This window comes from Ranitomeya variabilis, chromosome 5, assembly GCF_051348905.1.
Source record: "Ranitomeya variabilis isolate aRanVar5 chromosome 5, aRanVar5.hap1, whole genome shotgun sequence".
NCBI lineage: Eukaryota > Metazoa > Chordata > Amphibia > Anura > Dendrobatidae > Ranitomeya > Ranitomeya variabilis.
In genome coordinates this window covers 319,906,870-320,483,585 of record NC_135236.1, presented here as the reverse complement: position 1 = coordinate 320,483,585, position 576,716 = coordinate 319,906,870, and the positions used below count along the sequence as shown (strand labels likewise).

Sequence of the window (576,716 nt, the reverse complement as noted above, 5' to 3'; positions counted from 1 at the left end):
AAAGATATAAAAGCTGAACAAATCAATTAAAATGTGTGAGCCTGATGTAAAGTACGTTAAAGCCAGCTAACAACCATAAAAAGGAAACTTCCAGCTGTTGAATACACACCACATATACCCAAATGTTAATTGAACTTCATGTGTTCTCTTTTCAATAGTCAGTGTTTAAGTGACATATTTAAAGTTGCAAAATAAAAGAAATGCATTCAATTAGTATCTGGAAATTAACCAGTTCAGGAACAGGCCATTTTGCCTTGTTCCTGACCAAACACATTTTCATGTTATTGTGTACACACGATTTTAAGCTGCTTTAAAAATTTTACTTGTTTGGATAGTCAAACAAATTTTTTGCCCCTTTTAATGAGACATAGCTTGAATGAAAAAAAAAGGGAAAATACCGTAGGTGTCTATTTTCTATTTTTTTTCAACAGCAATGGACCAGTAAAACATTTTAAATTGTGTTCTCCTTTGTATAGAAATTATTTTTATTTATTGGAAATATGGGCTTATTTTTTTATTTGTAGGAATAGAAACAGCGATTCAGACTGGCAGTAGGCTTCTTACTTATATTTTTATTTTTATTGAATTTATTTTTGTTTTTCATTTATTTCAAATATTATGTACTTCCTAGTGTCATAAAAGGCCTCTATGCAGTATTTTAATAAATAATATAAATACAATTTTATTCCCAGTTAACCCCTTCATGTCCCAGCCTATTTTCACCTTCCTGACCAGACCAATAAAATCAATTCTGACCGGTGTCAATTAATGAGGTTATAACATTGGAACACTTCAACATATCCCAGTGATTCTGAGATTGTTTTTCATGATACATTATACTTCATAATAGTCATAAATTTGGCTATATATGATTTGTGCTTATTTATGAAAATATCCAAAAATTTACAAAAAAAATGAGAATTGTAGTGCACTATAGCTGTCAGTGTTGCTCCTGGCATGGTTTATCAGGCCACCATCACTGGGAGACCCAGAGATTGTTGTGACTGTGACAACAATTGCACCCTTGTGATGACATTGCAGAGGTGCCAATCAAAAGGGAGAGGAAGCCCCCTCACTCTCCTAGCTTCCCAAATGCTGTGAACAATAACACATAAGCTGAGCTCCAAACGGCAACCCCTTCCCAACCATGGTGTATGGATATGTGAAAGGTTGTAAAGGGCAAATTCAGTCTCCTGCTCCCTCTGGGCATGCAGAATTCACCTGATTCTTGGGTCGAGAGGAGGAAGCTCCAATAATGCTTCCCATACATAAAAGAGAGTCTCTACTAAGCAGCTCCCCTTGTGTCTTGGTCTCTCTATCATCTTCTATTTGATTTTTTATTTGATTCATATTCTGGTTGGATTTAGAGATTCTCGTTTAGGTTTTTTTATTATGCTTGGGTACTATGCCCCACTATAATATGGTGATATATTTTGTGTAGGTTAATATGCTTCCCATGCGTGTTTTATAAACTTCATGCATCAATGCTACACATATTAGGATAATTAGTTATAATATGCAAAATAGAACTCTAAATTGTGTGAGAGGAACTAGGACTTCTGGCAGGGACAGTAAAGTCAACCTCTGTATTTTAAAAGAGTTTTTCAGCACTTTTGAAAGTTTCATAGTGAATGATCCATTACAAAATGAAAAAAAATAAACTATTCCAATGCCCTGTCACTCTGATAATGGAACTAAATGTGATGATGTTCCAGGTACAAAAGACTGAATATCAAGAGTAAAACACGTCATTTATCAATGTGATCTGAAAGGCTTCTCAGCAAGGGAGAAGCCATAGGTCCAAAATTGCCATATCATTTGTTATTTACAGTATTTAAGTCTAGAATAGTACAAATTATGTGAAAGTATTAAAGAAACATCTCAAGAAATCTGCTAGACATTTAAAGCCTGGAAGGAAAGCACGTTTCAAACAGACAATGACCCCAAGCATACTTAAAAGTTGTATCAAAATGGCTTACTGACAGCAAAGTCAACATATTGCAGTGATCATCCTAAAGTTCTGACCTCAATCCATAAACAATTTATGGTCAAGACTGAAACAGTGTGTATGAATAAGGAGGTTCAGAAACAAGTTTTGTCAACAGCTTATGAAAGGCTACCCAAAATGTTTGACATGAATCAGACAATTTAAAGGGAATGCTACCAAATATTAACCATGAGTACGTAACTTTCTGAGCCTCTAGAAATATGAGAAAAGAAATACAACTTTTAAAAACTCATTGCCTCTAGAATTATTATGATATTTCATATTTTTGAACTAGAGTAGTGATCTCAATTAGCCTAAGAGAGGACTAAAAAATAAATAAAAACATCACTGAATGAGAGAAAAAGCAGCCATACTTGCAATACAATGTCCAGACACAAACGCAGAAAGAGGATACAGCAGGTTCCCTATGATAAAGTTGGGGGGCCGCACAGTTGCAAAATACTGAAAACAACCACTAACTACACAATCAAACATCCATGGGATGGCTGCCTAATATTATAAATACCCACAGGCTTGCATATGGTGTCATTCACACCATTACGTGAGATGCACCTTTTTCCATATAACAGCCTATTAACAACGCCCCTACTATTACATCAGGTAGGCTGTCAATACCATATGTGCACCCACAGACCAGGCACACCACATTACCCAGCTATCACTGGAGGGACCCAGCATAATAACGGTGCAAAAAAGCTGTATATAATTCATGAGGTATTGGTCGATATTTTGGCCAAAATACGCAAAGCTTGTAACCCAGTCAAGGGTCCTCATTATCTTTCGAGTACCTACACTAAATACATCGGTTTTTTTTGCATCTTTTTAATAATGGGTGCAGGTGAGACCTCTCCAGTGGTGGCTGGGTAATGTGGGTCTTGATGTCACAAGGAAATTAAACGGACATGGGCCACGGATCTCACCAGTACTGTTTTTTCCAGTACTGGAATCACCATGACGTGTGAAGGAAGCCTAAGAGAGGGAAGGAACATTATGATTAAATTTACACATTGTGAAAAACCATGTACTGTGCATGCAGAGTGTTCCTGGGACCGCTCCATACACTGCATGTGCCTGTTGAGTTATATATACAGAGACAAACATCTGGAAAAATGTTATAAATATTTCAGCTCCTAGTTAAAATAGAACCATTTTATTTCTTGGAAAATTTTCTCCAAAACTGCATGATGCACAAAGTGCTTAATATTAGGGGATTTTGCCAACAATCTTAAATAGGCCGGAGTCACACTTGCGAGTGTGATGCGAGAAACTCGCGTGAGTCTCTCTCATCAATACCCAGCACTGCCGGCGGCACTCAGGACTGGACTGTGCAGCAGCACGCTCTGGTCCTGAGTGACGGTGGCAGCGCCGGGTATTGATGAGAGAGACTCACGTGAGTTTCTCGCATCACACATGCAAGTGTGACCCTGGCCTTAGTCAGGTGAGCAAATGAAACAAACATAAAAATTGAAGATTATATTGTATAGAAAGAACTGGTTTGGAGATATTAGCATTTGGTGTGCTGGCATTATTCTTTTAACCCCTTTGTGACATATGATGTACTATCCCGTCGAGGTGGTATGGGCCCCTATGACCACGGGAATGTGGCCGATCGGGGCCGGGTGTCAGCTGACTATAACAGCTGACATCTAGCACTATGTGCCAGGAGCGGTCACGGCCACTCCTGGCACATTAACCCCCTGGAACACTGCGATGAAGCATGATTGCAGCATTCCGGCAGCATAGGGAAGCATCGCACAGGGAGGAGGCTCCCTGCGTGCTTCCCTGAGACCCTCGGAGCAACGCGATGTGATCGCGTTGCTCCGAGGGTCTCCTACCTCCTTCTCCCTGCAGGCCCCAGATCCAAAATGGCCACGGAGCTCCTCCCGGGTCCTGCAGGGAGGTGGCTTGCAAGAGCCTGCTCAGAGCAGGCGCCTGCAAGCCTCCTGTAGCGCCTGTCAGATCGCTGATCTGACACAGTGCATTGCAAAGTGTCAGATCAGCGATCTGACACTATATAATCATGTCCCCCCCTGAGACAAAGTAGACAAGTAAAAAAATATTTACATGTGTAAAAAAAATCCTAAATAAAGAAAATATATATATATATTGTTCCAATAAATACATTTCTTTATCTAAATTAAAAAACAATAAAAGTACACATATTTAGTATCACCGCGTCCGTAACAACCCGACCTATAAAACTGTCCTACTAGTTAACCCCTTCATTGAACACCGTAAAAAACTCAAAAAACGTTTTAATATCATACCGCCAAACAAAATATGCAATAACATGCGATCAAAAAGAGGGATATAAAAAAACATGGTACCGCTGAAAACATCATCTTGTCACCATACAGCATCATACAGCATCATCAGCGAAAAAATAAAGTTATAGTCCTCTGAATAAAGCGATGCAAAAATAATTATTTTTTATATAAAATAGTTTTTATCGTATGAAAGCGCCAAAACATAAAAAAATATAAATGAGGTATCGCTGTAATCGGACTGACTAGAAGAAAATATCTGCTTTATCAATTTGACCAAATGTGGAACGGTATAAATGCCCCCCCACCAAAAGAAATTCATGAATTGCTGGTTTTTGGTCATTCTGCCTCGCAAAAATCGGAATAAAAAGCGATGAAAAAAGTCACATGACCAAAAATGGTGCCAATAAAAACATCAACTCGTCCTGCAAAAAATGAGACCTCACATGACTCTGTGGACCAAAATATGGAAAAATTATAGCTCTCAAAATGTGGAGATGCAAAAATAATTTTTTGCAATAAAAGCATCTTTTAGTGTGTGACAGCTGCCAATCATAAAAATCCGCTAAAAATCCCTCTATAAATAGTAAATCAAAACCCCCTTCATCACCCCTTAGTTAGGGAAAATAATAAAATTAAAAAAATGTATTTATTTCCATTTTCCCATTAAGGTTAGGGTTAAGGTTGGGATTAGGATTGGGGGTGTGTTTGGGTTAGGGTTAAAGTTAGAATTGGGAGTTTCCCACTGTTAAGGCACATCAGGGGCTCCAATTTCTTCTGTTACCCTTGGGAAAATAAAAAATTGGTGGTGATAAGATCATTTTTGTGAAAAAATATGATTTTTTATTTTTACAGCTCTGCATTATAAACTTCTGTGAAGCACTTGGTGGGTCAAAGTGCTCACCACACATCTAGATAAGTTCCTTAGGGGGTCTACTTTCCAAAATGGTGTCCCTTGTGGGGGGTTTCAATGTTTAGGCACATCAGGGGCTCTCCAAATGCAACATCTAAATTCCAGTCAATTATACATTGAAAAGTCAAATGGCACTCCTTCCCTTCCGAGCTCTGCCATGCGCCCAAACAGTGGTTTACTCCCACATATGGGGTATCAGCCTACTCAGGACAAATTGCACAACAACTTTTGGGGTCCAATTTCTCCTGTTACCCTTGGTAAAATAAAAGAAATTGGAGCTGGATTACATTTTTTGTGAAGAAAAGTTAAATGTTCCTTTTTTGATAAACATTCCAAAATTTCCTGTGAACCACCTGAAGGGTTAATAAACTTCTTGAATGTGGTTTTGAGCACCTTGCAGGGTGCAGTTTTTAGAATGGTGTTACACTTGGGTATTTTCTATCATATAAACAACTCAAAGTGACTTCAAATGTGATGTGGTCCCTAAAAAAAATGGTGCTGTAAAAATGAGAAATTGCTAGTCAACTTTTAACCCTTATAACTCCCTAACAAAAAAAAAATTTGGTTCAAAAATTGTGCTGATGTAAAGTAGACATGTGGGAAATGTTACTTATTAAGTATTTTGTGTGATATATCTCTGTAATTTAAGGGCGCAAAAATTCAAAGTTGGAAGTTGGAAGTTGGAAGTTTCGCTAAATTTCAGTTTTTTTCACAAATAAACACAGGTAATATCAAAGAAATGTTACAACTATCATGAAGTACAATATGTCACAAGAAAACAAAGGATCCATTCAAGCGTTCCAGAGTTATAACCTCATAAAGGGACAGTGGTCAGAATTGTAAAAATTGTCCCGGTCATTAACGCGCAAACCACCCTTGGGGTCAATGGGGTTAATAGATAGCATCTGCCTGCAATAGCAAATACAGGAGTTTGCTCTTATCCCTACTATACAAACATTTAAATTCCAGTGTCAATCACTGACAGCGTAATGATTGCCGGTGTGCATGTGTACTGTTCTCCATTACTTTGTGATTGTGGGTTGCCAATGGGTTGTTATTGCATTTGGGAGCTTTATGAGGTCCCCATTTTTGACATTGTTGATATTATGGACTGCAAATGAACTTCTTAGCAGAACATAAATTTAAAAGGGTATTACAGTAACAGACAAACTCTTTTAAATGCCCCAAATGGATATAATAAAAAAAGAAAAAAATACTATTACCGCCTGGACCAGTGCCACTTCGCAGCATAGTGTCCCCAGGCAATCTTCTGCTCTTGTTTATATCACTTGACCACTGAAGTCTACTGGCAATCACTAATGGGCTTGCAGCCCACACAGTTGTCAGGAACAGTTCTGTCTGACAGGAATTATGAGGGCTGCAGCCCATCACTGATAGGCTACAGTCCATCACTGATAGGCTGCAGTCCATCACTGATAGGCTGCAGTGCCCCTGTGACTTAAACAATATTTTTTTCTTGTATTATTCACCAAACTAGGTGCAACCAAAACAAGTTGTCCAAGACAACACCTTTAACTATGCACTGCAATACACTGTTATTGTGGTTTATACAGCAAGCAAATGATCACAGGTTAAAATTTGTATGGGGTCTAAAAATAAATGTGAAAAGTAAAAAATATAGTTGATAAAATTATACATAAAAAACATAAAAGTTAGAATCATCTTTTCTATATTTAAAGGGAACCTATCACCCCGTTTTTTAAAGATTAGATAAAAATAGTGTGAAATAGGGGCAGAGCTGGGCTTTACATTAGTGCCTTTTTGGTGCCTTTACACCCCCGTTAGGCTGCCAAAATACCTTTGTGAAGTGGCCGTTTTGTCCTGTCACTCAAGTTGGTCAGGTCGGATGGGCGTGGTCACAGCGCTGTTTCTCCCCCAGATCAGGCTCATCATTACGTTGGTGGCGTAGTGGTGTGCACATGTCCAAAGAGAAGATCCACTGCCCAGGAGATTCAAAACAGCGCGGTCTACGCTATTCGCCGTTTACCGGTGGGCGCGGCCATCTTTACTGTGGCTGCGCGTGCGCAGATGGAGCGCTCTGCTGCCCGGGGCTTCAGGAAAATGGCCGCCGCGATCTCCATCTGCGCACGCGCGGAATCCCGCGGCCATTTTCCTGAAGCCCCGGGCAGCAGAGCGCTCCATCTGCGCATGCGCGGCCACAGGAAAGATGGCCGCGCCCACCGGTAAACGGCGAATAGCATAGACCGCGCTGTTTTGAATCTCCTGGGCAGTGGATCTTCTCTTTGGACATGCGCACACCACTACGCCACCAACGTAATGATGAGCCTGATCTGGGGGAGAAACAGCGCTGTGACCACGCCCATCCGACCTGACCAACTTGAGTGACAGGACAAAACGGCCACTTCACAAAGGTATTTCGGCAGCCTAACGGGGGTGTAAAGGCACCAAAAAGGCACTAATGTAAAGCCCAGCTCTGCCCCTATTTCACACTATTTTTATCTAATCTTTAAAAAACGGGGTGATAGGTTCCCTTTAAAAATAAAGAAATTAAACATAAACAAACATTTAATATTGACACGTTAATTATCAAAACAAAACTAATATTTAACCCCTTAACGACCGCCGATACGCCTTTTAACGGCGGCCGCTAAGGGTACTTAATCCACAGCGCCGTTAATTAACGGCGCTGTGGAAAAAGTGAATAGCGCCCCCCAGAGTCGGATTTTCTCTGGGGTCTCGGTTGCCGAGGGTAGCCGAGACCCCAGAGAACATGATTCGGGGGGTTTTTACTGACCCCCGAGTTGCGATCGCAGGTAATTAACCGTTTACCGGCGGTCGCAACAAAAAAAAAAAAAACGCGATTTGCCGTTTAATTTCTCTGTCCTCCGATGTGATCGCACATCGGAGGACAGAGAAATGTGGTCCCCGATGGCCCCCAATAGCCCCCCAATACTTACCTACCTCCCCCGGTGCTCCTCGTGTCTCCCCATGGGCGCCGCCATCTTTTTTCCGGGAAAAAATGGCGGGCGCACGCGCAGTGCGCCCGCCGCCCGGCACCCGGATGTTCTTTGGGGTCTCGGCTGCCGGGGGTAGCCGAGACCCCAAAGAACATGATTGGGGTCGGTTTGCACCGACCCCTGCTTTGCGATCGCCGGTAATTAACAGTTTACCGGCGACCGCAAAAAAAAAAAAAAAAAAAAAAAGCGATCAGTTATTTCTCTGTCCTCTGATGTGATCGCACATCAGAGGACAGAGAAATAGGGGGATTCGGGGACCCTATCATACTCACCCGGGGTCCCTGGGTCCTCTTCTGTCTTCTCCTGCCAGCCGGCTTTTTCATCATGGCGGGCGCATGCGCAGTGCGCCCGCCATCTGCTGCCATCTGCCGGCCGGCAGGAGAAGACAAGTTGGGGCTAAAATTAGGGTTAGGGTTAGGGTTAGGGTTAGAGTTAGGGTTAGGGTTAGGGTTAGAGTTAGGGTTAGGGTTAGAGTTAGGGTTAGGGTTAGGGTTGGGGCTAAATTTAGGGTTAGGGTTAGGGCTAGGGTTAGGGTTAGGCTACTTTCACACTAGCGTTTTTTGGCTTCCGTCGCAATGCGTCGTTGGAGAAAAAACGCATCCTGCAAAAGTGCTTGCAGGATGCGTTTTTTCTACATTGGCTTGCATTAGCGACGCATTGCGACGGATTGCCACATGTCGCATCCGTCGTGCGACGGATGCGTCGTGCTTCGGCGGACCGTCGACACAAAAAAAACTACATGTAACTTTTTTGTGCGACGTGTCCGCCATTTCCGACCGCGCATGCGTGGCCTTAACTCCGCCCCCGCCTCCCCGCACCTCACAATGGGGCAGCGGATGCGTTGAAAAAACAGCATCCGCTGCACCCGTTGTGCGGCGCTTACAACGCTAGCGTCGGTACGTCGGCCCGACACACTGCGATGGGCCGAGTACGACGCTAGTGTGAAAGTAGCCTTAGGCTTCTTTCACACTTGCGTCGGTACGGGGCGGTCGCAATGCGTCGGCCCGATGTACCGACGCACGTTGTGAAAATTGTGCACAACGTGGGCAGCGGATGCAGTTTTTCAACGCATCCGCTGCCCAGTCTATGTCCTGGGGAGGAGGGGGCAGAGTTACGGCCACGCATCCGCGGAAATGACGGACGCGACGTACAAAAAAAAGGTTACATTGAACTTTTTTTGTGACGACGGGGGCTAAAGTTATGGTTAGGGTTGGGGCTAAAGTTAGGGTTGGGGCTAAAGTTAGGGTTAGAGTTGGGATTAGGGTTAGGGTTTGGATTAGGGTTGGGATTAGTGTTACGTTTGGGATTAGGGTTGGGATTAGGGTTAGGGTTGGGATTAGGGTTAGGGGTGTGTTGGATTTAGGGTTTTGATTAGGGTTATGGTTAGGGTTGAGATTAGGGCTGTTTTGGGGTTAGGGTTGTGATTATCGTTAGGGTTGTGATTAGGATTATGGATCGGGTTGAGATTAGGGTTAGGGCTGTGTTGGGGTTAGGGTTGGAGTTAGAATTGGGGGGTTTCTACTGTTTAGGTACATCAGGGGGTCTCCAAACACGACAGCCAATTTTGCGCTAAAAAAGTCAAATGGTACTCCCTCCCTTCTGAGCTCTGCCGTGCGCCCAAACAGTGGTTTACCCCCACATATGGGGCATCAGCGTACTCGGGATAAATTGGACAACAACTTTTGGGGTCCAATTTCTCCTGTTACCCTTGTGAAAATAAAAACTTGGGGGCTAAAAATCTTTTTTGTTGGAAAAAAATATATTTTTTTATTTTCACTACTCTGCATTATAAATTTCTGTGAAGCACTTGAGCTTTCAAAGTTCTCACCACATATCTAGATAAGTTCCTTAGGGGGTCTAGTTTCCAAAATTTGGTCACTTGTGGGGGTTTCTACTGTTTAGGTACATTAGGGGTCTGCAAACGCAACATAACGCCCGCAGACAATTCTATCAAAGTCTGCATTCCAAAATGGCGCTCCTTCCCTTCCGAGCTCTGCCGTGCGCCCAAACAGTGGTTTACCCCCACATATGGGGTACCAGCATACTCAGGACAAATTGGACAACAACTTTTGGGGTCCAATTTCTCTTGTTACCCTTGTGAAAATAAATATTTGGGGGCTAAAAAAATCTTTTTTGTAGGAAAAAAAATATTTTTTATTTTCACTACTCTGCATTATAAACTTCTGTGAAGCACTTGGGCATTCAAAGTTCTCACCACATATCTAGATAAGTTCCTTGGGGGGTCTATTTTCCAAAATGGGGTCACTTTTGGGGGGTTTCTGCTGTTTAGGCACATCAGGGGCTCTCCAAACGCGACATGGCGTCCGATCTCAATTCCAGTCAATTTTGCATTGAAAAGTCAAATGGCGCTCCTTTGCTTCCGAGCTCAGCCATGCGCCCAAACAGTGGTTTACCCCCACATATGGGGTGTCGGCGTACTCAAGACAAATTGTACAACAGCTTCTGGCGTCCATTTTCTCCTGTTACCCTTGGTAAAATAAAAATTTGGAGGCAAAAAGATCATTTTTGTAGAAAAAATGCGATTTTTTTATTTTCATGGCTCTACGTTATAAACTTCTGTGAAGCACCTGGGGGTTTAAAGTGCTCACCACACATCTAGATAAGTTCCTTAAGGGGTCTGGTTTCCAAAATGGTGTCATATGTGGGGGGTCTCTACTGTTTAGGCACATCAGCGGCTCTCCAAACGTGACATGGCGTCCGATCTCAATTCCAGCCAATTCTACATTGAAAAAGTAAAACGACACTCCTTCTCTTCCAAGCTCTGCGGTGCGCCCAAACAGTGGTTTACCCCCATATATGGGGTATCGACGTACTCAGGAGAAATTGCACAACAACTTTTGTGGTCTAATTTCTCCTGTTACCCTTGTGAAAATAAAAATTTGGGGGCAAAAAGATCATTTTTGTAGAAAAAATGAGATTTTTTATTTTCACGGCTCTACGTTATAAACTTCTGTGAAGCACTTGGGGGTTCAAAGTGCTCACCACACATCTAGATAAGTTCCTTAAGGGGTCTAGTTTCCAAAATGGTATCACTTGTGGGGGGTTTCTACTGTTTAGGCACATCAGGGACTCTCCAAACGCGACATGGCATCCGATCTCAATTCCAGCCAATTCTGCATTGAAAAAGTCAAACGGTGCTCCTTCACTTCCAAGCTCTGCGGTGCGCCCAAACAGTGGTTTACCTCCACATATGGGGTATTGACGTACTCAGGAGAAATTGCACAACAACTTTTGTGGTCTAATTTCTCCTGTTACCCTTGTGAAAATAAGAATTTGTGGGCGAAAAAATCATTTTTGTGAAAACAAATGCGATTTTTTATTTTCACGGCTCTACGTTATAAACTTCTGTGAAGCACTTGGGGGTTCAAAGTGCTCACCACACATCTAGATAAGTTCCTTGGGGGGTCTAGTTTCCAAAATGGTGTCACTTGTGGGGGGTTTCCACTGTTTAGGCACATTAGGGGCTCTCCAAACGCGACATGGCGTCCGATCTCAATTCCAGCCAATTCTGCATTGAAACAGTCAAACGGTGCTCCTTCACTTCCAAGCTCTGCGGTGCGCCCAAACAGTGGTTTACCTCCACATATGGGGTATCGGCGTACTCAGGAAAAATTGCACAACAAAATTTGTGGTTAAATTTCTGTTTTTACACTTGTGAAAATTAAAAAAAATGGTTCTGAAGTAAAATGTTTGCAAAAAAAAGTAAAATGTTCATTTTTTTCTTCCACATTGTTTTAGTTCCTGTGAAGTACGTAAAGGGTTAATAAACTTCTTGAATGTGGTTTTGAGCAGCTTGAGGGGTGCAGTTTTTAGAATGGTGTCACACTTGGTTATTTTCTATCATATAGACCCCTCAAAATCACTTCAAAGGTGATGTGGTCCCTAAAAAAAACATGGTGTTGTAAAAATGAGAAATTGCTGGTCAACTTTTAACCCTTATAACTCCCTAACAAAAAAAAAAATTGTTTCCAAAATTGTGCTGATGTAAAGTAGACATGTGAGAAATGTTATTTATTAACTATTTTTTGTGACATATCTCTCTGATTTAAGGGCATAAAAATACAAAGTTTGAAAATTGCAAAATTTTAAAAATTTTCGCCATATTTCCATTTTTTTCATAAATAATCGCAAGTAATATCGAAGAAATGTTACCACTAACTTGAAGTACAACATGTCGCGAAAAAACAATCTCAGAATCAGCGGGATCTGATAAAGCGTTCCAGAGTTATAACCTCATAAAGTGACACTGGTCAGAATTGTAAAAATTGGCTCGGTCATTAAGTACCAAATTGGCTCTGTCACTAAGGGGTTAATAACCACACCATAAACACTGTAAACAAAAGAAATTAGAAATTGAAATACCAGAATTGATGTTTTTCAGTCATCTTTCCTTCCACAAATATGCTATTAAAAGCAATGAAAACATTGTACATACACATCATGGTCTCAATAAAAGACGTTAGCTTTCCACACAAAATAAAACCTCACAAAGTTATGAGTGTCATAAAATGGTGAGGCATATCAATTTTTTTAAACAAGTTTTTGAATTCTTATTCAAGACTTAAAACTTCGAATAAAACTATACGAGATTTGCATCATTGTAAGGATATTTAGCTAGATGAAGAATCATGTTGCCAGGGTACTTTTACTGCACAGTGAATGCAGTTAAAACATAACCCAAAATACAATGGCAGAAATTAGATTTTTTTTCACAATTTCTTCACACTTTAGTCTTTTTCCCATTGTATGAAAACATTAATGATGTAAATTAAAATGAATGCAAAAACAAACCATCATATGGCTAAGTTGACAGAAAAATAAAACCTTATGACACCTGAAAATACAGGCTGCAATGAAAAGGGGTTATTTAAAAAAGATAAGGTGTAAAAATGTCCAAATCTCCAAGGCATCAGATATAGATTAAAGCTTCATCTTTTATTCATTCCATTATGGTAAAAGAAAAATTGGGGGGGTGTGGTTTTCTTGCTGACGGGAGCAGCATCATTTCTACTGAGCTCCAGACAAATCCCTGAAAAAAGTGACTTTTTAACCAATTATAATTCATGGATTATTTGCCACAGAAGAACTCCTGAACCATGTTTAAGAAGATTATAAAGAATGAACCTGCTGAGAAATAGAGAAATTGTTCCTTTTAAAGATCTTATGTATCAGAGGTGCCGTAACTGAGATCACTGGGGCTCATCAGCTGATGAATGTCGGTGAACTTTCTCACCACAGCTCAGCGCTACACACTGCAGGAGTTATTACATGCTCCTGTCAAAGTGTCGCTGGCTGCAGGGTAAAGCCTTCGCATTAGTAGATGTGACTGCTCTACAAGTGATCCAAATCGTTGCAAAACAGTATAGATTATCTCTTCACTTTGGACAGATGAGGAATATGGTTGTTTATTATTTTAATTCTTTTGCAGGTGACAATGGCATCAGTGGACTTGGCCGTGAAGTGAGTATGGTTTAATTTAGACTCATAAAGGAGTCTGTGTCATTTGTCCAAATAAAGAACTTTGATTCTGGGTACTAGATGGTGGCCTGATTCTAACGCATCGGGTATTCTAGCATTTGTATATATGTATGTATATAGCAGCCACATAGTATATAGCACAGGCCACGTAGTATATAGGAGCCATGTAGTATATAGCAGACACACAGTCTATAACACAGCCACGTAGTATATAATACAGGCCACACAGTATATAACACAGGCCAAGCAGTATATAACACAGCCCACGCAGTATATAACACAGCCCACACAGTATATAACACTGCCCATGTAGTATATAACACTGCCCACGCAGTATATAGCAGCCACTCAGAATACAACACAGCCCACATAATATATAGCACAGCCCACGCAGTATATAACACAGCTCACATAGTATATAACACAGCCCATGCAGTATATAACACTGGCCACGTAGTATATAGCAGTGTGGGCACCATATCCCTGTTAAAAAATTAATTAAAATAAAAAATAGTTATATACTCACCCTCTGTCGTCAAGCAAAGCTGTCTCGATGCGCGCGCTGCTGCCGCCAGCTTCCGTTCCCAGCGATGCATTGCAAAATTACCCAGATGACTTAGCGGTCTCGCGAGACCGCTAAGTCTTCTGGGTAAATTCGCAATGCATCTCTGAAACCAGAAGCTGGCTGCAGCCGGGCACGTATCGGCGGACGACGGAAGGTGAGAATAGCAGGCTTTTTTTTTTTAAATTATTTTTAACATTAGATCTTTTTACTATTGATGCTGCATAGGCAGCATTAATAGTAAAAAGTTGGTCACCCAGGGTTAATAGCAGCGTTAACGGAGTGCGTTACCCACAGCATAACGCGGTCTGTTAACACTGCCATTAACCCTGTGTCAGCGCTGACTGGAGGGGGCACCGGACACTGACTGGACGGAAGTAGGGAGGGACTAGTTCTCGGCCGGACTGTGCCCGTCGCTGAATGGGATTTCCGTTACAGACAGGCAGACAGACGGAAGTACCCCTTAAGCTGGTTTCACACTTGCGTTTTGATCTGCAGCGGTTTTAAAAAAAAAAACGCATGCGTTTTTTTTTCCTATGTGTAACATTAAAAACGCATGTGTTTTTTTGTACGCGTTTTGGCGCGTTTAACAACGCATGCGTTTTTTTGCTGCATGCGTCCGTTTGCAGAAATGCAACATGTAGTAATTTCTAGAGGCCTTTTTTTTGCGGCAAAAAAACCTATTGCTGTCTATGTAAACGCATGCATTTTTAAGCACATGCGTTTGCTTGCATTAAAAACGCATGCATTTTTATAGAAAAAAACAAGAATACACACTGACAAGCCACTTCCCACCATCAAGGTGATAAAGGGATCCAAACCCTAACCCTAACCCTGACAAGCCACCCCCCACCATCAAGGTGATAAAGGGATCCAAACCCTAACCCTAACCCTAACCCTACCCCTAACCCTGACAAGCCACCCCCCACCATCAAGGTGATAAAAGGATCCAAACCCTAACCCTAACCCTAACCCTACCCCTAACCCTGACAAGACACCCCCCACAATCAAGGTGATAAAGGGATCCTAACCCTACCCCTACCCCTAACCCTACCCCTAACCCTACCCCTACCCCTAACCCTAGGGATCCTAGGGATCCATAGGAATTGGCTATTATGTTGACCTGGTGACCAGGACATTCTTCTAATAAAAAGCTTTGTTCAATGTGGACACCCCAAGCTATACGGTATTGCTATAGAGTACTAAAAATATAAAATCGTAGAGTATTGACTGTCATAGTGTTAGGGTTAGGGTTAGGGTTTTGTTCCCTTTATCACCTTGATGGTGGGGGTGGCTTGTCAGGGTTAGGGGTAGGGTTAGGGATAGGGGTAAGGTTAGGGTTAGGGTTAGGGTTTGGATCCCTTTATCACCTTGATGGTGGGGGGTGGCTTGTCAGGGTTCGGGGTAGGGTTAGGGTTAGAGTTAGGGTTATGGTTTGGTTCCCTTTATCACTTTGACGGTGGGGGTGGCTTATCAGTTACCTGGTGACCAGGACATTCTTCTAATAAAAAGCTACCCCTAACCCTAACCCTAGGGATCCAAACCCTAACCCTACCCCTAACACTAACCCTAACCCTAACCCTAACCCTAGGGATCCTAACCCTAACCCTATCCCTAACCCTAACCCTAGCTATTTCTATTTATAGTGGGTTTTCTAGTTGATTTTGATGATTGGCAGCTGTCACACACTTCTCAGCATGCGTTTCAAAAATGCAAACGCATGAAAAAATGCATGTAAACGCGTCAAAACGCCGCATTTTTTTACCCAATGCAAAAACGCATGCGTCAAAAAAACGCAGCGTTTTACCGCGTTTACATGCGTTTTTTCACCACATGCGTTTTTTTAAAAACGCTGCAGATCAAAACGCAAGTGTGAAACCAGCCTTAGACAATTATATATATTGATGTGGTTTTTATACGATATCATTGTGTTAGTAATGGGGGGTCTTATAGACGCCTCTCCATTACTAACTTCTGGGCTTGATGTCATCGGACAATACAAAGGTGACATCAACCCCACATATATGCTGGGCAAAATAAATATGCCTTTTCAGGGGTGACTGAGGGCTGCTATTTTTAGGTTGGGAGGTCAATATCCATAGCCCCTTACCAAGCTTAGAATACCAGCCCCCAACTGTCAGCATTATGTACTGTCACTTTTCCATCTTGTGTTTATTCCATGCATTGACACTTTATGTATATAAATGGATATTTTCAGGTCTTTTTCACTCCACTTATATAGTCTGCTTTTAGTGTACAGGTGGTCCTTTCTGTGGCATGTGTACCTCACATTTTTTGATCAACAGAATCAATTGGTAATTTCTATAAGCGTCTTATTTTATTCATAATTAGATAAGGTTACCTTTTAAACACCCCCTTAATATCACATTCATTCACCCAACATCACTGCTCATCATTTTGCCTTGTATGCATTTTGTATCGCCATTTATCCCTTCTCTTCACATCCATTACTTGGAGTCCCCACTGTCCGTGTGCATGCACTCCTTCCCTGGTCTCTGACCCTTCCGGGGTTGCTCCTACACTGAGATGCAGGCTCTACATCATAGAGGTATATATCTTATATCTATTTTCAGGCAGCACTTTATTACATTGGATGTGACAGTTTTCCTACCTTAGGGTTTATCTATCTATCCATTGATGTAAGGGGATATATAGTGGATTCTGATACCCCCCTTTTTACTCCTGAATATGATCTATCTGTATGTGCCCACTGCCTTTATGTGAGTATCTTTTTTAAGCTATTATATCTATGCACATAATCATGTATATGGTTTGGTTACCTGGCCATCCAGCTAGAGGTAGGATGGGCGAAGCAGGTAGGAAGTCTCCTTATGGGTACCAAAACCCATGAGACAGAAGCTCCTGTGTGGATACCACCTAACACTGTGGTAAAGGTTATACCATTTACAAAAGGGGGAAATTGATATAGAAGAGTTAATGTTTTTTCCTCTCTGTTCTAAAATTTGTTTAGTATTAACCAGTCTTATAGTCTCATATTCAAGGTTTCATACTTGGTCTAATATTTTGTTATGTCGTATGTAACGTTCTGAGGTTTTGAGAAACCTGTGTTATGGGTAGAATACAGCGAAAATAAAACTTGTCATAACATGTCATAACACGCAAGTGGGGGGCACGCAAGCATCACAGAAGCATAGCGTCACGAAGATAAGCGTCGTGATTAGTGTTGAGCATTCCGATGCTGCAAGTATCGGGTATCGGCCGATACTTGCTGTATCGGAATTCCGATACCGGGATTCCGATACTCTTGTGGTATCGGGTATCGGGTATCGCAACAACATTAATGTTAAAATGTGTAAAAGAGAGAATTAAAATAAAAAATATCGCTATACTCACCTGTCCGACGCAGCCGGGACTTCAGCGAGGGAACCGGCAGCGTTGTTTGTTTAAAATTCGCGCTATTACTTGGTTACGTGAATTCCCGGCTTGTGATTGGTCAGGTCGGCCACGTTGCCGGGACGCGGACCAATCACAGCAAGCCGTGACGAAATTACGTCACGGCTTGCTGTGATTGGTCCGCGTCCCGGCAATATGGCCGCCCTGACCAATCACAAGCCGTGACGTCACGGGAGGCTGGACACGCGCCCATTTTAAAATGAGCGCGTCCAGCCTCCCGGCTTGTGATTGGTTGACCGCGGCGCAACCAATCACAAGCCGTGACGTCACGGGAGGCTGGACACGCGCCCATTTTAAAATGAGCGCGTCCAGCCTCCCGGCTTGTGATTGGTTGACCGCGGCGCAACCAATCACAAGCCGTGACGTCACGGGAGGCTGGACACGCGCCCATTTTAAAATGAGCGCGTCCAGCCTCCCGGCTTGTGATTGGTTGACCGCGGCGCAACCAATCACAAGCCGTGACGTCACGGGAGGCTGGACACGCGCCCATTTTAAAATGAGCGCGTCCAGCCTCCCGGCTTGTGATTGGTTGACCGCGGCGCAACCAATCACAAGCCGTGACGTCACGGGAGGCTGGACACGCGCCAATTTTAAAGTGAGCGCGTGTCCAGCCTCCCGTGACGTCACGGCTTGTGATTGGTCAGGGCGGCCATATTGCCGGGACGCGGACCAATCACAGCAAGCCGTGACGTAATTTCGTCACGGCTTGCTGTGATTGGTCCGCGTCCCGGCAACATGGCCGACCTGACCAATCACAAGCCGGGAATTCACGTAACCAAGTAATAGCGCGAATTTTAAACAAACAACGCTGCCGGTTCCCTCGCTGAAGTCCCGGCTGCGTCGGAGAGGTGAGTATAGCGATATTTTTTATTTTAATTCTTTCTTTTACACATTTATATGGTTCCCAGGGCCTGAAGGAGAGTTTCCTCTCCTTCAGACCCTGGGAACCATCAGGAATACCGTCCGATACATGAGTCCCATTGACTTGTATTGGTATCGGGTATCGGTTTCGGATTGGATCCGATATTTTGCCGGTATCGGCCGATACTTTCCGATACCGATACTTTCAAGTATCGGACGGTATCGCTCAACACTAGTCGTGATACAACAGTTATTTCATGGCACAGAACTAACACCCATCTTCTCTCTTCACACAGGTATTCACTCCCTCTGCTTGCTGTCCTCTGCATTTCATTCAAATGGTGCAACTTCCTACCTCTGATAGCTGTATCATCTGCTGCAATAGACTCTAATGGTATTCACTCCCTCTGCTTGCTGTCCTCTGCATTTCATTCAAATGGTGCAACTTCCTTCCTCTGATAGCTGTATCATCTGGTGCAATAGACTCTAATGGTATTCACTCCCTCTGCTTGCTGTCCTCTGCATTTCATTCAAATGGTGCAACTTCCTTCCTCTGATAGCTGTATCATCTGGTGCAATAGACTCTAATGGTATTCACTCCCTCTGCTTGCTGTCCTCTGCATTTCATTCAAATAGTGCAACTTCCTACCTCTGATAGCTGTATCATCTGCTGCAATAGACTCTAATGGTATTCACTCCCTCTGCTTGCTGTCCTCTGCATTTCATTCAAATGGTGCAATTTCCTACCTCTGATAGCTGTATCATCTGCTGCAATAGACTCTAATGGTATTCACTCCCTCTGCTTGCTGTCTCCAGTCTGTCATCTGCAACTCTAGTATCTAGCAACATATTTTAATGTGCCTGCATAATGACTGGTATAATTCATTTGTTGCACTGTATGTTTTACTTGCTGTTTGATGTATATCCATGACTGGTCACTCTAGATACAATCTTTGTGAAGGTGTCATAGCATATAGATGTTGCCAGCCACAATGTGTTTGATCATTTAATCACCCCCTGGTGTGCTGGCCCCAGCTACCAAATCATCCCCACCCTGGTCCCACAATCCATCTCTTCTGACCCCACAGTCTGGACTATAAATGTAGAACCATCCTTAAGGGGGTACGCAAGTGGGGGGCACGCAAGCGTCATAGAAGCAAAGCGTCACGAAGATAAGCGTCGTGATACAGCAGTTATTTCATGGCAGTTAGTCAGGGCAGGAGTCAGGTAACCCACACTCTGTTCTCCCTTCTATCCATGTGCTTTATTCCTATCCTCCTATGCTCCATTACAATCCACTTTCACCGCCCAATCCCCCCTCCACCACAACTCATATACATCAGCCCCTCACTGCTTCCATCTCCCATGTACAGCTCCCATACACTTCTCACCTTCATGAAAAACCTCAGCCCATCTTGCCCAAACACATTGCACAAAAAAACTTCAAACGCTTCAAAAAACTATTTGCTTTTTATCTTGTTACTCCTACTGATTTCGGGGGACATATCCCCAAACCCCAGTCCCCCATCCCCCAACCTCAACCGCTACGCTACCTCATATCAAAACCATACTAACCTTATTAATATTACTTGCACTCCCTCACCTCTCCCTTTCAATTGTGCCCTTTGGAATCCACGGTCTGTATGTAACAAGTTCCCTTTCCTGCACAACTACTTTCTGAACAACTCTCTGAATCTGTTGGCCCTCACTGAAACCTGGATCCAGGACTCTGACACTGTCTCCCCTGCTGCCATTTCCCATGGTGGCTTACAATTCTCCCATTCCCCAAGACCCACTAACAGACCTGGTGGTGGAGTCGGCATACTCTTGTCCCCCCAATGCATGTTCCAGGTTATACCCCCAGTTCCTGCACTTTCATTCCCTTCTTTTGAGGTCCACACCATCAGGCTCTTCCGTCCCCTCTCCCTCAGAGTAGCGGTCATATACCGGCCCCCAGGCTCACCCACCCACTTCCTGGACCACTTCTCAGCCTGGCTGCCGCACTTCATGTCCTCAGAACTACCAACCCTTATACAGGGAGACTTCAACATTCCCATTAACAGCCCCACTTCCACATCTGCATCCCAGCTTCTATCACTAACCACTTCTCTCGGCCTCTCAAAGCTCTCAACCTCTGAAACACACAAAGACGGTAACACCCTGGACCTGGTCTTTGTCCGGCTCTGTTCAATCTCCCACCTAGATAACTCACCACTTTCCCTCTCTGACCACAACATTCTCTCCTTCACACTCACAATTCCTCGCCCACCCCTACCACACACTCAGAAATCTACAAGCCATTAACCCTCATACACTTTCAGACTCCTTACATTCATCACTGTCCCCAATCTCTTCTTTTTCCTGTCCTGATCTGGCAGTACATCACTACAATGACACTCTTAGAAGCACCCTAGACCAAGTAGCTCCCCTCACCATCAGAACCTCCAAACACAGAGTGAAACAGCCCTGGCTCACATCGCAAACCCGATTTCTCCAGCGATGCTCTAGGTGTGCTGAACGCTTATGGAGGAAAACTCGCACACCATGAGACTTCATACACTTCAAATTTATGTTAAGGACCTATAACTCTGCCCTTCACCTTGCCAAACAGTCCTACTACACCACCCTGATCTCCTCACTATCCAACAACCCCAAGAAACTTTTTAACACCTTTCACTCCATCCTCAGGCCAAAAGCACAAGACACTATCAGAGACATTTGTGCTGATGACCTGGCCTCCCACTTTATAGAGAAAATAGACAATATCCGTCAGGAAATCCGCTCCCAGACACCAAGTGCAATGACTCCCATCCCTCCCTGCATCTCCCATGGCTCACTCTCCACATTCGATCCCATCACAGAAGAAGAAGTCTCCATGCTCCTCTCCTCTTCTCGTCCGACTACATGCACCACCGACCCCATTCCCTCACACCTCCTCCAGTCTCTCTCTCCAGTCGTCACAACTCACCTAACTACAATTTTTAATCTCTCCCTTACCTCTGGCATTTTTCCCTCCTCCTTCAAACACTCTATCATTACTCCATTACTAAAAAAACCCACCCTTGACCCATCATGCACAAATAACTACAGACCAGTCTCCAATCTCCACTGTCATGAATCCCCAATGGCTAGGGATAGCACAGGATAAGCAAAGTATAAAAAATATCGGACGAGCTCTAGGGTGATGGAACCTGGGCTGACCGCTGCCCTACGCCTGACAAACGCAACTAGAGATAGCCAGGGAGCGTGCCTACGTTGGTTCTAGACGCCACGCACCAGCCTAAGAGCTAACTAGTACTGCAGAGAAAACAAAGACCTCACTTGCCTCCAGAGGAATTAACCCCAAAGATATAGTTGCCCCCCACATGTATTGACGGTGAAATGAGAGGAAGGCACACACATAGAGATGATGTATATAGCTTAGCAAATAGAGGCCCGCTGAAAACTAGAAAGCAGAATGACACAAAAGGGGACTGAGCGGTCAGCAAAAAACCCTAATCAAAAAAACCATCCTGAGATTACAAGAACCCATGTGCCAACTCATGGCACATGGGGAGAACCTCAGTCCACTAGAGCAACCAGCTAACAAAGAGACATTCTAAGCAAGCTGGACAAAAAAACCAAACAACTGAAAATCAGCACTTAGCTTATCCTGAAAGATCTGGGAGCAGGTAGGCAGGAACCAAACAGAGCACATCTGAACACATTGATAGCCGGCAAGGGAAATGACAGAAAGGCCAGGTAAAATAGGAAACACCCAGCCTCTGATGGACAGATGGAAACCAAAGGCCGCAACCCACCAAAGTCACCCAGTACCAGCAGTAACCACCAGAGGGAGCCCGCAAACAGAATCCACAACAGTACCCCCCCCTTGAGGAGGGGTCACCGAACCCTCACGAGAACCCCCAGGGCGATCAGGGTGAGCTCTATGGAAGGCGCGGACCAAATCAGTCGCATGAACATCGGAGGCGACCACCCAGGAATTGTCCTCCTGACCATAACCCTTCCACTTAACCAAATACTGGAGTTTGCGTCTGGAAACACGAGAATCCAAGATCTTTTCAACAACATACTCCGGAGCAGGAGGCTCGACCGAAGGAACAACAGGCACCTCATACCTCCGCAACAACGACCGATGTGTCATGAATCCCAATGGCTAGGGATAGCACAGGACAAGCAAAGTACAAATATATTACGGACGAGCTCTAGGGTGATGGGACCTGGGCTGACCGCTGCCCTACGCCTGACAAACGCAACTAGAGATAGCCAGGGAGCGTGCCTACGTTGGTTCTAGACGCCACGCACCAGCCTAAGAGCTAACTAGCACTGCAGAGAAAATAAAGACCTCACTTGCCTCCAGCGGAATGAACCCCAAAAGATATAGTTGCCCCCCACATGTATTAACGGTGAAATGAGAGGAAGGCACACACATAGAGATGATATATATAGTTTTAGCAAATAGAGGCCCGCTGTAAACTAGAAAGCAGAACGATACAAAAGGGGACTGAGCGGTCAGCAAAAAACCCTAATCAAAAAAACCATCCTGAGATTACAAGAACCCATGTGCCAACTCATGGCACATGGGGAGAACCTCAGTCCACTAGAGCTACCAGCTAGCATAGAGACATAATAAGCAAGCTGGACAAAAAACCAAACAACTGAAAATCAGCACTTAGCTTATCCTGAAAGATCTGGGAGCAGGTAGGCAGGAACCAAACAGAGCACATCTGAATACATTGATAGCCGGCAAGGGAAATGACAGAAAGGCCAGGTAAAATAGGAAACACCCAGCCACTGATGGACAGGTGGAAACCAAAGGCCGCAACCCACCAAAGTCACCCAGCACCAGCAGTAACCACCAGAGGGAGCCCACAAACAGAATCCACAACAGTACCCCCCCCTTGAGGAGGGGTCACCGAACCCTCACGAGAACCCCCAGGGCGATCAGGGTGAGCTCTATGGAAGGCGCGGACCAAATCAGTCGCATGAACATCGGAGGCGACCACCCAGGAATTATCCTCCTGACCATAACCCTTCCACTTAACCAAATACTGGAGTTTGCGTCTGGAAACACGAGAATCCAAGATCTTCTCAACAACATACTCCAATTCTCCCTCCACCAGCACCGGAGCAGGAGGCTCAACCGAAGGAACAACGGGCACCTCATACCTCCGCAACAACGACCGATGGAACACATTATGATTAGCAAACGATGCTGGGAGATCCAAACGAAAAGATACAGGGTTAAGAATCTCCGAGATCCTATAAGGACCGATGAACCGAGGCTTGAACTTAGGAGAAGAGACCTTCATAGGGACAAAACGAGAAGACAACCACACCAAATCCCCAACAAGAAGTCGGGGACCCACGCGGCGACGGCGATTAGCAAACTGCTGAGTCTTCTCCTGAGATAACTTCAAATTGTCCACCACCTGATTCCAAATCTGATGTAGCCTGTCCACCACCACGTCCACTCCAGGACAATCCGAAGGCTCCACCTGACCAGAGGAAAAACGAGGATGAAACCCCGAATTACAAAAAAAAGGAGAGACCAACGTGGCCGAACTAGCCCGATTATTAAGAGCAAATTCGGCCAGTGGCAAAAAAGCAACCCAGTCATCTTGATCAGCAGAAACAAAACACCTCAAATAAGTTTCCAAGGTCTGATTAGTTCGCTCCGTCTGGCCATTCGTCTGAGGATGGAATGCAGACGAGAAAGACAAATCAATGCCCATCTTGGCACAAAACGTCCGCCAAAATCTAGACACAAACTGGGATCCCCTGTCAGAAACGATATTCTCCGGAATCCCATGCAAACGAACCACGTTCTGAAAAAATAAAGGGACCAACTCAGAGGAGGAAGGCAACTTAGGCAAGGGCACCAAATGAACCATCTTAGAAAAGCGGTCACACACAACCCAGATAACGGACATTTTCTGTGAAACCGGGAGATCAGAAATAAAATCCATGGAAATGTGCGTCCAAGGCCTCTTCGGGATGGGCAAGGATAACAACAACCCACTGGCCCGAGAACAGCAAGGCTTAGCTCGAGCACACACTTCACAAGACTGCACAAAGGTACGCACATCCCTAGACAAGGAAGGCCACCAAAAAGACCTGGCCACCAAGTCTCTAGTACCAAATATTCCAGGATGACCAGCCAACACAGAAGAATGGACCTCGGAGATGACTCTACTGGTCCAATCATCCGGAACAAACAGTCTTTCTGGTGGACAACGATCCGGTTTATCCACCTGAAACTCCTGCAATGCACGTCGCAAGTCTGGGGATACGGCGGACAATATTACCCCATCCCTAAGGATACCAGTAGGCCCTGAGTCTCCAGGAGAGTCAGGCACAAAACTCCTGGAAAGAGCATCTGCCTTCACATTCTTTGAACCTGGCAGGTATGAAACCACGAAATTGAAACGAGAAAAAAACAACGACCAACGAGCCTGTCTAGGATTCAAACGCCTGGCAGACTCAAGGTAAATGAGATTCTTGTGATCAGTCAAGACCACCACACGATGTTTAGCACCCTCAAGCCAATGACGCCACTCCTCAAATGCCCACTTCATGGCCAAAAGCTCCTGATTACCCACATCATAATTGCGCTCGGCGGGCGAGAATTTTCTAGAGAAGAATGCACATGGCTTCATCACCGAGCCATTAGAACTTCTCTGTGACAAAACCGCCCCCGCTCCAATCTCGGAAGCATCAACCTCAACCTGAAAAGGAAGTGAAACATCTGGTTGACACAACACAGGAGCAGAAGAAAACCGGCGCTTAAGTTCCTGAAAGGCCTCCACGGCCGCAGGAGACCAATCAGCAACATCAGCACCCTTTTTAGTCAAATCAGTCAAAGGTTTAACAATACTGGAAAAATTAGCAATGAACCGACGATAAAAATTAGCAAACCCCAAGAACTTCTGAAGGCTCTTAACAGATGTAGGTTGTGTCCAGTCACAAATCGCCTGAACCTTGACGGGATCCATCTCAATAGTAGAAGGAGAAAAAATGTACCCCAAAAAAGAAATCTTCTGGACTCCGAAGAGACACTTTGAGCCCTTCACAAACAGAGAATTGGCCCGCAGAACCTGAAACACCTTCCTGACCTGTAGAACATGAGACTCCCAGTCATCAGAAAACACCAAAATATCATCCAAATACACAATCATAAACTTATCCAGATATTCACGGAAAATATTGTGCATAAAGGACTGAAAGACTGACGGAGCATTGGAGAGTCCAAAAGGCATTACCAAATACTCAAAATGGCCCTCAGGCATATTAAATGCGGTTTTCCACTCATCACCCTGTTTTATCCGCACCAGATTATACGCACCGCGAAGATCTATCTTAGTGAACCACCTAGCCCCCTTAATGCGAGCAAACAAATCAGTCAATAATGGCAATGGATACTGATACTTGACTGTAATCTTATTCAGAAGGCGATAATCTATACAAGGCCTCAGGGAACCATCTTTTTTTGCCACAAAAAAAAAACCTGCTCCCAGAGGGGACGAAGATGGACGAATATGTCCCTTTTCCAAGGACTCCTTAATATAATTCCGCATAGCAGTATGCTCTGGCAGTGACAGATTAAATAAACGACCCTTAGGGAACTTACTGCCAGGAATCAATTCTATAGCACAGTCACAATCTCTATGCGGAGGGAGCGAATTGAGCTTAGGCTCCTCAAAAACATCCCTATAGTCAGACAAAAACGCAGGGATCTCAGAAGGAGTAGATGAAGCGATTGAAATCGGAGGTGCATCATCATGAACCCCCTGACATCCCCAGCTTAACACAGACATTGTTTTCCAGTCCAGGACAGGATTATGAGTTTGTAACCATGGCAGACCAAGCACTAGTACATCATGTAAAATATAAAGTACAAGGAAGCGAATCACCTCCTGATGAACGGGAGTCATGCGCATGGTCACTTGTGTCCAATACTGCGGTTTATTCATAGCCAATGGTGTAGAGTCAATTCCCTTCAGAGGAATAGGAACTTCCAGAGGTTCCAGACTAAAACCGCAACGTTTAGCAAATGACCAATCCATAAGACTCAGGGCAGCGCCCGAATCCACATAGGCATCGACGGAAATGGAAGACAGTGAAAAAATCAGAGTCACAGACAAAATGAACTTAGGCTGCAGAGTACCAATGGCAAAAGATTTATCAACCCTTTTTGTGCGTTTAGAGCATGCTGATATAACATGAGCTGAATCACCACAATAGAAACACAATCCATTTTTCCACCTATAATTTTGCCGTTCACTTCTGGACTGAATTCTATCACATTGCATAGTCTCAGGTGCCTGTTCAGAAGACACCGCCATCTGGTGCATGGGTTTGCGCTCCCGTAAACGCCGATCAATCTGAATGGCCATAGCCATAGACTCATTCAGACCTGTAGGCGTAGGGAACCCCACCATAATATCCTTAATGGCCTCAGAAAGACCATTTCTGAAGTTTGCAGCCAGGGCGCACTCATTCCACTGAGTAAGCACCGACCATTTCCGAAACTTCTGACAATATATCTCCGCTTCATCATGCCCCTGAGAGAGGGCTAATAAAACCTTTTCAGCCTGAATCTCCAGGTTAGGTTCTTCATAGAGCAATCCCAATGCCAGAAAAAACGCATCCACACTGAGCAATGCAGGATCCCCTGGTGCCAATGCAAATGCCCAATTCTGAGGGTCGCCCCGTAGGAACGATATAACAATCTTAACCTGTTGAGCAGGGTCTCCAGAGGAGCGAGATTTCAAAGAGAGAAACAATTTACAATTGTTCCTGAAATTCAGGAAGGTAGATCTATCTCCAGAAAAAAACTCTGGAATAGGAATTCTAGGTTCAGACATGGGAGTGTGAACAACGAAATCCTGTATATTTTGAACCTTTGCCGCGAGATTACTCAGGCTGGAAGCCAAACTCTGGACATCCATGATAAACAGCTAAGATCAGAGCCATTCAAGGGTTAAGAGGAGGTAAGAAGCAGCTAGACAGCAATTAAGGGCTAGGCAGCAAAACTCTGAAGGAAAAAAAAAAAAAAAAAATTTTCCTTTAACACTTTTTTTCCTCCTGCTTCTGCCCAAACAATTAACACTTTGTGGGCCGGCTATACTGTCATGAATCTCCAATGGCTAGGGATAGCACAGGATAAGCAAAGTATAAAAAATATCGGACGAGCTCTAGGGTGATGGAACCTGGGCTGACCGCTGCCCTACGCCTGACAAACGCAACTAGAGATAGCCAGGGAGCGTGCCTACGTTGGTTCTAGACGCCACGCACCAGCCTAAGAGCTAACTAGTACTGCAGAGAAAACAAAGACCTCACTTGCCTCCAGAGGAATTAACCCCAAAGATATAGTTGCCCCCCACATGTATTGACGGTGAAATGAGAGGAAGGCACACACATAGAGATGATGTATATAGCTTAGCAAATAGAGGCCCGCTGAAAACTAGAAAGCAGAATGACACAAAAGGGGACTGAGCGGTCAGCAAAAAACCCTAATCAAAAAAACCATCCTGAGATTACAAGAACCCATGTGCCAACTCATGGCACATGGGGAGAACCTCAGTCCACTAGAGCAACCAGCTAACAAAGAGACATTCTAAGCAAGCTGGACAAAAAAAAACAAACAACTGAAAATCAGCACTTAGCTTATCCTGAAAGATCTGGGAGCAGGTAGGCAGGAACCAAACAGAGCACATCTGAACACATTGATAGCCGGCAAGGGAAATGACAGAAAGGCCAGGTAAAATAGGAAACACCCAGCCTCTGATGGACAGATGGAAACCAAAGGCCGCAACCCACCAAAGTCACCCAGTACCAGCAGTAACCACCAGAGGGAGCCCGCAAACAGAATCCACAACAGTACCCCCCCCTTGAGGAGGGGTCACCGAACCCTCACGAGAACCCCCAGGGCGATCAGGGTGAGCTCTATGGAAGGCGCGGACCAAATCAGTCGCATGAACATCGGAGGCGACCACCCAGGAATTGTCCTCCTGACCATAACCCTTCCACTTAACCAAATACTGGAGTTTGCGTCTGGAAACACGAGAATCCAAGATCTTTTCAACAACATACTCCGGAGCAGGAGGCTCGACCGAAGGAACAACAGGCACCTCATACCTCCGCAACAACGACCGATGTGTCATGAATCCCAATGGCTAGGGATAGCACAGGACAAGCAAAGTACAAATATATTACGGACGAGCTCTAGGGTGATGGGACCTGGGCTGACCGCTGCCCTACGCCTGACAAACGCAACTAGAGATAGCCAGGGAGCGTGCCTACGTTGGTTCTAGACGCCACGCACCAGCCTTAGAGCTAACTAGTACTGCAGAGAAAACAAAGACCTCACTTGCCTCCAGAGGAATTAACCCCAAAGATATAGTTGCCCCCCACATGTATTGACGGTGAAATGAGAGGAAGGCACACACATAGAGATGATGTATATAGCTTAGCAAATAGAGGCCCGCTGAAAACTAGAAAGCAGAATGACACAAAAGGGGACTGAGCGGTCAGCAAAAAACCCTAATCAAAAAAACCATCCTGAGATTACAAGAACCCATGTGCCAACTCATGGCACATGGGGAGAACCTCAGTCCACTAGAGCAACCAGCTAACAAAGAGACATTCTAAGCTAGCTGGACAAAAAAAACCAAACAACTGAAAATCAGCACTTAGCTTATCCTGAAAGATCTGGGAGCAGGTAGGCAGGAACCAAACAGAGCACATCTGAACACATTGATAGCCGGCAAGGGAAATGACAGAAAGGCCAGGTAAAATAGGAAACACCCAGCCTCTGATGGACAGATGGAAACCAAAGGCCGCAACCCACCAAAGTCACCCAGTACCAGCAGTAACCACCAGAGGGAGCCCGCAAACAGAATCCACAACACTCCCCTTCATCTCAAAACTCCTGGAGCCCCTAGTCTGCTCCCGCCTTACCCGTTACCTCTCCACCCATTCCCTTCTAGACCCTTCACAGTCTGGTTTCCGCGCCCTACATTCGACAGAAACTGCACTCATCAAGGTGACCAATGACCTTCTGACAGCAAAATGTAACGGTGACCACTCTCTGCTCATTCTCCTCGATCTTTCTGCAGCTTTCGACACTGTTGACCACCCTCTCTTACTCTCTAGGCTCCAGTCACTAGGCATTAAGGACACTGCTCTTTCCTGGTTCTCTTCCTATCTTTCTGAACGCTCCTTCAGTGTTCTGTTCTCTGGCTCCACTTCATCTCCTCTTCCTCTCACTGTCGGGGTACCTCAGGGCTCAGTCCTTGGCCCCCTTCTCTTCTCCCTCTTCACGGCCCCAATTGGACAGACCATCAGCAGATTTGGTTTTCAGTACCATCTTTATGCTGATGACACACAACTATACACGTCATCCCCTGACCTTACCCCCGCTGTACTACAGAACGCCACTGACTGTCTGTCTGCAGTCTCCAACATCATGTCCGCTCTCTATCTGAAACTCAACCTCTCCAAAACTGAACTTCTTCTGCTCCCACCTTCTACTAACCTCCCTAAATCTGACATTTCCCTCTCCGTGGGTGGCACCATCATAACACCCCAGCAGCAGGCACGCTGTCTGGGTGTTATGTTTGACTCTGATCTCTCCTTCACCTCCCACATACAATCTCTTGCCCGCTCGTGCCGCTTACACCTAAAGAACATCTCTAGAATCCGCCCTTTTCTCACCATGGAGACAACAAAAACTCTCACTGTCGCCCTAATCCACTCCCGTCTGGACTACTGTAATGCTCTATTAATTGGCCTTCCCCTCACTCGACTTTCCCCTCTCCAGTCTATCCTTAATGCAGCAGCCAGGGTCGTCCATCTGGCTAATCGTTACTCGGACGTGTCCGCTCTTCGCCAGTCGTTACACTGGCTGCCCATTCATTACAGGATACAATTCAAAGTACTTGTTCTCACCCACAAAGCTCTCCATAGTGCGGCACCCCCTTACATCTCCTCCCTCATTTCTGTCTATCGGCCTAACCGACCTCTGCGCTCTGCAAATGACTTTCGACTAACCTCTGCACTAATCCGTACCTCCCACTCCCGACTCCAAGACTTCTCCCGTGCTGCGCCAATCCTCTGGAATGCTCTACCCCAAGACATTAGGACCATCCACAACTTGCATAGTTTTAGGCGCTCGCTCAAAACACATTTGTTCAGAGCGGCCTATCACGTTCCCTAATCAAACTCATTTTATGTTTTTGTGCGTGTGTAACCCATTCACTACTTCCATCTACCCCCACCCCCGGAAGATGGCTGGACCATCACTGTAAATACACCATTGTAAATACACACCTGTGCTTTGTATCTCCCCACCTCATTGTAGATTGTAAGCTCTCACGAGCAGGGTCGTCTTATTTTGTCTTATTTTTGCTTTATTACTGTATTGTTAACGTTGTTACCTATGACTGTTGTGTTTGAAACTGTTAAACTGTAAAGCGCTGCGGAATATGTTGGCGCTATATAAATAAAGATTATTATCATTATTATTATTATTAACATGTTCACCAGAGGGGGACGGCAAGTGGAAATTTCCAAATGGCAACTACATTGTCTGTTAATGATATAAGAAGAACTACTCACGGGGAATGAACAAAATTGTTTTGTTCACAACAAGTGTGTATTCCTTTCTCCGAGCGCTTGTTATTTGGTGGACCTAGCTGTCAATTTGGGCCTCACTGAGGATTTCTGTAATCTGACTTTGGGTCATAGCAAAACAGATACAACACTTTGATGCAGGCTCCGGTGCTAAGCCCATATCTTTTCCCACACATAATGGCTGATTTAATCTGCCATCAAATCGAAAAATGGCATAGAGAAAAAAATTGCAGGCCAATTATTAGGTTTTTTGGCCGCCTCAACATTGCAATAAAATACAATAAGAGGCAATCAATACATCGTATCTACCCCAAAATGGTATCGATGAAAACATCACCTCAGAGTGCAAAAAATAAGCTATCTCCCAGACCCAGATCCCAAAAAGTGAAAACGCTATGGGTCTGAGAAATTGCCAACAAACACAAAAACTTTTTATCATACAAAATTTTTAAATAATTTCACCACTTAAATAAAAAATAAATTATACTTGTTTGGAATCTGCTTACTCATACTGATCTTTGGGATCATTTCGCTATGTCAGCTTTACCATAAAGTGAACATAGTAAATAAAAAGCCCAAAAAACAGTTGTGGAATTGCACTTATTTTGCAATTTCACCGCATTTGAAATATTTTTCCCATTTTACAGTACACTATATAGTAAATGGTGCCATGAAAAAAGTACAACTTGTCCCGCAAAAAATACCCCCATAAGGCTAAATTGATGGAAAAATAAAAAAGTTATGACTCTTGGAAGAAGGTGAGGACAGAACAAAAATGAAAAATTGAAAATGGCCATGGCATGAAGGGTTAAGCACGGTGATCTATTCATGTACTGATGGTGGCTCTGATCCTTAATTTATAAGACTGGAATATAGATCATTAAAGATCAGTGTTGCGTCATTTGTACAAGGATAACACAAAGACTAAAAATACAGCCATCTGAAAGGTGTCATATACGGTATGAGTACAAATGTCAGACTAAAGGTACCGTTACACTAAGCGACGCTCCAGCGATATAGACAACGATCCGACCTAAACTAGATCGCTGGAGCGTCGCTGTTAGGTCTCTGTAGAGACGTCAAACACAGCAGCTCCAGAACGATGCAAGAGCGATCCTGTGACGTAACGGTGACTCACTTATCGTTCTCACAGGTCGTTAGCTCCATGTAAAAACATTGCTGACATCATTGCTTTTGCTGTCAAACATGACGATACACGCCGATCTAGCGACCAAATAAAGTTCTGGACTTCTAGCTCCGACCAGCGATGGCACAGCGGGATCCAGATCGCTGCTGCGTGTCAAACACAACGAGATCGCTATCCAGGACGCTGCAATGTCACGGATCGTTGTTGTTCTCATTGCAAAGTTGTTTAGTGTGAAGGTACCTTAAAACTTTAGAAAGCTATCTGCCAAAGGATAGTTCAGCCAATCATTCAGTCAACAGCTATCTCACCCAAGTCTTCTATACACAGGAGCAATCTGTGTTCTTCTATGTATGAGAGATCTACTATCAGACATCTCTGACATCTCATCTCTGGTTGACTACCTATCTCTTAAGGCCCCGTCTCACATAGCGATTTACCAACGATCACGACCAGCGATACGACCTGGCCGTGATCGTTGGTAAGTCGTTGTGTGGTCGCTGGGGAGCTGTCACACAGACAGCTCTCTCCAGCGACCAACGATCAGGGGAACGACTTCGGCATCATTGAAACTGTCTTCAACGATGCTGAAGTCCCCCTGCAGCACCCGGGTAACCAGGGTAAACATCGGGTTACTAAGTGCAGGGCCGCGCTTAGTAACCCGATGTTTACCCTGGTTACCAAAAAAACAAACAGTACATACTCACCATCTGATGTCCGTCAGGTCCCTTGCTGTCTGCTTCCTGCTCTGACTGAGTGCCGCCGTACAGTGAGAGCAGAGCGCAGCGGTGACGTCACCGCTGCGCTCTGCTCTCACTGTAAGGCCGGATCTCAGTCAGAGCAGGAAGCAGACGGCAAGGGACCTGACGGACATCAGATGGTGAGTATGTACTGTTTGTTTTTTTGGTAACCAGGGTAAACATCGGGTTACTAAGCGCGGCCCTGCACTTAGTAACCCGATGTTTACCCTGGTTACCAGTGAAGACATCGCTGGATCGGTGTCACACACACCGATTCAGCGATGTCAGCGGGACCTCAACGACCAAAAAACGGTCCAGGCCATTCCGACACGACCAGCGATCTCACAGCAGGGGCCTGATCGCTGGTACGTGTCACACATAGCGAGATCGCTACTGAGGACGCTGTTGCATCACAAAACTAGTGACTCAGCAGCGATCTCGCTAGCGATCTCGCTATGTGAGACGGGGCCTTTAGACAACAAAAGGATTAGTATTCTGACAGTAGACATGCCAGGTCATTACCTCACTTGACAATTATCTGTCAGGGTCTCCCATAAATATTACGCTAAAGGTACCGTCACATTAAGCGACGCTGCAGCGATAGCGACAGCGATGCCGATCGCTGCAGCGTCGCTGTTTGATCGCTGGGGAGCTGTCACACAGACCGCTCTCCAGCGACCAACGATGCCGAGGTCCCCGGGTAACCAGGGTAAGCATCGGGTTGCTAAGCGCAGGGCCGCGCTTAGTAACCCGATGTTTACCCTGGTTACCAGCGTAAAAGTTAAAAAAACAAACAGCACATACTCACCAGCGCGTCCCCCAGCCTCTGCTTCCTGACACTGACTGAGCTCCGGCCCTAACAGCACAGCGGTGACGTCACCGCTGTGCTTTCACTTTCAGTTTAGGGCCGGCGCTCAGTCAGTGTCAGGAAGCAGAGGCTGGGGGACGCGCTGGTGAGTATGTGCTGTTTGTTTTTTTAACTTTTACGCTGGTAACCAGGGTAAACATCGGGTTACTAAGCGCGGCCCTGCGCTTAGTAACCCGATGTTTACCCTGGTTACCAGTGTAAAATATCGCTGGTATCCTTGCTTTTGCTGTCAAACACGGCGATACACGGCGACCTAGCGACCAAATAAAGTGCAGACCTTCTAGCAGCGACCAGCAATTTCACAGCGGGATCCAGATCGCTGCTGCGTGTCAAATACAGCGATATCGCTATCCAGGTCGCTGCAACGTCACGGATCGCTGGCGATATCGCCTAGTGTGACGGTACCTTAAGTCACCCAGGTGAGCATTTGGTGTGTATGGGATCTATAGAAATCTCTTGCCCACTGTGCTTCTTTTTTACTTTGTCGAAACTGGACTATGGTGAGATTTTGAAATCTGTAACATTTCAATTTCTCTTGTGGTAAATATTTGTTTTATTTGCAGATTTTATCCATAGACTTGAATGTGATGAGGAAAATCAGCACATAAAAATGTTTTTAACTTTTTCCACCGCGGAAAAGCAATAAAAGTGCATGCAATGTGCACACAGCTTTATCAATGATGTCTTTGAAAAGCGAACAGATGCAGATCGGAGTCTTCATGTTTGCTTCTATTTTGCCTCATGGATCTGTTGCTTTCTGATTTTATTGATAAATTTGGGAAAAACGTGATCTTCTAAAGGTGTTTTTATTGGCTTGGAAGCAAGTGCACTTCTACACACATCGGAGCAACTAGAATGCAACTAGGATGACACCAGAGATAAAAAAGGTTAATATCTCTCTGATTGTAACACATGAATGTGTGAACTTAAGGTACCGTCACATTAAGCGACGCTGCAGCGATATCGACAACGATGCCGATCGCTGCAGCATCGCTGTGTGGTCGCTGGAGAGCTGTCACACAGACAGCTCTCCAGTGACCAACGATGCCGAAGTCCCCCGGTAACCAGGGTAAACATCGGGTTACTAAGCGCAGGGCCGCGCTTAGTAACCCGATGTTTACCCTGGTTACCAGTGAAGACATCGCTGGATCGGTGTCACACACACCGATTCAGCGATGTCAGCGGGACCTCAACGACCAAACATTGCCGTGTCTGTCGCGTCCCTCGCCTTCAGCTTCCCTGAACTGTGTAAGCGCCGGCCCTAAGCACAGCGGTGACGTCACCGCTGTGCTTTGCTTTACGGCCGGCACTGACACATTCAGTGCAGGAAGCTCTGAGCAGCAGCGCAGACGCCGGGGGACGTGACAGACATCAGAAGGTGAGTATGTAGTGTTTTTTTTAACTTTTACAATGGTAACCAGGGTAAATATCGGGTTACTAAGCGTGGCCCTGCGCTTAGTAACCTGATATTTACCCTGGTTACCATTGTAAAACATCGCTGGCATCGTTGCTTTTGCTGTCAAACACGACGATACACACCGATCTGACGACCAAATAAAGTTCTGGACTTTCAGCAATGACCAGCGATATCACAGCAGGATCCAGATCGCTGCTGCGTGTCAAACACAACGATATCGCTATCCAGGACGCTGCAACATCACAGATCGCTATTGTTATCGTTGCAAAGTCGTTTAGTGTGAAGGTACCTTTAGCCTAAGGGTTTATGCATATGAGTATATAAGTTTTTGGTCGGATAGCACATGAACAGCACACTGACCCATGTTATTCAATAGTGCTATTCAGATTAACAATTTTTCTCACTGTTCGACTGTCCATGAGAAAACAAATCACATTATGCACTACATTCATGGATGAGGATCATACATTCAAGTCTATGGGTGTGTGAAAAAAATTTGATCCCACTTGAAAGTCTAATCCGAGCGGCTTCCAATTTTTGCAGATTTATTTCCATTGTAAACTTAGGAAACTATATGTGATCGTGTACATGTTTTAATGTAGTTATATGAAAACAGATCACACACAGATGTCACACGGCAGTCACATGGACATAAAACATGGATTCACAGATGGTATATGGATGGATGAAGGTCTGATGAGAATTAGAAAAAAATTATCAGAGTTGTCTGGATGAAACTCAAACGATTTCTCATCAGCTCGAATGCGGGCACTCTTAGACTGTCAGGCGAAACCAGTGATAATGACAAGTTTGGCTTGTATGGGGGACCTTAACTACTATCCAAAAGGTATGGGTATTTTTTGTCTAACTTTGCAGTATGGGGCATGACCACTTAAAGGGCATAGGGCAGCATGAATGCCAAACAGGCCCTGTCTACATTACAGAAGTTCTATATTAATAATATCCAGCTGTTAAAATGCTGATTTTATTGAAACTGCAACAAGCAGCCCAGTAAGTGACACATCACTGGAATCAGGGTATCTGCCCCTACTTTTTGCTGATCTCAAATTACCTGCTGACAAATTTTCTTTAAATATACAATTTTACATTACAAAGTACTGTACATGCATGTAAGTTCTCAGTTAAAAATGAACATGTGGTAACAGCACATAGAATGGTTGTTGGGTGAATGGTTGATAAATTAGAAATGTAAAACAGGTATCCAAAAACTAAAATATAACCTTTCTTTCAAAGACTAAAAATAATCATATAAATAATACAAAATAGTGCAGGTTAAGCAAAGCTAGACAGATTTACATTCTAAATATATGCTAAGTGTGAATCCAAACCACAACAGCAGCAACTGGCCTCAGCACTGAGGTGGTGTGTACAGTATGTCAAATATGATTAATACAATAGTTGTAAAAAAAAACAATAGTTTGTGACACAAGGCAGACATTCACAATGTCTCTTCTTTTTTATTGTTTTAATACAATTTCCCTTTACCAAAAAAGACTAATCAAGAAATGCTAGGTATATGGCAAAAAAACCAAAACAGAAGCAATGAGCCAAGGTATTGGTGCAGCATGTATTATACTGTACATACCTCAATTTTCACTAATAAAATAAGTGTGCATACAATCCACACCTCCAAACTGATTAAATTGTAATGTTCTTATCTAAAAAATAATTTTATCATTTTATCCACACCTCTCCTTATGCAATTTTTTGCTCACTGACTAAAAAATGCTATTTTAATTAACGTGTAAATTAAGCTTAAAGGTATCCAGTACTATATTATTTTTTTACTGTGAACCTGCTGTGGCATTAGTCACTAATCACGGACAAGCCATAAGGCAGGGTAGTCAAGACGTCTTGGGTCAGATAGCAAGAGGGTTCATCATAAACAAAAGGGTATGGCAAAGGCGTAGTCAAAGCACAGTGCAAGGTCAGAATTCAGGGAAGGTAGTGGATCAAGACAAAAAAGGCAAAGCAAATGGATGATCAAAGGCAAGGTCCAAGGTCGGGCAACAAAGATTAAATACAGGAACACAGCGAACAGAGCAAACGCACACCATTTGAGTAAAGCTACAACTGCCACTAATTGGAGGCAGAGAGCGAACTAAATAGCCAAGTAACATTTGAATAGCAGACACATGGAGGTAAGACCAGGCCTTATTGAATGACTCAACACACTGACAGCTCGGCACAGCCCAGCATCCGATTGGATGGCTGAGCTGACTATCACCACACTGACAGCTCAGTATGCCCATGTCCTAAATTGGAAGGCGGATCTGTCACTCACTGCTTTCAGACACACCTATAGGTGGAATCGTGACAGGACCTAAGAACCAACTAGCAGGTAGATGCTAACTGCCTGCTTGTTCTGCCTAGCGCAAATATCTGCCAGCTCAGAGCTGTCCCTGATCCTTCCTGCTAGCGATTCTGTGGCTTCCACTGATGTCACATCGACAGAGCATCAGCTCCTCTTTTACTCTACTCTGTTGACAAGGCCTTACTGCTGATAAGCTGATTGAAAGCTGACTCCTTGCTGCATAACTGCAGGAACCTGGCTGTAAATAATCATGGCATTGGCAGTCATGCCCCATCGATAGAGCAGCCCAGAAGAAGAAGAGCTGCTCTCTTGATGTGGAGCAGATGACTGCTCTGGGAAGCCTCTAGATAGAACAGGCAGGTAGTTGCTAAATAGCCTGTTCTATCTTCAGTGGTCACTAGATATTGTTTATATCATGAGGCTACTGTTGGACACAGGCGTCAAAGCTGAGGAGTTGCTCAGTTCAAAATTTAAGTATACATTTTTATATATTTATGAAGCACACTGAGGTAATTATTAAGGGATTGTCCATTGATGAACAATCTCTTTTACTGTATCTACTAATTGAACTATTATATTTGAATACTGTTGCAAACTTTATCGTGCTTATTAGAAAATGTAAAAATAAAAACAAAACATTTGAGATGTTAGAGATTGTTTTTTCTGCTTTTACTTACAATTTTGATATGTAAAATATGAAGTAATCATAAGACTTTTCTGTATAAATAGTGGAAGTAATTGAGCAATATCATTCTGCAGCTCTGGTTAATTGAGCAATGTTGCATAGTAATTACGCAAAGAGAAGAAGAAAAAGTAAAATAATATTTTGCAAGAGAATTTCTGTAACTTCTTTTGCAGTAATAAATGTGTCGTCAAGTGGCTAAATAATTTGCCTATACCTCTCACTTTTCAATGCAGAGTAAAAAAATAAAATAAAAACATAAGAACGCCATACTATTTTATTATCTTCATTGACTGGCAAACTGTAAACACAATTCATTTCAATATGGGGCAGAGAAAGAGATTTGAATTACTCTTGTCTTTCATGTCATGATGGCTAGCGACATACACTGATGAGCAAAGGCTCCATATCTCACCATCCACTACTACTTTGAGCATGAAAGTACCATCACGTTATAGACAATCATCTTAGCTGTCTTATACATAAATTTGACTTGCAACTATTTAGCATAAGATTAGCTATGCAGATTTTTGTCATGTCACTGCATTGTTACTGTCTTTCTCCTGTTGGTAAAAACTCTTTTTTTTCTTGAATGCTACAAATTAAAACCTGTTCTCACATACCCTAATAGCTCAGTGTGCTATTAGGTTGATTGCCAAGTGAAATGTCACTGGTTTTAATCGAGAAACAGCCATGTAGAAGATTCTCAAGAAAAGAGGAACAACATCATCCAGCTCAACAATAGCTTTCTTCCAGCCAAGAAAATTGCCAAAGTGAATCACTTGAGTGCCATTACAAGTGGAAGAAAATGAAATGAAGTCCATCTGTCCATTCAAAAGCCAAGACAAGGACGTTCAGGCAAAATATTGGAGTCAACAAGTTGGCTCAGTACAATGTCTATCAGTTCTGGTGCGACAAACATGGCAGTGGAGGTGGCTTGTTTAAATAAAGTGAGATCCCAGACATTCATGAAAGCATCGGGCAACGCATGATACACAAGTTTGGAATGGTGGCCGGAAAAAAGGTGAATATGTCTCAACCCCAAAATAGGTATAAGAAGTGTATGCTTGAGTTTGCTAAAAAATGCAAAAAGTGTACCAAAGAAATTTGGAAACGGGTGATTTGGAGTGATGAGATTAGACAATAGGTGCAGATGGGACTGGACTAAACAAGGGAAAAGGGGCTAACGAATCAAAAAATTGAAGGAACTGTTAAGTTTGGTGGAGGAAGCATGATGATGATATAGAGTTGTTTCACAGCCAAAGGCATTGGATTCTTTACCAGGATCAAAGGTGGTCTCAGTGCTAAGCTGTATGTGAGTATCCTACAAGACAAAATGCAGGAAAAAGTTTTATACAACTGTTCTGCTACACTGCTTCTTGCAGAATGATTTCTTCACTTGGACCTTCTTACCCAAAATGCATTGGATTCTTCCACAAGGCAACTGATTGCTTTACAGAAAAACAACATGTAGTACCATGAAACATTACCAGATGGTGCTATTACCGCATTAGATGTCACTATCAGAGTATTACAGCTTATTAAAGTGACAAATGTAATATTAACCTCGTCTTTTGCCCCAATGGGCCAAACCATGCTATCAGTTTTTCCAATTTATTTTCCTTTGCTTGCATTGTGCTCTATGTCACTCATCTTTTTCCAAAAAAGTGACCACTAGGTAAATCCCTAGATCTGCGTTCTGGCCTATTTGACATTTTTAATAGGATGGCTTTTTGACTATATTTATTAAAAGCTATGTTTTAATATTACTTCTTACATATTGCTGTTTGTAACACTTAATCTGTGGGTTGTATTACCCGAGTGGAGATGTTGCTTCATCTCTTTTTCTTTCCTGTTTCACACACAAATACTGCAACAGTTGTGTTGTGTGCCATTGTGTACAATAGTTGTGTGGTGGGCCATTGTTAAAGTGGAATTAATAGGCTGGAGAAAAAGTAGGGCAATGGGGTCTTATCCGATAAACATTTAGAATTAAGAATAGCAGTTTATGCTAACCTGATCCATAGAATTGTGCATTTTAGAATGTTGTTCAGCTGCTACGAGTACAAAGGAGGGCAACAAAATGAATAAAGGGGATGGGGGAACTACAATAACCAGAGAGATTAGCAAAATTAGGATTATTTAGTCTAGAAAAAAGATGACTGAGGGGCGATCTAATAACCATGTGAAAGTATATAATGGGACAATACAAATATCTTTCCGAAGATCTGTTTATACCAAAGAAGGTGATGGTCACAAGGGGGCATTCTCTGCGTCCGGAGGAGAGAAGGTTTTTCGACCAACATAAAAGAGGGTTCTTTACTGTTAGGGCAGTGAGAATCTGGAAGTCCTTGCCTGAGGAGGTGGTGATGGCAAACTCAGTCGAGGGGTTAAAGAGTGGCCTGGATGTCTTCCTGGAGCATAACAATATTGTATCTTACAGTTATTAGGTTCTTTAGAAGGACGTAGATCTGGGAATTTATTCTGACGGAATATAGGCTGAAACCTTGCTAATTATGTTACTATGCCGATCCATGGGTCATCAAACCACTTACAATAGAAATGAGGAAGGATTTGTGGACTTACTCAAGCTGCTGTTTATTGAAGATGCCAATTTCCGAAAATTAATTAAACATATGGTTTTATTCTACACTTTTTGAAGTATAAAACACTTCTTCCACAGTAAAAAAAAAACATATAGGACTATGTCTTTTCCTGAAGAAGAAGTGAATTATATATTTGAAATGCTTCAAATATAACCATTTGTTTAATTAATCTTCAATAAACAGCAGCACAAACAAGTCCAAAAATCGTTCTATGACAACACAGCATTAACTCTTAATTAGGCCAGACATATTTCTCAGTAGGTCAGGAGACATAGGCCATTATTCATATGAGCCTGAACTCTTGAATTGATGTTTGTATCAGCTTATTGTGCTGCTATCATTGGAGGACAGGGGTGCTGGGTCATTGATCAATTGATGTTTGCTAATATGTTGATTACTAGTGTTGAGCATTCCGATACTGCAAGTATCGGGTATCGGCCGATACTTGCTGTATCGGAATTTCCGATACCGAGATCCGATACTTTTGTGGTATCGGGTATCGCAACAACATTAATGTAAAAGAGAGAATTAAAATAAAAAATATCGCTATACTCACCTGTCCGACGCAGCCTGGACTTCAGCGAGGGAACCGGCAGCGTTGTTTGTTTAAATTTCGCGCTTTTACTTGGTTACGTGAAGTCCCGGCTTGTGATTGGTCAGGGCGGCCATGTTGCCGGGACGCGGACCAATCACAGCAAGCCGTGACGAAATTACGTCACGGCTTGCTGTGATTGGTCCGCGTCCCGGCAACATGGCCGCCATTAACCAATCACAAGCCGTGACGTCACGGGAGGCTGGACATGCGCGTATTTTGAAAAGCGCGCGTGTCCAGCCTCCAGTGACGTCCCGGCAACATGGCCGCCATTAACCAATCACAAGCCGGGACGTCACTGGAGGCTGGACACGCGCGCTTTTCAAAATACGCGCATGTCCAGCCTCCCGTGACGTCACGGCTTGTGATTGGTTAATGGCGGCCATGTTGCCGGGACGCGGACCAATCACAGCAAGCCGTGACGTAATTTCGTCACGGCTTGCTGTGATTTGTCCGCGTCCCGGCAACATGGCGCTGTGACCAATCATAAGCCGGGACGTCACTGGAGGCTGGACACGCGCGCTTTTCAAAATACGCGCATGTCCAGCCTCCCTTGACGTCACAGCTTGTGATTGGTTAATGGCGGCCATGTTGCCGGGACGCGGACCAATCACAGCAAGCCGTGACGTAATTTCGTCACGGCTTGCTGTGATTGGTCCGCGTCCCGGCAACATGGCCGCCCTGACCAATCACAAGCCGGGACTTAACGTAACCAAGTAAAAGCGCGAATTTTAAACAAACAACGCTGCCGGTTCCCTCGCTGAGGTCCCGGCTGCGTCGGAGAGGTGAGTATAGCGATATTTTTTATTTTAATTCTTTATTTTACACATTAATATGGTTCCCAGGGCCTGAAGGAGAGTTTCCTCTCCTTCAGACCCTGGGAACCATCAGGAATACCGTCCGATACATGAGTCCCATTGACTTGTATTGGTATCGGGTATCGGTATCGGATTGGATCCGATACTTTGCCGGTATCGGCCGATACTTTCCGATACCGATACTTTCAAGTATCGGACGGTATCGCTCAACACTATTGATTACCCATTGTACAGGTCCATGCAGCTTGTTGACCTACAAACATTGATGGATAAACTATGCAAATTGATTGAATACTCAAATAATTAGAGATGACCTCATCCAACCTTCCCCCTGACAACTGGATGATTGCCTGAAGGACAGTTGTGAACTGTAAAAAGGATCTGCCTCTATTCCAAGAGATATTCTACGGGATGCTGCTTAAGCAACCGCAGCCCTAGCTGGAGGAATACAGATCTGCTCCATTGACCATCACTGAACCCTCAAAGATATTTGGAGAATCCAGGTTGGGACATTTAGGTCAATACAATGTGATTTTCTGGATTTTATTTTTGATATTCTATCTCTCAATGTTAAAATTAACCTACCCTTAAAATTATAGACTATTTATGTCTTTGTCAGTGGGCAACCTTACATAATCAGCAAGGGATCAAATAATTATTTCCTTCACTGTATATATATTAATTTTGTCTATTCCCCCTCAAGAAAAATAGCTTACCTAACCCTGAAAAGATGCAATTGATTCAGTACTAGTAATAAAAATGCAACAACAGAATTCAGTGTAATCATGGGGTGTATATTGTCTGGTTGATAAATTGCACAATTAAAGCAGGTATTCAGATACCAAAATATGGCCTTTCTGTGAAAGTTTATTAAAAAAACAATAGCCACATCCTTTACAAAATAGGATAGGATAAGAAAAGTTGGGAAGATTCAAAAGTAAGCATCTAAAACTGGCCACTGTAATCAAGTGCCATGTGTTCAGGTCTAAGAAGTGTGGAAAATATATTTTTTACAATGTGAAAACTGTGAAGTAGACAGTTGTATTTAAAATTCTAAATTTTGGAGATTTTTTTTAGGATTTAAAAAAAAAAAAAGTGTCATGTCCATCTTACTATGCAGGAAGCACACTTTCTGTGACATAGCCTTGAATTCAAAATGCATTAATAGCAAGAATAGTACTGACTGGGTTTAAGGGTACCGTCACACATTGAAATTTCCATCGCTACGACGTTACGATTCGTGACGTTCTAGCGATATCGTTACGATATCGCAGTGTCTGACACGCAGCAGCGATCAGGGATCCTGCTGAGAATCGTACGTCGTAGCAGATCGTATGGAACTTTCTTTCGTCGCTTGATCACCCGCTGACATCGCTGGATCGTTGTGTGTGACAGCGATCCAGCGATGTCTTCGCTTGTAACCAGGGTAAACATCGGGTAACTAAGCGCAGGGCCGCGCTTAGTAACCCGATGTTTACCCTGGTTACAAGCGTAAACGTAAAAAAACAAACCGTACATGCTCACCCGTCGGTGTCCTTCAGGTCCCTTGCCGTCTGCTTCCTGCTCTGAGTGCCGGCCGGAAAGTGAGAGCAGATCACAGCGGTGCTGCGATCTGCTCTCACTGTACGGCTGCACTCAGAGCAGGAAGCAGACGGCAAGGGACCTGAAGGACACCGACGGGTGAGTATGTACTGGTTTTTTTTTTACGTTTACGCTGGTAACCAGGGTAAACATCGGGTTACTAAGCGCGGCCCTGCGCTTAGTTACCCGATGTTTACCCTGGTTACCCGGGGACTTCGGCATCGCTCCAGCGCCGTGATTGCAACGTGTGACCGCAGTCTACGACGCTGGAGCGATATTCATACGATCGCTGCGACGTCACGGATCGTGCCGTCGCAGCGATGAAAATTTCAATGTGTGACGGTACCCTTATACTGCCTTCATTGTTTGCAATCAATGAAAAATAAACAAGGCTGTTTTTAAGGTGATGATATTGCAGTATATTCCTAATTAAATCAGTCACACTGACTTTCCTTTATATCACTTAAACTTTTGGATTAGTACTCATAGACTGGCACTGGCACTCCCATTGTTAATCTGCTTGAGCACTGAAAGTGTACACCACAGTCAGTTAGGTCTTTTTAATGTTAGATGGAATGAGCAGATATGAATCAAGGTGGGGACCTGATAGCCAGTGCACAAGAGGGGGATTTAAAGGGCAATTGCTGTGACATCGGAGAAGCCCAGGCAATCAATCAGGCTGCGATGGGCATGAATAATTTGAAGAGGACCATGACTGAACGTGACTTGAAGGATAGAAAGCGCCACCCCTAAGACTGAAAGAGAAGGTATATGATGCAATCATTTTAGGATAAATAGTGGGAAGTTTTACTTGAGAAGACCATGATAGTGATGAACATTTCATCACAAGCAAGACATTGGGGCAGTAATATTGAAAAAGGATGTGACAGTTTTCCATTAAGGAATTTTTGTATGGTGTGTATCACCACTTTCTAGAACTCCATTCTCTTGATGTTTCACACTTTTTGAGGATCAGCCTCCCAGTGGAGGTGAATGGTCAAAATTTTTATTAGCACCTTAAGCTTTTTGGATTTTATGTTTGGTGAGTGACTAGTGATGAGCGACTGTGCTTGTTACTCAAGTTTTCCGAGCATGCTCGGGTGTTCACCGAGTATCTTGGGCGTGCTCGTATATTATGTTTTTGTTTATGTCTCCGCAGCTACATGATTTGCAGCTGTTAGACAACCTGAACACATGCAGGGATTGCCAGTTTATTAGAGAATTCCCACATGAATTCAGGCTATCTATCAGCCACAAATCATGCAGCTGCGGGGACTCAAACATAATCTATGAGCATGCCCAAGATACTCGGAGAACACCTGAGCATGCTCAGAAATCTCGTGTAACGAGCATACTCGGTCATCACTAATGGAGGCAGATAACTAGTTGCAAGTTGTCGTAACCATGGATACCTAAGGTCCTGCAATGCCTGCACATGAGGAAAGAGACAAAACTAATAATAAAAACTATGCTACATTTCTAATCTAAGATATTTTATAAAATTATTATTATTACTCATACCATATGTTAGGATCTTGGAGATGGGAATACCCCTTTAAACCTTGTACTAACACAGTAAGGAGGTATGAGTAATAACCTGGTACAGGTTCAAAACACATAGGTCATATGTTTTTGATTGCACAAACTTTTTTGTGCAATTTTTAAAAGGATCTTTAAAAAGGGTTTGTCAGCAAAAATCTACTTTTATGAAAAAATGTAAAATTTAATTATATGAATTTGTTTTCTTGTTTTAGATAAATACTGACTTTCAACGTAGTTAGTACCTATCTATAAACCTTGTATAAATAAACTTATTTTTTAATGGAAACACTATCTTATGGATAGGATTTAAGGGTATGTGCACACGTTGCAGATTTGGCTGCGGGTCCGCAGCAGTTTTCCATGTGGTGTACAGTACCATGTAAACCTATGGAAAACAAAATCCATTGTGCACATGCTGCGGAAAATTCCATGCAGAAACGCAGCAGTTTATTTTCCGCAGCATGTCAATTCTTTGTGCACAATCCGCAGCGTTTTATACCTATTCCATTAAAGAAATCCGCAGGTGTAAAAAAACACAGGTGGAATCCACATAAAATCTGCACAAAATCCACAGAAAACCTGCAGGGAATCCGCAGATAAAACCCAGGTTATTTTACCTGCGAATTCTGCAGAATCAGTGCGGAAAAATCTGAAATGGAATCCGCAACGTGTGCGCATCTCATAAGTGGTAACAATTCTTCATTGTAGAGACGTATAAGCCAGGCATGGCATATATGAGTGAGAAAACTTAAATGCCTTGCATGCTCTTCTGGGAAATTAAATATGGAAATTGCCTCTTCAGAGAAAAAGAGAGCTAGAACTCTAGTGCCACTTATTGGAAGTCTCCTCACTCTGGCATGCCAATCCTGGCTTGTCACTCTCCATGAGGAGAAATGTTTCCCCTTGGATCTCAGTCAGAACCCTCTCACCTAGCCAAATCAGATCTCTTACTTTACACCGATGAGGGGAAATACCCCAAAACACCATTTCTGCAAATTGAGATTCATGTTTGTTTTTTATTCTAAGTCATATGGCAAGGCTTGTTAATGGGTCGATATTGACTTTTAGGATTGCTACTTCCAATAAAGTAGCATGAGAGTTGTAATTCTCTTCCTCTCTGGAGAAGTAATTTGCATATCTTATGGGTGTCACTACTTCTTATCAATCCCTCTGCACCACACATCCTTCTAATGTTCATGCACGGGCAAAAGTAAAAGGACGCTTGCTGCTGGTGGGGATACAGTTTTACTTTAATATAAGAGTTTTCCCTGCAGCGCTTTCCTGACTATCATTATCACTGGTCTCTTCTCTGATCAGAAGTAAATAGTTGTGTAAACAGAAGTAAATTGTTTTCCTTATCTTTCCACAGCGCTTCACTGTCAATCATTATAAAACTGGTTTCTGCTCTTACTAAAGGCTGAGTCAAACATAACGATATCGTTAATGATATCGTTGCAACGTCACGCTTTTGGTGACGTAGCAACGATCCCGCTAACGATCTCGTTATGTGTGACAGCGACCAACGATCAGGCCCCTGCTGGGAGATCGTTGGTCATTGGGGAATGATCAGGGCCATTTTTTGGTCGCTGATCACCCACTGTAATCGCTGGATCGGCGTGTGTGACGCCGATCCAGCGATGTGTTCACTTGTAACCAGGGTAAATATCGGGTTACTAAGCGCAGGGCCGCGCTTAGTAACCCGATATGTACCCTGGTTACCATTGTAAAAGTTAAAAAAAAAACTGTACATACTCACATTCTGATGTCTGTCACGTCCCCCGGCATCCACAGGGTTAAAACTGCTTTCGGCAGGAGCGCTGCTAATGCACGCGCTGCTGCCGAGAGCTTCCCTGCACTGACTGTGTCAGCGCCGGCCGTAAAGCAGAGCACAGCGGTGACGTCACCGCTGTTACTGCCGGCGCTGACACATTCAGTGCAGGGAAGCTCTCGGCAGCAGCGCATGCATTAGCAGCGCTCTTGCCGAAAGCAGTTTTAACCCTGTGGACGCCGGCGGGGGACGTGACAGACATCAGAATGTGAGTATGTAGTGTTTTTTTTTTTTACTTTTACAATGGTAACCAGGGTAAATATCGAGTTACTAAGCGCGGCCCTGCACTTAGTAACCCGATGTTTACCCTGGTTACCTGGGTGCTGCAGGAGGAATTCGGCATCGTTGAAGACAGTTTCAACAATGACGAAGTCGTTCCCCTGATCGTTGGTCGCTGGAGAGAGCTGTCTGTGTGACAGCTCCCCAGCGACCACACAACGACTTACCAACGATCACGGCCAGGTCGTATCGCTGGTTGTGATCGATGGTAAGTCGTTTAGTGTGACTCCAGCTTTACATGAAAATACTCTAATCAGAACAGAGACTAGTAATAGTGATATAATGATAGGCAAGTGCTGTAAAGGCAGGGAAAATTCATCTAATAAAGTGAATCTTTGTTCCCTGAAGCAATGCAAACATTATATGTTACAGCACAGCGCCAATCATGGTCTCTCTAATCAAAGCAGCAAGATTTTTGATACTAGCTACTCATTAATCATAAGTTTACAGTGTGCTGCTGTGAGCTGGCCGAAGGAATGGTGTAACCCTCAAGATGTCACCACTAGCATCGTGAGACTTTTCTCACAGTGCTAGCGGTGATCTCATTACGGTCACCAACATTCACCAGGCCGCACACAGTGAACTAATAATAATAATAATAATAATAATAATTTTTATTTATATAGCGCCAACATATTCCGCAGCGCTTTACAACTTATAGAGGGGACTTGTACAGACAATAGACATTACAGCATAACAGAAATCACAGTTCAAAATAGATACCAGGAGGAATGAGGGCCCTGCTCGCAAGCTTACAAACTATGAGGAAAACTGGAGACACGAGAGGTGGATGGTAACAATTGCTTTAGTTATTTGGACCAGCCATAATGTAAAGCTCGGGTGTTCATGTAAAGCTGCATGAACCAGTTAACAGCCTAAGTATGTAGCAGTACAGACACAGAGGGCTATTAACTGTATAAAGTGTATGAGAACATGATGCAAGGAACCTGATTATGTGTTTTTTTTGTTTTGTTTTTTTTTTCCTATTTTTAATAGGCCACACAGGGATAGTTAGGTTAATGCGTTGAGGCGGTAGGCCAGTCTGAACAAATGCATTTTTAGGGCACGCTTAAAACTGTGGGGATTGGGGATTAATCGTATTAACCTAGGTAGTGCATTCCAAAGAATCGGCGCAGCACGTGTAAAGTCTTGGAGACGGGAATGGGAGGTTTTGATTATTGAGGATGCTAACCTGAGGTCATTAGCGGAGCGGAGGGCACGGGTAGGGTGGTAGACTGAGACCAGAGAGGAGATGTAGGGTGGTGCTGAGCCATGGAGTGCTTTGTGGATGAGGGTAGTAGTTTTGTACTGGATTCTGGAGTGGATGGGTAGCCAGTGTAATGACTGGCACAAGGTAGAGGCATCGGTGTAACGGTTGGTGAGGAATATGATCCTGGCAGCAGCATTCAGGACAGATTGGAGCGGGGAGAGTTTGGTAAGAGGGAGGCCGATTAGTAGAGAGTTACAATAGTCCAGACGAGAATGAATAAGTGAAACAGTAAGAGTTTTTGCAGAGTTGAAAGTAAGAAAAGGGCGAATTCTAGAAATGTTTTTGAGATGCAGATAACTAAGCATGGGAACAGCTGGTAATGACCGGCGGTAACCTCTAGACGTTACTGCTCATCACTGAAGCTGCATCCCAAGCTCAGCTCAGTGTCTCCTGATGTCAGACTGAGTGGTAGCATCATGCCATTATTCATCAAGACATCCAGATGAAGCAGAGATGGATTATTATGGAGTGGAACAGATATGGATTATCTTCTCATCGGACAGATGAGGAATATTTTTTTTATTACATTCATTTTTACAGTAATGAATGGGAAAAAGAGGATTGGGGAATATTTATTTCAAATATAGGCTTTCACTTTCCTGTGTGTATATTTCAAAACTTACTATGGGGTTAGTAATGGGGGTGTCTTATAGACGCCTATCCATTACTAACCCCAACTATGTTACACCACTTGCTAATAGATTTGGTGCATCTAATGAATGCGACATTTCTGGGGCAGCTGGGGGCTGATGTTGGTAGCCTGGGCAGGAGTGAAATATCCCTAGCCCATTCCCAGGCTATTAATATCAACCCACAATTGTCTATTTAGCCTTTGCTGGTTTGAATTTATATGGGGACCCTAAGTAATTTTTTTTCAGGGGTCCCAATAAACTTACCAGTAAAGGCTAAGCAAACAGCTGTGAGATGTTATTAATAGCCTGGGGACCTTTTGGAATATTGTCCCCTTTCCCAGATTGTTAACATCAGCCCCCAGCTGTGGGCTTTCCCTCTGCTGGTTATGAAAATATTGTGAGAAGCCACAACATTTTATAATTAAATTCCTAATTTTAACCACAATTTACAATGCGGTTTCTGAATACAACTCCCATCATTGTTGCCTTGTCACGCTGATCTCAGGGAGACCAGGCGACAACTGTACTGCTTTTCCCAGGTTCCAGTACGTGTCTCTCGGACACACAGATGGCACATGGATGCAACACACGGATAGCAAATGGATACACGGATTTCTCAGGGATGTCACACATATACATACGGATGGAACATTACTGGATTTTCTAGAACAGGAATCAGCAGGACGTGTGAAGCGGGAGTAAGACTTTTTTTTAATTAGTGCTGTATTCTACCTGCCCTTTAAATTTGTAGTAGTTTAGCCTGGGAGAAGCATGTATGATAAATATTAGGTTAGAGTCCCATCAAGGATAGATCACTTGCCATGGTTGATGGGCACACATGAATTGACTAATTTATGCACTAAATACCTCTATTTTTCTAATTATATTTCATATAGCAGTAATGCAGTCCAGATTTCATATATTCAATGTTTGCGTACATTGTAGCGCTTACAGTGTGCTGCTGTTTTCTTTTGTTTCTACTTTTTAATCAATCCATCAATAAATTAAAATAAAAGGATTTTCATCTGGGACATCTTACATGTTTCCGTGGGCCAAAATTGTGATTAATCACTAATATAAGTCCTTTGTATGTAGATTTTCACTAAGTTAAAGATTGTGGTCAATAAAAAATGTCCTGCTATTTTTATTTTAAAAGATCTAGTTGTAAAGGATCCAGTGTCTCTACTTGCAAAGCACAAGACCACCCACAAAGACAGCTGTTCCTTTTAAAAAAAAACTTCATGTGAACAGATTAATCCCTCCAAGTCTCTTTTACATTTTTTTCAAATAATCAAAAGCTTTACTATTTTTGTTTCAAATATTTAAAAAAAAACTATTTAATAAAAATGGCATAGATAGTGCAGGAACATATTTTTTAAAAAATATTACAATTTTAATACTAGTATATTATTATGATTATTATTATTATTATTTGTACTAGTAGTAGAAGTAGTAGTAATAGTGGTAGGTTTTAGGTTTAATATTATGTTTGCATTATTAATATTTTGAATGATTACTTTACCTTCACTATTGTATAGATTGTTGAGTTTAATTTTATTATTGCTATATTTTATCCCTGTAATAACAGTCCATGAGAAAGAAATGTATTTATTTATTTATTTATGGCAAAAAATAAATCATTGCCAGATTTTGTTAATATTCATTTACATAACAATATCTATTGCTTGCATGAGTAATCATATATACAATTTTTTTTTAACTCTTTGCTTCAATAGAGGAGACTTTGTAAATTACTTAATGCCAATTGAAAGGCTCATTCTTTAGTGAATAAGGTGCAGCTTCAAGCACAATAATAAAGTCTATCAAAATGAGATTTCACGGACTTCAATTCCCACAGTGTTTTCTGGGCATCAAATTTGATGACCATTAACAGCCATTAAAAACATTCAATGTAAAAATATCCTTTGCGTTTCAAAGGCAGAAAGAATCAATTTTATGGCGGACATTTTGATGTGAGTTGGAGTTGTTTCAAACCAATTTTCCACCAAGCAATGAAACTCATTTCACTTAATTTGCATATTCTGAATTTCACTTTCTACCAAGCCCATCAATTGTGACATTTTCAACATTAACATAAAAGAAATTAAGCTGACACTTGAATAGTTTTTTTCTTAATAAAAAGAAAGACCTTTAGAAATACAGGAAGAGGATCTTTGAGCTACAAATTAGCCTGAAAAGAAAGTGTCTTAGAGCAAAATCTTTAAAATCTCCTTAAAAAGCCTCAAACACATTTCAAAGTTCCATTTCAGCGTACTCTATGTTTACTATACAACTCAAAAAAAGAAAAAAGAAGACATTTACAATAAGTAATAGAAAAAGAAATATGAAACAAGTATAAAATGTGTATAGATGAAGAATTTGATTGATCCAACATTACATTAAAGCACATTACAGAAAAAAAAATATATATTTAAGTTCTAGAACTGAAACTCCCATTGCTGGGTTTGATAAAGCAGAAATGATGTCTTGTAATAATGTATACAATTATAGTGTTGCCCAACAATCACTCAGATTTAAAGTTTAATTTTCCGCAGTAATTTGAGAAAATGATTCAGTTGATGTAAATCATTAACTTGAGTAATACATATACAGAGAGAATAGACTTCTCTTTTTTTTTAATCACACAGAGCTTCGTCAAATAAAACAAGTAACTTTTATTTCTCACAATTAGGGATGAGCAAACCTGAACTGTAAAGACTCCTAAGGTCTGTACACGGACCTCGAACACAGATTTTTCCCGAAAGTTCAACATAATGTTTTGATTTGCCAGATGAATAAAGCTTGATGAAAGGCTGCTGTGAAGGCAATCAACAAGATTTTAGGCTGTGGGCACTTCAGGAGTAGGTAATGGCTGTGTTTGGCCAGTGCACCATGTGACTCTGCCTTTATGGAGGCCGGGCCATAGGTTGCTCCACAATTCTATTCCTCATGCACTGTCTGCGTGGTTCTCTGTGCCTTATCAGCCTCGTATTGTGTGCCATATAAGTCTCATGCTCTGTGCCCGAAAATACAGTTCCTGTGTACCAAAGCAGGTTTGTGTAGACTGCCCTAAAAGCCTCTTCCTGTGTGCCATACCAGTGTTGTATAGACTGCCCTAACAGCCTGTTGCTTTTTGAAAAAAAAACCTTGCAGTCTGTGCCATAAAATCCTATTGCTGTGGGGCAAAAAATCCAATTGCTCTGTGTCATATAAACCTTGTAATATGATGCAAAACAATTTCTCATTGCTCTGTACCATATAAACCTTGTTCTCCATAGCAAAAAAATCTTATTCACTGTGGCAAAAATCCTATTGCTTTGTTGCATAAAAACTGTGTTCTGTGGCAAAAAAAATTGATTTTTATGAGCCATATAAATTTTGTACTCTGAGGAAAAAATCCTACTGTTCTGTTCCATGTAAGCCTTGTACTCTGAGGAAAAAAAATCCTATTGCTCTATTGCATAAAAAGCTTGTTTTCTGCAGTCAAAAATATTCTATTGCTCTGTTGCTCAACAAATTGTATGTGAAAGCAGAACCTCCACATTTTGTCCAACCACCTCCAACATCCAGCTTTGGATGTATCGGGAATGTAAGCCAGAGTTCATGGCCTGATCTTTGCAGCAGTACAGCTTTGTGGTGAGTAGCAAACGGCATCCATAACATAGCGATCTGTCTGTTATGTGCCCTTCTGAAATTGGTTCTCGTCAAACTGAGCAGACACTATCATAAAGGAGTTTCACAAAAGTTGTGTCAGCTGTTCCTAACATAGGACCAAGATGGATACGCAAAGCTGAGATAGGGGAATGGCTTGCTCCATCGGAAATAATGGTTAACCTTAAGATGACAAGGTCCACCATTAAAAGGGGAGCAATGTTGGTGAACATAATTGAACCAGAAACATCTTTTTTTCATACCATTAAAAGTATTCATGGTCCAAAAAAAAATTGCAATATTAATCATACCTCAAAAAGTCATAAAAGGCACAGTTCTGTTATTTTCACTCGGTTGGTCAGTGTATAAGCCATGTTCTTCCAGTGGCCATTTCTGTTTTGCTTGCCTGTAATTTGCTTCCTTAGCGCACAGCTAAAAGCTCATACTCATTTGCGAGAAATACAGTCGAGTGCAATCAGATAAAAAATTGGATAGCACTCGGACCAATGTTATTCATTGGGTGACACCTCATTTGCGATTTTTTTTCTTAGCTGAAATCGGACTGAGAAAAAAAATTTGCAGGATACTGCGATTTGCTGCGTACCTCTGACGAAACGTGCCAATGCAAGTCAATGGGTGGTAGAAAAAAATCGGACAGCACTTGTACCATGCGAGTGCTGTCTGATTTTTACGCATAGGTGTCCTTTGAAAAGCCGGCAATTCATATGCGGCTACAGTAAAAATCACACTGACAGGTTATAATAGAAAAGATAGAATAGATATATACACATAGAATACATTTATATATATATATATATATATATATATATATATATATATATACATATACAGTGCCTTGCAAAAGTATTCAGCTCCCTGGAACTTTTCAACCTTTTCCCACATATCATGCTTCAAACATAAAGATACCAAATGTAAATTTTTGGTGAAGAATCAACAACAAGTGGAACACAATTGTGCAGTTGAACAAAATGTATTCGTTATTTTAAATTTTTGTGGAAATTCAAAAACTGAAAAGTGGGGTGTGTAATATTATTCGGCCCCTTTAACTTAATACTTTGTTGTGCCACCTTTTGCTGCGAATACAGATGCAAGTCGTTTGGGGTATGTCTCTATCAGTTTTGTACATCGAGAGACTGAAATTCTGGCCCATTCTTCCTTGGCAAATTGCTTAAGCTCAGTGAGGTTTGATGGAGATCGTTTGTGAACAGTAGTTTTCAGCTCTTTCCACAGATTCTTGATTGGATTGAGGTCTGGACTTTGACTTGGCCATTCTAACACCTGGATACTAGTGATGAGCGAGCACTAAAATGTTTGGGTGCTCGTTGCTCGGGTCGAGCAATTTGGAATACTCGGGTACTCGGCCAGAACAACGAGCCCAATGTAAGACTATGGGAGACCTGAGTATTTTTACCGCGATCCCCTCCGGGGGTCCTTTTAAGGTCTAAAAACATCTGAAAATGATGGAAACACTGCTCAAATGACACAGGGACATCACGGGGATCGCCCCTGGAAGCATTCCTGACTCCTAGTTCACAGCTTTAATCAATGTTTTCTGAGATTCATGCCATTTTTCAAGGTGCCACAAAAATCACATTAAACGAAACAAAAATGGGTTTTGCTTAGAAATATGTCAAGGTACATCCTTTGCAGGTTAATGACTTGCCTGTAAGGCCAAATATTTAACACCAGACTGAAAATTTCCTCCCCCACTTAGGCTTAGTTCAGACACAGCGTTTTTGAAGCATTTTTCAACTTTGACATTGCTTTCAACCACTACGCATTCACTGGGAAATGTCATTGTAACATTTAACAACCCTAGCTGGCCATGTGGTGTGTGACACATAAGCCGACCCATCTTGTTTCATTTACGAAGAAGGGACTCTTAAAGTCACAGAGCCTATTTTTACTGGTGCATCAGGCGGCATTAATCTTCTTAAAAGGCCCTTATGAAACAGTGGGTCTCCTAAGCTGTTGTAGCCTATGCTGTGAGTGGATGGGCTGCCAAGAATTACGACGCACCACAATACCCCTGTCATAAGATGTCCAGGGGGGACTCCTGAAAAAGTGTTGCATTGAATTCAAGGCCTGGCCTGCTACCAATTCATATGCACCCCAATAAGCCTTTGAACCCACATACTGGATGGGCCCATGAAAATCCACCTCACAATATGCATTTTTTACTCCAGTACACCTTTGTTTTACACATTGGCAGCAAGGCCAGCCCTGCTGCATAGTCATATGCACCCCATTACGCCTTGGAACCCACATACTGGATGGGCCCATGAAGATCCACTTCACAATATGCATTTTGTACTCCGTATTCCGTTGTTTTACACATTGGCAGCAAGGCCAGCCCTGCTGCATAGTCATATGCACCCCATTACACCTTGGAACTGACATACTGGATGAGCCCATGAAAATCCACTTCACAATATGCATTTTGTACTCCGTACTCCTTTGTTTTACACATTGGCAGCAAGGCCAGCCCTGCTGCATAGTCATATGCACCCCATTACTCCTTGGAACCCACATACTGGATGGGCCCATAAAAATCTACTTCACAATATGCATTTTGTACTCCGTACTCCTTTGTTTTAAACATTGGCAGCAAGACCAGCCCTGCTGCATAGTTATATGCACCCCATTATGTCTTGGAACCCACATACTGGATGGGCCCATAAAAATCTACTTCACAATATGCATTTTGTACTCCATACTCCTTTGTTTTACACATTGGCAGCAAGGCCAGCCCTGTTGCATAGTCATATGCACCCCATTACGCCTTGGAACCCACATAATGGATGGGCCCAAGAAAATCCACTTCACAATATGCAGTTTGTACTCCGTACTCCTTTGTTTTACACATTGGCAGCAAGGTGAGCCCTGCTGCATAGTCAATCATATGCACTCCATCACACCTTGGAACCCACATACTGGATGGGCCCATGAAAATTCACTCGTATTTTTTAATGGTATGATGGTTTCCTCTTTGCAGAATTATTTACAGGAGAATTTGGCAATTGTGGTTGCCATGTTTTTAACACTAAGGTTCAGATACGGCTTTAAAAAAGGCTAATCCTTGCAATGCAAAGCAATTTCATTGCAAACTACAAAATTCAAGGAATATTAAGATCAAATAGTGTGAGTGCATATACTTTTGTATACGTTAATGATAACATACAAAGGTTAATAAGTACATATAAGGATTACATAAATATAATGATTACATATATATGAAGATTAACTACATACAGTCTACTTAGATCATCACTAAGAAGCTTTTAAACATCTTCCGTCTGGAATATCAGAGAAGCAACACTAAGACAGAGAACCCCTGGAAGATTACCTACACTGCATGAGCATCCTCAATTATGCAGGTATCAGCATACTGTACATGTACAGGTACCCCAGTTTTGGTATCTGTCTTAGACATGTTTCTCTTGTCTTATATAGTGATTTACACTATGTAATAACTCTAGTTTCACCTAGACCTTCAAATGGCCAATTTTTTAAGGTTGGATGAAACTGAGATATAATGGACTCATCAGACGAGGGGCCATAAACCCCTAGAAAATAAAAGAAACAAGGACTTAGATCAAACTACCACAGGCATAGTTTCAGTAAACCTTAATGTTTTACAATGACAAACAGCAAACATATAGAGGCTTATAACTGTTTGTGAAGTGAGTAAACAAGCATTTATCAAGATTGTTTCACTATGAGCATTGTCTGTGACATCTGTAAATGTTTTACAAGAAATGCAGCTATGTGATTGTCTGCATTCAGTGTGCAGTATTTCAATCTTGTTTACAAATCGCTATTTGTATATTCGTCATTTGTACATTTGAGGCAGCCAAAGTTATGGCTCTCAAAGAGAGAAACTGATATAGTGGACAAAGCTATATTTTTAATGAACTACTGAGCCAAACTAACAGCATTGCTTTATCAAATTTATATGAAGTGTATTGTGTCCAATTTGAGCAACCAGGCAATACAAAAAGGAGCTTTTCAAGTGAGCTCTTTAAGGTACACAAATGTGAAGTGTTGGCCATCAAAGATGTGGTTTCACCAATGTGGGGTACCTTTTTTAAAAATATACTATTACCATCACAGCCCCCTTGCCCAAACTTCACCAGCCTATAACAGTACTGATCACGTTCACCCTGGTGATCTACTGGCAGGTAGATCCTTTTTTAAAAAAAATAAGAGTGCCATCACAGCCCCCTTGGCCAACATACACTGAACAGAGCACGTTCACCCTGGTGATCTACTGGCAGGTACAGGACAGATTACAGGAGACCGAATTAAGAAGTAGGCCCAATGTAATGTCATGCCCAATTCCCCAATGTGTTGTCCTTTTTAAAAAAATAAAATAAAAGAGTGCCATCACAGCACCCTTGGCCAAAATGCACCGTACAGATCTAATTCACCCTGGTGATATAGTGGTTCTGGATGAGGAGGAGGATAAGAACAAACAGACCAAATCTGGAAGCGTCTACCCATGTGTGGTTGTGAAGTGGTGCATGAGAATACACCTCCCCAAAAGAGAAAATGTATTTGAGGTTATGTTTCGCTGTATTCACTTGGTGATGTACAGAAGTCTTTCCCAATCCAGGCCTTGTTCATTTTTATAAGAGTTAGCCTGTCAGCATTTTCAGTTGACAGGCGGATGGGTTTATCTGTTATAATTCCACCAGTGGCACTAAAAACCCTCTCTGACAGAATGCTAGCAGCAGGGCAGGCCAGGACCTCCAAGGCATAGAGAGCCAGTTCATGCCACATGTCCAGCTTTGATACCCAATAATTAAAAGGCACAGAGGAATCATGGAGGATGTTTGTACGATCTGCAAGGTACTTCTTCACCATCTTCCCAAACATTGCACTTCTTGTGACAGCACCCCTTGCCTCTGTGCCGCCATGATGGTAGGGTCTGAGAAAACTGTCCCAGAACTTGGCCATTGTTCCCCTGCCTGAGCTGGATTGTACTTCTGTCTCTCTCGCTTGGGGTCCTTGGTTGTACAACAAACTCTGATGTCTGCTGCCAGCGTTCTCACATGGGAATTTTCTAAGCAATTCTGTTACAAGGACCCGGTGGTACTGCAACATTTTGGTACACCTCTCTGCCTCAGGCAGAAGAGATTGAAAGTTCTCCTTGTAGTGTGGGACTAGAAGTGTCACCAACCAGTAATGAGTGTCACCCAAAATTTTGATAATGCGAGGGTCACGTGAAATGCAGCACAACATAAAGTCAGCCATGAGTGCCAGACTGCTAACAGGCAAGACTTCCATGTCATCACCAACAGGACGACTGACCATGCTGTGCTCCTCCACCTCATCCTCATCCTCCTCCTCCCTGTCCTCAGGCCATCCCTGCTGAAAAGACGCTACTGTTCTTCCTCCTCCTCATTGCCTACCAATCCAAGTTGAGAAGACATGAGGCTGGGCTGAGTGTAATCCCCCTGTATGTTTCCTTGCTCCATGTCTTCGTGCTCTGCCTGCAATGCATCCTCTATGTCTGTGAGCAGAGAGGTTTTCAGAATGCTGTGAAGTGGGAAGGTGATGATAATTATGGCGTCATCGCCGCTCACCATCTTGGTGCAGTCCTCAAAGTTTTGGAGGATGTTACATATGTCTGACATCCATGTCCACTCCTGAGGTCTTATGTGTGGAGTCTGACATGAAATTCAACAGCCTTGTTGATGGTGGTAGTCAACAACGGCCCTCTACTGCTCACAAATCCTTTCCAACATATGCAGCGCAGAGTTCCAGTGCGTGGGGACATCACACAACAGTCAGTGAGCTGGAAGCTGAAAATGTTGCTGAAGCACGGCAAGGGAGGCTGAAGCTGTAGCTGACATTCTAAAATGGGCAGACAGATGGATACTTTCTCTAGCTGATCCGGCAGCTCTGGGTAGCTTTTCAGAAACCGTTGAACCACGAGGTTAAGCACATGGGCCAAGCAAGGTACGTGTGTGAGCTCACCTTGCCTAAGAGCCACCAGAAGGTTACGGCCATTGTCACACATGACCATGCCTGGCTGTAGGTTCAGCTGTGTCATCCAAACATCTGACTCCTTTTTCAGCACTGTCCACACCTCTTGTGCATTGTGCGGTTTGTCACCTATGCAGATTATCTTCAGCACAGCCAGTTTCCGCTTGGCTGAGGCTGTGCTGCAGTGCTTCCAGCTTATGACTGAGGTATTGATTTCAGAGATAGAGGATGAAGAGGAGGAGGTGCTGGAGCTGTAGACTGTGGGTGCAACCCTGATTGACGTAGGGCCAGCAATCCTCAGCGTGGGGGAGATGTGTTCCAACCCAAGGTCCGGCTGGGTCCCGGCTTCCACTATGTTAACCCAGTGTGCCGTCATTGAGATGTACCGTCCCTGCCCACAAGCACGTCCGTGGTTAGGTGGACTTTCCCGGTAACAGCATTGCTGAGGGCACGGGTAATGTTGTGGGACACATGATGGTGTAATGCCGCAATGGCACACCAGGAGAAATAGTGAGGACCGAGTACCTTGGGATGGCCGCCGCCATCAGGTTTCAGAAAGCTTCCGTCTCAATGAGAATAAAAGGCAGTATTTCTAGCACAAGCAGAAGAGAAATATTAGAATTTAGGACTGTGGCCTGTGGGGCGTTGGCTGGGTATTTCTGTTGGCGTTCAAAAGACTGGGTTATAGATAACTGAAGGCTGTGCTGGGACAAGGACATGGACGGGCTTGATGATGGTGCTGCTTGACTGTGGGGCACAACAGGTGCAGGGCTAGAGTCATCTTCACATGCACGGTGTACTGGGGATTGGTTTCTATGCAAAACAGTGGAAGAAGCAGTGGTGTGACCTGCAGACCATGTTCCTGGAGCCTGGGGTTCGGCCCACAAAGTTGGGTGTTTTGCTTGCATGTGCCTGATCATGCTGGTGGTGGTCAGGCTGGTTGTTTTGCTACCCCTGCTGATGCGGGCATGGGAGGTGCTGCAAATGGCCTGTTTGGGGTTATCGGCAGTCTTTAAAAAATAACCAGAATCGGGAAGATCTAACAGTTGGAATGGCAACTTCCCTCATGTTGGTGTTACTGGGAATGGATGAACGACTTCTGTTGGTGGCGACTACACTGCTTCTTCCTGCCTGTTGGTGGGATATGCCTCTTTCCCCATTTGTGCTGCTGTCCTCGCTATTCATGTCCTCCTGCCAGGTTGTGTCAGTCACTATGTCATCCACTACCTCGTCTTCCACATCCGCACCCTGCTCCTCCTCCTGACTTTTTGGCAATTGTGTCTCATCATCGTCCACCTCTTGTGACACTTTCCCACCATTGCCTTCGTGTGACCAGGTGTGGTCAAAGCTTTGGGCAGCTCTACATGCGATCTCATCTTTCCCCACTTCAAGTTGACCGGCAGTGATTTCTGAAACTTGAAATGAACAACTGAACAGCTCTTCAGAGTATCCAAGTGTGGGATCAGTTGTCTCAGGGCACTAGGCATGATGGGAAGAAGGAGGATCAGGGTGAGGAATATCCTGGCCACACTCATGGCTACTCAGACTTGACCGTGTGGAAGACATGGTGGTGGTGGTGGTTAAGTGACTGGAAGCATTATCCGCTATCCAAACAAAAACCATTTCACACTTCTCTGGCTTCAATGGTGGTGTGCTGCGGTCCACTAGAAACTGGAAAAGTAAGGTCGAGTGAGAAGATGTGGGTCTCTGTTGTTGCCCACTTTCACCTTGGCCACGGCCTCGTCTTCTGTATGCACCATCAGCATCACGTCCATTTACCCATCCCTTGCCCCTTGCCTTAACCATTTTAAATGGACTACTGCACTATTTCAAATGCCCAACACAAATGTCTTTATTAGTAGCAAAGTAATATCTGATCAGTATGCCTGCAAATCTACGATTTTTCAAACCCAAACACCAGGCAGGCCTCAGCCTGATATAACAGACTGTATTCAATGTTTGGGGTTTTTATTGTGATTTGTGAAGTGAATTTATGCAAAATAGTGTTGTATAGAATTGGAGTATCAGACAGCAAAAAAATAAATACACCAGCCTACAATGACTAAACTTGGAGCACACAGATATATGACGGCTGTCATGGAAATACCACACTAGCAAATATGTGGCCTTTTTTTTTGTTTGATATGCAAAATAGAGCTGTATAGGATTTGAGTATCGGACAGAAAAAAGAGGGGTACACCAGCCTACAATGACCAAACTTGCAGCACGCAGATATATGACGGCTGTCACGGAAATATCACACTGGCAAATATGTGACCTCTTTTATGGTTTGATATGCAAAATAGTGCTGTATAGAATTTGAGTATCAGACAGCCAAAAAATAAGTACACTGGAATACAATGACCAAACTTGGAGCACACAGATATGTGAGGCCTTTTTCTGTGAATTTAAAACACACAAAAAAATGTGGCACATGGCTAGCACACACAACTATGCTACATATGCCTGACAAACTATGATTTTTCTACAGGCCTCAGTCTGACAGAACAGACTGTATATATTTTGGAGGGGGTACATTTTTAGAAAAAAAAATCCAACTAGATATATAGTTTATAAGCTGCAGCAGACAGTTATGCAGCTTTGGGAGGGATGCAGTCGGAGCAATGGATGCACATACAGTGCCTGCAGGCCTTGCACTGATGTGGATATGCTGTGCCCTGCCTACCTAGGGCTGCAATATCGGGACCCACAAATTAGCCCTAAAAAGGACTGTTGGTTTCTCAGGAGTTGTGGATGTAAGAATTGCAGACCTACACTACCTCTAAAAACCACGATTCTGACCCTATTTTGGCACCAGCTCTCCCTACTCTTGCTGAAAGAGTAACAGAATGCAGCGAGCAGGGCAGCGGCAGGTCTCTTATACTCGTGATGATGCTGTACAGCCAAGCCAATCACTGCACGACCACAACAAAGCCGAGCATAGCGATACTCGGGCGAGTACCAAATAGTGGCGAGCACGTTCGCTCATAACTACTAAATACGTTTATTTGTGAACCATTCCATTGTAGATTTTGCTGTATGTTTGGGATCATTGTCTTGTTGGAAGACAAATCTCCGTCCCAGTCTCAGGTCTTTTGCAGACTCCAACAAGTTTTCTTCATTAATGGTCCTGTATTTGGCTCCATCCATCTTCCCATCAATTTGAACCATCTTCACTGTCCCTGCTGAAGTAAAGCATGATGCTGCCACCACCATGTTTCACAGTGGGGATGGTGTTTTCAGGGTGATGAGCTGTGTTGCCTTTACGCCAAACATATCGTTTGGCATTGTTGCCAAAAAGTTTGATTTTGGTTTTATCTGGCCAGAGCACCTTCTTCCACATGTTTGGTTTGTCTCCCAGGTGGCTTGTTGCAAACTTTAAACACTTTTTATGGATATCTTTCTTCTTGCCACTCTTCCATAAAGTCCAGATTTGTGCAGTGTATGACTGATTGTTGTCCTATGGACAGACTGTCCCACCTCAGCTGTAGATCGCTGCAGTTCATCCAGAGTGATTATGGGCCTCTTGGCTGCATCTCTGATCAGTCTTCTCCTTGTTTGAGATGAAAGTTTAGAGGGACGGCCGGGTCTTGGTAGATTTGCAGTGGTATGATACTCCTTCCATTTCAATATGATCACTTGCACAGTGCTCATTGGGATGTTTAAAGTTTTGGAAATCATTTTGTATCCAAATCCAGCTTTAAACTTCTCCACAACAGTATCACAGACCTGCCTGTTGTGTTCCTTGGTCTTCATGATGTTCTCTGTGCTTCAAACAGAACACTGAGACTATCACAGAGTAGGTGCATTTATACGGAGACATGATTACACACAGGTGGATTATATTTATCATCAGTAGGCATTTAGAACAACAATGGATCATTCAGAGATCCACAATGAACTTCTGGAGTGAGTTTGCTGCACTGAAAGTAAAGGGGCCGAATAAGATTGCACGCCCCACTTTTCAGTTTTTGAATTTCCACAAAAATTTAAAATAACCAATAAATTTCATTCAACTTCACAATTGTGTTCCACTTATTGATAGTGATGAGCGAGCACTAAAATGCTTGGGTGCTCGTTGCTCGGGTATACTCAGGTAATCGACCAGAGCAATGAGCCCAATGTAAGTCTATGAGAGACCTGAGTATTTTTACCGCAATCCCCCCCGGGGGTCCTTTAAGGTCTAAAAATGTCTGAAAATGATGGAAACACTGCTCAAATGACACAGGAACATCGTGGGGATCGCTCCTGGAAGCATTCCTGACTCCTAGTTCACAGCTTTAAGCCATTTTTTCCGAGATTCATTCCATTTTTCCCAGTGCCACAAAAAACACAGTGAAATGAAATCAAAACGGATTTTGCTGGGAAAATTGTTAAGGAACATCCTTTGCAGGTTAATAACTTGCCTGAAAGGCCAAATAATTAACCCCAGCCTGAAATGTTCCTCCCCCACTTGTGCTTAGTTCAGACGCAGCATTTTTGAAGCATTTTTCAAATTTAACATTGCTTTCAATTGCTACAAATGCATTCATTGGGAAATGTCACTGTAACATTTTACAACCCTAGCTGGCCATGTGTTGTGTGACACATAAGCAGTCCCATCTTGTTTCATTTATGAAGGAGAGACTCTTAAAGTCACAGAGCCTATTTTTACTGGTGCATCAGGCAGCATTAATCTTCTTAAAGGGCATGAAAACAGTGAAATAGTGGGTCTCCTAAACTGTTGCAGCCTACGCTGTGAGTGGATGGGCTGCCAAGAATTACAATGCACCACAATACCCCTGTCATAAGATGTCCAGAAGGGCCTCCTGACAAAATGTGGCATTGAATGCAAGGCCTGCCCTGCTACCAATTCATATGCACCCTAATAAGCCTTTGAACCCACATACTGGATGGGCCCATGAAAATCCACATCACAATATGCATTTTGTACTCCGTACTCCTTTGTTTTAAACATTGGCAGCAAGGCCAGCCCTGCTGCATAGTCATATGCACCCCATTATGCCTTGGAACCCACATACTGGATGGGCCCATGAAAATTCACTTCACAATATGCATTTTGTACTCCCATACTCCTTTGTTTTACACATTGGCAGGAAGGCCAACCCTGCTGCATAGTTATATGCACCCCATTACTCCTTTGAACCCACATACTGGATGGGCCCATGAAAATCCACTTGTATTTTTTATGGTATGATGGCTTTGTAGAATTATTTACAGGAGAATTTGGCAATTTTATTTGCCATGTTTTTAACACTAAGGTTCAGATACGGCTTTAAAAAAGGCTAATACTTGCAATACAACACAATTTTATTGCAAAAGTACAAAATTCAAGGAATAGTATCATTGAATAGTATGAGTGCGTACACTTTTGTATATGTTAACATACAAAGGTTAGGTACATGTAAGGATTAAATACATATAATGATTACGTATATATAAAGATTAACTATATACAGTATACTTACATCATCACCAAGAGGCTTTCAAACATCATCCGTCTGGAATATCAGAGAAGCAACACCAAGACAGAACATCATCCGTATGGAATATCAGAGAAGCAACACCAAGACAGAGAACCACTGGGTTAATTTGAAAAAAAAAATTGTTAACGGGCATCATAAACACCTTGCAAAACTGTAAATTGGTTTCCTACACAGTTGCTGCTAGGAAGGTGAGGGTTTTTGCTAAAAATATGGCGGACGAATCGTTGGATGAAGTGATCAGGAAAAGGGGCATGGTGTTGACAGGAATGGGAACGTACATGATTAATAGGAGTGGCTAGGGGAGGTAGGAGATCCAGGATAAAGCCTGCAATGATTAGTTACTTAGCAACCACCAATTACCAGAATGTGTTTCATGCCCGTCAGAAGATCTTTGTAACAGATGCGGGTTAGACTCGGCCTAAAAAATGCCTGTCAAAAATATGTTGCCAAAGACGCACGTGTCTGTCTAAAGGGCAAAGTGCAACATGTTCGAGAGATGCTGAATTAGAGAAAGCAGATCAGTGTTGTAGGAAAACCAAACAAAATGATGGATGCTTGTGAAAAACAAAGTTTAAAGAGCAGTGTACAGTCCGTAACTATAAACACACCCGTGACACAAGCTTCTTCATCTTCACCCAGACATATTACCAATAATATCCAAATGTCACAGTCAACAATCATTTCTTCTAGTGTAATGAACACTTTTAAAGAAATGCCACTAAATGTAGATAGCCATGACCCTGGAAAACACCAGTTTTCCTCTTTACAAGATATGGATGATGATGGTATTGATGACCACTTTGAAATTTACCACATCCACACCATGAAGATGAAGATCACAGCTGCAAAAAATGTGCAAAAAAGGCCGTGAATGTCTGGAAAATCATTTTCTATTGTGCAAACTTTTCCTCTTACTAAAGTGGTACTGAATGATGCATACACAGCTCTCATGTCTATTTAGCCTGAGATGGTTGAAAGATGATGTATTCTGTTTTGTCCATGTCCACTTTTTGAAAGCGAGCAGAAAAGAAGGATGAATTAGTGGTTAGACGTGTGATTTTGGTCAGTAAAGAGGTGATGTCACGTACAGATAGGTAGATCTGCGTGTCATCGTCGTACTGATAATATTGCAAACCGTGCCATTACATCAGCTGTCCCAGGCCGAAGGTGTACATGGAGAAGAGTAGGGGTCCTAGAACTGTGCCTTGGCCAACACCGAAAGACCGTGGTCGAGGTGAGGAGGTGGTGGGGGAGAGGGAGACACTGAATGTCCCCGTAACACCCTTGTTGTTTTTTAAAGACTGCCTATAACCCCCAAAAGGCCATTTGCACCAATGGCGATGCCCGCATCAGCAGGGGCAGCAAAATTTCCATCCTAACCACCACAAGCATGATCAGGCACGTGGCAGCAAAGCACCTGACTTTGTTGGTTGAACACAGGCTCCATGAACAAATGTCTGCGGGTGATACCACTGCTTCTTCTGATGTTGTGCATGCAAGCCAATCCCTTGTCCATGGTGCATACACAGATGCCTCATGCACTGCATCTGCAGTTGCACACAAACTCAACTAGCACCATCAACAAGCTAGTTCCCATCCTTTTCCCAGCGCAATGTTCAGTTGTCCATACCCCAGTCCTTTGAACACAAGAGGAAATAAGCAGCCAATGCCACAGTACTAAATTCACACATTTCTCGTCTGCTTGCACTCGAAATGTTGCATTTTAGGCCTGTGTGAGACCTAAGCTTTCAGCAACCTGATGGCGGTGACCATCACAAGGTACTCGTTACGCCACAATTTTGCCCGGTCTGCCGTTACGACATTAATCAAGCAAGGACATATCCCACAACATTACCCGGGCCCTCAACAATGCTATTACAGGGAAAGCGCACCTAACCATGGACACATGGGCAAGTGCTTGTGGGTAGGGACAGTACATCTCACTGACGGCACGCTGGGTTAGTGTAGGGGAAGCCATGACCCAGTCGGACATTGGGAGACCATGTTACAGATGTATGGAGACAGGGTGTGGAAGGCTTTGCATGTCATAGTTAGGGATTTAAACTGTAGCCTCTGGGCAATTGGAAGGCAGTGAAGGGCCTAGCAGAGAGGAGAGGCCGGGTAATAACAGAGGGACAGTTGATTACTAGGGCATCAGACTTTAGGATAGATTAGAGTGGTGCAAGAGTGCTAGATGGGAGGCCAGACAGTAGAAGGTTGCAATAGTGGAGGCGGGAGATCACGAGGGCGTGCATAAACATTTTTGCAGTTTCTTGGAATATACAGATCCTAGAACAGGTTTTGAGTTGTAGTGGGCTGGAGGAGGCAAGGGCATGGATATGTATATTAAAAGAGAGGGCAGAGTCGAGGATCACCCTGAGGCCCCGAACATGCGGGACTTTTTGCAACAGTGTGGCATCCCGGCATTACACAGGAACGTGTCCCAAAACATTACCTGTGCCCTCCAATATGCTGTTATTGGTAACCTAACCATAGACACGTGGACAAGTGCTTGTGGTCAGGGATGGTACATCACACTAACAGCACACTGGGTTAACATAATAGAAGCCGGGACCCAGTCTGACCTTGGGATGGTGCATGTCCAACCAGCCCCGAGTATTGCGGGCCCTACGTCAATCTGGGTTGCCCCCACAGTCTTCAGCTCCTGCACCTCCTCCTCTTCAGCCTCCATCTCTGCAAGTAGCACATCAGTCACAAGCTGGAAGCACTGCCTCAGCCAAGCAGCAACAGGCTGTGCTGAAGCTTATATGCTTAGGTGACAAGCCGCACAATGCTGAAGATTTGTGGACACCTTTGAAAGAGCAGGCAGATCTGAGGCTAACACCGCTGAACCTACAGCAGGCCATGGTCATGTGTGATAATAGCTGGAACCTGGTGGCTGCTCTGTGTCGAGGCGAGCTCACACACATGCCATGCCTGGCCCATGTGCTTATTCTCATTGTTCAACATTTTCTAAAAAGTGACACGGAGGTGCCACATCTGCTAGGAAAAGTACGAGGCTCTGCATACCCATTTTAGAGAGTCAACTAGAGCTTCGTCCTCCCTTGACATGCTTCAGCACTTGCAGCTTCTGGCTCACCGACTGGTGTGTGATGTCCTCCCCATGCATTGAAACTCACACTGCATATTTTGGAAAGGATTTGTGAGCAGAAGAGGGCAGTTGTTGACTATCAGCAGCAACAAAGCCGTCGGTATTCAGTTCTGACTTCACACATAAGATCTCAGGAGTGGACATGGATGTCAGACATATGTACCATCCTCCAAAACTTTGAGGAATTCACCAAGATGGTGAGCGACAATGACACCATAATTAACATCTCCATCCTGCTTCTCTGTGTTCTAATATTAATATTTATAGTTATTTATATAGCGTCAACATATTTACAGTTTCAAACACAACAGTCCTAAGTAACAACGATAACAATAATACAATAATTAAACAGAAATAAAACTACCCTGCTCATGACAGCTTACAATCTACACTAAGTAATAACGATAAAAATAATTAAGCCAAAAAAAAACCATCCTGATCATGACAACTTACAATCTACAATGAGGTGGGGGAGATAAAAACTACAGAGGAATGTATTTACAATGATGCATTTACATTGATATTACTGAGGTTTGTCGAAAGTCGCGGAGGCCTGAGGACAAGGAGGAGGGGGAGACCTTGGTCAGTTTTCCTCTTGGTGAGAACTCAGAAGCATCGACTGTTTGCAGTCTTGCACACATGGCCGAGTTTATGTTACGCTCCCTTTCCCGTCACCCTCGCGTTCTCAAAATTTTGGGTAACAGGCAATGCTGATTGTTGACACTTCTAGATCCACACTACAAGGAGAACTTTATATCTCTTATTCCAGAGGCAGAAAGGTGTACTACAATGTTGGAGGACCATAGGGCCCTTCTTGCTGAATTATTTAAAAAAGTCCCATCTGAAAACGCTGGCAGAAGAGGTCACAGTTCATTGGCCAAGTAATGAGTACAGGTGAGAGAGACACAACTCCAATCCGGCAGAGGCAGTGGAACACTGGCAAAGTTCGGGGAGAGTTTTCTAAGACCCCCTCATCGACCTGGCCCTGAGGCAAGGTGGACTCTCACAAAGAGTGCAAAGTTTGGGAAAATGCAGAGGGAGTACCTTGCTGACCATACCAATGTCCTCCCTTTAATTATTGTTTAGCAAAGCTGAACACGGAGCATGAACTGTCTCTTTCTACTTTGCACGTGCGCTGTACTCATGTTCATGGAGTGCACGGTGCCTCGCTCTCTGGCGGTCATTGAGCTCATGGCTCCTCGCTTTATGGCAGTACCATTTTTATTGGTGGGAGAAAACACCTTAATAATACAGAGACAGAGTACAACACTGCCCAAGCGTTCACACTCTGCTCCTCAGACTTTCTATGTTCACAGTGACTGCCTCTAGGCAGAAGATGATGATGGTGGTACTAGTAGCTGCAGCATTTAAGACAGTCATGATGTCCCATATGTGGCCTGTACTTTTTTTTTGCAAAATAGTGCTGTATATAAGCAGAGTAACAGACAGCAAAAACAGTGGAAAACTGGCCTAAAATGCCCAAACTTGAAGCACGCAGGTATATGAGGCCTGTCATGGAAATACCACACTGCCAAATATGTGGCCTGTATTTTTTTAAATGCAAAATAGTGCTGTATATAAGTAGAGTAACAGACAGGAAAAAACTGGACTAATGGCCTAAAATGCCCAAACTTGGAGCACGCAGATATATGAGGCCTGTCAAGGAAATACAACACTGCCAAATATATGGCCTGTATTTATTTCATGCAAAATAGTGCTGTATATAAGTAGAGTGACAGACAGCAAAAACTGTGGAAACAGACAAAAGAAAAGAATGAATAGCACTCACCGTCCATAAAATTCCAATCCTTTATTATGACATGTGAGTCATTGGCAGTGGAAAACCAGCCTAAAGTGCCCAAACTTGGAGCACACAGATATATGAGGCCTGTCATGGGAATACCACACTGCCAAATATGTGGCCTGTTGTTTTTTTTAAATGCAAAATAGTGCTGTATATAATTAGAGTAACACACGGCAAAAACAGTGGCAAAACGGCCTACAATGCCCAAACTTTGAGCACGCAGATATATAAGGCCTGACACAGAAATATCACACTGCCAAATATGTGGCCTGTATTTTCTGAATGCAAAATAGTGCTGTATATAAGTAGAGTAACAGACAGCAAAAAGGTGGTAAACTGGCCTACAATGCCCAAACTTGGAGCACGCAGGTATATGAGGCCTGTCAAGAAAATACCACACTGCCAGATATGTTGTTAGGGCTAGTGGAACGCACCGAGTATAGGAAGGAAACAACAAGGTGCATTCGTAGCCCGAGGTCCACTGTGCAGAGATATTTGCTGCAAAGTAATTGGCGGCACTATATGGCGGTATAAGCAAACTCTGTTAACTTCACAGAATCACAAAGATATGAAAACTCTGTGCCCTGTTAACCTCACAGAGGATCATAGCTATCTAACTGAGCAAAGCAAAGAGTGGTCATGCAGTCAACATAGCACACAAACAACTCACCGGAGGTGCCGGTATTCTAGGGGCTTATTTCAGCCGAGCCCTTAATCCAAGCACACAAAACTCCTCACTGAAGGTGCCGGTATTCTAGGGGCTGATTTCAGCCAACCCTAACCACATGCAGACATGACCATCAAGTAGCAAAGCTCATAACACAGGTTGATACTAGCGCATGGCTGTTCGGCCATGCAAACCTTTTATAGCTGCAGCAGACAAGGACCTTCCTAGTGGTCCAATGGGAGCTGCTACAGGGCCTGAGCATGTGACCCCGATCTCCAATGAGAGATCCTCCCGAGGGCATGCTCAGTGTGTGCAAAGCAGGACTTAGTCCCAGAAAAGCCTGCTTGCCGCTGACCAGTGCAGGCTACAACAGCAAAGCCTAGAAAGGCAGCAGTAACCCTTTGCACAGTATCAGACTGAGTGAGACACTGGGACCGATGTCTCTGCTGAGCAGGCTCCACTGCGGCTGATGTAGAATGGGAGACCACAGCAGACATGGTTCAAGATTCCCCCTGTGCAGCAGCGGGAACTCGACTCCTAACATATGTGGCCTCTATTTTAGGTTTAATGCAAAATAGTGTTGTATATAAGTTGAGTAACAGACTGGAAAAAAGAGGTAAACCGGCCTACAATGCCCAAACTTTGAGCACGCAGATATATGAGGCCTCTGTCACGGAAATGCCACAATGGCAAATATTTGGCCTGTTTTTTTAAAAATGCAAAATAGTGCTGTATATAATTAAAGTAACAGACAGGAAAAAAAAGTGGGAAACCGGCCTACAATGCCCAAACTTTGAGCACACAGATATATGAGGCCTGTCACGGAAATACCACAATGGCAAATATGTGGCCTGTTTTTTTTTTAAATGCAAAATAGTGCTGTATATAAGTTGAGTAACGGGCAGGAGAAAAAGTTGGAAACCGGCCTACTATGCCCAAACTTTGAGCACACAGATGTATGAGGCCTGTCACGGAAATACCACACTGCCAAATATGTGACCTTTGTTTTTAAAATGCAAAATAGTGCTGTATATAATTAGAGTAACAGACAGCAAAAAAAGTGTTAAACCGGCCTACAATGCCCAAACTAGGAGCACACAGATATATATGGCCTATCACGGAAATACCACACTGCCAAATATGTGGCCTGTATTTTTAGTTTAATGCAAAATAGTGCTGTATATAAGTTGAGTTACAGACAGGAAAAAAGTGGTTAACCGGCCTACAATGCTCAAACTTTGAGCACGCAGATATATGAGGCCTGTCACGGAAATAACACACTGCTAAATAGGTGGCCTGTGTTTTTTTAAATGCAAAATAGTACTGTATATAATTAGAGTAACAGACAGCAAAAACAGTGGCAAAACGGCATAAAATGCCCAAACTTGGAGCACGCAGGTATATGAGGCCTGTCACGGAAATACCAAACTGCCAAATGTGTGGCCTGTTTTTTTGTAAAATGTAAAATAATGCTGTATATAAGTAGAGTAACAGACAGAAAAAACAGTGGCAAAATGGCCTAAAATGCCCAAACTTGGAGCACGCAGACATATGAGGCCTTTTTTGGTGAATTTAAAACACACAAAAAAGCAGTGGCACAAGGCTAGCACACACAACTATGCTACGTATGCCTGACAAACTATGATTTTTAAACAGGTCTCAGTCTGACAGAACAGACAGTATATTTTTTTTTGGGGGGGTGATTTTTTTAGGGAAAAAAAATGCAACTAGGTATATAGTAAAGAAGCTGCAACAGCAGACAGTTTTGGAGCTTTGGGAGGGATGCAGTGGGAGCAATGTACGCACATACAGTGCCTGTAGGCCTTGCACTGATGTGGATATGCTGTGCCCTGCCTACCTAATTTAGGGCTAATTTGTGGGTACCTATCGGGACTAGTGTTGAGCGATACCTTCCGATATCAGAAAGTATCGGTATCGGAAAGTATCGGCCGATACCGTCAAAGTATTGGATCTCGCCGATTCCGATACCCGATCCCAATGCAAGTCAATGGGACGAAAATATCGGAATTAAAATAAACCCTTTCTTCCCTTGTAGGTTCATTCTACATGAAGGAAAACAACTAAGAATAATGTAGGATGTATTGGGGGAGGTGGCGGAGACATTAAAGGCATAGAGGTTTAGCCCAATCAAATAGAATAGCAGGAATTTAAATTTTTTTTAAAGACGTTCGGAGTTACAAAGATATTGACTATGTTAAGATTTTTTTATTTTGTCAGATATTGATGTTTCACTACTTCCACGCCCTTCACCCTCTTTTTTACTTCTCCCACACTTTCTTCTTCATCATCATCAGCATCTTTGACATCAACTTCTTCTTCACCTTATTCATCTACTTCATCTTCTACCTATAATTTTTTTTTTTTACATTGTTCATATTCTTTTTATTTAACTATTATTCTTCTTCATATTCAGCTTCTTCATCATATTCTTATTTGTGACAGGCATTCCCGTAGTTGTTATCTATAAAAGTTTGAAGATTACACCTTCCGTTCTGCCTGTCACAAAAGAGTTACATTTGTCCGCGTTCAGTTTGGCCTGCAGCATCAGGCTTTATCCAGGGGCACCACGAGGAGGAACGGACTCACCCCCATACACTGTGTAGTCTTCTTCTGCTTATAATTTAGATAATATCGTTTGCTCTGATATTTAGTGTTATGCTTAATGTTCTTCTGCTCTTTGTTCTGCAGCCTCTTGTTCTTCTGCTTCTCGGTCTCCCATGTCGTCGTCGTCTCCAGGGTCGTCGTCTCCAGGGTCGTCGTCTCCGGGGTCGTCGTCATCGGGGTGGTCTTCAGGGTCCTCGTCTCCAGGGTCGTCGTCATCTCAGTGGTTGTCGTCTCTGGTCTCGTCGTCATCTTAGGGGTGGTCTTCCGGGTCGTCGTCTTTAGGGTCTTGAACTTGGAAATGTAGCAGAAGGTACAAGAAGGCTGAGAAAATGCCGAGAAACAGCTGATGGAACTGGAACTCGGATGGCTACCCGAAGGTCCAAGAGCCAATGGAACTACCGAGGACCAGCTGACGTTACTGGAACCCGGTTACTAAGCAGGAGGTACCCATGCTGAAAGCACTACCAAGGACCACCTGACGTTGGTGGAACTCGGATACCCAGAGGGAGGCACCTAAGCCAAAGGCTCTGCCCGGAACCAGCTGACGGTACTGGAACCAGGATGGGGAGCAGAAGGTACAAGAGCAAAAGACACTGCCGAGAACCAGCTGACGGTACTGGAACCCGGATGGGTAGCCGAAGGTCCAAAAGCCAATGGAACTACCGAGGACCAGCTGACGTTACTGGAACCCGGTTACTAAGCAGGAGGTACCTGTGCCTGAAAGCACTACCAAGGACCACCTGACGTTGGTGGAACTCAGATACCCAGAAGGAGGCACCTATGCCAAAGGCTCTGCCCGGAACCAGCTGACGGTGCTGGAACCAGGATGGGGACCTATTCAAGCTTGTCTTCCTAGAGCCCCAACTAGCGGTGTTGGAGCAAAGGGTCAGCAGGGGGAGCAGAGTGTAGGCCGAAGCCTGCACTGGAGGCATTTGTAGGTCTGTTGTGTCTGCGTGGCTGTTGCAGGACACGTTGCCGGCTACACAGCAGGGGAACAGCTGGCGGTGCTGAACCCCACTGACACATTGGCGGGTGTTTTTCTCTGTGCAGCCAGCACTTCGGGGCACCAACTGGCGGTGTTAGAGCCCAGGCTCTGCAGGGGGAGCAGAGTGTAGGCCGAAGCCTAATTAAACCAATTTTAAAGGTAACCTTTAACCCCCCCTCAGGTGTTACAAACTAGAAGAGCCACGCCTTATGCAGCAGTAGTGCTGCACAAATCAAAGGTTGCTCTTTTAATTTTGTTCCTTGCACAAGCTGAATGAAACACGTACAACATTTTGGCCCTTATACAGTCAATCTGTCTTGGAGGCGGGAGTTCCCTTTGTAATGAGACGCAGCATAGCTGGCAAAAATACCACCTTGGTGCTTGGCGCGGCCTCCTGAGCATCGCATTTTGATGTACAGGAGTCTGCGTTGTTGCGTTATCCCTTGGCCATGCGCTGCCCGTCTTCTGACATCATTTCATGTCGGCTGGTGCGGTTCGCGATGCCCATGAATCCCAGCCCCGCAGTGTCTTTACAGTGTTTCACACTGCGGGGCTGGGATTCATGGCCTGGCGCAGTACATATGTTCGCCTCTCGCTCGTGTCCTTACACCTGCTACAGACTGTGCGGCATCAGCTGATCCCTTATCGCATGCCATGGCCATGAAGCCGCACAGTCTGAAGAAGGCGGAAGGAGCTGAGTGACAGCCTGGCGAAGATATGCACTGCTCATGCCCATCAATCACACCCTCGCAGTCAAAATAAATAAGACACCGAGGGGCGTTGTGTCGGGCAGGGCGGCCGCAGAGGCGCAGCCAGCCAAACAATGATGTCAGAAGAAGGGCTGCGCTACCAAGGGGGTTGTAGCGGGTCATTACAAAGGAAAGTCACACCTCAGGGACGTTATAATGGTCTCAGGGGACACATTGTAGACGTGTTCCGTTCCACGTGTGCAAGGAGAATAAGTTTATGAGCCACCTTGCACACATGCAGCATTACTGCTGTACAAGGTGGCTGTAAAACATACAAACACCTGGGGGAGGGGCGACAGGTTCCCTTCAATTTCAGTTCTTGTGTCTGCGTGGCTTTTGCAGGACATGATGCCGGCTACACAGCAGGGGAACAGCTGGCGGTGCCGAACCCCACTGACACATTGGCTGGTGTTTTTCTCTGTGCAGCCAGCACTTCGGGGCACCAACTGGCGGTGTTAGAGCCCAGGCTCTGCAGGGGGAGCAGAGTGTAGGCCGAAGCCTAATTGAACCAATTTTAAAGGTAACCTTTAACCCCCCCTCAGGTGTTACAAACTAGAAGAGCCACGTCTTATGCAGCAGTAGTGCTGCACAAGTCAAAGGTTGCTCTTTTAATTTTGTTCCTTGCACAAGCTGAATGAAACACGTACAACATTTTGGCCCTTATACAGTCAATCTGTCTTGGAGGCGGGAGTTCCCTTCGTAATGAGACGCAGCACAGCTGGCAAAAATACCACCTTGGTGCTTGGCGCGGCCTCCTGAGCATCGCACTTTGATGTACAGGAGTCTGCGTTGTTGTGTTATCCATTGGCTATGCGCTGCCCGTCTTCTGACATCATTTCATGTCGGCTGGTGCGGTTCGCGATGCCCATGAATCCCAGCCCCGCAGTGTCTTTACAGTGTTTCACACTGCGGGGCTGGGATTCATGGCCTGGCGCAGTACATATGTTCACCTCTCGCTCGTGTCCTTACACCTGCTACAGACTGTGCGGCATCAGCTGATCCCTTATCGCATGCCATGGCCATGAAGCCGCACAGTCTGAAGAAGGCGGAAGGAGCTGAGTGACAGCCTGGCGAAGATATGCACTGCTCATGCCCGTCAATCACACCCTCGCAGTCAAAATAAATAAGACACCGAGGGGCGATGTGTCGGGCAGGGCGGCCGCAGAGGCGCAGCCAGCCAAACAATGATGTCAGAAGAAGGGCTGTGCTACCAAGGGGGTTGTTGCATGTCATTACAAAGGAAAGTCACACCTCAGGGACATTTTAATGGTCTCAGGGCACACATTGTAGACGTGTTCCGTTCCACGTGTGCAAGGAGAATAAGTTTATGAGCCACCTTGCACACATGCAGCATTACTGCTGTACAAGGTGGCTGTAAAACATACAAACACCTGGGGGAGGGGCGACAGGTTCCCTTCAATTTCAGTTCTTGTGTCTGCGTGGCTTTTGCAGGACACGATGCCAGCTACACAGCAGGGGAACAGCTGGCGGTGCTGAACCCCACTGACACATTGGCTGGTGTTTTTCTCTGTGCAGCTAGCAGTACCGGGCACCAACTGGCGGTGTTAGAGCCCAGGGTCAGCAGGAGGAGAGGGAGCAGAGTGTAGGCCGAAGCCTGCACTGGTGGCAGCTTTGTGTCTGCGTGGCTGTTGCAGGACACGTTGCCGGTTACACAGCAGGGGAACAGCTGGCGGTGCTGAACCCCACTGACACATTGGCGGGTGTTTTTCTCTGTGCAGCCAGCACTTCGGGGCACCAACTGGCGGTGTTAGAGCCCAGGCTCTGCAGGGGGAGCAGAGTGTAGGCCGAAGCCTAATTGAACCAATTTTAAAGGTAACCTTTAACCCCCCAGCAGGTGTTACAAACTAGAAGAGCCACGCCTTATGCAGCAGTAGTGCTGCACAAGTCAAAGGTTGCTCTTTTAATTTTGTTCCTTGCACAAGCTGAATGAAACACGTACAACATTTTGGCCCTTATACAGTCAATCTGTCTTGGAGGCGGGAGTTCCCTTCGTAATGAGACGCAGCACAGCTGGCAAAAATACCACCTTGGTGCTTGGTGTGGCCTCCTGAGCATCGCATTTTGATGTACAGGAGTCCTCGTTGTTGCGTTATCCCTTGGCCATGCGCTGCCCGTCTTCTGACATCATTTCATGTCGGCTGGTGCGGTTCGCGATGCCCATGAATCCCAGCCCCGCAGTGTCTTTACAGTGTTTCACACTGCGGGGCTGGGATTCATGGCCTGGCGCAGTACATATGTTCGCCTCTCGCTCGTGTCCTTACACCTGCTACAGACTGTGCGGTGTCAGCTGATCCCTTATCGCATGCCACGGCCATGAAACCGCACAGTCTGAAGAAGGCGGAAGGAGCTGAGTGACAGCCTGGCGAAGATATGCACTGCTCATGCCCATCAATCACACCCTCGCAGTCAAAATAAATAAGACACCGAGGGGCGTTGTGTCGGGCAGGGCGGCCGCAGAGGCGCAGCCAGCCACACAATGATGTCAGAAGAAGGGCTGCGCTACCAAGGGGGTCGCCGCGTGTCATTACAAAGGAAAGTTACACCTCAGGGACGTTTTAATGGTCTCGGGGGACACATTTTAGACGTGTTTCGTTCCACGTGTGCAAGGAGAATAACTTAGTGAGCCACCTTGTACAAATGCAGCATTACAGCTGTACAAGGTGGCTGTTATACATACAAACGCCTGGGGGGGAACAGGTTCCCTTCAATTTCAGTTCTTGTGTCTGCGTGGCTTTTGCAGGACACGATGCCGGCTACACAGCAGGGGAACAGCTGGCGTTGCTGAACCCCACTGACACATTGGCGAGTTGTTTGGCTCTGTGCAGCCAGCACTTCTGGGCCCCAACTGGCGGTGTTAAAACCCTAGGGTCAGCAGGAGTAGTAGAGGGTGCAGAGTGTAGGCCGAAGCCTGCACTGGAGGCAGCTTTGTGTCTGCGTGGCTTTTGCAGGACACGTTGCCGGCTACACAGCAGGGGAACAGCTGGCGGTGCTGAACCCCACTGACACATTGGCTGGTGTTTTGCTCTGTGCAGCTAGCACTTCCGGGTGCCAACAGGTGGTGTTAGAGCCCAGGGTCAGCAGGAAGAGCAGAGTGTAGGCCGAAGCCTGCACTGGAGCAAGTTGAAAGGGAACCTTTAACCCCCCCAAGGCGTTTGTAGCTGAAGGAGCCATCTTGTACAGCACTAATGCTGAAAAAGGTAAACTTAGCTCTTTTAATTATGGTCCTTGCAAATGCTGAACTTGACACTTATGAAATGTGTCCCCTCACACCGTATAACCGTCCGGTAGGTGGAACTTTCATTTGTCATGTGACGCAGCACAGCCATCATTCTTACCCCCTTGGCGCCGTGCGCCGCCTCCTCAGCGTTGTTCGAATCTGTCCCGGAGCCTGCGCTGTTATGTTAGCCCTTGGCCATGCACACATTTTGCGCTGCCCGTCTTCTGACATCATTTGGTGTCAGGCTGGCTGCGCCTGTGCGGCCGCACTGGCCAAGATCCCGCCTCGCTGTGTCATCTAATGTAATCACTCTGCGGACCTGTGATCCATGGGCATGAGCAGTGCATATCCTCGGATCTCACTCCCCTCCCTACGGCTTCTTCAGACTGTGCGGCGTCACGGCCGTGGCATGCTATTAGGGATCAGCTGACGTTGCACAGTCTGAAGAAGGCGTAGGGAGATGAGTGAGAGGCGGAGGTTAAGATATGCACTGCGCATGTCCATGGATCACAGGTCCGCAGTGGGATTAAATCAGAAGACACTACGAGGCGGGATCTCGTCCAGCGCGGCCGCACAGGCGCAGCCAGCCTGACACCAAATAATGTCAGAAGACGGGCAGCGCTAAGTGTGCCTGGCCAAGGGCTAACATAACAGCGCAGGCTCCGGGACAGATTCAAACAACGCTGAGGAGGCGGCGCACGGCGCCAAGGGGGTAAGAATGACGGCTGTGCTGCGTCACATGACAAATGAAAGTTCCACCTACCGGACGGTTTAACGGTGTGAGGGGACACATTTCATAAGTGTCAGGTTCAGCATGTGCAAGGAGCACCACGAAAAGAGGCACTTTTTCCTTTTGCATCATTACTGCTGCACAAGGTGGCTCTTTCAGTAACAAACGCCTGGGGGGTACAGGTTCCCTTAAATTTAAGTTGTTGTGCCTGCATGGCAGTCGCATGACACGTTGCCGTATACACAGCAGGGGAGCAGCAGGCATTACTGAACCCCACTAACACATTGGCGAGGTGTTTGGCTCTGTGCGGACAGCACTTCCAGGCAACAACTAGCGGTGTTGCAGCACAGGGACAGAAGGAGGAGGAGGTGGAGGAGAGAGGAGGGATTGCCAAACACACAGCTGGGGAACAGCTGACGTTACTGAACCCAAATAACAGAGGAGCGACTGTTGACTGTGCGGACAGCACTTCCGGACAACAACTAGCGGTGTTGGAGCCCAGGGACAGAAGGAGGAGGAGGAGGTGGAGGAGAGAGGAGGGATTGCCACACACACAGCAGGGGAACAGCTGACGTTACTGAACCCCAATAACAGAGGAGCGACTGTTGACTGTGCGGACAGCACTTCTGGACAACAACTAGCGGTGTTGGAGCCCAGGGACAGAAGGAGGAGGAGGAGGTGGAGGAGAGAGGAGGGATTGCCACACACACAGCAGGGGAACAGCTGACGTTACTGAACCCCAATAACAGAGGAGCGACTGTTGACTGTGCGGACAGCACTTCCGGACAACAGCTAGCGGTGTTGGAGCTCAGGGACAGAAGGAGGTGGAGGAGGTGGAGGAGAGAGGAGGGATTTCCACACACACAGCTGGGGAACAGCTGACGTTACTGAAACCCAATAACAGAGGAGCGACTGTTGACTGTGCGGACAGCACTTCCAGACAACAACTAGCGGTGTTGGAGCCCAGGGACAGAAGGAGGAGGAGGAGGTGGAGGAGAGAGGAGGGATTGCCACACACACAGCAGGGGAACAGCTGATGTTACTGAACCCCAATAACAGAGGAGCGACTGTTGACTGTGCAGACAGCACTTCCGGACAACAACTAGCGGTGTTGGAGCCCAGGGACAGAAGGAGGAGGAGGAGGTGGAGGAGAGAGGAGGGATTGCCACACACACAGCTGGGGAACAGCTGACGTTACTGAACCCCAATAACAGAGGAGCGACTGTTGACTGTGCGGACAGCACTTCCGGACAACAACTAGCGGTGTTGGAGCCCAGGGACAGAAGGAGGAGGAGGAGGTGGAGGAGAGAGGAGGGATTGCCACACACACAGCAGGGGAACAGCTGACGTTACTGAACCCCAATAACAGAGGAGCGACTGTTGACTGTGCGGACAGCACTTCCGGACAACAACTAGTGGTGTTGGAGCCCAGGGACAGAAGGAGGAGGAGGAGGTGGAGGAGAGAGGAGGGATTTCCACACACACAGCAGGGGAACAGCTGACATTACTGAACCCCAATAACAGAGGAGCGACTGTTGAATGTGTGGACAGCACTTCCAGACAACAACTAGCGGTGTTGGAGCCCAGGGACAGAAGGAGGAGGAGGAGGTGGAGGAGAGAGGAGGGATTGCCACACACACAGCTGGGGAACAGCTGACGTTACTGAACCCCAATAACAGAGGAGCAACTGTTGACTGTGCGGACAGCACTTTTGGACAACAACTAGCGGTGTTGGAGCCCAGGGACAGCAGGAGGAGCAGAGGAACACAGTGTAGGCCGAAGCCTGATTGGAGAAAGTCGAAAGGGAACCTTTAACCCCCCCCAAGGCTTTTGTAGCTGAAGGAGCCAGCTTGTGCAGCACAAAGGATGCAAAAGGAAAAGGTGGCTCTTTTCATTATGCTCCTTGCAAACACAGAACTAAACACTTATAAAATGTGTCCCCTGATACCGTGAGACCGTCCCGGAGGTGGGACTTTCCTTCGTAATATGATGCAGCACAGCCGTCATTCCTACCCCCTTGGCGCCGTGCCCCGGCTCCTCAGCGTTGTTTGATTCTGTTCCGAAGCCTGCGCTGTTATGTTATCCCTTGGCCAGGCACACTTAGCGCTGCCCATCTTCTGACATCATTTGATGTCAGTCTGGCTGCGCCTGTGCGTCCGCGCTGGCCGAGATCCCGCCTCGCAGTGTCGTCTAATGTAATCCCACCGCGGGCCTGGGATCTGTGGCCATGCGCAGTGCATATCCTCGCCTCTCACTCCCCTCCCTCCGGCTTCTTCAGACTGTGCGATGGTTTTACGGTATCAGTGGACACATTTTATAAGTGTTAAGTTCTGCGTGTGCAAGGAGCTAAACAAAAATAGCTACCGTTTCCTTGTGCAGCATTACTGCTGCACAAGGTGGCTCTTTCAGTAACAAACGCCTGGGGGGGACAGGTTCCCTTACATTTCAGTTGTTGTGTCAGCGTGGCGGTCGCAGGACACATTGCCGGCTACACAGCTGGGGATCAGCTGACGTTACTGACACCCAATAACACTGGGTCGTATGTTTTGACTGTGCAGACGGCACTTCTGAGCCTCAACTGGCGGTGTTGGAGCCCAGGAATTAAAGTTCAGGTGGTAGAAAGATGAACACAACAGGAGACCTGGATACTGTAGACAGTCACCTAATTATTTAATCAGGAAGAGGAGTGGCAAATTCCTGCGAGATCCAGTCCTGGTTCATTTTAAGGAAAGTAAGCCAGTCAACGTTATCGGAGGATAGTCGCATGCGACGGTCAGTTAGTACACCACCTGCAGCACTAAAGACGCGTTCCGATAATACACTAGCCGCAGGGCAAGCCAGCACCTCCAATGCATACTGGCTTAGCTCTGGCCATGTATCCAGCTTTGAGACCCAAAACTTGAAAGGGGAAGAGCCGTCTGGGAGTACAGCAAGAGGGCAAGACATGTAGTCTGTCACCATCTGACGGAACCGTTGCCTCCTGCTGCCTGGAGCCATCTGTGATGGTGTAGACTTTTGTGGCGGGCACACAAAAGTGTGCCACAGTTGGGCCATACTGGTCTTGCCTTGGGCAGAGGCACTGCTTCTGCTCCCTCTTTGTGCAGAGCCTCCTCCACTCCCTGGACGCACTTAGCTGCTTTGTAATGCACTAGCAGCACTTCTCTCAGTTGGACTGGAGAAGATGATGGAATTCACCAGTGTGTCTTGGTACTCCCGCATTTTTCGCTCCCGGTTCAACGGTGTGATGAGGCTTTCTACGTTGTCCCGGTAGCGAGGATCGAGGAGGGTGAACACCCAATAATCAGACATGTTGAGAATGTGGGCGATGCGGCGGTCGTTTCTCAGGCACTGCAGCATGTAATCCACCATGTGCTGCAGACTGCCAACTGGCCAAGAAACGCTGTCCCCTGCTTGAGGCGTGATCTCTGCCCGCTCGTCATCACCCCACCCTCACTGTACACACTGACTACTGGACAATTGTGTAACTCCCTCCTCTGGACGGATGTCTTCCTCCTCCATTGACTCCTCCTCATCCTCCTCACAAAGTGTCCCCTGCCTACGCGTTTGTGAGGAACCACGTGGCGCTGACTGTCCAGAAGATGATGGAAATGGTGAATCCTCATCCTCCACCACGGCTTGCCTGCTGAAATAAAAGCGGCTGGGCACATTGTACTGTGCGACTGCCAATGACATCAAGTCATGGAAGCTGTCAGTCTCCATCAGCCTGAATGACAGCATTTCCAGTGACAGAAGTTTGGCAATGCCTGCAGTCAGAGACTGTGCTCGTGGGTGGTTTGCCGAGAAAGGCCGCCTTTTCTCCCATGCCTGTACTACCAATGGCTGTAGACTGGCCTGGGAGTGTGAGGATAACTGGGAATGTGGTGCTGCGGGTGGAATTACAGTGGGTCTCTGGACAACAGGGCCAGAGTTTCTTCCACGGCGATCCTGGGAGGAAGCCGAACCAGCTGCGTGTGAGCTGGAGGAAGAGGCAACACGAGCTGAAGAGGTGGTAGCTGCTGCTGTTGGTTGGCCTAGCTCTTCAGTGTGTTTCTGTAACTCCGCCGCGTGCCTGGTCCGCACATGTTTCCACATGTTGGAGGTATTGAGGTTGCTGACATTTCTACCTCTTTTGACTTTGTGATTACACACCTTGCATTTGACATAGCAAATGTCATCTGCAACTGTGTCAAAAAAGGACCAGGCACTGCAAGTCTTGGGAGCGCCCTTTTTGGCTGTTGGAAGAGACACGCTCCTAACGGGTGCCAAAGTGGAGGCTACAGGATCCGCAATCTTCCCCCTCCCTCTCCCTCTTTGGCCCGTTCGGGGAATCTCTTCCTCAGAGCTGCTCCCATCACCTTCCTGTTCCTCACGCAGCGATGGGTCAAGGACCTCATCATCTACACTACCCTCTGCCACCAACTGCTCCTCCTGGGTAGTCTCGGCAGCACAGCACGCACCAGAAAGTGGCACCTGAGTGTCGTCATCAGATGTGTACTGCGGTGTGGTGACCGGAGGCACTGGCCCACCCGCCTCTTCAGAGTCAGAGAGACAAAGCTGTTGTGCATCACTGCACACTGCCTCTTCTTCCATTACTCCAATGCTGCTTGGCTGGCCCCCTTTTTCCAAGCCAAGAGATTCAGAGAACAGAAGTAGAGACGGCTCCTGTCCTGGGCTCTCTGACTGCCCGGGCAATTTGGCAGGTGGTGAAGAGACAGATGGGTGCTCTCCAGTGCTCTGTGCCTGAGAGGATGTGGCACTAATTGAAGTCGATTCGTTAGCTGCCATCCATCCGACAACGGCTTCAATTTGGTCTTCACGCAGCAGCGGTGTACGGTGCTCTCCGACAAAGCTGTGCATGAAGGACTGTTCCCTCCTGAAACTGGGTGATGATGAGTCACCGGTGCCCGCAGCAGGCACAGAATCCCCACGTCCTCTCCCTGCTCTGCACCCACGCCCACGTGCCTTACTCCCTGCCTTCTTCATCTTGGTTGACTGATAAAGATAAGCAGAAAAGTACTAACGGCTTTGTGTGCTTATTCCTGAACAGCTCCTAACAGGTATAAGAAACAATAATTTTCTAAAGTGTGGACTAGACTTTAATATCAGCTAATGTGGCCTACACAACTGTAAAGTGGTGTGTTTGGTGAACTTTATTATTTATTTATTTTTTGGGGGCTGAACTGACAACTGGGTGAGCTGCAGTCACACGGAGACCGTGCAGACAGCCGTAAACGGCGCTGCAAGGCCCCAAAAACCTCCTCTACGTTATCCTATGTAGTGTTTTTCCACAATTTAGCTGGATACGGGTGGAAAGACACTAATAGGAATTTTTTGAGAAAATGTGCAGCAGCCTGCACTACTTGAAAAGGAAAAAAAAAATAGAACAGTATGAGGCAGTGAACCACCCTCCCTGAACTGAATACAACCAGCTATGGCCTATGGCTGCACACAGACTAGAGAGTGGGCTGCACACACACACACACACACACACACACACAGAGAGACATTGCAGATCGCTGTGAAAACAGCGCTGCAAGGCAAAAGCAAGGTGATTAGTAGGTGAACACAGCGGTTGCTAAATTAGCCTTGGAAAAGAACAATGAAGGAAATCGCTATCTCAACTGGCCCTCAGTCAGCAAACAGCGTCCTGTCACTAACTGAATTCACAGCAGAGTGAGCGCAAAATGGCACCAGCGACTTTTAAACTGCAGCATGACATCATTTCAGCAGCCAATCACAGCCTTGCCAGTAGTTTCATGCCCACCATGCTGATCAGGATGTGCCCACACTCAGAATCATTCCTCATTGGCTGAATTCGTGCAGTTTGAATCCTGAGAACTTCCGATTCCGGTATCCGATACGCGGCAAGTATCGGATCTCGGTATCGGAATTCCGATACCGCTAAGTAGCGGCCGATACCCGATACTTTAACCCCCCCTCAGGTGTTACAAACTAGAAGAGCCACGCCTTATGCAGCAGTAGTGCTGCACAAGTCAAAGGTTGCTCTTTTAATTTTGTTCCTTGCACAAGCTGAATGAAACACGTACAACATTTTGGCCCTTATACATTCAATCTGTCTTAGAGGCGGGAGTTCCCTTCGTAATGAGACGCAGCACAGCTGGCAAAAATACCACCTTGGTGCTTGGTGCGGCCTCCTGAGCATCGCACTTTGATGTACAGGAGTCTGCGTTGTTGTGTTATCCATTGGCTATGCGCTGCCCGTCTTCTGACATCATTTCATGTCGGCTGGTGCGGTTCGCGATGCCCATGAATCCCAGCCCCGCAGTGTCTTTACAGTGTTTCACACTGCGGGGCTGGGATTCATGGCCTGGCGCAGTACATATGTTCGCCTCTCGCTCGTGTCCTTACACCTGCTACAGACTGTGTCAGAAGAAGGGCTGTGCTACCAAGGGGGTTGTTGCATGTCATTACAAAGGAAAGTCACACCTCAGGGACATTTTAATGGTCTCAGGGCACACCTTGTAGACGTGTTCCGTTCTACGTGTGCAAGGAGAATAAGTTTATGAGCCACCTTGCACACATGCAGCATTACTGCTGTACAAGGTGGCTGTAAAACATACAAACACCTGGGGGAGGGGCGACAGGTTCCCTTCAATTTCAGTTCTTGTGTCTGCGTGGCTTTTGCAGGACACGATGCCAGCTACACAGCAGGGGAACAGCTGGCGGTGCTGAACCCCACTGACACATTGGCTGGTGTTTTTCTCTGTGCAGCTAGCAGTACCGGGCACCAACTGGCGGTGTTAGAGCCCAGGGTCAGCAGGAGGAGAGGGAGCAGAGTGTAGGCCGAAGCCTGCACTGGCGGCAGCTTTGTGTCTGCGTGGCTGTTGCAGGACACGTTGCCGGTTACACAGCAGGGGAACAGCTGGCGGTGCTGAACCCCACTGACACATTGGCTGGTGTTTTTCTCTGTGCAGCTAGCAGTACCGGGCCCCAACTGGTGGTGTTGGAGCCCGGGCTCTGCAGGGGGAGCAGAGTGTAGGCCGAAGCCTAATTGAACCAATTTTAAAGGTAACCTTTAACCCCCCCTCAGGTGTTACAAACTAGAAGAGCCACGCCTTATGCAGCAGTAGTGCTGCACAAGTCAAAGGTTGCTCTTTTAATTTTGTTCCTTGCACAAGCTGAATGAAACACGTACAACATTTTGGCCCTTATACAGTCAATCTGTCTTGGAGGCGGGAGTTCCCTTTGTAATGAGACGCAGCACAGCTGGCAAAAATACCACCTTGGTGCTTGGTGCGGCCTCCTGAGCATCGCATTTTGATGTACAGGAGTCTGCGTTGTTGCATTATCCCTTGGCCATGCGCTGCCCGTCTTCTGACATCATTTCATGTCGGCTGGTGCGGTTCGCGATGCCCATGAATCCCAGCCCCGCAGTGTCTTTACAGTGTTTCACACTGCGGGGCTGGGATTCATGGCCTGGCGCAGTACATATGTTCGCCTCTCGCTCGTGTCCTTACACCTGCTACAGACTGTGCGGTGTCAGCTGATCCCTTATCGCATGCCACGGCCATGAAGCCGCACAGTCTGAAGAAGGCGGAAGGAGCTGAGTGACAGCCTGGCGAAGATATGCACTGCTCATGCCCGTCAATCACACCCTCGCAGTCAAAATAAATAAGACACCGAGGGGCGTTGTGTCGGGCAGGGCGGCCGCAGAGGCGCAGCCAGCCACACAATGATGTCAGAAGAAGGGCTGCGCTACCAAGGGGGTCGCTGCGTGTCATTACAAAGGAAAGTTACACCTCAGGGACGTTTTAATGGTCTCGGGGGACACATTTTAGACGTGTTTCGTTCCACGTGTGCAAGGAGAATAACTTAGTGAGCCACCTTGTACAAATGCAGCATTACAGCTGTACAAGGTGGCTGTTATACATACAAACGCCTGGGGGGGAACAGGTTCCCTTCAATTTCAGTTCTTGTGTCTGCGTGGCTTTTGCAGGACACGATGCCGGCTACACAGCAGGGGAACAGCTGGCGTTGCTGAACCCCACTGACACATTGGCGAGTTGTTTGGCTCTGTGCAGCCAGCACTTCTGGGCCCCAACTGGCGGTGTTAGAGCCCAGGGTCAGCAGGAGGAGTAGAGGGTGCAGAGTGTAGGCCGAAGCCTGCACTGGAGGCAGCTTTGTGTCTGCGTGGCTTTTGCAGGACACGTTGCCGGCTACACAGCAGGGGAACAGCTGGCGGTGCTGAACCCCACTGACACATTGGCTGGTGTTTTGCTCTGTGCAGCTAGCACTTCCGGGTGCCAACAGGTGGTGTTAGAGCCCAGGGTCAGCAGGAAGAGCAGAGTGTAGGCCGAAGCCTGCACTGGAGCAAGTTGAAAGGGAACCTTTAACCCCCCCAAGGCGTTTGTAGCTGAAGGAGCCATCTTGTACAGCACTAATGCTGAAAAAGGTAAACTTAGCTCTTTTAATTATGGTCCTTGCAAATGCTGAACTTGACACTTATGAAATGTGTCCCCTCACACCGTATAACCGTCCGGTAGGTGGAACTTTCATTTGTCATGTGACGCAGCACAGCCGTCATTCTTACCCCCTTGGCGCCGTGTGCCGCCTCCTCAGCGTTGTTTGAATCTGTCCCGGAGCCTGCGCTGTTATGTAAGCCCTTGGCCATGCACACATTTTGCGCTGCCCGTCTTCTGACATCATTTGGTGTCAGGCTGGCTGCGCCTGTGCGGCCGCACTGGCCAAGATCCCGCCTCGCTGTGTCATCTAATGTAATCACTCTGCGGACCTGTGATCTCACTCTCCTCCCTACGGCTTCTTCAGACTGTGCGGCGTCACGGCCGTGGCATGCTATTAGGGATCAGCTGACGTTGCACAGTCTGAAGAAGGCGTAGGGAGATGAGTGAGAGGCGGAGGTTAAGATATGCACTGCGCATGTCCATGGATCACAGGTCCGCAGTGGGATTAAATCAGAAGACACTACGAGGCGGGATCTCGTCCAGCGCGGCTGCACAGGCGCAGCCAGCCTGACACCAAATAATGTCAGAAGACGGGCAGCGCTAAGTGTGCCTGGCCAAGGGCTAACATAACAGTGCAGGCTCCGGGACAGATTCAAACAACACTGAGGAGGCGGCGCACGGCGCCAAGGGGGTAACAATGACAGATGTGCTGCGTCACATGACAAATGAAAGTTCCACCTACCGGACGGTTTAACGGTGTGAGGGGACACATTTCATAAGTGTCAGGTTCAGCATGTGCAAGGAGCACCACGAAAAGAGGCACTTTTTCCTTTTGCATCATTACTGCTGCACAAGGTGGCTCTTTCAGTAACAAACGCCTGGGGGGTACAGGTTCCCTTAAATTTAAGTTGTTGTGCCTGCGTGGCAGTCGCATGACACGTTGCCGTATACACAGCAGGGGAGCAGCAGGCATTACTGAACCCCACTAACACATTGGCGAGGTGTTTGGCTCTGTGCGGACAGCACTTCCAGGCAACAACTAGCGGTGTTGCAGCACAGGGACAGAAGGAGGAGGAGGTGGAGGAGAGAGGAGGGATTGCCACACACACAGCAGGGGAACAGCTGACGTTACTGAACCCCAATAACAGAGGAGCGACTGTTGACTGTGCGGACAGCACTTCCGGACAACAACTAGCGGTGTTGGAGCCCAGGGACAGAAGGAGGAGGAGGAGGTGGAGGAGAGAGGAGGGATTGCCACACACACAGCAGGGGAACAGCTGACGTTACTGAACCCCAATAACAGAGGAGCGACTGTTGACTGTGCGGACAGCACTTCCGGACAACAACTAGCGGTGTTGGAGCCCAGGGACAGAAGGAGGAGGAGGAGGTGGAGGAGAGAGGAGGGATTGCCACACACACAGCAGGGGAACAGCTGATGTTACTGAACCCCAATAACAGAGGAGCGACTGTTGACTGTGCGGACAGCATTTCCGGACAACAACTAGTGGTGTTGGAGCCCAGGGACAGAAGGAGGAGGAGGAGGTGGAGGAGAGAGGAGGGATTTCCACACACACAGCAGGGGAACAGCTGACGTTACTGAACCCCAATAACAGAGGAGCGACTGTTGACTTTGTGGACAGCACTTCCGGACAACAACTAGCGGTGTTGGAGCCCAGGGACAGAAGGAGGAGGAGGAGGTGGAGGAGAGAGGAGGGATTGCCACACACACAGCTGGGGAACAGCTGACGTTACTGAACCCCAATAACAGAGGAGCGACTGTTGACTGTGCGGACAGCACTTCCGGACAACAACTAGCGGTGTTGGAGCCCAGGGACAGCAGGAGGAGCAGAGGAACACAGTGTAGGCCGAAGCCTGATTGGAGAAAGTCGAAAGGGAACCTTTAACCCCCCCCAAGGCGTTTGTAGCTGAAGGAGCCAGCTTGTGCAGCACAAAGGATGCAAAAGGAAAAGGTGGCTCTTTTCATTATGCTCCTTGCAAACACAGAACTAAACACTTATAAAATGTGTCCCCTGATACCGTGAGACCGTCCCGGAGGTGGGACTTTCCTTCGTAATATGACGCAGCACAGCCGTCATTCCTACCCCCTTGGCGCCGTGCCCCGGCTCCTCAGCGTTGTTTGATTCTGTCCCGAAGCCTGCGCTGTTATGTTATCCCTTGGCCAGGCACATTTAGCGCTGCCCATCTTCTGACATCATTTGATGTCAGTCTGGCTGCGCCTGTGCGTCCGCGCTGGCCGAGATCCCGCCTCGCAGTGTCGTCTAATGTAATCCCACCGCGGGCCTGGGATCCGTGGCCATGCGCAGTGCATATCCTCGCCTCTCACTCCCCTCCCTCCGGCTTCTTCAGACTGTGCGGTGTCACTTCCGTGGCATGCTATTAGGGATCAGCTGACGGCGCACAGTCTGAAGAAGGCGAAGGGAGATGAGTGAGAGGTGGAGGTGAAGATATGCAGTGCGCATGCCCATGGATCCCAGGCCCGCATGTGTGATTAAGTCAGAAGACACTGCGAGGCGGGATCTCGGCCGACGCACAGGCGCAGTCAGGTTGACACCAAATGATGTCAGAAGAGGGGCAGCGCTAAGTGTGCCTGGCCAAGGGATAACATAACAGCGCAGGCTTCGGGACAGAATCAAACAACGCTGAGGAGCCGGCGCACGGCGCCAAGGGGGTAGGAATGACGGCTGTGCTGCGTCACATTACGAAGGAAAGTCCCACCTACGGGATGGTTTTACAGTATCAGTGGACACATTTTATAAGTGTTAAGTTCTGCGTGTGCAAGGAGCTAAACAAAAATAGCTACCGTTTCCTTGTGCAGCATTACTGCTGCACAAGGTGGCTCTTTCAGTAACAAACGCCTGGGGGGGGACAGGTTCCCTTACATTTCAGTTGTTGTGTCAGCGTGGCTGTCGCAGGACACATTGCTGGCTACACAGCTGGGGATCAGCTGACGTTACTGACACCCAATAACACTGGGTCGTATGTTTTGACTGTGCAGACGGCACTTCTGAGCCTCAACTGGCGGTGTTGGAGCCCAGGAATTAAAGTTCAGGTGGTAGAAAGATGAACACAACAGGAGACCTGGATACTGTAGACAGTCACCTAATTATTTAATCAGGAAGAGGCGTGGCAAATTCCTGCGAGATCCAGTCCTGGTTCATTTTAAGGAAAGTAAGCCGGTCAACGTTATCGGAGGATAGTCGCATGCGACGGTCAGTTAGTACACCACCTGCAGCACTAAAGACGCGTTCCGATAATACACTAGCCGCAGGGCAAGCCAGCACCTCCAATGCATACTGGCTTAGCTCTGACCATGTATCCAGCTTTGAGACCCAAAACTTGAAAGGGGAAGAGCCGTCTGGGAGTACAGCAAGAGGGCAAGACATGTAGTCTGTCACCATCTGACGGAACCGTTGCCTCCTGCTGCCTGGAGCCATCTGTGATGGTGTAGACTTTTGTGGCGGGCACACAAAAGTGTGCCACAGTTGGGCCATACTGGTCTTGCCTTGGGCAGAGGCACTGCTTCTGCTCCCTCTTTGTGCAGAGCCTCCTCCACTGCCTGGACGCACTTAGCTGCTTTGTAATGCACTAGCAGCACTTCTCTCAGTTGGACTGGAGAAGATGATGGAATTCACCAGTGTGTCTTGGTACTCCCGCATTTTTCGCTCCTGGTTCAACGGTGTGATGAGGCTTTCTACGTTGTCCCGGTAGCGAGGATCGAGGAGGGTGAACACCCAATAATCAGACATGTTGAGAATGTGGGCGATGCGGCGGTCGTTTCTCAGGCACTGCAGCATGTAATCCACCATGTGCTGCAGACTGCCAACTGGCCAAGAAACGCTGTCCCTTGCTTGAGGCGTGATCTCTGCCCGCTCGTCATCACCCCACCCTCACTGTACACACTGACTACTGGACAATTGTGTAACTCCCTCCTCTGGACGGATGTCTTCCTCCTCCATTGACTCCTCCTCATCCTCCTCACAAAGTGTCCCCTGCCTACGCGTTTGTTAGGAACCACGTGGCGCTGACTGTCCAGAAGATGATGGAAATGGTGAATCCTCATCCTCCACCACGGCTTGCCTGCTGAAATAAAAGCGGCTGGGCACATTGTACTGTGCGACTGCCAATGACATCAAGTCATGGAAGCTGTCAGTCTCCATCAGCCTGAATGACAGCATTTCCAGTGACAGAAGTTTGGCAATGCCTGCAGTCAGAGACTGTGCTCGTGGGTGGTTTGCCGAGAAAGGCCGCCTTTTCTCCCATGCCTGTACTACCAATGGCTGTAGACTGGCCTGGGAGTGTGAGGATAACTGGGAACGTGGTGCTGCGGGTGGAATTACAGTGGGTCTCTGGACAACAGGGCCAGAGTTTCTTCCACGGCGATCCTGGGAGGAAGCCGAACCAGCTGCGTGTGAGCTGGAGGAAGAGGCAACACGAGCTGAAGAGGTGGTAGCTGCTGCTGTTGGTTGGCCTAGCTCTTCAGTGTGTTTCTGTAACTCCGCCGCGTGCCTGGTCCGCACATGTTTCCACATGTTGGAGGTATTGAGGTTGCTGACATTTCTACCTCTTTTGACTTTGTGATGACACACCTTGCATTTGACATAGCAAATGTCATCTGCAACTGTGTCAAAAAAGGACCAGGCACTGCAAGTCTTGGGAGCGCCCTTTTTGGCTGTTGGAAGAGACACGCTCCTAACGGGTGCCAAAGTGGAGGCTACAGGATCCGCAATCTTCCCCCTCCCTCTCCCTCTTTGGCCCGTTCGGGGAATCTCTTCCTCAGAGCTGCTCCCATCACCTTCCTGTTCCTCACGCAGCGATGGGTCAAGGACCTCATCATCTACACTACCCTCTGCCACCAACTGCTCCTCCTGGGTAGTCTCGGCAGCACAGCATGCACCAGAAAGTGGCACCTGAGTGTCGTCATCAGATGCGTACTGCGGTGTGGTGACCGGAGGCACTGGCCCACCCGCCTCTTCAGAGTCAGAGAGACAAAGCTGTTGTGCATCACTGCACACTGCCTCTTCTTCCATTACTCCAATGCTGCTTGGCTGGCCCCCTGTTTCCAAGCCAAGAGATTCAGAGAACAGAAGTAGAGACGGCTCCTGTCCTGGGCTCTCTGACTGCCTGGGCAATTTGGCAGGTGGTGAAGAGACAGATGGGTGCTCTCCAGTGCTCTGTGCCTGAGAGGATGTGGCACTAATTGAAGTCGATTCGTTAGCTGCCATCCATCCGACAACGGCTTCAATTTGGTCTTCACGCAGCAGCGGTGTACGGCGCTCTCCGACAAAGCTGTGCGTGAAGGACTGTTCCCTCCTGAAACTGGGTGATGATGAGTCACCGGTGCCCGCAGCAGGCACAGAATCCCCACGTCCTCTCCCTGCTCTGCACCCACACCCACGTGCCTTACTCCCTGCCTTCTTCATCTTGGTTGACTGATAAAGATAAGCAGAAAAGTACTAACGGCTTTGTGTGCTTATTCCTGAACAGCTCCTAACAGGTATAAGAAACAATAATTTTCTAAAGTGTGGACTAGACTTTAATATCAGCTAATGTGGCCTACACAACTGTAAAGTGGTGTGTTTGGTGAACTTTATTATTTATTTATTTTTTGGGGGCTGAACTGACAACTGGGTGAGCTGCAGTCACACGGAGACCGTGCAGACAGCCGTAAACAGCGCTGCAAGGCCCCAAAAACCTCCTCTACGTTATCCTATGTAGTGTTTTTCCACAATTTAGCTGGATACGGGTGGAAAGACACTAATAGGAATTTTTTGAGAAAATGTGCAGCAGCCTGCACTACTTAGAAAAAAGGAAATTGGATTTCACGGTATGACGCAGTGATTTACCCTGAGCTGGATATAACCGGCTATGGCTGCACACAGACTACAGGGCGAGCTGCAGTCACACGTAGACCGTGTAGACAGCCGTAAACGGCGCTGCAAGGCTCAAAAACACTCCTCTACGTTATCCTATCTAGTGTTTTTCCACAATTTAGCTGGATACGGGTGGAAAGACACTAATAGGAATTTTTTGAGAAAATGTGCAGCAGCCTGCACTACTTGAAAAGGAAAAAAAAAATAGAACAGTATGAGGCAGTGAACCCACTCCCTGAACTGAATACAACCAGCTATGGCCTATGGCTGCACACAGACTAGAGAGTGGGCTGCACACACACACACACACACACACACACACACACACACACACAGAGACCTTGCAGATCGCTGTGAAAACAGCGCTGCAAGGCAAAAGCAAGGTGATTAGTAGGTGAACACAGCGGTTGCTAAATTAGCCTTGGAAAAAAACAATGAAGGAAATCGCTATCTCAACTGGCCCTCAGTCAGCAAACAGCGTCCTGTCACTAACTGAATTCACAGCAGAGTGAGCGCAAAATGGCACCAGCGACTTTTAAACTGCAGCATGACATCATTTCAGCAGCCAATCACAGCCTTGCCAGTAGTTTCATGCCCACCATGCTGATCAGGATGTGCCCACACTCAGAATCATTCCTCATTGGCTGAATTCGTGCAGTTTGAATCCTGAGAACTTCCGATTCCGGTATCCGATACGCGGCAAGTATCGGATCTCGGTATCGGAATTCCGATACCGCTAAGTAGCGGCCGATACCCGATACTTGCGGTATCGGAATGCTCAACACTAATCGGGACCCATAAATTAGCCCTAAAAAGGACTGTTGGTTTCTCAGGAGTTGTGGATTTAACAGTTGCAGACCTACAATAATTATAAAAACCACGATTCTGATCCTATCTCGGCAGCAGCTCTCCCCACTCTTGCTGAATCCGGAACTGAATTCAGCGAGCAGGGCGGTGCCAGGTCTCTTATACTTGGGATCATGCTGTGCAGCCAAGCCAATCACTGCACGACCACAACAAAGATGGCAGCGGCGTTTCATGGCCTGGCAGACAATCCTTGCAGCATGATTGGGTCTATAAAGTCCGACAAAAATGCTGGGTGGAGACACCAGTTACCGCCGAATAATCCCAGAAATGCTCGCTGCTCAGCGAGTACACCAAGTACACTGATACTCGGGTGAGTAACGAGTAGTGGCGAGCACGTTCGCTCATCACTAGTTGTTGATTCTTCAGCAAAATTTTACATTTGGTATCTTTATGTTTGAAGCATGATATGTGGGAAAAGGTTGAAAAGTTTCAGGGGGCCGAATACTTTCGCAAGGCACTGTATATATATATATATATATATATATATATATATATATATATTTCTCAAGGCTTGAGAAAGGATTTCACATCCGAAACATTGCCACACCATTTGGGCAATAAATTCCACTTTTTTAAAACTTTTTTTTGTGCTGTTTTCTTTTTTACTCTCTCTCTCTCTCTCTCTCTCTCTCTCTCTCTCTCTCTCTCTATATATATATATATATATATATATACAAAATTGCAAGGATACAATTTTCTTTATTCATAAAAAATAATGGCTAAATCAAGTTTCTATTTTCCCCTTTGCTAACTTTCCATGTCACTAAATTGTCAGTATGATATGTGTAGATAATGGATATCTCTCTTCAGCAGTCATACTATTATCATTACAAACAGGATTATTATAAAGATAACACCCATATTATAAAGCTGAAGGCAGATAAAACTGGATCCCTTTTGACAATATGTGATTAGGTACCAGCATAGCGAAAGAGATGGCCTTACACTGTCGCATTCCCCATACTGCCGTAGACAAAAAGCATAGACAAGAAAGTTGTGAATAACATGTCACTGCAGCTATGTGAAAAGCGATGGAAGGCTCTGGCACTCCTGGCCAAAGGATATTTCAAAATGCATTATTTTATCAAATTAACAGTAGCCTAATGGCCTCTCTAAATTTACCCAACAATGTCTTCAGGGAACTGTCTCGATGCTTAGATTGATCATTGCTGCCTTCCTATATGACCAGTCTAAACTACAATTACCACAACCACCATACTTCTTCTCCACGCTTCCTCTACAGTCTACTGGGCACATTTGCCATTAGCAATTTCTCTAAACTGTAATGTGATCTGCTAGTGACAGCAAGAGGAAACTGACAAGAAATGACAAGATGCAATGCATAGTAAATACATCACTAATTGGAATTATTGTTTGTTCTTACCATCCTATGTAAAAATTTTAAATCCTCCATCCACCACCAAAGAATGCTGTATGCATTTAAGATATATACTCCTCAGAGTCCTCAACAATAAAATTGCAGCACTCAGAAGGAATAGTCATCAAATAATAGAAATCACATGACTGACAGACATGTTAATGATATGCTAATTATTTGAAAATAGAAACCATATTTGAAAAACATTTCAGCTTCGAGCATGAGCACCCCATGCAAAAATACATGCACTTGCACACCTTGGCATACTATCAATAAGGTTATTAACACTTGTCTGAGGAATGTTCTGCCATGCTGAATGCCACTAGGGAATTGTCCAGCTGTGTTGGTTTCGGTAAGGAAGGGGAGCCTCAACTGCCCCTGGAACTGAAACCCTAGCTATCTCTGTTGCAGGAATTCTTTTGAAAAGAGTGACCTGCGTCTCCAATCTTACTATGCTTCTGTTAAACCCTTATCTGCCCCCTCCCCCACCCCATGAGGCATGGGACAGAAATTAAATGTAAACATGACACAAAGACAAAACAGGAATAACAGAAAACACTATCATACAAAAGCACAATCAAAAATAGAGAAGAGGATAGGGACAGGGAGAATAAAACTAAATGGGAACAAGGACTTTCATGGCCTACATTTCAGGGCCAGACAGATTGCATAATGTGGTTTTGGGTAATTTCGCTCCAGGGAGCAGTTTTATGGGGCAATCATATACACAGTGGGGATGCAATTCCTAGAAACCCTTTTCTGGGTACACATCCACAAAATCAGACAGGAAAGAGGGTATGAAATGATTTAGAAATGATGGTACCTAGGCAATTATTCTTGAAGAAATCATTCCATTTGACTATTTCTCTGGTCTGCCAGTCAATAAATGGATTATGCATAGTTAGCCAGGGAAGGCCTAACATAATAGGAATAGGGAGACCTTCCAAGATATAACAAGAAAGGAGCTCCCTGTGAAGAGCACCTATGCACAGGTTCACATTATGCACTACTTGCATAAAATTTCCCAGCCTGAGAGTTGCAGAGTCAATTGCAAATATGGGAATGGGCTTCGCTAGAGTACTACAGGGAAGACCAAGGTCCTGTACGAACTGAGCATCTACCATATGGGCTGACTAAGAGGATAGGTATTTTGTCAGTTTTCATACTAATAACCACTTCTGTCAGTAAGGAAAACTGAGATACATATACGGAGGCAATATAAACACCCAGTTTGTTATCTTCCACACAACCTGGGGTTAGAAGTTTTCTGGTGGCTTTTTGTGCATTAGTAAAGGAGGACATACCCCAATTAAATACCCCTTTTGACCACAGGAAAACACATCCCTGTGATACGGCGAATCACAAGAGACTCATGCTCAGACCATAGCTGCATCGGTTCTTCAGAGCATGCAGGGAGAATCTTGGCTTTAGGGAGTACCAGGAGGGGGCTAATTCACAGCAGGTCAGTCATTGAGGCATCGATCTATGCAAATAGCCAGAGCCATGGTGTCCTCCAGTGAATCTGTAGTTTCGTAAAGTGCTAGTGCGACTTTTAATCTTTCAGACAGGCCCTGTCAACTGACTCCTAAAAGCAGGATCGTTCCACTGGGTTTCAGTGGCCCATCTATGGAACTGTGAGCAAAATTCCTTTGCCAGCTGGTCTCCCTGCTGGAGCTCACGTAGCTTAGACTCAGCAAGGGACACACAATCCAGATCATCATACATGAGGCCTGGAGCCTCAAAAAAACCTTAAACCAACCGGAGAAACAATGAGTCTGACAGTAATGAAAAGGCCCAGGATTGAAGATCTCCTTAACCCCTTTCTGCCAATGGACATACTATCCCATCTATATGACCTGGGACTTAATTCCCATGGATGGGATAGTACGTCAAAGGCGATAAGCAGCGCTTACGGGAGGAGCGCGGCCGATCGCGGCCGGGTGTCAGCTGATTATCACAGCTGACATCCGGCACTATGTGCCAGGAGCAGTCACAGACCGATCCCAGCACATTAACCCCCGGAACACTGAGATCAAACATGATTGCAGCGTTCCGGTGGAATAGGGAAGCATCGCGCAGGGAGGGGGCTCCCTGCGTGCTTTCCTGAGACCCTCGGAACAACATGATGTGATCGCGTTGTTCCAAGCTTCTCCTCCGTCCTCCTCCCTGCAGGCCCCGGATCCAAGATGGTCACGGGGGTCCTTCAGGGTCCTGCAGGGAGGTGGCTTGCGAGGGCCTCCTGAGAGCAGGCGCCGGCAAGCCTCCTGCACTGCATGTCAGGTTGCTGATCTGACACAGTGCTCTGCAAAGTGTCAGATCAGCGATCTGACACTATAGAGTGATGTCCCACCCTGGGACAAAGTGAGAAAGTTAAAAAAAAAAATTACACTGTGTAAAAATATTTTTTTAAAAATCCTAATCAAAGAAAAAAAAATATTGTTCCAATAAATACATTCCTTTATGTAAATAAAAAAAACAATAAAAGTACACATATTTAGTATCGCCGTGTCCGTAACGACCCGACCTATAAAACTGTCTCACTAGTTATCCCCTTCAGTGAGCACCGTAGAAAAAATAAAAAAAAACAAGGCAAAAAACAATGTTTTATCATCATACCGCCGAACAATAAGTGGAATAACGCGATAAAAAAGACGGATGTAAATAAACATGGTACCGCTGAAAACATCATCTTGTCCCGCAAAAAAATGAGCCACCACACAGCATCATCAGCAAAAAAGTAAAAAAATTATAGCCCTCAGAATAAATCGATGCAAAAAAATTATTTTTATATAAAATAGTTTTTATTGTATAAAAGCACCAAAACATAAAAAAATATATAAATGAGATATCGCTGTAATCATACTGACCCAAAAAATAAAACTGCTGTATCAATTTTACCAAATGTGGAACGGTATAAACATCCCCCCCAAAAGAAATTCATGAATTGCTGGTTTTTGTTCAGTCTGCCTCAAAAAAATCGGAATAAAAAGCGATCAGAAAAGTCACGTGCTCGAAAATGGTACCAATAAAAACGACAACTCGTCCCACAAAAAACAAGACCTCATATGACTTTGTGGACCAAAATATGGAAACAAAATTGCTCTCAAAATGTGATGACACAAAAACTATTTTTTGCAATAAAAAGCGTCTTTTAGTGTGTGACAGTTGCCAAATATAAAAACCCACTATAAAAACTGCTATAAATAGTAAATCAAACCCCCCTTTATCACCACCTTAGTTAGGGAAAAATAATAAATTTTAAAAAATGCATTTATTTCTATTTTCCCATTAGTGTTAGGGCTACAGGTAGGGTTGGGGCTACAGTTAGGGTTGGGGCTAAAGGTAGGGTTAGGGCTGGGGCTAAAGTTTAGGTTAGGGTTGGGGATAAAGTTAGGGTTAGGGTTGGGGCTAAAGTTAGGGTTAGGGTTGGGGATAAAGTTAGGGTTAGGGTTTGGATTACATTTACGGTTGGGATTAGGGTTGGGATTAGAGCTAGGGTTGTGTCAGGGTTAGGAGTATGGTTAGGGTTATGGATGGGATTAGGGTCAGGGGTGTGTTGGAGTTAGGGGTGTGGTTAGGGTTGGGAATAGAGTTAGGGGTTGTAGTGAAATATGTATAAATATATATGTGTACAGTGAACTATGTATAGTGTCATGATCTCAATGGCAAGAGATCATAGCATCAGCATATATAGGAACTAGCTCTTGGAAGATGGAAACTGAGCTGACCATGAACTAAACCTAACGCACAACTAGCAGTGGCCGGGTAGCATGCCTACGTAGATTCTAGATGCCCAGCACCAGCCGGAGGACTAAATAAAACTAGCAGAGGAAAATATTAGTCCTAGCTCACCTCTAGAGAAATACCCCGAAAGGAGACAGAGGCCCCCCACATGTATTGGCGGTGAATCAAGATGAAATAACAAACGTAGTATGAAAATAGGTTTAGCAAATTTGAGGTCCACTTACTACATAGCAGAAGACAGAAAGGACACTTTCATGGTCAGCTAAAAACCCTATCAAAACACCATCCAGAAATTACTTTAAAACTCTGGCATTAACTCATAACACCAGAGTGGCAATTCCTGTTCACAAGAGCTTTCCAGACACAGTAACGAAACTACAGCTGTGAACTGGAACAAAAATGCAAAAACAAACATGGACAAGAGTCCAACTTATCTAGTAGTTGTCTAGGAGCAGGAACAAGCACAGAGAGGCTTCTGATAACATTGTTGACCGGCAAGCAACTAACAGAGCAGCAAGGTTATATAGCGACTCCCACATCTTGATGGAAACAGGTGAACAGAGAAGATGAAAACACCAGTTCAATTCCACCAGTAGCCACCGGGGGAGCCCAGAATCCAAATTCACAACAGTACCCCCCCCTCAAGGAGGGGGCACCGAACCCTCACCAGAACCACCAGGGCGATCAGGATGGGCCCTATGAAAGGCACGAACCAGATCAGAGGCATGAACATCAGATGCATTCACCCAAGAATTATCCTCCTGGCCGTATCCCTTCCACTTGACCAGATACTGGAGTCTCCGTCTGGAAACACGAGAGTCTAAGATTTTCTCCACAACGTACTCCAACTCACCCTCAACCAACACCGGAGCAGGAGGCTCAACGGAAGGCACAACCGGTACCTCATACCTGCGCAATAATGACCGATGAAAAACGTTATGAATAGAAAAGGATGCAGGGAGGTCCAAACGGAAGGAAACAGGGTTAAGAATCTCCAATATCTTATACGGGCCGATGAACCGAGGCTTAAACTTAGGAGAAGAGACCCTCATAGGGACAAAACGAGAAGACAACCACACCAAATCCCCAACACAAAGCCGAGGACCAACACGACGGTGGCGGTTGGCAAAAAGCTGAGTCTTCTCCTGGGACAACCTCAAATTGTCCACCACCTGCCCCCAGATCTGATGCAATCTCTCCACCACAGCATCCACTCCAGGACAATCCGAAGATTCCACCTGACCAGAGGAAAATCGAGGATGAAACCCCGAATTACAGAAAAACGGGGACACCAAAGTGGCAGAGCTGGCCCGATTATTGAGAGCGAACTCTGCCAATGGCAAAAAAGCAACCCAATCATCCTGGTCAGCAGACACAAAACACCTCAGATATGTCTCCAGGGTCTGATTAGTCCGCTCGGTCTGGCCATTCGTCTGAGGATGGAAAGCGGACGAAAAAGATAAATCTATGCCCATCCTAGCACAGAATGCCCGCCAAAATCTAGACACGAATTGGGTCCCTCTGTCAGAAATGATATTCTCAGGAATACCATGCAAACGAACAACATTTTGAAAAAACAGAGGAACCAACTCGGAAGAAGAAGGCAACTTGGGCAGAGGAACCAAATGGACCATCTTAGAGAAACGGTCACACACCACCCAGATGACAGACATCTTCTGAGAAACAGGCAGATCTGAAATAAAATCCATCGAGATGTGCGTCCAAGGCCTCTTAGGAATAGGCAAGGGCAACAACAATCCACTAGCCCGAGAACAACAAGGCTTGGCCCGAGCACAAACGTCACAAGACTGCACAAAGCCTCGCACATCTCGTGACAGGGAAGGCCACCAGAAGGACCTTGCCACCAAATCCCTGGTACCAAAAATGCCAGGATGACCTGCCAACGCAGAAGAATGAACCTCAGAGATGATTCTACTGGTCCAATCATCAGGAACAAACAGTTTATCAGGTGGGCAACGATCAGGTCTATCCGCCTGAAACTCCTGCAAGGCCCGCCGCAGGTCTGGAGAAACGGCTGACAATACCACTCCATCCTTAAGGATACCCGTGGGCTCAGAGTTACCAGGCGAGTCAGGCTCAAAACTCCTAGAAAGGGCATCCGCCTTAACATTCTTAGAACCCGGTAGGTATGACACCACAAAATTAAACCGAGAGAAAAATAACGACCAGCGCGCCTGTCTAGGATTCAGGCGCCTGGCGGTCTCAAGATAAACCAAATTTTTGTGGTCAGTCAATACCACCACCTGATGTCTGGCCCCCTCAAGCCAATGGCGCCACTCCTCAAAAGCCCACTTCATGGCCAAAAGCTCCCGATTCCCAACATCATAATTCCGCTCAGCGGGCGAAAATTTACGGGAAAAGAAGGCACAAGGCCTCATCACGGAGCAGTCAGAACTTTTCTGCGACAACACTGCCCCAGCTCCGATCTCAGAAGCGTCGACCTCAACCTGAAAAGGTAGAGCAACATCAGGCTGACGCAACACAGGGGCAGAGGAAAAACGGCGCCTAAGCTCCCGAAAGGCCTCCACAGCATCAGGGGACCAATCAGCAACATCAGCACCCTTCTTAGTCAAATCGGTCAAAGGCTTAGCAATATCCGAAAAACCAGCAATAAATCGACGATAAAAGTTAGCAAAGCCCAAAAATTTCTGAAGACTCTTAAGAGAAGAGGGCTGCGTCCAATCACAAATAGCTTGAACCTTGACAGGATCCATTTCAATGGAAGAGGGGGAAAAAATATATCCCAAAAAGGAAATCCTCTGTACCCCAAAAACACACTTAGAACCCTTCACACACAAAGAATTAGACCGCAAAACCTGAAAAACCCTCCTGACTTGCTGGACATGAGAGTCCCAGTCATCCGAAAAAATCAGAATATCATCCAGATACACAATCATAAATTTATCCAAATAATCGCGAAAAATATCATGCATAAAGGACTGGAAAACTGACGGAGCATTTGAAAGACCAAAAGGCATCACTAAATACTCAAAGTGGCCCTCGGGCGTATTAAATGCGGTTTTCCACTCATCCCCCTGCCTGATTCGCACCAAATTATACGCCCCACGAAGGTCAATCTTAGAGAACCACTTGGCCCCCTTTATGCGAGCAAACAAATCAGTCAGCAACGGCAATGGGTATTGATATTTAACAGTGATTTTATTCAAAAGCCGATAATCAATACATGGTCTCAAAGAGCCGTCTTTTTTTGACACAAAGAAAAAACCGGCTCCTAAGGGAGATGACGATGGACGAATATGTCCCTTTTCCAAGGACTCCTTTATATATTCACGCATAGCAGCATGTTCAGGCACAGACAGATTAAATAAACGACCCTTTGGGTATTTACTACCCGGGATTAAATCTATGGCACAATCGCACTCTCGGTGCGGAGGTAACGAACCAAGCTTGGATTCTTCAAAGACGTCACGATAGTCAGACAGGAACTCAGGAATTTCAGAGGGAATAGATGATGAAATGGAAACCACAGGTACATCCCCATGATCCCCCTTACATCCCCAGCTCAACACAGACATAGCTTTCCAGTCGAGGACTGGGTTGTGAGATTGCAGCCAAGGCAATCCTAGCACCAAATCATCATGTAGATTATACAGCACCAGAAAGCGAATAATCTCCTGGTGATCCGGATTAATACGCATAGTTACTTGTGTCCAGTATTGTGGTTTATTATTAGCCAATGGGGTGGAGTCAATCCCCTTCAGAGGAATAGGAGTCTCCAAAGGCTCTAAATCATACCCACAGCGTTTGGCAAAGGACCAATCCATAAGACTCAAAGCGGCGCCAGAGTCGACATAGGCGTCCGTGGTAATAGATGACAAAGAGCAAATCAGGGTCACAGATAGAATAAACTTAGACGGTAAGGTGCCAATGGAAACAGATTTACCAAGCTTTTTAGTGCGCTTAGAGCATGCTGATATAACATGAGTAGAATCACCACAATAGAAACACAACCCATTTTTCCGTCTAAAATTCTGCCGCTCGCTTCGGGACAGAATTCTATCACACTGCATACTCTCTGGCGATTTCTCAGTGGACACCGCCAGATGGTGCACTGGTTTGCGCTCCCGCAAACGCCTATCGATCTGAATAGCCATTGTCATGGACTCATTCAGACCCGCAGGCACAGGGAACCCCACCATAACATCCTTAATGGCATCAGAGAGACCCTCTCTGAAAGTCGCCGCCAGGGCGCACTCATTCCACTGAGTAAGCACAGACCATTTACGGAATCTTTGGCAGTAAATTTCCGCTTCATCTTGCCCCTGAGATAGGGACATCAAAGTTTTTTCTGCCTGAAGCTCCAAATGAGGTTCGTCATAAAGCAACCCCAAGGCCAGAAAAAACGCATCCACATTGAGCAACGCAGGATCCCCTTGTGTCAGTGAAAAAGCCCAGTCTTGAGGGTCGCCCCGGAGCAAGGAAATCACAATCCTGACCTGCTGTGCAGGATCTCCGGCAGAGCGAGATTTCAGGGACAAAAATAATTTGCAATTATTTCGAAAATTCTGAAACCCAGATCTATTCCCCGAGAAAAATTCCGGCAAAGGAATTCTCGGCTCAGATACAGGTGCATGACAAACAAAATCTTGCAAATTTTGTACCTTCGTGGCGAGATTATTCAAACCTGCAGTTACACTCTGAAGATCCATTGCAAACAGGTGAACACAGAGCCATTCAAAGGAGAGAAAAAAAAAAAAAAATTTCAGCAGACTACTTATTTCTCTCCTTTCTCAGCCAAGGATTTTAACCCTTTAGTGGGCCGGTCAAACTGTCATGATCTCAATGGCAAGAGATCATAGCATCAGCATATATAGGAACTAGCTCTTGGAAGATGGAAACTGAGCTGACCATGAACTAAACCTAACGCACAACTAGCAGTGGCCGGGTAGCATGCCTACGTAGATTCTAGATGCCCAGCACCAGCCGGAGGACTAAATAAAACTAGCAGAGGAAAATATTAGTCCTAGCTCACCTCTAGAGAAATACCCCGAAAGGAGACAGAGGCCCCCCACATGTATTGGCGGTGAATCAAGATGAAATAACAAACGTAGTATGAAAATAGGTTTAGCAAATTTGAGGTCCACTTACTACATAGCAGAAGACAGAAAGGACACTTTCATGGTCAGCTAAAAACCCTATCAAAACACCATCCAGAAATTACTTTAAAACTCTGGCATTAACTCATAACACCAGAGTGGCAATTCCTGTTCACAAGAGCTTTCCAGACACAGTAACGAAACTACAGCTGTGAACTGGAACAAAAATGCAAAAACAAACATGGACAAGAGTCCAACTTATCTAGTAGTTGTCTAGGAGCAGGAACAAGCACAGAGAGGCTTCTGATAACATTGTTGACCGGCAAGCAACTAACAGAGCAGCAAGGTTATATAGCGACTCCCACATCTTGATGGAAACAGGTGAACAGAGAAGATGAAAACACCAGTTCAATTCCACCAGTAGCCACCGGGGGAGCCCAGAATCCAAATTCACAACAGTATAGGTTTATTGTGTGACTAGTAATAATTTGACATCTGTCCCTTGAAGGCTGCAAGTCTCACCCAGGTATTAATATGTATTATCCTGAGACAGCAGACATCTGTCTCCAATCTCACCAGGGGGCCTAGCTAGGACAAGGAAGGAGAGGAAGCGCTTCACACCTTCGGCTCTTTGAAAGAGAGATGTCAATTACAGCCTGACACTATCTATCTGTGGGAAGCTTTACACAAAGAATCTCAGAGAAAATAATATATTCATTGGGGCGTGGCCGTGGTCCAATCAAAAACAAGCAATTAGAATATCAACTTGAGGGGCTGGTCTAGAAATCTGACCTCCAGGGTGACTCTATAAATTTGGCTTGTATACATTCAAAATTGTTCACATAATGGGGACAGCTGAGCTGATGTGATCCAGTCTATATTCATCCTACCCTCAGGGAGCAGAAAGCAGACAACAAAGTTGGCTATTTTATGTAAGTTTTCTCCTGTTTATTTTATACTGTTTTGCATAGTTGCATGTCTTTTTATTACCATATTTTTAGACCTTTTTCTTTACTGTAAGCACTGAACTTTTTTGTATTAAAGCATAAAACCTTAACAAGTTGAGCCTCATATGTTCTAAAGAATCTATAGCCTTAAACTGTTTGATAGCCTAATGAGTGGCAGACAGTAGTAGTAAATTTCCGGGACTCATCACCCCTGTGTTCAGTGAGTGGTGGAAGCGTGTATGAGCGGGTGTGTGGCCTGAGTCAGTGTGTGATTTATGCTCCCATTACAGCATAGTACAGAGATTGAATGCTGGACTGAGAGAGGGGAGATAGATTAACCCTTGCAGGCGCAACCCCAAGTCACATGCTGAGAGCAGGTATGTGACAAATTGGTAGCAGCACGGAGTGGGATCAGTGACGGGTGTGCTGGGGTTAAGGGTGTGTTGGGGTTAGGGGTGTGGTTAGGGTTGGGATTAGGGTTAGGTGCATGTTTGGGTTAAGGGTGTGGTTAGGGTTATGGTTAGGGTTGGGATTAGGTTTAGGGGTGTGTTCAGGTTAGGGTTGGATTTAGAATTGGGGGGTTTCCACGGTTTAGGCACATCAGGGACTCTCCAAACGCGACATGTTGTCATATTTCAATTCCAGCCAATTCTGCATTGAAAAAGTAAAACAGTGCTCCTTCCCTTCCACGCTCTCCCATACGCCCAAACAGGGGCTTACCCAACATATAGGATATGAGCGTACTCAGGACAAATTGGACAATAACTTTTCGGGTCCAATTTCTCCTGTTACCCTTGGGAAAATACTAAACTGGGAACTAAAACATAATTTTTGTGGGGAAAAAAATATTTTTTTTTCACGGTTCCTTGGGGGTATAGTTTCCAATATGGGGTCACTTGTGGGGGTTTCTACTGTTTAGGGTCATCAGGGGCTCTGCAAACACAACGTGACGCCCACAGACTATTCCATCTAAGTCTGCATTTCAAACAGTGCTCCTTCCCTTCCGAGCTCTGCCATGCGCCCAAACGGTAGTTCCCCCCACATACTGGGTATCAGCTTACTCTGGACAAATTGGACAACAACTTTGGGGTCCAGTTTCTCCTGTTACCCTTGGGAAAATACAAAACTGGGGGCTAAATATAATTTTTGTGGAAAAAAATATTTTTTTTCAAGGCGTTATAAACTGTAGTGAAACACATGGGGGTTCATATTTCTCAAAACACATCTAGATAAGTTCCTTGGGGGTCTACTTTCCAAAATGGTGTCACTTGTGGGGGTTTTCCACTGTTTAGGCACATCAGGGGCTCTTCATACGCGACATGGCATTTTTTCTCAATTCCAGTTAATTTTGCAGTGAAAAGTCAAATGGCGCTCCTTCCCTTCCAAGCTTTGCCATGCACCCAAACAGTGGTTTACCCCCAAATATGGGGTATCTGCGTCCTCAGGACATATTGCACAACAACTTTTGTGGTCCAATTTCTTCTGTTACCCCTGAGAAAATTAAAAATTGGGGACGAAAATATCATTTTTGTGAAAAAATATGATTTTTTATTTTTACAGCTCTACATTATAAACTTCTGTGAAGCACATGGTTGGTCAAAATGCTCACCACACATCTAGATAAGTTCCTTAGGGGGTCTTCTTTCCAAAATGGTGTGCCTTGTGGGGGTTTTCCTCTGTTTAGGCATATCAGGGGCACGACAAACGCAACATGGCGTCCTATCTTAATTCCAGTCAATTTTGCATTGAAATGTCCAATGGAGCTCTTTCCCTTCCGAGCTCTGCCATGCGCCCAAACAGTGGTTTACCCCCACTAATGGGGTATAAGCATACTCAGGACAAATTGGACAACAACTTTTGGGGTCCAATTCCTCTTGTTACACTTGAGAAAATAAAAAATTGGGGCAAAAAGATCATTTTTGTGAGTGAAAAAATATGATTTTTTATTTCTGTGAAGCACTTGGGGGTTCAAAGTGCTCACCACTAGTGTTGAGCATTCCAATACCGCAAGTATCGGGTATCGGCCGATATTTGGGGTATCGGAATTCCGATACCGAGTTCCGATATTTTTGTGATATCGGAAATCAGAATCGGAAGTTCCCAGTGTATGGTTCCCAGGGTCTGGAGGAGAGGAGACTCTCCTTCAGGCCCTGGGATCCATATTCATGTAAAAAATAAAGAATAAAAATAAAAAATATGGATATACTCACCCCTCCGGCGGAGCCTGGACCTTAGCGGTGTAACCGGCAGCCTCCGTTCCTAAGAATGCAGTGAGTTTAGGACCTGCGATGACGTCACGGCTTGTGATTGGTCGCGTGAGCGGTCACGTGAGCGGTCACGCAACCAATCACAAGCCGTGACGTCATCGAAGGTCCTTTACTCAGCATTCTTAGGAACGGAGGCAGACGCTTGGACCGGTGAGAGCCAGGGGCCGTCCGAGGGGTGAGTATATCAATATTTTTTATTTTTATTCTTTATTTTATACATGAATATGGATCCCAGGGCCTGAAGGAGAGTTTCCTCTCCTTCAGACCCTGGGAACCATTCTGATATTTTGTGTCCCATTGATATGCATTGGTATCGGGTATCGGTATCGGCGATATCCAATACTTTTTGGGTATCGGCCGATCCAATCCGATACCGATACCTTTGCATATCGGAAGGTATCGCTCAACACTACTCACCACACACCTAGATAAGTTCCTTAGGGAGTCTACTTTCCAAAATGGTATCACTTGTTGGGAGTTTCACTGTTTAGGCACATCAGAGGTTCTCCAAACGCGACATGGCGTCCTATCTCAATTCCAGTCAATTTTGCAATGAAAAGTCAAATGGCGCTCCTTCCATTCAGAGCTTTGCCATGCGCCCAAACAGTGCTTTACCCCCACATATGGGGAATAAGCGTACTCAGGACAAATTGCACAACTACCTTTTGAGGTTTTGAGGTCCAATTTCTTCTGTTACCCTTGGGAAAATAAAATAAATTGGATCTGAAGTAAATTTTTTGTGAAAAAAGTTAAATGTTATTTTTTTTTTAAACATTCCAAAAATTCCTGTAATACACCTGAAGGGTTAATAAACTTCTTGAATGTGGTTTTCAGTACCTTGAGGGGTGAAGTTTTTAGAATGGTGTCACACTTGGGTATTTTCTATCATATAGACCCCTCAAAGTGACTTCAAATGTGATGTGGTTCCTAAAAAAAATGGTGTTGTAAAAATGAGAAATTGCTTGTCAAATTTTAACCCTTATAACTCCCTAACAAAAAAATAATTTTGGTTCCAAAATTGTGCTTATGTAAAGTAGACATGTAGAAATGTTACTTATTAAGTATTTTGTGTAACATATCTCTGTGATTTAAGGGTATGAAAATTCAAAGTTTGAAAATTACAAAATTTTCAAAAGTTTCACCAAATTTCCATTTTTTTCACAAATAAATGCAAGTAATGTCTAAAAAATTTTACCACTAACATGAAGTACAATATGTCTTGAGAAAACACTGTCAGAATCAACGGGATCCATACAAGCATTCCAGAGTTATAACCTCATAAAGGGACAGTGGTTAGAATTGTAAAAATTGGCCCGGTCATTAACATGCAAACCACCCTTGGGGGTTAAGGGGTTAAAGGAGAGGAATAACAATCCCAACCCTTTGCTCCTCACTCCAGATGAATGAGGGCAAAGCCTAAAATAAAGCTTGCAGGCTTAATGGAACATAATAAATTTATCCCCTCCCCCAGAAAACCTATCCAGGAGAGTCACCTTAGGTTCCGGTTCAGCCTGACTGCACACCAGACCAAAATTTTGCTGCTGCGAGATCCTAGGTTGCAGGTCTGACAGTTCAAGCAACAGACCCTGAAATGATTTGGCAAGGACTGCCATGGGAACCATACCAAGAAACAAAAATGTGGGTCTGGTGCATATGGTACGTTGTGACAGTCTTCGGTAAGGGAAGGGGGCCTCAATCTGTCCCTGGAACTTGGAGCCTAACTATCCCTGCCCCGGATGTAGTTTTGAAGTTAGAGAAGCCCGAATCTCTTACCATAAACCTTGATCTGTCCTCTCCCCCACCCCATGAGGCTTGGGACAGAAATGTAATGTAAACAAGACACAAAGACAAAACAGGAAAACCTCTTTCATACAAAAGCACTAACCAACAATAGGGAAGAGGATAGGGACAGAGAGGAATAAACTAAATGGGAATATGGACCAGGAGATAAACACTCATAAACTACAGCAAACCACAGAACACTTTTACAACAACTCTACTCCAACCACTTAGCTATAGCACACAGTACATGAAGACAAATCATTCACCGGCAGGGACAAGAAGGTTTGACCTGTTTATATAAAGTAGGAAGAGGTACATGACACCCTTGTGACAGGAATGCAGATAATCAAATTCTGATGTTAGCAGCTCTCTTTGCCCTGTGCAATTGCTGACCAATGATGTCACAGATGTGCTCAATGGATGACAAGTCAGGATATGGCTGCATATTAAAGCCAGACTAGCTGCTCACAGTATCAAAAGGAACATGCGGTTTGGCATTTCCTTGTTGAAAAATGTCTCCTGCGACTCTTATGAGAAGTGGCTGTACCATAGATTTCACAATCAACTCTATGTAACTCTGAGCTTCTACACTGTGTGGAGAATTATTAGGCAAGTTGTATTTTGATCACATGATACTTTTTATGCATGTTGTCCTACTCCAAGCTGTTCAGGCTTGAGAGCCAACTACCGATTAAGTAAATCAGGTGATGTGCATCTCTGTAATGAGGAGGGGTGTTATCTAATGACATCAAAACCCTATATAAGGTGTGCTTAAATACTAGGCAACTACCTTTCCTTTGGCAAAATCAGTCAGAAGAGAGATTTGACGGGCTCTGAAAAGTCCAAAACTGAGATGTCTTGCAGAGGGATTCAGCAGTCTTGAAATTGCCAAACTTTTGAAGCGTGATCACCGAACAATCAAGCGTTTCATGGCAAATAGCCAATAGGGTCGCAAGAAGCGTGTTGGGCAAAAAAAGCGCAAAATAACTGCCCATGAATTGAGGAAAATCAAGCGTGAAGCTGCCAAGATGCAATTTGCCACCAGTTTTGCCATATTTCAGTGCTGCAGTGTTACTGGAGTAACAAAAAGCACAAGGTGTGCTATACTCAAGGACATGGCCAAGGTAAGGAAGGCTGAAAAACGATCACCTTTGAACAAGAAACATAAGATAAAACGTCAAGACTGGGCCAAGAAATATCTTAAGACTGACTTTTCAAAGGTTTGATGGACTGATGAAATGAGAGTGACTCATGATGGGCCAGATGGATGGGGCAGAGGCTGGATCAGTAAAAGGCAGAAAGCTCCACTCCAACTCAGATGCCCGCAAGGTGGAGGTAGGGTACTGGTATGGGCTGGTATCATCAAAGACAAACTTGTGGGACCTTTTTGGGTTGAGGATAAAATGAAGCTCAACTCCTAGACCTACTGCCAGTTTCTGGAAGACAGCTTCTTCAAGCATTGGTACAGGTAGGAGTCGGTATTGTTCAAGAAAAACATGATTTTCATGCAGGACAATGCTCCATCACATGCCTCCAACTACTCCACAGCGTGGCTGGCCAGTAAAGGTCCCAAAGAAGAAAAAATAATGACATAGCCCCCTTGTTCACCTGATCTGAACCCCATAGAGAACCTGTGGTCCCTCATAAAATGTGAGATCTACAGGGAGGGAAAACAGTCCACCTCTCGGAACAGTGTCTGGGAGGCTGCGGTGACTGCTGCACACAATGTTGATCATAAACAGATCAAGCAACTGACAGAATCCATGGATGGAAGGCTGTTGAGTGTCATCATAAAGAAAGGTGGCTATATTGGTCACTAATTTATGGGGGGTTTGTTTTTGCATGTCAGAAATGTTTATTTCTAAATTTTTTGCAGTTATATTGGTTTACCTGGTGAAAATAAACAAGTGAGATTGGGAATATATTTGGTTTTTATTAAGTTGCCTAATAATTCTGCACAGTAATAGTTACCTGCACAAACAGATATCCTCCTAAGATAGCCAAATCTACAAAAAAAAACAATCCAACTTCCAAAAATATTAAGCTTTGATATTTATGAGTCTTTTGGGTTGATTGAGAACATAGTTGTTGATCAATAATAAAAATAATCCTCTAAAATACAACTTGCCTAATAATTCTGCACACAGTGTATTGTACCTGGAATCGAGACTTAAGGGGTATGGCAACCATACACTATTAAACTCCACTCCCTAATCCCAGCAGTTGGACCGATTTGACGTTCCTTTGTGAAGGCCAATTAATGTCATTGTACAAAAAAGGTTGCACTGTATCATGCTAAATCATGTCATTGTGAAATATATGAAATATGAATAGCAATATGGCTTTTGAATATTAGGAAACATTTTTTGAGATGCATAGCATAAAATTTGGGCAAATATCTGCCCATCAACTATTGTCAAGGTGGTCTCAAAAACTGATGGGTAGCTACATGTGTGAACACCTCTCTTAGTCTGATGTCTGAATTCGTGGGTGAATATGGACACCTGTCTCAGCAATGCCTGCATTTATGGGTAAGTAGGAAACTGCTCTAATCAAAATCACCACATGTTGAAGGGTGGAGTGCTCGGTCAGTAAGCTAACATACAAATGACAAAAAACTGACTGGAACATCCAGACTAGTGTGAATAGGTGCATACCAGGAGGAGTAAGTTCTATATGTTCTTTTTTGGAAGTGAATTTGCATCATTAGTAGTGTATTTGTTTTGCTTCTGTTGCTTATTGGTTTTTGTTTTTTTGTTGGAAGTACTGTTTACAGTATTAGACCATATATAGGTATTTAAGATATCAATTGCCAGCAAATGCAAATGTTACTGCCAACAGTGGACTTTGATTGTTTGAATGTCCAAGTACATACAAAATATTCCTATAGCATAACTAACCTTATAGGCAGCATGCCAAGGTGTGTAAGTACGTGTATTTCTGTACCTTCATACTTCATACTAAATGAATGGACATGTTTAGAAAATTGTTTTTCCATTTTTTTTATCTTTTGCATACCATCAACATCTCTAATAATCCTGTAATTTCCTTAAGTCCACATCTTTTACATCTTGATGTTATGATTTCAATGTTGAGGATTGCAGATACTATTCTTCTTCGGTATTCTCTCCTGACTTCAAAACTGCTTATTAACCAAACATCCATTTCAACTTTAAATTTATCATAGCTGTTTAATAAAATAAATCTTAGCTCTTAGGCGTTCCTGAGGGCAACAAAGACAGCTTTTACTGTTAGAATGTATAGGTAAATAAGCCTCTGTTCTGTTTAGAAATAGGAGGTGTCCATTACAACAAATACAGGTCCTTCTCAAAAAATTAGCATATAGTGTTAAATTTCATTATTTACCATAATGTAATGATTACAATTAAACTTTCATATATTATAGATTCATTATCTACCAACTGAAATTTGTCAGGTCTTTTATTGTTTTAATACTGATGATTTTGGCATACAACTCCTGATAACCCAAAAAACCTGTCTCAATAAATTAGCATATCAAGAAAAGGTTCTCTAAACGACCTATTACCCTAATCTTCTGAATCAAGTAATTAACTCTAAACACATGCAAAAGATACCTGAGGCTTTTAAAAACTCCCTGCCTGGTTCATTACTCAAAACCCCCATCATGGGTAAGACTAGCGACCTGACAGATGTCAAGAAGGCCATCATTGACACCCTCAAGCAAGAGGGTAAGACCCAGAAAGAAATTTCTCAACAAATAGGCTGTTCCCAGAGTGCTGTCTCAAGGCACCTCAATGGTAAGTCTGTTGGAAGGAAACAATGTGGCAGAAAACGCTGTACAACGAGAAGAGGTGACCGGACCCTGAGGAAGATTGTGGAGAAGGACCGATTCCAGACCTTGGGGAACCTGAGGAAGCAGTGGACTGAGTCTGGTGTGGAAACATCCAGAGCCACCGTGCACAGGCGTGTGCAGGAAATGGGCTACAGGTGCCGCATTCCCCAGGTAAAGCCACTTTTGAACCATAAACAGCGGCAGAAGCACCTGACCTGGGCTACAGAGAAGCAGCACTGGACTGTTGCTAAGTGGTCCCAAGTACTTTTTTCTGATGAAAGCAAATTTTGCATGTCATTCGGAAATCAAGGTGCCAGAGTCTGGAGGAAGACTGGGGAGAAGGAAATGCCAAAATACCTGAAGTCCAGTGTCAAGTACCCACAGTCAGTGATGGTGTGGGGTGCCATGTCAGCTGCTGGTGTTGGTCCACTGTGTTTCATCAAGGGCAGGGTCAATGCAGCTAGCTATCGGGAGATTTTGGAGCACTTCATACTTCCATCGGCTGAAATGCTTTATGGAGATGAAGATTTCATTTTTCAGCACGACCTGGCACCTGCTCACAGTGCCAAAACCACTGGTAAATGGTTTACTGACCATGGTATTACTGTGCTCAATTGGCCTGCCAACTCTCCTGACCTGAACCCCATAGAGAATCTGTGGGATATTGTGAAGAGAAAGTTGAGAGACGCAAGACCCAACACTCTGGATGAGCTTAAGGCCGCTATTGAAGCATCCTGGGCCTCCATAACATCTCAGCAGTGTCACAGGCTGATTGCCTCCATGCCACGCCGCATTGAAGCAGTCATTTCTGCCAAAGGATTCCCGACCAAGTATTGAGTGCATAACTGAACATTATTATTTGATGGTTTTTTTGTTTGTTATTAAAAAACACTTTTATTTGATTGGACGGGTGAAATATGCTAATTTATTGAGACAGGTTTTTTGGGTTATCAGGAGTTGTATGCCAAAATCATCAATATTAAAACAATAAAAGACCTGACAAATTTCAGTTGGTGGATAATGAATCTATAATATATGAAAGTTTAATTGTAATCATTACATTATGGTAAATAATGAAATTTAACACTATATGCTAATTTTTTGAGAAGGACCTGTATATTCATAAATATTCATGCTTTGATGAAAATAACCTTAGAAGCTTTGATACCTGTGGACATGCTAAGCTGCGGCTATCACACAGCTGGGCGTCACATTCAGAAAGGAGGATAGCTGCTCCATCTTTGTCAGAAGAGAATGAACAGTGGCCATTTAGAATAAGAATGGCACAACTGCAAGTGCCAACTCCAGTACAGTAAAAAGAGAATGCCATGTACTATGGAAGAATAGCTGTTATCTAACAGGAATGCCAAACTTCTCATAAAACAACGACTGGACAGATCTATGGGCAAAGATGTAGGCAAATGCATCTAATATTGATTTTTGGAAATTGATTATGTGTGACCAGAGTTTAAGATTTTTTGTCACTGAGCTATGATTGATTTTGTGGAATAATCTTATAACCTTAAACTGTTAATTTTCTCAAATTCTTTTTGCTATTTTAATCCAGTATAGCCTTATTTTAGGAGTATGATATCCCCCTTTAACTGAAATTATTCTTTAACTATTTTTTTTAGATACACTAAAATGTGTAGAATATAAGTTAGAAAAAAGTTGTACAGATGTATACAGCGGCTTACATTTTGATAGCATGTAGCAGTTTGTGCATGTCATGAATAAATATAACACATGACCTTCGTTGAAAAGTCATGAACATTTTTTGCTGTATTTGTATTTACCATATGTTATTTCAATTACTTAGAAATGTTCTCTAATAAGTAATTTCTTATATGTCTATACTTTTCCCTCTGTGCCTTTAAAAAATGATTTTCTGAGTGTCTCTCTGAGTTTTCATATTCCACTAGGAAATGTTTTGTGTCTGGAATATAAGTATAAAAACAGAGCTATGTACTCCTCTCTTCTGTATATAAAAAGATTCAGTTTGATTTTTAAATGAATATATTTAGTCAGTATTTTTTACCAGAAAGAAACTGTAAATATTATTTTATTTTATTATTGATTCCTTTTGAAGTATCCAACACAATAGACAGTATTTTTACAAATCCTAGCGTTATATTGTAAATAAACACACAGCAAGAATAAAGTTCATTATTTCAAATCACAAAAACATACTTTTACTATTTTATTTAAAAATAACAAACACAGTTAAGCTCACTTAACGCCCACTCCACTGAAGATATGATCTCCTGTAAAAAAAAACAAAAATAAAAAACAACCATATCTCTCACCTGTCCATCGTTCTGTCCCACAACATAATCCATGTCTGTGATAAATAGTTTTCAGCCTTGACGGTGCCTAGATGCAACCATCCAAGCTGACAATCACTGAAGAATAAGCTGCTGTGAGCTCAGCCTCAGTGACTAGCGGTGACGTCATCAAGGTTTTCACAGGTCACTGAGGTTGCATTCCCAGCTCGGCCCCTGAACTGCAGTGACCTCAGTGAGATCACCGCTAGAACAGTGACAAAAAGCCTCACAGCGCAGCAGGGAGTTCTCACAGTGAACAGAGGTAAACTCACTGATTTGATATGCAAGTGATGAAAAAACGTTTTCCAAACATGTTGTTTTATTCAGTATTGAATATGAGCACCATGCACAGAAATACATGCACTTATACATCTCGACATGTTATCGATAAGTTTACTAATGGTTGCCTGAGTTCTGTTTATTCATACTGAGTACATTTCGACATGGAAATCATCAACACCGCTGTTAAGATCGGAGCAGAGCCTGAAGCAGCTTGGGGTACAAGGAGAGGTGAGGATTGTTTTTTTTTAATATATCAGCGAGTACTGGACTGTGGGGCCATTCTTAGGGGGGCTACATTATATTCTATGGGGGCTGTATTATATTCCATGGGGGTGTACATTATATTCTTTGGTGAGGTGGGCTGTATTATATTCTATGGGGGGCCACATTATATTCTTTTGGGAGGTGGGCTGTATTACATTCTATGGGGCCTATATTATATTCTATGGGGGGGCTGTAATATATTCTATGTGGGTACATTATATTCTATGGGGAGGTGGACTATTATATTCTATGGGGGCAACATTATATTCTATGGGACTGTATTATATTTATTATATTCTATGAGGGGTGATTGCATCATACTCTTTGAGGGGGCTATGTTATAATATATGAGGGGGATACATTGCATTCTATGGGGGGCTGCATTATATTATATGAGGGGCTAGATTATATTGTATGCGGGGCTTCATTATACTCTATGAGAGGGCTACATTGTATTCTATGGGGAGCTGCATTATATTCTATGGGGAGCTAGATTATATTGTATGCGGGGCTTCATTATACTCTGAGGGGGCTACATTATATTCTATGAGGGCTGCATTATACCATATGAGGAGGTCTACATTGTATTCTACGAAGGGGCTGCATTATACTCTATGAGGGGGCCACCATATATTCTATGGAGGGGCTGTGCATTATACTATATGAGGGGGGCTGCATTATATTCTATCAGGGTTACATTATATTGTATGGCTTGGCTGCATTATATTCTATGAGAGGGCTATCATATATTCTATGGAGGGGCTGTGCATTATGCTATATGAGGGGGGCTGCATTATATTCTGTGGGGGTTACATTATATTGTATGGCGGGGCTGCATTATACTCTAAGGGGGCTACGTTATATTCTGTGGCGTGGCTGCATTATGCTCTATGGGGTGAATGGATTATACTATATGTGGGCTGCATTATACTGTATCGACGACTATAGGGAATACATTATACTGTATGAAGAACTATGGGGTGCCTTATACTATGGGAAATGAATTGTACTACGTGGATGACTATGGCGGTGCATTTTGCTAAATGGAGCACTATGAGGAGTGTATTATACTATACGGAGGACTGAGGAGTGTATTATACTATATGAGGGACTGAGTGTATTTTAATATATGGAGGGCTATGAGGAGCGTATAATACTATATGGAGGACTGAGGAGTGTATTACACTATATGGAGTTATTTTAACATAAACCGACATGCTTTGGACATCAATTAGTACCCAATGCAGGAAAGTTCAAATAATTTCTGGACCGCAGGACAACTCCCATTATCAATTAGACCTATAAAGAACACCGGAGTATAATGCCCCAAAAAGTATTTTACAATGTACACAATATAGTGAAAAACATATATAGCTTTATTAAAGAATACAAAACATCATAAAAAGTCAGTAAAATAATGGATAGTTGGTGATGATACAATAAACAAACACAGCGGGACCATAACAATCAATTTTAGCACCTAATAGCAACATAGATTTTGAATTTCTGACCTCTGTGTGAAAAACTAAACTGCACGTCATGCAGACAGAGATCTACCAAGCACACACAAGGCCCTAGCGTTACCCCAAATAGATACAAAATGACAACCTGCTGGGAAGCCCATGTAATTCCACTAAAATAAAGTGCCAAGTGCTCAATATCTATACTGCATAAAGTGCTTACCCATGTGGTAATGGTGCCCACCGGGTTCGTAACCCCGACGTACGTTTTGCAAAATTTGCTTCCCCGGGAGGCTTGTGTGAGTTGCTGAGTTGGAGGGGTTCTTATAATGGGCTCCAACAGCTGATCGCAATCGGAGTTGCTCCAAGAGGTGCATGAGGAGCAGATCTTGGACTGCATCAACGTCACGTCTGGCAGTCCCAGCACTGAAAGGGATAAGGAGGAAAACTCTCTGTGATGTCAGTGATCCCATCAGTGCTGATAGGACACCATCGAGAGGCGTGTGCAGAGTCCAAGTCTACCGCGCATGCGCGTACCGAGGCTGCCATCTTACTCACTGGCTGCAAGCAGGGCAAGAGTACCGTGAGTATAAGCCAGGAGGCAGAACCGATATACTTTGTCAAATCACCCAGTACTAAGCGGACACATCAAAAACGAATCTATGTGAACAGAATCCATACAAATACAATAACAATTTATAAAATTATGATGTGGAGAGGATTCTTCATTGTGTTAATCCACAGTCCTGCACTTAAGTTGGTAGTCAAGTGGTGGTGCATTATACTAAATGGAGCACTATGAGGAGTGTATTATACTATATGGAGGACTGAGGAGTGTATTATACTATATGGAGGACTGAGTGTATTTTAATATATGGAGGGCTATGAGGAGTGTATTATACTATATGGAGGACTGAGGAGTGTATTATACTACATGGAGGACTGAGGAGTGTATTATACTATATGGAGGACTAAGCAGTGTATTTTAACTTATGAAGGACTATGAGGAGTGTATTATACTATAAGAGGACTATGGGAAGTGTATAATACTATATGGAGGACTGAGGAGTGTATTTTAATATATGGAGGACTATAGGGAGTGTATTACTCTATATGGAGGACTATGGGGGGTGTATTATACTATATGGAGGACTATGGGGAGTGTATTATACTATATGGAGGACTATGGGGATTGTATTATATTACATGGAGGACTATGAGGCACATTATATTATATTGAGGACTATGGGGTGTGCATTTTACAATATGGAGGACTGTGGTGCATATTATAATATATGGAGGACTATGGGGTTTATTATACTAAACAAGCAAAATGCTGCATATTCATAGAGTAATTGGATTGTTTATGTCGTAACAAAAATCATTGTTCTCAGCAGCACATTGCTGGTGCAAACTGTAGATGTGCTGCTGATAACATGATATTGTATGGGGACAGGTTGATCTAATAGTGATTGTTCTGTCCCCTTCATTCTTTCTCAGTTGGTGTAAAGATCCTGGGAAACAAGCATTGAACGACTTCAATAATGTCGATCACACTCGCTTAGTGACCTGAACTCAGCGCATGTAACTACAACAGAAATGCTTCTGTGTGATGTGCAATATGTTAGCATTTGGGGCCCCATTTTAAACTTTTTGCTAGGGCGCCACTTTGCCTAAAACCGGCCCTGCTCTTATAATCAGTATGATACTTCCTCTCCTGTAAAGTGTTATCACTTTTCGTATGTGGAAACCTCTCTCTTCTCTCTCTTTCTGTCTATCTCTTTCTCTTTCTCATCTGTAAAGTGTAAGCTCTTATGGTGAGCTGAGTTCTCTCTCCCTCCTGTCCCCATGTGTATTTTCCATGCAATTGCAAACTTTTGCAAGTACAGAGATTAAAACGTATGTATTTGCTGGAAAACACATTTTTGGGTAATTCAAATTTCATATATACTGAATATATATCTATATATCTATGGCTATATATATTAAAGGTTTGATTTTACCCATATATATGATTGTATATAATGAGTAGCAGTTAACTACTTTTGCTGTACAGCAGTTAAACAATTATATACAGTATATGGGTAAAATCAAACCTTTAATATATTTTCTTACAGCATTTCTTTTTATAATATATTCCTTAAAATTTCAATTACAATTCTGCCATGTAGGAAATGAACAGATAGGCAATGTACCTTTATATTACCAGGAATAATTCTATGGGTTATGTACAATTATATGGTATATTTGATAAGGCTCTTTGAAAGCTGCAGTTGTAATTCTGATATATTCGTCTATTGTAAGATGCTACGTCCATCCCAGCTACTTTCTCTGTTTGTCAATTAGGTTCACAATGGCATTCAAGCAAATTAATAAAGAACTGCACAAAAGCTGCATACAAACAAGGCAATATCACATAGGCTGCAGTAAATCATACTCATAAATTGCTAGAATACACCATAGAAAAGACATACTGTAAATTACATCAGCAACGCATCCTACCATAATAGCATTTCATGGTCATCAATAGGTACAATAAATAATTTTTTAATAAAGATGTTGCTGCCAGAGGACTGAGTAATTTTCTACAATACGCTTGATATATTACAAAATAATAATTCTCTTTTGTACGTGCTGTATATGAAATAAACTTTGCATAGAGAACATGTGCCCTAAATTTTAATTTACTTTACCTTATTGAATAATGCAACGTAAGAAGTATGCATTGCTGAATTATAATCTATAGATAAGTGTACACAATCTTAACATCACAGCAAATAACCATTTTTATTTCCAGTCTGTTAAATATCTGTCAGCCTTTTTTCTTTTTTTTTTAAATACATAACGACGCAAGTTTTATATTTACGGTATATTTATTTTGAGTCATCGGTGCTCATGCAGTACATCTGTTCAGGAGTTAATGATACACTTTTTTTTAGATTTTTCTTCAAAATAGACTTTCCATTGGCATTTCTTAAAAGTAACACATTCATTTATTAAGAAGGTATTAATCTAAATCTGCATCAGGAGTGGGCAGATTTTATTTGAAATATGGAATACTTTTTGTTGTGTTGAAGTGACATACCAAATTACAATGAACTAGCCCTGCACCTTACTAAATGCAAAGGCTATGTATGGTCTTTATCACGAGGTTCCACTGCACTGACTGTCTAGGTGGGGCGAGCTATGGTGGAGGAGGTAATGCCAATATCACTGGGCAGCACAATCACCATTTCAAGAAGTTTTAGCAACACCAAGCAAAAGCATATAAGTGAAACATCTGTGCCAATTCCTGACCCCTCTGTTTCTGCTTCGGCCGCTAGGCTAGGCCTTAGGGCTCCTCTATGACAACCATGACCAAGTCACGTTGGCAGAAAGTAAATTAATAGCAATCCACCAGGGATTACATCCTGCTGAGGATTATTGTATCAAATTTCAGCACTGCGCTTCTGACTCAGAGTGGAATAACTAAGCCCTTCGCCATCAGTTTCATATAGCACTTTCTGAACACATCAAAGACATGTTAGGGCAGTTCCCATCTATTGACCCCCTTGACCCATGTCCTTGGCAATCTGTCTTGATAGGTGGTTGCTCAAATGGAGTGGTAGACAACAATGACTGATTGCTGGTGTACTAATGACAATTAACAGTGACTTTATACCTGAACCACCCACATTTATTTGTCATGTAATGTTGGGATACCTGTGCAAGATTTGTGTCCTAATATTTTATGTACTGCTGTTTGTATTGCTGCTGTAATACCGTAATTTCATCCTGGATCAATAAAGTGTATCGTATCGTATTGTATTATCACACAGCTGACTCTGAACCTCAACCTATACTTTGTGCACCTATTACCCTTACTTCTTTGCCAATGCAGATTAGAATGACCAACTCGCATCAACAAGGGGTCAGGCACCAAACACAGAATCTTTATGGCAACTGTGGAGAGTTAGGACGTCAGATGCATCCCTGTCCAAAATAACTGCTGTCAGAAAAACCCCAGCACCTATTTGGGACCAAGGTTGCTCAACTGGGTGCACAGGTATTTTCCTATGATTCTGCAAAATTATTGCTCCCTGTTTGTTTCTTATGTTTCATAATCTGTGTGACCTTAAGACCTTTATTGATTGCAGCCAATTTGTTAATGACAAGATAGCAAAGGATCTTGGCTTACGGTAGCTAAAATTATATTTTCCCATGAAAGTTAATGCTATTGATTATATGAATTTAAAGGTAAGGTACCGCGTTTGTAGATCATTAATAAATCACTGTAATGTAGCATAACATGCTGCTATAACCAAGTTTTAAATGCATGTGAAACAGATTTCGTGTGTTATATGTGTTTAAAAAAGGAACTGGGGGCTGACATCTTGGTTTCACAGCAGTTCACGACACTAACAGTGTCATTTTACAGCACCCCATGGACATAGGAGATAATAGACCGGCGAGGACCCTATCTATAACATTGGAGAGGCGTTAGCAGTGAGCTGGGCATGCCTCTGTGGGCTGCACAACTCACTGCTGTAGGTGTGACTAGCAGCCATTTTATTATAGCCCAGTGCTCTCTGCCCAGCTCCACTTACTCTCTATCACAGGAGCTCCATTCACTCCATTAAGCTGCATTCCCAGCCTGCAGAGAGAGGTGACACCTGACACCTCTCTCTGCCATACAATGTATCTCTCCCCTCCCTCCACAATGCCTGGCCATTCACTGCAGACCTGGAGCTCCTTCTTATCTTACTGAGGGATGAGTCACAGACAGCTCTGCACAGACAATGCTGCTCCATACACACCACATAAACTAACTGTGCTTCTGATGCAGTAACTGCTGGTGATAGGAGATCACAGGGCAGTCACACACAAAATGGCTCTGCCCTGTGATGCTGCTCTTCATTCTGCCCCAGGGATATTAGACCACCCAAAAGGGGAGGGAAATGCTGATGTCAGCAGTTACTGCCCAGATTTTCCAGCTAACAGTAAAGCTGGTAAGTCTTACTATAGCTGCTTGAGGTCTAAAACGGAAAATGCTCCCCCTAGTGGTCAATATATATATTTGTAAGAAAATATATAATATTTTTCATATAGAAAAGTTTGCAAACAGTGCAAACATTGCATTAATACATTTTATTTACTATTTTAAGCTTAATTTCACAAAAAAACAAACTACAAGAAAACTGGTGGCACCTTCCCTTTAAGCATACTTGATATACTTAGAAATTTTCTAATGCATTTTCTGTTTCTGAATCTGGAAAATTACTTGCACAAAAGGATTATGATTGTCCCATTGATCTGGTACCCACCTCCAATCTCCCAAATGATAAAATATGTAATCTTTCTGGACCAGAATGTCAGTCTACTAAAGATTTTTATAGCAGACAGCCTAAATATTTCTCTGACCATATAGGTTTCCTCTCAGTGTCGTACCTACTGGTCCTTTGTGGGGAATCTCTCTGGGGACAAGTGCAAGATCTGAATGGTGAATTCGCCATCAGGACATGACATCAACACAGTGATGTCTGTTCTCAATCTCAGGGTTACTCTAGAGAGAGCTCCCAGACCTGATTGGTTAAAGAGAGGATCCAAGCTAAAACAGCCAGAGTGATCAACAGAACAGGCCACCATATGTGTGATCCCATTGACTGGGTGACGTATCCTGAAATGTTTTGTAAAGGGTCCACCCAATTAGGAGACAAACTAAAGTTTACCACCATCACTGAGAAAGACGACAGCAGGACATTGACCACCATCAGGAATCCATATTGGAGACACTTTCCTTTCAGAGTTGTGCCTGCTTGCAAAACTCCATAAGGTGAGTTTAGTTGCTCCACCTTACCCTAATGTTACACTTTTAATATTATGCTTAGATAACTCTCCAGTTTTTCCCCTTTTTCTTCTCAGGTCTTTTCAATAAAATTTTAGTAATGACATATTCAGTGATATAACAGGTCAATATGTGGTTGTCTACCTGGATGACATTTTGGTTTATTTACCTGATATGAAATCACACATTCAGCATGTACATGCTGCACTCTAAACACTCAGAGACAATTTTCATTTTGCTAAACTTGAAAAATGTGTGGACTTGGTACTTGGTTCTTGCCTCCACCTTGCTCCACCGATCAACAGCTACTCGGCAGCCTGACCCCTTGGCCCCAGTGTAAATTCAGATCCCTTTACAATATTTAAAGGTGAAGGCTAGTGCAACACCTGAGATCTGGAAAACTGAATGACTCGCGTTTAGCCTGTACATTAGGGTGTTTCATTTTTCCGAAGTTATGATTTTCATATGACTTTGCTTGAATCCTTGGTCTAAGTCATCTAAAAGATCCATGTAAAAATTTTTAGCGAAATCAATTAATATTTAGAGGTTGCACACTTTGATCACTTTTATCTGAAAGTACCGAAATTCATGAAAATGTATCATCGACATCACACTAATGTGTATGTTGTGTTTCTATTATGTTTTGCAGGTAGTTTAACTGAAAAAGAGTACTAGAAAGGGAATTTGGTTACTTGAAAAGGTGCCTGGTGGTGAATTTTTGGGAGCTCAACTCCCTTCCAAGGAACACGTGCTTTTAGTTTTTATTTACCATCACAAGGAAATGAAAGAAACACTCTTGTGTGCTGTTAAATCCACAAGTATTAAACTAAAGGAAGTGTGGAAGAAAGCAAGTATCCCTGTCATGACAGAGGAGAATATCCGAACTCGTATACACAAGTTATACAAGGAATATCAACATCTGGGTAAAGAGAAATCAAGAAACATTGACAAAGTAAATATGAAGCTGCAGATTTGGAAAGGTGATCTTGTTGAGCTATTTGATATTGCCAGGCAAAATGTGATCTCCATGAATAGCGTACTAGAAGACGATAAAGCATTCCTTACGTCACAAAGAGAGGATTTTATGAGTTTATCAATGAGTGATGTAGATAAGGTTCTTGCCTCACAAATTAAAAAGAAGAAAATAAATGCAGAAAAAAAGGAGGCATACAAGGAGAAACATTATAAAGAAATCGCCAAAATGAACAGTGGAACACTCAGTCTCATCTCCATCATCATCAATTCACGAAGAGGACAATTTTTCTGCACCACCAGTGAAAAAATCTTGTGCAGGTAGTAGATTAAAACCTCTTGATCACACACTCACGGCTACATGGGATCGAGAACAACTCTCCATTCGACAAGCAAGTACTTCATTTATTGCAACTGCAAAAAGCCTTGGTCACGATGTTTCATGCATTTCCATATCTCCATCTACCGTTTTTCAAGCTCAGGCGATTAACAGAAGACAAATGGCTGAGAACATGGAAAAGTCACTGTTTGAAAATCCTCTTCATTTAATCTTACATTGGGATAGTGAATTGTTGCCTGAGGGAGTGTCAAAACTCTAGAAGATAGAGCTGCTGTTCTTGAACTGTAAAAGATTTTGAGCATTTGCTTGGCGTACCTGTTGCCCAGAAAGGTACTGGTGAGCTAATGGCTGAAGTTGTTATTCAGGAGGTGGACCGATTCGCGCTACGTGACCTTATCATTGTTATGTCTTTCGATACAACTGCATCTAATACAGGAATGATCCAAGGAGCATGTATCAGAATTGAAACTGAATTTGGAAGACCATTGTTGTGGTTGGCTTGCCGCCACCACACCCACGAATTAATCTTGAAAGGAGTGTTTGGTAACTGTTGTAACATCCCATCAAGTTGTCCTGACATCCAGATTTTCCGAAAGTTCCAAAATCAGTCGAATTCAGTTGATAAGAAGTCATATTTCACGATGTTAGATGAAGAAAATCCCATTCAAGGTTTTCTAGAAGAACAACGTGTGAAAATAGTGGACTACCTCAACAATGTCTTGCAAGATGGCAGTCATCCAAGAAAAGATTACAAAGAGCTATTAGAACTATCATGTCTATATCTTGGAGGCTGGGATGAAAACTATTTCGAATTTAGGGTTCCAGGGGCTCTGACTGAAGCAAGGTGGATGGCAAAGGCCATATATGTACTCAAAATTATGCTATTGACTAAAGAATTGCATATTTCTAATACCGAATTGAAAGGAATAAGAAAAGTAGTGCATTTTGTCTGTCTAATATATGTCCGCTTTTGGCACGAGGCAGTTGTAAGTCGATGGGCTCCAAAGAATGATTTGGAGATGCTACAGATTTTGCAATATTATCCAGATAAAGATGTCAGAGAAAGTGCCCTCACAGTGGCTAAGAGCCACATTTGGTATCTGTCAGAAACTAACATAGGATTGGCATTTTTGGATTAACGTATCGGTCAGGCTGAGAAGGATAAGATGTTTGAAAATTTAAGAATGAAACCTGCAAAGAAAAAGGAGCTGAAACAGTTGGAAGGTAAAAAACTAGTTTTTGAAGGAAAAGACCTCAGCAATTTTGTTACAAGTAAAACAAAGACATTCTTTGAATTGAATTTTGGGATCCACGATGTAGAAGAATATTGCAGTGATACACTAAGAAGCTCCATCAATGCTCTTAAGGTGGTGAATGACACCGCGGAAAGGGGCATTGCTCTGATAAAGAAGTTTAATAATTCAGTCAGAGATGAACAACCGAAACAGTTCTTGTTAAGAGTTGTCGAGTATCATAGAAAAGCCGTCACCAAGCGAACAAAATAAGGAGTTGCATCTTTCACAGCACATTAGTGTTAGTCATTTAATACGTATGATACTGCCTATCAATGTTACTATTTATTGTCACTATTATTCTAAGTTTTTAATTGTTTGAATTTCTAATAAAAAATACTTAACATTGAAAATCTGTTTTTTTGCATTCTTTTATTAAACTGATAAAAGTGTGCAACCTCTAAACACAGCTCGATCATCTTGAAAATTGGCATATATACTTTTTACATTAGTGAGACTCGGGGCGTAAGAAAAGTCTGCAAAAACTTGACATTTTAATTTTTACCATACAAAATGAAACACCCTACTGTACATGGAAGCTCCATTAGCAGTTGCTAGTCTTCCACAAACAGTGCAACCATGACAATAGTACAGACAGGTACTTTGTGGTTCTGATAACTAGTCTATTTTTGAGCTAGTCAACAAGTGTGATTATTAGTATCTCATTCTATGGCCAATATGACAATATTATGGCCTATTTATACATCCAACAGTTTTCTAGGAGTTTCCAGGTGCTTTATTTGGTTTATTCCTATATGTCCTGGTATGCTCTTGTTTCTGCTGCATTGTGATCCTGCCCTGTCCTGGACCCTTTGATTCTACTGACTTTGATCACACCTTGCCTGACTTTGCTTTAGCTGACATCCTGGTGCCAGAACACTTCTACTGCTGTGATTTTGCAATATCTCCAGGTTTTGGCTCTCCAGTTTTTGGCACTCCAGTAACTGATCGGGTAGCCTGACCAATCCTACTTAAAAATTGCTCCTCTAGCAAGGTCCAGGTATTGAAATAGAGTTTTTAGGGTCAAGGCTAGAAAAATGCTAATTGTAGTTGCTGGAGCATAGCCTATATTAGCTAGCCTTCTTGTGCTAGTGGCCTAACTGGAAAATAAAAATAGGAAAAGCACTGCTGAATTAGGAACTCTGTCCAGGGTATTATTCACCACTTTCACTGGATCAGAAAAATCAAGTTGCAAGGTTACATGTGTTAGTATTGTACCAACACCTTCTTCAGGCCTAACATGTAGAGCATGAAGACAAAAGAGCACAGTGAGGTCAAAAATACTCTGTTGTAAAAAAAAAAAAAAAAAAAAAAATCACAGTAATCAGCAAGTGCTAGTCAAAAGATGTAAAGAAAACGGTATTTAGTTGATACGTTTTTTTGCAAAAAAATGTATACTAAGCTGCTCCACCAAATCGTCAAGGTATACCCTTATAGAGCAGTCCTAACTAATGTATAAAATCCCTATCTGATATATTTAAAACCTGATCATCTGTATAGTACCTGTATAAGCAGGGTTCAGAGAAGGACTATCCATGTAGACATGCAGGATGGAACAGCTTAAATGCAAATGACCCACAGAGGAGTGGTGGACTCCCCAGTCTTGTAGAAACAAGAGAACAATTAGAGAACCAGAAACACATGGGCCACTTGCACATTGAACAAGTCTATAGGAACCTGTTCACACCACCAGAAAACTTGAAGACAAAAGAGCACAGTGAGGTCAAAAATACTCTGTTGTAAAAAAAAAGACTGGGGAGTCCACCACTCCTCTGTGGGTCATTTGCATTTAAGCTGTTCCATCCTGCATGTCTACATGGATAGTCCTTCTCTGAACCCTGCTTATACAGGTACTATACAGATGATCAGGTTTTAAATATATCAGATAGGGATTTTATACATTAGTTAGGACTGCTCTATAAGGGTATACCTTGACGATTTGGTGGAGCAGTTTAGTATACATTTTTTTGCAAAAAAACGTATCAACTAAATACCCTGTTTTCTTTACATCTTTTGACTAGCACTTGCTGATTACTGTGATTTTTTTTTTTTTTTTTATACAACAGAGTATTTTTGACCTCACTGTGCTCTTTTGTCTTCAAGTTTTCTGGTGGTGTGAACAGGTTCCTATAGACTTGTTCAATGTGCAAGTGGCCCATGTGTTTCTGGTTCTCTAATTGTTCTCTTGTTTCTACAAGACTGGGGAGTCCACCACTCCTCTGTGGGTCATTTGAATTTAAGCTGTTCCATCCTGCATGTCTACATGGATAGTCCTTCTCTGAACCCTGCTTATACAGGTACTATACAGATGATCAGGTTTTAAATATATCAGATAGGGATTTTATACATTAGTTAGGACTGCTCTATAAGGGTATACCTTGACGATTTGGTGGAGCAGTTTAGTATACATTTTTTTGCAAAAAAACGTATCAACTAAATACCCTGTTTTCTTTACATCTTTTGACTAGCACTTGCTGATTACTGTGATTTTTTTTTTTTTTTTTATACAACAGAGTATTTTTGACCTCACTGTGCTCTTTTGTCTTCAAGTTTTCTGGTGGTGTGAACAGGTTCCTATAGACTTGTTCAATGTGCAAGTGGCCCATGTGTTTCTGGTTCTCTAATTGTTCTCTTGTTTCTACAAGACTGGGGAGTCCACCACTCCTCTGTGGGTCATTTGAATTTAAGCTGTTCCATCCTGCATGTCTACATGGATAGTCCTTCTCTGAACCCTGCTTATACAGGTACTATACAGATGATCAGGTTTTAAATATATCAGATAGGGATTTTATACATTAGTTAGGACTGCTCTATAAGGGTATACCTTGACGATTTGGTGGAGCAGCTTAGTATACATTTTTTTGCAAAAAAACGTATCAACTAAATACCCTGTTTTCTTTACATCTTTTGACTAGCACTTGCTGATTACTGTGATTTTTTTTTTTTTTTTTACAACAGAGTATTTTTGACCTCACTGTGCTCTTTTGTCTTCAAGTTTTCTGGTGGTGTGAACAGGTTCCTATAGACTTGTTCAATGTGCAAGTGGCCCATGTGTTTCTGGTTCTCTAATTGTTCTCTTGTTTCTACAAGACTGGGGAGTCCACCACTCCTCTGTGGGTCATTTGCATTTAAGCTGTTCCATCCTGCATGTCTACATGGATAGTCCTTCTCTGAACCCTGCTTATACAGGTACTATACAGATGATCAGGTTTTAAATATATCAGATAGGGATTTTATACATTAGTTAGGACTGCTCTATAAGGGTATACCTTGACGATTTGGTGGAGCAGCTTAGTATACATTTTTTTGCAAAAAAACGTATCAACTAAATACCCTGTTTTCTTTACATCTTTTGACTAGCACTTGCTGATTACTGTGATTTTTTTTTTTTTTTTACAACAGAGTATTTTTGACCTCACTGTGCTCTTTTGTCTTCAAGTTTTCTGGTGGTGTGAACAGGTTCCTATAGACTTGTTCAATGTGCAAGTGGCCCATGTGTTTCTGGTTCTCATGTAGAGCAATAGTAGCAGTTAAATAGGAAAAAGTGTGGGAGAGAACTAACAACAAGGTTGAGGACATAAACAACTCATATGACACAGTAATAAACAACCAGTATAAATATAATAAAAAGAAGATATATGTCCATTGTTAGTGATTTTCCAATAAATCACTGTAAAGCTGTAAAACAGTAATAGTTTCTGTTCATAGATACAAATGTAAGTAAGTTAGCACTGGGTATAAAAATATTTAGCTAAGTAACTAATGTTACAAAGCTATAGCATTATTAACTTAGAAACTTCTCTTTTTTCTTTATTATACCCAGTACTAATTTACCCAGCTTTGTATCTACGAACAAAAATCATTTTACTGCTTTAGAGTGATTTATTAAACCTTACAAAAATACACAATTAGAGTACTGCGATCATCATTAGTTAAAATGTAATATTTTATTATTGAAACACAAATAACATAGAGTAAAAAGAAGTAAAAAATATAAGATTCAGATCCAAGGTTAGCAGACACATGTATAATAAAGTTATTTTATGGGAAACAGATCACACATTACACAGCCACAAAAACTTCAAGGGGTGTTCTAAAATCTTTTAAGAAAAATAATTTTTGAAATTTCACTCAAATTAGTGTTATCATCGCTCTATGATGTAATGCATGGTGTGGTGTTGAGGTAAATGACCGTAGTAGGCATATTGCCTTGCGCTGGCGTGTACTCCGGAGGACAGAGAATGAACTTCAATCCAATATTGCAGCCAGCATGCAGCCAGCGGGTAAGGAAAGGGTGAATCAAACACCCGAAAACCCCGCCCATATGACCCAAAACTGGTCCCGCCAAATTCAGGTGACAGGTTCCCTTTAAGTTTCCAATACGTGCTTCATGAAAGCTTTTTCAAGAGGTACTGCTAGTATATGTCCTGCCAGTTATACATGAGGACTGAAATCAATGTCAGCTGAGTAGAAGAAATGGTGTGTGGTCAATGACAGAAGCAGTTGATTCATATCCAGCATTAAGAATGGAGAGTGCTTGTCATGGTGAAATTTCCCAGTGATGTCAGCACACCTGTCCTGGGTATCCTAGGTTTGATACCTTTCTAATTGGGAAGACCTTAATAGTAGAGTAGGTGTAGGCTGAAGAGGCATCTAGAAGACAATTGACAAAAGTGCTCTTCCTGTACAGTAGAATTATTGCCATCTACTCTCACATCTAATTGGAGATCCATTAAATAATTGTTACTTTGTTGTGCTTTGTAACTTAGCTTAATTTTAAAAGAATTTTGATTGAAATTACTCACGAAAGAAGATACATCAGCTATTGTTTCCTGCCACATAATGAAAAGATCATCAATGTATCTTAACCAGCACAGCGCCTGATCAGTTTCCTGAGTCACGTCATCAAGAAAAATCTGGGCCCCATCTATGATGGTGCCTCATTTTTATAAAATGAATCTGTGAAAACAGAAACAGCAAAAACATTATAAATGAGAATGAACTGCTAAAGCTCCACCATCAGCTGGCCATTCCAGTTGCCTGTCTCCAGAAAAAAAGCAATCTGCCTCCAGCACATCATCAAGTCAAATCCATGTGTAAAGAGACTCAATATCAATTGTAACTAGCCACATATCAGGTTCAAGTATGACCAATAGATTTGAGTTAGGCCATCCGTTGTTGTGAATTCCGTTCTCGGGCTCCCTCCTGTGGTTATGAGTGGTACTTTGTGAGTTCTGTTCATGGGCTCCCTCTGGTGGCTTTTAGTGTTACGGCTGGTCTGTAGCTGGACTCCAGCTGCCTCGTTTCCTGCTAGGCCTGCTGCCTATTTAACTCCATCTGGACCTTTACTTGTTGCCTGCTGTCGTTGTATTCAGTACTGGTTCAGATCTCTCTGGGACTTCCCTTGTGACCTGTCTCCTCGTGATAAGCTAAGTTCATGCTAGTCCTTTTTTGCTCATTTCTATTTGAAAATGTTTCTCAGTATGCTATGAGTTCAGTCCAGCTTGCTTATATGCTATTTGATTGTTAGCTGGAAGCTCTGGGGTGCGGAGTTGCGCCCCTCACATCGTGAGTCGGTGTGGGGGTCTTTTTGTATTCTCTGCGTGGATACTTTTGTAGTATTTTATACTGACCGCACAGATTCCTTGCTATCTTCTGACTTTTTAGTTATTAGCGGGCCTCATTTGCTAAAACCTATTTTCATTTCTATGTTTGTGTTTTCCCCTTAAAATCACCATTATTATTTGTGGGGGGCTGCTTACACTTTGGGGAAAATTTCTCTGAGGCAAGTGAGGCTTTGTTTCTCTCTAGGGGTAACTAGTTTCTCAGGCTGTGAACGAGGCGTCTAGGCCTAGTTAGGAACGCTCCACGGCTGCCTATAGTGTGTGTTGTGAACTCTGTTTTTGGGTTCCCTCTTGTGGTCACAAGTGGTACTGTGTGAGTGCTATCTTTGGGCACCCTCTGGTGGCTCTTTTTGTCATTCTGCAGGTCTGTGGCTGGGATCAGCTGTCTCGTTATCTGCTGGTTGGTTTCCTATTTAGCTCACCTGGACTTTCAGTTGTTGCCTGCTGTCAATGTATTCAGTGCTATTTTGATCTCTCCTGACTACCTTCGTTATCAGTCTCTCCAAGAGAAGCTAAGTTTCTGTTTGTTCATTTTTTGATCATCAGTGTTCAATATGTTTCCTGGTTTATTATCAGTCCTAGTCCAGCTTGCTAATATGTGATTTCCTCGCTTGCTGGTAGCTCTAGGGGGCTGAGTGTCGTGATTCTCAATGGCGAGAGAACATAGCCCAGCATATATGAGAACTAGCTCTTGGAAGATGGAAACTATACTGACCATGAACTAAACCTGCCGCACAACTAGAAGTGGCCGGGTAGCATGCCTACGTTTTTTTATCCCTAGATGCCCAGCGCCAGCCGGAGAACTACCTAATCCTAGCAGAGGAAAAGACAGTCCTGGCTCACCTCTAGAGAAATTTTCCCAAAAGGCAGACAGAGGCCCCCACATATATTGGCGGTGATTTAAGATGAAATGACAAACGTAGTATGAAAATAGGTTTAGCAAAATCGAGGTCCGCTTACTAGATAGCATGAAGACAGAAAGGGCACTTTCATGGTCAGCAGAAAACCCTATCAAAACACCATCCAGAAATTACTTTAAGACTCTAGCATTAACTCATAACACCAGAGTGGCAATTTCCGCTCACAAGAGCTTTCCAGACACAGTAACGAAACAGCAGCTGTGAACAGGAACAAAATGCAAAAACACACAAGGACAAAAGTCCAACTTAGCTGGGAGTTGTCTAGTAGCAGGAACAAGCACAGAAAGGCTACTGATTACATTGTTGACCGGCATGAAACTGACAGAGGAGCAAGGTTATATAGCGACTCCCACATCCTGATAGGAGCAGGTGAACAGAGGGGATGATGCACACAAGTTAAATTCCACAAGTGGCCACCGGGGGAGCCCAGAATCCAATTTCACAACAGTACCCCCCCCTCAAGGAGGGGGCACCGAACCCTCACCAGAACCACCAGGGCGATCAGGATGAGCCCTATGAAAGGCACGGACAAGATCGGAGGCATGAACATCAGAGGCAGTGACCCAAGAATTATCCTCCTGACCGTATCCCTTCCATTTGACCAGATACTGGAGTTTCCGTCTGGAAACACGAGAGTCCAAGATCTTTTCCACAACGTACTCCAACTCACCCTCAACCAACACCGGAGCAGGAGGCTCAACGGAAGGCACAGCTGGTACCTCATACCTGCGCAACAATGACCGATGAAAAACATTATGAATCGAAAAGGATGCAGGGAGGTCCAAACGGAAGGACACAGGGTTAAGAATCTCCAATATCTTGTACGGGCCGATGAACCGAGGCTTAAACTTAGGAGAAGAAACCCTCATAGGGACAAAACGAGAAGACAACCACACCAAGTCCCCAACACAAAGCCGAGGACCAACACGACGACGGCGGTTGGCAAAAAGCTGAGTCTTCTCCTGGGACAACTTCAAATTGTCCACCACCTGCCCCCAAATCTGATGCAACCTCTCCACCACAGCATCCACTCCAGGACAATCTGAAGATTCCACTTGACCGGAGGAAAATCGAGGATGAAACCCCGAATTACAGAAAAACGGGGACACCAAGGTGGCAGAGCTGGCCCGATTATTGAGGGCGAACTCCGCCAAAGGCAAAAAAGCAACCCAATCATCCTGATCCGCAGACACAAAACACCTCAAATATGTCTCCAAGGTCTGATTAGTCCGCTCGGTCTGGCCATTAGTCTGAGGATGGAAAGCAGACGAAAAAGACAAATCTATGCCCATCCTAGCACAGAATGCCCGCCAAAATCTAGACACGAATTGGGTCCCTCTGTCAGAAACGATATTCTCCGGAATACCATGCAAACGAACAACATTTTGAAAAAACAGAGGAACCAACTCGGAAGAAGAAGGCAACTTAGGCAAGGGAACCAGATGGACCATCTTAGAGAAACGGTCACACACCACCCAGATGACAGACATCTTCTGAGAAACAGGCAGATCCGAAATAAAATCCATCGAGATGTGCGTCCAAGGCCTCTTCGGGATAGGCAAGGGTAACAACAATCCACTAGCCCGAGAACAACAAGGCTTGGCCCGAGCACAAACGTCACAAGACTGCACAAAGCCTCGCACATCTCGTGACAGGGAAGGCCACCAGAAGGACCTTGCCACCAAATCCCTGGTACCAAAGATTCCAGGATGACCTGCCAACGCAGAAGAATGAACCTCAGAGATGACTCTACTGGTCCAATCATCAGGAACAAACAGTCTACCAGGTGGGCAACGATCAGGTCTATCCGCCTGAAACTCCTGCAAGGCCCGCCGCAGGTCTGGAGAAACGGCAGACAATATCACTCCATCTTTAAGGATACCTGTGGGCTCAGAATTACCAGGGGAGTCAGGCTCAAAACTCCTAGAAAGGGCATCCACCTTAACATTCTTAGAACCTGGTAGGTAAGACACCACAAAATTAAACCGAGAGAAAAACAACGACCAGCGCGCTTGTCTAGGATTCAGGCGCCTGGCAGACTCAAGGTAAATTAAATTTTTGTGGTCAGTCAATACCACCACCTGATGTCTGGCCCCCTCAAGCCAGTGACGCCACTCCTCAAAAGCCCACTTCATGGCCAAAAGCTCCCGATTCCCAATATCATAATTCCGCTCGGCGGGCGAAAATTTACGGGAAAAAAAAGCACAAGGTCTCATCACGGAGCAGTCGGAACTTCTCTGCGACAACACCGCCCCAGCTCCGATTTCAGAAGCGTCGACCTCAACCTGAAAAGGAAGAGCAACATTAGGCTGACGCAACACTGGGGCGGAAGAAAAGCGGCGCTTGAGCTCCCGAAAGGCCTCCACAGCATCAGGGGACCAATCAGCAACATCAGCACCCTTCTTAGTCAAATCAGTCAATGGTTTTACAACATCAGAAAAACCAGCAATAAATCGACGATAAAAGTTAGCAAAGCCCAAAAATTTCTGAAGACTCTTAAGAGAAGAGGGTTGCGTCCAATCACCAATAGCCTGAACCTTGACAGGATCCATCTCGATGGAAGAGGGGGAAAAAATGTATCCCAAGAAGGAAATCTTCTGAACCCCAAAAACACACTTAGAACCCTTCACACACAAGGAATTAGACCGCAAAACCTGAAAAACCCTCCTGACCTGCTGGACATGAGAGTCCCAGTCATCCGAAAAAATCAGAATATCATCCAGATACACAATCATAAATTTATCCAAATAATCGCGGAAAATGTCATGCATAAAGGACTGGAAGACTGAAGGGGCATTTGAAAGACCAAAAGGCATCACCAAATACTCAAAATGGCCCTCGGGCGTATTAAATGCGGTTTTCCACTCATCCCCCTGCTTGATTCGCACCAAATTATACGCCCCACGGAGATCAATCTTAGAGAACCACTTGGCCCCCTTTATACGAGCAAACAAATCAGTAAGCAGTGGTAACGGATATTGATATTTAACCGTGATTTTATTCAAAAGTCGATAATCAATACACGGCCTCAAAGAGCCGTCTTTCTTAGACACAAAGAAAAAACCGGCTCCTAAGGGAGATGACGAAGGACGAATATGTCCCTTTTCCAAGGACTCCTTTATATATTCTCGCATAGCAGCGTGTTCAGGCACAGACAGATTAAATAAACGACCCTTAGGGTATTTACTACCCGGGATCAAGTCTATGGCACAATCGCACTCCCGGTGCGGAGGTAGTGAACCAACCTTGGGTTCTTCAAAAACGTCACGAAAGTCAGACAAGAATTCAGGAATCTCAGAGGGAATAGATGATGAAATGGAAACCAAAGGTACGTCCCCATGAGTTCCTTTACATCCCCAGCTTAACACAGACATAGCTCTCCAGTCGAGGACTGGGTTATGAGATTGCAGCCATGGCAATCCCAGCACCAAAACATCATGTAGATTATACAGCACCAGAAAGCGAATAACCTCCTGGTGATCCGGATTAACACGCATAGTCACTTGTGTCCAGTATTGTGGTTTATTACTAGCCAATGGGGTGGAGTCAATCCCTTTCAGAGGTATCGGAGCCTCCAATGGCTCCAAATCATACCCACAGCGTTTGGCAAAGGACCAATCCATAAGACTCAAAGCAGCGCCAGAGTCTACATAGGCGTCTGCGGTAATAGATGACAAAGAACAAATCAGGGTCACAGATAGAATAAACTTAGACTGTAAAGTGCTAATTGAAACAGACTTGTCAGGCTTCTTAGTACGCTTAAAGCATGCTGATATAACATGAGTTGAATCACCACAATAGAAGCACAACCCATTTTTTCGTCTAAAATTCTGCCGCTCGCTTCTGGACAGAATTCTATCACATTGCATATTTTCTGGCGTTTTCTCAGTAGACACCGCCAAATGGTGCACAGGTTTGCGCTCCCGCAGACGCCTATCGATCTGAATAGCCATCGTCATGGACTCATTCAGACTCGCAGGCACAGGGAACCCCACCATAACATCCTTAATGGCATCAGAGAGACCTTCTCTGAAAATCGCCGCCAGGGTGCACTCATTCCACTGAGTAAGCACAGACCATTTGCGGAATTTTTGGCAGTATATTTCAGCTTCATCTTGCCCCTGAGACAAGGACATCAAGGCCTTTTCCGCCTGAAGCTCTAAATGAGGTTCCTCATAAAGCAACCCCAAGGCCAGAAAAAACGCATCCACATTGAGCAACGCAGGATCCCCTGGTGCCAATGCAAAAGCCCAGTCTTGAGGGTCGCCCCGGAGCAAGGAAATTACAATCCTGACCTGCTGTGCAGGGTCTCCGGCAGAGCGAGACTTCAGGGACAAAAACAATTTGCAATTATTTTTAAAATTTTGAAAGTGAGATCTATTCCTCGAGAAGAATTCAGGCAAAGGAATTCTAGGCTCAGACATAGGTGCATGAACAACAAAATCTTGCAAATTTTGTACCTTTGTGGCGAGATTATTCAAACCTGTAGCTACACTCTGAAGATCCATTTGAAACAGGTGAACACAGAGCCATTCAAGGATTAGAAGGAGAGGAAGAGAGGAAGGCTGCAGTATAGGCAGACTAGCAAGTGATTCAATTAAGAGCACACTCAGAACTAGAGGGAAAAAAAAAAAAAAATTGTAGCAGACTTCTTTTTTCTCTCCTTTCTCAGCCAGTAATTTAACCCTTTTTAGGGCCGGTCAAACTGTCGTGATTCTCAATGGCGAGAGAACATAGCCCAGCATATATGAGAACTAGCTCTTGGAAGATGGAAACTATACTGACCATGAACTAAACCTGCCGCACAACTAGAAGTGGCCGGGTAGCATGCCTACGTTTTTTTATCCCTAGATGCCCAGCGCCAGCCGGAGAACTACCTAATCCTAGCAGAGGAAAAGACAGTCCTGGCTCACCTCTAGAGAAATTTTCCCAAAAGGCAGACAGAGGCCCCCACATATATTGGCGGTGATTTAAGATGAAATGACAAACGTAGTATGAAAATAGGTTTAGCAAAATCGAGGTCCGCTTACTAGATAGCATGAAGACAGAAAGGGCACTTTCATGGTCAGCAGAAAACCCTATCAAAACACCATCCAGAAATTACTTTAAGACTCTAGCATTAACTCATAACACCAGAGTGGCAATTTCCGCTCACAAGAGCTTTCCAGACACAGTAACGAAACAGCAGCTGTGAACAGGAACAAAATGCAAAAACACACAAGGACAAAAGTCCAACTTAGCTGGGAGTTGTCTAGTAGCAGGAACAAGCACAGAAAGGCTACTGATTACATTGTTGACCGGCATGAAACTGACAGAGGAGCAAGGTTATATAGCGACTCCCACATCCTGATAGGAGCAGGTGAACAGAGGGGATGATGCACACAAGTTAAATTCCACAAGTGGCCACCGGGGGAGCCCAGAATCCATTTTCACAACAGCTGAGTTTCTCCCCTCACACCGTTAGTTGGTGTGGGGGTTCTTGAATTCTCAGCGTGGATATTTTGTATAGGGTTTTCTACTGACCGCACAGTTTCCTATCTGTCTTCTGCTATCTAGTATTAGCGGGCCTCATTTGCTGAATCTGTTTCATTTCTACGTTTGTATTTTCCCCTTACCTCACCGTTATTATTTGTTGGGGGCTTTCTATATCTTTGGGGTTATTTCTCTGAGGCAAGTGAGGTCTTACTTTCTTCTCTCTAGGAGTAGCTAGTTTCTCAGGCTGCGTCGAGACATCTAGGAATTCAGGCACGTTCACCGGCTACCTTTAGTGTGTTCGGTTAGGATCAGAATTGCGGTCAGTCCAGTTACCACCTCCCTAGAGCTCGTTCTATGTTCAGTAACTTAGCTAGTCAGTTCGGTGATCCGCAGCCACTAAGGATCATAACAGTACAGCAGGCCAAAAAGTGTTTAATGCATCGCAGAAGTGGGATAAGAGAAGTCCTGAGTGCAATTTTTTTTTTCTCCCTTTGCTGCAGTCTTTCCAGCTTCTCTCATCCCCTTAATCTCTGAGTGGCTTTGAGTTCAGCTGCACACATGGATATTCAGAGTCTGACTTCTAGTGTGGATCATCTTGCTGCAAGGGTGCAAAGCATTCAGGATTTTGTTGTTCACAGTCCTATGTCAGAGCCAAAAATACCTATTCCTGATTTGTTTTCTGGAGATAGATCTAGGTTTCTGAATTTTAAGAATAATTGTAAATTATTTCTTTCCTTGAGACCTCGTTCCTCTGGTGATTCCGCTCAGCAAGTTAAAATTGTTATCTCCTTGTTACGTGGCGTCCCTCAGGATTGGGCTTTCTCCCTGGCTCCAGGAGATCCTGCATTGCTGAATGTGGATGCGTTTTTTCTGGCGCTTGGACTGCTTTATGAGGAACCTAATCTTGAGAACCAGGCAGAAAAGGCTTTGCTGGCCCTCTGTCAGGGACAGGATGAAGCAGAGGTGTATTGTCAAAAATTTAGGAAATGGTCGGTGCTTACTCAATGGAATGAGTGTGCCCTGGCTGCAAATTTCAGAGAAGGTCTTTCTGAAGCCATTAAGAATGTTATGGTGGGGTTCCCCACGCCTGTTAGTCTGAATGACTCAGTGGCTTTAGCCATTCAGATTTATCGGCGTTTGCGGGAGCGCAAATCTGCGCACCATCTGGCGGTGTTTTCTGAACAGAGACCTGAGTCTATGCAATGTGACAGAATTCTGACCAGAATTGAGCGGCAAAGTCATAGACGTCAAAATGGGTTGTGCTTTTACTGTGGTGATTCTACTCATGTGATCTCAGCATGCTCTAAGCGCTTAAAAAAAATCGCTAAACCTGTCACAGCCTAAATTCATTTTGTCTGTTACTTTAATTTGTTCTTTGTCATCCTACTCGGTTATGGCTTTTGTGGATTCAGGTGCTGCCCTGAATCTGATGGATTTGTCGCTTGCCAGGCGCTGTGGTTTGGTCCTGGAGTCTTTAAAATTCCCTATTCCACTGAGGGGAATTGATGCTACACCATTGGCTGAGAATAAGCCTCAGTATTGGACTCAAGTGACCATGTGCATGACTCCTGTACATCAGGAGGTGATTCACTTTCTTGTGCTGCATAATTTGCATGATGTTGTCGTTTTGGGTCTGCCATGGCTGCAGGCCCATAATCCAGTTCTGGATTGGAAAGCTATGTCTGTGTCAAGTTGGGGTTGCCAGGGGATTCATGGCGATGCTCCTTTGGTGTCAATTGCTTCTTCCACTCCTTCTGAGGTCCCTGAGTTTTTGTCGGACTACCAGGATGTATTTGATGAGCCCAGATCCGGTGCCCTACCTCCTCATAGGGATTGTGATTGTGCTATAAATTTGATTCCTGGTAGTAAGTTCCCTAAGGGACGACTTTTTAATTTGTCTGTACCAGAACATGCCGCTATGCGGAGTTATATAAAGGAGTCTTTGGAGAAGGGACATATTCGTCCGTCCTCATCCCCTCTTGGTGCAGGATTCTTTTTTGTGGCCAAGAAGGATGGTTCTCTGAGACCTTGTATAGATTATCGTCTTCTAAATAAAATCACGGTCAAATTTCAGTATCCTTTGCCATTATTGTCTGATCTGTTTGCTCGGATTAAGGGGTCCAGTTGGTTCACCAAGATAGATCTTCGTGGTGCGTATAACCTTGTGCGTATTAAGCAGGGGGATGAATGTAAAACAGCATTTAATAGGCCCGAAGGCCATTTTGAGTACTTGGTGATGCCTTTTGGACTCTCTAATGCTCCTTCTGTGTTTCAGTCCTTCATGCATGACATCTTCCGAGAATTTCTGGATAAATTTATGATTGTGTATCTGGATGACATTTTGGTCTTTTCTGAGGATTGGGAGTCCCATGTGAAGCAGGTCAGGATGGTATTTCAGGTCCTGCGTGCTAATGCTTTATTTGTGAAGGGCTCAAAATGTCTCTTCGGAGTACAGAAGGTTTCCTTTTTGGGTTTTATTTTTTCTCCTTTTACTATTGACATGGACCCAGTCAAGGTCCAGGCTATTCATGACTGGACTCGGCCTACATTTGTTAAGTCTTCAGAAGTTCTTGGGTTTTGCTAATTTTTACCGTCGTTTCATTGCTAATTTTTCTGGCGTAGTTAAACCCTTGACGGATTTGACCAAGAAGGGTTCTGATGTGACTAATTGGTCTCCTGCGGCCGTGGAAGCCTTTCAGGAGCTAAAGCGCCGGTTTTCTTCAGCTCCAGTTTTATGTCAGCCTGATATCTCTCTTCCTTTTCAGGTCGAGGTTGATGCTTCTGAGATTGGAGCTGGGGCTGTTTTGTCGCAGAGAAGCTCTAATTACTCTGTTATGAAGCCTTGTGCTTTCTTTTCAAGAAAGTTTTCGCCTGCCGAGTGGAATTATGATGTTGGTAATCGGGAGTTGTTGGCTATGAAGTGGGCATTTGAGGAGTGGCGACATTGGCTCGAGGGAGCTAAGCATCGTGTGGTGGTCTTGACTGATCACAAAAATCTGATTTATCTCGAGTCTGCCAAGCGGCTGAATCCTAGACAGGCTCGTTGGTCGTTGTTTTTCTCCCGTTTCGATTTCGTGGTCTTGTACCTGCCTGGTTCGAAGAACGTGAAGGCTGATGCTCTTTCTAGGAGTTTTGTGCCTGACTCTCCGGGAGTTTCAGAGCTGGCTGGTATCCTCAGAGAGGGAGTGATTTTGTCTGCCATTTCCCCAGATTTGCGACGAGTGCTGCAGGAATTTCAGGTGGATAGACCTGACCGTTGCCCACCAGAGAGACTGTTTGTCCCAGATAGATGGACCAGCAGAGTTATTTCCGAGGTTCATTCTTCGGTGTTGGCAGGTCATCCTGGGATTTTTGGTACCAGAGATTTGGTGGCTAGATCCTTCTGGTGGCCTTCCTTGTCGCGGGATGTGCGTTCCTTTGTGCAGTCCTGTGGGATTTGTGCTCAGGCTAAGCCTTGCTGTTCTCGTGCCAGCAGTTTGCTTTTGCCTTTGCCTGTCCCAAAGAGGCATTGGATGCACATTTCCATGGATTTTATTTCGGATCTTCCAGTCTCTCAGAGAATGTCTGTCATCTGGGTGGTGTGTGATCGTTTTTATAAAATGGTCCATTTGGTGCCCTTGCCTAAGTTGCCTTCCTCCTCCGATTTGGTTCCTCTATTTTTTCAGAATGTGGTTCGCTTGCACGGCATCCCTGAAAATATTGTGTCTGACAGAGGATCCCAGTTTGTGTCCAGATTTTGGCGGATCTTTTTTGCTAAGATGGGCATTGATTTGTCTTTTTCGTCTGCCTTCCATCCTCAAACGAATGGCCAAACCGAGCGAACTAATCAGACCTTGGAAACTTATTTAAGATGTTTTGTTTCTGCTGATCAGGATGATTGGGTTACTTTTTTACCATTGGCCGAGTTTGCCCTTAATAATCGGGCTAGTTCTGCTACTTTGGTTTCGCCTTTTTTTTGTAATTCTGGCTTTCATCCTCGTTTTTCCTCGGGTCAGGTGGAGCCGTCTGACTGTCCTGGGGTGGATTCTGTGGTGGATAGGTTGCAGCAGATTTGGAACCATGTGGTGGACAATTTGAAGTTGTCACAGGAGAAGGCTCAGCGCTTTGCCAACCGCCGTCGCGGTGTGGGTCCCCGACTTCGTGTTGGGGATTTGGTATGGCTGTCTTCTCGGTATGTTCCTATGAAGGTCTCCTCTCCTAAGTTCAAGCCTCGCTTCATCAGTCCTTATAAGATTTTGGAAATCCTTAACCCTGTGTCATTTCGTTTGGACCTCCCAGCGTCGTTTGCCATTCATAATGTGTTCCATAGGTCTTTGTTGCGGAGGTATGTGGTGCCTGTGGTTCCTTCTGTTGAGCCCCCTGCTCCGGTGCTGGTTGAGGGCGAAATGGAGTACGTGGTGGAGAAGATCTTGGATTCTCGTATTTCTAGACGGAGGCTTCAGTATTTGGTTAAGTGGAAGGGCTATGGTCAAAAGGATAATTCCTGGGTTGTCGCCTCTGATGTTCATGCGGCCGATTTGGTTCATGCCTTCCATGTTGCTCATCCTGATCGCCCTGGGGGTTTTGATGAGGGTTCGGTGACCCCTCCTCAAGGGGGGGGGTACTGTTGTGAACTCTGTTTTTGGGCTCCCTCTTGTGGTCACAAGTGGTACTGTGTGAGTACTATCTTTGGGCTCCCTCTGGTGGCTCTTATTGTCATTCTGCAGGTCTGTGGCTGGGATCAGCTGTCTCGTTATCTGCTGGTTGGTTTCCTATTTAGCTCACCAGGACTTTCAGTTGTTGCCTGCTGTCAATGTATTCAGTGCTATTTTGATCTCTCCTGACTACCTTCGTTATCAGTCTCTCCAAGAGAAGCTAAGTTTCTGTTTGTTCATTTTTTGATCATCAGTGTTCAATATGTTTCCTGGTTTATCATCAGTCCTAGTCCAGCTTGCTAATATGTGATTTCCTCGCTTGCTGGTAGCTCTAGGGGGCTGAGTTTCTCCCCTCACACCGTTAGTTGGTGTGGGGGTTCTTGAATTCTCAGCGTGGATATTTTGTATAGGGTTTTCTACTGACCGCACAGTTTCCTATCTGTCTTCTGCTATCTAGTATTAGCGGGCCTCATTTGCTGAATCTGTTTCATTTCTACGTTTGTATTTTCCCCTTACCTCACCGTTATTATTTGTTGGGGGCTTTCTATATCTTTGGGGTTATTTCTCTGAGGCAAGTGAGGCCTTACTTTCTTCTCTCTAGGGGTAGCTAGTTTCTCAGGCTGCGTCGAGATGTCTAGGAATTCAGGCACGTTCACCGGCTACCTTTAGTGTGTTCGGTTAGGATCAGAATTGCGGTCAGTCCAGTTACCACCTCCCTAGAGCTTGTTCTATGTTCAGTAACTTAGCTAGTCAGTTCGGTGATCCTCAGCCACTAAGGATCATAACAAGTGTGGTTTGATAGGATCAGAATTGCGGTCAGTAAAGTTCCCACATTCCCAGAGCTTGTCCGTATTTTTGGGTTTACTTATCAGGTCAGTTCATGTGTTCTAACCACCAGGACCATAACAGTACAGCAGGCCCGTAAAGTGTTAATGTATCGCAAAAGAGGGATAAGAGAAGCTCTGAGGTTTTTTTTTTCCTCTGCAGTGTGTTTAGCCTCTCTCCTCCCCTTAATCTCTGGGTGGTTCAGGACTCAGCTGCAGATATGGACATTCAAGGTCTGTCCTCTTGTGTGGATCAGCTTGCTACAAGGATACAAAGCATTCAGGATTATGTAGTTCGCAGTCCTATGTCAGAACCTAAAATACCAATTCCTGAGCTGTTCTCTGGAGATAGATCTAGGTTTTTGAATTTCAAAAATAATTGCAAATTGTTTCTTTCTCTGAAACCTCATTCCTCTGGTGACCCTGCTCAGCAAGTTAAAATTATTATTTCTTTGCTATGTGGTGACCCTCAAGATTGGGCATTCTCCCTGGCGCCAGGAGATCCTGCATTGCTAAATGTGGATGCGTTTTTTCTGGCGCTTGGATTGCTTTATGAGGAACCTAATCTAGTAGACCAGGCAGAAAAGATTTTGCTGGCTCTCTCTCAGGGTCAGGATGAAGCAGAGGTTTACTGTCAGAAGTTTAGGAAGTGGTCTGTGCTCACTCAATGGAATGAGTGTGCCCTGGCAGCAATTTTCAGAAAGGGTCTTTCTGAAGCCCTTAAGGATGTTATGGTGGGGTTCCCCACGCCTGCGGGTCTGAATGAGTCAATGTCTTTGGCCATTCAGATTGATCGGCGTTTGCGGGAGCGCAAACCTGTGCACCATCTGGCGGTGTTTTCTGAACAGAAGCCTGAGTTTATGCAATGTGACAGGATTCTGACCAGAATTGAACGGCAAAATCACAGACGTCAGAATGGGTTGTGCTTTTACTGTGGTGACTCCACTCATGTTATCTCTGATTGTTCTAAGCGCACAAAGAGGCTCGCTAAGTCTGTCACCATTGGTACTGTACAGCCTAAATTCATTTTGTCTGTTACTTTGATTTGCTCTCTGTCATCCTACTCTGTTATGGCTTTTGTGGATTCAGGCGCTGCCCTGAATTTGATGGATTTGTCATTTGCCAGGCGCTGTGGTTTTATCTTGGAGCCATTGCAATTCCCTATTCCACTAATGGGAATTGATGCTATGCCATTGGCCAAGAATAAGCCTCAATACTGGACTCAAGTGACTATGTGCATGACTCCTGCACATCAGGAGGTTATTCGCTTTCTGGTGTTACATAATTTGCATGATGTTGTCGTGTTGGGTCTGCCATGGCTGCAGGTTCATAATCCAGTCCTGGATTGGAAAGCAATGTCTGTGTCAAGTTGGGGTTGTCAAGGGGTACATGGCGATGTTCCTTTGGTGTCAATTGCTTCTTCTACTCCTTCTGAAGTCCCTGAATTTTTGTCGGATTACCAGGATGTATTTGATGAGCCCAAATTCAGTCCCTACCTCCTCATAGGGATTGTGATTATGCCATAAATTTGATTCCTGGTAGTAAGTTCCCTAAGGGTCGACTTTTTAATTTATCTGTACCAGAGCATACCGCTATGCGGAGCTATATAAAGGAGTCTTTGGAGAAAAGGCATATTCGTCCGTCCTCGTCACCTTTGGGTGCAGGGTTCTTTTTTGTGGCCAAGAAGGATGGTTCTCTGAGACCCTGTATAGATTATCGCCTTCTAAATAAAATCACGGTCAAATTTCAGTACCCTTTGCCTCTGCTGTCCGATCTGTTTGCTCGGATTAGGGGGGCTAGTTGGTTCACCAAGATAGATCTTCGAGGAGCTTATAATCTTGTGCGTATAAAGCAGGGCGATGAATGGAAGACAGCATTTAATACGCCCGAAGGTCATTTTGAGTACTTGGTGATGCCTTTTGGGCTTTCTAATGCCCCTTCCGTGTTTCAGTCCTTCATGCACGACATCTTCCGAGAGTATCTGGATAGATTCATGATTGTGTACCTGGATGATATTTTGGTCTTTTCTGATGATTGGGAGTCTCATGTGAAGCAGGTCAGGATGGTGTTTCAGGTCCTGCGTGCCAATGCCTTGTTTGTGAAGGGCTCTAAATGTCTCTTTGGAGTCCAGAAGGTTTCCTTTTTGGGCTTTATTTTTTCCCCTTCTACTATCGAGATGGATCCAGTTAAAGTCCAGGCCATCTATGACTGGACTCAACCTACATCGGTGAAGAGCCTTCAGAAGTTCTTGGGCTTTGCTAATTTTTACCGGCGCTTCATCACTAATTTTTCTAGTGTGGTTAAGCCTTTGACGGATTTGACTAGAAAGGGTGCTGATGTTACTAATTGGTCTTCTGCGGCCATTGAGGCCTTTCAGGAGCTGAAACGTCGGTTTTCTTCGGCTCCTGTCTTGCGTCAGCCTGATGTCTCTCTTCCCTTTCAGGTCGAGGTTGATGCTTCTGAGATTGGAGCAGGGGCTGTCTTGTCACAGAGAAGCTCTGATGGCTCGGTGATGAGACCATGTGCTTTCTTTTCTAGAAAGTTTTCGCCTGCCGAGCGGAATTATGATGTTGGTAATCGGGAGTTGTTGGCAATGAAGTGGGCATTCGAGGAGTGGCGACATTGGCTTGAGGGAGCCAAGCATCGCGTGGTGGTCTTGACGGATCACAAGAATTTGATTTATCTCGAGTCTGCCAAGCGGTTGAATCCTAGACAGGCTCGATGGTCGCTGTTTTTCTCCTGTTTTGATTTTGTGGTTTCATACCTTCCGGGCTCAAAGAATGTGAAGGCTGATGCCCTTTCTAGGAGTTTTGTGCCTGACTCTCCGGGAGTTTCTGAGCCGGCTGGTATCCTCAGAGAGGGGGTGATCTTGTCTGCCATCTCCCCTGATTTGCGGCGGGTGCTGCAGGAGTTTCAGGCCGATAGACCTGACCGTTGTCCACCGGAGAGACTGTTTGTCCCGGATAGATGGACCAGTAGAGTTATTTCTGAGGTTCATTCTTCAGTGTTAGCGGGTCATCCTGGGATCTTTGGTACCAGGGATTTGGTGGCTAGGTCCTTTTGGTGGCGTTCTTTGTCGCGGGATGTGCGTTCCTTTGTGCAGTCCTGTGGGATTTGTGCTCGGGCCAAGCCTTGCTGTTCTCGTGCCAGTGGATTGCTTTTGCCTTTGCCTGTCCCGAAGAGGCCTTGGACGCATATTTCCATGGATTTTATTTTGGATCTTCCAGTCTCTCAGAGGATGTCTGTCATCTGGGTGGTTTGTGATCGTTTTTCTGAAATGGTCCATTTGGTGCCTTTGCCTAAGTTACCCTCCTCCTCTGATTTGGTTCCGCTGTTTTTTCAGAATGTGGTCCGTTTGCATGGTATTCCGGAGTACATTGTGTCTGACAGAGGGTCCCAGTTTGTGTCCAGATTTTGGTGGTCCTTTTGTGCTAAGATGGGCATTGATTTGTCTTTTTCTTCGGCCTTCCATCCTCAGACGAATGGCCAAACCGAACGTACGAATCAGACCTTGGAAACTTATCTGAGATGTTTTGTTTCTGCTGATCAGGATGATTGGGTGACTTTTTTGCCATTGGCTGAGTTCGCCCTCAATAATCGGGCTACTTCCGCTACTTTGGTTTCGCCTTTTTTTTGTAATTCTGGTTTTCATCCTCATTTTTCCTCAGGTCAGGTTGAACCTTCTGACTGTCCTGGGGTGGATTCTGTGGTGGATAGGTTGCAGCAGATTTGGAACCACGTAGTGGACAATTTGACGTTGTCACAGGAGAAGGCTCAGCGCTTTGCTAATCGCCATCGCTGTGTGGGTCCCCGACTTCGTGTGGGGGATTTGGTATGGTTGTCATCTCGTTATGTTCCTATGAAGGTTTCCTCTCCTAAGTTCAAACCTCGTTTCATCGGTCCTTATAAGATTTTGGAAATCCTCAATCCGGTGTCATTTCGTTTGGACCTTCCAGCATCTTTTGCCATTCATAATGTGTTCCATAGGTCATTGTTGCGGAGGTATGTGGTGCCTGTGGTTCCGTCTGTTGACCCTCCTGCTCCAGTGTTGGTCGAGGGAGAATTGGAGTATGTGGTGGAGAAGATCTTGGATTCTCGTATTTCGAGACGGAAGCTTCAGTACTTGGTTAAATGGAAGGGCTAGGGTCAGGAGGATGATTCCTGGGTTGTTGCCTCTGATGTCCATGCTGCCGATTTGGTTCATGCCTTTCATTTGGCTCGTCCTGATCGGCCTGGGGGCTCTGGTGAGGGTTCGGTGACCCCTCCTCAAGGGGGGGATACTGTTGTGAATTCCGTTCTCGGGCTCCCTCCTGTGGTCATGAGTGGTACTTTGTGAGTTCTGTTCATGGGCTCCCTCTGGTGGCTTTTAGTGTTACGGCTGGTCTGTAGCTGGACTCCAGCTGCCTCATTTCCTGCTAGGCCTGCTGCTTATTTAACTCCATCTGGACCTTTACTTGTTGCCTGCTGTCGTTGTATTCAGTACTGGTTCAGATCTCTCTGGGACTTCCCTTGTGACCTGTCTCCTCGTGAGAAGCTAAGTTCATGCTAGTCCTTTTTTGCTCATTTCTATTTGAAAATGTTTCTCAGTATGTTATGAGTTCAGTCCAGCTTGCTTATATGCTATTTGATTGCTAGCTGGAAGCTCTGGGGTGCGGAGTTGCGCCCCTCACATCGTGAGTCGGTGTGGGGGTCTTTTTGTATTCTCTGCGTGGATACTTTTGTAGTATTTTATACTGACCGCACAGATTCCTTGCTATCTTCTGACTTTTTAGTTATTAGCGGGCCTCATTTGCTAAAACCTATTTTCATTTCTATGTTTGTGTTTTCCCCTTAAAATCACCGTTATTATTTGTGGGGCGCTGCTTACACTTTGGGGAAAATTTCTCTGAGGCAAGTGAGGCTTTGTTTCACTCTAGGGGTAGCTAGTTTCTCAGGCTGTGAACGAGGCGTCTAGGCCTAGTTAGGAACGCTCCACGGCTGCCTATTGTGTGGTTTGATAGGATCAGAATTGCGGTCAGTAAAGTTCCCACATTCCCAGAGCTTGTCCGTATTTTTGGGTTTACTTATCAGGTCAGTTCATGTGTTCTAACCACCAGGACCATAACATCCGTGCTGTCACAGATGTAGGTTCCACAAGTTTTTTCATTATATTTTTATTTAGAATATTAGATGAATTTACAGATCAGATCTCATAATCCCCCTATTTTGGACACAATTGGCTGTCTTGGAGGATTAATACTTTATGGATTTTTGACAACAGATAAAAAGTAGGGATATTAGTTCAATTAACCATCAAAAAGAACCTGTCACATGAAAAAATGCCACCACAGTTTCAGTCACCACTCTGTGTATAGAGTGTGTCAGCTATACCCAAGACCCTGGCACTGACTGACAGCAGGCCCTAATGCTGAGCTCCTGTTATAAACCAGCCATTATTGATTGAAAAAGAAGAGAAGCTTGGACCCGTTGACCTCCTGGTATCAACCCTTTCCCAAGTTTCTTTCCCTAGAAGGTCTTACTCCACCAAGTTCTAGCTCTTTTATGTTTTTAGTTCCTTTAATTTATTGATTTGTCTGTTTAACTAGGATTTAAAAACAAATCTGAATCTTCTTTCAAAGTTTTAGTGATTTGAGAAAGTCACCAACAATGGTCATAGGCATTGTTTTTATTGTATTTATGATGGTTGTTTATCATGTTTCATGATTTCTATGTGCCCTCTGCCTTGTTGTTACTGTTGTTCCTCACTTTTAACCTATTTAAACTGCTCTTGCTTTTTAGAAAGGCATTGGTATGATGCTGAAAGGCTTAGCCTTGTAACCTGATTTTATTAATGCAACAAAAAGTGGTAAACATCAACCTCAAATTGTTCTCTTCAGTAGTGCTTTTTTCCATTTTGTTTTCCTTTTTCTATTTTTTCATCTACGTTCATATGAGAGGGTGGAACCCTGTGTAATTTTCGTGTGTGGGAACAGCAGAAGCTGAGATTCTAAAAATAAGACCTCAAAACAGAGTTGTGCCTGGCAGTAGTACAACTCTCATAAGTGGGATTATTACCTTAAGAATCTGTTTATGCCTGTTTGTTATCTAAGCCTTAACCAAAGATTCTGCACTATGAAGTGCAATGTGTTTTTTCCTATCTAGATGTTCCTGATAGTCAATGAAGGAGCTCCTCTGATCAGCTGATTAGTAAGGATGACAGAAGGCACTACTCCCCCCCCGCCACTCCCATGCACCCACACCCACTAAAATTGCATTTCAAGAAAGCCCATTTGGACTGAAATCACACAGTTGTTGATGTGGTTTTGGTGCTGTTTTGGAGCCAAAAAAACAAGATTAAGTTCAAAAGTAATTGGAAATATGTATACATTGCTTAGACTTCTATTTTTTACTGGAACCATTTCTTGCTTTACCTCAACTATTTTAAAAAATGGCATTGGTTAAACCTGCATCCAGGACAGCATGCTGTTTGCCTTCAACCTTGATATTGTAAATCAGAATCTTAAAGGAAACCTGATGACTCGTTTATGCTGGTGGAACCATAGGGAACATATATCAGAGTTTTATGTATTCACACGTAATTGCTCTATATTTATACAAAGACAATTCCCTTCCGAACGAAGGGTGTATGTACCACTAAATCAAACTACCACATGTAGTGGGACCTGTGTAGTAAAGCAATCTCCACTATGGTACTGATATTAAAAATAGATTTTATTAAACATCATGTAAAAAATACAATAGAATAAAATTACTACATGTAAGAAGGTGCAGAAACCAATAATAGGGACTATACTGCCATAGGAAATTGCAGGATTATTCAAACTAAATACAGCATATATTAAATGGCAGATGCCTATGCTCTCATACGGGAGTCCATGGATGAAAAGCTGCCTGGATCACCAGGACAGTACTCAATACTAGAATATCCTAAGTCGGACCCCTCAAAGTGCATGGCATATATGAAAAATAGTAAGAGAATATTACCTTGCTGTTGTCTACTGCAATGACCCCGGCGTCCCGCTGCCCCGACGCGCGTTTCGCGTTAGCTTCTTCTATCAGAGTTTGAATTATTTACCTTAAATCACTGAGACAGTTTAGAGAAAACATACTGTACTTTTAAGTTGACCAGAAATCATGCAACTTGGAAGATTCTCCCAGTATCGCACCCATTGACTGAGAGGTCTCTCCTAAGAGAGAGATCTGTGAGAATGGGTGAGCAGGCAAGGGAGAAGCCACCAGCCACTTACTTCTTGGACTGGTCATCTGGGCTGCATCGTTTCTGACAATGTTTGTTCAGAATATTAAGAATGAAACCTACATGGCGAAAGTAATGGGGCTAGACTCTAATGCTGGCAGAAAACCTTCCCAGAAGAGTGGAGGCTGTTTTAGCTGGAGAGGCAGGACTAACTCTGCACTGATATCTAAGGATTTAGAATTGGATGCCGTACAAAGTGTAATATATAGGTGTCCCAATACTTGTGTCCAAATAGTGTATCTGAAAATACCATAAGGCTAAGCTAATGCCTTTCTATTTTAAAATGTAAAGATGTAATTGTTAAAATGAATTCATTTTATAATAATAGCCAACTACATCAAAATGTGCTGACATCTATATATAACTGTCCTCTAAGAGTGTTCATATCATAGCCCAGAGATCATGACAGCCAGTTCACATTGTGCAATAGCATATGATTCTCATATAAGCAGGTGTTTATTTTATAACATTCTCCCTATCATTAATTTTTATTAAGCAGCTAACCAAAGAATTCTGCAAGTGTTAGAATTTGCCAAAATGTCTGGACAGAAGTTTTAAAATAGATTATATTTAACACACAAAGACCAAGCTTGTTCTCAGATGTACCCTCCCAGAAATAATGTGAATAAACTAATATTAACTTTGCATGTGTGATGATGTGATGGTTTTAAATTTCACACAAATATTTTTTCTTTGTTCTTTATAGTCTTAAATATAACTAATAAAAATTACTATGGTGTTAAGCTATCACAGACCTGTGGTGATGTCTCAATATCAGTTGAGTATATCTTGACCTATCAGCAAAAATTTGTTAAGGACTAACGACACCTAGTAAAATGATCTTTATTTTACATTAGTCCAGCTGAAATATTCAAAACACTACAATAAGAGTAATTTCACGCACAGTGATTTTAGGAATCAAAAAGGGCATCTAGATTCATTCTAGATACATTCCTGGAGGGGTCTAGTTTCCAAAATGGCAATACTTGTAGGGGTTTTTCACTGTTTAGGCACATCAGGGGCTCGCCAAACATGACATGAAGTTCGCTAATGATTCTAGCAAGTTTTGCGCTCAAAAAGTGAAAGGGCGCTCCTTCTCTTCTGTGCTCTGCCGTGCACCAGAACAGTACTTTTCCTCTACATATTTTGTACCAGCATACTCAGAAGAAACAAGTTTTACTGTGCATTTTCTACTGTTATCCGTGTAAAAATGCAAAATTTGTGGCTAAAAGAACGTTTTTATGGGAAAATTTCTCTGCTGTTAGTTATAACTTTCTGTGAAGTACTCGTGGGTTCAAAGTGCTCACTACACATCTTGATAAATTCCTTGAGGGGTCTGGTTTCCAAAATGGCATCACTTGTGGGGGGTTCCACTGTTTAGGCACATCAAATGCTTTCCAAATGAGACATGATGTTGTCTAATGATTCCAGCCAATTTTGATTTAAAAAAGTCAAACAATGCTCCTTCTCTTCTGATCCCTGCCATGCACCCATACAGTAATTTTCTCCTACATTTGAAGAATCGGCATACTCAAGAGAACTTGCACAACAATTGTTGGCATCCAATTTCCTCTGTTACCCTTGTGAAAATAAAATAAATTGGGGCTAAAAGAACATTTTTACGGAATTTTTTTATTTTTAATTTCACAGATCAACGTTATAAATTTCTGTGAAGCACTTGAGGGTTCAAGGTGCTCACCACACATTTAGATATGTTCTTTGAGGGGTCTCGTTTCCATAATGTTGTCACTTGATGGTGACTTCCACTGCTTTGGCACATCAGGATCTCTCCAAACGCAACATGGCATCAACTCTCAATGCCATTAAATTTTGCTTTCAAAAACTCAAAAAGTGCTTCTTCCTGCCTTGCACCCAACCAAACATTTTATCCCACATATGGGGTATTGGCGTGTTCATGAGAAATTGTACAGCAAATTTTGGCTTCTGATTTCTCCTGTTACACTTGTGAAAATAAAAAAAATTGTGTCTAAAATAACATTTTGTGAAAAAAAAGTGAAATGTTCATTTCCTTTTATATTGCTTTAATTGTTGTGACACACCTGAATGGTTACTAAACTTCTTGAATGTGGTTTTGAGCACCTTGAGTTTTGCATTTTTTAAAATGCTGTACATATTGGGTACTTTCTGTCATATAGGCATGACAAAATGGATTTGTAAATTTTTGTTGGAAAAATGAGAAATTGCTGGTCAACTTCTAACTTCCTAACAAAAAAAATGTGTTTCCAAAATTGTGCTGATGTAAAGCAGTTACATGGGAAATGTTTTTATTAACTATTTTGTGTGACATAACTCCCTGCTTTAATGGCATAAAAATTAAAAGTTTGAAAATTGCTAAGTATTCTACATTTTCACCAAATTTCAAATTTTTTCACAAATAAACGAAAGTCATATCGAACAAATTTTACCACTATCACAAAGTAAAAAATGTCATAAAAACACAATCTCAGAATCAGTGGGATCTGTTTGAAGCATTTTATAGTTATTCCCACATAAGGTGACACTGGTCAGGATTGTAACTAGTGTTGAGCATTCCGATACTGCAAGTATCGGGTATCGGCCGATACTTGCTGTATCGGAATTTCCGATACCGAGATCCGATACTTTTGTGGTATCGGGTATCGGGTATCGCAACAACATTAATGTAATAATGTGTAAAAAAGAGAATTAAAATAAAAAATATCGCTATACTCACCCTCCGACGCAGCCGGGACCTCAGCGAGGGAACCGGCAGCGTTGTTTGTTTAAATTTCGCGCTTTTACTTGGTTACGTGAAGTCCCGGCTTGTGATTGGTCAGGGCGGCCATGTTGCCGGGACGCGGACCAATCACAGCAAGCCGTGACGAAATTACGTCACGGCTTGCTGTGATTGGTCCGCGTCCCGGCAACATGGCCGCCATTAACCAATCACAAGCCGTGACGTCACGGGAGGCTGGACATGCGCGTATTTTGAAAAGCGCGCGTGTCCAGCCTCCAGTGACGTCCCGGCAACATGACCGCCATTAACCAATCACAAGCCGGGACGTCACGGGAGGCTGGACATGCGCATATTTTGAAAAGCGCGCGTGTCCAGCCTCCAGTGACGTCCCGGCAACATGGCCGCCATTAACCAATCACAAGCCGGGACGTCACGGGAGGCTGGACATGCGTGTATTTTGAAAAGCGCGCGTGTCCAGCCTCCAGTGACGTCCCGGCAACATGGCCGCCATTAACCAATCACAAGCCGGGACGTCACTGGAGGCTGGACACGCGCGCTTTTCAAAATACGCGCATGTCCAGCCTCCCGTGACGTCACGGCTTGTGATTGGTTAATGGCGGCCATGTTGCCGGGACGCGGACCAATCACAGCAAGCCGTGACGTAATTTCGTCACGGCTTGCTGTGATTGGTCCGCGTCCCGGCAACATGGCCGCCCTGACCAATCACAAGCCGGGACTTCACGTAACCAAGTAAAAGCGCGAATTTTAAACAAACAACGCTGCCGGTTCCCTCGCTGAGGTCCCGGCTGCGTCGGACAGGTGAGTATAGCGATATTTTTTATTTTAATTCTTTATTTTACACATTAATATGGTTCCCAGGGCCTGAAGGAGAGTTTCCTCTCCTTCAGACCCTGGGAACCATCAGGAATACCGTCCGATACTTGAGTCCCATTGACTTGTATTGGTATCGGGTATCGGTATCGGATTGGATCCGATACTTTGCCGGTATCGGCCGATACTTTCCGATACCGATACTTTCAAGTATCGGACGGTATCGCTCAACACACTAATTGTAACATTTTGCCTGGTCATGACGGTGACAAAAGGTTTGGGAGCTGAAGGGGCTATCAAGTACAATAATTTTATATTTAATATTAGTATAGATTACATTTATTCACTGTTTGTCTTTTCCCTTCACTCTATTTGAATAATTGGAAGCTTTCAGATTCACAGTGAATCAATTCACGGTGAGTCATTTTTTAAAAGAAAAAAAGTTAATCGAACCTGGCAATTCAAATCTCAGTCATCTTTACTATCTGCATTTAAAATGGTTCACATCTGCATGACATTTGCGTTATAAATAAACAATAAAAAATGTATACAATGCAAACAAGCTGATGGGAAGAATAAAGTTAATATCAGCTTGTCTTTTAATATGGAGTCCACACAGCTTTAGAAAGCTATTACTCTGCATATCAACCCCATATCTGTAGGTTAAAAGTGATTTTTTATTCACGTCAGATTCCCTTTAATCACTAAGGAGCTCTACGTACAATTTTATATTAAAGCAAGTGTTATGATATTATTAGATGTTAAGGCAAAACTAATTTTTCACGTCTATCATTGCTTTAAAACATTTTTTATTGCGGTTATTATGACAAACACCACTAGAGGGTGATATGATACCAAATACCATACTGTATAAAAGGCAAGCATACTGGGTATTTACATGGAGAAGCAAAATCGACAACTGAAGTTAACTTAAAACATGTTCAAATATTTTTGCATCAATTTTAAAATGCAAATTTGCAGCATAGCATATATGCAGATGTTCAATTGTAGATTTTCCTAGTCTAATAAATCACTCTTCATCACACTTCACCTTTCACCTCACAGAAAGGAAAGTTCATGCCTATTAGCATTGAAAAGTGGCACATGGCAATGGAAAGCCAAACAAAGCCAGTTAAGTTTCCCAAATGATTCATTTAAACCACACCACATTTTATATAGTTTTATATGGTTGTAGCTCTGCCAGCTCCACCCAGTTAGCATTTGGTTCTCATATCGGGCACAGATACAAGGATTTTTTTCTGGAAACTTTTATGATAAGGAATTTAAAATATAGTATAGACTACAGAATGTTTTTCCCTAAATTTAATCGAAAGAGCCAATTATTGCCCATTGTGAACCTATGCAGGGATCAAACAACAAACAAAAATGCACTTTTCTCTCAGGTTAATTGATGTAAAAATGTCTAATCCTTTCCATTTCAGAATTCACCGTTTCCAAAATGAGAGTGAATGGAAAGTTGTCAGTGACTGGAATATATCTTATTTATAATCAGCAGCTGAAGAGTTTGCTTCAAGTGTATCCAGTCTACACAGTTCTGGAAGCTACACTAAATAGCCTGTACTCTAGGCTGATACATACAATGGCATGTAAAAAGTTTGGGCACCCCTGGTCAAAATTACTGTTATTGTGAACAGATATGCAAGTTGAAGTAAAATTGATCTCTAAATGGGCTAAAGATAAAGATGACCCATTTCCTTTGTATTTTAGGTAAAACATATATATATTTTCATTTTTTACATTTTAAAAATTACAGAAAGGAAAATGGGTTGATGCACTCTATATGGTTAGCACCTAGTAGCACCCCTGTTGTGAACTCTGTTTTTGGGCTTCCTCTTGTGGTCACAACTGGTACTGTGTAGTGCTGTCTTTGGGCTCCCTCTGGTGGTTCTTTGTGTCATTCTGCAGGTCTGAGGCGGATCAGCTGTCTCGTTATCTGTTAGCTGGTTTCCTATTTAGTTCACCTGGACTCTCATTTGTTGCCTGCTGTCAATGTCTTCAGTGCTATTTTGGAGCTCTCCTGCAGTCCTTCGTTATCAGTCTCTTCAAGAGAAGCTAAGTTTTGCTTGATTCATTTTTTGACCATCAGTGGTCATATGTTTCTTGGTTTATTTTTGTTTTCTTGTCCAGCTTGCTAATATGTGATTTCCTTGCTTGCTGGTAGCTCTAGGGGGCTGAGTTTCTCCCCTCACACCGTTAGTTGGTGTGGGGGTTCTTGTATTCTCAGCGTGGATATTTTGCATAGGGTTTTTTACTGACCGCACAGTTCACTATCTGTCTTCTGCTATCTAGTATTAGCGGGCCTCATTTGCTGAATCTGTTTTCATTTCTACGTTTGTGTTTTCCCCTTACCTCACCGTTATTATTTGTTGGGGGCTTCCTATATCTTTGGGGTGATTTCTCTTGAGGCAAGTGAAGTCTTACTTTCCCTCCAGGAGTAGATAGTTTCTCAGGCTGCGTCGAGACGTCCAGGATTTTAGGCACGTTCACCAGCTACCTTTAGTGTGTTGGTTAGGATCAGGTTTGCGGTCAGTTCTGTTACCACCTCCCTAGAGCTCGTGTCTATGTTCACAAACTTAGCTAGTCCGTTTTGTGATCCTCAGCCACTAGGATCATAACAGTACAGCAGGCCAACAAGTGTTTAATGCATCGCAGAAGTGGGATAAGAGAAGCCCTGAGTACAATTTTTTTTTTTCCTCTCTATCTTTGCTGCAGTCTGTCCAGCTTCTCTCATCCCCTTAATCTCTGGGTGGTTTTGTGTTCAGCTGCAGACATGGATATTCAGAGTCTGACTTCTAGTGTGGATCGTCTTGCTGCAAGGGTGCAAAGCATTCAGGATTTTGTTGTTCATAGCCCTATGTCAGAGCCAAAAATACCTATTCCTGAGTTGTTTTCTGGAGATAGATCTAGGTTTCTGAATTTTAAGAATAATTGTAAATTATTTCTATCTTTGAGACCTCGTTCCTCTGGTGATTCCGCTCAGCAAGTTAAAATTGTTATCTCCTTGTTACGTGGCGACCCTCAGGATTGGGCCTTCTCTCTGGTGCCAGGAGATCCTGCATTACTGTATGTGGATGCGTTTTTTCTGGCGCTTGGACTGCTTTATGAGGAACCTAATCTTGAGAACCAGGCAGAAAAGGCCTTGCTGGCTCTTTCTCAGGGCCAGGATGAAGCTGAGGTGTATTGTCAAAAATTTCGGAAATGGTCGGTGCTTACTCAATGGAATGAGTGTGCCCTGGCTGCAAATTTCAGAGAAGGTCTTTCTGAAGCCATTAAGAATGTTATGGTGGGGTTCCCCATGCCTGCAAGTCTGAATGACTCAATGGCTTTGGCCATTCAGATTGATCGGCGTTTGCGGGAGTGCAAATCTGCGCACCATCTGGCGGTGTTTTCTGAACAGAGACCTGAGTCTATGCAATGTGACCGAGTTCTGACCAGAATTGAGCGGCAAAATCATAGGCGTCAAAATGGGTTGTGCTTTTACTGTGGTGATTCAACTCATGTTATCTCAGCATGCTCTAAGCGCGTTAAAAAAATCGCTAAACCTGTCACCATTGGTACTATACAGCCTAAATTCATTTTGTCTGTTACTTTAATTTGTTCTTTGTCATCCTACTCGGTTATGGCTTTTGTGGATTCAGGTGCTGCCCTGAATCTGATGGATTTGTCGTTTGCCAGGCGCTGTGGTTTTGTCCTGGAGCCTTTGGAATTCCCTATTCCACTGAGGGGAATTGATGCTACACCATTGGCTGAGAATAAGCCTCAATATTGGACTCAAGTGACCATGTGCATGACTCCTGTGCATCAGGAGGTGATTCGCTTTCTTGTGCTGCATAATTTGCATGATGTTGTCGTGTTGGGTCTGCCATGGCTGCAGGCCCATAATCCAGTTCTGGATTGGAAAGCTATGTCTGTGTCAAGTTGGGGTTGCCAGGGGATTCATGGCGATGCTCCTTTGGTATCAATTGCTTCATCCACTCCTTCTGAGGTCCCTGAGTTTTTGTCGGACTACCAGGATGTATTTGATGAGCCCAGATCCGGTGCCCTGCCTCCTCACAGGGATTGTGATCGTGCTATAAATTTGATTCCTGGTAGTAAGTTCCCTAGGGGACGACTTTTTAATTTGTCTGTACCAGAACATGCCGCAATGCGGAGCTATATAAAGGAGTCTTTAGAGAAGGGACATATTCGCCCGTCCTCCTCCCCTCTTGGTGCAGGATTCTTTTTTGTGGCCAAGAAGGATGGTTCTCTGAGACCTTGTATAGATTATCGTCTTCTAAATAAAATCACGGTCAAATTTCAGTATCCTTTGCCATTGTTGTCTGATCTGGTTGCTCGGATTAAGGGGTCCAGTTGGTTCACCAAGATAGATCTTCGTGGTGCGTATAACCTTGTGCGCATTAAGCAGGGGGATTAATGGAAAACAGCATTTAATACGCCCGAAGGTCATTTTGAGTACTTGGTGATGCCTTTTGGTCTCTCTAATGCTCCTTCTGTGTTCCAGTCCTTCATGCATGACATCTTCCAAGAATATCTGGATAAATTTATGATTGTGTATCTGGATGACATTTTGGTCTTTTCTGAGGATTGGGAGTCCCATGTGAAGCAGGTCAGGATGGTATTTCAGGTCCTGCGTGCTAATGCCTTATTTGTGAAGGGCTCAAAATGTCTCTTCGGAGTACAGAAGGTTTCCTTTTTGGGTTTTATTTTTTCTCCTTCTACTATTGAGATGGACCCAGTCAAGGTCCAGGCTACTCATGACTGGACTCAGCCTACATCTGTTAAGAGTCTTCAGAAGGTCTTGGGTTTTGCTAATTTTTACCGTCGCTTCATTGCTAATTTTTCTGGCGTGGTTAAACCCTTGACGGATTTGACCAAGAAGGGTTCTGATGTGACTAATTGGTCTCCTGTGGCCGTGGAAGCCTTTCGGGAGCTGAAGCGCCGGTTTTCTTCGGCTCCAGTTTTGTGTCAGCCTGATGTCTCTCTTCCTTTTCAGGTCGAGGTTGATGCTTCTGAGATTGGAGCAGGGGCTATTTTGTCGCAGAGAAGCTCTGATTGCTCTGTGATGAAGCCTTGTGCTTTCTTTTCAAGAAAGTTTTCGCCTGCCGAGCGGAATTATGATGTTGGTAATCGGGAATTGTTGGCTATGAAGTGGGAATTTGAGGAGTGGCGACATTGGCTCGAGGGAGCTAAGCATCGTGTAGTGGTCTTAACTGATCACAAAAATCTGATTTATCTCGAGTCTGCCAAGCGGCTGAATCCTAGACAGGCTCGTTGGTCGTTGTTTTTCTCCCGTTTCGATTTTGTGGTCTCGTACCTGCCTGGTTCGAAGAACGTGAAGGCTGATGCTCTTTCTAGGAGTTTTGTGCCTGACTCTCCGGGAGTTTCAGAGCCGGCTGGTATCCTCAGAGAGGGAGTGATTTTGTCTGCCATTTCCCAAGATTTGCGACGAGTGCTGCAGAAATTTCAGGCGGATAGACCTGACCGTTGCCCACCAGAGAGACTGTTTGTCCCAGATAGATGGACCAGCAGAGTTATTTCCGAGGTTCATTCTTCGGTGTTGGCAGGCCATCCTGGGATTTTTGGTACCAGAGATTTGGTGGCTAGGTCCTTCTGGTGGCCTTCCTTGTCGCGGGATGTGCGTTCCTTTGTTCAGTCCTGTGGGATTTGTGCTCGGGCTAAGCCTTGCTGTTCTCGTGCCAGCGGTTTGCTTTTGCCTTTGCCTGTCCCGAAGAGGCCTTGGACGCACATTTCCATGGATTTCATTTCAGATCTTCCAGTCTCTCAGAGAATGTCTGTCATCTGGGTGGTGTTTGATCGTTTTTCCAAAATGGTCCATTTGGTGCCCTTGCCTAAGTTGCCTTCCTCCTCCGATTTGGTTCCTCTATTTTTTCAGAATGTGGTTTGCTTGCACGGCATCCCTGAGAATATTGTGTTTGACAGAGGATCCCAGTTTGTGTCCAGATTTTGGCAGATCTTTTGTGCTAAGATGGGCATTGATTTGTCTTTTTCGTCGGCCTTCCATCCTCAGACGAATGGCCAAACCGAGCGAACTAATCAGACCTTGGAAACTTATTTGAGATGTTTTGTTTCTGCTGATCAGGATGATTGGGTGACTTTTTTGCCATTGGCCGAGTTTGCCCTTAATAATCGGGCTAGTTCTGCTACTTTGGTTTCGCCTTTTTTCTGCAATTCTGGTTTTCATCCTCGTTTTTCCTCGGGTCAGGTTGAGCCTTCCGACTGTCCTGGGGTGGATTCTGTGGTGGATAGGTTGCAACAGATTTGGAACTATGTGGTGGACAATTTGAAGTTGTCACAGGAGAAGGCTCAGCGCTTTGCCAACCGCCGTCGCGGTGTGGGTCCTGTTATGACTCCAGTGGACAGGGTCTCAGAGGAACGTGTAAGTCTGCGAGATACAAAAATCCAGCTCATAGGGCTGTGGTAACTGGGTTGACCAAATAGCTACTCCTAACGCCAACACTAGAAGTAGCCGGGGATCATGCCTACGGTGATCGCTAGATGACTCGCGCCAGCCGGAGAATCTAACTACCCCTAGGAGAAGAAAACAAAGACCTCTCTTGCCTCCAGAGAAAGGGACCCCAAAACAAGATACAAGCCCCCCACAAATAATAACGGTGAGGTAAGAGGAAATGACAAACACAGAAATGAACCAGGTTCAGCAAAGAGAGGCCAGCTTACTAATAGCAGAATATAGCAAGATAACTTATCTGGTCAACAAAAACCCTATAAAAATCCACGCTGGAGATTCAAGAACCCCCGAACCGTCTAACGGTCCGGGGGGAGAACACCAGCCCCCTAGAGCTTCCAGCAAAGGTCAGGATACAGATAGGAACAAGCTGGACAAAAATACCAAACAAAACAAAAGCAAAAAGCAAGGAAGCAGACTTAGCTTGAAATACAGGAACCAGGATCATAGGACAAGAGCACAACAGATTAGCTCTGATTTCAACGATGCCAGGCATTGAACTGAAGGTCCAGGGAGCTTATATAGCAACGCCCCTGAACTAACGGCCCAGGTGAGGAAATAAGAAAAGACAGATGCTCCAGAGTCAATTCACTAATGACCACTAGAGGGAGCAAAAAGCAAAATCCCCGACTTCTTGTTGGGGATTTGGTGTGGCTGTCTTCTCGTTATGTTCCTATGAAGGTTTCCTCTCCTAAATTCAAGCCTCGCTTCATCGGTCCTTATAAGATTTTGGAAATCCTTAACCCGGTGTCATTTCGTTTGTACCTCCCAGCGTCGTTTGCCATTCATAACGTGTTCCATAGGTCTTTGTTGCGGAGGTATGTGGTGCCTGTGGTTCCTTCTGTTGAACCCCCTGCTCCGGTGCTGGTTGAGGGCGAATTGGAGTACGTGGTGGAGAAGATCTTGGATTCTCGTATTTCTAGATGGAGGCTTCAGTATTTGGTTAAGTGGAAGGGCTATGGTCAGGAGGATAATTCCTGGGTTGTCGCCTCCGATGTTCATGCGGCCGATTTGGTTCATGCCTTCCATGTGGCTCATCCTGATCGCCCTGGGGGTTTTGATGAGGGTTCGGTGACCCCTCCTCAAGGGGGGGGTACTGTTGTGAACTCTGTTTTGGGGCTCCCTCTTGTGGTCACAACTGGTACTGTGTAGTGCTGTCTTTGGGCTCCCTCTGGTGGTTCTTTGTGTCATTCTGCAGGTCTGAGGCGGATCAGCTGTCTCATTATCTGTTAGCTGGTTTCCTATTTAGTTCACCTGGACTCTCAGTTGTTGCCTGCTGTCAATGTCTTCAGTGCTATTTTGGAGCTCTCCTGCAGTCCTTCGTTATCAGTCTCTTCAAGAGAAGCTAAGTTTTGCTTGATTCATTTTTTGACCATCAGTGGTCATATGTTTCTTGGTTTATTTTTGTTTTCTTGTCCAGCTTGCTAATATGTGATTTCCTTGCTTGCTGGTAGCTCTAGGGGGCTGAGTTTCTCCCCTCACACCGTTAGTTGGTGTGGGGGTTCTGGTATTCTCAGCGTGGATATTTTGCATAGGGTTTTTTACTGATCGCACAGTTCACTATCTGTCTTCTGCTATCTAGTATTAGCGGGCCTCATTTGCTGAATCTGTTTTCATTTCTACGTTTGTGTTTTCCCCTTACCTCACCGTTATTATTTGTTGGGGGCTTCCTATATCTTTGGGGTGATTTCTCTTGAGGCAAGTGAGGTCTTACTTTCCCTCCAGGAGTAGATAGTTTCTCAGGCTGCGTCGAGACGTCCAGGATTTTAGGCACGTTCACCAGCTACCTTTAGTGTGTTCATTAGGATCAGGTTTGCGGTCAGTTCAGTTACCACCTCCTTAGAGCTCGTGTCTATGTTCATAAACTTAGCTAGTCCGTTTTGTGATCCTCAGCCACTAGGATCATAACACACCCCCTTTTGAAAGTAAAACACTTTTTGCAGCCAGACAAGAGTCTTTCAATTCTTGCTTGAGGGATTTTCATCCATTCTTCCTTGGAAAATTCTTTCAGGTCTGTGAGATTCCTGGGTTGTCTTGCATGCACTGCTATTCTGAGGTTAGTCACAGATATCCAATTATGCTCAGATCAGTGGACTGTGAGGGCCATTGTAAAACCTTCAGCTTGCACCTTTTGAGATAGTCTATTGTGGATTTTGTTGTGTGTTTAGGATCATTATCCATTTGTAGAAGCATCCACTTTTCAACTTAAGCTTTATTACATATGGTGTTACGTTTGCAACAGGAATTTGTTGAAATTTCATTGAATCCATTCTTCCCTCTACCTGTGAAATATTCCCTGTGCCATTGGCTGCAACACAACCCCAAAGCATGGTTGATCCATCTCCATGCTAAATGATTGGCGAGAAGTGATGAACGAGCATTAAAATGCTTGGGTACTCTATACTCGTGCCAAGCAAATTGTAATGCTCAGGTGCTCGACCTGAGTAACGAGTACGATGAAAGTTAATGTGAAAAGCGAACACGTGGTCTGAAGGGGGTATAAAAATTGCTGAAAATGATGTAAACAGTTTTGAAATGGCTTGGGAACAGCATGGGGATGACACCTTGAAGCAGCTCTGAATCCCTGGTCGCTGCTGGGAACAATGTTGTCAGAGTATTACGTCACTTTTACGGACTGCCAATAAAACATACAAAACTGAATTTAAAATGGATTCGACTGGAAAAAATGTTAAGAAACATTCTATCCAGGATAATGAATTGTATATAAGGCAAAATAAATAATAAAAAATAAATGCTCTTCCACACCTTGGGCTAAGTTCACATGCAGTATTTTTGCTGTGTTTTTGCAAGTTTGCACTGATTTTAATGGTAAAACAAATTCCACAGGAAATGTAATTTTATCATATACCTCATCTGGCCATGTGGTGTGTGTGAGACATGATCAGACACATTGAAGTCATTTTTTTTGAAGGGCCATCAGCTGAACATCACTATTTGTAGAAGGCCATCAGGCGTATCGTGGCCCTAAACAAAATTTTTTCTTGTAAGTGGCAACAAGCAACTGTGGAGTAATGCAAGTAACGATGCCAGATTTAATAAATTTCTGAGTACAGATGACCATAAAATAGATGAATTAGTCAATTAGTGAATGAAAAAAACAGCAGCAATGCTTACAATTTATAAGGCAATAATCCCTCACTAGATGCTTGTCATATGCTATACCTGCTGCCACACATCGCAGTTGATAAATTGCAGATAAGAGAATAATTATTATTGAATATAGAAGGGATTTGAATCAGCCCTAAAAAATTTTTCTTGTACATGGCAGCAAGATACTATGGAGTAATGCAAGTAACACTGTCAGATTTAATGAATTTCTGAATCCAGATGACCGTAAAAAACATGAATCGGTCAATGAGTGCATGGAAAAAAACAGCAGGAAGGCTTACAATATATAAGGCAATATTCTCTGACTAGATGCTTGTCATACGCTATACCTGCTGCCACACTTAACCATTGAAAAATTGCAGATAAGAGAGATATTATTGTAGAATGTAGATGGGATTTGAATCAGCCCTCCGAAAAATTTCTGAGTATAGATTACAATAATAAAAATGAACTGGTCAATGACTGCATGGTAAAAACTATCAGCAAGATTTACAATTTATTAGGCAATAATTCCTGACTAGATGCCTGTCATACGCCATACATACTGCCACACTTCACCTTACATGAATTGCAGATAAGAGCAGTATTATTAAAACGGAATAGAATCTATTTGAACTACCCTTGAAAAAAGTGATTAGTTTAATGTAGCAGCATCAAGGACTATTATGTCATCAACCGCACTGGGGAACATAGTGGAGTGTTTTGCATCTACTCAGACTGATATGGAGGATACCATGATCCTCTGTACTTACCATACAAACCCTCCTATCCAGGCTGTGACAGTGACTGTGTATGCAGTGTGAGAACTCGCTATGTGAGGACCACCTGACAGCCCACAACAATGCACTGGATCATATACTAACAGAACCCACAAGCTGGTTTCAAAAAACGTTCCTTCAACTGGAAGGTGGTTCTACTGAAAAGCATTATTTCCCATTACTAAGCAGTGGGTCTCCTGCACTGATGAAGCGTTTGCAATAAGTGCAAGGGATGCCAAAAATTAGAAGGAGCCACTCCAATACCCCTTTGAAGAGATGTAGTGGAGGGCCTCAGAAAACATATTTCCCTACTATTAAGGAGTAGGTATGTTAGACTGGTCATGTGCATGCACTGAAAAACATTGGGCTGAAAAACATTTACCCCTGGGGGATACATATATATATATATATATATATATATATATATATATATATATATATATATAAATTTTCAAGGTAGGCTTTAAAATATTGTTAATACGGACATCATAAACACCCTTAAAAAAATTATAGAGAGGGTAGCGTGATCACCCTCTTGATTTGGTGGTGGAGGAGTAGGTGGAGGATGATACAAAAAAGACTAAATCCTGAAGCATATACCCATGTTTGGGTGGGAAGGGGTGCATGAGAATAGACCAGACAAAAACAAAACACTGGATTTGAGTTTATGTTCTGCTGCTGTCATGTGTTGTTGTACAGAAGTCTGACCCAATCCAGCCCTTGTTCATTTGGTAAGAGTCAGCCTGTCAGCATCTTCAGTTGACAGGCAGATGCGCTTATCAGTTATAATACCCCTGACGGCACTAAAAACCTGCTCTGACAGAACGCTAGCGGCAGGGTAGACCAGGACCTCCAAGGCATAGAGAGACAGTTCATGCCATGTGTGTAGGTTGGATACCCAATAGTTGTAAGGCACAGTCGAATCATGGAGTACAGTGTTACAGTCAGCAAGCTACTCCTTCAGCATCCTCCAAAACTTTTCCCTCCTTGTCAGAGTACCCCACGACTCAGGACCTGGGCACTGGGAGGGTCTGAGAAAACTGTCCCAGACCTTTGAGCGCGTTCCCCTGCCTTTGCTGCATATGGTGTGTGTCTCCCTAGGAACTGTTGTGAAAAGGAACTGTGACCTCGGCCGCCAGCGTTGTCTGATGGGAATTTTTTCAATAGGGCCTTCTGGTACTGAAACATTTTATTATACCTCTCCGCCACGGGAAGGAGAGATGTAAAGTTCTCCTTATAGCTTGGGTCTAGAGGAGTGATCCACCAGTAATTAGTGTTGGCCAAAATGTGTACAATGTGAGTGTCATGAGAAAGGCACCAGAACATAAACTCAGCCATGTGTGCCTGACTGCCAACAGCCAAGACTTCCCTCTCCCCACAAAGAGGGTGCTTGTCCATGCTGTCCTCCTCATCCTGCTCCTCAACACTGAGTTCCATGGTGTGGTGACATCACACACCAGTAGGTGGGGTTTTAAGGCACAACTGTAGCACGCTAAATGCCATATAAGGTTTCACTGCTTAAAAAAATTCCAGTATTATGATGCCAGACAAATTTGCCCAATGGGTATGGACGTATGAGTCTGCAGTATCAATATAGCAATGCGATTGAGATCCAAACAAGACTGGCTGTATGCTTTTGACTATACATGAGCAAACCTTTTAAGGTTTGGTTCGTTTCATCAAACGTTTAGACGTCCACCGAATATATTCGGCGAACAGTTCGGCAAACGTACCCGAACCCCATTAAATTCAATGGGAGGCCAAACCAACCACATGTAAAACACCTTAATGGGTGACAAAAAGCTTTCTAAACAGCTAAAATTAGGGGCAGACACCATGAAAAGTGACATCAATTGACCCACAGTAGAAATTTGCAAATAGCACAGCATCAGTCAGCCATGGGCCATGCATGAGGTATCAGGGTCTGCATTTACAGCTTTGAATTGAAGTTTCAATGAGGATCTGGTGGTTAAGTGAGAAACTGGATAAAAATTAACCTTTATTAGGTATATTTAAAAAAAAAAAATAATTGGCAAATTTATTAAAGACCAAGAAAATAAACAAACAGTAGGAACCCTATTGTGATAAGTGCCCTATTACCTTCACAGAAACGGGGAAACAAACCAAGACAAATGACATATAACAAGTACAAACAACACTGACAGTATTTGAACTAGCTTCCAATCCACAACAATTTACTTAGGCTCACACACTGCGGGCCAATAGTTGATACACCTCAAACCAAGCACTGATATATGGAAACCAAAATATTAGGTCTCTCACTGTGGTTGCGTCCACCCAAGCCACAACATACAGTTTTTTTCATCCTTAATCCTGCAGTCAGGAAAGCTTTGGACCATGACAATGTGTATACTGTGTGTCCCGTATATTTTGCAAGACATCCAAATGCAACCACTATGCTTAGGCAGTTATAAAAAACTATACATTAGATTGGAGCACTGTCAGTGCAGATTAGCAGCACATTTTTTAGGCGTTTGTAAAATCCCCTTTACACATGATTACCCATCCCTAAATCTATGGGAAACATTTTTTCTCATTTACACCTTTGATGAGTATTCCCCAATGGGTTCAATAGTAACAACTTCAAGGGATAAATGATGGTGGAATATTATCATGAGACTGCTGTAAAACATGAGATCATGTGTATTACCAAACCCATATGCTAGGGTGGATCTCACCACATGTTCATCTCCATTGTCCCAGCTATTCATCTAGCCACCGTCCACCTCATGTCCAACCCAGATATGAAGATCAAGTGCTGCAAGAAGCGTCTCCCAACGCGTTTACTCCTTGTGGATTCATCACGATAAACGATATATAAAAACAGGGTGGCACATGTTAAGGAGCTGAAACTCCTAAACCCTTCATCCAATTTTAATGTGGATACCTTAAAATGAAAGCTGAAAGTCTGAACTTCAACTGCATCTGAATTGTTTTGTTTAAAATTCATTGTGGTAATGTCTATAACCAAAATTAGAAAAATGTTTTCTCTGTCCAAATATATATGGACCTAACTGTATATGAGGGCTGTCACGGAAATACCACACTGGCAAACAGTGGCGTAACTACAAAGTTATGGGCCCCGGTGCGAACTTCCAAATGGGGCCCCCCACCCCACCCCGGGTCCCCCCGCCTCAACCCCAACCACCCCTGCCCCCCCCCACCTTCCCCTAGATACGCCTTGGACTGTCGCAGGAATCTCCTGCACTGCAACATGGTGTTGGGTGCCAGCACAGCCCGCACAGTGGTATATCCAGCACAGTGGTATATACAGCACAGCCCGCACAGTGGTATATCCAGCAGAGCCCTCACAGTGGTATATCAAGCACAGCCCACACAGTGGTATATCCAGCACAGCCCGCACAGTGGTATATCCAGCACAGCCAGCACAGTGGTATATCCAGCACAGTGGTATATCCAGCACAGTGGTATATCCAGCACAGCCAGCACAGTGGTATAGCCAGCACAGTGATATATCCAGCACAGCCCGCACAGTGGTATATCCAGCACAGCCCGCACAGTGGTATATCCAGCATAGCCCGCACAGTGGTATATCCAGCACAGCCCGCACAGTGGTATATCCAGCACAGCCCGCACAGTGGTATATCCAGCACAGCCCGCACAGTGGTATATCCAGCACAGCCAGCACAGTGGTATATCCAGCACAGCCCGCACAGTGGTATATCCAGCACAGCCCGCACAGTGGTATATCCAGCACAGCCCGCACAGTGGTATATCCAGCTCAGCCCGCACAGTGGTATATCCAGCACAGCCCGCACAGTGGTATATCCAGGACAGGGATATATACAGCAGAGCCCACACAGGGATATATACAGCAGAGCCCGCACAGGTGTATATAGAGCACAGCCCGCACAGGGGTATATACAGCACAGCCCGCACAGGGATATATACAGCACAGCCCGCACAGGGATATATACAGCACAGCCCGCACAGGGATATATACAGCAGAGCCCGCACAGGGGTATATAGAGCACAGCCCGCACAGGGGTATATAGAGCACAGCCCGCACAGGGATATATACAGCACAGCCCGCACAGGGATATATACAGCACAGCCCGCACAGGGATATATACAGCAGAGCCCGCACAGGGATATATACAGCAGAGCCCGCACAGGTGTATATAGAGCACAGCCCGCACAGGGGTATATACAGCACAGCCCGCACAGGGATATATACAGCACAGCCCGCACAGGGATATATACAGCACAGCCCGCACAGGGATATATACAGCAGAGCCCGCACAGGGGTATATAGAGCACAGCCCGCACAGGGGTATATAGAGCACAGCCCGCACAGGGGTATATAGAGCACAGCCCGCACAGGGATATATACAGCACAGCCCGCACAGGGATATATACAGCACAGCCCGCACAGGGATATATACAGCAGAGCTCGCACAGGGATATATACAGCAGAGCCCGCACAGGGATATATACAGCAGAGCCCGCACAGGCATAGCTCCCAACCGTCCCTCATTGTGCGGGATTGTCCCGGATTTCATGCTGTGCCCCGCTGTCCAGAGCAGGACACTGTGGTCCCGGACACAGAGCAGGAGAAACTCTGCCACGCCCCCTTTTGTTAGGCCACGCCCCTTCCCCTGTATGTTCCTGAGTCTCCCAGCGTCACCGTTCAGAGAGGGGGAGAGAGAGGGGACACTTGTAGTTTGAGGTATGTAACAGCAGAGCCTGGGTGCAATGTAAGCAGCTGCCAGCAGACCAGTGTGGACTGCTGACAATGCCTGCTAGTATAAATCGTGCGTGGAATGAGTCTGGGGCTGAGCAGGGAGGGATGGACACTCACAGCCTCCCTGTTTGCCTCGGCTGCTCAGTGCTCACAGATCGATGACTCACTGACACTCCAGTCAGTGCATTTCAGAGGAGGAGAGGGTGACGACGCTATTGTGGCTGCTTTTTTCCCCATGCAAAAAAGGGCAAAGCCAAAGCCCCTGTGACAGTCTGACATTATCATCATGTGCTATAATGAGACAGCAAATCATGGCACAATTAAGGTGTGTGTGCGAGGTGTATTTAGCGGAGCCGTGTGTGTGAGGTGTACAGAATGGAGCCGTGTGTGTACGAGGTGTACGGAGCGGAGCCGTGTGTGTACGAGGTGTATGGAGCGGAGCCGTGTGTGTGCGAGGTGTACGGAGCAGAGCCGTGTGTGTACGAGGGGTACGGAGCGGAGCCGTGTGTGTGTGAGGTGTACGGAGCGGAGCCGTGTGTGTATGAGGTGTACGGAGAGGAGCCGTGTGTGTACGAGGTGTATGGAGCGGAGCCGTGTGTGTGCGAGGTGTACGGAGCGGAGCCGTGTGTGTACGAGGTGTACGGAGCGGAGCCGTGTGTGTGCGAGGTGTACGGAGCGGAGCCGTGTGTCTACGATGTGTACGGAGTGGAGCCGTGTGTGTATGAGGTGTATGGAGTGGAGCCCTGTGTGTACGAGGTGTACGGTGTGGAGCCGTGTGTGTACGAGGTGTACGATGTGGAGCCGTGTGTACGAGATGTATGGAGCGGAGCCGTGTGTGTGTGTACAAGGTGTACGGAGCGGAGCCGCGTGTGTACGAGGTGTACGGAGCGGAGCCGCGTGTGTACTAGGTGTATGGAGCGGAGCCGTGTGTGCGAGGTGTATGGAGCGGAGCCGTGTGTGCGAGGTGTATGGAGCGGAGCCGTGTGTGCGAGGTGTATGGAGCGGAGCCGTGTGTGTGCGAGGTGTATTTAGCGGAGCCATGTGTGTGCGAGGTGTATGGAGTGGAGCCATGTCTGTGCGAGGTGTATGGAGAGGAGCCGTGTGTGCAAAGTGTAAGGAGTGCAGCCGCGTGTGTAGGAGTAGCTATGTGTGGCCATTATATGGTACGAAGTATCATGTGCAGCCAATATACAGTATGGAGCATCATGTGCAGCCATTATACAGTATGGAGCATCATGTGCAGCCAATATACAGTATGGAGCATCATGTGCGGTCATTTTACAGTATGGAGCATCATGTGCAGTCATTATACAGTATGGAGCATCATGGGTGGTCATTATACAGTATAGAGCATCATGTGCGGTCATTATACAGTATGGAGCATCATGTGGGGTCATTATACAGTATGGAGCATTATGTGCGGTCATTTTACAGTATGGAGCATCATTTGGGGTCATTATACAGTATGGCGCATCATGTGCGGTCATTATACAGTATGGAGCATCATGTGTGGCCATTATACAGTATGGAGCACTGTGTGGCCATATTTTTTTGTTTATAATTATTGTATATGAAACAGTGTGATCAGCAGTGCTAAATGGGTGTGGTTGGGACGTGGATATGGGTGTGACTAGTTATGAATGGGTGTGGTCAGAGGCGTGGCCTAAAATTGGCCGCGGCGCGTGCACTTTGTCCTTCTTTCCCATCTTAAAAAGTTGGGAGGTATGGCACAGGGGTATATACAGCAGAGCCCACACAGTGGTATATAGAGCAGAGCCCGCACAGGGATATATACAGCAGAGCCCGCACAGGGATATATACAGCAGAGCCCGCACATCTCATCTCCCCCCGATAATGGCCCCACAGTCCAGTTAAAAAGAAAAAAAAAACTCTCCTCACCTTTCCTTTTGCCCGCGCTGCTCCCGGCGGCTGCAGTCTGCCCAGGACACTGCAGGTGCGCGATGATATGACGTCATCGCGCACCCGCAGTGTACTGTCAGAGGCAGAGCGGGGAATGATGGGAGAGGGGGCGTCAGCAGACGCTCTCTCCTCTATCATTGCATTGAACTATACCGGTGTCATAGACGCCGGTATAGTTAAATGCGGCGGCGACGGCACTGGGGGGGGCGGGGGGGAACAGTGCAGCGGCCCACTACTGGCACCGGCTCTTCTGGAATTTGCCAGAAGTGCCCGATGGCCAGTCCGGCCCTGTGACTGACCTGCCAACCCGGGGCCCCTGACCTGCGGGGCCCGGTCGCAATGGCGACCGCTGCGACCGCGGTAGTTACGCCCCTGCTGGCAAATATGTGGCCCTTTTATAATTTTGGAAGCTAAATAGTGCTGTATAGAATTAGAGTATCAGACAGCAAAAAAAGGGGTCCACCGGCTAACAATGACCATACTTGGAGCAGGCAGATATATGAGGGCTGTCACGGAAATACCACACTGGCAAAAATATGGCCTTTTTTAGATGCAAAATAGTGCTGTATATAATGAAAGTATCAGACAGCAAAAAAAGGGTCCACCGGCCTACAATGACCAAACTTGGAGCACGCAGACATATGAGGACTGTCACGGAAATACCACACTGGCAAAAATGTGGCCTGTTTTTTTGTTTTAAATGCAAAATAGTGCTGTATATAATTAGAGTAACAGACAGCAAAAAAAAGGGTCCACCGGCCTACAATGCCCAAAGTTGGAGCACCCAGATATATGAGGCCTTTTTCGGTGAATTTAAAACACACACACAAAAAAGGCACAAGGCTAGCATACACAACTATGCTACGTATCCCTGACAAACTATGATTTTTCAATATGCCTCAGTCTGACAGAGCAGACTGTATATTTGTTTATAGTTGCAGCATCATCAGACAGTTATGGAGCTTTGGGAGGGATGCAGTGGGAGCAATGGATGCACATACAGTTCCTGCAGGGCTTGCACTGATGTGGATATGCTGTGCCCTGACTACCTAGTGCTGCAATATCGGGACCCACAAATTAGACCTAAAAAGAACTTTTGGTTTCTGAGGAGTTGTGGATTTAAGAGTTCCAGACCTACACTAACTCTAAAAATCACGATTCTGACCTATCTCGGCACCAGCTATCCCTACTCTCGCTGAATCAGGAACAGAATGCGGCGAGCGGGGCGGCGCCAGGTCTCTTATACACCATGTTCCAAATTATTATGCAAATGACATTTTTCTCAGATTTTCCTAAATGGGCGGTGCAAATGACAGTCGGTCTAATAAAAGTCATCACCAGTTAGAGTATACATCGAATTTTATTGAAGAAACCTCCCAATGATAACAGTATAATCTCCAAAATGAATAAAAACTCAAAATGCACTGTTCCAAATTATTAGGCACAGTAGAATTTCTCAACATTTGATATGTTTTAAAGAACTGAAAATGCTCATTTGTGGAATTTGCAGCATTAGGAGGTCACATTCACTGAACAGAAAAGCTATTTAACTCCAAAACATTCTAACAGGCCAAGTTACATGTTAACATAGGAACCCTTTTTTGATATCACCTTCATAATTCCTGCATCCATTGAACTTGTGAGTTTTTGGAGAGTTTCTGCTTGTATTACTTTGCATGAAGTCAGAATAGCCTCCCAGAGCTGCTGTTTTGATGTTAACTGCCTCCCACCATCATAGATCTTTTGCTTGATGATACTCTAAAGGTTCTCTATAGGGTTAAGGTCAGGGGAAGATGGTGGCCACACCATGAGTTTATCTCCCTTTATGCCCATAGCAGCCAATGACTCACAGGTATTCTTTGCAGCATGAGATGGTGCATTGTCATGCATGAAGATAATTTTGCTCCTGAAGGCACTTTTCTGCTTTTTATACCATGGAAGAAAGTTGTCAGTCAGAAACTCTATATACTTTGCAGAGGTCATTTGTACACCTTCAGGGACCTTAAAGGGCCCCACCAGCTGTTTCCCCATGATTCCGGCCCAAAACATGACTTCTACACCTCATTGCTGACATCGCAGCTTGTTGGGACATGGTGGCAATCCACCAACCATCCACTACTCCATCCATCTGGAACATCCAGGGTTGCTCGACACTCATCAGTAAACAAGACTGTTTGAAAATTAGTCTTCATGTATGTCTGGGCCCAATGCAACCGTTTCTGCTTGTGAACACTGTTTAGGGGTGGCCGAATAGTAGGTTTGTGCATAACAGCAAGCCTCTGAAGGATCTTACACCTTGAGGCTCGAGGGACTCCAGAGGCACCAGCAGCTTCAAATATCTAAATCATAAATACCAAACCAACAATTACACCCTCACCAATATGTTAAAGGGGTGCCAGGATAAATGGTGGTTCAGTGCACATAACATGAGAAAAGCCAAAAAGAACAATAAGGCACCAAAAGAACCGAATAATCATAGAAAATCTTTATTATTAAAAAAAAAAATGACAAGACAATGTAAAAACACAGGGAATGACAGGGACACATCACAGAAAAGGTGGCAAAGTGAGCACCATAAGATAAACAGATGTCAGTGAGTGAATGCTAATAAACATGGACAGGCATACACATATAACTATGGGCAAATCAGAACTGAAGCGTATATCTATAAATCATAACACCGTGTACCAAGTACGATATGCCCACAAGTCATAGACAAAAGCATGCCAATTAGTAAACCAAGTGCGCAGCCATGACAGACAAAAAAGTATCACAGTTTACCTGTAGTGCCACGATGCCACCCACCCCAACGCGCGTTTCGGCGCTGTGTCTTCTTCCGGGGGTATGGCATCATGGGAAAAGTGTGCTTTTTATAGTATGAGTGGCCAATCAGATAATGAACCCAGCGCCGTGTATCGGCGCATGCGCAGTCGAATCGCACACCGCAGCTGGAGCAACGCCAGCGGAGTCAAGGCGTGGAAGCGGAAGCACCACCAGTCCCCGCCCACGTGGGTCACGTGAGCGGAGAAGATGGCGCGACCCACAGCCAAGCCATGGAGACACCGCCAGAGTTGCCCAGCAACGGGGCGCCGGCGCGCATGCACACCTACCTTATTTGCTTTTTCTTTTGTTTGGTAATTGACCGATTAGACGCTTCTTCATGTGGCCACTCACCAGCTCCTGTGCGCATGCGCGCCGGCGCCCCGTTGCTGGGCAACTCTGGCGGTGTCTCCATGGCTTGGCTGTGGGTCGCGCCATCTTCTCCGCTCACGTGACCCACGTGGGCGGGGACTGGTGGTGCTTCCGCTTCCTCGCCTTGACTCCGCTGGCGTTGCTCCAGCTGCGGTGTGCGATTCGACTGCGCATGCGCCGATACACGGCGCTGGGTTCATTATCTGATTGGCCACTCATACTATAAAAAGCACACTTTTCCCATGATGCCATACCCCCGGAAGAAGGCACAGCGCCGAAACGCGCGTTGGGGTGGGTGGCATCGTGGCACTACAGGTAAACTGTGATACTTTTCTGTCTGTCATGGCTGCGCACTTGGTTTACTAATTGGCATGCTTTTGTCTATGACTTGTGGGCATATCGTACTTGGTACACGGTGTTATGATTTATAGATATACGCTTCAGTTCTGATTTGCCCATAGTTATATGTGTATGCCTGTCCATGTTTATTAGCATTCACTCACTGACATCTGTTTATCTTATGGTGCTCACTTTGCCACCTTTTCTGTGATGTGTCCCTGTCATTCCCTGTGTTTTTACATTGTCTTGTCATTTTTTTTTTAATAATAAAGATTTTCTATGATTATTCGGTTCTTTTGGTGCCTTATTGTTCTTTTTAGCTTCAAATATCTGTTTGCTGCTTTGTAATGGTATTTTGGCAGCTGCTGTCTTAATCCAATGGAGTTGTCTGGCAGAAACCTTCCGCATTATGCCTTTATCTGCATGAAGTCTGTCTGTGCTCTGTTTCAGTCACAAATCTCTTCACAGTATGATGATCACTCTTAAGTTTTCATGAAATATCTAATGTTTTCATACCTTGTCCAAGGCATTGCACTATTTAATGCTTTTCAGCAGCAGAGAGATCCTTTTTATTTCCCATATTGCTTGAAACCTGTGGCCTGCTTAATAAAGTGGAACTTAATTTTTAAGTAGTTTTCCTTTAATTAGAATCACCTGGAAAACTAATTATCACATGTGTTTAATATTGATTTCAGTGATCCATTGAGCCCTGAGACACAATACCATCCACGAGTTTACTTTTAAAACAAAAGGTTTAAATCTTTATGACACTTAAATCCAATTTGCATAATAATTTGGATCACAGTGTACTCAGGATGATGCTGTGCGGCCAAGCCAATCACTGCACGACCACAACAAAGATGGCTGTGGTGTTTCATGGCCTGGCAGACAATCTCTACACCGTGATTGGGTCTCTAAAGTCCTCCAAAAATGCTGAGTGGAGACAACAGTTACCGCTGAATAATCCTTGAAATGCTCGTTGCTTGCCGAGTACACCGAGCATAGTGATACTCGAGCGAGTAACGAGTAGTGGCAAGCACGTTCACTCATCACTATTCTTTATTAGCGATACTCGGATATCATTTGAGCATCTGGGTGCTCAGATTTGCTCAGCACTAGTGATGAGGGAGTGTACTCTTTGCTCGGGTTTTCCTGAGCACCTCCGAGTATTCTGTTGACCTCCGAGTATTTGTTAGTGTTCGGAGATTTAGTTTTCATCACCTCAGCTGAATGATTTACAGCTATTAGCCAGGCTGAGTACATGTGGGGGTTGCCTGGTTGCTAGGTAATCCCCACATGTAATCAAGCTGGCTAATAGCTGTAAATCATGCTGGTGAGGTGATGAAAACTTAATCTCTGCACCATCATAAATCCTCGGAGACTACCCGAGTGTGGTCGGGAAAACCTGAGCAACGAGTACACTCGCTCATCACTACTCAGCACTCATCGAGCATTGGCTAGTGCTCTAATTGAATGTTTGAATCCTCCAACTTGTATGTTTGGCTCCTGTTACACAGCCAATAAACATGCGGGGATTTCCATCCAGTTACCATAATGCCTGTAGCCATCTTTGAAGTGGCATTATTGTGATTGGCTGGCCGCATTACCTCATCAGAGGTTATAAAAGCATTAGCACCTCCACGCTTGGCACAGTGACACCATTGCACTGCTATAGACAGTTGTGAGTGGAGGGAGAGAGTAGTTATCAGCGAATGTGTTTGATGATACTTGGTCATCATTCGAGTATAACAGTGCATAGGTATGCTCGATACTTGGTGAGAAATGGGCAGTGCTCAATGTAGAACTCGAATTCCTGAGTCACACCCTGACAAAGCACATGTGCTCCTGATGCCAAGGATTGCTGGCCCTACTTCTATCATGGTTTCCTTCACCACCTACAGAAACAGAAGTTCCTGCACTCCCCAATCTTCCTTATCCTCCATCTCTGATGTGCTATCTCAGAGCAATTTGTCCACATCAGCTGGAAAATGGAAGTTCAGCAACACTGCCTCAGCAAAGCGGCAATGGGCTCTGTTGAAGCAAATTTGTCTAAAAGACATATTGCACACCACGGCAGAGTTACAGAAAGAAAAAACAGACCTGACAAATCTGTGGCTCTCGCCACTGAACCTCCGACAAGGCATGGTTGTGTGTGGTAATGGGCGTAACCTGGTGGCGGCTGTGAAGCTTGGCAAGCTCAAACATGTACCATGCTTGGCACATGTGCCCAAATTGGTAGTTCAATAGTTTGTGAAAACATACCCAGATTTGTCAGCGCTTCTGATCAAAGTACGCCGCATCAGCACCCATTTCCACAAGTCAGCTGCAGCTGCCACAACTCTGGCAGTGCCACAGCATTGCATGCATGTGCCAGCTCACCGACTGGTGTGCAAAGTCACCATGAGCTGAAACTCCACACTGCACATGCTGGCAAGGCCTTGTGAGCAGAAGAGGCCAGGAATTGAGTACCAGCTCCAACAAGCATGTCGGCATTCTGGTCATCCTTCACATATAACAACTGAAGAGTGGTCATGGATGTCTGACATTTGTGCAGTTCTCCAAATCTTTGAGGACCCTACAAAGATGGTGACCGGCAATGACACCATAGTCAGTGCAACTATCGCGCTTCTGTGACTACTTAAACAGCAGTTGCTTCTCACAATTAAACATGAAGCTTTGCATGCAGAGCAGGTGGGGATGGAGGAAGACATAACACAGAGAGATTGTAGCCAGCCTTGCCTTATCTGCTCAGCATGGATTTGGAATCAAAGAGGAGGTGGATGCTGAGGAGGAAGAGGAGGAACAGGAGCTGGCAGTTAGTACAACAGAGGCTAGTACCCACACAACCTTTGTCCCATCTCTTCTATGTGGATGGGCTGAGGATGGGAATGAGGAGAAAGAGAGGGAGGAGAAGATCGAGTGTCATCATCATGCTGGAGACAGGGAAGTGTTGGCTGTTTGGAGCTTGGCACATATGGCTGACTTTATATGCCGCTGCCTTTTCCATGACCCTCACTACATTCATCTTGACAAAAAAAGAGTACTGGTTGTTCACCTTGCTAGATCCACTCTTCAAGGAGAACTTGACATCTTTTCTTCCTGGGGTGGAGAGGTTTTCTAAAATGGTGCTATACCAGAAACCCATTGTGGAAAATATGTTTTTAAACATTTCATAAGATAACACTAGTGGCAGGGGCAAGCTTCTTTGCTCAACCAAGGAGGAGAGCCAGGGAGACACACAGCAGAGGAAGGGGTACACTGCTGAAGGCATGAGCCAATTTCATGACACCAGCCCAGGGCCTAATAACCAGATATTTTTGAAAAGGAGGGAAAAGTTTTTAAAGATGGTCAAGCAATACCTGGCCAACAAAACCAGAGTACTCTTTAATTCCTCTGAAACTTTCAACTATTGGGTCTCAAAGCTGGACACTTGTCATGAGCTGTCCCTCTAAACAAAGCCAGGATTAGCTAAAACTTTTCCACACCACCAGATGACAACAGCAGATAAAGTGTTTGTAATATTCAATATTTTAATGAGACCCACCAGTTGCTGCTTTCCAAGGGTGTATGGATGACCCTCCTCTTAATTTCTGCCTGGCTTTGCACTTTCTGCAAAGCCTTTATCACTGTATAAGTACATCAACTAAATTTTCAAAATATTTTTGTTTACATTTTTTTGTAAATTTAATGACTCATCCATACAGTTTAGTACGGTTATTGTTGCATTACTGTGGTATATAAAACTTTGAAAAAGCATAGAAAAATATTTCCGCATTACATTACTCATTGAGTATTAGGTGCTTTCTGTCTCATTTTGGAGTATATAATACTAAAAAAAAAAGTTTACAAATTTTCCTAGATTGCATTTTTGAGTCATACAGTATTACATGTTTTTTTTTCATCATTTTCTTTTATTATCATTTTTTATAATTTATCTCTACATGAATGAACTTCCCCTTACCTTGTATATTAATCCATTTTCTCTTTCTCATATATAGAGTACCTTATGTGCGGACGCTCCATTGTGGAGCCAACCACATAAGAACAGTGTATCCATCTTTGCGCTACCATGGCCATCTCACCCTCGTTGATGCACTATATGTGTGCTAATCGTGCACATTCTTGTTTTTGTTTTTGATGTGATTCCAGCAGCCTCCACATTTTACTTGCAAACAGCTGCATAGATTTTCACTATGTATGATTTATTTTTTCTGTTTTTGTTTATTTTATTTTTTCCATTTTATATTTCATGTTTCGTAGACCTACCTTGAAAACGGCCACATATGGGCCGAAACGTTGGCTTGCTGTCTGTAAATAAAGTCTACTTTTGTCATTATATAACAGTACAAAAAAAGTTTAAACATTTTGCTTGTTTGTTCACATTTCTTACCCATACACTACTCCCGGTTCAGGGGTACATTTTTGGGATATATAACACTCAAAAAAAGTTTACAAATTTTCCTGGGTTACATTTCTCAGCCATACAGTACTATGTGTTCTTGGGTACATATTGTTGGTATACAACCCTCAAAAACTGTTGTTCAAAATGTTATCATTATTATCCACAGAGTAGTTCATCTTTTTAGGTACAGTTTGCTGCGATATAAGCCTTTAAAAACTTTTTCAAAATGTATTGGTATTATATTGAACATTCATAGGGTATTACATTTTCTTGGGTACAGTTCTTTGCTATATAAGCCTGAAAAAAACAATTTGTATAGGTATTATATTGCTGATCCATAGACTTTTACATATTCTTGGATAGATTTTGTTGCTTTTTAAGCCTCAAAAAACTTGTTTAAAAATGTTATCAGTATTGTATTGCTCACCTATAGACTATTCCATGGTATGGTGTATAATTTGTTGCTATAAAAGCTTCAAAAACCTTGTTAAAAATGTATTGGTATTATATTGCTCACCCATAGACTCTTCTATGTTCTGAAGTTTATTTTGTTGGTATGTAACCCTCAAAAAATTGTTGAAAATTAGTTGGTATTATATTGCATCCATAGACTATTCCGTGGTCTGAAGTACATTTTGTTGGTATATAACCCTCAAAAATTATATTATTGTTATATTGCTCATCCATAGACTTTTACATATTCTTGGGTAGATTTAGTTATTATATAAGCCTCAAAAAACTGGTTCAAAAATTTATTGGTTTTATATTGCACACCTACAGAATATTCCGTGGTCTGGAGTACATTTTGTTGATGTATAACCTTCAAAAAACTTGTTTAAAAAATTATTGGTATTATATTGCTTGGTGATAGACTTTTACATATTCTTGGGTAGAGTTTGTTGCTATATAAGCCTGAAAATATTTTAGACTGTGTGCACACATTGCATATTTGTGACATTTCTGTTGCATTTTTTTGGCGCACATTTGTCAAAAAACTTGATGCTAGCAAAGTGAATGAAAAACCAAAAGTGTCATGCACACGTTAAGTATTTCTGACTTGAAGATTTGGTGCAGAAAATAATTTGCAGCATGACAATTCTCGTGCATTTTTGAGCTGCATTTTTCACCATTAATTTCAATCAAATCAACCAAAAATGCAGGGCAAAAAAGCATCAAAACCGCACATTTTTGCAGCTATGTATTTTCTGTCAAAAGATCCAGAAATAGTGCAGACATTTTACTAAACATGTGCACATACCCTTGTATTATATTGCTCACCCACAGACTATTCCATGGTTTGGAGTATATTTCCTTGGTATATAACCATACAAAGTGCATATCCTTTTTGAGTCTAGAAGTGCCAATACATGACAAGTTGAACAGAACGTGTATGAGGCCCTCCTTTATGTCTAATACAGGGTGTATCTGAGTCCTTCTGAGTTTTTGTCAGTTATTGCTTCTGTCTTAACTCTTAAGCTAAACTGAAATTAATTAATTAATTTTTAATAACAAAATCAATTTACATAGTAACATAGTTTTTAAGGTTGAAGGAAGACTTTAAGTCAATCTATATCAACCCATATCCTAACCTAACTTGCCCTATCATGTTGATCCAGAGGAAAGCAAAAAAAAACCATGTGGCAAACAGTAAGCTCCACATTGGGGAAAAAAATTCCTTCCTGACTCCACATACGGCAATCAGACTAGGTCCCTGGATCAACACCCTATCAAGGAATCTAGTGTAAATAACCTGTAACATTATACTTTTCAAGAAAGGCATCCAGTCCCCTCTTAGGGTACCGTCTCACAGTGGTACTTTTGTCGCTACGACGGCTGTCATGATCTCAATGGCAAGAGAACATAGCATAAGCATATATAGGAACTAGCTCTTGGAAGATGGGAACTGAGCTGACCATGAACTAAACCTAACGCACAACTAGCAGTGGCCGGGTAGCATGCCTACGTTGATTCTAGATGCCCAGCCCAGCCGGAGGACTAAATAAAGCTAGCAGAGGAAAATATTAGTCCTAGCTCACCTCTAGAGAAATACCCCGAAAGGAGACAGAGGCCCCCCACATGTATTGGCGGTGAGTTGAGATGAAATAACAAACGTAGTATGAAAATAGGTTTAGCAAATTTGAGGTCCACTTACTACATAGCAGAAGACAGAAAGGACACTTTCATGGTCAGCTGAAAACCCTATCAAAAAACACCATCCAGAAATTACTTTAAAACTCTGGCATTAACTCATAACACCAGAGTGGCAATTCCCGTTCACAAGAGCTTTCCAGACACAGTAACGAAACTACAGCTGTGAACTGGAACAAAATGCAAAAACAAACATGGACAAGAGTCCAACTTATCTAGTAGTTGTCTAGGAGCAGGAACAAGCACAGAGAGGCTTCTGATAACATTGTTGACCGGCAAGCAACTAACAGAGCAGCAAGGTTATATAGCGACTCCCACATCTTGATGGGAACAGGTGAACAGAGAAGATGAAGACACCAGTTCAATTCCACCAGTAGCCACCGGGGGAGCCCAGAATCCAAATTCACAACAGTACCCCCCCCTCAAGGAGGGGGCACCGAACCCTCACCAGAACCACCAGGGCGATCAGGATGGGCCCTATGAAAGGCACGAACCAGATCGGAGGCATGAACATCAGATGCATTCACCCAAGAATTATCCTCCTGGCCGTATCCCTTCCACTTGACCAGATACTGGAGTCTCCGTCTGGAAACACGAGAGTCCAAGATTTTCTCCACAACGTACTCCAACTCACCCTCAACCAACACCGGAGCAGGAGGCTCAACGGAAGGCACAACCGGTACCTCATACCTGCGCAATAATGACCGATGAAAAACGTTATGAATAGAAAAGGATGCAGGGAGGTCCAAACGGAAGGAAACAGGGTTAAGAATCTCCAATATCTTATACGGGCCGATAAACCGAGGCTTAAACTTAGGAGAAGAGACCCTCATAGGGACAAAACGAGAAGACAACCACACCAAATCCCCAACAGAAAGCCGAGGACCAACACGACGGTGGCGGTTGGCAAAAAGCTGAGTCTTCTCCTGGGACAACCTCAAATTGACCACCACCTGCCCCCAGATCTGATGCAATCTCTCCACCACAGCATCCACTCCAGGACAATCCGAAGATTCCACCTGACCAGAGGAAAATCGAGGATGAAACCCCGAATTACAGAAAAACGGGGACACCAAAGTGGCAGAGCTGGCCCGATTATTGAGAGCGAACTCCGCCAATGGCAAAAAAGCAACCCAATCATCCTGGTCAGCAGACACAAAACACCTCAGATATGTCTCCAGGGTCTGATTAATCCGCTCGGTCTGGCCATTCGTCTGAGGATGGAAAGCGGACGAAAAAGATAAATCTATGCCCATCCTAGCACAGAATGCCCGCCAAAATCTAGACACGAATTGGGTCCCTCTGTCAGAAACGATATTCTCAGGAATACCATGCAAACGAACAACATTTTGAAAAAACAGAGGAACCAACTCGGAAGAAGAAGGTAACTTGGGCAGAGGAACCAAATGGACCATTTTAGAAAAACGGTCACACACCACCCAGATGACAGACATCTTCTGAGAAACAGGCAGATCTGAAATAAAATCCATCGAGATGTGCGTCCAAGGCCTCTTAGGAATAGGCAAGGGCAACAATAATCCACTAGCCCGAGAACAACAAGGCTTGGCCCGAGCACAAACGTCACAAGACTGCACAAAGCCTCGCACATCTCGTGACAGGGAAGGCCACCAGAAGGACCTTGCCACCAAATCCCTGGTACCAAAAATGCCAGGATGACCTGCCAACGCAGAAGAATGAACCTCAGAGATGACTCTACTGGTCCAATCATCAGGAACAAACAGTTTATCAGGTGGGCAACGATCAGGTCTCTCCGCCTGAAACTCCTGCAAGGCCCGCCGCAGGTCTGGAGAAACGGCTGACAATACCACTCCATCCTTAAGGATACCTGTGGGCTCAGAGTTACCAGGCGAGTCAGGCTCAAAACTCCTAGAAAGGGCATCCGCCTTAACATTCTTAGAACCCGGTAGGTATGACACCACAAAATTAAACCGAGAGAAAAATAATGACCAGCGCGCCTGTCTAGGATTCAGGCGCCTGGCGGTCTCAAGATAAATCAAATTTTTGTGGTCAGTCAATACCACCACCTGATGTCTGGCCCCCTCAAGCCAATGGCGCCACTCCTCAAAAGCCCACTTCATGGCCAAAAGCTCCCGATTCCCAACATCATAATTCCGCTCAGCGGGCGAAAATTTACGGGAAAAGAAGGCACAAGGCCTCATCACGGAGCAGTCAGAACTTTTCTGCGACAACACTGCCCCAGCTCCGATCTCAGAAGCGTCGACCTCAACCTGAAAAGGTAGAGCAACATCAGGCTGACGCAACACAGGGGCAGAGGAAAAACGGCGCTTAAGCTCCCGAAAGGCCTCCACAGCATCAGGGGACCAATCAGCAACATCAGCACCCTTCTTAGTCAAATCGGTCAATGGCTTAGCAATATCCGAAAAACCAGCAATAAATCGACGATAAAAGTTAGCAAAGCCCAAAAATTTCTGAAGACTCTTAAGAGAAGAGGGCTGCGTCCAATCACAAATAGCTTGAACCTTGACAGGATCCATTTCAATGGAAGAGGGGGAAAAAATATATCCCAAAAAGGAAATCCTCTGTACCCCAAAAACACACTTAGAACCCTTCACACACAGAGAATTAGACCGCAAAACCTGAAAAACCCTCCTGACTTGCTGGACATGAGAGTCCCAGTCATCCGAAAAAATCAGAATATCATCCAGATACACAATCATAAATTTATCCAAATAATCGCGAAAAATATCATGCATAAAGGACTGGAAAACTGACGGAGCATTAGAAAGACCAAAAGGCATCACTAAATACTCAAAGTGGCCCTCGGGCGTATTAAATGCGGTTTTCCACTCATCCCCCTGCCTGATTCGCACCAAATTATACGCCCCACGAAGGTCAATCTTAGAGAACCACTTGGCCCCCTTTATGCGAGCAAACAAATCAGTCAGCAACGGCAATGGGTACTGATATTTAACAGTGATTTTATTCAAAAGCCGATAATCAATACATGGTCTCAAAGAGCCGTCTTTTTTTGACACAAAGAAAAAACCGGCTCCTAAGGGAGATGACGATGGACGAATATGTCCCTTTTCCAAGGACTCCTTTATATATTCTCGCATAGCAGCATGTTCAGGCACAGACAGATTAAATAAACGACCCTTTGGGTATTTACTACCCGGGATTAAATCTATGGCACAATCGCACTCTCGGTGCGGAGGTAACGAACCAAGCTTGGATTCTTCAAAGACGTCACGATAGTCAGACAGGAACTCAGGAATTTCAGAGGGAATGGATGATGAAATGGAAACCACAGGTACATCCCCATGAGCCCCCTTACATCCCCAGCTCAACACAGACATAGCTCTCCAGTCGAGGACTGGGTTGTGAGATTGCAGCCAAGGCAATCCTAGCACCAAATCATCATGTAGATTATACAGCACCAGAAAGCGAATAATCTCCTGGTGATCCGGATTAATACGCATAGTTACTTGTGTCCAGTATTGTGGTTTATTATGAGCCAATGGGGTGGAGTCAATCCCCTTCAGAGGAATAGGAGTCTCCAAAGGCTCTAAATCATACCCACAGCGTTTGGCAAAGGACCAATCCATAAGACTCAAAGCGGCGCCAGAGTCGACATAGGCGTCCGTGGTAATAGATGACAAAGAGCAAATCAGGGTCACAGATAGAATAAATTTAGACGGTAAGGTGCAAATGGAAACAGATTTACCAAGCTTTTTAGTGCGCTTAGAGCATGCTGATATAACATGAGTAGAATCACCACAATAGAAACACAACCCATTTTTCCGTCTAAAATTCTGCCGCTCGCTTCGGGACAGAATTCTATCACACTGCATACTCTCTGGCGACTTCTCAGTGGACACCGCCAGATGGTGCACTGGTTTGCGCTCCCGCAAACGCCTATCGATCTGAATAGCCATTGTCATGGACTCATTCAGACCCGCAGGCACAGGGAACCCCACCATAACATCCTTAATGGCATCAGAGAGACCCTCTCTGAAAGTCGCCGCCAGGGCGCACTCATTCCACTGAGTAAGCACAGACCATTTACGGAATCTTTGGCAGTAAATTTCCGCTTCATCTTGCCCCTGAGATAGGGACATCAAAGTTTTTTCTGCCTGAAGCTCCAAATGAGGTTCGTCATAAAGCAACCCCAAGGCCAGAAAAAACGCATCCACATTGAGCAACGCAGGATCTCCTGGTGTCAATGAAAAAGCCCAGTCTTGAGGGTCGCCCCGGAGCAAGGAAATCACAATCCTGACCTGCTGTGCAGGGTCTCCGGCAGAGCGAGATTTCAGAGACAAAAATAATTTGCAATTATTTCGAAAATTCTGAAACCCGGATCTATTCCCCGAGAAAAATTCCGGCAAAGGAATTCTCGGCTCAGATACAGGTGCATGACAAACAAAATCTTGCAAATTTTGTACCTTCGTGGCGAGATTATTCAAACCTGCAGTTACACTCTGAAGATCCATTACAAACAGGTGGACACAGAGCCATTCAAGGGTTAAGAGGAGGTAAGAAGCAGCTAGACAGCAATTAAGGGCTAGGCAGCAAAACTCTGAGGGGAAAAAAAAAAAAAAATTTCCCTTCAACACTTCTTTTTCTCCTGCTTCAGCCCAAACAATTAACACTTTGCGGGCCGGTCAAACTGTCATGATCTCAATGGCAAGAGAACATAGCATAAGCATATATAGGAACTAGCTCTTGGAAGATGGGAACTGAGCTGACCATGAACTAAACCTAACGCACAACTAGCAGTGGCCGGGTAGCATGCCTACGTTGATTCTAGATGCCCAGCCCAGCCGGAGGACTAAATAAAGCTAGCAGAGGAAAATATTAGTCCTAGCTCACCTCTAGAGAAATACCCCGAAAGGAGACAGAGGCCCCCCACATGTATTGGCGGTGAGTTGAGATGAAATAACAAATGTAGTATGAAAATAGGTTTAGCAAATTTGAGGTCCACTTACTACATAGCAGAAGACAGAAAGGACACTTTCATGGTCAGCTGAAAACCCTATCAAAAAACACCATCCAGAAATTACTTTAAAACTCTGGCATTAACTCATAACACCAGAGTGGCAATTCCCGTTCACAAGAGCTTTCCAGACACAGTAACGAAACTACAGCTGTGAACTGGAACAAAATGCAAAAACAAACATGGACAAGAGTCCAACTTATCTAGTAGTTGTCTAGGAGCAGGAACAAGCACAGAGAGGCTTCTGATAACATTGTTGACCGGCAAGCAACTAACAGAGCAGCAAGGTTATATAGCGACTCCCACATCTTGATGGGAACAGGTGAACAGAGAAGATGAAGACACCAGTTCAATTCCACCAGTAGCCACCGGGGGAGCCCAGAATCCAAATTCACAACAGACGGCACAATCCGTGACATTCCAGCGATATCCATATGATATCGCTGTGTCTGACACACAGCAGCGATCAGGGACCCCGCTGAGAATCGTACGTCGTAGCAGATCGTTTGGAACTTTATTTCGTCGCTGGATCTCCCGCTGTCATCGCTGGATCGGTGTGTGTGACACTGATCCAGCGATGCGTTCGCTTGTAACCAGGGTAAACATCGGGTTACTAAGCGCAGGGCCGCGCTTAGTAACCCGATGTTTACCCTGGGTACCATCGTAAATGTAAAAAAAACCAAACAGTACATACTCACATTCCGGTGTCCGTCAGGTCCCTCGCCGTCTGCTTCCCGCACTGACTGACTGCTGGCCGGAAAGTAAAAGCACTTTCACTTTACGGCAGTCAGTACATCCAGGAGCATTTGGCAAGGGGATTAATTAGGAAGTCAGTGTCACCTGCAGGGGCTGGGTTCTTCGTGCAGAAGAATAACGGAGAATTATGTCCATGCATAGATTACAGGGGTCTTAACTCCATCACCGTTAAGAACAAGTACCCATTGCCCCTGATATCTGAGCTTTTTGATAGGCTTTGGGGAGCAGGGGTGTTTACTAAGCTAGATCTGCGGGGTGCTTACAACCTGATTCGCATCCGTGAGGGGGACGAATGGAAGACAGCTTTTAACACCAGGGATGGGCACTATGAATATCTGGTGATGCCCTTCGGGCTCTGTAATGCCCCAGCCGTTTTCCAAGACTTTGTGAATGATATCTTCCGCGATATGCTCTCCACCTCACCTGTAGTCTACCTGGATGATATTCTCATCTACTCTCCAGATATAGACTCCCATTGGAGAGATGCTTGCAAAGTCTTCGACCTCCTACGGACAAATTCCCTTTATGCCAAGTTGGAGAAGTGTGTGTTTGAGCGGGAGTCTTTGCCTTTCCTGGGCTATATCATCTCAGCCCAAGGATTGGCTATGGATCCCGCCAAGCTACAGGATGTGATGGACTGGCAGGAACCCCATTCTCTCAAAGCGGTGCATTGCTTTATGGGGTTCATTAATTACTATCGCCAGTTCATTCCCCACTTCTCAACTTTGGTTGCTCCTTTGGTTGCCCTCACCAAAAAGGGAGCAAACCCCAAATTGTGGTCGGAGGAGGTCTCCAAGGCTTTCCTCTCTATTAAGTCCCACTTTGCTAGCGCTCCCATTCTACATCGCCCCGATGTAGATAAACCTTTCATAATGGAGGTGGATGCCTCATCTGTCAATGCTGGAGCTTTCTTATTCCAAAAGAATGCTCAAGGTTGGAAGCATCCTTGCTTCTTTTTCTCTAAGACCTTCACACCGGCAGAGAGGAATTATTCCATCGGGGACAGGGAGTTGCTAACTATGAGGTTGGCCTTTTCGGAGTGGAGACACCTCCTGGAGGGGGCTCGCTTTCCCTTCCAAGTTTACACCGACAACAAGAACTTGGTCTATATTCAGACTGCCTGTGGCTAAATTCTCAGCAGGCCAGATGGTCCCTGTTCTTCTCCCAGTTCCATTTCACCTTTCATTTTCTCTCTGGGGAGAAGAACATTCATGCCGACGCTCTCTCCCGCTCCGTAGTGTCATCAGCGGAGGAGGAACCTTGGCTTATTGTCCCTTCTGAGAGCCTGAGGACCATGGCTCCGGTTTCCCTAAAGTCTGTGCCCCCGGGCAAGACCTTCGTGCCATCAAATTTGCGACCAGAGGTTCTCTCTTGGGCTTACTTGTCCAGGATGGGTGGACACTTTGGGACCAAAAGGACATCTGAGCTTCTGGCAACGACGTACTGGTGGCCATATATGGCCCGTGATGTCAGAGACTATATTCGGACGTGTGTCTCCTGTGCCAAAAAACAGTCTCCTCGACAACGGCCAGCTGGGTTATTTTATCCTCTGTTGGTGGCAGACAGGCCCTGGGAGATATTCGGGATGGACTTTGTGGTGGGTAGGGTTGAGCGAAACAGATAAGACAAATTCAAAAATCACCGACTTTTGGCAAAGTCGGGTTTTATGAAACCCAACCTGATCCTAGTGTGGGATCGGCCATGAGGTCGGCGATCTGCGCTCAAAAGTCGCATTTCGTATGACGCTTTCAGCGCCATTTTTCAGCCAATGAAGGAGGATCCAGAGTGTGGGCAGCGTGATGACATAGGTCTCGGTCCCCAGCATCTTAGGGAAGGGCATGACAGTGATTGGCTTGCTTTCTGCGGTGTCACAGGGGCTATAAAGGGGCGTGCATGCCGACCGCCATCTTACTTCTGCCGATCTTAGCATAGGGAGAGGTTGCTGCAGCTTCATCAGAAGAAGAGATATAGTTAGGGAGGGAAGATTAACTCCCAAACTGCTTGTGCTGTAGCGATTTCCACTGTCCAACACCACCTTTTTTTTGCAGGGACAGTGGAGGCTATATTTTTGTGCATCAGCTCTGTAGATGATTAGGATGCCTTATAAGGCTCCCTGATTGCTGTTTGCACCGCTGCTGTGCAAACCAACTGCTTTTTTAAAAGCAAAAATCCTGTTGCTCCTTTCTGCACAGTTATCTTGTTTATTTGTCCAAACTTTTGTGTACAGCAGTCCTTTTTATTGCTGCCATACTTGTCCTGAGATCATTGTAGGGAGATTGAAATTGTACTACAGTCCTTGTATTTTTCATATATCTTCCAGCCACTTTCTGCCACTTACATTGTGTTGTTTTATACATTGGGCCTGAGTTTTGGTTCACTCTCCAAAAAAAAAGTGAGATTCAAATTCTCACAAAGTAGATATACTTCAGTCCTGTTAGTTTGTCGTATATCAGCCAGCCACTTTCTGCCACGCACATTGTGTTGCGTTACACACTGGGCCTGAGTTTTGCTTCAGTCTCCAAAAAAAAAGTGAGATTCAAATTCTCGCAAAGTGGATATACGTCAGTCCTGTTAGTTTGTCGTATATCAGCCAGCCACTTTCTGCCACGTACATTGTGTTGTGTTATACACTGGGCCTGAGTTTTGGTTCAGTCTCCCAATAAAAGTGAGATTCAAATTCTCACAAAGTGGATATACTTCAGTCCTGTTAGTTTGTCGTATATCAGCCAGCCACTTTCTGACATGTACATTGTGTTGTTTTATACACTGGGCCTGAGTTTTGGTTCAGTCTCCCCCAAAAAAAGTGAGATTCAAATTCTCGCAAAGTGGATATACTTCAGTCCTGTTAGTTTGTCGTATATCAGCCAGCCACTTTCTGCCACGTACATTGTGTTGTGTTATACACTGGGCCTGAGTTTTGGTTCAGTCTCCCAAAAAAGTGAGATTCAAATTCTCACAAAGTGGACATACTTCAGTCCTGTTAGTTTGACGTATATCGGCCAGCCACTTTCTGCCACATACATTGTGTTGTGTTATACACTGGGCCTTAGTTTTGGTTCAGTCTCCCCCAAAAAAGTGAGATTCAAATTCTCACAAAGTGGATATACTTCAGTCCTGTTAGTTTGTCATATATCAGCCAGCCACTTTCTGCTACGTACATTGTGTTGTGTTATACACTGGGCCTGAGTTTTGGTTCAGTCTCCCAAAAAAAGTGAGATTCAAATTCTCACAAAGTGGATATACTTCAGTCCTGTTAGTTTGTCGTATATCAGCCAGCCACTTTCTGCCACGTACATTGTGTTGTGTTATACACTGGGAGTGAGTTTTGGTTCAGTCTCCCCCCCCAAAAAAGTGAGATTCAAATTATCACAAAGTGGATATACTTCAGTCCTGTTAGTTTGTCATATATCAGCCAGCCACTTTCTGCCACGTACATTGTGTTGTGTTATACACTGGGTGAGTTTTGGTTCAGTCTCCCCCCAAAAAAGTGAGATTCAAATTATCACAAAGTGGATATACTTCAGTCCTGTTAGTTTGTCGTATATCAGCCAGCCACTTTCTGCCACGTACATTGTGTTGTGTTATACACTGGGCCTGAGTTTTGGTTCAGTCTCGCAAAAAAAAGTGAGATTCAAATTCTCACAAAGTGGATATACTTCAGTCCTGTTAGTTTGTCGTATATCAGCCAGCCACTTTCTGACATGTACATTGTGTTGTTTTATACACTGGGCCTGAGTTTTGGTTCAGCCTCCCCCAAAAAAAGTGAGATTCAAATTCTCGCAAAGTGGATATACTTCAGTCCTGTTAGTTTGTCGTATATCAGCCAGCCACTTTCTGCCACGTACATTGTGTTGTGTTATACACTGGGCCTGAGTTTTGGTTCAGTCTCCCAAAAAAGTGAGATTCAAATTCTCACAAAGTGGACATACTTCAGTCCTGTTAGTTTGACGTATATCGGCCAGCCACTTTCTGCCACGTACATTGTGTTGTGTTATACACTGGGCCTGAGTTTTGGTTCAGTCTCCCCCAAAAAAGTGAGATTCAAATTCTCACAAAGTGGATATACTTCAGTCCTGTTAGTTTGTCATATATCAGCCAGCCACTTTCTGCCACGTACATTGTGTTGTGTTATACACTGGGCCTGAGTTTTGGTTCAGTCTCCCAAAAAAAGTGAGATTCAAATTCTCACAAAGTGGATATACTTCAGTCCTGTTAGTTTGTCGTATATCAGCCAGCCACTTTCTGCCACGTACATTGTGTTGTGTTATACACTGGGCCTGAGTTTTGGTTCAGTCTCCCAAAAAAAGTGAGATTCAAATTCTCACAAAGTGGATATACTTCAGTCCTGTTAGTTTGTCGTATATCAGCCAGCCACTTTCTGCCACTTACATTGTGTTGTGTTATACACTGGGAGTGAGTTTTGGTTCAGTCTCCCCCCCCAAAAAAAGTGAGATTCAAATTATCACAAAGTGGATATACTTCAGTCCTGTTAGTTTGTCATATATCAGCCAGCCACTTTCTGCCACGTACATTGTGTTGTGTTATACACTGGGTGAGTTTTGGTTCAGTCTCCCCCCAAAAAAGTGAGATTCAAATTCTCACAAAGTGGATATACTTCAGTCCTGTTAGTTTGTCGTATATCAGCCAGCCACTTTCTGCCACGTACATTGTGTTGTGTTATACACTGGGCCTGAGTTTTGGTTCAGTCTCGCAAAAAAAAGTGAGATTCAAATTCTCACAAAGTGGATATACTTCAGTCCTGTTAGTTTGTCGTATATCAGCCAGCCACTTTCTGCCACGTACATTGTGTTGTGTTATACACTGGGCCTGAGTTTTGGTTCAGTCTCCCAATAAAAGTGAGATTCAAATTCTCATAAAGTGGATATAATTCAGTCCTGTTAGTTTGTCATATATCAGCCAGCCACTTTCTGCCACGTACATTGTGTTGTGTTATACACTGGGCCTGAGTTTTGGTTCAGTCTCCCCTCCAAAAAAGTGAGATTCAAATTCTCACAAAGTGGATATACTTCAGTCCTGTTAGTTTGTCGTATATCAGCCAGCCACTTTCTGCCACGTACATTGTGTTGTGTTATACACTGGGTCTGAGTTTTGGTTCAGTCTCCCCTCCAAAAAAGTGAGATTCAAATTCTCACAAAGTGGATATACTTCAGTCCTGTTAGTTTGTCGTATATCAGCCAGCCACTTTCTGCCACGTACATTGTGTTGTGTTATACACTGGGCCTGAGTTTTGGTTCAGTCTCCCAAAAAAAAGTGAGATTCAAATTCTCACAAAGTGGATATACTTCAGTCCTGTTAGTTTGTTGTATATCAGCCAGCCACTTTCTGCCACTTACATTGTGTTGTTTTATGCACATGGCCTAAGTTTTGGTTCAGTCTCCCAAAAAAAAAGGGAGATTTAAATTCTCAACAAGTTTATATACACCTTCTACCTTGTTTTACAGTACCATATAACCGTTGTTATTTTGGTTAGATTTTCCAAAAAATGAGGAAGTCTGGTGGAAGAGCCCGTTGGCGGTGGTTGCCAGCTGGTACTGATGGTGGTGGTGGTGGTGCATCTGGTGGTAGTGGCAAAAGCACAATAGCACCTAAGGCTGGAGGTGTTGAGCTAGCGTCATCGTCTGGCTACACAAGGCCTTGAAGGCTCCCTTATCTGGAAGTAGGAAAACAGTTTTAAAGCCGGAGCAGGAGGAAAAAGTTTTGGCTTTCCTTGCTGACTAAGCCTCTAGCTCTTTCGCCTCTTCTTCAGAAAGTTCCAAATATAAAAGCAGCGAGTCATCAGTGGAAGCTCCCGGTCAGGAACAAGACGTTTCCTTGTGTCCTTCACCCAAACCAAAAGTGAAGGATGCGTCAGGCAACACTATAGGTTACTCCATGGAGCTCTTTACACATACCGTGCATGGGTTAGAAAGGGAAATTGTTAACTGCCCATTGCAAGATGAATCGGACATGGAGTGCACTGATGCACAGCCACAGCTAGATTATTATGCTGTTCCATTGACTCAGATCACTACATTGCCCTCGCAGTGTACTGAGCCAGAATCTGACCCTGATGAGACTATGGTGCCCCATCCCGAACGCTATAGCACCTTACACGGTGACACAGAGGAAGGTGCACATGACATTGAAGAGGAGGTGATAGATGACCCAGTTGTTGAACCAGATTGGCAGCCATTGGGGGAAGAGGGTGCCACTGCCAGTAGCTCAGAAGCGGAGGAGGATGAGCACAGCAGCCATCTACATCGCAACAGCTGTCATCTGGCAGGCCCATATCAGGCCAAAAATGTGTGTCAAAAACAAAAACAGCTTTAGGACAGCATGGCCCTCCAGTGAAAGTAGCACAGCGTGCAATGCCTGAAAAGGTATGCCATAGTAGGAAGAGTGTAGCGTGGTAATTTTTTAAACAAGATCCGAATGATCAGTCAAAAGTTATCTGTAAGAAATAGTGTTGAGCATTCCAGTACCGCAAGTATCGGGTATCGGCCGATACTTGCGGTATCGGAATTCCGATACCGAGATCCGATACTTTTGTGGTATCGGGAATCAGAATCAGAAGTTCCCAATGTATGGTTCCCAGGGTCTGAAGGAGAGGAAACTCTCCTTCAGGCCCTGGGATCCATATCCATGTAAAAAATAAAGAATTAAAATAAAAAATAGGGATATACTCACCCTCTGACGCGCCCTGGTACTAACCGGCAGCCTGCTTTGCTTAAAATGAGCGCGTTCAGCACCTTCCATGACGTCACGGCTTCTGATTGGTCGCGTGCCGCTCATGTGACCGCCACGTGACCAATCACAAGCCGCGACGTCATTCTCAGGCCCTAAACTCCTCATTCTAGGAATTTAGGACCTGAGAATGACGTCGCGGCTTGTGATTGGTCACGTGGCGGTCACATGAGCGGCACGCGACCAATCAGAAGCCGTGATGTCATGGAAGGTGCTGAACGCGCTCATTTTAAGCAAAGCAGGCTGCCGGTTAACAGCGGTAAGGTGCAGGGGCCTCCGGATGGGTGAGTATATCAATATTTTTTATTTTAATTCTTTATTTTACACATTAATATGGATCCCAGGGCCTGAAGGAGAGTTTCCTCTCCTTCAGACCCTGGGAACCATCAGGATACCTTCCGATACTTGGTGTCCCATTGACTTGTATTGGTATCGGGTATCGGTATCGGCGATATCCGATACTTTTCGGGTATCGGCCGATACTATCCGATACCGATACTTTCAAGTATCGGACGGTATTGCTCAACACTAGCAAGAAATGCTCAAAGACCTTTAGCAGAGGGAAGAATCTTCAAAATTTAAATGCAACGTGCATGCTTAGACATTTAACCAGCATGCACTTGCAAGCCTGGACTAACTACCAAACGTCATGTACCGTTGGTGCACCTGCTCAGAATGAAGGTAGTCAGCAACGCTACATTGCTTCCCTCACTGTATGCCCACCGGTTAGGACACCACCAGCAACAAATGTAGAGGTATTGTCGCAAGGCCAAAGCAGTCAGGGAATCACAAGGTTATTGGTAGGAAACACTGTATGTAGGCCAACATCAAGAATACCATCACCAACCCTCTCTCAATCTGCCATGTCCACCACCAACACCGCTAGTTCCACCATATGCAGCTCTCCAGTCCAGCTCACCCTACAAGAGACTCTCATTAGGAAAAGAAAGTACTCATCCTCTCATCCGCATACACAGGGTTTGAACGCCCACATTGCTATAATAATCCCATTAGAGATGATGCCCTATCGGTTGGTTGAAAGCGAAGCTTTCAAAGACCTGATGGCCTACGCAGTACCACGCTATGACCTGCCTAGTCGGCACTTCTTTGCAAGAAAAGCCATCCCAGCCCTCCACCAGCATGTCAAAGACCGCATTGTACATGCACTGAGGCAATCAGTCAGTGGAAAGGTGCACCTCACAACAGATGCATGGATCAGTAGGCATGGCCAGGGATATTACGTGTCCATCACGGCGCACTGGGTTAATGTGGTGGATGCAGGGTCCACAGGGTACAGCCATAGTGGGACAGTTCTGCTTAGCCCACGGTCTAGGAAACAGTTGGCTGTAGGCGTTCGCCACCCCTCCTCCTCCTCCTCCAGAAGCGAAAGCTCGTCCACAGAGCGCAGTCGCAGGACCACTCCATCCGCAGCTGCCAGTGTTGCACACGAGGTGTCCCATTATGGAATAGCTAGTGGTAAGCGTCAGCAGCCTGTGTTACAAATGAAGTGTTTGGGCAACAACAGACACACCGCGGAAGTACTGGCCAAGTACTTGCAGCAACAAACTCAGTCATGGCTGGGCAGTGTACATCTTGATGCAGGCAAGGTAGTCAGTGATAACGGAAGCAATTTTATGGCTGCCATAGCCCTTTCAGAACTGAAACACATACCTTGCCTGGCTCACACCTTAAACCTGGTGGTGCAGTGCTTCCTCAAAAATTATCTGGAGTTACCAGCCCTGCTCCTGAAGGTGCGAAGACTTTGCTCTCACATCCGCCAGTCGCCCGTACACTCTAGCCGTATGCTGAACCATCAGCGATCCCTGAATCTTCCCCAGCACCGCCTAATAATCGATGATGCAACAAGGTGGAACTCCACACTGCACATGGTTCAGAGGCTGTGCGAACAGAGGCGTGCTGTAATTAATTTGTGGGAGGATACACATACACGGGCAGGCACTTGGATGGCAGACATGGAGTTGTCTGGTGTGCAGTGGTCGAAGCTACAGGACCTCTGTCAAGTCCTTCAGTGTTTTGAGGAATGCACACAGCTGGTAAGTACAGACGACGCCATCATAAGCATGAGCATCCCACTAATGCGTCTGGTGATGCAAAGTTTGACGCACATTAAGGAGCAGGCATCTGCAGCCGAGGAGAAGGGAAGCCTTGATGACAGTCAGCCATTGTCTGCTCAGGGAACTATCCTGGATGAGGTGGCAGATGAAGAGGAGGAGGAAGAGGAAGATGATAAGGATGAATATTTATGGGAGGAGGATGCTTCTCAGGGGCAATAGAAACTGGTGGCATTGCAATGTCAGGTACAGGGTTTTTGCGGGACACAAGTGATGTTGACTTGCAAGAAAGTGCTCCTCAACCCAGCACAAGCAGTGAATTGACACCTGGAACATTGGCCCACATGGCTGAGTATGCCTTGCATATCCTAAAAAGGGACCCCCGCATTATCAAAATGATGAACGATGACGATTACTGGTTGGCCTGCCTCCTGGATCCACGATATAAAGGAAAATTACAAAATATCATGCCACATGAGAGCCTTGAGCAAATATTGGCTACCAAAGAAGCAAATCTTGTAGACCGTTTAGTTCAGGCATTCCCAGCACACAGCGACAATGATGGTTCTCACACGAGCCGTAGGGGGCAACATGGCAGAGGTGTTAGAGGTGCACAAATCCGAAGTGGCATTGGACAGAGGGGTTTTATGACCAGGTTGTGGAGTGATTTCGCAATGACTGCTGACATGACATGTACTGCTGCATCGATTCAAAGTGACAGGAGACAGCATTTGTCCAGTATGGTTGCGAACTACTTTTCCTCCCTTATCGATGTTCTCCCTCACAGGTCATTCCCCTTTGATTCCTGGGCATCTAAAATAGACACCTGGCCTGAATTGGCAGAATATGCATTACAGGAGTTCGCTTGCCCTGCTGCTAGTGTGCTATAAGAAAGAGTCTTCAGTGTTGCTGGTTCAATACTGACCGAAAAAAGGACACGTCTGACTACCAAAAATGTTGATGATCTAACCGTCATTAAAATGAACCAATCATGGATTTCAAATTATTTTGCCCCACCTTCCCCTGCTGACACATAGCTTGCCTGAAAAATGTCTTGCTTTTGGCCTCCTTTTACTGACTTCTCCAATTCCTCCATTTGCAGCTGCTGAATGTCCACCATAGGCCATTTTTATACCTCCCTAAATGGGCTGACTCCCCCCACAGGGCCGTGTTCACCACCTGGCGCAAGCACCCGTGCGAGTGCCATTTACCTGGACAGGTGGGTGTGCCCACTCTTGGGCGACGGCACTGGCACAGGGTCCCTCATAGTACAATGAGGTGTCTCTGACTGTGGCGGTGCACAACCAATGTCAGACACACCATGGTAATATGAGGGGCCCTGTGCCAGTACCGCCGCCCACGAGAGAGTGTTCCCCCCAGCTCGAACAGTGCTCTACCACTTGCAATACTTACCTCTCCCTGCTCTCTCCACCACTGTGTAGTCTGTGCTGTTAAATCCTTCAATGGCACTGCCAATACAAATTTGTTGAAATTATAGATGATAGTTAAAATATACAAGGGCCCTGGCCTCCATTTAGACCAGTTAATACTTTGCGCCTTCTACCACTGTCTGCTACTCAGCAGAGGAGCCCACCCCTGTAACTAGCTATGCCACCTGTTTATTTATGAACAATTTTTTGGCAGACAGTTAGCCCACTTTATTATTTAGGCCTACTAACTGTGTCTGCCACTCATCACAGTTTTCCTCCACTGAACAAAGCAATGCCACCTGTTTAGTCCTGTTACCACATTTGAACTGCATTTAGCCTACTTTATTTTTTGGGCCTACTAACTGTGTCTGCCACCTATTACAGTTTTCCTCCACTGAACAAAGCAATGCCACCTGTTTAGTCCTGTTACCCATTTTGAACTGCATTTAGCCTACTTTATTTTTTTGGCCTACTAACGGTGTCTGCCACTCATTACAGTTTTCCTCCACTGAACAAAGCAATGCTGCCTGTTTAGTCCTGTTACCACATTTGAACTGCATTTAGCGCACTTTATTATTTGTGCCTACTAACTGTGTCTGCCACTCATTACAGTTTTTCTCCACTGAACAAAGCAATGCCGCCTGTTTAGTCCTGTTACCACATTTGAACTGCATTTAGCCTACTTTATTATTTGGGCCTACTAACTGTGTCTGCCACTCATTACAGTTTTCCTCCACTGAACAAAGCAATGCCGCCTGTTTAGTCCTGTTACCAATTTAGAACTGCATTTAGCCTACTTTATTTTTAGGCCTACTAACTGTGTCTGCCACTCATTACAGTTTTCTTCCACTGAACAAAGCAATGCCGCCTGTTTAGTCCTGTTACCACATTTGAACTGCATTTAGCCCACTTTATTATTTGGGCCTACTAACTGTGTCTGCCACTCATTGCAGTTTTCCTCCACTGAACAAAGCAATGCCACCTGTTTAGTCCTGTTACCACATTTGAACTGCATTTAGCCCACTTTATTATTTGGGCCTACTAACTGTGTTTCCTCTTCATCCTGCCCATTGCCCAGCCACTGCTAGATGAGTCTGCTGGTACATTGACCCAGGCCACTACATTCCCCTTGCACTCTACACAGCCAGAATCTGACCCTGTTGCATACTATACCACCTTACACGGGGACAAAGAGGAAGGTGCAGATGAAAGTGCAGGTTCTTTCATCAGGTGGGGGGCATACTCGTTGGCAACATCACTGGCACAGGGCCCCTCATAGTACGCAAAAGTGTCTCTGCCAGTGGGAGGCGCCACCTGCCATCAAACACACCTCTGTACTATGAGGGGCCCTGTGCCAGTGATGTCGCCAATGAGTATGCCCCCCCACCTGATGAAGAAACCTGCACTTTCATCTGCACCTTCCTACGAACGAGTGGGCCCCCCTGCTTGCTCAGGATCACAGCACTTGCAAAGTTGAAATGCTTACCTCTCCCTGCTCCACCGCCGTGATGTATTCTGCATTTCCTGGGCCCACGAAAATCTTGAGCCAGCCCTACCCCCCCACCTCTTTAGCCAAATGACCCCAAGTTTTCAATGCCTAACTAATATTATAAAGTAAATTAAGATTGACAAGCTTAAGTAATAAGAATTGATGTTTTGGCATTAAAATGGGCACTGAAGGTGTTTTCCTGTCCTCCACTCACTGCCAACTTTGATTCCCCATTGACTTGCATTTGGTTTCGTGTTTCAGTTGGCTCCGGCTTTTCGCAATAATCCGCCGATTTCACCAGACCCGACTTTTGACAAAGTCGGGTTTCGCGAAACCCGACTCGATCCGAAAAAAGTAAAAGTCGCTCAACTCTAGTGGTGGGCTTACCCAAGTCCCGTGGCTGCACCATCATTTGGGTAATCACCAACCATTGTTCTAAAATGGTGCACTTGGTGCCGCTTCCACAGCTACCTTCTGCACGGGCCTTGGAAGCGTTGTATATAAAACACATTTTCCGCCTACACGGCATGCCAGACAAAATTGTCAGTGACCGGGGTCCCCAGTTTGTGTCTCAGTTCTGGAGAGAGCTTTGTCGTCTACTCAGCATCGAGTTGAATCTCTCTTCAGCATACCACCCCAAGACGAATGGGTTGGTAGAGGGCCAACCAGACCTTGGTCACATATCTGCGACATTTTTCTTCAGCCAGGCAGGATGACTGGGCATCCTTGCTACCGTGGGCGGAGTTTGTGCTGAACTATGCCATAGCCGACTCTACTGGGCAGACCTCATTCCTTCTTAACCACGGTCAGCATCCGCGGGTTCCTGTGCCCATGCCCGTGTCTTACGCCGACTGCAGGGTGGCAGACTGGGCTGTGGAGGCATGGGACATTTGGGACCACACTCAGGATGCCATCCGGACCTCCAAGGAGAGAATGAGGTCCTCCGCCGATACACATCAGTGCCCTGCTCTGACCTTTACTCCTGGTGACTTAGTGTGGCTCTCCGCCCATAACATCAGGCTGCGAGTTGAGTCCACTAAGTTTGCACCTCGCTACTTGGGACCCTTCAACATCCTCGAACAGGTTAACCCTGTGGTCTACCGTCTGGCCCTTCCTCCACGCCTAGGTATCACTGACACCTTTCATGTGTCCCTCTTGAAGCCCATTTACATGTCCTGGTTTTCCGAGTCATCTGCCGGGAGATCGGGTTCGTCTATGGATGATTATGAGGTGAACGCTATTTTGGGGTGCAAGGTGGTACGTGGCAAGAAATTTTATTTGGTGGACTGGAAGGGTTATGGCCCAGAGGACAGGTCTTTGGAGCCTGCTGAGCACAATCAAGCTTCGCAGCTCATTGCGGCCTTCGAGCGTAGCGAGGTCCAAGGAGGGGGGCCTAGGAGGGGGGAAATGTTAGGGGTCGAGTTCCCGCCTCTGCACAGGGGGAGTCTCGAACAATCTCCGCTGCGGTCTCCCATTCTTCTTCAGCCGCAGTGGAGTCTGCTCAACGGAGACGTCGGTCTCAGCCTGATACTGTGCGGATGGTTACTGCTGCCTTTCCAGGCTCAGCCATTATAGCCAGTACTGGTCAGCGGCGAGCAGACATCTCTGGGACTAAGTCCTGCTTTTCCCCTTCTGAGCATGCCCAAGGTAAGACCTCTCATTGGAGGTCTGGGGTCACATGCTCAGGTACTGCAGCAGCTCCCATTGGTCCTCTAGGAAGGTCCTTAAGTTGCTGCAGCTATAAAAGGTTTGCATGGCCGCACAGCCATGCGCTAGGATTAGCTTATGTCATGAGCTTTTGCTATTCAGTGGTCTTGTCTGCTTGTGGTCAGGGTCTGGCTGAAATAAGCCACTAGAATACAGGCACCTCCGGTGGGAAGTTTTGTATGGTGAATTCAGGGCTGGTGTAAAGCCATTAGAATTCCGGCTCCACCGGAGAGGTGTTTGTGTTCTTGCTACTCCCTGACCACTGATTCCTTTTGCTCTGTTAGGCAGCTGTGTTCCCCTGTGACGCTAACAGGGCACAGCATTTTCCATTCTGTGCGACTCTGAGAAGTAACAGAGTTCGCTTATACCGCCATGTTGTGCCACCATTTGCTAGCAGCAGGTTTGTCTCCTGCACGGTGGACCCCGGGCTGCAATCGCACCAATAATTATATCTAAATATACTCGGTGCGTTCCGCCAGCCCTAACACCTATCTTGGTATCGCATACCCCCCATTACTCTAATAACCTTGGTCGCTCTTCTCTGCACCCAATCTAGTTCAGCTGTCTTTCTTATACACCAGAGACCAGAACTGTCCACAGCATTCTAAGTGTGGTCGCACTAGTGACTTATATAGAGGTAAAATTATGTTCTCCATATGAGCATCCCATTATTTTATTTGCCTCTGCAGCAGCTGCCTGACACTCGCCACTAAATGTGAGTTTGACATCCACCCATACACCCAGGTCTTTTTCAGTGACAGTTTTGCCCAGTGTTTTACAATTAAGCACATAATTATACATATTATTTCTTCTGGCCAACTGCATGACCTTACATTTATCCATATTAAAGCTCATTTGCCATTTACTAGCCCAAGCTTCTAGTTTACATAAATCCTCCAGTAATATAAAATTGTCCTCCTCTTTATTGATTACTCTGCAGAGTTTTGTGTCATCTGCAAAAATTGAAATTCTGCTCTGTATGCCCCCTACAAAGTCATTATTAACTGTGACCCAGTTCGAGTGTGTTTCATTAATAACCTCCCTTTGTTTCCTATCCCTGAGCCAGTTCTTATCCCACTTTCACATATTTTCCCTTATCCCCATTGTTCTCATTTTATGGATCAACCTTTTGTGTGGCACCGTATCAAAAGCTTTTGAAAAGTCCATATACACCACGTCCACTGCGTGTCCTTGGTCCAGTCCGGAACTTACCTCTTCGTTGAAGCTTATTTAGGTTTACTTAAATTATACATTTTTTTACTCCTTTTTAAATTTTGCCTTATATAAGTCATTGTACAGGAAAAAAGGAAAAAGCGTCTCATAACATTTTTTTCTTGTAAAATGCAATTTCTCATCTGAAATTAAACATTTCAGCATAATTCATGAAGGAAGCAAGAATTGACAAAAATTGGATGGAAGAAGGACTCAAATATAGCCTGTATTAGACATAAAGGAGTGCCTCATTTTATTTCAAACCACTGTAATTTTACACAAAGCACATTCAACTCCATGGATGACAATAGTCATTTTTTAGAACAAAACATTTTGTGGACTGTAGCAGGACAAGCTGTTTTTTAAAATGTTTAACTACTAAAATTTTACAAAAAGTATACTAAACTGTATGAATGACAATATTTTTGGAGCAAAGAATGTTATGAACTGTAGCAAGAAAAATGTTTTTTTAAAATTTTAAACCACAAGAAGTTTACTCAAAGCACGTTAAATTGTATGAATGACAACAGTCAATTTTTGGAACCAAAAATTTTATGAATTGTAGCAGGACAAGCATTTTTTACTAGGGATGAGGGGACATTCATGGTGATACTCGGATATCACTTGAGTATCAGGGCGCTTGGATGTGCTCGGCACTTGAAGAGCATTAGCTGTAGCTCGGATTTGAAGTTTGCATCCCTGCCCCGCTTGTTTGGCACCTGTTATGCAGACAATAAGCATGCAGGAATTACCTGCCAGTCACTGTAATGCCATAGCATTGCTATTTGTATCAGAAACATTCTGCATTTGGCCTAGGGACAGTTGCAGGAGCAGAGAGAGTGGCAGCATACAGCCTCTAGGCAGGAGTTTGAAATTCATTGCTAAATATATGGCTGGTGCATTTGACCATATTCTTTTTTTTTTAGGGTGAAATAATTGACTATACCACAGAAAATTACTGGCTTATCCAGGGTGTATGGATGATCCAGCTTGTAATTGGCTTTCCACTGTGTGAAGAGCTTTAATGAGTGTGGGAGTAGCACAACTACATTTTGTTCACAATATTTGAATGAAATACTACAGTTGGTGCCTTCAAGCATGACCCTGCTTCTAATTTTTGGCAGCCTTTGCACTTAGTGCATAGCTTTTATGAGTCTAGGTGTACCACTACATGACAATTTGAACAGAATGTGTATGAGTCCCTTCTTTATATCTAAGGCCGGAGACACACTCAACGTATCAAAAATTGGTCCGATTCTCTCGGCCGAGGGTCGGACAAATGTTCTCCATATGGTGATCCATGTAAGCAATCCGTTTGCAATGCGATCCGTATGACATGCGTATGGCTTTACATTTCTCACTGCTTTTCCCCAATGAATTTAATGATTCTATGGGCTAAAATGAGGAAAATTTATGCACATTTCTCACAAGTTACACGGATGGTCCGTGTGGTGTCCGTTTTTTTTTCACACCCATAGACTTGCATTGGCGAGACTCGGCCGATATATGCATAAAATTGCAGCATGCTGTGATTTCACTCACACGTAGAATACACCTGAGAAAAAAAAATGATGTGAGCTTCCCCATAGATTAACACTGGTCCGAGTGCTATGCGATGTTTTGTCGCATAGCACTTGTCCGTATGTGTGACTCAAGACTAATACAATGTATATCTGAGTCCGTCATCCATGACATTTTTGGATCCCTCATAAATTACACTGAACTTTTCAATTTTTTATGAAGATTTCAATTTTGCTTTACTTTCATTTTTTTTTAAATCTTTTTCAAATTTTGCCTTATATACAAGTCATTATACAGGAAATAATGTTTCTTAACATTTTTTTCTGTAAACTCCAATTTCTCTTCGCTTTTGAATGTTTTATTATCAATCCTTAAAGTGGAGTAAAAGTGTGACACCATTGTTTTCAGCAGCGATCAGGGAGTCACAGATGATTCTTGGGGGTCTTCCCCATGCGTTTCTCCTTGCATTCAGCATGTTTTTCCATTTCAACATTTTCACTGCCTCCCCAGACCTCCTTGCAGGGTCTGCCTGAAAAATGCTTGGATTTCCCATTGACTCCCATTATACTCATTACTCAAAACAAGCATGTGAGTATTAGGAAATGCTTGGTTCGAGAAATGAGCATCCAAGCATTTTAGTACTTGCTAATCACTATTCTTTATATATTTTTTCCTCTCTCTAATGTAAAGCTGAGCAACTGGAAGTGTACAGCATTTTATAGCTAACGTGTAGTTGCGACATAAAATATTGTAAACTAATCTTTAATCATTTATGTAACATAGAGTGCTGACTTGCACTGATAGCAAGATTGCATGCTGGACGTACTCGGCAACATGTGCGTTCTCCTCCTGGGATCACCCAACAAGCCAGTCTATTCTTACCATATGTCCTTTGTTCTCCTCTCAATGATGGGTTAAGCACTCGGCTGTTTCCATTTGCCTTTTCACTTTCAGTTATGAAAACCAAAAGGTGAACTGTCATGTGACAATCAACAGCAACTATAGCATGTCTCATTATGTCAAAACGTTTCCACGACACCAGCAACAACGTATAGAGACATTTCTCATTACCGCCACACAAATTTAATAATGTTTTCATAATGTAAGAATGGCATGAATAATACACATTTATTGTGAACCTCCTTGATGTCAACCTTATGGAATATTTCAGGTATGTTAAATGTTTCTCCATCAGATACTTACGTATGTTCACAATCAAATTGACCTCAGTTTTATTGTGACTATAAAAATGTTCTGATGGAGCACTTCATCTACGTCAGTTCTATCCAGTAGGTGTCCCTGGTTTTATATTTGTGCCTTTAGGTGCAATGCCCAGGAGAAGGAGAAATTGAATGGTGAGGCCATTACCTTCCCCAAGATAACAGTTAAGTATAAGTGCTGCTGGGCGTTGAGTGTTCTGCACAACCCCAAACAATGGCTACGGTATTCTGTTTCCTCTTCCTCACACCCAAGGCAGTGTTGTGAGTATGCTTATTTATATATTTACTGTTTCTATTTCCTCCAAATGTGTTTAGCTACATAATATATATATATTTTCTATATGTATCCTTTGAAATGTAAATGTATAGAACATGTTGGCCACAGATACAGCAGTATGAAGTCATATGTGTGTGTTGATTCTTTCCTAGTTGAATGCGAAATTTAGCCCTTTAACGCAGGATTTATAGTCCCCACAATAAGTTAGGGTGACCACCACCGATATACCCTTTATCAATAATATAAAGGGTTTTACAATGAATGCATATTCCTAAGATATGCCAGCACTTTATGATACATAGTGGTCAAAGCTCTGGGATCATCACTGATCCAGAAAAGGAAGGAGTGACAATGCTATTTTACAGTAGTGCTGTAGCCCTTTCATGGCCGGCCACACCTCAGTAGTCTGTGGCCACCAGACCAGAACCCAGGGAACCTCCTATCTGCCACCTCTGGCTTCTCTTTTGATTTATAGCCCTTTTGTGATGTCATATCTGAGGCATGACACATACATGACATTGGGGTGGACTGCAAATCAAACAAAGAGAATGAGGATGCTGTCAGGTAGGAGGCGGTCACTTGGCTCCTATCAAGCAGCCACTGAATATTCATCTGACTGCTGGACCACAGTCCTGCAAAACAAGTTGCTTATCTCTATATACCAGTCATATATTCTCCTATATATTGCACTTCATGGAGTATTCTATATATGCTATATGCTCAGACATCAAATGGTATACTCAGGATAATAAGTGACTGCCACATCATATGCTATAACCTTCTTTCTTTGCTGTGGATTTGAAGTTGTTTACATTGGTGACTTGGTTGATCAAGTATGTTTGAAAAAATAAATCATACATATCTATGTAAAAGACTTATGCTATGTGTAACCACCTTTACTCTAGTAATTTTTTTTTCTGGAGTGTGGAAAAGCACAGCATAAAAGATAGGAATATCTGACCACTACGAACCCTCATATTCACAGGCAGCACTCAGACAGACAATAAAGTTGTGTTAATATAGCCTATGAGGCATCCAGAAGTAAACATATTAAGGGGATTGTCCAGTCTTAAGCTACAAGTCTGCAGTCACTCTATATGACTGCAGAATTGTGAATCCTTACATTGCATGCTGTGAGGATATTCCGGTGCCAGAAACGGCCTCACTCAATGCAAGGCTTTAAACAGATTAGTTGGAATGTGGCCAGGAGAATGCATATCGCATATCTCACCTACTGTATCCTCACCCATCACCCATCCCTTGTAGATTGTGAGCCTTCGCGGGCAGGGTCCTCTCTCCTACTGTACCAGTTGTGACTTGTATTGTTCAAGATTAATGTACCTGTTTTTATTATGTACACCCCTCCTCACATGTAAAGCGCCATGGAATAAATGGCGCTATAATAATAAATAATAATAATAATATCGCATACTTTTGAAGTCTCATAATTGCCTGCTTCCGGAACCGGAGAATCCTCACAGTGTGTAATGCGTTTGATGTGAAAATTTGCAAGTCTGCAGTCAAATAGAGTAACTGCAGACTTGTAGCTTAAGACCCAACAACCCCTTTAAGGTTAGGGCGCTACTCATTGGCCACTGCTGTGTGGTTGCACCCCAGGCTAAAATTTCCAGCAAGCCCCTGGCTGTAAGTGATGGGAAAATAGTAAAGGTGCTACAACAATGAATAAATGCTGTGAACCCTTTATTTTATGGATCAATTAAGGTCTAAGAGACCAGATAAGAAGACTAATGATTGCAGAGGATGCAATAGTGACCATGCCAGGAGAGCCTGCGGGGAAGCTAAAGGCAACTCTATTTTCAGCTGTATTTTTTAAAACATTTGAATTTATTCAGTATTGAGTATAAGTGAGATGCAGAGAAATAAATGCTCTTACACAGCTTCACGTTAGCAATGAGGTTATTAACCGCTTCATGACCTATGACACATACACAGTTATATGAAAAAGTTTGGGCACCCCTATTAATCTTAAGCTTAATGTTTTATAAAAATTGTTTTTTTTGCAACAGCTATTTCAGTTTCATATATCTAATAACTGTTGGACACAGTAATGTTCCTGCCTTGAAATGAGGTTTACTGTGCTAACAGAAAATGTGCAATCTGCATTCAAACAAAATTTGACAGGTGCATAAGTATGGGCACCCTTATCATTTTCTTGTTTAAAATACTCCTACCTACTTTTTACTGACTTACTAAAGCACTTTTTTTGGTTTTGCATCCTCATTGAGCTTTGAACTTCATAGCATGTATGCAATCATGAGAAAAGCTACTTAAAGTGTCCACTTTCAAGTTGTTCTCCTGTTTGAATCTCCTCTGACGAGTGGCATCATGGGCTCCTCAAAACATCTGTCAAATGGTCTGAAAACAAAGATTATTCAACATAATTGTTCAGGGGAAGGATACAAAAAGCTGTCTCAAGAGATTTAACCTGTCAATTTCCACTGTGAGGAACATAGTAAGGAAATGGAAGAACACAGGTACAGTTCTTGTTGAGGCCAGGAGTGGCAGGCCAAGAAAAACATCAGAAAGGCAGAGAAGAAGAATGCTGAGATCAGTCAAGGACAATCCTCAGACCACCTCCAGAGAGCTGCAGCATCAACTTGCTGCAGATGGAGTCACTGTGCATCGGTCAACTATACAACACACTTTGCACAAGGAGAAGCTGTATGGGAGAGTGATGCGAAAGAAGCCGTTTCTGCAAGCACGCCACAAACAGAGTCGGCTGAGGTATGCAAAAGCACATTTGGAGAAGCCAATTTCTTTTTGGAAGAAGGTCCTGTGGACTGATGAAACCAAGATTGAGTTGTTTGGTCATACAAAAAGGCATTATGCATGGCGGCAAAAAAACAGTGCGTTGTATAGTTGACAGATGCACAGTGACACCATCTGCAGCAAGTTGATTCTGCAGCTCTCTGGAGGTGGTCTGAGGATTGTCCTTGACTGATCTCACCATTCTTCGTCTTTCTGATGTTTTTCTTGGCCTGCCACTTCTGGCCTTAACAAGAACTGTACCTGTGTTCTTCCATTTCCTTACTATGTTCCTCACAGTGGAAATTGACAGGTTAAATCTCTGAGACAGCTTTTTGTATCCTTCCCCTGAACAGCTATGTTGAATAATCTTTGTTTTCAGATCATTTGACAGTTGTTTTGAGGAGCCCATGATGCCACTCTTCAGAGGAGATTCAAACAGGAGAACAACTTGCAAGTGGCCACTTTAAGTAGCTTTTCTCATGATTGCATACACCTGGCTATGAAGTTCAAAGCTCAATGAGGTTACAAAACCAAAAAAAGTGCTTTAGTAAGTCAGTAAAAAGTAGGTAGGAGTATTTAAAACAAGAAAATGATAAGGGTGCCCATACTTATGCACCTGTCAAATTTTGTTTGAATGCAGATTGCACATTTTCTGTTAGTACAATAAACCTCATTTCAAGGCAGAAACATTACTGTGTCCAACAGTTATTAGATATATGAAACTGAAATAGCTGTTTAAAAAAAAACAACTTTTATAAAACATTAAGCTTAAGATTAATAGGGGTGCCCAAACTTTTTCATATAACTGTACATGTCATAGGTCATGTCCCTGCATTCCATGCTGGTTCTGGGACTGAGCTCACATGTTTTCTGGCACATGACAGCTGATTTCACCATTTGACATGTACCCCTAACAGCTGCAGGTGGAATCACGATCCACCTGTGGCTCTTAACATGTTAAATGCTATTGTCAATCTCCGACAACAGCATTTAACATGGCCGCTCTGCAAGCATGTCACTAATCCAGCCCATGGGCACCCCTGTCACATGATCGTGGGGTAACAATGGGTTGCTTTTCTGCTATGAGCGCCACCCCGTGGTCGGCGCTCATAGCAGATGATTAATTATGCTACACATAGCACAAGCATTTAGATGATTTCAGCTTCACATCTTTTAAGGAGACTATTGAAACAAGTGAAAAAAAAAGTTTTTCAAAATTAAAAAAATGTAAACGTTCAAATCGCCTTCTTTTGCTTTATACAAAATAACACAATAAAAAAGATAAAAAATACACATATTTGGTATCGTCAAGTTCATAAATGTCCAATCTATAAAGAAAAAAAAAATCCGATCAGTGAACAGCGTATCGAGAGAAAAAATCAAAAAACCAGAAATGCATTGTTTTTTTAGTCACCTCAAGATTGCAATAACAGGCAATCAAAACATCATATCTAATATCGTATCAATAAAAATGTCAACTCGACGCGCATAAAATAGGCCCAAGAGGTGTCCAAAAATGGAGAACTCCTAATGACCTACACAGAATCACATTGCATGTCAGTTTTAGCATTTAGAGAACATTGTAAATAAAAAATACATATTTTTTTTCTGCAATTTCACTGCACTTTAAATTTTTTTCCGCACCCTCATATGGCAATATTAACATAAAAATAAAAAAAGTTATGGCTTTGGGAAAAAGGCAAGCAAGAAACACAAAAATGGAAAATCCCAAGGTTGTGAAGGGGTTAATGATTGTCTGAGGAATGTACTGTCACTCTGAATGCACTACTGGCTGCTCACATTTACAAGAGCAACATGTGACCTGGCATTGCAATGTTGAAAAACGTCTCTGAAAATTTCTAAAAAAAAAAATGGTGGTATAACTGGTTCCACGACTGATTCTGTACTGAAAATTAAATTGCACATCACATTGTGAGCAAAAAGTGTCAAACAGTGTCTATGCAAAACATGAGAAGGCATGGCTTTGAGCTACGAGTCAGACACCCAACTACATCTGTTGCATTGACCTCACACCACTGTTCTCGAAAACTATCATGATACAGAGAAAGCAATGGAAACTGGAATGGAGGATGATCCTTTTCACCAATAGTCCCACTTTTGTTTTGGATGTAGTTCAGAGGTGCTGCAAGTCATGGTAGCATGTTTAGGCTGCTCACAGTAGCACACAGACTGCTCACAGTAGCACACAGGTTGCTCACGGTAGCACAAGCAACATGTGATTTGGTGTTGCTGTGTTGAAAAATGGGTCTTAGGACACTTTGCAGAAATGACCATACCACTGGTTCTATTATCAAATCAATGTAACATGTTGCTAGTGTACCTGGAATGAAGACTTTAGGGGTTTCACTACCACACACTATGCCACTACATACCATAATCTTGGAGCTGAACCATTGTCACATTCTCATGAAGGCCTATCCAAGGTGTTGCCCACATGATTCCAGGTGGAAACAGGTGGATGAAATGAAAGTCTGTCCTTTACCCATCCCACTTTTGTCTTGGATGCAATGGCAGTCAGGAATTGGTCAGGAGACCATATAGGCAATGCCATGAAGAAACCTTCAAGATGGAACATCACGTTAGTCCTAATCCCAAGATTATGGTATGGGATGGTATAATTCACTGTAGCTTAACATTTTTAGTATTCATTCCAAATACACTAAAATCTCAATGTTACATTGATTTGGTGGTTGGAAAATGTCTATGGCCATTTTTCAAAATGTCCCAGGAGCTGTTTTTCAACAGTACAACGCCAGCAACTGGCAGCATCCCCGTACTTGTCTCACTTTTAGCACATCTGGGACATCAAGCATTACTAACCTAATTGGTAGCATGTCAAGGCGTATAAGTGCATGTGTTTCTGTGCATGGCGCTGCTCATACGCGATAATGAGTCAATTGAGATGTTTTGATTTTTTCTATTTTATCTTCTTTAGAATATTATTATCATGTCTATCAATCCTGAGATGTCCATAATTGTGTGACTTTTTCTTCTTGGTGTTGCAACATCATGTTGAAGAGTGTACAGTATATTCAAACATTCCTGATGCAATGCTGATGCTACAGTATGGAAAAATGGCAACATAAACTCTGATTAGTTCAACAAGTATCTTTATTGGATTGTGCGTATTTTCCTGATATAAGAGAGCTAACTGGAGTCAGAAAACCTTATTTACACTGCTCTTTAAAAAATGAACGTGAACGTTATCAAAGTCCATGGAATCACCAAACACTAATGTTAAACCATTAGTGGAATACTGGCGCACTGTATTTGCCTTGCTTTGCACTCTTTCATTAATTTGTACACTTTTTGCACCACTATCAACATACAACTGTAAAACAAAAGTCTTGTAATCAGGTTGTCTTAAAAAATACCATATTCAATAGTAGAATAAAAACTAAACATTAAAAAAGTAAACAGCTGCATTAAACATCCCAATATTAACTTATAACTTACAAAAAAGAATAGAATGGAACACCTTAATAATATAGTTTAATAAATAAAAGCTGGAACGACCAGTCCTTATTAACTTAACCCAGCAGATGAAGCTACGTACAAACAATACTACACAAAGAAGTCTATACCCCCTTAACCCATTCTAGTCTCTGAAAGCTGTAATACAAAACCTGAAGTGGCTTCACTTTCCTAGGATATTCTTGGTACTACGTTGTCTTGTATGCATTGTTTCTTCCCATTTGAAAAAGGAATATTAATAAAAAAAAATGTACACAAGGGAATAATATGAAAATGTCCATGGATCATCGAGCTAAGTCTATGCAGATAAGATTCTAGCATGCTTCCCCCTTTGCTCATGATGTCTCCTGTTCCTGCTCTTTTTGTTCTCTTGGACATGTTTCCACTTAGCTCCACCTTTATTGCGTTGCCTCTTTTTCTCCTTGTGCCACATCTGCTCACAGTATTCATCCATACTGAAGGTAGGGCTGCTGAGAAGTTGCAAATAATCTTTGTACCTCAGTCTTGACTCTGTGATTAACTCTCGGCCTCTAGCCTCATCCTCTTCCATCTTCTGTGTTTGTTCCATCTGCTCATTCTCTATCACTTTTACATTGAGCTTAACCAGGGTGTGAATGAATGTATTTTCTTGAGCATTACAATAATACATTCCAGAATCCTTCTTCTGTAGACTGCGGATCAAAAGCCCATATTCAGTTTTAATGACTCTTTCATCGGGTATTATCTGTGAAAAAAATAAAAAATATATTTTAATAAAGATGTACTATTTTTAAAGTAAACCATATTTCAAAAGATATTGTACTTTATGGCACTACATTTTTTATTACACAAAAGATCTCAAAACATGGTATTAATGAGGATTTTGCTAAATATTGGAACATAGTGCACTGAAAACCTTCTGCATAGCTGACTACTATTCCACCGCATTAACAATGTGCTTAAAACAAGGTGCTAACTATTTATTACACTGGTCTACAAAAAAAATAAAAATTTCTGGCATGGACTTTAAGAACAGTTTTAGACTAATTTGAGGGTGCTGAATTGAAATCTGATCTTATAATTTCTCTATCACATCACATTTTTGCGCTATAGGTATATAGCCCATTTTCATGAATTCCATGATAAATATAAGTAGTGTATGAAAAGTGCCAGTTTATACGGTTCACTAAGGTAAATTTAGTTTTCATTTAGTCTCCCAATAAATGTGAGAATATCTTTGTTTTCTTTGAACATTCATACTTCCCATTTGTTATGATAACACCCTTGTTTTCTGTGCTACTGGGACAGTAGAGCTACAGCAGAGCATTGGGTGAAAACTGAATGGCCTCAGCGACAGAGTTTGGCATCTGGCGATAAGAATGTCATCCATGATCTTCTAGTGGATAGGAAGGACATTGTCTTTCCTCCCTTACACATAAAACTTGGATTGATGAAGCAGTTCATCAAAGCTCTCAATCACAGTGGAGAATGCTTTAACTATATATGTTCAACTTTTCCTGGTCTTAGTGACGAGAAGAAAAAGGCTGGAATATTTGATGGACCTCAAATAAGAACACTTATGAGAGACCCAAATTTTATCACATCAATGAATGAGACAGAAGAAAGAGCTTGGAATGCATTTTTGTAATGTGGTGCAGAATTTTCTAGGGAATAAGAAAGCAGACAACTATGAAGAGATTGTGGAAGAGCTACTAATGAGTCTGCGAAATCTTGGATGTAGAATGAGTGTCAAGATTCACTATTTACATAGCCATTTGGACGTTCTTCCAGAGAACCTTGGGGATGTGAGTGAGGAACAAGGGAGCGTTTTCATCAGGACAATAAAACAATGGAAGAACGGTATCAAGGCCGGCGGGACTCACATATGATAGCTGACTATTGCTGGAGCTTCATGAGAGACAACCCAGAAGCTGTACATCACAGATCAGCCAAGAAAAGAAAGTTCAAATAACTGCCATTTGTCATTCATCTGTGTGCCATATATATGTGTTTTTATATTTTGTAGTTTCAATCTGTAAGAATATTTGATTTGCTGTACATAGACTTTGTAATGTTTGTTATTCCTTGATTAAAAATATACAAAATGTAGTACCGAAAATCATGTGTTTTCATCATAAAACATTAGGAGTATTTTTCATCAAAAATTGAAAATATCTGGAAATCCTGATGTGATAGCAAAAAACGGAGTTCATATTCGTAATCAGCAGCCAAAATTGACTTAAAATATGTTTTAAAACCTTTTGCCAGAAAAATTGCGTTGACCAGTGTTATACTTGCTTATATACAGTAGCTTCATCTTTACTAAGATGTTTAGTAGACGGGCTACAAAGACACTAAACATGAGAAAGGCTAATATTAATTGGTTAAGATATAATAGAAACACACAAATTAGAAATAGTTGAAAGCCAATATGGCTAAATAGAGCTGTAAGGGCTTAAAGAGAGCATTTAGATAAATGAAAGGTAAAGGGGGTAATAATGAGGGTAGTAAGAAGGCATTAATGTAAAACACAAATCACAACAATGCAGATTGACACAGAGAGACTAATTGCCAAAGAAGGAAAAAAATAATCCAATAATAATATTCTTCAACTATGTAAACAGTAAAAGATTCAGCACTGACAGTGTTGGCCCTCTCAAAAATAATCTAGGTGAAGTGGTGGAGGAGGGTGAGGAGAAGGCCAATCTATTAAACAACATATTTTATACAGTAGTTACACAAGAAATGGGTTTGACATATGACATGATAGGGGATACAGGAGTTCTCCATTAAATGTCACTTTCCTAATCCAGCAGGAAGTACAGTGCTGCTGCAAAAACAATAAGGTAATGGAATACACCCCTGAGTACCGCAGGAATTAAGTACCATGATTGACAGACCACTTTTTATATCTTATTATAGCATAATAATATTCATGGACTCCATAATAAGGCCTCATTCAGATGTCTGTGATTTTTCACATGCACAAAAAAAACCAGCCTGAGTGCCATTAATGTTTTTAATCTAATGTTTATCAGTGTTTGTTCAGGATTTCAGCCTCTACCATCAGTATTTCATCAGTGATTTTCATGTATGAAAACAAATAAATTAGTCTTTTAAAACAAAATTCTCGACCATCAGAGACTGTTCTTGGCTTTACCTACTAAGCTCCCTTTTCCTATTCCTAAAGAGATTTAAGAAATATACAACCATTTAATCTCATTAAAAAATTTTTACAAAACAATGTTTTCTTGTCTTGGGAAAAGGAATTAAACATTAACCTATCTGATCTTCATGCAAATCCATTTAATCTAACTCACACAGTTTTTCCAGATGCATTCTTCTTTAAGAAAATTCCTACAAAATACTGTCTCACTTGTATAGGACACCCACATTTTTATACCACTAGGCCTATCAGAATCCAATCTATGTTGGAGATTTGGTAGCCGGAAAGGCACAGTTTTTGATTATCACCTGAAATAAGACCATTCTGGATAGCATTGACTTTGCAAGAACTACGAATTATTAAATATAGTCTATCTACTGCAAAAGTTTTGTTATCTAAGCCATCAAAATACTTCAAACCTCAAAAACATGATTTACTAGCATTATTGCTAGCAGCAGCAAAACATTTAAAGGGGTTGTCCACTACTAGGACAACCCTTTCTTGACCTAAATGTTTGGGGACGATAAAGTAAAAAAATCTATCCTCACCTTCCATGTCAATGCCATTTCAACATTGTCAGCACTTTCGGTTCCGAGTCTCCCATTCAGTTGTTGCGACACGTCACCCCAATTAGCGCTGGCGTCACTGTCCCCTCCTTCGGATGTTTTGAACATGAAGAGGAAGTCAGAGATCAGCTGCAGCCCTGATTTCCTCTTCATATTCAAAACGTCCGAAGGCAAAGACAGTTATGCCAGCAGTGATTGGGGTGAAGTGTCACAACAACTGCATGAGAGTCCTGGGACACAAGTGCCAACACCGCTGGAACAGCACCAGCATGGGAGGAGAGTATAAGCTATTTTTTTACCGCCCCAAACATATAGATCAAGAAGGGATTGTACTAGTAGTTGACAACCCCTTTAATCCCCATACATTGGAAATAGACATCTCAACCCTACTCACTCAAACTGGATAAACAAAGTTGCATCACCTCAAAGAACCTTCCAGATGGGAATCTCATACTCATCCACAGTTCCTCAAAATTTGGGTATCTTTATCTAATCAAGTCCAAACCACTACTTGTCAAAATGCACACACCATTCTGCCTACATCTTAATTTAGTTTGCTCTCCATTTCTTCCTTCTCTATCATCTTCTCACCATTAGATGGTCTTTCACTCTTACCTCTATCACACCCCACCTTATTCATATCTAATAATAATAATAATAATAATAATTTTATTTATATAGCGCCAACATATTCCGCAGCGCTTTACAACTTATAGAGGGGACTTATACAGACAACAGACATTACAGCATAACAGAAATCACAGTTCAAAACAGATACCAGGAGGAATGAGGGCCCTGCTGCTCGCAAGCTTACAATCTATGAGGAAAAGGGGAGACACGAGAGGTGGATGGTAACAATTGCTTTAGTTATTTGGACCAGCCATAGTGTAAGGCTCGGGTGTTCATGTAAAGCTGCATGAACCAGTTAACTGCCTAAGTATGTAACAGTACAGACACAGAGGCTATTAACTGCATAAAGTGTATGAGAACATGATGGAGGAACGTGATTATGTTGTTGTTTTTTATTAATAGGCCACACAGGGATAATTAGGTTAATGCGTTGAGGCGGTAGGCCAATCTGAACAAATGAGTTTTTAGTGCACGCTTAAAACTGTGGGGATTGGGGATTAATTGTATTAACCTAGGTAGTGCATTCCAAAGAATCGGCGCCGCACGTGTAAAGTCTTGGAGACGGGAATGGGAGGTTCTGATTATTGAGGATGCTAACCTGAGGTCATTAGCAGAGCGGAGGGCACGGGTAGGTTGGTAGACTGAGACCAGAGAGGAGATGTAGGGTGGTGCTGAGCCATGGAGTGCTTTGTGGATGAGGGTAGTAGTTTTGTACTGGATTCTGGATTGGATGGGTAGCCAGTGTAATGACTGGCACAAGGTAGAGGCATCGGTGTAACGGTTGGCGAGGAATATGATCCTGGCAGCAGCATTCAGGACAGATTGGAGCGGGGAGAGTCTGGTAAAAGGTAGGCCAATTAGTAGAGAGTTACAATAGTCCAGACGAGAATGAATAAGTGAGACAGTAAGAGTTTTTGCAGAGTCGAAAGTAAGAAAAGGGCGAATTCTAGAAATGTTTTTGAGATGCAGATAAGAAGAGCGAGCCAGTGATCGGATGTGGGGGGTGAATGAAAGCTCGGAATCAAGGATGACTCCAAGGCAGCGGGCATGTTGCTTTGGAGTAATGGTGGAACCGCACACAGAGATGGCAATGTCGGGCAAAGGTAGGTTTGTAGAGGGAGAGAACACGAGGAGTTCAGTTTTTGACAGGTTCAGTTTCAGATAGAGGGAGGACATGATGTTAGAGACAGCGGTAAGACAATCACTGGTGTTTTCTAAAAAGGTCGGCGTGATAACAGGAGAAGAGGTATATAATTGGGTGTCGTCAGCATAGAGATGGTACTGGAAACCAAATCTACTGATTGTTTGTCCAATAGGGGCAGTATACAAAGAGAAGAGGAGGGGGCCTAGGACTGATCCTTGAGGAACCCCAACAGTAAGGGGAAGGTGAGAGGAGGAGGAACCAGCAAAACAAACAGTGAAGGATCGGCCACAATAACTTTGCTCCACTACAGCCTTTTCAATTGTCATTGACATTCCAATAATTTCTAAATAATTGTATCCTATCATTTACTCCTAGGTGTTATGCTGTTGATGTTTGTCTCGTGACCTTCTCTGTTGCTATATTACAAATTGTAACTCTATGTATCTGGGTCAGTTTCTCTGTTTTTTGTATATTGTTCAATAAATAATTATAAAAAAACACATTAGAAAGCTTCCTTGGACCACTACAATTTTAATCACGGACTGCTCATGGAATACACACTGATGCAATGTGTGAGTTGTCCGTGGTTTTCATGGACCCATACAATTATATGGGTTATTTTCATCTGTGACGCTGATAAAAAATGGATATGACTCTTTGAAACATTTAGCAGACACATGGTCCAAAAAAAAATTGACATATGAACATCCTCATACTCTATATCTGTAAAAAAAATATGGATAAATTACGAAAGTGAGAAATGAACGTCTGAATGAGGCCTACTAGTGTCTGTACAACAGGAGTAGTGCATGGCAAATGTTGTACCGATATTCAAAAAGGAGTCTGTAAACTATGGGTATAGAACTGTAAGCTCTACTGTAGGCAAAATCTATGAGGGTTTTCTAAGAGATGCTTTCCTGGAGTATCTCAATAAAAAAGTCTCATGACTGAGCATCAACATGAGGGATCAGTTGTGTCAGACTAATCTAATAAATTTCACTGAGGAGGTAAAATCCTGACTAGAACAGGGTAAAGCCATGAATGTTGTATATCTTGACTGTTCAAAGATATTCGATACGCCACATAAAAAGTTGGTAGATAAAATAACAGCCATGGGACTATGGGAAAATATTTGTAATTGGGTTAACAACTAGCTCAGTGATAGGAAACAAGAAGATAGTTTTTATTGTAACACAATATGATTGGGTAAAGATAACAGTGGGGTACCCCAGGGATCAGCGTGGGACCCTCTTCTTTTAAATATATTTATTAATGACCTAGAGGAGGGCATAGAGAATACAATTTCAATATTAGCGGATTATACTAAACTCTGCAAGTTAATCAACACAGAGGAGGATAATTTAATATTATAAAGGGATTTGTGTAAGCTGGAGGCTTGGGCTGAGATTTGACAATTGAAATGTAATGTAAATAAATGTTATGTCATGCACTTTGGCCAAAGTAATACAATGTACAATTATGTACAAATTGTAAACACTTCCTAAAACAGTCACTGACAAAGACTTTGGCATATGAGTGGATATCACATAACATTATTGACCAGTCGCAGACCATTGCTTGAAAGCCAAATAAAATAATGGGATGCATTAACAAAGGTAAAACTGAACATTAAAACATAATTTTGCCTCTATGTAAGTCACCAGTCAGGCCACATTTTTATATTTTATAATATTGTGTACAATTTTGGGTTCCAGTGTATTTAGACTTAGCTGGACTACAGGGTGTGCAGAGAAGAGAAATCAACGTTATTAACCCCTTCATGACCTTGAATTTTTATTTTTTTTTCATTTTCATTTTTTGCTCCCCCCTCTTCCTTCCAGAGCCTTAACTTTTTTATTTTTCCATCAATATGGCATTTTAAGGCTTGTTTTTTTTGCAATAGAAGTTGTATTTTTGAATGTCACCATTCAGTTTACCATATAGTATACCTGAAAACTGGAAAAAAAAATCCAATTTGGTGAAATTGCAAAAAAGTGCAATTTTGCAAATGTTTTTTTTTTTTCACTATGTTCACTAAATGCTAAAATTGACCTGCCATTTTGATTCTCCAGGTCATTACGATCATTACGAGTTTGTAGATACCAAATATGTATAGGTTCTTTTTTATTTAAGCGGCAAAAATTTTTTCCAAAGATTGTTAAAAAAAATGGTGGGATTTTCCAAGACCCATAGTGTTTCCATTTTTGGGGATCTGTGTGTTAGACATCGGGATTCTCCTGCTGCGCTGGATAGATCCCAAGCATTACCTGATGTTCTGGTCTTCCATTCTAGCCCGGCTGCTATGAGTGCTGCTCAGCACAGACATCATTCCCAGCATCTTGCTCAGGCTTGTGGTATACCTTTGGTTACTGCTGGCTCTGCAGACAAGTCTATAGTAACCAAGGATATGCAGGTCCAGCCTGACACTTGAGAGTCTAAGTTCAGAGTTCACATGACTGAGCATGTCCGTGATGTGGCATCTGCTCATTGGTAGTCAGATGTTTGCTGCTCTGGTGAGGTGGCAGCCCTGGATTGGTCCACGAGCGATGTCTCAAGGGCGCGCTAGTATTTAAGTTTTGGTGTGTGTGAGTGAATGCTCTATCACTCTGTCTGCATGTGTTGTGTGTCTGTCTCAGCCTGAAGCCTGTACATGTTGGCAGGCAGCTTGCACCCTTATGCGGTTTTGCTCCTATGACTCACGCCAGAGTCTCTAGTCTGCTACATGCTTAGGGTGCCAGATAGGCACAGGTTCCATAGTATCTGGACTAAGGGGTACCAGCTGCTTGACTTAGCATCTGTCTCGCTCATGTGTGCTATTGACACATTTAAATTACAGAGCAAGTCCAACCCTCATGCTATGTTTCTCTATGAAGGCAACAGGGTATTGTATCTAGCGTCATATGAGTTCTTTCAATTGGCTGCTTAGCCTCTGCTTCATTCATGTGTTCGATTGACACAGTTTAGTTGCAGAGCATGTCTAATTCACTTGCTTATTCCCCTGTGCCGTAAACAGGGTTTAGCACTTAGCATTCTAAGTGTAGTACCTCTCGGTGAAGTAACTGAGCTTGGAACTCAGTGTTCCATACACACTGTCTGGCGTTAACTCAGTGTGTCTAAGGAAATGCTTGCTGCTCATTTCCGCCATTGTTCACACTAGCAGCAGGTTGCATTTCTGCACGGTTGACCCCGGGTTTCGATTGCACTTTAATTTATATTTTATTTAGTGCAATCTGCCAACCCTAACAATGTGGCTGGGTGAAGGCTTATTTTTTGTGCGCTGAGCTGAAGTTCTTATTGATACCATTTTGGGGTAAAGATGATTTTTTAATAGCTTGTTTAGTTTGGTGATCAAAAACATAATAGTGGTGTATTGATTTTTTTTCTCATTATGCCAATTACCTTTCGGTTTAACTTCTATTTTCATAGACAGGGCATTTCTGAACGCAGCGATACCAAATATGAGAATTTTTTTAAAAAATTTTTTAATGCGGCAAAGAGGGTGTTTTGAAGTTATGTTTTTAAGTTTCTAAATATTTTTAAAAACATTGAAACATTTTTTTTCAACTTTTTACTGGCTTCAATATTCTCCATAGGAGACTTGAAGCTGCAATCATCCAATCACATGTTCTACACAAAAATCATCATCAATGCAATGACAAGCATGGGGGTCTTCTGCAGAACCCATCTGCATTCCGAGATGATGTGACAAGTGTGAAGTTGTGAAGTGCTTCTGGCGTGTGCAAATTAAATTCACTGTCTGAGATTGACAGTGGTATCTAACATGTTAACAGCCGCAGGTGGATCGCGGTTCCACCTGCGGCTGTTAGAGGCACATGATACCTGATTAAATTAAGAAAGATGCGAGACACGACCTATGATGTATCTATACGTCATAGGTCGTGAAATGGTTAACGGCGTAGGTGAACTGCAGTATTAAGATAGGTATCAAATTTGGAGTTATTCAGTTTGAAAAAAATGAGGCTTAGGGGCGATCTTATTACAATGGTCATATACATGAATGGACAATACAGAGAACTTTCTAATGATCTTTTTACACCTTGGCTAACTATATTGACAATGGGGAATTTTGTGTATCTAGAGAAAAAAAGGTTTCTCGATCACCACAGACAGCAATTTCTTGCTTTGAGAGCAGTGAGACTATGTTGGAATTGCTTATTCAGTAAAATATTTCAAGGACAGCCTGGATGCCTTTCTTAAGAAATATAACTTTACGTTTTATGGGTACCAGATTCTGTGATGGGACATTGATCCAGAAAACAAGTCTGATTGCCGTATGTGGAGTGGGGAAGGAATTTTTCCCCTACTAGGGTTTATGCACACGATGTCTTTTGAAGGCTGATTCCACCTGGATCCCACCTGAAAAACTTTAAAAGACTGCTTCAAAGAATGAACATAATGCATAGCACTATAAAAACAATTTGCTGTGCATATGTTCCATCATTTGTCATTTCTTTTTGTCAGTTTAACCGCTTCCAAAGCCGAAAATAGGTTAAAAGAGTAGATTGATTATTCTTCGGGCAACTTCCAATTAGAATTCTCTCGCTTTTAAACTTTATCTTCCAAAAAAATACTGTTGTCGCAAAATCGACAGATAGACTGACAACGAAAAAGCGTCAAGAAAAATACAGCAGGGGGTTTCCTGAAGAATCTTTGCCTTGCAAAAGATGCTAAGCACACATACCCTCATGGGGCATGGGATTTTTATGTTACAAACATGAATCGGGCATTTTTGCTCAATCGCCCAGTCCTCCTATCAGCTCCTCTTCACCTATTCCTGACTAGGTTACATATGGTGCAATGCACATCATTTATGTTACTGACAAAAAAATCACATCCCACGTGCCCACTAGAAGACCCTGATGCAGGAAAAGGTGGAAAAGCGACCAATTGGGGAACAGTGGAAGCAGATATGAGAATGTAAGTATGAGTATTGTTTAACTATGTAAATATCCAACTACCTAATACCTATCTGTCAAGCAATCATCAGCTCTGACTGACATTATTAGATGTTAGTATTCAGTGACGTTTGCAACCCCTGCACCTGTTGTAGTTGCGTCCCTGTTACTGTTACTTCTGTGATTCCTCCTTGTCTAAATACAAAACTTCAATAATATTCACCAACAATTCACAATGATTGTGAATATTTGATTTAATTTTACACTGTTAATACAAAGAAAACCTCCATACAATGACTAATATCATCAAAGTCACCTACATACTATTATTACTTATATACATACTTATTACTGCATCTTTTACCTTAAAGAACCTATTGTCTGTTTGATGTGGATCACATTCTCTTTATTAATTCATAAACAAAGGAACAAGCAATTTGGATGACAAAATAAAGTTCAAAAGAAAACCACTATAATAAAACTGGTATAACTGCATCAAAAGATATATGCGGAGTACTGATGATTGATATTAACCTTTATGACATCTTAAAGAAGCATGTAGAGTTTCTGCAGACACCATCACGTGTTTCTCAGCGCAAGCAGTGAATAGCCAGGCCTTTCCCCGGGAAGGAACAACCACGGGAAGGGCAGCATCCAATAAAGGAAAACATCCAATAAAGGAAAACCACCTATGCCAAGCATGGTATCCATCCACAGACAGCTGTTTCGGGGTTTTTGCCCCTCATCAGTGTTCCTAATAGCCAGTTTCCTACTCCACACTGATGAGGGGCAAAAACCCCGAAACAGCTGTCTGTGGATGGATACCATGCTTGGCATAGGTGGTTTTCCTTTATTGGATGTTTTCCTTTATTGGATGCTGCCCTTCCCGTGGTTGTTCCTTCCCAGGGAAAGGCCTGGCTATTCACTGCTTGCGTTGAGAAACACATGATGGTGTCTCCGCAGCTACTCTACATACATTTGCATATTTCCCATAAGGGATGGGGGCAGTGTTCTGGATCACTGCGTTGAGAAACACGTGATGGTGTCTCCGCAGTGTTGAATGTTTTGGTCTCCCCGAGGTCAATCATCCGTGCCTTTACAGCCTTTTTACTAGGCACTGCTCTTAATAGCCAGTTTCCTATTCCACACTGATGAGGGGCAAAAACCCCAAAACAGCTGTCTGCGGATGGATACCATGCTTGGCATAGGTGGTTTTCCTTTATTGGATGCTGCCCTTCCCGTAGTTGTTCCTTCCCAGGGAAAGGCCTGGCTATTCACTGCTTGCGTTGAGAAACACGTGATGGTGTCTCCGCAGCTACTCTTCATGCATTTGCATATTTCCCATAAGGGATGGGGGCAGTGTTCTGGATCACTGCGTTGAGAAACACGTGATGGTGTCTCCGCGGTGTTGGATGTTTTGGTCTCCCCGAGGTCAATCATCCGTGCCTTTACAGCCTTTTTACTAGGCACTGCTCCTAATAGCCAGTTTCCTACTCCACACTGATGAGGGGCAAAAACCCCGAAACAGCTGTCTGTGGATGGATACCATGCTTGGCATAGGTGGTTTTCCTTTATTGGATGTTTTCCTTTATTGGATGCTGCCCTTCCCGTGGTTGTTCCTTCCCAGGGAAAGGCCTGGCTATTCACTGCTTGCATTGAGAAACACGTGGTGTCTTCGCAGCTACTCTACATGCATTTGCATATTTCCCATAAGGGATGGGGGCAGTGTTCTGGATCACTGCATTGAGAAACACGTGATGGTGTCTCCGCGGTGTTGGATGTTTTGGTCTCCCCGAGTTCAATCATCCGTGCCTTTACATCTTAAAGAAGCACTCATATCAAAGTTTTTTATCCTCTTAATATATTGCAGACATCTTATTATATAGCAATGTGTACTTACAATTACTCATTTTGCCTTTCTACCTAGTTAATTCTTCTCTCCATTAGGTCTATGACATCACGTGATTAAAAACAGATGAGCTGAATCCTTCGAAGCTCCATGTAGAAACATGAAGTCTATTTTCCTTTAATGAGTCTCTATTCAACTCCTGCCCTGGCTCTCCGCTTCCCAACCTGCCAGAGACTTTGCAGTGATGACTCATATAGGGAAAATAGATTTCTTGTTTCTACATACAGCTTAGTATGACTGAGCTAGTCTGTTTTTAATCACGTGATGTAATAGACCTAATGGAAAAGAGAAGAATTCACTTGTAACTTGGTAGAAAGGGAAAATTAGCAATTGTAAGTACACAGAGCTATATAATAGGATTACTGCAATATATTAACATAAAAAATTTGATGGGAGTGCTTCTTTAATTACCACTTTTTCCTGAAAAGGATATATAATTGCTTAAACTGTTAAGGCAACAGAATTTTTAGTTATCTAACACATTATATTAAGTACTTATCGTCAAAGAGAGGCATGCATAATTCATACTTTCATTAGTACATACTATGTGAAAACAACCAAAAAGCTTACTCTCTATCTATCTATCTATCTATCTATCTATCTATCTATCTATCTATTTATCTATCTATCCCATTTATATTCCATATCTACCTATTTATCTATCAGAAATAATGCAACATACAAATTATCTGCACATATTGCTCTACACAAGAGGGGCACACCTGATGAAGCAGCTGAAATAGTCACGTGGCTACCACCATGTAACATTAGATGGAGGAGAAGACTGTGGCTCTCATTTGTTTATATGGCAAGAGTATAACCAGAAGTTCAAACTTAGAGTACGATGGAAATTAAAAATGAAATTAAAAGTTGTATAAATTCATATATTTTATAGCTTTAAAGACTCATCAGTAGTGTTGAGCACTCCGATACCGCAAGTATCGGGTATCGGCCGATATTTGCGGTATCGGAATTCCGATACTGAGTTCCGATATTTTTGCGATATCGGGAATCGGGATCGGAATGCATATTCATGTGTAAAATAAAGAATAAAAATAAAAAATAGGGATATACTCACCCTCTGACGTGCCCTGGTAGTAACCGCTGCAACCGGCAGCCTCCGTTCCTAAGAATGAGCGAGTGAAGGACCTGCGATGACGTCGCGGTCTTGTGATTGGTCGCGTGAGCGGTCACATGAGCGGTGACGCGACCAATCACAAGCCGCCACGTCATCGAAGGTCCTTCACTCGCTCATTCTTAGGAACGGAGGCTGCCGGTTGCAGCGGTTACTACCAGGGCGCGTCAGAGGGTGAGTATATCCCTATTTTTTATTTTTATTCTTTATTTTACACATGAATATGGATCCCAGGGCCTGAAGGAGAGTTTCCTCTCCTTCAGACCCTGGGAACCATCCAGGATCACTTCCGATATTTGTGTCCCATTGACTTGTATTGGTATTGGGTATCGGTATCGGCGATATCCGATATTTTTCGGATATCGGCCGATACAATCCGATACCGATACTTTCAAATATCGGAAGGTATCGCTCAACACTACTCATCAGTTTATTAACAGAAGAATATTACTCACTCTGTGTATACTTAAGATTAGCAAATTATGTTTTCCATTGAAACCAGAAGCTTATTTAGCCAGAACACGTGTTTATATTTTGCAAATCGTTTCTTTCATGTGTTCCCTTTATTTTTATATAGTATGAATATAACATATACATAAACATTTCCTTTAAAGTAATGCCTGAAAATATAAATTCTGCTGATTCAGTGATGGCAAATCCTGCATTGTATATGCTATTATATTTGTGTGTCCTTTGGGCCATGGTATGTGTCAATATTGTAGGCATATACAATTTCTCACAACTTTGTTGACAGCAAACTACGTAAAATCATACTAGTATGTAAATCATAAGGGTCTAGAAAGTATAACAAACCAAGAAAAGGAAATAGGCAACACATTTTTTATTGGTCTTTGCAAATGGGGCCATCTCTTTTGTTGGGTAAACAGTCTTACTATAACTAGAGCACATGTGAAACATCTTCACAGAGAAGACAGCTGCTTTTGGGTGGTAGCATCTTCAAAGCATACCTTTCCTCGAGCTCCAGTAATGAGAATGGACATTACAATGACAGATTGCTTTCTGAATAAAAAAAGCCACAGATGGACGTGTCACTAATGTGTTAGAAGATATGTTATGTGTTTCTAGCTTTCTTAAGGAACCCAAAAGTAAGTAAAAATGAAGCATGGGTTCCTGTGAAATTAATAGTCTGTGTAATGCATGGACATGCTGGGAGGCTTGGTAATATTTTGAGGTTTCGGATTTACCTCTATTAACTCAAAATCCCAAAATGGAGCACTTAAATAAACCACACCTTAATTGTTTTGTTTGTTTGTTTTTTTTTACATTGGGAGCATTGATTCGAAGTGCAAGGTATCAGCTTCTGTTTTACAGGATGAAAGATCTAGCCATTAGCGAATACATCAAGTGGAACTGAATTCTACTAAAATTTTAGAAGAATCTGCATTTTCCAAATTTTGGATTTTTTGTAATTTATTTCCAGAAGGAGTAAACAAAATGACTGGTTGTCATTTTTTTAACCATAACGTGTCATCAAATACAAAAAATCATTATAATCACCTTAACACTCACCTCTCTGGCCCCTCCACTTCTCACCAGTTCTCGGTGCATCTTCTGAGCGCCCCTGTGAGCACTGAAATCCTTGCACAAGTTCACCGCACACATTGTAACGTAATTACAGTGTAAATATTTGTGCGTATGGTCAGACAGGTGATGTGAGAAGCGGTGGAGCTATAGAGGTGAGTGGTAAAGTAAGGCTGGAATCACAGTAGCATATGGAATCTATTGCAAGAGCATCGGATGTGATATGGTAATGACCCTCGGCTCCAGCTCTGCTGCGAGCGGGTGCCGAGTGTCATGCTACTGTGCTCCTATCCTCTCGCATGAGAGAATAGCAGCACTCGTGCGGAGGAGATGGAGAAAGTAATTTATCCATCTCCTCCACAGCCTGACTTAGTGTATATCAGACTGCACTGGGATGACATCCAAGTGCAGTCCAATGTTTCACTTGCACCCAATAAGTGAGTGAGTCGAGTCTCGCTGCCAATTGCAGCATGCTGTGATTGTTCTCTCATACCAAATGGGCATGAAAAAATAATCACAGATCTCAATAGATAGAATAACACTGATCAGAGTGCTATGCAATGTTTTATTGCATAGCACTCGGCCGTGTTAGATGGTAGTGTGATGCCGGTCTAAGTATAATGATTTTTCCTATTATTTGCATATTATGTTTATTATGTAATGGGGTCTGGAGAGACTTCAAAAGATACAGTAATAATGGATTTTGTTTTGTCAAGAAAAACTTCTCCGCAAATCAAATTTCCTGAGAAAATCAGCTTGACTTGGCCATTTCAAATTTTGCCTGATCCGTTCATCTCTTGTAGGATCCATTGTGATTATGATATAGTGAATATAAGTTTTAGAGATCCATTTCTTCCCCATTGTCTTATCATGTGTCCTTCAGCAACCGAAGCATGATAAAAAAAAAACCCTAGCCTACAGTAAAGCCTATAAAGGAATTTGAAAATTCTCTCAACCCCAAATTTCAAGAGTAAAAAGCTTTGGCAAAAGTCACAGTTGTTCAAACATGTAGCCACTTCTCAGCAGTAGTGATGAGCGAATATACTTGTTCCCTAGCAACCAGGCAACCCCCACATGTACTTATGCTGGCTATCAGATGTAAATCATTCAGCTGCGGCAATAAAAACTAAATTTCCGAGCACTAAAAAATACTCGGAGGACACCCAAGCGTACTCAGAAAATCTCGAGTAACGAGTATATTCGCTCATCACTACTCAGCAGCAGTCCCGAAGTCTAAAATGTAGTCTGCAATGGGTGCAGTTTAGCTAAGGAGGCCGTGGTCAGCCAAATTACAACAAATTTGCTGTTTCATTTTTCAGAAAACTGACAGAAATTGCATTTAAAATCTATGCCAGGCCAAAAGCTAGGAAGATTCTATTTCTGACAGCCCATAAGATACACTAATTTTTCAAAGAGGCCTGTGCCAGTGGGCATTTTGTTCCAAGACTGATATGGGTATTCCTTATCCTGATAAACTCCCTCATAAGTGTTTTACGCAAAAAGACGCAGTGTCCACATAATCTTAAAGTGCTATAAAAACCCAGAACAGCATAGATGCCTCTTTAAAAAGATCTTAATAGGATTACTGAATAAATGCCATGTACTACAGAGATTGGGGTTGATTTTAAGGTACCGTCACACTCAGCGACGCTGCAGCGATATAGACAACGAGCCGATCGCTGCAGCGTCGCTGTTTAGGTCGCTGTAGAGATGCCAAACACAGCAGCTCCAGAACGATGCAGGAGCGATCCGGTGACGTAACGGTGACTGACTTATCGTTCTCACAGGTCGTTAGCTCCATGTAATACATTGCTGACATCGTTGCTTTTGCTGTCAAACACGACGATACACGCCGATCTGACGACCAAATAAAGTTCTGGACTTCTAGTTCCGACCAGCGATATCACAGCGGGATCCAGATCGCTGCTGCGTGTCAAACACAACGAGATCGCTATCCAGGACGCTGCAACGTCATGGATCGTTGTCGTTCTCGTTGTAAAGTTGCTCAGTGTGAAGGTACCTTAATTCCCTTCACGACAGGGCCAATTTCTTTTTTTGTGTTTCCGTTCTTCTTCCTACAGATATAACTCTTATTTTTCTGTCCACAAAGACATATGAGGACTTTTCTTTTGCAGGACAAGTTTTACTTTTGTGGACACCATTTATTTTGCAACATAGTCTACTGGAAAATTTGAAAAAAAAATCCAAGTGCGGTGAAATTGTGAAAAAAAAACTAACTTCTGACATTATTTTCTGAGAATTGTTTTTATGGTGAACACTTTGTTGCAAAAATGACCATGGAATATGATTCTCCTCGTCAATACAATTACAGCAATATCCATGCATTTTTTTATTATTTTAGTGGTGAAAACAAAATCAAAAGTTACCCAAATAAATTGTTTAGGGTTATGTTGCCGAATTCCAAGACCCGTAACATTTTTAGCTGTGTGATTGCTTAGTTTTTTCAGGGAGAGAGAATGTTTTTATTTATACCATGTTGAGATGGATGTGACATTGTTATTGCAGGTTACAGACATTTTTGTGGAATTGTGGCAACCAAAAATATGTATTTTTGGCATTCTTGAATTTTTCTCATTAACGGTCTTTACCAATCGGGTTCATTGTTTTCATATATTGATAGATTGGATTATTATGCATGCAGTGATTCGACATATCTGTATTTTTTATCTTTCTAATATCTTTATTTTCAATGGGGGGAAAGGGGGTGATTGGCTCTTTTATTTATTTTTTTATACTTCTTAAAACATTTTGTTTTACGTTTCACTGTTATTGTTGGCCCTTTAGGTAACTTGAATATGCAATCATCCAATCACTGGTGCCATAGCATCAATGCATAAAGCAAAAATCATGTTCTCCTTCCAAGCTTGGCCACAGGGTGGGTTTCAAGGGAGCGGTGTAATAACAGCCACCGGGGTCATCAGTTGACAACCAGCTGTCAAGACAATCCATCGGCAACCCACGATCACATGGGCGCACTGATGGGAGAATGATGTGCACAATGTGTCAGAGTTTGACAGCGACACTTAACAGGTTAACAATCGGGGCAGAGCTCCACTCCATCCGTGATTGTTAGGGGCAGGTCGTGACTGTAATACACAGCCATCACCTGCCAGGGAGAGCCTGCTCCATACTCCTGCTGTCTGACGTGTGCTGTACATGTATAACAGATGTCGTGAAGGGGTAAAAGAGAAACAGAAGGTCAATAAGTTCCTGTGCATTTGCTGTCAGTGGGAATTTAACCATGTTGTTTTTGCCCAAATTTCTAGAAATCACCACTAAGGTAAGTAAAAGGATGTGTGCTCCATTTTTGTAAATTATTAATAACAATATTAGCTTTCACTTAGCCAAATATAAAGTTCTTTGACATTGTAGTTCCTTTCACACAGAGAAGGAACTTCTCTGAGTCTTTTAAGTCTTACAGCAGAAGGGCATACATTGTCTTTAGTAAATGTCTTGTGAGAATGAAAAAGTAGTGGCTTTGACATTGATAAAATTGTCGACTGAAGGTTAGCGTGTAGGAATGACACCTAATATAATTCTTTCCAAATGTCTAATTAAGGTTACTGCAGCTTTGCCCTTAGCGAGTCGCATGTTTGCACAGAGAATATTTTTAGTAACGTAAAGCCTCTAATAATTAAAGCAGGTCTGTGTATTTCGTTTTTTGTAATACAATTACACTTGCTTATTTTCATTTACAGTCTACAGAAAAATAAAGCCTAACAGATGGCTTAGATAGCTGGAAGGACTGTGGGAAATTTAATGTGGTTACAAATATAAATATTATGAACTGCAGCAACATGTATTATAACTAATTCGCTCGCAATGTGTCTAAACTATGGCGGGTTTACATGCAATATCTCCCTTCTGGAGAGCTAAAAAATGGATCATGATTTATTAATTCAGCTCCCCCAAAATATTTAAAATCTCAGAATCTCAGATCACTCTTTGTGAACTTCTATAATATATATATATATATATATGATATTCACAAAAATGAACCTACCATATATTATTTTACTGCTTCATGACAAGCGACTTAATACTACAGAAAATATGTCATAGAACATTCAAATTACTCGAGCTGTACAGTAGCAGCAAACATGGGCAGACAGAATAACTGCAAAGAAATTAATTAAAGGGGTTGTCCAGGGCTTTAACATTTATGGCCTATACATAAGATAGATCTTCAATGCCTGATCGGTAGGGTGTGACACCTGGCATCCCCACTGATCAGATGTTCCTGGTATTCGCAGCAGCTGGAACTGCTTAGTTGCAGAGCTGCATAGCACAATTCCGTCAACGGAAAAGTGGCCACAGCCGGGTACTATAGATCCATCCGCTATTGATTTGAATAGGGGTGGTTGTTCAGTTCCCGGCCACGGCCACTATTTTATTGGCGGAGTTGTGTCATGCAGCTCTGCAACTAAGCAGTTGTAGTCACCGCCGACACCAGGAACAGCTGATCTGTGACACACAACTCACCATTCAGACATTAATCAATTTCCGACATCGGGTGTAATAGTACGCCGATGTCAGACTCCCTCCCTTTGATGTGGGCTCCGGCACTGAGCCCACATCTTTTCCGGCACATGTCAGCTGTTTTGAACAGCTGACATGTGCCTCTAACAGCCGCGGGTGGAATTGCGATCCACCCTTGGATGTTAACTAGTTAAATGCCGCTGTCAATCTCTGACATAGGCATTTAACTCTCGCTTCTGGCAAGGTGATCTGATCATCGCCTGTAAGTAGCAGAGCTGATCGGAGCTTCTATTCTCTCCTCAAGACTATTGAAGCATTCAAAAAGAAAAAAAAGTTTTTAAAAATATAAAAAGATAAAAAAGTTCAAATCACCTTCCTTACTTCCCATTCAAAATAAAACAATCAAAAAATCAAACATACACATATTCTGTATTGCCACATTCAGAATCGTTAACCCAATCGTTAAATGGCATAACGAGAAAATAGTTAAAAAAACAGAATTTAATTTTTTTGGTCACCGTGGCATTGCATGAAAATGCAATAACGGGCGATCAAAGATCGTATCTGCACCAAAATGGTATCACTAAAAACATCAGCTCGGCATGCAAAAAAAGCACTCACCCAACCCGAGATCAAGAAAAATAGAAATGGTACGGGTATCGGAAATTTTTTTTTAAACAAATTTTGGAATTTTTTTTCACCACTTAAGTAAAAAATAACCTATACATGTTTGGTGTCTATGAACTTGTAATGACCTTGGGATTCACAATGGCAGGTCAGTTTTAGCATTTAGTGAACATGGTAAAAAAAAGAGAAAAACAATTGTGGGATTGCACTTTTTTGCAATTTCACAGCACTTGGAATTTTTTTCTCATTTTCCAGTACAAAATATGTTAAAATCAATGGTGTTGTTCAAAAGTACAACTCGTCCTGGAAAAATCAAGCCCTCACAAGACCATTTTGACTGAAAAATAAAAAAGTTATGGCTTTGGGAAGAAGGGGAGAAAAAAATTAAAATGCAAAATTAAAAATACCTCTGGTTGTTAAGGGGCTAATGACCTATCCTAAGTATAGGCCATCAAGGTTAATGTCTCGGACCACCCATTTAATCCATAGAATTGCTTATATATAATTTATGCAAACCTATCGGGGGCATCCATAAGATATAGGGAATGTCATGGACAAGGGAGACCTGACTGTATGAACTGACTGCTGCTAAAAGAGGGGAGTTCTGATAGCCAGACGCCAAAATATATTATCCTAAGGAACTAATAGAGCATTTGTCTGAAGCAATTTTTTTTTTAATTTCTGTCATGAGTGTGGCAAGTAATCAGAAGCCCCAAAAGAACCATGAAACTGAGCCCACCCCAGGAAACTAAAGCCTGTTATACATTAACAATATAGTAATAAAATCCTGTTTTTTTGTTTTAATTATCAACAAGTTTTCCATCTTCTAGCAACAGGCCCATGGCTTTCTTCACCTCCCCTACTTCTGTGTTAGAGAAATTGAGCCACTTAACTACTGGGAAACACTGACGAAGTCCATGTATAAATGATTAAGTGACAGACAACTGTACAAAATAACATCTGCTTAGCAGCAACTGTTTGATTATACTCACACATGCATGATATGACTGGTGATAACGGATCGTTAGTAAATCCTATGGGACAAAATTACAGTAATTTGGCCACGATAACTGTAAGTCCAGCAAAGACTATCAGCTTTCATGGTTTTCATGTATACTGCTAAGTGATACGTTGTTAATTTATTAGTGAAGCCCGTCAGCTTTACCCTATAAACTTTACTGTTAGGAATGAGATGTGTATTATTCTTTTACTGCCTCTTCACTGTTTAATATAAAAACCCTGAAACAATAATAATTTATAGTCCTTTATTTAATCAAATCCCTTCATGCAGCATGATTTATTCTGTTAACCTGACCTTAACAACTTGGCAAAGAAAAATCATTTATCAAAAAAGGTTTTCCTACATGTCATAAAAAAATGAAATGGAAAATCATACAGGATTGGGAGTGCTTTCCTCTGATAGAGATAAATCGTTTCCAATAAAGCATAAAACACATTTACAAAGGGAAGGACACACAATTTTCGGTCTTATGAAGTCTGATAATATTTCCATTGTAGACGTACAACCAGGATGACTTACCTCTTCCTGCCGCTCCTCCCCTGTGTGCTGAATAAACCATCTGATAGATGCTTGCTGTGACTTAGGAACACATTCAAGAAAAGTAGAATTCATCTCAACACCAAAAATGACTTTTTCCTCAGGAGCTTCATTCGAAGGCTCTGAAAGAGATATTGATGTAAAGTCAAGAAAATGCAATCAGTTCTTAATCTTCTTGTAAAGAGGTGAAAAAAACACCGTACATATAGACAAGTGGGTTTTGTGCACTTGAAGCGATGGCCGGGGACCACCACAGTGCAGTAAGACTATTGTATACAAGATGAGGTGCAAACAACAAAGGGTAGATTTATTGGAAGGCAAGGAATGAAGGGAATGAGGAATATGCAAACAGGGGTATACAATGGCAACAGACAATTTACAAGAGTTATGAACTTTAACTTTTCCGTAAAACAGCAAGGTGCTACAACTATTGCAGACTCAAAATATGTCTAACAAGCATATGTAAACAATAAACGAGTGATGATGCTACTCTATGTATAACCTCCCTGGCCTTTACTAAGCAAGCCACACGGCTCCCGTGTATTGACTATTGAAGCCTACACTAGGCCCTAACAGGTGCACTAAACAGGAACAGATTCACGGTGATGTTGGAGAATCAGGTCCAGTCCCAGGGGGGCCCCCAGCAGTTTAATATGGTGGTGCGCACGGCTTTCTGTCAGCTCTGTGAAACGTGGTCTTCTCCTTGCTTCTGGATCCTAGGGATGCTCCTGGAAACTGTAAATCCCTTTCTCTGTATCTTCGTGGCTCTCTTGCAGCTATATCAGGACACAGTTCTTCTCTCTTTCAGCTATCAGCACAAAAAGTCCTTTCTGCAGCAGCCTCAGCTCTCACACGCTGCTCCAGCTCCACACCTGCACTCGGCACAGAGTAGTTCATTACAACGATTAGTGTAGGGGAGAAGCAGAACATTCCATCATGCCAGACAAGGGGGTGCAGCCTCTTAAAGTGACAGCGTGTTCCTTACTGTCCATACCAGCACCACCCTCTTACATGCTTCCCTTCTTAATGATGGTCATCCTCGGCCATCACAGCATCAGGGTCAAAGTGTAATGGAGGAACGTGCAATGCGGAAACAGCACCTATAGAGGGGGCAACAAAGGTGTAAAAACAGACAGAGCACACTGTTCTACATATCGGACTGGTGGAACCCCTGCATTAGACCTCTGGGATCTCCGAAGCTCTTGTCTGTCAGGCAAGGCTTGACTATCTTCCAGAGGAACACTTGTTGCAGGAGACATTGTGAGCTCTTGTCTGGTCTCGTCCTCTCACGGTGGTACTGGTACATCCATGGGATTACTGTCTCTGTGCGACTGAGGGCCCCCTACTGTGTCAGGGATGGTCCACCACTCATTATTGATTTCACCATCACGCATGACAGATTCAGGAAGTGGAGTAGTGCCTTCAGGCGACAATGGTGTAGAACAGACCTCAGACCGGCAAGGCCGCAGCATATTTATGTGAAGTACTCTAGGGGCAGATGCCCCAGTCTCAATCTGACCCTTGTAGACAGGGCCGTTAGCATACACTTCCTCCTCCTCTCACCTTCCCCTTACTGTTGGGGTTCCTCAAGGATCAGTCCTAGGCCCCCTCCTCTTCTCTTTGTATACTGCCCCTATTGGACAAACAATCAGTAGATTTGGTTTCCAGTACCATCTCTATGCTGACGACACCCAATTATATACCTCTTCTCCTGTTATCACGCCGACCTTTTTAGAAAACACCAGTGATTGTCTTACCGCTGTCTCTAACATCATGTCCTCCCTCTATCTGAAACTGAACCTGTCAAAAACTGAACTCCTCGTGTTCTCTCCCTCTACAAACCTACCTTTGCCCGACATTGCCATCTCTGTGTGCGGTTCCACCATTACTCCAAAGCAACATGCCCGCTGCCTTGGAGTCATCCTTGATTCCGAGCTTTCATTCACCCCCCACATCCGATCACTGGCTCGCTCTTCTTATCTGCATCTCAAAAACATTTCCAGAATTCGCCCTTTTCTTACTTTCGACTCTGCAAAAACTCTTACTGTCTCACTTATTCATTCTCGTCTGGACTATTGTAACTCTCTACTAATTGGCCTACCTTTTACCAGACTCTCCCCGCTCCAATCTGTCCTGAATGCTGCTGCCAGGATCATATTCCTCGCCAACCGTTACACCGATGCCTCTACCTTGTGCCAGTCATTACACTGGCTACCCATCCAATCCAGAATCCAGTACAAAACTACTACCCTCATCCACAAAGCACTCCATGGCTCAGCACCACCCTACATCTCCTCTCTGGTCTCAGTCTACCAACCTACCCGTGCCCTCCGCTCTGCTAATGACCTCAGGTTAGCATCCTCAATAATCAGAACCTCCCACTCCCGTCTCCAAGACTTTACACGTGCGGCGCCGATTCTTTGGAATGCACTACCTAGGTTAATACAATTAATCCCCAATCCCCACAGTTTTAAGCGTGCCCTAAAAACTCATTTGTTCAGATTGGCCTACCGCCTCAACGCATTAACCTAATTATCCCTGTGTGGCCTATTAATAAAAAAACAACAACATAATCACGTTCCTCCATCATGTTCTCATACACTTTATGCAGTTAATAGCCTCTGTGTCTGTACTGTTACATACTTAGGTAGTTAACTGGTTCATGCAGCTTTACATGAACACCCGAGCCTTACACTATGGCTGGTCCAAATAACTAAAGCAATTGTTACCATCCACCTCTCGTGTCTCCCCTTTTCCTCATAGATTGTAAGCTTGCGAGCAGGGCCCTCATTCCTACTGGTATCTGTTTTGAACTGTGATTTCTGTTATGCTGTAATGTCTATTGTCTGTATAAGTCCCCTCTATAAGTTGTAAAGCGCTGCGGAATATGTTGGCGCTATATAAATAAAATTATTATTATTATTATTATTATACACTCGCTCGATAACTTTGTACGGCTGTACTTCCCATCTCTTACTTAGTTTTCCCTTGGGGCATTTCTCTCTGACTAATACTCGGTCTCCAGGTTGGAGCGATAACTCTTGAGTCGATTTGCGGCCCGTATGTTCTTTTTCTTGCAGCTGCTGACACACCAACCGCCGTATCGTTTGCAATCATTGCCGATGCTCTTTCACCCATGAAGTTACAGTTTCAGCTCAATGATCTCCCATCCAGCTCTTCCAAACAACAGTAGATAGGGGGTATAATCCGTGGTGGAGTGGACCCGATTGTTGTAGGTCCAGACCAATTCCAGCAGATAGTCTGGCCAACACGCCTTCTTATCTTCCTCCAACGTTCTCAGCATTTGAAGTAAGGTTCGGTTGAAGCGTTCACAAGCTCCGTTGCCTTAAGGGTGGTAAGGGGTGGTCCAGGACCGCTCGATGCCATACATACGATACAATTCTTCCATCACCTTGCCTTGGAAACATGCGCCTTGGTTGGAGTGGATGCGCTTTGGGCACCCATACTCCCGGATGAAGTCTTGACAAATGTCTCGTGCCGCCGATTCTGCAGTCTGATCTCTAGTCGGAGTGACTACTGCGAACTTAGAGAAATGATCAGTCATCACCAAACAGTATTGCAGCCCCCGAGCCGAGTGTCCCACGAGGAGATAGTCGATCATCAAGACTTCTAGCGGTTCCTTAGTTTGTATGGTTTGGATGGGTGCCCTCTGTTCAGTACTCTTAATGAGGTCACATACTTGACATTGCTGGCAAACCTCTTCCACCACCGACTCCAACCGGGGGCAATACACATACCACTGTAACCATTGGTAGGTCTTTGTGGGTCCGAAGTGCGCTCCAAATTTGTGGGCTTCTTTAGCTACTTCTTGAGACATTTTTCCTGGGATGACCACTTGCCACCTTACTTCCATATCTTTTGGCTGTTGCCTCTTACGATATAGCACTGACTCTCGCACTTCCAGTCTATCCCACTGGTGTAACACACTCCTCATTTCAGAGTCCAGATCATCTCTCTCATTTGCCAGGCTTCCGCTTTTGAGTTACCCACCATTTTATCTGTCTCAGCCCTTCGTCTTCATCCTGAATGTGTCCCCATTCCTCATTGGTTCTCCCCAGGGTCCGGGGTAATGCGCAGGCCTCCCTTCTTGACTGGGCTTAAACTTACGAAAGTCTGGGGTTTCCTCCTCTTCGAGTTTCTCATCAAGATCCCCCACTGGAGTCTCTACAGTCACTCTTGACAGCCCACCAGCATTTGCGTTTTCAGTAGCAGAGCGATAACAGATGGTAAAGTCGAACTTGGCTAGGCGAGCCACCCACCATTGTTCCAAGGCCCCCAATTTAGCACTCTCAAGGTGGGCCAGGGGATTATTATTTGTTCAAACTTGAATCTTGATGCCTGTCAGGAAGCCTGCAAACTTTTCTGTCATGGCCCACACCAGGGCCAGGAGCTATAACCGGAAGGAGCTGTAATTATGAGGTTCTTTCGCTGTCTCGCAGGGACCTGCTGGCATGGCATACCTGATGACTCTCTCATGTCCATCCTGTATCTGAGAAAGTACTGCACCGAGTCCATGAAGGCTACCATCTGTGTACAACAGGAAAGGTTGATCGAAGTCTGCGTAGGCCAAAATCGGGGCTGAGATAAGGGCATTCTTTATAGCCTGGAAGGCTTCATCTTGTCCCTGTGCCCAGGGTATGCGCTGGGTCTTCGACACTCCAGCGGTTCCCCTCAGCAACTCATTGAGAGGACCCGCCACCTTTGCAAAGTCATTAACAAACCGGCGGTAGTACCCAGCGAGTCCCAGGAAGGCCTGGAGTTCTCTCACGGTTCGGGGGACTGGCCACTTCTGGATAGCAGTCACTTTTTCTGGCGAGGGTAGAACTCCATCTTGTGACACTATGTGGCCCAGGTACTCGATCTCTCTCTTGAAGAGGTGACACTTCTTTGGCTTCACCTTCAGGTTATGAGCCCGCAGTCTTCCGAGTACCTGTCCAAGCCGGGCAAGGTGTTCTTTAAATGAGGCCAAAAACACAATGATGTCATCCAGATAGATCAGGGTAGCCTCAAAATTTAAGTCTCCCAAACACTTTTCCATCAGCTGTTGAAATGTGCCTGGAGCATTGGAGAGCCCGAAGGGCATCCGGTTAAACTCTAACAGCCCCATAGGGAGGATGAAGGTGGTTTTCTCTTTGTCTTTCTCTGCCACGGCTACTTGCCAGTATCCGCTTGCTAGGTCCAGGGTGGAGAAGTACTTGGCTTTCCCCAATGCTGTCAAGGATTCCTCGATGCGAGGCAATGGGTACGAGTCTCGAACAGTGCAGGCATTAAGTTTCCTGTAATCTACACAGAACCAGATGGTCCCATCCTTTTTCTTGAAGAGCACCACCGGGGCTGCCCAAGGACTCTGACTACTCTGCAGCACTCCTGAATCCAGCATCTGCCTCAGTAATGTTTTCACCTCTTGATACATCTTGGGCGGGATCTGCCGTTATCATTCTCGAATTGGACGAGCTTCCCCAGTCGGTATCTCACCCGTGATGGCTTCAGTACAGCCGAAATCTTCGGCGTGACGGGCAAATATGGCCTGATTTTCCCACAGCATAGTTTCTATTGCTTGCACATGCTCAGGGCCCAGAGCCTTCACATCCACTTCCATTTGATCAAGGATGACCCGTCCACTCTACTCCGGGGATGGCGTCTCTTCGTCCCCCGCAGTAACTGCAAAGGTCCACCCCGCGCCTTCTTTCGGTGATAAAGACATCTCCTTCTGACTCAACACTTCACCCTTATGTAGGTACACCAGGGCCAGATCTGTCCCTCATGGCAAGGTGACCTCCCCGGGGCCCATATTCAAAGCTCTTATGGGGACATGTCCTCGCTGGACCACAGCTATCGTATGAGCTATCATGACTTTTTGGTCCACTCCTCCGCCTACCACAAGCTGACCAACCACTTTCAACCCATCAAGGTTGCGGTGAGTCCCCACTGGAAGGTATACTATAGTTTCTCGCTTGGGAGGTAGGATTACAGGTTCTTTACCAGGAGCCCGGATGACCCCTACCGTCTGATAAGATGGCACACTCTTCTGCGTCCCACAGACACGGATCAGTCGTTGAAGGGCTTCTTGGGTAGGCTTATGTGTAGTAGCCTTCTTCCAATATCCAGGTCCCTGTTTGGTAAACATAATCGGATCAAGTTCACGTAGGATATTCATTCCCAGTACTACAGGCACATCCTCCTTGATAGGCTCAGGGACTAGCAGGATCCCTTTTCTCACAACTTCTTGCCCACAGATTTGAATATTCATCCACACGACCCCTGTGAAAGGGATCGGTTGTTGGTTGGCAGCAAACAACCAGATCAATGTCTCTTTTTCTGGCTTGGCCAGGTCCTGGAAATGCTGCTTGAAATACGCTTCTGGCATCGTTGTCACTTGTGACCCAGTATCTATCAGGCAATCCGTTAGAACTCCTTTGAATTCAGCACGCAGGATGGGTCTCCCAGCAATCAAGTGTTCGTTATGCTATGGAGCGGCCTCTCTTCTCGCCTCCCCCACAGAGTGCCGCACTACTGCAGGGGTTGGTAGTTTAACGGCGGCTTCCGCTGGCCTTGAGTATAGCTTCAACAGTCCCTGGCAAGGTGCCCCAGTCCTCCACATTCCCAGCAGTGGATGCCTCCTCCTCGCCGAGGGGTACCTCAAGCCTGTCCTCGTGCCTCCGATGCCTGACGGGAGGGGGCTTGCTCCCACTGATCCGTTATCGGTCAGGCTGAAGAATGGTTGCATGAGTACGGTGGGTCAGACTGTTGTAGTTCCCCCACTCTTCGCTCCATCTGGGTCAGTTTCTCTTGCATGTTGACAAGGGACCGCTGCAAGTCTTGCACCACCTGGACCAGCACCTCCTGATGGTTTGGGTCCTTTCTGGTATTGGCACCCTGGACACGCATCACCCCAGACACATAGCTCTCTTCTTTACTTCGGGCTACTGTTTCTGCCAGGATTTGACGAAACGTAAGAGCCGGATCTGCCCGAACCCGTTCTGACAGTGCTCGCCTCAAGGATGTGCTGTGCAGTCCCAGAATGAATTGCTCTCAGAGTATCCGGTCTTTAGAGCCCATGCAGCCAAATCCATCTGCGTCCTTTCTCTGCACCTCTGCTAACACTTCTTGCAGTGCTGTTGCATACTGAGAGATTCCATCTTCTTCCCGCTGCAGCCTAGAGAAAAATTTGGCGCGAAGGTGTCCGGCGCTAGCAGTCTCGCCGTAGATCTCTTCCAGGAACTTCACTAGCTCCTTCAGGTTACTGCGGGTGAGTTCTGGTTGTAGGCAGACGTTTCTACGGGCTTCTCCCTCTAGGGCAGTTAACGCAATGTCCACTTCAAGGTCTGGGCTGATGCTATAAATCTTCAGGGTGCTTTGCAGCCGGGACACCCAGTCGGGCAGTGGCATATTCTTTGCGTCAAACTTTGGTAGCACACTAAATATGGTGCCCATAGGGAGTGTCCTTGCAGGGGTTTCACCAATGCCCACAGCATCTCAATTAACATTAGCATTCCTGCCATTGCTGTCTGCTGCCTCCATCTTGGTGACAGTACCCTGCTCGCAGCGCCACTTGAAGCGATGGCAGGGGGACCACCACAGTGCAGAAAGACTACTGTACACAAGATATGGTGAAAACAACAAAGGGTAGATTTATTGGAAGGCAAGGAATGAAGGGAATGAGGAAGATGCAAACAGGGGTATACAATGGCAACAGACAATTTACAAGGGTTATAAACTTTAACTTTTCCGTAAAACAGCAAGGTGCTACAACTATTGCAGACTCAAAATATGTCTAACAAGCATATGTAAACAATAAACGAGTGATGATGCTACTCTATGTATAACCTCCCTGGCCTTTACTAAGCAGGCCACACGGCTCCCGTGTATTGACTATTGAAGCCTACACTAGGCCCTAACAGGTGCACCAAACAGGAACAGACTCACTGTGATGTTGGAGAATCAGGTCCAGTCCGAGGGGGGCCCCCAGCAGTCTAATATGGTGGTGCGCATGGCTTTCTGTCAGCTCTGTGAAACGTGGTCTTCTTGCTTCTGGATCCTAGGGATGCTCCTGGAAACTGTAAATCCCTTTCTCTGTATCTTCATAGCTCTCTTGCAGCTATATCAGGACACAGTTCTTCTCTCTTTCAGCTATCAGCACAAAAAGTCCTTTCTGCAGTAGCCTCAGCTCACACATGCTGCTCCAGCTCCACACCTGCACTCTGCACAGAGTAGTTCATTACAATAATTAGTGCAGGGGAGAAGCAGAACATTCCATCACGCCAGACATTCCTTACTTTCCATACCAGCACCACCCTCTTACACACTGACCTTGCAAACCCATATGAGCAAGTAGGCCATGTCAGTTTTTTTTCTACCATGACCTTACCAGTGCTCAAAATCCATGCCAATACTAAATTTACTCAGCAACATCACTTACATTTGTCATCAGAACACAACATCATATTATACAGATGCAGGTGTATAGACCTTGCCCTGAGAAATATACTTTAGAATTAACAAAGCGCAACCAGTACAAAAGCCTAACCATGACATACAAAGCCATCCACAACCTGTCTCCTCCATACATCTGTGACCTCGTCTCCCGGTACTTTCCTGCACGCAACCTCCGATCCTGACAAGATCTCCTTCTCTACTCCCCTCTAATCTCCTCTTCCCACAATCGCAAACAAGATTTCTCTCGTGCATCACCCCTACTCTGGAACTCTCTACCACAACATATCAGACTCTCGCCTACCATCGAAACCTTCAAAAAGAACCTGAAGACCTACCTCTTTCGGCAAGCCTACAACCTGCAGTAACCACCGATTGACCAAACCACTGCACGACCAGCTCTATGCTCACCTACTGTATCCTCACCCATCCCTTGTAGATTGTGAGCCCTCGCGGGCAGGGTCTTCTCTCCTCCTGTACCAGTTGTGACTTGTATTGTTCAAGATTATTGTACCTGTTTTTATTATGTATACCCCTCCTCACATGTAAAGTGCCATGGAATAAATGGCCCTATAATAATAAATAATAATAATAATAATAATAACCACACAGTTTGCCTTGTGCAGCCACGTTACACAAACTGCTAATGAATGCTTTGCAAGCCAAATTAGCATTATTTGAAAAAAATGATCACAGCCGCGGTTGGAATCGTGATCCACCAGCGGCTGCTAACTGGTTAAATGGCACTGTCAATCTCTGACAGTGGCTTTTAGCTGACACAAACTGGATGCGCATCTTAGCTCTGCCCATCAGCGCCCATGTCACATAACCGTGGGTCACCAATGGGTTGGCATGGCAACTCGGGGTCTGCAGAAGACCCCTGTGGTTGTCGTTGCCAAACTGCTATGAGCACCGCCCGGTGGTCAGCGCTCAAAGCAGATGAGCATTTTTGTTACACAGAGCAGGGCTGCAGACACACACAAGTGATCAGATAATCGCTGCTTCGGGTCTCCCACGGAGACTGTTGAAACAAGTAAAAAGTTAAAAAAAAACAAAGTTTAAAAAAAAATGTACAAAGGTTCAAATCACCCAGCTTTTGTCCCATTCAAAATAAAACAATAAAAAATACACATATTTGGTATTGCTGAGTTCAGAATCGTTCAATCTATCAAGATATTAAAATAATTAATCTGAACGGTAAACCACGTAACTAGACAAAAAAGTCAAAATGACAGAATTATGTTTTTTGCAATAAAATGCAATAATGGGCGATTAAATATATCTGTTCACATCAAAGTACTTTGCTTACTATACTTACTGTCATCCACATCCCAGCACTGTGTGAGAGGATCCCCATTTTTCACATCTTGTCTTCTTGAACGCCTTGGGAGGAGGAAACATTTGAAGTTAGTGATGTCTCACAGGCCATACTGTATCTTGTGAATTATACTGTTGCATTTTTAGTACTTTTGTATATCATGCAGATTTGCATGTATAATATGCTTCCAGTAAAAAAAATTCTCTATGATTTACCTTTTTAATGTAGGTATGTATCTTGAACAAGAATTTCCATCCCAAGCACAGTATGGGTCTCTCGCAAGGCAGCAGTCTGTGCAAGCTTTTCCATATGTATCACACCTATGTGGTGACAGCTGAACCAGACCATCCTTGGATGTAATGTAAAGCTGGTGCTACAGTGAAAAAAAAAAATATCTGGTCAAAAGAATCTAGCAAATATGCACTTTGCAGGTGGCAAGTTGCAGTGGAGCAAGAGAAATGTAATAAAATTTGACAATACATTAAAAGGGTTATATGAAATTCGAAATTTACATGAGATTTAGTTGAATGCTGCAATGCTAGTCACAGACTACGGACAACTGTGGCCCTATTTCTGGAAAAAAGTAGCTTTGTGTTTCTGATATGACTCCTTTAGGCTGGTTCACACTTCCGATATGCACAGTCCGAGAATGGACTGTGATGGTGGACTTGGCTCTGGGCCTCGTGACCTGAACTGAAACCTTCAGACAATTTTTAGTTTTTACTTAAATGCATGTAATTGGGTCTAAAAATATTAAGCATATGAGTAAACTGAGAATCTAAGTCAGCTAGCCATGAGGGTGCAGTGGAAAATGTGTAACTCTTTAATCTCCCTTGTTCTGTGCTTTCGCTAGGGGTTTATGACCAGAGGCTACATCAAAGGTGAATATGCAAGGAAACAAAGAACGTGTAAAAACCAAATGGTACAAAAATGTAAATGGAATTTATTAGCAAATATGATTTTTATTATAAATATATGCATTGCATTTAACTTTAAAGACAATGTCTCTAAAGGTGGACAACCCCTCAGTTGAGACACTATATGAAATTCTATTTAGGTTTTATGCACTTATATACGTCTCTGGAAATACTAAGTGATAAACTAGATATAACCACAATTACATCTATCACAGTAGTTGACGATACACATATTTCTTTATTTTAGACATGTATGGTTCATCCATAGGGAATGTTAAACCTCTGGGACCCACATTTCAGAAGGGAGCTTGCTCAACTAATGTCCCGGCTGTTGGAATATTTACTGTGAATGGAGAGTTGGCATGCTAAGCAATCTGTCAGCAGGTTTTTGCTATGTAATCTGGAGACAGCATGCGGTAGTAGCTGAGACAGAGTCAGGCTGTATGTTGTTGTTGCCATATAATGAAGGTTTTATAACCAGAAGATTATCGCTGCCCGGACTAGCTCCCTTGTGCCAAATTGTCGGACCAAGCCCCCTTCTGTGATAAGCAGCTCACTGTCAATAGATAATGTACACAGAAACCTGGGATGTTGGCTGGATTAGCTTTCTCAGCTCTGCTACTTGTTACATTTAAAAACTCTGATTGTGCCAGAATCGCTGCACCCAGTAAACTAAGTGATACATCTTTGGAATCGGAGTCTGTTTTCTTGCATTTTATGCTGCTCTCAGATGAGGTAGTAAAAACCTGCTGAGAGATTGCCTTTAACCCCTTTCTGACCTCAGACAGGATAGTACATCCGAGGTCAGAAGCCCCGCTTTGATGCGGGCTCCGGCGGTGAGCCCGCATCAAAGCCGGGACATGTCAGCTGTTTTGAACAGCTGACATGTGCCCGTAATAGGCACGGGCAGAATCGCGATCTGCCCATGCCTATTAACTAGTTAAAATGCCGCTGTCAAACGCAGACAGCGGCATTTAACTACCGCTTCCGGCCGGGCGGACGGAAATGATGGCATCGCCGACCCCCGTCACATGATCGGGGCTCGGCGATGCTTCAGAATAGTAACCATAGAGGTCCTTGAGACCTCTATGGTTGCTGATCCACGGTAGCTGTGAGCGCCACCCTGTGTTGAGTGGTGCCAGCTTCTAGCCTCCTATGGAGGCTATAGAAGCATGGCGAAAGTTAAAAAAAAAGTAAAAAAAATTTGAAAAAAAAAATATAAAAGTTTAAATCACCCCCTTTTCGCCCCAATCAAAATAAATCAATAAAAAAAATCAAACCTACACATATTTGGTATTGCTCCGTTCAGAATCGCCCGATCTATCAATAAAAAAAGCATTAACCTGATTGCTAAACAGCGTAGCGAGAAAAAAATTAGAAACGCCAGAATTACGTTTTTTTTGGTCGCCGCGACATTGCATAAAAATGCAATAACGGGCGATCAAAAGAACATATCTGCACCAAAATGGTATCAATAAAAACGCTAGCTCGGCACGCAAAAAATAAGCCCTCAACCGACCCCAGATCATGAAAAATGGAGACGCTACGAGTATCGGAAAATGGCGCATTTTTTTTTTTTTTTTAGCAAAGTTTGGAATTTTTTTTCATTACTTGGATAAAAAATAACCTAACCATGTTAGGTGTCTATGAACTTGTACTGACCTGAAGAATCATAATGGCAGGTCAGTTTTAGCATTTAGTGAACCTAGCAAAAAAGCCAAACAAAAAACAAGTATGGGACTGCACTTTTTTTGCGGTTTCACTGCACTTGGAATTTGTTTCCCGTTTTCTAGTACACGACATTGTAAAACCAATGATGTCGTTCAAAAGTACAACTCGTCCCACAAAAAATAAGGCCTCACATGGCCAAATTGACGGAAAAATAAAAAAGTTATGGCTCTGGGAAGGAGGGGAGCGAAAAACGAACACGGAAAAACGGAAAATCCCAAGGTCATGAAGGGTTAACACGTAATACAGAAACCCCATTTTGGAGATAAGTTCTGGTTTCCAGAGGTGGTACCTAGATCTTTCAGAAATTTCAGACATATGCCATAAATATGCCAGAATTGTCTAAGATGGGAATACCCATCTAAGACCTCAATAAAGTATTGAAAAGATGGGAGCAAATTTGGCAGTAATGCTCATCATTTCCAAAAAAATATATCACATAGAAAACAAAACATTTATATAGGACATGTGACTGAAAGTGGCCAGTTTTTGAACTTATATTATTCCCGCTGCTCCACTGATTATTCTGTTCTTTTTCTTAATCCACCAAATTGTTCCAGACACATGAGCCTTTTTATTTAGAGTTCTTTACCAATGGGGCATTGTGTACAGAGTAAGGCCGGCGTCACACTCAGCGTATGTAAATACAGTCCGTTTTTTACGGCCGTAATACGCAGAAAAGTCCCCAAAATAGTGATCCGTATGTCCTCTGTAGGCAGAGTGTGTCAGCGTATTTTGCGCATGGCATCCTCCGTATGTAATCCGTATGGCATCTGTACTGCGTTATTTTCTCGCAGGCTTGCAAAACCGACATCTAATGGATTTATGCGCTCAAATGTTCGTTAAAACATATATACAGTATATATATATATATATATATATATATATATATATATGTCATTGAGACACATATATATATATTCTGTATTTATATTTAATTCAGCGCGATATATGTGAAAAGCCGGTAATTCAATTGCCGGCTTTTCATTTCTCCTTCCCAAACCCGACATGATATGAGACATGGCTTACATACAGTAAACCATCTAATATCCCCTTTTTTTTTTGCATATTCCACACTACTAATGTTAGTAGTGTGTATGTGCAACATTTGGGCCCTGTAGCTGCTAAAATAAAGGGTTAAATGGCTGAAAAAATTGGCGTGGGCTCCCGCGCAATTTTCTCCGCCAGAGTGGTAAAGCCAGTGACTGAGGGCAGATATTAATAGCCTAGAGAGGGTCCATGGTTATTGCCCCCCCCTGGCTACAAACATCTGCCCCCAGCCACCCCAGAAAAGGCACATCTGGAAGATGCGCCTATTCTGGCACTTGGCCACTCTCTTCCCACTCCCGTGTAGTGGTGGGATATGGGGTAATGAAGGGTTAATGTCACCTTGCTATTGTAAGGTGACATTAAGCCAGATTAATAATGGAGAGGCGTCAATTATGTCACCTATCCATTATTAATCCAATTGTATGAAAGGGTTAAAAAAAACACACACACATTATTAAAAAGTATTTTAATGAAATAAACACACAGGTTGTTTTAATATTTTATTGCTCTCTCAATCCACCAGAAGACCCTCGCTCTGCAAAATAATAAACCAACAATATACATACCTTCTGTTGATCTGTCACGTCCCACGAAGTAAATCCATCTGAAGGGGTTAAATCATTTTACAGGCAGGAGCTGTGCTAAAGCACTCGCTCGTGCCTGTAAACCCCGGGTGCTGAAAGGAAAGCTGGGTGACCTGTAGTTACCTTGAGTCGCGGTGAGGCACCCTCTGCTGGATGAACTCATATGAACTCGAGCGTGGGAACTTTTCCAAGGCTCCAGTTCATGAGGACATCCAACAGAGGGCGCCTCACCGTGACTCAATGTAAGTACAGATCACCCAGCTTTCCTTTCAGCACCCGGGGTTTACAGGCACGAGCGAGTGCATTAGCACAGCTCCTGCCTGTAAAATGATTTAACCCCTTCAGATGGATTTACTTCGTGGGACGTGACAGATCAACAGAAGGTATGTATATTGTTGGTTTATTATTTTGCAGAGCGAGGGTCTTCTGGTGGATTGAGAGAGCAATAAAATATTAAAACAACCTGTGTGTTTATTTCATTAAAATACTTTTTAATAATGTGTGTGTTTTTTTAACCCTTTCATACAATTGGATTAATAATGGATAGGTGACATAATTGACGCATCTCCATTATTAATCTGGCTTAATGTCACCTTACAATAGCAAGGTGACATTAACATTTCATTACCCCATATCCCACCGCTACACAGGAGTGGGAAGAGAGTGGCCAAGTGCCAGAATAGGCGCATCTTCCAGATGTGCCTTTTCTGTGGTGGCTGGGGGCAGATGTTTGTAGCCGGGGGGGGGCCAATAACCATGGACCCTCTCCTGGCTATTAATATCTGCCCTCAGTCACTGGCTTTACCACTCTGGCGGAGAAAATTGCGCGGGAGCCCACGCCAATTTTTTCAGCCATTTAACCCTTTATTTTAGCAGCTACAGCACCCAAATGTTGCACATACACACTACTAACATTAATAGTGTGGAATATGCAAAAAAAAGGGGATATTAGATGGTTTACTGTATGTAAGCCATGTCTCATATCCTGTCGGGTTTGTGAAGGAGAAATGAAAAGCCGGCAATTGAATTACCAGCTTTTCACTAACACCGCTGCATATTTCTCGCAAGTCACACTGCTGGTCCGTGTGGAATCCGTATTTTTCTCGCCCCCATAGACTTTCATTGGCGATTTTTTTGCGCAATACGGTGACAAACGCAGCATGCTGCGATTTTCTACGGCCGTACAAGACCGTATATTACGGATGCGTAATATACGGCAGATATGAGCTGGGCCATAGAGATTCATTGGGCCGTGTGTAATGCGAATTTTACGGACGTAGTTTATGCGCTCATACGTCCGTAAAACTCGCTAGTGTGACGCCGGCCTAATAATGCAGAGAAGCCTAAAGACTTGTCCCCAGTGCTCAACGAGTCATTGGGAAAAATAAGCACTAAATAAAAGGCCCATATCTCTGGAACATTATGACAGATGTAAAAGGCAAAAAAAAAAGAATACTCAGGGAAGCAGTGAGAATAAAATAAGAGCAAGCACTGGCCACTTTTGATCTGATTGCAGGTTCCTGCTATAGAATAGAAAACTTAGTTGATTAAGTTGTTTGTTGTATATTTAAGGTAGAATATTATTAATAAAGTGTTTGATAATTAATATTAAGCTGATACATTTTAGAACAATGTTACTGGCTTATCCAAGTAGTTATTTTTTCGATACTAAGCCCAAGTTAAGCCATTACCATTGGCATAGAGGGGGATAGTTTGCTAACTGAAAGCACCAGTTTAACTAAACTACTAGACTATAATTGTAGAGCAGCAATCACAAGGTGTAATACTGCCACCTGCTGACAGTTCTGTAGCATTGCACATCAGGGCTGTGAAGTAAATCAGTTCAGGGTGATACATTGAAATACATTTCTTTTCTCTTTTTTTGCTTGTCAGCTCATGCTCAATGTGCCTCATTAATATTTGACATCATGTAAATATCTATATGTCATATTGTCAGCCACCATCTCTTTTATCTGTGTTGTACAGCCTTTCCTACCTTTCTGTGAATTGATCACATAACTATTGCTGACATTGTCTAGAGTCATTTGGCTACATTATAGCCTATATTGGCCAAAAGCACAGCTGCTCTATGTATGCCAATAGCATGGTGACTACAGGCCAAACCATACTGCACAAAAGAGGAAGGGCTGGATATGAGGCGATGACCTTAGGAACACGTGAGGCTCCTGATGCCATTATCCCTCGGAGAAATGACAGATGATATGGATAACAATTATCTATTTTTACATAAACTATTGACCAGCACATTGCACAGATAGCGATTTACACATCTCTCTTACCTGCTTAATGGATAGTTCAATGTTTGTAATTGGTGATGGTTTCTGGAAAAGAAGTAACAGTAGGTATCAGAACTGTCACTATATACTGCATGGCCAAAAGTGTTTGCACCCTTTAAATAGTTCCAGAAAATGAAGTATTTCTCCAGGAAAATTATTGCAATTACACGTTTTGTTATATACATGTTTATTTCCTTCATGGAACAACACAAAAAACTGATAAAAAAGGTAAATTGAACATCATTTCACACAAACCCCCTCAAAATGTGCTCTCCTGTGTTTTTGTTTATTCTTTTTTTTGGCTGGAGTGAAGTGATTCCAGGTGTTTTCAGCTGATTCATTAATTGCGACTTTTTGACAAGTTGGAAAATTCGGTGCAACTCTGCTCCTGTCCCCCCGATGTAGTTTTATGCATCTCTTTATTTAAAAGTCGCATGTTTGGTGACAATTTTCTTTTTTTAAACAATGCTCAAAAAGTAGCAAAATGGATAACGACAGGAAATAAAGCTATTTTTGACTATGCACCATGTATTTGGTGCAATAAACATCAGTGAATACCACAAGGTAAGTACTTTACCAAAAGAAAAGTGGCTTAAAAAAAATTAAATACGGGGCCTAAAAGTCAATAAAAATGGAATGCAAGAAAATAAATGTTTCTGGGTCAAATCAAAGTTTTTCCAATGTTTGATCTTTTGCTTACACTAAATAAACGATGATCATTTTGGGACTTCCCTCCTGGTCTGTTCTGCATCCTTCATTAACCCCATGTTAGCCCTTGTCACTCTCAGCTTCACAACTTCTGCTTCTTCCATAACACAGTGTGTTGTGTCCACAGAAATCTACCTGCCCATATAATGGGTTTCCTAGCCCTGTTTATCACTGTCCTCATCTACTGAAGTAGAATGGACTTTCTATTGACAGACAATTCTTCCTGAAGTGGATAATTTGTTTTCAATACCTTAAATATCTGCAGCTCTTCCAGCAGAACCTCTTCCATATTCCAGATACCTTTGGCGACGCTAATTACTTTGAGAATTGTCCCAACATCTAAAAGACAAGAAGAGTCAATCATTTACTTTCAATAGTTTCAGTCCTATGTTATTGTAATAACTTCACAGATTACTCACTGGCCATTGTTTTTTTTCCTTCCTTTCTTAAACAAGTCATAACTTTTGTTCTTTTCCATACAAGTTGTAGCATTGAATGACACCATTCATTTTACCATACAATGTACTAAAAATATAAATATAAATATACTAGCTGAAGAGCCCGGCGTTGCCTGGGCATAGTAAATATCTGTGGTTAGTTATAGCACCTCACTTCTCTTATTTTCCCATCACGCCTCTCATTTTCCCCATCACATCTTTCATTTTCCCCCTCACATCTCTCATTTTCTCCCTTACACCTCTCATTTTCCCCCTCACTCCTCTTATTTTCCCCCTCACTCCTCTCATTCCCCCCTAACACTTGTCATTTCGACCTCACATCTGTCATTTTCCGATCACTATTTTCCCTTACTCCTCTCATTTTGCACTCACACCTTTTCATTTTCACCTCACACCTCTCATTTTCACCTCAGTATATACATGTTTGTCATCTCCCTTATATATAGTATACACCTGTATGTCATCTCCTGTATATAGTATATACCTGTGTGTCATCTCCCCTGTATATAGTATATACCTGTATGTCATCTCCTCCTATATATAGTATATACCTGTATGTAATCTCCTGTATATAGTATATACCTGTGTGTCATCTCACCTATATATAGTATATATCTGTGTGTCATCTCCTCCTGTATATAGTATATACCTGTATGTCATCTCCTCCTATACATAGCATATACCTGTATGTCATCTCCTCATGAATATACTATATACCTGTAGGTAATCTGCTCCTGTATATAGTATATACCTGTGTGTCATCTCCTTCTGTATATAGTATATACCTGTATGTCATCTCCTGCTGTATGTAGTATGTACCTGTATGTCATCTCCTCCTCTATATAGTATATACCTGTGTGTCATCTCTCCTGTATATAGTATATATCTGTGTGTCATCTCCTCCTGCATATAGTATATACCTGTGTGTCATCTCCCCTGTAAATAGTATATACCTGTGTGTCATCTCCTCCTGTATATAGTATATATCTGTATGTCATCTCCTCCTGTATTAGACCTCGGTCACACGTTATTTGGTCAGTATTTTTACCTCAGTATTTGTAAGCTAAATTGGCAGCCTGATAAATCCCCAGCCAACAGTAAGCCCACCCCCTGGCAGTATATATTAGCTCACACATACACATAATAGACTGGTCATGTGACTGACAGCTGCCGGATTCCTATATGGTACATTTGTTGCTCTTGTAGTTTGTCAGCTTATTAATCAGATTTTTATTTTTGAAGGATAATACCAGACTTGTGTGTGTTTTAGGGCGAGTTTCGTGTGTCAAGTTGTGTGTGTTGAGTTGCGTGTGGCGACATGCATGTAGCGACTTTTGTGAGATGAGTTTTGTGTGGCGACATGCGTGTAGCAACTTTTTGTGTGTCGAGTTGCATGTGACAGGTTAGTGTAGCAAGTTGTGTGCAGCAAGTTTTGCGCATGGCGAGTTTTGCGCTTGGCGAGTTTTATGTGTGGTGCCTTTTGAGTATGTGCAAGTTTTGTGTGAGGCAACTTTTGCATGTGTTGCAACTTTTGTGCATGTGGCAATTTTTCCACGTGTGCAAGTTTTGCGTGGCGAGTTTTCCATGAGGTGATTTTTGCACGTGTGGCGAGTTTTGCATGTGGAGAGTTTTGCGCGTGGCGAGTTTTGAGCGGCGACTTTTGTGTTTCGACTTTTATGTGGCGAGGTTGGTGTATGTGTGGTGAAATGTGCGCTGAGGGTGGTATATGTGTTTGAGCACGTGGTAGTGTGTGGCGCATTTTGTGTGTGTGTTCATATCCCCGTGGTGGTGTGGTGATTATCCCATGTCGGGGCCCCACCTTAGCAACTGTACAGTATATACTCTTTGGTGCCATCGCTCTCATTCTTTAAGTCCCCCTTGTTCACATCTGGCAGCTGTTAATTTGCCTCCAACACTTTTCCTTTCTTTTTTTCCCCATTATGTAGATAGGGGCAAAATTGTTTGGTGAATTGGAAAGCGCGGGGTTAAAATTTCACCTCACAACATAGCTTTGACGCTCCCAGGGTCCAGACATGTGACTGTGCAAAATTTTGTGCCTGTAGCTGCGACGCCTCCAACACTTTTCCTTTCACTTTTTCCCCATTATGTAGATAGGGGCAAAATTGTTTGGTGAATTGGAAAGCGCGGGGTTAAAATTTCACCTCACAATATAGCCTATGACGCTCTCGGGGTCCAGACGTGTGACTGTGCAAAATTTTGTGGCTGTAGCTGCGACGGTTCAGATGCAAATCCCGGACATACATACACACATACACACATACATACACACATTCAGCTTTATATATTAGATTGCCGTTTTCTGAGACCCATAACCTTTTTTTTTTTCCAGATGATCTTTACTCAGGATTGCTACTTTGGTGATGAGATGATCTTTTCATTAATACCATTTTGGGACATAAATATTGTTTTTTATTCTATTTTGGGAGATGTGGAAAAGAAAAAAAGATGAATTCTGTCATTTTTATCTTTTTTTATTGCTTTATGCTTTAAATGGATGAGTTGCGTTATGAATATGGCAACCCATCGACATTCCATGATTGCCTCACAAAGGGGTTAATGGCCGCTCGAAACAGGACACACATAGTTCTGCGCCACTTTAAAAGTCACTGTTAGACTTTAAGGGGTTAATCAGCAAGCTCTGCTATCTTATGTTAGCGGTGAATGCCATCTGTATCACTCAGCTGGAACTTTCTAGTTATGGCACAGGCTCAGTTCCTGATCCTGCACCATCCACTCGCATTTGTTATGAACTCGTTAAAGCAAAAAATAATAATACACATTACAAAGAGAACTTACAGATTTTCAAGAATATCACTATGTCTAAAAATGTTTTTAAAGGGTTATTCCCATCTCCGGCTTGGATAGCCAAGATAGACAAGAGTCCGGTTGTCCAGGCACCGACACCGTAGAAATAAATAAGAGTTTTGGGAACAGCGTAGCAAAATGTACTGTACAATTTCTGCCCCTCCCGAGTTAAGACAATTCGAAAAAGGTTAGGAGTGGACAATGGACACATCTGTGTATGGATATTCAGTATGTACAGTATATTAATGAAAATTTTAATTTGAAGATCTGTTATTAGCCTGTGATGCTTACACAAATTTACTGTCAGAATCTGACAATTTCACAAAGAACGGAAGGTGATACAAGCTACTTCTTAACTCTTATGCAATTTGTCATCGATCTCTTCTGACTTGTTAACCAATTTTTCCCAGTCAGTATTAATATTCCCTTTGTCTTTAAGAAAAATGGGTTATTTAGTAGCTCCAGTATAAACTATATAATTTAGGAATCTCTACTTATTGCAAAAAAGGGTTATCCTCATTTTCATAAAGGGGTAATGTTGGAGAGACTGTAAAGGCATTCTGCAATTTACTGAATTTTACAAATTTCAGGCATTCTGGAGTTTTCTTTTGTTTACAGCTCACTGCCTTGGAGACTGACCACCACTACTAGACAGCAGAACATGAGCAGTCCTTACAAGCTCTTTTCTACTAAACTAGTAAGCACTATTTTGAAGCTGAAGGGCGCAGTTACCATGTAATCGTGGCCAGCTTGAATGAATGACTTACAAGCTGGATAGCAGTGATGCTCAGTGTCCTAGGCAACAAGCCAAACATGTTACTATATCAAGAACAACTGCAAATTTCAATAAGCAGCAAAATTAGATAGCACGGTGGTTCAGTCATTAGTGCTGGGGTCCTGGGTTCAAATCCCACCAAGGACAACATCTGTCAGAAGTTTGTATGTTCTCCCCGTGTTTGCGTGGGTTTCCTCCGGGTACGCTGGTTTGCTCCCACATTCCAAAGACATAGTGATAGTGATTATACATTGTGAGCCCCAATGGGGACAGCGATGATAATATCTGTAAAGCGCTGTGGAATATGATGGTGCTATATAAGTAAGAATAATGAAAAATTGCAAAACTGCTTCTTTTTACAATCACTATCTGGCAATATTCCTATATGACGATGTGAATTATCATTTAATAAGAGTTTGGCAGCGCTTAAAGTATTAATCAAAAGGAGTAGCCCTATACTATAGACGACAATCAGCATGAAAAGAGATCTGCAGACACTATTAAATCTCATTCTTTTACATGATATTGGGACTTGCTGGTGACTTTAATTAAAATTGTTTTCACTTAAAATTCTTATCAGATGTAATATACTAAACAACATATTACACATATATTTAGCTTCTAACACGTTACTATAGGAACCAATGCAATGATACAATAATAATAAAATAATACATTAAATAATATTGAAAGATGCAATTTACCTGTCCCGAGAAACATGACATCATACTGGCCGTCTTCTGCTATCACATGGTCAACCGCGATCTGAGTTAGCTTGTAGTCCACATTCAGTCTGGTGAACACAGGTTTACCATGCAGAGGGTACACCGACTTATACATAAGCGGGTGGTTCTTTACAAAACTAATAACATCATCTGGGAAGTCTTTGGTTGATTTTATCATTGGGTCATAAGTGTTGCTTGGGCACTGAAACAAAATGTAAACTTGTAAAAAAAGTGGTATCTGGCAGAAAATCAATATATATTATAATCTGCTATTAATAATATTAATAAGAGTGAACATATTTGACTTAAAAAGCAACAGTCTACAAAGCAGCATGCCTATTTACTAAGGCAAATGAAAATCACAGCAAACTAGGAATGCAGGCTTTTATCTAGATCATAGCCCCATTTAGTGTTCACTGAACATATTGCAGACATTAGACTTGTGGTAAAAAAGTATACACTTCACAGCTAGAGGAGCTAAACCTTTCCTCATGTACTCAAATATCCCGATAAAGGACAGATGTATTAATTACTTCACATAATACATTTAGAAGGGAAACAGTCCTGTTTTCTATGTAAAAGACAGGCAGCTCAATGTACATTAATTGCATATTCCTATGATTTACTTAAAAGTCACAGAATTCTTAATTCTAGCATTTTTTTGGAATTAGGTCTTTCTTGTCTGATTAAGCACTTTCATTCTGACATGCCATAGTACACTGCACTCTGTTGCATTTCATTCATTTCTGCTGTAAACATCACTCATAACCATGCACTATGCTTTCTGATATGGCAAGTGCTGGGTGATATGATATCAGCACATTGTGAAAAGTGCAATGAATCATTAGGGTCTATCACTCATGATAAAATAGCTAAAATATGGACATGTAAAGCAATGCAATATTTACAGGTATTTTGAAGTAATATGTGGATTTGCTGAATCACTGTAGATATATTGTCTAACATATGTTCTGATTTATTTTTGTTGCTGTTTAGGACACATATAAAACTAGCGTGTAATGTACAGTGGGTACGGAAAGAATTCAAACCCCTTTAAATTTTTCAGCCTTTGTACATTAATAAGAAAAAAAATGAACTTTTTTGAATTTACCAAATGGCTGCAGTGAAACACTCTGCACCCCATCTTGACTGAAGAAAAACAGAAATATAGAAATTTTTGTAAACTTATTAAAAAAGAAAAACTGAAATATCACATGGTCATAAGTATTCAGACCCTTTGCTCAGACACTCATATATAAATCACATCCTGTCCATTTCCTTGTGATCCACCTTGAGATGGTTCTCCTTCATTGGAGGCCAGCTGTGTTTAACTAAACTGATAGAACTTGATTTGGAAAGGCACACACCTGCCTATATAAGACCTCACAGCTCACAGTGCATGTCAGACCAAATGAGAATCATGAGGTTAAAGGAACTGGCCAAGGAGCTCAGAGACAGAATTGTGGCAAGGCACAGATCTGGCCAACGTTACAACAGAATTTCTGCAATACTCAAGGTTCCTAAGAGCTCAATGGCATCCACAATCCTTAAAAGGAAGAAGTTCGGGACCACCAGAAGTCTTCCTAGACCTGGCCATCCAGACAAACTGAGCAATCATGGGAGAAGAGCCTTGGTGAGAGAGGTAAAGAAGAACCCCAAGATCACTGTGGCTGAGCTCCAGAGATGCAGTAAGGAGATGGGAGGAAGTTCCACAAAGTCAACTATCACTGCAGCCCTCCACCAGTTGAGCCTTTATGGCAGAATGGCCTGATGGAAGCCTCTCCTCAGTGCAAGACATATTTGCTCTAAAATTTCCTGGTAGATGGCTGAGCTGACTTTGGTCTTGATAAAACACAGTGGACCTACACCAGCAGATGACATGGCTCCCGAAACCATCACTGATTGTGGAAACTTCACACTAGACCTTGTATTGTCGGTCTCTCCACTCTTCCTCCAGACTCTGGGAACTTGACTTCCAAGGTCTAGTGTGAAGTGTCCATGATCAGTGATGGTTTGGGGAGCCATGTCATCTGCTGGTGTAGGTCCACTGTGTTTTATCAAGATCAAAGTCAGTGCAGCCATCTACCTGGAAATTTTACAGCACTTCATGCTTTCCTCTGCCGAAAAACTTATTGAAGATGGAACTTTCATTCTCCATCAGGACATATGTTATGATCTGGTGGCCTAAGAGCAGCATGAGACGTACTCTGCAGAAGGTGGTACCTGTACTGACCGCAGACCCTGAACTTAACACCGCAACTAGAAGTAGCCGTGGAATGTACCTAGCACTCCCTGGACATCTCGACACAGCCGGAGGACTAATTACCCCTAAAGATAGAAAAGGGAAAACTATCTTGCCTCAGAGAAAATTCCCAAAGGATAGGCAGCCCCCCACAAATATTGACTGTGAGAGGAGAGGGAAAAAACATACACAGACTGAAATCAGAATTTAGCAAAGGAGGCCACTTCTAGCTAAATAGAAAGGATAGGACAGAGTACTATGCGGTCAGAATTAAAACACTAGAAAATATCCACCACAGAAAATACAAAAACTCCACAGCTAACTAAAGATATGGAGGGTATATGTGCATCTCCAGAGATACCAGCTTGGCTAAACAAATCCTTATACAGACCAAGCTGGACAAGACAAAAAACATGGAAAAGAACTGAACAATAAGGCCACAGCATGTGGACAGCAAAAAATCAAGGCCAGAACTTATCTTTGTTGAAAAGAACTGCAAAGCAGGAGAGACCAGGCAGAGGTGTGAATCCTCCAGGAACAATGGACAACTGGCACTGACTAAAGGGTGAAGCAAGACTAAATAGCCCAGTCAAAATTGCCAAAAGTGAACACACCTGATAAATGCTGCGATTCAGAGACAGCAGCGCTACCACTTACAACCACCGGAGGGGGCCCAAGAGCAGAATTCACAACAGTACCCCCCCTTGAGGAGGGGTCACCGAACCCTCACCAGAGCCCCCAGGCCGATCCGGACGAGCCAAATAAAAGGCACGAACCAAATCATCAGCATGAACATCGGAGGCAACAACCCACGAATTATCCTCCTGGCCATAACCCTTCCATTTGACAAGATACTGAAGCCTCCGCCTCAAAAAACGAGAATCCAAAATCTTCTCAACCACATACTCCAACTCCCCTTCAATCAACACCGGGGCAGGAGGATCAACAGAGGAACAACGGGCACCACATATTTCCGCAACAAAGATCTATGAAAAACATTATGGATGGAAAAAGAGGCTGGAAGGGCCAAACGAAAAGACACTGGATTGATAATCTCAGAAATCCTATAAGGGCCAATAAACCGAGGCTTAAACTTAGGGGAAGAAACCTTCATAGGGACATGACGGGAAGACAACCAGACCAAATCCCCAACCCGAAGCCGGGAACCAACACACCGACGACGGTTAGCAAAACGCTGAGCCCCCTCCTGAGACAACACCAAATTGTCAACATGAGCCCAAATTTGCTGCAACCTGTCAACCACAGAGTCCACCCCAGGACAATCAGAAGGCTCAACCTGCCCTGAAGAAAAACGAGGGTGAAAACCAGAGTTACAAAAGAAGGGTGAAACCAAGGTAGCAGAACTAGCCCGATTATTAAGGGCAAACTCGGCCAATGGCAAGAAAGCCACCCAATCATCCTGATCAGCAGACACAAAGCATCTCAAATAAGTTTCCAAAGTCTGATTAGTTCGCTCAGTTTGGCCATTTGTCTGAGGATGAAACATGGAAGAAAAAGACAAATCAATGCCCAGCCTAGCACAAAAGGCCCGCCAAAACCTAGAAACAAACTGGGAACCTCAATGTTCTCCGGAATGCCATGCAAACGAACCACATGCTGAAAAAACAACGGAACCAAATCAGAAGAGGAAGGCAACTTAGGCAAAGGTACCAAATGAACCATCTTAGAAAACCGGTCACAAACCACCCAGATAACTGACATCCTCTGGGAAACCGGAAGATCCGAAATAAAATCCATAGAAATATGCGTCCAAGGCCTCTCAGGGACCGGCAAAGGCAAAAGCAACCCACTAGCGTGGGAACAGCAAGGCTTGGCCCGCGCACAAGTCCCACAGGACTGCACAAAAGAACGCACATCCCGTGACAAAGAAGGCCACCAAAAGGACCTACCAACCAAATCTCTGGTACCAAAAATCCCAGGATGACCGGCTAACACAGAACAATGAACCTCCGAAATCACTTTACTAGTCCATCTGTCAGGAACAAACAATTTCCCCACTGGACAGCGGTCAGGTTTATCAGCCTGAAATTTCTGAAGAACCCGTCGCAAATCAGGGGAGATGGCAGAAAGAATCACCCCTTCCTTCAGAATACCGACCGGCTCAAGGACCCCAGGAGAATCAGGCAAAAAGCTCCTAGAGAGGGCATCAGCCTTAACATTCTTAGAACCCGGAAGATACGAGACCACAAAATCAAAACGGAAGAAAAACAGGGACCATCGGGCCTCTCTAGGATTCAGCCGTTTGGCAGACTCGAGATAAATCAGATTCTTATGATCGGTCAAGACCACAATACGGTGCTTGGCCCCCTCGAGCCAATGTCGCCACTCCTCAAATGCCCACTTCACAGCCAACAACTCACGATTGCTGACATCATAATTGCGTTCCGCAGGCGAAAACTTTCGAGAAAAGAAGGCACACGGTTTCATCAAGGAACCATCAGAATTCCTCTGAGACAAAACGGCCCCTGCCCCAATCTCAGAAGCGTCAACCTCAACCTGAAAAGGAAGAGAAACATCCGGCTGACGCAACACAGGGGCAGAAGTAAATCGGCGTTTAAGCTCCTGAAAGGCAGAAACAGCCGCAGAGGACCAATTCGTCACATTAGCGCCTTTCTTCGTCAAATCGGTCAGGGGTTTAACCACACTGGAGAAGTTGGCAATGAAACGGCGATAAAAATTAGCAAAGCCCAAAAATTTCTGAAGGCTCTTCATGGATGTGGGCTGGATCCAATCATGAATAGCCTGAACCTTAACCGGATCCATTTCTATAGATGAGGGAGAAAAAATGAAGCCCAAAAAAGAAATCTTCTGTACTCCAAAGAGGCACTTAGACCCCTTCACAAACAAGGCATTATCACGAAGGATCTGAAATACAATCCTGACTTGTTTTACATGAGACTCCCAATCATCTGAAAAAATCAAAATATCATCCAAATATACAATCATGAATTTATCAAGATAATTCCGAAATATATCATGCATGAAGGACTGAAACACAGATGGAGCATTAGAGAGTCCGAGTGGCATCACAAGGTATTCAAAATGGCCTTCGGGCGTATTAAACGCAGTTTTCCATTCGTCACCCTGCTTAATACGAACAAGATTATATGCCCCTTGAAGGTCAATCTTAGTAAACCAACTAGCCCCCTTAATCCTAGCAAACAGATCAGAAAGCAAAGGCAAAGGGTATTGGAATTTGACCGTGATCTTATTCAAGAGGCGATAATCAATACAGGGTCTCAAGGAGCCATCTTTTTTGGCAACAAAAAAAACCTGCTCCCAATGGTGAAGAAGATGGCCGAATATGCCCCTTCTCCAAGGACTCCTTAACATAGCTCCGCATGGCGGTATGTTCTGGCACAGACAGGTTGAAAAGTCGGCCCTTAGGGAACTTACAGCCTGGAATCAAGTCAATAGCACAATCACAGTCCCTATGCGGTGGAAGGGAACTGGACTTGGGCTCATTGAATACATCCTGGAAATCTGACAAAAACACAGGAATTTCAGAAGAGGGGGAGGAGGCAATTGACATCACAGGAACGTCACCATGAACCCCCTGACAACCCCAACTAGTCACAGACATAGATTTCCAATCTAATACTGGATTATGCACCTGTAACCATGGGAAACCCAGCACAATAGCATCATGCAAATTATGCAACACCAGAAAACGACAATCTTCCTGATGGGCTGGCGCCATGCACATGGTCAGCTGTGTCCAAAACTGAGGTTTATTTTTAGCCAACGGTGTAGCATCAATGCCCCTCAAAGGAATAGGACTCTGCAAAGGCTGCAAGGGGAAACCACAACGTCTGGCAAATTCTAAGTCCATTAAGTTTAGAGCGGCGCCTGAATCCACAAATGCCATGACAGAAAATGACGATAATGAGCAGATCAGGGTCACAGATAACAGAAATTTAGGTTGTACAATACTGATGGTAACAGAACTAGCGATTCTCTTGGTACGCTTAGGGCAATCAGAAATAACATGCGCAGAATCGCCGCAGTAAAAACACAACCTATTCTGACGTTTGAATCCTTGTCGTTCTGCTCTAGACACAATCCTATCACACTGCATAGGCTCAGGACTCCGCTCGGAAGACAATGCCATAGTGTGCACAACTCTGCGCCCGCGCAAGCGCCGGTCAATCTGAATGGCCAGAGACATAGAATCACTCAGACCAGCAGGCGTGGGGAACCCCACCATAACATCTTTAACGGATTCAGAAAGACCCTTTCTGAAGATTGCCGCCAAGGCATCCTCATTCCATTTAGTCAGTACAGACCATTTTCTAAACTTCTGGCAATATGATTCTGCCGCTTCTTGACCCTGAAACAGGACCAACAAGGTCTTCTCAGCATGATCCACTGAATTAGGTTCGTCATACAATAACCCAAGCGCTTGAAAAAAGGTGTCTACAATAAGCAACGCCGGATTCCCAGGTTCCAGGGCAAATGCCCAATCCTGGGGGTCACCACGCAGCAGAGATATAATAATTTTAACCTGCTGGATGGGATCACCAGAGGAACGGGGCTTCAGAGCAAAAAACAGTTTACAGTTATTTTTAAAGCTCAGAAATTTGGACCTATCCCCAAAAAACAAATCAGGAGTTGGAATTCTAGGCTCTAAAACTGGAGTCTGAACGATATAATCGGAAATACCCTGTACTCTAGCAGCAAGTTGATCCACACGAGAAGCCAATCCCTGAACATCCATACCAGCGCCGAACTCCTGAGCCACCCAGAGGTAAAGAGGGAAGAGAAAAAAAAAACACAACAGACTACAGAAAAAAAATGGCTCAGCACTTTCCTTCCCTTCTTTTGAGATGCGGTTAACTCATTGTTGGCCAGTTGTACTGTTATGATCTGGTGGCCTAAGAGCAGCATGAGACGTACTCTGGAGAAGGTGGTACCTGTACTGACCGCAGACCCTGAACTTAACACCGCAACTAGAAGTAGCCGTGGAATGTACCTAGCACTCCCTGGACATCTCGACACAGCCGGAGGACTAATTACCCCTAAAGATAGAAAAGGGAAAACTGTCTTGCCTCAGAGAAAATTCCCAAAGGATAGGCAGCCCCCCACAAATATTGACTGTGAGAGGAGAGGGAAAAAACATACACAGACTGAAATCAGAATTTAGCAAAGGAGGCCGCTTCTAGCTAATTAGAAAGGAAAGGACAGAGTACTATGCGGTCAGTATTAAAACACTAGAAAATATCCACCACAGAAAATACAAAAACTCCACAGCTAACTAAAGATATGGAGGGTATATCTGCATCTCCAGAGATACCAGCTTGGCTAAACAAATCCTTATACAGACCAAGCTGGACAAGACAAAAAACATGGAAAAGAACTGAACAATAAGGCCACAGCATGTGGACAGCAAAAAATCAAGGCCAGAACTTATCTTTGTTGAAAAGAACTGCAAAGCAGGAGAGACCAGGCAGAGATGTGAATCCTCCAGGAACAATGGACAACTGGCACTGACTAAAGGGTGAAGCAAGACTAAATAGCCCAGTCAAAATTGCCAAAAGTGAACACACCTGATAAATGCTGCGATTCAGAGACAGCAGCGCTACCACTTACAACCACCAGAGGGAGCCCAAGAGCAGAATTCACAACAGACTTGGCACCTGTCCACACATCCAAAAGTACCTGTTAGAATCTGTTTTGTTTTGGCCATCTGCCATCTTGTTGTGGTTTTCTGGCTGCTGTTTTTTTCCCCTGGTGCTAGGTTGTCTTAGGTCAGGTTATTGTATCACCCTTTATTACCCAGCACCTGCCTCCCATTCCTTGCTGGACAACAGTGTTAATCCGCTAGAGTTCTGGCTAGGTGCTTTGACAGCTTTCTGTGTTTGATATTTTGCAGTTCTGGGATCTCTGGTTCTGTTATATTTTGTTTCTGTTTTCAGTTTGTTTCTGCAGCTTTCTCTATGTTTCCTATTAGGAGGTGACCTGTTTTTAGTACCCAGTCCTTAGATCTTTTAGGGACCTCCTTCCCCTTATCCATAGGACTTCGCTGAGTTTAGACTAGGATCGTCGGTTGGTCTATTCGCAAGGAAAGGGTCGCCAACTCCATCTTAGTGTTTCAACCTAGTCTTAGTGCAGGGTCAGCTGTCCCCCTGATCTCCTAGTTCTGTGCTGCAGTTTCGAACAGTTTGTCCAGCCACACATATAAAAAAAAGAAAAATTCCTGGATTCTTTCAATATGTGCAGCGTCCAGGAACTTGCTCAATGCTTGCAAGGGTTAACTATGGAAGTAACCAACCTTAAACAGCATGTGAGTAATTGCTCTGGAGCAAGCCCTGAAGAACCTAAGGTAGGATTACCTGAGTTTTTTTCTGGTAAACGGCAGGAATTTTTTACGTATAAGAATGCATGTTTACTATATTTTTGGCTTAGACCCAGATCCTCATGGAGTGAATTACAGCATGTGGGGATTATTATGTCTTTATTGCGAAGTGAACCCCAAATTTGGGCGTTTTCATTACATCCTGAAGATCCTTGTTGGACACCAGTAGAAGCATTTTTTTCTGCTATGGGGTTGTTATATGATGATCCTGATCACGTCACATCAGCTGAGGCAGAGCTCAGACGGCTTAAACAGGGCTCTGTGGATGCTGAGAGGTATTGCACTCTGTTCAGACGATGGTCCGCAGAGGTTAGGTGGAATGACCCAGCGCTCAAGAGTCAGTTTTTAGCAGGTTTGAATGAAAGAGTTAAAGATTTGCTCATTGCATATCCTGCACCTGATACTTTGGAAACCGCTATGCAGTTAGCTATCCGTGTGGATAGAAGATTAAGAGACAGGCAGAGTGAAAAGAAGACTCTTATAATGCTGGACCCAGTCTCTCAGGATAGCCCCATTGACAGCGGAGAACTGATGCAACTTGGGGCGATGTCCTCTCGTTCCCAGGAGAAGGAGAAGCGGTTCCCTGAAGGGTTATGCTTGTATTGTGGTAAGGCTGACCACTTTAATAAGCAATGTGAGGTTCGCATAAGGAAAGAAAAAAAGATGTCAGTAGGAGTCACACTCCAGTTCATATTGCGTTTTTACGGTAAGCTGTTTTTTTTTTCTGGTAATACCACATATCATGGTCATTCCATTGATTTTCAGGTAACAGTGGATTGTGGTTCTGCACTCAATTTGATTGATCAACAATTTCTAGACAAATATAAGTTTGATTCTGAACCATTGTCATCTCCTATTCCTGTTGTGGCTATTGATAACACTCATCTGGAACATGGGTGTATTTCTTGAAAGGTTACCGGGTTCCCACTTACTGTGAATATGGAACATCAGGAGTGTATAGACTTGTTTGTTCTTGCTAAATTACCTTGCCCAGTCGTCCTGGGTTTACCCTGGTTAAAAATGCACAATCCTTTGCTGGACTGGTCATCTAGTACTATAAGGTCCTGGGGTCAGGGGTGCTATGGTAATTGTTGTAATGTTCATATTGCTGCTGTTGTGAAGAGGGAGCTACCTGAAGCCATTCAGGATTTCTGGAAGGTATTTTCTGAGGTCAAGTCGCTAGCTCTACCACCCTATAGAAATTACGACTGCGCTATTGAGTTTGTTCCAGGTGTCACACTTCTTAAGAGTCGTTTATTTAACCTGACGATTACAGAGAGGGAGGCCTTAAAGGAATACCTACAGACTAGTTTAGCTGCAGGTCATATAAGACCCTCTAAATCCCCTGTGGCTGTAGAATTCTTTTTTGTCAAAAAGAAGGATGGGGGCCTTAGGCAGTGTCTGGATTTTCAGGAGATTAATAAGATCACTGTGCGCAATCCTTACCCATTGCCGCTGATTCGGGATTTGTTTAACCAACTAACCAGAGCAAAATGGTTCTCTAACATTGACCTTCGTGGGGCATATAATTTGCTGCGGGTGAAGGAGGGTGATGAATGGAAGACAGCCTTTAATACCCCGGAAGGTCATTTTGGAGTGTCTGGTGATGCCTTTTGGCCTAACTAATGCACCTGCGTTTTTTCAAAATTTCATTAATGACATTCTGAGGCCGTTGATCGGTAGGAGTGTTATTGTTTATTTGGATGATATTTTGATCTATTCACCTGATCTGGAGTCACATTGGCAGAGAGTCCGCAAAGTTCTACAGATTTTGAGTGAGAACTCACTCTTTGCTAAACTGGAGAAATGCGAGTTTACGGTACAGAAAATGAGTTTTTTGGGGTACCTTGTCTCCAGTGATGGGTTTGAGATGGACCTGGTGAAGGTTCAAGCAGTGCTGGAGTGGCCTAGGCCTGAATGTTTGAAGTCGGTTCAGAGATTTTTGGGGTTTACCAATTATTACAGAATATTCATAAAGAATTTTTCAGTGATCGCTAAACCTATAACTAATCTCACCAAGAAGGGTTCTAATACTGTCCAATGGTCCTCTGAGGCTGTTAAGGCTTTTGAGCATCTCAAGGAGAGACTTAGCTTTGCTCCTGTTTTGATTCAGACGGAGGAGACCAAGCCATTTCTGGTAGAGGTTGATGCCTCTTCAGTAGGGGTGGGGGCAGTTCTGTCCCAAGAGAGAGAGGATGGGGTGCATCCCTGTGCTTTCTTTTCTAAAAAAATTTTGGAGACTGAGCTCAACTATAATGTTGGGAACAGAGAGTTGCTTGCTATTAAACTTGCGTTTGAGCATTGGCGACATTTTTTGGAGGGTGCTAGACATCCGATACAGGTTTTTACTGATCATAAGAATCTGATATATCTGGATGCTGCTAAATGTTTGAATGCCCATCAAGCTAGGCTACTGTTTTTTGCCTGGTTTCATTTCTCCATCACATATATCCCTGGGACAAAGAATGTTAAAGCGGATGCTTTGTCTCGTAGTTTCTCTTCAGCAGTTAATACTGAGGAGGAATGTATTTTGCAGAGAGGGGTGGTGGTGGCAGCATTGGGTTCTGAGTTGGAGAGTAGCATCCTAGAGGCCCAGAATGCTGCACCAATTAACACTCTGTATGGTAAATTATTTGTGCCTAGAGCCTTGTGGAGAGCTTTGTTTAATGAATGTCATGATTCTTGGTTGGCGGTCATCCAGGGATTTCGGAAACTAGAAAGTCGATCGGTAGAAGTTTCTGTTGGCCAGGGTGGCAAAGAGAAATCATCAAGTGGGTGCGTCAGTGTACTGTGTGCGCTAGGTCGAAGGCCTTACATGCCCCGGCTGCAGGGTTGCTGTGCCCTTTGGAGGTTCCTAGTTCACCATGGTCACCTCTTGCTATGGATTTTATCACCGATCTGCCGGTCTCTGAGAGTTTCTCTGTCATCTGGGTTGTTGTGGACCAGTTTAGTAAGATGTGTAATCTGGTCCCGTTCAATAAATTACCCTGCGCCAAGACTCTAGCTAAGGCATTTGTGAAAGAGATTGTCAGGCTTCATGGGGTTCCCACGGACATTGCTTCCGGTAGAGGATCACAGCTTGTGGCTCGCTTTTGGCTTGCATTTTGTGACAGATTAAAGGTTAATTTATCATTTTCATCAGGTTATCATCCAGAGTCCAATGGACAGCCTGAAAGGAAGAACCAGGACGTCGAGGAGTTTTTGAGATGTTTTGTAGCAGACAATCAGGAGATGTGGTCGGAATATCTACCAATATCTTAATAATCATAAGTCTTCCTCGGCTGGGTATTCTCCTTTTTTCTGCTGTAGGAGGAATCCATCTTTCAGTCCATTTTCAAAGATTGGGACAGCGGTGCCTGAGGAGGAGAGTTTTTCTGGAAATTTGGACAGGGTTTGGACCAATGTACGCCATAATCTGAAGGCAAATAGGAGGTAAAATAAATATTTTGACAAGAAAAGAAGGCAGACATTATTTGCAGTTGAGAACATGGTCTGGTTGTCCTCTAGGAATCTGCGTTTGAAGATCCCTTCTAAAAAACTGGGGTCTAAGTTTGTAGGAACCTTCAAAGTGGTTCAGGTCGTCAACTCGGCAGCGGTGAGATTAGACATCCCCTCGTCCTGGAGAATTAATTCAGTTTTTCATGTATCTTTACTGAAGAAAGTTGACACACCAGATAAGGAGCCTATGACGACTGTTCCTCCAGTTGATGAGGACGGCGAGTTTGAGATTTCACGCATTTTAGATTCCAGGTGGCACAGAGGAAGTTTGCAGTATCTCGTGTCCTGGAAGGATTTTGGTCCCGAGGGTAATTCCTGGGTGAAAGCTGAGGACATCTCGGCGTCAAGGCTGATTAAGGCTTTTCACTGGAGACTTCCAAATAAGGCTTGGCCAAGAGGATCCAGAGGATCCTCGTAAAAGGGGAGGTACTGTTAGAATCTGTTTTGTTTTGACCATCCGCCATCTTGTTGTGGTTTTCCGGCTGCTGGTCTTTTTCCCCTGGTGCTGGGTTGTCTTGGTCAGGTGATTGTATCACCCTTTATTAGGGTTGAGTGACTTTCATTTTTTAAAGATCGAGTCGGGTTTTGTGAAACCCGACTTTGTCCAGAGTCGAGTCGAGTGCAGTCGGCCGATTATCGCTAAAAGTCGGGGATCGACCGAAACACGAAACCCAATGCAAGTGAATGGGGAAGCATAGTCGGCAGTAAGTGGAGGCCAGGAAAACACCTACAGTGCCCATTTTAATGCCAAAAACATCCATTCTTGTTTCTGAAGCTTGTCAATCTTAATTAACTTTATAATAATAGTTGTTCATTGGAACTTGGGGGTCATTTGGCAAAAGTTGTGGGGGGTAGGGCTGGTTCAAGGTTTTAGTGGGCCCAGGAATCGTGGACTACATCACGGCGGTGGAGCAGGGAGAGGTAAGTATTTCAACGTTGCAAGTGCTGTGATCCTGAGCAAGCAGGGGGGGGCCCACTCGTTCGCATTGGCACTGGCACAGGGCCCCTCAAAGTACAGCGGTGTGTTTGCATGGCGGGGGCGCCTCCCACCAGCAGCGACACTTTTGCGTACTCTGAGGGGCCCTGTGCCAGTGACGTCGCCAACGAGTATGCCCCCCCACCTGATGAAGGAACCTGCACTTTCATCTGCACCTTCCTCTTTGTCCCTGTGTAAGGTGGTATAACATGCGGGAAGGGGAACCTTACTTTCAGCAGGGTCAGATTCTGGCTGTGTAGAGTGCAAGGGGAATGTAGTGGTCTAGGTCAATGTACCAGCAGACTCATCTAGCAGTGGCTGGGCAATGGGCAGGATGAGGAGGAAACAGATATAGGGCCAAAGAATAAAGTAGGCTAAATGCAGTTCAAAATTGGTAACAGGATTAAACAGGCTGCATTGCTTTGTTCAGTGGAGTAGCAAACCCAGGAGCAGCAGACACTGTTTTAAGGGCCCAAACACACTAATAGGCCAAATGCAGTTTAATATCTGATACTTTAGGCCAAAAGCCTAAAGACTGAAGCTCAGCTTTATACAGTGGAGGACAACACCAGGGAGGGGCAGACACCGTTAGTAGGCCCTAACCACCAAGGTTTTAAAAAACAGCACTTAATGAGAGCCAGAAGGTTGAAGCTCAGCTTTATTCAGTTGAGGGCAAACACCAGGGAGGGGCAGACACCGTTAGTAGGCTGTAACCACCAAGTTTTTTAAAAAACAGCACTTAATGAGAGCCAGAAGGTTGAAGCTCAGCTTTATACAGTGGAGGTCAACACCAGGGAGGGGCAGACACCGTTAGTAGGCCGTAACCAAAGTTGAAGGCCAAATGCAGTTTAATATCTGATACTATAGGCCGAAAGCCAGAAGGTTGAAGCTCAGCTTTATTCAGTTGAGGGCAAACACCAGGGAGGGGCAGACACCGTTAGTAGGCTGTAACCACAGAGGGTTCATTTGCGGACACAGCTATCATTTTGCTGAATCTTGCCGGGACTCCCAGCCACTGCGGGACCCAATCTATACACAGGCATACGGACTAGTATGGACTTTAATGGACTACTCTTCCTGGACTTTTAAGGGGACCCATTGGTTCTCCCTGTATATAACTCCCCTGATGATTCTCCTTTATTGGAGTTGAAACGCGTAGGGATAAGAGAGACATTTAGGTTACTATTTGATTGGTGGGTGCCCATAGTAGGGCTCACTTGGGGCCTGTCCTTGTGAGGACAGGAGCTCTTGAAGGGTTTACAGGGAAACTAGGATATATATCATTCCCTACCCTTGGCCCGATTTCTCCTTTCTTACTTATATTGGAGCCACCTTCCTTACAGAAACTGAGATATTTCTTCCATTTGTCCGTCCAAATTGGTAAGACTGTTCCAATTTTTTTATCTTGAGCACTGGTTCACATGAGCACTTTGTTTCACTGTTGATATACATGTTTTTTTAGGACCCTAGTGTTTTATCCATATTTATTAAAAGTTATGTTTTAATTTAATGAATATCCTCCATAGCTATTTACACATAGGCTGTAACCACCAAGTTTTTTTTAAAAACAGCACTTAATGAGAGCCAGAAGGTTGAAGCTCAGCTTTATTCAGTTGAGGACAAACACCAGGGAGCGGCAGACACCGTTAGTAGGCCCTAACCACCAAGTTTATAAAAAACAGCACTTAATGAGAGCCAGAAGGTTGAAGCTCAGCTTTATTCAGTTGAGGACAAACACCAGGGAGCGGCAGACACCATTAGTAGGCCCTAACCACCAAGTTTTTAAAAAACAGCACTTAATGAGAGCCAGAAGGTTGAAGCTCAGCTTTATACAGTGGAGGTCAACACCAGGGAGGGGCAGACACCGTTAGTAGGCCGTAACCAAAGTTGAAGGCCAAATGCAGTTTAATTTCTGATACTATAGGCCGAAAGCCAGAAGGTTGAAGCTCCGATTTAGACAGTGGAGGACAATTTGAATTAGGGACTGCAGACAGACTTAGTAGGCTGTCCCCTGTGGACCATGCATCCACCACATTAACCCATTGCGCCGTAATGGACATGTAATCTTCCGTGGCCATGCCTACAGGTCCATGCGTCTGTTGTCAGGTGCACCTTTGTACTCACAGATTGCCAGAGTGCATGGACAATGCGGTCTTTTACATGCTGGTGGAGGGTTGGGATGGCTTTTTTCGCAAAAGAAGTGTCGACTGGTTAGCTTGTAGCGTGGTACAGCGTAGTCCATCATGGCCTTATTAATAGTAAATAAAATATATAACTAGGCTCTATGAACTTTTAAATAGGTTCCAGGGGTACACGGGCAGCATTGTGGTCAGTGGAGGAGTATTGCAAGTAGGAACCGCAGACAGGCTAACGAAGGCCTAACATAACAAACAATAGGCTCATGGCAGTTTTAAATCGGTTACATGGATACACAGGCAGCTTTGTGGTCAGCGGAGGAGGAGTATTGCAAGAAGGGACCGCAGACAGGCTAACGAAGGCCTAAAATAACAAACAATAGGCTCATGGCAGTTTTAAATTGGTTACATGGATACACAGGCAGGCACTCCAGGCAGCATTGTGGTCAGTGGAGGAGTATTGCAAGTAGGGACTGCAGACAGGCTATCAAAGGCCAAAAATAACAAACAATAGGCTCATGGCAGTTTTAAATCGGTTACATGGATACACAGGCAGCATTGTGGTCAGTGGAGGAGTATTGCAAGGAGTGTCTCACACAGTTAGTACTCCCAAAAAATAAATAGATGTTAATGTCTCGCAAAACAACAATAAATTAAAAAAGGGTGGCATGCTTAGGTACAGGGGTGGGCTCATCTGCAGAGTTTATGACAAAGTAATTTGGCAGTAAATTACTATTTACTGGTGTCAATATAGGACACTTACCCAGACTACTTTAACTAGCATCATCGATGTCAACAAATTGGTATTGTTTGTCAGGGCCAGGCATTGAATGATGTCAGCGCATAGACTAAAGATTGGTGGAGCTGTGCGAGATAATTTTGGACGTGGTAGAGCACAGTTTGAGCTGGGGGGGAACTCTCTTGTGGCCAGCGGTACCGCCCCAGGGACCCTCATGTTACAACGGTGTGTCTGACGTTGGGTGCGCACCACCACCGCCAGAGACACTACATTGTACTATGAGGGACCCAGTGGCAGTGCCGTCGACCAAAAGCGGGCACACCCACCTCTTCAGACAAACAGCACTGTAACGGGTGCTTGCGCCAAGTGGCGAGACCACGGCCCCGTGGGGGGAGTTTTCCCATTGGGGGAGGTGTAAACATGTTGTATGCTGGAAAAACAGCTGCTGCAAATTAAGAGATTGGAACACTCAGTAAGACCAGTCCACAAGCAAGCAATTTTTATAGGAAAGCTAGGTGTCAGCCGGGAAAGGTGGGGCAAAATAATTTGAAATCCAGGAGTGGTTCATTTTAATGAAGGTGAGATCATCCACATTTTGGGTAGTCAGACGAGTCCTTTTTTCGGTTAATATTTAACCAGCAGCACTGAATACTCTTTCTGATAGCACACTAGCTGCTGGGCAAGCAAGCTCCTGCAATGCGTATTCTGCCAATTCAGGCCAGGTGTCTAATTTGGATGCCCAGTAATCAAATGGGAATGACGGTTGTGGGAGAACATCGATAAGGGATGAAAAATAGTTAGTAACCATACTGGACAAATGTTGTCTCCTGTCACTTTGAATAGATGCTGCAGTTCCTGTCCTGTCTGCGGTCATTGCGAAATCACTCTACAACCTGGTCAGAAAACCCCTCTGTCCAACGCCACTTCTGATCTGTGCACCTCTAACACCTCTGCCATGTAGCCCCCTGCAGCTTGTGTGAGAACCATCACCGGCGCTGTGTGCTGGGAATGCCTGAATCAAACGGTCTACAAGAGTAGCTTGTTTGGTTGCTAATATTTGTTCGAGGTTCTCATGTGGCATAATATTTTGCAATTTGCCTTTATAGCGAGGGTCAAGGATGCAGGCCAACTAGTAATCATCATCGCTCAACATTTTTATAATGCGTGTGTCCCTTTTGAGGATACGTAAGGCATAATCCGCCATGTGGGCCAAAGTTCCAGTTGTCAAATCTGCGGTTGTGCTGGTTGGAGGGGCAGTTACAGGCAAATCTACGTCACTTGTCTCCCTTAAAAAAACAGAACCCGGCCTTGCAATGCCACTAATTTCTGTTGGCCCAGGAGAAGCTTCCTCACTCAAAAAGTACTCATCCCCATCATCCTCCTCGTCCTCCTCCTCTTCGCCCGCTACCGGGTCCTCTACACGGCCCTGACCAGACAATGGCTGACTGTCATCAAGGCTTTCCTCTTCCTCGGCTGCAGACGCCTGCTCCTTTATGTGCGTCAAACTTTGCATCAGCAGACGCATTAGGGGGATGCTCATGCTTATTATGGCGTTGTCTGCACTAACCAGCCGTGTGCATTCCTCAAAACACTGAAGGACTTGACACAGGTCTTGTAGCTTCGACCACTGCACACCTGACAACTCCATGTCTGCCATCCAACTGCCTGCCCGTGTATGTGTATCCTCCCACAAAAACATAACAGCACGCCTCTGTTCGCACAGTCTCTGAAGCATGTGCAGTGTGGAGTTCCACCTTGTTGCAACGTCGATGATTAGGCGATGCTGGGGAAGGTTCAAAGACCGCTGATAGTTCTGCATACGGCTGGAGTGTACGGGCGAACGGCGGATATGCGAGCAAAGTCTGCGCACTTTGAGGAGCAGGTCGGGTAACCCCGGGTAACTTTTCAGGAAGCACTGCACCACCAGGTTTAAGGTATGAGCCAGGCAAGGAATGTGTTTCAGTTGGGAAAGGGCTATGGCAGCCATGAAATTCCTTCCGTTATCACTCACTACCTTGCCTGCCTCAAGATGTACAGTGCCCAGCCATGACTGAGTTTCATTCTGCAAGAACTCGGAAAGAACTTCCGCGGTGTGTCTGTTGTCGCCCAAACACTTCATTGCCAATACAGCCTGCTGACGCTTGCCACTAGCTGTCCCATAATGGCACACCTGGTGTGCAACAGTGGCAGCTGCGGATGGAGTGGATGTGCGACTGCGGTCTGTGGACGAGCTCTCACTTCTGCATGAGGAGGAGGAAGAGGAGGAGGGGGGGCGAACGCCTACAGTCAACTCTTTCCTTGACCGTGGGCTAGGCAGAACTGTCCCAATATTGCTGTCCCCTGTGGAGCCTGCATCCACCACATTCACCCAGTGTGCCGTGATGGACACGTAACGTCCCTGGCCATGCCTACTGGTCCATGCATCTGTTGTCAGGTGCACCTTTGTAGTCACAGACTGCCTGAGTGCATGGACGATGCGGTCTTTAACATGCTGTTGGAGGGCTGGGATGGCTTTTCTAGAAAAGAAGTGCCGACTGGGTAGCTCGTAGCGTGGTACAGCGTAGTCCATCAGCGCTTTGAAAGCTTCGCTTTCAACTAACCGGTAGGGCATCATCTCTAATGAGATTAGTCTAGCAATGTGGGCGTTCAAACCCTGTGTACACGGATGCGAGGATGAGTACTTCCTTTTCCTAACAAGAGTCTCATGTAGGGTGAGCTGGACTGGAGAGCTGGAGATCGTGGAACTAGCGGTGGTGCCGGTGGACATGGGTGACTGAGAAAGGGTTGGAGATGGTATTCTTGCCGGTGCCCTACATGCAGTGTTTCCTACTGCAAACCTGGTGATTCCCTGACTGCTTTGGCCTGGCGACGAAAGCTGCACAGATACTGCAGGTGGTGCGGGAAATGGTGGGTTGACAGTGAGGGAAGGGATGTAGCGTTGCTGACTAGCTTCATTGGCCAAGGGTGCTGCAACCTTTAGGGACGTTTGGTAGTTAGTCCAGGCTTGCAAATGCATGGTGGATAAGTGTCTATGCATGCAACTTGTATTTAGACTTTTAAGATTCTGACCTCTGCTTAAGGTAGTTGAACATTTTTGACAGATGACTTTGCGCTGATCATTTGGATGTTGTTTAAAAAAATGCCAGACTGCACTCTTTCTACTATCGGATACCTTTTCAGGCATTGCAAACTGAGCTTCTTTAACCGGATGGCCACGCTGTCCTCCAACTGCTTTTGGTTTTGCCACGCGTTTTTTGCCAGATACGGGCCCGGCAGATGGAACCTGTTGTGATGTTGATGCCTGCTGCGGCTCCTCCTCCTCTGCTTCAGAACTACTGCCACCTGCACCCTGTTCCCCAATGGCTGCCAATCGGGGTCAACAACTGGGTCATCTATGACCTCCTCTTCTATGTCGTGTGCAACTTCGTCTGTGTCACCGTGTAAGCCGGTGGTATTGCGTTCGTGACGGGGCACCATAGTCTCCGCTGGGTTTGATTCTGCCTCAGTACACTGCGAGGGCAATGATCTGGTCTGAGTCAAAGGAACAGCATAGTAATCTGGCTGTGGCTGTGCATCTGTGCACTCCATGTCCGATTCAACTTCGAATGGGCATGGCTTGTTAACTGTTTCACTGTCTAACCCAGGAACGGTATGTGTAAAGAGCTCCATGGAGTAACCTGTTCTGTCGACTGACGCATCCTTCACTGTTGTTCTGGGTGAAGGACACAAGGAAGTGACTTGTTCCTGACCGGGAGCATCCACTGACGATGCACTGCTCTGACATTTGGCACTTTCCGAGGAGGAGGCGAAAGAGCTGGAGCCAGAGTCAGCAATGAAAGCCAATACTTGTTCCTCCTGCTCCGGCTTCAAAAGTGGTTTTCCTACTCCCAGAAAAGAGAGCGTTCGAGGCCTTGTGTAGCCAGACAACGAACCTGGCTCAACAACTCGAGACTTAGGTGCTGTACTGCTTTTACCACGACCACCTGATGCTCCACCACCACTACCATCATTACCAGCTGACAATGACCGCCCACGGCCACGACCTCTTCCACTAGACTTCCTCATTGTTTGCAAAACGTAACCAAAGTAATGCTATTTGTTACAGTAAAAAAACTTATAAGGTGAACTCAAACTTCTGCAGGATTTATATATACCTTTATAGGTGCCTGACACTGAAAGGAAAATCAGGCCCAATGTTACACACTAGGTTTTCTGTGCCCCAATAATTTGAGACAGATGGCACACACAGGACCAGCACTCAAGCAGAAATGCCAATCTTAATCTCCCACTCTTATTTTTTTTTTAAAAGGGAGAATGTACCCCAAAAAAAAAAAAAGGCCAAGTATTACACAGTGGTTTTCGGTGCCACACAATGAGAGACAGATGCCACACACAGGACTGGCACAGAGGCAGAGTTGCCAATATTTATCTCCCACTAATTTTTTTTTGAAAAGGGAGAATGTACCCCAAAAAAAAAAATGGCCAAGTATTACACAGTGGTTTTTGGTGGCACACAATGAGAGACAGATGCCACACACAGGACTGGCACAGAGGCAGAGTTGCCAATATTTATCTCCCACTATTTTTTTTTTTTGAAAAGGGAGAATGTACCCAAAAATAAAAAAATGGCCAAGTATTACACAGTGGTTTTCGGTGACACACAATGAGAGACAGATGCCACCCACAGCAATGACACGGAGGCAGACTTGCCAATATTTATCTCCCACTAATTTTTTTTTTGAAAAGGGAGAATGTACCCGAAAAAAAAAAATGGCCAAGTATTACACAGTGGTTTTCGGTGGCACACAATGAGAGACAGATGCCACACACAGCAATGGCACGGAGGCAGACTTGCCAATATTTATCTCCCACTAATTTTTTTTTTTGAAAAGGGAGAATGTACCCCAAAAAAAAAATGGACAAGTATTAAACAGTGGTTTTCGGTGCCACACAATGAGAGACAGATGCCACACACAGGACTGGCACAGAGGCAGAGTTGCCAATATTTATCTCCCACTAATTTTTTTTTTTTTAAAAGGGACAGTGGTTTTCGGTGCCACACAATGAGAGACAGATGCCACCCACAGCAATGGCATGGAGGCAGACTTGCCAATATTTATCTCCCACTAATGTTTTTTTTTGAAAAGGGAGAATGTACCCCCCCCAAAAAAAAATGGCCAAGTATTACACAGTGGTTTTCGGTGGCACACAATGAGAGACAGATGCCACACACAGGACTGGCACAGAGGCAGACTTGCCAATATTTATCTCCCACTAATTCTTTTTTGAAAAGGGAGAATGTACCCAAAAAAAAAATGGCCAAGTATTACACAGTGGTTTTTGGTGGCACACAATGAGAGACAGATGCCACACACAGGACTGGCACAGAGGCAGAGTTGCCAATATTTATCTCCCACTATTTTTTTTTTTTTTGAAAAGGGACAGTGGTTTTCGGTGCCACACAATGAGTGACAGATGCCACCCACAGCAATGGCATGGAGGCAGACTTGCCAATATTTATCTCCCACTAATTTGTTTTTTTTGAAAAGGGAGAATGTACCCCCCCCAAAAAAAAAAATGGCCAAGTATCACACAGTGGTTTTCGGTGGCACACAATGAGAGACAGATGCCACACAGAGGACTGGCACAGAGGCAGAGTTGCCAATATTTATCTCCCACTAATTATTTTTTTTTGAAAAGGGAGAATGTACCAAAAAATAAAAAAATGGCCAAGTATTACACAGTGGTTTTCGGTGCCACACAATGAGAGACAGATGCCACCCACAGCAATGGCAAGGAGGCAGAATTGCCAATATTTATCTCCCACTATTTTTTTTTTTGAAAAGGGAGAATGTACCCCCCCCAAAAAAAAATGGCCAAGTATTACACAGTGGTTTTCGGTGGCACACAAGGAGAGACAGATGCCACACACAGGACTGGCACAGAGGCAGAGTTGCCAATATTTATCTCCCACTAATTATTTTTTTTTTAAAAGGTAGAATGTACCCAAAAATAAAAAAATGGCCAGGTATTACACAGTGGTTTTCGGTGGCACACAATGAGAGACAGATGCCACACACAGCAATGGAACGGAGGCAGACTTGCCAATATTTATCTCCCACTATTTTTATTTTTTTGAAAAGGGAGAATGTACCCCCCCCAAAAAAATGGCCAAGTATTACACAGTGGTTTTCGGTGGCACACAATGAGAGACAGATGCCACACACAGCAATGGAACGGAGGCAGACTTGCCAATATTTATCTCCCACTATTTTTATTTTTTTAAAAGGGAGAATGTACCCCCCAAAAAAAAAATGGCCAAGTATTACACAGTGGTTTTTGGTGCCACACAATGAGAGACACACAGGACTGGCACAGAGGCAGAGTTGCCAATATTTATCTCCCACTAATTATTTTTTTTTGAAAAGGGAGAATGTACCCAAAAATAAAAAAATGGCCAAGTATTACACAGTGGTTTTCGGTGCCACACAATGAGAGACAGATGCCACCCACAGCAATGGCACGGAGGCAGACTTGCCAATATTTATCTCCCACTATTTTTTTTTTTTGAAAAGGGAGAATGTTCCCCCCCAAAAAAAGGCCAAGTATTACACAGTGGTTTTCGGTGGCACACAATGAGAGACAGATGTCACACACAGCAATGGCACGGAGGCAGAGTTGCCAATATTTATCTCCCACTAATTATTTTTTTTTGAAAAGGGAGAATGTACCCAAAAATAAAAAAATGGCCAAGTATTACACAGTGGTTTTTGTTGCCACACAATGAGAGACAGATGCCACCCACAGCAATGGCACGGAGGCAGACTTGCCAATATTTATCTCCCACTAATTATTTTTTTTTGAAAAGGGAGAATGTACGCCAAAAAAAAAAATGGCCAAATATTACACAGTGGTTTTCGGTGCCACACAATGAGAGACAGATGCCACCCACAGCAATGGCACGGAGGCAGACTTGCCAATATTTATCTCCCACTAATTATTTTTTTTTGAAAAGGGAGAATGTACGCCAAAAAAAAAAAATGGCCAAATATTACACAGTGGTTTTCGGTGCCACACAATGAGAGACAGATGCCACCCACAGCAATGGCACGGAGGCAGACTTGCCAATATTTATCTCCCACTAATTTTTTTTTTTGAAAAGGGAGAATGTACCCCCCCCAAAAAAAGGCCAAGTATTACACAGTGGTTTTCGGTGGCACACAATGAGAGACAGATGCCACACACAGCAATGGCACGGAGGCAGACTTGCCAATATTTATCTCCCACTAATTTTTTTTTTTGAAAAGGGAGAATGTACCCCCCCCAAAAAAATGGCCAAGTATTACACAGTGGTTTTCGGTGCCACACAATGAGAGACAGATGCCACACACAGGACTGGCACAGAGGCAGAGTTGCCAATATTTATCTCCCACTAATTATTTTTTTTGAAAAGGGAGAATGTACCCAAAAATAAAAAAATGGCCAATTATTACACAGTGGTTTTCATTGCCACACAATGAGAGACAGATGCCACCCACAGCAATGGCACGGAGGCAGACTTGCCAATATTTATCTCCCACTAATTTTTTTTTTTGAAAAGGGAGAATGTACCCAAAAAAAAATGGCCAAGTATTACACAGTGGTTTTCGGTGCCACACAATGAGAGACAGATGCCACACACAGGACTGGCACAGAGGCAGAGTTGCCAATATTTATCTCCCACTATTTTTTTTTTTTTGAAAAGGGAGAATGTACCCAAAAATAAAAAAATGGCCAAGTATTACACAGTGGTTTTCGGTGCCACACAATGAGAGACAGATGCCACCCACAGCAATGGCACGGAGGCAGACTTGCCAATATTTATCTCCCACTAATTATTTTTTTTTGAGAAGGGAGAATGTACCCCCCCCAAAAAAAATGGCCAAGTATTACACAGTGGTTTTCGGTGCCACACAATGAGAGACAGATGCCACCCACAGCAATGGCACGGAGGCAGACTTGCCAATATTTATCTCCCACTACTTTTTTTTTTTGAAAAGGGAGAATGTACCCCCCCCCCAAAAAATGGCCAAGTATTACACAGTGGTTTTCGGTGGCACACAATGAGAGACAGATGCCACACACAGCAATGGAACGGAGGCAGACTTGCCAATATTAATCTCCCACTATTTTTTTTTTTTTTAAGGGAGAATGTACCCCCCCCAAAAAAAAATGGCCAAGTATTACAGAGTGGTTTTTGGTGCCACACAATGAGAGACACACAGGACTGGCACAGAGGCAGAGTTGCCAATATTTATCTCCCACTAATTATTTTTTTTTTGAAAAGGGAGAATGTACCCAAAAATAAAAAAATGGCCAAGTATTACACAGTGGTTTTCGGTGCCACACAATGAAAGACAGATGCCACCCACAGCAATGGCACGGAGGCAGACTTGCTAATATTTATCTCCCACTAATTTTTTTTTTGAAAAGGGAGAATGTACCCCCCCAAAAAAAGGCCAAGTATTACACAGTGGTTTTCGGTGGCACACAATGAGAGACAGATGCCACACACAGCAATGGCACGGAGGCAGACTTGCCAATATTTATCTCCCACTATTTTTTTTTTTTGAAAAGGGAGAATGTACCCCCCCCAAAAAAATGGCCAAGTATTACACAGTGGTTTTCGGTGCCACACAATGAGAGAGATGCCACACACAGGACTGGCACAGAGGCAGAGTTGCCAATATTTATCTCCCACTAATTATTTTTTTTTGAAAAGGGAGAATGTACCCAAAAATAAAAAAATGGCCAAGTATTACACAGTGGTTTTCGGTGCCACACAATGAGAGACAGATGCCACCCACAGCAATGGCACGGTGGCAGACTTGCCAATATTTATCTCCCACTAATTTTTTTTTTTGAAAAGGGAGAATGTACCCAAAAAAAAAAAAAATGGCCAAGTATTACACAGTGGTTTTCGGTGCCACACAATGAGAGACAGATGCCACACACAGGACTGGCACAGAGGCAGAGTTGCCAATATTTATCTCCCACTAATTTTTTTTTTTTGAAAAGGGAGAATGTACCCAAAAATAAAAAAATGGCCAAGTATTACACAGTGGTTTTCGGTGCCACACAATGAGAGACAGATGCCACCCACAGCAATGGCACGGAGGCAGACTTGCCAATATTTATCTCCCACTAATTATTTTTTTTTGAAAAGGGAGAATGTACCCCCCCCAAAAAAATGGCCAAGTATTACACAGTGGTTTTTGGCGCCACACAATGAGAAACAGATGCATAAAAAAACAAGAAAAGAAGCCATGCACACGGAGCGCACACCCAGAGAAAATACAGTCTAAATAGAGAAATATATAAATTTATTGAACATGGAGACAAGTGCACAAGAATAAAAACATATTAAAAAAACAACAACAGACACCACCGGACCCGTAATGGACAATTGGAAAGGGAGACGGCCCAAATGCAGATGGTAAACAACAAGGCAAAAAATACACCACCAATATGCTCTTAAAATTGATTATGCATTACATGAGGAAACCTACGGTGTAAAGGGTGGAAGGCAATGCATACTATCTATATGTAGACATGGTATGCCCCTTGATTAAATAACCAACAGATGACAATGTAGATATAAATAAATAAATATAGCAAATCTGGGCGTCCCCAGATAAAAAATAGTAAAATAGAATACCCTTGCACTGTTGGATATAATAGGCCACCAGTACGGCCCCAATAAGCCAGAGAAAGGGGTGGCAAAAAGACACGAAACCGCCTCACCAAAATAAAATTGGCCAAAAAGATGAAAGTAATGGCACAAGGTAGACAGAGAAAAACGAGGATCAAAGGGAAAGTCACCCAGTAGGTAGTCCAGTACGTGGTGTGGGCCGTCGACCGTCAGCAGTCAGCAATGGGAGAAAATGATCCCGGGATCCAGATGGTGTGGGGGAGGCCCCACGCGTATCGCTGCTGGCCGCAGCTTCGTCAGGGGAAATGAGAAACAGATGCCACACACAGCAATGGCACGGAGGCAGACTTGCCAATATTTATCTCCCTGCAGTTATCTCAGAAAAGTATGTCAGGCAGCTATAAAAAGGACTGCTGCACACAAAAGTGTGGACAAACACACAAGATAGCTGTGCAGAAAGGATGGAAAAACAGGATTTGTGCTTTGAAAAAAGCAGTTGGTTTGCACAGCGGCGTACACACAGGCACAGCAACGCAGCTATCAGGGTCAGGGAGCCTTCTAGTGCAGCCCAATGAGCTACAGCACTGAGGTAAAAAAAATGTAGCTTCCACTGTCCCTGCAAACAAAAGGTGGTGTTGGACAGTGGAAATCGCTACAGCACAAGCGGTTTGTAGCTTTATGTACCCTGCCTATCACTATCCCTGCTTCTGAAGAAGCGGCAGCAACCTCTCCCTACGCTCAGATCAGCAGCAGTAAGATGGCGGTCGGCGGGAACGCCCCTTTATAGCCCCTGTGACGCCGCAGAAAGCAAGCCAATCACTGCAATGCCCTTCTCTAAGATGGTGGGGACTGAGATCTATGTCATCACGCTGCCCACACTCTGCGTCCACCTTCATTGGCTGAGAAATGGCGCTTTTAGCGTCATTGAAACACGACTTTGGCGCGAAAGTCGCGTACCGCATGGCAGACCCCACACAGGGATCGGCTCGGTTTCATGAGACGCCGACTTTGCCAAAAGTCGGCGACTTATGAAAATGAATGATCCGTTTCGCTCAACCCTACCCTTTATTACCCAGCACCTGCCTCCCATTCCTTACTGGACAACAGTGTTAATCCGCTAGAGTTCTGGCTAGGTGCTTTGACAGCTTTCTGTGTTTGATATTTTGCAGTTCTGGGATCTCTGGTTCTGCTAACTTTTGTTTCTGTTTTCAGTTTGTTTCTGCAGCTTTCTCTGTGTTTCCTATTAGGAGGTGACCTGTTTTTTTATACCCAGTCCTTAGATCTTTTAGAGACCTCCTTCCCCTTATCTATAGGTCTTCGCTGAGTTTAGACTAGGAGCTTCGGTGGGTCTATTTGCAAAAAATGGGTCGCCCGCTCCATCGTAGGGTTTCAGCCTAGTCTTAGTGCAGGGTCAGCTTTCCCCCTGCTCTCCTAGTTCTGTGCTGCAGTTTCTTAACAGTACCAATACCTGGTTTAAAAACAACAGTATCACTGTGCTTGACTGGCCAGCAAACTTGTCTGACCTTAACCAAATAGAGAATCTATGGTGTATTGTCAAGAGGAAGATGAGAGAGAACAGACCCAACAATGCAGATGAGCAGCAGGCTGCTATCAAAGCAACCTGGGCTTCCTTAACACCTCACCACTGCCACAGTAAGATCGCCTCCACGCTATGCTGCATTGATGCAGCAATTGATGCAAAAGGAGCCCACGACCAAATATTGAGCGAATTTACAGAGCATACATTTCAGTAGGCCAACATTTCGGATTTTAAAATCATTTTTTCAAGCTGGTGTTATAAAGTATTCTAATTTACTGAGATAATGACTCTTGGATTTTATGGGTTTTCATTGACTGTAAGCCATAATCATCAATATTAACAGAAATAAACACTTGAAATACATCACTCTGTTTGTAATGACTCTCTCTAATATATGAGGTTCACTTTTTGTATTGAAGAACTGAAATAAATTAACTTTTTGATGATATTCTAATCTTGTGAGATGCACCTGTATATATACACTCACCGGCCACTTTATTAGGTACACCATGCTAGTAACGGGTTGGACCCCCTTTTGCCTTCAGAACTGCCTCAATTCTTCGTGGCATAGATTCAACAAGGTGCTGGAAGCATTCCTCAGAGATTTTGGTCCATATTGACATGATGGCATCACACAGTTGCCGCAGATTTGTCGGCTGCACATCCCAAAGATGCTCCATACAAGGCAGGATGGATCCATGCTTTCATGTTGTTTACGCCAAATTCTGACCCTACCATCCGAATGTCGCAGCAGAAATCGAGACTCATCAGACCAAGCAACGTTTTTCCAATCTTCTACTGTCCAATTTCGATGAGCTTGTACAAATTGTAGCCTCCGTTTCCTGTTCTTAGCTGAAAGGAGTGGTACCCGGTGTGGTCTTCTGCTGCTGTAGCCCATCTGCCTCAAAGTTCGACGCACTGTGCGTTCAGAGATGCTCTTAGGCTTACCTTGGTTGTAACGGTTGGCGATTTGAGTCACTGTTGCCTTTCTATCAGCTCGAACCAGTCTGCCCATTCTCCTCTGACCTCTGGCATCAACAAGGCATTTCCGCCCACAGAACTGCCGCTCACTGGATTTTTTTTCTTTTTCGGACCATTCTCTGTAAACCCTAGAGATGGTTGTGCGTGAAAATCCCAGTAGATCAGCAGTTTCTGAAATACTCAGACCAGCCCTTCTGGCACCAACAACCATGCCACGTTCAAAGGCACTCAAATCACCTTTCTTCCCCATACTGATGCTCGGTTTGAACTGCAGGAGATTGTCTTGACCATGTCTACATGCCTAAATGCACTGAGTTGCCGCCATGTGATTGGCTGATTAGAAATTAAGTGTTAACAAGAAGTTGGACAGGTGTACCTAATAAAGTGGCCGGTGAGTGTTTATAATTTTCACATATGTACTTCTTTCCACTGTAATTACGGCATGCATAAGAACACCAACTATAGCAAAAAACCAACCGACAATTCATCTGGATCTACTAGGACCCAGCAGCTCTATGCTCTCATGTGATTGCCAGGTGCAATTGAAGCATTAACAGTGCTGATGATGTTATCTATTACATAGGATATTATTGACCCCTATATAGCCAGCAAAGAAAAGGACAGAAGTGGTTGTAAACTACTATATATTTTTCCCAGGATCTCCAGATTTGTCTTAAGTTGGAGATTACATGCTAGATTACAAGAGCTTTATTCTAAAAAAATTCTTGCCATAAATTTAGTATGGCATAGGATTAAATCCCATGCTCAAGTGCTGTAAAGTTATGGTTGTTAGATGTTATCAGGTTAAATAACATCTTCTTAATATTTAATTTCTAGGGTCTTTCAAACTACAGTCATGGCCAAAAGTGTTGGTACCCTTGAAATTGTTCCAGAAAATGAAAACAATTGATGAAAGGTTGCAACGCATCGTCCAGATTTGAGATAAACAGCCTCAATCAAGTTCCAAGGAAATTCAAGCTGTCCTGCAGGATCAGGATACATCAGTGTCAGAGTGAACTATCCATCGACATTTGAATGAAATGAAACCCTATGGCATGAGACCCAGGAGGACCCCACTGCTGACACAGAGACATAACAAAATCTAGATTGCAGTTTGTCAAAATGTACACGAGTAAGCCAATATCCTTCTGGAAAAGCGTGTTGTGAACAGATGAGACCAAGACAGAATATTTTTTGTTAAGCTTATCATTTTAATGTTTACTGGATTGAAACGTACAAACTACAGTCAAATATAGTGGAGGCTCAAAGATGTTTTGGGGTTGTTTTGCTGCCTTTGTGATAGTGTGCAAGGGTAGGTATAAGGAGCTTGTTGATGGTTATATCCCAAGTATTAGCCACTGTACAAGACAGTTACCTTGTAACTTCCTGCTCAGTTTTCATAGGAAATTCTTACTCTGTGTGAAGTAACATAGTAACATAGTAACATAGTTATTAAGGTTGAAGGAAGACTTTAAGTCCATCTAGTTCAACCCATAGCCTAACCTAACATGCACTAACATGTTGATCCAGAGGAAGGCAAAAAAACCCCATGTGGCAAATAGTAAGCTCCACTTTGGGGAAAAAAATTCCTTCCCAACTCCACATACGGCAATCAGACTAGTTCCCTGGATCAATGCCCTATCAAGGAATCTAGTATATACCCTGTAACATTATACTTTTCCAGAAAGGTATCCAGTCCCCTCTTAAATTTAAGTAATGAATCACTCATTACAACATCATACGGCAGAGTTCCATAGTCTCACTGCTCTTACAGTAAAGAACCCGTGCCTGTTATTATGCTTAAACCTTCCTTCGTCCAGACATAGAGGATGCCCCCTTGTCCCTGTCTGAGGTCTTTGTACTGTCCCCTCATATATTTATACATTAAAATAAGATCACCCCTTAGTCTTCGTTTTTCCAAACTAAACAGCCCCAAGTGTAATAACCTATCTTGGTATTGCAGACAACCCAGTCCTCTAATAACCTTGGTCGCTCTTCTCTGCACCCGCTCTAGTTCAGCTATGTCTTTCTTATACACCGGAGACCAGAACTGTGCACAGTATTCTAAGTGTGGTCGAACTAGTGACTTGTATAGAGGTAAAATTATGTTCTCCTCATGTGCATCTATGCCTCTTTTAATGCATCCCATTATTTTATTTGCCTTTGTAGCAGCTGCCTGACACTGGTGTTGTGAACTATACTTTTTGGCTCCCTCTTATGGTCACTAGTGATTTGGCACTTGGATTGTCTTTTACCAGGTTGGTGCTCACCTGCTTCGTTAGGCCTGGGGTGTTGCTATTTAAACTTCCTGGATTCTCAGTCCAGTGCCTGGCATCGTTGTAATCAGTTCACTTCTGTTTGCTCCTGTCTTCAGGTCCTGGTTCTTTGCAAGATAAGCTAAGTCCTGCTTTCGTACTCTTGATCATTTGCATTGTTCATATTTTTTGCCCAGCTTGTACAATATGTGATTCCTGTTATTGCTGGAAGCTCTAGGGGGACTGATATTCTCCCCCCACACCGTCAGTCGGTTTGGGGGTTCTTGGATATTCAGCATGGCTATTTTGCAGGGTTTTTTGCTGACCATATAAGTCTTCTTACTATATTCTGCTATTAGTCAGTGGGCCTCTCTTTGCTAAATCTAGTTCATTCTTACGTTTGTCTTTTCTTCTTACCTCACCGTTATTATTTGTTGGGGGCTTGTATTACTTTCGGGTCTTTTCTCTGGAGGCAAGAGAGGTCTTATTTTCCCTGATAGGGGTAGTTAGTTCTCCGGCTGGCGCGAGACGTCTAGAATCAACGTAGGCACGTTCCCCGGCTGCTGTTAGTGTTTGCGCTAGGATCAGGTATATGGTCAGCCTAGTTACCACTTCCCTATGAGCTGGTATTTATGTTTTGCAGACTTTGCTGTAATCTTTGAGGTCCCCTGCCATTGGGATCATAACAGTATGCCAGGCCCATAAATAGTTAATGCATTGCTGAAGTGGGATTAAAAGAAAAGAAGTTCTGAGTTTTTTTGTTTTTTTTTTCTTCCTCCCCTTTATCTCTGAGTGGCTTGAAGCTTTGCTGCAGACATGAATGTTCAGACCTTGATTACTAGTGTGGATCAGCTTGCTGCACGTGTGCAGGGCATTCAGGATTTTGTTGTTAGCAGTCCTATGTCAGAGCCTAAGATACCTATTCCTGAGCTGTTCTCTGGAGATCGATTTAAATTTAGGAACTTTAGGAATAATTGTAAATTGTTTCTATCTTTGAAACCTCGTTCGTCTGGAGATTCAGCTCAGCAAGTTAAAATTATTATCTCCTTCTTGCGTGGCGACCCTCAGGATTGGGCTTTCTCGTTAGCGCCAGGAGATCCGGCATTGGCGGATGTTGATGCGTTTTTTCTGGCGCTCGGATTGCTTTATGAGGAGCTTAATCTTGAAATTCAGGCAGAAAAAGCTCTACTGGCCATCTCTCAGGGCCAGGATGAAGCTGAGGTGTACTGCCAAAAATTTCAGAAATGGTCCGTGCTTACTCGATGGAATGAATGTGCTCTGGCCGCAAATTTCAGAAATGGCCTTTCTGAAGCCATTAAGAATGTGATGGTGGGTTTTACAATTCCTACAAGTCTGAATGATTCTATGGCGCTGGCTATTCAGATTTATTGGCGTTTGCGGGAGCGCAAATCCGCTAAACCTCTGGCGGTGTTGTCTGAACAGACACCTGTCTCAATGCAATGCGATAGAATCCTGACTAGAACCGAACGACAAAATCATAGACGTCAGAATGGGCTGTGTTTTTACTGTGGTGATTCTACACATGTTATATCAGCATGCTCTAAACGCCTAACCAAGGTTGTCAGTCCTGTCACCATTGGTAATTTGCAGCCTAAATTTATTTTGTCTGTGACTTTAATTTGTTCATTGTCTTCCTACCCTGTTATGGCATTTGTGGATTCAGGTGCTGCCCTGAGTCTTATGGACTTGTCGTTTGCCAAGCGCTGCGGTTTTGTCCTGGAGCCTTTAAAGGTTCCGATTCCTCTCAGGGGAATTGATGCTACGCCACTGGCGGAAAATAAACCGCAGTATTGGACACAAGTGACCATGTGCATGACTCCTGAACATCGGGAGGTGATTCGTTTTCTTGTTCTGCATAAAATGAATGATTTGGTCGTTTTAGGTCTGCCATGGTTACAGACCCATAATCCTGTTTTGGATTGGAAGGCTATGTCTGTCTCAAGTTGGGGTTGTCAGGGAATTCATTGCAATTCTTCGCCGGTGTCTATTGCTACTTCTACTCCTTCAGAAGTTCCTGAGTATTTGTGTGACTATCAGGATGTATTCAGTGAGTCCCGGTCCAGTGCTCTTCCTCCTCATAGGGACTGTGACTGCGCTATAGATTTGATTCCTGGCAGTAAATTTCCTAAGGGACGATTACTTAATTTGTCTGTACCCGAGCATGCCGCGATGCGTTCTTATGTCAAGGAGTCTTTGCAGAAGGGGCATATTCGTCCATCCTCTTCCCCTCTCGGTGCGGGATTCTTTTTTGTGGCCAAGAAAGACGGGTCTTTGAGACCTTGTATAGACTATCGGCCCCTGAATAAAATCACTGTTAAGTTTCAGTATCCGTTGCCGCTATTGTCAGACTTGTTTGCTCGGATTAAGGGCGCCAAGTGGTTCACCAAGATAGATCTTCGTGGTGCGTACAACCTTGTGCGCATTAGGCAGGGAGATGAATGGAAAACTGCATTCAATACGCCCGAAGGTCATTTTGAATACTTGGTGATGCCCTTTGGGCTCTCTAATGCCCCTTCAGTGTTTCAGTCCTTTATGCATGATATCTTCCGGAAGTATCTGGATAAATTTTTGATTGTGTATCTTGATGATATTCTAGTTTTCTCGGATGATTGGGATTCTCATGTGAAGCAGGTCAGGATGGTGTTTCAGGTTTTGCGTGATAACGCTTTGTTTGTGAAGGGCTCAAAGTGTCTCTTTGGAGGGCAGAAGGTTTTCTTTTTGGGTTTTATTTTCTCCCCTTCTGCCGTGGAGATGGACCCAGTCAAGGTCCGAGCTATTCATGATTGGACTCAGCCCACGTCTGTTAAGAGTCTTCAGAAGTTCTTGGGGTTCGCTAATTTCTACCGTCGCTTTATCGCTAATTTTTCTAGCGTTGTTAAACCTTTGACGGATATGACCAAGAAAGGTTCTGATGTGGCTAATTGGGCTCCTGCAGCCGTGGAGGCCTTCCAGGAGCTGAAGCGCCGGTTTACTTCGGCGCCTGTTTTGTGCCAGCCTGATGTCTCACTTCCCTTTCAGGTTGAAGTGGATGCTTCTGAGATCGGTGCTGGGGCTGTTTTGTCGCAGAGAGGCTCTGGTTGTTCTGTGATGAGACCATGTGCCTTTTTCTCTAGGAAGTTTTCGCCTGCTGAGCGGAACTATGATGTTGGTAATCGGGAGTTGTTGGCCATGAAGTGGGCATTTGAGGAGTGGCGTCATTGGCTCGAGGGTGCTAAGCATCGTGTGGTGGTCTTGACTGATCACAAAAATCTGATGTATCTCGAGTCTGCTAAGCGCCTGAATCCTAGACAGGCTCGTTGGTCATTGTTTTTCTCTCGTTTTGACTTTGTGGTCTCATACCTGCCTGGTTCGAAGAATGTTAAGGCTGATGCTCTCTCTAGGAGCTTTGTGCCTGACTCTCCTGGAGTCTCGGAGCCAGCTGGTATTCTTAAAGAGGGAGTGATCGTGTCGGCCATATCTCCGGATTTGCGATGTGTGTTGCAGAGATTTCAGGCTGGTAGACCTGACTCGTGTCCACCCGACAGACTGTTTGTTCCTGATAAATGGACCAGCAGAGTCATTTCCGAGGTTCATTCCTCGGTGTTGGCAGGGCATCCGGGAATTTTTGGTACCCGAGATTTGGTGGCTAGGTCCTTTTGGTGGCCTTCCTTGTCACGGGATGTGCGGTCATTTGTGCAGTCCTGTGGGACTTGTGCTCGGGCTAAGCCTTGTTGTTCTCGTGCTAGCGGGTTGCTTTTGCCCTTGCCCGTCCCGAAGAGGCCTTGGACGCACATTTCCATGGATTTCATTTCTGATCTTCCGGTGTCTCGGGGAATGTCTGTCATCTGGGTGGTGTGTGATCGTTTTTCCAAGATGGTCCATTTGGTACCCTTGCCTAAGTTGCCTTTCTCTTCCGATCTGGTTCCTTTGTTTTTTCAGAATGTGGTTCGTTTACACGGCATTCCGGAGAATATCGTGTCCGACAGAGGATCCCAGTTTGTGTCCAGATTCTGGCGATCTTTTTGTGCTAAGATGGGCATTGATTTGTCGTTTTCATCTGCCTTCCATCCTCAGACTAATGGTCAAACGGAGCGAACTAATCAGACACTGGAGGCTTATTTGAGATGTTTTGTTTCTGCGGACCAGGATGATTGGGTGACCTTCTTGCCATTGGCGGAGTTTGCCCTTAATAATCGGGCTAGTTCCGCTACTTTGGTTTCGCCATTCTTCTGCAACTCTGGTTTTCATCCTCGTTTCTCCTCGGGTCATGTTGAGTCTTCTGACTGTCCTGGGGTGGATTCCGTGGTGGATAGGTTGCAGCGGATTTGGAATCATGTGGTGGACAACTTGAAGTTGTCACAGGAGAAGGCTCAGCGTTTTGCCAACCGCCGCCGCGGTGTGGGCCCCTGACTTCGTGTTGGGGATTTGGTTTGGTTGTCTTCTCGGTATGTCCCTCTGAAGGTTTCCTCTCCTAAGTTTAAGCCTCGCTTTATTGGTCCTTATACAATTTTGGAAGTTCTTAACCCGGTTTCTTTTCGTTTGGATCTTCCGGTGTCGTTTGCCATTCACAACGTGTTCCATAGGTCTTTGTTACGGCGGTACGTTGTGCCTGTGGTTCCTGCTGTTGAGCCTCCTGCTCCGGTGTTGGTTGAGGGCGAGTTGGAGTACGTGGTGGAGAAGATCTTGGATTCTCGTCTCTTTAGACGGAGGTATTTGGTCAAATGGAAGGGCTATGGTCAGGACGATTATTCCTGGGTGGCCGCCTCTGATGTTCATGCGGCCGATTTGGTTCGTGCCTTCCACGCTGCTCATCCTGGTCGCCCTGGTGGTCTTGGTGAGGGTTCGGTGACCCCTCCTTAAAGGGGGGGTACTGTTGTGAACTATACTTTTTGGCTCCCTCTTGTGGTCACTAGTGATTTGGCACTTGGATTGTCTTTTACCAGGTTGGTGCTCACCTGCTTCGTTAGGCCTGGGGTGTTGCTATTTAAACTTCCTGGATTCTCAGTCCAGTGCCTGGCATCCTTGTAATCAGTTCACTTCTGTTTGCTCCTGTCTTCAGGTCCTGGTTCTTTGCAAGATAAGCTAAGTCCTGCTTTCGTACTCTTGATCATTTGCATTGTTCATATTTTTTGTCCAGCTTGTACAATATGTGATTCCTGTTATTGCTGGAAGCTCTAGGGGGACTGATATTCTCCCCCCACACCGTCAGTCAGTTTGGGGGTTCTTGGATATTCAGCGTGGATATTTTGCAGGGTTTTTTGCTGACCATATAAGTCTTCTTACTATATTCTGCTATTAGTCAGTGGGCCTCTCTTTGCTAAATCTAGTTCATTCTTACGTTTGTCTTTTCTTCTTACCTCACCGTTATTATTTGTTGGGGGCTTGTATTACTTTGGGGTCTTTTCTCTGGAGGCAAGAGAGGTCTTATTTTCCCTGATAGGGGTAGTTAGTTCTCCGGCTGGCGCGAGACGTCTAGAATCAACTTAGGCACGTTCCCCGGCTGCTGTTAGTGTTTGCGCTAGGATCAGGTATATGGTCAGCCTAGTTACCACTTCCCTATGAGCTGGTATTTATGTTTTGCAGACTTTGCTGTAATCTTTGAGGTCCCCTGCCATTGGGATCATAACACACTGGCTACTGAACATGAGTTTGTCATCCACCCATACACCCAGGTCTTTTTCATTAACAGTTTTGCCCAGAGTTTTAGAATTAAGCACATAGTTATTCATCGTATTACTTCTACCCAAGTGCATGACTTTACATTTATCCACATTAAAGCTCATTTGCCATTTATCAGCCCAAGTTTCTAGTTTACATAAATCATCCTGTAATATAAAATTGTCCTCCTCTGTATTGATTACCCTACAGAGTTTAGTGTCATCTGCAAATATTGAAATTCAGCTCTGAATGCCCCCTACAAGGTCATTAATACATGTTAAAAAGAAGAGGGCCCAATACTGACCCCTGTGGTACCCCACTTTAAACCACGACCCAGTCCGAGTGTGCTCCATTAATAACCACCCTTTATTTCCTATCCCTGAGCCAGCTCTTAACCCACTTACACATATTTTCCCCTATCCCCATTATTCTCATTTTATGTATCAACCTTTTGTGTGGCACCGTATCAAAAGCTTTTGAGAAGTCCATATACACTACGTCCACTGGGTTCCCTTGGTCCAGTCCGGAACTTACCTCTTCATAGAAGCTGATCAAATTAGTCTGACATGAACGGTCCCTAGTAAACCCGTGCTGATACTGGGTCATGAGGTTATTCCTCTTCAGATACTCCAGCATAGCATCCCTAAGAAAGCCCTCCAGGATTTTACCCACAGTAGAGGTTAAGCTTACTGGCCTATAATTACCGAGTTCAGTTTTTGTCCCCTTTTTGAATATTGGCACCACATTTGCTATACGTCAGTCCTCTGGTACAGACCCTGTTATTATGGAGTCTTTAAAGATTAAAAATAATGGTCTATCAATGACTGTACTTAGTTCCTGCAGTACTCGGGGGTGTATCCCATCCGTGCCCGGAGATTTGTCAATTTTAATGATTTTTAGACTTGGTGACGTCACCGCTGTGCTCTGCTTTACGGCCGGCCGGTGCTGAAACATTCAGTGCAGGGAAGCCGCCGGCGGGGGACGTGACAGACATCAGAAGGTGAGTATGTAGTGTTTTTTTTTTACTTTTACAATGGTAACCAGGGTAAATATCAGGTTACTAAGCGCGGCCCTGTGCTTAGTAACCCGATATTTACCCTGGTTACAAGTGAACACATCGCTGGATCGGTGTCACACACACCGATACAGCGATGACAGCGGGTGATCAGCGACGGAATAAAGTTCTGGACTTCTAGCTCCAACCAGCGATATCACAGCGGGATCCAGATCGCTGCTGCGTGTCAAACACAACGAGATTGCTATCCAGGACGCTGCAACATCACGGATCGTCGTCGTTCTCGCTGCAAAGTCGCTTAGTGTGAAGGTACCTTTAGCCATATTGGTTATAAGTGATCTTTAAAAGTTTATTACATCTGCCCAGTTCTGGTAAAATCAGGCCTGTACTGAAGACTCAAGGACGTTTGGAACTGTGCCATGGATCATCAAGAACTGGGGTGCAGTTCAAAGGTTGAGAAGCCAATTTTTTAAACTATTTCATCTAGTTTGGCACACATATGTACAACATAACTTTATTACAAAAGACTATATTTTAATTTATTCATAGACTGTATATATATTTCAAACAATGACCACCTGTGTATACACTTTTTCACATTCACGTAAGTGGTGCTATTTTAAAGTCAAACATCTGCAGAGATTTTTCCTTTTTAGAAACAGCAAATGGCTGCATCATAAACTCATTTTACAACATAGAATGCAAGGTGTGTATTTGCTTTCTGAGCTGTCGGAACAAGTCTCCGGACAGGCACTACATGTGACTCATTTACACCATTATGTAATCTGCTTCAAAACTGAGAAGCATGGCTTTAAACTTAAAATCAAATACGCATTCCCTATTCTTATTTTATACTGTTTTTTGGGGGTGTGGAAATGTGCCCAGATGTTTTGGTTTACCTCTAACATTTTTCCCAATTAAGCTGTGTTTACATTGACTGTATGTGGTGGATCAAACACACAGTAGATCATAAAGTTTCCATACACCAGTGGTCTGGTTACAGCGACATTAAACAGTAACCATACTGGCGAGAGACAAAAGCACATCAAAAATATGAAGTATTCCTGAAAAATCAATGCCAGGCTCAGATGCAGTTTATGGGCAGACTGGATGGGCAAGTCTCTTTTCCATCTGTACTGCTTCAAACCAATATTTTTTTTTCTAGTGCCCTTTTAGTTTATTCTTTATGGTTCAAATTTCAGTTCCGAACTACCACTGAGAACAGAAAATGTAAAAACAAGATCACAGATCACGCCACATAATTTTATGAGAAAAAAACTATGACTAGAGAAGAACAAATCATTAGAGATTGGCGAATCCGAACAGTAAAGTTTGGCATCTGTACCAAACATCGAACACGAACTTCACCAGGAAGTCCGTGTTACTCTTCGGGTTCGGCTGCATGACAGCGCAGCAAACACTACTTCTGCCATTTTTTTTTTTAATTATTTATTTACAGCCCAGAAGCTGGCTAATGAATACATCCATCAGCCGCTCCTGCTTTCGCTGTTAGCGGCAGCAGGTGTCGGTGTTGTGAAATTGGATTCTGGGCTCCCCCGGTGGCCACTTGTGGAATTGAACTTGTGTGCATCATCCCCTCTGTTCACCTGCTCCTATCAGGATGTGGGAGTCGCTATATAACCTTGCTCCTCTGTCAGTTTCATGCCGGTCAACAATGTAATCAGAAGCCTTTCTGTGCATGTTCCTGCTACTAGACAACTCCCAGCTAAGTTGGACTTTTGTCCTTGTGTGTTTTTGCATTTTGTTCCTGTTCACAGCTGCTGTTTCGTTACTGTGTCTGGAAAGCTCTTGTGAGCAGAAATTGCCACTCTGGTGTTATGAGTTAATGCTAGAGTCTTAAAGTAATTTCTGGATGGTGTTTTGATAGGGTTTTCTGCTGACCATGAAAGTGCCCTTTCTGTCTTCCGGCTATCTAGTAAGCGGACCTCGATTTTGCTAAACCTATTTTCATACTACGTTTGTCATTTCATCTAAAATCACCGCCAATATATGTGGGGGCCTCTGTCTGCCTTTTGGGAAAATTTCTCTAGAGGTGAGCCAGGACTGTCTTTTCCTCTGCTAGGATTAGGTAGTTCTCCGGCTGGCGCTGGGCATCTAGGGATAAAAAAAACGTAGGCATGCTACCCGGCCACTTCTAGTTGTGCGGCAGGTTTAGTTCATGGTCAGTATAGTTTCCATCTTCCAAGAGCTAGTTCTCATATATGCTGGGCTATGTTCTCTCGCCATTGAGAATCATGACAGTTTGACCGGACAAAAAAAAGGGTTAAATTACTGGCTGAGAAAGGAGAGAAAAAAGAAGTCTGCTACAATTTTTTTTTTTTTTTCCTCTAGTTCTGAGTGTGCTCTTAATTGAATCACTTGCTAGTCTGCCTATACTGCAGCCTTCCTCTCTTTCTCTCCTTCTAATCCTTGAATGGCTCTGTGTTCACCTGTTTCAAATGGATCTTCAGAGTGTAGCTACAGGTTTGAATAATCTCGCCACAAAGGTACAAAATTTGCAAGATTTTGTTGTTCATGCACCTATGTCTGAGCCTAGAATTCCTTTGCCTGAATTCTTCTCGGGGAATAGATCTCAATTTCAAAATTTTAAAAATAATTGCAAATTGTTTTTGTCCCTGAAGTCTCGCTCTGCCGGAGACCCTCCACAGCAGGTCAGGATTGTAATTTCCTTGCTCCGGGGCGACCCTCAAGACTGGGCTTTTGCATTGGCACCAGGGGATCCTGCGTTGCTCAATGTGGATGCGTTTTTTCTGGCCTTGGGGTTGCTTTATGAGGAACCTCATTTAGAGCTTCAGGCGGAAAAGGCCTTGATGTCCTTGTCTCAGGGGCAAGATGAAGCTGAAATATACTGCCAAAAATTCCGCAAATGGTCTGTGCTTACTCAGTGGAATGAGTGCGCCCTGGCGGCGATTTTCAGAGAAGGTCTCTCTGATGCCATTAAGGATGTTATGGTGGGGTTTCCTGTGCCTGCGAGTCTGAATGAGTCCATGACGATGGCTATTCAGATCGATAGGCGTCTGCGGGAGCGCAAACCTGTGCACCATTTGGCGGTGTCTACTGAGAAAACGCCAGAAAATATGCAATGTGATAGAATTCTGTCCAGAAGCGAGAGGCAGAATTTTAGACGAAAAAATGGGTTGTGCTTCTATTGTGGTGATTCAACTCATGTTATATCAGCATGCTTTAAGCGTACTAAGAAGCCTGACAAGTCTGTTTCAATTAGCACTTTACAGTCTAAGTTTATTCTATCTGTGACCCTGATTTGTTCTTTGTCATCTATTACCGCGGACGCCTATGTCGACTCTGGCGCTGCTTTGAGTCTTATGGATTGGTCCTTTGCCAAACGCTGTGGGTATGATTTGGAGCCATTGGAGGCTCCGATACCTCTGAAAGGGATTGACTCCATCCCATTGGCTAGTAATAAACCACAATACTGGACACAAGTGACTATGCGTGTTAATCCGGATCACCAGGAGGTTATTCGCTTTCTGGTGCTGTATAATCTACATGATGTTTTGGTGCTGGGATTGCCATGGCTGCAATCTCATAACCCAGTCCTCGACTGGAGAGCTATGTCTGTGTTAAGCTGGGGATGTAAAGGAACTCATGGGGACGTACCTTTGGTTTCCATTTCATCATCTATTCCCTCTGAGATTCCTGAATTCTTGTCTGACTTTCGTGACGTTTTTGAAGAACCCAAGGTTGGTTCACTACCTCCGCACCGGGAGTGCGATTGTGCCATAGACTTGATCCCGGGTAGTAAATACCCTAAGGGTCGTTTATTTAATCTGTCTGTGCCTGAACACGCTGCTATGCGAGAATATATAAAGGAGTCCTGGAAAAGGGACATATTCGTCCTTCGTCATCTCCCTTAGGAGCCGGTTTTTTCTTTGTGTCTAAGAAAGACGGCTCTTTGAGGCCGTGTATTGATTATCGACTTTTGAATAAAATCACGGTTAAATATCAATATCCGTTACCACTGCTTACTGATTTGTTTGCTCGTATAAAGGGGGCCAAGTGGTTCTCTAAGATTGATCTCGTGGGGCGTATAATTTGGTGCGAATCAAGCAGGGGGATGAGTGGAAAACCGCATTTAATACGCCCGAGGGCCATTTTGAGTATTTGGTGATGCCTTTTGGTCTTTCAAATGCCCCTTCAGTCTTCCAGTCCTTTATGCATGACATTTTCCGCGATTATTTGGATAAATTTATGATTGTGTATCTGGATGATATTCTGATTTTTTCGGATGACTGGGACTCTCATGTCCAGCAGGTCAGGAGGGTTTTTCAGGTTTTGCGGTCTAATTCCTTGTGTGTGAAGGGTTCTAAGTGTGTTTTTGGGGTTCAAAAGATTTCCTTCTTGGGATACATTTTTTCCCCCTCTTCCATCGAGATGGATCCTGTCAAGGTTCAGGCTATTGGTGATTGGACGCAACCCTCTTCTCTTAAGAGTCTTCAGAAATTTTTGGGCTTTGCTAACTTTTATCGTCGATTTATTGCTGGTTTTTCTGATGTTGTAAAACCATTGACTGATTTGACTAAGAAGGGTGCTGATGTTGCTGATTGGTCCCCTGATGCTGTGGAGGCCTTTCGGGAGCTCAAGCGCCGCTTTTCTTCCGCCCCAGTGTTGCGTCAGCCTGATGTTGCTCTTCCTTTTCAGGTTGAGGTCGACGCTTCTGAAATCGGAGCTGGGGCGGTGTTGTCGCAGAGAAGTTCCGACTGCTCCGTGATGAGACCTTGTGCTTTTTTTTCCCGTAAATTTTCGCCCGCCGAGCGGAATTATGATATTGGGAATCGGGAGCTTTTGGCCATGAAGTGGGCTTTTGAGGAGTGGCGTCACTGGCTTGAGGGGGCCAGACATCAGGTGGTGGTATTGACTGACCACAAAAATTTAATTTACCTTGAGTCTGCCAGGCGCCTGAATCCTAGACAGGCGCGCTGGTCGTTGTTTTTCTCTCGGTTTAATTTTGTGGTGTCGTACCTACCGGGTTCTAAGAATGTTAAGGCGGATGCCCTTTCTAGGAGTTTTGAGCCTGACTCCCCTGGTAATTCTGAGCCCACAGGTATCCTTAAAGATGGAGTGATATTGTCTGCCGTTTCTCCAGACCTGCGGCGGGCCTTGCAGGAGTTTCAGGCGGATAGACCTGATCGTTGCCCACCTGGTAGACTGTTTGTTCCTGATGATTGGACCAGTAGAGTCATCTCTGAGGTTCATTCTTCTGCGTTGGCAGGTCATCCTGGAATCTTTGGTACCAGGGATTTGGTGGCAAGGTCCTTCTGGTGGCCTTCCCTGTCACGAGATGTGCGAGGCTTTGTGCAGTCTTGTGACGTTTGTGCTCGGGCCAAGCCTTGTTGTTCTCGGGCTAGTGGATTGTTGTTACCCTTGCCTATCCCGAAGAGGCCTTGGACGCACATCTCGATGGATTTTATTTCGGATCTGCCTGTTTCTCAGAAGATGTCTGTCATCTGAGTGGTGTGTGACCGTTTCTCTAAGATGGTCCATCTGGTTCCCTTGCCTAAGTTGCCTTCTTCTTCCGAGTTGGTTCCTCTGTTTTTTCAAAATGTTGTTCGTTTGCATGGTATTCCGGAGAATATCGTTTCTGACAGAGGGACCCAATTCGTGTCTAGATTTTGGCGGGCATTCTGTGCTAGGATGGGCATAGATTTGTCTTTTTCGTCTGCTTTCCATCCTCAGACTAATGGCCAGACCGAGCGGACTAATCAGACCTTGGAGACATATTTGAGGTGTTTTGTGTCTGTGGATCAGGATGATTGGGTTGCTTTTTTGCCTTTGGCGGAGTTCGCCCTCAATAATCGGGCCAGCTCTGCCACCTTGGTGTCCCCGTTTTTCTGTAATTCGGGGTTTCATCCTCGATTTTCCTCCGGTCAAGTGGAATCTTCGGATTGTCCTGGAGTGGATGCTGTGGTGGAGAGGTTGCATCAGATTTGGGGGCAGGTGGTGGACAATTTGAAGTTGTCCCAGGAGAAGACTCAGCTTTTTGCCAACCGCCGTCGTCGTATTGGTCCTCGGCTTTGTGTTGGGGACTTGGTGTGGTTGTCTTCTCGTTTTGTCCCTATGAGGGTTTCTTCTCCTAAGTTTAAGCCTCGGTTCATCGGCCCGTACAAGATATTGGAGATTCTTAACCCTGTGTCCTTCCGTTTGGACCTCCCTGCATCCTTTTCGATTCATAATGTTTTTCATCGGTCATTGTTGCGCAGGTATGAGGTACCGGTTGTGCCTTCCATTGAGCCTCCTGCTCCGGTGTTGGTTGAGGGTGAGTTGGAGTACGTTGTGGAAAAGATCTTAGACTCTCGTGTTTCCAGACGGAAACTCCAGTATCTGGTCAAATGGAAGGGATACGGTCAGGAGGATAATTCTTGGGTCACTGCCTCTGATGTTCATGCCTCCGATCTTGTCCGTGCCTTTCATAGGGCTCATCCTGATCGCCCTGGTGGTTCTGGTGAGGGTTCGGTGCCCCCTCCTTGAGGGGGGGTACTGTTGTGAAATTGGATTCTGGGCTCCCCCGGTGGCCACTTGTGGAATTGAACTTGTGTGCATCATCCCCTCTGTTCACCTGCTCCTATCAGGATGTGGGAGTCGCTATATAACCTTGCTCCTCTGTCAGTTTCATGCCGGTCAACAATGTAATCAGAAGCCTTTCTGTGCATGTTCCTGCTACTAGACAACTCCCAGCTAAGTTGGACTTTTGTCCTTGTGTGTTTTTGCATTTTGTTCCTGTTCACAGCTGCTGTTTCGTTACTGTGTCTGGAAAGCTCTTGTGAGCAGAAATTGCCACTCTGGTGTTATGAGTTAATGCTAGAGTCTTAAAGTAATTTCTGGATGGTGTTTTGATAGGGTTTTCTGCTGACCATGAAAGTGCCCTTTCTGTCTTCCGGCTATCTAGTAAGCGGACCTCGATTTTGCTAAACCTATTTTCATACTACGTTTGTCATTTCATCTAAAATCACCGCCAATATATGTGGGGGCCTCTGTCTGCCTTTTGGGAAAATTTCTCTAGAGGTGAGCCAGGACTGTCTTTTCCTCTGCTAGGATTAGGTAGTTCTCCGGCTGGCGCTGGGCATCTAGGGATAAAAAAACGTAGGCATGCTACCCGGCCACTTCTAGTTGTGCGGCAGGTTTAGTTCATGGTCAGTATAGTTTCCATCTTCCAAGAGCTAGTTCTCATATATGCTGGGCTATGTTCTCTCGCCATTGAGAATCATGACATGTCGGATTATGGAACCTGTAGTCCCATACGCTGACACCAGTGACCGGAGGTAAACTTTATACCTTCGATCACAGCTGAGCGCTCACACTGTCTTTTAACAGCATGGGAACCGAGGCTCTCTGACCGATGGGGATAATTTCACTGTCAATCAAAAACGGTGTTTGCCACGCTGTCATGCACATGACAGCACTGCAAACACTGTATGTTCAGGCTGCTCACTCAAGTGAATTGAGTCAGGGTTCGGGTCCGGCTACTGTTCTGGAACCACACCCCGAATTTTTTTAAACTGTTCAGCCGAACCTGCCGGACCCAAACATCCAGGTGTCTGCCCATCTCTACAAATCATATATTCTGATCTTATGTTCTTATTATTTGGAAACAAAGGAATGCTGGTACAAAATGGTTAATATATACAGTATGTTATAAGGTGAGCATGTACCGTAAATAAATCACAAGATTGGCCCTTTTAATCTAAGAATCTGTGATCAGGATTTCACCCGTCCCTCATACTATTTATAAGCGCAATTACCTCTTTCAAAGACATGTCCTGCTATACCTTTACATGGTCAGTCCCTTCCTCCATTTCTGAACCTCTGTTACTGAACCTCTATGTGGTGTGACTTTATGCAAAGGAGCCATCAGTCAAGCAGGAGGAGGAGGAGGCACTGAATGGGGAATAGAGCTGGAGTGACAGAGACTTCAGATCTACAATAGCTTTTCAGACTCAGTTGCATATCAATTCAAATGCTCATTTCTCAGTAATCGAGTAATAGAATGACCATGTAAAGGTACTGCTGGACTTGTCTTTGAAAGAGTTACATGTACTTACTCACTTTTCCATATCCAAAATACAGTTTGAAAAAAAAACAGAAGCATTGTGCAACTCTTGAAAATGTGTTTCTGGTTGGAGGTAGTTAACAAATGCTGCCCATTGTTTCACCATTCATCAGTGGCATACAATGCAATCATTGTAAGTGCTTAGTCTAATTGCAGAATAACTATGAAGCTGGAGTCACATTAGCCATTAAAAAATTGCACCTTTTTTAATGCAGGAGAGTCGGATGAGTGTTATGCAACTGTTTGTCCAAATCCTCTGCGAATGAAGTGTGATTTTGCAAGTTTTTTTTTTTTCACACGTGACCATATGTGATGCAAATGCTGTACGTTTGCAATGCAATTTTCCTCATGTGTTTTCAATCCTTTGCATAAGAAACAACTGGTTTCCTTGTTTAGAACACTAGAAAAACAAACTTTTTAATTAACCACACTGGGAGGGAATACATTTTGGTGTGATATTCTGTCATAATAGACCTGAAGGCTGTTTTTTGTTCTTTGCAAAATGACATTCAACCTGATATTCAACACTACAAAGTGAATCCTTTTTCACTGGGTCTTATCTCGGTGGTATGGTGAGCCCTAAGGTACCTTCACACGAAGCGACGCTGCAGCGATAGCGACAACGATGCCGATCGCTGCAGCGTCGCTGTTTGATCGCTGGAGAGCTGTCACACAGACCGCTCTCCAGCGACCAACGATGCCGAGGTCCCCGGGTAACCAGGGTAAACATCGGGTTGCTAAGCGCAGGGCCGCGCTTAGTAACCCGATGTTTACCCTGGTTACCAGCGTAAAAGTAAAAAAAACAAACAGCACATACTTACATGCGTCCCCCAGCGTCTGCTTCCTGACACTGACTGAGCTCCGGCCCTAACAGCACATCGGTTTCACTTTCACTTTAGGGCCGGCGCTCAGTGTCAGGAAGCAGACGCTGGGGGACGCATGTAAGTATGTGCTGTTTGTTTTTTTTACTTTTACGCTGGTAACCAGGGTAAACATCGGGTTACTAAGCGCGGCCCTGCGCTTGGTAACCCAATGTTTACCCTGGTTACCAGTGTAAAACATCGCTGGTATCGTTGCTTTTGCTTTCAAACACAACGATACACAGCGATCGGACGACCAAATAAAGTTCTGGACTTTATTCAGCGACCAGCGACATCACAGCAGGATCCTGATCGCTGCTGCGTGTCAAACGAAACGATATCGCTAGCCAGGACGCTGCAACGTCACGGATCGCTAGCGATGTCGTTTCGTGTGAAGGTACCTTTACCCAATTGTAGCCGGTCTGAGGTGGCAGCGCCGACACTGGATCCATACATTACTCACAAAAAGGGCCACAAAAGGTCACTTTCATAGACTATAGCACGAGCTATGCATGCATCCTGAAAACATTTTATGCCTACTGTAGGATGAGCCTGGCAATATTTGACCATTTGTTGGAGGTGCTGAGGCCGGGAATAACATACCAGAATACCCACATGCGGCAAAGTATTTCTGCTGTGGAGCACTTTCTTCTCATAAAAAGATATTTTTTTTAATGTTATGCTTTTTTAAAATAATTTTTACTTCAGGTCTATCATATTTTCATGGGCTACTGTGTGACCTTTGTTAATAAATGTTAACTTTTTTTTTTAACAAACAATATGTTTTATAGCTAGAAACATCTATGTAAGCTTGCTTTTCAATTGTGGATGTAAATGATGATTTATGACTCAATATAATAGTAAGATCAACTTCTGAAAATGCCTAATATAGTATTCCAAAAAGACGGTGGCTAAATGTTTTTTGGCCTTTCATTTTTGACTTATTGTAAACATGATAACATTTTTTTTATTTTAAGCAAATATGCTCCCACTGAGTCTAATTAAGCTTTTTTACCTTTTTCCAATAGGTTCCTAACTACTGGTGTATCATTTTCGGCCCTTCATGGAATTCCTACTGGGCAAGTCAACAATATCTGAAATTGTCTAGTACACTCTGGCTACCAATATTACAATTATAAACAGTATTTTCTGTTGTACTATTGGCATTAGTTGACATTAACTACATGTTTATAATTGTTGATATTTGCGCTTATGGGAGAACAGGAGATTCCCAAATCTTCAAACCTTCCGTAATGGGTCGGCGGCTTCTAAATAATGATCTCGGTCTTCCATCCACCTTCATGTACAAGGGCTAAACCAGCACAATATATATTTGTTGCGGATGAGGCCTTCCAATTAAATCGCCATGGGATGCAGCCCTACCCACATCAAGGACTCAATCACCAGAGGCGAGTTTTCAATTATCGGCTTTCTTGTGCTCACAGAATCATTGAGGGTGTCTTGTTAATTTGTGCGCTAACTGGCATGTGCTCCTGTCTGCCCTCCAACTTAGAGAACAGCATGTAAATGGTGTGATCAAGGCATTTGAGGTCCTGCACAACTTTACCCACATGCATGAATGTCATGAGAATCCAGGTCCTGAAGATGTACAATATGTGCCCATTTCTCTCCTTGAACTATCTGTTCCAACTATACGACAACGGTCTTCCGCCATTAAGGTTTGGGATCTGTTTGCCACATATTTCCTCACACCTGAAGGCAAAACTTAATGGCAGGATTCCCAAGTTATTGTTCCTTGAATTAAAAATGTGTTTTTTAGTATAATGTTTTGGAAATTGAATAGGGAAATAATGTTTATCCCATAAACATATGTCTTGTATTTGCTACCTTTACTAGCAACAAGCAGATTTTGTGTATCATGAATAAAAACATGGCTTTTGTGTTAATAATAATAATAATAATAATTTTATTTATATAGCGCCAACATATTCCGCAGCGCTTTACAACTTATAGAGGGGACTTGTACAGACAATAGACATTACAGCATAACAGAAATCACAGTTCAAAACAGATACCAGGAGGAATGAGGGCCCTGCTTGCAAGCTTACAAACTATGAGGAAAAGGGGAGACACGAGAGGTGGATGGTAACAATTGCTTTAGTTATTTGTACCAGCCATAGTGTAAGGCTCGGGTGTTCATGTAAAGCTGCATGAACCAGTTAACAGCCTAAGTATGCAGCAGTACAGACACAGAGTGCTATTAACTGCATAAAGTGTATGAGAACATGATGCGAGGAACCTGATTATGTTTTTTTTTTTTTTTTTATTAGGCCACACAGGGATAATTAGGTTAATGCGTTGAGGCGGTAGGCCAGTCTGAACAAATGCGTTTTTAGGGCACACTTAAAACTGTGGGGATTGGGGATTAATCGTATTAACCTAGGTAGTGCATTCCAAAGAATCGGCGCAGCACGTGTAAAGTCTTGGAGACGGGAATGGGAGGTTCTGATTATTGAGGATGCTAACCTGAGGTCATTAGCAGAGCGGAGGGCACGGGTAGGGTGGTAGACTGAGACCAGAGAGGAGATGTAGGGTGGTGCTGAGCCATGGAGTGCTTTGTGGATGAGGGTAGTAGTTTTGTACTGGATTCTGGAGTGGATGGGTAGCCAGTGTAATGACTGGCACAAGGTAGAGGCATCGGTGTAACGGTTGGTGAGGAATATGATCCTGGCAGCAGCATTCAGGACAGATTGGAGCGGGGAGAGTTTGGTAAGAGGGAGGCCGATTAGTAGAGAGTTACAATAGTCCAGACGAGAATGAATAAGTGAGACAGTAAGAGTTTTTGCAGAGTCGAAAGTAAGAAAAGGGCGAATTCTAGAAATATTTTTGAGATGCAGATAAGAAGAGCGAGCCAGTGATCGGATGTGGGGGGTGAATGAAAGCTCAGAATCAAGGATGACCCCAAGGCAGCGGGCATGTTGCTTGGGAGTAATGGTGGAACCGCACATGGAGATGGCAATGTCAGGCAAAGGTAGGTTAGTAGAGGGAGAGAACACGAGGAGTTCAGTTTTTGACAGGTTCAGTTTCAGATAGAGGGAGGACATGATGTTAGAGACAGCGGTAAGACAATCACTGGTGTTTTCTAAGAAGGTCGGAGTGAAAGCAGGAGAAGAGGTGTATAATTGGGTGTCGTCAGCATAGAGATGGTACTGGAAACCAAATCTACTGATTGTTTGTCCAATAGGGGCAGTATACAAAGAGAAGAGGAGGGGGCCTAGGACTGATCCTTGAGGAACCCCAACAGTAAGGGGAAGGGGAGAGGAGGAGGAACCAGCAAAACATACAGTGAAGGATCGGTCAGAGAGATAGGAGGAGAACCAAGAGAGAACGGTGTCCTTGATGCCGATGGAGCGGAGCATAGTGAGGAGGAGCTGATGATCCACAGTGTTGAATGCTGCGGAAAGATCCAAGAGAACTAGCATGGAGTAGTGACCATTAGATTTAGCTGTTAGTAGGTCATTAGAGACTTTAGTGAGGGCAGTTTCGGTAGAGTGTAAAGAGCGGAAGCCAGATTGAAGATGGTCGAGAAGAGAGTTATCTGAGAGATAGCGGGTAAGACGGGAGTGGACCAGGCGTTCCAGGAGTTTAGAGATGAAGGGAACATTAGAGACAGGTCTATAATTAGTGGCACAGTTTTGGTCGAGGGAGGGTTTTTTAAGTAATGGATGTATGATGGCATGCTTAAATGAGGAGGGAAAAATACCGTAAGTGAGGGAAAGGTTGAATATTTTTGTTATGTGAGAGGTGACAGCTGGGGAAAGGGACTGGAGATGTGATGGAATGGGGTCACTGGTGCAAGTGGTCGGGCGAGAAGATGCAAGGAGCCTGCTTACTTCTTCTTCTGTAACTGGTTCAAAGTCAGAGAGTGAGATAGATGCAGTGGGGGAGGGAGGACAGTGCCTGGTATGAAGAGATTGGGAGATGATTTCCTGTCGAATGTGGTCAATTTTTTCTTTGAAGTAATTGGCCAGATCGTCAGCGCGGAGATCTGTGGTTGGGGCCTGCTCTCTTGGGTTGAGTAGGGACTGGAAAGTGTCGAAGAGACGTTTAGGGTTATTGGACAGTGAGGTGATGAGGGTGTTGAAATAGGTTTGTTTGGAGAGGTGAAGGGCAGAGTTGTATGTTTTTAGCATGAACTTATAATGGATGAAATCTTCGGGTAGATTAGATTTTCTCCACAGACGTTCGGCGCACCTGGAGCACCGCTGCAGGAAACGTGTTTGCAGCGTGTGCCACGGTTGTCGCCGTCTGTGTTGAGTTGCTCTATGTATAGGAGGAGCAGCTTCATCCAGAGCACTTTGCAGGGTTTCATTGTAATGCTTCAGAGCAGAATCAGGACATGAGATGGAGGAGATTGGGGCCAATGAGGACTGCCAGTTCTTCATAAGTTTCTGGGTGTTAATGGCCTGTTAACAATAACTTTAATAAAATAAATATATACAAATATGGCCATACATATTTTTCATATGTATACCAAAATTATATATATTTTTTAACAACAAAATATTTACTTGAAAAAACAAATAAACATATTTTTGGTTTGTGAGGACTCCGCGTGGTCATCATCTTCATCCGACAGGTGAAGACAGTTTCTGCCTCACCAATGCCAGTTTTCCAGACACTTAAACACCTTGTGCAGATTGTTTGGTCTTGTACAGGCATCCAAAACAGTATGAATGGCTTTCTGGCATGCAGCCACACAGGCCTGTTGAAGTCATGAAGATACCATGCAAGGCTCTTTCCAAACGCCTCCTCCCCATCATCATTCACTGTGCACGAAAGATAATCTAAAATGCCACTATCTACCTCGCGCCTGGTGATGATGATGGAGAGCTCTCTCCTGCGCCGAACTCACTGTGGGATGGGTGAAGCAACAAGGGAGTTGTCAAGTGGAAGTGTACGGCTGCTGCACCGACATTCTTGCACTTCCTCGGAGTCTTGAGATGGTGCTCGGGCAGAATAGGATGATTAGCCTGCTGCTGGTATAACATCCTTGGCTGAATCAGACACTAGATCCAACAGGGTGATATCTGATTCCGAGGACATCTTCCTGTCGAGGATGCTGTTGACTCTCATGTCTGTATACATCCCTACAGCTGCACCAGGGTCAGGTGATATCATTCACTGTTTAAAAGGACAAAAAATACAAAACAAACAAAAAATAATCACTATTACCTAGGATTGAAACTTTTACTCTTGTTAACCATTATCTTGACATTCAAAATTAAAACTGACAAAAATAATAAACATTGCTGTGGCAGATATAATACCGGAGAACAAATGAAGCCTACAAAAATATAACTACATGCTTACGTACAAAATACATCAGGAAAATGTGCATGTGTGGCTGTACAAATACTAATTATGCAGTGCTGATGGCCATGTATACATTTACATAGTGGAAATTACAAAAATCAGAGAGGTTGTTTGCTTTAAAAAAATAAACCTACTAAAATTGTTGTTATAAGACATACAGAAACACAACTTTAATGATTTTTGAGGTACTTACTGTTGTTTGCTCTTCTCGTGAACTGGCTTCATAGCTCAGATTCATCTGGTGGCAGATATATGTCCAGGATGCATCTCGTCAGCTACGGTCATGGTAGGTTTGGTCATGTTTGCCCCTAAGCTCTGGCTGCTCCTGGATCAGAACGATAAGCATCTCCACATAAATGTGTGGCAGCATGGTCCTGATCTCCATGGAGGCGTGTTTATGATCTGCTTTTATAGGTTGCCTGGATGCTTTGGACTTACACCTTCCTTCAATCGGCTGATGCAATTTCCTGCCCCATTTGCAAGAAAATCGTATGACATTCGAATCCATTGACTTGCATTGGAGATTGCTATCGGATTTTAACATCCACTCACAGCATGGTGTGATTTTTTTAAAGTACGATCTCGATCTTATCCGAGTTGAGAAAAAAATTGCAGATGAGCACTGTATCACTGAATAATATTGGTCCAATTGCAGTCTGATTTTTTATAGGATTGCACTCATTCGATTTATGAACAAGTGTGAGAGAGTCCTTAGGGTAAGCTCATACTGCTGTATATTCTCTCATGCAAGAGAGTAAGGCCAATTACGCTAATGACAGTCGGCAGAAACTGTCAGAGAGAATCACAGCCCATGTGCGGAGAAGACGGAGATGACATCTGAGTGTAGACTTGTATGGGTGCACATGTTCTGAATATCTGAGCCATTTGAAGCATGGTGTGATTGTTTTCGTTTGCCGAATCAGCATGAGAAAATGATCGCAGATCTGCACTGTCCCATAGTATAACATTGGGCCGAGTGCTATCTGAAAACATTAGATAGCACTCAGCTGTGTTATACAGCAGTGTGAGCTTACCCTAATGTGGACAATATTATGGATGGCAAAAGATCATTTATTTTCTATACTACATGAACAAGAGACTGCCCTATTCAAAGTTAAACAGTTATATGAGGACACACATCCAGTTGAAGTTTGCGCTTGTGTTGGTGGGCCCCTAACTCGAAAGGGTCCGGTTGTGGTCATGACGTCAGTGATCGCTGCCGTTACATCCCTGCTCATATTATTAGATTAGGTGAGCTGGACCAAAATACACAAGCTTTAAACCCATGTCATTGTCTAGTCCTCACACCAACCTCACAATTGAAAACACAGCAATAACACAAAAATAATTCGAAGAACACAGCAAAAAAAGGTAACAATATATACCAACACAAGTCACAAACTGAATGCACTTACAGGATGCAGCAGACCCACTTCATACCCAAATACCTTGTAATCTTGTGAACAGTAATTGAGGAAACTATAAATATCTGCCAAAAACATTGAACACTTGGAACCTAAGTTAGGCAAGCAAATAAAATGTCAATCAAAGTATGACCATATTAAGTGAATCAACAAAGTTCAAGGCTACCATCATTCAAAGGAGATGTCTATAGAATTTCTAGAGAAATTCAGCAATATCCATTTCCATTGTGCATCTGATGGATATGATGTTACACTCACTTTACAAAACAAACAGAAAAAATATACAAATAAATGTTCCAACAGAAATAGCTAGTGGTTTCATTTTGGAAAACTAATATTTGCTCAGGAGAATCCCTTATAATACACAATCATAGACCAACACTTATGTTCTCTATTATATGGGATTATTAACAGATGATCCACTCAAAGCACTGTTCACAAAGGCGTTTAATAAATGGTCCTCATGTCTCCATTTGTAAAATGAAGACTTTGTAGCAGAACATGTTTATTTATCAATGACGCATATTGTAACCATGAAAATTAAACTGTGGCGTCTGCTGATGTTTGAACAAGATATTAATCTCTTGTTTTTCCAAAGAATAAAGTTCCTTCAATTAATAAAAGCCAGAATATAGACTGATCCACAAAGATAAAGATAAATGAAACAGAGAATATATCTTGTACCTTGACACAAGTGCAGATCAGTGCACCTGCTCTTTAACATTGTCTTACAAAAGGCAGGATGATGAATAACGACGGTATGGAGACAGGGGCGTAAGAAGTTGTGACCGTAATCATGCCCATCTGACCACCATGTGGGGGAGGGTGGGGGTGGGTGGGTGTGTGGGGGCAGATCCAAATTTTGCACCGTGGTCAATCGGACTCTAGTTACACCACTGTATGGAGACAATAGATTTATTCATATTCCACAGTGTAGTGTGTGTGCAAATCAATGGAGGACACAAATGCTTCCATTAACCATTGTTTTTGCACATGTTTTTGTCTACTTTTGTGTGTTTTGCAGCTTTTTTTCTTTGGTCCTGGTTCATTATCCTATTTGCGCTTTTTAAGTCTATTTTATATGTGCACACTTGTTTTCCACTGTTTAGATGGAGCAGGAACTCAAGCAACATTTTATTTAAACAGAGTGAAAGTGAAGCATCTTGTTATTCTTCTTTGTACATGATTTACTGATAAGATGCTACATACGAGTGACTGCAAATTTGTCAAAGTCTCCATGGCCATCACTTTTTTTTTTAAAGAAAGACTCATTTACATTCGATAGAAAAAAAAAATCATTGCATTAGTAATTTTGTTAAAATACATGACAAGGGTAATTAGTTCAGTTTTTACATGGCATCCAATCCTCTGATCCTTCAAATATACTTAAAAAAATCTTGGCTACTTGGGTTGGATTGGGACCACATGTATACAGCGTTACATTTCTCCTACTGAAATATGGTTATGCAAATGGTTGCAACAGGTACCTGTTATGTTGTTATGAGTATGTTTGGGTGGCAACAGAGTAATATCTATCTATCTATCTATCTATCTATCTATATATCAGTTTCATTTCATATGATGAAATGTTTAGACATTACATAGGAAAGTAATAGCATGCTCATTGTATTAACAATAATAAAACTGGAAACAGTGAACGCATTTCTGATCTTCCTCGGAATTTTTAGATGCTGATGTTAGTTCAGATAAAAGCTGTATAAACATAACTGTATTTACACTAAAGCCTTCTCAATGTGTCCCACAAGACACCAGTGAGGGCAATCAAAGGTTACTGTCCTCTTTTCGAGCAATTAAGAAAACAATAATATTCCAAATTAAACATTATATTTTCTTTAGCTGTAGGAAAAACAGCATCACTAAAAACACTTTGCCTATACTGCCGCTGAATAAATTTTATGGTTGTCCAATTTGCTAATTAGCAGTTTGATGGAAGTTATACAGAAACTTTCCATCTACATAATGACTAGTGATGAGAAAACAATGCCATGACACTGTGTATTTCTTGAGAGAAATAAAACAACATTTTGTAGTGCCAGCGTTAACGTGTTTGATAATGATTACATCCATAGACTGCAACATGTCACTGAAAGTTTACAATGAATTGTACGGAATGGGAATGTTGATATAATTTTATTTATATCCATCTACGTGAATAAAAAAAATCTATCTGAAGTCAGTCATTTAGGTCTGGAGCTTGACAGATTGTATGTGCTTCTTTTGTTACCACATTGTAATTACCATGCTGGGCATGGCACAAACAGATATGTTTAGGAATTTTGTGCCCTGAGAACATAACTGTCAATCACAGAGGTGATGGAGTGTTTGTGCATTGTCATGTGTGCATTCTTATAAGCAGGAAACAACTGAGTACAAGTCAAAACAAGTGCCACACACTAGACACCACTACGATAAAGGCCAAATTACCTTTTGACCTAAGGGTCAGCCGTTAGGCATGTAATTTGTAACCTATGATAAAGTACACATGATGGATAGATGCCTGTATGGTGCAAGTAAAACAATTAAAGTCAATGTTTGAGTAGTTGTGAGAGTTTAAAGAAGATCTGCACCAAGGAGCAATGTTGTAGAAAATCTTTCTTTTCAACTATATTTGCTGACATGGATATCCTATTAAAGGCAACCCACAGTAAGAAACACAAAAAAGTTTCGTGCAGCTATACCTTGATTTTTTGATCTCATAGTAACTATAATCATAATAAATCTGGTGAATGGAATATCACACCAACAATCACTATCAACTATACACAAGACAGGTGATGGGGCTAGAGATGAGCGAATATGATCGGAAAACAATCACCAAACAGAAATTCGGCACAAGTATGCGAGAATCGATAGATATATATGGAGATGGAAGCCAGATTTAAACAAAGGGGTTATCCAGAAAATGTATTGTTGGCAGCGAAGGAGAAGGTGGTAAGTGAGAGGAGTTTAGCAAGAAGAAAGTACCTGCCCTTAGGGCTAATCTAGGGAAAAGGTTCACTTTTTGTTTCCAATACAGTAATATGGATCAGCAAATACGGCTGGCCATTAAGAAAAATTGGCACATTTTAGGGCGGGATAAAGAGCTAGCTGAGGTAGTAGCTAGAGGCCCCCTAATAGCCAACAAAAGAAGTGTCAGGTTGAGAGATAAATTGGTGAAAAATCGGATTGTTAGATCGAATCAGAATTGGCTAAATGCTACGGTCCCTAAAGGTAACTTCAAGTGCGGGCATTGTCCGTGTTGTAAACAGCACGTAACAGATTGGCTTTTACATATAGGCGCAGTAGAGCATATGGTCAAAGATTTCATAACATGTAGGACAGATCACGTAGTATACGTGATCTTCTGTCCCTGTAGATATTACTACGTAGGAAAACAATCCGGCCACTATATGTCCGTTTTCGTGAGCATTGCAGGTCAGTGACATCAGGGAAAGGAGTACCGCGTTTGATTGCGCATGTGAGAGAGAAACACGGCGGTAACACTGAGATTCTTACCTTTGCTGGGATTGAGAAAGTTGGTCTGCCGGCGCGAGGGGGCGATTTAGACAACTTGCTCCTCAGATGTGAGGCAAGATGGATTATGCACAGTAACGCATTGGGGCCATTGGGCTTTAACGATAGGGTGGATATATCGATTTTCCTTTAATCTTCCTTTAATCTGTCTTTAATGTTAGCGGTACTGTGTGGTAATGATAATAACTATAGCTGTGTTTAATAGTTTTCTGTTTTCGATAGTTAAGATAGAATGTTTAATAATTTGTGAGTTGAAGTACCATCTCTGGAATAATTGTATACGCTTTGGTTGTCAGCCTTGGTGAAAGTGTTTATTTAGCCTAGATATAGGCATTGGTTTTATGAGGTGCTATTTTAATGTTGTGTATTTTATGGTTTGTGGGAGGGGTTCTGGCGGGGGGTTGTGTCATGGCTGACACTACATTTCCGCCGTCTCACCTGTGCACAAACTGACCTGTAGAAGCGCAAGCACAGCGCAAAACAGCTAAGTCCCTGTCTTTTCCCTGCTCACACGAGCTTCGGCTCCCTCTCCCCCGGCCATGAATTTTATCTGGATTTATTTGCAATAAAGGACTGAAATCGTGAAGACTGGTGAGTGCCCTTTTTCTTCTTATACATGGAATGTGCCGATAGATATATATAGATGTCAGTGACAAATACAATTAGTACAGTGCTTGCGCAGATTACTGTACATGTATTTAATTATTAAAAGATGATCTTTCTGAAAAAAATAGTGTGGGCTCTCGTGTCATTTTCATAACCAGCAGAGTGAAAGCAGATGGCTGAGGGCTGATGTTAATATTCTGGGAATTAGCCAGTAACCATAAAGGTTCCCAGGCTATTAAATTCAGCTAACAGCTGTTTGCTTAGCCTTTACTGGCTAGTTTACAGGGGGACTCCAGAAAAAATTGAATACAGGGTCCCCCTATAAAATCTGAATAGCAAAGACAAGCAGACAGCTACAGCCTGATATTAATAGCCTGGGAAGGGGCCATTGATATTGGCCTCCTCCCAGATTAAAACATCAGCTCTCACCTGCCCCAGAAAAGGCATATCTATAAGATGCACCAAATCTGGTGCATAGCCTAAAGGCCTCGTCACACACAGCGACGCTGCAGCGATACAGACAACGATGCTGATCGCTGCAGCGTCGCTGTTTTGTCGCTGTGTGGTCGCTGGGGAGCTGTCACACAGACAGCTCTCTCCAGCGACCAACGATCAGGGGAACGACTTTGGCATCGTTGAAACTGTCTTCAACGATGCCGAAGTCCCCCTGCAGCACCCGGGTAACCAGGGTAAACATCGGGTTACTAAGCGCAGGGCCGCGCTTAGTAACCCGATGTTTACCCTGGTTACCAAAAAAAACAAACAGTACATACTCACCATCTGATGTCCATCAGGTCCCTTGCCGTCTGCTTCCTGCTCTGAGTGCCGCCGTACAGTGAGAGCAGAGCGCAGCGGTGACGTCACTGCTGCGCTGTGCTCTCACTGTACGGCGGCACTCAGTCAGAGCAGGAAGCAGACGGCAGGGGACCTGACGGACATCAGATGGTGAGTATGTACTGTTTGTTTTTTTTTACATTTACGCTGGTAACCAGGGTAAACATCGGGTTACTAAGCGCGGCCCTGCGCTTAGTAACCCGATGTTTACCCTGGTTACCAGTGAAGACATCGCTGGATCGGTGTCACACACACCGATTCAGCGATGTCAGCGGGGCCTCAACGATCAAAAAACGGCCCAGGCCATTCCGACACGACCAGCGATCTCGCAGCAGGGGCCTGGTCGCTGCTACGTGTCAAACATAGCGAGGTCGCTGTTGCGTCACAAAACTTGTGAATCAGCAGCGATCTCGCTAGCGATCTCGCTATGTGAGACGGGGCCTTTACTCTTTCATGCTAATCTGTGTAACCTCACCCCCACCATTGATTGGCAGCTTGCTAACAATATGCAGTATATACAGGAACATGCCAAAGCAGTGGTGTGGGTGGGGTCATACACAGCTCAGCATTTTGACCGCTGCTATAGCTACAGCAGAAAAAAACAGGGATTTTATTAAAGATGCAGTAAGCAGCCACATAAGTGATACACCGCTGAAATCAGACTATCTCCCCCTACTTACATCATGCTGTAATCAAATTCCACAGCAAAAATCTTCTTCTACTGTGAGGACAATCTGCTTTGAACACTACTATTTAAAACAAAAAACAAACCCTAAACATTTGTATTGTGCTTTTCTTTAAAATGAACTCAAAGTGCCTTTGGAGAGTAAATCAGTCAATTACTAAAGTCATTTCTGTTGTTGCATCTGGGCCCTCAGAAAATAAATATATAAAATGAAGTTTATTTTCGTCATTAACCATTTTAAAGATTTTGTTAATCTTTTGAACTATTATCATTCCCAATACCAATTTTTTAATGAAATATATGTTACTCAATAAAATCTGAGTGACAGGTTCAATTGCATAAACCCTAAAAATCTTAACGTGATCTCAGGAAGGATCTGAGTTATTTGAAATAACACTTTCTATGTCAAATTCATTTTGCGGTTGACATACATTACTAACAAGTGAAAATCAATATTTGGATGGCATCCTAGGTAAAGCGACCAAGAAAACCTAAGGAAGTTTAAAAATTCAATTCACTGAATAATACAGGCTTTCTATGTTTCAATTGCCAAACTCAACTTCATCAAGTTGCAAAAGTGCCATGATGTCTGCCAATTCCTAAATATGAAATATTAATGAGCTATTTCAGGTGAAAAACAAAACCAAGGAATTGAAAATGCTGAAGTCACTGTTTTCAAATAAAACACAAACATTTTTTAGAGATTCCATTACCACAAGCTGAAGCATGTTATTAGATGGAACGACTACCGGAAAAAGATTAGTCATGAGCATAAAGTATTGTAAAAGATGTCTCCCAGAGATGTATTGCAACACAGGTCACAACTGTCATAAAACATGAAGTAGTTAGTCAGTTAGCAATAAAATGTAATTATGATAAGTCTTAATGCGATCTAGAAAAACAGATGCAAAGTGTTTGACAACACAATACAAGATTGTCTAACTATACCAATAGTGGAATTCCCTTAAGGTGAAAAGGCGAGAAGAAGCGCTTTCTGTGCGTCGTAAGTTTAAAAAAGAGAGATTAAAATCAAAAACCTGGAATTTGCTCACCTGATGAAGTTATGCATATTTGGACCCAACTTCTAAAAAAGCATGGAATGAATCTAATGGGTGCAGCCAATCTGGTGTGCTGATGGAAATTCCTCCGAGGGAGTGCTGACAGTGTGTAATGAGGCTGGAGATACCAGGGGAAAGGCACTCCCATGATAGCAGATGTAATCAAAGAGAAAAATTATCTAAAAAGTACCAGAAGAACAAAATAAAAATGAATTTAAAAAACACAACACGTTGAGGAAGGCTGGATACAGCCGAAATGCATTTTGTTTTTCAAATACATTTTTATTTTATTCTTCTGGTACTTTTTTGGTATTTTTTCCATTTTATTACTTCTGCTTTTGTGGGAGTGCCCTTCACCTGGTATCTCCACCCTTAAGATTGTCTTAGTGTGACGAAGGACAAAAGGGATTGAAAGAAAAAGTAGCAGATTTTACACTATGTTTGACCAATACAAATAGGAAGCAATTTTACAAATTTAAACTACAGTAAAAAAAAAAAAAGTTACATACTGTGCCTGGGCGCGGGTAAGGGATTCTTCCATCATATTGTACCCACTTGTGATCCGGACTCTCTTTATGAGCATAAGGACCATTGAACACTCCCCTTATATCCGCCATGCTATAGACACATACTGCAGATGCTTTAAATATTGAGCTAAAAGAAAAAAAAATTTGCAGATGTTAAGATGAGCAATTAATAAGAATCATCCAAAATATTGTAAAATATTGTAACCGTTTTTTTTACTTTAGAAACGACTCCATCTAAGTGTCGTTTTTCCACCACTAATAATTTTTTTCAATGCTTGCAGAAAAAAAAGACAAAATTCTTTTGGCATAAATGTAAATCTGCTAATGCGTGAACTGGAGATAAAAATCAAAACAATTCCGACAGCTCTGCTATACATCATATTAAAACAACACGACGGAATAATGAGATCACTCAGTGAGGGGCTACTTCAAGTTCAAGAATGGTACACATGGAAGAAACATTTTCCCTGATTTTGGTAGCATACCTTAATTACTCAACTTATGCCTAGTACACGTTTACTATGAAAGGTTCTGTGTGACATCATCCCAGGGATTATGGCTCATAGATCACATAGATTTAATGGACCATATGTTAAAGTCATAATGATTCCTATTATTAAAAGGTCAGGTGAAAAAATAAGAAGCAGCTATTACCATTAACTACATCTATCTTCGGACTTCTTTGGTAGTCTGGATGTAATTTTTATATTTAAGGACTCAATGATTTTAATGGACTGCATTAAATCCTAATTCAAGGTGTATTCTACAGAGGTTTGAAGAAACTGTCATGATTTATTTGAAAAATTAGAAAATTTAAAAAAATACTATTGTTTCCTTATTTCCCTTTTAAATGCAAATTTATCATACATACAACAGTAAGGGTAAAAGGTTTTAAATTAATCATGTTTAACCTCAGATTTGTAATTTCAGATATTGATGAATGATGATTAAAGATACTTCTGGTTTTTGTAAAGTTGATCTGGACTATCAGTTCTTATTGAATTAATTTTTTTAGGGTATTTTTTTTGCTAAGCCCTAGAGTTACATTACTTGACAAGCTATTGAGCATATTGAAAATTAGAGATATACGGTAGTTATCCCGTCTGACATAAGTCTAGCCTCTTTTGACTTCCTCTGGAGTATCACGAGAACAAGGTCAATTTAAAATCAACATACTTGGAATGTTCCGGCAAACCTCTCCAAATAGAGCATACAGAATAATTAGTCTGCTATGTCAAGGATGATGATCCATTGCTCCGGTGAGGAGAGGCTAGGTTCAAGCCAATATCAAGCAGGTGGACACTAGTAGAAGATTTTACTTATATTTTCGAGTAATCAGACATGTGTTTATATTCCTCATTCCTGTCCTTGGTGATTTGATGTTTCGTTAATGAAATAATAATAAACTGTGAAAGTGCTTCCATCTGAAGGAATTCACAGAGGATAGTGAAATCCACAGCTAGAACAGAAGCAATACCTTGTGGAAGTGAAGATCCCATACACAACTGGATTCCGATCATCCTTGGTTGGAAGTAAAAATACATCTTCTATAAAGGGTAAAAGTGAAAACACTTAAGTTACCAACATTATAAGATAAGAAAGGATATAAATTGTTTTGAACAGATTACAATACGATCACAGAAAATTATTGGTCTAAAAGCATACAGGTCTGGCAAAAATTAAGAGATCACTGCAAAATGTTCAGTTTGACTGATTTTTCTCTTTATAGGTATATTCTTGAGTAAAATGTAGATTTTTCTATAAACCTCTGACAACTTATTCTATTATTCTATAAACCTCTGACAACATGTCTCCAAATTTCAAATCAATACATTTTGTATTTTTTTTTGAAAAGGAGAAATGGTCAAAATTAAAAAAAAAAAAAACAGTGCTGTCAGACCTCAAATAATGCAAAGAAAACAAGTTCATACTCGCTTAGAAACAACAATACTAATGTTTTAACTCAGGAAGAGTTCAGAAATCAATATTTTGTGGAATAACCATGATTTTTAATCACAGCTTTCATGTGTCTTGGCATGCTTTCCACCAGTCTTTCATGCTGCTCCTGGCACATAAAATGTAAGCAGTTCTTCTTTGTTTGATGGCCTGTGACCATCCATCATCCTCTTGATTACATTCCAGAGGTTTTCAATGGGGTTCAGGTTTGGAGATTGGGCTGCCCATGACAGGGTTTTGATGTGGTGGTCTCTTAATTTTTGCCAGAGCTGTATACTAATCATTGGCAATTTTTTTCCATTTACAGTCAATACTGACTAAGATAAGATATATATATATATATATATATATATATATATATATATATATATATATATATATATATATATATATATATATATATACTTGTACATAAAAGCTATGGGCGATATTTAAAGGGAACCTGTCACCACGTTTTTGGAAGATGGGATAAAAATAGCGTTAAATAGGGGCAGAGGTGGGCGTTACATTAGTGTGTTTGTTATGCGTTTATTACCCACCTAAGTTGCCGAAATACCTTTGCAAAGTCTCCGTTTTCGCCTGTCAATCAGGCTGGTCTGGTCAAAAGGGCGTTGTCTTCCCCCAGATTTTGCGTAGTTTTCCGTTGGTGGCGTAGTGGTGTGCACATGCCCAAAGTCCTGAACCCTCTGCCAGGGGATTTAAAAGAGCGCGCTGTTCGTTTTCATTGGTGATCGGTGGGCGCGGCCATCTTCCTTTGGCCGCGCGTGCGCAGAAGCGGCGCTCTGCTGGCCGCGGCTTCAGGAAAATGGCCGCGGGATGCCGCGCGTGTGCAGATGGATATCGCGGCGGCCATTTTCCTGAAGCCGCGGCCAGCAGAGCGCCGCTTCTGCGCACGCGCGGCCAAAGGAAGATGGCCGCGCCCACCGATCACCAATGAAAACGAACAGCGCGCTCTTTTAAATCCCCTGGCAGAGGATTCGGGACCTTGGGCATGCGCACACCACTACGCCACCAACGGAAAACTACGCAAAATCTGGGGGAAGACAACGCCCTTTTGACCAGACCAGCCTGATTGACAGGCGAAAACGGAGACTTTGCAAAGGTATTTCGGCAACTTAGGTGGGTAATAAACGCATAACAAACACACTAATGTAATGCCCACCTCTGCCCCTATTTAACGCTATTTTTATCCCATCTTCCAAAAACGTGGTGACAGGTTCCCTTTAATAAAAAATGGTATTCTTATTCCAGTCTTAACAAAAAGCTCTCTGAAGTAAAATGTGCCAAATTGGCACATCTTGGGTGACCCATGCGACGAAAATTGAAATTTATGTCAACTATGAGATGAAGCAGATTTTCTGTATGATTTATGCCAGTTTCAGAGAGTGTGCTGGATCTGTTGGCCAACTTTATTTAGATGGGCAGTGGAAAAAAAAAGAAAAAAATAAATTTTTTTGCGCAGGTCTCTTCATAAATGTGGCCAAATATTTTTAAATAGAATTTGTTTATAGAACAAATAAACTACTTACTTTGGCAGTCTGTCTATGACATTATATTGTGCCTATGTATATCTTCCTTATATAAAATGATGTATGTTGACTGGAAGACTATCTCTGCAAATACGTGTTGCTACAAGCAAGGCACGTTTTTGCCATCAGATCCATCCAGAATCCAACAAAGAAAATACAATTCATATGCAGTAAAATGACCATGTGTATGCGCCATAACTGTTGGTTCCTGAATTCAACACGTGAGTGGGAGTTTACTAAATTACAGTTTTTGCAGTTGTACATAATTGACACTTATTGTAAAATAAAAAGTTGATATACCAAAGCCAGTGAAAAACCCAGTCTTGATGAGAGGACATGTTGAAGTCCTTAAGAGGCGCATGTCTATTAATGAATCTGGTGCATCTAAACAGTGAAGTGTGCCTCAGTGCATCTCGCCACAAATCTTACTCCAATCAGGGACAGGAATAAGATTTCTTCCATAAGGTATGCCATAGCTCATCATGAATTAAACAAGCTGTGGTTCATGCCCTTGTCCCACCCCCACTCCACCCCTTTTAGTGAACCTTGGTGAAGCTGGTATAGAAATGCCAGAATTTGCACACTTTTGCATATATCTATGCTACTGCAATGCCCTTCAAATGAGGTAAGCGACAGAGGTAATTAAAAGAACAATATAATGATGTCTGTAAAGCACTGTGGAATTAATGTTGCTATATCCAGCAGTAAAATAGCTAAAACAATGACATTTCTAATTTAAGGTACTTGCTAATATTATTCTTGTTACACCTACTATATATTGTGATCGGATCTTGGGGTTGGGGATACCCCTTTAAGTTGTGCAAAACTTTTGAGGCCTATCAAAGTGTTTTGCAACAGAATTTTGAGAAAAACACTTTTGGGGCCCTAGGTTTTTCGATGTAGGCTAATCAATTCTCTGATCTTCTGTCATGGGTTTACCGTGACAGAGAGGAGCCAGAAGACCACAGAATCTGAAAAGAAGAGCTTCACCAACTTATTAAATGGTGTTTATTTAGGCAATGCAGTGGTTAATCTGCCATGTCGAAAGCTCTGGGAGCTAAGACTCTCAGCTGTGCACTGTCAGCCACTCCCATCCCCTATATAATCCGGGTCAGAGCTAGCTTATGCTGCATGGCTTGGAGGGAAGTTGTTAGTGGTTATTTGAGAAGGAGGTTGATGGATTTATCTGTGACTGTTGCTTGGTTTTTGTAAGTGAGATAATTCCCTTCCTTCTCCTACTTTGGTTTAACCCCATCCTTCACTCCCTGGACCATACCCTGTTATGTGTGAGTGTATATTTGTATGTTTGGTATTTTCCGTTACCCCTGTTTGTATTACCTTGTTAGGCTGGTTGGTGTACTATGGTGCACTACTACTTCCCTCACCCCGAGGTGGGGGAAGAGTACAGACTGAGGGCAATTCAGGAGCTAAGGCAAGGTACGTAGCCCCAGGATCTTCACTTTCAAAAATAAACTGGGAAACGGTGAGCTAGGGCACCTCCTAGCGTTAGGGACAGGAAAGGAGCCCCTGGTACACGGGCACCTGACATTAGAGTTGTGACATCTTCAGTCTGATATACTTTATATACCCTGATTATCATGCTTGTGGAAAATGTCCTAGACTGAGTACATCTGAAACAAATTCACAGTTGATATAGTTATTGGATTGTTAGCCTCTGGATATGAAAAAAAAATTGTTTCAATTCTCAACTGTGACAAATTTTAAATTTTTAAAACATTTTTATAATACTATCACTATGCTTGAGGTACACAACAAATAACACAAAACATACAAATTACAATGATAATAAATAAATATAAATAATTACGTAATATTGATCATTTTCCACCCAAAATCCTATTTTATAATTGTTACCCATAAGTTGAAATATTTGTCTACACATGTCTGACTACCTGAGCTATGTCACTCATCTCCAAAATAAATCATGATAAAATATTTCTTAACAGGAAGTGACCTGGATGAGATTGTGCAGCATTTATGCAGCAATCAGCTTTTCTGAGGTCAATAATACAACTGCCAATTATATTTTCATCAAAAGCTGTTATCAAGATAAGACATGTCATGAGATATAAAACTGTACACATCATATAACATAGAAACCGTACTGAGAAGCAAAATTAGACAGGTGAAATTCATTCTAATTTATCATACTTTGTGATCTAAGAATCTGGAATGAATGTTATATATGAAGTCAGATTTACTGTTTATGACTGTCCAGGTGACAGCGCTGTATATCTGGAAGGTCAACTTACAAGACACTTTCCTGAAGCAATGGAAAGCATTCTATCATTCACGGGCCACGGCTGCATATCAAACTGATGTTTTATATATGGCTGAAAAAGATGACTGATAAGTGAGATTCCAATCAACTTACGCAGTTCATCAAAGAATGTGTCCCCTCCATCTGGACCAGGTATGGAGCACACCAAACGGGCCTTCAGAAACGTAGTCCATTTATTTATCAAACTGCGCTGGCCTCCAATGTCATTCTGGAAGCAAAGCAAAGATTATTAAGATTATTAGTGTAGTCTAATTTCTGAGAAAATTAAAATATATGTTCTGCTAAAGGCAAACAAGAGAATAATATAACTAGGCTATGTCTATGCTTACAAACCACATGAACTGAAGCTAATTTTGAAGAAACGTAATTTCATGACTAGAAATATTGATTAATTGCATATAAGTTCATATTAAGACATATGGATAAAAAAGCACTTTGAAGAGCAGAAATGGGCAGAATATCACAAAAAGTGATGTTTCTTATTAAGGCTATGCACGCACATTGTGTATCTGCTTGCAGAAATTTCTGCAAGGTTTCTGCATCCCTTGGCAGAAAAACGCAACTGTAAATATGCGCATTTTTTATGTGTTTTTTCATGCATTTTTGTAAATCCATAGAGTTATATAACAATATATTATTAAAAAAAGAATTGTGATGTCATTTTCTTGTTCAACCTCATTAATATTAAATAAAGACACACACACACACACCAGCCTATGTAGGAGCAATAACATAATTAACCTACATATGCTGTAACAAAAAAAAAACAACTGTCAGAAATCTGCGTGAAATGCAATATGTTTATATTTCAAAAGATTTTTTTTAAAATTGCGTGGGCTCCCACAGAATTTTAATAACCAGCAGAGGGAAAGCCAATGGCAAAGGTTCCCAGACTAGTAATATCAGATCACAGCTGTTTGCTTAGTTTTTACTGGCTAGTTTACAAGGGCAAGCCTGAAAAAAATTGACATGTGGTCCCCTTATAAATTCGAATCAGCAAAGGCTAGGCAGACAGCTGGGGGCTGATATTAATAGCCAGGGAAGGGGCCATGGATATTGGCATCCCCCAGGTTAAAAACATCAGCTCTCAGCTGCCCCAGAAATGGCACATCTTATAGATGTGCCAGTTCTGGCACTTAACTTTGCTCTTCCCACTTGCCCTTTAGCGGTGGCAAGTGGGGTTCATATTTGTGCGGTTGATGTCAACTTTGTATTGTCAGGTGACATGAAGCCCACAGGTTAGTAATGGAGAGGCATCTACAAGACACCTATCCATTACTAACTCCATAGTGATATTGTATAAAACACAGACACCCAGAATAAAGTCATTTATTTGAAATAATCACAGACTTCTTTACTGAATCTAAATTTACCATACTTACTGAACGCCTAATCCCTGACACCCTCATCCCCTGCAAACAATCTAAAAATAATAAAACCAACAAATAATACTATCCTGTCCAACGCAGTCCATTTAATATTGAATGTCCCATGGCGATCCCACGTGTAGAACAGTCATATCGGGAGATGTGACCGCTCTACCCGGCCTCCAGCGATACACTGACAGGAGGTGATCACTCCCTCAGTGCATCACTGAGCCACCGTGAGAGTTCACCAGAGTTCATCAGCTCTGGTGCTCTCACTTATGGCACTAACGCTGTCTGAGAACTTTCCCATACAGCAGTGCCGCAAGTGAGAGCACCGGAGATGAAAAGTTCATGAACTCCGGTGAACTCTCACAGCGGCTCACTGATACACTGAGAGAACGATTACCTCCTGTCAGTGTATCGCCGAAAGCCAGGTAGAGACTGTTCTACATGTGAGATCACAGTGGGACACTCAGCATTAAATGGACTATGGCTGAAAGGTATATGTTGGTTTATTATTTTTGATTGTTTGCAGGAGACACGGGCATTGGGTATTAGGTGACTATGTATTTTGTATGTGAATATGTAAATGTTTTGATTTTTTTTTACAATTGAACACAGGCACCGGATGATGAGATTATTCTCCCTTCATCAGCTCATGCTGTCTCAGTTATATGTGACAAAACATGTAGCTGGATGGGAGTAGTAGTCCCATCAGGCGACACCTGGGTACACACACAGACACACAGACAGACACACACAGAACATACAGACACATAGACAGACACACATATTCTAAGCCCATTTCCCTTTGACAATTGGCAGCGTTTTTGGCAGCAATTCTCCAGCAAATGCGCAGCGTTTTTGCCACAGATTTCACTGACTCAATTGAAGTCAATGAGTCAAAAACTCTGCAGAAATGCAAAAAGAATTGACATGCTGCAGAAAATAAATGCTGCAAATAGGGATGGAAATTTCCGAATCATGTGCACAACACTTCAGGAATGATATTGAATTACCTTGCTCTAGTATTCCATTGCGTTTTTGGAGTATTTACACGAGTAAAAAAATTCTGTGAAAACACATCAAAAACGCATTGTGTGCACATAGCCTAAAGGCCCCGTCACACACAGCGACGCTGCAGCGATACAGACAACGATGCTGATCGCTGCAGCGTCGCTGTTTTGTCGCTGTGTGGTCGCTGGGGAGCTGTCACACAGACCGCTCTCCAGCGACCAACGATGCCGAGGTCCCCGGGTAACCAGGGTAAACATCGGGTTACTAAGCGCAGGGCCGCGCTTAGTAACCCGATGTTTACCGTGGTTACCAGCGTAAAAGTAAAAAAAAAAAAAATGTACATACTCACATTCCGGTGTCCTTCAGGTCCCTTGCCGTCTGCTTCCCGCCCTGACTGAGTGCTGCCGTAAAGTGAAAGTAGATCACAGCGGTGACGTCACCGCTGTGATCTGCTCTTACTTTCCGGCCGGCAGTCAGTCAGAGCGGGAAGCAGACTGCAAGGGACCTGAAGGACACCGGAATGTGAGTATGTACGTTTTTTTTTTTTTTACTTTTACGCTGGTAACCACGGTAAACATCGGGTTACTAAGCACGGCCCTGCGCTTAGTAACCCCATGTTTACCCTGGTTACCAGTGAAGACATCGCTGAATCCGTGTCACACACACCGATTCAGCGATGTCAGCGGGACCTCAACGACCAAAAAAAGGTCCAGGCCATTCCGACACGACCAGCGATCTCACAGCAGGGGCCGGGTCGCTGGTACGTGTCAAACATAGCGAGATCGCTACTGAGGTCGCTGTTGCATCACAAAACTTGTGACTCAGCAGCGATCTCGCTCGCGATCTCGCTATGTGAGACGGGGCCTTAAGACTTCACACAAAGACACAAGCACCACCTAGAGACTCATGTAAATAATGTTATCTGCTCATTAGCACAATATTCCAATTATTTATTTTTACTTCATAGCATTACATTCCCTATTTAAACATGTTTAATGATAAGTAATACTAGCATTTGATTAATGACATATTGATCACTGGGAGATTAACTACTGAGATCCCCCCAGCAGTTCTGAAAATGGACCTCTTAAGAATGAAGATCGAGCATGCACCCTTAATAATAATAATAATAATAAAATAATAATTTTATTTATATAGCGCCAACATATTCCGCAGCGCTTTACAACTTATAGAGGGGACTTATACAGACAACAGACATTACAGCATAACAGAAATCACAGTTCAAAACAGATACCAGGAGGAATGAGGGCCCTTCTGCTCCTCCTATTGTAAATTGGGACTGCCAGAGATAGTAGAGCACTGTACTCTGCTACACTATTCCACGCAAGTCCCATAAAAAATGTAGGGTGCATACTCCACCTCAGCTCCATTCAGTCCCCTTATCTCAAGATTGCTGAGTGTCCCAGTAGGACATAATTTATTAATTTGGTACCTATCCTTTGGGGGTATGCACCCACAATGTATTTTAGACAATGTTTTTACTGAAGAGTGTTGTTTGGCATATTTTGAGAAACATTTTGCAGCTGCTTTGCCATCTGCATTCTTTTTTCTTTCATAATGTATTTAATAGTGAGTGGAAGCCATTTGAAGAATGGTCAGGGCACTTCTCTGAAAACAGTTAAAAGAAGCTCAAAAAGATAGACAATGTGACCAGCAAGTCTTTTTCACATTGGAGCGTATATGTACCGTAAATTCTTTTTATCATTTTTTCAAACTCAGGTTTCGGGGTGGACTCATCGGAAAACATCGTGAGTACATACCCTAAAGAGGTCATCCCATAAAAAAATATTTATCACCAATCTATAGAACAGATGACAAATGTATGATCACTGGGGGGGGGCAGGCTGTTGAAACCACCAAGTATCCTGAGAGTGGGGACCGTAAGCCACCCATGTGAACAGAACTGTAGCAACACTGATATAGAGAATGAATGAAGCAGTGGTTGTCTGGTTGAACTTGCTCACTATTGTTCTATTCACACAGGAAACTATAGGTCCCTCATCCTTGTGTTTGGTGAAGTTCCCAGCTGTCAAACCTTCATTGTTAATACGATTGTCTTCTATCTCGTGGATAGATAATATTGTATGTGTTATTCATGGAACATTACCATTAAGACTAGCTAAGGTGATGGTAGATTGGCACATTTCTCCACCAGGTCATCTTAAAATTTGCTATCCTGGTGCATGATCATGCGTGCACTACAAGGTGCACAGATGACATCACACCAGGCCTGCAAATCAAATACTGCAAGGAAGGAACCCAGAAGGTTAGGAGATTTGTGCAGCTCATGTCCTTGGCTATGGACCGCTGATCTGGACCATGGACTTGGGTTCTGCAAAGTGATCTGCTCATCTCTAGTATATGGTGGGTCCAGTGGATATTCCTTACATAGGAGTTGTGATGCCCATAGCAGTACATTGTGCAAACACAATGGATATTATATTATTGTGCATTTACATTTATATATCCATTTAAAATAACATTGTTCTTTTACATCAGACAAGCCTTTGACATTCACTTGCTGTATTTTGTCCTTGGTTCTTAACTCACAGTGAAAGGGAGAAATGTAATATATCCCAGCCAATACAAAGATAAACTGCTATGAATTGTTTGGACTTCAGAGCTTATTTTCATTACTATTCATTATCACTTTAGCCTTTATCAGGTTGTACTCCCTGAAATACTTTCTTGAATTAGAGCTGCAATAGGTTTTTACGCATGGAGAACGGTCAAGGTTGTCATCTGTTCCTAAAGCAAGATTCTTACATATAGTACATGACAATTGATATGGTTACAGTGTTGCACAAAACTGCACATTTAAGAGCAGATAAGACATTTCTTGTGTGTGGTTGAATAGATAAAGTTGAAAAAGAGGTCTGATAAGGAATATAATGATCAGAAGGCAGTGTTCAGTAAGGACTAGGAGACTCTGGTCACCCTTACACAGACATATAGTAGATATATTGTATTAAATAACTGATAAGCACACATGTAAATGGTAATGTTGAACAGAATATATTTTCATCCAAACAAAGCACTGCAGATGATCATGAAACTCCGCTACCATAGACTGAGGCCATTGTTTTTTCTTATAGTGGTAGGAACTGAAATAATGGATTTCTATAGCAAACAGATGTGACTATGCACTGACCACATTGTGAATACATGATGGTCTTTGAACAGTGCTCGGTGCCTTCATGATCTGTCAAGTGTTAGAAAGATCGTCACTCTGCCATGACATCATGTCTACCTTGATGACAAATTATCTCTATTTTCACAGATGTTAAAGCTTCCATAGCCAGAACTGAACAAAACTTGGCAAGAAGCGTTATTCTTCATCTGTGCTTAGGTATAAAGGAGGAGAACATAAGGAAATGTAAACTTTTGATTCTTGGATTAGATAGTTGATATTTAAAAAGGCAACAGATTGCAGATTAAATTCTTCTTAAAAGGAGTTTCGAGATTTTTATCAGGTTAAAGTGCTACACTTCATTCTGTTAGAAGGTTTAAGGATAGGATTTACATACAGTATAGGAATATTTTGACTACACTTTGTAAATGATTATGTATTGGGAGGTGCTGCACTTGTAAGATAATAGGGTTCATATATACATAGCCTGTGAAAAATTAAATTCACCTCAACGCCATCTGCAGTAATGAAAAATGTGTCACCATAGTGTGTAGTATGTGTCTTTGTACAATATGGTTATACAGATGTAGAAAAGGTTACCATGACCATTTTCATAACGTGTCACAGAGGGTTATCACAATTAAAGGGGTTATCTGGGCAAAAATTGAGTTTTAACTGTTTTTTTTTGGTAAATTAAAAAGCAACAAACAAAGCTATACTCACATCCTGGCACTTACCAGGATCCAATACTGGCCACTCCTTGGTCCTTTACACTCACAGGAAGTAGGTACTGTTCACAGTGGCTGCAGAATCTCTGGGACCTGTGATTTGTTGATGTGTTCAGGTGACTTCTGCAGTGCATCATCAATTAATTCACTGATATTGCAATGCGAAGTCATCAGACCAATCACTGGCTGTAGTGGTACTGTTGCTGTCTGAACTGCGGCAACTTCCTTCTGGTGTAAACACAGACCAAGGAGCAGCCTGAGCTGGATCACGGGAAGTGTTAGGAGGTGAGTATAGAAACAGTCAAATTAACATTTTGACCAGACATCCCCTTCAGACTCTTTAAAATTGGAAAAAGCAGCTTACACACGTCCGCTCATAATATGCAAATGAACCCGGGGTAGTCTGGTGAGACCTCAACTCCCCAAGTCCAGTCCAGATTGAAATTCTCTGCACTGTCCAAATCTTCTTCGTAGGCAGCAAGGACATACACATAGTGGGGTGAGTTTAATTGCATTGGGGGACCTGACAGGTTCATTTTAATATTGCACAAACCATTGATGTCAGGTTGGGTGTTGAATTACATTTTTTGAGCTGTTTTTTTCCTAGTACTTTGTTACAGTAACCTTTGCTAATTTTGTGAGCTGGACTCACAGCAACATGTGTAACATGAGCAAGCAGGACAGTTGGGTTACTGAGCTCTAACATGGGTGATATTAGGATATTATGTAGACACATGGTGGTATCATCTTAGCACTGGGAAGAATTTTGGTCTGATAAATGAACAGCAGAAATATGTGCTCATTTTGCTATTTTTGCTGCAATTTGCTACTATTTTTATTGAGAATATTCTTAAAACAGATTAGCATTTTGCACTGCCATGAATACATACAAAAGTATAGCTACAGGCGCCACCTGGAGAAGTAAGTAGGATGCTATCTATGCTATCTATGTTCATCTGAATGTGAGTAGGTTGTGAAAATTCTCCATTCACATGCATGAGATGTGGATTGTGTTTGGATTTCAAGTGGATTGTGTCTCAGAATCCACAACATATTCTGCATAAACGCTACACCGAAATCCTACTTCTTAGCGATTTGTACACATATAGAGCTGTGTGTTATTTAACGTGCTTCCTCCAAACACACATAGGAAAACATGGCCCTCACACTAATTGCATCTTATTAGCGGTGCAATTTGTTTGTTACCTAGTTGTGAATGATGGTTTGTTTAATAGATTACATAATGGGACTTACTATGACCTGCGCCCTCCCTGGACTAATCACTATGACATATTTAGAAGATGTTACAGCACAAAATTTCTGGATAATTCATTTATTATCATTATATGTCGTGACACTAACTCGGAGTGTTCATTGTAATCATTTCCAGAACTGAAGAATAATAAATAGACAAAAACCTACATTTATTCCACATCGAGATCCCACTCACTCTTCTTAAATAACACTGACAGGACTGTGGTGGTGGTGATGGAAGCCGAGCCGTATACATGAGACGCGGTACCAGTTCCAGGCAGGGATTGTAGACCATAGACATTTTAGAATAAGGTTCCATAGAAATAATAAGCATGTCATTAACTTGAATACTAAGAAAATATTACCAAATTCTAAAAGCAACACACTGAAGCCGACTGTATAACATTGTATATGGAAAGTTAAATCCTGGGCGGAATACTCAGATTGTGGCATGTACCTGGCAGCATGGAATCCCTAGATTTTAAACAATGAACATATTTGGCAGTGCTAATATTACGACTCCCTAGCCAGTGGCGCTATCACATGCGCTTATTAAAACAACAATAAACTGTAGAGCTGTGCGGTGCCAACTGATTTTATAATCATGGAAAGGGCACATTAAAGATACAATCCACATAGGTGTCTGTTACGCCTCGATATAACTGTGCCCACAGTATGCAAACAGAATGGATGTGGTTAGAAGCAGGAGATTGCTTTTTTCTTGTAAAGTGAGTTTACAGTCTGAAATGTGCAAGCTTCTGCCAAAAATATGTCTACATATAATAAAAGTACACCAACTGTAAGAACGAAATGGAGCACAACAAGGTGTCTTGGAAAAATCCAGGATGCAAGTGAAAGTATTCTGGAAGGACCTCAGAGAAGCACACGGCTACACAGCTAATTTAATGGGTAAAATAGATAGCTCTGGGGGAAAAGTGCACTTTGTGATATGTCACTGATAAATTCTGAAGAAAACTGCAATCATTGTGTCAAATACTCCCGAGAATTGATTCCAGACAGAGACAGATCATTACAAGCGCTCTAAGCCCTGGGTGACATACAGATAAACGGCGTGAGCATTTAATTATAATCATTTCAAAGGTTTCCAGATTTATACAATGTGGTTCATCCCACAAAGACTTAAAATTTAAGTTCACTCTGTTACCAGTGTAAATCATATCGGAAAGTAGAAACCAAGTTCCAACCTGTACTGCAGTAATTACATGATCAATGTGGTCCCCTATCGCTTGTACTGCGGAGTAACTCCAGAATTCATTGTTATGGGCGCTGTTTTCATGTAAATTCAAAAGTGGCACAACAACATGTGTCCAGCATCTTCATATTATATGGCTGACAGCACCAAGAAAGAGAATGGCCTTGTTTCTTCTTCCTCATATAATGCACTCATTTTATATTCTGTAACTGATGATCAGGAATGCAGAAATGGTAAAATAACATCGCTGCCTTTCTTTCCAGTGCACAATTTGCATGCTTTTGCATCCCAGGGATTGGAATTATATTAAAGTCTCATCTGGGATATGGTCTTGGGTCTGAGTAAATTTAGGGATCTTGGGTCTGAATATTCGGGACTGGAGTTTGAATTTATTCTTTTTTGGCATAACATTGAAGGGAATCTGTTGCTAACCAATCAGACAGCAGTAATGTATCACTTAGCTTTCTGGGAGCAGCAGCTGTGATAAAATCAGGTTTATCTGCTGCAGATGTAGCAGTGCTCTGAATGCGGAACCCAGTATGACCCTGCCCACATCACTGTGCTCACTATACATTGTTAATCAGTGGTGGTGGTAGGTTTTACAATGCTGTTGACTAATGGTACGTACCTACGATCAGGAATTGTTACGGTTCTCACGTACTTGTGCAGCGTCCAGATGTTACAGCATAGTGGATTGGATTTTCTAGAAATCCCATGTCCACTGTGTGTCTATGAACACCTGCAGAACACCCGTGGAAACTGAAATGTCATCTATAGAAATGTACTGAATGTTCAGTGAACACATGCGGATTTAGATTCAATAGAACGCAGCGTTTTGGTTGCAGTGAAAATACACTGTGTCCAAAGCGCTGCTGCTTCCGCTTCTCTATCATGGGGAAAAGAAGCTTAAGAGGTAGGAGACAACTAATCCCTTAGTGATAGTCTCCTGCTGATAATGCATTGATTTTATTGAAACAGCACACAGCCTAAATATTGTCCCCCTTATATCATGCTGCTCTCGGAATACATAGCAAAAGGCTGCTGACTAGGGTTGAGCGACCTTAGCTTTTTTAGGATCGAGGTGGGTTTTGTGAAACCCGACCTTCTCGGATGTCGGATCGTATGGAATCGGCCGATTCTACTGTAAAGTCGGGTTCACGAAACCCAATGTATGTCAATGAAATTATTTTTTTTATTCTCTCTCTCTCTCTCTCTCTCTCTCTCTCTCTCTCCCCTCCGTGCAAGGCATATGTTATTTTTTAACTCCGGAAATTACTACGTCCGAAAACGTAACATAGCACTATGATGCCGCAGGAGCCGGAACCTATGTCATCACGCTGCCCACAATTAATTGGCTCAAAAAAATGGCGGGGAAGGCGTCATTCGAAACGCGACTTTGGCGCCAAGTTCGCGTTCCACGTGGCCGACCCACACTGGGATCGGATCGGGTTTCATGAGACGCCGACTTTGCCAAAAGTCGGCGACTTATGAAAATGAACGACCCGTTTCGCTCAACCCTACTGCTGACAAGTTCCCTTTTAATGTCCTGTCTTGGGAATTCAATTTTTGGTCTGGGGTCTGATTTAAAGAGGTCCTTCAATAGGAAGAAGAATAAGGGATAACTCCTGGATTGGTAGAGGCCCCACTGATCATCTGAGTGGTGCACTGTTAGAACGGAGCAGTAGTGTACAAACTTGATTTCCACTCCAATCAATCCCTATACAACTGCTATACAAAGCCAAGTACAGAATTCTGGCAGTCCCATAGAAAATACATGGCGTTTTTTTGCTACAAATATGAATTCATATTCCTAAAAAAAAGGCCTTTTGACAGCCATAAAGAGGTTAATTCAGTTAAATGTATATAGCAAGGCATTTTCCATCAGTGGTATAGTATACACTAAATTATGGGCATTTCTATGCCCCCACATAAACTGGAACAACGGAAAACAATGCAGTTTCTGTTCTTGCTAAGTACTGAATCAAATATTGGCTTTCAATGCCTATTTAATTACATTGGCTCTGAAGTCACATTTTAATAGAGCTAACCCTTCACTATGGAAATAAGGCCGAAGAGGGAAATCATTGTATAAATGTATGTTTGTGGTTTATAGAACATATCCATATCTTCCGAAACCATGGGAAAATGTTTACTTTAAGGCACAGTAATTTCTCTGTAATGATGACTTTGTTATAACACAGGGCCTCTAACTATCGGAAATTCTGCACAACAGGACACTCACCCGGAGCTTATCTGGAACATCCCAACCCATGAAGAGATGTATTTTACTGATTAGGAGGTGAAAAGAGCATTGCTTCAAGATACATCATAGAGTAGACCACAAGGACCTCCAGGAAACCTCCGACAATACCTTATTGCAAACAGCACATATGTAACACATCACACTGCATGTTTAGAAGGTTTCCTGATAAGTTAGGAGCAGCATGAATGGGATCGAATGCCTACTTGTCACTAGGGATATCTCATATCTTTAAACTTGTCCGCTGCAATGAGCATGGAGTCTCTGCCACATATGTAGATGCTTCTGATTTAGTTTGTCTTTTTTATGTTCACAGTTTCACCAGTTTAATCCAGATGATAGGTTCTGGAATCATTATTGATAATTTTAGCAATGACAATCCATAATTCTTTACATTTCAAATTTGAAATTAAAGGTTTTTTAAAACATTTTTAATAATCTTAAATCGTTAAAATTACAAAGTGGTTATAAAAATAAGTAACTTTGCCTTTAACTTGTTGTTAAAAGACCTTTTTGATTTCTAGATTGGAGTGATTTTTAATTTTTTAGTTTAATGCTCTTTTCGTAGTTTACTTGGCATCTCTTTAGCATAGCAGTAGTGGCAGGTCTCCTAGGCAAGGAGTGCGAGTTGGGGTTTGTAGCGGACCGTTATTTTCTGGTGCTAAACGCCGAACATGGACTTCTCTCGGAAGTCCATTGCAATGTTTGAAGTTCTGGGGGGAAGTCCGGTAGTGGAGAGAGAGAGAAAATTTTCCTGTTTAAAAGTTTGGGTTTCAATTGTTTTCAATTAGGTTCGGGTTCTGGTTCAAGTTTGCGTACAGTTCTGGTACCTGAACCAAACTTTTGAATAAAATTTGGGTTGAGAACCAGAACTTGAACTTCAATAGGTTTGCTCATCCCTGCTTACAAACTCTTTCCTATAAGGCTAGTAAGCAATGACCAAAAGCTGGCAGGGAGGATCCAGCTATCATCAGTGCTACTGCACTCCTCAAATTCTGCAGCGGGAAAGCTGCTTTTCCTTGTAGCATCAGGGAGTGCACAATTCAATTCAGAGATCAGGAGGATTTGTGAATAATCTGCGCTGCATATAATAAATCCAAATCCAGACAGAAAATACATGCGATTATTCTTTATTTAGTAAACGTGTTTCGAAGTACTACAGACTTCTTTATCAGGACAAGAAAAGCCACAGTTATGCCCCTTGTCGGAATTGTCAATCATTATAAGGTGCACCATAGAAAGCCAGGAGACAAGAGGAGCAGTGTACTACTGAAAAAAATGGTGAGACAACCTGTTTAATATGCTTGAAAAAGGTCTTCTGACCAAAACGTCGCTACAGGAGGCAGGATAAAATGTAAGATTTATTTGTCACCACTTTGTAAGGCGCTGTCTTTTGATCTATGCTCTATGGAATACGTTCTGGTATGGACTCCCTGGTTTTGACGTGCGCCTTTTTGACTATATGGACATAGAGACATTGTGGGGTGCGGTTTGACTATTTTTTGTTTGGATATTAACCTGTTTAATAGACCTCCCAGCACAGCAACTTTTATAACCCATGTGTATACATATTAGTCATTATATTATACTTGTCTCACGAAGGTATTATTCTCTGCTTCAAACATAAATTTACTTGCATAAAAAAGTCAACATGCATAATATAATAAGGTTTCAGCATTTTTATGGAATAAACTAGAATACACAGTACTGTGCAAAGATTTTAGGCAGCTGTGGAAAAAATGCTGCAAAGTAAGAATGCTTTAAAGAATAGAAGCAACATGAAAAAGTCTAGCACTCAACTTAAGCATTAAATAGTTGATTTATTTGTAGCACTTGAAACGTTTCAGTCCGCGAGGACTTTCATCAGTCACGTGCTGTGCTTAGCATATGTGGGAGATACTTCCCCACATATCTCCCACATATGCTAAGCACAGCACGTGACTGATGAAAGTCCTCGCGGACTGAAACGTTTCAAGTGCTACAAATAAATCAACTATTTAATGCTTAAGTTGAGTGCTAGACTTTTTCATGTTGATTTAACGGTTTGGGAACCTAATCTCAGCACCACTCTGTAGCTGTGCACACAGTGTTTGTATTCACGTTAAAAAATAGAAGTTGAAAAGATTATTGCAAAATTGGCAATCGCCAATAGCTGCTATTGTGCAGGCACTGGCGGCGCCTTCTTGGAGGAGAATTTTTTCCCTCTAGCAAGATTTAGTGAACGGCACATGCGCAGTAGCAGTTATTGGATCACCGCTAAAATGTTATATTTCCACTTCCCAATGTTATAAAATTCTGTGAGGCACCGATGCATTCAAAATACTCACTACACCACTAGATGAAATCCATAAGTAGCGACATATCTAATATGAGGTCACTTGTGAGGATTTCTGCTATTCTGACACCTCAGAGGCTCGGCTAATGAAGCCCACAATCTATACAAACAGAACCTGGTGCTAAAAGAGTATTTTAGTGGAAAAAATAAAGTTTTTTGAATCATCTATAGGATAAAAATACTCAATACAGTCCTAGATGAATTGCTTGGGTGGTCTAGTTTCAAAAATGAAGTCACTTGTAGGGAGTTTTTGCTCTTTTGGCATGTCAGGGGCTCTGCAAATACAAAATGGCATTCACAATCTATTCCAGACATATTTTCGCTCCAAAATTCAAATAGCACTTTTTCCTTCCCGTGCCCTAACAGCAGTTTCTGAACCATTATGGGGTATCGTTGTGTTAGAAAGAAATTTACGTAAAATAATTATGGGTTCCATTTTTTTATTATTCATTATGAAAATTAAGAATTTGGGACTAAAACTACATTTTAGCAGAATTTTTTTTTCATTTTCACATCCACATTTTAAAAGTTCTGTGCAGCAGCTACAGGTTCTTCAAGCTCAAGACACCCCTATATGAATTCCCTGATGGGTCTAGTTACCAAAATAAAGTCACTTGTGGGGGTTTCTGCTGTTTTTGTACCTCAGGGGCTCTACAAATTAGACATATTGTTTGCAATCTATTCCAGCCAAATTTCCAAATGTCGCTTCATCCCTTCCGAGCCCTGCCATGTGTCTAAACAGAATTTTTTGACTACATGTGAGGCATTGCCATGCTCAGAATATAGTGGGTAACAAACCTTGTCATCCACTTTTCCATGTTAACTCTTGCAAAAGTAAAAAAAATTGGGGCTAAAGCAACATTTTAGTGAAAAAATTAACATTTTCTATATGACGATCTAATGTTAACAAACTCTGTGTAGCATCTGTGAGTTCAAAATACTCACTATACCTCTGGATAAAATCCTTGAAGTGTATAGTGTCCAAAATGAGTTCACAGGCTGTTTGGTGCTTCAGGGGCCGTGCAAATGCATCACAGTGTCTGCAATCTATTTCAGCCAAATTTGTGCTCCAAAATTCAAATGGTCCTTTCTTTCCGAGACCCGAAGTTCATTCAAACAGAGGTTACTGACTACATGTTGGATATCAGCATGCTCAGAAGAAACTGGGTAACAAATACTATGGTCCATTTTCTTGTTCTATTCCTTTGAAAACAATGGGTCTAAAGCAATGAACAAAACAAGTCTTGTAAACAGGTTTTGTAAATTTCTTGCAACTGGTTTAACCCATTAGTGACAGAGCCAATTTGGTACTTAATGACCAAGCCAATTTTTACAATACTGACTCCTGTCACTTTATGAGGTTATAGCTCTGAAATACTTCAACGTATCCCACTAATACTGAGATTGTTTTCTGTGATATATTGTACTTCATGTTAGTGGTAACATTTCTTCGATATAACTTGCGATTATTTATGAAAAAATTGGAAATTTGGCAAAAATTTAGAAAAATTGGCAATTTTCAAACTTTTAATTTTTGTACACTTAAATCAGAGAGTGGTGTCACACAAAATAGTTTTTGTTGGGACATTATAAGGGTTAAAAGTTGACAAGCGATTTCTCATTTTTCCATCAAAATTTACAAAACCATTTTTATTAGGGACCACCTCACATTTGAAGTGAGTTTGGGGTTTCAATATAACAGAAAATACCCAAAAGTGACACCATTCTAAAAATTTCACACCTTAAGGTGCTCAAAACCACATTCAAGAAGTTTATTAACCCTTCAGGTGCTTCACGAGAACTAAAGCAATGTGGAAGGAAAAAATTAACATTTTACTGTATTTTTTGGACTATAAGACGCACCAGACCATAAGACGCACCTAGGTTTTAGAGGCGGAAATTAGGAAAAAAAATTGATGCAAAAAAATGGTCAATTCTGTACTGTAATATCCCCTATCCTGGTATATATGGTCCCCTCATCCCCATTCTGATACACATGGCCCCTCATCCCTAACCTGGTATGAATGACCCCCTCATCCCTATCCTGGTATGCATGGCCCTCTCATCCCTATCCTGGTATACATGGCCCCCTCATACCTATCCTGGTATATATGGTCCCCTCAGCCCCATTCTGATACACATGGTCCCTCATCCCTAACCTGATATGCATGGCCCTCTCATCCCTATCCTGGTATGCAAGGCCCCCTCATCCCTATCCTGGTGTGCAGGGCCCCCTCATCCCTATTCTGCTGTGCATGGCCCCCTCATCCCTATCCTGGTGTGCATGGCTCCCTCAGCCTTATCCTGGTATGATTGGCACCATCCCTGGCCGGGTATGCAGGACCCCATCCCAGTCCTGGTATGATTGGCCCTATTACGGTCATATTATGATTAGTCCCATCCTTTTTTTTATAATTGGCACCATCTTGTTCCTGGTATGATTGGTTCCATCCTTTTTCTTTTATAATTGGCCCCATCCTGTTCCTGGTATGATTGACTTCCTCCTGTTCCTGGTATGATTGGCCCCATCCTGTTCCTGGTATGATTGGCCCCATCCTGTTCCTGGTATGATTGGCCCCATCCTGTTCCTGGTATGATTGGTCCCATCCTGTTCCTGGTATGATTGGCCCCATTGTCATGTTCCCAATGGCAGGGAATTAAACACATAACACGGGCAAAAACAGGACGAGCTCTAGGGTGATGGAACTTGAGCTGACCGCGATCCTGAACCTCAACACTCAACTAACAGCAGCCGGGGAACGTTCCTGGGGGGACTCTAGACGTCTCGCGCCAGCCGGAGATCTAGCTACCCCTATCAGAAGAATCACAGACCTATCTTGCCTCCAGAGAAATATTCCCACAGAAATAGCAGCCCCCCACATATAATGACGGTGAAATGAGAGGAAGGCACAAACGTAGTTATGAAAACAGATTCAGCAAAATGAGGCCCGCTTAAGCTAGATAGCAGAGGATACAAAAGGTGAACTGCGCGGTCAGCTTAAAACCCTTCAAAATACCATCCTGAAATTACTTGAACTCATGTGCCAACTCATGGCACATGAGTGGTAATTTCAGCCCACTAGAGCAACCAGCAGCAGAGAATTACATATCTGCAAGCTGGACTAAAAACATGAAAGCAAACATGAAACAGGGAAATCCAGACTTAGCTTGTCTTGAAGGCCTAGGAGCAGGTAGCAAAGGTAACAGAGACACACTGATACATTGATAGCCGGCAAGGGAATGACAGGAAAGCCAGGTTAAATAGGAAACACCCAGCCTCTGATGGACAGGTGGAAACCAGAGACCGCAACCCACCAAAGTCACCCAGTACCAGCTGTAACCACCAGAGGGAGCCCAAAAACAGAATCCACAACACCCCATCCTGTTCCTGGTATGATTGGCCCCTTCCTGTTCCTAGTATGATTGGTCCCATCCTGTTCCTGGTATGATTGGCTCCATCCTGTTCCTGGTATGATTGGCCCCATCCCGTTCCTGGTATGATTGGTCCCATCCTTTTTCTTTTATAATTGGCCCCTTCCCATTCCTGGTATCCATGGCCCCATCAGGAAACATAAAAAAAAATTACACTCACCTACATGGCACTCCCTCACAGCGTCCTTTTCCGGTGCCAGCAGCGAATTAATGCTTGTAAGTAGTGCATGGCAGGGTTGTCATGCGCTGCTCAGAAGCAGAGCACAGCTGCTGGAATACTCACCGGGACCGTTCATCACAGAGCGCAGAGAGCGGTGAGTATCCATTCCTCTTCAGTAGCATGCACTGTCAGCCGCCTGCCTCCTGCTGTGGCCGGTGGTCATGTGTGCCGATACTTAAGAGAAATGAATATTCTGGTTGCTACTAAAGAGGAATGGATACTCACCACTCTCTGCGATGAATGGTCCCAGTGAGTATTCCGGCAGCTGTGCTCGGCATGTGAGCAGCGCTGGATGTCCTTACCATGCGCTGCTTACAAGCATTAAGCAGCTGTTGGCACCGTAGCAGGACGCTGTAAGGGAGCGTCATGTAGGTGAGTGTAATGGTTTGATTTTTAATCTTTTCTGATGGGGCCATGGATACCAGGGACAGGATGGGGCCAATTATAAAAGAAAAAGGATGGGACCAACAATCCAGGAACAGGATGCGATCACATCAGAGAAGAGAGAAATTAAATGGCAAATCAGACATTTTTTTTTAACGGTCACCGTTATTCAGTGAATGGTGAATGACGGCGATCACAACACTGGGGTCGGTAAAAACCAACCCGAATCATGCTCTCTGGAGTCTCAGCTACCTTAAGGATATCGGCAATTGTTAAGGGGTTAAGCATATAAAGAAAGAAAGACATTTTTAAAATTGCAAATTCACCAACATTTTTGGCCACTTTCCTGATAATATCAACCTAAATTTACCACTACCATAAAGTACAATGTGTTAAGAAAAAACAAAATCTTAGAATCACTGTGATACATTGAAGCACTCCAGTTATTATCACATAAAGTGACACTGGTCAGAATTGCAAAATTTGTCCTGGTCATTAATGTTTAAATTGTCTCTGTCACTAAGGGGTTAAGGTCATAAGCAACAACCTACACATCATTCCAGTGTCTAGAGTCTAATACTTCTGTATCTCATGTTAATTTAGCATTTTCTCCATATATTGCATCTAAGAGAATAAGTCTTGTTAGCTGTGTTTGTTAAAGGTACCGTCACACTAAGCGACGCTGCAGCGATAGCGACAGCAATGCCGATCGCTGCAGCGTCGCTGTGTGGTCGCTGGAGAGCTGTCACACAGACCGCTCTCCAGCGACCAGCGATGCCGAGGTCCCCGGGTAACCAGGGTAAACATCGGGTTGCTAAGCGCAGGGCCGCGCTTAGTAACCCGATGTTTACCCTGGTTACCAGCGTAAAAGTTAAAAAAACAAACAGTACATGCTCACCTGCGCGTCCCCCAGCCTCTGCATCCTGACGCTGACTGAGCTCCGGCCCTAACAGCAGAGCGGTGACGTCACCGCTGTTGCTTTCACTTTCAGTTTAGGGCCGGCGCTTTAGTGTCAGGAAGCAGAGGCTGGGGGACGCGCAGGTGAGCATGTACTGTTTGTTTTTTTAACTTTTACGCTGGTAACCAGGGTAAACATCGGGTTACTAAGCGCGGCCCTGCGCTTAGTAACCCGATGTTTACCCTGGTTACCAGTGTAAAATATCGCTGGTATCGTCGCTTTTGCTGTCAAACACGGCGATACACGGCGACCTAGCGACCAAATAATGTGCAGACCTTCTAGCAGCGACCAGCAATTTCACAGCGGGATCCAGATCGCTGCTGCGTGTCAAATACAGCGATATCGCCATCCAGGTCGCTGCAACGTCACGGATTGCTGGCGATATCGCCTAGTGTGACGGTACCTTTAGAGCCCTTTGTTACCGTGACTGTCACCCAGAAGGTACAGACTACACTTTAAGGAAGTCTGTAATCTGCAGATGTACAGTACTGTTTGGGATTGCCACTGGCACTAATAGGGTTAATGCCATTAGTATCTTGACATTAGGAAATTTCTGTTTATTTTCTATAAAATGCCTCCAAACTAGAGTTGTCAGAATGTTTTCTCTAGACTTTCTTTGCGGGAATCACAGATGGATGGAATTTTTATGACAATGCAGTTACATTGCCTCATTTTTTCATGCTTTGCTTACTCTGTGTTTATTATTTCAATATGTTTAAGTTCCTCACATAGCCATTAACTTAAAATATTCACTTCCATTGCAGAACATGCTAAATACACAACACTGTATGAAAGTGTCTTAGATTCTAAGTAGATCAAGATTAATACCGTTTTCTACTCTGTAATAATTCTTTCAAGCGTTACTTCAATATACAGCAGCACACACTTTCACGCTGTACTGGAGACATATGAAGATTTCCTGCAATCTACTGTACAGGGTTTCAGTAGGTAAAGTAACAGATGTTTGTCCCTAGGCAAATTATTCTAAGATTTCTATAATTTTCTAGGCCTTAAACCAAATAGGAAGCAGACTGTTTTATGTAACCGCTGTCCCCTTGGGGTAAAGGATCAGAAGAATGGAAATTGGGCCAGTACTTACTGGTACAGGCGTCACTGTACTATAATATTATGGGTAATTCCAAAAGCCAGAGATGTTTCAGCCATTTCTGCCTAAAGCTTTAAGTCATAACTGGCATAATATTAGAGGAGACAGGCAAATAATATTTCTATTGATGGGTAAACTTTTTTTCGTTATTTTATGTTTCATTTGCAAAGTGAATCCTAGTAAAATATTTGTCCAGAATAAGGTTCTTACATTTTGGACAATTTATTGAAACATTTTTTCTGATAAATTAAATGCTCAAAGTTTATGATGGATAATTTCCAATTATTGCACAGTGTGCCATATAGGTTGCCACCGGTTTTTGGCCTTTAATATGAAGTTAAAACTAGGTAACACCATTGAAAGTATGGCATAAGATCTATTATATTTACTTGTGGAGACAACAAATCAAATCAATCATTTCTCAGATGATCTTTATACATATAATTATGCTTTTTAACTGTGAAGAAACTCTGGTAGTATGAAGCACTTATGTAATAATTATAGGGGATAACTCAGGAGACTCTTTGCGTGGAACAAGACAACTACAGGACACAGTTTTATAAGTGGTATAGTCTATATTATCACACAGTGATTCAAACAGGTGCAGAGGGAAACTCAAGTCCACAACACTTGGTGCAAATAATAAACGCAGCTTAGCAGTCTATCGGAAACTTCAGAGGGAAATGCAATCAAGCAGAAAGTCTATGAAGCACAGTTATTCTTGAGGATACTTGACAAGAATAAATCCTTGTCTTAGTCCAAACACAGATAGATATGCTTATAAGGCAGTTCAAATCATATCTTAGCTCAACCAGAGAGGCCTGGTTAATAGTCTCAGGTATTTGCAGAGCAGCAGAAGCTTACATGTCCAGCAAATGCAGATGACGTAAACACGAGCAGCAGATGAAGGAGGATTACTGGAAACTGGTGTATGCAGCAGGAACTCAGAGCAGAGTAGCAGGATAACCCCACAGGTTCACAGGAGCAGGTGTATAGCCAGGGAGTAATCAGAGGTCAGGAGCTGGATGCAAGGCAGAATACTCTAGCACAGACTGAAGGCTGGGGTGGAGTTTTATAGCAGGAAGACACAGTGCACATAAGACCAAAGACGCCATCTTGGAAAAGGGCAGTAATGCACAAAAGGTAAAAAATGTTCAGAGTCCTGACAACTTATTTAAAAAAACAGGTGATGTGCCATTTTTGTCCCATTTATGGATTCACAACCGGTAAATCTAGGAGATGTCCAATTGCTTTTTTTGGCAATTAGCTGTTTTGCGTAGGGCATTATAGCAGCAAATATACAATTGCCTTCAGCACCAGTACAGGGCAAATTAATTATTTTATAATTCTCAAGAATTTGACTTTCCATAGAATGTACAAGCAAGCTTAGTCCTCCAGAGTGAGGCACGTTATTTGCAAGCACTCTGTAATTTGCCAAAACATAATGGGTATGAGTGTTGCCAACAGTGCATCAATGAAAACAAGTGATGTGCTGCCGAAAATATGCATGCTGTATGGGGACAAAATGACCATATAACAATCGTCTTGTCCCCAGTTTGTATCAGCCCTTTCGAGAACCTACCAAATTTTATATAATCAATTGGCTGTCATTTACATAAATAAATCTGCCCATCTAAATGAACCTTTAAGGGTACCAGTCATGGAAAAAATATCTGTTAACCTGGAGATATGGGGTTAGTCTACAGGTTAATAGCATTCTGATGCTGCCTGGCACCACTGCTGCTGGGAGGAAATAAACTTTATTGCTCCTTCAAGTCTCGAGCTTACAATTATAGGGGTCGGCCAGTGTGGCTTCAGTAACCGCTCCATGGATAGCGAGCGGCAGTTGTAATTGCTTCCCCATCACTGACTGACAGCTAGCTCAGCATTTGAGCTGACTGTCAGTCAGTGCTAGGGCATGGTTACAGATGTTCAATATGCACTACTGACTGAAGCTGCACAGAATCAACATAGAATTATAACACATTATTTGAAAATGGCTCCATAAACCAGATATCCTCTTCAAAATGAAACCCTCTTACTTTCTTGTTGGCTCATGCCACCAACCATAAGCAGGAGAGCCCAATGCCTGTTATCTTTATTACATCACCCTTAGCATAATGGGATATTTCCAAATAAACAAGGGATTTTGCCAATCACTGTGGTCTGATTACAGGGACTCCCACTGATCTTGAGTTTGGGGGTGAGGGATCTCAAAACTGGGTGGCCCCATCCTGAATGTAGCAGAGGTGCACGTGTGGCCTCCACTACATGCAAATCTGTGGAAATAGCCAAACGTTAAAATTGGCAGTCCCATTAACCCATAAACAATGAATGAAGCAGAGGCTGAGCCGTTGCACCTCTATTTCATTCAGGATGAGGCTGCAAAGTTCAGTTTTAGATCCCCAAACTCAGCATTCCTGAGGGACAGACTGCTGGGATTGGAGCCCTGGAACCCAAGAACAGGTGAAAGGACCCCAAGAGATCAGCAATCTATTTTAGATTTGTGAAAAATCGTTTTTGGGAAATTACCCTTTCAGGAAAAGTAAGCTACATGTTCTTTCACACAGGCTAATGAACTGCTCATAAATAAGTGTCAATCAACAATATAGACCATCAATATGAGCTTATTTTTCTAATTTTACATGATACAATAATCAGGTTGGGTAGTATGCATGAATGATCACACGAACGCTGCAGATTGTCATTCCTACACATCACCTGTTAACACAGAAGGATTTACTAGCATGCAAGAATGATTTTTAGGTCAGAGCAAAAGATACGATCGATGATAATGAATCTAATTATTACTAATCGTTTGCTCACTGACCGTGTTTACATGTGATGATAATCAAAAGCGATCACTCTTATATCAATTGTATGGATGACTGTCGTCCCTTGTAAGTGGCCCTTAAATTAAGTGGTTCCTCCTTCATTGTTACAATTTGTTTGGGCTTATGTAGAAAAAAATATCCTACACAAATTCATACCTCCGCATATTGTATCCAAAGCTTATTTAGATGTATAATTGGTGTAATGTTTGGGTCAACTTAAAGAATGTCTAAAAACAAACATGGTGGGGAAGCATGCTATAAATGGAAGTTAAAATTTGTCCAACATTTGCCTACTTGTGTCACAAATTTTTTTTTTGTATGTCCCATGGTTGCACTGCCATTTTAATATCAGTGATGGACTTGTGTAATGTGGAGATGTATCGCTTTAGTGTGCCATCTACAGAAATTAAAAAATACAAACAATGCATTTTAGAAAGCTATGAAAGCATTGAAACCATATTCTGTCAAATTAGTAAATGTATTTATACTTTATTTTATTACAGACAAGACTTGGCCAAATTTCCACTGTAATCTTTAACGATGCACAAATAAATTAGCAAAATTGTTACAGCCTGTGATTATTTCACATGTTATAACGTGAGGAAATTTGCAAAACAAGACCTGCTTCAGGTATTCTATGTTTTATAGCATAACATAAAGCTGTCCTAATTTAATCATTCTCACCTTACATACTCTTCCAACTCTAGAGAATATTGTTTTTCCAGAGGCGCTGCCTTCTGGTGATGCTTCCCGAAAGAAAAAGTAAATCTTGTCATCATCTGGATTATATGTGTCTGGTATGGAATAAGCACCAAAAAACTTTGCACCTATAATTTTAAGATATAAAAATCAGATTATGCTGGAAGTTGTCTTTTGCATTGCTTCTTTTGGACTTTACTGTAAAAATAGATTTATTTGATCTTAAATAAATTGTAACATCACTGCCTTTCCTTTTATCCTGTCTGCCACTATTCATTTTTTTAAATTTTAGTTTATTTATTTTCAGTTTATTTATTTTAGTTGAGTTCGTTTTTCAATTAATCTAGTTTATTAATCCCATCCAGTCGCAAGGATTCCTCACCTGTCTGAAGTGCAGTGAATCTATACTGTTTCGCAACAAATCTGAATTTGGAGAGCAGTCACAGTTCTCATGCAGTGGTGTCATAAGTGAGATCACCAGAATTCAACTCCGGTGAACTCTCTCACTGCACAAGCTCAGCACTGACACTGACAAGAGAAATTACGCTCCTGTCAATCTGTGTTGGCTGGTGTGAGAGCTGTCCAAATTGCCGTGGTACAGTGTGAATTAGCTTCACTTTGGACATGTGAGGAATATGGTTGTTTATTTTGATTTTTTTACAGGGGACATGGGCATCGGTGGATTAGGCATAAAGTGAGTATTTTTGTTGTTTATTATTTTCAGTTTTTTACAGGTGACAAAGGCTTCAATGGAACAGGCATAAGATGAGTAAAACTTTGCTATTGTTAAATAAACTTGTAAAACAGGGAGAGAATTTTTATTTCAAATAAAGGACTTTATTCTGAGTGTTTTTAATTTACAATATGACTATGGCATTAGTATTGGATAGACACTTCTCCATTACTAACCTATGGGCTTGATTTCACCTGACAATACATAGGTGACATTGACCCCACAAATATTAACCCCACTTGCCACTGCCACAGGGCAAGTGAGAAGAGCTAGGCAAAGTGCCCGAACTGGTGCATCTAATAGAGGGTTGTGAGTTTTTATTGTGAGTATAAAGATTTTTTCACATTTCGCTGGTCTTTAATGATTCCAAAAAATAAGAACCATCAACCAACACTTTGCTAAATCTGTGCGTAAGTGAATTATACATTTTGGTGATTGCAGATTTTTGTAAATTTCAAATAGATGGGGATCCAAGAAGTATTGTTTCTCCTTGTGGAGAGTGACATATTAAGCATGTCGAGATAAGGAGACTTAAAGCCGCAATGCTCCTCTGGGAAATATGCAAATTGTCTCTTCAGAGAGGAAGAGGACTAGAACTCTAGTGCCACCTTTTGGAAGTAGCAATCCTAACAGTCAATGTCGACCCTTTAACAAGCCTTGTCACATGACTTAGGATAAAAGCCAAACCAGAATCTCAATTTGCAGACACTGTGTTTCGGGGTACGCCTCTCAACCAGCCAAACCAGAACAAGAACATTTTATAAAATCACAAGGAAACCCACAAGAGTATAGCATATAAGCTCCATTCATATGTATTTGGTCATATTCGAAACCAGGACCCCATACTGCAATTCAACATTGCTAACCACTGTGCTACCATACAGTATGCAATATGTGGAAACAAAAAAGTGGAAAATTCTGCACGGCTGGTAAATGGTAACAAATTCAAGTCAACACTAGGATAATATTACAGCATGCCCCCAGAAGAATAGTCGAAATGCGCGTCGGGGCGAGACGCAGCAGCGGCATTCCATTCAGGTAATACATGAATCATGCACTTTACCTTATGACAATAAGTTAGCACTATGCACGTAGACACTTTATTGGATTGTGCTTGCAGATGGGGATTATGAGAAACAGTTGTTCAATATGTTTACCCACAGTCTAGATGAATGGCATCTTGCCTTATACCATTTGTATGTGGATATATCCTTGATCTTGCAGTAACAATATAATTACATCATCTAGTGTCTAATCAATATAGTATATGTGAACTGGTGTTTATGCTGTTGCCTGTCTCTTAGCTGTTTTTGAGGCATCCGTGATATACTTTGACAAGATTTTATATTTATCGATATTTACTTAAAATAAATTTGATATTTTCTGTATACACTCCATGTACCTTCATTGGTTCTGAGTAAACAGCAAATTATGCTAGTGTGGACCTGGATTTGTTACCATCTACCAGAATTTTCCACTTTTTTCTTTCCACATATTGCGGCTCAGTCTTTGGACCTGTGAACCTGCTGCAGCTGACTTTACATGCTCATTAAAATTTTGTGAGTAGAGATGGGCAGACCCCTAGATATTCGGGTCCGGCAGGTTCGGCCGAACAGTTAAAAAAAGTTCAGGTTTGGGTAACAGAACAGTATCCCGACCTAGAACCCATTCAATTGAATGGGGGGCCCGAACATTCAGTGTTTGCCATGTTGTCATATGCATGACAGTGCAGCAAACACTGCTTCTGATCAGTGGTAAAATCATTACCACTGGTCAAACAGCTGTGGCTCCCAAGCTGTCAAATGACAGCATGAGCACGTAACTGTGATCAGAGGTATAAAACTTACCTACAGTTAGAAGTGAAGGCAGATGGGACTACTGCTCCCATCAAACTACGCCTGCTGCCGCTAATAACAATGGGAGTATTCTTAAGCCAGCGTCTGCGCTTTAAATAAATAATTTTAAAAAACCTGCATAGGTTTCCTTGTAGGTGTTCGGTACAGATGCCGAACTTTACTCTTCGAGTTCACCGATCTCTAGTTCTGAAAACGCAATATTATTAGGCTATCATAACCTTTAATTATTGTATCTATTTTAACTGGATAAGACCCTATTGCGATTTTCTCTCTTAAAAGTCCTTGATGGGATTTCGCTAGAAGCTACCATACTCAATCAGTGAGGTTTCGTTATGTACAGTGGGGAAAATAAGTATTTAATACAGTACCAAATTTGCAAGTTTTGCCACATACAAAGAATAGAGAGTTCTATCATTTTTATAGTAGGTGCACTTAAAAAACCAGAAAATCCCATTGTATGATTTTTAAATAATGAAATTGCATTTTATTGCATGAAATAAGTATTTCATCACCTACCAACCAGCAAGAATTCTGGCTCTCATGACTTGTTCGTTTTTCTTTAAGAAGCCCTCCTACTCTGCAGCCATGTCCTATATTAATTACACATGTTTGCACTCGCTACCTGTGTAAAAGACACATGTCCACACACTCAATCAATCACACTCAAACCTCTCCACCATGGCCAATACGAAAGACATGTCTAAAGACACCAGGGACAAGATTGTAGACATGCACAAGGCTGAGATGGGCTACAGGACAATAAGAAAGCAGTTTGGTGAGAAGGAAACAATTCTTGGCTTAATAATTAGAAAATGGATGAAACACAAAATGACTGTCACTCTTCCTCGGCCTGAGGCTCCGTGAAATGTCTCGCCTCGTGGAGTAAGGATGATTGTGAGAAAGGTCAGGAATCAGCCCAGAACTACATGGGAGGACTTGGTCAATAACCTTAAGAGAGCTGGGACCAAAGTCTCAGACATTACTATTAACACACTACGCCGTCATGGATTAGCATGGATTAAAATCCTGCAGGGCACGCAATTTCCCCCTACTGATGACAGATCATGTCCAGGCCCATTTGAAGTTTGCCAGTGACCATCTGGATGATCCAGAGATGGCATAGTAGAAGGTCATGTGGTCAGATTAGACCAAAATAGAAGTTTTTGGTATCAACTCCACTCACTGTGTTTGGAGGAAGAAGATGGATGAGTACAACCCCACCCAACTGTGAAGCAATCTTGGGAAAACATCATACTTTGGTAGTGATTTTCTGCAAAAGGTGTACCGTATTGAAGGGAGGTTGGATGGGGTCATGTATCGCAAAATTTGGGCCAGTCTCCAGACCTGAACCCAATAGAAAATCTTTGGAGGGAGCTGAAACTCAATGTTGACCAATGACAGCCCAGAAACCTGAAAGATCTGGAGAAAATCTATATGAAAGAGTGGGCCAAAATCCCTGCTGCAGTGTGTGCAAACTTGGTCAAGAACTACAGGAACTGTCTGACCTCTGTAAATGCAAGCATAGGTATCTGTACCAAAATATTAAGTTCTGCTTTTCTATTGTATCAAATTTCAAATTATTTACATAAAAATCATAAAATGTGATTTTCTGGATTTTTTTAAGTTTTTGTCACTTACAGTTAAAGCATACCATTCTTTGTAAATGGAAAAGTTAGCAAAATGGTCAGAGTATCATATACTTATTTTAACCACTGTATATGTAATGAGCCTGCTAAGTGACACTTTTCTCACAAAGAGCAAGCATAGCTTATTGTCCTATAGTTTCCCTGTATACACTGCTTCCTTTTTGTCTTCACCCTATTCTTTATAATGTGCTACTCTGAAAATGCTATAAAACAGTGACAAATGGTGAATTTTTAACAACCTCATTATTCTTTTTACTTTTAAATCACTTAAAAACAGTTATAAACAAAGTTACTACTTTTTCATTTGCTTTATCTTTGTGACCTTGTATTAATATTGTACTGTTTCTAAAAAAGAAAATGTTACCATTAAGCCAATAATGATCAGAGTTATCTGTTCTGATGAAATGATGTTCATTGGGTGGTCCAAGTGAACGAGTAAATGTTGTTTCTTTTCCAAGGAAATCTGAAGCTGTTCCAGCAAAAAGATACTTATCTGAAAACAATAACAGCAATACATTAAATAATGCCTACTATTAATATTGCTTATAACTTAATCCTATAAAATCTGTATATTAAACACACACTTTATATTAAACACACACAGAGTTTCAGAAACTTTTTCCTTAGAATAAATTAGTTGAAGAAACATGCCTGGAAAAAACAGATACACTATATTCAATCAAACTATAACACTGTGTCTGAAGTCTGAATGCTCCTTGGAAGGGGGCCTACATTTTTGACAATTCTATTTTTGCTAAATGTAATACAATAAATACCGTATATCACAAAAATGTTGTGGCTCCCATGGATCAGCTGTAATCTGTGCGTAAGCCTGGCACTAAGTTTATGTGCACACAATATATTTTTCAAGTGGGTAAACCCAACGAGATTTTCAAGAGGCAGAAACTTCAAGAACCATTGGAATTATCTGGCATTTTGTAATCCTGATTTTGTGAGCATTTTTCTAAAGTATTTTGGTCATCATCATTTTGGGAGCTTTACATGTTTTTTATAAACTCTATTAATCAATGAAGAAACCGCTAGAGGTTTTTGAAGCAAAATAACTGGCAAAACACTCAAAAAGATGCTAAGGTGTTTTCAGTGCATATTTTGAGCCTTCCCATTGAGTTGTATGGTAAAATATAGAGTATCTTCAGAGTGGAAAACATCTGAAGAATCATCAGGTCACTTCTTTTAAAGGCTTGCCATCTTTAGAAACCAGAAGCAGTGAAAAAGACAGTCAAAAGATTGAACATATGAGCAGCAAATTATTTTTACATAGAAATGCATGCACTCATTGTTTTGAAAATCTAGTTTGTGTTTTTCTCATTGTTTCGGGGCAAATCCTAAATCCTCCAGGAAAAAAAAACATTGTGTTTACATATCCTAAGGGCACATACAAAGGGAAAAAGAGCCACTCCAAAATACTGCACACCACAATATACTAATGTATAAAAAGGCAAACATTTATTGATCAACACATATAAAAACACTTAAAAATACATATAAAAAAACAAATCCCCCAGTGATCCTGCCAACATAATAGAAGTCATCAAGAGATATATATATATTCAAATACGAAATATCCAAATAATAAATATAATAAATGTCATATCATATCAGAACAATGACCACAAAAAAATATATATAAGACAGGTAAACCCCGGAAGAACCCAACAAGATGAATGGGTACTATGGCAGTGTAGCTACCCTGATATCAAGAGGGGTACAAAGATGAAAAGGCAGCAAAAGCCAAGAGCCATCAAACAGAGTACTGTGGGCCAGTATAATAATGTAAGAGCAGCATAAAGCGGAAACAAATGAGGAGCGGTAAACCTTGTGCCAAAGAGACCAAGGGGCACTAAGGATGAAGCAATATGAATAGTAGGCAGTGTCAGAGTATAATACCGCAGCCTAGAGAGCGGAGGTCTATGGAGCTCACATGTAACACTGCCAAGGATGAAGAAAGCTGAAGCCGGGGTAGAAAAAGGTACGGCAAGGATCAGCGTGGGGAGAAGCCCAACGCGTGTCGCCGTTGCAAGGACGGCTTCATCAGGGGAAGTTGTCTATTGGGCGATCAATAATGGTTTAAATACCTTTGGTACGATCAGATGCATACGTGAGGCGCGCCAGGTACCAGAACCGGAAGTGACACAGTAAGGGCATGGGGCCGTATGTGCAGACGTCTCTGCCAGTAATACAGGGTGCGCATGCGCTGGAATTGTACAGCGGGGAGCATAATGAAAGTGTAAAGTGTGGAGAAGGAGTACTAACACATGAAAGGATACTTGCAAGGGCCAAAACTGAAGAGGTGTATGAAGGCAACAAAACATATACAGACCGGGCAGTGGTATTACAATAACAAACACACACACATATAGGATAGTTAGTGGGGAAGTGAGAAGAAACATAAGGAATGGGATGACAATTGCCAGGGTTGGAAGCATATAATAGCCAAATGTTATACAATACAGAAATAAATATCTGGAAAGAAAAATAAACAAAATTAAAGCCCAATGATACTGATCACGTTGTAATATCAATTTATTATGTTTAAGCAATGTACATAATACCATATGTAAAACGACATATATGGGTAATATGCCTCAAAAGTACGATAGAAAAACTCCCTAGAGCATCAGGAGAACGGCATAAATGTGGCAGAAAAAAGACACCGTACAAAGATACGGGAACAAGAATTGCTGCGTAAAGAGTTTGAATGGAAATAGAACACGACCTAGAGAGTACAGCTAGCACTGGCCAACCATGACCTAAACTACTGGCACTAACCCACAGAAAGTACAGAAGGTGGAGAAAAAGTTTTAATAGAGACAAGTATGACGCATCATAAAAATTAGTGAGCGGCCGCTTATTACAGCTAGAAGGGCACCCAACTTACGTGACATCCTCACAAAAAGCCACTACACCAGGCCCACTATCAGACTGAATAGGGGCATTTCATTGAGGGGTTCTTTCCCCTGTGGAAGCTGTAATATATGTACCTACATGCACCCTGTTAGGAATAGTTTTTGTAATCCCACTGATCAGACTATGTACAATTTGAAGACCTATATTAATTGCAAGACCACTAATGTGGTCTATGCAATTGTCTGTCCTTGCCCGCTTGTATACGTGGGAGACATCTCAGGAGTTACGCCGGCGTATTCAAAAACATCTTTCCACCATCAGTACTGCATCCTCTAATTCACGCAAGGGCAAGGTTCTTACCACAGTGGCCTCCCACTTTTTATCACATCATGCTGGCAAGTGCACAGGTACCAGAATTGTGGGTCTTGAGCATATTAAGGGATCAGGCAGGGGTGGCTCGTTGGAGAACAAACTCTTACAAGTAGAGGCCCGTTGGATTTTTTTACTTCATTCCACAGTGCCATCGGGCATTAACGAGGACCTCCTTTTCACTGAGTTCCTGGGCTGACTCTACGAATGTTTATCTCTGTTCTCTGCTAATCTTGGCCAAAATTTTCTTCTAGGCTACATTTGCAGTGTTTTTCTCTGGATATGTCTGCCTCCAAGACATGGACATATGCTTCATGACTACGGAAAATCCTAGGATTGACATTTATTCGCAATTCACCGGTTCGGACTTTGTTGGACTCGGTGGTATCCTCAACAATGACTACCAATTCATCGAGATGGGTTCATACAAAGCATGTTCTTGAGGCTTTATTGAAACTTTGGACCTATGGCTATACTTCTATTCATCATGGATCCTTGTATTAGGACAACGTTTTGCCCTTCAACAAGTGCTTATTCAACCTTCAAAGCCTTTGCATTGGGTCCTGAGGAAATACAGGACCATGTGCCAACATTCATGCGAACCCGTGGACTCGAAATGAGTAATGGTTTTTTGTTTTTTTTTCCATTATGTTCTGTGTCTGGATCTACCCTGATCCTATATCTCTGACTAGCCTATTATAGCTGACCCTCTCATGGTCTGTTCTGATCAACATTGTATATATTATGTACTACCCCATAATTTTTATGATGCGTCATACTTGTCTCTATTAAAACTTTTTCTCCACCTTCTGTACTTTCTGTGGGTTAGTGCCAGTAGTTTAGGTGATGGTTGGCCAGTGCTAGCTGTACTCTCTACGTCGTGTTCTATTTCCATTCAAACTCTTTACGCAGCAATTCTTGGTCCCGTATCTTTGTACGGTGTCTTTTTTCTGCCACATTTATGCCGTTCTCCTGATGCTCTAGGGAGTTTTTCTATCATACTTTTGAGGCATATTACCCATATATGTCGTTTTACATATGGTATTATGTACATTGGTTAAACATAATAAATTGATATTACAACGTGATCAGTATCATTGGGCTTTAATTTTATTTATTTTTCTTTCCAGATATTTATTTCTGTATTGTATAACATTTGGCTATTATATGCTTCCAACCCTGGCAATTGTCGTCCCATTCCTTATGTTTCTTCTCACTTCCCCACTAACTATCCTATATGTGTGTGTGTTTGTTATTGTAATACCACTGCCCGGTCTGTATATGTTTTGTTGCCTTCATACACCTCTTCAGTTTTGGCCTTTGCAAGTATCCTTTCATGTGTTAGTACTCCTTCTCCACACTTTACACTTTCATTATGCTCCCTGCTGTACAATTCCAGCGCATGCTCACCCTGTATTACTGGCAGAGACGTCTGCACATACGGCCCCATGCCCTTACTGTGTCACTTCCGGTTCCGGTACCTGGCGCGCCTCACGTATGCATCTGATCGTACCAAAGGTATTTAAACCATTATTGATCGCCCAATAGACAACTTCCCCTGATGAAGCCGTCCTTGCAACGGCGACACGCATTGGGCTTCTCCCCACGCTGATCCTTGCCGTACCTTTTTCTACCCCGGCTGCAGCTTTCTTCATCCTTGGCGGTGTTACATGTGAGCTCCATAGACCTCCGCTCTCTCTAGGCTGCGGTATTATACTCTGACACAGCCTACTATTCATATTGCTTCATCCTTAGTGCCCCTTGGTCTCTTTGGCACAAGGTTTACTGCTCCTCATTTGTTTCCGCTTTTTGCTGCTCTTACATTATTATACTGGCCCACAGTACTCTGTTTGATGGCTCTTGGCTTTTGCTGCCTTTTCATCTTTGTACCCCTCTTGATATTAGGGTAGCTACACTGCCATAGTACCCATTCATCTTGTTGGGTTCTTCCGGGGTTTACCTGTCTTATATATATTTTTTTGTGGTCATTGTTCTGATATGATATGACATTTATTATATTTATTATTTGGATATTTCGTATTTGAACATATATATATCTCTTGATGACTTCTATTATGTTGGCAGGATCACTGGGGGACTTGGTTTTTTATATGTATTTTTAAGTGTTTTTATATGTGTTGATCAATAAAGGTTTGCCTTTTTATACATTAGTATATTTTGGTGTGCAGTATTTTGGAGTGGCTCTTTTTCCCTTTGTATGTGCATTTTCCATGTCACCACTCTTCTTGCACCCCGTTCATGAGATTTATAGTATTAGTAGTGCGCCAGTGTTTTCTTCTTATATATATATCCTAAGGGTGCATTTTTATTTACTAATTTTGCGGTGTTAAATTGCCACTAATTGGTAAATACTTAATGGTTTATGCATGTGTAAAAGTCTGTTTGTATGAGCAGACAGCACTTCAGATGTGTACTGAACAATCAGCAGTAGATGGTTCAGTGTTCATAGGCTCCTATAGTTTTCAGTAGCGCAGGACCTGTCAATGAATCAGGGCAATCAGAAAAGGGATGAGGCTAATAGATGCACAATTTCTGGTGTGGCTCAGGGGTGGTCTTATTAGGCTGGGAAGGAGCAAATATCCATGGGCCTTTCCATCCTATTAATATCATCCCCCCACCACTGTCTGCTTTGCCTTAGCTGGTTAATAAAAAAATAGGCGGGACCTTGCATCATTTTTTAAGGGTCCCTCCATTTTTAATAACCCTCAAAGAAAAGCAGACAGCTGGGGGCTGATAAAATTAGGTTGCGAAGGACTATAGATATTTGCCTTTTCCCTGCATAATGAGACCAGCGCATAGATGTCTGCTTTGACTTGGCTGGCTATAAAAATATAGGTGGGACCTTACATTGTTTTTTTAAATGATTTATTTATTTTACACTGTCAGGTTGGGTCACGTGGTGCACCGGCCAATCACAGCCATGTTATTACTTGGCATGGCTGAAATGCGGCCAGAAGTGCCCACAGCCTTAAAGCTTATTGATTAGCTGTGCTGTAGCCTTTCAACAAGCTTTATTAGGCTGCCGAACCAAAACAGTAACACCGACAAAAAGTAATAAGTCTGTGCTCGGTATGAACCCTGTACGTTACAGGACGGCTTCGCTCATCCTTAACTTTGACCTTTTGGGCAATCACAAAAATCATTTCACTTGACAAATAAGCATTTTACTTGTTTGTCAGATATTCGGCAGCCTGTTTAGACTGTTCAATTATCATGAAGCAAGCGTTCCTAGGAAGACTTGTTTCACGATAATCATACATATAAATACACAGAAAGTGTTTGATTTACATGCAGAAATACCAAAGAGGATATTAAAAAATGCCCTTTCAAATAAATAGATTATATTGAAAAGGCAGGACAGGTCCTCCAAGGTGCTTGTTGAATTTGAATGTAGAATTTCCTAATAACGTATCGGAAAATAAGTTGAAGTTCTTGTGGTTTGGTGCACGGAACTGCAATATTATATAACCATAGGTAGGGGAATTATAGCTATTTTCATTGTCTTCATTACTAAATATTTTTGCTTCATTAAACTGTCATCTAAAACAAATTGCCCTTGTCCATGTTAATGCCATAGGCAAACACACATTTCCTTCCTAAGAAAACTTCCCCTCATTTTTTTCCTTAACGTTATATCCTTTAGACAACATCAGTTGGCTTTAAGGTATCAATTGACAACCTATGAAAAGTGAACATCACAATGAATAATTGATGGTGTTTTTGTTAGCCACATTACAGAGCGAGGATAGCCCCAGTTTTGTCACTGACAAGCCTTTGTTGACATAATGATACATATGTATCTGTTCAGGAAAGTTCCTTGTGCAGACAGTGCTGTCTGCAAATTCTTTCATCTCTGTCAGATACGCGTATAGTATAACATAAGTGGTTTAATTTTTCACACATGTATGGTGAAATGGAATAAATGGAGATTACAAGCTTTTCACTGTATGCTGTGATCCATCACAAATATGGGATGCCTGTATCTTTCCTCAATATTCAATAAACCACTTATACGCATGCTAAGAGATAAAAGCTTCTTTCAGGACAATAGTGCCATTATGAATTGGGGTTCCACACAATATTATTCATTATTCTTAAGCATGCAATTTTCCAGGAAAATTCAATTCCAGCTTAGCAAGAATCTGCATATATATATATATATATATATATATATATATATATATATATATATATAGCTTTTGTGAGTAGGTTCTTCACCTCTGCTTTGGTCCCACTACTGCTCCTGCTATTTTTATCATACTCCTGGTTTACACTTTGCGCTGCTGCCGTCCTAACTGCAGGTGGGGGTTGCGCACATTGATCTCCTGAAAGTCTTCAGAAAATGATGCGCTTGCAGCGCCACTGGGCCATTTTACTGCTGATATGAGCTGATATGAAGTTTGAGCCGGTTGCTTGATAAAGACAATATGAGTAGCGGAGGGGTTGTGGCAGAGCTGAAGACCCTAACCCACAGTACCGCTCTGGTGCACGAAGCTATGATTATAAGAAAACGTCAAACTTTGATTACACAAAATCCACAAAACAGATTTCTTCAGTGCAGGTATCGTTTTAATCAGTATCATAGCGCCAATATGGCCATGGGTATATTTTACTTAGCAAAATGCTACTGACAAGTACCCTTTCAAGACTTTTCTTTTTATTTCAGAGCTTGTTCTCATACTTACCTGCAGCCATTTTCATATTTTATTAGCGCAACACCAGTCTTCTGCAGGTTGTAACTTACCGGATCGCTCCAATATTTGCTGGATGATCCGGAATTCACAAATGAATGTAAGTCTAAGAAACGAGGTTCTCATAGACTTGCATTGAGAGCTTGTGATCTTTACTTCTGACTTCTGTTCAGTCAGAAGTTGTGATCACAAAATGGTGCCGTGAGACTGGAGATGCACTGAAAATGGCCGAAGACACCGCTGGTAAGTATAATACTAGGCTCAGGGAACTTAGATTAGCAGTACCACTACATTGCTGGAATAAAAAAATGATGAATAATAATGTTTTCAGTAATTAATGAGTAATGCTATAATTGTTCTACAAATCTGTGTTTCTCATATCTATCCAACATAGATGCTTGGATTAAGCCATTGTCTAATTTTAAAAAAAGTTACTTGAGTTCAAATCATTGGACCGAGACAGAATTCCTCCAAAAAATGGCAGAATTCCAAATTGCATTGTGAAAAAAATGGAGCAGTTTCTTTACACATATTAAATGCAACATATTTGCTCCATCATGGAGCTTGACTTTTGGGAAGGCTCTGTGTGGTAGGATAAAACTTAATGTTTGACATGGGTAATAAAGTACCCAACTTTTTTCAACTTGTAACTTGGCGTGCTGCTATTTTTTGTGACGCAAATCTTATTGATTGCCATGTAGTCTGCCTTTGTACACAATTGTGTATGATTGGGTTATTCTAAAGTGCTGGTGGCCACCATACTGTGAGAGGGAATGGTGTCTTCATACATTATAGAATGAGTGGGACAACTGTGTGGACATCACACAGTTTGGGGGAGCTGTGGGAGTATCATACCATGTGTAGAGGGCACTGGTTGTAACATACTCAATGGGTGTGTGGGTGCATCATACTGTTGATCAGGGTAATTTATGCTTATTATCAGGTACTGACTGGGGCTGAAATTCAGCCCTGGCATTTGAAATCACACAGACCCATGTTGTCCCCATTCCCAAGCACTAGATGGGATATATTACTAATGTTACCCTGGATGGAGGAAAGCAAGATTTACTACAAGGCCAATATTTCTAATGATACCTCTGTTACAACTCTTATTAGTATGGATATCTTGAGAACACTTATTCTGTTAACAACGTTGCAGACAAGGCGGCCTATGACCAGACAAACCCTTCTGGCATTTGCCAGAATTTCCAGATGGCCAGTCCGGCCCTGCTTATTATATATACTTACAGCTGACTAACAGGAGCAGTATGATTTGCTGATTGTTTATGATATAAAACAATTATATAAAATAATAAAAATATCAGAATTAAATTTGGCCTGTAATTTTGGCCCTAAACAAAAGGTATAGTATCTCATGTAGTCCCTTGGGAAAATTAATTGCCTGCTTTTTGCATAGTCTATATAGTGTGGCTATATATATATATATATATTCTATCAGTATCAAATGCCAGACAAGATTACTTGGTGAGTTTGTATGTGTGTGATATGTAGCATGTCAATTCAGTTTGCAGGGAAACACTGATTAATGATGTTTTCCTATAGAAACAGTTGAGATACGATTATTCTTAAGATATCACTTCAAGGAATTGTAACAATGTACATTCCAATAATGCTCCACATGTTACTACAAGTAGATTATTTTTATTTATGATCTGATGGACTACACAACATGAGGTCAAACACGTGGATAAAAGTACAGCATGACTTGGCCATTTCTGAAATATATCTTCCCAAGCATTGATACCGCTTTAAAATACTCAGTCTGGTGCACAATTAGGCTCTGACAGACCTTTCCTATAATCAAATGTGTCTATATGTCTAGCTTTAATCTAATGATTGTATATTTTTAGGAAACCTGAATGCTGATTACTCAAATCCGAAAAAACAGAAGCAAGAAAACTTCAGCGACAAAAGGGTCTTTCAGCAAGTATTGGATGTGGAGGTCAAACAGATACTGAATGTCACCAGATGTTAGACCACACAGGTCTGCTGCTGTCATCTCACCAGACCTTTCACCAGGTAAATTAAAATATACACACTTTACTACAATTTAACTTTCATAATGTAAATAGCATATTAAGAGAAAACAAATGTTCTATTCTTTCTTTCTACCCCATATCTATCTACCCCATATATATCTATGTATTGATCTCTCTACCCCATATCTGTCTATCTACCCCATATCTATCTATCTATCTATCTATCTATCTATCTATCTATCTATCTATCTATCTATCTATCCCATATCTATCTATCTATCTATCTATCTATCTATCTATCTATCCCATATCTATCTATCTATCTATCTATCTATCTATCTATCTATCTATCTACCCCATATCTATCTATCTATCTATCTATCTATCTATCTATCTATCTATCTATCTATCTATCTTACACCATATCTATCTATCTATCTATCTATCTATCTATCTATCTATCTATCTATCTATTTATACCATATATATTTATGTATCGATCTATCTACCCCATATCTGTATATCTACCCCATATCTATCTATCTATCTATCTATCATCTATCTATCTATCTATCTATCTATCTACCCCATATATATCTATGTATTGATCTATCTACCCCATATCTATCTATCTATCTATCTATCTATCTATCTATCAATCTTACACCATATCTATCTATCTATCTATCTATTTATACCATATCTATTTATGTATCGATCTATCTACCCCATATCTGTATATCTACCCCATATCTATCTATCTATCTATCTATCTATCTATCTATCTATCTATCTATCTACCCCATACCTATCTATCTATCTACCCCATATATATCTATGTATTGATCTATCTACCCCATATCTATCTTACCCCATATCTATCTATCTATCTATCTATCTATCTATCTATCTATCTATCTATCATACACCATATCTATCTATCTATCTATCTATCTATCTATCTATCTATCTATCTATCTATCTATCTATACCATATCTATTTATGTATCTACCTATCTACCCCATATCTGTATATCTACCCCATATCTATCTATCTATCTATCTATCTATCTATCTATCTATCTATCTATCTATCTATCTATCTACCCCATACCTATCTATCTATCAACCCCATATATATCTATGTATCTATCTATCTATTTATCTATCTACTTCATATTTATATAAAACAAAAGTAAGAAAAGTAGGCAGCACCCCAAAAAATGAATACAAAAAAGGGGACTTTATTAGCCCATATGCTGTGGCAACCTTTGGTTGTGAACAACCTTTCATAAGCTTTGGCTGTGTTACTTCTACGCCTGATGTAATGGGACATACTGTACACCTTCCAAAAAGTTCAACTTCTGTCTAGTATTCTCCCAAAAGCCTTGGGAATCATCAAGATGTTTTCTAGCAAAGCTGAAACAAGCCTTTATGTTCTTGCTCAGCAGTGGTTTTCATCTTGGAACTCTGTCATGCAAGCCAATTTTGCCCAGTATCTTTCTTATGGTGGAGTCATGAACACTAACCTTACCTGAGCCAAGTGAGGCCTGCAGTTCTTTGGATGCTGTTGTGGGCTCTTTTGTGACTTCTTGGATTAGTCGTCATTGCGCTCTTGGAGTAATTTTGGTCTGATGGCCACTCCTGGGAAGGTTCACCACTGTTCCATGTTTTTGCCATTTGTGGATAATGGCTTTCACTGCGGTTTACTGGAGTCCCAAAGCTTTAGAAATGGCTTTATAACCTTTTTTAGACTGATAGATCTCAATTACTTTGCTTCTCATTTGTTCCGGAATGTCTTTGAATTGCATCATGATGACTAGATTTTGAAGACCTTTTGGTCTATTTCACTTTGTCAGGGAAGTCCTATTTAAGGGATTTTTTGATTGAAAACAGGTGTGGAAGTAATTAGGCCTGTGTGTGGTTAGGGAATTTGAACTCGGCTTCCCAAAGAAGTGATAAACCACAGTTAATTTATGTTTTAAGGTGGAGGGTCACTTTTTTACACAGGGCCCTGTAGGTTTGGATTTCTTTTTCCCTTAAAGGGAGCCTGTCACCTCAAATTGGCGGGATATTTAAATGAGTTTTCACTGGTCTGATGGGCGACGTTTCCTCTTTATTTCTCCACCCCGTCCGTCCCTGTTGTCCACAATATGTTAATGAATTAGAGTATGTGAGCGCCATAGTTGGCATGTGCGCAATGTAATCTTCGGTGGCACACGCACAGTATGCTTTGCCCAACTGCGGGCAAAGCCGAAAAGCATTACTGCGCATGCGCCCACACACTATGTCCTGGAAGTATTTCACTGTGTTGCGGGACATAGTGTGTGGGCGCATGCGCAGTAATGCTTTTCAGCTTTGCCCGCAGTTGGGCAAAGCATACTGCGCGTGCGCCACTGAAGATTGCATTGCGCACATGCCAACTATGTCGCTCACATACTCTAATTCACTAACATATTGCGGACAACAGGGACGGACAGGGTGGAGAAATGAAGAGGAAACGCCGCCCATCGGACAGGTAAAAACTCATTTAAATAACCGGCCAATTTGAGGTGATAGGTTCCCTTTAATAAAATAGACCTTAATTTAAAAACTGCATTTTGTGCTTACTTGTGTTATCTTTGTTTAATATTTAAATAAGTGATCTGGAAAATGTAAGCGTGACAGACATGCAAAAGAGTTAGAAATCAGGAAGGGGGCAAACACTTTTTCACTCAACTGTATCTTTTATCTACCCTCTATGTACAGGGGTTGGACAAAATAATGGAAACAACTGGAAACATCAACAAAAGTTAGTTTAATATGGTGTAGGTCCACCTTCTGCGGTGATTACAGCCTCAATTCTCTGAGGTATGGATTTATACAAAGTGTGAATTGTTTCCAAAGGAATTTTAGCCCATTCTACAGTTAAAACACTCACCAGTTCTTTGAGCGACGATGGCGGCGGAAATCGATGTCTAACTTGAATCTCTAAAATCGACCATAAATGCTCAATAATGTTGAGGTCTGGGGATTGTGGGGGCCAGGTGAGATGCTCAACTTCATTAGAATGTTCCTCGTGCCATGCTTTAACGATTCTAGCTGTATGAATTGGTGCATTATCATCCTGAAAGATGGCGTTCCCCTCCGGGAACAGTGCTTGAACCATTGGATGCACTTGGTCGCCCAAAATGCCTAAATAATCTCGGCTGTTAATTCTTCCATGAAGGGATATCATTGGCCCTGCAGATCTCCACGAAATAGCACCCCAGATCATCACAGAACCTCCACCATGTTTTACGGTTGGGAGAAGGCAGTCTGGATGTAATGCTTCTTTCGGCTGTCTCCAAACGTACACTCGGCCGGAGGTGTGAAATAGGGTAAACGATGATTCCTCTGAATATCACGTTTCCACTGCTCGAGGGACCAATTCTGGAGGTTTCTACACCACTCTAACGGCTTGGAAACATTTGTCATTGAGAGCAGCGGTTTTCTAATTGCAGCTCTTCCGTGGAATCCAGATTTGTGCAGCTCCCGACGAACAGTTTTCATGGAAACTGGGTTCTGTAGGTGTTCATTGAGCTCAGCAGTGATTTTCAGAGCCGTGGTCTTGCGATCCTCTCTGACAGTTCGCTTTAGAGTCCGACGGTCTCTCTCAGTCAACTTCGACTTTCGGCCGGACCTGTGCTTTGCTGTGGACGTTTTTCCTTTTCTTTCAAACGCAGTCATTACTTTGGAGGCAGTACCTCTTGACACACCAAGCATTCGGGCACTTTCTGTTACACTAGCGCCTGCCATACGAGCACCAACAATTTGGCCTCTTTGAAAATCTGAGAGGTCTGCCATTGGTATCAAGTTCTCATCAATGTTCTTACAATTATGCAAAACAAACTGTTAATTTACATACACATATCACATAACACAAATAATCAACTACAAAACATTACCATATGTCACGGTTTGCATGTTTATCACATGATCGAAGATTATGATGACAAAACGTTAGGCGTTTTCATTATTTTGTCCAACCCCTGTATGTATGTATGTATCTATCTATCTATCTATCTATCTATCTATCTATCTATCTATCTATCTATGATTTTAACTTTCAAAATGTAAATAGCAGATTAAGAGAAAACAAATGTTTTATTGTATCTAACTATCTATCTATCCATATCTATCTAAATAGATAGAAAAATAGACAGAAGGAAGAATAAATATAACTCAATATTATGTTACTGAGTAAGGACATTGCATTACAGCTACCCAAGTATAACCTAGAATAGTTAAATGAGTTATAAAGTTGTAAATAAAAAGCATAACACTTTGTGCAGTAAGTGTCACACATTGAGGACACTTTAACATTACAAGCAGGTTGAAACTTAGGTTCTGGCTGTTACCAGCATACCTAGATTCAAAATCACTTTGTAAACATGGTGCAGTTGTGTCCTTCCTTAAATAAGCATTCTGGCAACAAGAAATTATCATCATCTAGTATACTATACACCCACCATTCTTCATAATAATACTTTTTTCCCTCTTTTAATGGTGTTGCAGAGCGCATGTTCAACTACCTCTTCATTCAATGCTTGGCTTTCTGGAGCACTTTTATCACCAATTCTGGTGATCAAAGATGGGTCTCATCAATCGGACTCCCATTGATCAAAAGTTATCACCTATCTTGTGCACAGTTCATAACTTATTGCTATGCAAAACCAGTTTTACTTGTCTCTAAACCCAACATATCCTAAGATGAATATGGCTGTGGAAAAACTTTAGGCAGATGTGGGAGAAATTGCTGAAATATGAGAATGCTTTAAAAAAATATAAGCTTTAGTAGCTTATTTGTATCAATTAACAAAATGCAGAATGAATGAAAAAAGAAACCAAAACTAATGTTTGGTGTGGCCACATTTTGAGTTAATCAGCATCAATCAAGGTACATTTGAATAAAGTCTGGAATTTATGATCAGCTGTATGAGTAAGCATTGATAGAATACAGACAATAATTATCAGAATTTTCATATGTAGGTTGAAACAAAGTCATTAACTGGAAAGGAAATAGCTGGGTATGAGGTTTAATACTAGGTAGGAAGTGCCAAACACTGCTGCAAAGGTGAGATTGTGGAAGACAGTTCCATGCGCCATAACAAAGCTGAGCACAGCAGGATGACACAAGGTAGTTATATTGCATTAGCAAGGTCTCTCCAAGGTAAACATTTTATAGCAGACTGGGGTTTCAAGATGTGCTTTTCAGACTCTTTTGAAGATGGATCAAGAAGTAGCAATGTAGACACAGTGGTTGGCCAAGAAAACTTAAGGTAGCAATTCACCGCACATTCCTTTTGATATGCAAGAAGTTTATTTTACATGCAGGAATTCAGATGTAAACATAGATATAAAAAGGTGCAGGAATATGCAATATAAATAAGTTTAACGTTTCGTGCCTGCCTGGGTCTGATACATAATGCCGCGTTGATCAGACTGTGAACTCGAGCTCCCACGCCTTCGTCTCATGTGCCAATGAAACTCAGTCAGAATATGAAAGACAAATCATGATTACTTTCACTTGAAATCAGAAAATGTACAGAATTGCCATCAATTCAGTATTGAGAGCAAATAGCGAAACCCTGCTACACCCATCTACATTTTGGAGAAGTCTAAGAAGAAATTGTCATCATGGAATAATTGCATAAAAATAGTGCTTTCTATATGGAAACAAGGGCAAGCAACTCAACTATGCATGTAAACATAGGAACTGGAGTACAGAAATATGACAGCAGATGTTCTGGACTAATAAGTCTAATTTATGGCTGTAATAAAAGACAGTTTGTTCACCAAAGAGCTATACAGCAGTACAATAATAAGTGTCTGCAGGCCACAGTGTAGCATGGTGGAGGTTCTATCCAAGGTAATAGCTGTATTTCAGCTAATGGAGTTGGAGATTTGATAAGGCTTAATGGTGTCATCAATGCTGAGAAATAGAGGCAGATACTTATCCATAATACAATGCCATCAGGGGGGGCATCTAATTGGCTCCACATTTAATCTGCAACAGAATAACAACCCCAAACATATAATGTCTTTGAGATCTATCAGCATAAAAAGAATAAGGAGTCCTGTAAGTGAATGACAGGGCCCCAACAGGGCCCCAAACTAAAAGTATTCAAGTCTGTCTGGGATTACATAAATATATACAGTAGAAGGATTTCCACATGCCACATCCACTTGCACTAAAGGTCGTTGGTTAGTTCTCCAAGATAAGTGGTTCAACCTCCCTGCCGATGGTTCTTCGGAACCTGTGTGCAAGTGTACCAAGGAGAGTTGATGCTCTATTAATGGCAAAGGGTTGTCCCACAAAATATTGATTTGAATTATAGTTCTCTTTTGATAACAATAAACTATGAACACTTTTATTTTTTAAAGCATTCCCACTTTCTACACTTGCCTAAAACTTTTGCACAGTATTTTATATAGTAATGGATATAAAATAAAAAGTGAATATTTCTCGTTTTCACCAGTTTTACAAAGCTGTTTAAACCACCATCTGCGCAAACATACTGTCAATTGTATTTAATGGAAAAATTGTTCTTTAAGTATCCCAAATCCTCAGTTTATAGTTAGATTTTTCTTGGAAATTGCATAACATTTATTGTAATTTCTGAAGTTTTGCATTATCTGCAGTTCCAAAATAAATGGAAAGTTATATAGAAATTATAATATTCTTTCTATTAAAAACTTCCATTTCAATGGCATGAAGAAAATCCCTATTAAAAGCAGGTTAAACTTTTGGCTTCTTTTTTTGCCGTTTTTTGGCTGAAGAGGTTGGATCCTCTGAGCATTAAGAAATGTTTTCTCTTTCCTTGTTCTAATCAGGTTTATGTTGACATGAAATATGAATTCCTTGACTTTCTACTAGATGCGGTTGTTTTACAAGTAAGATGTCATTTCAGCATTGTACAATTGTTCATGATTGAACTCTTGGTCTGACTGAGCCAAATCATTTGTCCGTAAATCAGACACTGTGTTTGTGAATATGTCTACATTTGCTTACAAATCTCAATGAATTACTATGAACCCAGCATGTGCAGTCAAGGTTACTTGTAATTTTTCTTTCTGTTTTCTATTGACTAACTACTACATTATATCATTTCTGTTAAAAGAGGCCTCTAGCATTTCATGCAGAAAGCTGCATAAGAAAAGTTCAAAAGACCCATTTTACCTGATATATTTGTGGCTTGTTCACTTTAATCACCTCTCAGTAAAATACATGTTTATTTCTTACTGCTTATATAGTTCTTACCTAAACAGCAGCACTGTATCAAGATTTATTTCCTCACATCAACATACTGTAATCTCAAATTCCTCAATATTTTTGGACTAGAGCGGATCGTTTGACATTTCAATTCACAGGGTTTGCCGAACTTTCCCCAACAATTTCATTTGAAGCCAACAAATTTGCTAAAATCTCAAAACTGTAAAGCTTGTAATTGATTGGAAAATACATGTGGGGAGAGAAGAGAGGAAACATAAGAGCTTACATACAATAGAAGAGAAGACCTCGGTGATCATAAGAGATTACCCTCTACAGGAGAGGGAGAGAAAGAGAGGACTCCGCTGCTCATAAGAGCTTACACTCTATAGGAGATAGAAAAATGACTCTGGAGATGCAAATGACTCTGCCATATAAACTCTACCCAACTGATCAGTGATGACCCAGGTACTAACCACCTCTTTCCAAGGTATCATAATCTACTAGATGTCATAGCTGGAGTGAATTGTTGGGAAGCCTGCACAACCATGCAAAAGGACACTAACCTACTTTATGAAGCGTCATTTTTTGGAGATTTTTTGCACCCCACAAATTGAATCTCAAAGTGTTCAAATTTGTATAAAACAGCAAATTTCAGAAAATTCCACTCAAATCAACTGGGATTGAACCACTCATCTCTAATTAGGACCAATTAATTTTGGAGTATTGTTGATTGCATAAAAACTTACACCCTCCCCTATTCATTAACAGGTTTTCAGGAATTTTCCTTAGTAAAGTTTCTTGAAATGTTGAAAAAGAATTGCACAAAGTGTAATTGCAAAAATGTTTTGAGACTTTTGACTTTTCTATGTCAGTTTTGGCTAGCTCTACCACCGTTTTGAACTTAGCAAAAATTAAACTATTTTATCTAAACAAACATGGTCACTTTTTCATATCAAATGAAAGTGTTTCGATTTTTTACGCTATTGAAAACCGCATTACTGTTGTGCACTTTTTGTTGTAAAAGATGGGTATAAAATCCACATATTCATGCCACTAAAATTACACCTGCACCTGGAAACCATGGCACCATATGCCTAGTGCATCTTCTTCCACCTCCGGCAAAAAAAAACATGTTTATGTTTGGTATGTTTGGTCATATTGGTCAGAATCATATTGATCATTTCTACTCTATAGTGAATGCTGTAGATTGGAAAATGAATGAATAAGTAAATTAATAAAATGAGGAATTGTGCTTTTATGACTATTTTGCTACTCTTGGATTTTTGTTCCCACTTTTTTAGTACATGACATGATAAAATGGATGGTGTCTTTCAAAAGAAAAACTCATATTTCATAAAACAAATCCTCATATGACTGTATTGTCGGAAAAATTTGAAATCTATGGCTCTTGGAAAATGAGGAAAAATTGAAAATGCAAAAGCATAAAATCGGGATGAAACCCTAAGTTTATTGTGTTTTTTTACTGGTTGTTTCTAAGGCTGGTTTTACACTTGCATTTTGATCTGCAGCGTTTTAGCGCTAAAAAACGCATGCGTTTTTTTCCTATACTTAACATTAAAAAACGCATGCGTTTTTTAGCGTGCGTTTTCGGCAATGCATGCGTTTTTTGACGCATGCGTTCATTTGCAGAAATGCAACATGTAGTAATTTCTAGCTGCGTTTTTTCGCCGCAAAAAAACACATGCGTTTTTTTGCGGCAAAAAAATGCATTGCTGTCTATGTAAACGCATGCGTTTTTAAGCACATGCGTTTGCTTGCATTAAAAACGCATGCGTTTTTACCGAAAAACACAAGAGAACACAAGAAAAATCAAGAAAACCATAACCCTAAACCTAAACACGAAAAAACAAGAAAACCCTAACCCTAAACCTAACCCTAACCCTAAACACAAGAAAAAACAAGAAAACCCTAACCCTAACCCTAGGGTTACTAGGGATCCTAACCCTAAACTTAACCCTACCCCTAAGGTTAGGATCCCTAGTAACCCTAGGGATCCTAACCCTAACCCTAACCCTAGGGATCCTAACCCTAACCCTTAGGGTTAGGGTTACGATCCTAACCTTTAGGGTTAGGGTTAGGATCCCTAGGGTTAGGGTTAGGGTTAGGATCCCAAGGGTTATGGTTAGGGGTAGGGTTAGGGGTAGGGTTAGGGGTAGGGTTTGGATCCCTAGGGTTAGGGTTAGGGTTAGGGTTTGGATCCCTAGGGTTAGGGTTAGGGTTAGGGTTTGGATCCCTAGGGTTAGGGGTAGGGTTAAGGTTTGGATCCCTAGGGTTAGGGGTAGGGTTAGGGTTAGGGTTTGGATCCCTTTATCACCTTGATGGTGGGGGGTGGCTTATCAGTGACCTGGTGACCAGGACATTCTAATAAAAAGCTACCCCTAACCCTAACCCTAGGGATCCTAACCCTATCCCTAACCCTAACCCTAACCCTAGCTAATTCTATTAATAGTGTGTTTTCTAGTTGATTTTGATGATTGGCAGCTGTCACACTTCTCAGCATGCGTTTCAAAAACGCAAACGCGGGAAAAAACGCATGTAAACGTGGGAAAACGCCGCGTTTTCCCGCGTTTTTTTTGGGGGGGCGCAAAAACGCATACGTCTAAATAACGCAGCATTTGCATGCGTTTACATGCGTTTTTTCACCACATGCGTTTTTTTTTAAAAACGCTGCAGATCAAAACGCAAGTGTGAAACCAGCCTAAGACACAAGCATATTATATTTGTATTTAAGTTTGGTTTTGAGCTGAGTACAAAATATGTTAAAAGTACTCCAGACAAGATTTTTTTGCAAAATGAGCCAACTTTTCTGTATATTTAAATGATCAAATTATATAAAAATGTTATTAATATACAGTACATTTGCTCTATTTTTAATTTATTAAAAAAAACTGCTAAATGTTATTTTTTCATTGCTTACTTTTTTCTTCTTCATTCATAATAAAATAAAAAGGCAGAAAATTGTAAAGAAAAACTCATACATTCAACACCTGCATGTCATTTACACACAGCCAAAACGTCTCCAGGATTAGCCCATTTTTAAGGAAAAAATGAGATACATTTTACCCCTGACACCACCATCCATCATCTCTTTCATATCTTTCTATTAGAGGCACATTCTTTGTCTTGTCATTAGTGAACACTACGTCTGAATGTGAATGAAACTGTTGTCTTTAGGCTTCTGAACAAAGTAGTTGTCTCAAGGATTCGGGCCTCCCTGCGTCTTACCTGTCATTATGGAAGCAAAAGGCGGATGAGGATCAAAGGGACATTTCAACCTTCCCGACTCTAGGCTTTGTGTGTCAAGCTTAAATACTATTTCCTGCAAGAAAAAAATCGTGTTACTGTATGAAAAAAATCTCGGTATAAATTATGTCCCCCTGCCAAAAGCATTTAAGATAGAGGAGTAAAACGAAGATGGGATTAATAATGACAGGGGCTACTTGCAATTTGCATTATTTAACAATTATTTTTAAGAAATTTCAAAAAAGAAAAAAAATTCATGTGTGATCCTCATTTTAATACTGATGTGACAGTGTTGCGTTGTCTCATTGCACTTCCATGCCCTGTATCCAAGGTTTTTATAAATATAGATATCTCAGGGGCGAACACAGACAGAAGAGGACCCCTGTGCAAGAACGTACATATACTGGTCCTTTGCAGTTCAATAATTTGTCATAATACACACTTTTATGTGTTATGTGTGTGTAACATATATGCAAAATGTAATGTAAGTCTATTTTTGGACGGTTTCTATATTTGTTTCCATGCTCAACAGGATATTTTTTTTTCTAGTTATCTCCCCATGAGGGAGTGCATGACATAAAGGGAAGCTGTCATGTAAAATAACGCTATTACCCTGCAGATATCTGGTTAATCTGCAGGATAATAGCGCTATGACAGCGTGCGGCGCCCGCACTAAGAGATCAGCTGCCAGGATGCAATTAACTTTATTCCTGGCTGCCTCAGTCATAGGAGTGGCGCCGACACAGTTTCAGTCACTTCTCTGTGTATAGTGAGCGGATGCTGTAACCGCACCCTGGCACTGACTGACTACAGGCTCAGCATTAGTCATAACACTATTTTATTTTTTGTATTATTATTTTTCTATAAGCTTTAAGGGTGAAAATAAAATAAAGATTTTTGAAAGTGATGAACAAATCCCTTGGAGTCTTTTTAGAACCTTTGGCCTTTTAACACATTTCTCATTTTGTGTGAATTACTTTTTTCTTGACATTTACTACTGAAAAAGTCCCGTATAATGAAGGTCAATGTTGTTGCATGATACAATACACGCACCTCTTTGTTGCTTCCAAGTTCAATGTATCCACAGAGAGGGTGAAAGGCTCCGGTTCCGCAAGTATATATGTGGGTTTTGTTGTAGTGATGAAGAACTTTAATAAAATTTGCACATTCTTCCTAAAATTAAAGAAGAAATATACATATCAATAGTATAAGTAGAATTGCAATATGTTAGATGAAAATTAATGTCCAAAAATGAAAAGGAACAATAACCTTGTGTTAATTGTTATCTCTAAAAAGTGAATGTGTCTATCCATGATAAAAACTTTACAGGCGATAGATGTTGTCCATGTCAGCAGAACTGTGAAGGATCTGCATGTGGACAGTATTTTTATTTATTTATTTTAATAACTTATATGACTCCATCATATTTCAGAGCTTTACAGACATTGTCATCACTGTCCCCTGTGGAGCTCACAATTTCGATCTCCTATCATTATGCATTTGGGTATCAAATATCCTCCTAAGTTCTACTTGAATGTATATGTGAGTATTCAAAAATGAATGGAGACCCTTCAGTACTGCAAATAATTGCTGTACTGAATGGTTTCAAAAAACGTCATAGACCAGAGAAAGCAAAAAGGTAGAAAACAGTACCAATATAAGAATGGGCAGAGTTTATAACCACCTAGAATGTCATTGGGAACATGCGATGGAGGAGGAGTTGCAGATATCAGCTGTCCCTACTAAGGATACATGTTTGGGTGTCCAGACAGCACTGCATTTAGCACTACACGTGTAGAGGAAGAGAACATGAATTCGTATGTAATTAGTGGTAGTCTTGAATCATAACAATCAGGGTTGGTGGTTTGGTGACACAATGGCCAATTAAGTTGATGGAAGTGCATTCTAAAACTCCACCAATAGGGCTGGTTCTTCCCTTCGAACAAACAAGTTTTAGCTTTAAACTACTAAATATATAACAAAGATGAATGGATCTTTTAAAATTTGAATTCACCAACTTTGCCAAATTCTCCCAATAAATTTGATTCACGGTGAATAAATTTGAGTTAATCCTTTTACTAGAAAGCTGCAATTGGTCAGTAGATATAATTGGGGGAGAGAACTTAGATAAAACTCCATTAATCATAAGAGCTAACACTATATAGAAGAAAGAGAGTGAGAGAGACACAGGCTGACCATAAGAGCTCACACAATACAAGAGAGAGAGAGAGGACCCTGCTGAGCATAAAAGCTTACACTCTACAGGAGAGAGGACCCAGCTGACCATAAGAGATTACATTCTACAGGAGAGAGAGAGAGGACCCTGCTGAGCATAAAAGCTTACACTCTACAGGAGGACCCAGCTGACCATAAGAGCTTACATTCTACAGGATAGAGAGAGGACCCTGCTGAGCATAAAAGCTTACACTCTACAGGAGAGAGGACCCTGCTGACCATAAGAGCTTACAATCTACAGGAGAGAGAGGACTTTTCTGACCATAAGAGCTTACATTCTACAGGAGAGAGAGAGGACCCTGCTGAACATAAGCGCTTACATACTACAATCGAGAGAGAGAGGACCCAGCTGACCATAAGAGCGTACATTCTACAGGAGAGAGAGGACTCTGCTGACCATAAGGGCTTAAATTCTACAGGAGAGAGAGATGACCCTGCTGAACATAAAATCTTACACTCTACAGGAAAGGGGACTCTGCTGAGCCTAAAAGCTTACACTCTGCAGGAGAGAGAGAGAGAGAGAGGACCTCTACTAAGCATAAGAGCTCACAAACTACAGGAGAGAGAGAGGACTCTGCTGACCATAAGAGCGTACACTCTACAGGAGAGAGAGGATCCTGCTGACCATTACAGCTTACATTCTACAGGAGAGAGAGGAGTCTGCTGACCATAAGAGCTTACATTCTACATGAGAGAGAGAGGAACATGCTGAGCATAAAAGCTCACACTCTACAGGAGAGGGGACTCTGCTGAGCCTAAAAGCTTACACTCTGCAGGAGAGAGAGAGGACTCTACTAAGCATAAGAGCTCACAGACTACAAGAGAGAGAGAGGACCCTGCTGAGCATAAAAGCTTACACTCTACAGGAGAGAGAGAGGACTCTGCTGAGCATACGAGCTTACATACCACAGGAGAGAGAGGACCCAGCTGACCATAAGAGCTTACATTCTTCAGGAGAGCGAGGACCATGCAGAAAATAAGAGCTTACATACTACAGGAGAGAGAGAGAGGACCCAGCTGACCATAAGAGCTTACATTCTACAGGAAATAGGACTCTGCTGACCATAAGAGCTTACATTCTACAGGAGAGAGAGGACCCTGCTGAACATAAAATCTTACACTCTACAGGAGAGGGGACTCTGCTGAGCCTAAAAGCTTACACTCTGCAGGAGAGAGAGAGGACTCGACTAAGCATAAGAGCTCACACACTACAGGAGAGAGATTTACTCAGTGACTTTGGAGAAGAAAACTATTCTGCTACACAAACTATGCTCCACTGGAACTGGTGACCTCAGATGTCTTAGGTACTGACCACCACTATAAAAGGTATGATATCCCATAATATGTCATAGCTGCAAGACATTATGGGAAAGCCTGCGCGGCCATGCACAAAGATATTAGCCCCATCTCTGATACTTCTGCAGTGTGGTAAATGGTGCCAAGCAAGTTTTTACTTTTGTGAACCTCGAACTGAATATCAAAGTGTTTGATTCTCTTCAAATAGTGAATTTCAGGAAAAATGACTTGAATTCGATCTTCCGTGGATTGCGCCACTCATTTCTGATAGTTGTAGTTGAGCGGAGGCAGTTATTTACCTAAATCAAATGTAAATATGCAGGTTTTTTTTAGAGGATTTAAAGCAAAATGTTCTAAAATGGCTAGATTCACACTTGTTTCAGAGCCTCCTTATAACAGTAGTCAGTCAATCAATGAAACAACAGTGCAGAGTGAGCTGCATTGTGTGAAGCCATCAAATGGGAATTGGACAGGGTTAAGAAAAGACAGCCATATACATGCATAATAAATAATATATGCATTACCCATGAAGAGAGTTTTGTTCTGTAGTGAGTCCTAACACCAGAAAGCGCGTTTTGTGTGGGGCAATGATTTTTGTTACCAAATGTAGGTAGCAGAGACTGATACCCTCAAGGTCTCATGGATAAAAATATATGTTAAATTTGTATAATTATGCTATATTTCAAATTATCACATTATTACTTTATCATGTATAGCTTTATTTTTTTTTATTTAGCTTACCGGTAACTTTTTTTTTACATCTCAAGCATCTCACAATAACTATCCTAATCTTGCATATTTCAGTTAATGATGCCGAGGAGAGTTAAAACAACTTTTTGTACTTTGTAAAACATTTTTAACATTTTTTAAAGCCCAAACTAGCAACATCCCTAAGGTCTTAAAATGGAGCCTTAAACAATAATGATAATATTCTAAAGGGATACTAGATAATGATGTCTCTCTTTCTAAATGAAAAAAAAAACTATCTTGAAATTAGTATAAAAGAAATATGTATGTATAGTTCTGTGTTATCCGCTGCAAATACTTTTTTTTCTTTCAGTCATTAAGTAAAGTACTATGCAAATATTTTACACCTTAGCTTATTGGAAAGTAATTGCCTGCAATTCACCACTAACCAGAAGGTTTTGTTGGATACAGTCCATGTGTTACAGACAAGCAGAGAACTATACTATACTCATGATTTGAACTAAGCATGACTGTCCTTAAATACACATTCATATTACAAAGCGCACTAGTGTTTTATGTTAGTTGCCTATTTCTTGAAAAGTTGGGTGTCAACCATGATAACCACTGTTATAGATATCACTGTGGTTATCACTGAACTCACAGTGAATTTTGCCAAGTAATTCTACCGATAGAAATTGTTTCTACAAGAGAATGCGATTTCGGAAACTTCATCCATATTGACTGTGGCCAATTTCTATCTTAGCTGTGAACTCTTGAAGAATAGAGTTAAAGATATGAAAACTCTGCAGCCATCAAATGCCGCTAATGAGCTTTGTCGTAGTTAAACTGCCCATAAACATTAGATGAAAACTGGTTGAACCTTTCAATTTTAGTAGAAGTGGTTGATAACTTTATATGTATCTGTGCCTTCTAAAAGTCCCAATATACAGTAGGCTAAAGTCAGCAAAAGCTCTTGATATCAGCAGGATCAGTTGACAATGTAATGGGTATGGAGACCACGCGATTCAACCCAACATAGGTTGTTAAGAAAGATAAGGGTTGAGCAATTTGAATTTCAACACCTAACTCTTGTGTATGGGCACCTTTATTCAGCCTCAATTGCAAAAGTCAGACGATATTAGAATCATTTCAACTATCTGATGATTTTGTTCTTGAGCAGATAAACTATTACAAAAGCAGCTTACTTCCCTCTTCCTATTAAGAACATATGTACTGTATGATTGGCAAAGTATGCATATGTATAGGGTTGTTAGTATCTAATGGGTATGGTAAGCCTTAGGCTGCCATCACACGTTCAGTATTTGGTCAGTATTTTACATCAGTATTTGCAGGCCAAAACCAGGAGTGGGTGATAAATTCAGAAGTGGTGCATATGTTTCTATTATACTTTTCCTCTAATTGTTCCACTCCTGGTTTTGGCTTACAAATACTGATGTAAAATACTGACCAAATACTGAAAGTGTGACGGCAGCCTTACACTGTACTGTACAGTGTCCATATGAATGTCTTAGACTAAGACATGCCTTAAGATAGTGCCATCTGTGCATTAAAAGGCCAAGGACTGACTGCATTTATTCCTTGCCCTGCTGATGTGTCTCCTTATCCAAAAGAGTTATGGACTAGATTGCCAACGTTTGGCAAGTATATTGGGTTTTCTTTTTTGACGGAACTTTTGAATACACTTTGAGCTGCTGCAGGAAAGTTCACTCATGTCTTGTTCACTGGTTGTTTTCAAGACTGAATATTATTTTACTACTTTTAAACTATAAATTGAATTAAGATGACACATTGCTGTGATATAGTAGCTATAATGCTGTAATATTGCTGCCCATAAGAATTTGTAAGGGGTGAAAAAAGTCATTCTTATGGGCAGCAATATTACAGCATTATTCCACATCCCTTTAAGAGGAAACTAGAGAGTGTTCAGCAGACACCCATTATATGACTAGAAGTAATACAGCTAATGCTTCACTCCATCAGTAGGGAGCCAACTGTTGTTATCTTAGGTAGAGTTGTACCAGGCTGTTGGTATACTTCACCCCCCCCCCCCTCACTAAGGCTATGTGCACACGTCAGGATTTCTAGCAGAAATTTTCCTGACAAAAACCGGACATTTCTGCCAGAAATCCGCATGCGTTTTTTTCGCGTTTTTGATGCGTTTTTTGCACGTTTTTTGTGCATTTTTTCCAAATGTGTAGAATTGCGGGAAAAATCTGCAAAATTAATGAACATGCTGCTTTTTTTTACCGCGATGTGTTTTTTTCGCAGAAAAAAACGCACCATGTGCACAAAACATGCAGAATGCATTCTAAATGATAGGATGCATAATGTATGCATGTTTAATGAGTTTTTATAGCGTTTTTAGCGCAAAAAAAAGCGAAAAAACCTGAACATGTGCACATACCCTTAGGGTACCGTCACACAGTGCCATTTTCATCGCTACGACGGCACGATTCGTGACGTTGCAGCGTCGTATGATTATCGCTCCAGCGTCGTAGACTGCGGTCACACGTTGCAATACACGGCACTGGAGCGATAATTTCATGATGTATTTGCGATGTAGAAGCCGTTGGTTACTGTGCGCACATCGTATACAACCTGTGTCACACGATGCAATCATGCCGCCACAGCGGGACACTAGACGACGAAAGAAAGTTTCAAACGATCTGCTACGACGTACGATTCTCAGCGGGGATCCGGATCGCAGTAGCGTGTCAGACACTACGATATCGTAACGATATCGCTAGAACGTCACGAATCGTGCCGTCGTAGCAATGAAAATGGCACTGTGTGACGGTACCCTTAGGGTGAGCAAAGATAAAGTAAATGAGTGAGGCACATAAGTGCCTTGCAAACTGCACTTCCCCCTGTTGGAAGTATGAAAGAAAGAGTTTATATAGAGCTAAAGAATGCTAAGTGGGCAAACGGAGCTAGAGATAACCGTGTGCTTGAGTAGAAACAAAAGGCATTCCCTCAAGGTTGCATCTCCTGCTACCTAATAATCCAAATAAGCAAAGAAAAATGCCTATTGTGTACAGGTGTGAATAGGAGCCTCCTCACCTGACATCATGATGCGCTGTTCTGGTGGGAGAGAAATTCTATCCCAGCAGAGACCCCTTGATGAAGTGACAAATAACAACCAGAGTGATGGTCACAGATGTGTTTCAGAACATGTTTATGACTTTAGCCAAAATTACATCGCATTAACTGAAAGGGAATCTCCTTCCCGGTAGAAGTTGGCACCTAGGAGCCAACCAAGTAGAGGAGGCTAATATGGAAATTGTCACTGTGAAAGGCGAAAGTACAGTAAAATATCATGTGAGATTATAGTGAGTGTTCCACACCACATGAGTACTACTGTATCTGCGAGGTGACCCATAAGGCTGTGAGACATGAATATTTGAGAAATTCGTAGTTAGTGTCCGGACCAAACTAATTGGGGTGTAATAGGCTGTGCATTTATTGTCTGTTTTTGTAACAGAGAAATAGTCTTTCTCCATTTTTAACTAACTGCTAGTCTGTATGCAAACTCATGGGAGGGGGCAGTACAACCTTATTAATTATTAGTGCAGAATTTATCATTTTCTGCTACGCTACAGAAGTGTCACTTCCAGGGTGTTACAGCTTGACCTCGATCTCCATGGGGAAGCATTGCTACTAAGCTTGTAAACTTGTATGGCTATAGCCCCCTCCCCCTGATTGTATAGATATGTATAGCCCTTGCCTTACAAGTCCAGTGCTTTAGCTCTCCTTTTCAGAGCTCACAGCTTGGAGTGAATACTGTCCACATGTATTTTATTGTAAATCGGAGACCACGCGCCATGTTTGGAGTCACCCTAAACGTAATCTTCTTCTGAAGGCAAGACACAATGTTTACACAGAAGATAATTACATTGAAGTACTTACATTTTCATCTTTCCCAGCAAGCTTACAAAAGTCTTCTCGGTCTTGTGTTGCTGGCCAGTGAATCTAAAAATGGCAACATTGAACATATTATAACAAAGTGTTATCATTTTTACATTACGTTTGAAAAAATATATTATGAACATTTTATTTACATTTGATACTGAGCTCATAACTTTCATATAGTTTACAACTGAGCAGAGCAGATGACGTGCTTCAACCAAAGCATGAAGGCAGTGTCCATGTTAGGATACAAGAGTCTTACCGATGACACCATCAGGGAAGTATATGTTTATCATAGACCACAAGCTTTAGGAGAGTCGTTCCCACCACTAGCCTTAAGTGGGTCTGTCCAGAACAGACAGAGTTTACAATATCCCTCTCACAAAATGTCACAGTGAACATAACCAACAACAGAACTACGTAACTATAATAAATTAAAACTACAGTTACAAAGCTCTGGGAGACAGATCCATTACTATTTATAATTTGGAGGTTTTAAGGATTTGGTGGAAATTATTATTATTATGATAATTTATACGAACAGTTAAGTATGCAATCTGCAGTGAAAGAAGTTCCCTTTGTTTTATTTTATAACTGGAAAATTTATATATGTGACAATCAATAGTATGAGAAATTTGGAACTATTTGTAAACAGTGAATAGCTTTGTGATGCAATATAATACTATAATATATTGCAATATATGATACTGAATAATATGTATATCACTGAATGTGGTTTTCAGGTATTTGACAAAAGGATGCAAAGGATACAAAAGGTAATGGTAGTAAATAGTATAAAAGAACAAAAGTACTTTTATTTACCTGATCATGGGCAGACACAGACAGCAGAGGGGCTCTGTACAAGAACAGTATAAGGGCCCTTTGCAGTCCAATAGCTCCTCATAATGCACAAATCCATCTGATTTGTAGGTAGAAGTGGGCTCCCTTACCTCTTGGACCCCCGTGCAGCTGCGTAGGTTGCACCAATGATATGTTCATGATGAATTTCTCATCACCCCAGTACTTTTCCCGGTCTCTACTTACTTCCCTGCAGTGGTTATATGCTGTTAATTCACATGGTTGTAAATCATAAATGTGTTGGCCCCCCATTCACCCCAGTACCTGATATTTTACTTAACATGTCATGTGTTTCCCTCGAGTGGTCATAAAATTAACACACAGATGCTGTTTTTTGTGCTGAGATGCAATTTTCATTGATACAATCTTGGGGTACATACGACATTTAAATACGGTACCTCTTTATTTTAGCATGAGTTGCGGCAGCAGAAAAACTGCAATTCTGCAATTTTTTTTCCTTTGGAGCAATTACTGTGCCGATCAATTATCTTATGTTTTGATAGATCGGACTTTTATAAATGCTGTGATATTAAATATATTTTTCTTATTAAGCACTTTACTTTTAAAGTGGGAAATGGATGGGGGCGATTCAAACTTTTATATTTTTTAAAAATATATATTTTTTGTTTCTGTGTTTTTATTACATTTAATTTATCAGAGGACTTGAAGACGTGCTAGTTTGATATGAAGCACCAAAATGGCAGCATCTGGCTCACACATGCAGACCCCAGTTTGATATGAAGCACCAAGATGGCAGCATCTGGCTCACATATGCAGACCCCAGGACGGGTGCACAGTTATGTCTATATGCGCAAAGGAGCTGAAGTCACTTTTTATTTTTGAAAACGTAAAGAAGGAAGATGGAAGGAATTATTTGCTTATCTATAAAATAATGGTAGGAAAAAGGCCAAGTTGCACAATAGCAATCTTCTAATTTTATGTTTACTGGTCTTCTACAAAATCTTGGTTTTCTAGGAAAGCTGCATGAAAGAATGGCTGGGAAATCTCTTGCACCAAATGTGACTGATTTTTTATGCTTTTCCTATATAACATGGCATTGATAACAGATACCGTATTCCCCAACAAGAGTGGGAGATACTGCATTCATTGTGTGTTTATACCAGTGTTATAAAATGTAAAGTGCTGCGGAATATGTTGACGCTATAGAAATAAAATTATTATTAAATTATTAAAATGGTTTCCTCATACCTTACAAACTTTATCATACCGTAATCACATAAGAAATTAAGAAGGACTATCTTTACTCAAACATCAGAGATGAGAAACCTGTGGTTTGTGATGAGAATAGACATTGGTACGTATATATGTAATAATAAAAATCCTTTCTAGTTCTATATCACTTTACATTTTAGGCCCTGTATATGTGTAATAATGCTGGATTACATACGTATATTACATACATTTCTCAATTACACAAAAGCAAGAAACAAAAGTAAATGCTGGCAAATACAGTGTAAGGCTACTTTCACACTAGCGTCGGGCCGAGGTTCCCGATGCTAGCGTTGTCTCCGCCGCACAACGGGGGCAGCGGATGCATTTTTTCAGCGCATCCGCTGCCCCATTGTGAGGTGCGGGGAGGTGGGGGCGGAGTTCCGGCCGCGCATGCGTGGTCGGAAAAAGTGGACCGTCAGGAGCAAAAAACGTTACATGTAACGTTTTTTACTCCCGACGGTCCGCCACAGCACGGCGCAACCATCGCACGACGGTTGCGACGTGTGTCATTGCGTCGCAAATGCGTCGCTAATGTTAGTCAATGCAGAAAAAACGCATCCTGCAAGCACTTTTGCAGGATGCATTTTTTCGGCAAAGCGACGTAATGCAGTTAACGCCAGTGTGAAAGTAGCCTTAGGGGTCGAGTTCCCGCCTCTGCACGGGGGAATCTCGGGCCATCTCCGCTGCGGTCTCCCATTCTTCTCCTGCCGCAGTGGAGCCTGCTCAGCGGAGACATCGGTCCCAGCGTCTTGCTCAGTCCCACTCTGTACAAAGAGTTACTGCTGCTTTTCCTGCTTCTGCCATTGAAGTCAGTGCTGGGCAGCGGCGAGCAGACGCTTCTGGGACTAAGTCCTGCTTTTCTCGTTCTGAGCATGCCCTGAGTAAGATCTCTCAGTGGGGATAGAGGGTCACATGGTCAGATACTGCAGCTAAGTCCATTGGTCCTTTCAGGAAGGTCCTGTAGGTGCTGGACTAAGTCCTGCTCTGCACACACTGAGCATGCCCAGGGCAAGATCTCTCAGTGGAGATCTAGGGTCACATGCTCAGGTATGGCAGTCTCTCAGTGGTCCTTCTAGGAAGGTCTTTTACTTGCTGCAGCTATATAAGGCTCGCCTGGCCGCACGGCCATGCGCTAGTATCAAATCTGTTATGTGCATGCGCCAGTGTGGTCACATTTATGTCTGTTCAGGGACTCGGCTGAAATTAGCCCCTAGAATGCCGGCTTCTCCGGTGAGGAGATTGTATGTTTGTGTGACCACAGACTGCCTTCAGCTCGGCAGTTAGCTGTGAACTCCTGTGGAGTTAACAGGGCACAGTGTTTTGTTTCCGTGCGACTCTGTGAAGTAACAGAGTTCGCTTAAACTGCCATATAGTGCCGTCATTTGCTAGCAGCAGGTTCCTCCTGCACGGTGGACCCCGGGCTGCGAATGCACCAATAAAAACATCTATATTTAATCAGTGCGTTCCGCTAGCCCTAACATACAGGATGCTATTCACGGATACTGTCCTGATAGGCATGTTTTTCACTCGGAATTAGGTAACCAGCAATGCTAAACACTTCAAAATTGTTCTCTCGATTATGTTTGGTATTTGGACTACCTATTCTGAGATATTTACATGAATCCATAAATAAACCATCCAGTTTACATAGTGGGATATAATACGCTAACGGCTGAGTGCAAATCAGTAAGAAAACAATTCTGAAACTTGACACCTATAGTTACAATCATTAAATCTGGCATGATCTTGTCCTAACAGGTGGTGGATTATCAAACATGGATCAGACAGACATAAGCCAGTAAATGACAAATCCACTGATCTATTCCATAATATCACATGGGAAGTTCCAAGGACACCCATTGTATCTATATGTTGACAGGAACATAGATACTTGTACAGTATATTTTCCCAACTACAACTTGCTGATGGATCCACTTCTCTAGTGGCCTGTGTGGCCCTACAATGCCATATTATGCTAGAAGCTTTGAAGCCCCATTTGCTTTCTCAGTAGTTTAGAACTTTGATGAGGAACATCTGTTTCCTGAATTATCTGTGCCAATGTCTGCTTATCAGTCCATGCACAACCGCACTCAGACTTATACCGCTTTTAGGATTTTTTTTAGACTGGTTGAATATTTAGAAACATTTGTAATTTAAGAAAAAAAATACTTACACCTGGTCTATGTGCTTATAAGAATGCAATTCACTGTGTATGTATGTTTTTATTTGTACCTAGTGAAGAGAGAGGTCCAACTCGTTTTATTAATAAAAACAGAATTTGATACTATATTCGATGAGACAGCGCCTTCAGATAGTCATTTTTTTCCCCTTCCTGTTCTTTTCATTATTTGTAATATGGCACACAGCTAAAAAATAAACAACTACTAGGAAAGCGTTGGGTGGTGAGGTGCCAGGGATGTCCTATAAACCGGGCGCAATGTGCTCAATCGGCCAATGCATACTGAGAGTAAAAAACAGCTTTGGTCTAGAAAGCAGATTATTGGTGAATAATTCCAGCATTATATCACTACAATCCAGAGCATGTGCAATGCCTGCGGCCCATTACTGTTTTATTAAATACAGGTGTAGACAGCTAAGTGTGAGCGGCTATTAAGAAAAACAAACCAGAAGCCAGACCACTGGTGCCCTAAAGCACACCTGCTCTTCCAACCAACTGTCAGAGTAAGTACATTTCCAGCCTGGGACCAATAGGCTTTATAAATGACAGTTGGCATGCTGAAAAAAAGGATGTTGGTTATTTTACAATTGCAATCAGAGCATAGAAAAATATAGTACCTAGCTTTTTTCCTGGGTTAATAAATGATTTTCAGTAGACTGCAGTCACTTAGTTCCCTAACAAGCATACAAATGAAAATCTATGACAACTGCATGGCTTGCTGCAAATTTCTTTGAAATAAGATGCTTAATATCTGTGGTAAAATGTTAATTCATAAGGATTTACTATAGTTTTGAACTTTCCATTGCCTCTTTTCATAATCTAACTGTTCATTATTTCAAATGCTATCAATTAATCCACAAGTAACCTGCATATTAAAGTGAATCTGTCCCCAGGTTTTTGCCACGTATTATAAGAGCAACATAATATAGAGACAGACATCCTAATTTCACGTACTCGTTGCTTCCTGTAGTTTTGATAAAATCACTGTTTTATCAGTAGTAGATTATTAATAGAAAACTAGTAAACCTGCTGCCTATGCACAGTGTACATAGAAAAATCCTAATTAAATACGTGAAGTAGTGGAAGTGTTTTAAAAAACGCACCTATCGTGATCTTCCCCTATTTCCAGCTTTGCTCCTGTCCTCTTCTGTCCCTTGTGACCTGAAAACAGACTATCTGGCTCACACATGTATTTACATGTGGAGTAAAAGTTGCTTTCTAGTGTAAGTTTATGGGGTCTTGTTTTGGTTCTCATAGACTTACAATAGTACTGTCCCACACAGTGTGAGCCACTAACCTAAAGAGCAGTCATGTGGGCCAGAAGAGGACCAGTGCAGGATTGGAAACCGGGAAAGATCACAATTGATAAGTATTTTAATAAACACACTACATGGAACACATAATTAGGAGGCCTAAGGTAAAAAAAAGAGAATTCTTTAAAGTGAACCTGTCATGTCCAAATTACTATTAACCTGCAGATATGGAGTTAGTCTGCAGTTTATAAGCACTTTTAAGTTGTGCGGATGCCACACTGAAACCTCGGCTGCAGGGAAGAAATTATCTTTATTCCTCCAGGCAGCCTCCAGCTTTCAGTCATATGGGAGGGTGACTTGAGTCACCATTCCATACATAATGAGCAGCAGCTGTAGCCACCGACCGGCGCTGACTGACAGCCGGCTCAGCAGTGCATCAGGTTCCATTTAAGGCACCGTTTTTTATGTAATATCCTAGTACATAATAGTTACTTTTATCATGATTCGCTTAGTCTTTACAGCGTTACTGTAATTAAAAAAAGCAATTTGCTCATAATTTGCTTATACAATAGACTAGTATGTCCAAAAAGGCAAATATTTTAACTTTAAACTGTAAAATAAATTGAATAAACAGGTTTATACCTGATACCAGAGAATATTACATTTTGATTAGGCTTCTTAAAGTCCTTCCATTATAGTCCTTTAATTTGCATTTTCTTAGTCAGGCACAGGTTACATAGATCCTTGGTAAAATGCAATATATACTTGGCAATGAAATGATGTAATAACATGCAGAAGCCATTGCTGGTAGATGAGATAATAGTAATTTTTTCTAAAGTCCCAGACTATTTTCATTATAAGCAAACTTTTATAACAAAGAAGTATTAACTTTTATGTACATCAAAGATTAAGGGAAAAGGCTCTGACGTACAGTAAAAGATGGCTGGAGCAAGCAGTAAATCAGTTCAGTGCAGAGCTGAAAAGTCACTGTGGTACATATAGGAAAATTTCAAGTCTGCAAGTTGATGCTACTATAAATATTTCACTACCAGAAATTGGCAAGTGAGTTATTTTTCCTGTTTGAAAGTTTTATTTCTTTCCTGTTCCCACAGAGTATTTAACTTGACGTTTCAGGGAATATTATGCAATTTTCAGTGCAGTGAATATGCATTTGATTTTAATTGTAAGATTCTTACACTATTCTTACTTTTAGTTGAAATATTAAACTTGGGATTATGTCAAACTTCACTGAAGGACATTTGTTTCTTGATGGGCTGAAGGTCTAATCACTTAACTGAGGTCTATTGTAGCGACCCTCCGGTCAGGTTCCTTACGCTGCTTTAATTTAATTGAAATCACTCACCAGTGATTAGACAGGTATGGGTTTGTTTTAGCAATTCTGTACCTCTCACTTATCCTTGGCTATTTCTGATGCTATCTAGCGACTGTATTTTATTCATCCACTCCTTATTTTACTACAGTCTGTGTTTTTCTCATTATAGGTGTGTTAGATGGAGACTCTAAACTGCTGGGAAATAGATATGTAACATTTTATGGGATGGCGAGACATAGAAAATAGCTAGCTGTAAAACCTTGTTCTATTATTAAATGTTACAGAGAAAATATGTTAGACATTTGCAATAATTTTGTAGCAGACCGACTTGATTGTGATACTTCAAATTTATATTTCCTGACATGAAAAGGGTGACAAATTGTTGTGCAAGCCATTGTTACACCATCATTTCCAACTTTTTATTTTTCTTATTTTTCCACCATTCAGAACACTTTCTAGGAGTGAGTGTGTTAGGTGTCGAGTTCCCACCGCTGCACTGGGGGAATCTCGAACCATGTCCTCTGCAGTCTCCCATTCTTCCCCAGCTGCAGTGGAGTCTGCTCAGCAGAGACGTTGGTCCCAGCGTCTGGCTCAGGCTCATACTGTGAGTCTGGTTACTGCTGCCGTCCCAGTTTCAGCTATTGTAACCAGCATTAATCAGCGGCGAGCAGACGCTCCAGGGACTAAGTCCTGCTTTTTGCCTACTGAGCATGCCCGTGGGACGACCTCTCATTGGAGATCGGAGGTCACATGCTCAGGTCCTCAAGTGGCTCTGATTGGACCACTGGCAAGGCCCAGAATGGCTGCAACTGTAAAAGGGTTGCATGGCCGCTCGGCCATGCACCAGTATAAACTAAAATCGTGTATGTGTGGATGTGTGTTTGTTATCTGGTGAAAGCTCCTAATCAATCCCTTCCCTAGTGTTGTTGTATTTGGTTTGGGTGTTTGGTGCTGACTAGCGCCAGTTTGTGCAATCTAGCAAAAGGCACAATCATACTGCATCAATTCAGCAGCCTCCGCCAGTGTGGTGCCGTGGGAAGCTAGGGCGTTTTCCGGTCCCTAGTTAGGGTGGTTAGTGGTGTCCGCCAGAGTGGCGCTGCGTGCACTCAGTGCACTAAATCTTTATTATTTAGTTGTTCCCTGGCACCCCAGTTTGCGGCGCCGAGCGCTAGTGGGTCTAGAGGGACTCTAACCCCATGTCCTTGGGGCACAGTCCTGTGATCGAGCACTAGCATTCATTCAGCGGTATTGCGGCTCTGTGACACAACAGGGTCTGCAGGTAATACCTCTGCACGGTGGACCCCAGGCTCCGAACACACCTTATATCTTCTTTTATATTATTTGGTGCGTTCCGCCAGCCCTAACAGAGTGAGGCTTTGCAGAAACGGGTATGGCACACACGTTCCGAAAAGTTTACTATACTTCACATCAGAAAGTAGGTTGAATTCTAGTGCAAATCTATGCCAGCCATGGCTCGCACACAGGCTTGTTCCTTATAATTATTAGATGCACTTTACTCCAGCATTATTATTATAATTAATATCATTAAGGTCAGGATATAGAACACCGGTTTTAATAAGTTCCCTCTAGTACATTTATGAGAACACTAGTATTTTTTTTTCTTTTTTGAGTCTAATATAACAAATTGCTGAGCAATTTGTATGTCTAATAGAATTTAAATTTTGATATTTGAAGCATTGAATATCTTATGTTTCTATCAATCTATCCATCCTCAATCTATATTTAATTCTTGTAATAAAGTTATATTATTTCAACAATTTGATTATTTCAAAAATAAACTAAATGTATACTAGAGCTGGGGTCCCCAACCTGTAGCTCAAGAGCCACATGTGGCTCGCAGGGCCGTGATGTGTGGCTCACAGCTGTCTGCCAGCTTGGTGCATTAGCACCAGGTGTATAAAACAACTGTAAAGAGTAGATCTTTAGATGGTGACTTTGGTGTGTAGCTATGCTGAGGAGGGCAGATCTGAATTGTGGTTAGAAAACCATGGAGGTTGGTATACTGCCTTTGTGTGATTACAGGGGAAAAGCTTTGGCTGCCATTATACCAGTAGTGGGGGCTCTGGTTGTCCCTACTGTGAGTGGGGCAGGAGCTGAATGTGACTCGTGACCCTCTTTCAGAGTTAAAAGTGGCTCACAACCCTCTTTCATATCTGAATGTGGCTCTCAAGGTCAGAAAGGTTGGGGACCTCTGTACTAGAGTATTGTAATCTAGCTTTCCATAAGTCAGGCTTTTAGGCTTGAAATGAGAATGTGCTAAGTTACTAATGAGTAAAGCTTTTTATCTTCTTTTACGTATTAACTGTAACTTGTAGAACTGATATTTGAAGCCGTTTGTGATGTTATCAGCATTCATAGTGCTTCCAGCGAAAATGAGCCATGAATGAATGTTTTGTCCCATGATGTGTTGCACCATTTATGGTATTTAAAGCAGATAAACTTCTTCAAATGCTTCTGCTGTTTATGTGCAAACCATTTTGTGGTATCAGGAAAATCCTCCATCCTTTATTGATTGGCACTTAATAATAAAGTAATGTCTCATGAATACCTGACATGAGATGCCTTACTCATTTTAACCACAATATTTAGAAATGTGGTATTCTGGCTGGCACAGGAAAATAATATTCCAATATGTTGTATTATATTTCATACATGCCGAAAAACAGCATGATGATATCTGCACATAACACAATATGATGTTAAGAGGTTATTGAATTTGTATATTTGAACCTCCTAAAAATCTTCAAGGTGTTCAATATATTACAAGCCTACAAAAATTTCTATGCCCGTTGAAATGCTTTGAAATAAAATTAACAATTTTATAAAATAGCAGTTTATTAAAATCTGTGTATTATATGCTCTGGGTCTGATAATGGTTCTTAGCTTACAAAATCATACAAAAAGGACAATGGATAACTCCACTACACAAAGTTACCTGACCAGAGAAATAGTTTTAGCATTTTTCTCATTTCTGGATACTACTCATACACAGATGCTTAATAAAGGTATGAACAGTTTTGCAAAGAGCTACAGCAGGTATCTGTATCTGTGTTGTGAAATATCTGTACTGCCTACTTGTCCAAGAAGTTATACACATGTGACGACACAGTTCATTAACCTATTCACGCCGCAGTCCTTTTTTGTTTTTGCGTTTCTATTTTTCACTCCCCTTCTTCCCAGAGCCGTAACTTTTAATTTTTCTATCAATATGAGCTTGTTTTTTGCAGGACGAATTGCACTTTTGAACAACACCATTGGTTTTACCACATTGTGTACTGGAAAACAGAAAAAAAATTTCAAGTGCAGTGAAATTGCAAAAATTGTGCAATTAGACAACTGTTTTTACTTTTCACTTGCTTCAATATTCTCCATGGGAGACTAGAAACTGTGATAATCTGATATCATCTGCTACACACAGGCGATGATCAGATCACCTGTGTGTAGCAGAGATGCTCACTTGCTATGAGCGCCAACCTCATTAAATTTTAATTAATTTGACCTAAGAACAACACAGGTCTGCGACTAAAAAGCTGTTTGATTATTTTCATTTTTTTTTAATTCTCATGTATTTTGGTGTGCTGAAAATGAAAAAAATATTGAAAAAAATCCTCGACGTCAGGATTTGCCACAAAATGCAAAATTCTCTTCAAATTTAGTATATTTTTCTTCTCAATTTTTGGTATTTTTTTATCTTAGGGTTTTGAAAGTCAAAATTACTATTAATTAATTCACATCAATGCATTGAAGATATACAATGCCAAAAAAATATAACTTTCAAAGAAAAGAACTTTCAGAGTGAGCTAATGAAACCAGCATCAACATGTTGCAAGCTGAACGAGCAGGCTCTGACATGCTTGATTCAATTGTTTTATCTTGGTTCTCGCCTGTTCACACTTTTTCATCTCAGTTCGTGCTAGCTCGTTTTGTTTCCCAAAATTAGCATTATGGCTCAGCGGAAGTGTATTAATTCGCCTGACAGTTTCTGTTACATTTGTGGTGAATATACAATCTTGAAGCAACAGCTGAATATTACAAACTTTGTGAAAAAAGTATACTTCGCTTATTTCGGACTAAAGCTTGGAGATCAAGATAAAGCTTGGGCGCCTCATAAAGTGTGCAAACGGTGTGTTGAGGACCTCCGAAATTGGTTCAAGGGTAAGAAAAAAGCTTTCCATTATGGGATTCCTATGGTATTGCGAGAGCAAAAGAACCATAGTGACGATTGTTACCTTTGTTCATGCAATGTGGAAGGGTATAATTCAAAATGGAAGCATTCCATTTCATACCCCAATATTCACTCAGCAATTTGTCCCATCCCCCATGGCACAGATATACCAGTACCCAAGGCCCCTGCTACCTTGGAAGAGATAACTAGCTCCGATGAAGGTGGAGTCATACCTGAACCAGATGATGAATCAAGTTCAGACTTTGAAGAAGATGCAAGACCAAAATTGTTTTCCCAGGAGGAGATGAATGATTTGGTAAGAGACTTGAATCTTCCCAAAGATGCCGCTGAGTTACTCGGATCAGGGCTCAAAAGCAAGAATTCATTGTTGCCAGGAGTGTCTTTTTCATGGTTCAGACATCGTGAAAACGAGTTTGTTCCTTACTTTGCTCAGGAAGATAAGTTGGTTTATTGCATCGATGTCGAAGGTTTGATGGGTCAATTTAAAATCCAATATGATTCAGCGCAATGGTGTCTTTGTATAGATTCTTCAAAAAGAAGTCTCAAATCAGTTTTACTCCACAACGGAGGTTTTTCCATCCCTGTAGGTCATTCTGTACACCTCAAGGAAACCTATGAGAATTTGGAATTGGTTCTTCATAAACTTAAATATGAAGACCACGGTTGGCAAGTGTGCGGCGATTTGAAAGTCTTGTGCATGCTGCTCGGGCAACAAGCTGGGTATACCAAATACCCTTTTTTCTGTGTCTATGGGACAGTCGAGACCGACAAAATCACTGGACCAAGAATTGGCAGCCGAGGGTGCTCACAGTTGGTGAAAAAAATGTCCTCTGAGAAACTTTGGTTCCTCCCCATGAAGTTCTTCTACCACCTCTAAACATAAAATTGGGATTGATGAAGCAATTCGTAAAATCACTTCCAAAAGATGGAGAATGCTTCAAATACTTGGTCACCAAGTTTCCATGCCTCTTGGAGGCAAAATTGAAGGAAGATGTGTTTGTCGGACCAGACATTAGAAGGCTTATAGCTGATCAAGAGTTTATCAATACCATGACGCATCCTCAAAAAGAAGGGTCGTTTGCATTTAAAGAGGTCGTAGAGAAATTTTTATGCAATAACAAAGACCCTGACTACAAAAAAATCGTCGGACGAATGCTGAAAGCATTTCAAGCTTTAGGTTGCCTGATGAGTTTGAAAGTGCATTTCCTCCATTCCCACCTTGACAACTTTCCTGAAAATTTGGGAGCTGTGAGTGAAGAGCAAGGTGAACGATTCCTCCAGGACATTAAAGAGATGGAAAGAAGATACCAGGGAAGATGGAGCATTACAATGATGGCAGACTACTGTTGGACGCTTCAGGAGACATTCCAGATGCTACTCACAAGCGTAAATGTACCAAGAGAAGCATCACAGGGAAGAAGAATCGATTTTAGTGTGTGTTAGTGAGCTTATTGCAGTTAAAAATGATTTTCATGAAACATTTGCAATAAAAAAATAATTTTATGAGTCTATTTTCATTTATTTTGAGGTATTGTCTTATTTAACATAGTTACTTAAATTGTCAGAAAACGTGATGTCCTATGACAAAACGGAGGTTATTTTCGGATTCAGCGCACTTAAAAACATAAAGATTACGTGGAATAACCAAAACAGCTCTTGAAAAAAAATTTTTTTGCAGACCTGTTGGCCAATTTTACATTTTTCCAAAGTCCATTTTAACTGACCTTTGGCCCAGAGTAGAAGGCAGCATGTCAGATTGTGTTGATATAAGGTTTCTTCATGATTGAGCGTTAACTTGCATTTGTGGATTGCACGCCGATCTGTGTTCAAAATGGTTTCCGGAAATATTCCTGAGCCCATGCAGTGATTTACATGACCAAAGCATGCCTGCAATACCCTCCGAGGCCCCATAGATCACAATCATCTATTTGATTGTCAGCCTTGTCCCTCTTGCACATAGATTTTGCCAGTATATCCAAATCTTTTTAATGATATAACATACTGTAGGTGGTGGAATATTCAAAGTCTTTGCAATTTTGCATGAAGATTATTCTTCTAGTATTGTTCCACAATATTTAGATGTGTTTGTTCGGGGATTGGTGAACTTCTGACCATCTTTGCTTCTGAGAAACTCTGTCTGTTTATCAAGCTCTTTTCTATATACAGTTATGTGCCTAAGTTGAAAATTGGCTGCTCTTCATCAGTATTACTGACTTTTTCAGCCTTTTATTAAATCTGCCCCAACTTTTTGGAGATGTTTAGCTGCCGTCAATTTCTAAATGAGATGCTTCTTTCAAATGAGATGGAAAAAATGTCTAATTTTCCATTTCTAACATGTGTTCTATGTTCTGTTGTAGCTAAAATATGGCTTACAAATAATTGCATTTTTGTTTTCTTTACATTTTACACAGCATCCCAAATTTTGGGGGGAAATTGGGATTGGCTTTTGAACTGGGCACTGATAATAGGGTGGACGGTCCCTCTCCTCTTGAATCCGCACTACATGGTGTCCCCGGTTTCCATAAAGAATTTCATATTTTAAGTCATCTTAACAGAGAACAGTTTTCCTTTTTTTCAAAATTCAATTTAAATGAGTTTTGTGCTGTACAAAAGTTTTAGGCAGGTATAGATAAATTCTGCAATGTAAGAATACTTTTGAAAATAGAAGTACTAATAGTTTAATTTTATCAATTAACAAAATACAAAGTGGATGACCAAAACAGCAAGGGGTTGTCCTAGTAGTGGATAACCCCTTTATTGGCTGATTTATTTATACTTCAAGTGTATTCAATAGTCACCGGTGGATCCGAGATCCATCTGCGGTTGTTAACCAGTTAAATAACATGACATGCAGACAGGTAGTGCATAATTAATCCTGCCCATCAGCACGCCCATCACAAGATCGTGGGGCACCAATGAATTGTCATGACAGCCAGGGATCTGATGAGGACCCCCGTTCCTGTCATCACGATCCTCCTGTAAACGCCGTCCCATGACTGGCATTCATGGGAGAGCGTGATAACACTGCTATGTCAAGGCAATCGAGGCAATCGAGTGATCGCACCTTCAATTCTTTTAAAAGGACTATTAAATACATTAAATAGGCATATTTGTTATCGCTGCATTCAGAATGTCAGATGTATTAAAATATATTTAAAAAAACCCAATTGGATTGGTAAATGGTATAATGAGAAAAAAATGCCACAATTAAGTTTTTTGTTCACTGCAACATTGTAATAAAATGTAATAAAAGACGATCAAAACATCATATCTACCCCAAAATGGTATAAGTAAAATCTTCATCTCAGGGCACAAAAATAAATCCTCACCCAGCCCCAGATTGTGAAAAATGAGAACGCTATGGGTCTTGGAAAATATAGACAAGATCAATTTTTATTTTATTTTTTTACAAATTTATGAATTTTTTTTCACCTCCTAAATAAAATAAAATCTTCACGTTTGGTATCTGTTTACTAATACTGACCTGGAGAAATATATTGCTTGGTCAGTTTTACCATATATTGAATATTGTAAATAAAAAAATAAAAAAACATTGTGGAATTGCACTTTTTTTGCAATTTCACTGCACTTGTGATTTTTTTTTCCAGTTTTACAGTACATTATGTGGCAGAATGAATGATGTCTTTCAAAAGTAAACTCATCTCTCAAAAAACAAGTCCTCATATGGCTATATGGCTGGAAAAGTAAAAAAGTTGTGACTCTTAAGAAGGGGAGAAAAAAGCAAAAACACAATAAATGGAAAATCGTCTGGGGTGATGGCATATATTTATACTTAGAGATTAAGTAAATCGATAACAATATTAAATATTATCAACAGCCAAAGCTTAATCTGCCATAAAAATGTAATTGTTTGAGTATAATCTATATAAGTACGCATTATGCAGGAGGGTCTTATCTACATTTAATATAGCACATGGAACACAAGGCTGGATTTACCAAGGTCCAGAATAAGTACATCTGAAAATAGCAGGCGGCAGATGTCCTACTAGTGCTGCATACTGATGGCACCGGCTCGTCCCATTGGCTAGCTAGATTATATTTCTGAATAGTATTTCCGAGCAAAGAGAGCATGATGAAGCAAATTGACAGACTGGTATTTACCACAGGAGATGAAGGAAACTATTCACATGTTTGTCTTACTACTAGATCTGTCTCATTAAGAGGATGTTAATGTCCCATTTAAGAAGTCTCTCGTTATGGTTGGTATTATAGCAGAGGTAAAGTAGAAAATAAAATTCTAATGTAAAAAAAACTAACCGGAGGTTCTCCAATTTCCCAGCATAAAAGCTGATAAATCGTAGCATATTGAAGTAATTTGGTTCAGTCGTATGTGAAGGTATAAAATTTATTCATGCATAATTAAATAGTGAAGGAAATCATTCATTTTTTTTAAAATATATTAGCGAACAAAGTAAGGGACATTTATTATGGCCAACACATATGCTCAGTGGTCCACTAGTCTGGAGAGCAAGATAGTCAAGGTTATATTCACTACAGCCCTCACTACTGACCAGGTCTGATCACTTGTACTTTTGTAAGGTTTCATACCAGGTCATGATGCACAAGTTGTGCCACTAATATTAATAGGTCAGGTGTAAGATCAGAGTAATTGTATATTCATACATGTGAGTCTTAAAAACTCATGGCTGCATTATTGCTCTACAAGACAGGGGTCACACTTGCGAGTACAATGTGAGAAACTTGCACGAGTCTCTCGCATCAATACATGCAGCCATATGCTCCGGTCCTGAGTGGCGGCGGCAGTGCCGGGTATTGATGTGAGAGACTCGTGCGAGTTTCTCGCATTGTACTCACAAGTGTGACCTCGGCCTTAGACTTATACATACCCGCACTGATCAACTGTTATCAGCTCTGCGGGTAAGTGGCTTCAGACAGTGTACAGAGAGGAGCCCAATAGCTCTTTACAGTGTTTACTGGCTTTTGTAGATCAGCTCCTATTCATTTGAATAGATTGATCTGCCGTACCTGGGAGAAACAACTACACAGTGTCTTGGAGCAGTAGTGTTCTGCTCTGCAAACTGTTTACATATGGAGACTCCTGGAGATGGAATCAGCTGATTGGTAGGTTGCGGGTAGAGATGAGCAGATTTCTGGAAATTCAAATTTCCCAGCTTTGCAAAAATTTTCTCTAAAAATTTGTTTTGCAGCTAACATGTTTGCGCCAATTACGGTACCAGACAGGAAAAGGTGGGTGGGGGAATAGAATAAGGAGACAAATGTTGTTTCAATATTATCTGTCTACTCCGCTTACCCAGTGAAGGTAGAGATAGAATCCAACTCCGTTGTACATACAACTGCTGATCTCTGATGACCCAGTGTTGTACCAGCCACAATAGTACAATGTATGAACATCTGATTTATTAACTGGGATTTGATGTTATAGCTGTTGGGTATTATGGGGATGCCCGCTTAACCTCGTTCATTGAAATTAGCCTGTTTACTGATGCTGTTTAGAAGTGTTGCTGGGCAAGCTTTTTTTTGCGAATCACCTATTAAATGTCATAAAGCTCAAATTTGCTAAACAATTGTCAATTTAACTAAAGATCTGTTAGGCGTTGGGATTCTCTCACTGCACATAGTAGATCCCAAGCCTTATCTGCCTCTGCGGTCTCCTATTCAGATTCAGCCGCTGCGGGTGCTTCTGAGCATAGACATCAGTCCCAGCATCTTGCTCAGGCTCGTGCTGTTCATTTGATTACTGCTGGCTCCCCAGCCAAGTCTATAGTAACCAGCGATAGGCAGCGGTGATCGGACACTCTGGAGTTTAAGTCCAGAAATCACCTTACTGAGCATGTCGTGATCTGGCGTCTTCCTATTGGTGGTCGGATGTTAGCTGCTCTGGTGATGTGGCAGCTCTGGATTGGCCCACAGGCAATGTCACGGCTGGCTGGGCATTTGTGTTTGTGGTGGAGCCTTGCACTTAAAATGCTCTCAGCTGCCCACGCATGTACATTAGTATCATTTTATGTACAGCTATATGAGTGGAGTCTCTACCACTCTGTCTGCAAGTGTGGTGTGTCTGTCTAGCTTGGGCAGCTAGCATCAATGGGGCAATTAACAGCTTAGCATCGGGTTCCTACATGTGTGCAGTTAGCACAGTAGAATTCCAGAGCAAGTGCAACCCTAGTCAGGGTACTAAGCATCTCTTTCATTTCTGTGTGCGAGAGACACAGCTCCGTTGCAGAGCTGCTCTTTCATTTCTGTGTGCGAATGACACTGCTTAGTTGCAGAGCATCTCTTTTGTTTCTGTGTGCGAATGACACAGCTCAGTTGTAGAGCATCTACTTCGTTTCTGTGTGCGAGTGACACAGCTCTGTTGCAAAGCATCTGTTTAGATTATGTGTGTGAGTTCAGTTCATGCGCTATTCACGCTGAGTGGCATTCAACCCAGGGTGTACGGGTAATCGCTCGCCGTGTATTCCAACATTACTCACAAGCAGTCCATTATTCACAACCATCTCTGCAAGGTGGACCCTGCCTTGCGATTGTGCTTTATTATTTATTTTATTTAGCACAATCCGCCAACCATAACAAGATCAATCCTCCGCTCATCAAAAAAGTCATCTCAGTCAGATGTCAGACCCTCAGACCTACTGTAAGATCTTATGCACATGGTCATATTTTCAGTCTCAGTGCGATCTGACAAAACATCGGATCAAGCTTGGACCAATGTTATTCTATGGGCCCATGTACTTCAGATATTTTCCTTGGATCAAGATGGTCCGAAGAAAAAATCACAGCATACCCACTTTGGATTCGATATTTGGATTGTACTCGGCCATGCAAATCCAAGAGCCTGTTGAAAACATTGGATTGCACTTGGATGACATCCGAGTGCAGTCCAATTTTCACTGATTCACAGAATAGAGAAAATGGAGAAATTGTTTTCTCCATCTTCTTTTCATCCAAGAGAATTAGGTCACACTATGATCACATTGATCAAACTCTAATCAGAGTGTGATTTGCAAAATCAACCCAATTTTCTCGGATGAGAGAATGCTCACTCGTGTGACCTTAGTCTAAGGTTGGGTTCACATTAGCGTTCGGGGGCTTTGCGGAGGGCTGCATACATCCGCATGTCCATGTTTTGGAAATCAGAGTCTTTGACAGAGCATAACTTTCGAAAATGCCTGAATTTTATCCTTGGCATTATATATTTGTCCCCGCAAGGCGCACAAGTTTCTATAATAAGCAGTTCTGAAGATAAATCTATGTATTTCTTGATTAATGTGTGAACAGTTTTCTCATATATGTGTTTATAGCTTTGGTGTTTTGTGTTTATATCTAGCGAAAAAGCTCAGTGTCAGTCTGTGTACATAAGTTCATATAACACAGCTCCGCATCTACTGGAGGTACTCCCCAGGAAGTATCTGCATTGGAAGAAATGTTTGAAAAGACATTTATCAAAAGAACATTGTTTTAAACACACCAACCTTTCTTATATTTTTGTTTACATCAACCAGATTGAGCATATAGATGTAATCTTTCGCTCCGAGGAACAGTCGGCTCCTCTCTTCATCAAGCAGCAGGGTCTGAAAACTCAGGCTTTCAGACGATGACTCCAGAAACGGGATACAGCTGTTTGACAGAAGAAGGTCTGTGGGAAAAGCAAAGACATTTTAAGAATAAAAGTGTTTACTTATCAGCCTACATTCACACTAGTGATTTTTCAAGATTTCTTTAAAATATATGTGAACCTTTCAGTGGGAGAGATATTGTAAAACTCATGCATTTTTCCATCAGCTGTCAAATGTATAATTCATTGATCTCGGTGTCAACTCACGAAAACATGGAATATGCAACTGATGTAACAACTGAAAACTCAGGCACATAAAAACCTAAGTTCACGTTTAAGAATAGATACTAGTGTGATTTTTTCCTCTACGTATCGTCACACTGAACATTCAAATTCGGAAATAAAGCATCTTGGACACGTAGCAAAAGCAACCTCGAGCTAGTCTGAATACATTATTATTTAGAACAAGAGATTGTTCAGAAGTACAATGCAAGTCAACGGGGTTTGGCAAAATCCCATTCACACCCAGTGGAATATCTCAGCATGATTTTAGGACATTGTACCCATTGCAATGTAACGTTTGAAATCCACAGCAAAATCCAGCTTTTCATAGACACAGAATAGAATATAAATCTTCTCTCGTTCTCCTACTGTTTTGTCGGTTTCATTATACTATTGGCTGCTATGTCGCCATGAAATCATAGCCATGAATCCTTAATAGCGCAGTAGTTTCTTCACAGGAAAAAAAAACATGGCACTGAGGCTACTTTTTTGCATTGAAATGGAAGCATTATTAATGGCAATAAGTCATAATAACATTTAATGATATATTTTATGTAACATACATATAAAGCACAATAAAATATATGTTTAGCTGCTGGGCAAAAAAAATGTTTTCCTTCAGAGCCATCTAAAGGAAAGAAAATAATAATAATCTTTATTTTTATATAGCGCTAACATATTCCGCAGCGCTTTACAGTTTGCACACATTATCATCGCTGTCCCCGATGGGGCTCACAATCTACAGTAAATTCCCTATCAGTATGTCTTCGGAATATGGAAGGAAACCGGAGTACCTGGAGGAAACCCACGCAAACATGGGGAGAACATACAAACTGCTTGTGGATGTTGTCCTTGGTGGGATTTGAACCCAGGACTCCAGCGCTGACAAAAATTACACAACTATTCTTCAGCTAAAAACTGACATTGACATTTCTATACCTATATTTGGAATTCTAGATAAAATGTTATTTTCCTGTTCAATTTGGACTCAAACCTGTATATTGCTTTGGTCACATGAAATTACATAATAACAATATTGGCAAAAAAAATGTAATGAAAGAAAGCAGTGAGTAAATCACACACTCCACCACGTACTTTTACAGCCTGTCCTTTAGTACCACAACAGCAAAATTGATGATGATGCTTGTGTGCATGCAAAATCTGAACAGGTCATAGTATTTGGAGAAAATGAGAACGTTCTGTAGCTCTGATTAGTTCCTAGAACAACAAGATCCTATTAGCTGACTGCTGAGCTCAGAAATACACAATAGTCTGTGCGAGGCCAGAAACAGCCATTATTGTGTTTAAAGGCTGTTGAGCAATCTTGGGTTTATAAGTTTGTTTCCAATAAACACTTCCAAAGTCAATTGTGTAGACGAGAACAGGAGGGGTCAGCCAGTATGACTTCACAAATCTAAATACACAAAAAACAAATAGCTACGTATTTGTGCGTGTGTACTCTAGATGACATGAGCGCCACTGTGAGCGTTACGATCACTGCTTTCATTATCATCCAAACATCTGTCTGATGAATATCTTTTTCTGTAATTGTGATTAAGAGTCACATTACAAATTAACTAAATGTTTATCATTTTATCTTTAATATTTTCACCTTTGAAGGAGTCCAGACAAGAGTAATTGGTATAGACACTTGTAGCTCTTATAACCTCAAGAAACAACTCCATATTCCATTGATAGAGGTGCAAAATAAACCATGCCAAAGATTGAATATGAAAAAAGTGAGTCTATTATTTGTTATCTTTACTGAATAAACTCAATTTTTTTCACATTCAGCTTTTGGAACACTACCTATTCTATTTTGCTTTTTATCCTGGTAAATGGGACTCTAGCTATATGGAACTTTCATGTTGATGACCTATACCTTGGGGGTCCAACTTCTGGGCCCCCCTTGATCAGTTGATTGGGCTGCCAATCACTGGCCATACTGATGACCTACAAGACATCTCCAAATCTGGGTACTGACTACAGTACCGTAATGATGGGTTGTTAACGATTATTACATTTGATTACAGTTCCACAAAAAAATATTTTTTTCTCTACTGTTTGTAAAGTCCTGCTGAAGAAAATGTTATCCTTGATTTATTTTTATTTCCTAAGTTTGTGTTGTGTATGTTCAAAAACTGATATTCACACTGCAAATGAGTCCAGGGGCAGCAAGTAGATGGAAAGGCAGGATGGAGCGCTAATCAGTGAAGGAGCAGAAGACCTAAACACAACCTGTAACCAGCAATTCTGTGGTCTCTAGAGGCAAGGGGGTGACTAGGTCTCTCATCCAATCCTTGCTGACCCCGTTCATTTTGAAAATATCTAGTTCTGATAGCTGGGTCAGTATATGCAACAGGACACAAGGTCAGAGAGTAGGAAGCTTACTGCCCCTATTTCACTTGGTCTGTCCGGGAATGAGAGGAGCCTGACACAGGTGAGGGTCAGCAGCCAAGACAAGATGGCTCAGAGTAAACTTCAAGGTATGAGTGACACAAGAACAGGGGGTAGCAAGCAGAGGACAGAAAATAAAAGCACTAATAATGGCATGCAGATATCAAGATGCTAACAAAGAAACATATCAGAGAACCCAAGCATTGGAAATTGAGATCTAGGTATCAGAGGTCACAGGCAGAATAGGTTGAGAAACATAACAGCTGACAATTGTTCACATAATGACAATCAGATGACAAATGATTCTAGCATAGAAGCAGAGAAGATCACTGGATGTGGAAATAAGAATACAAAAGTGGAAAAAAACAGAGGAACTGACTAGCTGATAACACAGGGCAGTAGTTTACTAAATAGAAAAGAAAAATATTTAGAATTGAGAGTCCTCAGTGGTTGATACCTTTTAATGGCTAACTGAAAAGATGGTAACAAATTGCAAGCTTTCGAGACTTCACAGGTCTCTTCATCAGGCAAAGACTAAAATAAATTCTGAAGAATCACATATTTACGCACAACATAGCACAGAAAAAAAAAAAGGGAAAAAAACATGGATAAGATAGGTGACATGAAGCAGAATTACCATGAGTGATACACAGTTATGTCCATAAATATTGGGCCAATTTCCAAGAATTGGCCCAATATTTATGGACGTAACTGTTTATCACCCATGGTAATTCTGCTTCATGTCACCTGGCTTATCCATGGTTTTTTTTCCCCTCACCCTTTTTTTTTTTTTTTCCTATACTATGTTGTGCATAAATATGTGATTCTTCAGAATTTGTTTTAGTCTTTGCCTGATGAAGAGACGTATGTAGTCTCGAAAGCTTGCAATTTGTTACCATCTTTTCAGTTAGCCATTAAAGGGTATCAACCACTGAGGACTCTCAATTCTAAATATTTTTCTATCTACTGGCTAACACGGTACCAAGATATATTTCTTTCCTGTATCTAAATAGAGAAGAACAGTCTGAGCCCACTGCCAGAATTTAATAGTAATGAGTGTTCTACCGCATTTTGCATCTGACACTGCTAGTCTCAGATCCTACACTCTGTAGTCTGGATCTCTGGCGCTGATGGTGAATTTGCAGTTTTGTTCTAGTGGTGGACTATAATGGAGCAGCTGTGGTGTATACTCTGGCAAGTGGCAACAGCTGCAATGTGGGTAACACTGCCACATAGCGGGCTACATGAATTGTCATAAACTGCTCCCCCACCTTTGATTAACTGCATATGAAAATTATTGAACAGCAGTATGAGCAAATCATAATACATTCTTTAACAGATGTCATCCACTGGTAGCTGGATTCATGATACATATATTAAAGGGCTGCTCTAAAAAAGATTAAAGGGTAACTAAACTTTTTTTGTATTGATCTGTATTTAAAAAGTTATGAATCTTTGTAATATACTTCATTTTTTTATCTTTTTTACTTCTATCTTTAATATCATGCTGAAAATGTTGACTTTGAACTACGGGTTTAGCAAAATTTGTAAGGAATAATGTCTGAAAATGGGGAGAGGACAGTAGAGAAACTTGGACAAGAGAACAGAGATCAGCAACTAAGGCATCATGAACTAGGCAAACAAGCCAGCACTCTCAGCAAGATGTTAAAGATAGCCCTCACTTCTGACTATTATTTTTTTACTACTTTCTCTGCATTCTAAAAGTAAATTTTAATTTCACAGTTGCGGGACAGGTCTTTTAAAGTCTCAAAAAAACACTTTGTTCGATATAACATACTGGCAAGTTTTAAGAGCCAGAAAAATAGTAAATGTTTTGTTTGGTAGAGCAAATACATTGTTAATAACTAAAAGCAATTAATTATTGAACAGCTATCTGCTGTCATGACAGTTCTTCAAGAAAGGCTAAAGTGAGAGGCCAGCCTAGATGTCAGGTTACCAAACCTCTGCGAAGGCTGCAATTAAAGTCCAGTATCAAGTCAAGTTTTACTCCGGTTGCTTATATTTACAAATGTACCGTATTTACATATATTTTTTTTTTTCATTTTGCCTGAAGTAAAAATAATGCAATCTGATCTGATCTATCCTGTAATAAAGAGGTTTTCTGGGCTGGGCAGCAAGTTCGCCAATGACAATATCATGCCAAATCCTAACAGTCTATTTGCCAATTTGAGCAACACTGAACAGAATAGTGAGAAACTTGGGAAGTCAAACTAGTTGGTAAGTGACTGCAAGAATGCAAATCAATTATGACCATTCATGTGACAACTGCTCAAACCTTCGGACAGAGCAGAATCTAAACAGTGTGTACGTTATACAGTGCTAGACTTCAGCATGATCTAGTCCTTTAATTTACCTTTAGGCCACTATCATCACCAGTCAAATTTAGACAGATTACAACAAATATTGGCCCTGGAGAGCCCAATATGTTTTGAATAGTCATGCCAATTGGGTAAATTTATGTATGTTGCATTTATGTTTTATTACTAAAAGGTATTGTATGGGTTCAAAATTGGAACAGCACCTGCTATTAATAAATCACTGGGTTTATTTAATTTCAGTACAATATTAATTTGATTACTACGCAACAAATTTACCACTCCGTAAACTTCACCTAATTAATGCTTCATTTTATATTTCAACTACATATTTATCACAGTTCTTGAAATACACCATCGAAACTTCATTAGCAAAGTTCATGTTAGTCCAGATCTATCCTTTATCCTTGAATTGCTGATTAATATTTAATAAGGAATGTGTTAGCTCCAGTTTCCATTCATCTAATGACAGATGTTCAAAAGAGAGCCAAAGCCCATAAGGTATTTATTAGGTCAAAAGAAAGCTGTCCTTAGATTTTCAGACGTAGCTAACGAAGCTCAGATTAATGCCAAATCAATAAGGGTCTATGCAAAATAGGAAGATTGGCAGAGTCTATAAAGTCTTTTTTTTCATCTGGGTTTCATCTGTTAAGCACTATCAAAGATTAGAAGATGATCAAAGTTATCAGACAAAACAGAAATACATTAAGTAGAGTAATTGTAGATGGAATACTTAAAATCAATCTGTTTGTTTGGAACATTGAATTTTAAAAATGAAAAAAGTTTGAATCCAGATTAAAATTTTACTTTGACACATATACGAAATTAATTCAAGTATATTATCTCATCTGTAAATGAAGTGCTTTATGTTTATGTATTTCAACCTTTGTTAAAACGTTATTGCAGGATATATAATTGGAATATCATGATACATGTGCCAAAACCAAGTATTAAATACAGGTTTCCTCTCTTTAGACAAACGGCAGAAATTTGCTATTTCACTCTAATACAGGTAGACTATTCTTAGCTTCTTTATTTTTAAACAAAGAAAAGAAAATAAGGTAAATTTACAGGACTATGAATGGTAAAAAGGCTCAAACAGGGATATCTGCTCATTTACAATTATGATTCATCAGTAAAATTAATAAATGTGGCCAAACAAGTCAAAAGTTGTTCAAAATCCATGATTTCTGGATAATTCATGTCGTGAAATTTAACAATGTGTGGTATGATAATCTCAACAGTCTACATCTGTCAAAAAAAGGCGTACGGTATAAAATTTAAATTGAAAAAAAGTTTACCAGAATGTCTATTGAAAGATTGTTCAGAATAACCAATCCTCAAAACCTAGAATGTAGTTTAATATTTAAATGAAAATATACACAATTGTGTAAAACTAAGTTTTAAGTATAGTATTTGTATTATTTTATTGATTCAACCATCTACTTTCATTTTCATATACCTAAAGTGTAACATCTCTTATTGTGGAGAGTAACATGCCTATGTGAGGAGACTTATAGGCCATTCTATGCTATTCTGGAAATTAAATATGCAAATTGCCTTTTCAGAGAGGAAGAGGACTTGATCTCTTATGCCACCTATTTGCAGTAGCAATCCTAACAGTCAAAATTGTCCTTTTAATGAGCCTTGTCATATGTCTTAAAGCAAAAGCCGAGCGAGACACTCTATTTGCAGACACGTGTTTTTGGGTGTTTTCCCCTCATCATTACAAAGCAAAAGGTAGTAATTTGGCTGGATGAGCATTACATGACCTGTATGACTCCTCACACCAGTATATAACCATTTCACTATCCACAAGGAGAGACGTTATCCCTTAGGTCCCCATCACAGACCTCACATCCAGGTGAATCAGACCTCCTGCTATGCACTGATGAGGGAAAAACATCCTAAAACACATATCTGAAGATAAACTGGTTTGGCTTTTATCCTAAGGGTACCGTCACACATTGAAATTTTCATCGCTGCGACGGCACGATTCGTGACGTCGCAGCGTCGTATAATCATCGCTCCAGCGTCGTAGACTGCGGTCACACGTTGCAATCACGGCGCTGGAGCGATGCCGAAGTCCCCGGGTAACCAGGGTAAACATCGGGTAACTAAGCGCAGGGCCGCGCTTAGTAACCCGATGTTTACCCTGGTTACCAGCGTAAAAGTAAAAAAACAAACCGTACATACTCACCCGTCGGTGTCCTTCAGGTCCCTTGCCGGCTGCTTCCTGCTCTGAGTGCAGCCGTACAGTGAGAGCAGAGCGCAGCACTGCTGTGATCTGCTCTCACTTTCCGGCCGGCACTCAGAGCAGGAAGCAGACGGCAAGGGACCTGAAGGACACCGACGGGTGAGTATGTACGGTTTGTTTTTTTTTACGTTTACGCTTGTAACCAGGGTAAACATCGGGTTACTAAGCGCGGCCCTGCGCTTAGTTACCCGATGTTTACCCTGGTTACAAGCGAAGACATCGCTGGATCGCTGTCACACACAACGATCCAGCGATGTCAGCGGGTGATCAAGCGACGAAAGAAAGTTCCAAACGATGTGCTGCGACGTACGATTCTCAGCAGGATCCCTGATCGCTGCTGCGTGTCAGACACTGCGATATCGTAACGATATCGCTAGAACGTCACGAATCGTAACGTCGTAGCGATGGAAATTTCAATGTGTGACGGTACCCTAAGTCATGTGGCAAGGCTCATTAAAGGGTCACTATTGACTTGTAGGAGTTAAAGGGAAGGTGCCTCATTTTATTTTTTGTATTAAAAATGATTATATAAACAATTATTTTTAATACAAATTTACATTTTTTATCTTCAACATTTTTTTTATTATTAATTATTTTTTCAGTCACTGGGCGCCACCATTTTGCTTTGCGGGAGTGTAAGTGTAGCTGCACGACACTTACACTCTGCAAATACGGCAGCCCTGGGCATAGAGATCTGCAGTCGGCGTCCAACCGTATAGTTTACATTGTGCTGCTCTCTGCTCTGGTCTGGCCACGCCCCCTGAGCCGTCCACAGCACAGCAGAGGCAGGAGATCAGCGCCATCTTTCTGGAGCTTAGTGTGCTGTGAGCTCCAGTTTCCCCATATAATCGCAGGAGCCCTGCGGTAATAGGAGGAGACCAAGGACGGGAGGGAGAAAGGACTCAGCAGCAGAGCCGTGAAGTATCAGTGGGGAGGGGGAGAGGTAATCTAATCCTATCCTTTGTGTTGATGACTTTGAGCAGTTATCTCCTCCCATGTGTGTTAAGGTACCTTCACACGAAACGACGCTGCAGCGATAGCGACAATGATGCCGATCGCTGCAGCGTCGCTGTTTGATCGCTGGAGAGCTGTCACACAGACCGCTCTCCAGCGACCAACGATGCCGAGGTCCCCGGGTAACGAGGGTAAACATCGGGTTGCTAAGCGCAGGGCCGCGCTTAGTAACCCGATGTTTACCCTGGTTACCAGCGTAAAATGTAAAAAAAACAAACAGCACATACTTACATTCGCATCCCCCGGCATCCGCTTCCTGCACTGACTGACTGACTGAGCGCCGGCAGTAGCAGGGCACAGCGGTGACGTCACCGCTGTGCTGTGCTTTCACTTTCACTTTGCGGCACTCAGTCAGTGTGGGAAGCAGACGGCGGGGGATGCGAATGTAAGTATGTACTGTTTGGTTTTTTTACATTTTACACTGGTAACCAGGGTAAACATCGGGTTACTAAGCGCGGCCCTGCGCTTAGTAACCCGATGTTTACCCTGGTTACCAGTGTAAAATATCGCTGGTATCGTTGCTTTTGCTGTCAAACACAACGATACACGGCGATCGGATGACCAAATAAAGTTCTGAACTTTATTCAGCGACCAGCGACATCACAGCAGGATCCTGATCGCTGCTGCGTGTCAAACTAAACGATATCGCTAGCCAGGACGCTGCAACGTCACGGATCGCTAGCGATATCGTTACAAAGTCATTTCGTGTGAAGGTACCTTTACTGTGTTGAGCCATGTATCTAATGCTATTGTGTGATACTGTGCTGAGACATATCTGATCCTCTCCTGTGTGATGCTATCTGCTGAGCCGTGTATCTAATCCTACCCTGTGTGATACTGTGCTGAGCCATGTATCTAATCCTACCCTGTGTGATGCTGTCTGCTGAGCCGTGTATCTAATCCTCTCCTGTGTGATGCTGTCTGCTGAGCCGTGTATCTAATCCTACCCTGTGTGATACTGTGCTGAGACATGTATCTAATCCTACCCTGTGTGATGCTGTCTGCTGAACCATGTATCTAATCCTCTCCTGTGTGATACTGACTGAGCTGTGTATCTAATCCTCTCCTGTGTGATGCTGTCAGCTGAGCCGTGTATCTAATCCTACCCTGCATGATACTGTGCTGAGACGTGTTTCTAATCCTCTCCTGTGTGATTCTATCTGCTGAGCTGTGTATCTAATCCTATCCTGTGTGATACTGTGCTGAGACGTGTATCTAATTCTCTCCTGTGTGATGCTGTCTGCTGAGCCGTGTATCTAATTCTATTTTGTGTTACTGTATGCTGAGCCATGTATCTAATCCTACCCTGTGTGATACTTTGCTGAGACGTGTATCTAATCCTCCCGTGTGATCCTGACTGCTGAGCTGTGTATCTAATCCTATCCTGTGTGATACTGACTGCTGAGCTACGTATCTAATCCTCCTATGTGCGATACTGACTGCTGGGCCGTGTATCTAATCCTCTCCTGTGCACTCCTCTCCCCCGTTATGTGTGATCTATATGGCAGTATTATGTGTGATCTAAATGGCAGTATTATGTGAGATGTATATGGCGGTATTATGTGAGATCTATATGGCAGTATTATGTGAGAAGTATATGTCGGTATTATGTGTGATCTATATGGCGGTATTATGTGAGAAGTATATGGCGGTATTATGTGAAATCTATATGGCGGTATTATGTGAGAAGTATATGGCGGTATTATGTGTGATCTATATGGCGGTATTATGTGTGATCTATATGGCGGTATTATGTGAGATCTATATGGTGGTATTATGTGAGATCTATATGGCGTCATTATTTGCGATCTATATGATGGTATTATGTGAGAACTATAGGACAGTATTATGTGAGATCTATATGGCGGTATTATGTGAGAAGTATATGGCGGTATTATGTGTGATCTATTTGATGGTATTATGTGTGATCTATATGGCGGTATTATGTGTGATCTGTATGGCAGTATTATGTGTGATCTATATGGTGGTATTATGTGTGACCTGTATGGTGGTATTATGTGAGAACACTATGGCAGTATTATCTTCAGAAAGGGGACCCATTCTAGGGTGGTTGTGGTTGAGCAGCTGTACACGGGTCTGGGGTAATAGAGGGGGCAGCATGACCTCCAGTTAGGTGAAGTCAGGGAAGGGCAGGTGAGGCAGCTGAAGAGAGGGGTCTCATTTTATCATTACTATATGGCTACATTTCCTTCCCCGCATCACCCCGTACTGCACCTGTCACCTCGCTTTCACACATCGCCAGGACAAGATGGAGAAGACAGGATCTGAGGAGGGGAATGGGGTCTTTACATGCAATGTCTGGATCAGAACAGGCCATCAATCAGCAGAAATGTTTCCTGGATTTCTGTGGAGCAGACGCTGCATCCATGTGTATAAAAGACAGCGCTCTATGTACAATCCCTGGCTGCTCCACGCACCAAACAGGGCGCCCCCATAGACCTGCACACTGCTCTCCTGAAATACTCTGTGCTGCTGTCACCCTGCTCCCTCCACCATATATCTCCCAGAATCCTTGCTGCCTGCCATCCTCTGTGACTGTCTACTTGTCAGTATAACTTTGCAGTCACCAACAAAATGGCTTCTCACTGGGCTACTGAATATCATCGTCTCTTATCCCTTAGCAAACACCCAGAAGGGGAGGAGAGGAGACATCACACACGTCAGCAGACTCCGCCCGTAATTACTGCAGTGCTGTAATGTGAGCTAGTTGTACACTAGGTTTTTGTCAAATTTCATTAGCTGCTCCCCCTAGTGTTTAAAAGTGGAAATGCCAAACTTTTTAAAATTATTTTTCATATTTTACTAAATTATAAACAAATTATAATATTTTTCAAGAAAATTTAAACATTAATTCTTTACGTTTTCTCAATCGCTGGAAATTTTTTTTTGTATGGCACCTTCCCTGTAAGAGGCTGTTTGCCCCATATACAGTCCTATAGTGGCAGTGCTAAACATTTAATCATATACAATAGCGTATTGTCTATGATTAAATGCAATATTCTTAACATCCAGGATTCTCGATCTGGAATTTTCATCTATGCATCCTTCTTATCCAGGCCTTACAACCACTTTTAGGGAAACGCATTAAGGCATTACATATGGGATGAGTAACCCTTTTCTTTCATATTGCAGTATATTTTGCACAGTCACTTTATAATTGCATAGAGACATGATATATGGGATAAATAATAACTATACATATTCTATTGTGTATGATTAAATGTCTAGCACTGACACTATAGGACTGTATCTCTTAACTCCCAATTACCTGAAATATGCTAATGCATAAGCTCAGAATACAGGGCTACCTAGGGCTCTTCAGGGTAGATATCGATTTTTAATATTTGTGCTACTGTTTGTCTTTTTTGTATATTTTTTAAAGCATATCTAATTCACACCATAGCCTTTTTTCATTTTTGCGTTTCTGTTTTTTGCTCCCCTTCCTCCCAGGGCCATAACTTTAATTTTTTCCATCAATATGGCCATGTGAGGGTTTATTTTTTGCAGGATGAGTTGTACTTTTGAACGACACCATTGGTTTTACCACATCATGTACTCGAAAACAGGAAACAAATTCCAAGTGCGGTGAAATTGTAAAAAAAGTGCAATTCCACAACAGCTTTTTCAATTTTTTTTATAATGTTCAGCAAATGCTAAAGCTGACCTGCCATTATGATTCTCTAGGTCATTATGAGTTTGTAGATACCAAACTTGTATAGGTTTTTATTTAAAGGGAACCTGTCACCCCCCCAGGCGTTTGAAACTAAAAGAGCCACCTGGTGGCTCTTTTAGTTATTGGTGCTGTAACTGCAGAAATAATCCATTTTGTAATTAGTCCCAAATACCTTTCTTCAGTCCTGGAGGCAGGCGTTTCCCCCCTGCTGCAGACGCCACACAGCCGTCACTCAAATCCTCTTGGCGCCGGGCGCCGCCTCCTCAGCACTGTTTTGAAATGAGCCGGCGCCTGCGCTCTTTTCTCCTGCCTTGGGCAGGCGCAGTGAGCGCTGCCCGTCTGTCCTCAAATGCAGTCTACCTGACTGCGCATGTGCAGCCGCCCTGCCTGTGAATCCCAGCCCTGCAGTGTCTTCTGATTTATTCTCACTGCGGGGCTGGGATTCACAGGCAGGGCAGTCGCACAGGCTCAGTCAGCTAGACTGCATATGAGCACAGAAAAGAGCGCAGGCACCGGCTCATTTCAAAACAGCGACAAGGAGGTGGCGCCCAGCGCCAAGAGGATTTGAGTGACAGCTGTGTGGCGTCTTCAGCAGGGGGGAAAGGCCTGCCTCCTTGACTGAAGAAAGGTATTTGGGACAAATTACAAAATGGATTATTTCTGCAGTTACAGCACCAATAACTAAAAGAGCCACCTTGTCAGAATGCAGCATTACTGCCGCACAAGGTGGCTCTTTTAGTTTCAAACGCCTGGGGGGGTGACAGGTTCCCTTTAAATGGTAAAAAAAAAAAAAAAAAGTTTGTTAAAAAAATGGTGTCATTTTCTGAGCCCCATAGCGTCTCCATTTTTCATGATCTGGAGTTGGGTGAGGGCTTATTTTTGGCATACTGAGATGATGTTTTTAATGATACCATTTTGGTGTGGATATGATCTTTTGATCGCCCGTGATTACATTTAATGCAGCAATTGAAAAAAACGTAATTCTAGCGTTTTTACTTTTTTCGCTACAATGTTTACCGATCGGAATAATTCTTTTTATAGCCTGATCAAGCGATTCTAAATGCGGCAATACCAAATACTGTAATTTTCTGACCATAAGACGCACTTTTTTCCTCCAAGTTTGGGAGGAAAGTGTGGGTGCGTCTTATGGTAGGGATGTAACATGGGGAGGGGGCAGCAGCGAGTGGGATTGCACTGGGAGGCAGGAGGCACAAAAATGTCCCTGCCCGGCTTCAGGAATCAGTGCTGGGGAAACCACATGGTCCCGATCATTAAAGTGCAGTGAATATTCATTAGCTGCTTCCCGCCCACCTGTCAGCTGAGTGGTGAGCCGGGAGCAGCAAATGAATACTCCTTCACAGGGACACACATGGTTTCCCCAGCACTGGATTCCTGCAGCAGCTGGGGAGATCTATGTGTCTGGTGGAGGAGGAGGCAGGAGCAGGGGCCAGAGGGGAGACTCAAGATCACTGCATACCTGCCTGGGCTGTGCTGGGTGCTGAGTGCTCCAGCACAAGGACCTGTGTGATGTCAGGAGTGGGCGGGCTGGAGCATCACATGGCAGCACAAAGCCCTCCCTCTTCTGATGTCAACACAGGTCCTGCAGATACCACACTACAATCTGCAAGCTTACTCCTGTGCTGTGGAGAGGCAACAAGAGGGAGAGCTCTGTGGTGTCATGGGATGGGATGCTCCAGCATTTTACCTCACCACAGCTGGCTGGCTTCCACAATTAAAAGGTTAGTCTTTACAACACACAATAAAGCACTCTGCCACTCCTGTGATGAACTATAACTCCCAGCATGCCATAGGATCTGCAGGACATGCTGGGAGTTATAGTTCTCCCATGGGTTTTTAAAACAGCACTCCAGTGTTATTTTTTAGTGCTGGTGTGGTGCTTTAAATATAAGCCCTGTGCCCCCATTCTTATACTCACCCTCCAGCGTCTTCACATAGTACTTCACAGCCACCACACTGGTCCCATAGCTTCCAACCTAATAGCATACTATTATATATAATAACAACACATATAATAGTATGTTATTAAATATTTTACCACCTTTTTTTCCCTATTTTCCAACTCTAAAACCTGGGTGTGTCTTATAGTCCGGTGCGTCTTTTAGTCCGAAAGATACGGTATGTGTTTGTTTTTTATTGTTTTATTTTGAGTGGGTAGAATGGGGGGTGATTTAAACTTTTATATTTTTGTATTTTTTTAATATTTTTAAAAACTTTTTAAAACTTTTTACATGCTTCAATAGTCTCCATGGGAGACTAGAAGCTGCAGTTGTCTGAATGCCTCTGCTACATACAGGCAATGATCAGATTACCTGTGTGTAGCAGAAATCCTCATTTGCTATGAGCACCAACCGCTGGACAACTCATAACAATCTGGCACTGACAACCACAGGAGTCTCCTGCGGTCATGTGACATGGACGCTGATGGGCGGGATTAGTCAAGCGCTTCCAGTATGATCACATTAAATGCCGCTGTCAGAGATTGACAGAGGCCTTTAACGGGTTACCAGCTGAGGGTGGATCGCGATGCCACCCGCGGCTGTTGGAGGCACATGTCAGCTGTTCAAAACACCTTACATGTGCCGGAAAGATGCGGGGTCAGCACCAGAGCCCACATCAAATGGAGGGACACAACATGCGCAGAACATGTGTGGCACATGTTGTGAAGGGGTTAAAATTATAATTTTCCTCCCTGAAGAGGCAAAAGGAACTTTCATGTACTGTAGATAAAGGTAAAGAGCAATAGATTTTTCTAAATGCAGGCACAAGAAAACCAAAGTAGGACCATCTATTTTGTAGTAACATCTAAAAATACTATAATAAATTTACAAAACAGACACATTTTTCAAAAGACGTCTTAATGAAGGTACAATCTTTCAAAATGTAGTGTGTAAATTGATCCAATTCCATGTAGTTCCATAAGCCTCTTTGGAGTTTACTAATGACTATGGTTGTTAAACCAATATCATCTGAGAAAATATTCCATCATTTTGTATTTCCTGTGCTTTGTAATCTGTAATTATTTGCATGGTTGAAAAATGAAACCCAACAATTTACTTCTTCCATATGTGATATTATCCCTGATAAACAAAGCACTAAATGTAAGCAGAAATACCATTTTCTACTCGCATAATGCACAGTATTTTATAAATCCTAATAAAGAATAATGGATTAACTAGAACAGCTCAATTTTAAAAGATAACAAAGGATTATGTGCAATCAGATCCAAATGTGTATAGCTCATGTTGTAGTGGGCACAAGGTATCACAAGTACACGGGGCAGAATGTTTATAGAATATTAAACATAATCATATAATTACTGATTCAGCAAATATCACTTGACAAGTATACCATGTTGAAAGTATACATTAACCAACAACTAGGGCTGGGCAAATTTATTTGAGCATAATTGAATTCTCCTCAAATTTTACAAATTCTCAGTAATACAGATTTTTTTTAATTTGCATGTGAATTGAGCAAAAAGGCAGCCAGCTGGCCGCGACCGCATGGTGGACAGGAGTGTCAGAGGTGCAGTCGGCCAAAAGTCACAGCTCGAAATAAAGCAGGCTAGAGAAGATAAGAGAAGGAGAAAAGAGGAGGCGCAGAAGACTAGATGTTGGGTTAGAAGGGGGTGACAGGACAAGTGAGTGGTGGGGTATTAATGTTGTTTGCTTTTTTATCCTTCATTTGTTATGCTCGAGGCAGGGGCGGACACCGACATCTTGGGACCCCTGTGCAAGAAATGTTTCTGCGCCCTCCTCCCTGCCTGACATGCCACTTATGATGAGGGGAAGATTGCCATCATTATTACCACCCTGCAAGCAGGGGAACACATGGCAACCACAGGGTCCCAAAGCAAAAGTTCTATTTGGGCCCACACAATTCTAAAAATATATATATTTATATTTTTTTACTGAGATGGAAATAAAGCTGGCACATGACAGCAAGTGTAGCAGATGTAGAGGTTTATTTGTTAGGAGGAATGGGCCCAAATTCTGACCAACTATTGTGAGAGGCTTGTGGAAGGATATCCCAAACGTTTGACCCAAGTCCTTCAGGTTAAGGGCAATGGTACCAAATACTAATGAAAATGTATGCAAACTTTTGACTTTGCAGTAAGTAATAAAAATGCCTTAAAATTGTTTATCTCTCTCATTATTGTGGCACTTGGCAAATATTAATAATTATGGTAATCCGAATTGACCTAAAACAGGAAAGGTTTATTTTTTTTTATGTCAAATATTGAGAAAAACATGCATATGTGTCTTTTTATGTAGTGTACGTAAACTTCTGGTTTCAACTGTACACACACACACACACACACACATACACACACACACACACACACACACATATGTACTGTGAGGCAGGGAGTCCTATTAGAGCGGCTGGAGTGCCTTGTGGTCACAGCAGAATGCCTGTGAGTCACAAGGCAAAATAAAAGTAAGCATGGACCTGTTCAAGCTATTTGGCCAAGGCATTGTTCAAGAAAACCCGTTATAAGCTTTTTTTTAAACGGACTACAGGAAGGTAGCAGGGTGGTCCGTTTCCTCCAGGCCGGGTCTTACAAGTGGCCCGTGGCCACAGATTCCAGTTTATAAAAAACCCTGCAGCAAGGGTTTGGGTGTGTCGGTTTGGAGTTTGCAACTTGCGGAGTAGACAACTCTGCAGAAGCTCAGCCTGTGTGAGTTAACACAGAGCCAGCAGAGCATACTCCTGGCACCCTGCAGCGTGATATGGTGGTGCAGTCGCCCTGGGCAACCGGACTCCCACGGACTGTTTTGTTTCCCGGCTGCGATTCAGAGTATACCATGTGCTATACAATGTGTGAGTGTGGACATTAAACACGTTTTCTGTGAATTTTTTCTGTGGTCACTGTCTGGCACACTGAACCAACCTCACTGCACTACAATACATACACACATGCATACATACACACACATATACATGCACACACATATACATACATGTACACATATATACACACATACATATACACAAGCACACATACATAGACGCTCACAAACATACACATATACACATGCATTAATACTACATATAAATACACACATACATAAACACATACTGTACATACACACAGATAATGCATGTGCCTCTTAATGAATTTGGCGCATATTTGTCCTGCACACCCCTCATTAATATCATTAAATTCACAGAATATAAATTATTTGGGAACATAATATGATTTAAACCATGTGGTCCTCCATATTCAATCTGAATTGGGAATACTATCTAGGATCAAAGTAAGAGTATTCTCCATGAACATATAACGACAACACACAACACTTGTAGCTGTTATACTCAATAAAAATACATAGTTTATTGAAAAATATGACATACAATAACAATAATTTAATGTGAAACTATACAGAGGTAAGATCAAGGGTGGACCAAAATGTAGTCCCTAAGGGTATGCAGCAAATAGAAGAGTCAATTTGGTGTATATAAATTGAGTTAAGACTGTCTAGCATGAAAAACAATATAGTCTGTTTGGAGACCAAACACATTCATATATTAGTAAAGGTATACTAATGTTTATATATGGTTTAATATTAGAATATTTATTTAGTCTTCCCAAACAGGCTAATTGGATATAATACAAAAGTATCAGACTGTGAAGTATTGTAAAAGCAAGGAGAATTTATGAAAACAGGGCAATTATTATCATATCGCCACCATATATAAACATTGACCCAATACACAGACTAGATGCACAGCATGAAGTCACGCTGTCTAAAGGATAGAATCAGCTTACCTGCATGTAATTTTCCTGCAGGGACCCAGGAAAGAAGCTCCCCTCATAAAGACTTGTGCACGGAATGTCAAGTTTAAAGAATTGGGGCCTTAAAGTTTACTACTCTTTTGTTCCAGTAAAATATAAAATTAATTTCTAGTTATTATTGTATACAGCACTTGTCCATCAATGCTTTCTGGGGAATCTGTAGACCCATTGTAAAGACTACCGAGACATCAGGATGAGCCCCTGGTACTGACAGCAAAAAAAATGTCCATGAGGTTCTTCAGAATGATCCAAATACCGGTTTTATTTTAACATCATAATAAAAAGCACAAAAAAAGATCCACACCCAGAGAACCAAGCCACCCACAGAATTTTTAGGCTTTTGTTCTTTTATGGCTGGCTTCACATGTTGTAGGAATATGGCACTCCTGGATAGGTCGGTGTCGGAAAGGGTCCCAAACCAAATACGTATATTGTTAAATTGTGTACATATTCTTTCTCTAGAACCTGTTTTTAATTGATTCATATTAATAAGAGTTTTCATTTTATCTTGGGTTGTGCATTTCCCTTTTTTTAGGTATATTTTTCATTTATGTTACTTCTATGGTGTATGTTTGAAAAAGTCAAAATGTCAAGTATTGCACACACAGTTTAAACTATGTAATACATTTTTCATCTGATTTCACCTCCACCCCCATTCGAGTGCTGGATTCTTTCTATTTATGACTTTACATGTCCGTCATTCATGGTCTGAATATGGATTCTGATATCTGGACTGACTGTAAGGTTTCCAGACTCAAATAACATATGAGTTGTATCATTACCAGCCTAGTAATCCCCTTGATGATCATCATGGTCAGCCTTTATTCAATTGATAATATAGTACAATATAGCATGTCTTACATAGTATGGAACCAATATATTTGTATAATATTATATATAGCTCACACAAGTTCATTTTAATGGCAACTGTGATAAATTAGCATCTAATGCAGATTTAATTAGGTATTTGAAAGAATCAAGCAGCTGAACAAATAAATTCTTTAAGGACACAATGTTTATTTCTGTTGAATTCACATTTATTAAAATCTAACATGTGATTTCATTTTGTGTCAGGGAACAGGTTCACAAAGAATTAATAAAATAAACAATTAGACGGAGACAAATATACTACATGGTGTAATGATTTTATTACTTCACCACGTCTATCTAATATACTCTCACGAGTCTTTGCTAAACAGGATACATTTCACTTGTGTTATTAATACCAGCTTTCATTTGATCAAGCTGAGAATCTTCCATGTCATGGACAAAAGGAAGACAATCCATTGCAACTAATTGCTGATGATGAAATGCCTTCTTAAAAACCTGGTACACTTCCATAGAAGATACCATTATCTCCATATGCTCTGATCAAGGCATTCCCATGTGCAGGCTTTAATTAGAGAGTTTGAGTTTATATAGTCATAATTGTGCATGGGGGCACTTTGTTACAGACCTACTGTATACTTCAAGGGACCTTAAGGCTACTTTCACACTAGCGTCGTGCACTGCACGTCGCTATGCATCGTTTTGTAGAAAAAACGCATCCTGAAAAAGTGCTTGCAGGATGCGTTTTTTCTCCATAGACTTGCATTAGCAACGCATTGCCACACGTCGCAACCGTTGTGCGACGGTTGTGTCGTGTTGCATCGGACCGTCGCCACCAAACAACGTTGCATGTAACGTTTTTTGGTGCGTCGTGTCCGCCATTTCCGACCGCGCATGGGCGGCCGGAACTCCGCCCCCACCTCCCCGCACCTCACAATGGGACAGCGGATGCGTTGAAAAACAGCATTCGCTGCCCCGTTGTGCGGCGCATTCACTGCTTGCGTCAGTACGTTGCAACGACGCAATTCATCATGCGCCGTATGAAGCAAGTATAAAAGTAGCCTAATATGGTCATGTTCATGAGTCATAGTGATTCCATTTCTTTCCATTATCATTATTTTCTGTTCCTTTATTCAAATATAGTGTGAAGTAAAAGTTTGGGCACCCCTGGTCAAAATTACTTTTATTGTTAACAGTTAAACAAGTTGAAGATTAAATTATCTCTAAAAGGCCTATAGTTAAAGATGACACATTTCCTTTGTATTTTAGGCAAAAAAGAACAAATATATATTTTAATCTTTTACATTTTAAAAATGACAAAAAGGAAAATGGTCTGATGCAAAAGTATAGGCACCCTCATGGTTAGTACCTAGTAGCACTCTCTTTTGAAAGTGTCACAGCTTGTAAATGCTTTCTGTAGTCAGACAAGTCTTTCAATTCTTATTTGAGAGATTTTCATCCATTCTTCCTTGGAAAATTCTTCCAGTTCTATGAGATTCATGGGTCGTCTTGCATACACTGTTATTTTGAGGTCTAGCCACAGATTTTCAATGATGTTCAGATTAGGGGACTGTGAGGGCCATTGTAAAGCCTTCGGTTTGCTCCTTTTGAGGTAGTCTATTGTGGATTTTGACATGGGTTCGGGATCATTATCCATTTGTAGAAGCCATCCTCTTTGCAACTTCAGTTTTTATACAGATGGTGCTATGTTTGCATCAAGAATTTGTCAAAATGTCATTGAATCAATTCTTTCCTCTATTTGGGAAATGTTCCTTGGGCAACTGACTGCAACACAACCCCAAAGCAGGATTGATCGACCCCCATGCTTAATGGTTGGTGAGATGTTCTTTTCCATTTAATCTCCACACATACTTTTGATTATTATGGCCAAAGAGTTCCATTTTATTCTCATCGGTCCACAGGACTTATTTCCAAAATGCATCAGGCTTGTTTAGATGTTGTTTTGCAAACTTCTGATGCAGAAATTTATGATGAGGACACAAATAGGTTTTCTTCTACAGGTGTTTCTGAACAGTAGAACAATGTACCACAACTCTAGACTGCTAAATCTTTCTGAAGGACTTTTGCAGTCAAGGAGGGGTTCTGATTTGCCTCTATAGTAATCCAAGGAGCAGCTCTCACTGAGGGTATGTGCACACGTCAGGATTTCTTGCAGAAATTTCCTGAAGAAAACTGGAAATTTTCTGCAAGAAATCCGCTTTTTTTGCGTTTTTTTCCCGTTTTTTTCGCTTTTTTTAGCATTTTGCAAGTGAAATTAGCTTGCAGAATGCTAAAGTTTTCCAAGCGATCTGTAGCATCACTTGGAAAACTGACTGACAGGTTGGTCACACTTGTCAAACATAGTGTTTGACAAGTGTGACCAACTTTTTACTATAGATGCTGCCTATGCAGCATCAATAGTAAAAGATAGAATGTTTAAAAATAATAATAATAAAAAAAAAAAAATGGTTATACTCACCTGCAGACAGCCGATCTCCTCAGCGGCGTCCGTTCCTATAGATGGTGTGTGTGTGTGCAGGACCTTCGATGACGTCACGGTCACGTGAGTGGTCACATGAGCGGTCATGCGACCAATCACAAGACCGCGACGTCATCGCAGGTCCTTCACACACACCATCTATAGGAACGGACGTGGCAGCATGCACCGCTGAGAGGCGGGAAGACTCCGGGGCCATCGAAGGTGAGTATATCACTAATTTTTATTTTAATTCTTTTTTTTTTACCAATTATACGGTGCCCAGTCCGTGGAGGAGAGTCTCCTCTCCTCCACCCTGGGTACCAACCGCACATAATCAGCATACTTCCCGCATGGTGTGCACAGCCCCATGCGGAAAGTAAGCAGATCAATGCATTCCTAGGTGTGCAGAATCCCTGCAATTTTAATGAACATGTTGCTTTTTTTTCCGCGATGCGATTTTTTTCGCGGAAAAAAATGCAACATTTGCACAAGAAATGCAGAATACACTGTAAATAATAGGAGGCATATGTAAGCATTTTTTTCGCGTTTTTTGTGCATTTTTATCATGTTTTTATAGCGAAAAAACGCGAAAAAAACGTGAAAAAATACTGAACGTGTGCACATGACCTGAGAGTTTGCTTAATCTTCCATATCTTATCTGACCTGCACTGTTCATGTCATCTGTATATTTTACAAGGGCAACTTGTAAAAACGCTTTGCTATCTTCTTATAGCCTTCTCCCGCTTTGTGAGCCTCCACCATTTTCATTCTCAGACTGTAAGGCAGCTGCTTAGAAGAACTCATAGCTGCTGTTTTTGGCACAAGGTTGGAGGAGGCTGCGTTTTTATAAAGCAGGGAAATTTGCCTCACCTTGCCTTTCCTAATGATGATAGTAAACAAGTCATAATCCTATTAGGCTAATTAAGGTCTGACACCTTTGTCAAAATTATCTGAGCACACAAATCTTCAAGTGTGCCCAAACATTTACATCGGCCCATTTTCCCTTTTGTAATTTTTAAAATGTAAAACATGACATGCTGATTTTATTTTTGCCTAAAATACAAAGGAAATTTGTCATCTTTAACGTTAAGCAAGTTGAAGATTAAACTATCTCTAAAACTCCTAACTGTTCACAATAACAGTAATTTTGACCAAGAGTGCCCAAACTTTGATATGCCATTGAATCCTATTCTTAGCACCAAAATAGTTATAATTTGCAATTTGTTTAATATTGAGCAAACTTCAAAAGCAAACAAATAAAAACTGATACATAACTAAAACAGCAATCAAAGCCTTGGATTTCTTAGCACTAAAATAGTTAAAGTATCATTCTCAAAAGCATTTTTTCCAAGCAAAGTGATATTATATGGTCCCTTATTAATAGTGTATTGAAAACAACTGATGATGTATTAATTGAAAACTAATGGAAATTTTAAGAACGTAAAATAATATTTTTAGTATAATTTCAAGACTGACATATGTGCATAGAGGTCTATTTAAATGCAAAAATGTTCCCCTTCAATTAATAAGACCACCTAGACAGAAAATAAGCAAAGAATTTAATGCAGCTGAGAAAACGGAAAACGCCTCACAATTAGTCTGTACTTGAAAGTCGAATGCAAGCGATTAGCTCTTCAATTGATTGCAGATCCGACTACTGATCACCACTTAGCATTCAACGTAATATATATTTATATTTTAGGCTAAATGCCAAATAGTGATAAGTAGTCATTGTTCCAAACATGCAGTGGTTATTACAAATAAAATAACAACTGGCGGATTGGCAACAGAGTTATAGGCTCTAATGCTTATTAATGCGGATATTACTAAGGAGTTACCAAAAAACAAATCTAATATATAAAGCTGAATGTGTGTATGTATGTGTGTATGTGTGTATGTATGTCCGGGATTGGCATCTGAACCGTCGCAGCTACAGCCACAAAATTTTGCACAGTCACACGTCTGGACCCCGAGAGCGTCATAGGCTATGTTGTGAGGTGAAATTTTAACCCCGCGCTTTCCAATTCACCAAACAATTTTGCCCCTATCTACATAATGGGGAAAAAGTGAAAGGAAAAGTGTTGGAGGCGTCGCAGCTACAGGCACAAAATTTTGCAGAGTCACACGTCTGGACCTCGAGAGCATCATAGGCTATGTTGTGAGGTGAAATTTTAACCCCGCGCTTTCCAATTCACCAAACAATTTTGCCCCTATCTACATAATGGGGAAAAAATGAAAGGAAAAGTGTTGGAGGCAAATTAACAGCTGCCAGATGTGAACAAGGGGGACTTAAAGAATGAGAGCGATGGCGCCAAAGAGGATATACTGTACAGTTGCTAAGGTGGGGCCCCGACATGGGATAATCACCACACCACCACGGGGATATGAACACACACACAAAATGCGCCACACACTACCACGTGCTCAAACACATATACCACCCTCAGCGCACATTTCACCACACATACACCAACCTTGCCACATAAAAGTTGAAACACAAAAGTCGCCGCTCAAAACTCGCCACACGTGCAAAACTCACCTCATGGAAAACTCGCCACACGCAAAACTTGCACACACGGAAAAATTGCCACATGCACAAAAGTTGCAACACATGCAAAAGTTGCCTCACACAAAACTTGCACATACTCAAAAGGCACCACACATAAAACTCGCCACGCGCAAAACTCGCCATGCGCAAAACTTGCTGCACACAACTTGCTACACTAACCTGTCACATGCAACTCGACACACGCATGTCGCCACACAAAACTCATCTCACAAAAGTCGCTACATGCATGTCGCCACACACAACTCAACACACACAACTTGACACACGAAACTCGCCCTAAAACACACACAAGTCTGGTATTATCCTTCAAAAATAAAAATCTGATTAATAAGCTGAAAAACTACAAGAGCAACAAATGTACCATATAGGAATCCGGCAGCTGTCAGTCACATGACCAGTCTATTATGTGTATGTGTGAGCTAATATATACTGCCAGGGGGTGGGCTTACTGTTGGCTGGGGATTTATCAGGCTGCCAATTTAGCTTACAAATACTGAGGTAAAAATACTGACCAAATAACGTGTGAACGAGGTCTAATACAGGAGGAGATGACATACAGATATATACTATATACAGGAGGAGATGACACACAGGTATATACTATTTACAGGGGAGATGACACACAGGTATATACTATATGCAGGAGAAGATGACACACAGATATATACTATATACAGGAGAGATGACACATAGGTATATACTATATAGAGAAGGAGATGACATACAGGTACATACTACATACAGCAGGAGATGACATACAGGTATATACTATATACAGAAGGAGATGACACACAGGTATATACTATATACAGGAGCAGATTACCTACAGGTATATAGTATATACAGGAGGAGATGACATACAGGTATATGCTATGTATAGGAGGAGATGACATACAGGTATATACTATATACAGGAGGAGATGACACACAGATATATACTATATATAGGTGAGATGACACACAGGTATATACAGGAGATTACATACAGGTAAATACTATATATAGGAGGAGATGACATACAGGTATATACTATATACAGGGGAGATGACACACAGCAGGTATATACTATATACAGGGGAGATGACATACAGGTATATACTATATACAGGAGTTGACATACAGGTGTATGCTATATATAAGGGAGATGACAAACATGTATATACTGAGGTGAAAATGAGAGGTGTGAGGTGAAAATGAAAAGGTGTGAGTGCAAAATGAGAGGAGTGAGGGAAAATAGTGGAGTGATCGGAAAATGACAGATGTGAGGTCGAAATGACAAGTGTTAGGGGGGAATGAGAGGAGTGAGGGGGAAAATAAGAGGAGTGAGGGGGAAAATGAGAAGTGTGAGGGAGAAAATGAGAGATGTGAGGGGGAAAATGAAAGATGTGATGGGGAAAATGAGAGGCGTGATGGGAAAATAAGAGAAGTGAGGTGCTATAACTAACCACAGATATTTACTATGCCCAGGCAACGCCGGGCTCTTCAGCTAGCTTAGATTTACAATCTCCATGCTTTTCTCATGGTCAACTTTATGTGGCCTGTTCAAGAGTTGGAACAGCCAAAAGTAGTAGAAGATTACTTCACATTACTTGGCCAATTTAGTTAAATCTGTGTGGAATATCTCTGGTGTTGAAATATATGTTGTAAAATGCTTCTATTAGCTTAGTTTTTGCCTTTTAATAATTACATTTCTATCTATTTGTTTTGTGTTTTTTTTGTGCAGAATAAATTTTTGTTAACACATTCTATTTTGCTAACAGCAGTTATTACCCCGGGCGAAGCCGGGTAGTACAGCTAGTTGTTTATAAAGTAAATGTTGACTATAGCAAAAATGTGTCAAAAGACATGGCAGCTCCTTGTGTATGACCTCATCTAGCCCCAGACTGGTCAGTGAGCCATTGCATTCAGTTGTTCACTGCTCAAAAGGTTTTCACTTGGAATTATTGGCTTGTTTGACTTCACATTCTGCCATCTCTAACATACTGTATCTCTAACATACTGTGTATACTCATGTATAAGCCAAGATTTTCAGCACATTTTTTTGTGCTGAAAATGCCCCCCCCCCCCGGCTTATACATGAGTCATTGTCCAGAAAGCCAATGGGGGAGGGGACCGGCGGAGCAGCAGCAGGAGTCGGTGGCTGTGACATCATACTCACCCTCCTCAAGCCGTTGCTGAACATCCCTGCATCTCCGTTGTCCAGTTGCGGCAGCTCTTACTGTGCTGAGCGCTCATTTGGTACCGCTCATTAAGGTAATGAATGTGCATGTGTCTCCACTCCCATAAGTGTGGAGCGCATATTCATTACCTTAATGAGCGATACCAAGTGACCGCTCAGCACAGGAAGAGCTGCTGCATCGGGACAATGAAGATGCAGGAACGTGCAGCGACGGCACGAGGAGGGTGACGGGGAGGATGGGGAGTCGAGTCAAGCCATGCATACAGTACAATGATGGGATGGGAGAACCCAGTCATAAATACAACGATGGGATAGGGGAGCTGTCATGTTCCCAATGGCAGGGAATTAAACACATAACATGGGCAAAAACAGGACGAGCTCTAGGGTGATGGAACCTGAGCTGACCGCGATCCTGAACCTCAACACTCAACTAACAGCAGCCGGGGAACGTTCCTGGGGGGGCTCTAGACATCTCGCGCCAGCCGGAGATCTAGCTACCCCTATCAGAAGAATCACAGACCTATCTTGCCTCCAGAGAAATATTCCCACAGAAATAGCAGCCCCCCACATATAATGACGGTGAAATGAGAGGAAGGCACAAACGTAGTTATGAAAACAGATTCAGCAAAATGAGGCCCGCTTAAGCTAGATAGCAGAGGATACAAAAGGTGAACTGCGCGGTCAGCTTAAAACCCTTCAAAATACCATCCTGAAATTACTTGAACTCATGTGCCAACTCATGGTACATGAGTGGTAATTTCAGCCCACTAGAGCAACCAGCAGCAGAGAATTACATATCTGCAAGCTGGACTAAAAACATGAAAGCAAACATGAAACAGGGAAATCCAGACTTAGCTTGTCTTGAAGGCCTAGGAGCAGGTAGCAAAGGTAACAGAGACACACTGATACATTGATAGCCGGCAAGGAATGACAGGAAAGCCAGGTTAAATAGGAAACACCCAGCCTCTGATGGACAGGTGGAAACCAGAGACCGCAACCCACCAAAGTCACCCAGTACCAGTTGTAACCACCAGAGGGAGCCCAAAAACAGAATCCACAACAGTACCCCCCCCTTGAGGAGGGGTCACCGAACCCTCACGAGAACCCCCAGGGCGATCAGGATGAGCTCTATGGAAGGCGCGGACCAAATCAGTCGCATGAACATCAGAGGCGACCACCCAGGAATTATCCTCCTGACCATAACCCTTCCACTTAACCAAATAGTGGAGTTTACATCTGGAAACACGAGAATCCAAGATCTTCTCAACAACATACTCCAATTCTCCCTCCACCAGCACCGGAGCAGGAGGCTCAACGCAATAACGCAATAACGCAATTGCGACCGATGGAACACATTATGAATAGCAAACGATGCTGGGAGATCCAAATGAAAAGATACAGGGTTAAGAATCTCCAAGATCTTATAAGGACCGATGAACCGAGGCTTGAACTTAGGAGAAGAGACCTTCATAGGGACAAAACGAGAAGACAACCACACCAAGTCCCCAACAAGAAGTCGGGGACCCACGCGGCGGCGGCGATTAGCAAACTGCTGAGTCTTCTCCTGAGACAACTTCAAATTGTCCACCACCTGATTCCAAATCTGATGTAGCCTGTCCACCACCACATCCACTCCAGGACAATCCGAAGGCTCCACCTGACCAGAGGAAAAACGAGGATGAAACTCCGAATTACAAAAGAAAGGAGAAACCAAAGTAGCAGAACTAGCCCGATTATTAAGGGCAAATTCGGCCAGTGGCAAAAAGGCAACCCAGTCATCTTGATCAGCAGAAACAAAACACCTTAAATAAGTTTCCAAGGTCTGATTAGTTCGCTCCGTCTGGCCATTCGTCTGAGGATGGAATGCAGACGGGAAAGACAAATCAATGCCCATCTTAGCACAAAACGTCCGCCAAAATCTAGACACAAACTGGGATCCCCTGTCAGAAACGATATTCTCCGGAATCCCATGCAAACGAACCACGTTCTGAAAAAATAAAGGGACCAACTCAGAGGAGGAAGGCAACTTAGGCAAGGGTACCAAATGAACCATCTTAGAAAAGCGGTCACACACAACCCAGATAACGGACATTTTCTGTGAGACAGGGAGATCTGAAATAAAATCCATGGAAATGTGCGTCCAAGGCCTCTTCGGGATAGGCAAGGATAACAACAACCCACTGGCCCGAGAACAGCAAGTCTTAGCCCGAGCACACACTTCACAAGACTGCACAAAGGTGCGCACATCCCTTGACAAGGAAGGCCACCAAAAAGACCTGGCCACCAAGTCTCTAGTACCAAATATTCCAGGATGACCAGCCAACACAGAAGAATGGACCTCGGAGATGACTCTACTGGTCCAATCATCAGGAACAAACAGTCTTTCTGGTGGACAACGATCAGGTTTATCCGCCTGAGACTCCTGCAATGCACGTCGCAAGTCTGGGGAGACGGCGGACAATATTACCCCATCCCTAAGGATACCAGTAGGCCCAGAGTCTCCAGGAGAGTCAGGCACAAAACTCCTGGAAAGAGCATCTGCCTTCACATTCTTTGAACCTGGGAGGTATGAAACCACAAAATTGAAACGAGAAAAAAACAACGACCAACGAGCCTGTCTAGGATTCAGACGCCTGGCAGACTCAAGGTAAATCAGATTTTTGTGATCAGTCAAGACCACCACACGATGTCTAGCACCCTCAAGCCAATGACGCCACTCCTCAAATGCCCACTTCATGGCCAAAAGCTCCCGATTACCCACATTATAATTGCGCTCGGCGGGCGAGAATTTTCTAGAAAAGAACGCACATGGCTTCATCACCGAGCCATCGGAACTTCTCTGTGACAAAACCGCCCCCGCTCCAATCTCGGAAGCATCAACCTCAACCTGAAAAGGAAGTGAAACATCTGGTTGACATAACACAGGAGCAGAAGAAAACCGGCGCCTAAGTTCCCGAAAGGCCTCCACAGCCGCAGGAGACCAATTAGCAACATCAGCACCCTTTTTAGTCAAATCAGTCAAAGGTTTAACAACACTGGAAAAATTAGTAATGAACCGACGATAAAAATTAGCAAAACCCAAGAACTTCTGAAGACTCTTAACAGATGTAGGTTGTGTCCAGTCACAAATCGCCTGAACCTTGACGGGATCCATCTCAATAGTAGAAGGAGAAAAAATGTACCCCAAAAAAGAAATCTTCTGGACTCCGAAGAGACATTTTGAGCCCTTCACAAACAGAGAATTGGCCCGCAGGACTTGAAACACCTTCCTGACCTGTAGAACATGAGACTCCCAGTCATCAGAAAACACCAAAATATCATCCAAATACACAATCATAAACTTATCCAGATATTCATGGAAAATATTGTGCATAAAGGACTGAAAGACTGAAGGAGCATTAGAAAGTCCAAAAGGCATTACCAAATACTCAAAATGGCCCTCAGGCGTATTAAATGCGGTTTTCCACTCATCACCCTGCTTTATCCGCACAAGATTATACGCACCGCGAAGATCTATCTTAGTGAACCACCTAGCCCCCTTAATGCGAGCAAACAAATCAGTCAATAATGGCAATGGATACTGATATTTGACTGTAATCTTATTCAGAAGGCGATAATCTATACAAGGCCTCAGGGAACCATCTTTTTTTGCCACGAAAAAAAAACCTGCTCCCAGAGGGGACGAAGATGGACGAATAAGTCCCTTTTCCAAGGACTCCTTAATATAATTCCGCATAGCAGTATGCTCTGGCAGTGACAGATTAAATAAACGACCCTTAGGGAACTTACTGCCAGGAATCAATTCTATAGCACAGTCACAATCCCTATGAGGAGGGAGCGAATTGAGCTTAGGCTCCTCAAAAACATCCCGATAGTCAGACAAAAACGCAGGGACCTCAGAAGGAGTAGATGAAGCGATTGAAATCAGAGGTGCATCATCATGAACCCCCTGGCATCCCCAGCTTAACACAGACATTGTTTTCCAATCCAGTACTGGATTATGAGTTTGTAACCATGGCAGACCAAGCACTAGTACATCATGTAAATTATACAGTACAAGGAAGCGAATCACCTCCTGATGAACGGGAGTCATGCGCATGGTCACTTGTGTCCAGTACTGCGGTTTATTCATAGCCAATGGTGTAGAGTCAATTCCCTTCAAAGGAATAGGAACTTCCAGAGGCTCCAGACTAAAACCACAGCATTTGGCAAATGACCAATCCATAAGACTCAGGGCAGCACCCGAATCCACATAGGCATCGACGGAAATGGATGACAGTGAACAAATCAGAGTTACAGACAAAATGAACTTAGACTGCAGAGTACTAATGGCAAAAGATTTATCAACCTTTTTTGTGCGTTTAGAGCATGCTGATATAACATGAGCTGAATCACCACAATAAAAACACAATCCATTTTTCCGCCTATAATTTTGCCGTTCACTTCTGGACTGAATTCTATCACATTGCATAGTCTCAGGTGCCTGTTCAGAAGACACCGCCAACTGGTGCACAGGTTTGCGCTCCCGTAAACGCCGATCAATCTGAATGGCCATAGCCATAGACTCATTCAGACCTGTAGGCGCAGGGAACCCCACCATAATATCCTTAATGGCCTCAGAAAGACCATCTCTGAAGTTTGCAGCCAGGGCGCACTCATTCCACTGAGTAAGCACCGACCATTTCCGAAATTTTTGACAATATACTTCCACTTCATCATGCCCCTGAGAGAGGGCTAATAAAGCCTTTTCAGCCTGAATCTCCAGGTTAGGTTCCTCATAGAGCAATCCCAGTGCCAGAAAAAACGCATCCACACTGAGCAATGCAGGATCCCCTGGTGCCAATGCAAATGCCCAATTCTGAGGGTCGCCCCGCAGGAAAGATATTACAATCTTGACCTGCTGAGCAGGGTCTCCAGAGGAGCGAGATTTCAAAGAAAGAAACAATTTGCAATTGTTCCTGAAATTCAGGAAGGTAGATCTATCTCCAGAAAAAAACTCTGGAATAGGAATTCTAGGTTCAGACATAGGAGTGTGAACAACAAAATCCTGTATGTTTTGAACTTTTGCAGCAAGATTATTCAGGCTGGAAGCCAAACTCTGGACATCCATGTTAAACAGCTAAGGTCAGAGCCATTCAAGGGTTAAGAGGAGGTAAGAAGCAGCTAGACAGCAATTAAGGGCTAGGCAGCAAAACTCTGAGGGAAAAAAAAAAAAATTCCCTTCAACCCTTCTTTTTCTCCTGCTTCAGCCCAAACAATTAACACTTTGTGGGCCGGCTATACTGTCATGTTCCCAATGGCAGGGAATTAAACACATAACACGGGCAAAAACAGGACGAGCTCTAGGGTGATGGAACCTGAGCTGACCGCGATCCTGAACCTCAACACTCAACTAACAGCAGCCGGGGAACGTTCCTGGGGGGGCTCTAGACGTCTCGCGCCAGCCGGAGATCTAGCTACCCCTATCAGAAGAATCACAGACCTATCTTGCCTCCAGAGAAATATTCCCACAGAAATAGCAGCCCCCCACATATAATGACGGTAAAATGAGAGGAAGGCACAAACGTAGTTATGAAAACAGATTCAGCAAAATGAGGCCCGCTTAAGTTAGATAGCAGAGGATACAAAAGGTGAACTGCGCGGTCAGCTTAAAACCCTTCAAAATACCATCCTGAAATTACTTGAACTCATGTGCCAACTCATGGTACATGAGTGGTAATTTCAGCCCACTAGAGCAACCAGCAGCAGAGAATTACATATCTGCAAGCTGGACTAAAAACATGAAAGCAAACATGAAACAGGGAAATCCAGACTTAGCTTGTCTTGAAGGCCTAGGAGCAGGTAGCAAAGGTAACAGAGACACACTGATACATTGATAGCCGGCAAGGAATGACAGGAAAGCCAGGTTAAATAGGAAACACCCAGCCTCTGATGGACAGGTGGAAACCAGAGACCGCAACCCACCAAAGTCACCCAGTACCAGTTGTAACCACCAGAGGGAGCCCAAAAACAGAATCCACAACAGGGAGCTGAGCCATGCATACAAGATGGGATGGGGGAGCCATGCATACGAGGGGACCAGGGAAGCCATGCATGCAACAGGGCGAGCCACACAAAGCAGGACAGGATGGGGGGAGCCACACATAGCAGGACAGGGATGAGGGGACAATGCATACCCCGCTTATACTCGAGTCAATAAGCTTACCCAGTTTTCAGTGTCAAAATTAGTTGCCTCGGCTTATACTAAGGTCGGCTTATACTCGAGTATATACGGTAATATTTATTTGTGCACAAATAATGGTTATTCCCATTATATTAAATTGGTAAAACTGCTAAGTGCTTTGCAAACTTGCAATTAACTTGTTTCTCTGTTCTCATTAATGGAGGGATTTATATTTTATATTCATTTTTTTCCTTACACCTCATTGCCTAGGTTATCAGCCACCTCTGCAGTTTATGGGTATGTGCACACAACATCTTTTTCAGGCAGATTGCACCTGGAATCTGCCTGAAAAAAAGCCTCAAAGCTACCATAAAACACGAATGTAATGCACAGTGATATAAAAATGACATTGCTGTGCACATGATCAGTTTCTTCTTTATTTCTTTCTAAATGTCTTGGTGGTTTGGGAACTGTGAATCAGTTAAAACAAGTATCATGCTCATTCTATGGAAAAGCAGAAGCCTTTTGCTACATATAATTTAAGCTATAAAAAAAAGAAGCTGATGGCACAGCAGCTGCAAAAATGACAGCAGTTTTTCCTATGAAAACCTTGGTGGGACTGCTGGCACCTTAAAGATTTCCAGTGCATATACCATATCATAGGTGAATGGTCTTCTAGGCAAGGAGTTCAGCTCTTGCAAGCTCTTTCTATTAAGACTGTTTAACCCTCTGCCCTGAAACGACCTGGATGGCTAGATCCATCCAGCTTCAGTGACACACTGCTCCTCTGATGCTCCTGGGCAGGGGCAGATATATCATTGGTGCAACCTATGTGACTGAATTTCCACCTCTATTATGATGAATTATTGGGCTGAAAAGGGCCCATGTATTGTTCTTACACAAGGAGTTTTTTGTCTGTGTCGGCAAGTACTGCAAGTGCTGTAGAGGCCAGGGGCCCCTGCTTGTGGCATCAGAAAGTGTACTGTTCAGGCCAGTGGCATTGCAATGCAACTAGTTTAAACAGTATATAAAGCAGGAACACAACATACTCCGCCAACAAGAAAGAAGGCGGCTGGGGAGCAGTGCACTCTTGCATAGATGTTGAGAAAACCTCTTTAATGGTTAATACACTATAGAAATCTAGTTAAAAGATGATCGGTTTTACTATTTTCTTCATCATCAGTATGGAGGGATGTAGTGTGGACACGTCATCTATATTTCTTCTAATCTGGTAAAGTCTTCCACTAAAGCTATACAAAGCATAGTTTGAAATTCAAGCCATACTTCAGTCTGCCACATAACAACTGAAGAGGCGAGTACAAGCTGTCATGCCATTTCATTATGCGCCATAAAATGAGATAGTTAAATTTATCACAGTGTCATATCTAACATAGGCAAGGCCGCCATCAGTGCATTACTGCCCTGACTGGCGCATGGGGCCCGGTGGGCAGAGGGGGCCTGCATCGGGTCCCGTCTCATTTGCCTATCAGGTCCAGGCCCCAGCGGCAGGCTTCTGCCGGCACAGTAACTGAACCTGGGTCAGTTCCTCCATTGTCTTATGGGCCCGCATGGCAATAGTTAAAGCCGCCAGCCAATCTGAGGCTGGTAACTGACGTCAGCGCACACATCGCCAGCGTATGATGTCATTCTCATTCGCTGGCGAGTCCTTGCTGAACTGACAAGGATGGACGTCGGTGCTGGAGTGCGGCCAGGTAAGGAGAAAGTGTTTTTTTAATTTTTATTGAATGTGGCAAGCCCGGGGCAGTATGTGAGACACGGGGGGCAGGATGTGAGACACGGGGCAGGATGTGAGACACAGGGGCAAGATGAGAGATGGGGCAGAATGTGAGACACAGGGGGCAGAATGTGAGATACGGGGGGCAGGATGTGAGACACAGGGCAGGATGTGAGACACAGGGGGCAGGATGTAGGACACAGGGGACAGGATGTGAGACACAGGGGGCAGGATGTGAGACACAGGGCAGGATGTGAGACACAGGGGAAGGATGAGAGACGGGGCAGAATGTGAGGCACAGGGGGCAGAATGTGAGACACAGGGGGCAGGATGTGAGACACAGGGCAGGATGTGAGACACAGGGGGCAGGATGTAGGACACAGGGGGCAGGATGTGAGACACAGGGGGCATGATGTGAGACACAGGGGACAGAATGTGAGACACAGGGGGCAGAATGTGAGACACTGGAAGCAGGATGTGAGACACAGGGGGTAGAATGTGAGACACTGGGGCAGAATGGAGACATGGGGTAGAATGTGAGACACTGGGGCAGGATGGGAGACACAGGGGAAGAATTAAGACACTGGGGCAGGATGGGAGACAAGGGGAATAATGGAGACAAGGGGCATAATGGAGAGACAGGGGCAGAATAGAGACATGAGGGTATAATGTGAGACACGGGGGCAGGATGAGAGACACTGGGGCAGGATTGGAGACACTGGGGCCGAATGGAGACATGGGGTATAATGGAGACAAGGGACAGAATGGAGACATGGGGGCAGGATGTGAGACACTGGGGCAAGATGGGAGACACTGGGGCAGTATGGGAGACAAGGGGCAGAATGGAGACAAGGGGCAGAATGGAGACACGGGGCAGAATGGAGAAAGGGGCAGGATTGGAGATACAGGGGGCAGGATTGGAGACACAAGGGGCAGGATGGAGAAATGATGCAGGATGAAGACAGATGGGGCAGGAATATGGGGCAGAATGGAGACAGAAAGTGCAGGATCTTGAGGCAGGATGGAGACAGATGGGGCAGGATCATGGGGCAGGATGGAGACATATGGTGCAAGAATATGGGGCAGGATGGAGACAGATGGTGCAGGATCATGGGGCAGGATATAGAAAGATGGGGCAGGATCATGGGGCAGGATGAAGATGGATGGGGCAGGATCATGGGGCAGGATGGAGACACATGGTGCGGGATCATGGGGCACCATGGAGACAGATGGTGTAGAATCATGGGTAGTGTTGAGCATTCCGATACCGCAAGTATCGGGTATCGGCCGATATTTGCGGTATAAGAATTCCGATACCGAGTTCCGATATTTTTGTGATATCGGAAATCGGAATCGGAAGTTCCCAGTGTATGGTTCCCAGGGTCTGGAGGAGAGGAGACTCTCCTTCAGGCCCTGGGATCCATATTCATGTAAGAAATAAAGAATAAAAATAAAAAATATGGATATACTCACCCCTCCGACGGAGCCTGGACCTCAGACGTGCAACCGGCAGCCTCCGTTCCTAAGAATGAGCGAGTGAAGGACCTGCGATGACGTCGCGGCTTGTGATTGGTCACGTGAGCGGTCACATGAGCGGTCACGCGACCAATCACAAGCCGCGACATCATCGCGGGTCCTTCACTCGCTCATTCTTAGGAACAGAGGCTGCCGGTTACAGCGGTTACTACCAGGGCGCGTCAGAGGGTGAGTATATCCCTATTTTTTATTTTTATTCTTTATTTTACACATGAATATGGATCCCAGGGCCTGAAGGAGAGTTTCCTCTCCTTCAGACCCTGGGAACCATCCAGGATACCTTCCGATACTTGTGTCCCATTGACTTGTATTGGTATCGGGTATCGGTATCGGCGATATCCGATATTTTTCAGATATCGGCCGATACCATCCGATATCGGAAGGTATTGCTCAACACTAATCATGGGGCAGGATGGATATGATGGAGACAGATGTGGCAGGATCATGGGGCAGGATCATGGGGCAGATGGGGCATGATCATGAGACAGATGGGGAAGGATCATGCGACAGATGGGGCAGATCATGGGACAGATGAGGCAGGATCATGGGACAGATGGGGCAGGATCATGGGACAGATGGGGCAGGATCATGGGACAGATGGGGCAGGATCATGGGACTCATGGGGCAGGAAAATAGGACAGATGGGGCAGGATGGGGAGATCAGATGCGACAGGATGGGACATCACATGGAGACAGGATGGGAGAACATACGGCTGGAGCCAAGAATGAGACACACGGGGGCCAGGATGGGGGATATTATTACTGCAGTGAGGTATTTATTTTATTTTTTGAGGATAGTGTTTTAAATGGGGGAGGCGGTCCTGTTACTGTGCAGAGCAACACTGTTGCCTTTTTTTCTTCATCTGGTGTAGTTTAGAATTTGGAAAAAAAAGTAATGTGTACTGCAAGCGGAGCTCTAGATAACTGTGTTATTTCCTGCAGAGACCAGCCCTGGCTGGAAGAAGTGATGGCGCTCTGTGCTGGATGAAGATGAAAAGCAAAGATGAAGGACTTCACCTAGAGATGTCACTGGTGAGTCAGTGTGTTACCTGTACACTGATATTATACACTGTATACTATATACAGCAGTCCTGTGTACAATGTCACCAGTGATCACTGTATACACAGACACTGCATACAAAGTACAAATCTCCTGTATATAATGGCACTTATGGTGATATTAGTTTATATTAGTATTGTGTTTTTTTTATTACTGATCAGTATTTTAGTATTCAGTCACTATGTGTTGGTAATATGTTGTCCAGCCATGGTGTGGCAGTATTTGTTCCTTGTATGTGCTATTATTTGGTCACTATGTGGTGGTAATATGTGGCCTGGTCATGTGTGGTGGTATTTGTTCCTTGTATGTGGTATTATTGGTCATCATGTGGTGGTAATATGTGGTCTGGACATGGTGTGGTGGTATTTGTTCCTTGTGTGTGGTATTATAGGTCTTTATTTGGTGGTAATATGGTGTCTGGTCATGGTGCATTTTAAAAATTGAAAAACACAAATATACCTAAATTGTATTGGATACTTTAACAAAAGATTAATAGGATAGAGTAGAGTAGGGACTGGCCAAAAGAGTACCTAATCGTGGTGGCGGCTTAAATTTTTTTTTACTGTGGACAGTTTGAGGGGTGGAGCCTGGGCTGTGTCACAAGGGGACCCAGAAAATTTTTGCCAGTATGGGGCCCGAAAATTCCTAGTGGCAGCCCTGAACATAGGCAAAGATTCAGTTTACTGCACTACCATAGTATCATACTATCTGACTAAGGCAGAGAGGCCTATTGTTACCCCTTGCCAATACCTGTTTACTTACATGGTTGAGAAACTTGTGTTTTTCTAGCATAGTCAACTGTAATGTGAATAAAAGTCATGAAAATTCAGTTCTCTCTCAATTGTGGGCAGATGGGATGTTACATTTTATAAGATATCAGCCTGGGGGACATTCATATACTAATTTACGATGTATTCATTTAGACAGCCTTGGGCATTACAGATTGAAGAGAACATCTATATAAAAAATATTTTAAAAGTCTTTGTATATATATATATATATATATATATATATATATATATATATATATATATATATACATACACACACATGCACACATTCACCGCGGTACTGTAGACCCAGAATTTAAAAACAAACAAGAGAATGTGTCCTTAACAGCATGTACTACGCCATTAGAGAGTGATTTGTTAGGACAGTTTTGTTGACACATGATCGTCTGAAGAACATATGGGAGGTAACATATACCGTACATTAATTCTAATACTTTTCAAGCATTTGGACATATGTGGGCCAGAAGCAGCTGGTGCATGTCATGGTTTTCTGTAAAAATGGTTACGTAAGGTACACATAAACATGGGATGTGGTCTGCAGAGAGCTTACTATAGAAGATTAACCCTATAAATAACAACTTGATATATTTATAAGGGTAAGAGGAGGCATATATTTTGGTTTGTGCAATATAAACGTTTGGTAGTACAAAGAGTCTCATGATAAGAAATATTACACAGGCAGGTTTGGAAAAAATGTTGCAAAGTAAGAATGCTTTAAAAAATAGACGAGGCGATAAATTATTTTTATCAATTAACACAGTGTAAAGTAAATGAAGAAAAGAGAAACTAAATCTAATAAGTATTTAGCGTGATTGCCCTTTGACTTCAAAACAGCATCAATTCCTGTGGGTACAGTTGCACGCAGTTATTGAAGGATCTCTGCAAGGAGATTGTTCCAAGCACATACGTTCAACACATCTGTGGATACAGACTTGTGTAAATCCTTCTGTTTCTTCATTTAATCCCAGACAGACTTGCTGATGTTCTGATCAGGGCTCTGTTAAGGCCATATTTCCTTGTTTTTCTTTATGTTGAATATAGTTATTAATGTCATTGCTTGTATGTCTGGGGTCATTGTCTTTCTGCAGGATAAGTTGGAAGTCAACAAGATGCCTCCTTGATTGTACTGCATGATGTATAAATACATTTAGCAAAGTTAAACCTTACCAAATCCCCAACAGCTTTTGAAATGTAGCCCCATACATGCAAGGAAGCTCCATGATGTTTCACTGTTGCCTGTAGACCCTCATAATTGTACTGTTCTCTCCAGCCTTCTGGTGAACACTATTCCGTTTGTTGCAGCCAAATACTTTAAATTTTAACCCATCAGTAGTGATGGGCAAGGGCAGGACGTTGGCTCAGTTGTTAGAATTGCATCGCTGAGGGTCTGGGTTCAAATTCCACCAAGGACAACATCTGCAAGGAGTTTGTATGTTCTCCCCTTGTTTTCGTGGGTTTCCTCCAGGTACTCCGGTTTCTTCCCACTCTTTAAAGACATGGTGATAGAGAATCTAGATTGTGAGGCCCAATGGGGACAGTGATGATAGTGTCTATAAAGCGCTGTGGAATATGATAGCATTATATAAGCAAAGCACAATAAATAAATAAATAAAATAATAAAGTGATAAGTGAACGTGCTCGGGTAACATCTTATCCGAGCATGCTCGGGTGTTATAAGAGCATCTGGGAGTGCTCATATATTATGTTCGAGTCCCTGCGGCTGCAGGATTTGTGGCTGTTAGACAGACACAACATATGCAGGGATTGCCTGTTAGGGAATTCTCACATATGTTCAGGCTGTCTAATATAATATACGAGCACTCCCAGATGCTCGGGTAACACCTGAGCATGCTCGGATAAGACGTTATTTGAGCATATTCACTCATCACTAATCGTCAGTCCAGATCACCTACTGACATTTTTCTGCACCCCAGCTCCTATGTTTTTGTGCATAGTTGAATAACTTGGTCTTGCTTCCATGTCTAAGGTAAGACTTTTTTAGCTGCAATTCGTCCATGAAGACCACCTGATCAGACTTCAGCGAATATTAGATTACTATAGTTGATTCCCACTGATACCAGTTCTGAGCTGATGGCACTGCTGACATCTTCTGATTTCAAAGGAAGTAAACATGATTTGTGTTTTATCTGCTCAATTAAAGGAAATTTGTCAGCAGGTTTTTGTTATGATATCTGAGAGAAGCATAATGTAGGAACAGGGACTCTGATTCCAGTTATGGGGCTGCTTGTTGTAGTTTTGCAATAACCCTTGTTTTATCTGTTGGCAATACTGATTTGTGACAACCACAACTTCACTTTTGTAGCAGAGTTCCTCGCCCAGATTTAAGACTCCTACACAGCTGTTTCTGTTTCAGTTGCTACCTGATTTTCAATTTACATATGAAATTGATAATCATTATCGCCTGTTTGGTATAATTGGTTACTTTTATATCTGACTATAATTCTATAAACTCCATGACTACACATGTACCGAGGATAATTGATACTTTATCCAATGCAAAGGGTAGCAACACCAAATACTCATTAGATTTAAATTTATATTTTAATTCACTTTATATTTGGTAAACTTGCCTTGTCACTTATATTTTTTAAATGATTGTAAATTTACAGCATTTTTACCACATCTGCCTAAAACAGTAAGCATGCTGTCCAGCAAAGAATCTAATGTGGATGAGACTTGTGGCCGCCTAGCCAGGAGAGTGTGTGTGATCTCTCCAGCTTCTCAGTAGGTGTATTCAGTGATCACCTCCATCTTGTTGCCTACTGGGCATTACAACATCTAAACTCCCAGCAGGCTGCTCGGAGTTGTCAGTTATTACTTAGTTTTTTCCTTGTTTTCTGGCGCTTTACTTGTGTTGTTCTGATCTTGATCCTTCCTAAGCTAGCGACTCTCATGCCTTCTCAGTGCCACCCTACTAACTGAATTTTTCACTCTGTTTCTCCCTGTATCAGGCCCCTGCACTGTCTTTATGCAGCACTCCCAAAGTCACCTGCATCCCTGCTGTCTCCATCTGGCTATAGTGAGTCTTGACCAGATCCTGCAGGAATTTATCCCTGCTGTGTCATGTAGGGTGTGTCTTCTCCAGCCTATCCCCTGCTAGGCAAGGAATATATTAGGCAGCTGCTCCCTCACCTTCACCTGAGCTTATTTTCCTAGTTGGTTGTCTCTAGATCCTGTCGGTGCATGTTTGTTCTGACTTCACTGCTACTGACCCTGTACTTTTACCGTTTATCCTGATCTCTTCACTTCTGACCTTGACTAGGTATACTGAACCTGTGCTGCCTGCCTAGATCTTGGACAGACTTGACTATGCCTCTGTTTTGCCTTCCTGTACTTTGCATCTCTGCTCTGACCTGTGGGTCCCAAGGAGTGCCCTGGAGTGGTACCTGGTGACTACCTGCGGCCAAGCCTTTCCTCACCTACAGGGCTCGAGTGAATACCAGGTAATCACTTAGCTATGCCCCTCCAGGGTTAGCCCAGCCAATGGCTCAGTGGGTCCACACCGACGTCTGTCACAATCCTGACCTGTCCTGTGACACTGTCTGTCTTTGTCCAGTTCTGTCCCTCCTGTTAGTGATGGGATTAGTTTTCCTATTCTTGGCTCGGTCTCACTCATATAGTCTGAAGCTACTTCATGGATGCAACTCATGGGCTCTTTCTATTTTATATATCAAGGCATTATCAGTGATGTTTCAATACATTAAAGAGGCTGTTTACTACTTTAACATTAATGGCCTACCCATAACACAGATCATCAATGTCTGATTGGTGAGGTGTGACACTCGGCAATCCCACTAAGCTGCTCTTCCCGGAGTCGACGGTGGCTAGATCTGACCAGTTACAGAGCTGCACATTACTGGCCGAGTACTGCACATCCAGTAGTAGTAGTTAGTTATTCAAATTAACTATTGGGCAGGTGTGCAATACCGGGCTGTATAGACAGAGATGTGCTGTGCAGCTCATTAATTGAGCAGTTCAGGTCATCGTCAACACCGAGAACAGATGATTATTGTGGGTGCAGATTGTCGCACCCCCACAAATCAGACATTGATGACCTATCCAAAGGATAAGCCATCCACTTTAAATTAGTGGATAACCTCTTTAAATCTGTGAAGGTGGAAATCCATTCAGACAATTGATTAAGGATGTTTTTCTACTAAACACATATAAGATCTATGCACAGGACCACTGAGACCCTCATGATCCAAAGAATGTGGGTCTTTCTGACTAGTCCAGTTGTTACAAATAGGCAGTACTTTTCCATTCACACAGGAACTTTGTGTCCCCTGTTCCCCAAATCATTTGAAGTGCCAGGAATTTGAACCCTTAAAGATAATAAATGTATCATCTATCTTGTTAGAATCAACATGGTATACAAGATGTACGATATAATATTATCACTAAATTTAAAGGGGTTGTCCACTTTCAGCAAAGTGGGCCCTAAATTATGTAAAATACATAAATGAACACATTTAGCAGGTAGTCACCCTCCCTGGGTTTAGCACCAGCCCCCCAAATGCTGTTTCGGTATGGTCTGTGAAAGCTTATATGAGTCCGATTTAAAATTAGCTATATTTATTATAGTTGCTCATGCTATTTGATAGATTTGGCACATGATTACAATGCATAGACTAAGCTTATCACGTTTAATTTGGCCTACTTTGTGCCAGAAAATTAAGTTATCTTCCTTTTTGCTAAGCTACACCCCTTTAAATAAAGCCACACCCTTTAAAACAGACTATAATTAATCTTGAATATCATAAATATCCTCCACAATATTGATACCATTTCACGTTTGGAAAGATTTTTATTTTGCAGTGTTATATTTGTAGCCTGAAAAAATTAACTATTTCTTTCTCTTGAAAAAACAGATACCTTCATGGTACAAGTAAATGTAATTGGTGGGTGATATATAGACGTATTTTAATATTTTGAAGAATGGCAATATGAAAACTTATATATTCTACTTAGACACGATCTGAGCTTACTCTGGATTTTTATAAATTCATGAACCAAATTATAGTGCCGTTTCTTACAGTGAAGAGATGTCACTTGTTTGGCTTTTTGATTTATAAAAGCACACTTAATGTAAATCTTCCATGTTAAAAAGGTTATCGACCTTTTCATGTTTTATTTATTGTTGTGTCTTTGAACATTTCTGAGTGACCTCTTTTTTTAATTCCAGGAAACGCAACAAAAAAATAAAGACATTCTAGGACTTTCAACATCACTATCACTATCACTATTTTGGAAATTCAATCGGCCCAGACTGTTTAATGAGGGGCAAATATTTATTGAGTTATTCAACTTAAGTTTATTGACAATTGAGATCATTATGGCAATTGTGTAAATCGTTTTCTGCAAAATATCTGAATACAAGATGTTTACCAGAGGAGTGGCTACATGTTCCTGGGTGTTTCTACAAAATCTGTACCAGAACTCACTATAGTTAGTGTGAATTAATTAGCAGGACCAGGTCCAGTGGCCATGTCGATAATCTGTGGTCAATGGATGAGAGAATTGGCACCAACTGGACAGCATTCGCGACTCTTCTTTTGATGAGCCGGCCTGGTCTGCCACAACATGTGAGTCTCAGTGGAACGGAGACAATGCACTTAAAAGAACAGTAGTGGATGCCTGTTGTGTACATAGATCTAGTAATGTATCTGTATGATATAGTGATTTTATATTATCAACTATCAGATCATTCATCCTGTGAATAGATAAGAAAAAGCCTTCAGAGATCCAGCACTATCAGACGCTGTAGTGGCAAGAGGCAAAGAAACACTGTCAATTTCAAATAGGATTGCATTACAGACTACAACATATACATATACAGTACATAGGTAGACCACAACTATGAGAGTCAAAATGAGAAAACAAATCCAGAAAATCACCTTGTCTGATTTGGCAAGATTTATTTTGCCAAACATGGTGGAAAATAAGTATTTGGACACCTAAAAACATGCAAGATTTCTGGCTTTCACAGACCTGTAACTTCTTCTTTAAGAGGCTCCTATGTCCCCCACTCATTACCTGTAGTAATGGCTCCTGTTTGAACTTGTTATCAGTATAAAAGACACCTGTCCACAACCTCAGTCACACTCCACACTCCATTATGGTGAAGACCAAAGAGCTGTCAAAGGACACCAGAAACAAAATTGTGGCCCTGCACCAGGCTGGGAAGACTGAATCTGCAATAGGCAAGCAGCTTGGTGTGATGAAATCAACTGTGGGAGCAATAATAAGAAAATGAAAGACATACAAGACCACTGATTATATCCCTCGATCTGGGGCTCCACGCAAGATCTCACCCCGTGGGGTCAAAATGATCACAAGAACTGTGAGCAAAAATCCTAGAACCGCATGGAGGGGGACCTAGTTAATAACCTGCATATAACTGGGACCACCGTAACAAAGGCTACCATCAGTAAACACACTACGCCACCAGGGACTCAGATCCTGCAGTGCCAGACGTGTCCCCCTGCGTAAGCCAGTACATGTCCGGGCCCATCTGAAGTTTACACAAGAGCATTTGGATTATCCAGAAGAGGATTGGGAGAATGTCTTATGGTCTGATGAAACCAAAGTAGAACTGTTTGGTAGAAACAAAACTCATCATGTTTGGAGGAGACAGAATGCTGAGTTGCATCCAAAGAGCACCATACCTACTGTGAAGCATGGGGGTGATAACCTCATGCTTTGGGGCTGTTTCTCTCCAAAGAGACCAGGATGACTAATCAGTGTACATGAAACTATGAATGGGACCATATATTGTGAGATTTTGTGTGCAAACCTTCTTCCATCTTCAAGGGCATTGAAGATGAAACATGGATAGGTCTTTCAGCATGATAATGATCCAAAGCACACAGCCAGGGCGATAAAGGAGTGGCTTCATAAGAAGCATATGAAGGTCCTGGAGTGGCCTAGCCAGTCTCCAGATCTCAACCCTATAGAAAACCTTTGGAGGGAGTTGAAAGTCCATGCTGCCCAGCGACAGGCCCAAAACATCACTGCTCTAGAGGAGATCTGCATGGAGGAATGTGCCAAAATACCACCAACAGTGTGTGCCAACCTTGTGAAGACTTACAGAAAATGTTTGACCTCTGTCATTGCCAACAAAGGATATATAGCAAAATATTGAGATGAACTTTTGTTAATGATCAAATAGTTATTCTCCACCATAAATTTGCAAAATAAATCTTGATAAATCAGACAAGGTGATTTTCTGGATTTGTTTTCTCATTTTGACTCTCACAGTTGTGGTTTACCTATGTACTGTATATGTATATGTTGTAGTCTGTATTGCAATCCTATTTGAAATTGACAGTGTTTCTTTGCCTCTTGCCACTACAGCGTCTGATAGTGCTGGATCTCTGAAGGCTTTTTCTTATCTATTTAAGTGGGAGAACTTGCACAATTGGTGGCTGACTAAATACTTTTTTCCCCACTGTATATACAGTATATATATATATATATATATATATATATATATATATATATATATATATATATATATATATATCCGGGTGATCATTTTATTTTTCAAGGGAACAGAGAAAGTATTAGGAAATATAATACACAGTGTACATTTATAATCTGCCTCCATAAAAGGATTATCTTAAATATAATGCAAGTACTATATGTTCTTAGACATTTCAGGAGAGATGACAGGTTCTAATAAAGTACTCAGTAAAACTATTCAGTGACAACTGTCACCTATGTTGTGCATCATGTTTGAACATGCATGTTCTTTAGTTTAGCTGACATAGAACCTGCGTATTCACAATGCTACACAAATATTCTCATCAGCTACATGAGTCCCTCCCCACAATTGGACTGAAATACATAGCCGATATACAGGGCTTTGTCTGTTACTATGCAAATACAGCTCACCATCCATCACCATTTTTTGAGTTCCACTATCAATGTTTCATTACAATTTATTCAGAGAGGAGATTGATGTCTTGTGCATTTTTAGTGTCCCATTGCACTAGTTTCCTGAAATGTAACAAGGATGCCATACAGCAAGTGAATAATATTGTATATTTTATCTTTTTCATTTACCACACGCAAAACAAGATACTTAATATTGGGTGAAATTCTGAGTTTAAAGTTTTCCCTTAGGAAACACAATCTCTTGTTGACCTCTGCTCAAACATCAGACTCAATAACCCTAAGTAAATATGTCCTGTATAAAACAAGCACTAGTGAAATGTATTCTAGTTACCATCATATAGTATATATTTTATTTTCTTAAACAGAAAGGGCCATCAAAAGGTTATAAATAGTAAAATTACTTAGACTCACCTTACCACTCATCACACTGACCACTGTCCGTTCCTCGATGAATGACAGCCGAAATCCAAGAATTCTTCATGTTATGCCAGGACTTTCACAATTGATGAGGTCTGAGATGGTTCTCCACATGCATGTGTAATGTCAAGACTTGCACAGAACCCTCCCAGGCCTCATGTCCTGGCTTAGTGGCTCTTTGCGCTCACGGTGCTTATAAGAAGTTGTTACGAGGATCGGATAGGGGCCAACGAGCAGAGAGGATGGACAGATTGAGGTTGAGGTGAGTTTAAGCATTTTTCTATCTCTTACTTATTTTGTATATTATTATCTGGGGTCTGAAGAGACTGCAGAGCATAATCAGGGACATTCAATTTGCAGAAAATAACTTTGCAGCAAATCGAGTTTGCTGGCAAAAAAATCTGCTCAATGTGATGAATTAGAATTTTTTTGGCATGTTTATATAATGTGTCAAAGCATAAGTATGGTTTGCTTCTACATTTTTTAATACATACCCTTCTGAATTATTAATAAAAACTTGCCACACTGTTTTTAGTATGTGCTGACAAAGGTATTGGATTGTGTGCGAATATCCCGTGCATTCTTCTCTATGCACGATACAATAGGGAATACCGCCAGCTCAGGATATTCAGACATGACCTAACATCTATATATTTGCAATGCTTTGAAAGAAGAAGACCGGCTGTTTTCAAAGAAAAAAAATAATTGTAATTGACAATTTCCTGACCAGGAGGCATTTGTACTGATGTTCAACTTTTTTTTTGGTATAGGGTGGGATGTGAGAGAAGGCATCATTATAAAATCATATGCAGAGTAATTTTTTCCTTCTCTTTCATTGCTCAGTCCATTTAAAAAAGAAGCCGAAATCACGTCCAATTTTAAGCCACTGTAAACAGGGCTACACCTAATAATAATTTTTTTCTGCATTTTTTGCGTATGACTTAGTAGCTAAGCTGTTAAACAATCACTTCACAGTTCTATGGGTGTAACAGTTTTTTGAGTTTACTGACCTACACATTTGCCTTAGAATACTATAAATGCTTGGTTTGACGTTAGAAAAGATTCAAGCCATTTCACCACCACTAATTATATAATAGAAAATATATTTACATATTTTTTATGAAGTTTAATGTAATTACCTAATTGTTTGATGATTTTACATCTTATTTTCTATGAATGCTGCGGTTTATGGAACACTGATACACAGCAGACTAGGAATGTTTGTCTACGCAATACAGGAAAATGTGACTTCCAGGGTTGAAAACTAACGGTGACCTGATTCTTTTGGTATTTGTAACCTTTTACTTCCACATTTACACCTGGAAATTATGGACCACCCAGATGTATGCGTGTTTGTACCAGACTAACAGGAAATCCGAACTACTGGTGACAGATTAAAGGAATTTTATTCAATAAAATCTATGAACATATACAAAACCATACCTCATAATAAAACGTGTGATGCAAGCCAGTACGTTATACAACTTTGTGCAAATTAAATAGTTATAGAAGTTATGTTTATGACTTATACACCGTATTTTTCGGACTATAAGATGCATGTTTTCCCCAAAATTTGGGGGGAAAATGGGGGTGCATCTTATAGATGGAATATACTTACAAGTAGTGTGGTGGCAGCAGGAGTTGGGTGATTCTGCTGTGGTCCCGGTCCGACGTTTCAGGGCTATGATCACACTCCCTTCCCAGGCTGGTGTGGCAGGTTCAGCGGTGCTCTGTGGTGTGGGAGGCGCTCTGTCGGCATTGCTGCGAAGTGGTGGCCTCTGGGAAAATGGTCACTGGGGTGGCGCATGCTCAGATTGAGATCTCGGCAACGATATTGGCCATTTTCCTGGAGGCCACCGCATTGCAGCAATGGATGTGGGGGCCTCCGGGCTTTCGCAAAATGCCGGCAGATCCCCCCCTACACCACAGAACACCGCCGAACCAGCCTGGATTGGGATTTCCCTGAGGCCACGGCATCGCAGCAATGGATGTGCGGGGGCCTCCAGGCTTTCACAAAATGCCGGCGGTGCCCCCCTCACCACAAAACACTCCCGAACCAGCCTGGATTGGGATTTCCCTGAGGCCACTGCATCGTAGCAATGGATGTGCGTGGGCCTCCAGACTTTCACAAAATGCCACTAGAGCCCCCTGCACCACAGAATACTGCCGAACCAGCCTGGGATGGGATTTCTGGAAGGCCACAGCATCACAGCAATGGATGTGCCGGGGCCTCCAGGCTTTCACAAAATGCCAGTGCAGTCCCCGCACCCTAGAGCACTGCCAAACCTGCCGCACCAGTCTGGAATAGGAGTCATATCACCAGACCACCAAACACCCCCTGTGACCACGCTCAACCAGTGCTGCCAAACTCCCCCCGGTAGGCTGAATTCTGACATCCATTTGACAGATTAATTTTTTTCCCTATTTTCCTTCTGAAAATTTGGGGTTCGTCTTATGGTCCAGTGCGTCTTATAGTCCAAAAATACAGTAGCTAACCACAGAGCCATCATTCTCATGTAAATATGTGCTGATGTACAGCAACAAAATCTGAATTTTCTGGTCACTGTGCAAATCTCAGTACTTAAATTCATAGAAATATTCTTAGGGTATGTGCACATGATCAGTAAATGCTGTGTGTTCGACGCTGCATACTTGCACAGCGTCCAACCTGCAGCATCCAGACATTACAGCATAGTGGATAGGATTTCAAGAAATCCCATGCCCACTATGCGTGCTCCGAAACCCATGGATCACCCACAGAGATGTTCATGTGGTGTGTATTTCCAGACTACAGCATGCAGCGAGCCTCCGCAAGATAAATTTCACCCGTGCAATGTATTGGATGCGGTGATTCCGAATGGTTCAATGAACACATGCGGATTCAGCTGCGTTCAATAACTGGGAGCACTTTGGATGCAGTGGACATGTGCTGTGTCCAAAGCACAGGCAATTCCTGAATGTGTGCATATACCCTCAGGTTTTGACATTTACCATGAGATTGGTATTAACAGTGAAGTTTCAGCAGCCATAATCATCCTTACATGGCTTTTTTCCTCCTGTAAACACTCATCCACGCCATAGTCTGATGATCCCTCATCTAAATCAGGAGGCTTCTAGTACATTTTAGTAATATCTGTCACACTTTTGTCCTAGGTTTAAAAATTGCTGAAATGTAACATAATATTGCACTAATATACTGTATTTATAATGAAATTATTATCTCTTTCTTCTCTATTTTAAATGAACACATGATACAAAACTCATCGTTTCTTTTGAAATTGATTTTTATGGATACTAATTTCAGAAAAATTGAATGTCACATGCACACCAGGCACTGTCATGTACTAGGTTGGCATGGTTTACTCATCTTGCTATTTTCAGAATATAACTCAGAAAACCATGAATAACTATATAAACCAGAACGCATCTGAAATTCTGTTATTCACTCTTATGCCTAAAAAAACAAATACAGCCAAGTGAATAGAGAATTTGAAAATCACGCAGATTTATAGGACAATCTTATTTCAGTTACCGTATATACTCGAGTATAAGCCGAGATTTTCAGCCCATATTTTAGGGCTGAAACTACCCCTCTCGGCTTATACTCAAGTCATTGTCCCTGGGGGGTCGGCAGGGGAGGGGGAGCGGCGGCTGTGACATACTCACCTGCTCCTGGCACGCACATAGTACTGCTCATTACAGTAATGAATATGGACCCGACTCCACTCCCATAGGGGTGGCGCAGCATATTCATTACTGTAATGAGCGGTAACGGTGACCGCTCAACGCTGGAAGAAGCTGTCAGCGTCCGGAGACCAGAGATGCAGGGACCGCACCAGGAGCAGGTGATTATAATGGGGAGAGGGTGCACTGCACGATATTCACCTGTCCCCGTTCCAGGTGCCGCTCCGTCTTCCGCGTCCTCTGCAGTGACGCTCAGGTCAGAGGGCGCGATGACGTGGTTAGTGCGCGCCCTCTGCCTGAACGTTAGTGCAGAGGACGTGAAAGACACAGCGACGCTGGAACAAGGACAGTTGAATATAGCAAGTGCCGGGGGCCAGAGCGACAAGAGGTATGTCATTTTTTTTTTAATTGCAGCAACAGCACATGGGGCAAATATCTACATGGTGCATCTTATGGGGCCATATTCGACGTTTGTGCAGCACTATATTGGGCAAATATCTATATGGAGCATCTTATGGGGCCATAATCAACCTTTGTGCAGCACTATATGGGGCAAATATCTCTATGGAGCATCTTATGGTGCCATAATCAACGTTTGTGAAGCACTATATGGGGCAAATATCTTTATGGAGCATCTTATGGGGCCATAATCAACATTTGTGCAGCATTATATTGGGCAAATGTCTCTATAGAGCATCTTATGGGGCCATAATCAACATTTGTGCAGCATTACATTGGGCAAATGTCTCCATGGAGCATCTTATGGGGCCATTATTAACCTTTATGCAGTACTGTATGGGGCAAATGTGTCTAAGGAGCATCTTATGGGGCCATTATTAACCTTTGTGCAGCATTATATGGGGCATATTTTAACCCCTTACTGACATCGGACGGTATAGTACGTCCGATGTCAGCTCCCCTGCTTTGATGCAGGGCTCCGCGGTGAGCCCGCATCAAAGCCGGGACATGTCAGCTGTTTTGAACAGCTGACATGTGCCCGCAATAGCGGTGGGTGAAATCGCGATTCACCCGCCGCTATTAACTAGTTAAATGCCGCTGTCAAACGCAGACAGCGACATTTAACTACCGCATCCGGCCGGGCGGCCGGAAATGACGTCACATGATCGGGGGTCGGCGATGTGTCAGGACAGTAACCATAGAGGTCCTTGAGACCTCTATGGTTACTGATCGCCGGTAACTGTGAGCGCCACCCTGTGGTCGGCGCTCACAGCACACCTGCAATTCTACTACATAGCAGCGAACAGCAGATCGCTGCTATGTAGCAGAGGCAATCGTGCTGTGCCTGCTTCTAGCCTCCCATGGAGGCTATTGAAGCATGGTACAAGTTTAAACAAAAAGGTAAAAAAAATGTGAAAAAAATAAAAAATATATAAAAGTTTAAATCACCCCCCTTTCGCCCCAATCAAAATAAATCAATAGAAAAAAATCAAACCTACACATATTTGGTATCGCCACGTTCAGAATCGCTCGATCTATCAATATAAAAAAGCAATAACCTGATCGCTAAACGGCGTAACGAGAAAAAAAATCGAAACGCCAGAATTACGTTTTTTTGGTCGCAGCGACATTGCATTAAAATGCAATAACGGGCGATCAAAAGAATGTATCTGCACCGAATTGGAATCATTAAAAACGCCAGCTCAGCCCGCAAAAAATAAGCCCTCAACCGACCCCAGATCATGAAAAATGGAGACGCTACGGGTATCGGAAAATGGCACAATTTTTTTTTTTTTTTTAGCAAAGTTTGGAATTTTTTTTTACCACTTAGGTAAAAAATAACCTAGTCATGTTAGGTGTCTATGAAGTCGTAATGACCTGGAGAATCATAATGGCTGGTCAGTTTTAGCATTTAGTGAACCTAGTAAAAAAGCCAAGCAAAAAACCAGTGTGGGATTGCACTTTTTTTGCAATTTCACGGCACTTGGAATTTTTTTCCTGTTTTCTAGTACACGACATGGTAAAACCAATGATGTCGTTCAAAAGTACAACTTGTCCCGCAAAAAATTAGACCTCACATGGCCAAATTGACGGAAAAATAAAAAAGTTATGGCTCTGGGAAGGAGGGGAGTGAAAAACAAACACGGAAAAACGAAAAATCCCACGGTCATGAAGGGGTTAATATGGAGCATCATATGGGGGCCATCATGAACTGTATGGAGCATTATATGGGGCTCCTGATTTAATATTGATATTCAAAAACACTTAACCTACTGATATCTCAATTAATTTTACTTTTATTGGTACCTATTTTTATTTTTGAAATTTACCGGTAGCTGCTGCATTTCCCACCCTAGGCTTATACTCGAGTCATTAAGTTTTCCCAGTTTTTTGTGGCAAAATTAGGGGTCTCGGCTTATACTCGAGTATATACGGTAAGTTATTCTCTTTCAATTGAATGCTCCTTATTATGCTTCTAGATAACAAAAACAGCTCACTGCTCACATGCCCTGTCGTCCATGCAGCTTGACATCTTTTCCTCCACTTCTCTTTTTTTCCCCTTTGGTTATCACACCCATTCTCTCAGCTGTTTTCACTCCAGGATGGATCTTCTGGGTCGACTAGGATTTAGAGATCAGTGGGAGCCATCCTGTCATCCAGGTGTCTCACAAGTAATGTTGTTACCTCATGGTGAATGCTGCAGTGACCTCAAAGATCTAGTTAACCCCATTGACTTATCCTGGTGTGAAGACACTGGAGACAATGCACATGATGGCCAAAGCTGAAAAGAGAAGGATCTGAGGACAGGACGGTGGGCTGCAGGCATGGCAGAACAGGGAAACAGTGAGGTAAGTATTATTATTTTATTTTTTAACCATTTTCATAGTCCTCTATGGTTCAACAAAATGGCGGTTGTCATTCTCAAAGAGCAAATCGCAGAAAATCTGTTGTTGTAAGAGTACAGATTTAAGTAAAAGTGAAATACAATAACACACAATAAATTCACTTATTTCTACAAATGAATTAATATATTTGGAGCAGCGTATATCAAGGGGATATTACATTTCAACAAAAATTCAGTATAAACCGCTCATAGCACAGAAAATAGGAACCTTAACAATTCCAATCAAAGACATAAAAAGTATCAAGACTCTGTTAAAGACTTACCTTTGTAAGACAGTTTGAGTCGGGGAATATTTTGTCTCATGCTGTTAGTTGTTGGCAAAAATATCAGAAAAAACAGTGATAGCATTGTGGAGATATTCTGTGGTGTTAGCCATCTGCTGTGACATTTGTGACACTTCTTTTTCATGGTGTTGTATCTGGCACCTCTTCTAGGGAATGGCCTGTCTAAAAGAAGAAACAGGTTTTTATGACTTGTTATTGGAAGAAGATACTGTGTTACCGGTAAATGTTACAAATCTTCCCCATTTTACTGGATCACGTTAACTGACACAAGAAATTAATTACAAGCAGACCACATACTCACTGGATACTTGTCTATGTAACGTAAGATTTTAATATAAAATTATGTACTATACAAGTCATATTTCTTATAAGGGTCCAAGGAAATACTTTACAAGCAAAACCTAGGACCATTTAGAAGCACTTACTTTATAGATGCAGTAATATTCCATATATTACATTTATTTTTCCTTTAACCAATGAGAAACCTATTAGAAGGTCTAGTCATGTACTACATAAATACATTTTTTTAGTGCAAGAATGGACTGGGATGCTCCAAATGTTGCAAGATAGTAACTGTCTATTCCTTTTCCATTTTCAAAGGAAACAACCATAGCTACTTGTATTTTGGGTGATTGAGCAATGCTTGATAACCACAGTCCATGTTCATACATGACAGTTTATAAGACATTTGCACCATTTTGTCCCATAAGGTTGTATTTTGGGGATCTTCAGGGATTGCAATGTCATGAGACACCCCAATAATGTGAGATTCCCATATGTTAGTTACCGTATTTTATGCCTAAACTTGAAACAGAACTGATGATAAAGTTGTGCACTTTGTGCGCCGGCTCTTCCATAACCGGATCAAAGCAGGATCTAAGAATGCACCACATTTTACACTTATGATGCAGTTTTAGGACCAGCCAAGCACAAGTAATGCACTGAATGTTGGGAGCAAGCCCATAACAAATAATGTCATCAGTTCTGGCATAAATTTCCCTTTGGGGTCTCACTACCATGCCAGTTGTAAAACAAACAATAGATTATTTCTACATTATTTTTCTTTGTCTTATACATTACATCTGACTAGTGATGACCGAACATGCTTGGACAACGTCTTATCCGAGCATGCTCGGGTGTTATCAGAGTATCTCGGGCTTGCTCATATATTATTAAGTCTCTGCTTCTGCATGATTTGTGGCTGTGTGTTGAGGCTGTCTAATAGCCACATGTGTTGAGGCTGTCTAACAGCCACAAATCATGCAGCCGCAGAGACTTGACCATAATATAGGAGCATGCCCAGATGCTCGGATAACACCCGAGCATGCTCGGATAAGGCGTTATCCGAGCAAGTTCGGTCGCATACCATAAATATTTATACATCTGACAGAGGTAAATAAATGGCAAACCCATGGTAGGACACTTGTCGTGGTCCTATGTATAGGAAAGTATAGTCTGGTGAGCTTTTCTACACAGATAAAAAGCCAGTATGCCATCAAACACCAGTCAGAGGGTAAAAACTTGATGGGGGCCTAAGGAAATAATAATGTATGTATAGAAAGAGTTATATATTTAGTGAAATACTTAGTGCTTATAGTCTTACTCAAATATTTTGCTTGCCAAGAATGCCAGGGAGTAAATTTATTTCTCTTTTGCCAAAAACACACCCTAAAAAAACCCTCCATTGTGTTGCACAAAATATAACTTTTTTTAATATGCCTAAATTGACTTTAATGTTTACATTGAATTTACAGCGTAAACGTGCCTCCAGTAATTGCCTCATTCAATGCAGAAAACTGTTCTGATGACAATTAGCTGTTCTTACATGGCAGTCCAGCCCATTGTGTCCCCTTATAAATGTCCTGACCACAAACAGCCCAAGGCTTCAATTAACTCGCACAGTGCATTGCGCTATTTTCAAAGCCGTAAATATATCTGTTGACAATGGGACAGTATGCGGCATGTTGTATTTGTTTACTTTTACTATTCTCTTGTGTTATGTTGCACATGGAAATAGTAATAAGACAGGACGCAATTACCGTACCCAAAATCCCCAAGAAAGGCTTTTATTATTGGATGCATGAAATCCTCTGGCATCTAATGCAGCTAAGTAATATAATTACAGGTTACGGAGTAGCATAGGGTTTCAGTTTTTAGGTGGGATCTTTTGAAGTAAAAACAAACTTAATGCTAAAAAATTCCACAACAATCCCTCCCAGCTGCTGTTATCTCCAGCTGCAGCGAACCAGCCTGTGTCATCAGTATAATTTACAGTCCCATAAGAATTAAATGTTTCTGAACATACTTTCAAAGGAACTTTGTCAATTAGGTTTATGTTGAAGAAAAAAATCTGCTTTGTCGATGCAGAAGAGCGATAATTCTAGCTTTTACAATTTATACTATGCATTGCATCCTCTTGGGGCAATGAATTCAGTTCTTCCTTCAGTCTATTAACACCCGGATCTTCCCCATAAATGTCCCCAGGATGTTGTCCTGAAGCCAATTGTGAAACAGTACTATTATTACAGCAAATGTCTCTAATTATATACTCTTTTTTTATTCAGATGCTATAAGTAAAAATAATGACTAATCAATACCATAAGTTCTAGTACAACTATGAAGTTAATTAAAAGGAAAAATACAGCTGCACACTGAAATACTAAGAATACATTTAGAAAATTGGAACTGCATTACTGCCATAGAAATAAGAAAAACGATACATTAGAATATTAGAAAATGGGAACTGCAATACTGCTGTTGAAAAATTACAGTAAAAAGAAGGTACTTAGCGCATAAATTGGACAATATATGTGAAGCCAAAAGCCATTGTCAACCATATTGTTGGGTCTTTGAACCTGATAAGAAACCTCTCCTGGGCTAACAAAAACATACAATTTATAGGGTAGAAAGGAACCAGCCAATCAAAACAGCCTTAGACTGATGGGAGTAGGAGTGCACATGTCATAGGAGTTTGCTACAAACAGAAAAACTGACCAGCACCTGTGCTGACCAGTTTTTCTGTTTGTAAAAAGTTAATTGTAACATGGTAATAAATAACACCCCAAATTTATTAAACAAGCTAAATAAGCATCAAAATTGCAGATGAAATTCAATTCTCAAATACATTTTGTTACAAAAATGGAAACATAAATTATACATATGCATATTCTTCTTGGGCAAGTTTTGAACTTGTCTACAAAGGGGTGGGAATACATTCATAATCACTAATCATAACTATAGCCCTTTGTTTCATATTAGAATAGGCAAGCTTCTTGGGAACAAAGTGTCTTGAAGGGAATCTGTCAACCTCCGGGATATATATGACCTATTAACATGGGAATACAGGTAATAGAAATGTTAAACTAGTCCTACCTATATGCCTTATATTAATGGTCTTGTTGTTGAGAAATATTATATTCTTTCCTTACGCTAATGATTTCTTCCAGGCTCTGGGGAATGTGGTGCATGGAAGAAATCCCTGCCTCCTGTCTTCATTGTAATACTACCCCCTAACTTGCACATCAGTTATAGCCCTGGAAGCCTGCGCCCTTCACTCCCTCAGAAATACAAACCTCATCTTCTGTTGGCGCTACATTCAAGGATCTTCTGCGCAGGTGCTGGTGAGTCATTGTGACCTCCATTGTGACTGCAGATAATATGCTCTTCCCACTTCCTCCCTGCATAGTCATCGCTAGGAACCATGTGTACATGGCAATGACTATGGAGGGAGGAAGTGGGGAGAGCACCTTATCGGCGCACATGCTGGAGGTCACTGGAGCAGAAGTCACCATTGCCTAGGCAGAAGATCCCTGAATGCAGTGCCCACAGAAGGGAGGATGAGGTATGTGTTGTGGAGGGACTGCAGGGCGCAGGAATCCGGGGCCATAACTGATGTACATGGTGTTAGAGTTGGTGGATTGCACTACATAAAAATAAATAATAAAGTGCAATTGCAACCCGGGGTCCACTGTGCAGAGAAGAATAATTGCTGCTAGTGAACAACGGCGGAACTAAACAGCCAAACAGTGTGAACAGAACTCAGAGTACCCAGCACAGTGACTGCACAGAATGGTACTGAAGGAAGTAAGCAAGAAGCTAAACCCTGTTAAATGTCACAGGGGAAATAGCACATGGATTAGACTTGCTTTGTAACTCCACTATGCTATCCGCACGCACAAAGGAGACAGGTGCTAAGCAAAGGGGATGTGAGGCTGGGTGTAAGGCTCTGTTGCTTTCCCTGAGAGGTGTAGCATGAGGGTTGGACTTGGTCTATAACTCGACTGTGTTAACCACACACAAGAAGGAGACAGATGCTAAGCCAAGGGATAGCTACCCAGTCCTAACCCTACCTGCCTACACAAGGACTCTCAGAGTATAGAGTGATAAGTGCAAACAGAGTGGTAGAGCATCCACTGACATACTGTACATCACACATATGTGATACTAGCATGCCCACATGCACCGCTGAGAGCCTTTTAAACCCTAGGCTCTACCTCAAACACTGACGCCCAGCTGGCCATGACATCGCCTGTGGGCCAATTTAGAGCCACATCATCAGAGCAGCTAATGTCTGACCACCAAGGATGCCACATCACGGACATGCTCAGTAAGGTAATCTCTGGACTTAGACTCCAGAGCACAGGGCTGCACCACAATATCACTGGTTCCCATAGACTTGGCTGTAGAGCCAGTGCAGTAACCAAGTGAATACCATGTGCCTGAGCAAGATGCTGGGACTGACGTCTGTGCTGAGCAGCACCCACCTCGGCTGGAGCTGAATGGGAGAACATAGCACCAGGCAATGCTTGGGGTCTATCTCGCGCAGTGGGACAATCCCGACGCCTAACACATGGGAAGGGGGAGTATTATAATGAAGACAGGAGGCAGGGATTTCTTTTAGGCACCGCACACCCCAGAGCCTGGAAGAAATCATTAGCATAAAGACAGAATATAGCATTTCTAAACAACAAGATCATTAATATGAGGCAAACAGGTAAGACTAACATAACATTTCTATTACCTGTATGCCGATATTAATAAGTCATCGTTCCAGGGGCTGACATATTCCCTTTAAAGTGGATAAGCAAATTACCTCTTTGCAGAAGGAAGCAGGGTCTCTAGTGCCACCACATATTGGAAGTAACAATCTTAATGGTCAATATCAACCTTTAAAAGGGAATCTGTCAGGAGGGTGTTGTTACGTAATCTGAGGACAGATTGATCTAGGGATCAAAACACAGATTTCAAATATATGTCAATTATCAGGCTGTGTGCTGCTGTTTCCTTTTTATCAACGATTTATCACCTGATTATCATTGTGTGAACTACATGGCATACATGGCATACGCTTGCTAGACTGACCACACACCCTCCTCCTCTGATAAACAGCTCACTGTCAATAGACACTGTACTGAGAGAGCCTGGTGTGGTTTGGTTAGCTTTCTGAGCTCTGCTTAATACGGCATCTGAGATTTCTGATTGTATTACAACTGCTGCACCCAGTAAACTTTGCCTACATCATAATGCTCTCAGAAGAGGTGGCAAAAACCTGGATGCAGATTCCATTTAAAAAGACTAACCATAAAATGTAAGATAAGACGTCAAATGAGAAACTCCGTTTGCAGACACATGTTGGCCTTTCACTCAAAAAACTAGTTCTCCTGCTTAGCACTGATGAGGGGCAAAAAGCCCAATTCACGTGTCTCCAAATTGAAATTCTGGCTTGGCTGTATATCCTTAATCATGTGGTAAGGCAATTTAAAGGGTTGATATTTTGATACTGACTTTTAGGATTGCTATTTGAATATTTAATTTCCCAGAGAAACATTGCTTGGCCCTACACCAACTTGGCACTCTGCACAAGGAGAAACTTTACCCCTTAGACCTAAAGTAAATAAGAAACTGGTGAAACCACATTTTACTTACCAGTCCAGTTTTGAAAAGTGGAGGATCTCAGGTAATAAAAGATACATACAAAACTAAGTTTTTAATGAAAAAAAGGATTATAAGGCTTTGATATAGTTATTTTAAAAAGCAGTGTGTTTAGTTATTAATATTGCAAACTCTTACAGAAAAGACATGATCATTGCTTCTGACTTAAAGGGAACCTGTCACCCCCAAAATAGACGGTGAGCTAAGCCCACCGGCATCAAGGGCTTATCTACAGCATTCTGTAAATTTGTAGATAAGCCCCCGATGTATCCTGAAAGATGAGAAAAAGAGGTTAGATTACCGTATTTTCCGGCATATAAGACGACTGGGCGTATAAGACGACCCCCCAACTTTACCAGTTAAAAAATAAAATCTTCTTAAAAGTCGGGGGTCTTCTTATACACCGTATGTCGTCTTATAGGGCCGGTGAATATGTGCCTTTTGGGGGGGGGGAGTGATCCTGATGACGACGAGGGGGCGTCTCACAGGAAAGTGAGTATCCCCCATTACCTTATCATAGCGCTGCAGCGTGGGGTCTCTGTGCTGGGAGTGGCGGCTGCTGTGCTGTGGTGCGGCGGCTCCTCTTCTGCAGTGTGGGGCCTCTGTGCTGTGGGGTGGCGGCGGCGGTGTATCTTTATGCAGTCGGGGCTCCTCCGGCATCTCATTAAAGCCTGGAGGCCCCGCCGGCAACTCCATCGGTACAATGCGGTGGCCTCCGGGAAAATGGCCGCTGCTCAGATTCAGATCTCGTCCCGAGATCTCGGGAGACGAGATCTGAATCTGAGCAGCAGCCATTTTCCCGGAGGCAGCTCAATAGGTGCGATGCGGTGGCCTCCGGGAAAATGGCCGCTGGGGGCTGCGCATGCTCAGATTCAGATCTCGTCCCGAAATCTCGGGACACGAGATCTGAATCTAAGCAGCGGCCATTTTCCCGGAGGCCACCGCATTACACCGATGGAGTTGCCGGCGGGGCTTCCAGGCTTTGAGATGCCGGAGGAGCCCCGACTGCATGAAGATACGCCGCCGTCACCGCCCCACAGCACCAGAGGCCCCACACTGCAGAAGAGGAGCCGCCGCACCACAGCACAGCAGCCGCCGCTCCCAGCACAGAGACCCCACGCTGCAGCGCTATGATAAGGTAATGGGGGATACTCACTTTCCTGTGAGACGCATCCTCGTCGTCATCAGGACCACTCCCCCCCACACCCACCATATACACCCGGCGTACAAGGTGATTCCCGGCGTACAAGACGACCCCCGACTTTTAAGAAGATTTTCAGGGGTTAAAAAGTCATCTTGTACGCCGGAAAATACGGTATATCCGATATCCGATCCGATGGGCGTCGCGGTCCGGTCCAGGGCCTCTCATCTTTTTACGATGACGTCCTCTTCTTGTCTTCACGCTGCGACTCCAGCGCAGGCGTACTTTGTCTGCTCTGTTGAGGGCAGAGCAAAGTACTGCAGTGCGCAGACATCGAGAAAGGTCAGAGAGGCCCAGCGCCTCAACAGGGCAGACAAAGTACGCCTGTGCTGGAGTCGCAGCGTGAAGACAAGAAGATGACATCATCATAAGAAGATGGGAGGCCCCGGACCGGACCTTGACACTCATTGGACCGGACCGCAGCGGGACCGCCCCCCAAGGTGAGTATAATCTAACCTATTTTTCTCATCTTTCAGGATACATCGGGGGCTTATCTACAGCATTACAGAATGCTGTAGATAAGCCCCTGATGCTGGTGGGCTTAGCTCACCTTCGATTTTGGGGGTGACAGGTTCCCTTTAAAAAGTGGTATTACATTTACAAATTTAATAATGTTTCTTAACTGCCCAAATGATGAAGGTAAGGAAATATCCTCTTAAAATATCTGAAAATGACTCAATATGTGGATATATTTAAGTAATATCTAGATATCTGCCTTGAAGGGATTTTCCCATCTCATACATTGACGGCATATTTTCTGCTCCCTTTAAGCGCTGTCATAGTGTTAAATTAGACCAGACTTTCTAGTCAGGTAATTGGGCTTGTTGACCTCATTAGTATGTTGTTTTAAATCTTCACTTTCAGATTGCAATCTACCGGATATGCTATAAATATATCATAGACCTGAGTCTCACTGCTGGTACATATCTAGCTCAGGAATTATGTCCTGTCACTCTTCATACATATCATGTTATTACGCCATAAATTTGAAAGATTGCAGGGTTCATGTTAGGAAAACAATGACGTCTTACAAAACGGCTGAATAGTCAAGTGGATGTGTTGCCTGAAGAAACCAATATGATCTATTTTTCATAACTCTGTTTCTAAAACTGAAAGGTGTATGTTACCTAACTGGTTGCTTTAAGGATTGTTCCGTATTTGAAATACTATTACACCATGTCACATTTTGTAATTTAATCTTTTGTACCACCATGCTCTACATGAATGTCATGGAATGCTTTGTATTAATGCACCGCGTCGTTTATGAGCTGTGTCCATGATCTGTGCCTATGCGATCAACAGTAGTAGCCCAGCAGTGATTGACAGCTGTATTTTGAGTTGACAATATAAGAAAATATCAGAGAAACCATCGGACCCGGCTATTTCACCTCTTAGATGCCATGGTCTATAGGTAAGTTCTTTCAAGAAAAAAGAGGGCTCCCTATGTCAGCCATTTAGCACCCAATGACATGATTATGAAATTCCAAAGGATTATCATGACAGCTGAGTCCTAACAAAGACTTTTAGGTTTTCCATAAGCAATTGCCAAAGGCACAGCCCTATAGTTTGCCTCATCACATTTTTTCTGCCCCCCCCCCCCCCCCCGTACTGCACTTTTACACTGGACATGGACAATTGGTAAGACAAGAAAATCAGTCCCTAAGTGAAACTTGAGATTCCAGATCTAATTTCCTTTGAAATCTACTACTGTGTAAAATTAGGTAGACACTGACAAGTAATAATGCTTTTCAATACCACATATACGAACACTGCTGTCAAATCCTCAGTGAAAAAAATTGTCAAATTAAATAAAATAAAAATTAAAGTCCCACAAAGATATCATAAAATATTCCTCAGCAAATTTTATACACTCAAATTGAGCAAACAAAAATTATTACAACCCTAAGGAAGATAAAAGGTTATCCTCATCCATCTCTTTTTAGCCCACTTAGTGATGCATAAAATAACAAGCTGAGTTGTACTTACCCTTCCTGGATCAAGCACTGGTTCTCTGCCACTGTTCTGGTCTTTGTCAACTGATTACAATGGTGACGTCAAATCTACAGAGCTGCAGCCAATCACTGAGTTCAGTACTTGTGCCACCTACATCAACTAATCAATTAAGCCACTGAACTCAGTGATTGACTGCAGAGCTGTCTATGTGATGTCGCTACTGCAGCCGATCAATAAAATGTATGTATCATTTAGCTTACGAGATAAGAATAGTTGAAAGAAAGCAATTAGAGAAAACTATCACCTATTTTGTATTAAAAAAAATAAAGCTAATGAATATTTAGGCCATATAGTAACATTGAAACATACAACTTAATAAAAATAGTCCCTTACACATCTATATCAATGGAAAAATAAAATTGTTTTGGCTCAGAGACACAAAAATAACTTTTTTCATAAAACATTTCATTGTATAAAGTTACTAAAATATAGGAAATGATAAAGAATTTGGATTTACTGAATGTATACTGAGGTAAAGATAACGGATACAGAAAAAACTGAAAAAAAAGTATAAAACGGTTATTTCAAAAGAAAAACAAAAAAGTTTGCGCTCTTGGAATATGAGATGAAAAAACAAAAATACTTGAGGAAGATTTTACACTTTAAAAAATGTTTTCCCAATAAAACTATTCATAAGAGAGTCTTTCAGGATTTTGAAAATGATGCTTGGTAAAACGAGTCTTCTTTAGACTATAATCACTAAGACTGCAGAAGAAATACAGTTTCAGATGTGGTGTGTAATGTTCGGTATATGCCAGATGCTTGAAATATTATCCTAATAGTCAGCTTATACCCAACGGTCATATGTGGAAGCTGCATATCTTAAATAGTTACAATTTAATTCCAATTTTTTGGCATGTGTTTTTAATGTCAAATCAAAATACTTGGCAGCAACTAGAACACTGAAAACATTTAATTGGAATATTATTGTAATTAATATTTCATTTCACAGAAAGGAAGAAATTTCCAGCACCAACAATCCATTTAAAAATCTTGTATGGCTTTAATAAAATATCCACAATTTACGTCCTGACACAGACACAAAGCATAGTTACTGACACGTTTCGGAATTATTATGAGCCTTAGTCATAACATACACTATGCCTATGACTAATGGTATATGCTAAGTCTAAGGATCACAACTGATCCAAAACGCATCAGTAGCTGTACTTTGTGTCTTCACCTAGATGTATATTTTGGCTATTCTAATATAGTGAGGCAAGAATTTAGCTCTGGAACCTTTTATTTCTTTGCCTCTTACTTTGCCCCGGGTGTTAGGACTGGCGGAACGCACAAAATAATATTTAGAGAGGATATAAGGTGTGTTCGCAGTCCGGGGTCCACCGTGCAGAAAGAACACCTACTGCTTGGTAATGGCAGACTAGATGGCGGTATAATGTGAACACACACATGGGTTAGCTTCACCCGGTATGAAGGAAGTGAACCCTGTTGCGTCACAGGGCCGCGATACCGCACAGAGAGCCAAGTAAAGGGTCACAGAGCTCTGTCCCAAGACACGGGGAAAGAGTTCCTCTAGACCTCTTACGCTTGACACCGTTACTGTGGTGTCAGGGGTAGAACTGAACTAATAATAATAATTTATCGTACAAGAGTGCGTACAGCGCCACTCTGGCGGATTCCACTAACCACTCTAACCAGCGCCCAGAAAACGCACTAAACGCATGGCGCTGCACTGGCAGTTGCTGCTGAGAGACGCTGAATTGTGTGCTGGATGTGCAGAGTAGCACTGTCTGGCGCTAGGTAGCTTCCCCATTCGCGAGCAGGCAACAACACTAGGGATGGGAATGATTCAGAGCTTTCATCCATCGACAGACATCTACACACACAAGTAAGTTTACACTAGCGCATGGCTAGGCACTGTAAAAAGGCACTGTAATGTGTGCTAAGTGTGCAGATAGCACTGTCAGGCACTAGATAGCTTCCACCATTCACGAGCAGTCAACAACACAAGGAATGGGAATGATTAAGGAGCTTTCATCCATCAACAGTCATTTATCTACACACACACGTTATCAAATTTATACTAGCGCATGGCCATGCGGCCATGCAAACCTTTAATAGCAGTAGCACTCCAGGACCTTCCTGATGGTCCAATAGGAGCCGCAACGGGACCTGAGCATATGACCCCCGACCTCCAATGGGAGGTCATCCCGTGGGCGTGCTCAGTATGGGAAAAGCAGGACTTGGTCCCAGAAAGGCCCGCTTGCTGCTGATCAGTGCTGGCTACAAAGGCAGAGCCTGGAAAGGCAGCAGTAACCATTCGCACAGTATCAGCTTGAGCCAGACGCTAGGACTGACATCTCCACTGAGCAGGTTCCACTGCGGCTGGAGGAGAATGGGAGACTGCAGCAGACATGGTTCGAGATTCCCCCTGTGCAGCGGTGGGAACTCGACACCTAACATCGGGATTCGTACATTTGCCAGGCTGAGTGAGCTGGACTCACACAATGTCTCTCTACCCTTGAATCAAACAGTGGTGAGTAGGCCTTTGTCTGCTACTCTATTTTTACATCTTTGACTTAGTGGACTTTTAAATCAAAAGAAAGAAAAAACACATATTTGCTATGGTGCACCATCATTTCTATCAGTGCTTCAGGATGAACTCATTATTGATTACCCCTAAGCACAGATATCTGACAAAGTTTCATCCAATTTTATGAACATTAATCTAAGCTGATATGTGTAAATAGCCATCCAGACTGATATCTCTGTCCTCACTGCAAGAAAACTGATCTAAAGCCACCACATCCCTGTATCATAAGCCAATCGACCATCCAACATACCTTAAATGGGACAGTTTCCATCCAAAACACATAAAAAATAATATTGCCTACTGCCAAGCCATCAGATACAATCGTATATGTTCCAACCCCATGGATAGGGATGAACACCTTGGTCACCTCAGAAAGACCTTTTTGAATCAGGGCTACCAGCCAAGAACAATTGAAAACCAAATTACAAGAGCCACCAGAATATCAAGGAATCACCTGCTACATTACAAGGCTAAAGAAGAAAACAATCAGGTGCCTCTAGTAGTCACCTACAATCCAAATCTGGAGGTGCTTAGGCTGCACAGAAATTACAACCTTTAATACAAAAAGATGACCGCTTACAATTCATTTTTACAGACCCCCCACTACTGTGTTTTAGGCAGCCCCCAAATCTAAGAAGCATCATTGTCAGAAGCTTGCTGTCCTCTCCAACAGCTGCAGGAACCTTTCCTTGCAACCAGAAAAAATGGAAAACCTGTCCATTTATAAGGACCATGGACAAGATAAAGATCTCCAATTCACATCAGGACTACAAGATACCAGGTACTTTCAGCTGCATCACTTCTAATGTGGTATACGTAATTATTTGTACTAAATGTCCAACTGGGGGTCTGTATGTAGGGGAGACAGGGCAGAAACTGAGAACAAGGATGAACTCTCATCACCATACAAGAAGAGAAAAAAGAACGGATCTACCTGTGGCAATACATTTTTGTCTCCCCGATCATAGCATTATGGACATGAAATTACTTGTATTAAAAGGTAACTTCAAATCTCAGAAAGACAGAAGAGTCTGGGAATATAAGCTAATGATGACCTTTGACAGTCTCAGTGCAGGAATGAATGTGTCGCATGGATCTATGTCTTTTTACATCAACTAAGGAATTTGCCCCTCAGACCATGTGGGGTCACCATAACCAGACCACAATCAGAGGACAATAAAACATTCACACTCCTTATCCATGAGCTGTTCCAATATTTATGGACATAATTGTTTATCACTTACATAATGGTAATTCTGCTTCACGTCACCTGTCTTATCTATGGCATTTTTTTGTGCTGTGTTGTGCATAAATATGTGATTCTTCAGAACTTCTATTAGTCTATGCCTGATGAAGAGACCTGAGTAGTCTCGAAAGCTTGCAATTTGTTACCATCTTTTCAGTTAGCCATTAAAAGGTATCAACCACTGAGGACTCCCAATTCTAAATATTTTTCTAATGCCCCCCCCCATACACTGTAGGCAAAACCCAACAATATCAACGGTTTTGGTCAACAGTCTAAGGCTGGTTTCACACTTGCGTTTTGATCTGCAGCGTTTTTTAAACAAAAGCAAGTGGTGAAAAAACGCATGTAAACGCATGCAAACGCTGCGTTTTTTAGACGCATGCGTTTTTGCATGCAGAAAAAATGCGGCGTTTTGACGCGTTTACATGCGTTTTTTCCTGCGTTTGCATTTTTGAAACGCATGCTGAGAAGTGTGTGACAGCTGCCAATCATCAAAATCAACTAGAAAACCCACTATTAATAGAATTAGCTGAGGTTAGGGTTAGGATCCCTAGGGTTAGGGTTAGGGGTAGCTTTTTATTAGAAGAATGTCCTGGTCACCAGGTCACTGATAAGCCACCCCCCACCATCAAGGTGATAAAGGGATCCAAACCCTAACCCTAACCCTACCCCTAACCCTAACCCTAGGGATCCAAACCCTACCCCTAACCCTACCCCTAACCCTACCCCTAACCCTAACCCTAACCATAACCCTAACCCTAACCATAACCCTTGGGATCCTAACCCTAACCCTAATCATAACCCTAGGCATCCTAACCCTAACCCTAAGGGTTAGGATCCTAACCCTAACCCTAAGGGTTAGGGTTAGGATCCCTAGGGTTAGGATTCCTATGGTTACTAGGGATCCTAACCCTAACCCTAACCATTACCCTAGGGATCCTAACCCTAACCCTAACCCTAAGGGTTAGGATCCTAACCCTAACCCTAAGGGTTAGGGTTAGGGTTAGGATCCCTAGGGTTAGGGTTAGGGTTAGGATCCCTAGGGTTACTAGGGATCCTAACCTTAGGGTTAGGGTTAGGGTTAGGATCCCTAGTAACCCAAGGGTTAGGGTTAGGGTTAGGGTTTTCTTGTTTTTTTTGTGTTTTCTTGTGTTTTTCTATAGAAACGCATGCGTTTAAAATGCATGCAAACGCATGTACTTAAAAACGCATGCGTTTACATAGACAGCAATACATTGTTTTGCCGCGGATAAACGCATGCGTTTTTTTGCGGCAAAAAAACGCTGCTAGAAATTACTACAGGTTGCATTTCTGCAACTGAACGCATGCGTCAAAAAACGCATGCGTTGCCGAAAACGCATCAAAACGCATGCTAAAAAACGCATGCGTTTTTAATGTTAAGTATAGAAAAAAATGCATGCGTTTTTTAGCGCTAAAACGCAGCGGCAAAAAACGCAAGTGTGAAACCAGCCTAATGTGTATGTGGGCCTGGGACAGATGACTGTCGGGGAGTTAAATAATCCATTATGTTCCATTTTGGACTCCTGATCCTTTTGTTCTTCCTGAGATAAGCTGCCATCAGATAAATCAGAGAGAATAAGTGTAATCAGCAGAGCAAGTGCTCCTGTATATGGCCATGGCTGCCAAAAGAATGAGCAGCCAAACCTTCATCTGGCTGACAGTACTTTAAGGTGGGGGGCTTTAAATGTAAAATTTTGTCTTCAAATGAAGTTTGTAGTGTGTAAAATGTATCAATAAGGTATTTTAAAGACTTTTTAGGCAATAAGAAAGGTTTTCATAGTGTGATCATAACAGATGATTCTAACAAAATATTAATTTTGTAAGTGGACAACTCAGATCGGTCCGATGGGTCAAAAAATGTCAACCCTAAAATGAAAATTAAACTATTTATACAAAAATTTTATAGGGGACTTCACCCAAATAAAGAAAAAATCATACCTTCTGTATAGATTTCAATGTTTTAGTGGCTGAGAAAAATGTTTTTTCATATACAAATGGTGTGGCCAAGGACTCAAATTCATTTTCCTCCTGAATGAGCACTTCCCCTTGTCACTTCTTGATTGACAGTGCTAGCCAAAAACAAGTAATGTCTGAACTTAGTCCAGAGTTCTCCTTGTGCGCTTTGACCATTCAAGAGCCTAGCGGCACACATATAGTGTGGATGTAGTTTCATCCTTGTAGCCTATCAATGTCTGATGCTTCCAGGTGTATCGGTGGTTTCTCAGCCACCAAAACACTGAAATCAATATTGCAGGTGTGATTTATATAGGGACTAGGTCCACCATAAAGAGTATAGATTATAATACTTTAATTTGGGCTTTGAGAAGGATACACCGCCTTTAAATCAAAGCAGTTAAACAAATTTTTGTGTTGCTCTAAAATTCTAGTAGGTGTTAGACACTTCTTTTATATCATTTTTTAAAAGTATGGTTGGTAAAATTATCACTAACTCTAAACAATGAAAGAGATGTCTATTGCAGAATGTATTGCACCGCATAAGCAACTGATAAGATGTAAGCAAATCATAAATGGAACCACATAAATCATTATATATAGCAAAATACAACAGAGCTATTTCTCGATTACATTAAACAGCTGGACCTCCGCATGTTTTTCTAATTTCATTACTATGGAAAGAAGCCAACGCATGGTAGACAGTGGCGAGTAAAGGATTCTATCTACACGTACCATTTGTTCACACCATAAAATGTAAAACGACACACTTTGTCACATAAGCACCACACACTAACATACACTAATATAATCCTCTTATTTCAGAAGCATGTAACTTGTGACAGGTGTGTGTATCGATGTCACAGCTGTGTCCTTTAACCAAACCTCTATGGAGATCACATATTTTAGAGCTTTATTTTTTTTTCAGTCTTCATTATATAGGACCATATACAATGTAATATGAAATTGTCTTTCTCTAAAGGGAATGTATCAACATGATTTCACACCCCAAACTATTTATAGTCTTTCTTTAATAGAGGAATGGACTTTCTATATAAAGGTATTGTTGGTCTTGTCTTTGAAAGAGCTGCATGTGCATTAAAATAGTTTGTGGGTTGAAATCCTGCTGATAGAGTCCCTTTATATGCTATACAGTTAATAGAAAATAACAATATGGTGTAACTCTAAGTTAAACTCTGTACAAAAAACTATCTTAATTGTTTAATATGGTTCCTTACAGCGGTCTCTGCACAGACAGCTATGGTATATAAACAGGATGTGACTAAAAACACCAAATAGAGTGCTCTTGCTTGGTTATATTCGACACTTCCATGGCAATACATAGAGAGGACAAAGGGAACAATTGGATAAAGTGTTATAATTCAAATGGGCAAAGTCTGAAGACCTCAATACACATTAGATGGTTGGACACTACCAAGGTCAGCAGGTGTGTAAGACATGTGAAATGTCACAGGAAATGATGCAGAGGTTACCCTATTCTACTATTATTAGGCAACCAATGATATTGATAAGATATTCCCTTCAAAATGATTTAGTTTTGGAAAAGATCTAATGTCTTTAGATTTCTATTATTCCAAATACATGCTTTTTTTGTATATATTCTCTATTTGTGCTCTAAGAGCAGATCAGCAGAGAGCTACCTGATAATTTTTACAATAAAATGTAATAATTTAATTTTGATGGATCTTTATTTGCTTTTACTTTTGGTCTTTTATGATGCATTGCAAAAACAAGAGCCCTGCATTGCGAATGATTCTGGCTGATAGCAGATAGAGGTAATTTCATCATACACAGTACACTAATGTCGGCCAAACCTGTTAATATAGATGGGTTCGGCCAACACTCTACGGACTCGTGAACATGATCGTACTTTTTGTCCAAGTGTGATCCGACAAAACATCGGATCACACTTGGACCAATGTTATTCTGGGGGAGTGCACATGTCCAATTTTTTTCTTCGAATAAAAAAAAATTGCATCTGAAATTCGGATGGCACTCAGCCATGCAAATCAGTGAGTGTGCGGAAAACATTTTTATGGACTGACAAAATGGAGAAGATGAAGGCATTTTTCACTGCCATCTTCTTGACATCCCAAAAAATTGGGTGATCAAACTCTGAACAAACAATGATCAGGTGATCAGAGTTTGATTAGCATAATCGGCCCAATTTTCTTGGAAGAGAGAAAATACAGTGGTGGGACACTAGACTAATGTGTTTGGAGATGCTGGACTACTGGTCGTTGGGGAAGATGTCAGTCCAACATTTCCGATTTCCTACTGCTTATCACTTTTTTCAGCTGGAGATTCTCTTTCAGAATACCGCCAACAGACATCTCTACTGGAGGTTTTCTGACAGAGGACACAGGAGTGCTCGGCCAAGAGAGAATGCTCCTGTGTATGGGAGATATTGTCAAGATGGCTGCTGGCAGCACAATTAGCTAAAGGCTCTTTCGACTGAAAGCCATCTATAATATTGTAAAGAATAAGATCGGAGCTCATTTCTTGGACACTCATTGCTATCTGCTGATGATAGTTAGTCTTATGTGCATTGCAGACTTCTATACATGTCATAATTGCACCTTTATATAATGGGAACCTTCAGATCTTCATTGCTAGTAATAGTAAAACATGTGTGTACAAGATAACAATCACTATATGTATTACATGGACATCTAATCAGGCTGCTGAGAAAAGCTTCTTAAAGTCCTTCCCATAATTATGTCTGCTTGGTTTATTCAGGATAGCATGTCTACATCTAATAAGGATGGAAAGGGTAGCATTGCTACTGTAGATAACACTGGTTGAAAGATCTCTGGAAACATCCTAATAAACTTTTCAAAGATACCTGAGAGATGTTTAATTTTTCTTCCTTTCCAGTATATTGCTATAGATGTGCGGGACTTAAATGACAGTTTGCTCCCTGTATAGGGTTATCCTTTATCCTTTAGAGGCGCCGGGCCTCTCTGACCTTTCCCGGTGCCTGTGCACTGCAGTACTTTGCTCTGCCCTCAACAGGGCAGACGAAGTATGCCTGCGCCGTTGCCGCAGCAGGAAGATAAGAAGAGGATGTGATCGTATTAAGATAGGAGGTGCCGGACCCAGACCGCGATGCCCATCGGACCGGACCGCAGCAGGACCGCCCCTGGGTGAGTATAATATAACCTGTTTTTCTTACCTTTCAGGTTACATCAGGGGCTTATCTACAGCATTACAGAATGCTGTAGATAAGCCCCTGATGCCGGTGGCCTTATCTCATACGATTTTTGGGGTGACAGATTCCCTTTAATAAAGTAACAGAGGTTTCAATTAACCATTTATTAAAGTGGACTCTTTGTTCAGTAAATGAACATTTTTGTTTATTATTCTTACCTTATTACTTTTTTGTTCTTAATTTTGATACAGCTTACCTTTTCATAATAATATCATATAGGAGAGGCATAGGAACTTTAAGTTATAACTCTGGTTCCATTTATTCAATTGTTTATCTTTAGTTTGGACAGCATGGTGTCTCAGTGATTAGCACAGTTACTTTGTCATGGTGGCTCCTGGGATCAAATCCCACCAAGGACAACATTGAAAAAAAATGTTGTATATTCACTTTGTATTTCCATAGGTTTCTTCCCACACTCCAAAAACATACTGAAGTAGATGTGAAGGTGCACTTAATTGTTTAGCCACACCAACGGTACACAACCAGCCTGTATTTGGTCTAAACACTCATTTTGTGCTGACAAAAGAGGAACTATGTTATCATCAAGAGAACATAGTACTGGCAATGTTTTATTTTTATTTTTTAATTTTTTTTAATCATAGTGTACTTTTAAAAAAAAATATATAGTGTCAATTGCCCTGAAGGGATATGAACCGGTCGTCATCTTAAATTCTTCCCATAATTGTATATTATTAAATTCATCTATATATTCAGCCTGAAGCGTAAGAACAATTATGCAGTATACAGTTGGTACATGTTATAAGGACTGTGGAATACTGATCTTCATTGTGATATAATTGTGTGTGTGTGTGTGTGTGTGTGTGTGTGTAACAATCTCAAGATATTACATTTAAAAACTAGCTTTAATAAAACATTCACATTGACCAACAAAGATTTGGGTTTAAGCTAGATTGCATCGTTTTCTCTAAAGTACCTGAATAGAAGGCAAGAAGCCAATTTCTGGCCACATATCTTTTACACAGCTGTGAATAAACGTTGAAGATGTCAATAGTGAAGCGAGGAAGAAGTGAAGTGGGGAACACCCTTACAAAGCTTCCCGTTGTAATATATCGTAAAGGCACCCAGCCTACATTTAAGAAGTCCATTTTCAAGATTGCTTATTCTATATTACAACAACATATATTTGTAAAACAAGATTAAACTAAAGAGTCCTTGGATTGCAACATAAATCTGTGATTTAATGGGATAGTCAAAACATTTCTGTCATGACACTAATGCCGCTTTCAACATGACGGGGCAAAAGGTAATAAAAAGTCTACCTCTAAAAACAAGAAAATACATTTCATGTAGGAACGAATCCCAAGTTCAAAAGTGACAAAATATTTTATATAGTAAGAATTTTTATAATGAGACCTGCCATTCCAGGGGAAGATCTGTCAGTCTATCTGTAATTGAGGGTATGAGTTAGTCATCCATTTGCAGATTTGCCTGAAAACTCTTGATCACTATAATCTGTCAGTGTCGATCACATCAGCTTATACAAAAACATGAAATGACACAACATTTAGTGTTGTCAACCGTGGGAGAACAACAACTAATCTCACCTGGTCTTTTCCAATTAAATGATTGTGCTTTAGCCAAGCAAAAATCTGATATATTCAATATATATAATGAAAAATAGTAAGGAAATTGCCCATAGATGCAAAAATATTGCATGATTACAGTGGGTAGAGGAACTATAAGAAGATACTTTGAGAAAGTTCTAAACCTATGTTGTAACTTTTTCGGCACTAAAATAGATTGTGCAGTTCACTGATAGGACACCCTTTTCTCATCATTTGATTTAAAAAGGTCATACACTACTTTTCATTGATGGCCTATTCCAAGGATAGGTCATTAATATCAGATCAGTGCTCATGCGATACCCAGTAACCCTGCCGATTAGCTGTGGTACGGTGCAGACAGCCATACATGCTCTCATCTGAGAGAATCGGGACGATAATTGTTGTGAATTAGACTTTTTTGGCTCCCTCTTGTGGTCACTAGTGATATGACTCTGGGATTGTCTTTCCTCAGTTTGGCACCCACCTGGGTCGTTAGTCCAGGGGTGTTGCTATATAAACTTCCTGGTTTCTCAGTCCAGTGCCTGGCATTGTTGTAATCAGTTCCTTTCTGTTTGCTCCTGTCTGCTGGTCTTGGATCTTGCAAAATTAAGCTAAGTCCTGCTTCCTTGTTTTTTGGTTATTTGCTTTGCTCTTATTTTTTGTCCAGCTTGTACTAAATGTGATTCCTGTTTTTGCTGGAAGCTCTAGGGGGCTGGTGTTCTCCCCCCGGGCCGTTAGACGGTTCGGGGGTTCTTGAATATCCAGCGTGGAAATTTTGATAGGGTTTTTGCTGACCATATAAGTCATCTTACTATATTCTGCTATTAGTCAGTGGGCCTCTCTTTGCTAAATATCTAGTTCATTCTTACGTTTGTCTTTTCTCCTTACCTCAACGTTATTATTTGTTGGGGGCTTGTATCCAACTTTTGGGGTCTTTTCTCTGGAGGCAAGAAAGGTCTATCTTTTCCCTTCTAGGGTTAGTTAGTTCTCCGGCTGGCGCGAGACGTCTAGAACCAACGTAGGCACGTTCCCCGGCTGCTGCTATTTGTGGTGCTAGGATTAGATATATGGTCAGCCCAGTTACCACTGCCCTATGAGCTAGTTTTTTGTGTTTGCAGACTTGGTATGTACTTTTGAGACCCTCTGCCATTGGGGTCATAACAGATAATGCAAATGACACCTGGATCCAACACTGATCTCAGTGTGATCAGTGTCAGCATAGTGCAATCCAATTTTCTAAATAAGAAGATGGAAAAGAACGGAGAAGATGGAAAAGAAAAATGTCTTCATTGTCTCCATTGTGTCAGTGAGTGATGAACAGACTGCACTCAGATGTCATCCGATTGACATCCAATGATTTCCATGCATTCATTGACTTGCAGGGCCTACTGCGATCTGAATATTGGATCAAACTCAGACATGCTGCAATTTTTTCCTTGGACCGACTTAGTCAGAGGAAAAAATCGGACATGTGCATGACACCATAGGATAAAATTGGTCTGAATGTGATCCGATATTTTGTTGGATTGCACTAGGACAGAATATACGGTGGTGTGGAACTGCCCTTAAGGTAAGCCATTAATAAAAAAGTAGATAAGACCCCTTAAGACCTTGAACTCTATATTAGCTATACGACTTTGGTATGAGTTGGCAGTTAATGAGTTGAGAACTGAGGCAAAGTAACCATCACAGAAGCAAGTGATGTCAATGGGAAAAATGAAGTCATGTAGGTTTAAATAATGAAATGGTGGCTAAGGAATCTGGAGTTCTTAGCCAGCCTGGGAGGTAATCTTGCAAGAAGAGATGCTGAAGCTTGCTCTAGAGCTCATTCATGAAGGCGGAGAGCCGGAGACCAATCCTTGTGGCCAGGTGTATCATGGCATCCAGTAAGGAGGGTAAGTCTCTGCCAGTCAGTTAATCCTTAAATTAATCAGCGAGATCCCGCCAGAAGGTTGTCACCAAAGTTTCTTCATTCCAAGTCAGCTCTGCTGTCGACGTTCGGAAGCACAAGGCATACTGGGCTTCAGAGTCCATAGTCTGCCTTTGATTCAAGAGACAAATCAGCAGAGGAAGTACAACTGGGAAACTCAAAAATCGCATGGTATATCTCCAGGAATCTCTCAAGGTCACGTGCCTCCAGACCACCATGCTCCCAAATATGATTTTCCCAGGCAAGGGCTTCACCATACAACAAAGAGACGATGAATGTTATCTGGACAGATGGAAAGAGTTGAGCGTGGAGTCTAAAATAGATCTTGCACTGGTTAATAAAGGTCTCTATCAAAGTGGAAGTTTGAGCTTAGCCATTCTACAAAACACTAGAGCAACAGGAGGATCCCTTATAGAGGTTGAGGGTCCAGAAGAGGGCTGGTTGGATAATTTAGAAGCAGACATAATGGTGGACAGATCCTGTAGTTGGGTTGCCATGACACAGATCACCTGAATTAACTGGCTCTGAGAGAGAATCTCCTCGAATAACACTTGTACTAGGGTCATGTGGTCACTAGGTCCAGACATGTCAGCAGAGTCCATGGCTCGAACGTACTGTAATGCTGATGAGCGTGGACCCACTATGCTACAGGCTCGGCTTATCCTGGAGCAGCATGACTAAGCAACTACCTGGTGTTTACTACAGCCTCTGGTGATGAGGTTAGGCTTGGCCGCAGGTAGTCATCAGGTACCACTCCTGACCAGCTGACAGGAGGGTCAGAGGCTCGGATATGCGGTACAGAGGGGAAAAAACAAAATGTGGTCAGATGGTCCGAGGTCAGGGCAGGCAGCAAAGGGTCAAAAGATGTAGCTGATATCGAAATTTCGAGGTCAAGCAGGACAGGAAAAAAAGGCAGATCTTAACAGGAATGTGGAATACAAAGATGGGCGTGCACGATAAAAAAGGGTAGGAACAAAATGTTTGAGCAAGGGGTGAGGGAGGAGCTGAATTTTATTGATCCTGCTTGCATGGGATAGGCCAGGGAGACAAATCTCTGCAGGACACAGCAATGTTCAATTCCTGCAGAGACTGGACATTCCTCCCTGATGGCTCGATGGAAACACCATTATGTGGCAGCTGTATGGAGGAAGTGCTGTGTGAAACAGCCCCAGCAAACAAACTGATGTGAGTCAAATATACGCCACATAGTGACCACAGTGAGTAGGGTGGTGCTGAGGAGGCCCACGAGTTGCCGCCATGACAATAAGTTTGGCTATGTCACAGTCAGTAAAATAAACAAGAACAAATACAGTAATTAATAGGTTTCAGTCTTATGCGAAAATATAATACAACAATTTCATAACACTTACATCTACCTAGTTTACAATGAATGGCTTATTCTGTAAATCCATGTTTTCATCTGTTTGATTTAAAATGTCGATTTTAAATACCTCAAAAAAATAAACCCAATTTAATTGAAATTAGCTTAAATGTCGGTTAATAGAGGATTAAACTTCAAATCTTTCAACCAGTTGCATCAAAGTTCAGCCTGAATAAATTAATCTTTCAGATGTGGAAAGCTCATTCCTTTAGGCCTATTTATATGAACTTGTTTGGGTTCTTTCTTAGTTAAGTGCAAGGTTGAGTTTGACAAAGAACCTATTATTACTTGAACAAAGAGACACCTTTAGTAAATGATTATTTATTTATTGAAGCTTTGCACTTAAGGCCCCGTCTCACATAGCGAGATCGCTAGCGAGATCGCTGCTGAGTCACAAGTTTTGTGACGCAACAGCGACCTCAGTAGCGATCTCGCTATGTGTGACACGTACCAGCGATCAGGCCCCTGCTGTGAGATCGCTGGTCGTGTCGGAATGGCCTGGACCTTTTTTTGGTCGTTGAGGTCCCGCTGACATCGCTGAATCGGTGTGTGTGACACCGATCCAGCGATGTCTTCACTGGTAACCAGGGTAAACATCGGGTTACTAAGCGCAGGGCCGCGCTTAGTAACCCGATGTTTACCCTGGTTACCAAAAAAAACAAACAGTACATACTCGCCTTTCGGTGTCCAGGTCCCTCGCCGTCTGCTTCCTGCTCTGACTGAGTGCGGCCGTACAGCGAGAGCAGAGCGCAGCAGTGACGTCACCGCTGCGCTCTGCTCTCAGTGTACGGCGGCTCAGTCAGAGCAGGAAGCAGACGGCAAGGGACCTGGACACCGAAAGGCGAGTATGTACTGTTTGTTTTTTTTGGTAACCAGGGTAAACATCGGTTTACTAAGCGTGGCCCTGCGTTTAGTAACCCGATGTTTACCCTGGTTACCTGGGTGCTGCAGGGGGACTTCGGCATCGTTGAAGACAGTTTCAACGATGCCGAAGTCGTTCCCCTGATCGTTGGTCGCTGGGGAGAGCGGTCTGTGTGACAGCTCCCCAGCGACCACACAGCGACTTACCAACGATCACGGCCAGGTCGTATCGCTGGTCGTGATCGTTGGTAAATCGCTATGTGAGACGGGGCCTTTACACCAACTCTTTGATACGTAGCTATTATATGAATAAATTTCTTTATATGCAGGAGCAATCTAGATAATATGGGTGGGTCTGTTCTTATCAACTGAAGAGACGAGCGAGGTTATTGAGAAATTATGTTTGCCTCACAACATCCCCTTTACTGCTTAGCTTTAGGATAAGGCTGCAAAGTGATAACATCACATAAATTCTTATACAGTCTCTCTTCACACACGGGTGGCATATGGTCACTGACTGTCAGGTCTCTCTTGTCTGATTGACTTGCATCTCCCATTCAAAACCTTAAGGTACCTTCACACTAAACGACTTTGCAGCGATAACGATAGTGATCCATGATGTTGCAGCGTCCTGGATAGCGATATTGTTGTGTTTGACACGCAGCAGTGATCTGGATCCTGCTGTGATATCGCTGGTCATTGCTGAAAGTTCAGAACTTTATTTGGTCGTCAGATCGGCGTGTATCGTCGTGTTTGACAGCAAAAGCAACGATGCCAGCGATGTTTTACAATGGTAACCAGGGTAAATATCGGGTTACTAAGCGCAGGGCCGCGCTTAGTAACCCGATATTTACCCTGGTTACCATTGTAAAAGTAAAAAAAAAAACAGTACATACTCACCTTCTGATGTCTGTCACGTCCCCCGGCATCCACGCTGCTGCTCAGAGCTTCCTGCACTGAGTGTGTCAGTGCCGGCCGGAAAGCAAAGCACAGCGGTGACGTCACCGCTCTGCTGTTAGGGCCGGCGCTCACACAGTGCAGGGAAGTGGACGCCGGGGGACGCGAATGTAAGTATGTAGTGTTTGTTTTTTTACATTTACACTGGTAACCAGGGTAAACATCGGATTACTAAGCGCGGCCCTGCGCTTAGCAACCTGATGTTTACCCTGGTTACCCGGGGACTTCGGCATTGGTGGTCGCTGGAGAGCTGTCTGTGTGACAGCTCTCCAGCGACCAAACAGCGACGCTGCAGCGATCGGCATCGTTGTCGATATCGCTGCAGCGTCGCTTAGTGTGAAGGTACCTTTATACAGGCATCCTCATTCCCTGGGGTATCTCATGCACTTATAGTCCTGCTCTTGAAATGTCACTAGGACCCCAAGAAATGACACCACCTGCATGAGATATCAGATCAGGAAGGCAGGTTACTTAGGTAAGAGTGACTAATAGTTATGGGCGAACCCGTGGACACACCTTCTCATTTAAAGATTTTTCTGTATTTTCATGACTATGAAAATTGTAAATTCACACTGAAGGCATCAAAACTATGAATGAACACATGTGGAATTATATACTTAACAAAAAAGTGTGAAACAACTAAAAATGTGTTATATTCTAGGTTCTTCAATGTAGCCACCTTTTGCTTTGATGACTGCTTTGCACACTCTTGGCATTCTCTTGATGACCTTCAAGAGGTAGTCACCGGAAATGGTTTTCACTTCACAGGTGTGCCCTGTCAGGTTTAATAAGTGGGATTTCTTGCCTTATAAATGGGGTTGGGACCATCAGTTGTTTGGGACTTGTTTTGGCTAATGAACACAAGGAATGGACATTAGACCAGTGGAAATCTGTGCTTTGGTCTGATGAGTCCAAATTTGAGATCTTTGGTTCCAACCACCGTGTCTTTATGCGAAGCAGAAAAGGTGAACGGATGGACTCTACATGGACTCTACATGGAAACTCCCTTGATTTGGTCTTCTCCCGGCTTTGCTCACTGGATGATTTCACAAACTCCCCTCTCCCGCTCTCTGACCACAACCTTCTTTCATTCTCTATCAAGAACTGCCATCCCGCTCAGGTCACCCCCACTTTCCACACTTATAGAAACATACAGGCCATTAACACCCAGAAACTTATGAAGAACTTGCAGTCTTCATTGGCCCCAATCTCCTCCATCTCTTGTCCTGATTCTGCTCTGAAGCATTACAATGAAACCCTGCAAAGTGCCCTGGAAGAAGCTGCACCTCCTATACATAGAACAACTCGGCACAGACGGCAACAACCGTGGCACACGCTGCAAACACGTTTCCTGCAGCGGTGTTCCAGGTGCGCCGAACGTCTGTGGAGAAAATCTAATCTGCCCGAAGATTTCATCCATTATAAGTTCATGTTAAAAACATACAACTCTGCCCTTCACCTCTCCAAACAAACCTATTTCAACACCCTCATCACCTCGCTGTCCAATAACCCTAAACGTCTCTTTGACACTTTCCGGTCCCTACTCAACCCAAGAGAGCAGGCCCCAACCACAGATCTCCGCGCTGACGATCTGGCCAATTACTTCAAAGAAAAAATTGACCACATTCGACAGGAAATCATTTCCCAATCTCTTCATACCAAGCACTGTCCTCCCTCCCCCACTGCATCTAGTTCACTCTCTGACTTTGAACCAGTTACAGAAGAAGAAGTAAGCAGGCTCCTTGCATCTTCTCGCCCGACCACTTGCACCAGCGACCCCATTCCGTCGCATCTCCTCCAGTCCCTTTCCCCGGCTGTCACCTCTCACCTAACAAAAATATTCAACCTTTCCCTCACTTCCGGTATTTTTCCCTCCTCATTTAAGCATGCCATCATACATCCACTACTTAAAAAGCCCTCCCTCGATCAAAATTGTGCCGCTAATTATAGACCTGTCTCTAATCTTCCCTTCATCTCTAAACTCCTGGAACGCCTGGTCCACTCCCGTCTTACCTGCTATCTCTCAGATAATTCTCTTCTCGACCCTCTTCAATCTGGTTTCCGCTCTTTACACTCTACTGAAACTGCCCTCACTAAAGTCTCTAATGACCTACTAACAGCTAAATCTAATGGTCACTATTCCATGCTCATTCTCTTGGATCTCTCCGCAGCATTCGACACTGTGGATCATCAGCTCCTTCTCACTATGCTCCGCTCCATCGGCCTCAAGGACACCGTTCTCTCTTGGTTCTCCTCCTATCTCTCTGGCCGATCCTTCACTGTTTGTTTTGCTGGTTCCTCCTCCTCTCACCTTCCCCTTACTGTTGGGGTTCCTCAAGGATCAGTCCTAGGCCCCCTCCTCTTCTCTTTGTATACTGCCCCTATTGGACAAACAATCAGTAGATTTGGTTTCCAGTACCATCTCTATGCTGACGACACCCAATTATATACCTCTTCTCCTGTTATCACGCCGACCTTTTTAGAAAACACCAGTGATTGTCTTACCGCTGTCTCTAACATCATGTCCTCCCTCTATCTGAAACTGAACCTGTCAAAAACTGAACTCCTCGTGTTCTCTCCCTCTACAAACCTACCTTTGCCCGACATTGCCATCTCTGTGTGCGGTTCCACCATTACTCCAAAGCAACATGCCCGCTGCCTTGGAGTCATCCTTGATTCCGAGCTTTCATTCACCCCCCACATCCGATCACTGGCTCGCTCTTCTTATCTGCATCTCAAAAACATTTCCAGAATTCGCCCTTTTCTTACTTTCGACTCTGCAAAAACTCTTACTGTCTCACTTATTCATTCTCGTCTGGACTATTGTAACTCTCTACTAATTGGCCTACCTTTTACCAGACTCTCCCCGCTCCAATCTGTCCTGAATGCTGCTGCCAGGATCATATTCCTCGCCAACCGTTACACCGATGCCTCTACCTTGTGCCAGTCATTACACTGGCTACCCATCCAATCCAGAATCCAGTACAAAACTACTACCCTCATCCACAAAGCACTCCATGGCTCAGCACCACCCTACATCTCCTCTCTGGTCTCAGTCTACCAACCTACCCGTGCCCTCCGCTCTGCTAATGACCTCAGGTTAGCATCCTCAATAATCAGAACCTCCCACTCCCGTCTCCAAGACTTTACACGTGCGGCGCCGATTCTTTGGAATGCACTACCTAGGTTAATACAATTAATCCCCAATCCCCACAGTTTTAAGCGTGCCCTAAAAACTCATTTGTTCAGATTGGCCTACCGCCTCAACGCATTAACCTAATTATCCCTGTGTGGCCTATTAATAAAAAAACAACAACATAATCACGTTCCTCCATCATGTTCTCATACACTTTATGCAGTTAATAGCCTCTGTGTCTGTACTGTTACATACTTAGGTAGTTAACTGGTTCATGCAGCTTTACATGAACACCCGAGCCTTACACTATGGCTGGTCCAAATAACTAAAGCAATTGTTACCATCCACCTCTCGTGTCTCCCCTTTTCCTCATAGATTGTAAGCTTGCGAGCAGGGCCCTCATTCCTACTGGTATCTGTTTTGAACTGTGATTTCTGTTATGCTGTAATGTCTATTGTCTGTATAAGTCCCCTCTATAAGTTGTAAAGCGCTGCGGAATATGTTGGCGCTATATAAATAAAATTATTATTATTATTATGCCTGGGTCCCACCATGAAGCATGGAGGAGGAGGTGTGATGGTGTGGGGGTGCTTTGCTGGTGATACTGTTGGGGATTTATTCAAAATTGAAGGCATACTGAACCAGCATGGCTACCACAGCATCTTGCAGTGGCATGCTATTCCATCCGGTTTGCATTTAGTTGGACCATAATTTATTTTTCAACAGGAAAATGACCCCAACACACCTCCAGGCCGTGTAAGGGCTATTTGACCAAGAAGGAGAGTGATGGGGTGTTACGCCAGATGACCTGGCCTCCACAGTCACCAGACCTGAACCCAATCGAGATGGTTTGGGGTGAGCTGGACCGCAGAGTGAATGCAAAAGGGCCAACAAGTGCTAATCTCTGGGAACTCCTTCAGGATTGTTGGAAGACCATTTCTGGTGACTACCTCTTGAAGCTTATCAAGAGAATGCCAAGAGTGTGCAAAGCAGTCATCAAAGCAAAAGGTGGCTACTTTAAAGAACCTAGAATATAACACTATTTTCAGTTGTTTCACAGTTTTTTGTTAAGTATATAATTCCACATGTGTTAATTCATAGTTTTGATGCCTGCAATGTGAATTTACAATTTTCATAGTCATGAAAATACAGAAAAATCTTTAAATGAGAAGGTGTGTCCAAACTTTTGGTCTGTACTGTATGCTGTACCCTTTAATGACCACTGATATGCCTTTTAACTGTGGCAGCTAAGTAACATAGTAACATAGTAACATAGTAACATAGTTAGTAAGGCCGAAAAAAGACATTTGTCCATCCAGTTCAGCCTATATTCCATCATAATAAATCCCCAGATCTACGTCCTTCTACAGAACCTAATAATTGTACGATACAATATTGTTCTGCTCCAGGAAGACATCCAGGCCTCTCTTGAACCCCTCGACTGAGTTCACCATCACCACCTCCTCAGGCAAGCAATTCCAGATTCTCACTGCCCCAACAGTAAAGAATCCTCTTCTATGTTGGTGGAAAAACCATCTCTCCTCCAGACGCAAAGAATGCCCCCTTGTGCCTGTCACCTTCCTTGGTATAAACAGATCCCCGGAGAGATATTTGTATTGTCCCCTTATATACTTATACATGGTTATTAGATCGCCCCTCAGTCATCTTTTTTCTAGACTAAATAATCCTAATTTCGCTAATCTATCTGGGTATTGTAGTTCTCCCATCCCCTTTATTAATTTTGTTGCCCTCCTTTGTACTCTCTCTAGTTCCATTATATCCTTCCTGAGCACCGGTGACCAAAACTGGACACAGTACTCCATGAGCGGTCTAACTAGGGTTTTGTACAGAGGCAGTATAATGCTCTCATCATGTGTATCCACACCTCTTTTAATGCACCCCATGATCCTGTTTGCCTTGGCAGCTGCTGCCTGGCACTGGCTGCTCCAGGTAAGTTTATCATTAACTAGGATCCCCAAGTCCTTCTCCCTGTCAGATTTACCCAGTGGTTTCCGTTCAGTGTGTAATGGTGATATTGATTCCTTCTTCCCATGTGTATAACCTTACATTTATCATTGTTAAACCTCATCTGCCACCTTTCAGCCCAAGTTTCCAACTTATCCAGATCCATCTGTAGCAGAATACTATCTTCTCTTGTATTAGCTGCTTTACATAGTTTTGTATCATCTGCAAATATCAATATTTTACTGTGTAAACCTTCTACCAGATCATTAATGAATATGTTGAAGAGAACAGGTCCCAATACCGACCCCTGCGGTACCCCACTGATCACAGCGACCCAGTTAGAGACTATACCATTTATAACCACCCTCTGCTTTCTATCACTAAGCCAGTTACTAACCCATTTACACACATTTTCCCCCAGACCAAGCATTCTCATTTTGTGTACCAACCTCTTGTGCGGCACGGTATCAAACGCTTAGGAAAAATCGAGATATACCACGTCCAATGACACACCGTAGTCCAGCCTATAGCTTACCTCTTCATAAAAACTGATTAGATTGGTTTGACAGGAGCGATTTCTCATAAACCCATGCTGATATGGAGTTAAACAGTTATTCTCATTGAGATAATCCAGAATAACATCCTTCAGAAACCCTTCAAATATTTTACCAATAGTAGAGGTTAGACTTACTGGCCTATAATTTCCAGGTTCACTTTTAGAGCCCTTTTTGAATATTGGCACCACATTTGCTATGCGCCAGTCCTGCGGAACAGACCCCGTCGCTATAGAGTCCCTAAAAATAAGAAATAATGGTTTATCTATTACATTACTTAGTTCTCTTAGTACTCGTGGGTGTATGCCATCCGGACCCGGAGATTTATCTATTTTAATCTTATTTATTCGGTTTCGCACCTCTTCTTGGGTTAGATTGGTGACCCTTAATATAGGGTTTTCATTGTTTCTTGGGATTTCACCTAGCATTTCATTTTCTACCGTGAATACCGTGGAGAAGAAGGTGTTTAATATGTTAGCCTTTTCCTCGTAAGGGTACTTAAACTACAGCGCCGCTTTGGAAAAAGCGTATAGGCCCCCCAGAGTCGGAATTTATCCTGGGTCTCAGCTGCTGGTGGTAGCTGAGACCCCAGAGAACATGATTCAGGTCGGTTTTTACCGACCCCGGTGTTGCAATCGCTATTATTAATGGTATAACGGCGACCACAAAGAAAAAAAGTCAGATTTTCCATTTCATTTCTCTCTCCTCTGATGTGATTGCTCAGAGGAAAGATAAGCAGGGTCCCCAAGTGCCCTGATCATCCCTCCGGTACCTGTGGAGTCCCTGCTTGCCCCCGTGAAGTCCCCCAGGCTATCGGCGTCTTCTTCCAGGAGAAAATGGCAGGCATGTGAGCAGTGCGCCCACTGAGATCTGCCAGCTGACACCTGGCAACAATAGGAAAATTTTCCTATTGGTTCATTTTGATCACTGTGATAGACCCTACCACAGTGCGCAAAAGTAAAAAGTAGTAAATAAAAACTTTTATCCCTCCTTATTTAAGGAAAAATAATGAAATTAAAAAAAGAAATGTATTTCCATTTTTCCATTAAGGTTAGAGATGGACTAAAGTGAGTTGGGCTAAAGTTAGGGTTAGGATTGGGATTAGGGTTAAGGGTGTGCTAGGGTTAGGTTTGTGGTTAGGTTTATGGTTAGGGTTGGGATTAGGGTTAGGGGTGTGTTGGGGTTAGGGTTAATTTTGGGATTAGGGTTGTGGGTGTGTTGGGGTTAAGTTTGTGGTTAGGGTTTTGGGGTTTGGGGTGTTTTGGGGTTAGGGTTGGAGTTAGAATTGGGCAGTTTCCACTGTTTAGGTACATCAGGGGTCTCCAAACGCGATGTGGCGCGACCATTGATTCCTGCCAATTTTGCTTTCAAAAAGTTAAACAGTGCTCCCTCCCTTCTGAGCCCTGCCATGCACCCAAACAGTGGCTTTTCCCCACATGGAGTATCATCGTACTCAGCATAAATTGCACAACAGATTTTGTTGTCCATTTTCTTTTGATACTCTTGTGAAAATAAAAAGAATTGATTCAAAAGTAATTTTTTTGTGAAAAAAAGAAAATGTTCATTTTTCCTTCCACATTGCTTTAGTTCTCTTGAAGCACCTGAAGAGTTAAACTTCTTGAATGTCGTTTTGTGCACGTTGATGGGACAGTTTTTAGAATGGTGTCACTATTGGCTATCTTCTGTTATATTGACCTCCCAAACTCACTTCAAATGTGAGGTGGTCCCTAAAAAAATGGTTTTGCAAATTTTGTTGGAAAAATGATAAATCAATTTTTAACCCTTAAAACTTCCTAACAAAAAAAGTTTTGTTTCCAAAATTTCTCTGATGTAAAGTAGACATATGGAAAATGTTATTTATTAAGTACTTTGTGTGACAACACTCTCTGATTTATGGGCATATTAAAAATTGGAAAATTGGAAAATTTTCAAAATTTTTACCATATTTCCGTTTTTTCATAAATAAACGCAAGTCATATTAAAGAAATGTTATGACTAACATGAAGTACTATATGCCATGAAAAAACATTCTCAGAATCAGTGGGATCTGTTAAAGCGTTCCAGATTTATAACCACATAAATTGACAGTGGTCAGAATTGTAAAAATTGGCTTGGTCATTAGGTACAAAATTGGCTCTGTCGTCATTAAGAGGTTAATCGGGGGAAGAGCAATAGGTACATATACTGACCGTAAAACTTTCTTCTGTTTACTTTTATCAACTAGCAACTACTGCAATTGCTGACACCAGTACATGTGATTACTGACATCAGCATGAATGAACTGATAGCTGTGATAGCCAACTGGATTAAATTGTCAGTAGTGTTGAGCGATACCGTCCGATACTTGTAAGTATCGGTATCGGATAGTATCGGCCGATACCCGAAAAGTATCGGATATCGCCGATACCGATACCCAATACCAATACAAGTCAATGGGACACCAAGTATCAGAAGGTATCCTGATGGTTCCCAGGGTCTGAAGGAGAGGAAACTCCAATTCAGGCCCTGGGATCCATATTAATGTGTAAAATAAAGAATAAAAATAAAAAATATTGATATACTCACCCTCTGACGCACCCTGGTTGTAACCGCCAGCCTCCGTTCATAAGAATGAGCGCTTGAAAGTCCTTAGATGATGTCGCGGCCTGTGATTGGTCGCGGAGCGGTCACGTGACCGCTCCACGACCAATCACAGGCCGCGACGTCATCTAAGGACTTTCAAGCGCTCATTCTTATGAATGGAGGTTACAACCAGGGCGCGTCAGAGGGTGAGTATATCAATATTTTTTATTTTTATTCTTTATTTTACACATTAATATCGATCCCGATACCGATTCCCGATACCACAAAAGTATCGGATCTCGGTATCGGAATGCTCAACACTAATTGTCAGTAATTACATGCATTGATGTCAGAGGTAACATACTGGTTTAAAATTTAATATATGAGGTTGGCACAATTGCCAATCAATTCAATGAACAAAGGCTTATGACAGCGATTATGTACCTGGTCATGATGCTGATCAGCTGCTGCAACTGCCAATGTATATATATTAACATATTAACATTTTTATTTGAAATGTCATTCAACTGGCTGTTACAACTGCCAATCAATTTATGCACATAGGCATTTGTGTCAGTATGAATAAAGTTATTCTACACCACGTGATCGGCTATGCTGATGTCAGCGATCTAATGTCTGCTTGGAATGCCATTCAATCTGTTGTCACAGCTGCAAATCTATTTATGCTGATTTTATAGATCATGTTTTTACTAAAAGTCACATGTGATGTGGCTGCAGTGCAGTTTAGCGAAACCTCCACTAGGGGGTGCTGGTGAGGGAAGAGAGGCTGCACAGAGTCAGAAACTGTCAGGAGCAGAGGTCCCAAAGGTCACAGCATGCACAAAGTCTGAGACAAGCTAGAAGTCAGAGCCAAATGGGAGCACGGTATCCAAAATGTGAGATGTAAGACGAAGTAGGTGTACAAGCTAGAAGTCAAAGCCGGTCGGGGAATGAGGTATCAGGGACGAAAAGCAAGAGGCGGGGTTCAGAGATCAGGCCAAGTCATACACTGTAAGGAAAACCACCAAACACTATGTCAGGGATAGGGAATGGGTCTCACACAAATATGGGAAGTCAGAGGCAGAAGGATCACCAGGGTATATGGGTCAGCTGCTCTAGCCTGGAAGCATGATCTATCACTGAGCAGGCCAGCAGACTGCAGAGGTCTGAAAAAGCCCAGCCAGCACCAAAACAAGGCAAAGGGTGTTAACCCCCGCATGACCAGTCCAGAGAGGGAATAACAGAAAACAAACTCCAGACTGGATCATGACATCACAACTGCCAATCAATCTATACACAAAAACAAGTCCTCTACTGTATGTTTATTGAATTAAATAGATGGGCAGCACCTTAACAGTTGACAAAAAGCTCAAACAAAAAACAACCCCATGCTGTAAGCCACTGTACTCCTGATTATGCTAGATTAATGGTGAAATATGGTAAGAGGCATTATGTGATATAACAATTGTGGTCTCTATCCCTTGTACAAAGATGGTGTATTGCAGACACACAACCAATTCAACTATTGCAGCAATAGGATAGTTTTGAGGAACAGTGCTCTCAATTACACAACTGTATTGTAAAATTGACAAATTCGAGATTTCAACCAACAGTTCTGCTGTAATATTTAAGTTAGGTCATATCATATTAGTGATGTTTTAATTATAGCTGCGCACAGGGTGGTAAATGATTAAATGTTTCGGTCTATATGAACCATTGTATATGTATCTAGTATATGCTAATACCATTTTAGGATCAGAACCATGGGAATGTTATGAGTAGTCATTTTACATTGCTTTAAATTGTAATATGTAATTACCTACTTAATATCACACATTTACCCACCTTTTATTCTAAAAGACCACACTGCTTATTAAAGACACAATTCACAACAGGGAATTCAGCTATTTACCAATACATACGTTTCATCCCATGAAAGGGTCATACTATTTCCTTTGACCATGAATTTTCTGCTGTGGTGATAGAACAGATCCTCAACTGGAAGTTTAGTTAATAGATGAGGAGCAAATGTCATGTTGCCATTTTCCATAGACTGTTATAATAAAGGTAGGATGGAAAGTGATGTCTTTTCAGTGTTGGAGGTAAATCTATACACGGCTGTCAAATTTCAATAGAAAATGAAGTTCTCACATAGAGAAAGCTAAAATAACAAAAACAGTTAGTGCCAGGACATAAATCTATCATAATTAGGTGGTCCCACCTGTATTAAAATAATGACTATGTTCCATCTGGCCTGAAACATATGGGAAAAAAAGAATTTCATAAATGTTGGGTCAATAGACTGTGAATGGTGTTGTTCTTGGCGTAAGAAATTAGATTCTAAAATTAAAAAGACAATACATTTTTGTTATTAGATCTGCCTGTAGCAATTTGGACAAAAGTGTGCAGTAGTTACTAATAAACAAAACTACAGGAGATCACAATAAAGTCAAAATAATGCATATAACGCAACACACGTATTTATCATATGTGGATGAGCATAAACAGCACTGCATGTGACCTATTTATTTTCTAATAGCTAATTCTATAAAAGACATGCACTTGAGCCACTTGGCTTAGTGACCTTCCCTTATCGTTTTCTGGCAAATCTTTCTCCAGTGGACTTTAAGGATGGACAAACTACCAGAGACACTGGACTCATACAGCTCTGGCAAAAATTAAGAGACCACTGCAAAATGTTCAGTTTGTCTGATCTTTCTCTTTATAGGTATATTTTTAAGTAAAATGTAAATTGTTCTTTTATTCTATAAACTTCTGACAACATGTCTCCGAATTCTCAAGCAATAAATTTTGTATTTTTTTTCCTGACAAAGAAAAATGGTCAAAATAAAAGAAACCCAGTGCTTTCAGACTTCAAATAATGCAAAGAAAACAAGTTCATAATAATTTAGAAACAATACCTTATATACTCGAGTATAAGCCCATTTTTTTAGGCTGAAAGTGCCCCTCTCGGCTTATAATCGAGTCACCCCCACCAGTCTGTCTCCCGTCACCCCCAACTGGTCTGTCTCCAATCTCCCCCGGTCCGTCTCTCTGTCACATCATACTCACCTGCTCCCGGCGTGGTCCCTGCTTGTCAAATTGTTTCTGATGCCTGCAGCTCTTCCTGTGCTCAGCGGTCATGTGGTACCGCTCATTAAAGTAATGAATATGGATGCGACTCCACTCTCATAGGAGTGGAGCGCATATTCATTACTTTTATGAGCGGTACCAGTGACCGCTGAACACAGGAATAAGCTGCCAGCACCAGAGAGACCATCGCATCAGAGAAACAGGGAAGTGCAGACTGCGCCAGGAGGGTATGATGGGGAGGGTGAGGATTGCGATATTCACCTGTCCCCGCTCCACCGCCGCGCGCCGCTCCATCTTCCGCGCCCTCTGGCTGTGACGTTCAGGTCAGAGGGCGCGAAGATGTGTTTAGTGCATGCCCACTGCAGAGAGCCGGAAGACGGAGCGACGCACGGCGGTGGAATGGGGAGAGGTGAATATCACAAGTGCCGGTGTCCCCGCCTGCTCAGCACAAGAAAAGAGTATGTCATTTTTTTTTAAATCGCAGCAGCATATGGTGAAAATGTTTCTATAGAGCATCTTATGGGGCCATAATCAACCTTTGTGCAGCATTATATGGGGCAAATGTTTCTATGGAGCATCTTATGGGGCCATAATCAACCTTTATGCAGCATTGTATGGGGCAAATGATTCTATGGAGCATCTTATGGAGCCATAATCAACCTTTGTGCAGCATTATATGGGGCATATTTATGCATGCAGCATCTTATGGGGCCCATCATAAACTTTATGGAGCATTATCTGGGGTGTAATTTGTATGGAGCATCTTATGGAGCTCCTGATTTAATATGGATATTCAAAAACACTTAACCTACTGATGTCTCAATTAATTTTACTGTTATTGGTATCTATTTTTATTTTTTAAATTTACCAGTAGCTGCTACATTTCCCACCCTAGGCTTATACTCGAGTCATTAAGTTTTCCCAGTTTTTTTGTGGCAAAATTAGGGGTCTCGGCTTATACTCAGGTCGGCTTATACTCAAGTATATACGGTACTAATGTTTTAACTCAGGAAGAGTTCAGAAATCAATATTTTGTGGAATAACCATGATTTTTAATCACAGCTTTCATGCGTCTTGGCATGATTTCCACCAGTCTTTCACACTTCTCCTGGTGCAAAAATTTAAGCTGTTCTTTTTTGTTTGATGGTTTGTGACTATCCATCTTCCTCTTGATCACATTCCAGAGGTTTTCAATGGGGTTTAGTTCTGGAGATTGGGCTGCCCATGACAGGGTTTTGATGTGGTGGTCTCTTAATTTTTGCCAGAGCTGTATTTACAACTATCATCCTTACATGTCGGTCAGTAGGTAGTAATATTATTTCACTTTAACCCATTAACAGATATATGACTCATTAGCAGGTGCTATGATATACCTGTCAGGAAGATCTTGTGTGTACTGCCAACTTTTCTCACAAGATTACAGCTGAAGTTTTGGTTGTAATACATAGCCAGGTTGTAGCTGCTACTGCCAGCACCAGATCTGACACTAATATTAGCAATCCAAATCCTTAAACGCAGTTGTCAGGATGTCTGACACATGATGTCTGACAGGGGCAACAGGCTCCCTCTGTCAGCACATCAGGCCTTCTGTAATGGGAATACTGAAAGATTACAATGGCAATTAAGTGACTGACATTGGCCCAAGATCTGCTATCAGTATCGGTCTATTTGATAATGCCAGAGACAAATTTGCCTGTCAGTATAATGACCCCAAACACAATAGACTAAAGTCATCTGTACCTGTTGACAACGGTGGGATTACCCGACAGCCTGTGTATGCCAGCATTCCATCTTTACCTTTAGGCCATGTGCACACATCAGGATTTCTGGCAGAAATTTTCCTGACAAAAACCGGACATTTCTGCCAGAAATCCACATGTGTTCTTACCGCGATTTTACCGCACTTTTACCGCGTTTTTGATGCGTTTTTTTCCAAATGCATAGAATTGCGGGAAAAACGTGGAAAATCCGCAAAATTAATGAACATGCTGCTTTTTTTATCGCGATGCGTTTTTTTCGCGGAAAAAAAATGCACCATGTGCACAGAACATGCAGAATGCATTCTAAATGATAGGATGCATAATGTATGCGTTTTTAATGAGTTTTTATAGCGTTTTTATTGTGAAAAAAAGCAAAAAAAAATGCAAAAAAACCTGAACGTGTGCACATAGCCTTACAGTTGATGCCGAGGATAAGAAAGATTTGGCCTTATTGAATTTCCAATGGCTGGTCCTTTTATTTTCCTGTAGATAAGTTGATACCAGTGGAGTATGACAGTGTTTCTGCGAGAATAGAGGAATGCTCTATGTGAATTGGGGAGTCGGATGAGGTAGCTGGCAGCCAAACGACTGTTCATCTGGCAGCTCTTTAAAATATATTGGGCCTTTACACTGAAAGACTAACATGCTTTTGAATGCTATATATTTCAAATCTTTATAAAATTGATGAAATCATCGCTGATTCAAGTCCTCCCCCCAAAAAAAGTTGGTAAAAAATATTTGTTATTTAAATGATTTCATTTTGTTTCAAATGCTTCACAATGAACAACATGAACATATTTGGTACTGATGTAATCAAGTAGATTCGTTTAGACGAGCACTTCACATCCAGATTTTTTTTCCAGAAGGGAGCTGGCAGTTCCAAGACTAAACATGTACAGCTTTCCATTGAGAACAATATGGAGGTAATGATTATCATAATATTTCCCACAACAGACCACAAAGATGAGAGATTTTACATTTAAGCCATAATGATATTCCTACAATCCAAGTTATGTATTTAAAGAAGAGCAATTCTAGCATGCATAAGTGAAAATGTATCTGGCCTGCCAACAAGAACATTTTTCATAGTGTGATTATTTAGACTGCGATAATTAAAGGAGAGATAAGTAAGCCTGCCAAGAAGGATATACTTATCATAGTCCACATAGCTCACTTTGTGCAAGTCAGTAAAGAAACCTTATACTTGATATGTGTTGTGTGGCTATTGTTCCACCTATTCATTGTAGAATTGCAGTGGTGAATTAGCAAATAGTTTGAAACTGTCAAAATTATGAAGAAAGATATGCTATTGGATCTGACCAAACTATGAAAACATAGTTGCATCAGAGGACTAAAAAACTGTAAGTCAAAAGTAATACGACGGATAAGTCCTAATGGCATAGTCAGCTCTATTGTTTTGTACCATATGCAGTGTTTTCATTCAAATATTGGTTTTAGGCCAACAAGAGCTCATATCTTACCCTTTAGAGCCTTCATGTACCCTACTTCTTCATCACCATGAAAGCCAACATATTAAAAACAATGTAAAAACATTTTGAAATGAAAACAGAACAATGTTCTCAGCTTTTGTGTCATCTGTAAAGTTATGTATGTTGTGGTAATTCATAGTATTTTGTCTTAGCTCAAAGAAATCCTTATGGCATACGTTCAAAAAGAAATGTTACTATACAGAAAAGTATAACATTTTAACTATGCAATTCAATACTATAAAAGAATATATTTTAGCATTTTTTGCATTATAAGTAGAGTTTGAAAACTGATTTAAAGGACTCCGGTCCATTGGCATGGTCAGCAATCTGTCATCGTTGGACAAGGGGCCAGCAAAACCACTTACTTCCCGGCATTCCGAACACTACTTTTGATTAAATGATTTGGAAAACACACAACACCATATCAGCCAAGCTAATCAAAAGAAGAGTTGGTAATTCTGTTATATAAGGAGATTATCAGGCCATCCATCTAGCAGTCACAGATTACTGACATGGCTGATGAATAAGGAGTCCTGAAAAATGATTCTCCCCTCTCTAGGTATAAGTCAATATATCTCATTATGGTCCCAAAAAATCACTATACTATTCCACATGAGAATCAGTGTACATGTATAATCATGTCCTTAACCCATTATCTACCAATGTCCTTTTTTTGGGACGCCTAATCTTTAGCTTCTAGCAACTAAGATTTTATAATTTTTATAATTAGGTCCAATTTTTTGTGTTGTGTTTGTAAAATTAATGTTTTCAAAATAGGAAATCATGCCATGGTCATTTTTAATTGAATATTGGGACGCCCTTTTCTGAAAAATCAGTACTTGTAAAAATTTTGCAAATTATGTTTCTGATTGATTAGGATCCAAATCATTAAAAAAAAAAAATGAAAATTGCTAATTTGGCAAGTAATGGGTTAAACTGCAATAAACTGGTCCTGAACATTTCAGGCAGAAAGTTTAATTGAACTTTGATGCTGCCTTCCAAATGAACTAAGCTTGTAATATAGGTATAAATGTGCCAGATACCCTTGGGGATGAATTGATTGTAAGCTTCAGAATGCACACATTTATTTGTTTTTTCTTTGATGAATATATCTGCATGTAATATTACATCAATGATGGTACTTTTATACAGTTGATGTACAAACTCTACAGGTTTTTGTCATGTATGAAAATCAAATCAAGAAAAATAATTTCAGAAGTTTGTCCAACTTTAATGTCACCCATAATAGGTACAACTCCATTAAGATACAAAGTGAAATCATATTGAGGAGGGAAATAAAAATAACAAAACTGAAACGTCATTACACGAACACCCTCTTAGGCTAAGTTCCCATTAGCGTCTCTGTGTGCAGCATATTATCTGCTTGTGCAAATGCATGCCAAACGCATGGTTAAGCTACGTTTTTTATCCGCATCAGCTTACGCATGACGCAAAAAAAATGCTGCATTTGCATGTGTTTTTGCCTGCGTTTGCGTTGATTATGCGCATGCATTTGATATTTCCAGGAGGTCGTGTCTCAGTGGGCGTGACCTGGACATGCTCAGTCCGAAATACGCAAGCGAATCAAACGTATGCGTACGCATGTCCTTGCGTACCAATGCGTTCACATAGACAGTAATGTGTGGTTTTGATGCACTCACTGCATGCGTATGTCTGCGCTAAATTGACGCCTCAAAAATGCAACATATTGCGTTTTCCGCACACCTCGAAATGACGCATGCTAACCATCCGCATGCTAATGCATGTCCCTGCGTACACAATGTTAAATATACAGTACAGACCAAAAGTTTGGACACACTTTCTCATTTAAAGATTTTTCTGTATTTTCATGACTATGAAAATTCTACATTCACACTGAAGGCATCAAAACTATGAATTAACACATGTGGAATTATATACTTAACAAAAAAGAGGGAAACAACTGAAAATATGTCTTATATTTTAGGTTCTTCAAAGTAGCCACCTTTTGCTTTGATGACTGCTTTGCACACTCTTGGCATTCCATTTTTTCCATTATCTAGCTATATCTTTACACATATTTAACAATTAAAAACCTGTAATTTCCATTCTGAATTCTATTCCCTTATGTGGCACATTGATGACAAATGTACACATACAGAAAGTACACACGTACACACAATTTGTACAATTGTACACATGGACAGCCAAAATAAAGACACACGGATAGTAAAACTGAACTGTCTCACGCGTATGTTATTTAAGCGAATGTATGAAGGAGGTCTAATGATTGAGAAAGTAGTTGTGTGCAGAATTAGCCAATCACAATTAACCCCTTCATGACCTTGCCCTTTTCCGTTTTTGCGTTCTCGTTTTTCACTCCCCTCCTTCCCAGAGCCATAACTTTTTTATTTTTCTGTCAATATGGCCATGTGAGGGCTTATTTTTTGAGGGACAAGTTGCACTTTTCAACATCATTGGATATAGCATGTTGTGTACTAGAAAACAGGAAAAAAATTCCAAGTGCGGTGAAATTGCGAAAAAAGTGCAATCCCACACTGGTTTTTTGTTTGGCTTTTTTGCTAGGTTCACTAAATGCTAAAACTGACCTGCCATTTTGATTCTCCATGTCATTACGAGTTCATAGATACCAAACATGTCTAGGTTACATTTTATCTAAGTGGCAAAAACAAATTCCAAACTTTGCTAAAAAAAAATTAAAAATTGCGCAATTTTCCAATACCCATAGCGTCTCCACTTTTCGTGATCTGGGGGCAGTTGAGGGTTTATTTTTTGCATGCCGAGCTGGTGTTTTTAATTATACAATTTTGGTGCAGATACATTCTTTTGATTGCCCAATATTACATTTTGATGCAATGTTGCGGCGACCAAAAAAACGTAATTCTGGCATTTCAATTTTTTTTTCGCTACGCCGTTTAGCGATCAGGGTAATCCTTTTTTTTATTGATAGATTAGGCGATTCTGAATGCGGCGATACCAAATATGTGTAGGTCTGATTTTTTTTTAGTGTTTTATTTTGAATGGGGCGAAAGGGGGGTGATTTAAACTTTCATACTTTTTTCATATTTTTTAAAACATTTTTTTTTGCCATGCTTCAATAGCCTCTATGGGAGGCTAGAAGCTGGCACAACTGGATCGGCTCAGATACATAACAGAGATCATCAGATCGCTGCTATGTAGCTAAATTGCAGGCTTGCTATGAGCGCCGACCACAGGGTGGCGCTCACAGCAGGCCGGCATCAGTAACCATAGAGGTCTCAAGGACCTCTATGGTTACCATCCTGATGCATCGCCAACCCCCGATCATGTAACACGTGGCTGGAAGCGCCAGTAACATGCCGCTGTCAGCGTTTGACAGCCGCATTTAACTGGTTAATAGGGTGAATTTCACCCGCCGCTATTGCGGGCACATGTCAGCTGTTTTGTCCAGGCTTTGAGGTGGGCTCAGCGCCAGAGCCCACATCAAAGTAGGGGACCCAACCTCTGCAGTAGTAGTACGGCGGAGGTCGGGAAGGGGTTAAACTCCTGTTAAATAGTAGTCAGTACACAACTGCCATCATTTCAAGTAATTCTGATGAGCTCTATATTAGCCCCAATTTCAGCTATTTCAGTAGAATTTTGCTGACATTTTGTTATATTCTGCAGCAAACACCATAGTCTGTAAACAGCTTACAACACAGCAAAGGGATCTCATTGTTTAAAGTTATCAGTCAGGAAAGGTTACAAAAATGTATCTGAGACATTAGATATACTATGGAACATTGTGAAGATGGTCATTATGAACTGAATGTCCCTTAAAAATTGATAGAAAAACAAGAATAAAAATGGTCTGGCAAGATGTCAAGAGGCCTACATCAACATTAAAGGAGCTGCAGGAATTTATGGCAAGTGCTGGTTGTGCAATGCATGTGACAACAATCACCCGTATTCTTTATATGTCGAGATGGAGGGTTGCAAGATGGAAGCATTTTCTTAGAAATAAAAATATCCAAACCTGACTATGTTTTGCCAAACCTATATCAAATTTTCCAACAGCATGTGGATCTGAGAAGACCAAGGTTGAACTTTCTGGCCATAACTCCAAAAGGCATGTTTGGTGCAAAGTCAACACTATTCGCCAAAATAACACCATACCCGCAGTGAAGCATGGTGGAGGCAGCATTATGCTTTAGGGCTGTTTTTCAGTAGCTGAGGCTTTTGGTAAGGTGCAGAGAATTATGAACAGGTCTAAATATCAGACAATTTTAAATTAAAACTTTCAGACCCTTTGCTAAAAAGATGAAGATGAAGAAGAATTTCACATTTCAGAAAGACTACGACTCTTAAGCATAGCATCAAACTTTTGGAATGACCCAGCCAGAGCCCAGACTAGAATCCAAATTAAATTCTGTGGCTTGACAAGATGGAGGATTGTACACACTAAATGCCATCAAAGTCTGACAGATTTGCAGCACTACTACAAGGAAGTGTGGGCAATGATAGTCATTTTTAGGTGTAGCATGCTGATTGACTCCTACCCAAAAAGACTGAATGATGATATAAATTCAAAGGGTGATTCAACAAAATTAGTTTAAGGGTGTCTTTAATTATGAAATCGCATTATTTTAGATTTGTATTGTTATTTTTCCACCCAAAAAGATTTCAGTTTATTTTTCAATTGAATTGTACAGATTATGGGCGACGTTAAAGATGGAAAAAGTTTTGAAATTATTCTTCTTAGTATGATTTTGTTACATACTAAAAATCTGGCATTTTGACAGCGGTGTGTAGATTTTTTTATGTCAACTATATACATTGAGGTAACAATGCATTCTATGGAAAAAATTGGGTAGTTTTTATATAGAGCAGCAATAAGGGCCCCACCACTCTTTGAAACTATTTCCAATTTACTTATTTGTAATTTGTAAAGAATATTTAATATTATTAATATTAGTATATATTTCCTGTTTCAAAGTAAACTTGCCAGATTACAGACAACATTCAGTATTATTCAATGTTTTAGGTAAGTGTAATCTCTAAATATTAACAGAGCAGCCTACACCACTCCCACTTGTCTTTTAGGGTCTAATTAAATTTTTGCCTCAAATTCACTTACTTTAATTTATGAGAGTAATTTGCAAGTGTTGAGGAGCGATATTCGGGTGATTTTCAGCAACTAGGAATGAGGGCATCTCTGTGTATTTGGCTTCAGCTGCTGTCCAGCCTGCACTGGAATCGAATGAAGCATAGGGTGAGCATGTGCAGTAAACTGCACACCAATTCACTGCCCCGTCCCGAACAATTAAGTTTGTTGAAAGGCTGAGTGCAACGCAGCCAATCATCAAACTTTGGGGTTGTAGCCCCTCTCTCAGTCATTAGCATAGGTTACTAATGGCGATTGAGAAGGTGCAGAATACACAGGGATTCGCTCAGCCCTAGCAGCAACGTATAAAACATATTTAATGAAATGTGGTTTAATTGTTGCTATTTAGGACTCCCACAGGTTTAGTCACTGTTATCTGTTGTGAATTCCGCTCTTGGGCTCCCTCCGGTGGTTGTAAGTGGCACTTTTGTGAGTTCTGCTCTTGGGCTCCCTCCGGTTGATTTAAGTGGAACTGCTGCTCCTTGGATTTAGCAGTCAGCAGCTGCTTCCACTGATCGTCTATTCTGGCTCGGCTATTTATCCTGGCTCTATCCTTCAGCTAGTGCCAGTTGTCAATGGTTTCTGCTTGGATTCACATCTCTGCTTGGATTTCCCTGATATTCTGACCAGTTCAGCAAAGATAAGTCCTTGCTTTGTTCTTTTGCTTTCCACTTGTTGTGGACTTAATCGTTCAGCACATTCTATGTTTTTTTTCTAGTCCAGCTTGTCAGTATGGATTTATTCAGTTAAGCTGGAAGCTCTGGGAAGCAGATTTACCCTCCGCACCTTTAGTCAGGTGTGGAGATTTTTGTAAACTCTGTGGTGGATTTTTCTAGTTTTTAATACTGACCGCACAGCATTCTGTCCTGTTCTATCTATCTACCTAGATTAGCCTCCTTTGCTACATCCTAGTTTCATTCTGTGTATGTCATTTCCCTCTCCACTCACAGTCAATATTTGTGGGGGGCTGTCTGTCCTTTGGGAATTTTCTCTGAGGCAAGATAGCTTTCCTGTTTCTATCTTTAGGGGTAGTTAGTCCTCCGGCTGTGACGAGGTGTCTAGGGAGTGACAGGAACATCCCACGGCTACTTCTAGTGTTGTGTTAAGCTCAGGAACTGCGGTCAGTACAGGTACCACCTCCTCCAGAGCACGTCCCATGTTGCTCCTAAACCACCAGTTCATAACAGTTATCAGAAAAAATGGCATCTTCAAATTGCAGTGGTAGAGGAACTTGGTTAATTGGAGGCAGCACAATTTTGGATAGCAGACGATATTACCTATTCTAAACTGTCGTCGAATCAGCAGGTGTTGGCCAGGTTTTATTACATGCACTGTACAGAATTGCAACCAACTTTTTACCAGTGCTACTGTCGTAGCTAACAAAGTATTTTGGTTCAGTGAAAAAGAGAGAATTCGAACAAGGCAAAAATATCACGTGATCAGTAAGGTAAAGAGTCTGTTTGGTTAATGGAAGAGTCTCAAGAAGAATGCTAAACGTTGAACAGAAACGCAAATCCAAAGAGAAGGAATTCATTAATAAACTTGATGATTTATTTGATTTCCCTCATGCTCATACCATGAAACGTATAAAACTTCAGGAAGACCGTGCGTGACTTCTTGCTTGCTCAAAGAAAAAAAGGTTGCTGTGGAAGCATGGGGCCATTAGACAGAAAGCTGGCCAAGGTCGAGCAAAGAAGATTTATAAGAGAATTACAGGTAGAGAAATGAAGAAAAAAAGGAAACTGAGCGAGTTCAGCAGTCTAAAGCATCTGTTGAACTTTAACCCCTTCCCGACCTTTGACGCCACGTAGGCGTCATGAAAACCCGTGCCAATCCGACCCATGACGCCTATGTGGCGTCATGGAATGATCGCGTCGCTGCAGAGCGGGTGAAAGGGTTAACTCCGATTTCACCCATTCTGCAGGGACATGGGGAGTGGTACTTCAGCCCAGGGGGGGTGGCTTCACCCCCCCGTGGCTACGATCGCTCTGATTGGCTGTTGAAAGTGAAACTGCCAATCAGAGCGATTTGTAATATTTCACCTAAAAAACTGGTGAAATATTACAATCCAGCCATGGCCGATGCTGCAATATCATCGGCCATGGCTGGAAATACTGAAGTGACCCCCCCCACCCCACCGATCACCCCCCCAAGCCACCGATCTGTCCCGTAGTCCCCTCCGTCCTGTGCTCCGCTCCCCCGTCCTCCTGTCCGCTCCCCCCGTGCTCCTATGCTATGTCACCCCCCCGTGCTCCGACGCCCCCCCGTGCCCCGATCTCCCACCCTTATACTTACCGAGGCTCCCGGTGCCCGTCCGCCTCCTCCATGGGCGCCGCCATCTTCCAAAATGGCGGGCGCATGCTCAGTGCGCCCGCCGAATCTGCCGGCCGGCAGATTCATTACAAAGTACATTTTGATCGCTGTGGTAGGTTCTATCACAGCGATCAAAATAAAAAAAATAATAAATAAACCCCCCCCTTTATCACCCCCATAGGTAGGGACAATAATGAAATAAAGAAAATATTTTTTTTTTTTTCCACTAGGGTTAGGGTTAGAACTAGGGTTAGAACTAGGGGCAGGGTTAGGGTTAGGGGTAGGGTTACGGGTATGGTTAGGGGTAGGGTTAGGGTTATGGCATGTGCACACAGTGCGGATTTGGCTGCGGATCCGCAGCGGATTGGCCGCGGATCCGCAGCGGATTGGCCGCGGATCCGCAGCAGATTGGCCGCTGCGAATTCGTACCAGTTTTCCATCAGGTTTACAGTACCATGTACACCTATGGAAAACCAAATCCGCTGTGCCCATGGTGCGGAAAATTCCGTGCAGAAACGCTGCGTTGTATTTTCTGCAGCATGTCAATTCTTTGTGCGGATTCCGCAGCGTTTTACACCTGTTCCTCAATAGGAATCCGCAGGTGAAATCCGCACAAAAAAACACTGGAAATCTGCTGTAAATCCGCAGGTAAAACGCAGTTGGCCTTTTACCTGCAGATTTTTCAAAAATCGTGCGGAAAAATCTCACACGAATCCGCAACGTGGGCACATAGGGTTAGGGTTGGAATTAGAGTTAGGGTTGGAATTAGGGCTAGGGTTGGAAATAGGGTTAAGATTAGGCTTGTGGTTAGGGTTACGGATAGGGTTAGGGGTGCGTTGGGGTTACAGTTGTGGTTAGGGTTGGGATTAGGGTTACGGGTGTGTTGCGGTTAGGGTTGTGGTTAGGGGTGTGTTGGGGTTAGGGTTGTGATTAGGGTTATGGCTACAGTTGGGATTAGGATTAGGGGTGTGTTGGGGTTAGTGTTGAAGTTAGAATTGAGGGGTTTCCACTGTTTAGGCACATCAGGGGTCTCCAAACGCAACATGGCGCCACCATTGATTCCAGCCAATCTTGCGTTCAAAAAGTCAAATGGTGCTCCCTCCCTTCCAAGCCCCGACGTGCGCCCAAACAGTGGTTTACCCCCACATTTGGGGTACCAGCATACTCAGGACAAACTGGGCAACAACTGTTGGGGTCCAATTTCTCCTGTTACCCTTGCAAAAATAAAAAATTACTTGCTAAAACATAATTTTTGAGGAAAGAACAATTATTTTTTATTTTCACGGCTCTGCGTTATAAACTTCTGTGAAGCACTTGGGGGTTGAAAGTGCTCACCACACATCTAGATAAGTTCCTTCGGGGGTCTAGTTTCCAAAATGGGGTCACTTGTGGGGGAGCTCCAATGTTTAGGCACACGGGGGCTCTCCAAACGCGACATGGTGTCCGCTAAAGATTGGAGCCAATTTTTCATTCAAAGAGTCAAATGGCGCTCCTTCCCTTCCGAGCCCTGCCGTGCGCCCAAACAGTGGTTTACCCCTACATATGAGGTATCAGCGTACTCAGGACAAATTGGATAACAATGTCCGTGGTCCAGTTTCTCCTTTTACCCTTGGGAAAATAAAAAAAATTGTTGCTAAAAGATCATTTTTGTGACTAAAAAGTTAAATGTTCATTTTTTACTTCCATGTTGCTTCTGCTGCTGTGAAACACCTGAAGGGTTAATAAACTTCTTGAATGTGGTTTTGAGCACCTTGAGGGGTGCAGTTTTTAGAATGGTGTCACTTTTGGGTATTTTCAGCCATATAGAACCCTCAAAATGACTTCAAATGTGAGGTGGTCCCTAAAAAAAATGGTTTTGTAAATTTTGTTGTAAAAATGAGAAATCACTGGTCAAATTTTAACCCTTATAACTTCCTAGCAAAAAAAAATTTTGTTTCCAAAATTGTGCTGATGTAAAGTAGACATGTGGGAAACGTTATTTATTAACTATTTTGTGTCACATAACTCTCTGGTTTAACAGAATAAAAATTCAAAATGTGAAAATTGCGAAATTTTCAAAATTTTTGCCAAATTTCCATTTTTTTCACAAATAAACTCAGAAATTATCGACCTAAATTTACCACTAACATGAAGCCCAATATGTCACGAAAAAACAATCTCAGAATCGCTAGGATCCGTTGAAGCGTTCCTGAGTTATTACCTCATAAAGGGACACTGGTCAGAATTGCAAAAAAAGGCAAGGTCATTAAGGCCAAAATAGGCTGGGTCATGAAGGGGTTAAAGAAGTGGCTGTTGCAGAGACAACTGTGCATCCGACAATGATAGTGATGAGGATGAAGGGCATTTTAGTCCTAAGAAACCTAAGTCGCTAAGATCTGTCAATATTGTGACTCTGGAAGGTTCGGCAGCTCTAGACAGAACTAATACCAATGATAGAAAAGAGATCTATCTGCTTGGTGCTGCTTCTCAGTCTCTTGGCCATCATCCAGACAGTCTCACTTTCAACAGGGAATCTATCAGTGATGGAAGCAAATGCTATCAAAGCTTCCTTCAGTGGCAGTTGTCCAATGACTTTACACTGGGACGGGAAAAGGTTTTCAAGCCGATCTGCAATGAAACTGCTGAGAAACTGGCAGTAAGGGTATGTGCACACGTCCGGATTTCTTGCAGAAATTTCCTGAAGAAAACCGGAAATTTTCTGCAAGAAATCCGCATTTTTTTTTTTGCGTTTTTTTAGCATTCTGCAAGCGTAATTAGCTTGCAGAATGCTAAAGTTTTCCAAGCGATCTGTAGCATCGCTTGGAAAACTGACTGACAGGTTGGTGTTGTGAACTCTGTTTTCGGGCTCCCTCTTGTGGTCACAGGTGGTATTGTGTGAGTTTTGTTTTTGGGCTCCCCCTGGTGGCTTTGTTTGTTATCCTGCGGATCTGTGGCTGGATCAGCTGCCTCGTTATGCACTAGGGAGTTTCCTATTTAGCTCTGCTTCACCTCCACTTGTTGCCGGCTGTCGATGTATTCAGTGCTATTCTGATCTCCCCTGATTATCTTCGTTTTCAGTCTCTTCTGGAGAAGCTAAGTTTCTGTTTGATTATTTTTTGCTCATCAGTCTGCAATATGATTTCAGTGTATGATGAGTTTAGTCCAGCTTGCTTATATGTGAGTTCTTGCTGCTGGTAAGCTCTGGGGTACGGAGTTGCTTCCCCCGCACCGTTAGTTGGTGCGGGGGCTCGAGCAATCTCTGCGTGGATATTTTGCTTAGGGTTTTCTATTGACCGCACAGCTCCCTTCCTATTTTCTGCTATCTAGTGTTAGCGGGCCTCATTTGCTAAATCTATTTCATCTCTGCATTTGTGCTTTCCCCTTAACTCACCGTTAATATTTGTGGGGGGCTTTTCTATATCTTTGGGGTCATTTCTCTGAGGCAAGTAAGGACTTTACTTTCCCTATAGGAATAGGTAGTTTCTCAGGCCGTGAAGAGACGTCTAGGATTTCCAGGTAACGTTCCACGGCTGCCTGTAGTTGTTTGCGGATAGGATCAGGTTGCGGTCAATCCAGATACCACTTCCCCAAAGCTGGTCGTCAGTTTAGTTACTTAGCTAGTCAAACTTGCGATCCTTTCCACTAGGATCATAACAGGTTGGTCACACTTGTCAAACATAGCATTTGACAAGTGTGACCATCTTTTTACTATAGATGCAGCCTATGCAGCATCTATAGTAAAAGATAGAATGTTTAAAAATAATAAAAAAAATTTAAAAAATGGTTATACTCACCTGCAGGCGTCCGTTCCTATAAATGCCGGTGTGGTTCAGGACCTTCCATGACATCGCGGTCACGTGAGCGGTCACGTGACCGGTCTCGACCAATCACAAGACCGTGACGTCATCGCAGGTCCTTCACCGCACACCAGCTATAGAAACCAAAGCGGCAGCATGCAGCTGAGAGGCGGGAAGACATCGAAGGTGAGTATTAGTGTTGAGCGATACCGTCCGATACTTGAAAGTATCGGTATCGGAAAGTATCGGATCTAATCCGATACCGATACAAGTCAATGGGACTCAAGTATCGGACGGTATTCCTGATGGTTCCCAGGGTCTGAAGGAGAGGAAACTCTCCTTCAGGCCCTGGGAACCATATTAATATGTAAAATAAAGAATTAAAATAAAAAATATTGCTATACTCACCTCTCCGACGCAGCCTGGACCTTACCGAGGGAACCGGCAGCGTTCTTTGCTTAAAATGCGTGCTTTCCTTCCTTCCATGACGTCACGGCTTCTGATTGGTCGCGTGCCGCCCATGTGGCCGCGACGCGACCAATCACAGCAAGCCGTGACGTAATTTTCAGGTCCTTCTAGGCATTCAGTATTTTAAAATTACGTTCCGGCTTTGTGATTGGTCGCGTTGCGGTCACATGGGCGACGCGACCAATCACAAGCTGTGACATCACGGGAGGCAGGAGACGCGCGCATTTTTAAAATTACGTCACGGCTTGTGATTGGTTGCGTGCCGCCCATGTGACCGCGACGCGACCAATCACAGCAAGCCGTGACGTAATTTCAGGTCCTGATGCCTATTTCTGCATTCAGGACCTGAAATTACGTCACGGCTTGCTGTGATTGGTCGCGTCACGGTCACATGGGCGGCACGCAACCAATCACAAGCCGCGACGTAATTTTAAAAATGCGCGTGTTTCCTGCCTCCCGTGACGTCACGGCTTGTGATTGGTCGCGTCGCCCATGTGACCGCGACGCGACCAATCACAAAGCCGCAACGTAATTTTAAAATACTGAATGCCTAGAAGGACCTGAAAATTACGTCACGGCTTGCTGTGATTGGTCGCGTCGCGGCCACATGGGCGGCACGCGACCAATCAGAAGCCGTGACGTCACGGAAGGAAGGAAAAGCGCGCATTTTAAGCAAAGAGCGCTGCCGGTTCCCTCGGTGAGGTCCAGGCTGCGTCGGAGAGGAGAGTATAGCAATATTTTTTATTTTAATTCTTTATTTTACACATTAATGTTGTATTTTACACATTAATGTTGTTTCGATACCGATACCCGATACCACAAAAGTATCGGATCTCGGTATCGGAATTCCGATACAGCAAATATCGGCCGATACCCGATACTTGCGGTATCGGAATGCTCAACACTAGTGAGTATATGACTATTTTTTATTTTAATTCTTTTTTTTTGACCAATTATATGGTGCCCAGTCCGTGGAGGAGAGTCTCCTCTCCTCCACCCTGGGTACCAACCGCACATGATCTGCTTACTTCCCGCATGGTGTGCACAGCCTCGTGCGGGAAGTAAGCAGATCAATGCACTCCTAGGTGTGCGGAATCCCCTGCAATTCTGCATTTTAATGAACATGTTGCTTTTTTTTCCGTGATGCGATTTTTTCGCGGAAAAAAAGGCTACATTTGCACAAAAAATGCGGAATACACTGAAAATAATGGGAGGCATATGTTAGCGTTTTTTTCGCGTTTTTATCACGTTTTTATAGCGAAAAAACGTGAAAAAAACGCGAAAAATACTGAACGTGTGCACATGGCCTTATAGTGTCAGGAGGAGGAACTGAGAAGTTGTTGTCAGTCCCAGATACACCTAACAGCACAAGAGCAGCACAAGCTAAGGTTGAATTTGAGGTTCTGTAGGATTGGCATCACTTGGATAAAGTGAAGTTTATGTCTTTGGACTCAACCAGTAGGAACACTGGTTCATCCATACTCTTGCAATAAGAAACTGCAGAAAGTTACTGAGTTTGCCATGCAGGCATGACATTCACGGGCTCATTATTGCAAGCGTATTTGATAATTTGTGAATGTGTGCAATATAAACTTGTATATAATTCATTTGCGCTTCAAGGAATTATATTTTCTTGAAACTTTTATGATAAATTAGCTGGATATAATGCAGTTTAAAGGAAACATTATAGAATATTATGGAGATATTCCTCAATCTCTTCCCGACCATACACACTGTATATATGTTTTGATGCTTTAAAACATTACTGAGGTATTACATAAGCTGCCTTTTGCTGGTCTGTGATGACTAAGATTGAGGACCACCATTACTAAACCTTACACCATTGTTGATTTAAATGTCTTTTGAAGTCTTAATAGCCCTCACATGGTGTCATCACTTTCGCTCAGTAAAAGTGTTTATACACTTATGTATACTGCATTTTGGCCCTGTGCGCAACATTGAAAGTCTGTACTTTGTTCAGAAGGAGACATTCAAAATAAATTATAAAAGGTCACCTTCTCGGTGTATTCTATTCAAGCAAGACTGGTTTAGCACGAGCGTTTGCTACTTCAGTCTTTATAAATGGGTCCCTATGTCATTCCAAGTGATATGGAGGTGCATAAAAACAAAAAATGGTGTCATGTATACTGGAATTTAAACTTGCAAAACATAATTTATCTATTATTACTAATGACTTAGTAATGTGCATAGATAATGTATAGGCAAAAAGCTATATAAAATTTAACATCCTCAGCCTTAAGAAGTGTTAGCAAAATAAAACATTTTACCAACAATATTATGATGTAGCTTCCCCGATATATCTTGGGTATCTTTGTATTTCCAGATCTAATAGGATTTAAATGGACACCTTGAACTTAAAACATTTCCACTATGGTGAATATTGTGATGGACTTAGAGTACAGTAATAATTTGGGACAGTGCATTTTGAGTTTTTTTATTTTTAGAAAAAATACTGTTATCATTGTGAGGTTTGTCCAATAAAATCTGATTTATACTCTAACGGTTGATGATTTGAACATTATACTGACTCATTTCCATCACTAATTTAGGAAAATCATAGAAAAATAGGATTTCCATAGTAATTTGGAATGTGTTGTTTATTTAATTGGCATTAAAAATGGAGACCATGCTGAATGAGTCTCTAAGATAATCGAATATTGGAGGTATTTTTCTGTTCTGCAGGTGAGGATGCCTCCGTATTACCTAAGACATTCCTGCACTTTCTGATCTAATAGGATCTTCAGGGATACCTTGAACTTAGACAAATTCCACGTTGGTAAATAAGGAGATGGATTTACTGCATATGGCAATAGCACTTGAGAAAATAATATACTCTACATAAATCTATAATATAAGCAAGATATTCATGTGTGTTGCAGGTGTTGAAGTTTGGCGATTGTTGCACTGCCGATAGTGGCACTCTTGTACAGATGGGTCTATACCTGTGCATACACTGCTTCACTGTATTCCCACGCCAAATCAGAAGTAGCTTATAATAATAAGCTTAGTTCACAACAATTGCTTCATATAATATGATGGTGCGATTTAGGAAATTGCTTTAAACTTTTGAACTGCATACAAGACACACGTTATGGTCACATAGTTAGTAATTAAAGCTCTCCTGTCTCCTCACTAATTGGAATAGTATCTAGATCTAGATTTTGAACTGTGTCTTCCTTTTTAATCCAAGTACATGAAGTCATTCGCTTCTTGTAGACCCAGTCATTTAAAGTCTTATCTGTCTTTTACGGACATCATGCTGTCTCCATCCCTTTGTTTCATCCCGCAATGGAATGAACCCCTCTGGCTACACTATCTTGTTCTCAAAGCTATTCCATTGTGATTTGGATCCTAAAGTCAGATGAATCTTTTATGATATCCACATGTTCTCTCAAAATCATTCAATAGGTTTAATCATTTTATAGCATGCGTTAACAATTATACATGGCTTACTAGAAATAGATATTCATTCTGTACAAATATCTTCACTGTGCCTCCTGGATACAAGTCAGTGTTGTAGTTGAGTTTGCTCTCATGCATGCTCTCATAACTGCCAAACTTTATAATGTGGCAACCAAGTTAAGCAATTCGGCACCCAAGCAAACACAGCTTCATAAGCACAGAATGAATTGCAGATGAATGTCCTCTGGCATCATATGATTCTACTTTGACAATGATTACAATGTTGCAAAAAATTATCCATCCCTGTTTTCGCTACATACCGCCTGTAATGAAAAGTGACACACTCATGCGCTAAGATATGTAGCAGAAAAGTATGAAGCAAGCATAAATTGTGGAACATGCTAATTTTACTGAGGCTAGCAAAACAGTAACATTTAAAAGGTAACTATCATTTAATAAAATGTTTTATATATTTTAGGGTTTGACAAGTGCTGCTTATCGTTGGGGATTCAAAACCTGAGAATGCTACTGATTGGTCCAAAGACCTCTCTGAAGTGCACAAGTGTTCAGCATGAGCCGCTCGCTCAGAGATGAATACAAGTTCATTAGAAAGTTTATGGGTCAGTACACCACTCTCACCAGAGAGAGATTTAAAAGCGTTGTGCCACCATAAAGAATACATTTAACCAAACAGAAAAGGTGGAAATAAATGGTTTTTCAACTTACAATTATTAAAAATAATGCTCCATTCAAAAAATAACAAGCTTTCATTTGCTGAAGTATGCTTCCTGGAGCCCCCTGGTGTTATTCAGTCTGCAAGCTTTATCTGTCCTAGTGGCCAAACAGCTGGTCAAGTTTGCGCAGTACTTGTCATCAAAATAGATCCTCCAACTCCCCACCCCCAGTGTGCATGACATATTCTCCCTGCGCTCACCTCACACAGGTCTGACAGCGAGTGAGCGTAGGGAGCAGATTCCTAAAAGCAAAGAAGCGTGTATATGAATCTCTACCCCCACACTCCCTCCCCATGCTCACAAGTTTTACTTCTAGGTGAGATCGCACTACTTCACAGAGCTGTGAGCACGGGAAGCACCTTAAGCAAGCGTATTTCTCAGCTATCTGCTTCCCATGCTAACTGTGGTTCAGGCACACTGTGGGTCTCAGAAGGCAGGGGGACATTTGGATTTGGGAGTGCAAAATTTGTTGCATTTATTTTGGGAGGGGAGTAAGGGGCCATTTTGCCTTTCAAAAGTCTTTGTGCTCGCAGTAACGTGGAAGCCCCTTTTATTTCCATTGGCAGATGACTGACTGGAGTGGGGACTTATTTTTTTATGGACTGAGTTGAAAGCTTTTCTGGGAACATTTTATGTAAAATTCTGGATGACATTTATCCTGTGCTCTACGCTGAGCATTTACCTTGGAGTTTCCACCTAAATCTCCAAATGAAGTGATTCAGATGAGATGAAATCCCCGAGGGATCCATTTACTATAATGAGGCAGCAGAGTTACTCTGGATTCCATCTGGCCTCTGTTCAGCGGTGTCCTTTTTCAGAGGTGCACAAAACTGTGGTCGACTGTGCTTTTATGCCCGCTTAAAAAGGCGGACACCACTGGAACATAGGCCACGCAGCATTCACAATGTCTTCATCTGTTTCCTTATAGGGAATATTCTGCTGGGTATCCATCTGAATCACGTCTTTCAGGAATTTACACGGAAACTCCGGTGTAAGCACTCAGCGTAGAGCACATGATAAATGTGAGCAGAGCACATGATAAATGTGAGCAGAGCACTAATTCCATCTTTGTGAAGTACAATGAGCAAATTAACAGCAAATGAAGATTTGGTTTTATTTATTTTTATGCCATTCCTCATGCGGTGTAAGGGATTTGGGTTGGTGCAATTACAGCGATATCAGATTTATATTATTTTTATGTGTGGCTGCTGTCACACACTAAAAGATGCTTTGTTTTGCAAAATAAATTTTTTTCATTAACATATTTTGAAAGCTATAATTCTTTTATATTTCTGCTGTCAGAGTCTTGGGATGGCTTGTTTTTTGCAGCATGAATTTACATTTTATTGGTACCATTTTAGGTGACAGAGTATTTTTATCGCTTTCTATTCTGATTTTTGGGAGGCAAAATCAACAAAAAACATCAATTCACAAATTATTTTTGTTTTTATGCCTTTCACTGTGTAATAAAAGTGATAACACAAGTTTATTCTTTGGGTCAGTACAATTACAGAAATACCACATTTATATGTTTTTCTATGTTTTGCCACTTTTATACAATATAAACAATTTTATAGAAAAAATATGGTTTTGCATTGCTTCATTCTGAGAGTTACAAGTTTTTTTTCTTTATGATGGAGCTGTATGGTGGCTTGTTTCTTCCGGGACAAGATTACAGTTTCAGCGATAACATTTTTATTTATATTTGACTGATCATGTCTTATTCCACTTTTTGATCAGCAGTATGATGAAATAGCATAGTTTTTTTGCCACTTTTTCTATTAGGATGTTCATTGAAGGGGTTAAATGGTGTGACAGTTTTATAGGTTTGGCCCTACCAGACACGGAAATGCCAAATATGTATACTTTATTTGTTTATTTTTTTTACATGATTATATGTATTCATCGGATTAATATTTTTCTTTTTTTTTTTTTATGATTTTTAAAAAATATTTTTGTAATTTAAAAAAAATGCCTTTACTTTTTTACCTTGTTCCAGGTTGGGACTTCAGCTTTCACTGCCCTCAACGCTGATCAAAAATTCTGCTGTAGATTGTAAGCTCTCACGAGCAGGGTCGTCTTATTTTTGCTTTATTACTGTATTGTTAACGTTGTTACCTATGACTGTTGTGTTTGAAACTGTTAAACTGTAAAGTGCTGCGGAATATGTTGGCGCTATATAAATAAAGATTATTATTATTATTATTCTGTTAGCTCAGTGCATCGCAGACAGGGAGGAAGCATATCAGCTCCTTCTCTGAGCAGGAGCTCATAGGTCACCGAACCTGGGTGACCTCGCAGACATCTTTCGGTCCAGGGACACCATGGAATCTGTCAGCACAACATGATAGTCATCTCATTGTGCTGATCAATCGTTGGCGTTGCCCCAGGGTGTTAGTTCTCATATAAAACTGTCAATCGCTTTTGATTGTGCGGCCACTCGGAGTGATCCCACACAACCGTCACGCCATATATGCACCACGGTTTGCGTGAACACACCTCGTGCAGTGCTGTACTTGTACAGCGAAGGTCTTGAAGGGATTAAAGTTAAATTCAAACATCTATGAATATCAAAGTACATATCGCAACTTCAGGAGTGACTGCAGGTCTCCTGACCTGAACTCCACAGCTTTATATATGTCTATGAGGTTGTTGAGTTTGGGTCAGGAGACCTGCAGTCATTCCGAAAATCAAAGTTCATACTTAGACGACAAAAAACGGATGTCTATATTCGGCCTTAGGTGAATGATGTCTATGTGTTTTCCATTATGATAGCAGAGTATTTGAAAAACTATATAATGATGATAAAAAATAATGTGCAGTAAAGCTTTACATGAATATAATGATGTGCTACACACACTCACCCACATATCATTGCTTTAATTTTCTCTTCTAAAATGTTACATCACTAAGCTTGAATGGATTGTGAAGGTAACAAGTCTCATCTTTCTTACCGTAAATTTGTTTTCAAATATATGTTTCATGATCTTTTGGTCAAAGTAATCAGAATACTATCAGATGACCTAGAAGGTTTCAGTAGGATCAGGTGACCTTGTAACATCTATGGCCATCATCAGAAATCCTCCAGGTGACTGATCACACAGAAAATCAGTTTAGATGAGACTTCCTTTTGTCCTTTCACCATTGTTACCACTCACATGAACCCGGACCATAGCCTGCTGCCATTGCTCCTCTCTCTTGCCGGCTTAAGTAATAACATGCACTAATGTGTACTATGGAAATCCATGCCTATGGGAAAGTTTCACAAGAAAGCATTTTGTTAACAGCCAGAATATCTGTCTGTCATGTTAATTTTAAGGCTAGCTTCAGTCTCCCCTTAGCATTATGTAAAGCTGGTAGCTTCAAATAATTAATTAGTTAAGTGAAGTGATATGATCATAGAAAGCACTCATACCAGGGTATATATATATATATATATATATATATATATATATATATATATATATATATATATACACATATATATATATAGATTGTTTTTTTTTATTTTTGTTTTTTTTTTGGACCCAGTGAAATCAATTTTGGCATATATTGGCTATTCTATGTTAGAATGAATATTCCTTAAAATCAAGCAGACAGAAATAGGGATGGTGCCCTTTGTACACAGCTCAAAGTCTATATATAAGAAAAACTTGATGTAATGACCCCATTTATAATACAGCAAAAAAAAGTCACCCAACTTGGCAGGGTGTACAAATCATTTACTCTGTATTTCAGCCTTTTGACTCTTTTCTAACAGATGATGGAAGATGAAAGAATGATTAGGTGTGTTAAATTTAAATGGCGATCCCTTTTTTCTTCTGAGAGAAAGACACTGCAAGAGTTGTCTGGTGTTGGCTTACTTCCCTCTTGTAATTGAAAACGCATTCATACCATGCTACGCTACCTATAGTGTATGGCTATGGTTTTTCAATTTTGTGATGAATGAGTACCCTAAGGGTGAGTATACTGAGGGAATTCCCTGTTGTCCATGGCTGACTCACATTTCTGAACCCGGAAAAAACTCTAAAATATACATGGAAGTACTCAAGAACCATTTACTTGTTATGAACAACAATTAAATAAGTCAAAACAAGATATAAACTGACTATGCAGTCAATTTTGTAGTAATTGTAGTAATTGCATATAGAATTCTTTAAATATTGTCATTAACATAAACTGAAGTTACATTTCTATTTCCTTCTTTTTGGCTCCATTTTTTGGACGTAGGAAAGAATAAAAGACAAGCAGGGAATAATGCAGATGCATATACAGGTCCTTCTCAAAAAATTAGCATATAGTGTTAAATTTCATTATTTACCATAATGTAATGATTACAATTAAACTTTCATATATTATAGATTCATTATCCACCAACTGAAATTTGTCAGGTCTTTTATTGTTTTAATACTGATGATTTTGGCATACAACTCCTGATAACCCAAAAAACCTGTCTCAATAAATTAGCATATTTCACCCGTCCAATCAAATAAAAGTGTTTTTTAATAACAAACAAAAAAAACATCAAATAATAATGTTCAGTTATGCACTCAATACTTGGTCGGGAATCCTTTGGCAGAAATGACTGCTTCAATGCGGCGTGGCATGGAGGCAATCAGCCTGTGACACTGCTGAGATGTTATGGAGGCCCAGGATGCTTCAATAGCGGCCTTAAGCTCATCCAGAGTGTTGGGTCTTGCGTCTCTCAACTTTCTCTTCACAATATCCCACAGATTCTCTATGGGGTTCAGGTCAGGAGAGTTGGCAGGCCAATTGAGCACAGTAATACCATGGTCAGTAAACCATTTACCAGTGGTTTTGGCACTGTGAGCAGGTGCCAGGTCGTGCTGAAAAATGAAATCTTCATCTCCATAAAGCATTTCAGCCGATGGAAGCATGAAGTGCTCCAAAATCTCCTGATAGCTAGCTGCATTGACCCTGCCCTTGATGAAACACAGTGGACCAACACCAGCAGCTGACATGGCACCCCACACCATCACTGACTGTGGGTACTTGACACTGGACTTCAGGCATTTTGGCATTTCCTTCTCCCCAGTCTTCCTCCAGACTCTGGCACCTTGATTTCCGAATGACATGCAAAATTTGCTTTCATCAGAAAAAAGTACTTGGGACCACTTAAAAAGTGGCTTTACCTGGGGAATGCGGCACCTGTAGCCCATTTCCTGCACACGCCTGTGCACGGTGGCTCTGGATGTTTCCACACCAGACTCAGTCCACTGCTTCCTCAGGTTCCCCAAGGTCTGGAATCGGTCCTTCTCCACAATCTTCCTCAGGGTCCGGTCACCTCTTCTCGTTGTACAGCGTTTTCTGCCACATTGTTTCCTTCCAACAGACTTACCATTGAGGTGCCTTGATACAGCACTCTGGGAACAGCCTATTTGTTGAGAAATTTCTTTCTGGGTCTTACCCTCTTGCTTGAGGGTGTCAATGATGGCCTTCTTGACATCTGTCAGGTCGCTAGTCTTACCCATGATGGGGGTTTTGAGTAATGAACCAGGCAGAGAGTTTTTAAAAGCCTCAGGTATCTTTTGCATGTGTTTAGAGTTAATTAGTTGATGCAGAAGATTAGGGTAATAGGTCATTTAGAGAACCTTTTCTTGATATGCTAATTTATTGAGACAGGTTTTTGGGGTTATCAGGAGTTGTATGCCAAAATCATCAGTATTAAAACAATAAAAGACCTGACAAATTTCAGTTGGTGGATAATGAATCTATAATATATGAAAGTTTAATTGTAATCATTACATTATGGTAAATAATGAAATTTAACACTATATGCTAATTTTTTGAGAAGGACCTGTACTCATGACTTCTAGAGAGGCCCTGAAATTCTTGTTATACCACAGACAAATTTTTTAATTGTAGACAATTTTCTAATCTGCGGTAAATAATTGCATATGGTCTTTCACTTCTGGCTTTTATTCTTAAAGTTACATGTAACACATGAAGAAGAAGAACTTAAGTGAAAAGGAGTCTTTGGTAGAGTACGCCATGTTTATTATCAGATTTTAGAAAGAAACAAGAATTATGACAAGCTTTCTTCATTAAATTGATCAAGATAGTTAAGCATTTTAGCATAAAAAAACTATGTAGAGTCAGAGGGTCCCTTCATTATATCCAGTCCTATAATGTAAGAGACCTCTTTTTCATACACGAGGTCATGTCCTTTAACACAGATACTGTTCATAAAGAGGAGTTCAGTGGAAAGCTTTTCGGTTCACCACAAGTAAACTCATGGTAGCAACTAGCAATTTTAAGATTGCTCCTAAAACATGTTTTTTTAAAAGCTAAGGAGCCCCATTAGAGAAGTAAACAACCAACAAAGCAAAACTTGTTATAAACATACCATTTACACAGAAATACTGAGAGTTACCAGATTTACATGAGTGCAATACTATCGCATATACACAACAGTAAAATATCAGCATCCGGAGGATCTACAGAAATGGGCCTTTATTTTATGAAAGACTTTTTCACATAGCATACTGTATATATAGTCATTAGTTTCTTATGTGAGAAGACAGCTCCCACATTCTTTTCAAGGTCATAAATGTGCCACATTATTAATCTAAGGCCAATAGGTTAAGAAATTAGATATGGATGACCATGAGTGAAGGAATAAATAATTACACCCTGCTATTTCAAAAAGCTGGAGGAGGATCTACTAACATTTTCTTGCCCTCGTAAAAGATGATAATATATGATTTATCAGTATCAAGACTCTCAAAAGAAGACATTTGTTTTATAATTTTTAGACAGCTTTGCCAAAACACATACTTCATATTAGATTTCTATAAATACTTTCCAAGTAGAAATCAGAGGAACTAGAAGGTGACTATAACCTATTTTTCATCTTAGCACATTATGTGCTTCTTGTACACTTTGATACATCCTAGACAACCTTTTTTACCTTCCCGTTAATTGTGTGGGGCATCTGCGGGTATAAGAATGCCTTTGTTTTCAAGGCAAGCTATCATCAAAACATTACCTATTGTTTAAATCAGGTTTTTATGTAAAATGTATTGTTTTTATTTTTTTCAATGTTATTTATTATTTATATATTGCAAACTCTATAAATAAAATATAAAATAGAAATATTGCAATTCTCACACTGGACACTGGGGCTTTATTAACCCCTTTCTGACCTCGGACGGGATAGTACGTCCGAGGTCAGAAGCCCCGCTTTGATGCGGGCTACGGCGGTGAGCCCGCATCAAAGCCGGGACATGTCAGCTGTTTCTAACAGCTGACATGTGCCCGTAATAGGCGCCGGCAGAATCGCGATCTGCCTGCGCCTATTAACTAGTTAAATGTCAAACGCAGACAGCGGCATTTAACTACCGCTTCCGGCCGGGCGGCCGGAAATGAGTGCGTCGCCGACCCCCGTTACATGATCGGAGGTCGGCGATGCTTCTCCTTTGTAACCATAGAGGTCCTTGAGACCTCTATGGTTACTGATCGCCGGTAGCTGTGAGCGCCACCCTGTGGTTGGCGCTCACAGCACACCTGCAATTCTGCTGCATAGCAGCGAACATCAGATTGCTGCTATGTAGCAGAGGCGAACGGGTTGTGCCGGCTTCTAGCCTCCTATGGAAGCTATAGAAGCATGGCAAAAGTAAAAAATGAAAAAAGTAAATAAAAATGTGAAAAAAATAAAAAAATATAAAAGTTTAAATCACCCCCCTTTCGCCCCATTCAAAATAAATCAATAAAAAAAAAATCAAATCTACACATATTTGGTATCGCCGCGTTCAGAATCGCCCGATCTATCAATAAAAAAAAGAATTAACCTGATCGCAAAACGGCGTAGCGGGAAAAAAAATTGAAACGCCAGAATTACGTTTATTTGGTCGCCGCGACATTGCATTAAAATAGCAAAGTTTGGAATTTTTTTTCACCACTTAGATAAAAAAGAACCTAGTCATGTTAGGTGTCTATGAACTCGTACTGACCTGGAGAATCATAATCGCAGCTCAGTTTTAGCATTTAGTGAACCTAGCAAAAAATCCAAACAAAAAAACAAGTGTGAGATTGCACTTTTTTTTGCAATTTCACCGCACTTGGAATTTTTTTCCCGTTTTCTAGTACACGACATGGTAAAACCAATGATGTCGTTCCAAAGCACAACTCGTCACAAAAGTTATGGCTCTGGGAAGGAGGGGAGCGAAAAACGAACACGGAAAAACGGAAAATCCCAAGGTCATGAAGGGGTTAAACTCTAACTTTCTCTTATTTCAGAAAACAACACATGTACATAGCAACAATGGTCGGACCTAGACTCTAAGGCCAGGTTCACATTACATTTTTGGCATCCGTTAGATGGACTACGTAACACCGCGGCATAATGCGGTGTAACGTAGTCCGTTAACACCGCCATTTAGTCCAATGTCAGACGCATTGCTAGCGCATTCCCACAATGGGCGTGCGCTAGCGATGTGCCATCATTGAGTGACGGATCCTGGGACGCGGGCTGCAGTGTTTCCGGGTTCACCACCACTAGTGGAGATAGAGCATCTGCTAGCTCTATCTGCGCTAGCATGATGGCAAGTCGGCACTTGCGTTAACAGCAGCCTGTTAACGCATGTGTTGAATGAGCTGCTGTTACCGCAATGTGAACCTGGCCTAATGTCTGTATTCAAATACCTAATGAGCCTGCACAAAGGACATCATTAAAGGAGGAGGTTCACGGTCAGCTGTGACATTGTTTATAGTGAATGGTGGGTCCTGTGCAGAAGTGTATCTAAGGTTCAGCATGGGATGGCCCCCGAGTTTAGATAACCATGTTTACAACTATGATAATGCACCCTAATCATAGTGGGTAAAGGAGAATCTCATCAGATGACCATATTGTTACTGAACACTAAGGGTACCGTCTCACAGTGGCATTTTTGTTGCTACGACATACGATATCGCTGTGTCTGACACGCAGCGGCGATCAGGGACCCCGCTGAGAATCGTACGTCGTAGTAGATCGTTTGAAACTTTATTTCGTCGCTGGATCTCCCGCTGTCATCGCTGCATCGGTGTGTGTGACACCGATGCAGCGATGTGTTCGCTTATAACCAGGGTAAACATCGGGTTACTAAGCGCAGGGCCGCGCTTAGTAACCCGATGTTTACCCTGGTTACCATCGTAAATGTAAAAAAAAAAAAAAACAGTACATACTCACATTCCGGTGTCCATCAGGTCCCTTGCCGTCTGCTTCCCGCACTGACTGACTGACGGCCGTAAAGTGAAAGCACAGCACAGCGGTGACGTCACATGCAGCTGCGGAGCCGAACAGCTGATCAACTGGAGCGATCCAGGAAGCAGCTTATTTGGTAAGCGGTAAGCACTATAGCTTGCTGAATAAGCAGGGACCTCAGCAAATTTCCTCAACTCTAATAGTCACACCACTTGCGCCGAGACTCTGAAGTAGTGCGTACTCCTGCCATTCTGTAGGTTCCAGTCCTAAAGTGACTACAAAAAAGTTAAGACTGGTGGTCACTGTGGTTTGGCCACAGCTATAGTACTGATCCTGTGTTATCAGCCATGTATGGAGGTGTTACCTGTCATTGTAATCATGTCTGTGATAATATGGAGCCAAGCTGAAAACTCTTCCTGAGTAGAGAGGAAGTATGAATCTAAAAAGGCTCACATGGACAATGTGAAAATTGCAGGCTTGCTAGTTTTGTTTTCAACAATGTTTCAATAATCACAATTTGATTTGAAATAAAACAGTAATGGTTGCACCAAAATGAATATTTTGAGAAACATCTATTGAATATACATGACTAAGTAATAAGATTTCTGTCTTTGTGATCAATGTCAGTGATATGTTTCCAATAAATGAGGAATTTGGTGGTTCAGAGTCTGCACTGCCCAAGGTTCAAAGACACAATCACACACGGAGGTGAAGCATAAATGTGGTTTATTATGTCAACGCATTTCAAGGGTTTCACACATCTTCATCAGGAATAAACCAGTGATATGTTTATGACCCTGGCAGCAAGTTTATAGGTGCCCTGCCCCCTGGTTAGGGACTGTTGAAATAGACATTGCAGTTGAACTGTGTACATAGATCCTTAGGGTAGCATCACGCGACCGATTTTTTCACATCCAAGAAAAATGGTCTGATTATTATGATCAGACTTTGTTCAGTATTTGATCAGATCTTAATCAGAGTGGCATCAGTTTTTCTCGAATGTGGAGAGAAAAATAAAAGTTTCCTTTCTGTCATTCAATTTTTTTCACCACACCATAAACTTGCATTGCAAATTTTGATCCAACACTCAGATCAAAATCGGACATGTCCAGGGAAAATATCAGACACATGCACAGCCCCATAGCATATCATAGGTACGATTGCTATCCAAAAATACCATGGCTAATGCGTAAAATTGGTCGTGTGCGCAAGCGTTTACTCCAGTGTTGCAAATCTGCCAATTAACCAACCCTCTAAAAATAAAACAGGTAATCAATTACAGTATATGCAATAGCATTAATAACTTACAATTAAGCAGACACCTATTTTTATTTTCCATTATGGTCTAATAGAGGATAGCTGTATATTGTAATGAAAGTATAAATTCAAAACGATGAATAACTTTACAAATATAAAGTGCAGTCCCAATACAGTTGACATAAAACACATCACTAGCAGAAAACCAATTCTGGAGGATTCTCTGCCAAAAATCTAACAAATGCTGCATTTGAAAATACCCACCAAGAAAGCACCTTTATCCCACAATAATTCTGTCCATATTGAATAATGTGCCCAGTGACTAGAAAAACACAATGATGCACAGTCTGTTCATTTCCTGACTCTAACTACTGCATAACTATGTCCATTCCTTATACATATACAGTGTCCAGAGCTCCGTGATAGATAGTTTCAGCAATGTATGCGCACTCTAATCTATTCAGATCACAAAAAAAGTGGGACTGGGTAACATGAAATCCCCTTCAGAAGACACAGCCATGCCCTAAGGCAGCTTTTTCCTACGTACTGGTGTACTGGCCTGACTCTGAACTCAACGACATTGACCTATTATGAAATACAAAGCATAGCTACCTCATTGCTAACTACAGCTAAGTTCTGAAAGTGTGGGAAGAATTGCAAAGTGAATAATAAAAATTGTTAAATCTTTTAATGTTATATAGAAAGGGGTATGTGGATAGCACTGCAGCCTTGCAGCGCTGGAGTCCTGGGTTCTAATCCCACCTTGGACAACATCTGCAGGGAGTCTGTATGTTCTCCCGTGTTTGCGTGGGTTTCCTCCGGGTACTCCGGTTTCCTCCCACATTCCAAAGACATACTGATAGGGAATTTAGATTGTGAGCCCCATCGGGGACAGCGATGATAATGTGTGCAAAACTGTAAAGCGCTGCGGAATATGTTAGCGCTATATAAAAATAAAGATTATTATTATTGTGAAGATTGAAGCTATAGTAAGGACAACACGACTGGAGCAGAGAAGCACAAGTGGGATCTGTGAGTTGGTCTGTAGAGGTACGAGCGAATACAGTGTAAGGCTTGTTTTACACTTGCCGTTTTTTTTGTGGCCCGTTATTGCGGGCTTTTTTTGCGGTCCGTATCACCGCAAATTGTCAAGGTCTGCCACAATATCGGACCGCAAAAAACTTGTGGATCGTCATTTTTCAGGTTCCCAATACTATAGCAAAAGTATTGGGAAAAAAAAACGACGGTCAGCAAAACCGGAAGTTTTTGCGGCCCCATTGATTTAAAATGGGAGCCGTGTCCATAAGCCATGAAACATATCGAGCAAGCTCAATATTTTTTCATGGACATAAAAACATCTCTCACGGCCATACAGCATATGGCGCTCCTATGATTTTTCGCAGCCCGTTTTTGCGGTCCCATAGAAATCTATTGGGGCCACAAAACCACGGCAAGTGTAAAAGAAGCCTAAGGAAAAAGTCAGACAGCTGTATAACTGGGATGAGGATTGCAATGCAGTGATTGGAATGGCTGTCGCCTCTCCTGACCCGAGCCTAACAGATGCATGGAATTACATGCTGTCACGCTCCTGTCGGGAGAAGAGTCAGCCAGTCCGAGCACTGCAATGTGATCCTCATCCCAGTATTACAGCCGTCTGACTCAACCCTTAGACTGAGATTCTTAGTGCTGGTTTTATTCTAGATGCCGATCAATGTTAACTGTCGATCGCAAATTATTTATCGTCATATAATAGCCTGTTTAAACAGGTAGAACACACTTCAGATGTGTATTGTGATGGATCATTCTGTGCATGTAGGCTGCCAATGTTCTCGGCAGCACAGGTCCTGTTTACATAGGATAATGTTCTACCGAGAATGATGACTTTCACCAAAGGATCATTTCACTCGAACAGCGAGTGTTTTACATGTTTGTCGGATGATCAGCAGCCTGTTTAGACTGCATGATTATTGTGAGCACTTGAACCTTAAGAGTCACCAGTGGAATTAACTTTGGGAGCCCACCCAACAATTATATGTATACCTTCATTTTGTGTCTTTCAGATTGCAGTGATTTTTTTTTTTCATTGAATTATTCCAAACTTTTGTTTGTTTTTTTTTGCTTCTTCATTATAGCCATGTAAATAATTGTTTTTTTTTCAGTGTCATTAATTGTTGATATTATTGATAGAGTTAAATTAATTTTTGGAAGGGGAATGGAAAAAAAGTAAATCCGCTATGATGTTTTGCCCTTTTTTTTCTTTTTGCAAAAAATACACTCAATCACTGCTACATAATTGTGAGGCTATCTGCAAACTGTAACAACTTAAGAAGTCAAGGGCAGTAAAGGGGGATGCAATCTGTGTCTCACCTGCTGTAATTTAAGCTACAAATCCAATCAGGGTCTGAGGATATGCACCCACCTGTCAGGATGTACAGGGTGTTTCTTAACAGCTTGGAAGAAGCAACATCTCCTGAACGTATGGCGAAAAAAGGGGTAGAAATTAATTGGAAAAGTAATATATGAGATTTTTTTTAATCTTTTTGTTGTTTTATTTTTCTTGACAGCTTGCTGTCAGCAATATTTTCTGACTCTCATTCAGACTTTGGGTGAATTTCCAGGATGCAGTCGTAGTGCATTTTTGTCACGGTTTTCAAAAACTGTGGTAAAAATATTTTTTACGCTATTTGGATAATCTAGGAAAAAAATGCATTTTTATAATGATTTAAAGAAAATCGAATGTATCACACTAATACCGTCTTTGTATGCTGACTGCAGGAAGTCAGGATATATAGTGTCAGTGATGTGAGGCGACAAGTTGTTAAAGCAAGATGTCATCCTAGGTGCTATGTTTAGGTAGTAAACTGTATAGTTTATTAAATGTTTTTCCAGGACTACTTCACTTTTTTTCCCATTGGGCTAAGAAGTGAAAAACAGGTAGTTGCTCTTTAGCTGCTTGGTCTACTCGGTGCTGATGGTCACAGACCGCTCCTACCAGCGATTCTGCTGCTTCAAGTCAACAGAGCAGCTTTTCTGGACTGCTACGGGTGTGACTGCTGACATCTTGCTGATTGACAGCTGGTTCTCCGGAGTTATGCATCAGCTATCATAGCCATCAGCATAACATTGCAGTCACGCCAAGACAGCAGAAGAGAGCAAAAGAGAAGCAGCTGTTGTGTCAATGTGACAGCACCTGCGGAACCCCAGAACTGGGCGGTGGGCACAAGAGGCGGGTAGTTAGAAACTATCTGCATATAAATTCTTAAGTAAAAAAATTAAATAACCCCTTTAAATAAACCAGGTAGATTACAATGTGGATGTAGCGACCGTGATGACAATAGCATTATAAAAAGTGCATCGTTTTATGGAGACAAGGCATCACTCTCCCCGCTCCAATCTGTGCTGAATGCTGCAGCCAGGATCATATTCCTCACCAACCGTTACACCGATGCCTCTACCTTGTGCCAGTCATTACACTGGCTACCATCCACTCCAGAATCCAGTACAAAACTACTACCCTCATCCACAAAGCACTCCATGGCTCAGCACCACCCTACATCTCCTTTCTGGTCTCAGTCTACCACCCTACCCGTGCCCTCCGCTCCGCTAATGACCTCAGGTTAGCATCCTCAATAATCAGAACCTCCCACTCCCGTCTCCAAGACTTTACACGTGCTGCGCCGATTCTTTGGAATGCACTACCTAGGTTAATACGATTAATCCCCACAGTTTTAAGCGTGCCCTAAAAACTCATTTGTTCAGACTGGCCTACTGTCTCAATGCATTAACCTAACCATCCCTGTGTGGCCCATTCAAAAAAAAACAAAACATAATCAGGTTCCTCGTATCATGTTCTCATACACTTTATGCAGTTAATAGCACTCTGTGTCTGTACTGCTACACACTTAGGCAGTTAACTGGTTCATGCAGCTTTATATGAACACCCGAGCCTTAAGGTACCTTCACACTAAACGATTTACCAACGATCACGACCAGCGATACGACCTAGCCGTGATCGTTGGTAAGTCGTTGTGTGGTCGCTGGGGAGCTGTCACACAGAGAGCTCTCCAGCGACGAACGATGCCGAGGTCCCTGGGTAACCAGGGTAAACATCGGGTTACTAAGCGCAGGGTCGCACTTAGTAACCCGATGTTTACCCTGGTTACCATTGTAAATGTAAAAAAAACCAAACAGTACATACTCACCCTCTGCTGTCTGTCACACGTCCCTCGCCGTCTGCTTCCCGCACTGACTGTGAGTGCCAGCCGTAAAGCACAGCACAGCGGTGACATCACCGCTGTGCTCTGCTTTTACTTTACGGCCGGCGCTCACAGTCAGTGCAGGAAGCGGACGGCGAGGGACGTGTGACAGACAGCAGAGGGTGAGTATGTACTGTTTGGTTTTTTTTACTTTTACAATGGTAACCAGGGTAAATATCGGGTTACTAAGCGCGGCCCTGCACTTAGTAACCCGATATTTACCCTGGTTACCACTGTAAAACATCGCTGGCATCGTTGCTTTTGCTGTCAAACACAACGATACACGCTGATCTGATGACCAAATAAAGTTCTGAACTTTCAGCAATGACCAGCGATATCACAGCAGGATCCTGATCGCTGCTGCGTGTCAAACACAACAATATCGCTATCCAGGATGCTGCAACATCACGGATCGCTATTGTTGAAAAAGTCGCTTAGTGTGAAGGTACCTTTACACTATGGCTGGTCCAAATAACTAAAGCAATTGTTACCATCCACCTCTCGTGTCTCCCCTTTTCCTCATAGATTGTAAGCTTGCGAGCAGGGCCCTCATTCCTCCTGGTATCTATTTTGAACTGTGATTTCTGTTATGCTGTAATGTCTATTGTCTGTACAAGTCCCCTCTATAAGTTCTAAAGCGCTGCGGAATATGTTGGGGCTATATAAATAAAAATTATTATTATAATTATTATTATCAGTGTATGGAAGACTGCTGTAGTGAAACACACTTGTTGGGTCATAGGATGATTAACCAGCTCCCCAGTAGGCCAATCCAATCCAGAATGGAGACTACTATTAAAAGCAGCCTTCCTTAGAACATTGCTTTAGTAGTAGAATGTAAATTAACCTTGTACCAAAGGCCATGTGTTAGGCCACGGTCACACTTTCAGTTTTTTACCTCAGCATTTGTAAGACAAAACCAGGAGTGAAATAATCAGAGGAAAAGTATAATAGAAACGCGTCTTGTATCTTATATAAGTCTCATCACAGTCACAGTCCACCAATTATATTATATAAAAAATAATTAAGCACCTATATTATAACTGTAAGATAGGAATACCAAAAAGTCAAAGACGTACTTTAGTGTTAGGACAGAGTACAATAATTGCAATGATATGATGAACATCAGCTTTAACACTAAACAACTGAAGACACAATAAATCACTACTAGGGTTGAGCGAAACGGATCGTTCATTTTCATAAGTCGCCGACTTTTGGCGTGGTCAGCGATCTTGGCGCCAAAGTCGCGTTTTGTATGACGCCTTCCCCGCCATTTTTTCAGCCAATTAAGGAGTGTGGGCAGCGTGATGACATAGGTTCCGGCCTGGTTTCTGCGGCGTCATAGAGCCATATTACCGTTTGGGCTGCAGTGATTTCCGCAGTCAAAAACAACATATGCTCCACATATAATCCACATTGCATTGCATTGGGTTTCGTGTTCCGGTCCGGAACCCGACTTTACAGTAGAATCGGCCGATTTCACGCGATCCGACTTTCGAGAAGGTCGGGTTTCACAAAACCCAACTCGATCCTAAAAAAGCAAAAGTCGCTCAACCCTAATCACTACCAATATTCACCATGATGTTTACTTGAGGCTTATTTCACATAGAAATGGAAAGCTGGCATCACTGCTTGCACTTAATTTGCAACAATAGGATCACCAGATGTGTCTTTCTACAATGCTGGAAGCCATCTCTGCTACATTTGAACACATCAATGCCGCGTCTTGTTGTTTTCTTGCTTATGTCATTTCTATCTTAAGTCATTTTGATCCCCGCATTAAATAACAAATCCCAGTAATAACCCATTCAAAATAGGAAAGCCACTGCAGCTAATTTGTGCGGAAATCTTTCTTAATACCATATATACTGGAGATTTTCTGAATACCAACTCATCGTGAAAAACAACGGTGAAAAAACGAGCTGTAGAGCACATCATGCCCTGACAGATCTTACAATCTTTCAGGTTCTATGTAGTTATGCATATTACTAACCATTCCTCCTGTGCTTCCAAGTACCTGTAAGGCTTGGGGAAATATACCTCTTTGTCATGTAACCACCAGATCATTTGACATGAACTTCGCATTTTCCCATATTCACATATAAACGGTTTTCATGATGGTTGGAGACCATAACGTTTCCATTTTGCACATGGCGCTGTCCTATATTCTGTAGTTAAAGTGTAACCGTGGTTTTTTACATGTTTTGCTTCTTTCTCCTCCCTGACTGATCTTCCACTTTGTAAACTCAATATTTAGCGAAGGCAGATTTTCATGTCACTGAGATATTATAATATCACGGGAACTTGCAGCAGAATATTTGTATCTGCCTCTAGCATCTCCCACCTCCTCCTCACTGCACCCTTCCATAGAATCTTATAAGCACCAACTGTCATCTTCAGTCTCAGTAATGGGTAGATTTGTCTTCACTGAATATAGATTTCACAGATTTAACCAATTTAAAATGAATGATTAGTGTAGGAGGAGAAAGAAACAGATTTTTCCTATACAATCTATTGCAAAGTTTATTTCTTTCATTTGTTCTAATGATTTATTAACCAAAAATTAAAATGACAATTACTATTTAATAGGGATGAGCGAACGGGGTTCTTACCGGACACTAGGTGCTGAACTCCAAAGACAGACTTCTCCTGGAAGACCAGTTTACAGTTTGGAAGACTGGGAAGGAGAGACAGAGAGATGGAGAACGAGATTCCCCTGCTCCAAAGTTCAGGTCACCATTGATTTCTATGGGGTTCAGGTTCAAGTTTGGGTACAGTACTGATGGAACTTTGGACTAAAGTTTGGTCAAACCCAACAAACCAAACTTCCACGGGTCAGAACATCCCTACTCTATAACCTATCACCATGGGTTTTAAGCCAAGTAACAAAGCCACGTCCATAATACTGGACATAGTATTGTGCTTACCATGAGTGGTGCACCTACACCTGTCTTACATAGGGTGTTATAATCACCCTGACATGATGGCTGCCATGAAAAAGCACTTGGAATGTTGAGGGAATGTTTTAGTCAATAGAAGATGATGTTGTTGTTTTTTTAGCGCATTGGTGTGAAGTGCCAGCAAGTTTGGACATTGAGGTGTCACAGATTAAATCTACCGTCAAAGCTTACATGTTGATACAATGCACATTTCAACTAAAAAATACAATTATTTATAGGAAACTTAGATTGTGAGCCCCATTGGGGACAATGTGGAATTGATGGCGCTGTATAAGTGAGAAAAATAAATAATACAATAAAATAAAGTTAATTGATCCTATACAATTTGTTTTGAGAAGTTTGAAGAATCAGACAATAAAAGACTTTGTATATAGGAGAAAATGTCCTGCAGGTTATTGCTAAATTCCAAACCTCCAAACAATTGCTGTTTGTTAAGACCTCAGTGAGAGCTGCACCAAGAAGATAAGGGACTATTATTGAGGCAGGGGTCGTAAAAGTGCCAATTCAAAGGAGTGGTGTGAAAATAGCTTCCATTGTGGCTGGGGTAAGAGAACGCTGGTCCATCAATACGTTTGGGGTTTAGCTTCTTTGAATTAATATTAAAGCATGGTTAAACGTTGGCAGGTGGACAGGTGGGAAACATTGTGTCACCGGGATCCTAACAAGACAGCTTACACAAAGCATCGCTCACATTTTGGGGAAGGGAACGGGCTCTGTTAAACTTCAATACAAGGAATGGTTTTGTCAGCTCTATGGCCATGATCTTCTTCCCATTACTGCAGGGATAAATCATTGTGTTGTGCTCTGGTCTAATTACTTTGGAGAAGCAACAGAGGTGGATCTGGAGTATGACTGAGCATTGGACGGTGAGGGTGTCAGCTAGGGTGTCAGCCTGTTAGTGAAAAGCTGAAGCAGAGGTTACACGTCTTATGAAAGATATGCACTGCATCATGGAAGTCCCCTCTAGAATTTGTAAAGCGCTGTGGAATATGTTGGAGCTATATAAATAAAATTATTATTATTATTATTATTATTATTATAGAATCACGCTGATCAGGGAATTACTGCTAAAAATACTATATTGAGGTGGTATGGCACGTAATCTGGTGACTTCCCTTTAAAAAAGGGAATTTCCAATAAATAAGGCATTAATCTAGAGGCGCCTGTACATACTGCTGCGCTATCTTCCACCATAGACATAAGAAGAGTTCATGCAGCACAGAAATGGAGAATCCCACCACTAAACTAGCAATATCCTGTTGGGACAATAATATGTTACTTCCAGTATACATTAGCCAGAAAGAGCAACACAATCTCCCAGTAATTGCCACTGACGCATCTTTGCATTCATTTCCTAGGGAAGTCGTTGAACTTGGGCCGGGCTCCTATTCTGCTGCAAATAATATATCTTACATATATAGAGTGAAGCTTCTTTAAAGCAACCACCTAACTTCGCAATGAGGGTCACACGGGGGATCGTATATGTGTCATTTGTGACATTCACAATATAGTAACAGACTGATTCCGCATTGGTATGGGGGATTACACTGCCTGGATAACAGAAGGAGACACCAGACACGCTGAGAACGAGCCCAGTCACAGGCCATTATTAGGGGTGCTTCCAGAGAATTTCAGAAAAAATCCATCCTGGCAACGATGTATAGACGGGTGATGCCTGTGCCCCAGTCAGGAGCAAGGAGACTTCCCTGGAAGCGTTGGCAGACTTTCTCCAACTTGGGAATGACTGCCAATGTTGGAGAAAACAGCATGCTGAGTATTTGTAAGGCTTGGTGAGTCCTAAAAACTCAGCTAAGGAATTCAGGCACATGGTGCACTATCAGCAGTGGTCACCGCTACCTAAATATGTCCCTAATATTTACTATTGGACAATATCACATTAACAAATACTATAATTATATATCAACGAGCGAAATATAGGAATTATAGTCATGTATGTGATACTGGAAGATATACTATAGATAGATAAACAGGTAGAAAGATGATAGATAGATAGATAGATAGATAGATAGATAGATAGATAGACAGATAGATAATAGAATGATAGATAGATATGGGATAGATAGATAGATAGATCATAGATAGATAGATATGAGATAGATAGATAGATAGATAGATAGATAGATAGATAGATAGATAGATAGATAGATAATAGAATGATAGATAGATATGGGATAGATAGATAATAGATAGATATGAGATAGATAGATAGATAGATAGATAGATAGATAGATAGATAGATAATAGATAGATAGATAGATAGATAGATAGATAGATAGATAGATAGATTATATGTAGATAATAGATAGATGATAGATAGATAGATAGATAGATAGATAGATAGATAGATAGATAGATAGATAGATATGTAGTTAATAGATAGAGTAGATAGAGAAATGATAGATAATAGATAGATAGACAGATAATAGATAGATAGATAATAGATAGATATGAGATAGATAGATAGATAGATAGATAGATAGATAGATAGATTCTGCCTATGTTTACATGGTAACATAATAACTATATATCCTTAGCATATCTCATGAAACAAAGTATGACGTCTCCTCCCTTATCCCGGCACAGGTGCCCCCAGTACCAGACCTAGTCACCTGGCACACTTTATGAATTACTAGCCCTCCACACTTTAGGTCCTGTTCCTGCTTTGCTATCTATGCTATATATGAAAATCCCAAAAGGCAATGTACCTGTGATCTCAGTGGTGGCAGAGGTGAGGGTCCTGCGGGTAGAAGTTTCCTGCAGACAGCAGCAGTGGCAGAAGCAGCAGTGGCAGAAGCAGCAGTCCAGTTCCTGAGCTGATGCGCAGACAGTGTGTGCTCAGTGTTACAGAGCTGTCACACCTAATAGATCCACTCCCAGGATGGAGGCGCCAGGGTCCTACTTAATGACTGGAGCCGGGCTATTGCTGCAGTGGGTGTCCTGCTCTCCGGGGTGCTGCCATAGCCGGGGCTGGAGCGCTCCACTCATTCATCCACTCTGTCAACAAACCAATGCTTTGCTTGCCTGAGTGACTCCGGCTCCAGCGGGGGGGAGGAGGCGCCGCCCGTCCACGCTCTCCACTGAGTCAGGCAGCACTTGCTGGTCTGGCAGCGCTTGTGCTCACTGCTCGGCGCACACACGGGGCAGAGCACATACGGGGCACACCGGGGGCAGAGCGCACACCAGGGCACACCGGGGCAGAGCACATACGGGGCACACCGGGGCAGAGCACATACGGGGCACACAGGGGGCAGAGCGAATACGGGGCACACCGGGGCAGAGCGAATACGGGGCACACCGGGGCAGAGCGCAGGACTAGCGCTACACGTGAGGTATTACAGTGATTCATTGTTCAGCCAGCCACGACCGCTCCAGTATGAATGACATAACTGCCTCGGCACTCACACGGTGTGCCAAGAGTTAATGCAGTATTTAACCCTTCCAGAGAATGTTCCCGTATCGGTACCACACAGTATAAGCCTCCACATTCCTGTGACTTGTAGAGGTTACCTGGATGAACTGGCTTTAATGTGACAACCAGGTTTACAACTCAAAACTGTACTTTATGAACTTGTCACTTCTCTTTCCCTTCTGTAGGGGGCGATAATGAGGGCAAAACAATTCTGCACGCGTTGCGGATTTGCCTGCGGATTTGAAGCTGTGGATTCGCAGCAGTTTTCCAACCGGTTTACAGTACAGTATGGAAAACAAAGTACGCAGTGCACATGGTGCAGAAAATACAGTGCGGAAACGCCGGGGATTATTTTCCGCATGTCAATTCTTTGTGCGGATTCCGCAGCGTTTTACACCTGGTCCTCAATAGGAATCCGCAGGTGAAATCCGCACAAACAACGCTGGAAATCCACAGGTAATCCGCAGGTAGAATGCAGTGCGTTTTACCTGCAGCTTTTTAAAAAACTGAGCGGAAAAATCCACACAGAAATCCGCAACGTGTGCACATAGCCTTACAATTAAAGCAGTTTTCCTCTTTCAACTTTTTTTTCTTCCAAATTAATTGTGTCCACATTAAGGCTGAGGTCACACTTAACGCATGAAAAATCGGTCCAATTTTCTCAGCCGGGAGTCGCACAAGTGATCTTCGTATGGTCATCCATGTGTAATGCGTTTGCAATGCGATTTTCTCGCATCTAGGTATCCGTATTGTATCCGTATGACATCCGTATGGCTTTACATTTCTCACTGCTTTTCCCCAATGAAATTAAAGGGAACCTGTCACCCCCAAAATCAAAGGTGAGCTACGCCCACCAGCATCAGGGGCTTATCTACAGCATTCTGGAATGCTGTATATAAGCCCCCGATGTATCCTGAAAGATGAGAAAAAGAGGTTAGATCATACTCGCCTGGGCGGGCGGTCTGATCCGATGGGCATCGCGGTCCGGTCCGGGGCCTCCCATCTTCTTACGATGACGTCCACTTCTTGTCTTCAGGCTGTGGCTCCGGCGCAGGCGTACTTTGTCTGCCCTGTTGAGGGCAGAGCAAAGTATTGCAGTGCACAAGCGCTGGGCCTCTCTGACCTTTCCCTGCGCACTGCAGTACTTTGTTCTGCCCTCAACAAGACAAATACTCCTGCACAGGAGCCGCAGCGTGAAGACAAGAAGAGGACGTCATCGTAAGAAGATGGGAGGCCCCAGACTGGGACGCCCATCGGATCGGACCGCCCCTGGGTGAGTATAATCTAACCTGTTTTTCTCATCTTTCAGAATACATCGGGGGCTTATCTACAGCATTACAGAATGCTGTAGTAGTGTTGAGCATTCCGATGCTGCAAGTATCGGGTATCGGCCGATACTTGCTGTATCGGAATTCCGATACCGGGATTCCGATACTCTTGTGGTATCGGGTATCGGGTATCGCAACAACATTAATGTTAAAATGTGTAAAAGAGAGAATTAAAATAAAAAATATCGCTATACTCACCTCTCCGACGCAGCCGGGACTTCAGCGAGGGAACCGGCAGCGTTGTTTGTTTAAAATTCGCGCTATTACTTGGTTACGTGAATTCCCGGCTTGTGATTGGTCAGGTCGGCCACGTTGCCGGGACGCGGACCAATCACAGCAAGCCGTGACGAAATTACGTCACGGCTTGCTGTGATTGGTCCGCGTCCCGGCAATATGGCCGCCCTGACCAATCACAAGCCGTGACGTCACGGGAGGCTGGACACGCGCCCATTTTAAAATGAGCGCGTCCAGCCTCCCGGCTTGTGATTGGTTGACCGCGGCGCAACCAATCACAAGCCATGACGTCACGGGAGGCTGGACACGCGCCCATTTTAAAATGAGCGCGTCCAGCCTCCCGGCTTGTGATTGGTTGACCGCGGCGCAACCAATCACAAGCCGTGACGTCACGGGAGGCTGGACACGCGCCCATTTTAAAATGAGCGCGTCCAGCCTCCCGGCTTGTGATTGGTTGACCGCGGCGCAACCAATCACAAGCCATGACGTCACGGGAGGCTGGACACGCGCCCATTTTAAAATGAGCGCGTCCAGCCTCCCGGCTTGTGATTGGTTGACCGCGGCGCAACCAATCACAAGCCGTGACGTCACGGGAGGCTGGACACGCGCCCATTTTAAAATGAGCGCGTCCAGCCTCCCGGCTTGTGATTGGTTGCGCCGCGGTCAACCAATCACAAGCCGTGACGTCACGGGAGGCTGGACACGCGCCCATTTTAAAATGAGCGCGTCCAGCCTCCCGGCTTGTGATTGGTTGACCGCGGCGCAACCAATCACAAGCCGTGACGTCACGGGAGGCTGGACACGCGCCCATTTTAAAATGAGCGCGTGTCCAGCCTCCCGTGACGTCACGGCTTGTGATTGGTCAGGGCGGCCATATTGCCGGGACGCGGACCAATCACAGCAAGCCGTGACGTAATTTCGTCACGGCTTGCTGTGATTGGTCCGCGTCCCGGCAACATGGCCGACCTGACCAATCACAAGCCGGGAATTCACGTAACCAAGTAATAGCGCGAATTTTAAACAAACAACGCTGCCGGTTCCCTCGCTGAAGTCCCGGCTGCGTCGGACAGGTGAGTATAGCAATATTTTTTATTTTAATTCTTTCTTTTACACATTTATATGGTTCCCAGGGCCTGAAGGAGAGTTTCCTCTCCTTCAGACCCTGGGAACCATCAGGAATACCGTCCGATACTTGAGTCCCATTGACTTGTATTGGTATCGGGTATCGGTATCAGATTGGATCCGATATTTTGCCGGTATCGGCCGATACTTTCCGATACCGATACTTTCAAGTATCGGACGGTATCGCTCAACACTATGCTGTAGATAAGCCCCTGATGCCGGTGGGCTTAGCTCTTCTTCGATTTTGGAGGTGACAGGTTGCCTTTAATGGCTCAGTGTTCTGAAATGAGGAAAATGTGTGTGTATTTCACACAAGTCACACTGATGGTCCGTGTGGTGTCTGATATACGCTGCAAATCGCAGCCGATTTCACTCTCACGTAGAATACGCCAGAGAAAAAAACGGATGATGTGAGCTGCCCCATAGATTAACACTTGGCCGAGTGCTATATGATGTTTTCTCACATAGCACTCGCCCATATTCTATGGTAGTGTGACTCTGGCCTAAAAATAATATTAATGTTAACAGCTCAGCAGTCAGGTACTATTCTCAGCGGCTCATTCCATTAAGGCCACATTCACACGTTCAGTATTTGGTGGTTTTTCTCCTCAGTATTTGTAAGCCAAAACCAGGAGTGGGTGATAAATACAGAAGTGGTGTGTTAGGTGTCAAGTTCCCACCTCTGCACAGGGGGAATCTCGAACCATGTCCGCTGCGGTCTCTCATTATCCTCCATCCACAGTGGAACATGCTCAGCGGAGACGTCGGTCCCAGCGTCTGGCTCAAGCCGATACTGTGCAACTGGTTACTGCTGCCTTTCCAGGCTCTGTCTTTGTAGCCAGCACTGATCAGCAGCGAGCAGACGTTTCAGGGACTAAGTCCCGCTTTTCCCATACTGAGCATGCCCATGGGATGACCTCCCATTGGAGGTCGGGGGTCACATGCTCAGGTCCTGTTGCGGCTCCTATTGGACCATCAGGAAGGTCCTGGAGCGCTACTGGTATAAAAGGTTCGCATGGCTGCTCGGCCATGCACTAGTGTAAACTGATTTACTTGTGTGTGTAGATGAATGCCTGTTGATGGATGAAAGCTCTGAATCATTTCCATCCCTAGTGTTGTTGCCTGCTTGTGAATGGTGGAAGCTACCTAGCGCCAGACAGTGCTACTCTGCACATCCAGCACACAATTCAGCGTCTCTCAGCAGCGACCGCCAATGCGGCGCCGTGCGCTTAGTGCGCTTTCTTGGCCCTGGTTAGGGTGGTTAGTGGTGTCCACCAGAGCGGCGTTGTACGCACTCTTGTGCGATAAATTATTAGTTTAGTTCTACCCCTGACACCACAGTAATGGTGTCAAGTGTAAGAGGTCTAGAGGAACTCTTTCCCTGTGTCTTGGGACAGAGTTCTGTGACCCTTTACTTGTGCTCTATGTGCAGTATCATGGCCCTGTGACACAACAGGGCTCGCTTCCTTAATACCGGGTGAAGCTAACCCATGTGTGAGTATTCACATTATACCGCCATCTAGTCCACCATTACCGAGCAGCAGGTGTCCTTTCTGCATGGTGGACCCGAACTGCGAACGCACCTCATATCCTCTCTAAATATTACTTGGTGCGTTCCGCCAGTCCTAACATTGTGAAGTGTCTCTATTATAGTTTTCCTCTCCTGGTTTTGGCTTACAGATACTGAGGTAAAATACTGACCAAATACTGAATGTGTGAACCTGGCCTAACACCAAGTCCAGTGATCGGCTGCAGCGCTGTTTACCTCACGTCGCCCTGAGAGCCTGTACACAAACACTAAGAGTATGTGCACATGTTGCAGATTTGACGCTGCAGATTCACAGCAGTTTTCCATGCATTGTACAGTACCATGTAAACGTATGGAAATCAAAATCCGCAGTGCACATGCTGCATAAAATAATGCGCGGAAACGCTGCAGTTTATTTTCGGCAGCATGTCATTTCCTTGTGTGGATTTTGCAGCGTTTTATACCTGCTCCATAATTGAAATCCACACAAAAAATGCTGGAAATCCGCAGGTAATCCACAGGTAAAACACAGGGCGTTTTACCTGCGGATTTTTCAGATTCTGTGCTGAAAAATCCGCACACGAATCCGCAATGTGTGTACATAGCCTCAAGGAGCAACAAAAACGTATCGCTGAATCCGGAGTGGGTGATATCAGGTGACTATAATATTTTTATCTTAGCCCCAAGGAATTTGTACAAAAGGTGAAAGCGGACTCCCCTTTTAAATGATGACTTGAAGGGTTATTACACCATTTCAGGTACTGTGCCCCAAAACACAGGCTCCGTCAGACTGAACGTATAGAGAGCTTTTCTCCCCTAATAAAATCCTTCCAGGGAAGAACACTTAGCCCATATGAACTTCAGATTTTCATGTCTTCCTACTAAATCTGACCGTTATAGGGATCGTCTACTTTCAGATTGCTTTAAAACGACAAACTTTAATTTACTCATCCTCCCCGGGTCCAGCTCTGAGTCTCCGCCGCTGCTCCCGTTGTCTGCTATAGTTTGCAGTTCTGACATCACATTGATAGTGCTGCAGCCAATCAGGTTCTGAGTGTCTTGTGCTCTTTACCGGGACCTTACTTATTGGCTGCAGCGTTGTCAGTGTGAAATCAGAGCTGCAGACAGTAACAGGTACTGGAAGCAGCGTGGAGACTCAGCACTGGACCTGTTGTGGGTGAGTAAAGCTCAGTTTAATTTTTTCAACAGGTGACAGAGGTTTTCTGAAAACAGCAACCCCTAACTAAAGGGGTTGTCCATTACTAGTACAGTCCCTCCTCACTCTGAATATTAGCCTGTGTGAAAATAAATACACTTGTACTCACCTCCCATACCAGCGGTGTCGGCACTCACATTCCTGGGGCTTACATGATGTTATGTCACATGATCCCTGCATCCAATCAGCGCTGGCGTCACTGTCGCCACCTTTGGATGTATAAATTATCAAGAGGAAGTCAGGGCCGCGGATGGCAGTGCACCTCCTCTTGATTAGGTGGGCATCACTGATTGGACGCAGGGATCATGTGACATAATGACCTCATGTGAGCACCGGGAACATGAGTGTCTACAGCGCTGGAATGGCGCCAGTGTGGGAAATGAGTATAGGCTTTTTTATTTTATCGGGGGAAAACATTCAGAGCGAGAAGGGGCTTTCCAAGTAGTAGACAACCCCTCTAACTCTCTGCATGTAAAATCAGTTAATGGAGTAGAGAGCGCTCAGGCCCGAATGGCAGCTTTATTACGAGTGTATAAAAAACTGTAGTGTAATATGGCGATATCTAGTATTGTATAAGAATTAATATGTGTATTGAAGCGACTAAATCAATGGAATTAGGGTTCTAATTTCCTATTCGGGCCCAGTGTCAGGCACTACTAGCTAACAAATGGTTAATGCTACTTGTTGGATTTTCTTTCTATTTAATCTCTAGGGGAACACTTGACATGGCTCTGGTGTTACCATAGGGATTGATTGACTCTTGTCTGTTTATACACCATTAGCAGTGCTTCTAGCCAAGCGAAAATGTTGCTGTTTTAATACAAAAGTAAAACATACAAACGAGTCTATGTAAATGTCAAATATGCCATGTTATGTTATGTACATTGTTACAGCACAGCAAGGGAACCTGAAAGATCATATTGTAAAATATAGATTTTATATCTGACTTAGGCTGCCGTCACACTAGCAGTATTTGGTCAGTATTTTACATCAGTATTTGTAAGCCAGAACCAGGAGTGGAACAATTAGAGGAAAAGTATAATAGAAACATATGCACCACTTCTGCATTTATCACCCACTCCTGGTTTTGGCTTACAAATACTGATGTAAAATACTGACCAAATACTGCTAGTGTGAAGCAGCCTTATTGGTTTGGGGAGGAGAGGTTTTTATCCATTAAAGTGTTATGATCCGGTGACCTTGGAGCCGCATGAGACTTTCTCAGGAGTAGGTGGAACCTGTACTGACTGCAAACCCTAAACTGTCACCGCAACTAGAAGTAGCCGTGGGGTGTACCTAACACATCCTAGACACCTCGACACAGCCGGAGGACTAAATACCCCTATAGATGGAAATGGGAATTCTATCTTGCCTCAGAGCAGAACCCCAAAGGATAGGCAGCCCCCCACAAATATTGACTATGAGTATTAGAGGAAAGACACACGCAGGCAGAAATCAGGATTTAGCAAAAGAGGCCACGCTAGCTAAATAGGAAAGGATAGGACAGAATACTAAGTGGTCAGTATTAAAACCCTAAAAATATCCACAGCAGATAATACAAAAATTCCACCATCTAACTAAAGACATGGAATGTATATCTGCATCTCCTGAGAATCCAACTTGACTGAAATATCCAAACACAGTCTAAGCTGGACAAGAAAAAACATTGAATAGTACTGAATTGTAAAGCACACAGCATGTGTGCTGCAGAAACAAAACCAGACACTTATCTTAGCTGATTTGGCAGCAGGGCAGGAGGAACCAGACAGAGATGCAAAACCTCCAAGAACAATGGACAACTGGCAAGGGCTAATGAATCCTGCACACCTAAATATCCCAGTCAGAGCTGCAATCAGCAGGGACACCTGCCCAGGATTGCAACCCAGGGACATCTGCATTACTATCAACAACCACCGGAGGGAACCCAAGAGCAGAATTCACAACATTAAAGGCAATGTCAAATGGTGCGGTCACAGACTGCGGAATATCTTCAATAATTACTGACCTCTTTTCATATTGTGTGTGATGTTCCTTACAGTCTGTTTAGAGTAGACTATAAGGTCATCATAATCCCATGACTGCACCAGTCATAAGCCCTCAGTCCATACACGCAGAGCAAAGGATCATGAATGGTCAGGTCTTATGATTGCAGTGGGTAAGGAAAGTATTCAGACCCCTTTACATTGTTCACTCTTTGTTTTATTGCAGCCATTTGGTAAATTCAAAAAAGATTTTTTTCACACTACCATATGCTCTGCACTCCATCTTGGCTGAAAAAAAAACAGAAATGTAGAAATTTTTGCAAATGTATTAAAAAAGAAAAACTGAAATATCACATGGTCATAAGTATTCAGACCCTTTGCTCATTATAAGTAGAATCACCCTTTTGAGCTAGTACAGCCATGAGTCTTCTTGGGAATGACGCAACACGTTTTTCACCCCTGGATTTGGGGATCCTCTGCCATTCTTCCTTGCAGATCCTCTCCAGTTCCATCAGGTTGGATGGTGAACCTTGGTGGACAGCCATTTTCAGGTCTCTCCAGAGATGCTCAATTGGGTTTAGATCAGGGCTCTGGCTGGGCCACTCAAGAATGGTCACAGAGTTGTTCTGAAGCTACTCCTTTGTTATTTTAGCTGTGTGCTTATAGTCATTGTTTTGTTGGAAGGTGAACCTTCGGGCAAGTCTGAGGTCCAGAGCACTCTGGAAGAGGTTTTCATCCAGGATATCTCTGTACTTGGCCACATTCTTGTTTCCTTCAATGACAACCAGTCATCCTGTCCCTGCAGCTGATAAATACCCCCATAGCATGTTGCTGCCACCACCATGTTTTACTGTTGGGATTGTATTGGTCAGGTGATGAGCAGTGACTTAAATATCAGTGTTTTAACAAAGGGTCTGAATACTGATTACCATGTGATATTTCAGTTTTTCTTTTTTATTAAATTTGCAAACATTTCTACATTTCTGTTTTATTCAGTCAAGATGGGGTGCAAAGTGTACATTAATGTGAAAAAAATGAACTTTTTTGAATTTACCAAATGGCTGCAATGAAACAAAGAGTGAAAAGTTAAAGGGGTCTTAATACTTTCCGTACCCTTTATTTGGATTGCAAGGACGTAAGGTGATTATGAGGTACCGTTACACAAAACGATTTACCAACGATCACGACCAGCGATACGACCTGGCCGTGATCGTTGGTAAGTCGTTGTGTGGTCGCTGGTGAGCTGTCACACAGACAGCTCTCCAGCGACCAACCATGCCGAAGTCCCCGGGTAACCAGGGTAAACATCGGGTTACTAAGCGCAGGGCCGCGCTTAGTAACCCGATGTTTACCCTGGTTACCATCGTAAATGTAAAAAAAAAAAAAGTACATACTCACATTCCGGTGTCCGTCAGGTCCCTAGCCGTCTGCCTCCCGCACTGACTGAGTGCCGGCCGTAAAGTGAAAGCAGAGCACAGCGGTGACGTCACCGCTGTGCTCTGCTTTTACTTTCCGGCCGGCAGTCAGTCAGTGCGGGAAGCAGACGGCTAGGGACCTGACGGACACCGGAATGTGAGTATGTAAGTTTTTTTTTTTTTACATTAACGATGGTAACCAGGGTAAACATCGGGTTACTAAGCGCGGCCCTGCGCTTAGTAACCCGATGTTTACCCTGGTTACAAGCGAACGCATCGCTGGATCGGTGTCACACACACCGATCCAGCGATGACAGCGGGAGATCCAGCGACGAAATAAAGTTCCAAACGATCTGCAACGACGTACGATTCTCAGCGGGGACCCTGATCGCTGCTGCGTGTCAGACACAGCAATATCGTATGGATATCGCTGGAACGTCACGGATCGTACCGTCATAGCGACAAAAGTGTCACTGTGAGACGGTACTTTTACTGTTATAGTTTATGTATGGCTTAGGTGGTATAGTGAGTATTTATATCATGGTAATAAATCATTCCTAGAAAATGTACTTAAAGGGATATTTCATTTAAAAGGAGTAGCATCATCACAGTAAAGTATATGTAATGAATATTACTTCACTACCTCTATATTACACTTCTGTATCTCCATTTTGTAATCCATCAGCAAATTCTTAGGTAAATGAGCTTGCAAGTTTAGGGGCTTGTTTTGCACTTATAGCTTTCCAGCCTCTTTCTCCTCCCAGTACCACCCTCTTGCTAGTGATTGACAAGTCACTTTTTTATGTGACTCACTCCCCTGGTTATCATTCCAGGGGTGGCACATGCACATTAATGTCCTGATGATGTGACAAGATAATTAAGACATGGATTTGTAAATGGTATAGAATTAATCATCATTACAGGTACTTTACTTAAAAGAAAAAAAGGGGGGTTGGTACCGTGTTTAGCCAGTTGAAAAAATAATGCTCTCAGTGTGAAAAACAAGATTATCTTGTAGTTATGATATTTTTTAATAGCTAACAATAATAAACAAGTGATTTTTTTAATTTTATTTTTGTCAGCCATTAAAAGGTATCTCATAGCTACAAGATTATCATGATTTTCTTGTTTTTAACACTGAGAGGTACTTAACTGTGATAACCTTGTTTTGGGGTCTAAGAACCTGCCTTCAGGTTCTCTTTAAGAAAAAAATGTATTTCTAGAAAAAGCTCCATCCATGGGTATGGGCTATCCCTATTATTGCAATTCAGATTAATTTGTGTAAATGTGCTGCTTTACCTGACACAGCCATGAACAATATTGGTGTTAAGGGGAAGAAACGTAAAACTTTTTTAATACGTCAATAAATGTTATTGTCACACAGGAAAAAAACAAAGTTCTCACATTGCATATGTGATGGGGATTTTACACATGTGAAATCGGCAGCAAATTACAGTGCCAGCAAAGTGAGTTTTATCTTAAAGTGGTGCTCCAACACCTAAAATGTATTTTCTAACTATCTGTCTTTACACACTAACCACTTTTGTATATACCTAATCTCTAATTGTGTTTTTTTTTACTGCACATCCTGTGATGTTTCTTTTGAGTTTGAAAGTAGTCTCAAATGTCATGGGAGGCTGGGGCTGCATTCACTCCCCTCAGCATCCATCACCCCTCCTGGAACTGGACATCATCGGGAGAGAGCATCGCTGTCCCCTTTGAAGATGTCCTGGATCCTGGGTAATGAATGCTGTGGGAGATGTGAGTGCAGCGCCAGCACTCTGCTTCTATTTCTAGCTTCTGTGATAGAAGATGTGGTCAGGGGGTGGAGATAGAAAAAGTGAGTGAAACCAGCGCCGCCCCATTTGCTTGATTTGAGGGAAGTGCAAGAAGCCGTGGGTGGCACCGGAGTCACTTACTGCTTCTTTCTCACAGAATCTACTGTGGCTGGAGATAGAAGCAGTGTGTTATCACTGCACTCACACCTGCCACAGCGTCCATCACACAAGATCCAAGATGCATTCAGAGTAGACAGCGATGCAAGAAACCAGTAAGTAACTGCAGCACTGCCTCCTGGCAATGTCCTGTTTCAGGTTGGCAACAGATGCTGCAGGAAGTGAGTGCAGCCCCAGCCTCCTATGATGTTACATTTGAGACTCCTTTCAAATGAATCGTCACAGTAAGTACAGCTAAAAAGCATATTTAGGGATTAGGTAGATATGGAAAATTGTAGGGTATTGTGTAATAAAGCAAATTACAAAAGTGGTTACGGTGTAAGGATAGATTCTAAGAAAATACATTTTAATCTCATCAGCATACCACAATTTTTTTATCAATGTGTTTGGAATTTGACTATTTGTGTTTTTAAAAATCAAAACCATTATTGCCGAAGTGCACTGAGTGGTGTGGATTTTATCTGTTAAATTTTAGTGGGGTCCCTAAAGTTACCTTTCCATGATGAGTCTATGGTGAGTTTTTGACTTCACGTATTTTACAGTTCCAGCAAAGTGAATGGCATGTATAGTAATCCTGTGCCCACTATACTTTTTTTCACGCAGTGTAAACTGTCCTGTGGTGCGTGTTTAAAACCCTCTTATTCTCAGCTTTTCTTGCAATCATGCTGTGGATTTTCCCCATAGAATTGCATCAGATGCGGAAAGTCTGCGGATAAAAAAAACGCAAAGGCATTTTTAATGCGTGTACATTTTGGAAATACCTGGCAAATACAGTACCAGGATGAATAAAACACCAAGCAGCTTTATTTAAAGCATGGCATACGAAAAAGAAAACGCAGTGTGAAAAACACTAAAAAAATCTATGTAATAAAACACAATGAAAAGTAACCAAATTTATCCATTAGGTACATAAATGCTGAAGAAACTCTGCAACATCAAAAACTTTCCAAATACTTATCGTGGGAACATAGCTTTATCTGCAAGTTAAAATGCATATAAAGAGTATGCATAGACTTAAGATGCAGAAATATTGAAGATTTCAGTTTTGAAATCCGCATGTAAAATTCACACCAAATATGCAGTATGTGAACCCAGTCTAACAGCACAGACTGTGTTTTCACAGTGTCACATAGTTGGACTTTACTTCCAGACTGCAGGGGAAATTGCTGGAAATCTTTTATAATTACAAGACGATATGATTGTAGCCTGATGATATCACTTTCCTCAGTTTAAAGGCTTTTGTGGTGAAGTCTGACATTTTGGTTTAGGACCAGCAGGAGTGCTGTGTGACCTTGCCAAATCGCTCTATGTTTCAGTGCACGTCCAAATTACAGCAAGCTCCTAGGGATGGGGATTGTTATTGCTTTGCTCTGCGTCAGCTTTATACTGTAACTCACTGGTTTGATCATATATTTTCTAGTATATAATTTGTCTCTTCAAGCTTCAAGTAGTAACAGAAACACTTTGATTTATTGTGCAGCGTTTCACCAGAAACATTCTTTTGTATACCAGGCAGTTCCTTTCTTTTTTTTTTTTGGCTGAAATTGACTAGAAGAATGCAAGGGGTTGCTCATCATAAAATGACTTGGTGCCATTCACTGGAATCTCTGTTATCTTTAGAAAAAGCTTGACTGCACATCGTTGCAGACAAGTACTAGTGTGCCCCAGCCAGCAAAATAAAATATACCTGTATTATACCGCCCCCGGATTGTAAGCTCCTCTAATCAGCAATCTCCCACCTGCTTGGAATTTCTATGTTATTGTCCTTGATCAGCGACTCAAAACATGATTTCATCACATAAATAAAAGTATTAAAGGAACGCGGATATGATTTAGAAACATTTATTTAATATAGATACTTAACGAATAACTGTTGCTTTAATTTTTATTGCATAAATTAATAGTACAAGTGCAAATCATAAACTTTGTAATATATTTGCGAGTGCAATGCGAGAAACTCGCACGAGTCTCTCGCATCAATACCTGGCACTGCCGCCGGCACTCGGGAGCGGAGCGTTCAGCTGCATAGAAATACATGCATCCGCACGCTCCGGTCCTGAGTGCCGGCGACAGTGCCGGGTATTGATGCGAGAGACTCGTGCGAGTTTCTCGCATTGCACTCGCAAGTGTGACACCGGCCCAACAGGATTGGTCAGTCTTTATCAAAATTCTACATTCTTGGGTAATATCTGGATTCAGTGATAAAAAAAAATGTAATTGCTGAAATAGAATCTTATTATTAGTAACTGTCATGTTCTATGCAGAGGGGAGAGGGAAAAGGAGTAAGGAGCTCAACGCAAAGCTCCTGTCCATTCATCAAACCTGCCATCTGTATAAAATCGTTTCAGTAGCAGCTGCCATCTCCTATCTCAGTAATGTAACAATCTGTCTTCACTGAATACAGATTTTACCCAGGAATTAAGAATTTTGAGAATGAATGACCAGTCCAGAAAGTAGAAAGAAAGCAGATTAATCTAATAAGATTTATTACAAAGTTACAGTATATACTCGAGTATAAGCCGACCCGAGTATAAGCGGAGACCCCTAATTTTGCCACAACAAACTGAGAAAACTTATTGACTCAAGTATAAGCCTAGGGTGGGAAATGCAGCAGCTACTGGTAAATTTCAAAAATAAAAATAGATACCAGTAAAAGTAAAATTAATTGAGACGTCAGTAGGTGAAGTGTTTCTGAATATCCATATTGAATCAGGAGCCCCATATAATACTCCATACAGTTCATGATGGGCCCCATAAGAGGCTCCATACAAAATACGCCCCATATAATGCTCCATAACTTTCATGATAGGCGCCATAAGATACTCCATATTAAAATATGCCCCATATAATGCTGCATAAAAGGTTAATGATGGCCCCATAAGATGCTCCATAGAATATTATGCCCCATATAATGCTGCACAAACGTTGATGACCCTATAATATGCTCCATAGAATAATATGCCCCATATGCTACTCCATAAAGGTTGATGGCCCGATAAGATGCTCCATAGAATATTATGCCCCATATAATACTGCACAAAGGTTGATGGCCCTATAAGATACTCCATAGAATAATATGGCCCATATGTTACTGCTGCTGCGATAAAAAAAAATGACATACTCACCTCTAGTCACTGGAGGTCTGGTGCCGGTGTCCTGAGCAGGCGGGGACACCATTGCACTATGGGGGCCAGGTGCCGGTGTCGACGCTGGCTCAGGACACCGCCACTTGCGATATTCACCTGTCCCCATTCCACTGCCGTGCACCGCTGTGTCTTCCGGATCTCTGCAGTGACTGTTCAGGCATAGGGTGCGCACTAACCACATCATCGCGCCCTCTGACCTGAACGTCACAGCCAGAGGACGTGGAAGACAGAGCCTGGAGGTGGAATGGGGACAGGTGAATATCGCATGGGTCAACCTCCCCCATCATCCTCACCCCCTCCTTGCGCGGTCTCTGCTTCTCAGATGGTCTCTGGCGCCAGCAGCTTGTTCTTGTGTTCAGCGGTCACATGGTACCGCTCATTAAAGTAATAAATGCGCTCCATGCCTATGGGAGTCAAGTCACGTCCCTATTCATTACTTTAATGAGCAGTACCACGTGACCGCTGAACACAGGAAGAGCTGCTGGCGCCGGAGACCATCGGAGAAGCAGGAAAGTGCAGAGACCGCGCTGGGAGCAAGTGAGTATGATGTGACAGCCACCCCCTCTCCCGTGGACCCCCTGGGGAAATGGCTCGAGAATAAGCCGAGAGGTGCACTTTTAGCCTAAAAAAATGGGTTGAAAATCTCAGTTTATACTCAAGTATATACGGTACTTATTTTCACGTGTGTTATTGATTAATTAAATAAAAATTAAAACAACGGTTACTCTTTAAAGGTTAATCACAAAAAATGAAAGAGGAAGTAACATGGGTTACATCCACTATACGGGCAAAATATTGGGACATCTACATATTACATTTACAGGAGCTTTTATTACACCCAATTCTAAATCCATAGATTTGCAGGTTTAAATGAATGGAGGAGTATGTCAGGAATAGCCACACTGCTGAGTAGAAGATATTTGCTTAAAAAATGAGTGTATTAATGTTACCCTGCATGCAGATGATGTTTCCTTTTTTCTGCAGATCGCACCGCAGAAGCTGACTTTTCTAGGGGCTTATATGGGAGCTGTCCCACTACGTAACCTCACCAGATAAGCGCACATTTTACTTCCTCCCACTTCCATCCATACAATATCACCCAGCGTGTGTATTGTGTCCCTTTGCAGTTTCTTTGACATCTACTTGTTGAAATCCAAATATTTAAAATTTTTTATATTTTCAGATGTCCATGCCTTGGCTTCCTAGCAAACTTGTATTGTTGGGCGTGTGCTTATAAAAGTAGCTAATCTGAAAAAGTAATGACAAACAAAAGTCGGGTGAAAGCAGCAGCTTGAGTCTGAAGATATAAAAGATGGATTTCCCTTATGAAATTTAGTCAAACTGTAGTTAAAGAAATAAGCACTTTTTTAGGCTCACAACTATACATCCACCTTAACTGCAGCAAATACTGAGATAAACAGAAATGTTTAACGTAGATTAATCAAATCTAAGGCCAGTCCGTGAAGGTGCATACACCCTGACTGATCATTACCAACAAGCATTTCTAGGAATGCTCATTTTCCGAATATTAGCCAGGGCAAAACGGCTGACTACAACCCAACAACACGCAAAACACAAATGTGTCGGATGAAATTATTTTGAACCCCTTTCCGACGTTGGGCATAACAGTACGCCCTTGTCGGAATCCCTCCCTTTGATGTGGGCTCCGGGCTGAGCCCACATGTTTCCCAGCATGTGTCAGCTGTTTTGAACAGCTGACATGTGCTTCTAACAGCCACGGGTGGAATCACGATCTACCCACGGCTGTTAACCTGTTAAATTTAACTCGCATTTACCGGAAGAAAAATATATAAAACTTCAAATCACCCCCCTTTCGCCCCATTCAAAATAAAACATTAAAAAAAGCAAAAAACATACACATGTTTGGTATCGCCACGTTCAGAATCGCCCAATCTATCAATATAACAATAAGCATTAAACCTGTTTGCTAAACGCCAGAATTATGTTTTTTTGGTTATCGCTACATTGCAATAAAATACAATAACAAGCGATCAAAATATCATATCTACAGCAAAATGGTATCATTAAAAATGTCAAATTGTTGCAAAAAATAAGCCCTCACCCGACCCCAGATCATAAAAAATGGAGACGCTACAGGTCACGGAAAATGGCCCCATTTTGTTCACCACTTAAATAAAAAAGAGCCTAGACATGTTTGGTGTCTATGATCTCATAATGACCTGGAGAATCATAATGGCTTTTCAGTTTTAGCATTTAGCAAACATGCTTAAAAATAAAAATAAATATAATAAAGCAACTGTGGGATTGCACTTTTTTTGCAATTTCACCGCACTTGGAATTTTTCTCCCGTTTTACAGTACACAGTATGAACCAATGTTGTTGATCAAAAGTATAACTTGTCCTGCAAAAAATAAGCCTCAACATGGCCATCTTGACCTAAAAATAAGAAAGTTATGGCTCAGGGAAGAAGGGGAACAAAAAATGAAAACGCAAAAACGAAAATACCTCCGGTCGTTAAGGGGTAAAGCTTGTTTGAGGTGGGCAGTCATACAATTGGTGCAACCACAGAGGCCCAATTGGTAAGGGGATCCACTTCTACCTCCATAGCACGTGGATTTCTGCATTATGATGAGCTATTGGACTGTAATGGGGGTCTTCTGTCTGCATTCGCTCCTAGTTCTCAGCATCACATTATTCTATATAAAGAGGATGCACTACAGAGAGTCTATGCGCACAAAACAGTTGTATTGCTGATTGTACTGTGTGCAAGAAAGTAGGATGGTTTAGAATAGGCTATTAAATGGCCGTAGATTGTCTTGCATGTAACCAAACAGTTATTAATGGATGTAGGACCATAAGTGTAAAAACACCACAAAGTAATATTGCTAATCATAAAAATGACCCAATTGCCATACTGTAAGTAGTATGGGATATTGATCAATCAAAGCGCTACTATGGCTTTGATACAAGGACAATTTGAATGGTATAAATTATTGATGCCCTTTAGTGGTTTATAATGTCTGTAGACAACCATAGAAATGCAATTCAGAACCATTTATCCATCTTACGTTTAACATAATGAGTTGGCAGTTCCATCCTGATACATTGGCTCATCAGTTCTATACTATTCAGAGGAAAGAGCAACACCATTTAGTGTAGCTCCATTGCTTCCCAGAAACCAGCCATCTAATCTACAAGAAAGCGTTATTATGTACAGTACTACTGAGATTATGAAGATTAATAGAAATGCAGAATTCCAGGAAGGAATGATTGGCATTATTACATTCATTACTATACAGTAATGTATAAATGTTTTTCTAACTCGGCCAACTGTACATTTTATATTCAATTACACGCTGCCTAATGTCCTCATTTAAAATGAACCTTAAGGAAATATTTTATTTTATGGAGAATTAAAATAACAGATTTACATTCTATTTTCATAAATCCGTCATGTTTTTATCACTGTTTATGTTGGTTGAGTATTTAACCAGTTCAATAAACTTTCAATATATAAACTTTACTGAACCTTTCCCCACCTGCAAATCATCTCCTGCAAGCCTGATACTCTTTGTTTGTGATGACATGTCAACAGTAATTTTACTATGCCGGAAGGGCTACTGGCCAAACAATGATGTGACGTGTCATATGATGAAACAATTTTAAAAGGCTACTTGGCATGGCTTTGGACAATATGGAGCCTAAGGTTATGTTCCCCTAATGAGCTATTGGTGAGTTTATGATGTTGCAGAATTTCTGCACCATTTTTGCACCTATTATTTAAATTTGGTTACATTTTTTTAATATGCCTTTTTATGTTTTTTTATGCTCAGTTTTCTTTCTCTTTTTGGTGTGTCATGCTTTAAATAAATCTGTTTTGTTTTTGATACTTCTTGGTATTTGGCTTTGACAAAATTTTATTGATATAATAAGGTGCGGACTACATGTGTTTTTGATGCATTTATGTAGCGGAAACGCACTAAAACACATGTGCGATTTTTACCTGCGAATTTTCCTCATCTAATATAAGTCTATTGGAAGGATAAGCACAGAAAACTCAGCATACCCAGAAGAGCTTAGAATATGCTATGTAAAAAAGCATGATGGGCATGAGATTTCTATAAATGCCATCCACTTTGCTGGAACTGTAAAGGCCCCGTCTCACATAGCAAGATCGCTAGCGAGATCGCTGCTGAGTCACAAGTTTTGTGACGCAACAGCGACCTCCATAGCGATCTCGCTATGTGTGACACGTACCAGCGATCAGGCCCCTGCTGCGAGATCGCTGGTCGTGTCGGAATGGCCTGGACCTTTTTTTGGTCGTTGAGGCCCCGCTGACATTGCTGAATCGGTGTGTGTGACACCGATCCAGCGATGTCTTCACTGGTAACCAGGGTAAACATCGGGTTACTAAGCGCAGGGCCGCGCTTAGTAACCCGATGTTTACCCTGGTTACCAGCGTAAATGTAAAAAAAAACAAACAATACATACTCGCCTTCTGATGTCCGTCAGGTCCCTTGCCGTCTGCTTCCTGCTCTCACTGACTGCCGGCCGTACAGTGAGAAGTGAGAGCACAGCAGTGACGTCACCGCTGCGCTCTGCTCTCAGTGTACGGCGGCTCAGTCAGAGAGCAGGAAGCAGACGGCAAGGGACCTGGACACCGAAAGGCGAGTATGTAGTGTTTGTTTTTTTTGGTAACCAGGGTAAACATCGGGTTACTAAGCGCGGCCCTGCGCTTAGTAACCCGATGTTTACCCTGGTTACCCGGGTGCTGCAGGGGGACTTCGGCATCGTTGAAGACAGTTTCAACGATGCCGAACTCGTTCCCCTGATCGTTGGTCGCTGGGAGAGCGGTCTGTGTGACAGCTCCCCAGCGACCACACAGCGACTTACCAACGATCACGGCCAGGTCATATCGCTGGTCGTGATCGTTGGTAAATCGCTAAGTGAGACGGGGCCTTAAGACGTTGTGATTTTGACATAGCAAAAGTATGAGCGCGAATGTAGCCTTATAGTGGCATGTAAAAGTTTGGGCACCCCTGGTCAAAAACACTGATATTGTGAACAGTTAAGCTTGAAGATGAGGTAATCTCTAAAAGGCCTGAAGTTAAAGAAGAAACAATTCTATTGAATTTTAGGAAAAAAAAAATATATATATATATATATATATATATTACATTTTTAAAATTACGAAAAGGATAATGGGCCAATGCAAAAGTTTGGGCAGGCTTGGATTTTCTTGCTCATATACCTTTGCCAAAGGTTTCAGACCTTAATTAGCCTTTTAGGATTATAGCTTGTTTACTATCATGGTTAGGAAATATTAGGTGATGCAAATTTCCTAGCTTTATAAAAACCCAGCATCTTCTAACCTTGTGCCAAAAAAACAGCAGCTATGGGTTCTTCTAAGCAACTGCCTAGCACTCTGAAAATGAAAAAGGTGGAGGCCTACAAAGCAGGAGAAGGCTATAAAAAGATAGCAAAGCATTCTCAAGTTGCCCTTTCCTCAGTTCAAAATGTAATTAATAAATGACAGTTAACAGGATCAGTGGAGGTCAAGATAAGGTCTGGAAGACCAAACAAAGTTTCAGTGAGATCTGCTCATAGGATTGATATAAAGGCAAACCAGAACCCCCGTTTGACTGCAAAAGATCTTCAGAAAGATTTAATAGACTTTGGAGATGTGGTGCATTATTTTACTATTCAGAGACATCTGCACAAAATATAGCCTTCATTGCAGAGTCAAAAGAAGAAAACCTCTCCTGTGCCCTCACCATAAAATTTAGTGTCAGAAGTATGCAAAAGAAAATCTAAACAAGCCTGATGCATTTTGGAAACAAGTCCTACCAACTGATCAGGTTAAAATGTAACTCTTTGTCCACAATGATCAGAGGTACAGAGGTATTTGTGGAGAAAAAAGGGCACATAATTTCATGAAAAGAACATCTTGCTAACTGTTAGGCATAGGAGAGGATTAATCATGCTTTGGGGTTGTGTTGCAGCCAATGGCACAGGAAACATTTCACAGGTAGAGGGAATAATGGATTAAATTAAATTTCAACAAATTCTTGATGCAAAAATACCGCCAGCTGTAAAAAAGCTGAAGTTGAAAAGAGGATGGCTTCTACAAATGGATAATGATTCTAAACACACATCAAAATCCACATTAGAAGAGGTGGGATGGCTTTCACATTGTTTTGATCAAAAACATGTTAGCTAAGTACCGTCTATTATTTTCATGCACTATGGTAATTATTTATTTACTGCAGGGGATTTAATCATTATGTGTCTGTCTTTGTTTTTTTTCTGTTTAGTGGCTAGTGTGAATGTGCGCTTACATACTGCATGCACACCAGTTTATATCTCAGTTCAAACCTTTGGATATTATTCTGTCTGTTTGCATCATGTGCATATGAAGGTGTGGCCTGCCTTTCTTTTGGGCTGGACATTATTGATGTGGTCTCCCTTGGCTGTGTGTCCACTGGTTGGGTAGAGTCACTGCCAACTCCACAATAACAAAAAGGAACCATTAGCTGCCCCACCAAACGATTATGCTGGCCGATTTGACACTTGTTACAGGTAGTATATGGCGTCAGGGGTGTGGTTTACAGAGAAAGATGAACAGCACTATTAAATATTAACTTCAGAAAGGTAGACAGTGTTTATAAAAATATACAAAAATTATATAAAGTGGGAACAAAACAGTAGGATATAAACAATACAATTACATAAAATTACTAAACCTGGTGTGCAGAAATTGTTCTTATCTTTATACAGGGAAGCATTCCGATTCTGAAAATGGACCACTATCATAGCGAACTATGTCTTCCAGAATGAATCAAAACAGCCAAAATTTTTATTAGATCAACGTTACGTCTGCATACAGTGGGGGAAATAAGTATTTGATCACTTGCTGATTTTGTAAGTTTGGCCACTGACAAAGACATGAACAGTCTATAATTTTAAGGGTAGGTTAATTTTTGACATTGAGAGATAGAATTTCAAAAATAAAATCCAGAAAATCACATTGTATAAATTATATAAATTTATTTGCATTTTGCAGTGAGAAATAAGTATTTGATACCTCTGGCAGACAAGACTTAATATTTGGTGGCAAGACCCTTGTTGGCAAGCACAACAGTCAGCCTTTTTTTGTAGTTGATGATGAGGTTTGCGCACATGTCAGGAGGAATTTTGGTCCACTCCTCTTTGCAGAGCATCTCTAAACACTAAATCATTAAGATTTTGAGACTGTCGCTTGGCAACTCAAAGCTTCAACTCCCTCCATAAGTTTTCTATGGGATTAAGGTCTGGAAACTGGCGAGACCACTCCATGACCTTTATGTGCTTGCCTTGGCTGTATGTTTTGGGTCATTGTCATGCTGAAAGACACAGCCATGACCCATTTTTAATGTCCTAGCGGAGTGAAGGAGGTTGTCACTCAGGATTTTACGATACATGGCCCCATCCATTCTCCCATTGATGCAGTGAAGTAGTCCTGTGCCCTTAGCAGAGAAACATCCCCAAAGCATAAAGTTTCCACCTTCATGTATGACAGTGGGACGGTGTTCTTTGGGTCACAGGCAACATTTCTCTTTCTCCAAACATGACAAGTTGAGTTAATGACAAATAACAATTTTTGTCTCATCTGACCACAGCACCTTCTCCCAATCACTCACAGAATCATCCAGGTGGTCATTGGCAAACTTCAGACGGGCCTACACATGTGTCTTCTTGAGCAGGGGGACCTTGCGGGCACTGCATGATTTTAAACCCTTACGGTGTAATGTGTCACCAATGGTTTTCTTGGTGACTGTGGTCCCAGCTGCCTTGAGATCATTAACAAGTTCCCCCTGCCTTTCTCTCACATTTCTTATGATCAAGGATACCCCACAAGATGAGATTTTGCATGGTGCTCCAGATCGATGTCGATAGACAGTATTTTTTTTCTTCCATTTTCTTACTATTGCACCAACAGTTGTCTCCTTCTCACATAGCCTCTTACTTATGGTTTTGAAGCCCATTCCAGCTTTGAGCAGGTCTGTGATCTTGTCCCTGACATGCTTATAAAGCTTTTTGGTCTTGCCCATGTTGTAGAGGTTAGAGTCTGACTGATTAATTGAGTCTGTGGACAAGAGTCTTTTATAAAGTTGGCTATGTAAGACAGCTGTCTTTAATGCAGGAAATAAGTTGATTAGGAGTGTCTATCTGGTCTGTACGAGTCAGAACTCTTAATGTATTAATGCAAAACATTTTTATAATTTATACAATGTGATTTTCTGGATTTTATTTTTGATATTCTATCTCTCAATGTTAAAATTAACCTGCCCTTACAATTCCTGAGCATTCATGTCTTTGTCAGTGGGCAAACTTGCAAAATCAGCAAGGGATCAAATACTTATTTCCTCCAGTATGGCTTCCCTTGGCTGCCTGTGGGAGGTGCTAGGTCTGTTAGAATTTTATGAGATCCTTAACTTTCAGGATATCTTTGTCCCTTGAGGTCCCAGATGGTAGATATTGTTGTCATGTTTCTTATCATGATTTTACTTGTCTATAGAAATGAAACATGGCATGGATAGCCCCATCCATTGAACCAATATTAAGTTGGAGGGGTTTTGCCAGCTTTGGAGTTATGTCTCCTGACCTGAGTGTGACAGCATGTATTTCTATGCATCTGTCACGCTCAGATCAGGAGAGCCGATGGCCAGCCAGAGGATTGTGATGCGATCGTCGGGCGAGTAATATTGCAGTTTTACTGAATTAATGATGCCGGCGCAGAGAGGTGGTGGAGATTATGGGCTGGAAAAGAGTGAATATTCATTTGCATTTACATATGCTTGACTAACTGGCACGCTACAATACATTTTCAGGGGCTTATCGCAACAAAACAGGGCAAACGTACCACAATAAAAGTTAATTACCCTAAAAGGGCTACCATAGCCCTATTTCAGGATACTTTTAGTATGGTATTCAAAAATGACCTGACAGATTCCCTCCAATTGGTAAGAAATGTGTTTTTCCTATGTTCTGCTTTTTAAACCTGGAGAGTGTCTTATAGTAAGGTTCACCTGAAAGTCGGAAAAAAGGCAACAATGCTGGCTAACAATGCAATTAACACCATTTTTGTGTTGTGCTCACTCTCTCAAGTTCCAGACTATTGAGTGTTTTGTTCTTTTTTTGGCTTAATTAAGTTACTGTTATTGTTTGTTGTATAAAGTGTCTTTAGACTAATGTGTTTTAGCATCTCTACCTCTTATTCTTCGGCTTTTGCCATCTGTCACCCTCTCATCCTCCTGAACAGTAGTATCACCATTTTTTTCTTCTCGCTTCACTGGTGTCAGGTGACCCAGTCACATTTTCAGTGGCCTGAAGCCTTTCAACCTCCCTGCCTGTAAAGGTGTCAAACTTCCAGCTACTCAAGAGGTAACACTGCTGAGAGCCAGAAATGCTGTTGTTTATATTTTCCTGTGGATATCTACTACTGACTCTAATGTTGTGTTAACATAGAGTTCCTGATTGAGAATAAAAACATTTCCTCAGATCTCCAAGAAAGGGCAGAAACCGTTAACCCCTTAATTGCTTAAGTGTTTCATGTGCCTTATGACTTACCAATATCCCATTTAGTAAATCCTTTTAAGAGTTACCAACTTTTGAATGTTATTGTTACCAAACTGACTTTTGATATCTGTCAAGTATGTACATCTGGGAACCTCAAGTATTAGAATTTCAAAGTGATACAAGGAAGAACTTATAGTTAATCTTAATTTACAACTTATAGAGTTCTTGAAGATCACATTCCCTTGAAGACAACAATTTTAATCAGAATTCAAAAAAGCCAAAATGTACATAACAAGCAGAAGCTATAGTTTTTGCTATTTTCATGATCACTGGTTCAGCTTTTATTGTTCATTTCCAAACTGGGAACAGATTTCTAGAAAGAGGAATATATAAAACAAAAATACTTTTTTGGTTCAAATCACATTTTTATTGGGGAACCTATTAGGTGCTTTCCCACTTGGAGGACCGCTAACTAGATTTGAGAAAAACTATTTCAAGCATCTCTTACTCTTTAGCAGCCTACATGGCATGGCATATTGGTTTGCTCATTAGCATTAAAGGGCATGGTGTGATGTTTCATTTCTCCTGTAGTGGCTTGGCAAGTAAATGTAACACTTTTTGATGACTTGTAGCTGTAGCTGATACCCAAAGTTCCGAGAGTACACTATGATAATTTTAGTGTCAGGCGACTTTTATAGCAAACAAGGAATGCCCAAAGTGATCAAATCCTTTATGGTGGCACAGAATGTAACACCTACCTGAAAAGACTATTATTTTATACAATATAGTAATACTTATGAAAGATTTAAAGGAATAGCATGAATGTAAAATTTGCAATTGCAGGATGGTAAGGCACATTTATTATGGTTGGTGAATGGTATATCTCTATCTCTAATGTGATATATATACTAGGATGGGGTATTTTAGTGTTCCCTTTATTCCTTTCAGCAGTGTATATACTCTATATATATATATATATATATATATATATATATATATATATATATATATATATACACTCACTGGCCACTTTATTAGGTACACCTGTCCAACTTCTTGTTAACACTTAATTTCTAATCAGCCAATCACATGGCGGCAACTCAGTGCATTTAGGCATGTAGACATGGTCAAGACAATCTCCTGCAGTTCAAACCGAGCATCAGTATGGGGAAGAAAGGTGATTTGAGTGCCTTTGAACGTGGCATGGTTGTTGGTGCCAGAAGGGCTGGTCTGAGTATTTCAGAAACTGCTGATCTACTGGGATTTTCACGCACAACCATCTCTAGGGTTTACAGAGAATGGTCCAAAAAAGAAAAAAAATCCAGTGAGCGGCAGTTCTGTGGGCGGAAATGCCTTGTTGATGCCAGAGGTCAGAGGAGAATGGGCAGACTGGTTCGAGCTGATAGAAAGGCAACAGTGACTCAAATCGCCACCCGTTACAACCAAGGTAGGCCTAAGAGCATATCTGAACGCACAGTGCGTTGAACTTTGAGGCAGATGGGCTACAGCAGCAGAAGACCACACCGGGTACCACTCCTTTCAGCTAAGAACAGGAAACTGAGGCTATAATTTGTACAAGCTCATCGAAATTGGACAGTAGAAGATTGGAAAAACGTTGCTTGGTCTGATGAGTCTCGATTTCTGCTGCGACATTCGGATGGTAGGGTCAGAATTTGGCGTAAACAACATGAAAGCATGGATCCATCCTGCCTTGTATGGAGCATCTTTGGGATGTGCAGCCGACAAATCTGCGGCAACTGTGTGATGCCATCATGTCAATATGGACCAAAATCTCTGAGGAATGCTTCCAGCACCTTGTTGAATCTATGCCACGAAGAATTGAGGCAGTTCTGAAGGCAAAAGGGGGTCCAACCCGTTACTAGCATGGTGTACCTAATAAAGTGGCCGGTGAGTGTATATACAGTACAGAGCAAAAGTTTGGACACACCTTCTCATTTAAAGATTGTTCTGTATTTTCATGACTATGAAAATTGTAAATTCACACTGAAGGCATCAAAACTATGAATTAACACATGTGGAATTATATACTTAACAAAAAAGTGTGAAACAACTCAAAATATGTGTTATATTCTATGTTCTTTAAAGTAGCCACCTTTTGCTTTGATAACTACAACTGTCATCATCCTTGCCTGGTCTCCCTGCGAAGCATTTCTGCTGTATTTACATGCACTGATCTCAGGCCGCTAAACGAGTGTAATCGACAATACTGAAGTCGTTTGCTTGTTTCCTGGCCTCTTTACACCAACTGAGAAAAAATGAAGGGAACAGAACAATCACAATTAGATCAATCTGTCCCCATACAGTATTATGTTAGCAGCAGCACAACTACAGTTTAAGGCCCCGTCTCACATAGCGAGATCGCTAGCGAGATCGCTGCAGAGTCACAAGTTTTGTGACGCAACAGCGACCTAAGTAGCGATCTCGCTATGTTTGACACGTACCAGCGACCCGGCCCCTGCTGCGAGATCGCTGGTCGTGTCGGAATGGCCTGGACCTTTTTTTGGTCGTTGAGGTCCCGCTGACATCGCTGAATCGGTGTGTGTGACACGGATTCAGCGATGTCTTCACTGGTAACCAGGGTAAACATCGGGTTACTAAGCGCAGGGCCGCGCTTAGTAACCCGATGTTTACCCTGGTTACCAGTGTAAAATGTAAAAAAAAAAAAACAGTACATACTCACCTTCGCATCCCCCGGCGTCCGCTTCCCACACTGACTGAGCGCCGTAAAGTGAAAGTGAAAGCACAGCACAGCGGTGACATCACCGCTCTGCTGTTAGGGCCGGCGCTCAGTCAGTGCAGGAAGCGGACGCCGGGGGACGCGAATGTAAGTATGTAGTGTTTGTTATTTTACATTTTACCCTGGTAACCAGGGTAAACATCGGGTTACTAAGCGCGGCCCTGCGCTTAGTAACCCGATGTTTACCCTGGTTACCAGGGGACCTCGGCATCGTTGGTCGCTGGAGAGCAGTCTGTGTGACAGCTCTCCAGCGACCACACAGCGACTAAACAGCGACGCTGCAGCGATCAGCATCGTTGTCTGTATCGCTGCAGCGTCGCTGTGTGTGACGGGGCCTTTACACCTGCGATGTGCTGCTGAGAACAAGGATTTCTGTTCCCACATAAACAATCCAATCACTCAATGAATAGGCAGCATTTTGCTTGTTTAGTATAAAACACCCCATAGTCCTCCATATATTATAATGTGCACCTCAGTCCTCCATATAGTATAATACACTCCTCAGTCCTCCATATAGTATAATACACTCCTCATAGTCCTCCATGTATTAAAATACACTGCAATTCCTCCATATAGTATAATACACTCCTCAGTCCTCCATATAGTATAATGTACTGCCACAGTCCTCCATATAGTATAATACACTCCTTAGTCCTCCAGATAGTATAATACATTCCTCATAGTGCTCCATATAGTGTAATGCCCCGCCATTGTCATCCATGTAGTACAATTCACTTCCCATAGTATAATGCACCCCATAGTTCTTCATATAGTATAATGTATTCCCCATAGTCCTCGATACAGTATAATGCAACCCACATATAGTATAATGATGCCACCCCAGAGTATAATGCAGCCACCCCACAGAATATATTGTAGCCCCCTGAGGATAATGTAACCCCCCAGAGAATATAATGCAGCCCCCTCATATAGTATAGTGCAGCCCCTGCATATATAATATATGGTAGCCCCCCTCATAGAGCATAATGCAGCCCCCCTTAGAATATAATGTAGCCCCTCCATAGAATATAATACAGCCCCCCATAGAATGTAATACAGCCCCCCATAGAATGTAATACAGCCCACCTCCCCATAGAATATAATACAGCCCCCATAGAGTATAATGTAGCCCCCAGAGAATGTAATACAGCCCCCCCATAGAATGTAATACAGCCCTCCCACATAGAATGTAATACAGCCCTCCCACATAGAATGTAATACAGCCCTCCCCCATAGAATGTAATACAGCCCCCCATAGAATGTAATGCAGCCAGCCCCCATAGAATGTAATGCAGCCAGCCCCCATAGAATGTAACGCAGCACAGCCCCAATAGAATGTAATGCAGACAGTCCCCATAGAATGTAATGCAGCTAGCCCCCATAGAATGTAATGCAGCCAGCCCCCATAGAATGTAATAAATCCCCCCTTAGAAAGTAATAAAGCACAGCCCCCATAGAATATAATACAGCCCCCCCAATAGTCCCACAATCCAGTTATCACTCATTGATGTATTTAAAAAAAAGCAAAAAAACTCTACTCACCTCTCCTCGTGCCCCGCGCTGCTCCCTGCTCCGATCTCAGCAGCTGCAGTTTGCCCGACCGACACACAGCAGGTACGCAATGATATAACATCATCGCGCACCCATAGTGTCAGAGGCAGAGCGGGGAATGATGGGAGAGGGAGCGACAGCAGACGCTCTCTCCATCATTGCATTTAACTGTACCGGCGTAATAGATGCTGGTATAGTTGAATGCGGCGGCGCTGGTGGGGGGTGTCGGCGCTGGGGGGGAGTCAGCACTGGCGAGCGGCCCATCACTGCCACTGGCCCTTCTGGCATTTGCCAGAATTACCCGATGGCCAGTCCGGCCCTGGCCCTTACACAACCTGGAGGTGTATTTGGGGTCATTGTCCTGTTGAAAAATTAATGATGGTCCAACTAAACGCAAACCAGATGGAATAGCATGCCGCTGCAAAATGCTGTGGTAGACATGCTGTTCAGTATGCCTTCAATTTTGAATAAATCCCCAACAGTGTCACAGCAAAGCACTTCCACACCATCACACCTCCTCCTCCATGCTTCACGGTGGGAACCAGGCATGTAGAGTCCATCCGTTTACCTTTTCTGCGTCACACAAAGACATGGTGGTTGGAACTAAAGATCTCAAATTTGGACTCATCAGACCAAAGCACTGATTTCCACTGGTCTAATGTCCATTCCTTGTGTTCTTTAGCCCTAACAAGTCTCTTCTGCTTGTTGCCTGTCCTTAGCAGTGGTTTCCTAGCAGCTATTTTACCATGAAGGCCTGCTGCACAAAGTCTCCTCTTAATAGTTGTTGTAGAGATGTGTCTGCTGCTAGAACTCTGTGTGGCATTGACCTGGTCTCTAATCTGAGCTGCTGTGATTTCTGAGGCTGGTGACTCGGATAAACTTATCCTCAGAAGCAGAGGTGAGTCTTGGTCTTCCTTTCCTGGTGCGGTCCTCATGTGAGCCAGTTTCATTGTAGCGCTTGATGGTTTTTGCCACTGCACTTGGGGACACTTTCAGTTTTCCCAATTTTCCGGACTGACTGACCTTCATTTCTTAAAGTAATGATGGCCCCTCATTTTTCTTTACTTAGCTGCTTTTTTCTTGCCATAATGCAAATTCTAACAGTCTATTCAGTAGGACTATCAGCTGTGTATCCACCAGACTTCTGCATAACACAACTGATGGTCAAACCCCATTTATAAGGCAAGAATTCCCACTTATTAAACCTGACAGGGCACACATGTGAAGTGAAAACCATTTCCAGTGACTACCTCTTGAAGCTCATCAAGAGAATGCCAAGAGTGTGCAAAGCAGTCATCAAAGCAAAAGGTGGCTACTTTAAAGAACATAGAGTATAAGACATATTTTCAGCTGTTTCACACTTTTTTGTTAACTATATGATTCCACATGTGTTAATTCATAGTTTTGATGCCTTCAGTGTGAATTTACATTTTTCATAATCATATACAATATATATATATATACAGTCATGGCCAAATGTATTGACACCCCTGCAATTCTGTCAGATAATACTCAGTTTCTTCCTGAAAATGATTGCAAATACAAATTCTTCGGTATTATTATCTTCATTTAAATTGTCTTAAATGAAAAAACACAAAAGAGAATGAAGCAAAAAGCAAAACATTGATCATTTCACACAAAACTCCAAAAATGGGCCAGACAAAAGTATTGGCACCCTCAGCCTAATACTTGGTTGCACAACCTTTAGCCAAAATAACTGCAACCAACCGCTTCCGGTGACCATCAATGAGTTTCTTACAATGCTCTGCTGGAATTTTAGACCATTCTTCTTTGGCAAACTGCTCCACGTCCCTGATATTTGAAGAGTGCCTTCTCCAAACTGCCATTTTTAGATCTCTCCACAGGTGTTCTATGGGATTCAGGTCTGGACTCATTGCTGGCCACCTTAGAAGTCTCCAGTGCTTTCTCTCAAACCATTTTCTAGTGTTTTTTGAAGTGTGTTTTGGGTCATTGTCCTGCTGGAAGACCCATGACCTCTGAGGGAGACCCAGCTTTCTCACACTGGTCCCTACATTATGCTGCAAAATTTGTTGGTAGTCTTCAGACTTCATAATGCCATGCACACAGTCAAGCAGTCCAGTCCCAGAGGCAGCAAAGCAACCCCAAAACATCAGGGAACCTCCGCCATGTTTGACTGTAGGGACCGTGTTCTTTTCTTTGAATGCCTCTTTTTTTCCTCCTGTAAACTCTATGTTGATGTCTTTGCCCAAAAAGCTCTACTTTTGTCTCATCTGACAGAGAACATTCTTCCAAAACGTTTTAGGCTTTTTCAGGTAAGTTTTGGCAAACTCCAGGATGGCTTTTTTATGTCTCGGGGTAAGAAGTGGGGTCTTCCTGGGTCTCCTACCATACAGTCCCTTTTCATTCAGATGCCGACAGATAGTACGGGTTGACACTGTTGTACCCTCGGACTGCAGGGCAGCTTGAACTTGTTTGGATGTTAGTCGAGGTTCTTTATCCAACATCCGCACAATCTTGCATTGAAATCTCTTGTCAATTTTTCTTTTCCGTCCATATCTAGGGAGGTTAGCCACAGTGCCATGGGCTTTAAACTTCTTGATGACACTGCGCAGGGTAGACACAGGAAGATTCAGGTCTTTGGAGATGGACTTGTAGCCTTGAGATTGCTCATGATTCCTCATAATTTGGTTTCTCAAGTCCTCAGACAGTTCTTTGGTCTTCTTTCTTTTCTCCATGCTCAATGTGGTACACACAAGGACACAGGACAGAGGTTGAGTCAACTTTAATCCATGTCAACTGGCTGCAAGTGTGATTTAATTATTGCCAACACCTGTTAGGTGCCACAGGTAAGTTACAGGTGCTGTTAATTACACAAATTAGAGAAGCATCACATGATTTTTCAAACGGTGCCAATACTTTTGTCCACCCCCTTTTTTATGTTTGGTGTGGAATTATATCCAATTTGGCTTTAGGACAATTCTTTTTGTGTTTTTTTTCATTTAAGACAAATTAAATGAAGGTAATAATACCAGAGAATTTGTGTTTGCAATCATTTTCAGGAAGAAACTGAGTATTATCTGACAGAATTGCAGGGGTGTGAATACTTTGGTCTTGACTGTATATATATATATATATATATATATATATATATATATATATATATATATATATATATGTATGTGTATATATATATATATATATATATATATATATATATATATATGTACACTGGTGTAGTGTAATGGTTAAGTGGGAAAAGCTAAGAACCTGCGCAGAACCCTCAAACTCCCAGGTAGAGGACCCGAGAATGAGAAAGGACAACAAAGACCACCCCCATTGGGGGTGAGAAGGAAGTTTTTTTTATGAAACGGGCAGGTTTTTAACACATCACACCATACTAACAAATGAAAGGGTCTGTCCCCTTTTTTACAACTTATACTTAATGGGCCCAGGGTGGTTTAAGAGAAAAAAACACCTCCAAGACCAGCACTTCTCCTCTGCACTTGTTATTTCATCCTCTGCCAGTCAGCTCTCATCTACACCCAGGAGAAAGAAACTGAGAAGGCTGCAGTTGGTCATGTGCTAAGTGATGCTCTATTGCAGACGTTCATGCCAGTAAACTGGTACTATTGCAGTGGCAAAAAAATAAAGAACAAAGTTGGTACAGTAAGTATGTTTTTTTTCTTTTTTAGCCACCATGGGCCTAATAAGTATGAAATGAAAGGTATGGAATAAAGTATACCAGCATTTCTGTTGGTGAAAATATGTGAAGTTCAAAAGCCATGAAATCGCACAGGCAGCGTAAGTAAACGCATGTGATTTTATTGATTTTTGCACTGCTACAAATGTGAAATAAAGAGGATCCATACCTCTTCATCAACAGACATGCTATATTACATTATTCCATGCTTGAGAGGGGATCAGAAACCACAGTGCTCCAGAAGGAACGTATAAACAAGTTCTTTAAGATTTTAAGTAGTTTCAGAAAGTGTCTGGGCAGTTTGATTAATATGCATGTCATTTGAGATCTCAGAACTAAACTCCAGTATTACAGCTTTGACACATTGATAAACCTGCTATGATCTGGTACCATACCGCACCTCAGTAACATTAAAAAACCATGAAGCGCAACTTCTAGTACAGTTATATAATATTGAAGTAATGGTTTAGATTTGCTTGCTCAATTAAATTAATTATGTATAACAAACTTTTGTAGAACTATTTTAACCATTGCTCCAAAATTTCTTAGATGTATGTCTTACTTATTGTGCTGCTACTATGTAACATGGCGTGGGGTGGTAGCCATAGGCGAGGTACTCGCCTTCCACACCCTGGCATGCTGTGTGAAGTTCGGGGTCCTGGCTGGGTGTGTGGGCTTCGTCTATGGCCGCATGATGCCAGTGACTTCAGCTGGCCAGGGCCGAATGTTGAGTGGTTCAATGAGAGAGACCCATTAAAAAATAAAGAGTATTTTGCTAAACAGCAACTTAGTGGAAACTCTGTGCAGTAGATAGCGGGTGCAATACTTCATGAATGTTAACACACGATGCCTCTTCACAATCTTCACATACATTCTCCCTGTCCTTCTCAGAATGACTCTATTCTATCTCACTCCATCCTATATATTCAACACCACCAAGCACAGTACTACTGTCCAGTAAGTGAGAGTCCTATTCTGAACCCACAGATCTGTGTCCTCTCTTCCTCTTGAAGAAACTAGTTTTCCAATATGGCCGTTACTTAGCTTCTCTTCTTCTGACACCTTGAAACTCCCACCCGGAGCACTCTCTTCGCCTCATGTTCCCTGTTCCATCCTGGCCTGTTACCTATTTTAGTTATAATCTCGGGGCAGTGCTGCTATGAGTCCTGTCACAGGACCCATCTCCTATCGATCACACTGTCTTTCTGTCACTCTTCCTCATCTCCACAACGGATCTCACTATCTACTGCCTCAGTCTCCACTTAGGTCAGGGACACCCACGTCACGTGGCTCTGCTGAATAGTCAGACCTTAGGTCTGCTCCTTTTGGCACACTGGGCCCTATATGATGTCCTGACAGGAAATTGTCTCTGTCCATTCACATGTTCCTCTCCCACCCTGGCTGGTCCCAAACATTAACCATATCTCTCCCTATTGGCAAAACACAACTTATCACTAATAGCACATGTCACATTACACATTGCACATCAAAATGCTTTTGCAACAATACTAGGGTGACAGTCAAAACTTTAGTGTGCACATTTTTAGGTCTCACTCCTGGAAATAATTCCATTTGTTGTGCTTGTAACATATGCAAAATTTCATAACATTGGAACATTGTTTACTGGTGGCTCAATCATCACAAAACTTACAATTATTTGTAACAAATGTCTTGCCGCAAAGTAAATGTGCAATTTTACAGTAGTTTCCTTTATTTATTTATTTTTTGCGAAATACGCTTTATTTGGTTCAGGATAGTCAGGGCACTGCACAGGGATTTGCTCATTCCTATTTGCTGCAAATCACCCTTATATCACTCATCAACACTTGAAAATTACTATTATAAATTACAGTAAGTCAATTTCAGGCAAAATTTTAATTAGACAGTAAAAGACAAGTGGGAGTGGTGTAGGCTGCCGAGTAAATATTTAGATTACCTAAAGCAGTGAATAATACTGAATCTTGTCTGTAATCTGACAAGTTTAGTTTGAAGCAGGAAATATAAACTAGTATTAATAATATTAAATATTCCTTACAAATTATAAATAAGTAAATTGGAGAGAGTTTCAAGGAGCGGTGGTGCCCTTATTGCTACTCTATATTATAACTACCCAAATCCTATTTCAATGGATATTAAGTGTTCAAGGGCTGAAATTGAGCAACCTTTTAAGCACAACCAAGAAGATTTTTTAAGGATATCACAGAACATTATGTGTAACAATTATAGAAGGGGAGACATTGAATAATTTTTATTTTTTCCATAGAACGCATTGTCACCCTACAATACACGTGTTTTCAGTTGGGAACATGGGCATTATGTCCGTCCCCTTGCACCTGAATAATAATTCTGTTCTCACATAATACTAGAAGTAGATGCCCAAACAATATTGTCATATATTGCTCGTACAATGCTCCCACAATTCTCCCATTTAATGTCCACATAAAACTGCACTGTAATGTTCAAATAAAATGTCATGCAGCATTCCACCTACTCATTCATGTGAAAGCCAAATGATGCCACCATATAGATAAGAGCAGGAAGACGAACTATACAACTGTGCTATGCAAAAAGTATGAAGCGCCATGGTGCACTTTGCTAATAACTTAGTATCTTCGTGACTTCTACATCTATTATACCCATAGAGTGGGCTTGTGTTGGACACATATCTTAGCGTAATTGGAACTGACAGCAGGATTTCTTTTGTCCACCCACTGTTTTTTCTCCTGGAGTTTCCAGGCTACAAATTAAGATCATAGCCAGTCCCCTGTTCTGGGTGCAACCATTTCTTTTGCGATGGTGAAAATCTTCAAAGTTCTCCATGAAAGAATAATTTTATTTTACATTTTCTTCATAAAACCATTTAACATATGTGCAAAATACAATTCTGCATAAAGTGTATAACTTTAATTTGTAGGAATAATTATTCACAGTCCTCTGAGTTTGATTTTGGCTTATGACACAATTGCTGGCTTTAGATTAGGCCTGACAGGTGTTTGCTTTGTTTAAGCTGATCAAACAACTACAGAGATCTTCAAAGAGACAGGATCATGTATTGTTATTATCAGAAGTACATTCTCATAACATCATTCTTTTCTACACACAATAACAGCACACTAAAACAGACCAAGCTACTTGCACACATTGCTGAATTGCTACGCATTTTGTTTCTTTGTCAGCCAAAGTCTAGAATGCATAAACAAAAAGGACTTTCTACTTTTCTCTGTTGAGGTTTTACTTCTCTTTTTGACTTACAAATATGTATGCAAAAAATTGACTAAAATATACCTCCTGATGACGTTTCTGCTGGCCTACTAATCATAGGAGGTGCTCAGGATGTTGGCAGGTAGTAGGGGGCTATATGGACTATGATCTGACAGCTGTGGACTACCGAAGAGACATCTGAACTCTTGGTTCACGGGATCGCCATCTACTTCTCTAGACAGGCAACTTTGGAACAACTAGTTGCAAACAGTACACAATGGCAAAACAAAATGCAAAGGATACAAAATAAATCTTAGGCTAGCAGAATGATAGCTAATCAGTCAAAGTCCTTGCTCAGCAGAGCAGGCTAAGGCCCCTGTCACACTTCAGTTTTTTGCCATCAGTCACAATTAGTGTTGAGTGATACCTTCCGATACTCAAAGGTATCGGTATCGGATGGTATCGGCCGATATCCAAAAAATATCGGATATCGCCGATACCGATACCCGATACCAATGCAAGTCAATGGGACATAAGTATCGGAAGGTATCCTGGATGGTTCCCAGGGTGTGAGGGAGAGGAAACTCTCCTTCAGGCCCTGGGATCCATATTCATGTAAAAAATAAAGAATTAAAATAAAAAATATGGATATACTCTCCCTCGTACCAGCCCTGGACCTTACCGATGTAACCGGCAGCCTCCGTTCCTAAGAATGAGGAGTTTAGGACCTTCGATGACGTCGCGGCTTGTGATTGGTCGCGTGACCGCTCATGTGACAGCTCACGCGACCAATCACAAGCCACGACGTCATCGCAGGTCCTAAACTCCTCATTCTTAGGAACGGAGGCTGCTGGTTACATCGGTAAGGTCCAGGGGCCGCCGGAGGGGTGAGTATATTAATATTTTTTATTTTAATTCTTTATTTTTTACATGAATATGGATCCCAGAGCCTGAAGGAGAGTCTCCTCTCCTCCAGACCCTGGGAACCATACACTGGGAACTTCCAATTCCGATTTCTGATATCACAAAAATATCGGAACTCGGTATCGGAATTCCGATACAGCAAATATCGGCCGATACCCGATACTTGCGGTATCGGAATTCTCAACACTAGTCACAATCCGTTGAATTTTGAAAAAAAACCGTATCTGTCGCAGATTGTGAAAAACTGATGCAACAAATCCGTTTTTCGCCGGATCCGACTAGCTGATCTGGCTAATTGCATCCTAAAAAGATCAGAGTATGCTCAGTTTAAAAAAAACAGAATCCATCACCAGATTACATCATTTGACGGATCCGGCGCCATAAGCTTCCATTCCAGCAAATGAGTGACAGCGACGGATCCGTCGCTGTCCGTTTTTTCGATGTCCTCAAAAAACTTTACTTTGTCCGTTGTCTCCGGCCACCGGACAGACAGATTTCAATGGATCTGGTGAACGACGGATGAAACGTCAGGCCATCTGTCGCAATCTGTCGCTAATACAAGTCTATGAGAAAAAAACGGATCCAGCAGCATCAGTCGCTGTATCCATTTTTTTCTAAATTCGACGAATTGCAACTGATGGCAAAAAACTAATGTGTGAAAGGGGCCTAAGTGCACAAGTCCTAACCAAACAATTGATTTATTCACAGCAGTTTTTCCTGGAGCAGAGAGAGGGCCCCCATCTTGGGTAGTATCTGGCCTTTTATACAATGCCTGAGGATTGCAGATGTTTAGCCAGGGTCTTCACGAAACACCTAAAGTGGCTCAAAAGAGCAGGGGAAATTCACAGTTCCCTGCTACTAAACTATCTGACTGGTTTATTTACACAGTAAATGACAGGAACCAAGGGGAAATACACTCACCATAAACCATTTTCCCCTGGTCCCATTACTATATATATATATATATATATATATATATATATATATATATATATATATATATATATATATGTATATATAGATAGATAGATAGATAGATAGATAGATAGATAGATAGATAGATATACTGTATATACACTGTTTGCAGCATAAATGAGTACACGCATCTTGAAAAGTAACATTTTAATCAATATCTCACTACACAAGAATAATTTCCAAAATTTTAACAACAGTTTCTTGAACTTTTTTTTAACTCAAAACAGAAAAGTAAGGTTAATAATATAACTTTCATTACAAAATATTCACTTTTATTCAATTTAGTTGATGTAAAAGTCTATACATCCCACATAAAACAAACAAGTACATCTCCATAATATTTAAGGACAACATCAAGTCTTCAAGGCATGGAATCAAAAAGTTGGTAGCATATTGCAACATCTATTTTTTTCCATTCTTCAAGAACAACCTATTTTACCTCCTGCATGCTGGATGGAGAATGATTATCAACTTGGTGGAACAAAGTATTATTTGTCTAATAGGAGCAGTTTTAAATAGTGTGCTTTATATATTGAACCACTTACTGCAGGTCCAAATTATTTTCTTTCATATATAATATTCAGTCTGTCTATTCAGAATTCCTTATAAATGTTCAATTGTGTTCAGATCAGGAGGCATACAGTGGCCTTAGATGTGTGTTTTGAATCATAGTTATGTAAGAGAAGTGCACAGATTGATGATCGCATCTTCTCTTTCAATATAGAGCAGTACATGTGTGAATTCATGAGACCATCAATAAAATGCAGCTCTCAAACATCAGCAGCACTCATGCAGCCCCACATAAGTACATTGACACCACCATGTTTCACTGCAGGCACCATGTATTTTTCTGTGCCTTTGCGACGTCATACTATAATAATAATTTTAATAATCTTTATTTATATTGCACCAACATATTTAACAGCGCTTTACAATTCAACAGTTCATATACAAGTCATAAGTAACAACGTTAAATATAATACAATAATTAAAGCAAAGATAATGACGACCCTGCCCGTAAGAGCTTACAATCTACAATGAAGTGTAGTGGAGACACAAAGTAGAGGGATTTATTTACAATGATGGTCCAGCAATCTTGAGGGAATGGGTATAGATAAAGGCTGCAAGAGTTTGTCACCAGTCAGCATGTGTGGTGCCTTTGAGTGCTGTGGAGTTTGATGGAGAGTTATGTTCAGAGAAAGTGAATGGGCTATATATATATATAAAAGGACTTTGACTAGGGAATGTGATAGAAGTGACTTTAGGGAGCTCCTAAAACTGTATACGTTGTGGTTAGTCCTGATTTCTTGGGGTAGAGCATTCCAGAGGAGTGGTGCAACTTGTGAGAAGTCTTGGAGTCTTGGGGAGTGGGAGGTATGGATTAGTGCAGATGTTAGTCAAAAGTCACAAGTGATTAGGTCGATAAACAGAAATGAGGGAGAAAATGTATTTGGGTGTCGCACTGTGGAGAGCTTTGTGGGTGTGAACAAGCAGTTTAAATTGGATCCTGTAGTGTATGGGCAGCCAGTGCAATTACTGCCAAAGAGCGGACGCGTCCAAGTACGGATAAGCCAGATAGATAACAGGATACAGTTTTCTTGGTTAAGTAAAGTCCTTTTATAGCTAACTGTGTGCTGGAACCTGTGGTTGAATTCTTGCTAATTAGAATTTTATACTCTAAACTTTAGCTTTGCTCTTTCATTGGGATGTGCCCATTTTTGTAGCATGGTCTTGAATAAATTTGTTAGGAAAATTACTTTTTTGGGTGTACAAAATAACAATCTTGTTTGAAATCAGTGGTCCACATTTGTGACAATATTTTCCAGTATGGTATCAAACAGAAAATGTTGATTTTAAAAGGAAATGATGACAAACCTGTTGGGGTATACTCATTGATATACACATACATACACATACATATATATTGTAGTGCAGCGGTGTCCTTGCTATGCAGTGAGAAGGCAGTGACCCAGTAAAAGGTTCAAAATAAAGTCTTGTTTATTGTACAGCATACTCACAAAGAGAAAGTAAATGAGTCCTCTGGTAGGCAGCCAGGAATAAATGAAGACAGTCCGTGATCAGTTGCCGTGAACGAACTACACCACCGTGTATGCTGGGGTGTCAGGCTTTAGTCTCTGCCTTGCCCTGTGTTTCTTCACACAGAAAGAGCTCTGCGCAAGTCTCCTGCTATGTTTGCTTCTAAGACCAATACTGACACACCCAAACCCTCCTACAGGGTTTTTTTAGTGTCTGCCAGACTCTGTGGCCATGAGCCACTTGTAAGATCCGGGCTGGAAGAAACAGACTGGCCCCACTACCTTCCTGCAGTCTGTTTAAAAAATAAAAGCCCAAACTGGTTTTCTTGAACAATTCCTTGGTCACATAGCTTGACCAGGTTCCAGCTTACTTTTATTCTGCCTTTTGACTCACAGGCACCCTGCTGTGAACACAAGGCACTCCAGCGGATCTAATACGCTTCTAAGCATCCTGGGGGACCATAGCGACCCTCACATATAACACCGGTCACTGCCTCACAATATGTAGATATAGCCACGATTCACAAAAAGTTGTGAAGCTGTATAAAATAATTTAAAAAAAAACAAGTAAGCGATGAAGTATCAGAAATTCAATTTAGATATTTTACTATTCATCTGTAAGAATCATGATGTGATGGAGAGCGATCCTTCAAACAATTTGATGCTGCGGTTGCTAATCCTGGCAGTCAGTAACAACCCAGCTTCTGCAATAATTACATAGCTCCTGGGTCTGTGCAATCAGAATTACTTACATGTAGGTCATTTTGTGTTAAACGGTTATTGTTTAATTTGTAGGGGTTTTACACAAAGAATTATTCACTTGGCATAGTATGGCGACTTGTTAAACCTCTGGATTACAGAGGTGATTCTAGGTAATAATATCTCTATAATTGTGCCTCCCATGGAACATTTCCAATTTTACATTGGTCCAATGCCTTATGACTCAGGAAACATTTCCAATAAAAAGTCCAATTAAAATATGAACACTTTCCCAAACTTCCCTACTAAATAAGTCTCGATAATTAGCAAATAAAAGTTTATAGATGAGCAAACTTGACAGTGTTACATTGTTACAATTCTGGATTTGTTGTCTTTAATTTGTTATATGTTTTAAAGCTGAGGTTGTAAATGTTGTTTCACCTTTGACAAGTAAATCCTTCTGTATATACACACAGGACTTAAGCTTCTCTTGCCGACAGGATACTTCTTGTAGGTAATGTACTGTAACTTCAAGTATTAAACATTCTGTACAGTATAGCACAAGTATTACACTATAAATGAAAATCACATATTCAATATAAGTCCATATGCATTATAAAGCTATTAGTAAGAAATACTTTGAATTTTTTAGGGGATTCTCCAATCCCATCTGTTTTTTTTAATATTGACAGGTGATTTTAGCTACATGTAAATGTTAGTCTATACATTTCACTTTAGACAAGAAAATGCAATGGATCAACATTTCCCTGTCTAAAGGCATGACTGATTTTCGGATGTATATGTAGATTTAACCTTAACTTTAAAATAAATTCAGCACTCCACCCAGGGCATAATGTTTAAGTTAACATATGTGATAGGTTTAACCTCGTAGAGAGCCTAACTTGAAACATAAGGTCACGTTAGGCTGTTTTACTTATATTGTAAATGCTTTCCATTTCTCTAAATTCAGGTAGAAAATAAAGCCTGCATAACCATAGTTTTCTGTCTTCCATTACCATTTATGTAAATCACAAACAAAATAAAAATCCCTTTTTCACTTGGACAGCAGTGTATAGTTTTCTTAACGTACAGACAGTTATTAGTAATGTTGCATGGATGTGTTTCGGGTTATCATTCATTACATACTCTATTTTTGTCTACAATGAATGTAATAACATTTCTTCAGCTCATTAGAAATATCTCCACTACCATGCTCTTTTGATAGGTCTAATCTCTACTCCAGGGTCAACATAGTGTACGGATTCTATTCTAGTGTACAGATGTATCTTTATTCATGAAACATTATACAGTTGCAACTAAATATATTTTTTTCTGAAAAAATCAGATTTTCTTTACAGTTATCATTAGTGTACGTATACAAAAGGGCATAAAAGGGTTGCTCTGGTACCTAAAATGCAATGAAACTGTAGTAAGTAACTGCAGCTCTGCCCCCTTATGATGTGGTATTCCAGGAGGGGTAATAGATGCTGCAGGGAACCCCAGTGCAGCCCCAGTTTCCTGTGACATCTTGTTTGAGAGCCTTCTTGAACAAAACAACACAGGAGGTGCAGTTAAAAGACACATTTGGGGATTAGTTAGGTAGAACTGTAGGGTATTTTATAATAAAACTAATCACAAAAGTGGTTAAGGGATTATGGTGTACTGTACAGATAAGTATTTAGAGAGGATATTTTAGGTTCCAGACTAACCCTTTAATAAGGATTTAGTGTCCCTTTGCAGCTGTAATATCTTTAATTTTTCAAGGTAGATTTTCTACAAGATTTTGGTGATTGTTGAAATTTTAGCCCTTTTCAGCAGAAGACCATTTGTGAGGTCAAACACTGATATTGGGCAACATGGTCTGGCTCACAATCTCTGTTCTTTGTAATCCCAAAGGTATTCGATGGAGTTGATGTTAGGTCTCTGTGTGTGCCAGTCTATTTCTTCCACTCTAAACTAACACCAACCATGCTTTACAGTTAGTGTAAAGTGGATTAGAATGGTAGTCATGACTGAGCTGCTGTTGTGTTACGCTCTGGCACTTTACAGGAAATCTGTGTCCCAGTGTGCTGTCAGATGTGGGTTGCATCACACTCACTTGTAGTTCGCAGGCCTCCATTGTCTCCATGCCTTCATTTCCAGGATCCACCACACACAACTCAGGAGACAGCTAATCTATTTTAACCAACGGAGGTTTACTGGACAGTTCAAGTTCATCACATTGTAAGATGTGGAATAGGGCACAACAATTCATGTTCCTTTTTTCCTCTGCACAACACATCTTTTGCCCAGCCATTCGTTCCTCTTGGACTATTCGTAGGTCCGCTGGCTCTGTCAGCCCCAGGGATTTCCTGTCCAGTTCCACAGTGCACCCGGGGTCTGCTATCTTCCCTTCACAAAGTTTCACGTCCATCTTCCCCTGTGCACCAGAGGACATTATGCACCTCTTAGCCCCTATACCGGGCCTTAAGCTCCAGACATTGCCAGAATGTCAGCATGGGACTCTAGTACAGCCTCCCACTGCGTTTTTAGGTACAGTATATGCTGGCCCACTGCACTTGAACTTTACTTTGTAGCTAGTGTAATTCTGTGGTAGCACCGTACTCAGTGAAGAGGCAGTGACCCACAAAGTTCAAACACAAAAGTCTCTTTAATGTGTTACTTCACACATAAAGGTGCATAGCATTTATAGTACATGTCATCAAAGTTCAATACACTCAGTTGCATTTCATCTTATTGCCCATTTCATAGCACTACAGATCATATGGCTTTTAGATTGCAGTCCCTAAACACGCCAGACCTCTCCTTGTCCAGTATCCGTGGGGCGACCACACACCATATTACAGTCTCCAAACACAGCTTCACATGTTGCAGACACTACACACGCTAGTCCTCCTCTTACTAGTTCCCGTGGGTGTTCAGCACCGCTGTATCACAGACTCTTTACTCACACAGCCATACACAGCCCAGGATATCCTCCGGATAGCAGCTGGGCACCATATCCACCTGTGTGCAATCATTACACATGCCAGTCCTCTTTCGGGCACAGGACATTCACCTCCGGTTCACTTCCGGGCACAGGACTGTCCACATCCGAGACCAGTTACCATGGACAACTTGCATCACTGTATATGCTGCGGGTGCCAGACTATTCAGCTGCCATAGCTGCTTGCTTCGCTGGCCTGTGCTGCTTCACACACACAGCCAGCGCTCTGCAGGCCTCTGCTCTACACAACAGCACACACCAGACTGACACTGACGTAGCACCTGACACACCCATACCCCTTACTGCAGGGTTTTTCACAAACAAACCTGTGGCTTTCAGCCACATGGAAAGCCCAGACCGGAAATCTGTGACTGCCATGCACACCTATGGACTTCATCGGTCTCCATGCACAATCTGGGGAGAACACACAGCGACCCCATATCCTCCCCTTAACCTGGGGAGAACACACAGCGACCACATATCCTCCCCCCTGTTCATACCTGTGTAGTTGAACACTTGTTACCCTGTATGGGCATCTGCATGACCCTGTGACATCCCTGCCCAAAACAACTTTTTCAATCTCTTCTGCCAATACCTCTAGGGTTAGCCTATTGGGATGACACTCTGACCCTGATATGGTGACCCCTATGGCAGGTATCTCAACATTTTTGTGTTCTACGCCTGACAGCACATAAGCACATTTTCTGCTGCTTCCACTGCAGCCCCTACTGCTGCAGAACCTCTTGCTGCAACTGTTAGCTCCTCCGCAAAGCAGACTTCATGAACCCGCCGATCCACAGTAAATCTTCATAACCCCACCGAGTTACCACCAGAAGCCTTCAATCTTCGTGGCCCCGCCGAGCCATAGCAAGCTATGCAGCATGCTTTGGGGTATGCCTCAGTTCACACTGCCCGCATTCTTTTCACCATATGTAATGCTGCGGTAGCACCTTACGCTGTGAAGAGACAGTGACCCACAAAGTTCAAACACAAAAGTCTCTTTAATGTGCTACTTTACACATAAAGGTGCATAGCATTTATAGTACACATCATCAAAGTTCAATACACACAGTTGCATCTCGTCTCAGTGCCCATTTCATAGCACTACACATCATATGGCTTTTAGATTGCAGTCCCTAAGCATGCCGGACCTCTCCTTGTCCAGTATCAGTGGGGGACTGCACACCATATTACAGTCTCCAAACACAGCTTCACATGTTGCAGACACAACACACGCCAGTCTTCCTCTGACTGGTTCCTGTGGGTGTCCTGCACCACTGTATCACAGACTGTTTACTCACACAGCCCAGGATATCCTCCGGATAGCAGCCAGGCACCATATCCACCTGTTTGCAATCGTTACACATGCCAGTCCTCTTTCGGGCACAGGACATTCACCTCCGGTTCACTTCCGGGCACAGGACTGTCCACATCCGAGACCAGTTACCATGGACAACTTGCATCACTGTATATGCTGCGGGTGCCAGACTATTCAGCTGCCATAGCTGCTGGCTCCACACACACAGCCAGCACCCTGCAGGCCTGTGCTCTGCACAACAGCACACACCAGACTGACACTGACATTGCACCTGACACCTGACACACCCATACCCCTTACTGCAGGGTTTTTAACAAACAAACCTGTGGCTTTCATCCACATGGAAAACCCAGACCGGAAATCCATGACTGCCATGCACACATATGGACTTCAATTGTCTCCATTCATAACCTGGGGAGAACACACACCAACCCTTACCTGTGACATAAGTCACTGCCTCACACTAGGGATAAGCAAACCTGAACTGGAAAGATTGGGGTTCATACCGGGTACCTAGTGTCTCATACTGAACCCTGAACACAGACTTTTTACTGTATGTCCGGTTTCCTGTTCGGTTTGCCAGTCTAAGAAAGCGTGTTGAAAGGCCTCAGAGCAGCCAATTAACACACTTTTAGACTGTGGGCACTTCCAGAGCCATCACAGCCATGCCTGTATAAAGGCCTGATCATGAGTGCCGCTGCAATTATGCTCTCATTATTGTAGGGATAGGATGCAGCTGGAGTGAGGGAGAGATAGTGACTGCACACTCTGCAAAAAATGTGTTGTGTGTACTCTGCAATCCATGTCTCTGGTAGTGCTATGCTAGTACTGTGCTAAAAGCCACTGTGTGTTCTCTGCTTCCCCCTGCATTTAGGAGTACTGTCCTTTAAGCCACTGTGTGTACTCTGCAAACCTTTGTCAGTTTGTGTACAGTCCTCTAACTTACTGTGTGTACTCTGCACACCCATATCTGTGGGACTACTGTCCTTTAAGCCGCAGTGTGTACTCTGCACCCCACCACCTTTTGTGAGATTACCTTTGAAATGCTGCCATTTTGGCTGGTGGAGATGGACAGTTTTAAAAAACTGATAGTGGCTGTCCCACAGTACGTCGCTCCCAACCATCACTTCTTTTCCAGGTGTGCCATCACTGCCCTGCACTTGTGGACCAAGTCAAGTATGCACTGCACAACGCCATCAGTGGCAAGGTCCAGATTACCACTTATACTTAGACTGCCCACTGCATAAATGTAGAGGTGGATTGGAGAGAGTCAGAAGGCATTCTGCCTCATGTTCTACCAATATCTAGTATTGCTCAACGTTTATCTGTTCAGGTTGCCTTCTCATCCTACTCTTCTTTCTCCACCGCCTCCTCATTCATCATAAGAATACCTGCACCTCCAACTTGAGCACAGCCAGGGGGAAACGGTAGCAGGTTGTTTTTAAACACCTCTGTTTGAGGGACAAATACCACATCATGCAGGAGCTGTGGAATTGAGATCAAACAGCAGACAGATGAGTGTTTGGTGCCGGTTAACCTCAAGCCTGACTTGGTGGTGTACAATAACTGGAAAATCTCATAGCAGCTCTGGGCCTAGCTGATTTTATGCACACCCCTTGTCTGGAGCATGTACTAAACTTGGTGGTACAGAGCTTCCTGAAAAACTACTCACACATAAAGGAGCTGGTGCTCAAAGTGTGGGCAGTGTGTGTGCACTTTCGTCATTCTCATCTTGCTGCTGCTCACCTGTCTGCACTGCAGCATCACTTCTGCATTCCTGGTCATCGGCTGATATGCAATGAACCAACAAGATGGAACTCCACCTTGCATATGTTAGAGAGACTGTGGGGAACAGAAGCAGGTAATAGTGGAGTTTCAGCTGCAGCAAGCACTGCTGAGTCGCTCTGCAGAATAAAAGAACTTCACCACGTGTTGCGATGCTTCGAATATTCCACCAATATGACCATGGCTGATGATGTCATCATTAGTGTTACTTTACAACTTATATGCCTGCTGAAAAAAATCAGTTCAGGCCATGATGGATGAGTTAGTGAGTGGTGACGCAGAAGGAAGAGGAGAAGGAAATGGATCAGAGCCAATTCACACCATTATGAGGCCTGTCATCCGCATGTGGCTCAGAGGGTGGGTTACTGTTCTATCAGTGGCCAGGTACCCAGCTGTACAGCCAGGAAACAGTTTGAGAGGATAATAATGATTATGAGGAGGAGGCAGTGGAGGAGGAACAACTGTGTTCACAGCAGGGTGGCACTCAGATCATCTCATGGGCATCACTGGAGCGTGGCTGGAGGGGGAAATGGAGTACCCAGATGGTATATCTCCCACCGAGTACAGCTTGTTGTCTTCTCTGGGCAACCTGGCACCCATGAAAAAAATGCTGATGGATCCCTACTACAAGGACAGCGTTCCATCATTGCTTCCATCACTGCAGAGGGATTCCAAAATGTGTGAATACAAGCACACATTGGAAGACAAACTAATAATTGCTTTACTCCTTGACAGTGGGGGCACAGTGGAATAACAAGGCAGAAGTGCAGTGTATTCTTTAACCCATATCTGTGGGAATACTGTTCCTTTAAACTGCTCCGTGTACTCTGCAATCCTGCCTTTGGGGGTACGGCGGTCATTGTCTGGATGTGAAACTTGTTACAGCTTCTGTGGGATAAATGTGGAAACATGCTCAAGCTCTTGGTATTAGTTTTTGAGAGGGCACTGTGCCCAAATGCCTCTGTGTACTCTGCAGTCGCATCTATACAAGTAGTGTACCTAAAAAATAATTTTACTCTACATTTGGGGCCGGGCCTTAAGCTCATTAAAGGATTTAACTACTCATTCTAATTACGGAGCCTCTATATTGTCATGGATGTGTATTTAGTCTCACAATATCAGCTGCTGACTCAGTTGAGAAGTGGTTAGTTTGCTTGATTGTTTTACTGCAATCTTAATTTTTACTGTATGTTTGTCAAACCCAGCGGAAACGAACATCCTTGGGTTCGCTCTTCAGTATATGTGACTCTACTTCCCTATCTGACAGCCACCAGGAAGTTCCTTTCCTAACCTTACTAACCCCTTCCCACTGTCGGCTAGTCCCAAACATTTACTGTATCTTATTCCTGTACTTTGAGCTAACTACAGTTACTATCCTATAACAGTATGTACTAAGCCTATTCTTATCTTATTTCCTATCCTTTTACTGTGCACTATCAACATGACCTATACCGCTGCCACATTCTATGCATATTATACTTCACATTACTATATTAACCCCTTTACCCCAAGGGTGGTTTGAATATTAATGACCAGGCCAATTTTTACAATTCTGACCACTGTCCCTTTAAAAGGTAGAAATGGTAAAGAAAGGGGCGCAATAGCGCAGTTACCAAAATAACAATCATTTTTGCTGTAAAGTAAAATTTTCACCTTTACACGTTGTGAGTAGTGTTGAGCGATACCTTCCGATACTCAAAGGTATCGGTAGCGGATGGTATCGGCCGATATCCAAAAAATATCGGATATCGCCGATACCGATACCCGATACCAATGCAAGTCAATGGGACACAAGTATCGGAAGGTATCCTGGATGGTTCCCAGGGTCTGAAAGAGAGGAAACTCTCCTTCAGGCCCTGGGATCCATATTCATGTAAAAAATAAAGAATTAAAATAAAAAATATGGATATACTCACCCTCGGACGAGCCCTGGACCTTACCGATGTAACCGGCAGCCACCGTTCCTAAGAATGAGGAGTTTAAGACCTTCGATGATGTCGCAGCTTGTGATTGGTCGCGTGACCACTCATGTGACCGCTCATGCAACCAATCACAAGCCGCGACGTCATCGCAGGTCCTAAACTCCTCATTCTTAGGAACGGAGGCTGCCGGTTACATCGGTAAGGTCCAGGGGCCGCCGGAGGGGTGAGTATATCCATATTTTTTATTTTAATTCTTTATTTTTTACATGAATATGGATCCCAGGGCCTGAAGGAGAGCCTCCTCTCCTCCAGACCCTGGGAACCATACACTGGGAACTTCCGATTTCCGATATCACAAAAATATCGGAACTCGGTATCGGAATTCCGATACAGCAAGTATCGGCCGATACCCGATACTTGCGGTATCGGAATGCTCAACACTAGTTGTGAGTATTTAGTATACATACAATATACTAGATTGTGGCCCGATTCTAACGCATCGGGTATTCTAGAATATGCATGTCCCCGTAGTATATGGACAATGATGATTCCAGAATTCGCGGCAGACTGTGCCCGTCGCTGATTGGTCGAGGCAACCTTTATGACATCATCGTCGCCATGGCAACTATTATGACATCTACGTCGATACTGTGCCCGTCGCTGATTGGTCGAGGCGAATTCGCGGCAGACTGTGCCCGTCGCTGATTGGTCGAGGCAACCTTTATGACATCATCGTCGCCATGCTGTGCCCGTCTCTGATTGGTCTGATAGGCGGGATTTCCAGGACAGAAAGACAGACAGACAGACAGACAGACAGACGGAAAAACCCTTAGACCATTATATATATAGATATAGATATACTATATATGATATAGTATGTATGATAGGAGGGCTGCAGATGGCAATGGACCCGCCAAGGATTGTTAAGAAGATTTTATAGCCTTGAATAAAGTATGCAGCGCTTCTGAACTCTGTGATTCCCTTGCCTGATTTTGGAGGAGCTTGGATTTGTCGGCATCTTGAATATAATAGGTAATAACTCTGGAATGCTTCCATGGATCCCGGTGATTCTGACATTTTTTTCTCCTTACATATTGTACTTCATAATAGTGATAAAATTTATTTGATATGACTTGTGTTTATTTGTGAAAAAAACGGAAATTTTGCAAAAATATAGCAATTTTCCAACTTTGAATTTACATGCCCTTAAATCACACAAATATCACACAAAATACTTAATAAGCAACATTTCCCACATGTCTCCTTTACATCAGCACAATTTTGGAACCAAAATTTTTTTGTTAGGAAGTTATAGGGGTTAAAATTTGACCAGCAATTTCTCATTTTTACAACACCATTTTTAGGGGCCACATCACATTTGAAGTCACTTTGAGGGGTCTATATGATAGAAAATACCCAAAAGGGACACCATTCTAAAAACATCACCCCTCAAGGTGCTAAAAACCACATTCAAGAAGTTTATTAACCCTTCAGGTGCTTCACAGGAATTTTTGGAATGTTTTAAAAAAATGAAAATGTAACTTTTTTCACAAAAAATTTACTTCAGATCCAATTTGTTTTATTTTACCAAAGGTAACAGAAGAAACTGGACAGAAAAAGTTGTTGTGCAATTTGTCCTGAGTACGCCGATGTCCTATGTGAGGGTAAGCCACTGTTTCTGCGCATGGCAGAGCTCGGAAGGGAAGGAACGCTGACTGAATTTTCAATGCAAAATTGAATGGAACTGAGATCAGACATCATGTCGCGTTTGGAGAGCCCACAGATGTGCCTAAACACTAGAACCCCCCCACAAGTGACACCATTTAGGAAAGTAGACCCCCAAAGGAATTTATCTAGATGTGCGGTGAGCACTTTTAACCACCAAGTGCTTCACAGAAGTTTATAATGTAGAGCCGTAAAAATAAAAAATCATATTTTTTTCACAAAAATGATTTTTCGCCCCCAATTTTTTATTTTCCCAAGGGTCCACTGTTAGGGCGCATGGCAGAGCTCAGAAGGTAAGGAGCACCGTTTGACTTTTTCAACGCAGAATTGGCTGGAGTTGAGATCACATGCCATGTCGCGTTTGGCGAGCCAATGATGTGCCTAAACAGTAGAAACCCCCTACACGTAACCCCATTTTGGACACTAGACCTCCAAGGAACTTATCTTGATGTGTTGTGGAACTTTGTCGCATTTGGAGAGCCCCCGATGTGCCTAAACAGTGGAAACCCCTCAATTCTAACTCCAACCCTAACCCCAAAACACCCCTAATTCTAATCCCAACCCTAGCCATATCCTACACCACACCCCTAACCTGAACACAACCCTAACCCTAATCTCAACCCTAACCACAACCCCAACTCCAACACATCCCTAACCCCAACACACCCCTAAACCTTATCCCAACCCTAACCATAACCCTAACCTCACCACTGACCCTTATCCCAACCCAAATCATAAACGTAACCCAAACCCTAACCTCAACTCTAGCCCCGACCCTGTCATGATTCTCAATGGCGAGAGAACATAGCCCAGCATATATGAGAACTAGCTCTTGGAAGATGGAAACTATACTGACCATGAACTAAACCTGCCGCACAACTAGAAGTGGCCGGGTAGCATGCCTACGTTTTTTAACCCTAGATGCCCAGCGCCAGCCGGAGAACTACCTAATCCTAGCAGAGGAAAAGACAGTCCTGGCTCACCTCTAGAGAAATTTTCCCAAAAGGCAGACAGAGGCCCCCACATATATTGGCGGTGATTTTAGATGAAATGACAAACGTAGTATGAAAATAGGTTTAGCAAAATCGAGGTCCGCTTTCTAGATAGCAGGAAGACAGAAAGGACACTTTCATGGTCAGCAGAAAACCCTATCAAAACACCATCCAGAAATTCCTTTAAGACTCTAGCATTAACTCATAACACCAGAGTGGCAATTTCCGATCACAAGAGCTTTCCAGACACAGTAACGAAACAGCAGCTGTGAACAGGAACAAAATGCAAAAACACACAAGGACAAAAGTCCAACTTAGCTGGGAGTTGTCTAGTAGCAGGAACAAGCACAGAGGGCTTCTGATTACATTGTTGACCGGCAAGAAACTGACAGAGGAGCAAGGTTATATAGCGACTCCCACATCCTGATAGGAGCAGGTGAACAGAGGGGATGATGCACACAAGTTCAATTCCACAAGTGGCCACCGGGGGAGCCCAGAATCCAATTTCACAACAGTACCCCCCCCTCAAGGAGGGGGCACCGAACCCTCACCAGAACCACCAGGGCGATCAGGATGAGCCCTATGAAAGGCACGGACAAGATCGGAGGCATGAACATCAGAGGCAGTGACCCAAGAATTATCCTCCTGACCGTATCCCTTCCATTTGACCAGATACTGGAGTCTCCGTCTGGAAACACGAGAGTCTAAGATCTTTTCCACAACGTACTCCAACTCACCCTCAACCAACACCGGAGCAGGAGGCTCAACGGAAGGCACAACCGGTACCTCATACCTGCGCAACAATGACCGATGAAAAACATTATGAATCGAAAAGGATGCAGGGAGGTCCAAACGGAAGGACACAGGGTTAAGAATCTCCAATATCTTGTACGGGCCGATGAACCGAGGCTTAAACTTAGGAGAAGAAACCCTCATAGGGACAAAACGAGAAGACAACCACACCAAGTCCCCAACACAAAGCTGAGGACCAACACGACGACGGCGGTTGGCAAAAAGCTGAGTCTTCTCCTGGGACAACTTCAAATTGTCCACCACCTGCCCCCAAATCTGATGCAACCTCTCCACCACAGCATCCACTCCAGGACAATCCGAAGATTCCACTTGACCGGAGGAAAATCGAGGATGAAACCCCAAATTACAGAAAAACGGGGACACCAAGGTGGCAGAGCTGGCCCGATTATTGAGGGCGAACTCCGCCAAAGGCAAAAAAGCAACCCAATCATCCTGATCCGCAGACACAAAACACCTCAAATATGTCTCCAAGGTCTGATTAGTCCGCTCGGTCTGGCCATTAGTCTGAGGATGGAAAGCAGACGAAAAAGACAAATCTATGCCCATCCTAGCACAGAATGCCCGCCAAAATCTAGACACGAATTGGGTCCCTCTGTCAGAAACGATATTCTCAGGAATACCATGCAAACGAACAACATTTTGAAAAAACAGAGGAACCAACTCGGAAGAAGAAGGCAACTTAGGCAAGGGAACCAGATGGACCATCTTAGAGAAACGGTCACACACCACCCAGATGACAGACATCTTCTGAGAAACAGGCAGATCTGAAATAAAATCCATCGAGATGTGCGTCCAAGGCCTCTTCGGGATAGGCAAGGGCAACAACAATCCACTAGCCCGAGAACAACAAGGCTTGGCCCGAGCACAAACGTCACAAGACTGCACAAAGCCTCGCACATCTCGTGACAGGGAAGGCCACCAGAAGGACCTTGCCACCAAATCCCTGGTACCAAAGATTCCAGGATGACCTGCCAACGCAGAAGAATGAACCTCAGAGATGACTCTACTGGTCCAATCATCAGGAACAAACAGTCTACCAGGTGGGCAACGATCAGGTCTATCCGCCTGAAACTCCCGCAAGGCCCGCCGCAGGTCTGGAGAAACGGCAGACAATATCACTCCATCTTTAAGGATACCTGTGGGCTCAGAATTACCAGGGGAGTCAGGCTCAAAACTCCTAGAAAGGGCATCCGCCTTAACATTCTTAGAACCCGGTAGGTACGACACCACAAAATTAAACCGAGAGAAAAACAACGACCAGCGCGCCTGTCTAGGATTCAGGCGCCTGGCAGACTCAAGGTAAATTAAATTTTTGTGGTCAGTCAATACCACCACCTGATGTCTGGCCCCCTCAAGCCAGTGACGCCACTCCTCAAAAGCCCACTTCATGGCCAAAAGCTCCCGATTCCCAATATCATAATTCCGCTCGGCGGGCGAAAATTTACGGGAAAAAAAAGCACAAGGTCTCATCACGGAGCAGTCGGAACTTCTCTGCGACAACACCGCCCCAGCTCCGATTTCAGAAGCGTCGATCTCAACCTGAAAAGGAAGAGCAACATCAGGCTGACGCAACACTGGGGCGGAAGAAAAGCGGTGCTTGAGCTCCCGAAAGGCCTCCACAGCATCAGGGGACCAATCAGCAACATCAGCACCCTTCTTAGTCAAATCAGTCAATGGTTTTACAACATCAGAAAAACCAGCAATAAATCGACGATAAAAGTTAGCAAAGCCCAAAAATTTCTGAAGACTCTTAAGAGAAGAGGGTTGCGTCCAATCACCAATAGCCTGAACCTTGACAGGATCCATCTCGATGGAAGAGGGGGAAAAAATGTATCCCAAGAAAGAAATCTTTTGAACCCCAAAAACACACTTAGAACCCTTCACACACAAGGAATTAGACCGCAAAACCTGAAAAACCCTCCTGACCTGCTGGACATGAGAGTCCCAGTCATCCGAAAAAATCAGAATATCATCCAGATACACAATCATAAATTTATCCAAATAATCGCGGAAAATGTCATGCATAAAGGACTGGAAGACTGAAGGGGCATTTGAAAGACCAAAAGGCATCACCAAATACTCAAAATGGCCCTCGGGCGTATTAAATGCGGTTTTCCACTCATCCCCCTGCTTGATTCGCACCAAATTATACGCCCCACGGAGATCAATCTTAGAGAACCACTTGGCCCCCTTTATACGAGCAAACAAATCAGTAAGCAGTGGTAACGGATATTGATATTTAACCGTGATTTTATTCAAAAGTCGATAATCAATACACGGCCTCAAAGAGCCGTCTTTCTTAGACACAAAGAAAAAACCGGCTCCTAAGGGAGATGACGAAGGACGAATATGTCCCTTTTCCAAGGACTCCTTTATATATTCTCGCATAGCAGCGTGTTCAGGCACAGACAGATTAAATAAACGACCCTTAGGGTATTTACTACCCGGAATCAAGTCTATGGCACAATCGCACTCCCGGTGCGGAGGTAGTGAACCAACCTTGGGTTCTTCAAAAACGTCACGAAAGTCAGACAAGAATTCAGGAATCTCAGAGGGAATAGATGATGAAATGGAAACCAAAGGTACGTCCCCATGAGTTCCTTTACATCCCCAGCTTAACACAGACATAGCTCTCCAGTCGAGGACTGGGTTATGAGATTGCAGCCATGGCAATCCCAGCACCAAAACATCATGTAGATTATACAGCACCAGAAAGCGAATAACCTCCTGGTGATCCGGATTAACACGCATAGTCACTTGTGTCCAGTATTGTGGTTTATTACTAGCCAATGGGGTGGAGTCAATCCCTTTCAGAGGTATCGGAGCCTCCAGTGGCTCCAAATCATACCCACAGCGTTTGGCAAAGGACCAATCCATAAG

General features: G+C 42.4%; 1 protein-coding gene across 2 annotated transcripts; it reads right to left on the bottom strand.

The window, feature by feature from the left end:
* Positions 1–210,203: 210,203 nt before the first annotated feature.
* Positions 210,204–522,697, bottom strand: SEMA3D (semaphorin 3D). Of its 2 annotated transcripts, none has more exons than XM_077264655.1 (18): positions 522,300–522,697; positions 446,634–446,816; positions 394,263–394,426; positions 375,725–375,787; positions 368,633–368,752; positions 367,562–367,655; positions 347,497–347,625; positions 342,883–343,025; positions 320,034–320,148; positions 315,631–315,700; positions 314,136–314,280; positions 254,076–254,298; positions 249,563–249,651; positions 248,608–248,649; positions 242,244–242,401; positions 242,029–242,093; positions 232,239–232,378; positions 210,204–211,308 (listed from the first exon to the last, which is right to left on the bottom strand). In XM_077264655.1, the coding sequence occupies exons 2-18, from the start codon at positions 446,776–446,778 to the stop codon at positions 210,883–210,885; spliced, it is 2,331 nt and encodes a 776-aa protein (XP_077120770.1). In that variant the 5' UTR covers positions 446,779–446,816; positions 522,300–522,697; the 3' UTR covers positions 210,204–210,882. The 2 variants fall into 2 exon arrangements, with proteins under 2 accessions (XP_077120770.1, XP_077120769.1); XM_077264654.1 differs by having other exon boundaries at positions 446,634–446,812; positions 522,300–522,414.
* Between the last annotated feature and the right edge of the window lie 54,019 nt (positions 522,698–576,716).

Coding starts and splice junctions, on each gene's coding strand:
- SEMA3D (XM_077264655.1), bottom strand. CDS start 446,778: ATGAAAAAGAAGTGTCACAAATGTCACAGCAGATGGCTAACACCACAG. Junction 254,299..314,135: donor CTTACCCGCGCCCAGGCACA/GTATGTAACTTT, acceptor ATTTTGTTTCAG/TGCCCAAGCAACACTTATGA. Junction 242,094..242,243: donor TACATACCTACATTAAAAAG/GTAAATCATAGA, acceptor CCTCCTCCCAAG/GCGTTCAAGAAGACAAGATG.